This window comes from Hemiscyllium ocellatum, chromosome 8 (genome assembly GCF_020745735.1).
Source record: "Hemiscyllium ocellatum isolate sHemOce1 chromosome 8, sHemOce1.pat.X.cur, whole genome shotgun sequence".
Lineage (NCBI taxonomy): Eukaryota > Metazoa > Chordata > Chondrichthyes > Orectolobiformes > Hemiscylliidae > Hemiscyllium > Hemiscyllium ocellatum.
In genome coordinates, this window is record NC_083408.1 from 89,050,850 (window position 1) to 89,579,215 (window position 528,366).

Below are 528,366 nucleotides of genomic sequence, written 5' to 3' on the forward strand. Positions count from 1 at the left end.
CACTGTTCCATTCTAATCCGTATGTTTATCCAATCACCATTTAAATGCCCTTAAAGTTGGCGAGTCCACTACTGTTGCAGGGAGTGCATTCCACACCCCTACTACTCTGAGTAAAGAAACTACCTCTGACATCTGTCCTGTATCTATCACCCCGCAATTTAAAGCGATGTCCCCTCGTGTTAACCATCACCAGCTCAAGTAAAAAGCTCTCCCTTTCCACCCAATCTAACCCTCTGATTATCTTATAGACCTCAATTAAGTCACCTTGCAACCTTCTTCTCTCCAACAAATTTGTAGGTGACACCAAGGACATGCTCAAAATGAATTCTTTTAAGATCACAGACTTAATATTTACACCCAAATGCTAGAGGAATCTATTCAGATTCTGTGGTCTGACTTTGAATATCTTTCAGTTGGAGTAATTGGGACACAATTATTTTTAATCTTCTATTGGATGTGCGTGATAGTGGCTGGACCAGAATTTTTTGCCCATTCCTAAATGAGCTTCCAAACTTGGGCACCTGTGAGCCTTCAGTAGTTTCTGAGACTGGCAGTTTGATGTTGTATTGATGTCCCTATGGAATCATGCTCTAATGCTGTGTGCCAGGGTGGCAGAAGTTGAAACCTGCTTCATTTGCAGCCTTAAAGTCAATTGCCTTAATTTCTCCAGTCACATTGTATGACCTTAAAAAACTAGCTCATCAACATAGTTCTAATTTTGAGCACACATCTTTCTCCATTTACTCAGGACTATCAATGCGATGTGCATGGCTGGTGTGTGAAAATCAATAGACATGGACAAGCAAAATGTTATTGCAAAAAAACTCAATTCACTTTCAGTATCTCATGCTCTTTTATTATGAAATTATAGGAAAGGGGCATTTTATTCCCCGTAGTAGTGCTTTAATTTGTACATAAATAACAATTCTGCAGTGAAAGCACAACAACTGTACACACATGCAACAACTTTCCATTTTCTATTCATAAAACATATACATTGCATCTTTCAAAAACTGCTATATTACAGTACCAGAATACATACATCTGTGCTTTCTTATAAAATCGAACAGGCTTACATCAATCCATCTGAAATATAACAATTGAGGGAAATAAATGAAGATGGACAACCAAAATACACCAACGACTTAAAGTAGTGGATAAAGAGATTTTGCTCAACTGAGAACTGATTATAGTTCAATTTTTATTTTTACCAAAGTTTACAGATTCAAGGTGAACTTCTCAATGCACTCCAAAAGATTGGCTCCTAAACTACTTCTCTAAAGGCTAAATGCGCTTTTAAAGTTGACTATGTTTTTCCATATTGCTTTTCCATCCCTTCATTAAGAAGGGCTTTTGCCCGAAATGTCGATTTTCCTGCTCCTCGGATGCTGCCTGACCTGCTGTGCTTTTCCAGCACCACTTGAATTTAGACTCTGCTTTCCATCATCGGCATTCCTTGTTTTTACCTCCCTTCATTATTAACCAAGTGTGAAAAATATTCTTTGATTTACTGCCCATTATTGTAATACTTCATATCCTGTTCTCTGTAAAGTACAGTATCATTGTTAACAGCAATAACAATGAACTAAAACTATAGGCAAACCCAGTTAAATTCATCAAATACATCAACAGTCTAGCTACTGTTAATTTTAATCTGCTGCACAGATCTATAAAGTGTAAATAAAACTGGCAGTTTTTACAGCGTAACATACTGCCGTACAGAAGCATAAATCAATTTACTATTAGATACTGATAGTTTTGCTTCGTAGATGTCATTTAAAGTCTATGAAATAGCTTCTTGAAACATAAGTATTCCATGCTTTCTAATTGAAGGTTATATGTACTAAGTTTACAAGTTTAGTAGAAAATACAGTATATTGTGCACAAGTGCCCCCAGATCTGGATTATGCATTTACTGCCTCAATTTAATGATTTGTTTCCATTCAGGAACTTTGCTAGTTCAAAACAAAGGTTCTCACATGCTGCTGGCTACCAAGAAGAAATCGCACAAGATTGTCAGCATTGCTCCTGTGATCCTTGAGCCTCTTCAATGACCTTGGGTCTAGACCATGCTGTATACCCAGATATAAAATCAAAATAATCAAAATGAGGAGTATTACTTTGTTCCTAACCATTTCACTGCATCGTTTAGCTCCTTCCCTGTTATCCTCACTCAGCAATGTAGGAGTCAGATAGTTCAATTGTTGATGCAGAATGACTGCCAATGGCCATGGATCAATGACCATACTGTCTATGGTGTTCTGGAAGGTATGCCTCCTTGCCTTTGCCATGGATTGATGTGAGGAGGTAGCCCTCAAGATATCTTACAAAGTGTCTTTCTCGTGAACCACTGCACTTCATGAGGTGTAGGTACACCCACAATACTGTTCAGGGAGCTCCAGAACTTTGACACCAACAGGAAAGAAACGTCAAGATATTTCCAAGTTACAACGGTAAGTGACTTGGAAGGGAACTTGCAGGTAGTGGTGTGCCCATGTACCTGTTTTCTTTGTTCTTCTAGATGGCAATGAGTGGAGGCTTGGAAGGTGGTGTCCAAGGAGCTGTGGTAAAATACTCCAATCTTCCAAACGGAACACAGTACTCCCACTTTGCTATGGTGGTGGAGGGAATGAAAATTGAATGAGTGAGGTGGTGTGGCAATCAAATAGGCAGCTTTTTCCAAGAAGATGTCCATAAATCCATAAAGTTATAAGATGTAGGAGCAGAATTAGATCATTTGGCCGATTGAGTCTGCTCAATAGTAACCCCCAGGATATTGGGAGATTCAGCAATGATAACACCATTATGTTTCACGGCTGATTCATGGATTCTGTCTTGTTGAACATGGATGGCCATGTGATGGATGTTATTTGTTATTTAGCAACCCAATCCTGAACATTATGTTGCATATGTACAATGGCAGCTTCAGTTTCAAATGAGTCAGGAATGCTGCTAAACTTTGTGCAGTCATTAGCAAACCTCTGACCTTATGAAGGTGGTAAGGTCATTGAAGCAGCTGAAGATGGCTGGGCCTAGAACACTATGCTGAGGAATCTCTGCAGCTAGGTTTTACCTGAGAAGACTGACCTGCACCAATCACACCAATCTTTGAGTTAGGTATGACTCAAACCTGCAATTTTCCCATTTATTGCCATTTACTCTTGTTTTGTTAAGGCTATTTGTGGCCACACAGTCAAATGCTGCCTTGAAGGCAAAGATAATCACCCTCAGTTCCCTCTTGAGTTCAATGGTTTTGCCCATATCTGGACAAACTGTAATGAGGTCAGGAGCTGTCTGCATCTGACAAAATTCAAACCGAGTGTTAGTGAGCAGTTTATTGACAGATCAGTGCCATCGGATAACTTTTGAAAACTTCCATCACTTTTGGTTGGGTTGGATTTGATTTGCGTTTTGAGGATAAGTTGTAACTGCGCAATTTTCCACAATGCTTGGTGGGATGTGAAAATTGTAGCTGTACTGGCTGTGTTGGAGAAGGAGATCACCCACACAGCACAGTTAGCTGAAGATTGTAGCAAATGCTTCTTTTGCACAGATGTGCTGAGTTCTCCAAGCATTGAAGATGGGGAACCAAAAGAGAAAATGCTGGAAAATCTCAGCAGATCTGGCAGCATCTGTAAGGAGAGAAAAGAGCTGATGTTTCGAGTCTAACTGACCCTTTGTCAGGGTTTTTGGTTTCAGATTCCAGCATCCACAGTAATTTGCTTTTATTGAAGATGGGGATATTTGTGGGGCTTCTCTCCTAGTGAGTTCCTTAACAGACCACTACTGCTCACAACAGAAATGGCAGCACTGCAGAACTTAGATCCGAGCTATTTACTGTGGGATCACTTATCTCTGTGTGACGCATGCTGCTTCCAATCTTGGCATGCAATTAGTCCTGTGTTGCAGTTTCACCAGACTGACACCTCATTTTAAGTATCCCTGATGATGCTCATGGTATGGCCTCCTGCACTTTTCATTAAACTAGCACTGATCTTGGTGCTTGATGGCAAAGCCAGACTATGAGGTTACAGATTGTATTACTTTACCTTATTGGCAAACACCAGCAAAACATGAGGCTGAAGCATTTGCAACTATCTGCAATCAGTGGCTGATCCATCTTGGCCTCTTCCTGCGGTCCCCAGAGATGCCATTCTTCAGCCAATTCAATTCACTCCATTTGAAATTAGAAAATGATAAAAGCCACTGAATATTGCAAAGGCAATGGATCCCAAAAAATTCCCAGCAGTAGTATTGAAGGTTTGAGCTCATTAATTAGCCATGTCTCTGTTACTGTATGGTTGATACAGTGGCATCTAGCTCATAATGTAGAAGATTGGCCAGGTATGTCCTGCCTATAAAAGCAGGACAAGTCCAGAATGGCTCGTTAGAACCCCATCAGCCCACTTTCAATCATCAGCAAGTTATAAAAGATGTTGCTAACTTCACTTGTCATAATTAGATGCTGTATGATCAGTTAAGTATGTTACTAATCACATTGTATGTTATTAATCACAGGGCCTATCCTTGAAAGGTAAATTACTGTGTAATTGATCAGCATTGCTTAAGCATTTAGATGCATTGGAGTACTTTATCTGGTGGATGAAGTGCTCTTTTGCATTCCACAGAGAATCTGATATTAATGGAAATCTGGTGTTGGAACCCTCTGCTTTGATTTCAGAAATTTACTGAACTTTGAAATAGTTGAATAGATATCTGCCTTCTTTTATTGAAAGTTCATCTGTTGAGCCTTCTGAAGAAATGAGCAAGGCAACTTCAAAAACGACTATGATTCCTGTTGGGCCCTGATATGAAAACAGCTTAGGGGTAAAGTGCTGGGCACAATGTTGGGAAACAGCCTGACATATGATTCCTGTCTTCAGGATGAAAATCTCTCTATTAATTTAATGTAAATGGTGCTTTTGAAAGTAACCTTACTTTTCTGATATCATTTTAAAAAGTACTAAAGTAATGTTAAATAAAATAATGTTTAAGCTGTAACAATGAAAACTGGCTTGCAGATAGGTGAATGAAAATTAATGTAAAATGTTTCTAATGTGGTACATAAAACATTGCCATCTTGGTGAGAGCATTCAGTAGAGGCTTCGCCATTATAGGTATGACTTTTACCATTTGTATGAACTCTTGTTCTGGGACTGCTGGCAATTTCCACTTACACTTTCTAATAGTCAAAACAGCAGCAATTATTGTTTCATCAAATGCTTCGCTATTTATACTTTGTATTCTAAAAAGTACTGATAGGGTATTAGTATTACAAATTGGGATATGATGAGCCAGATCAGAGGATTGTCTCAAAGGGGAATAATACTCTCAGAAATACATAAAGAAACATTTCCCTTGTATTGGGTTTTATAAGTTTGTTTATTCATGCAATAAATGAGGCTATTTATACCCAATCAAATACATCTCAGACAACTGGAAACTAGGTCCATGCTATATGTTCCAGGAGGAAGGCAGAGACACCTTGTGGCTAGGAAGCTCACAGTGTAGGTCACTTCAGTTTATATCAATGATAAATAGTTTTTTTAAAAAGTTACCTTATTGTCATAGTCTCTTGCAACAGTATATCTGGAGCAAGTATTTTAGATTAAAAGCATTTCATCCAATATATTGTCACAGGACATTTATTGAGTAACTGAACTTTAGCTGGGACCACGTCAAATCTGTCTTAACAAATTGCTTGAAACATTTAGATTAGATTCCCTACAGTGTGGAAACAGGCCCTTCGGCCCAACCAGTCCACACCGACCTTCCGAAGAGCAACCCACCCAGACCCATTTCCCTCTGACTAATGCACCTAACACTGTGGGCAATTTAGCATGGCCAATCCACCTGACCTGCACATCTTTGGACTTACATTTATATAACACCTTTCATGAACACTGGACTTCCCAAAACACTTTGCAGCCAATGAGGTACATCCTGAAGCATCACAATGTTGCAATGTGGGAAGAAGAGCAGCCAATTTGGTATTAACAGATCCCATATAGAGAAATGTGATAATGACCAGATAATCTATTTTTGTGATGCTGAAAGAGGGTTAAATATTAGTCAGCACACTGGAGATAACTCCACCGCTCCTCTTTAAAAAAAAGTGTCATCGGACCTTTTATGTCCACTTGAGAGGGAAAATAAGGCCAGATGTAGCCTTGATTTAACATCTCATCCAAAGGATTGCACCTTCTACTGTGCAGTACTCTCGCTTTGTTGCACTGAAGTGTCAGCCTTGATTTTTATGTTCAAGTCTTGAAGTAGGACTTGAGCACAAAACTCACTAAGTTGAGAATATTACCAACTGAATCACAACTAAAGCTATGTGTGGTAAGATATAGATGAGGGAGTCCTTTCAGAGAAGCTGAAAAGTTTAATTGAAAACCGAGATGTTTCTATTTCCATTCAACAGTTTTTCAATTTTTAAGCCTAAAACATTATCGATTGATTAGCCAAATTTGTAAGTTAGTTTGTAATGTACTCTGTACTGTTGTAAAATAGTAATCTGAATTTATTATAAAGTTAATAATTAATTCTATTACATTGAAGCTAGTTCTGTAATTATACATCTGTGTAAAGTGCCTTTGGATTAAGTATTTTACCCTGTTACATTTGTGATAAATATGAACTACTGAATTTTAACTCCCATCATCTGATTGTCATAACAAACCTTACATAAGCTAAATTGGTTTTACAAAAGGAAAAAACATGGACCTGAAATGATTGTAGTGATCAAAAATTGAGGGAAACTGGGTATGAGAGTAAACAGAAACGTCTGCACTGAATTACCACTTTTATCTAAAGGCATTAAAACCAGGCAACTAAGTCAGTGATATGAAATTTGTATTGTAAGATAATTTCACATATTGGGAGATGAAAGATTCACCTGTCAATTAGCCAGCTTGCAAAAATAATAGAGCTAGAGAACCAGACTTCAACAGCTATTCAATTGCAGCAGTGCAAAAAGAAGGCAAATAGATTTGTATGCAAGAAATGGAAGAATCCTCCTCTCTTTCTCTCTCTCTCTCTCTGGCTGTTTCTCTCATTATCTTGCTGGAAAAGCAAACTGTGAAAACAACCATTTGTTAAAAATGAAAAATATTGATGAATTTTGTTGCTGCTAATAGACTATCAACAATTACATATTTGTGGTCTCAGGTTTTAATGCCTTAAGGCGTCTAAGGATTTCTAAAACGCACCATCTTTATCTTTCCTGTTTGTATGTTTTAGACTAATTATCTACTTGTGTATGCTTTTGATGGTGTGTTTTTATTATTTTCCTTGGGGTGAGAATTTAATAACATCCCTCCATTTTTCTCAATAAAACTGTGGTATTTGGCTCTACTATTTTCCAGTAAACTATGTTTAACTTGAAGTGTGATAGCTGCATGCTAAAAATAAAAATACTTGATGCAACAGACTGGGAGGATTAAATTGGGGGACCCCCCCCCCTTACCTGGTCATAACAATTCAAAATCGTAAAACCAATCTTGTTTTTCCCATGAGGCTGAATATCTGTTTAATATCAATTAAACAGAATACTTTACCAGACAATAGATAGATATGCCTTCCAATCTAATTGCACATTTTCATGTAGAACGTTTTTGTGAAAACCTTAATCCAAGAATATGACTTACTGGAAATAAAGAGTGGCACTGCCTTCAGCAATTTCACGGATTATCTGGAGACCTTGTGGTGCATTGGTGGTGTCTATCTTTTTTCTAAGGCTAGAAGCTCGGAACCTGTTGGCTTTAGAGGGTGTGTCATAATCATTAGATATAGGAGCAAAATTAAGCCATTCAGCCCATCAAGTCTGCTCTACTATTTGATCACAGCAGTCCTAAAGAAGGGCTACACCCAAAATGTTGACTTCTGTACCTCCTGATGCTGCCTGGCTTGCTGTGTTCTTCCATCCTCCTCCCTGTCTACTATTTGACCACAGCTGATATGTTTCTCAACCCAATTCTTCTGCCTTCTCCACAGAACTTGCCTAAACAAATTGATTATTAACCTGTATAGGTCTTTCTGAGGTGTGTCTGTTAGGCACTAGAAACGGGAGAGTTTCCTGGACAGCCAGAACCATGTGGTAGCTGCAGTGCTACAGCTTCCTCATGTTAAACCACTTCTTATGAAGGTTCTTGCCATGAGGCTGCATCACAGTCAGCTTGAGGAACCACAACACTCACAGTCATTCCTTATCACAATCAATATTTCGTTTCTCAAAACACTGTCGTCCCAACAGTTGTATTATTAAATTATTAAAAATGGCAACCATTTCTTCCTCTCAAAGTGGCTTTCCTATGAGAAAAGATGAATCAGATTGGGTGGATGTTCTCTGGTTTTTGGAAGAAACAGAAGTGACCTCAATAAAAACTCTTTTAGAAGACTTGGCAGAATAGACAAAGAAGTTATTTCCCCAGATCTTGGAATCATCTTCTCAGGATAAGAGGTCAGCCGTCTTTAATAGAGATAAGTAGGAAACTATTTACTCAGCAAACAGCGAAATATTGTAATTCTTGACCCTAGACTGCCATTGATATTTAATTGGTGAGGTCAGCCAACTGAAGCCTAAGGTTGATAGATTCTTTGGTGCACTGGATGATACAGAAGGCTTGCTGGGCAGGATAGTTTATTCCTGCTTCTACCTCCTATGTTCGTTCATGCAGTGGGTAATTATAAAGGGGGAAATGACTTTCTTGTGAATGCCTATCGCCAAAGTTTTTCGACTTGAATATAATTAACTGTGATAGGGTTCATTTTAAATCTAGTGCCTGTAAAAAGAATAGATTAGATTCCATACAGTGTGGAAACAGGCCTTTTGGCCCAACCAATCCACACCGACCTGCTGAAGAGTAACCCACCCAGACCCATTTCCCTCTGACTAATGTACATTTTAGCATGGCCAATTCACCTGACCTGCACATCATTGCATCATGGAAGGAATCCAGAACACCCGGAGGAAACCCTCGCAGACACGGGGAGAACGTGCAAGCTCCACACAGACGGTCACACAGGCCTGGAATCGAACCTCGGACCCTGGTGCTGTGAGGCAGCAGTGCTAACCACTGAGCCACCATGCCATCCAAAGAAGTTCAGGCTCATCTGGGATAGTAAATGATCTTCAGAAACAGATTACTTTGCAAAACAGAGGAAATGGCTCTCAATAAGAAATTTATCTTTGAAATGAAAGTTATAAAACCTGTTTGCCACTCAGTTTAATTTTAATAATCCAAAGGTGATTTTCGAGATTTAGAACAAAAATTTAAGTTGAATGGAAGTGAGGAAGATCTTCTATAGCAACCAGTTTATGTCAACCAATGAAGATAAACCTGAACCTTTTATCGAATCACCTGAGCGAGCCTGGTTTGAAAAAACAAACTGGAGGTACAGTTATACTTTTGCAAAAGCAAAAGAAAATCTCTCAAATAATGTGTAAAATGGATGCTTTTCTATCTACATAATTGGTAAGTTGTGCTCCTGCACTGTGGTATTTCCTGAGCCAGCCAATATCTAACCTGTAGATATCCTTTAATCAACCTGTTCAGCCATTTTCTTACACACCCCTGAATCAGGTGGGACTTGAACGAGGACCACCCTTTCCACAAGTAGGCACACATATCATTGTGCCAACATGTGCCCTTATTTCCAACCTTTATGTTTACTGCAGAACTCATAATCGGCAAATTTATTTGATCATAAGTAAACTCCAGAAAAAGTAAACTCTTAGAAGCAATTCCAGAGATTTGACAGACTAATTTTCCAGAAAATACTAAATCTTACCCAAGTGTTTGTGCTGACCTCTCTCAGCTTCAATCCTTAAGTGGAGCTAAAACAAAAAAAAACTCATAACTATAGAAACTCAAAATTATTTGTTGCAGATGGAAAAATGACCTGTCTGTCTTGATTTAATAGTTCTCTAATTAATGTTGTGTTAATGCTAGGGTGTACAGTTTTTTTCAGCATATCTGTGTATGTATGAATACACAAGTATTTGCATGTGTACATAAACATGCAGACAATAGCTTTCAATTGATTGTAATTCCTCAAGATGGATTTTGATGTCAAAATTATTTCTCCCTTAAAAGGTTTTGATGTGTTGAAATGAATTTTTTTTTTGTTAGTTTGTTTGGTAACTTTCTTGTCCCCTAAATTGAAGCTTGCAGTGGTAATTTTCTTGTCCCCGAAATTGAAGCTTGCAGTGATACGTACGCATCAGCAGCATCTTTCTTCTCCAATCCTGAAGAAACAAAGCATGCAATAAATAGACCCTGATGAAGCAAGAAACATTAGTTCCCCATGTAATATGGATAAAACACTTCAATTTGCAAACCTGTGGTCGTTCAGAGACATCACTCAGAGAACAACTGGCAGTTTATGCTCTGGAGCCAAATGAGAAAAACAGTAACTGCACTGCACAAAATGACCCAGGATATGTGGTGAAGGATTGTAAACGAGGTTTTATATGTGCATGCAGTTATCCATATAATTACAAGCAATATTTCTGTTAACAATTTTCTTTGGCAGGCCAGAATCCAGCTGGACATGCAAAAGTCTTTAGACTGTCAAAGCAGTCATCTTGTGCATTTGGTTAACTCTTGTGTGAATTTTAAATCTTTACAATTTCTAAACTAAAACTGAGCATCCTCTTCTTCCAACAGTGGAGTTGTGGGCCTAGAAACATGAAACATTTCCTGACTGGAGCGTTGAGATTTCTCAGAAGACATTTCTGTCAGGTTCTTTTCAGACAGTATTTGAAGGATTTCTGTCACTTGTTTCTCAAGTCCACTCATCCTGTTACATAACGACTGAATGTCTTCTTTCAGTTCCATTTTGGCCTCTTGTAACGTGGTCTGCAAAGCTTGCTCTGGAATTGGGTAAAAGGGATGCCTGACATCAGCTTGAACTGGGCTATGCTCCAGTGGACTGCGGATCTCACCTGCCTTGTCTAATCGCAAGTCACTTTTCGTAATGCCGCTGTCGCAAGAGTCTGTTTTCCTCAAAGGATTCTTTATGACATTATTCTCTGATTCAGGACCTTTCGATTCATCTGAAAGAATTTCCATGGATTCAGCTTTGACGACATTGTTCCAGTTTTCTTTCTTCTCCTCTCTCGATCCGGGAAAGGGATCAGTGAAGGCAACGGAACTTTTAAGTCTTAGCCATCCTTTTCCATTTCCAGCCTTTGTCTGGATAGAACTATTGCCCTTCAAGCACAGCTGGTCATTCAATCCATTTGGCTTCAACTCGACTGTTTCGTGGTGTACCTGAGGCTGATGCTCATTATTTCTCACAAAGGAAAGGGAAGATGAGATTGGTGTGATTTGAGAAACTGTCACCACACTTGTGCCAGTGGTGGAGGCTCCATTATGAAGTGAGTGGTTCTCTATTTGGGGATGGTTTCTGTCTGAGTTGCTGTGACCTGCTGCCTGATTCCGCAATTGCTTTTGTTGCTTGAACTTCTGGAATAGTTTCCTGACAGGATGATCCACTGGGATACTAAGTGTCCCTTCATTCTTCAACCGTTCTTCCTCTTCTTTCTTCACATCAAGGATTTTGCGAAAAATGATCTGTAATGAGTCCCAGAGAGAAAGTGAAGTTACATTTCTGAAATTGAAGGTTTTAAATTATTCCCAATAGTGTACACAAGCAAAGCCGATTATTACTTGCAGCATGGAAATCATTAAAAGTAAGAGAACTTTTCGACTGCAAAGATTGTTCTTTGATTAACAAACCAGTATAATACCAAGTGGAATACCTGAAGTGGAATATTCTGCTTTCGGTATTCTGAGACATTCCATTTTTAGGTATGACATAATTGTAAAAAGTGATTTTTTTATGTTGAGGATTCATAGAATTCAAGGGACAAGGATACATAGAACATAACAAATAGAGGTCACTCAGCCCTCTGAACTGCGGCCTATCCAATTAACCTTTGAAGACTACAATTGAATCTGCAACCACCAGGTTATTAGACAGGGCATTCCACATACTAAACAATCAATGCATAAATAATTTTCTCATCATTTTACCTCTAATTGTTTTGTCAGTTGCTATAAATCTCTGCCTTCTACATATCAAAACTTCAATAGTGGAAGCTGTTTCTTTTTATTTACCCTGTCTAATGATAATGTAGACCTCTATTAAATTCCCTCTTCAATTTATCTTCTCTGAGGAGAGTAAATCTGGTACTCCAGTATCTCCACACGTCCAAACCATGATTTTAGTATATCTGCTCTCTGCTCTGTTCAAAGCCTCCATGTCCTTCCTAAGGTTTGATGATAACATTAGATATAATCATCTAGCTGGGATTGAATGACTATATCATACAGGTTTAGCATGACGTCCAGGAGTTTTGCTGCACACCGCACTTTGTTAATTGCATTGTTCATTTGCTTTCTATCTTAAAGTGCTGTACACATGCATCATGTGTATTATTGTACACCATCTATCTTTAATCTATATCAATAGGTATACATGTGGGAAAATGTGAACAAAAGAACAGAGAATTATTAAAATGGAGAAAAACTACAGAAGTCTGCAATACAAAAGGAATCTAGATGTACAAATGCATTAAACACAGCAATCTAACCCATGAGTGCAGCAGGTAATCAGGAAGGCTAATGGAACATATAAGAGTAGGAAGTCTTACTTCAACTATAGGAGGTGCTAGTGGATCACATCTAGAGTGATGTGAGCAGTTTTGTTTCTTTCTTTAAGGAAAGATATCATTCACTAGAGGCAGTTCAGGGAAGGTTCACTTGGAATGGATCTCTGGTGTGGAGGGATTGGTTTATGAGCAAAGACTAATTTTGTTGGGAAAGTACTGACTGGAAGTTGGCACAATGACAGGTGATCCCACTGGAACACACAGGATTGTGAAGGGGCTTGACAGGGGAAATGGGAGCAGCTCGGATGAGTGGGCATTGTGTTAGGAAAAGGGGCATCAATTTAAGACTGGGATGATGAGGAATTTCTTCTCACACAGTGTGTGTCTTTGGAACTCCTTGCCACAGAGAGCTGTGGGACAGAGTCCTTGCGTAAGGCTGAGGTAGATAGATTTTTGATTAGTAGGGGAATCAAAGATTATGGGGAAAGGGTAAAAATGTGAACAAGATGAATGTCGTTGGATCAGTCATGATCCTGTTGAATGGCACAGCAGGCTCAAGAGACGGAGTAGTTTGCATCTGTTCCTATTTATTATTGTCTTCCATCAAAATGTATCACTGCAAACATCTCTGAATTAAATGCCATGTCATGTGGTCTCCCATTTCATCGACGGCAAGTCTTCTCAAGTCTATTGACATTTTTCTCATTGTTTATTACACTTCCAAGTTTCAAAGTCATCTGCAAATTTTGTCATTTGTAGTGGTCCCATTGCCGATCATTGGAAACACCATTGTAACCCTCACTCCAGCCCAAAGAAACAGCCCTCACAGACTAATAGTTGACCTCCTGTGACATTTAGGGATGTTCCTTTAGAATGAAATGTACGAGCAAAAAGCCCAGAAACCCTGGACACTTCAAAATATTCTAGATTGAATAAGACAAGCTTTGAACAGGTACAAAGGGAGTAAGTCAATGAAGGCATGAGAGGACTTTAGAAAAGGGGAACTTAAGATAGCAGCTAGGAGAACAAAGAGAGGGCATGAGAAACCACTGGTGTGTAAGATTAGGGAGAATCCCAAGATATTCAATAAGTATCTCAAGTGAAGAGTATAGCCAGAGAAAGAGTAGGGACATTTGTTTCATGCAGATGGTAGTGCATACATGGAATGAACTGCCGGGGGAAGTGGTGAAGGCTGGTATAATTACAACATTTAAAAAGCATCTGGATGGGTACATGAACAGGAAGGGTTTAGAGGGATATGGGCCAAGTGCTGACAGATGGGACTAGATTAAGTTAGGATATCTGATTGGCATGGATGAGTTAGACCAAAGAGTCTGTTTCCGTGCTATACATTTCTATGACTCTGATTTTTGGGTAGAGAGCAGGGAATTACAGATCAGTGAGTGGAAGTGAAACTACTGGAGAGAATTCAGAAGGAGAGCATTAATCTCCACTTAAAGAGGCCAGGTTTGATTAGGGATAGTCAGCATGGATTTGGTAGAGGGAGATCATGCATAACAAATTTGAACCTTTTGGGGTGATCGGGTATTTAGAGGCTGGTGTCCAGTGGTATACCACCGGGATCATCACTAATTCCCTTATTGCTCATGATTTACGTAAACAATATAGCAGAGAATGACAGAGGTATGATAAGACGAAAAAAAAACATTACTGGGTGGCTAACAGTGAGTGCGTTGATCTTATGTGACACAAAGATGCAGACAAACGAATTGGTCAGATGGAATATAACCTTGAAAAGTGTGAAGTGATGCACTTAGGAAGAAGTAAGAAGACAAGGGTGTACTCCATGGAAGGCAGGATATGAGGAAGCTTAGAGGAACACAGAGATCTTGGGTTCTTGTCCACTTATCCCTGAAGGTGGCTTGATATGTTAATTGACTAGTTCAGAATGACTTGTCCTACCTGCCTATCTTCTTTCCACCTATCCACTCCACCCTCCTCTCTGACCTATCACCTTCATCCCCTCCCCCACTCACCTATTGTATTCTATGTTACTTTCTCCCCACCCCCTAGCTTATCTCTCCACGCTTCAGGCTCTCTGCCTTTATTCCTGATGAAGGGTTTTTGCCCGAAACGTCAATTTTACTACTCTTTGGATGCTGCCTGAACTGCTGTGCTCTTCCAGCACCACTAATCCAGAATATGGGCTTTAACAGTCATGGCATCAATTATAAGAGCAGTGAGGTTATGTTAGAGCTGTACAGGATTTTGCTTAGACCACAGTTGGCGTACTTTGTCCAGTTCTGGTCATCACACTGTAGAAAGAATGTGCATGCACTGGAGGGGGTGTAGAGGAGATTCACCAGGATATTGCCTGGGATGAAGCATTTTAGTTATGAGGAGAGGCTGGAGTGGTTTCTTCAGAGCAGAGAAGGCTGAGATGGGGCCTAATTGAGGTGCATACCATTGTGTGAGGTATGGGCAGTGTCAAAACTGGGGTGGGGGGGGGGTCATAATTTTAAGGTGACAGGCAGGAGGTTTAGAGAAAATTTGAGAAAATGTATTTTCACCCAAAGCATGGTGGGAGTCTTGAATGCACTGCCTGGAAGGATAGATGAGGCTGGAAATCTGTAAAATACACTTAAGGCTATGGGCCAAGTATTGTTAAAAGGACTAGTTTTACAGTAGTTTTGTTGGCACAGACATGATGAACTGAAGGACATCGCTCTGCAATAGAGAAAGAAGTTTCGACCTTCTAAGTGTCAAAGCTATTTTATGGACTGTGTTTCTCCTTTAGTATGTTTATTTGCAGTATGAATCATGTCCCATTCATGAGAAATTGTAGCACTTCCCTTGACTATTAATGACACTAGCAAGCTCTCGACAGATTGGAGAAGACATGGTGTTTGGCAGGAGTTCCTTAATATGACAGGAGATAGCAACTAACCTGGAATATTTCATGGATTCTGTTAATTTAATTACATGTTAATTATGCTCTCTTTCCACTGCTTTCTTAAAAAAAAAACTCTCTCAAGAGCACTCTGTTGTTTGACTGAACAGCAAGAAAGATAAAAAACATAAATCATCACTAGTTCAACACATTCTTCTTCCCCACTGTGTTTAAAAGCAAATTACTGCGGATGCTGGAATCTGAAACCAAAAGAGAAAATGCTGGAAAATCTCAGCAGATCTGGCAGCATCTGTAAGGAGAGAAAAGAGCTGACATTTCAAGTCTAACTGACCCTTTGTCAAAGCTCAGCTTTGTCAGCTTTGTCAAAGGGTCAGTTAGACTCGAAATGTCAGCTCTTTTCTCTCCTTACAGATGCTGCCAGACCTGCTGAGATTTTCCAGCATTTTCTCTTTTGGTCCCAGTGTGTGTTATGTTTTGAAGATATGCAGAAAATACATTAATTTCTGTCTAAGTGGGAGCTTTACTTACTGCTATTTTAAAATATCTTATGCCTACAGCTTTTTGCTTCAACTTATTTTCCCTTTCTCAGTAACCATATCCAAATTTGACTAACACATGTAGAACAGTCAACAGCCACACATAAACATTGAATACTACAGTGTAATGTTAAGTGTTTAGAGTCATGTTTAGAGCCAATTTGAATTTGAATTTCAGCAGTAGCTTTAAAGTAGGATCTTGTGGTTGTGTCACTGGGTCAGAGGATTTTGGTCTGAATCCCAGCTGCCCTGGAGATTTATCACAGCTTGTCCATGCAGCTTGATTTCTTTTACAATTCAGAAACTGTCAATTAGTACAATGAACAGTTACTTCAAAAGTGAACATTTAAATGGATAGCATCTCGACTTCAGAGAGCTGGAATTTGAAATTAGAAGTTCCTTGTAGAAGGAAAACGTAATGGCCTGCAAATGCCCAGAACATTGATCCAACTTACTGGATATGATAAATGGACCAAATCGTCTTTTCTAATTTCCATAATCCTTTCTTTCACTGGATATTACACTGCAGTGGCTGGGGAGAAAAGAAATAATGCAATAGAGGAGGAAACGCGCAATACAGGTTAGATAAATGAGGGAGTTTTAATTAGATGACACTGAGCTTAGGTTTTAAATGCCTACTAATGAGAAGAACACGAGTAACTTAGAGTGAGGAAGGATGAGGTTGGAAGCCATGGGGTTTGGACCTATTAGAATACGAGATGCTGTGTCATATGTTGATACAGGGACCAGTTCTCCCACCCCCTTGCTGGCCCACGAGCTAAAACAAGACTCACCTGAGTAAATCTGTTCATCTCAGTCTTGTAGAATGCAATAATTCCAATAGTTGGAACAAAACCAAATCTTCATTTTCAAGATATACCGTGTTTATCTTTTGTGTTCATTTACTCAATCTCTGTATTAAATCATGGCATTTAATTTGATTTTCATGGCATTTCCAAGCATTTTCCCCATTTATTCTCCACATACAGTTTAGTTTTTGAGCCAAATGCAATTAGGTGCTAAGTCAATTACGGAAATTAATTAAATTAATGTTAAAATGTTTTTATGTACAGCTGTACAAGCATGAAAAATTCTGGTTATTTCTGAAGGGATGCGCTTTTGTGATTGCTTTCACTGAAATAGATGGTAAGCACTCTTAGTGCCACTCATGAAAACGATCTGGAAAATTATTTCAACCTCAAACCTCAATGGCTTCAAATTGAGAATGTATTTAATTTTGCAAAAAAAAAGTACCTTTTCTTTGACAGATGTGCCATTAATAGGTGGTTCTGTAGAAGCAGCAAGAGAGAAATTACATGTGTGTCACAGAAGGCAGAGTGAACAATGTCATTAATTCAATGCTATAGAATATTAAATATTCCTGGGTAAATGCAACCTGGAGCTGAGTCCATTCAAGAAGTAAGCTAATGGAAATATGGTGTTCTTGTTACAGCAATCATCATATAACCTAGGGAACATTCCTTTGTAATGAATTCTTGTCAGTGATGAGTAGCACTTGCCTCACAATTAGTTCAAGTATATGCCTTGCTAAATACAATTTAACCCATGGCATGTGCTACTGAGTGCCAACAATGTAATTATTATTCGATCTAAGATGCTAATTGTTCTTTTCAATTAACTGTGAGCAGCTTTTGACCGATCATCTGATGATAGTGTATAGCAGCTTTCTATATGTCTCTATCTATTCGCCAAAGATGTGAATTCCTATAAGTTATTTAACAAACGATTGGGTCTGTTTTTGAAATGGGAGGAAGTAGTGAAATACTGCACATATTTTCTGATCAGGATTTTGCGACTGAAGTGTCAGCTTCAGTCTGATGGGTGACAAGGGTTGAATCCTCTGGCAGTACAAATAAATTTCTATCAATATAGGTGATGAGGCATGGCGCTGTTGTAATTCATAATATCAACCTCCTTAAAACTGGTTGGAATACCATTTCATAGATAACAGGTGGATGTGGCAGAATAGAAAGTCTAATATTATTTTAGATTTATAACTACTCTTTATTAGAGTGGTATTCATTGTCTGGCCCAATGTTCGATTTGATTCAAACATGCTGGATTATTGAGTACATTGCTACCTAATGTCAGAAAATTAGAAATCAGAAGGGGGTATATCAGATAGTAATGAAGAAACCTCAATCCTATTAACTTGAGGGGAGGCTGAGTGACATTTTTTATTATAGTGCCATTCTATTGGAAACTAATTTTGTCTCATATTTCATTACCACAAAGATAGTAATTTAAACAAGGGCTGATTTGTTTGAAATTATGTCATCAATGCCCTGGGGTCTCAGACTCTGATTTGAAACAATTGTTCATGGAGGAACTTGATATGACTGCATATTTTAAACAGACTTCAACAATGCTGGACTCCAGGAAGCAACAATTGCTTCAGCTATCTGCTTTCACTGAGGCAGAAGTTTCAGTGTGAATCACAACCCAAAAGCTAGGGGGAAATGAATTGCTATCAATTGTTTAAATAAAATTACGTTTGCAAGGTCTCAAGACAGTTTTATGATCTCAGCCTAAAATGTAATAGGGTGAACAATGGCCAATCACAGACATGATGCTGTGGAGACGTGAACTGAGGCCTCAGGATTGGTAGATATTAGTCATTGGGCCTCATCTAACTTACAATGGGCAAGTTGTTGGGCACTGTAAATGCTCCCACAGGTAACTTTCCCAATGAGTAAAAGTAACGAATGGCTGCCTGCTTCACTGCCTTCTGGGAAATCTTATGGAGGGTGATGCTTGAAATGGGCAATCATTTGGGCTCCTGTTAGGAAAGTCAGCTGTACCACAATACCTGTGGCATTCAGGCATTCATTTGTGTGCTCTTCCTGGCCCCAGAGGGAAGGGTCGGAATTCTTTCTTTTAAAAACTGCACGACTTTTGTTGGAGACTGATGAGAAAAACCTGGGTCCAAATTTTCGAGATAGGAACAAGAGCAGTCTGGAATGTTCCCAACCTTGCAATCCCACCTCCAACCAGGAGCTCTAGGAGGTAAACATTTCATCGTCTGGAGGGTGGGAGAACCTTGGACCAGGCTTGCCCTCAGAGGTGTGCTTATGATGACAAGACCAGGCTAAAAGACAAGACCCCATTCCCATCCATCCAGCATTAAGCCTTCATGCTTTGATTCACTTAGGCTCCTATCCCCTTCGCAGTCCATCAAACGAATCAGATTTTCATTGTCATGGTGGGAATTGTGATGAGTCATTTCCTGGTTCAAATAAACTCTTCTGCCTGCAGCACTCCTTTGAATTTGTGATTGAACTAATGAAGAAGCAGGAACAGGCTGGAGTTGAAACCACCATTTCCAGAAGCAGACCAAAATGGAATGGAAAAGACCATAAGATATGGCAGCAGAATTGGTCATTTAACCCATCGAGTTTGCTCTGCCATTCGATCATGACTGATATGTTTCTCAACCTCATTCTCCTGCCTTCTTCCCATAACCCTTGATCACCTTACCAATCAAGAGTCTATCTCATTCAATCTTAAATACACTCAATGACTTGGCCTCCACGGCCCTTTGTGGCAATGAGTTCCACAGATTAACTACCCTCTGGCTGCAGAAAGTCCTCTTCATCTCAGTTCTTAAGGGTCATCCCTTCAGTTTGAGGCTGTGCCCTTGGGTTTAGTTTTTTCTGTTAGTTGGAACATCTTCTCCACATCCACTCTATCCAGGCCTCTTGGTATTCTCTAAGTTTCAATGAGATCCCTCCCTCATCCTTCTAAAGTTTCCCGAATACAGATCCAGAGTCCTGAACCGCTCCTCACATAATAAGCCATTCATCCTTGGGATGTAAACCTCCCCTGGAATTTCCCCAAGGCCTGTACATCCTTCCTTATACTGTATACAAGGCCCAAAACTGCTCTCAATATTCCAAATGCTGTCTGACCAGAGCCTTATGCAGTTGCAGCAGTACATTCATCCTCATATATTCTAGATCTCTCGAAAAGAAGGCGTTTATCTTCTTATCTGAGAACTGAATTTGCATGTTAATCGTAAGAGAATGCTGAACTAGGACTCCCCAAGTCCCTTTGTGCTTCAGACTTCCAAAACCTCTCCCATTTAGAAAACAGTCTATGCCTCTCTTCATCCTAGCAAACTAAATAACTTCACACTTACCCACATTTTAAAAATTTTCCACTTCTTTGTCCATCCTTTTGGCCTGTCCAAGTCCTTCTGCAACCTCCCTGCTTCCTCAACCTGTCCTGTCCCACTATCTAGCGCTGTGTGATCTGCAAACCTAGCCACAATGCCCTCAACCCCTTACTCCAGATCGTCAATACATAACATGGATAGGTGTGGTCCCAACACTGACTGAAAATTGATGAAGTCCTGCTGGCTCAGCACTGTGTTACCATGGTAAATGCTAAAATGGGCAGGTTAGAAAACCTGCCTTAGTCCCCTAACTGATCTGCTTAATTTTATAAATGAATGTTAGACACCTTAGACACCGTTGTTCTCAATCATCTCTTACCTCACATAAACCCCTTGACCTGTCCATATTCCTGAGCTCTTATATCACACCATTCTTATTTATCCAGTATTTGCTCTGAACTCAAAAACTCACGGGGCCCATGAAAACATTAGGAAGATTTTGGGATGCTCATAAAACTGTCAAAATAAACAAATTGGCATTCAAAAGCCTTTTCAAAAGACAGAGCTCTGGAGCACAAATCTTCTGTACTTTTGCTGAATGTTATGAAGGTCCATCAACTTTGCTGCACCAAGTACCTTCAACCACTTCCTGATATTACATGGATTAAACTGAATTGGCTGATGACCGCCATCTGTAATGTTGGGAACCTCAGAAGTTGGCTATATTGGATCAACCATTCAGTAGTTCTGGTTCCAACTGTATCAGCCTTGTCTTTTACATTGATGTGCCAGGTTCCCCCATCATTGAAGATGTACATGTTTCTATAGCCTCCTTCAGTTGATTGTTGAAATGTTCACCTCCATTTATAGCTGGATATGGCAGGACTGCAGAACTTAGATCTGATCTGCTAGTTAACTCTGTGTTTTCTATGCTGCTTCTGTCTGATGTTTAATGTGTGTAGCCTTTGTTGTTATGTCATGAGTTGGCAACTCATATGTAACTGTTTATGTGTATTTACTAGCAAATTGCCATGTGCTTTTATTTGAACCAATACTGATGTCCAAGCTTGATGACAATGGAACAATAATGATATACCCACACATGAGACTACAGACTGTGGTTGAATACAATTTTTCTGCTGTGAATAGCCCACAATACCTCACGTACACCCATTTTAGAGCTGCTAGAGCTGTTATGAACCTATCCCATTCAGCATTGGACATCAAGATATATCTATGAACTCTAGGTTGATAATGTTGCTGCTGTTCTCATAACAATATGGAATGAGAAATAATTGTCAAATGTTCAGGCAATGGTGATGTTGGCCTCGACAGCTACAGTTTGCATGAAGGTCAGATTTCAGACACAATACATGTCAGTCACAAGTAAGATTAAGGTTCCTCAGAAATACCAATGCAGATGTGCCTCTATCTGTAAGTGCTCAACTAAAGATTATAATGGTTGAGACTATTTTCCTCAATTCTAATATCATCTGCCTTGCATCCCTTCTTCCTTTGGACCGACTGAAGTCCCCTTGGTATAAACTACAAGTGATGCAACTGAACATATCTGCACATTCACTTGTGTTAAAAAGTAGAAAACTAACTTGGCATAAGAGGTGGCACTAAAAATCACTTGTGGAATTATGGGAAAAAAACATTATAGAAAGAGGCTAAAAGAAGCACAGGCATACTTCAGAAAAACACATCGGTTCTGGTTGTTGCTTCCTTCCCTATAAGAACTGCTTGGTCTCTGCTCTGATAGATCACCTCAAAGGCACAGCTACGAATGTGAAATTGTCATGTGGACAACCTCTGGCACAGATTATTCTTGAGATTTTCTGAGAAAGAAATCTATTGAATGTTGACAAATGGTAGACGTTGTTAGACTGTGTGTACAAGTCTTGATATAAGTGACCTTACATCATTACCTTGTCATGCCTCTATCACTGCTTTGTCATGTCTCTTTTATATCTGTTAAGTTAAACTATCATTAGGTTTACTCTTTACTCTTTATCACCACAGTGATTTTTGTGGCAACAAGTACACTTACATATCATTATCTAAACTGATCTCCCATTGATCCCAGTGTTGCAATCTCCAGCCCACTGCCCAGAAGACCTTAAAGCTGTAAAGATGTAGAGTCCCCAAGTCTGTTTGGAGATACATAAGAAGATTTGATCATATGTCATTTGCCATGTGACCTTTGTTTATATGACTTGATATGTATCACCAGTAACCATTATTTTATTTCCTTTTCCAATGCCTTGGACCTTGGTTATGTGTGAAGATCACACATAAACTTGTCCCTTAGGTCTCTTTTATATCTTTCCCATCTCACCCTAAACCTATGCCCTCTAGTTCTGGACTCCTCCACCCCAGGGAAAAGACTTTGTCTATTTGTTCTATCCATGCCCCACATGATTTTGTAAACCTCTATAAGGTCACCCCTCAGCCTCCGATGCTCCAGGGAAAACAGCCCCAGCCTATAAGACCATAAGACATAGGAGTGGAAGTAAGGCCATTCAGCCCATCAAGTTCACTCCGCCATTCAATCATGGCTGATGGGCATTTCAACTCCACTTACCCGCATTCTCCTCGTAGCCTTTAATTCCTTGTGACATCAAGAATTTATCAATCTCTGCCTTGAAGACATTTAGCGCCCTGGCCTCCACTGCACACTCCGCGGTAATGAATTCCACAGGCCCACCACTCTCTGGCTGAAGAAATGTGTCCGCTTTCTGTCCTGAATTTACCCCCTCTAATTCTAAGGCTGTGTCCACGGGTCCTAGTCTCCTCGCCTAACGGAAACAATTTCCTAGTGTCCACCCTTTCCAAGCCATGTATTATCTTGTAAGTTTCTACTAGATCTCCCCTTAATTTTCTAAACTCCAATGAATACAATCCCAGGATCCTCAGCCGTTCCTTGTATGTTAGACCTACCATTCCAGGGATCATCCGTGTGAATCTCCGCTGGACACGCTCCAGTGCCAGTATGTCCTTCCTGAGGTGTGGGGACCAAAACAGGACACAGTACTCCAAATGGTGTCTAACCAGAGCTTTATAAAGTCTAAGTAGCAAAACAGTGCTTTTATATTCCAACCCTCTTGAGATAAATGACAACATTGCATTCGTTTTCTTAATCACAGACTCAACTTACATGTTTACCTTTAGAGAATCCTCGACTAACACTCCCAGATCCCTTTGCACTGTGGCTTTATGAATTTTCTCACCATTTAGAAAGTAGTCCATGCTTGTATTCTTTTTTCCAAAATGCAAGACCTCGCATTTGCTCACGTTGAATTCCATCAGCCATTTCCTGGACCACTCTCCCAAACTGTCTAGATCCTTCTGCAGCCTCCCCACTTCCTCAGTACTACCTGCCTATCCACCTAACTTCATATCATCAGCAAACTTCACTAGAATGCCCCCAGTTCCTTCATCCAGATCATTAATATATAACGTGAACAGCTGCGGCCCCAACACTGAACCCTGCGGGACACCGCTTGTCACCGGCTGCCATTCCGAAAGAGAACCTTTTATCACAACTCTCTGCCTTCTGTCAGACAGCCAATCCTCAATCCATACCAGTAGCTCACCTCGAATACCATGGGCCCTCACCTTACTCAGCAGCCTCCCTTGTGGCTCCTTATCAAAGGCCTTTTGGAAGTCTAGATAGACCACATCCACTGGGTTTCCCTGGTCTAACCTACTTATCACCTCTTCAAAGATTTCCAACAGGTTTGTCAGGCATGACGTCCCCTTACTAAATCATGTTGACTTGTTCTAATCTAACCCTGCACTTTCAAGAATTTAGAAACTTCATCCTTAATGATAGATTCTAGAATTTTACCAACAACCAAGGTTGGGCTAATTGGCTTATAATTTTCCATCTTTTTTCTTGATCCTTTCTTGAACAAGGGGGTTACAACAGTGATCTTCCAATATTCTGGGACTTTCCCTGACTCCAGTGACTTTTGAAAGATCTCAACCAACACCTCCGCTATTTCCTCAGCCACCTCCCTTAGAACTCTAGGATGTAGCCCATCGGGGCCAGGAGATCTATCAATTTTAAGAGCTTTTAGCTTTTCTAGCACTTTCTCTTTTGTAATGGCAACCATACTCAACTCAGCCCCCTGACTCCCTTTAATTGTTGGGATATTACTCATGTCTTCCACTGTGAAGATTGACGCAAAGTACTTATTAAGTTCTTCAGCTATTTCCTTATCTCCCATCACTCGGCTTCCAGTGGCCCAATGTCTACTTTTGAATGTCATTTGCTTCTTATGTATTGAAAAAAACTTTTACTATCGTTTCTAATATTACTGGCTAGCCTACCTTCATATTTGATCTTCTCCTTCCTTATTTCTCTCTTTGTTATCCTCTGTTTGTTTTTGTAGCCTTCCCAATCTTCTGATTTCCCACTGCTCTTGGCCACTTTATAAGATTTCTCTTTTTCTTTGATACATTTCCTGACTTCCTTTGTCAGCCATGGCTGTCTAATCCCTCCCCGGATAATCTTTCCTTTCTTGGGGATGAACCTCTGTACAATGTCCTCAATTATACCCACAAACTCCTGCCATTTTTTGCCCTGCTAGGCTCTGCTTCCAGTCTATTTTCGTCAGTTCCTCTCTCATGCCCTCATAATTACCTTTATTTAACTGTAACACCATTACATCCGATTTTGCATTCTCTCTTTCAAACTGCAGACTGAACTCTACCATATTATGATCGCTGCTTCCTAAGTGTTCCCTTACTCTAAGATCTTTTATAAAGTCTGGTTCATTACATAGCACTCGCTCCAGAATAGCCTGCTCCCTTGTGGGGTCCATGATAAGCTGTTCCAAAAAGCCATCCTGTAAGCCTGTTCAGCCTCTCCCTATAGCTCAAATCCTCCAACCCTGGCAACATCCTTGTAAACCTTTTCTGAACCCTTTCAAGTTTCACAACATCTTTCCGATAGGAAGGAGACCAGAACTGCATGCAATATTCCAACAGTGGCCTAACCAATGTCCTGTACAACTGCAACATGACCTCCCAACTCCTGTATTCAATACTCTGACCAATAAAGGAAAGCATACCAAATGCCTTCTTCACTATCCTATCTACCTGCGACTCCACTTTCAAGGAGCTATGAATCTGCACTCCAAGGTCTCTTTGTTAAGCAACACTCCCTCGGACCTTACCATTAAGTGCATAAGTCCTGCTAAGATTCGCTTTCCCAAAATGCAGCGCTTCACATTTATCTGAATTAAACTCCATCTGCCACTTCTCAGCCCATTGGCCCATCTGAACAAGATCCCGCTGTAATCAGAGGTAATCTTCTTCACTGTCCACTACACCTCTAATTTTGGTGTCATCTGCAAACTTACTAACTATACCTCCTATGCGCGCATTCAAATCATTTATATAAATGATGAAAACAAGTGGACCCAACACCGATCCTTGTGGCACTCCACTCCACTCCACAGGCCTCCAGTCTGAAAAACAACCCTCCACCACCAAGCTCTGTCTTCTACTTTTGAGCCAGTTCTGATTCATATTGGCTAGTTCTCCCTGTATTCTGTGAGATCTAACCTTGCTAACCAGCCTCCCATGGGGAACTTTGTCGAACGCCTTGCTGAAGTCCATATAGATCACATCTCCTGCTCCGTCCTCATCAATCCTCATTGTTACTTCTTCAAAAAGCTTAATCAAGTTTGTGAGACATGATTTCCCACGCACAAAGCCATGTTGACTATCCCTAATCAGTCCTTGCCTTTCCAATTACATGTAAATCCTGTCCCTCAGGATTCCCTCCAACAACTTGCCCACCACCGTCAGGCTCACTGGTCTATAGTTCCATGGCTTGTCCTTACCACCCTTCCTAAATAGTGGCACCACGTTAGCCAACCTCCAGTCTTCCAGCACTTCATCTGTGACTATCGACGATACAAATATTTCAGTAAGAGGCCCAGCAATCACCTCTCTAGCTTTCCACAGAGTTCTAGGGTATACCTGATAGGTCCTGGGGATTTATCCGCCATGATGCATTTCAAGACATCCAGCCCTTCCTCCTCTGTCATATGGACATTTTTCAAGATGTCACCACCTATCTTTTTAGATTAGATTAGACTACTTACCGTGTGGAAACAGGCTCTTCAGCCCAACAAGTCCACAGCGACCCACCGAAGCGCAACCCACCCAGACCCATTCCCCTACATTTACCCCTTCACCTAATACTATGGGCAATTTAGCATGGCCAATTCACCTAACATCTTTGGACTGTGGGAGGAAACTGGAGCACCTGGAGGAAACCCACGCAGACACGGGGAGAATGTACAAATTCCACACAGACAGTCGCCTGAGGCAGGAATTGAACCCGGGTCTCTGGCGCTGTGACGCAGCAGTTCTAACCACTGTGCCACCATGCCACCCACATTCTGTATTTTCCATATCCTTTTCCACAGTAAATACTGATCCAAAATGCTCATATAGTATCTCCTCCATTTTCTGCGGCTCCACACAAAGGCCATCTTGCTGATCTTTGAGGGGTCCTATTCTCTCCCGCGTTACCCTTTTGTCCTTAACATATTTATAAAAACCCTTTGGATTCTCTTTAATTCTATTTGCCAACACTATCTCATTTCCCCGTTTTGCCCTCCTGATTTCCCTCTTAAGTATACTCCCATTGCCTTTATACTCATGTAAGGATTCACTCGATCTATCCTGTCTATACCTGACATATGCTTCCTTCTTTTTCTTAACCAAATCCTCAATTTCTTTAGTCATTCAGCATTCCATATACCTACCAGCCTTCCCTTTCACCCTAACAGGAATATACTTTCTCTGGACTCTCGCTATCTAATTTCTGAAGACTTCCCATTTTCCAGCCGTCCCTTTACCTGCAAACATTTGCCCCCAATCGGCTTTTGAAAGTTCTTGCCTAATACCGTCAAAATTGGTCCTTGTCCAATTTAGAACTCCAACTTTTAAATCTGGTCTGTCCTTATCCATCAGTATTTTAAAACTAATAGAATTATGGTTGCTGGCCTCAAAGTGCTCCCCCACTGGCCCCTCAGTCACCTGCCCTGCCTTATTTCCCAAGAAATAGGTCAAGTTTTGCACCTTCTCTGGTAGGTACATCCACATACTGAATCAGAAAAATTTCTTGTGCACACTTAACAAATTCTTCTCCATCTAAACCATTAACACTATGGCAATCCCAGTCTATGTTCAGAAAATTAAAATCCCTTGCCATAGCCACCCTATTATTCTTACAGATAACTGAAATCTCCTTACAAATTTGTTTCTCAATTTCCTGCTGATTTTTAGGGGTCTATAATACAATCCCAATGAGGTGATCATCCCTTTCTTATTTGTGATGAAGTATCTCATGGCTCAGCAACTCTCACTTAAAAACCTTGCACCTCCTTTTCCCCAAGCTTTTCCATTTCAAATGTTTGATCTCATGCCTTTGTTTATTCTCTGTAAAGCCATGGAGCTCCAATTTTTTTTTTCCCACTGGATTCTCCAAGTTACTACACTGTTCTGCAGTAAATACTAATCCTCGGTTAATCCCATTCCTGGTCTTCCTTACTTCACCCATCCAACCAGCACTTCTAACTCCTAGTTAGCCCCATTGCTCTCCCATCCCTTATTGTCCTATGAAAGGTGATAGTGCTGAGTTGCCTTCATCTGCTACTGATGCTTTCATGTAGCTGAGGAGTTTCACCTCAGAGTATGATTAGCTCTAGCCCACAGCCACTGTTGACTTTTATGCACTGGCAAAACTCTGGGAGGATATGAATGAAACAATTTAAGTTCTGACAACAAGTCTGGTTGCAGTCAGCTTTACTGATAGAATCATTTGGAAACAAAAATCAGTGAAAAATGGATTCAAAACTATCTGGTGAAAATTTTGAAAAAAAAAATATGAACCAGGAAGCAACAAAGTGCTGCAACACAAGAGAAAATAATAAAGTGAGGATGAGGATGTTCAGGGTGGGAAACAGATGCAGCTGTGAAATCATGGGAAAATCAGAAGACGGGGATAGTCCTAGGGGGTGGGAATGATGAAAAACAGGCAAGGGGTATCGGGGCAAAGCGACCTCTGGCAATCAGTGCTTCCCATCTAACAGGAGAAAGAAAAACAGAAAGACAAACTGAGAGAAATAGAAGTAAAATCAAAGAGGAGCAAAAGAATGGCATAAAGAACAACAATGCTAGTTTACAATGAATCTCGTTGCCCGTTCATCTGTAGGGCAATGTGGAAGATCTATGGGTACTGTATAAGCAAGTGTCTACCTGTGATTTAAGGCCTTAGCTTTGTCTTCAGGTTGTGTAGTTTTTATAAACAGCTTTGCCGGTGCCATTTATAAAATATTTAAAATTGTGTGTTTGAAATACTATCTTGTATCAGCCATCTTCTGAGCTCTGTGAAATGAACAGACTTGTTATCTAAATAACAAAGTGATCTAAAGTGGTGCTTGTCATCTAAGTGACGATGAACGTAGTGTTTCCACTTCTTTTTGCTGATCATTACTCAGTGAATTTATTTGACAATAATGGCAGTTTGCTGTGGTTAATAGTCAACTAATGGCTGTACTGGCACAACAACATGATCTCTGAGCTGACGAATGTTGATAAGTAAGGAAAACACATTCTCTTCAATGCCTTTGTTTAGCACTTTACCAGGCTCTTCTGCCAACTTCGGCCAAAACTGATTGTGAGGCTAATTGTGGTTACTTGATAGTGCCACAAAGATAACTGGTCCTGAAACTGGAAGAGTCACTGTCAGCCAATTACAATAGCCAACCAGCGACTAGTACCACATGCAAATATTCCTAGTAAACATGAAGAAAAGTTTAATTCTTAAAACTAAAGACAAAAGTAGCATGGAAATTGTGAATGTTCTCTGAATTGCTTTGTTCTGGGCCTGAGGAGCAAGATGTGTCTGCGGTATCTCTAGAGGATTGCACCAGAACCTGAGTTAGGATTTAGGATATGCCCAGCTGAATCTCATATTGAGTGTTAATCACCAGCAGAAGGGCTTATGCCCGAAACGTCGAATTTCCTGTTCCTTGGATGCTGCCTGACCTGCTGCGCTTTTCCAGCAACACATTTTCAGCTGCTAATCACCAGCAAGTTGGAAGTAATTTGGGAACCTGTGTGTTCAGGCTGGGATCAAGTATTTGATATTTAGAGTCATCCAGCATGGAAACAGACCCTTTCGTGCAATTAGTCCATGCCAACCATGTTCCCAAACTAAACTAGTCCCACCTGCCTGCGTTTGGTCCCTATCCCTCCAAACCTTTCCTATTCATGTACTTATCCAAATGTTTTTTAAATGTTGTAACTGTACCCGCAGCCATCACTTTCCTTGGCAGTTCATCCCACACACAAATGATTCTCTGTATAAAACAGTTGCCCTTCATGTCCTTTTTAAATGTTTCTCCCCTCACCTTAAAAATGTCTCCTAGTCTTGAACTCCCCTACCCTTGGGATAAGACTCATGTCGTTACCCTTATTTATGCCCTTCACAATTTTATAACCTTAATAAGGTCACCCCTCAGCCTCCTACACTCCAGTGAAAGGAAATCCAAGTCTTTCCGGTCTATTTTTATATCTCAAATCCTCCATTGGTGGCAATATCCTGGTAAATCTTTTCTGAACCCTCTCCAGTTTAATAATATCTTTACTATAACAGGGTGACTAGAAATGCATACAGTAGTCAGAAGATGCCTCACCAACATCCTAGACAACCTCAACATGACATCCCAGCTCCTACACTCAAAGGTCTGAGCAATGAATGCAAATGTGCTAACTGCCGTCTTAGTTACTTTGTCTGTATGTGAGGCAAATTTCACAGAATTATATACTTGAACCCCTTGGTCTCTCTCTCTGTTCGACAACAGTACCCAGAGCCCTTGCATAACTCCGTCCATGTTTGTACTCCCCAAAATCCTGTCCTACCCGTCCATCTTCCTTCCCATCTATCCACTCCACCCTCCCCACTGACCGATCACAATTACTCCCCACCTGCATCCACCTATCACCTTCCCAGTTACCTTCCCCCCAGCCCCACCTCTACCCCCCCCCCCCTTGCTATTTATCTCTCAGCTGAACCCCCCCATCCCCAACTCCTGATGAAGGGCTTATGCACGAAACGTCGGATCTCCTGATCTTTGGATTCTGCTTGACCTGCTGTGCTTTTCCAATGCCACACCTTTTGACTCTGACTTTCCAGCATCAGCAGTCCTCACTTTCTCCTGTATTCCCAAAATGCAATACCTCACATTCATCCAAATTAAACCCCATCTGGTACCTTACCTCATAAGATTACAGGGAAGGTCATTGATGAGCATCTGAAGATGGGTGCACATAGGACATTAACCTGAATAACTCCTACATTCATGTCCTGGGTCAGATGATTGACCTCGAACAATTGTAACCACCTTGTTTTGTGCTAGGTAAGACTCCAATCAGCAGCAAGTTGACCCTGATTCTAAGGGGAGGTGATGCCCTAGTGGGATTATCTGTGAATCCAGACACACAGATAATGTCCTGGGGACCCAGATCAAATCCTGCTATGGCACTGGGTGGAATTTGAATTCAATCAAAATCTGGAATTAACAGTTTAATGATGACTGTGAATTCATTGCTAATTGTCAGGAGTAAACCCATCTGGTTCAATAATGTCCTTTATGGAAGGAAAGTGCAGTCTTGCCTGGTCTGGCCTACATGTGATTCCAGACCCACAGAAATGTGGTTGACTCTCAATTGCCTTCTGGACAATTAGGGATGGAGATTAATGCTGGCCTAGCCAGTGACAATTAGGGATGGGGATTAATGCTGGCCAAGCCAGTGAATGGATAATAACTGACTCCAGATTTGTGAGGACCTTGTTAGATGCTGCCTTGATGACATCAATGCAGCATTTCTATCATCTCACCTCTTGAGTTCAGCACTTTTGTCCTGTTTGGACAAAGGCTGTAGCAATGTTGAGTGTGGCTCTGGTGGAACCCAAACTAAGCGACAGTGAACACGTTATTGGTGAGCAAGTGTCTCTTGATAGCATTGTCAACTGTCCTATCCATCACATGGCTGATATCTGAGATGACTCTGACTGTCTCTGAACTCTCATTATCTCATTTCTGAAGATTTCCCATTTTCCAGCCATCCCTTTACCTGTGAACATCTGCCTCCAGTCAGCTTTTGAAATTTCTTGCCTAATACCATCAAAATTAGCCTTTCTCTAATTTAGAACTTCAACTTTTAGATCTGGTCTATTCTTTTCCATCACTATTTTAAAACTAATAGAATTATGGAGGCTGGCCCCAAAGTGCTCCCCACTGACACCTCAGTCACCTGCCCTGCCTTATTTCCCAAGATTAGGCCAAGTTTTGCACTTTCTCTAGTAGTCACATCCACATACTGAATCTTCGATCTTTCTTGATTATGAAGGACAGGATGCACATGGACAATTTCCAACACTGCCAGTGGAACAGCTTGGGCAAGGGAAATCGAAAACTTGGGGGCACAAGCCTTTAGAACTATTACTGAAATCTTGACATGGCGTATTAACTTTATAGTATCTAGTGCCTTCAACTGTTTCTTTATATTATGTGCTTAAGTATTACACTCTTGAAGTGGTGAACAGGTTGATTGTCAATCATTTGCAGCAGCAGGAGGTTTGAATTGTCCTTTTTTGAATCATGTAGAAGTAAGCATGGAGTATCAGGCAATTAAACGACTAAGCAAGTCTCACTTTGACTAAATGGTAACTGAATAAGGCAAAAAGCAGTAATGCTGCTTTTCAGATGAGTGGAAATATTATGCATACATAGCCAATAAAGCTAAACTGTAAGAGCCTAAGGCATGCAGGCAAAGCAATACAAATGTTTACAACTTCATATGGAATCAGAAAACAGATATGAAATAGTGCCCCTGAGGCACTGATTATTTAATAAATATGCACTTCTGCATGAAATTCCGTCAGCAGCGTCTCACTTAAATAATTGCAGGGAGTTTAGATCCAAGTAGGTACAGTTAGGAAGAACAGCATTCTGAAGTGTGATCACAGATATAACTGGATCTTAATGAAATCTAAATTCACACATTAACAGAGCAGGATGCTATTTCTGCTTACCACTCATGAGCCCGCACCTAATCCATTAGAACTTTGGCTGATAGGTTGCTGTTAATGCATGGGGGTAACCAAAATTTTAAATGTAAGATTCACTCAAGTAGCATTGAGTTGAAAAGCTGGTCTGTAAATAACATTCATTATTGTACACTGCTACCTGGTGTAGTTCTACAAAGAATAGTTAAAGAGCATAGAACAGTACAGCACAGGAACAGGCACTTTGGCCCATCATGTCTCTCCCGACCATGATTCCATTCTAAACTAATCATGCCTGCCTACACATGGCCCATATTCCTCTATTCTCAGCCTGTTCATGTGTCTATCTAAATGCCTCTTATTCTTGCCATCGTATCTGCTTCTGTCTCTCCCTTAGCAGTACATTCCAGGCACCTACCAACCTCTGCATACTTGCCTCACACTTCTCCATTAAACATTACCCCCTCTCGCTTTAAATCTGCAGCCCCTAGTGTTTGACATTTCCACCCCGGGAAAAAACACTCTGACTATCTACCCCTATCTTTGCTTCTCATAACTTTATATACTTCTGTCAGGTCATTCCTCAGCCTCTGCTGCTCTTGCAAGTATGTCCAACCTTCCCTTGTAGCTAACATACTTCAATCCAGGCAACATCCTGGTAAACAAAAATCGAAAGAACTGTGGATGCTGTAAAATCAAAAACAAAAATTGTTGGAAAAGATCAGCAGGTCTGGCAGCATCTGTTGAGAGAAATCAGAGCAAAGGTTTCAGGTCAAGTGACCCTTCCTCAGTTATGAGGTTTTTATTTGCTAGTTCTTAACAGTTTATTTACCAGTTTTCTCTCCACAGATGCTGCCAGACCTGCTAAGCTTTTCCAGCAACCTCTTTTTTTATAACATCCTGGTACATCTCTTTTGTAGCCTCTCCAAAGCCTCTACATTCTTCTTGTAGTGTGGCGACCTGAACAGCACACAATACTCCAAATTTGGCCTAACTGAAGTTAATACTGTTCCAGCATGATTTGCCAACCTTTATATTCAATGCTCTGACCGATGAACACGGGCATGCCATCTGCCTTCTATACCAGTTTCAGGGAGTTATCAATTTGTACCCTAATGCTCCTAAAGGTTCTGTCATTTCCTACATAATTTCTTCTTGCACCTGACCTCCCAAAATGCATCATCTTTCGGTTGTCTGGATGAAACTCTATCTGCCATTTCTCCACTCAACTTTCCAATTGATCATAAGCTGTTCTATTTTTACAACCTTCCTCTTTATCCATAGTCATTTATATATAATACAAATCACAGAGGACGTAACATGGATCCTCACAGACCTCCAGTCAGAAAAACACTCCTCCACAACTACCCTCTCTCTCTTATGACAAAGCCAATTCTGTATCCAACTTACCAACTCACCGTGGATCCCATGTGACTTCTAGACCAGTCTACCATAAGGACCTTAGCTAATTTTCTTGGTGAAGAACATGTAGATAACATCCACTATCGTAACCAGTTTCATCACTTCCTCAAAAAACACAATCAAATTTGAGACAAGATCTCCCCTGCACAAAAACATGCTGACTATCCTAAGATGTTCATTCTTTTCCAAATGTGAGTAAGTCATGTCCCTAAAAATCTTTGTCAATAGTTTCTCTATCACAGTGTGGGAGCTAAAGTGACAGTGGGAAAGAGAAAAGGCTGAGGCTAGTACTGTAGAAGGGGAGCAAATCTAATAGTCAAGGCAGACTGGAGTGTGGCAGAGATGAGTCAAGATTGATAAATCAAACTGCATTCACATGGGACTGGGATATCACGGCTATTACAGAAACATGGCTCAGGGACAGACAGGCCTGGCAGCTTAACATTCTGGTATATGGGTGCTAATAGGGAGGATAGAAAAGGAGGCAAGAAATGAGGAGGAGGAGTACCATTTTTAGTTAGGGAGATCATTAAGCTGTATTAGGAAGGAAATTTCTGGTAGATTGTCCAGTGAAGTTATATGGGTGGAACTTAAAAATAAGAAAGAGATGGTCACCTTATTGGGATTCTATTATATACCCTCGCCACAGTCAGCACGAAATTGAGAAACAAATATGTAAAGAGATCTCAGATATCTTTAGAAAAATAGGATTGTAATTGTAGGGGATTTTAACTTTCCAAACAAAGACTGGGACTGCCATAGTGCTAAGGGTTTTAACAGGGAGGAATTTGTTAAGTGTGTATAGGAGAAGCTTCTAATTAAATATGTGGATATATTTACTAGAGAAGGAACAAAACTTGACCTCTTGGGGAATAAGGCAGATCAATTGACTGAGGTGTCAATGGAGGAGCACTTTGGGGCCAGTGATCATAATTTTATTACTTATAAAACAGTTATGGAAAAGTATAGAACTGGTCAAAAAGTTAAAGTTTTAAATTGGAGTAAGGCCAGCTTTCATGGTATTAGATAGGAACTTTCAGAAGTTGATTGTGGTAGGTTATTTGCAAGTAAAGGGATGGCTGAGAGGTGGAAGGCCTTTAAGAATGAGATAACAAGAGCTCAGATATTGTACGTTCCTATTAGCGTGGAGGGCAAGGCTGGTATAGAATGCTGGATGACTAGCAAAATTGAGGGTCTGGACAAGAAAAAGAAGAAAGCAGGTATAGACAGCAGAGATGGAGTAAATCCCTCAAAGAGTATAAGGGCAGTAGGAGTATAATTAACAGGAAAATCAGGAGGTAAAAGGGAGCATGAGATAGCTTTGGCAAATAGAGTTAAGGAGAACCCAAATAAATTTTATAAATATGTTAAGGGAAAATGAGCAACTAGGGAGAGAATAGGGCACCTTAAAGATCAACATGGCAGTCGATATGTGGAACCATAAGAGATGGGTGAGATACTAAATAAATAATATTTACTGTCAAGAAGGACATGGAAGCTAGGGAACTTGGGGAAATAGATAGTGATGTCTTGAAAAGAGTTGATATTACATGAGGTGCATGGGGTCTTAAAACACATAGAGGTAGATAAATCCCCAGGACTTGATCAGATGTTTCCCAGAACTTTGTGGAAAGCCAGAGAAATGATTGCTGGGCTGTTGCTGAGATATTTGCATTTGGAAAGGCAAAGATTGATTACGTAAAGTCAACATGGCTTTGTATGTGGAAAATTGTGTCTCACTAACTTGATTGACCTTTTTGAAGAGGTGACAAAGAAGATTGATGAAAGCATAGAGGTGGAGTTTGTCTAAATGGACTTCAGCAAGGTGTTCAACAAGGTTCTGCTTGGTAGACTGGTTAGCAATGTTATATCACATGAAATCCAGGGAGAGCTAGCCATTTGAAAACAAAATTGGTTTGAAGGTCAGAGACAAAGGGTGATAGTGCAGGCTTGTTTTTCAGACTGGAAGCTTGTGACCAGTGGTGTGCCACAGGATTAGTGCTGAGTCCGCTGCTTTTTGTCATTTATGAAAATGATTTGGATGTGAATATAGGGGGTATGGTCAGTAAGTTTACAGGTGACACCAAAATAGTTGGTGTAATGGACAGTGAAGAAGATTTGAGATAATGGGACCTGATTCAAATGGGCCAAGGAGTGGAAGATGGAATTTAATTTAAATAAATGTGTGGTATTTCAACACAACCAAGATGGGACTTATACAGTTAATGACAGGGCCTTGGGGAGTGTTGCCAGACAAAGAGACCAAGTGATGCAGGTGTACAGATCCTTGAAAGTGGAGTCACAGGTAGGCAGGATGTTGAAGAAGGTATTTGGCATACTCGCCTTCTTTGGTCAGAACATGGTGTGTAAGAGTTGGGATGTCATGTTGTGGCTAATCAGGGCAATGGTGAGGCCACTTTTAGAATGCTGTGTACAACTCTAGTCATCCTTCTCTAGGAAGGATGACATTAAACTTGAGAGGTTGCAGAAAGGATGTTGCCAGCATGACAGGGTTTAGTTATAGGGAGAGGCTGAATGGGTTAGGGCTTTTTTCTCCCTCGAGGTATGTGAGGCATGAAATAGCCAAGGTATTTTTCCTTGGATGTGGAAGTCAAATACTAGAGGGTGTAGGATTAATGCGAGAGGGGAAAGATTTAAAAAGAACCTGAGGGGTAACTTTTTCACACAGAGGGTGATGCAAATATGCAACAAGCTGCCAGAGGAAGTGATGGAGGCTGGTACAAATGCAACATTAAAAAGGTATCTGGATGGGTATCTGAATAGGAAGGGTTTGGAGAGATATGGGCCAAATGGGACTGGGTCAGATTGGGATGTTTGGTTCGTGTGGATGAGTTGGACTGAAGAGTCTGTTTCCGTTCTGTATGAATCTATAACCTCCTCCTTCTTAATATCGCAAAGATGCATACATTTTCCTAACATCAGTCCTAAATCTGCCATTCACTGATTGAGACTGCTCCTCCTTATATGACAGTTACAAAATATTGAGAATGTTTCTACACCATCATTATCCAAAAGGTTCCATCTCTGCCTTTTGTTGAAGTGAAAGCAAACCAATTTATCTAACTTCCTTTAATAGCTTGGGTTCTTTCTGTACAAAGCATCTTTTCAATATGTCACAAGCAGAGTGGCTGCTCACTGGTCAAATTGACTTTCTACTCTCAGCAGCTTCTGGTTACAAAATCAAATTCAGTGTAGAATGCAAATCTAATCAGCTGCAGATTCTGATCCAAAAGGCTGAATTCCTGCAGAGCTATAAAAGCAAAATAATAACTTTCAAAAGACAGTTCCCAGTTAGTAACCCCCCGGAAGAAAAAAAGGACAAAATAATTTTGTAGCAAGAAACAACAAAGATGTTTTCTGGATGTTTGATATTTTAGCATTACGGAGTGTCAGAGCTGACGAACACGTTAACCCCTTCGCTATTCTCCTGAAGCTGCTTCAGTATGCTCGAGGTTTTGTGAAGAATTGCGGAGGTACTGTGAGTGTTTTTTTTCAAAGTGGTCACTAAAAGGTTAGATGAATTGGCCATGCTAAATTGCCCATAGTGTTAGGTGAAGGGGTAAATGTAGGGGAATGGGTCTGGGTGGGTTGCTTTTCGGAGGGTCGGTGTGGATCTGCTGAGCCGAAAGGCCTGTTTCCACACTATAAGTAATCTAATCTAATCTATAAGGATACAGTTGGATGCTCATTTAAAGACAACTCTTGGAAGTCACAGAGCTCTGGTTAATTGCTTGAATTTATTTACTGGAAATCACAAGCTAAATGGCAGTTAATCTGTTGAACCCATTGCCATTGAGGGCTATGGAGACCACGTGTATTTAAGACAGAGATAGATAGATTCTTGGATCAAAGGTTACAGGGAGAATGCAGGAGAATAGGGTTGAGAAAGATATCAACAATGATTGAATGGCAGAGAGATGGGCCAAATAGCAAAGTTATGGTCTTACTTCTGCCCTGTCTTTTTGTTGATTTAGGACTGAAAATATTTCTTTCTAGATTCACAGAATTCCTACGGTGTGGAAACAGGCCAATCAGCTCATTGAGCCCATACTACCTGTTATGGACCAGGCCAGACCCCCTCAAAACATTTCAAGTGGCCCAGACCCCAATTCTGCTCATTGTTTTCAGCAGGTGTAAGGTGGATATTCCAGAAGGGATGCAATAGGTCAACCCACTTAGTTTTAAACAAAATAGAAGTTATTTACAAGATTACCAAACGTAACAAAACAAAATAGAACAGAATACAGAGTAACCTATCTGAATACTCAACAAATTCCTGAAGAAGGGCTTATGTCCGAAACGTCGATTCTCCTGCTCCTTGGATGCTGCCTGACCTGCTGTGCTTTTCCAGCAACACATGTTTCAGCTCTGATCTCCAGCATCTGCAGTCCTCACTTTCTCCTACTCAACAAATTATCCCAACCTAATGATGCTGTTCCCAATACTTGCAATAATCCCCATAAACTCCCTTGGCACAAAAGGTAAAATCAAACATAGGGTCTTACAGGGGAAAAGTCAGAGAGAGATCAGCATGGATCTGCTTCTTTGGGGTCCAGTAGTTTTTTTTAATGCTACGCTAAAAACCAAACGAAACCAGAGAAAAGCTGAGCTGGGTGAAGTGGCCGCCCCCCTTTCATTGAACAAGTTGTTTTTTAAACTTAAAAAGCTTTTTGCCTGAGGTGGCATCTATTAGCTATAATTAAACTGACCCTAATACCCTACAACTTAGATTTTTCTGAGTCTGTGTCTTTTATGACCTCTCTGAAAAAAAGCCGAGGACAACATAACCTTGTTAAAGGAACAGTGTTACTCACCCCTCCAAAGAGCTGTCCACCCAGACTTACCAAACCATACCCCCAACTTCCCTGTAACCCTGCATTTCTCATGGCTAATCCACCTAGCCTGCACACCCCTGGACAATATGGACAATTTAGCATGGCCATCCACCTAACCTGCACATCTTTGGACTGTGGGAGGAAACCAGAGCACCTGGAGGAAACCCACACAAACACAGGGAGGATGTGCAAATTCCATACAGTCACCCGAGGCTGGAATTGAACCCAGGTCCCTGGTGCTAGGAGGCAGCAGTGCTAAACTCTGAGTAACCATGCCATCCAGCCTTCTCGTCTTTACCTTTGATAGTTACATATAAATCCAGGTACCTTTTGTCACGCTGAACATGCTTTGTAAATGGTGCTAATTAACTGCTGGCATCTTTTATACAGTCTTTGTTCACAGTTTACTTCAGTTTTTGTTATCCATTAGCCAATTTATGCTTTTGGACCGAAGAATATATCTAAGTTGGATTCTCTTCAATTAGTCTTCGATGATGTTTAGTTTGACCTTGAACTAAGGTGTTAATAAATATATTTTTTCAATTGGTCTGTTTAACATCTTCCCTTAAATGCTTGAAAGCTTCTGACAGTAAGATTTTAAATAAATAATAGCACTATATAGCACACTTCACTGAGATATTAATACTGTGAAAACCTCTGAATTGACTGGTAGATTTCCAGGTAAAACATTTAGATCCTTAAAAGCATCCTGAACAAACTTTATTCTGTATCATCAATCTAACTCTGAGTTAATTTCTAAGAACTGTTAGATTGTTTGAATAATGCGATGAAAGATTCACTGCTGATATTGCTTGCCAAATTAGAGCAGAAGAAACAAACCATTTAGCCTAAATAATCATAGAACCCCTACCATATATAAACAGCCCCTTTGGTCCAAAAAGTCCACACCGACCCTCGAAAGAATATCCCATCCAGATCCATTCCCCTACCCCATTACTCAACATTTAGCCCTGACTAATGCACCCAACCCACACATCTCTGAACAGGCAATTTAGCATGGCCAATTCACCTAACCTGCACATCTGTGGATTGTGGGAGGAAACCAGAGCGCCCGGAGGAAGCCCACGCAGATAAAGGGAGAATGTGCAAACTCCACACAGACAGTTGCCTGCCCCGGGTCCCTGTTGCTGTGAGGCAGCCACTGTGCTGCCCATTGGTGCTGGTGTTCACATTTTGTCACATTCATTGCGTCTTCATTTTTTTTTCACATATGTAACAAGTGCACCCTTAAATGTATTATTGATAACTGCTTCAATCTGTCTGTGGAGGAAATTCCATATTCTTAACCAATCGCAATGTCGTTAAAGAAATCACTCTGAAATGTGTCTTTTTATTCTGTTAATTGTGTTTTCTTACATTCCCTCACTTGTGCTGCACTCAGCATAACGAGAAACAGTTTCTCCACGTCCACCCTATTGTACCTCTTCATCAAACAAGCCTCATCTTCGTTTTCTCTCTAAAACAGTCCCTGGTTACTCATGGTTACCTGTTGAGTTCCGGCAGCATCCTTTTGAATCTATTTTGCTACTGTCTCCTAAGTTTCTGCAGAATTAAGGGGGATAATTTTCCCATATTGAGTTAAAGTGTTTTGTTGAATCAGGTTCTTGGCTTTGGGTCTGTCATGGCCTCGAGCAAGTTTTCTCAAGCAATCTCTTGCTCTTCATCTTATTAATTCTGTAGCCAGGCTCCCAGCTTCCTTTCCCAGTGAACTCACATGGCTGGAGAGGTGGAAGTGCTCCCTACTGCCAGGATCTTCCAGAATTTGCAATACTGGTGCCACGTTTGAAGCCAAACTGCACACCACCTCAGATGCAGCGATTCTGGAAGGACCTTTTCCAATGGAAGAAGGGAGCCATAGGAGGGAATGACGTCAGACCAAGCCAGCCTGGACCCACACTGCAGACTAGGTCAACACTCTATCCTGGGGTAAAGCAGAAAACCCAGCAGTTTGCACTCTGCAAGGGTAAGTGACACCATCTTCACTCTGCTACTTCACACTTACAGAGCCACCACTCACTCTAACTCTGCTGTACACAACTTTCACCATGGCTTTCTCACATTACACTCAATCCCTAGCTTTGTCACATTGCAGATGAAACTGGTCCACCACCTAGACTGATGTCTCCACAGCACTCTGAATAATCTATCTTCTTTTTATTCTTTCAGGGAATGTTGGCATCACTGGCTGTGCCAGCAGCTATTGCCCATCTCTAGTTGCCCCTGAGAAGGTGATGGTGAGCTGCCTTCTTGTGCTGCTGTTGCCTTCATCCTTCTAGATGGTAGTAGTCAAGGGTTTGGAAGTTCTAATGCTGGATTGGTTGCAATTGACGTGCAAGACTAACCATGGCCCATGACTTGGGCAGGAAGCTCGCAGATCCCCATACACCAGCAAATGCCTGACTGATGATGGCTAACACTTTTGAGAGAAATAGGACCACCCCCTTGACTCACTGCGGCAGTAGAGAAAGTGAGGACTGCAGATGCTGGAGATCAGAGCTGAAAATGTGTTGCTGGAAAAGCGCAGCAGGTCAGGCAGCATCCACGGAGCAGGAGAATTGACGTTTCAGGCATGAGACCTCGATCTCTTCATAGCCAACTACTGCCGCGACATTAACTGTCTCAACCTCTCCACCCCTCTCACCCTCGGAATGTGCAGCTTCCCACTCCCTCCAATCCAACTCCAATCTCACTATCAAACCGGCAGACAAGGGAGGCGCGGTAGTAGTTTGGCGCACCGACCTTTACACCGCTGAGGCTAAATGCCAGCTCGCAGACACCACCTCCTACTGCCCCCTTGACCATGACCCCACCACCAAACCATCATCTCCCAGACTATCCATAACCTCATTACCTCAGGGGATCTCCCATCCATCGCCTCCAACCTCATAGTCCCACATCCCCGCACTGCCCGTTTCTACCTCCTGCCCAAAATCCACAAACCTGACTGCCCCAGCCGACCCATTGTCTCAGCCTGCTCCTGCCCCACTGAACTCATCTCTGCATACCTCGACACAGTCCTGTCCGCATTCCTGAAGAAGGGCTAATGCCCGAAACGTCAATTCTCCTGCTCCTTGGATGCTGCCTGACTCACTGCAGCAGTGCCCACTTCCTGACTGGAGTGCACTATTAAGGAATGTTCTCCTTTGATTTCAGTGCACGGCCATTTGTTCGAGGCATATGCAGTGTATTGACAACTGCTGGCAAGTACTGCTGGTTTAATATTGGTGTAGCACAGTGCAGTACAGCAATATATTCACTGTTCAGTGCTCCTCACAGTAACCAAGCTCCTGTCTCTTGCACTGTGCTAAAAGAACAATGTAAGCTCAGAGACTGACAGCCTATAACTGAACACTGAAGAAAGCAATGTGACACCCACAGATGCTGGCAACCTGTAAATCACTGCTGAGGTCAGGGAGTGTCTGGAAGGAAAGTAGATGTCATAAGATGCATCCTGTTAATGCCCAAGATGCATGTGCCCCTGCATACAAACAGATTGGCAAAAACATGCAAATCCCAGGTGTCCCTGATGCCAAAGTAAAGAACTGAAGGGGTGAAGAAGTGCTTGAGTTGATCAGAGAACAGGCATGATGGTGTGTTGAGGCTGGTGTTCTCTGAAGCCACCTGATGTCAGTGAAAGCTTGAGGAAGATGGTGCCAATGGGATACAGAGACATTGTTGCGAGGAAGCATTTGGATAATGGCCAGGATAAGTATTTGCTGAGCAGCAGTCACGAGTACCTGCTTTGATCTACATGTTGGGAATTTTGTAGGTTTAGTTTCTCAGGGAAAGAGAGGAGAATTGGAATTGGAAGTGACGATTAAATAAGGCAACTTGGGGGCTTTAATGACGCATGAAAATGCAAATGCATGGAAATATGGTCATTGCAACCCCTGGCTAGATCATCATCAAGGCATGAGGAGAAAATTGCAAACATTTTTCTTGATGTTGAGATTATGATTTTCTCATTCTCTCCTAACTAGGATCAGCCATGAATGGGCCTCATTCTGCTCCAATATCTTTTGTTCTTTCACAATAATTTATGCCATACCAGGGAAAGTAAAATTCGATCCAAAGCCTATAAGCTTAAATGTTAGGCCTAAATCGAATAGCAAGTTGAAGACACCAGCAGGGTAGTCATATAATCTATGGAAGATTACTGAGCTTACTTTTAATTATCCTGAGATACCTTCATCCAATGTTATATTAATGATTCCTTTGTGACTGATATAAAACATAAAATATCAGCGTCTGCAGGTTTGTATCACCTCCAAATAGCTGAACCCAAAATATAATACACAATGTAATTAAACTGTTGAAACTGAATTTTTTGGTGAAGGAACAGAGAAGGCGATAAAGGAAATACTATCTGCTGTAAATATGGATTTTGAGGAAGCACTTGACAAAATGCCACGTAAAAGGTTCTTTAACAAAATTGAGGCTCGTGAAATAGGAGGTTCAGTATCAGTTGGATGGAATATTGGTTAAGGGCAGAAAATAGCAAGTCTTGATCAGCATGCATAGTGGATAAAGTGTGTCGCTTGGAAAACCTCACCAGGTCACGCAGCAACCGAAGAGCAGAAGAGTCACCATTTTGAGCAGGACTCTTCACCAGTCCTCATCTCTCCTGCTGATGATGCTGCTTGACCTGCTGTACTTTTTCCAGCGCCACACTTTAGCGACTCCGACTCTCCAGCATCTGCAGTCCTCACTATCTTCAGAGTGCATAGTGGTAGATAGTAATGTTCCCTAAGGGTCAATGTTAGGGCCATTATTTTGTTTTGTTGTTATATATAAATTATTTTGACATTGGCATCCAGAGTATAATTTCAAATTTAGCCAAGAATACCAAACCTGTAGTAAAGGCAAACAGTGAGTAAATCATCTGCAACAGAATGTCGACAGGTTAGCAGAATGCACAGACAAGTGGCAGATGGAGCATAATACAAAGAATTGAGAGATGATGCATTTCGGCAGAACAGACAGGGACAGGCAATATAGAAATAATTCTGTCATTCTGAAGAGTATGCAGGAATAGAGAGACGTGTGCATAGTATGTGTGCAGATTTTTGAAGGTGGCACGACATATTGAGAAAGTCTTTAACAAACTGAACACAAAAATGGGCCCTTTTACAAAACTTTGGTTTAATCTCAACTATAATATTGTGTCCAGTTCTGGATGCCATGTCATAGGGAGGATGTCAAAGACTGTGGTGCTGGAGAATCACAGCCAGTCAGGCAGCATCTGAGGAGCAGGAGAATCGATGTTTCTGGCATAAGCTCTTCATCTGGAATGGGGCTCATTCTTGATGAAGGGCTTATGCCTGAAACATCGATTCTCCTGCTCCTCAGATGCTGACTGACTGGCTGTGCTTTTCCAGCACCACACTCTTTCCCTTTGATCCCCAGCATCTGCACTCCTCACTTTCTCCTTAGGAGGGATGTGAGGGTCTTGGAGGAGATTTACCAAAATTGCTACAGGGATGAGTGAATTTAGCTACAAGGTTAGGTTTGAGAAGCTGGAAAGATTATGACAGGTTTGTATATGGCAGAAAAAGAAAGCAATTGTTTGAAAATATAATCTAGAACTACAGGTCCCAAATCATTAGAAGTTACTGCTGCGCCGGCTGGTATCAAAGGTGAGCTAGCTCTACATAAAATATATTTTCTCAATATAAAAACATGTATAATGTATGTGAACTCTGATTTTCTCTGTGTTCTATTATTTATTACCCAGTGGATACATTTTGCTGGTAAAAGGCAATTCACACTGGAGTCAGTAAAATAAGTAAAGGCAAACTATATTTACTGCCCGATGTTATGTAATTTTAGAACCAATATGCACTTCACTTAGGAATGTAATGTTGATACTTGATTGATGGAAAAAGATTTACACAAGGGCTTCCTGAAATGGAGTTTGGAAACCTAAACAGGGTCATGAACTGAAAGTTTGGGGTCACAAGCCCTGAGACAGAATTGACTACTGTGGAGCTGTGACCGGGTTAGAATGGTGGTATTCCCACTCTAACAGGACCTGGATCTCCTTGGGGTATCATGTCAATTGTCAAGCCTCAAAATTGGGTCACAGTGAAAAAACAAATTCACAAGTACTGCCTTGTAACATCAAGAGGTTCACATACAAAGATGACAGTCCTGCCTGGATATCTTGAATGAAATGTTAAGCAAAGGACAAGCTACAAATTCAATAGGGGCGGCTGCCAAACTTAGTCAGATGTTTAATGAAATAATGTAGCAAGCCAATGATTCTGCCAAGAATTTAATTTGATGTGCAAGTCATTTTAGAACACTGTACAATGTGGAATATATGCATGCACCAGTACTCCGTCAAAAGACAATATTAATATATCTTTTACAATGGACAGATCTGAACCCAGAGGCTAATTAATTAAATTCATTCTTTGGGGGAGATTTAAATAGCTTCAGGGGAATTTAAGTTTCATTTCTATCAACTATCAAAAGCTTTGTTAAAATTATGCATCAAGTACCACAATTAGTTGCTTCTGCCTTTAGTTACTTTAATATCTCTTGTGGCTTAGCAAGGCATGACTGAGTTCTGGAACAGAATAGTACAAGAAATCAGAGCCAACTAAAATATTTATTAGTTGTAAATTTTATACAGAAAAGTATGGATAGTAATAGCGTAGTTATTGATCATGTACCTAATGATACCTCAAATATGGCATCTAATGTCAGACCTCACTATAAACATTGGGAAAAAATTGTCATTTGGTACTACAGAACTTGGGTATCGTTGGAAAAAATAATCCACATTTTGTCATTGTCTTTCGCCTTGCACTCAAATTATTTTGCTGGCATCCAATTTGTGACAGTTGGTTGGGCTTGCAGTAAGATGCACTTATGCGTAAACATTAATACACAGGATGCTGTTCTTTTCAGGCACAAAAACATGCTCACACATTCCAACTGTTTCAACTTAATAAAATAGGTGACAAACATTCTCAGGTTCATTCCTTTGGAAAATGCCTTTACCAATCAGTATCAAAGAACACACCATGTTTAAAATGTAAACAAAGTTTGACAATTAACTGTCAATCATCATCTAACTGGGTCATTCCTTATGGGGACATATTTACCAAACAGAATGCACTTGCCAACAAATCAGCATTCCCATTTGTACAGCGTGAGATGTTTTGTTTCCTTTACATTGGTATTTCTTATAAATTTTGTCCTGATGAGTGCAAGATGAAAAGCTTTGACAATTTTTTTTCAATAATCAATGAAACATTCATAAACTAAGGTTATTCTTTAACATTTTAACCACTATTCTTGAAAAAACTGAATGTTGGACATCATTCCTGAAGTGAAAATGGAAAATACTAAGAAAATACAAAATGCTATCAGCATCTATATTCTGAGGGTGAGTCTCATTCAAATTGTTGGAAAATGTATTTACCCCCATTGTTTTACTGCTGTGCATGTCCAGCACTTTTTCCTTTTATATCATAGTTATTTGCTGCACAGCATTTTAAAGTTTATTGACTGAAAGCAAAATATCAGATATATTTAAAGTACAAGAAAATCCTTAATAATTTCTAATTAATTTCATTGCAATTCCTAATATGGATGAGTACTTGAGATAATTGGTTTGGATAAGCATTCACAATGTAAAGTACAAGGCTTTAGGATGGTGCATGTTAATGGAATCTATTGTGGATTTTTCTCACAAAGGACCACTTTCAGACAGAATGGTTACCCCTCTAATGTGAATTCTATCTGTAGAATCTTTTATTTTTACTTAATAAATGTAAATATGACCGAAAACACTGATTTCTGCAAAGCTAATGGAGGCTTACGTATAACCTGTAAAATGGAGACATGCTTCATCTATTTTACCTTGATGTTTGTTAGTAACAACTCAAGCAACAATTTGTTATCTGCCTTGGTGTTATGTTGTCTAGTGTCCAACAACACCACTCAACAATCCCAAGTTTGCCAAGATTATCTGTCAAGCTTACAATGTGACTCACCTGTATTTGAAAGAAGCTACATAGAGACACATGGAGGAATCTATCCTTGGCAAAAAAAAAATTCTCCAGGCATTTCACTTTTACAATTAAACAAAAGCTTAGGGGTCTCTGTCCTCTGGAGCAATCCCCATGAAATGTCTCAACCAGTCAGAGACATTGTGCTTTTCTTAATGTAAGCAAAGCTTTGGAGTAGCCATCTTTATACATTTTCTGTGGCAATGCCTTAACCAGCCAGAGTCCACTTTCCAACCAGTTAGCAACTTTTTCTCATGCAGAATAAATTATTGTTCCCTGTGAAAGATGGCATTCTTGTGTCTGTCCTGATGAACACAAAACAAAAAGCTTTGACAATTATGAATACAGGTTTGCTTGTTTTTTTTAATCAATGATTAAGTACATGAGGATCTTTTAATATTTTGAATGGGCTTTTGTGATGATGTCTTTCTATTAAAGTGAAAGCTTCAATAAATAGTTAGACCTTTGTTTTATTTTATCTCAGGTGGTTCCTGAGTTCTGCCAATGGGTGAATTAGCTTTGAGGGTGTAACGCAGAGCTTCAATGGATTACTGCCTGAGGTCTAGTTACTTTTCCAACAAAAGTACATGAAAAGTTAAGTGCTTATTTTCTTTTGTAGAAACCTTATCTTTCTAGCAATTCTAATCTCTCTCCCTTCGTTTGGACAGGACCTGAAGACTCCATACACCATTCAACAGATCTCATTCTATCAATCTTTTTTTCTGGGGGTTCACATGAAGTCTGTGGCATGAAAACAGGATCACACTGGGAAGAGGTTTGGGAAGCACTGGTGTGAGGGGTCAAAGGATAGTGAGTCGGGATATGGGTTGGTATGACTTGACATGTGGGGAGATAGGAGGGACTATTGGTATAAGTGATGGAGGCAAGAATTTGCATGGATTGTGTGACAGCTATTAAGGGGGTAAGTGGGTGCTTGTGAGGTGAGTGGGGGTTGGTCAACTTGGTGACCTCATACGAAAAAAAACCCAGTAACTCCAATGACACCTTCAATTTGTTTTCAGAGATTATGCACCCGATTCCATCCCACTTCTGTTCTCATTGTGTGAAAATTGCAACTGATCATGGCATTTATTCCTACAGCAGATACATTGAGCCAGGAAATTTCCAAGCAATGTTTCCTTCTCACGACTGAAAATCCAGCCCCAGATCTTCAGTTCTTCCACCTTGGAATGGATCACTACATTTTTAAATTCAGTCACAGGATGAGGGCATCACTGGCTGGGCCAGTATTTGTTGCCCATCCTTAATTGCCCAGAGGGTAGTTGAGAGTCAACTGCATTTACTGTAGGTCTGGAGTTACATGTAGTCCAGACCGGATAAGGATGGCAGTTCCCTTCCCCGAAAGGACATTAGTGGATGAGATGGGTTTTTACAACAATCAACAATGGATTCATGGTCCTTATTAGACTCTCATTTACAGACTTTTTTTATTGAATTCAAATTGCACCATTTGCCATAGTGGGATTAGAACCCAGCTCCCCAGAACATTACTTAGGTCTGAGGAGTAACAGTCCAGTGATAATACCACTCGGCCATTGCCTCCCCCTCACGATATAACTGATCTTATTTGGTTCCTTTGCAGTATTCAGCTTGTCCAAATAGTTTCATTTTATGATACACACAACACAATTTTAGGACGTTTTTCCTATTGTGATATGCATGCACCAAATGAAGCAGCTTATAATACCATTCACAGGTTTTTCCATGGTCATGAATATAAATGGACATATGCTTATGAGGGAGATAAAGTTTTAGATCAATACATAGGGTGGCATTTAATGTTGCTGCGTCTCCTTGACCCCTGTTGGTGAAAGCCTGCCCTACTAAGTACTCGGCAGAAGAAGGCCTTACAGGGGAAATGAAGGATGCTGAGTGTGAAATTCAGACTGTGTGACCAGAGTCATGGAGGTTGCCATGGGATCCTGGGTGCAGGTGAGTGAAAGTGGAAGGGCAATTCCGGTGTGGGGCAGTGTGAGAGGGGGATCGAGCTGTAAGGGCTGGAAGCTGGCTCTCAGAGTGCCTCTCGGTGATTCTGGGTTCCTCAATCAGGCACCAAGTGTCTTTGAATAAAATCTCTCCCCTTCTTTTTCTGAATCCAGCAAGTAACTCTAAACAGGTTTTGCCTTTTGGGCTTTCTGCATGGTAAGTCCACCATCCACTGTTGAGTGGACACATTAATTGCCCACTTCAGTTTCTTAATTGGCAACTGGATAGGAGGGCAGATCACAGACCCAGGATCCATCAGGGCAAAGGCAGGAAGGTGATGGGGTCCCAACTTGTCACCCTCCCATGTGTTTAAATACTTCCACAGTAACAAACCCATCTTGGGTGAGGATATTCTTTTATTGGAATATTTTGGTTTGGTCTTCTCAAGTACAGCACTGTTGGATTGCCCATCTCGGCCTTCCCAAAGCATAAAATTCTACTAGACTCCAAGGAAGTCCAACATATTGACACATTTCAGAATCTAGGTGACATCTCAGATCTTCATACTTTTCTGGACACAGTTACGTGCGGCTAGATGTTTTACTACTCAGTTTAAAAGATATGAATTGGAAAATTTCTTGCGCTGACAGTTTCATCTCCACATCAGTGGCCTCCACACAGTATTTTCATTCCAAGGAGGTGGATCTGGATTGTGTTGGACCTACTGACTCCTCAAGCAAATGTGTTGTCGGCAGAATAGCAGACAAATTTGGGGGGTGGGGGCAGGATTAGGACATTGAGCTTGATGATCAGCCATGATCATAACAAATGGTGGAACTGGCTTGAGGTGTCAAATGATCTACTTCGGCTCCTATTTTCTATGTTCCTCAACAAGTCATCTGTGTTTCAGGTCGAAATAGATTGTTTGCTTTGTTTAACTTGCAAATTTAGGATGGTATAATAAGCTATTTTTGTAATACACAACTCTGGAGTACGTGAAACTTGAACACAGGCCTCCTGGTTCAGAGGTTTGGACACTGCCACTGCACCACAAACATCTTTCTCTTCAGATACAAGTGTTAAACTAACAAAGTGTATTCCAACTTCTCAGGGTTTTTTTTGCATCTGGAAGCATATTGGCCCATAATACATTCTTAAATTTAACATCAATAAACCCTCTGAAGAAGAAGCAGTATGAAATATCTTAAATTCTAATTTCATGAACAAGTCATGTTAATGAGAAAGTAAACATTCAGTTATTATATGTTTTCACACATTTGTGCCACATTTACAAATACATTGGTAGATATTTACCTGCTATCCAGCTGTAAGATCAATGCCACAGATCAGATTCAGATTACAGAAATTGCCTGATTTGCAATTCCAGTTAAAATCATACTCTACTTTGTGACCTGCTACGCCACTGAGAACCTATTTAAGTGCTGACATCAAATGATTAAGATCATGGAAACAAAATTGGAGATGCACAGATTTGTTAGCTGTGAATGAATAAGCAAAGGTTCCCTTTGGAAGGAGTTAGCTAATTATAATAATTTAAGACCTGATATTTGATTCCTTTTGAAGAGACAAACAGTCCTGTTGAGTGCTGCTGGTGATCTTTTTTTCATGTAGGAACATTAAACAAGCTCCATGGTTATTATTTGTGATAGTACTAATTAACATATTAATTTCTACTTTGAAACTTCAAAATAAGGCACATTCTTTTGAACTGGCTAACCAGGACAATAGGGGGCTAGATGATTCTGTTGAGAAAAAATGCTTTGGATACAGCTGAATCCTCGTTGGCTTTGAGTTGACACTTTTGAAATGGCCTCCACAAATCCTTAAGGCAAGTGGAAAAATATTTAATGGAACAGTGCTTGTTCAGTTGTCCAATCGAAATAATTTTTATTCAGCTTTTACTCAAAAAGCAGTATAATTTTTGAACAAATATTCAATTTTCTTATTTAAATAGATGCAATGGGGAAGAAATTATCCAATCTGTTGTTTCCAATCTTAGAACTGATTTTGGAAAGACCAGAATGTCATATGTATCATACAAAATACATCACATACTTCCAATCATTCCAAAAGGATATTCATTCTCTCTCTCATAAGTGCATCGGCTGCCAATTTGGAAGCAAGTTACTTTCTGGGGTCCTGGGAGGCCCACATGAAACATGTCTCGGGTGAGTTAATTCACAAACTGGTGTCCTTTGTAGGATTCTGTTTAAAATGTATTCATAAAGGGCAGAGTTTGCGCTGTGCAAAATACGTCTCGTACACTTGGCCTTGAGAAGTCTATTTAACTCTCATGAAGGGTGTACCTGAGATTTCTCAGGAAATGGTCAGAAGTTGAGCTGCAATTCCTTATAATTTTGCATAAATACTATAACATACTGATTCCTCAAGTTCACTCTCTCCACTTTGTCCTCCCGGTTCACTGAGACTATTTTTGTCCAATTTGACCATCAGGCTCTGACCTCCACTGAGGCACTCATGACATCCACTGGCTAATTTCGATCACTCTTATGCTGGCTTGATTTGGTATATGAAGCAATTGCTTTGATTGCTTTATTCCTATTTTGGGTACAAGTGCAGTTTCTCATCTACATTTTCAGGTAGGTTGATACCACATTGCTACTTTTGCCTCTGACTTCACTTTCTGCTAATGCGTGGAAGAAAAATAAGTATGTCAGGACTTTTGGGAATGCCGTTAATTATAAATATAAATCAATATTAAACCAGAATGTAAATCAACCACAGTCCCAAGTGACTCATTTAAGCTAATTTATTTCAAGTCTATCATTACAATAAAAGAAAATGCATTCCTTCCTGAATAGCAAGGTATCTTACTGTACTTGTCTCCGATTGTTTTAACATCTATCATCATGAGCAAGCATATTTTAGAGGTTTAAAAATACATCTTCAATCCAGTGCACTCCTTCTCTTCATCTTCAACTTTGAATTAATGTATCCAGAAATAATAACTTTTTAGAACCATTTAACTTTCACACTAGTTCCTCTGCAATTCTTTATTTCAGTCAAAAAACATTTCCCATATTCTTAAACAATGATCATCAGTTACCCAGGAGTTACACTAGGAATTTTCTGCCTAATACTTTCTAGGTAAATGCCCACGTGAGTAAATTGGAGTCATCATAGTCTCTGATTCTCTCTCGGAAGTCAAGAGTATCAAGGGTATTTTCCATCGGAAAATCAAACCTCTTGAGTAATTCCCACAGAGTCGATGTGTTGGGACTCCTGTGAGGTCCTGACTTGCATCCCAAGGTTGTAAGTCTGCTCTTTGACAATCCAAGGCTGGAAGACATGAATCAATTGACACTCAACCAAATGCCATGTGATCTCCTGAGACGTTAACAAGAAGGTTAAAAATCCAGGCAAATTAAAGTGAAAAAACATGGAAATTCCTCTGATTTCCTTTAGGCAACCACACCTAGTCCTGCGAATTAAGTACATATTGAATCAAGTGCAAATTTCTACTTTGTGCACTTCGCCATTCTGAGATATGCTCTCACGAGTTATCGTTTTAATCTTTAAGTCCCTGTCATCTGGTTACTTTGGTCATTCTGACCTTTTTTCTCAGAAAGACACCAATCTTGGTGCTTTAAATGTGTGAATTACTGCTTTTCCTTTCTCAGATTCAATTGCTGGTTCCTCTTTGTGGTAAAAACTACCAATTTGAAGAAAGCATTCACTTAGCCTTTGATATTTTGGTGTCCCTCATTATGAATATTGACAATTCTGATTTTGGAATTATGAATAACTCACTGTGAAGCATCAGCAGATACTGAGGCAAGCATCTGCTTTTTGGGCTGACCACACAGACATTACAATGATCAGATTATCTATTTTTGTGTTCTTGACTGAAGGATAATACGTTGACTATGTTTTCAGGGTGAACTCCTGTTCTTCTTCGAAATAGAAAATAGGAGTGTCATGGAATCTTTTATATTCATTCAGCAAGGCCTTTGGTTCAACTTCTTACCCAAAAAATAAACTCTTCTCAGTACTGCATGTAACAACTGATGTTAACGACTTGAATCATTTCTGTCAGCAATAAAAATTAACCAAGCTGCCTGTTTTCCCTTCAATATCCAAACTTGTCCTCCTACAGCCTTACTCCAATACAGGCCTCACTCGCTAACCTTAAAAATTGAAAGGAAAATCAATGTGTGTTGGTATTCTGCACTTTCAGCAACCATTTAGGTGACAGTGACAGGAGGTAATGCCGATTAGGATTACATAGGATCACAGCCTATCACACAGGGATCAACTTAATTTTCAGAGTCTTTTGAATGTAAACTGGAAATGAATGAGAAATAAAGAATGATTGAGATGACAACACACTTGTCCTGAATTTAAGTATCAGCTCTGTCTCAAGTCAGTAGTGCTCTTATCAGAATCACCGTGTCCTCGCTTCCAGTTCCATTGTAGGACTTGAATACAGAAGATACAAAGCTGATTCTTCCATGCAGTACTGAGAAGAGTTTATTTTTTGGGTAAGAAGTTGAACCAAAGGCCTTGCTGAATGAATATAAAAGATTCCATGACACTCCTATTTTCTATTTCGAAGAAGAACAGGAGTTCACCCTGAAAACATAGTCAACATATTATTCTTCAGTCAAGAACACAAAAATCGATAATCTGATCATTGTAATGTCTGTGTAGTCAGTCCAAAAAGCAGATTCTTGGCTCAGTATCTGCTCATTCTTCACAGTGAGTTATTTTCTGGGCAGCGTTTTGTCATTGGTGGTTTGCCATTGCCTCCACTCAGGTGTGGGATGAGCCAGCAGGTTCCAAGTCTACTTCAGCCAAATGGGAAACAAACCCACACCGTCAGCGTTATTCTAACATATGCTATCCATCTACCCAACTGAATTAAGCTGCCCCCCTCTGATCTTTATCATATTACATGTTTGTGAGAGTTTGTTGCATACAAATTGACTGCTACGTTTTTGATATGACAACAGAGACTCAAATACAAAGTACCTCACTGGTGGTAAAGTTGTTTAGAAAATAGTCTGTCCCTATATTCCTTTTTCCAAAGTGTAAGACCTCACATTTGTTCACACTGAATTTCATCAGCCATTTCCTGGACCACTCTCCTAAACTGTCTAAATCATTCTGCAGCCTCCCCACCTCCTCAGAATGACCTGCCTATCCACTGCGGCCTCAACACTGCACCCTCCGGGACCACTTGTCACCGGCTGCCATTCCAAAAAAGAACCTTATATCCAAACTCTCTGCCTTCTGTCAGACAGCCAGTTCTCAATCCATGCCAGTAGCTCACCTCGAACACCATGGGCCCTCATCTTACTCAGCAGGCACTTTATCAAAGGCCTTTTGGAAATCTAAGTAGATAACATCCACCAGGTTTCCCTGGTCTAACCTACTTGTTACCTCTTCAAAGAATTCTAATAGGTTTGTCAGGTATGACCTCCCCTTATAAATCCATGCTGACTAGTTCTAATCTGACCGTGCACTTCCTTAATGATGGATTCTAGAATTTTACCTACAACCGAGGTTAGGCTAATCGGCCTATAATGTTCCATCTTTTGTCTTGATCTTTTCTTGAACAAGGGGGTTACAACAGCATTTTTCCAATCATCTGGGACTTTCCCTGACTCCAGTGATTTTTGAAAGATTACAACCGACGGCTCTGCTATTTCTTCAGCTACCTCCCTCAGAACTCTAGGATGTAGCCCATCAGGGCCAGGAGATGCATCAATTTTTCCTTTTTAGCTTTTCTAGCACTTCCTCTTTTGTAATGGCTACCATACTTAACCCTGCCCCTTCACTCACCTTAATTGTTGGGATATTACATGTCTTCCACTGTGAAGACTGACACAAAGTATTTATTAAATTCTTTAGCTATTCCCTTATCTTCCATCACTAGCCTTCCTGCAACAATTTGGAGCAGCCCAATTTCTACTTTTGCCTCTTCTTTGTTTCTTATTTGTTAAAAGAAACTTTTACTATCATTTCTAATATTACTGGCTAGCTTACCTTCATATTTGATCCTCTCCTTCCTTATTTCTCTCTTTGTTAATGTGTTTGTTTTTGTAGTCTTCCCAATCTTCTGATTTCTCAGTACTCTTGGCCACTTTATAGGCTCTCTCGTTTTCTTTGATACATTTCCTGATTTCATTGTCAGCAATGGCTGTCTAATTCACGCCCCCGCCCCCCCCCCCCCACCCACCCCTGAGAATATTTCTTTTCTTTGGGATGAACCTCTTTACTGTGTCCTCAATTACAAGCAGAAACTCCTGCCATTGTTGTTGTACTGTCTTCCACACTAGGCTCTGCTTCCAGTCGATTCTCGTCATCTCCTCTCTCATGCCCTTGTAATTACCATTATGTAACTGTAACACCATTACATCCAATTTTGCCTTCTCTCTTTCAAACTACAGGCTGAACTGTTACCATATTATGATCACTGCCTCTTAAGTGTTCCCTTACTTTAAGGTCTTTTCTAAAGTCTGACCCATTACATAGCACCAAGACGAGAATAGCCTGTTCCCTTGTGGGGTCCATTAGAAGCTGTTCCAAAAAGCCATCCTGTAATCATGCCATGAATTCCGTTTCTTTGGATCCACTGGCAACATTATTCACTCAGTCCACCTGCATATTGAAGTTCCCTATGATCACCATGAACTTGCCTTTCTGACATGCCCTATCTATTTCCTGACACATCTTGCGCCCCCTGGTCCTGACCACTGCTGAGAAGTTTGCACATAACTCCTATTATGGATTTTTCACCTTTGTGGTTCCTCAACTCCACCCACATAGACTTCACATCATCTGACCCTATGTCATTCACGGCCATAAATTTAATTTCATTCTCAACTAACAAGGCAACCCCGCCACTTCTGCCCACCTCCCTGTCTTTTCGATAAGTTGTAAATCCTTGGATGTTTAACTGCCAGTCCTGAACCACATCACTGTGATGCCTACCACATCATAATCACGATGATTTGTGCCATTAATTCATCTATTTTGTACTACGAGCATTCAGGTAAAGTGCCTGAATGATAATTCCATCACCTGTAGTAGTATGTCCTAAGTTATCCTTCCTTTTTGCTTCATTCCTAGCCTACCTCGAACTTAAACCCTGCACTCATGCTAACCTGTTGCTTATCCTTTTACTTGACTCTATATTCCCTGTTGCTTTCCTTTTCCCTTCCCCCAACTCACAAGTTCAAAGTCCCAGTGACCACCCTATTTATCCTTTTCACCAGAACACTGGTTCCAGATCAGTTCAGATGGAGACCATCCCATCAGTACAGATCCTCCCGGTTCCAAAACTGATGCCAATGTCCCATGAAGTGGAATCCCTCATTCCCACACCAATCTCTTAGCCACGTGTTTACTTCCCTAATTTTCTCATCCCTGTGCCAATTAGCACACGTCTTGGGCAGTAATCCAGAGATTATGACCCTCGAAGACCTGTTTTTCAATTTCCTTCCTAGTGCTTGATACTCTCCAAACAGGTCCTCCTTCCTTGCCTTGCCTATGTTGTTAGTGCCAACATGGACCACAAGAACTGGATCCTCCCCCTCCCACTCCAATTTGCTTTCAGGCCAGTCGGAGGTGTCCTGCACCCTGGCGCTGGGCAGGCAACACACCATGCGGGACTCCTGATTCAGCTCACAAAGGATACTATCTGTCCCCCTAATTATAAAATCCCCTAAAGCAGCTATTTGTCTTTTTGCTCCCCCCTCTTGAATTACCTTCTGCCCCATGGTGCTGTGGTCAGCGGGCTCATCCTGTCCACACCCTTTCCCTCATCCATACAGGGAGCAAAAATCTCATATCTGTTGGACAAGGTCAACGGCTGAGGCTCCTGCACTCCTGAACTCAGAATTCCCCTACCCACCTCACCTATAGTCACATCCTGTTGTTCCTGATCATGAACTGCATTTGAATTACTTAATCTACCAGGTGTGACTGCCCCCTGAAACAAAATGTCCAGATAACTCTCCCCCTCCCGGATGTGCCACAGAGTTTAAACCTCAGATTCCAGATCATCAATTCTGATCCAGAGTTCTTCCAGCAACCAACACTTGCTGCAAATGTGGTCACTGCCATTCACAATGCGATCAGCCAGCCCCCACATCATATAGCTAAAGCACATCACCTGCCTAGCCATCTCTACTTATGTAATTAATTTATACAAATTTTGTATTGTATTGAAACTTCCCTTTCCTTACCAGCTGATATCAAATCTAATTTCTGCCTTAAGTTTTCCAGTAGAATTAATGTGAGAAACAATCACATATAACTCATTGGAATATCTCTGTGCATTAAATACATCCAGAAAGAAATGTCTTTTCCCACATTGCAAATTTAAGATTATCTACTCATTTCAATACACCCCAGAAATGTAGATTTTTTTAAGTTCCCTCCTGGAGCATGGGTGTTGCTGGCTGGCCAGTATTTACCACCCCAGTTGCCCTATAGTCGCTAGTTGCCCCTGAGAAAGTGGTGGTGAGCTGCATTCTTGAACCGCTGAAGTCCACATGCTGTAATTTGACCCACAATGCCCTTTGGGATGGAATTCCAGGATCGTGACCAACCGACAGTAATGGAATGCCAATATATTTCCAAGATGATGAGGGGAACTTACGTAGTGGTGTTCCCACATATCTGCTGCCCTTTTCCTTCTGGATGGTCTTGGGTTTGCAAGGTACTGTTGGAGGATCTTTGATGAATTTCTGCTGTGCATTTAGTAGATAGTACACACTGCTGCTACTGAAGATCGGTGGTGGAGGGAGGGAATGTGGTGCCAATCAAGCAGGCTGTCATAGAGTCACAAAGATGCACAACATGAAAACAGACCCTTCGGTCCAATCCGTCCATGCCGATCAGATATCCCAACCTAATCTAGTCCCACCTGCCAGCACCCGACCCATATCCCTCCAAACCATTCCTATTCATATACCCATCCAGATGCCTCTTAAAAGTTGCAATTGTACCAGCCTCCACCACATCCTCTGGCAGCTCATTCCATACAAGTACCACCCTCTGTGTGAAAAAGTTGCCCCTTAGGTCTCTTTTATATCTTTCCCCTCTCACCCTAAACCTATGCCCTCTAGTTCTGGACTCCCCAACCTCAGGGAAAAGACTTTGTCTATTTATCTATCTATGCCCCTTATAATTTTGTAAACCTCTATAAGGTTACCCCTCAGCCTCTGACACTCCAGGAAAAACAGTGCCCAGCCTGTTCAGCCTTGCGCTGTAGCTCAGATCCTCCAACCCTGGCAACATCCTTGCAAAAATTTTCTGAACCATTTCAAATTTCACAACATCTTTCCAATAGGAAGGAGACTAGAATTGCACGCAATATTCCAACACTGGCCTAACCAATGTCCTGTACAGTCGCAACATGATGTCCCAACTCCTGTACTCAATACTCTGACCAATAAAAGGAAAGCATACTAAATGCCTTCTTCACTATCCTATCCACTTTCAAGGAGCTATGAACCTACACTCCAAGGTCTCTTTGTTCAGCAACATTCCCTAGAACTTTACCATTAAGTGTATAAGTCCTGCTTAGATTTCCTTTCACGAAATTCAGCACCTCGCATTTATCTGAATTAAACTTCATCTGCCACTTCTCAGCCCATTGGCCCATCTGGTCAAGATCCTGTTGTAATCTGAGGTAACCCTCTTCGCTGTCCACTACACCTCCAATTTTGGTGTACCTCTTATGCTTGCATCCAAATCATTTATGTAAATGACAAAAGGAAGAGGACCCAGCACCGATCCTTGTGGCACTCTGCTGGTCACAGGCCTCCAGTCTGAAAAACAACCCTCCACCACCACCCTCTGTCTTCTACCTTTGAGCCAGGTCTGTATCCAAATGGCTAGTTCTCCCTGTATTCCATGAGATCTAACCTTGCTAATCAGTCTCCCATGGGGAACCTTGTCGAACGCCTTACTGAAGTCCATATAGATCACATCTACTGCTCTGCCCTCATCAATCCTCTTTGTTACTTCTTCAAAAAACTCAATCAAGTTTGTGAGCCCTGGATGGTATCAAGTTATTTCAGTGTTGTTGGGGCTACATTCATCCAGGCAAATGGGAATTATTCCATCACACTCTTGACCTGTACCTTGTCGATGGTGGACAGGCTCTGGAGAGTCAGGAAGTGAGTTACTCGCTGCAGTATTCCCAGTATCTGACCTGTTCTTATTGCCACTGAGCTGAACAGGGACACAGTATTTAATTCACTGACTCAGTAATACTGAGTGGGACATGGACATGGTATTTCATTCACTGATTCAGTTGAGTCCAGTTGAGTTTCTGGTCAATGGTAACCACCAGGATGTTGATAGTGGGGAGATTCAGTGATGGTAACATCATTGAATATCAAGGAACGGTGGTTAGATTGTCTCTTATTAGAGCTATGTGGTGTGAATGTCACTTGCCACTTGCTAGCCGCAGCCTGGATCTTGTTACATTTTAAAATTGACTGCTTCATTATCTGAGGAGTCACAAATGGTGCTGAACTTTGTGCACATCCCCACTTCCAACTGTATGATGGAGGGAAGGTCATTGATGGAGCAGCTGGAGATGGTTGGGCCTAGGACACTATCCTGAGGAACTCCTGCAGAGATGTCCCAAAGCTGAGATGATTGACCTCCAACAGCCACAACCATCTTCCTATGTGCCAGGCATGACTCCAACCAGGAGAAAGTGAGGACTGCAGATGCTGGAGATCAGAGCTGAAAATGTGTTGCTGGAAAAGCACAGCAGGTCAGGCAGCATCCAAGAAGCAAGAGAGTCGACGTTTCGGGCATGAGCCCTTCTTCCACCCCTTTGTGAATACCCATTAGATTTGGTGGTACTTTCTTTGTTTAAAAAAATTGTAAATACTGCTTAAAAAATTGTTTCAGGATTATTTTATGAATCAAGATCATTTTTTTAAGTAAGTATTTCAATGGCTATATTAAAACTACAACACAAAATATGTATCCTGTAAATACCAATGCCATCAACATTACAAAGTAGGTAACAAGAACTGCTGTCTAGTCCTTTTTTGTTATATTGTTAACTCTTGTATATGGATTTTCTGTGGAAGAATTTAAATAAAAAGTAGTTTTTAGTTGGAAAGCAAACAGTTGATGACAGCCATAAACCTGCTGAAATTCAGATTGATCTGTTTTGGTTTGCATTTTTTATCTATTATGAGTCTGCAGAAATTTCAGTTTGCAGACAAACATTTATTTTGCAAAAATTAATGATCTCCACGAAGTTTAAAGTATAATTGATGCAGAGAAGTGCAATAGTTGCTTTGAATCTGTTTGCAGTGTGGTACCAGCACAGTGTTATGCAGATTATAATTCAGTCAGAGAGTATGTATTCACAGTCAAATACATACAAAAGGGTAATTAAAATCAGATGATACTTGCTGGATTCAGATGAGATTGCATTAAAGAACAACAACTGAAAAACATAACAGAATAATTTCATAAATAGAAGCCTCATAGGTAAATGCCAGGAAGCTGATTTTTGGGATCAACTTTCTTGTTTATATTGCAGCAGCCATCACAAACATTTAACTCTCTTCTTTAAGCCAAATGCTTTGATCCCTGAAACCTTGTCATTTGCACTTGGGATTCTCTGAACCAGAAGTGATGCAATGTTTTATAGAACTTTTGAATAATTTTCAGTCCAATAATAATCCCAATCATTAATCTATTTTATAGGGGCCTGAATAGTGAAGGTGATGACAAGACTTCTGGCAGGATCACACGAGAAGTCCAGTGAGGCCTATCTGGATGTCAGGACTAATTCGCTGCTTTATGCATCTTTTATGTATTTGCTGAGAGGCAAAGTGAGCTTCTCACCAGGCAACGGAGAGTTTCTAATTAAGGGGATCATAGCTTGATAAATGCCTTAATGGTTCAACTCGGCTCATTAATATTCAGCTTCCTATCTTAGCAAATGCGGGAAATAAACTAGACATCAGGATACCTTAACATGGAAGTCAGAGCGGGTACCTTGGCATTTGCTACAAAGTGCCTCCATGCTGCTCACCATACATCAACAGCTCTGGGTATGATGCATTAGCACCAGCCGCATACACTCCTCGTGGCATGTGAAATTTGCAAATACCTCACAACTCTTGGGTGGCACGATGGGCTCAGTGGTTAGCACTACTGCCTCACAGCGCGAGGACCCATGTTCGATTCTGTCCTCGGGCGTGTCTGCATGGGCTTCTTCCGGTGCTCTGGTTTTCTCCCACATTCCAAAAGCTGTGCAGGTCAGGTGAATTCATCATGCTAAATTGCTCAGTATTAGGTGAATTAGTCAGGGGTAAATATAGGGAAATGGGTCTGGGTGGGTTACTCTTTGGAAGGTCAGTGTGGACTTGTTGGGGTAAAGGGCCTGTTTCCACACGGTAGGGAATCTAATCCAATCACAAGTCTCCAATCTAATTGTAGGAAGCACAGACTTGCATTGCAGGCAACTGGCATTGAAAGGTTGCTACAAGAACACTTCGTGAGCATGGACAGGGTCCAAGCTCATGCCTTGGACTAGGCTACATCCTTGCACTGCTCATTAGCTCTTATAATGCTCATTCATTTAGCCGCCTACCTGTATACCCGTGGCATCTTTGTCTTGCCATGCCTTGCCACTTAGCACAGCCACACGACCAGGCAGCTTGCAGTCTATATGATACTATTACTAGTAGGTTTCAACTAGGTGTGTTGATGATTGCTACAATGCTAATTACCATTTGTACCTTCTCCAATATTGAATCAGTGATGCATGTGCAACAATGTCTGCACAAAATTCAGGTTTGGGCTGATAACTGGCAAATAACATTCGTTAAAACCATTACCTGGTAATAACCATCTTCAACAAGACAGAATGCATTGCCTCTTGACGTTCAATATCATTCCCATCTGTAAACTCTGGGAGTGGTTGTTATTTATGAGAAACTAAATTTGCCTAGCTGTATAAATACTGCAACAATAAGAATAGATTAAAAGCTGGCAAATTATCTCCTGTCTTCCTGAAATTTGTCTATGATGTCCATATCAGGAGTATGCTGGAATGCTCTCTTGTTGCCTGAATAAATGCAGGTCCAACAATATTCAAGAAGATTGGCACAGTGGCACCGTAGTTAGCACTGCTGCCACATAGCACCAGGGACCTGAGTTCAATTCCACGCTCAGATGACTCCATGAGAAATGTGGGACAATGAGGTAGGTTGGGTTGGGATCCTCTTCGGAGGGTTGGCGGAGACCGATTAGCACTACACCGTAGGGATTCATGAATCTAAGCTCAACATCAATCTGGACAAATCAGCCTGTTTGTTTGACAACCCATTCACCATTGTAAAAGTTCACCTTCTCCACCATTAAAACACCGTGGCAGCAGTGTGTACTACATACAAGACGCACTATAGCACTCACCACACCTTTGTTAATAGTGCCTTCCAATCTCACAACTTTACTATCGAGAAGGACAAGGTCACTAGAAACATGGGAACACCATTACCTTCAGGTTCCCATCAAGTTACTCATAATAATATTATAGAATCCTTACAGTGGAAAGAGGCCATTTGGCCTGAGTCCACACCAACCCTCGGAAGAGCCTCCCGCCCAGACCCATAACTCAGCATTTACCAAGGCTAGTCCATCTAGCCTACACATCCTTGGACACTACAGCAATTTAACATGGCCAATCCACCTAACCTGCACTGTGGAAGGAAACTGGAGAAACCCAGTAGAAACCCGCAGGAAGAATGTGCAAAATCCACACAGAGTGTCACTCAAGTCTGGAATCAAACCTGGGACTCTGGTGCTGTGAGGCAGCAGTGCTAACTACAGAGCCACCATATCACCCATGGTGTCGGTGTCTACTGTTTTTGCACTGCATCCCACACTCACTCACTCTTCCCCATTTCATAGTGTCTGTGCCTACAGATCAAATGTCTGCAGTGGTTCAACAAGGTGGCTTCACCACCACATTCTCAAGGGTAATCAAGAATGGGCAATAAACATTGGACCTGCCAGCAACATCCACATCCTGTACGAAAAAAACAAAAAGAAATAAACAATGCTGTTGCAATAATAAACATTGAAGCTGACCACTTGGATCAACCTCTTGGTCAAACAATATGTAATGATACAACACAAGTGAGGATGGAAGAGAGAAACACTTATAGTCATAGAGTCATAGAGATGTACAGCATGGAAACAGATCCTTTGGTCCAATTCGTCCATGCCGACCAGATATCCCAATCCAACCTAGTCCCAACTGCCAGCATCCAGCCCATATCCCTCCAAACCATTCCTATTCATATACCCTCTTAAATATTGCAATTGTACCAGCCTCCACCACATCCTCTGGCAGCTCATTCCATACACGTACCACCCTCTGCATGTAAACGTTGTCCCTTAGGTCTCTTTTATATCTTTCCCCTCTCACCATAAACCTATGCCCTCTAGTTCTGGACTCCCTGAACCCAGGGAAAAGACTCTGTCTATTTATCCTATCCATGCCCCTCATAATTTTGTAAACCTCTATAAGGTCACCAGCCTCCAATGCTCCAGGGAAAACAGTCCCCAGCCTGTTCAGCCTCTCCCTGTAGCTCAGATCCTCCAACCCTGGCAACATCCTTGTAAATGTTTTCTGAACCCTTTCAAGTTTCACAACATCTTTCCGATAGGAAGGAGACCAGAATTGCATGAAATATTCCAACACTGGCCCAACCAATATCTTGTACAGCTGTAACATGACCACCCAACTCCTGTACTCAATACTCTGACCAATAAAGGAAAGCATACCAAATGTCTTCTTCACTATCCTATCTACCTGCGACTCCACTTTCAAGGAGCTATGAACCTGTACTCTAAGGTCTCTTTGTTCAACAACACTCCCTAGGACCTTACCATTAAGTGTATAAGTCCTGCTAAGATTTCCTTTCCCAAAATGCAGCACCTCGCATTTATCTGAATTAAACTCATCTGCCACTTCTCAGCCCATTGGTCCAACTTGTCCAGATCCTGTTGTAATCTGATGTAACCCTCTTCACTGTCCACTACACCTCCAATTTTGGTGTCATCTGCAAACAAATTAACTGTACCTCTTATGCTCGCATCCAAATCATTTATGTAAATGAGAAAACATAGAGGGCCCTGCACCGATCCTTGTGGCACTTCACTGATTACAGGCCTCCAGTCTGAAAAACAACCCTCCACCACCACCCTCTGTCTTCTACCTTTGAGCCAGTTCTGTATCCAAATGGCTAGTTCTCCCTGTATTCCATGAGATCTAACCTTGCTAATCAGTCTCCCATGGGGAACCTTGACGAACGCCTTTCTGAAGTCCATATAGATCACATTTACTGCTCTGCCCTCATCAATCTTCTTTGTTACTCCTTCAAGGAACTCAATCAAGTTTGTGAGACATGATTTCCCATGCACAGAGCCATGTTGACTGTCCCAAATCAGTTCTTGCCTTTCCAAGTTTATGTACATCCTGTCCCTCAGGATTCCCTCCTACCAACATGCCCACCACCGAGGTCAGGCTCACCGGTCTAGTTTCCTGGCTTGTCTTTACCGCCATTCTTAAACATTGGCACCACATTTGCCAACCTCCAGTCTTCCGGCACCTCAAGTATGACTATCGATGATACAAATACCTCAGCAAGAGGCCCAACAATCACTTCTCTAGCTTCCCACAGAGTTCTCGGGTACATCCGATCAGATCCTCAGGATTTATCCACCTTTAACTATTTCAAGGCATCCAGCACTTCCTCCTCTGTAATCTGGACATTTTGCAAGATGTTACCATCTATTTCCCTACAGTCTATATCTTCCACATCCTTTTCCACAGTAAATACTGATGCAAACTATTCATTTAGTATCTCCCCCATTTTCTGTGGCTCCACACAAAGGCCGCCTTGCTGATCTTTGAGGAGCTGCAAATGTGTTGCTGGTCAAAGCACAGCAGGTCAGGCAGCATCTCAGGAATAGAGAATTCGACGTTTCGAGCATAAGCCCTGAAGGGCTTATGCTCGAAACGTCGAATTCTCTATTCCTGAGATGCTGCCTGACCTGCTGTGCTTTGACCAGCAACACATTTGCAGCTGTGATCTCCAGCATCTGCAGACCTCATTTTTTTACTCGATGATCTTTGAGGAGCCCTATTCTCTCCCTAGTTATCCTTTTGTCCTTAATATATTTGTAAAAACCCTTTTGATTCTCCTTAATTCTATTTGCCAATGCTATCTCATGTCCCCGTTTTGCCCTCCTGATTTCCCTCTTAAGTATACTCCTACTTTCTTTATACTCTTCTAAGGATTCACTTGATCTATCCTGTCTATACATGACTTATGTTTCCTTCTTTTTCTTCATCAAACCCTCAAGTTCTTTAGTCATCCAGCATTCCCTATACCTACCACCCTTCCCTTTCACCCTGACAGGAATAAACTTTCTCTGGATTCTTGTTATCTCATTTCTGAAGGCTTCCCATTTTCCAGCCGTCCCTTTACCTGCAAACATCTGCCTCCAATCAGCTGTCAAAAATTCTTGCCTAATACCGTCAAAATTGGCCTTTCTCCAATTTAGAACGTCAACTTTTAGATCTGGTCTATCCTTTTCCATCACTATTTTAAAATGAATAGAATTATGGTACACACTTAAGAAATTCCTCTCGATCTAAACCTTTAACACTATGGCAGTCCCAGTTGATGTTTAGTAAGTTAAAATCCTCTACTATAACTACCCTATTATCCTTACAGATAGCTGAGATCTCCTTACAAGTTTGTTTCTCAATTTCCCTCTGACTATTGGTTGTCTATAATACAATCCCAATAAGGTGATCATCCCTTTCTTATTTCTCAGTTCCACCCAAATAACTTCCCTGGATGTATTTCTGGGAATATCCTCCCTCAGTACAGCTGTAATGCTTTCCCTTATCAAAAATGCCACTCCCCCTCCTCTCTTGCCTCCCTTTCTATCCTTCCTGTAGCATTTGTATCCTGGAACATTAAGCTGCCAGTCCTGCCCATCCCTGAGCCATGTTTCCATAATTGCAATGATATCCTAGTCCCATGTTCCTAACCAAGCCCTGAGTTCATCTGCCTTCCCTGTTAGGCCCCTTGCATTGAAATAAATGCAGTTCAATTTATTAGTCCTACCTTGTCCCTGCCTGCCATGACTGTTTGACTCACTTCTGTTCTCAGTTGTACATGTCTCAGATCGATCTCTTTCCTTACTATCTCCCTGGGTCTCAACCCCCTCCCCCCAGAAAATAACACCATCTTATTCCTCTACAAACACTGTCCCAGGTTAAATTAATAGCTATGGCTTATATTTTATGTTTAATCAAGAGACTTATCTCCAAAAACATATAATCAAGAAAGAATCCACTATACTCACTACTGCAGCCTTTCTCTTAGACAGACTTAAAACTACAATTAACTTAACCAAATGCAGAAGAATATTTTCCAGGTCTTTAATGAACAAATTTATAATTTGGATTTTGATGGAGAAGTGCATTTCTGGACCTCAAACAGTTAAAGTTGTTGGCATGAAGTATCACTGAGCAACAAATAATTGAAGAGGAAAAGACACTGGTTATGAGTCATCCAAATGTTATGTGCATTCAATTGTCTTTGAACGTTGTTAGTCTCCCACTGCAGGACTGGGAGTTACGTATTTTAGACTCTATTTTCCACAATTTCACAGCTAATGCTCTTTAAAAGGCTTATATAGCTAGCCACTTAAGAAACCTATTTGAATGAATGTATTAATTAGTGCAAGCAATGTTACTGGTACAAAACAATGTTTCCAAAATTTAAATCAACGAAAAACAGTTTTCAATTAAATGGTGTAACTTACCTCTGAGATTCAGGAAATTAGTTATTGATACTTGCTAATAAAACAGGAAATGCAATTACTTGCAACAAAGTCAGAACAAAGTAACCTTTAAAGAAAAGCATGTACAAAGTTATTTGAATCTGAACATTACTTTTTAAAAAAATAATAAATGTGAATGTAAGACTATGCTACAGTCCTGCAAAGTAAAATTATTTTCCAAATGGGAACTGAATTTCAAGTCAAGTATATAGTCCAGCTTCTTAAAAGTCTTCACAGTGCATGAGTTAAAAGAAAATAGTGAAATTGAATTGTCCAGAATAGATACTGCCCAGGATTTTGGGAATAACAGCCCTTAATCTAATAGATTCATTCCGAGACAGCAGAATGAGATTGAGCTGAAAATTGAAAGAAAAGACAGCGTGGTTCTGGAAAGATTTCTCTCAGAGTTAAAGTTAGGCACAACAGGCTAAAAAAAATTCTTTGATTACTGATGCTAATAAAACATTCTAGCTTGAGCCTCTACTCTGTAAAATAAAAGTGACAGATTTTAACTGCTTTATCTTGACTGTGTTACTTTCTTCTCTTCACACTGTGAACACCACCTGGCATCATATAATAGACTAGTGCCTAAATCCCTTTCACTGAGAGTGAATTTTGAGAGTTACTACATGCAGTGAAATGCTACTGGATTCTTGTTACCAAGAAATGCAATTCTTTTTTAACATACAAAAGCAAACATATTTTAAAGGGGCAATTCTTAGCAATATATCTCTCCAAAATCTTCACCTTCCCCTCAATGAATGCTTCAGCATGGTGGGCGGCACGGTGGCAGGTGGGCGGCACGGTGGCAGGTGGGCGGCACGGTGGCACAGTGGTTAGCACTGCTGCCTCACAGCGCCTGAGACCCAGGTTCAATCCCTGACTCAGGCGACTGACTGTGTGGAGTTTGCACGTTCTCCTCGTGTCTGCGTGGGTTTCCTCCGGGTGCTCCGGTTTCCTCCCACAGTCCAAAGATGTGCGGGTCAGGTGAATTGGCCACGCTAAATTGCCCGTAGTGTTAGGTAAGGGGTACATGTAGGGGTATGGGTGGGTTGCGCTTCGGCGGGTCGGTGTGGACTTGTTGGGCCGAAGGGCCTGTTTCCACACTGTAAGTAATCTAATCTAATAACATTGAGGCCACTCAGTTCACTGTGTTATGTCCTTTGTGGTAACGGCTATCGTATATTGTTGTTCTTTGTCAATTCAACAATTCTCCAGGTGCCTCTCTGCCCTCCCCCATCTACCCTGTCTGCAATCCTACGTGAATCAGATGAGGCCTAATGCGTCCCACCCTCACCACAACTGAGGCCCCCAAGTGCTGCCTCTGTCCGTTCTGCAATTTTGAGGGTGAGATTTTGGGGCGGCACGGTGGCACAGTAGTTAGCACTGCTGCCTCACAGCGCCTGAGACCCGGGTTCAATTCCCGACTCAGGCGACTGACTGTGTGGAGTTTGCACGTTCTCCCCGTGTCTGCGTGGGTTTCCTCCTAGTGCTCCGGTTTCCTCCCACAGTCCAAAGATGTGCAAGTCAAGTGAATTGGCCATGCTAAATTGCCCGTAGTGTTAGGTAAGGGGTAAATGCAGGGGTATGGGAGGGTTGCGCTTCGGCGGGTCGGTGTGGACTTGTTGGGCCGAAGGGCCTGTTTCCACACTAAGTAATCTAATCTAATCTAAAACGCAGATGAAATTGGGGCATGGAGAAGCCCAGCAGGGCTCTCTGCTCAGGCCTCAGATGAGAGGAAGGGAGTTGCCTCCCTCAAGGGCCCTCTTCCCCATTGGGCGCCTGCCCCCAATAGTTGCTTTCCCACCCTTGCCTCACTATCGAGACCCTCATTCAACTCCCTCCCTCTCCTTTGCTACTGCCTATACTTACCTGGTAGTTGGCTCCAGAAGTTCAAATCTGGGTACTGCCAAACCTGTTGACATTGCCAGAACTACAGAAGTGTTGGGTTGAATCTGAATGGCAGGCAACTCTCTCAAGTGCGAAGTCCACATGTGTGTAGGGCTGAAGACCCATCTCGAGTGAAATAACACTTCAAGAACTGCAGGGCTTGTGAGATCAGTGGGGATACATTCCATCCAAAACTCCAACATCCAAAAAAATGCAGCCCAATTTCTCCAAGATTCAACTTTCCAGCCAGGTATTCTCCTGTCCATGAATTTCAGCATCCTGTCCTGCAAAATTGTCATATCGTTGCTGCTGCCAATCCAACTCCTTTAAGTGAACAATGGTTTAGATGGCTTGCACTTCTCCTTCAATAGAGGCAGTACCCTTAACCTATAATCATAATGCCATGGATGCTGAAATAAAACCTGAGAATGCTGGAAATTCTCAACCAGTTTGGTAGTATCTGTGGAGACTGGTGCAGAAGTAATGCTTCAGATTGATGACTCCCATCGGTTTGGATGAAAGGTCACTGACCTGAATGCTGCATCTCTCTCCATTGATGCTGCCAGACCTGCTAAGCATTTTCTGTCTCTATCCCATCTCATACATGCCAATTTGCAGTGCACTCGAACTGCATGAGTACTAATCAGTATGTGTAAGCAAGATGCTTCCTTGCTGAGGAGTTTCCCTTCTGGCCTGCCCTAGTGACAACATGAGATAGAATGAATTGTGCTCTCACTCATCAGTTTGTAGCTAGTGAAGAGGAAAATGAAGCTTCAGGAACCCTGGCTCTAACTGTTTCCCCTGCGCATGTGCTAGCACAGGATGGGGCTGATCACAAATTCTTTCACCATTGCTAAAAGATTCGGTTTTTCAATAGTACTGGATGTGCATTTATATTAAATTGCATCTACATAACAGCAGACTCAAGAATGCCGAGGGCTAACAGTGGGTGCGAAGCAAAACTGCATCTTTTCTCATTCCTGTCACTTTATAATGAACACAAATCTAGAGTGTATAAACAGACCTGGAGAAAAAGCAACCATACTGCACAACTCTGCAAGTTCCCAGCAGTGGGGAAAATATTAGGAAAGATTTACAGCTAATTATAATTATTTTGTAAAGAAGATTTTTTTAACTAAATATTTTGAAATAAAAGACCCTTGATGACAGTAAGGTTCTACTCATTATAAAGTATTGTTTCCTCTATTGGTACAAGCCTGACAAGAGAATACTTTGTTACTTAAGATAAGTAACCTTGAGCTGACATCAACATGTTGAAAATGATATGGAAAAATGTGTACTAATTACCAGTCCACTCAAAGAGCTAATAAACACGAAAGGATACCAACTGCACAACAGTTCCAGAAGACTCCTCATAAGTTTAAACAATTCCTTTAAATATTTTATGGAAATGAATTTTGTTAATTATTACATTTTGTATTACAACCAAAAACATTAGACAAACAAAATGAAAGAAAATTTGCTTGCCAAAATTCTCTCTTATTCTGCAAAGGGAATTACTTTGAAATTATACATGAGCAATGGAGTTTTTTTTTAAGAATCCCTACAGTGTGGAAACAGGCGTTTCGGCCCAATAAGTCCACACCAACCCTCCACAGAGTAACCCACCCAGACCCAATCCCGTGCCCTATTACTCTACATTTACGCCTGACTAATGGAGCTAACCTACACATCCCTTAAAACTAAGGGCAATTTAGCATGGCCAATTCAACTAACCTGCACACCTTTGGATTGTGGGAGGAAACCGGAGCACACGGAGGAATACTGCATAGACATGGGAAGAATGTGCAAACTCCACACAGACAGTGTCTTAGGCTAGAATTGAAACCGGGTCCCTGGTGCTGTGACGCAGCAGTGCTAACCACTGAGCCACTGAGCCTGAAAATAAGTTATACACAGCTGACCATAAATAAGAAGATAAACCACTGAGATCCCTCTCATCCTTGGATAGCCTTTAAAATCACAGAATTGCAGATTTGTTATCATGCAGGAGGCGGCCATTTGGCCCCTCGTGTTTGGATCTGCTCTCCGAATGAGCACCTACCTCACTTAATGCCAATCTTTTGTCTTCTCCCTGCAACTCTGCACAATGTGCCTTTTCAAACAACCATCAAATAACTATTACATATATTCACAAAGGATTTATAAGAGCATACACATTTAAATGTGATACTGAATAATATCAAGTGTCAACAGTGAAGCTTTGGCAGCAACTGAGTACATACAAAAGTTCAAGATATTTGTAATTAAGGTGCAAATGATCGTTCACAGTTGGAGTTTACTCCATTGAACAAAAATAACATTGAATAATAAATACCTATTTAAAATACAATGCAAATTCTGTGGCAACATAGGTAATAAAGCTTCATGTGGCAGTGAATTTGTCATTCTGTCACGTACAGTTCAACTTCATTTGTTTGCAACCTTAACCTTATTTAATACTTCTTTAGTCATAGGTGCTTCATTTGTCATGCCAAATGCAACATTATATTCTACACTCATCTCGACAACTGGAATTACCATTTATCTTATGTTCTGACAATTTAGACTGTTCATAAATCCATCACTTGGATAAGTAAATTAACTGTTTATGAAGAAACAAAAATGATAAACAGTTGAAGGATTTCAAAATTAATATCTGCTATGGATTGAGAAATATATGCACCGGTGCAGTGTACAGGATGGACAGCATGCCTGGCAGCTTACACTTGCAGTGTAACTCATACTGTCTACCTTACTTGAATATGTTCTCAGCTACTGTCAGGCTATGATTGCAAATACATGATGGCTTGCTTCTGGGGGGACACTGCAGTCATTGGTCAGAGGGCAGGGGAAATTTTAACTACATTCTAAAGCACCCGGAGTTTATAGGCTGCTGACAGTAACATGTATGAGAATATTATTTTCAGCCTACGTGATGGTTGTGCTTCCATTGCATCTTTCTGCTGCAGCTGCTGTCATTACCAGCAGAAACTGTCAGGACTAGGTCAACCTCACATTCGGTAGATAACTTGTTATAAAGAAATAAAAATGACTCTATTAAAAACTCTCGTTTTTCTGCTTTTACAAACTTTATGTGGTTCTGACACTTCTATCATGTGAAGAAGATCAGCATATCATTGCATTATGAAAATATACCACATTGGGAGATTCAGGCCAGTCAGCCCATGATGCCTTTCAGAATGGTTGGGTGGGAATGTAAAGATCAGAGAATGCTGAAAACAAACTACTGATGTCAATAGCACCCATTTTGAATTGGGACACATGTACAAGAAATGAAATAAATATTATAATACAACTATACATATCTTTATCACAAAAGAGATAGCATTGGGCAAGCTATCGGAACTAAAGGCAAAAAAGTCTCCTGGCCCTGATTGAATGGATCCCAGGATACAAAAAGAGATGGGGGGGGGGGGGGGGGGGGGGGGGGGGGGGGGGGGGGGGGGGGGGGGGGGGAGAGATAGCAAATTCACTTGTCATAATTTTCCAAAATTCGCTGGACTCTGGGGCAGTTCCAGCAGACTGCAAAACAGAAAATCTGATGCCACTGTTTAAAAAAGAAGGCAGACAAAAGATGGGGAATTATAACCCTGTTAACTTAACACTTGGAGTGGGAAAGATGCTTAAATCTATTATCAAGGATGAAATAGTAAGACATTTAGATAGAAATTGTCCCATTGGACAGACACAGCATGGGTTCATGAAGGGCAGGTCATGCTTAGCTAATCTACCAGAATTCTTTGAAGGCATTACAAGCACAGTGCACAACAGGGACCCAAGTAGATGTGGTCTATCGAGATTTCCAAAAGGCATTCGACAAGGTACCACACAAAAGGCTGCTGCATAAGATAAAGATGCATGGTGTTATGGGTAATGTATCAGCATGGATAGAGGATTGGTTAACTAACAAGAAGCAAAGAGTGCAGATAAACGAGTGCTTTTCTGGTTAGCAGTCAGTGACTAATGGTGTGCCTCAGGGATCAGTGTTGTGACCGCAATTGCTCACAATTTACATAGGATGATTCAGAGTTGGGGACCACATGTCATGTGTTAAAGTTTGCGGGTGACACTAAAATGAATGGTAGAGCAAAGTGTACAGAGGACTGTGAAACTTTGCAAAGGGACACAGATAGTTTACGTGAGTGGGTAAAGGTCTAGCAGATGGAGCACAACATTTATAAATGTGAAGTCATGCATTTTGGTCAGAATAAAAGTAAAAAGGACTATTATTTGAATGGTAAAAGAATTGCAGCATGCTGCTATGCAGAAGGACCTGGGTGTCCTTGTGTGTATATCACAGAAGGTTCGTCTGCAGGTACAACAAGTAATTAGGAAAGCAAATGGAATTTTGTCCTTCATTGCTAAAGGTACTGAGTTTAAAAAGGTGGGAGATTATGTTGCAGCTCTACAGGGTGCTGGTGAGGCCACCGCTGGATTACAGTGTGCAGTTTTAGTCTCCTTACTTGAGAAAGGATATACTGGCACTGGAGACGGTGCAGAGGGGGTTCATTAAGTTGACTCAGGAGTTGAGGGTGTTGGCTTATGAGGAGAGACTGAGTAGATAGGATTATATTCATTGGAATTCAGAGAATGAGGGGAGATCTTATAGAAACATATAACATTATGAAGGGAATAGATAAGATAGAAGTAAAGAGGATGCATCCACTGGCAGGTGGACATAGCCTCATGATTAGAGGGAGCAGATTTAGGAATGAATTGAGAAGGAACCTCTTCACCTAGAGGGTTGTAAATCTATGAAATTCCTTGCCCAGTGAAGTAGTTGACACTACTTCAGTAAATGTTTTCACAGCTAAGGTAGGCTTTTTTTGAACAATAAAGGAATTAAAAGATATGGTGAGAACGCGAGTACGTGGAGCTGAGTCCATGAAAAGATCAGCCATGATCTTATTGAATGGTGGAGCAGGCTCAATAGGCCAGATGGCCTACTCCTGCTCCTAGTTCTGATACAGTTTAATTTTTGGAACATGTTGATTTTGCAGTCACCAAGTATACATGATGAACATTGGCACAGTATTTGTATGCATTGAAATTAACATCTGTATAACAAATGAAAATTTGTGATCTAGTATTTGGTGTTGAACAGAGAAGATACTTGCAGTTTAAATGAACAGATATGGAAATAGCTTGACTTTCCAGAGGGGTAATGTTGGTGAGTGAACATGGTACAAGATTGTTTTATTGATCCTTATCATTCACAAACTACTAAACTTGAATGTTCTGTTTATGCCATCAAATAGTTGTGTGCCAAATGTAAATAAATGCAATCATACTTTATTAGGTTAATCTAGCAATTGTTTGTTGAAATATTTTTATATATTTATTTTAAACTGTGATTACTAAAGTCAAAGAAGCTGTTGCTTCTATACTTGATCATGAGTGAATGTTTAGAAAATGAAATATTAAATTAAATGTCCAAGACTGGCACACTAGACCATGACTTGACAGTAGAAGTAGATGAAGAATTTGAATGGAACCATTAGGTGTGAGGGAGATTGGGAAAATAATTATTAAAAAGTGTGTGGAAATAAATGTGCTTTTCCGGCACCACACGTTTTGACATCTACCCGACCAAGGCCGTTCAGTCTGACACTTCTTCCACCTTGGCATCTAAGGAATACATATTAATTTCAACTACACTCCGTTTTATAAACAGAAACTTTTAGAAGCTCATAAAGACTGTTTATATAATCTTTGCTACTTTATTCTCATTCCATTTTCCACCTTTTTATTAATATTTCAGTCATCCTTTGCTGGGCCTAAAATACGTCCAATCCTCAGACATACACCTGCACTACTATTCTTCCCAATAGTGTAAGCCTTTTCCAGTCAATTTGTATTGATTCTGATGTACTTGGCTTTATTTAAGATTCTTATTTCATACATTATGTTTGAAAGATGCATACTTATAAGAAATTTTATCATATTTGATTAATCCTCATCCTCACATATTATCTTCATCCTCATATTATTATAACATTATTGCTTAATGTCCAGGACATTGCCCCAAGTGCACTCCATGTACTCCAGATTATCTTTGCCAATTTAAGCTGTCCAGTCTCTAGAAAGATGAAAGGCACCCCATGATTGTTGCACAATCTTTATTATAAGCTTCAATTATGAAATGATTGATACTGAATCAAATTATATAGGGAGGGTTTGCAAACTACTCCTACTGATATTCACTACCTGCAGTTTGGAATCATAGAGATGTACACCACGGAAACAGACCCTTCGGTCCAACTTATCCATGCCAACCAGATATCCCAACCCAATCTAGTCCCACCTGCCAGCACCCGGCCCATGTCCTTTCAAACCCTTTCTATTCATATACCCATCAAGATGCCTTTTAAATGTTGCAATTGTACCAGCCTCCACGAGTTCCTCCGGCAGCCCATTCCATACACATACACCACCCTCAGGGTGAAAAAGTTGCCCCTTAGGTCTCTTTTACATCTTTCCCCTCTCACCCTAAACCTATGCCCTCTAGTTCTGGACTCCCCCGTCCCAGGGAAAAGACTTTGTCTATTTATCCTACTCATGTCCCCCATGATTTTATAAACCTCTATAAGGTCACCTCTCAGCCTCTGACTCTCCAGGGAAAACAGCCCCAGCTTGTTCAGCCTCTTTCTACAGCTCAAATCCTCCAAACCTGGCAACATCCTTGTAAGCTTTTCTGAACCCTTTCAAGTTTCACAACATCCTTACAATAGAAAGGAGACCAGAATTGCACGCAATATTCCAAAAGAGGCCTAACCAATGTCCTGTATAGCCACAATAAGACCTCCCAACTCCTGTACTCAATACTCTGACCAATAAAGGAAAGCATACCAAATGCCTTCTTCATTATCCTAACTGCCTGTGGCTCCACTTTCAAGGAGCTATGAACCTGCACTCCAAGGTCTCTTTGTTCAGCAACACTCCCTTGGACCTTACCATTAAGTATATAAGTCTTGCTAAAATTTGCTTTCGAAAATGCAGCACCTCACATTTATCTAAATTAAACTCCATCTGCCACTTCTCAGCCCATTGGCTCATCTGGTCAAGATCCTGTTGTAATCTGAGGTAACACTCTTCACTGTCCACTACACCTCCAATTTTGGTATCATCTGCAAACTTACTAATTGTACCTCTTATGCTTGCATCCAAATCACTGCGGGGTCACATCACCAATGGGCCATATCACCAATGAGTCACATCACCGCGGGGTCACATCACCGATGGTTCACATCACCGTGGGGTCACATCACCGCGGGGTCACATCACCGCGGGGTCACATCACCGCGGGGTCACATCACCGTTGGGTGATCCTTGTGGCACACCGCTGGTCACAGGCCTCCAATTTGAAAAACAATCTTTCACCACCACCCTCTGTCTCCTACCTTTGATCCAAATGGCTAGTTCTCCCTATATTCCATGAGAATGAACCTTGCTAACCAGCCTTCCATGGGGACCCTTGGCGAATGCCTTACTGAAGTCCATATAGATCATGTCTACCGCTCTGCCCTAATCAATCCTCTTTATTACTTCTTCAAAAAACTCAATCAAGTTTGTGAGAATGATTTCCCATGCACAAAGCCATATTGACTATCCCTAATCAGTCCTTGCCTTTCCAAATACATGTACATCCTGTCCCTCAGGATTCCCTCCAAGCACTTGCCCACCACCGATGTCAGGCTCACTGGTCTACAGTTCCCTGGCTTGTCCTATCCACCTGTCTTCAATAGTGGCACCACATTAGCCAACCTTTAGTCTTCCGGTACCTCACCTGTGACTATCAATGATACAAATATCTCAGCAAGAGGCCCAGCAATCACTTCCCTACCCTTCCACAGAGTTCTAGGTGATACCTGATCAGGTCCTGTGGATTTATCCACCTTTATGCATTTCAAGACATCCAGCACTACCTCCTCTGTAATATTGACATTTTTCAAGATGTCACCATCTTTTTCCCCACATTCTATATCTTCCATGTCCTTTTCCACAGTAAATACTGATGAAAAATACTCATTTATTACTTTCCACATCTCCTGCAGCTCCACACAAAGGCCACCTTGCTGATCTTTGACGGGCTTATTCTCTCCCTAGTTACCCTTTTGTCCTTAATGTATTTGCAAAAGACCCTTTAGATTCTTCTTGACCCTATTTGCCACAGCTATCTCATGTCCCCTTTTTGCCCTCCTGATTTCCCTCTTAAATATATTCCTACTTCCTTTTTAGCCTGCTAAGGATTCACTCGATCTATCCTGTCTATCTCTAACATATGCATCTTTCTTTTTCAGAACCAAATCCTTAATTTCTCTAGTCATTCAGCATTCCCTTAATCTACCAGCCTTTCCTTTTACCCTAACTGGAACATTTTGACTCTCATTATCTCATTTCTGAAGGTTTCCAATTTTCCAGCCATCCCTTTACCTGTGAACATCTGTCCCCAATCAGCTTTTGAAAGTTTTTGCCTAATACCGTCAAAATTAGTCTTCCTCCAATTTAGAACTTCAACTGTTAGGTCTGGTCCATCCTTTTCCAACACTTCTTAAAAACTAATAGAATTATGTCCACTGGCCCCAAAATGCCCCTCCACTGACCCCACCAGTCACCTGCCCTGCCTTATTTCCCAAGAGTAGGTCAAGTTTTGCACCTTCTCTAATAGATCCACCCACATACTGAATCAGAAAATTTTCTTGTACACACTTAACAAATCCTCTCCATCTAAACCCTTAACACTATGGCAGTCCCAGTCTATGTTTGTAAAGTTAAAATCCCCTACCATAACCATATTATTATTCTTACAGATAACTGAAATCTCTTTACAAATTTCTTTCTCAATTACCCTCTGACTATTAGGGGATCTATAATACAATCCCAATAAGTTAATTATCCCTTTCTTTTTTCTCAGTTCCACCCAAATAACTTCCTTGGATGTATTTCCAGGAGTATCCTCTCTCAGCAGAAGTGTAATACTGCTCGTTATCAAAACCGCCACTCCCCCTCCTCTCTTGCCTCCCTTTCTGTCCTTCCTGCAGCATTTGTATCCTGGAACATTAATCTGCCAGTCCTGTCCATTCCTGAGCCACGTTTCCGTAACTGCTATGATAACCCAGTCCCACGTTCCTAACCAAGCCCTGAGTTCATCTGCCTTCCCTGTTAGGCCTCTTGCATTGAAATAAATGCAGTTTAATTTATCAGTCCTACTTTGTTCTCTGCTTTGTTGCGCCTGCCCTGACTGTTTGACTCGCTTCTTTTCTCAACTGACCCAGTCTCAGTTTGATCTCTTTCCTCACCATCTCCCGCCACCGCGCCACCCCACACGTTACTAGTTTAAATCCACCCGAGAAGCTCTAGCAACTTTCCCTGCCAGTATATTAGTCCCCTTCCAATTTAGGTGCAATCCGTCCTTCTTGTACAGGTCATTTCTACTCCAGAATAGACCCAAAAAGGTCAATCCTTCTCCCATACACCAGCTCCTCAGCCATGCATTCATCTGCTCTATCTTCCTATTCCTACTCTCACTAGCTCGTAGCACTGGGAGTAATCCAGATATTACTATTCTCGAAGACCTCCTTTTTAAATTCCTGCCTAACGCTCTATATTCTTCCTTCAGAATCTCAACTTTTTCCCTTCCTTTGTCGTGGGTTCCAATGTGTACAATGACCTCCTGCTGGTCCCTCTCCCTTCTGAGAACATTCTGCACCCTCTCTGAGACATCCTTGATCCAGGGAGGCAACACACAATCTGATTTTTTGCTGCTGGCCATAGAAATATCTATCTGTGCCCCTGGCTAGAGAGTCCTCTGACACAATTAATCACTTAGAACCAGATGTACCCCTCATTGCATTAGAGTCAGTCTCAGTACCAGAAACTTGGCTGTTTGTGCTACATTCCCCTGAAAGTCTATCATGCCCTATATTTTCCAAAACAGCATACCTGTTTGAAATGGGGATAGCCACAGAAGACTCCTGCACTTGGTGCCTACCTCTCTTACCGTTCCTGGACTTAACCCATCTACGTGACTATATCTGTGACTTTGCTCCCTTCCTATGACTGCCATTCATCACATCCCCTTGCTCTTGTATATTCCTCACTGCCTCTAACTATCATTTCAACAGATCCATTCAAGATGATAGGATTCACAACCAATGGCATTTATTGCAGGTATAATCCTCAGTAACACACAAACTCTCCCTAAACTTCCACATCTGACAAGAAAAGCATATCACTCTACTAAGGGCCATTGTTGCTTCTTCCAATCTGCAGACCCAGAAAATAGCACTGAGTTATTCCTCTTCAAAATACTGCTCCAGGCTAACTTAATATTTTTGGCTTATATTTTTAAGTTTGATAAAGAGACTTATCTTAATAAAACATATAATCAAGAAAGAATCCACTCTACTCGACTTATCCTGTCTATACTTGGCATACATAGCGGGCGGCACGGTGGCATAAGTGGGCGGCACGGTGGCACAGTGGTCTCACAGCGCCAGAGACCTGGGTTCAATTCCCTCCTCAGGTGACTGACTGTGTGGAGTTTGCACGTTCTCCCCATGTCTGTGTGGGTTTCCTCCAAGTGCTCTGGTTTCCTCCCACAGTCCAAAGATGTGCGGGTCAGGTGAATTGGCCATGCTAAATTGCCCGTAGTGTTAGGTAAGGGGTAAATGTAGGGGTATGGGTGGGTTGAGTTTCGGCAGGTCGGTGTGGACTTGTTGGGCCGAAGGGCCTGTTTCCACACTGTAAGTAATCTAATCTAATCTACTCTTCCTTCTTTTTCTTAACCAAATCCTTTACAGCAAGGCCACACTTAAAGCTATTCAACTTATCTGCTTCTCTACTGTGACTGTCTTAAACAGGTTCCTCCAAGATCAGTATGAATTTCACTGGTTGTTAATTTACTTAGATGCGCTCTGATGTCCAGCGATACATGAATTCAACAGCAAAGGCAGTAACTGCGCAGGTTCACTGCTGTGTCAGTTACCAGTGTGGGTTTGTTTCTTTATTTCTCTCTCTTTCTCCTGCACAGATCATGTGCAGCCTATGTCTGCTCTTCACCTTTTAAAAGTGCCATTGTTTTGACTTTTTTTTCTCCAAAGTCCCAAATCAATGGAACAGTATATAAAACAGTCATTGCTGCTCCTGGAATTTGAGGGAATCACCTCCTACACCTAAAATACCTCAAACAAGGAGCAGCCTGCTACAGCCAGAAATTTTTCCCGTACTCCATCCTGGATTACCCAGAATTCTTCTAAGTGTCGATAAAACAAAGATCTACAGATTCTGGAAATCTGAAACAAAATCAGAAATTGTTGGAGAAACTCAGCAGGTTTAGCTGTATCTGCGGATAGAAAGCAGCAATAACATTTCATGTCAAGTGACCCTGCTTCAGCCTTCTTCTCCACAACTGCACAGTTTCTCCAGCATTTCTGATTTTGTTCTCTGAGTCTCAAATGCCCTGAACATTTTAATTCTAATCTTAGATACCCTGCACCTTTTACATATTATCTGAAGTGACATTAGAACCTCAGCTTTGTTTTAGAGAGATTGGGTGCATCAGGCTTCATTTCCTTCATTGGTGACATCTCCAATGATCAAAACAAGTGGCTCAGGATAAAAGTGGCTAAAGCTGAAAATGTGTTGCTGGAAAAGCGCAGCAGGTCAGGCAGCATCCAAAGAGCAGGAGAGTCAACGTTTCGGGCATGAGCCCTTCTTCAGGAATGAAGAAGGGCTCATGCCCGAAACGTCAACTCTCCTGCTCCTTGGATGCTGCCTGACCTGCTATGCTTTTCCAGCAACATATTTTCAGCTCTGATCTCCAGCATCTGCAGTCCCCACTTTCTCATAAAAGTGGCTAGGCCTGATCTCACTCTCAGTAATGACTACTTGAAAGATCACTGCAAAAGAAGAAAGACTCTTTCTTTTCTGCATTCTACCGAAGAAGTGGGAAGTTAAAACACGCTTAATTTGCTTCTCTTAAAAACAGGAGTAGCTAGATGTCCAAAGTAAATGGCAGATTTCAAATATGTGATTGATTTGGATATTTTCTTCTGCAGGTCTGCTGCTACTTTACGGCCTCCATCTCCCATAGTGTTACCTAAATCACACATTTCTATGGTAATCAAATTCTAATTGCTTGAGGTAGCTATGCACAAACTTTTCAGGACATTTTACAGCTTTGCAACAGTACCAACAGTGTTGTCCTTCCAAAAACTATTCACAAATCCAAAAAGCTACAATCTTCAAACACACCAAGGTACATTGGAAGGATAGAGAGTTAAGTAAGTAATTGAGCCTTGCTAGTTGGAGCACCATTCCAACATATATTGTGGGAAGACATCCTCCACTTCAGGGAGTTTTCTAGAACTGAGTTTAAGAGTACAACTACAAGATCAGATGATTTGATAGAGACAAAGTGGGGTAATTATCAACACTTTGTGTTAGTATGAATGACAAAACACTAACAACCTTCATTACAGTAATGGAGACCAATTAGCTCAGAGATGATTGCTTATGTCATGGAATAAAGGTAAGTCGCCATAGTTCCACATGATCATAGGGCTGCTCTCCCATTATAGTGAGGCAACTAGTGGTGGCTTAACCTGAGGGTCACCACATCTCAAGTAAGGGATGAGGCTGAGTAGACATGTCTTGAATAGTAACTTCAGCACGTGTGGGAAATTAATCCATACTGTTGGCATCACTCTGCTTTGCAAACCAACTGAGCTAATCTATCCCCTATGAAGGAACGGAATTATATTAAAGGTGTTAAAAAATATAACATCCCAAAGTGCCTCACAGAAGCATTTTTAAACAATAACAATTTATGCTTTACATAAGGTGACATGAGATGGAATTATCAAAAGCTGTGGTGAAAGAGGTGAGTTTTAACACAAATGGTTTAAAGGAGATATGTGAAGTACAAAAGTACAAAAGTTGAGAGGAACAAGCAGAGGGTTTCAGAACTTACAGCTTGGGTAACTCAAAGCCTGGCTACCACTGATGGAGTGATTAAAAACGGGATGCTTAAGAGAACAAATTAGATGTGCACAGATATTTTGGAGTGCTGTGGGACTGGAATAAATTAGAGATACTGGGGATGGGATCATGGACAGATTTAAAAATAAAATGATAACTTTAAAATCAATACATAGCGTGGAATCTCCACAATCCCTGAACGAAGTGGGCACTGGTGAGTCAGTTGGGAAAATATGGCTGATTCTCTAACCAAGTTTTGAAGAGTGAGACAAGAATGCTGCTAATGATTGATGATAACCATATTTGCAAGGATTTGCATACCATTAGTACCAAATCTCACCTCATTGATATGCCTCTTCTTATTCTCCCACATACTGGATAGAAACTAGGTGGTCATAATTTCCGACCAGCGAGAGTATCTGGTGACTGCAACTCACTGTTTGCTCCTTCAGCCCACCACCTTCAACAATATCTAGTCATTAGTATCTCAGGGCATGCTCCAAGAGCAGTGATTACTTGCACCCACCATACACTCCTCCCACTACTTCCACAGTGAAGGGCAACCCCGGTTGACCCCTGTGTTTAACATGGCTCACAGCTGGGCTTTTAAAATGGCACAAGTGCTGGGAATCCGGGAGGTTCTAGCTGTGGTTAGTTGTTCCATGGTTGGCAACAGGGGAGATCGTGCAAGACGGGCACCACTGAGGTGTTGGCGATGGCTAATGAAGTGGGCTGCAAACAATAGTGTGAGAAAATTCACTAGGACTCATGGAGAGAAACCCTCGATGAAACACAGTGGCACAGTGGTTAGCATTGCTGCCTCACAGCGCCAGAGACACAGGTTCAATTCCCGCCTCAGGCGACTCTCTGTGTGGAGCTTGTACATTCTCCCCGTGTCTGCGTGGGTTTCTTCCGGGTGCTCCGGTTTCCTCCCACAATCCAAAAATGTGCAGGTTAGGTGAATTGGCCATGCTAAAATTGCCCGTAGTGTTAGGTGAAGAGGTAAATGTAGGAGTATGGGTCTGGGTGGTATACGCTTCGGCGGGTCGCTGTGGACTTGTTGGGCCGAAGGGCCTGTGTCCACACTGTAAGTAATCTAATCTAAGAAACTCATCAGAATTTACACTCAGCAACTGATAACATTTATACCCAATTAATACTATACTCACTGGCATTGGGAATCAATTCATTGATGTCGAGTCCAGTGTCGAATGCTGAGGCTGCAGAAATGAGAGGACAACCACTGGCAAACTTGAATTGACAGGGAATTATGGACGAGTACAATCACGAAAGAAGTACAACATTTCTCCCTTACAGGGGTGAGGAATTGAACCTATCAGAAGGCCATTCATTCCAATGGTTCGTTGTGTTCCTGCAAACACACTCCCCCTCCTTATGTAATGATGGTAATCCACTCCCACCCCAAAGATGTCTGTCTTTCACTGTCAGGATCACTCCTCTTCACACTATTACAGGGATTCCCTGGTAAGTCTGTACTGACCCAGAGATCTGTGCTCCACTCTTGTGGGTAACTGGAAGATACTTCCTGGGATATATAGTGTTTGCAGGGAAATAGGGGGTCCATTAGAATCAAAAAGTAAAAGATCAGCTTAAAATGTATTAAATGTCTTTCAAACGGCTTGGAACAAAAAAACAGAAATTCATTACAAACTCCCAGTCATGCTGGGTAACTGATATAAGTAACAATAAATTCACTAACTCCAACTGCAAGGAATGATTGATTGTTTACGCAGGGCAAGCAAGTAAGCATACGAGGAAGCTTTTCAAATATTTTGAACTTGATATCAGAATGATTGAAATTAAAGCTGAAATGATGGTTGTTTGTTTCCAGTAAGTTTTCAGATGTAATCAGTGCTTAAAATTGATCTTGCTAATGACTGTCTCTCTGCCTTGCAAAGTATTAGGTAAATGCTAGAGGTGACAATTATTTGATTTAGCGTTTATTTGTGTGCTGGTGATATCATCTGATTCGGATGTAGGAGAAACATCAATGCAATCACGGTTTCAGCTGCTGAGGCAAAATAATAAACACAACTGATTTTTTTTTTGACGAGAGCTTAATTTCCGAAGGGTTCGGATTTCTCAAGATAGTTTTAGAATAAGTGTACTGGGAGCAAAAACTGTGATGCAGTGGCAAACTGGTTCATTTTAAAGTGATTTTGAAGGACAAAGAAGCTCCTAGGAAATGTTATATTCCCAAAATAAAAGGACATTAGGGTTCAAGACAAACTGAAACATTAATGACAAAACAGAGAATATAATCTACAAAGGGATGTTTGACTCTAAAACAGATTGAACCGTCAAGAACATATGGACAAGTATAACAAAAGCAGAAATAGGTGTTAGCTATTAGGAATGCTAAAATGACATTAAAAAAATTACAGCACCTCACCACAATGGAGCTTGTAAGGCTTTTTTTTAAAAAGCAAAGCTGTGAGACTTTTTCAATATTTTGTCTTTGAATTGGCTGTTCTCTTGAAAGGTTTTCGGAAATCAACCAATTTTCCATAATTTGTGATACATATATGATTTGGAACATTTTTTAATTCTTTCGTGGAACACAGATGATACTGACAAAACCAGCATTTAAGGCTCATTCCTACTTCTCCTTGGATTGAATGGGTTGCTCGGCAATTTCAGAGGACCATTAAAAAGCAACCACAGTGCTGTGGGTTTGAAGTCTCATGCAGGTCAGCCATCCTTCCTTAAAGGACATAAGTGAACCTAACGTTTAGAAAGAAAATTGCTGGAGAAACTCAGCAAGTCTGGCAGTATCTGTGGAAACTCCAGACCCACAACAATGTGGGTTGCTTCGGACTGGTCCTCCACATTCCTGATGAAGGGCTTACGCCCATAACATCAACTCTCCTGCTCCTCGGATGCTGCCTGACCTGCTGAACTTTTCCAGCGCTACACTTGTTGACTCTGACTCTCCAGCACCTGCAGTCCTAGTTTTTCCGAGTATCTGTGGACAGAAAGTTGGGCAGACAAAGGAATGGGTAACGGTCAACTGTTGTTCTCTCGGCCTGTGCTCCATCTCCACCTACTCCCCTCTTCTCTCCACCTCATCTTCAGCATATATACCACCTTTATCTTAGCTACAACCAGCTCTGAAGAAGGGTCACTGGACCTGAAACTTTACTTTCTCTCCAAGTTTTTAAAGATGTTAAGGGAGCAGATGAGACAGATTCAGAGCATTCCTTAATGCTATTGATCAGTAATAATCTATCAATCTCAGAACTAAAACTAACAATTGACTTATGATCAATGGGTTTTGCAGAAGGGAGCTCCAAACACCTACCATGTTTTGTGTGAAGAAGCAGTTCCTAATTTCATTCCTGAAAAGGCTGGCTCCAATTTTGAGACTATGTGTCTCTACTTCAGAGGCTGCCCAGAGACTGGGAACAGTTGTTCCTAATCTAGCTTGTGTGTGTACAGCAGCTCTGTGTACCATCTACAAGATGCAATGGAGTAATTCAGCTAAACTCATTAGACAGAATCTTCCGAATGCACAATCACTACTAACCAGAAGAAAAGGGCATCCACTACTTGCAAATTCCTCTCCAAATCACTCACCATCATGACTTGGAAATATACTGCCATTCCTTCAGCTCAGTCAATCTCACCTTCTCTCAAATTCCCCCCTTAATGGCATTGTGGGTCTACCCACAGCAGGTGGACTGCAATGGTTCAAGATGACAGCTCACCACCATTTTCTCAAAGGCAACTATGGATGAGCAATAAATGCTGGCTCAGCCAGCAATGTCTAAGTCCCCTGAGTGAGAAAAAAGACACTTTCAGAATATACTTGTCTTGCAGCCCTGTCTCATTTTGTCCATCTTCAGTCAGTCCTTCACATAGTTATCCATTACATGTGCATGTGAGACATATGGTGTCTTAACGCTTTCTATGAGTGTGTGCTATCAGGGGCAATTAATCTCAAAGATTGCACCTTAACAGTTTGAGTGTTATGCTGAAAGTTAGCATGAAATTACTTTATGGAAGTATGTCATCACATAGGACTGTTTAAATGGCCCTAATGTGGCTGAATTAACTACATTGGCAGGCAGGGCATTCCATGCCCTTACCACTCTCTGAGTAAGGACCTGCCTCTGACCTCTGCCTTAAACCTGTCACCCCTCATTTTTAGCTATGCCCCCTCGTACAAGCTGACATCATAATCCTAGGAAAAAAACTTCCATTGTCTAACTTATCTAATCCTCTGATCATCTTGTATGTTTCTATCATATCCCCTTTTAGCCTTCTTCTTTCCAATGAGAACAGACCCAACTCTCTCAGCCTTTCCTTATTACAGCTTCCCTCCAGACCAGGCCACATCCTGGTAAATCTCCTCTGCACCTTTTCCAATGCTTCCACATCCTTCGTGTAATGAACTGTACACAATATTCCAAGTGCGGCTGCACTAGCATTTTGTACAGTTGCAGCATGACATATGGCTTCAGAACTCAATCTCTCTACCAATAAAACCTAACACACTGCATGCCTTCTGAACAGCACTATCAACTTGGATGGCAACTTTCAGGGATCTATGTAAATGGACTCCAAGATCCCTCTGCATATCCACACTACTAAGAATCTTTCCATTGATTCAGTGTTCTGCCTTCCTGTTATTCTTCCCAAAGTGCATCATCTCACATTTAGCTGCATTGAACTCCATTTGCCACCTCTCAGCCCAATTCTGCAGTTTATCCAAGTTGTCCTGCCACCTGCAACATTCTTCCACACTGTCCACTACTCCACCAACTTTAGAGTCATCTGTAAACTTACTAATCCATCCACCTATGCCTGCGTCTAAGTCATTTATAAAAATGACAAACAGCAATGGTCCCAAAACAGATCCTTGTGGCATGCTACTAGTAACCGGACTCCAGGCCGAATATTTTCCATCAACCACCACTCGCTGCCTTCTTACAGAAAGCCAGTTTCTAATCCAAACTGCTAAATTGCCTTCAATTCCATGCCTCTGCACTTTCTCCAACAGCCTATCATGTGGAATCTTATCAAAGACTTTACTGAAGTCCATGTATACCACGTCAACTGCCCTACCCTCATCTACATGCTTGGTCACCTTCTCAAAAAACTGAGGTTTGTAATACACGACCTGCCCTTGACGAAACCATGTTGATTATCTGAAATCAAAGTGTTGCTTGCTAGATGATTATAAATCTTATCTCTTAGAATCCTTTCCAAAACTTTTCCTACAACAGAAGTAAGGCTCACTGGTCTATAATTACCTAGGTCCTCTCTACTGCCCTTCTTGAACAAGGGCACAACATTTGCAATCCTCCAGTCCTCTGGTACTAAACCTGTAGACAATGGTGGCTCAAAAATCAAGGCCAAAGGCTCTACAATCTCCTCCCTAGCTTCTCAAAGAATCCGCGGATAAACCCATAAGGATGCGAACTCAGCCCCTTACCAGAGTCCTTGCACATTCGTGGTTATGTGGCTAAATTCCATCTACACATTTGCTATTACATCACTGTTGTAGGCTGGATCTCAAATAACGACGAGGCAGAATACAGGAAAGAAACAGAGTGCTTGGTGGCGTGCTGTAAAGATAACTACCTGTCTCTCAACAGCAGCAAGATGAAAGAGCTGGTCATTAACTTCAGGAGCAAGGTGGCGGCATGCCCTATCTACAGCAATTGAGCTGAAGTGGAGATGGCCGAGGGCGTCAAGTTCTTAAGAGTGACAATCACCAACAATCTGTCCTGGATCACCTACCTTGTTGTGATGGTTAACAAAGCACAACAACACCTCCACTTCCTCAGGATGCTAAGGAAATTTGGCATGTCTATAAAATCTCTGAACCAATTTTTATAGATGCACCATAGAAAGCATTCTGTCTGGTTGCATCATTGCTTGGTATAGCAACTTCTCTGCCCAACAGTAAGAAACTACAGAGAGCCGTCAGCATAGCTCAGTCCATCATGCAAGCCAACCTTCCATCCACTGACTCCTCCTATAGTTCCTGTTGCCTTGGAAGGGCAACCAACATAATCAAAGACCCCCTCCATCCTAGTCATAATCTTTTCCAATCTCTTCTGTCGGGCAGAAGATATAAAAGCTTAAACACAAATACCAACAGATTCAAGAACAGCTTCTTCCCCTCTGCTATTAGACTTCTAAATGGACCTCTCAAATTTCAAAGTTAATGCTGACATCGCTCTTTGCACCTTTCCTGCAGCCGTAACAATACATTCTTTGCTCTGTTTTATTACACCTGTGATCTGCCTGTACTGCATGTAAATTGACAATAATCAATTAAATCAAAAGATTAATAAGTAATGCAAACTCAGTGCTGAAGTGATGGAATTCTGATGGGCCAGCTTGATATTTTATCATTAGTACCAGGCCCAAACACAGACACTGCTTCTTCAGTCCTAGGTACTTCCCACAAGACCCCTTCACTTACAACTGAATAGATAACACATTCTATTGAGACTCTGGTAAAACCTCTGCCCTCTTCCAATCCTCAGTATATCATCATGTACACTGCCAGCAATATTACATAAGCATCATTATATATTCTGCTGAGTCCAATCTGAATGGCCAACATACTCCCCTCAGAATAAATACCACCCCAGGCCTATGACTCCGTTTCCCATCCAGTCCCTAAAAGATCAGGCTATTCAGCTCATTTCTTGTTTATGAAGAACTTGCTCTTTTTACCTGATCACCAGACAATGACTGCATTTGAAAGAAAATCACATCAAATAACTTTGAGATAGCGAGCAAGTTTTAAGGCACTATATAAATATAATTTCCTTTGTTTCTTGTTCGGCATTATTACTGAAGTTAAGTAAAGTCTTCCAAACTCCTGGCAACTAAAAATAACTTCGTATGTAACTTCAAATATGGGTCCATTACCATTTAAGCTCTTCTGTTCAAAACTGTTAAACATCTATTTGCCTTTAAATTGGCTAAAGCAATACCGGCCAATGTCAACTGTTGCAGTCGACTCTATCGGAACTGAATCTATATTGTGCCTGCTCTCACTCAAGCCAAATCATACTGACCCAACATCTGCTCAATGTGGTTCTGAGGGATGATTCTATCAAAAGCTGCAAAATCAGCAAGGAGAATACACTTACCTCACCATTGATCTTTACCAAATACAACGCACATCTTTTACTTATGTAAGTGTCACATTTAGTTCCACCACCTTAATAATCTGCATTCATTTTTAAAATTGATTCCCTATCATTTCATCTATTCACCATTTCTTTTGAGATGGAAGTACCTGCTGTTTCTTTCAGCAATACATCTGTTTGTCTTTAAGCATTCATGTCTGATGGGTTACTGCTGAAATATTAATAGCTTTTCTCTTCAAAGATAATATCTACTTTTGAGTGTATTTTAAACATTTGCTGTAATCTCACTTACAGTATTTGAACGTGTGGGAGAAATTTCTAACTGCATTGGGCAGAACTTTCCCACGGTCTTTGCAACACCAAAGTCAGGACCGATTGGGAATGCTGAGCCTGGATTGCCAGGAGCACAGACCAATTAATCTATTTTCCCAGAGGTAGCCTGCTAATTTGCTGTTGAATCTGGAGGATCAACAGGAGGCTGTCCAACACTGAAAAATTGGCAGTCCCACTGTCAGAGGTGTGAGCTGCTAAAGTACGTAATGAAGGATTCCTGCAGGGAATCCACGTTCTGGTGGATGAGTCACAAAATGTTAGCATGCAGGTACAGTACAGAATCAAGAAGGCAAATGGGATGCTATCCTTTATTATATCAGGTATTCAATATAAAAGTAAGGATGTTGCACTTCAGTTATACTGGGCATTAGTGAGGCCTTACCTTGAATACTGTGTTTGTATTTGGTATCCCTGGATGTAAGTTTGCTCGCTGAGCTCCCAACTTTGGTCGCCCTAATTAAGGAAGGATGTAAATGCATTGTAGGGGCAGTACAAAGAGATCTGGGTGTTCTTGTACACCAGTCAATGAATCTTCGAGTAAAAAGTGAGGTCTGCAGATGCTGGAGATCAGAGCTGAAAATGTGCTGCTGGTTAAAGTGCAGCAGGTCAGGCAGCATCCAAGGAACAGGAAATTCGACGTTTCGGGCACAAGCCCTTCATCAGGAATCCTGATGAAGGGCTTGTGCCCGAAACGTCGAATTTCCTGTTCCTTGGATGCTGCCTGACCTGCTGCGCTTTAACCAGCAACACATTTTCAGCACCAGTCAATGAAGGTAAGCATGCAGGTACGGCAGGTAGTGAAGAAGGCTAATAGCATGCTGGCCTTCATAACAAGAGGGATTGAGTATAGAAGCAAAGAGGTTCTTCTGCAGCTGTACAGGGCCCTGGTGAGACCGTACCTGGAGTATTGTGTGCAGTTCTGGTCTCCAAATTTGAGGAAAGACATTCTGGCTATTGAGGGAGTGCAACGTAGGTTCACGGGGTCAATTCCTGGAATGGCGGCACTACCTTACACTGAAAGACTGGAGCGACTGGGCTTGTATACCCTTGAGGTTAGAAGACCGAGAGGGGATCTGATTGAGACATATAAGATTATCAAAGGATTGGACACTCTGGAGGCAGGAAACATGTTTCCGCTGATAGGTGAGTGCCGAACCAGAGGACACAGCTTAAAAATACGGGGTAGACCATTTAGGACAGAGATGAGGAGAAACGTCTTCACCCAGAGAGTGGTGGCTGTGTGGAATGCTCTGCCCCAGAGGGCAGTGGAGGCCCAGTCTCTGGATTCATTTAAGAAAGAGTTGGATAGAGCTCTCAAGGATAGTGGAATCAAGGGTTATGGAGATAAGGCAGGAACAGGATATTGATTAAGGATGATCAGCCATGATCATATTGAACAGTGGTGCAGGCTCGAAGGGCAGAATGGCCTACTCCTACACCTATTGTCTATTGTAGGCACTTCAGAAGAGGTTTACTAGGTTGATACCACGACAGAACAGACTGACTTTTGAGAATAGGTTGGACAGGCTGAGCTTGCTTTCACTGGAGTTGAGAAGAGTGAGGGGGTCTTGACAGAAGCGTATAAAATACTGAGCGTCCTTGACAAGGTGGACTTGGAAAGAATATTTCCTCTATGGATCAGTCTAGAACTAGGGGAGACTTTTAACACCAGGGGACTTAACTGAATCGCTTTGAAATTTAATATCGTAATATATCTTTTCAGTTTTCCTGAGATCCTTATCCTCCAAGTCGATCTGAGAAAATAATTCCCTGCAGGAATTGTTAACGGATGAATGATTTATTGAGTTACAACTTTTTAAACAAGGTTCAGGTCAGTCAGTTAACTTCTAACATGAGAAACAAAAAAAAATTGTCATCAGAATTTCCTTAGGCTTTTAGTTAAAAGCAACTTAAAAGTGCAAGTGCTATTGCATCGCTGAAAAATACTAAATGAATGGAGTTCAGTAAGGTTGCAGTGAAATTCTATTATGTATCTTGAATTACTACAACAAGATTACTTGGAACAGACATATAGAACGTGCATTTGGAAGTTCATTGAAGCTGAGGCATGTTTTTGTACCTATTTACTGAATATTAAAATAAATGATTCAGTGGTGTCTCTGAAGTGCTGTCTTGGATATTCTTAATAGAACTTGTGTGGCTTTTGGACACATTATTACAGAGACATAACAGTGGGTTGTCTAACATAACAGTTATCTTTGACTGCACCATTACACAAATATTCTGGAACAGTGGTGCTGGAAGAGCACAGCAGTTCAGGCAGCATCCAAAGAGCAGTGAAATCGATGTTTCAGGCAAAAGCCCTTCATCAGGAATAAAGCTTTATTCCTGATGAAGGGCTTTTGCCTGAAACGTCGATTTCGCTGCTCCTCGGATGCTGCCTGAACTGCTGTGCTCTTCCAGCACCACTGTTCCAGAATCTGGTTTCCAGCATCTGCAATCATTGCTTTTACCTCATTACACAAATAGGCTTTCCAGAAGGTACATAATTTACAGTAAAATAAATACCTGATTGTAAATAGCCTCTCAGTATTCTAATGTTTGTGACAGGCATAATTTTTCAACCTTAAAGATGCCCTTTGTCCAAAATTTTCTCCTTCTGTTCCAGAACTATTGTCCTAGTTTTCTTTCCATAAATCAATTTAAATCCAAGCAATTTCTTTCTCGATCAATAATCATTTATTTAGGTTTAAGGTTCAATTCAAGTGAGTCACCAAAATACTGTGCTTGCAGCTAAAGGCAGCCATGGAAATCCTTAGCATGTCTGTATATGTGCATGCAATCACACTTCAGTCAGGACGAGGACCTATATCAAACTGTACACAGAGTTCATTACTTATTTAAATACTATTCACATTTATGTTCTAAGAAAATCTGGATAGACAAGTTGGGCTCTGATGATACCTCAGGAGATTTTAAAAGGCTGAACTTTCCAGTTCCCTTAATCTGCCTGGAGGTTTCCAATCTGACAGTTCAAATTAAATCCCAGAATTTGAGCAATGAGTATGCTTGACTGTTAGTCAGTATTTTCCAATTTCTGCAGAACCAGTGGAAAAGGAGCAGCTCACAACTTGAATTTTGAACAAAAATGGTGCCGTCTTTCTGGTGAAATATTAAAACAAGGTCTCAGATATGTGTTGGAACATATGGCATAGTAGCAAGTCTTGGGTGCTGCCTGAAAAAGCAGTAGCAGTTTACTCCAGTAAAAATTCCACACATCTCACATTTAAGGGTATGCCCTTTGTATGCAATAACTAATCATTCAATAACATAATGTCAGTGGAACTACAAAAACTTTTGATGATCTGAATGAGAGTTTTGAGCCTTTCACACACTAGCTTCTCAAAGACAAAGCGAGGAAGCATTTGGTAGAATGAGGCGAGACAGGGATCATGAATTAGTTTCTTCTCACACAATAAATCAATAAAAAGAAACCATGGACTCCCTTAATTCAATCAGCAATAACAATTGCATATTAACACAAAATAAGGAATGTTTTCACTCCCTCACAACAGTAAATTACACCGATTAAATGGAACTGATTTAGAAAGGAAGGAATACCCATTTTTCTGTACAAAAGGAATGTAAATACCGACAGCATCAGGAGCTCAGTAAAGGGCTGGATGGAAGTATCCACATATTTAACTCCTTGTTACTTGCTGATTTAATCACATATAAGGTGAGATATTGAAATTCATTAAAGGGATTCAAAGTAAGATGCCCCTTCCCCAAACCGCATTCATTCTTTTTGTTATCGGGTCATGTGTATCTATGTGACTCATTCAATATCAGATCTTTTAAAGCATCGACTCCCTGATGTGTTCCAAACACTTCTAATGTTTCTACTTGACATGCAGGTCAAGATGTCACGTTACTGAAGACAGCAAGTGCAGTTCAGAGAAGAGCCTTGCAACCTTAAGATCTTGAATTTATTTCAAGACATTGCCTTCCACATCATTTGGCCAGAAGCCATGTAGGGAACGTGTTAGGGTAAAATCAAAGGCTTCTCCTTGTAAACCAGAAAAAGCATAATCCTTTTCATATTCCTCATCATTCTCTTATTCATTCAAGCCCTTTCCTTTAGTATGTTCTTTCACAAATGGATTATGACAGATATTTTAATATTTTAATTGCTATCGAGCAACCAGTAAACTAACATATGTCCCTTTTCACTTTCTGCATAAGGGTGTGTCACAAGAAGTACTTTTTAACAAGTGTGATCTAGTTGTTGTATGTGTTACAACGCAATCCACTAACAGATTGTAGTCAGGGTGGTTTGCTGTCACTATAGTCTTTTCACCCTCTGTGTGAAAACGTTGCCCCTTAGGTAACCTTTCAATCTTTCCCCTCCCACCTTAAACCCATGCTCTCTTGTTTTGGACTCCCTCCACCCCGGGAAAACGACCTTGTCTATTAACCCTATCTATACCCCTCATGATTTTATAAACCTCTATAAAGTCACCCCTCAGCCTTCGATGCTCCAGAGAAAATAGCCCTAGCCTATTCAACATCTCCCTATAGCTCAAACCCTCCAGCCCTGTAAATCTTTTCTTAACCATTTCAAGTTTCACAATATCCTTCCTATATTAGGTAAATCAGAATTGCATACAATATTCTAAAAGTGGCCTAACCAATGTCCTGTACAGCCGCAATATGACCTCCCAACTCCTGTACTCAAAGGACTGACCAATAAAGGCAAGCATACCAAATGCCTTCTTCACTATCCTTTCTATCTGGGATGCCATTTTTGAGGAAACATGAACATGCACTCCAAGGTTCCTTTGTTCAGCAACATTCCAGAAGACCTTACCATTAAGTCTTGCTCTGATTTGCTTTTCCAAAATACAACACCTCACATTTATCTAAATTAAACTCCATCTGCCACTCCTTGACCCATTGTCTCTTCTGATCAAGGTCCCATTGTACTCTGAGGTAACCTTCTTCACTATCCACTCCATCACCAATTTTCTTGTCATCTGCAAACTTACTAACCATGCCTCGTATGTTCACATCCAAATCATTACATCAATGATCCTAAGCTGCTCTGACTTTCCCTACCCAAAGTCCACATGACATTATTAGATTGAATGGAGTTTAGTGCAATCAACAACATTAACCCCTTCAGAGCCATTACATTACACAAGACTTGTATTTCTCTAAAAATCAACAATTCACATATCATATGTCACTTACTCTTTGGGTACAAGGCAAAACACCAGTGTACCAACCTCAGGGGGCTCATACAGAGTAAACACAATGTGCAGAATTGTGAAGGGGTCTGAGCGCTGTGGGCAATGGTGCAATATGTGGTAGAATCAGGTGACAAGTGGGGCAAGACCCATCTCAACATCGGGAGCAACTCGTGCCATCTTTTATGCTTTTCACAAATGGCTGTGAAATCTTTGTAGGAAGTGGTGAGATCCCAACTGACAAGGATTAGTACTTGTTAAAGAACTTCTTAACAACACAATTCACTTCATTAATACTCAGCCTCCTGTCTTAACAAACAAGCTCGATGTCAGGGAATCTCAACAAGGAAACCAGAGCATACACCTGTCGGATTCAGATTGTCACTTAATACAAATGGCATCCATGCTGCCTCCAATCAAACCACAGCCAATTGCATGATCAGACAAGACACTGGCATGTGCCATCTGTCTGTACCACATGTTCATCCTGGCACTTCTCCCATGCACTGGCAGCGGGCTCAGGAAGTACAAATTTGTATTACAGAGTGCAGCAACAACTAACAATGAAAGACTGCAACAAGAATACTTTGTACACAGCCACAGGCACCCAGTTCACAGCCCTGCATCCCTGAGGTGCTCTTTTGCAGTCTTCACACTCGGTCCTTAGCCCCTACCTGCTGGCCATGTAGCATTCCTGTTTGGCCAGCCCTGCCATTCTAATTATAGCAGTGACTAAAACAGGCGGCTTACTTTGGTGCTGAGCAATCTTAAGTCTAGGGGACACACATCTGGTTGCTTGACAGCGTGCCACATCAATCTCGCACCTACTGCCTACACCAGCAGCTTACAGAGCAAGCATACTGCAAGTGCAGTAAGCAGACAGCCACATATCCAATTCCAAAGGCAGGCATCCTCAGTGAGGACCATGGAGGTACCCACCTGTCAGGAGTTCAGGCACAGTAAGTCAAGGGCAATCTTCCATGCCAAGGACATTGGTCGTGGTCAGGTGCCTGGTCAAAGTTTTATCGGACAGTAGTGTCCGTGTCTTTAATGTCCAGGGAGTGGGGCGTGGTCAGTCTACTGGCTCCATAACGGTCAGTCCAAAGGGTATGGCTAATGCAGACAATTTAGCCTCAGTCAGGGGTGTGGGCTGTCCAGTCATGTCAGTGAAGGGAGGAATTGGTCTATGGTGTGTACATCCTCATTTCATAATGGAGAAGGGGAGGAGTAGGGAGTGGGGTGAACGTGGCCATTACCCTGGGACTGAGCTTCATCAGGTTGCTGTCTGACACTGTGGCCTTCAGGCTGAAGGGCAGGGCACAATACAATTGTGAGGGGGGGGGGGAGGGGAGAGCAGGATTTTTCAGGCTGGGGATAGGGTAAAGAATGGCTGGAGAAGCGTGTTCCAAGTCTTCTTGTTGACCCTCTTCAGCTTTGAATTCCAAAGTGGGGGAGGTGGTGGGCAGACAGATTGGAGATAGAGGGGCAGCCCTCTCTGCAGTGGCCCTGAATGGAGACTGTGTAGGGGCCTGGATGTGGTTCCACATCCAGCTGGCTGCCTCATGGCATCACATTGTCTGTTCACTGAGGGGTTAAAGACTTCCTGCCCCTTTGTCTCCATGTTAAAAGTCTAGAGGCTGAGTGGTGGAGTGCAGGTCTGTGCACCTTTTCAGCAACCCCTGATGATGCTATATCTGGTCTCCAGGGCAGACTCCAACCCATTAACAATCACATACCTCCCTGCACTGCTGCATCTTTTAAGCAACGAGACCCACTGCATTCATGCTGAATGTCTGCCACTTCTGTCGCTCCCCGTCCCTGTGGATAACGTCACTGTCTGCCTCAGGGACATCCTGCCTGGGCCATTTCTTCCATTGAGCCAACTGTGGAGCGGTTACCATGAGATGTTCACTAGGTTCTGTGCCAACACTGTCTATGCCTAAGGGTGGGTCATGCAGGAGACAGCCTTGCCAATACCACCAAACCCTTGGTACTCTTGCCCCTGGAGGTCTGGGAGGGCATTTCCAGGAGAGGTAGACCTTTCTTCACAGCATTCTTGGGCAGGTTGCATGAACTCGCAAGATGCAGGGAAGAGATATGGCGTTATGCCCAGTGGTTAGAGTTGGTGTGCAATGATTAACAACAGAGTTAACAACAGAGCTGCTGTGGCACACAGAGTGCTACTTACTTACTTCTCAAGAGGAGCATGTTTCAGCATCCCCGCAGAAGCAGTGCCAATTTTCTCCTGCGAGGGCCAGAATTCTTGCCAGATGGGGACGGGAATTCAAATGTCGTGCACTCCATGTTAATGGGACTGTTTGACCCTGTTATGCCATGATGGAAAGTGTGGGTGGGGGGGGCGTGGAATCAGTGAGATAACAGTCAGTGACATAGCTCTCATGCAGGTGCATGTGAGGGAAAGGTGGCGGGGTGTTCCAAAGAGTTGAGGAAGCAACATGGAGGGCACACAGGCTAGAGATGTGGGAGGTGTGGGAGGGGAGGGGGTGGAGAGAGAATATTAGCCTTGCTGAGAGATGAGTGCTGTAGCAAGGATGCAGTGAGTGTGCAATGGCAGAGAGCAGCACTTACCCTGTCGCAATAGAGAAGGTCTTTGACCTTCTTTCTGTACTACTGGCTGTCCCTCAACATCCTGGAGACAGCACAGAGCCAGGTGGGCACCTTGGACTAGGCTGCTAGATTTGGTGGCATGGTCTTTTCTGCCAGCCCTCCTCTCTTGGAAAATCACCGTGCCATTTACCCCTTCTCCACCATCTTCTGACTCAGTCTGTCACCATCAGGATGCCAATGCCTGTCCAGGTGTACAGTCACCTTTCAAAGGGAGCACGGTCACAAGGAATGCAAGGATAATTGCTGAGTCGTGAGCTGTTCTGGGAATGGCACGGTGGGGCTGAAATCAGACCTGAGAATTTGTAAGTAATTAATAAGGTGGGTTTGATAAAATATGGCAAGAAAACACGTTGGACCTCACAGCAAAATAAAAACTCAAAAAAGACAGACTCAGTGAAATAATGTAGGATTTAGCCCAAAGTATTATATATTGGTATCTTATTTCCAAAATAGGCATTAATGTTTATGTGCTCCAGGGGACCACATTCACAGCTGCACTAATGAGTTATGGTGGGCAGCAGGACCAACCTAACCTGTTATTCTACACAAGGCAGCATAGCAAGTATCAAATAAATACTGTAATTATTGCAAACATCTGGTAACCAAAAGCCAGCTAGAACTCAACAAATGTAAACATTTTAGATTAATTTAACACCGATTTGGATAACTGAGCCACATTGTGTCTGAAGAAAAGCTTTGCAATGAGTGAACATGAGAAGTGAGGTGCCGATTGACACAGTAATGAATGCACAGCTGGGCCCCTAAATAATTTGGCAAGCTGATGATATCATAGATGTACTTAAGAAGTTTAAGCATCCACAGGTGGCCATTCAGTAACTTCATAAAATGAACTGGTAATGAAGAAAGGATCAGCTATATCCTCCCATGGGTAGGGAAAACAAGTCTAAATATGTTTAACAGCTGGCAGCTTGTGAAGGAGGTCAGCAGAAACTCACACAAAATCTCCACTCATCTCCAGCCAAATCTCCACTCATCAGAGCTACTCGTGTGAATCTTTAGGTCAGATGGGAATATATTAGCCTATTGATAATTTTCTAACAAGGCTAAAAATTGTAGCTAGAAAACAAAAGTCAAAGTTCAAGGATTGATAGATTCAATAATTTGTGGTTCTGCATACCCTTAAGTACAGAGAGCACTTATTGAACTCGCACCATCTCTGGCTGTGGACACTGCCAGGACACACAAGGCCACAAGTAGACAGATGAAGGCACTGACTGCTCAAACGGCAATGCTTCAGTTAAAGCAAGAGAAAGGCAGCAGCAACTGAACAACGTAAGTTGAACAGAGGAAAGGATATGCAGGAACATGGGTGGCCACATGAATTGATAGACAGAAGTAAAAGTCCTCCAAATCTGCACAACTTTTGCAAAGACTAATCATTGGGAAAAGGTGCACAGAACAAAGCATGAAATGATTGATTAAAAGCGAGAGAACGGTGGACGTCATAAGTCAGAGACAAAAACAGAAGTTGCTGGAAAAGCTCAGCAGATCTGGCATAATCTGTGGAGAGAAATCAGAGTTAACTTTTCGGGTCCAGTGACTCTTCCTCAGATTGTTCTGACAATATTCTGAATGTTCACATCAAAACACTGTAACACTGGAATAAGACTATTTTATTTCCATTGCCCAAACCTTTGCAATAAAGGCTAACATATTATATGACTGCTTACCATAGCTGCATGCTGCCTTTCTGTGTTCCTTGCACAAGCACATCCAAGTCTCTCTGAAATCAAATTTCACACCTCTTAATAAATATTCTGCATTACTATATTATGAATAAACTGTAAAACGTCACAATTCTCTGCATTATAATCCATCTGCCAGCTTGTTGCCCATTCACTTAACCTGTCTATATCTGTCTGCAACCTCTTTGTATCCTTCCTCCTACTGCTTACATTTCCAGATAGCTTTGCATTATTAGCAAATGTGTACATATATATTCTTCTCTGCCTCTTCACTAAGTCCTGAAGTACTGTATACAGTTTTGGTCCCCTTATTTGAGGAAAGATGTTGTGGTGTTCGACGTAGTTCAGAGGATGTTCACCAGATTGATCCCAGAGATATGGGGTTTGTCATATGAAGCGAGATTTAACAGTTTAGAATTTAGAAGAATGAAGGTGAGATCAAATTGAGGTACTCAAGATAATAAAAAGTATGGATAAAATAGACATATAATGGATGCTTCCTCTTGAGGGCCATTCTAGGACGAGAGGTCATAGTCGTAGGGTAAGGGGTAGCAAATTTAAAACAGAATTGAGGAGAAACTACTTCTTCCAAATTGTTCTGAATCTGTGGAATTCGCTACCCCAAAGTGGGGTGGATGCTGGGACAGTGAGTAAATTTAAGGAGGAGTTAGATAGATTTTTATTGGTAATGGGTTAAATGGTTATGGGGTGAAGGCAGGAAAATGGGGGTGAGGAGCATATCAGCCATGATCGAATGGTGTAACAAACTCGATGGGCTGAATGGCCTATTTCTGCTCCTATATGTTATGAACTTAAATCATTCATGTAGGTGGGAAGGAGGCCCCACACCACTATTTGCTATTTGCTATTTGCTGGCAAGGTGCTAAGAATCCCTGCGGACCTTTATAGTCAGCACTGTGTCACTGTGCTAATCAACTCTGTTTTTCTATTTCTTGTTAGATTACTTTCATATTCAACTTTTTCACTTTTACTCAACTTTTTGATAGCCCTTTGCTGGTTTCTAAAACTTTTCCAATGTTCATACTTGTTACAGTTTTTGTAATGTTACAAGATTCTTCAGTTACATGATCCTAATCTTGCTGAATGAAAAAGGTTTTCCTCATTTTTTTTTCAATGGAATGTTCATTGACGTACGTTTTGATTTGTTTCCTTAACTGTTTCCCACTGTTCATTTACACTCCTACATGTTAATTTCTTTACTAATTAACCTTTCAAAGTTTTCCTCTCATACCACTGAAATTCATTTTTGTTCATGTTTTTGACTGTTGCGTGAATTTGGCATACATCATTTTCAAACATACCATGTAATTCAATAACATTATGATCATTATTTCGGAGAGGATCTTTTAATCTGACATTAACCCTGCTTCATTACACAATACCAGATCTAAGATAGCTTCCACAATGTATTGCTCTTGAAAATGGTCATGAAAACCCTCTACAAACTCATCTTCTGAAGCACTCTTGCCAATGTGATTGTCTCAGTTTATAAAAGTTCACGACAATTAACACATTGCCTTTGTTACAAGCTCTAATAATTTCTTGTTCCGTGTTTTGCTTAGCATTATAATCAGTGTTAGAGGTCCTATAAAGCAGTACATAGAGCATTACAACATAGTACAGGCCCTTCGGCCCTCAATGTTGTGCCAACCTATGAAACCAATCTGAAGTCCATTCTAACCTACACTATTCCATTCTTGTCTATATGCCTATCCAATGAACATTTAAATGCCCTTAAAGTTGGTGAATCTACTATTATTGCAGGCAGCATGTTCCACACCCCTACTATTCTCTGAGTAAAGAAACTACCTCTGATATCTGTCCTATATCTATCACCTCTCAATTTAAAGCTATGATCCCCCCCTTGCTAGCCATCACCATCTGAGGAAAAAGGCTCTCACTGTCCACCATATCTAACCCTCTGATTATCTTTTCTGTCTCAATTAAGTTACCTCTCAACCTTCTCTCAAATGAAAACAGCCTCAAGTCCATCAGCCTTTCCTTGTAAGACTTTCCCTTCATACCAGGCAACATCCCAGTAAATCTCCTCTGAACGCTTTCCAAAGCTTCCACGTCCTTCTTATAATGCAGTGACCAGAAATGTACGCAATACTCCAAGTGCGGCTGCACCAGAGTTTTGTACAGCTGCAGCATGACCTCATAGTTCCAAAACTCAATCCCTCTACCAATAAAAGCTAACACACTGTATGCTTTCTTAACAACCATATCAACCTGGGTGGCAAATGTAAAGGTTCACTGGACCTGGACACCATGATCCCTCTGCTTATCTACATTATCAAGAATCTTACCATTAGCCCAGTACTCTGCATTCCTGTTACTCCTTCCAAAGTAAATCACCTCACACTTTTCCACATTAAATGTTTTCTGACACTTGCTATTCTTAATTTTCACCCATACTGGTTCTACTTCATGATCATTTGAAGTCTGATCCTTTCTCATTAATGTTATTATGCCACCCTTTACCGTGAAGGGTTACACAGCCTCCTTTACCATTCTGCCAGTCTCTCCACAATACTGTTTAGCTTGGAATGCTCATTTCCGATCTTTGATCACCTTGAAACCATGTCTCTGTGATTGTGATTGGAATTAAATCATTACCTTTACTTTTGTCACTGGTTTATTTAATACATTGCAAATCCTTCTTGGATTTAACTAAAGAATCTACAATTACTTTTCTTTTTAGCTCACTTACCTGTAATGACCTTATACATTGATGTGCATTTTTTTGTTCGTCTCTTTCTTGTCTCACTTTACTTACCTTTATCCACATCACTATATGGATCTAACACTTTGAGCTTTTCCTTTGAATTCTGAAATCTCCCTTCACGGTAAACATCCTCTGTTAATTTAAATTCCTGTCCATAGCCTTAGATATATGATTGACCAGGATACTAGCCTCAGCAAGTTCAAGAGGAACCCATTGCAATGCATGCTTCCCTGAATACTGATGCCAGTGTCCCTTGAAGTGAAACCTATTCTTCCCACACCACTCTTTAATTAATTATAAATTTAATTCTGTAAAATAAGTGACCCTCTCCCAATTGGTGTATGGCATGTAACAGTCCAGAATAGATTACAATTAATGTTCTCCATTTTAATTTATAACTTAAGTTTCGAAATTCTATTCAGAGGACATCACTCCAAACGTGAATAAAATGGACCATGGTTCCAAAATGGACCATGACAATGGAGTCTTCCTCTTCCAACTCCACATTTAATAAAATCCATGACTGGAATAGTTACACTGATTGCATCATTTTTAAAAAGGTAATGCCCAATGTTATAAATCGTATTATCCATACAGAGATTGGAAATAATTCGGGAATCATAGTCAAAGCAGCACTAGAAAGTTACAGGACCAGCATAAGCCTGTTCTTTTGTACAAGGCAAAATGGCAAGTATTAAATAAAATGATCTCTCATCTATCCAATCCCAAAGTGATTATTTCAAACATCTGGAAACCAGGACAACTAGAACTCTAGCACAGGGATACACTGAGTGATATTTAAAACTGAATGAGCAGCAGGATCCATTCAGCAATGACCAACCAATTAATCATTCTCAGCAGCCAAGCATCAAAGGCTTGATTTTAAAAGCAGGATGCTGTCAAGGCACCGGTTACCTGCAGTCACATCACAGAAACTGCCAAACACCTTTGCTATATTCACATTATGAGGGCACATGTGGAGGAGTTCACTGCATGTAGTTTAACAGTCATGCATCATAGCTCTTTATCATCATGGTAGCCCCCAAGTAGAGTCAATGTGGACTTCAACAGTTTCCTCATTTCCCCTCCCCCCACCTCACCCTAGTTCCAAACCTCCAGCTCAGCACTGTCCCCATGACTTGTCCTACCTGCCTACCTTCTTTTCCACCTATCCACTCCACCCTCCTCCCTGACCTATCACCTTCATCCCCTCCCCCACTCATCTATTGTACTCCATGCTACTTTCTCGCCACCTCCACCCTCCTCTAGCTTATCTCTCCACGCTTCAGGCTCTCTGCCTTTATTCCTGATGAAGGGCTTTTGCCCGAAACGTCGATTTCGTTGCCCCTCGGATGCTGCCTGAACTGCTGTGCTCTTCCAGCACCACTAATCCAGAATCTGGTTTCCAGCATCTGCAGTCATTCTTTTTACCCAAGTGGAGATACTTTAAGTCCAAAAGATAAACAAATAGCATAAAACTTGGACGTTGCAAATAAACAAAAATAAAACAGAAAATGCTGTTAACACTCAGCAAATTAGTTAGAATCAATGTAGATAACTGACAAGCTAAAATTGTAGGTGTGGACCCTTTAGCAATTAATCTAATGATTCGTCTGCATCTTAATGATTAATTTGGTTGTTCTCTCCATGTAGCTTGATCAATCCAAGTCAGCGGCTCAGTTTTGGTTCCAGTCAGGAGTTGGGGGGCAGAATATTCATTGTGAGTGCTTAGACAGCTGCTTTCTTTGCATTTCAATTGACAAAAGGCTCTTTGTCTGGATTCAGCACGTTGGCAGACTGGATGAAGAATGCTATTGTACTGAGCTAACTGCCACCTTAGCTGTGCTTCACTCTGCACCACAGAAATGTGTCAAAATGTACAGTGGACTCAGTTCCTCAGGGGACAAACAATAATTAAAGTTGTTACTTAAAGCTTTTAAAGGTATGAAAAAAAACCTTCTGCCTAATCAGCTTTGAGCACAACTATTCTCTCTGACTGGAGTGGCAAGACTTGATGATGCTTGACACAAAACTGTATCAGAACTCTCGCTATTCATTTGTATCAAACACAGGTGTAAAAAAACTTATACACCACAAATGATAAAATTGCATATCGCTCTATTTTCAGATTAAATTAACATATTTTCTCATAAAAAATGCCTTTAAAAATCTTTTTTTTAAAGTCCAGAAATGTTCTGTGCAATAAACCTTAAAACATAGATTCACAATTGTTAGAACTTTGGGCACACACCTGACTCAGTTATTTTAAGCATTGCTGAAAAAAGACACACACATTCTGTGAAAGCTTGTCATCTTGCAATTTTCAGGACAATTGGCAACAGCATCAATTCAAGGGAAAAACCAACATTTATATATAACAAGAGAGGTGAATGTTGATTGGTTGAGAAGTGGACTGTAATTGGTAGAGGTATTTATGCATTCTCCATGACAACCAATCAGAATTCATCTACCAACTAATCAACACTCTCCTTCCTTGCAGAATTTAAATGTTGGGTTTCCACTTGAAGTGGTATTCTTGCAAATTGTCCTGATAAGTTCAAGACAGATGCAATAATGTGTCATTTTTCAACCATGTTCAAGTTCTGCATGACCAATTGACTGTCAGTTTAATTTCTTGTATATCTTTTACATTGCAATACATTTAAGGCTTTGTTATGACTGAAACTGTGCTGGAAACCCTACACAATGGATAGGGTGCCACAAAACCTGTGTAACATGGCTTCCCTTTAACCAGGTCAGGCGATAGTGCAAGAGCAAGAGCATGATGAGGTCAAAGAAATTCTATGTGGATATAATTTTAAGAATAACATAACAAACACAACAATTCCGCAAAATCAAAACAGAATGAAAAAGATGTGTATTATACATGCACACTGTGAATACAGTTAAAAATATTTAACTGACACTTTTCACTCAGCAACCTTTCCTTGCATGACTGGAAGAAAGCAGGAATTTGACAGGACCTATTCTGTTGATATGACAACTCAATATCATCCAAATTAACAGTTGATCTAATTTCCTCCTTATTTTTAATTTGAGATCGGCAGTAACTACCTCAAGACATAAATGGATCATTAACATGTATAAGTAGAACCATGCCACAGCAGTATATTTGGTGAGATAATTGTGTAAATGCTAACATTGAACAATAACTATGACCAAATTGGGGAAACTGAATTATCTTTGGTTACCATCCCCAGTACTAACACAATTCCTCCATATCACACATTAAATTCCAGTCCATTCTTTCAGTCAAAGGAAATATTTCAGGTACCAATTATTTTTTGTTATTTTATCTGTATAGCTACATTATGCAGAAGGTAATGATTTAAGAAAGTAACCATCACCTTCTCAAGGGAAATCAGTGATGGACAACAAATACTGGCTGTGTTCATATCCCATGAAAGAAGTAAAATTGTAGAAAATTGAAAGAAAATATCTGTATATATTCGTAAATTTAATGACTGGAGCAGATTTTAGTCAGGATTTAACCTTTAAAGCATAACATCATTACCAAACATTAGCTGTGTTACATGAGGACCCCTTAGTATTTATCTCTCTGTGCTAACAGATAATTCTCCTCTGAATCGGAAACTTGGGAGGCATTTTCATATTACAGGAAATGATAACAGCTTCATGGTGACTCTGTTGTGGGAGTCTAGTTCAGATGCATCTACTGGCCCTCCAACAATGATGTGTTTAAAAAATTATATATTGGTCTGCACCCTTAGGCTACAGTAGGCTTTGAAAATTGCCAAGTATTGGAAGTATTTGTAAACCTCTCTAAGCAGTGAGCAGAGACTCACTCTCTGGCTTTGGGGGCAAGTCATTGTAGGGAGAAGCACTGTCTCTTACTGGCCGTGGCCCACAAGTGTAGTTACCTTCCTGAAATTCTGGAATTTTTAAAAATTCATTCATGGGATGATGGCATCTCTGGTTAAGCCAGCATTTATTTCCCATCCCTAATTGCCCAAAGTTTAGAATCAACTACATTGCTGTGGGTCCAGAGGTAGACAGGGTGGTTAAGATGGCATTTGGCATGCTTGCTTTCATTGCTTAGACCATTGAGTTTCGGAGTTGAGACATCTTGTTGAAGTTGTACAGGTCATTGGTGAGGCCTCTTTTGGAGTACTATGTGCAGTTGTGCTCGTTCTGCTATATTAAGGATATTATTAAACTGAAGAGAGTTCAGAAGAGATTTACCAGGACATTGATGGGAATGGAGGGTTTGAGTTATAAGGAGAGGTTGAATAGACTGGAAATTATTTCGCTGGAGTGTGGAGGTTGAGGAGTGAACTTACAGAGCTTTATAAAATTATGAGGGGCATAGTTAACATACATAACAAAGGTCTTTTCCCTCGGGTAGGGGAGTTCAAAACAAGCACGGTGGCACAGTGGTTAGCACTGCTGCCTCACAGCGCCTGAGACCCGGGTTCAATTCCCGACTCAGGCGACTGACTGTGTGGAGTTTGCACGTTCTCCCCGTGTCAGCGTGGGTTTCCTCCGGGTGCTCCGGTTTCCTCCCACAGTCCAAAGATGTGCAGGTCAGGTGAATTGGCCATGCTAAATTGCCCATAGTGTTAGGTAAGGGGTAAATGTAGGGGTATGGGTGGGTTTCGCTTCGGCGGGTCGGTGTGGACTTGTTGGGCCGAAGGGCCTGTTTCCACACTGTAAGTCTAATCTAATCTAAAACAAGATGGCATATTTTTAAGGTAAGAGGAGAAAAATTAAAAGGAACCCGAGGGGCAATGTTTTCACACACAGTGTGGTTCGTATGTGAATAAACTGCCAGAGGAAGTGGAGGATGCATGTTACAATATTTAAAAGACATTTGGACAGGTACATGAATAGGAAATGTCTAGAGGGATATGGGCCAAATGCAGGGAAATGGGACTCATTTAGTTTGGGGAAACTTGCTAGGGATGGACCAAAGGGTCTGTTTCCCTGCTATATGACTCTATAACCAGGTAAGGGTGGTGGTTTCCTTCCTAAAAGGACATAAGCAGACCAGATGGTCTTTGTGACAATCAACAACGGTTTCATGGTCATCATTAGACTGTTCATCCAGATTTTTAATTGAATCCAAATTCTACCATCTGCCATGGTGGGAGGCAAACCCAGATCCTCAGATCATTACTGGGATCTCTGTGTGGATAGTTTCATGATAATAAAACAAAGTCATTATGCTAAGATAGAAGCTGGAGGACATCAGCTGGAAAATCCCGAGCTGTCAACTGGGACAGTATCTCCGCAGTTTGTGAGGACATTGACCCTCAAAATTGGAAAGTTGGCCTTCCAAACAATTTCTCTGCAGTCTGAGATTTCCCTTCAACAACAAGTAACATTCAACATATAACACACAAATCTTCACCATCGTCTAAACTTTGAGCGTTCCCTATAGTGAAGCAGTAAGTTATTTTCAAGACCAAATGTTGACGTTAAAAAAAGATAAACATATTAGAAACTCAAAACTTAAATGTGAGCCATATAACATGAAATAACAAAAAGACAACTTACTCTTTTCCTCAGATTGCAGGTCAATATGAGGTTTCGTGAAAAAGAATTTGCAAATGGCGTATAGAATTCTAGAACTTTCAACAAGGCTTCACGACGGATTATATGCAGGTCACAATAAGTCAGTGCCCTCACATTGGCACATGCATGAGCAAGTGTGGTCTCCTTCCAGAATATATCCCCAAACACGTCCCCCTTCCCTGAAAAATATTTGAAAGGTTAAAATAAAATTAGAGAAAAATAATCAGAATTTAATTATTTTTAAATCGGAGTTCATTGTAGCAGATTTGATTGTATTTGTATATTCACATGACGAATTGCTTATTTTTGATGAAGAGTGGCAGGGAAATACGAAGCTGAGGCAAGTGAGCCTACATGGGAAATGAGCAAAGACATCACTGCAAGTTCCCTGATCAGAAATGCCAGTGGCCTGGAGCTAGGTGTAGGTTAGCTTCCCACTTGGAGCTGGGAAATGGTGCATGACAGAAGTAAATATAAAGGGAAGGAAATTAAAGCTATAAAAATGAGGGCACTCCCCACCCTCCCAGATATTATATTGACTGAAAGGTGTCAACTATCATCTATCAATTTGAAGGGCTTTGGATATATTTCTGAATCCTTGCAAATCTGCAGTAATATTTAGGCAATTTGCTGTTTTATTATAATCGGGATGTGGTAGATAAAATGAGAGCTTTTGATATACAGTGCTGGTGTAATTTAATTTTTAGTTTGGTTCTCTGAACTTATTTTACAGATGTTGCAAGATCCAATCTATGATACCGGTTATCATTTCAAGTGTGGCCTTTGTTTTATATAAATTCCTTTACCATTTTAAAACTGAAAAAATGCAACATGATATTTAAAAGGTGCCATCCTAACTCTTCTAATTCCTATAATGTTTAATATAATGGACATTACAATTACATCCTGTGCTCTCTAGTGCACACCCTCCTCAATCCCTTCACAATTCAACCCCTACCTCACCCCTGACATGTCTGCCTAAACTCAGGAATTTTGTACGAACTGTCCCTTTAAATTACTGCATCTCCATCAGACTTATTTTATCACTTTAACTATTATTAGTAACTAGAACATCAAAGTTAGCTGGCACAAATATCCACTTTCAAAATATTTCTAGGAATATATTTCAAATTCAGAAGAGGAATGATTCTCTCCCATTGCTACATGCATTGTGAAGTTTATAATACAAACAAAATCTACAGTTATGTAATTAGTCCGTTATTGTTCTCTCATACATGCACTCTCTTTACCTCTGAAAAATCACACTAAAAACAAGTGAAGTCAATATAGACTTTAGACATTTTCTCCAAGCAATTTTGAAACATAAACATACTGAATTGCCTGGAAGCTGAACAAAAGCAATCAACAATCAAGCTATACTAATGTAGGCAGAGAAATGCTCATGTTCAGATGACAAGACCTATACTTGCCAAACACACTCACATCCCTAGACAAAAATATCAAGGCTACACCATTTTTGTTTTGCAGGGTGGCTGCTTTGCAGCATTACAAATGAGCCAGATGGGCGGAGGTAACAGAAGGTATCAAGAGTAAAATCCATCCATCACCAAAGAATATCTTGAGAAGTGAGAATAGCAGCTATTTAGCTGTCTGTTGAAGAGAGGTGGGTGACTAATTAATCATTAGTTGGCCTGTTAGTCACCACTTTGTCCATCAAGGAAGCCTAGTAACTCAGGGGACCCCAAGCAGTGCTGTGTATTTGCATATTTTTAAATTTGGAAATATTAACCAAGGAAATGGAAGCTTGGATTCTTAGCTTTGTTGTTTTAACAACTCAAAGAGAAAAGTGATTGGGTTGCTGGAACTGGATTAGATACTTATGTTCTGGCAGCAGGTAACTTTGAAAAAAAATGTTACTGCTCAACAACAGGGATTGGGCTGGTTGTAAGTGAGGTAAAAACAATGACTGCAGATGCTGGAAACCAGATTCTGGATTAGAGTGGTGCTGGAAAAGCACAGCAGTTCAGACAGCAACCGAGGAGCAGGAAAATCGACGTTTCGGGCAAAAGCCCTTCATCCGGAATACAGTTAGAGTGCCTGATGGGTGGAGAGATAAATGAGAGGAGGGTGGGGGGATGGGGACAAAGTAGCATGGAGTACAATAGGTGAATGGGGATGGGGTGAAGGTGATAGGTCGGGGAGGAGGGTGGAGGAAGATAGTAAAGAGTACAATGGGTGGATGGGGATGGGGATGAAGGTGATAAGTCAGAGAAGAGGGTGGAGTGGATAGGTGGAAAGGAAGATAGGCAGGTAGGACAAGTCATGGGGACAGTGCTGAGCTGGATGTTTGGAACTAGGGTGAGGTGGGGGAAGGGGAAATGAGGAAACTGTTGAAGTCCACATTGATGCCCTGGGGTTGAAGTGTTCCAAGGCGGAAGATGAGGCGTTCTTCCTCCAGACGTCGGGTGGTGAGGTATCGGCGGTGAAGGAGGCCCAGGACCTCCATGTCCTCGGTTGAGTGGGAGGGAGAGTTGAAATGTTGGGCCACAGGGCGGTTTGGTTGATTGGTGCGGGTGTCCCAGAGATGTTCCCTAAAGTGCTCTGCTAGGAGGCGTCCAGTCTCCCCAATGTAGAGGAGACCTCATCGGGAGCACGGATACAATAAATGGTATTGGTGGATGTGCAGGTAAAACTTTGATGGCTCCTTTGAAGGCTCCTTTAGGGCCTTGGATGGAGGTGAGCGAGGAGGTGTGGGCTCAGTATTTGCAATTCCTGCGGTGGCAAAGAAAGGTGCCAGGACGGGAGGGTGGGTTGTTGGGGGGCGTGGACCTGAACAGGTAGTCATGGAAGTGACTATAAGTGGTTATAAGTGAGAATGTGCCACAGCACTGTGAGGAGACAAAGCAGTTGTAACTCAGACCTTCAAGCCTGCCAGAAAGTGAATAAAAACAGTAACACTCAAAAACTTTGAAGAAGGAAGAAAACTTCTAACTCAAGCCAAGACCTAGGTCCAACTGGCTGGCTACTGAATTGTGGATCACCATGATTAACAACAATGTGACATCAATTGCCAAAACCTTTAAAAGACAACCATAACAAAATTACCTCATTCCACTCCTTTTGGATTAGTTTCTGATTCAGATGTTGTACATATATTTTCCACCCATAATACTCCTGAAAATATTGTTTATCTCACTATCTTGTCTCACCTATCTCTTTGCTTGATTTGTAATTAAATTTCGAATTGTTTCACAAATTTGATGGTTTTGAAGGCATAAGCTCATGCTCTCTGACACACACTAGCTCTGAAAGCCAACACTTTATTTTCTCTTGTGTCATATTAATCACTTTGAATCTGGTAATTGTTCTTATCTTCCTTTCATCTTAATAAATTAAACTGGCTGTGGAATAGGCCTGTGCATTAATATTGCCTCATGGTAATGGAATGGAACGTCAAAGGAGATATTTGTGAAGAACTGCATTTTGGGTTTGCGAACAGGAAGGTAAGATAGAAAACCTGGTCAAGGCACAGATTTGATAAAGTCTGCCAAATGATCAGTTTTAATACTGTGTTAAAGCTGTGAAAGAAAAATGGCCTCATTGTTTGTATGACAGTGAATGTTAGAGATAACAGTACTGACAACTGTCTTTGTTGATTGAGGTATGACCTTGAAATTGGGCCCCAGAAAGTACAGAAATGGGCAATAAATTCTGGCCAACCAGTGATACCAATGTCCTATAACTGAATGAAAAATAGGCCTTCAAACAGGACAGTAATGTAATGGAAAACCAAATGAGTGAGCTAAAAAGAGGCATAAGCTTATACGGTATGTAGTCATAACAAGAAAAAGGTATAAAGAAAGTCTTTGAAAAGAACTTGCTTCTGAAATGGGTAGTCCAGTTGAGGAGCCACTCTGAAACAGCACTTGGAGATATGTTAGATTGACTATGTGAGGCATGCCATAGCTTATGGAACATCTCCATAAACAGTGTCACATTGGATGCACTATTGATTTGCAGTTTAATAAAGGTTTACCACATTTAATGGAATTGTATCTAAGTTATTGTATGCTGAATGATATCTGGATCAGAATGTTAGGACCAAAGAGAGTGGTCCTACAACAATAAGTAAAGGTGCTTCTGAAATATAGCATTGGAACTTCCTGTGGTTCTGGCAGTGGCCACGCCTAGTCCTGTCAAAACCACTGACCATCAAAATGGCTGGAAAATCTCTAAGGCAGGATGAATCATAGAATCCCTAGAGTGTGGAAGCAGGCCATTCAGCCCATCGAGTCCACACCAACCTTCTAAAGAGCATCTACCCCTTTAAATATCCACATAACCCTGCGTTTCTAATGGCTAACCCATCTAGCCTGCACATCCCTGGATACTGTGGGAAATTTAGCATGGCCAATTGACCTGACCTGCATATGTTTAGACTGTGGGAGGTAACTGGAGCACCTGCAGGAAACCCATGCAGATATGATGAGACTGTTCAAACTCTGTGCAGAGATTTGCTTGAGGATGGAATAGAATCCAGGTCCCTGGTGTTGTGAGACAGCAGGGTTAACCACTAAACCATGGTGCCGCCTCACAGCATTACAGATGGCAATCTCACAGCAAAACTGCACTCTGCATCAAAATGCAGAGAGGCAGCCATCACTATACCTAACTTCTTAGAGGGTACTGGTCAACCATGGGCTGCCTGAAAGATACAGCTGATTTTGATGAAGATACTCAACTCAAATATATTTTCTAAATTGTAAGTACTGAACTTAACATTACAGTATTGATTGTCATAGAGTCATAGAGATGTACAGCATGGAAACAGACCCTTCAGTGCAACTCATCCATGCCGACCGGATATCCCAACCCAATCTAGTCCCACCTGCCAGCGCCCGGCCCATTTCTCACCAAACCCTTCCTATTCATACACCCATCCAAATGCCTCTTAAATGTTGCAATTGTACCAGCCTCCACCACAGCCTCTGGCAGCTCATTCCATACACGTACCACCCTCTGCGTGTAAAAGTTGGTCCTAAGGTCTCTTTTCTATCTTTCTCCTCTCACCCTAAACATATGCCCTCTAGTTCTGGACTCCCTGACCCCAGGGAAAAGAATTTGTCTATTTATCCTATCCATGCCGCTCATAATTTTGTAAACCTCTAGAAGGTCACCCCTCAGCCTCCGACGCTCCAGGGAAAACAGCCCCAGCCTGTTCAGCCTCTCCCTGTAGCTCAGATCCTCCAACCCTGGCAACATCCTTGTAAATCTTTTCTGAACCCTTTCATGTTTCACAACATCTTTCCGATAGGAAGACCAGAATTGCATGCAATACTCCAACAGTGGCCTAACCAATGTCCTGTACAACCGCAACATGATCTCCCAACTCCTGTACTCAATACTCTGACCAATAAAGCTGAAAATGTGTTGCTGGTTAGAGCACAGCAGGTCAGGCAGCATCCAAGGAACAGGAAATTCGACGTTTCGGCCCAGAGCCCTTCATCAGGAATGAGGATCAGTGTTCCTGATGAAGGGCTCTGGCCCGAAACGTCGAATTTCCTGTTCCTTGGATGCTGCCTGACCTGCTGTGCTCTAACCAGCAACACATTTTCAGCTCTGATCTCCAGCATCTGCAGACCTCACTTTTTACTCTGACCAATAAAGGAAAGCATACCAAACGCCTTCTTCACTATCCTATCTACCTGCGATTCTACTTTCAAGGAGCTATGAATCTGCACTCCAAGGTCTCTTTGTTCAGCAACACTCCCTAGGACCTTACCATTAAGTATATAAATCCTGCTAAGATTTGCTTCCCCAAAATGCAGCACCTCGTATTTATGTGAATTAAACTCCATCTGCCACTTCTCAGCCCATTGGCCCATCTGGTCAAGATCCTGTTGTATCTGAGGTAATCCTCTTCGCTGTCCACTACACCTCCAATTTTGGTGTCATCTGCAAACAAACTAACTATACCTCTTATGCTCGCATCCAAATCATTTATGTAAATGACAAAAAGTAGAGGACCTAGCACTGATCCTTGTGGCACTCCACTGGTCACAGGCCTCCAGTCTGAAAAACAACCCTCCACCACCACCCTCTGTCTTCTACCTTTGAGCCAGTTTTGTATCCAAATGGCTAGTTCTCCTGTATTCCATGAGATCTAACCTTGCTAATCTGTCTCCCATGGGAAACCTTGTTGAACGCCTTACTGAAGTCCATATTGATCATATCTACTGCTCTGCCCTCATCAATCATCTTTGTTACTTCCTCAAAAAACTCAATCAAGTTTGTGAGACATGATTTCCCACGCACAAAGCCATGTTGACTATCCCGAATCAGTCCTTGCCTTTCCAAATACATGTACATCCTGTCCCTCAGGATTCCCTCCAACAACTTGCCCACCACCGAGGTCAGGCTCACCGGTCTATAGTTCCCTGACTTGTCTTTACCACCCTTCTTAAACAGTGGCACCATGTTTTACAACCTCAAGTCTTCTGGCACTTCACCTGTGACTATCGATGATACAAAACCTCAGCTAGAGGCCTAGCAATCACTTTCCTAGCTTTCCACAGAGTTCTCGGGTACACCTGATCAGGTCCTGAGGATTTATCCACCTTTAACCATTTCAAGACATCTAGCACTTCCTCCTTTGTAATTTGGACATTTTGCAAGATGTCACCATCTATTCCCCTTCAGTCTATATCTTCCATATCCTTTTCCACAGTAAATACTGATGCAAAATATTCATTTAGTATCTCTCCCATTTTCTGTGGCTCCACACAAAGGCTGCCTTGCTGATCTTTGAGGGGCCCTATTCTTTGGGGAGAAAGTGAAGTCTGCAGATGCTGGAGATCAGAGCTGAAAATGTGTTGCTGGAAAAGCGCAGCAGGTCAGGCAGCATCCAAGGAACAGGAAATTTGACGTTTCGGGCATAAGCTCTTCTCCTGAAGAAGGGCTTACACCTGAAACGACGAATTTCCTGTTCCTTGGATGCTGCCTGACCTGCTGCGCTTTTCCAGCAACACATTTTCATTTCGGGCCCTATTCTCTCCCTTGTTACCCTTTTGTCCTTAATATGTTTGTAAACACCCTTTGGATTCTCCTTAATTCTATTTGCCAAAGCCATCTCATGTCCCCGTTTTGCCCCTCCTGATTTCCCTCTTAAGTATACTCCTACTTTCTTTATACTCTTCTAAGGATTCACTCGATCTATCCTGTCTGTATCTGACATATGCTTCCTTCTTTTTCTTAACCAAACCCTCAATTTCTTTAGTCATCCAGCATTCCCTATGCCTACCAGCCTTTCCTTTCACCCTGACAGGAATATACTTTCTCTGGATTCTTGTTATCTCATTTCTGAAGGCTTCCCATTTTTCAGCCGTCTCTTTACCTGTGAACATCTGCCTCCAATCAGCTTTTGAAAGTTCTTGCCCAATACCGTCAAAATTACCTTTCTCCAATTTAGAACTTCAACTTTTAGATCTGGTCTATCCTTTTCCATCACTATTTTAAAACAAATAGAATTATGGTCGCTGGCCCTAAAGTGCTCCCCTACTGACACCTCAGTCACCTGCCCTGTCTAATTTCCCAAGAGTAGGTCAAGTTTTGCACCTTCTCTAGTGGGTACATCCACATACTGAAGTCTTAAATACGAATAGAATAGCAAAGCATGCTTAACTCCATTCAAAATAAATGGCTTTTCTTGGAAATGTATAATTAATATTTTCTCATTCCCATTCCTTTTGAGCTTGTCTGAAGTTGCTCTTCAATCTACATGTACCTTGGGAACCCTGTTAGTCTGACCATTGTGTTCAGTGTAAATTCTGGTTCTACATAGTCCATCATTCTTCACTGTGGTTTCACTCTAAAAGTTCAGAAGCAGCAGAAATGGTATTTCTGATGTCTTTCAAATATTATAGTTGATGCAATCCCCATATAAGATCTAATTCTTTTAAATCGTTTTGAATGTAATTAACAATCTCACATGTTTGATACAATTCTATACTAATTAATTTTGACATGGTTTACATTATTTGTGAAGAGTTGAAAAAAGATCTTTGTCCCAGATGCCAAATAAAATACAATATATATGTATATATAATATATACATATTGTGGAACTAATTACAATTATCGGGGGTTTCCATACAAATAAATCTAAAGACTCCTTTTGACTTGAAGATATCAACTCCATATGATATTTTTCTTTATTTTGCTAACATTGTCCTCATATTATCATTCATAATTCATAATTTTTCAAATTGTAATGAAAATTCTTCATGCGCTTGGATGGATATGTAAGGACAAGCCAGGGAACTACAGACCAGTGAGCCTGACGTTGGTGGTGGTCAAGTTGTTGGAGGAAATCCTGAGGGATTTACATGTATTTGGAAAAGCAAGGACTGATTAGGAATAGTCAACATGGCTTTGTGCATGGGAAATCATGTTTCACAAACTTGAGTTTTTTTGAATAAGTAACAAAGAGGATTGATGATGGCAGAGTGATGGATTTGATCTATATGCACTTCAGTAAAGCATTCGACAAGGTTTCCCATGGGAAACTGGGCAGCAAGGTTAGATCTCATAGAATACAGGGAGAACTAGCCAAGTGGATAGAGAACTGGCTCAAAGGTAGAAGACAGAGGGTGGTGATGGAGGTTTGTTTTACAGACTGGAGGACTATGACCAGTGGAGTGCCACAAGGATTGGTGCTGGGTCCACTACTTTTTGGCATTTATGCCAGAGGAAGTGGTGAAGGCTAGTACAATTGCAACATTTAAAAGGCATCTGGATTGGTATATGAATAGGAAGGGTTTGGAGGGATATGGGCTGGGTGCTGGCAGGTGGGACTAGATTAGATTGGGATATCTGGTCAGCACGGACAAGTTGGACCGAAGAGTCTGTTTCTGTGCTGTACATCTCTATGACTCTATGACATAGAATCATCACTTGACCATAACTATTGAAGGAACATTTTACCTAAAGTTATAAAATGATTGTACAGTTGTTTTGCTAAGGCAATCCAACACATTCACCATTAAATATTGAATGAATTTAACTGTGCTCCAAACAAGCTCAAGAAAAAAAAAATCAAATGTAGGCTCAGGGAATTGTGGAAGGAATTTTTCTGCACCCACCTGGGAATTGAATCTGAAATCATCCACAAGCCACAGGTCAAAACAAGAAGGTTTTTCATACTTACTAACTACACCAATAATTAGATCTTTTGTTCGCTGATGGACCTTGGACAGAGATCATGGTCTCTTGGGTGTATGATTGTTTGAAATGTTGGATTTCAAGTGAGTGACTTTTATTGTGAATAAATGGATCTCTAGAAAGAAGTGTAAGTTACTTTAGGTGAAGAGGATCTGGTATCTGGTAGTCAGAAGATTGAATTAGCTCTCCTGATAACCATTATTTGCAATAACAGTAACTCTCTGGCTTTAATGGCTTGTTTCTCTTAGTTCTTGTTGAGTATATGTGGATCTGACATGTAATAATTGTTCTTTTATGGATTTTTATTATATTTTGATTTAAGTGTGATTTGATTTTTATTATATTTTGATCCAAGCATGAAAAAAATTGTTACAAGCATGAAAATAGGTTACATGCCTGGTTACGCTCTTGGCTGAACAACAGTGTGTGTATAGAGAGAGATAAATGAAAATAAACAGATCATCAAATGAAGGGTGAGGAATCAATGCAATGAGAACAAGATATGAAGAATAGTGGAATGGCCTTTGAAAATATAGGTTACTAAATTAAAATTGGACATGTAATTTAAATCAGATGATTCATACACCATCACAAATAATGACAAAGGAAAACCATGGCTTCTCTTAACTGAGAAGACAACTGCAGACTTCCATATTAATTATAGATTTATAATCATTACAGAAATTGTGATGAATTTTATTGAAGTTAACCCAATATAAATAGGAATCAATTCCAATTACCCTAATGTATCGAGCCAAAAACCCCTAACATATTTACTTAACTTAAAGAAAAAGAAAATCCCGAAAAGGCCATGCATATTTTTTTCCATGAGGCTGTCCTTGACAAATTATATAGCATTATGTGCAGCATGATTTGGATTAATAATTATTTTATAAGCAATAAACCAAAGGTTTGCACACTTTTTCAGAAAGAGGATCTCCCTTCATAGTTTATATTAAACATGAGCCAGAAGAGAAATGATGGTACCTAGAATAGCGACAACTTCGTCATCCTGGATAACCTCCAGTGATCCAGAAACTACAAAGCAGAGAGCATCGACACTTTCTCCAGCATGATAGATTAGGTCTCCTGGAGCGCAGTGTATCGTTTGGAACTCTACAGCCAGTGCTCTAAGGCAGCCATCACTAGCGAGCCGAAATGCTGGATGTTCGTTAAACACCTTTCGATTCAGATGAACACAGATATCAGCTCGCATGTCTTTTGGACATATAGCAAGGACCTAGATTGATTAAAAACAAGTGATTAATTTTATACATAATGCAGAAACTCCTATCTCTATGTGAAGCACAGAAGGAATATAAGTCAGAGGTGTTTATGTCCTGGCACTGGATGATGTGCTTTATATTCTTTGTATTAATGTGTGAAGTCACTGAGCAGAAACTTTGCCAATGCTAATTATATGAGGACTTTGGGTGAGTTTCAATAATCATGCTACTTTTAAACCAGAAATCTAGTATTACCATCTTTCATCCAAATCTACATCCTTACCTTTGGTCCATCATTGATAGTTCTGGCAGTTAAATTAACTTAAAAAATTACATTTTTAGCCACTCATGAATTCAGAATAATACATTAGTCCAGATTTTTTGCTAACGATAATGGTGAGCCTATCAGAGTGCACTATAAGTAGTTAAGCATCTGTCAAGCAATCTCTTTGGTCCTACAAATGTACTTGTAAAAGAGTCTCGTTTGTTTTAATTATTGATTATTGACAAAATGTAATCTCCAATAAACCTCTGGTGGTAGGCCAGGTTGCAGATATGGGAGTTTTGTTAAAGGCTATCAACACATTGGCGGGAAGACAGTAGACTGAAAGGCTCATGTAATAAATACACATTGTCCTTTTACCTAAGAAGTGAATCCAGACTACTAGCTATTAGAGGAAAAAAAACTCTCCTGTCATGAAACTGAAGCACATTGCATATTTTGTAAGGTGACTTATTATCTTTCTCACTCTGTCAGTCTAGCTCACATGGTGAGTCAGCAACTAAAATCAAACCTTCCAATAAATTATGAGACAAAAATCGTTTACTGTGAGGTGCTCTTTTTTAAAATTCATGTGATATGGGTTGCACCAGCATTTATTGCCAAACCCCAGCTGCCTTGAGAAGGTGGTGGGTGAGCTGCCTCTTAAAGTCCTGCAGCCCATCCCATATTGGGTGGGGGGGAGGGGGGGGGGTCTCTCACAATGCCTTGAGGAAGGGACTCCAAGAATTTTGCCCAGTGACATTGAAGGAAAGGAGATATATTTCCAAGTGAGGTTATTGTGTGATGTGGAGGGGATCTTTGTGGTGTTCCATATATGTGAGCCCCATGTCCTTTTAGATGGTGGTCATTGTGGATTTGGAAAGTACAGTCTCAGAAGCCCTGGTGAATAGTGCTGGGGAAAGTGTTAATTCATGGAACAGTTGTGAAGGTACAACCTTCTCTTTGAAACTCTGTTAATGGGTTCTGCTCCTCTAAAATGCTTCCCTGCTTTATCTGAGGATAGTCAGGATAACTGTGAATTTTATTCTCTCTTCTCACAACTGTTAAAGAATTCTCTTCTTCCACCAGCTTTCAACACTAATAGCAAGCAACTTCACTGGAGGTTATGGTACTTGTTATGATCTTGAGAGAGAACGTGAAGTTTTAAAAGGAAATTTGACCTCCCAGCTTTTTTTTAAAACTTTAAGTAAAAAGGAACATAAAAATGATTTTATGTGTTAAACAAAACACTTTATTCTTCAAGTATGGAACAAATAAAGTACTTCTAACTTTTTGTAAATCTTATTAGTTAAGCCCAAATATCCCAACAGAATATTTTGTTACCACCCGAGAGTTGTCCAATGTATTATAGCATCCTGGGGGCTTCTTCACTGTCACAGAATCCAAGCTAAATGTACCAAAAACTCTCATGAATCAGGAGCCACAATAGGTGACCCATCCCCTTCCAATCCACTCTGCCATTCATGAAAATCGTGGCTGATCTGATGACTCTACACTCTATTTAATTCAAATAACCTTTCACCCCTTTGCTCACCAAAAATACATAAACGTTTGCCTTAAACTATTCAAAGACTCAGCTTCCACTCAATGATCCTCTGAGAACGTTTTATTTTTGCCTCATCTCTGTCTTGATGGGTGACCATTTAGTTTAAAACAATATTCTAGATTCTCCAACAAGAGGGGAAAAAATATTACTTAGGGATTCACTTTGGTTCTCCTCAGGTTCTCAACCTGGTACTTCAACTTCTGTGGCTCTCTTCTCACTGTGGGGATTCACTGCCAGTCTCTTTCACTGTCCTTATCAGGCATATCTAATCATGTTCACAGAATCCCTATAGTGTGGAAGCAGGCCATCGGGTCCACACCTACCCTCACCCAGATCCATCCCCTTACTCTACCTCTGTAACCCTGCATATCCCAAGACTAATCCACCTAACCTGCACATCTTTGGACTGTGGGAGGAAACTGGAGAACCTAGGAGAACGCACACAGATAGGAGGAAAATATGCAAACTCCACACAGACTATTGTCCGAGGATGAAATTAAACCTGGGTCCCTAACACTGTGAGGTGGTCATGCTAACCACTGAGTCACTGTGCCAACCATTAAATGCATGAATATGTGACCATATGAATCAGCAACAGGAATAGGTCATTCAGCCATACTTGTTGCTGTTGCCAACGCTGATGGTTCCACTGCAGCCGAGCTGCCCAAGAACAAAGGCAAGAGAGACTTGCAGAATGTTTTCAAAGGCAATTGTGGAAGCGTAACAAATGGCCTTGACAGTCAATCTCAGATCTTATAAAAGAATAAAATAAATCAAGAATGCTGATCTGGTTGACTCTTAATTGTTGTTCCTAAGGCTACCTCTGTAAATTCCTTAAATTGTTTTCTTTCTTTCTGGTCTAATGTTCAAAATGAATCAATCTTAAAGTGCTAACAAGGATTCCCAACACTGTGATCATTGCCAACAAAACTATTTCTGCATTTAGCTTGATAGCTGCAGACCTAACGTTTACCTAAAATGTTGACAATATCTGGACCTAACAAACTAACTAACTACTGTCGGTATCTTAACCTCACAAGTACATGAATGGAAATATGACTGACAATAATAAAAGAAAAACTGCATTTAGGAGAAGATCTACAAACCACCCCCAGGGTTAAAATGCTGCACAGCAAATAATCCTCTGAATCTGTCATGTTAGTAAACCTCTTGATCATCATTGGCTATTCTCCAGTCCTTTGGGAATAGCCAATGTTGCCCCAATGTTTAAGAAGAGTAGCAGGGATAATCCTAGAAATGACAGGTCTGTGAGTCTCACATCAGTAGGAGGGAAATGGTTGGATAAGGTTCTCAAGGACAAGAATTCTATGCATTTAAAAGTAAATGGACTTATTAGCGATAGACAGCATGGTGAAGTTGTGCCTCAGTAATTTGATCAAGGAGGTGACGAAGATGATTAATGAGGGAGAACTGGTTGATATTGCCTATTTGGACTTCAGTAAAGGCCTTGACAAGGTCCCGCATGGCAGACTGGTACAAAAGGTCAAGTCACATGGTATCAGGGGTGAGCCAGCAAGATGAATACAGAACTGGCTTAGTCACAGGAGACAGAGGGTAGCGGTGGAAAGATGCTTTTCAGAATGGAGGGCAGTGACGAGTGGTGTTCCACAGGGATCAGTGTTTGACATAAATGAGTTGGAGGAAAACATAGCTGGTTTAATTAGAAGACAATGCAAAGATTGATGGATTTGTGGATAGTGAGGAAGATTGTCAGAGGATACTGTCACAAAGCTAGTCCCTTTTTTTTCTAAAAGCTGTTCCTTGGCTCAAGGATACTTTGTCCTTGATTTCTTTTTCAGAGGGGCAATAATGCGGGTCTGGCTCCAATCAGTCTGCTTTGGTACAGAGATGAAAAGGATTTTGAGAGACCTTTTGTTTATATGTAAGCAGATGAGACTTCAGGCCAAAGTGGTCATGTTTTAGAAGTGACCTGTACAATGAAAGGAGAATGGTCAGCTCTCTAACTGAGTTGAGCAGTTTTAGTTCAGTTGTGAGCTGGTTGGAAACTCAACAGGGAGCTGTGTGGAACCTCTCTCTCTTTCCTGCCCTTCAATTTCAACCTTTAGTGTTCCATTTACACTGGTTTTTGAAGGGAGTTTGTTTATTGGGACTATTGTGAATATTCGGAACAGCATAATTAAGTTTAGTTGGATAGGATGAGTCCTGTCGTGGTTCTTTATTCTGTTCTTTGTGTTTCATTGTGTAATTTTGTGAATTTTTGTCTGTTTTAAAATCTAGTAGTCAACCAGCTAACTTACTCTGGGTAATTTTCACTGTACATGTACCAAAACAAATTGCCAAGTTATGGTCTGAGCTGTCTGCTTAAGCATGTTTTGAATGGTCTGGCTTGGTCCGTAACAGATTGAGGGCTCGTCCCAGATTTTAAACAGTGAGCGGTAGGTGCTAGTGTCTTTATTTCAGGTGTTGGCTTGGTTGGGTAGACAGAGCTTAGGATAGAAATGGCTCTTTCAGTCACCAAAAGTTTTCTGGTGGCTTTGGCAGTCTCGCAAAAAATGAATAAGACCAAGTTGCAAGAATTAGCAGAGAAGCTGGAATTGAAACTGCTTGATTCTGTGGGGAAAGGAGAGATAATTACAGCAGTAGCTCATCTTTTAAACTTGCTAGAGAAACCATCAGAATCTATAGAGATGATTAGAATTCAATTGCAAATGAAGCAGAGGTGAGAGAGAAGGGCAGCAGAAATGAAACAGCTTGAGTTAAGACTAAAAGCAGAACAGAGAGAGAGCAGAGAAAGAAGAAGAGTGAGCTTTTGAACTTCAAAAACTGACATTAAAAAAGGAAGTCAGCTTAAAAGGCTGGAGATAAAGGCTAAAGGTAACCTTAATGAGGAAGCAGTGCAAGCTCATGTGGAAGAGCAGAGAGTTAAAACAGCAAGGTTAGCAGCTGAAGTGGCTGATGATTATGAGCTGGTCCATTAAACCAGATCTGGCTTTCAGAATCAATTTCAGTCCATGAGGGATAGAAATTGGGGCAAAGAGAAACCCTTATGTGGAAAGGGAAAGATAGATCTCAGTGAAGATCATAAGGATAACTTATCACAGGGCAGAAAAAAAACCCTTGAGGGAGCAAAGAAGTTAAAAATCTCCGGTGATTTTGTTGTAATAAAATGGGCCACACAAAAATCACAATGTTTATGGGCTAGGAGAAAGCCAGGTATAGGAAAACCAGACAAGCCTGGAAGTTTTGTTGGACTAGTAACAAAAAGCACAGAGAAGTTAGACAACTGCCTCAGAGCAGAGAAGGTGATCAGAGGTTGATTAAGGATCAAGCGCCAAATCTGCTTAAAAAAAATAAATGCAAGGGTAAAGTTTATTCACATAAGCCAGGAGCAGTAGATAAGGAGGTTACAATATTAAGGGACACAGGATCCTCTTAGTCTATAATGCTGAAGGATGAGGAGATATGCACTTCTGAGGGGCTATTGCCAGAGAAGGTATTGGTAACAGGAAATCATGGTGAGACAAAAGTGCTCAATTATGTAAAGTGTGGCTAGAGAGTCCAGATAAGAGTGGAGAATTTGTGGAAGGCATACTGGATAAACTCTCAGCTCCAAGAATACAATTTGTCCTTGCAAATGATACAGCTGATTCATTGAGCAGCCTACTCTAGTTGAAAAGCCCGAGGAGACACAGCCAACTGAAGAAATGAAGAATGTTTGTCCAGGAGTTTTCCCTGATTGTGTGATCACAAGATCACAGAGGCACAAGTTGAAGTAAGAGGGATCAAAAGGCACAGATAAGGAAGATGACATAGTGTTATCCAAAACGTTATTTGATCAGGTAAGTGGAAAGAGAAGGGGCAAATAAGTAAAGATTCCAGTATTTCTTAGCTCTGCTAAATTGATTGAATTAAAACAGAAAGATGAGGATTTAAAACAGTTATATCAAAAGGGATTTACTAAGAAAGAAAGTGAATGCATTTGTGTGTGCTATTACTTAATAAATGATATTTTAATGAGGAAATGGAGATGCTCACACATTCAAGCAGATGACAAATGGGCAGAGATTCATCAAGTTGTTTTGCCAGTATGGTATAGAAAGGAGGTGCTGCAAGTCACGCATGAGCTACCACTTGGCAATCATTTAGGGGTGAGGAAAACACAGGCTAAAATACAAAGACGTTTTTACTGGGCCTGGACTACACAGAGATGTAGTTGAATGCTGCCAGACGTGTCATACATATCAGCTAATCGGAAAATGGCAGGCAGTAATTAAACCTGCACCTTTAATACCTATTCCAGCATTTGAGGAACCTTTCACAAGTCTTGATTGAGGTCCTATACCTCAAACAAAATTGGGAATAAATATTTATTAACAATAATGGATGTGTAGACTAAATTTCCAGAGGCAATCCTATTATGCAACATCACAGCAAAAAAGGGTTGTAGAAGAATTACTTAAATTTTTTACTAAATGCGGACTACCAATAGAGATCCAGTCAGATTAAGGATCAAACTTCATTTCCAAACTATTCAAGGAGGATATGGATAACTTGGGAATAAAGCAATTCAAATTTACTGTGTACTATCCGGAATCACAGGGAGCGCTAGAGAGATGGTATCAAACACTAAAAACCATGTTGAGGGCTTATGGTCAGGATTATCCAGATGATTGGGATAAGGGAGTTCCCTTTGTACTTTTTGCAAACAGAGATGTACCAAATGTATTGACCAAACTCAGTCCATTTTAATTAATTTTGGGGCATAAAGTAAGAGGACCATTAAAATTGATTGAGGAGAAATTAATACGTCGGAATTCAGAGACCACCCATTTGAACGATGTGTCAAATTTTAGAAAATGATTAATTAGAGCTGGAGAGTTGGCTAAACAGCATTTAAAAGTATCACAGCATGCAATGAAACAGGAAGCGTATAACAAATCACAAATTCACAATTTTGCAATTGGCAGTAAGGTACTGGTGCTGCTTCCAGTAACAGGTGAGCCTTTAAAAGCCAGGTTTAGTGGACCTTATCAAATTGAGAGGAAATTGAGTGAGGTGAACTACTTAATAAAGACTCCAGACAGGAAGAAATCTCAGAGAGTGTGTCATGTGAGTATGCTCAAAGGTATTTTGATAGGGAAGGAAAGCAAGAGGAGAAGGTGTTAATGATTACAGCACAGAAGGAAGAACCAAGTTCAGAGCATTCTGAATTGGACATTCCTCAAATCAGATTGGACAATGAGAAAGTTGTCAAAAATTGGGATCAATTATTGAGCTACCTTTCACAAGGAAATCAAAACACCCTGAAAGAGTTATTATCACATGGAGAGATATGCCAAAATAAACTGGCAAGTACTAAACTAATTGTGATGATGTAGAGATAGGAGATACTGTTGCAATTAAGCAACTTGCTTATAGGTATAACCCTCTAATGTTGGCACAGGTTCAGAAGGAGATAGAGCGCATGATTCAAGATGGCATAATTGAAGTGAGTTACAGTGACTGGAACTCACCCATAGTCATGGTGCCAAAGCCAGATGGTACCCAACAATTATGTGTGGACTATCGCAAAGCCAACGCCGTTACAAAGACTGATGCATACCCAATTCCATGGTTGGCGGACTGTGTCTAAAAAGTGGGACAAGCAGCATATATTTCTAAGTTGGACTTGCTCAGATGCTACTGGCAGTACCTCTGTCAGAGACAGCAAAGGCAATTTCTGCTTTCTTTATGCCAAATGGACTATATCAATTCAAAGTCATGCCATTTGGTCTGGAAAATGCTCCAGCCACATTACCGAGACTGACTAATAAGGTCATTGCCAGGTTACCCAATTGTGTGGATACATTGATGACTTTGATCGGCCATAAATGCTGCTGGCTGCAAATCTTATCAGATCGAATGGATTGGTTAGAAGCTATGAGGAATTTGCAACAGAAACAGTATGTGATATGGGGTGGGGGGAGACCCAGGGAGATACTGAGGAAGGAGATCAATCTGAGACTGGTACTTTTGAGAAAAGAAGCGAGTTAAACAGTCAGGGCAGGCAGGCACAAGGTAGGAATAATAAATTAAACTGCATTTATTTCAATGCCAGGGGCCTACCAGTGAAGACAATGAACTTAGGGCGTGGTTAGGAACATGGGCCTGGGATATCATAGCAATTACAGAAACATGGCTCAGGGATGGGCAGGACTGGCAGTTTAATGTTCCAGGAAACAAATGCTATAGGAAGGATTGAAAGGGAGGTAAGGGAGGAGGTGGTGGTGGGGTGGGGGGTGGGACTTTTGATAAGGGAGAGCATTACAGCTGTGCTGAGGGAGGATATTCCTGGAACTACATCCAAGGAAGTTATTTGGGTGGAACTGAGAAATAAGAAAGGGATGATCACCTTATTGGGATTGTATTATAGACCCCCTAATCGTCAAAGGGAAATTGAGAAACAAACTTGTAAGGAGATCTCAGCTATCTGTAAGAAAAATACGGTGGTTATGGTGGGGGATTTTAGCTTTCCAAACATAGATTGGGACTGCCATAGTGTTAAGGGTTTAGATGGAGAGGAATTTGTTAAGTGTGTACAAGACAATTTTCTGATTCAGTATGTGGATGTACCTACTAGAGAAGGTGCAAAACTTGACTTACTCTTGGGAAATAAGGCAGGGCAGTGTAACTGAGGTGTCAGTGGGGGAGCACTTTGGGGCCAACGGCCATAATTCTGTTAGATTTAAAATAATGACGGAAAAGGATAGACCAGATCTAAAAGTTGAAGTTCTAAATTGGAGAACAGCCAATTTTGACAGTATTAGGCAAGAACTTTCGAAAGCTGATTGGGGAGGTGTTCGCAGGTAAAGGGATGGCTGGAAAATGGGAATCCTTCAAAAATGAGATAACGAGAATCCAGAGAAAGTATATTCCTGTTAGGGTGAAAGGGAAGGGTGGTAGGTATAGGGAATGCTGAATGACTAAAGAAATTGAGGTTTTGGTTAAGAAAAAGAAGGAAGCATATGTAAGGTATAGACAGGAGAGATCGAGTGAATCCTTAGAAGAGTATAAAGGAAGTAGGAGCATACACGTGGTGCCACTGTTTAAGAAGGGTGGTAAGGACAAGCCAGGGAACTATAGACCAGTGAGCCTGATGTCAGTGGTGGGCAAGTTATTGGAGGGAATCCTGAGGGACAGGTTGTATATGTATTTGGAAAGGCAAGGACTGATTAGGGATAGTCAACATGGATTTGTGCGTGGGAAGTCATGTCTCACAAACTTGATTGAGTTTTTTGAGGAAGTAACAAAGAAGATTGATGAGGGCAGAGCAGTAGATGTGATCTATATGGACTTCAGTAAGGCGTTCAACAAGGTTCCTCATGGGAGACTGATTAGCAAGGTTAGATCTCACGGAATACAGGGAGAATTAGCCATTTGAATACAGAACTGACTCGAAGGTAGAAGACAGAGGGTGGTGGTGGTGGGTTGTTTTTCAGACTGGAGGCCTGTGACCAGTGGAGTGCCACAAGGATCGGTGCTGTTGAGGCTTTTTTCCCAAGGTAGAGAGGTCAATTACTAGGGGACACGGGTTCAAGGTGAGACAGAGAAGCTTAAAAGAGGTATGTGAGGCAGATTTTTAACACACAGGGTGGTGAGTGCCAGGAATGCGTTGCCAGAGGAGGTGGTGAAAGTAGCCACAATAACAGCATTGAAGAAGTACCTGGACGAATCCATGAATAGGAATCAAATAGAAGGATGCAGACCCTGTTAGTGAAGACAGTTTTAGTACTGGGGAGTTTGTGGTGATGCAAATTTGGAGGGTCAAAGGCCTAATCCTGTGCTGGATTGTCCTTTTTTCTACCAAGGGGAGCAGGTGTATAGCTCCTGAAAATGGAGTCATAGGTTAATAGAGTGGTGAAGAAGACCTTGGACACTTTTGCCTTCATTGTTTAGAACATTGAGTATAGGAGTTGGGATGCCATGTTGTGGCTGTACAGGACATTGGTGAATACTACATGCGATTCTGGTCTCCCTCCTACAGAAAGTATCTTGTTGAACTTCAGAGGATGCAGAATGGATTTACAAGGATGTTGCCAGTACTGGAGGGTTTGAGATATAGGGACAGGCTGAACAGGCTGGGACTATTTTCCCTGGAGCACCAAAGACTGAGGGGTGACCTTATAGAGATTTATAAAATTATGAGGGGTATGGATGGGGTTCTTTTCATAGGGTAGGGGAGTCCAGAACTGGACAGCATAGGTTTAAGGTGAGAGGAGAAAGACTTAAAAAAGGACCTGAGGTGTAACCTTACATGCAGAAGGTGGTGCATGTATGGAATGAGCTGCCAAAGGAAATGATGGAGGCAAGTACAAATATACCATTTAAAAGGATTTAGATGGGTATATGAGTAGGAAGCTTTTACAGGGATATGGGCCAAATGCTGGCAAGTGGGACTAGGTCAGATTGGGATGTCTGGTCGGTGCAGATGAGTTGGACTGAAGGGTCTGTCTTCATGCTGTACAACTCTATGATTCTAAACATAATATATTCCAATGTTTTCAGTATTCAACTCCACTGAAGGTGTGGCTTTCTCTGTCTAGGTCCCTCTTGGCTTCTAACATTCTGTAATCTAGACTTAGTGAAGTGCCTGTTAATATTCGGATTCTTTCAGAGGGCTGCCTTCATTTTCTGATCCCTGGTGCAGCTTGTATTATCGGTGGATCCCTCTAGCAATTTCTCCTCAGATTCTTGTAATCATATCTGTTGTAAGATGGATCCTCATCAGAGTTCATCTTGGTGAAGAATATATCAGCCAGATTTTCTGACATCATTCTCTTTTCTGGTGACATCTACAGGATTTGCTTGGTCTAGTATGGTAGAGGAAATCCACCAAGAAGTGGTTCTTGTCTTAAAGAAGATGTAGTTCATTGCATGATTACAACTTGATTAGATTCCCAACAATATGGAAACAGGCCTTGCTGCACAACAAGTCCACATCGACCCTCCAAAGAGTAACCCACCCAGACCCATTCCCCTGACTAACGCACCAAACGTAACAGGCAATTTAGCAAGGTCACTTTACCTGGCTTGCATATCTTTGGATTGTGGGAGGAAACTGGAACACCAGGAGGAAACCCACACAGACACGGGGAGAATGTGCAAACTCCACACAGACAGTCACCCAAGGTAGGAATTGAACCTGGATCTCTGACGCTGTGCAGCAGCAGTGCTAACCACTGAGCCACCACTGCACCCTTACAGAACTTGGATCTTGTTACTAAGACAGTGAAAGATTGAAGCCCAAAGCTGTTCCCTGCTCAAGTCCACATGGCATCAGACAGTGTTTAATGCTCTCTTCAGCATGAACATTTTCAGACCTTTACAGCCCTTTTCAACAACATGCCTTCATTGTCCTTCAACAGTTACAGTTAGTAACCTGATCTATCACAGATTTCTTTCAATGAGGAGCTATTTGACTATTTGTTGCTCCGTGACTATACGCTAATTTGGCACATTTCTAAAATTGTTTTTTCCTTTACATATAAAGTATTCTTTTTGATGGCTGGGCAATACTAATGCTTGTGAAGTTTCCTTTCACCACAGCAATGAATGTAACTCTTATTATCTGTGATTTGCTGTATTGGCTTCTCATGTATTTCTTTAGGTATTTGTACTTAGATCAGATTATTTACAGTGTGGAAACAGGCCCTTCAGCCCAACAAGTCCGAAGAGCAACCCACTCAGACCCATTCCCCAACATTTACTACAGGGCAATTTAGCATGGCCAATTCATCTAACCTGCACATTTTTGGACTGTGGGAGGAAACTGGAGCAAACCCACGCAGACACGGGGAGAATGTGCAAACTCCACACAGACAGCTGCCTAAGGTAGGAATTGAACCTGGGTCTCTGGCGCAGTGAGGCAGTAGTGTTAACCACTGTGCCACCGTGCCGTCCGTACTTAGAGAACTGAATGGATTATGCTAATCTCTGGCATTAAAGTCATATGTCCCTTCTTAGGACTGACCTGCGTTGCTTCCAGATTTCTGTTTCATTCACCATCTGAATGGCTTTCATCAAAATGCAAATCATCTTTGGGCAAAAATAAATCTGACAAAGACTCTTCAGCAATTCCAACAATTCTGTCTCTTATGACTTCTAACTGTACAGATCTGGAGTTGCATTTTCTACATGTTTGGAGATATTTTTCAGAGAATGATCTTGCTCATTTAATAATTTTATTTGTGCAGAGGTTAAAATAAAATAAAAACATTACAGAACTTCATCAAAAGTACAGATATAAATAGGTATTCTTAAAGGTTTAAAGAAGGAAGTTACCACATCATAAGCTATAATCCAAATTGAATACAAAACTGTATTAATTTGTCCAGTTTCTGACTTATTATCCTGTTTGGAAACAATTCTGTAACTCAGGAATAGTTTTCTTGAATTATATGCTTTGATAATATTACTTAAAATTAAAATCTTATTCCTGCTGCCATATCATTCAAATATAATTATTTATTCTGCTTGCTTTAAGAGTTATTAATTCTGCAGTATTGCCTTGCTGTTACTGTGTAGTGCTATCATTTTGCAGTTAAATAGGAAAGTTTCTGCTTGCTCTGACTAAAATGGATTATTCCCATTTTTATTTGCAGCTTTTCTTAAATTAAACCTGCTAATTATTACTTTAATAAACATCCTTGATCACTTTGGTTGTACCAAATGAATTCCATGGCCTATGGCTTTAATAAATGTTCTTTTAATGGTTGTGTGAATGAAACCTACTCCTCGGGTCTTTATAAGACAAACCCAGTTCTGTTGGTGCGTTTTGTGAAATGATTTGCACTGTCTGTAGTGAAATAATAATTCCCATTGCTTTAATGTTTTTCTTTCCCTGAATAAGTCCTAATGACTGCAGTTTTACCACAGTTTAAGTAAAAGATTTCCAACCTTTCCTGCAGGCTCAATGGTATCCAAACTTTCTTATTCCATCAGACTTTGTCTGCTCAGGCTTTTAAGTTTCCCTTTTATTGGTTTAATTCTGGCTTTAAGATTTCCTGAGTCCGTAGCTTTACTTCAAATTTCCACTCTGGCCCCTGATGTCCCACTGATTTTCCACTGTAGTCATACCTCCTTGTGCCCTGTCACTAGGTAGCAGCACTCAATCTGAACAGCCAGTATTTTGTTTACATCCAGTTTTCCAAGTGTCATTTGTGTTTAGAGTTTTCAGTTGCCCATCAAGCATTTCAACAACCCATGGAGCCTCAAATGTCCATCTGCCCTCTGACTAAATGTCAACTCAGGACTGTTCCTGGATTATTAGCACCCAAAGCAAATTATAACCATTCAGGCGTGACTAGTGTTCCAGCTCCATGAGGTTTCTAGCTCACCCTTGCCTTGAATATGTCTCCTGCAGGTCTGAAATATTTTTTCTGATCAATTGTAGATTCCATCATATAGAAGTTTGTTCTGGTTTTCACTTCTGCAGAGAAATTAACATTTCGGGCTTTTTAACAGTTATATGTCACACCACCAACCCTCTCATTGCTGTTTCTGAAGGCTCTTCAGACCCGCACTGCTTGCTATCTAGCTCTAAGGCAAAATAATCAGACAGATGCCACCATGCTGTGTGGTGGATCATCATCACAGCTAGTCCTAGTGAAGGACAAATCTGATAGATTTGCTGCCATGATCCCTTTCCCTGGTAATGATCTACAAGACCTGCTTGATCTGGTGTGTAGAGTGGAACTACCCTACAGTCTAATGAGAAAAGGCCTTTTATCTTTAATGCATTGTAGGTTGTCACATCATAGCAACTAAGTGTAAGTTAAAAATCACACAACACCAGGTTATATTCTAACAGGTTTAATTGAAAGCACTAGCGTTCAGAGCCCTGCTCCTTCATCAGGTGGTTGTAAGAAGGAACAGCATTCCGAAAGCTAGTGCTACCAATTAAATCTGTTGGACTATAACCTGGTGTGGCGTGATTTTTAACTTTGTGTACCCCAGTCCAACACCAGCATCTCCAAATCATCAAGTGTAAGTTACATTGCTATAATCGACCTTGTTACTTGGACTATGAGGGAGACCCTGATGTTAGGTCTTAGTGTCTTGAAGTCCAAAGTCGCTCTCTATCCAAAGCCCTGTGACATCACCATATTGTTGGGAGAGGGAATGGAGGTTTCCTTAATTCATCTCTGCAGCATTAAGCTTTTCAGAACCTTACACTCCCTTCCAATAACATTCTATCATTGGCTTTGAATAGTTTTAGCAGATTGTGTTGCAGGCTTTCTTGCAGATCCCATTACACTTACAGCAGGTCCTCTCTCTCTAACCTAAACCACAATAAGATGACCTCCTAACTGATTCAATGATCTGAATGACACCACATGATTCGATTTTACACCGGTGAATATTGCTCTGTCATCTGCAGCAAAACATCCCCAGAAACAAATGTAGCAGAAATATAAACGAGTATAATAACAAAATGCCAAAAATAAACTTGGAAGCAAGATGAAATTAGAATTCATCCAGGGATTCATGCAACACAGAAAATAATAGCACTTCAGTTCCTGCACTAATGCCTTTGTTCCTTTATAGTTTTGTGAGCAGCTCACTTGCTGCATGTTTGTAAATTATTCATCCATAGGGAATATCCCCTATGTTTTGTCAAGATTTAACATTCAGAAAATGGTCAAAGTCAATGTAGTGTATTAGAGAAGTGTTGGTTTGGCATCATGACCTGCTGATTAACAAACCATGAAGTGTCATGTAATGGTTTCTCAGATCACTCCGCTCCATTACTTCGAGCATCACTCACGGATCAATCAATGACCCCCTTCAACTTTTCATCTGTTTGTTACCCTTCCAGCAATTGCTTTTGCATCTGCTCAGCGTGAATGTGCCAGCATGTCACTGGTTCCTTCTCATTTGGTAGACCACTTGCCCAGCTTCTAAATTAAATGAACAAGAGTTTCTTCTTACTAAATATTGGGTGGACTGAAAACTTTGTCTTTGTTCCATACCCAGATGACATTGTCTGGCCATTTCTATCCCTAGCAACTGTCAGACATTAAGCAAACTCCTTCCAACCAGAGAGTGTGCTCCTTGACACTGAGATAACTTTGAACAACACATTGTCTCCATCCACAGAACCATTAACCTCTCACCTTGCCATAGAACATGGAACATTACAGTGCAGTCTAGCCCCTTCGGCCCTCGATGTTGCGCCGACCTGTGAAACCAATCTGAAGCCCATGTAACCAACACTATTCCTTTTCCATCCAATGACTATTTAAATGCCCTTAATGTTGGCAAGATTACTACTATTGCAGGCAGGGCGTTCCATGCCCCTACTACTCTGAGTAAAGAAACTACCTCTGACATCAGTCCTATATCTATCATTCCCCAATTTAAAGACATACCTGTTAACCCTATCCTCACCAACCAACACTGTGGCTCCTGAACTATGAATGCTCAGTTTAACAGCCTCGCCCAGGATTTCAAATCCTCTATGTCCCCTGTACCCCCTCCCACCATCTTTATAAATTGCTCCAGCTTCAGCTCCAGCTCCAGAGGATATGCCTGCACATCTAATTCTGGTTTCTTATGCATGCCTGATTTTAATTGCTCCCCTATTGCATGTGGTACCTTCAGCTGCTTTGGCTCTATCATCTGAATTTCCTTCCTTCAACCTCTCTGCTTTTCCCTGCCTTGCTTTTCCATGCAGCTCTTTGCCCAAGGTTTCAGACATCAGTCCTGGTGGCGTCTTCAGTGATTCAGTGCCAAAATGTCCTTTTTTGAAATTGATATTTTTAAGGATTTTGCTATGCTGAAGGTGCTATATAAATACAGAAAGTTGCTATGGTTGTTGTCTGCAAAAGGTCGTTTTGGATAACATCCTAATGACTGTCTTTATCTCAGAAAGTTTGCATTTTCTTGTATCACACGGAGTCAGGAGGAATATATGTTTCCCATGTTACAACAGTAAGCACCATTCAGAATTTAGATTAGATGATTAGATTAGATGATTAGATTACTTACAGTGTGGAAACAGGCCCTTCGGCCCAACAAGTCCACACCGACCCGCCGAAGCGAAACCCACCCATACCCCTACATTTACCCCTTACCTAACACTACGGACAATTTAGCATTGCCAATTCACCTGACCCGCACATCTTTGGACTGTGGGAGGAAACCGGAGCACCCGGAGGAAACCCACGCAGACACGGGGAGAACGTGCAAACTCCACACTGTCTGTCGCCTGAGTCGGGAATTGAACCCGGGTCTCAGGCGCTGTGAGGCAGCAGTGCTAACCACTGTGCCACCGTGCCATCCACTGCTTCATTAATTTGGAGCGTATTAATGCAGTGCAAGGAACTGTTTAAGTAAGAGTATTTCTTTCATTAATTTACTGTGTTGCATAGGCTCTATAAGTCACTAAGTTAAAACAAATCAAATTAATTAATTAACAGAGTGTTTCCTGCTTATTTGTTTTTTGCGTTGGCCCACAGTTTGCAGTCAGTGATGATGAAATAGCATTCACCATTCACTTCACAGACAGTTCTCCACAGAATGTTCATAGGCTGCTCAGCATAGATGAGTTCAAAATTCATGGCTTTTCCCGGGCAGTACCTTCCATAGGGATCACTGACATAGTTTATAGCTCCTCGAAAGTGGAGTCGCAGGTAGATAGGATAGTGAAGATGGCGTTTGATATGCTTTCCTTTATTGCTCAGAATATTGAGTACAGGAGTTGGGAGGTCATTGGTTAGGCCACTGTTGGAATATTATGTGCAATTCTGCTCTCCTTCCTATCGGGAAGATATTGTGAAACTTGAAAGGGTTCAGAAAAGATTTACAAGGATATTAGGTTGGAGAATTTGAGCTATAGGGAGAGGTTGAATAGGCTGGGCTTTTTCCCTGGAGCGTCAGAGGCTGAAGGGTGACCTCACAGAGATTTATAAAATCGTGAGGGACAAGGATAGGATGAATAGACAAAGTCTTTTCCCTGGGGTGGGGGAGTCCAGAATTAGAGGGCATATGTTTAGGGTGAGAGGGAAAGATGTAAAGGAGACCTAAGCGTCAACTTTTTCACGCAGAGGCTGGTACGTGTATGGAATGAGCTGCCAGAGGAAGTGGTGGAGGCTGGTACAAATGCAACATTTAAAAGGCATCTGGATGGGTATATGAATAGGAAGGGTTTGGAGGGATATGGGTCAGGTGCTGACAGATGGGACTAGATTGGGTTGGGATATCTGGTCAGCTTGGACAGTTTGGACCGAAGGGTCTGCTTCCGTGCTGTACATCTCTATGACTCTATGGCTCTGTGTGCAGTCCAAGAAACAGCTAAGCCTTTCAGTAAATCAGATTGAAGTTCCCCCAGTGAGACATAGGTTGGAATTTAATGGTCACTATGTTGGGCCTTTCCACCAGCTGGAGATCATGTATCAACTGGGCTATTTGCAGGTGCACCATTTTGATTAAATTCCAATTAGGAAGCCTGCTGGCTATTATCAGGATACCTGACTCCACAGGGGTCATTTTCCCAATGCATTTCCAGTGTGGGTGGATTTCCCACTTCTGAGGGTTGTCAGCCAATTGGAGCCAGCAGCACTATTTCTGGAAGCAATAGCTGCTATCAGTATGGAGTTGGGCCTACTAGAAAGCTAATGGCTGGAGATTGTGATCCAAGAGGAGTGGGAGAACTCACTAGCATCTATCAGAGAAATGCCAGTGAGGTGGGTAAGGGGTCATTTTCAAGGGCTGAGCGATGGTTTCTAAAGGACCCAGAAATTTTCACTGTATGGACACTCCATTGAGTCCTAGTCGAATTCCATTGACAGTGGCCATTTATGGGCTTCAACTGGTCTCCAGGCAGTAAAGACAACCTCAACCCTTTCCATGTAGCTTAATCAAAGAGTAGTTGGTAGGTGATCCCCTTCCCACAATATCATATGCCTCTGTGCCCCTCCTCCCCAATCTCACAGTCTTCTTCTGAGGGGCTTTAAACTCCTAAAGTAGAAAATATAACCAAGACTTAGCCGATGTACAGAAAGTAAATTAAGATTGTGAAATATAGCTGGGTTTAAGAGAGAGGGATTTAAAAAAAAGGCAGGTTTCAAAAGTAAATGAAAACTTAAACTCTAATTTTCTTCACACACAGCTGGTAAAATTAAATTTCAGGGGTAGAGACATTACTTGGCAAGAGTGGTGACTTATAATGGTGTTAAAATCTGATTTATTCCTGAATACACCAGCACTAATTTCTTCAGCTGTTTTTATTGTGCAACTAATAAGCAAGTACAGCAAGTGGCCAACCTTTCAGTGCCAAGTCTATCAGCAAAAACCGAAACAGCACACTCTGTGGAGAAGCAAGGTATCTCAAACTGCAACAGTGGATAGCTGTGTGAGTACAAATGCCAGATGTTTCTGAATGACTTACTGGATGGTAGTCTTCCTGTTATTATTAACATATATTCCAGTCCACTAAACTACTGAACCACACAAATTACACAATTATCCTCCAGTCTCCTATGAAAGCTGATATTCTCAATTATTTGCTCTTTGCAGGTATTGCTCCCCCTCTCTTTCAAAGCTGCTATCCTACCTCTATTGACCTTCTAAGTTACTACATATTACCAATCTTTCTTTCCTCTCTTTGAAGATGCTGTTGCCTCCCAAACCCACATCCATATTCCATCCCTGAATCTCTCCAATCAGGCTTCCAACTCTGCCACAGTATCAAAATGACTCATCAAAGTTACCAATTGAAGTGACTCCACAGAGGCCGATACCTTGTCACCAAGTTATCCTTTATTTCCATGGGGAGAGTCTGTGACAGTAATCCTGTTCCTTCAGAGCCAAGTTTCAGAGTGAACAGAACCTCTAATACTCCTGTTTATATCCATCAGCCAGTACTCCCTGATTGGACCAAGTTAACAGCCCCAATCAGGGAACTCATATTCTATGAGGTTCACTTAGCTGACCTCGTTCCAACCCTGCCCCTCTGAGTCCAAGGATTTAGGCCAGTTCATCTTTTTGTAGATCCTCCTGGGGATCCTCTGACTTTACCTCTCATACGGAGAGTATGTAACACTCAGTAGCTCGCCTCTTGCGTCAGGAGCATCTTGGAAGAAATTCATTCCCTTCTTCAGGTGGCAAAGGCCAGGCGACGATATCCGCCATTGCCACCTCAGATTCTGAGGTATCTTAACAGAGACGGAGAACACAGGAGTTCTGAAACAGTTGAACAGTTGAACATCTGGGCAAGTTTTGCTCCCGCACTGTTTGCAACTTTGCAGCTTTCTTATGGTCATGCTTGTTCAGGACTATCCAAACTTTATTCATCACTGGACCTGACCTTGCGTTGAGCATGCCTTTTACTCATGCAGGGCCATTCCTGTGGTTCCTACACCAAACTTTGTCCCCTGAAGTAAACTGTCTCTCTTGATAAGTGGAGCCTTGTGTCTGGCGCTGGCACTCCAGAAGCCCTTTCAACCTCCCCCCACATTTAGGAAGAACAGATTTAACCTGGTGCAGAGTCTTCTCCCCATTAGCAATTCTGCCAGAGCTCTCTCTGTATTTGCATGAGGGGTATCCCTATAACTAGGACAGCTGGGTATCTGGTGAAGCTATAGGCTATTTCTTTAAGTCTGAACTGTTTTTTTCTGTCAGACCATTGAATGATGGATGGTATGGAGCTGTCCTTATATTACAAATAGCATTTGACTCTAGTCAAACTCTCTAGTGGTAAACAATGGCCCGTTATCTGTGATCATTTAACCAGATGTTTATTTGATAGATTCTCATTTGGATGTCACTAAGCAACTTAACTGTTCCAATGTAGATACAGATGGACTTTCCAGGGTGTGCTCTTTAGTGGATACCGGCCTATGGAGATCGCTTACTCAATTTATGTCTCATGGAACTCTTTTGCTGTCTGAAGTCTGCACACCAGCAGCAACTATAATGGCTTGCTGACCTAGATACTAGAGAAAATGTTAACAGTTTGGCTGAGGATTTGCTTTATTTTGGGGTTTTATTGTGGGCTGATCTAGTGTCCCAGGATATGTCCTGAGTGAGGCTATGTAATGACCTTCACTCCGATGGTGTTCCACAAGCTCACATGGACTGCCGAGGGTGTTGGCTTCCGTCGGAATACCCTGCAACTCATGCTCCACTTGCCCCATTTTCCCATGATAAAGCCAGTTGTAGCGCCTGTTTGAAATCCAGGGTTTCAGCTAGTAGGTGCTTTTGCATGGCTACATCGTTAATCCCAAAAACCAAACAGTCCCTCAGCATCTCATGAAGGGTTAAACCAAAATCACATGCTTCTGCCAGTCATCTTAAACAGTCAAAAATCTTGATATGGCCTCTCCTGGTTCTCAAATTAACGGGTAAAACCAATAGCATCTCAGGATTAGAGGCGGCTTGGAATCATAATATTCCTCAACTAAATTTATCAACTCTTGAAAGGTTTTATTATCTAGCACCTCAGGGAAAGATAGGCTCCTAATAACCGAAAACGTTGTGAGTCCACAAGCCAACAGGAGAACTACTTGTTATTTTCCATCTGCCCCCAATGTCATCGCCCAGGTCAAATGATGTATTCATTCCATATACTTTAACAGCAGGATTGAATGAGTCAAACTTTCCAAATAACAGCATGAGGCCAGAAACACTTGCCCCAACTCAAAGATCATTGTTGCGAGTGAATTTCTTCAGCAGCCTGCTTTTCTCTAAGTGCCACTGAAATAACTCCACAGTCTCTGGTACCCTGATACCAAGTCACACTTTACTTACATGTGGAAAGTTCCTGACACTGATCCAACTCCCTCAAAGCCAGCTCTCAGAGTGAACAGGATGTCTGACATTCTTGTTTATATCTATTAGCCAGAGCTCCCTGATTGGACCAGGTTAACATCCCCAATCAGGGAACTCACTTTCTCTGAAGTCCACCCCGCTGACCTCGTTACAATCCCTACACTAATGACACCTTATGTGACAGTGCTAAAGGCAAACTATCCCTCCTCATTCTTGAATTGATAAAGTTGAGCACAGCATCCTCCTCCAATACCAGGGTTAGTGGGCGGCACGGTGGCACAGTGGTTAGCACTGCTGCCTCACAGCGCCTGTAGACCCGGGTTCAATTCCCGACTCAGGCGACTGACTGTGTGGAGTTTGCACGTTCTCCCCGTGTCTGCGTGGGTTTCCTCCGGGTGCTCCGGTTTCCTCCCACAGTCCAAAGATGTGCGGGTCAGGTGAATTGGCCTAGCTAAATTGCCCGTAGTGTTAGGTAAGGGGTAAATGTAGGGGTATGGGTGGGTTGCGCTTCGGCGGGTCGGTGTGGACTTGTTGGGCCGAAGGGCCTGTTTCCACACTGTAAGTCTAATCTAATCTAACCACTCCATAGTTGACCAAGTGGGTGTTCAACAAGTGTTTGGTTACATTCTTACCTGTCATCAGAAATTTATCTGCAATGACATCTGCACACCGCGCACTCTAGCATCCCCCAGAGGATTATTCTAGCCTGTTCCTACTTCTCGTTATGGCTCAGTTGGTAATGCTCTCACTCTCATCAGAAGGCTGAGGAGTTCAGTCGAGAGTATGGTGCTGGAAAAGCTCAGCCAGTTTGGCAGCATCCGAGGAGCAGGAGAATTGATGTTTTGTGTATAAGCCCTTTATCAGGAATGAGCATTCCTGATGAATGGCTTATGCTCGAAATGCCGATTCTCCTGCTCCTCGGATGCCACCTGATCTGCTGTGGTTTTCCAGCACCACACTCTCAACTCTGATGTCCAGCATCTGCAGCCCTCACTTTCTCCTGACTATGGATTTCAGTTCGGATGTTAAGCACAAAAGTCTGTCAGACAGATGCAAAAATTCCCAAGGCGCAATTTCAAAGAAAGCTGGGTAGTTGAAACTGGAGCTCTGGGCAATACTTATTCCCCAATCAACACAACAAAAAACAAATTTTCTGTTCATTGTCTCAATGTTGTTTGTGGGAACTTGCTGTGCAGAAGTTATTCATTATGTTTTCTACATGATATTTCAAAACTGCTTCATTGGTTTGAATACTTTGGAACATCTAGTAGTCATGCATGGCACTAGAACAATTTGTGGGCGGCACTGCTGCCTCACAGCGCCAGAGACCGGGGTTCAATTCCCGCCTCAGGCAACTGACTGTGTGGAGTTTGCACGTTCTCCCCGTGGTGCTCTGGTTTCTTCCCACAGTCCAAAAATGTGCAGGTCGGTGAATTGGCCATGTTAAATTGTCCGTAGTGTTGGGTAAGGGGTAAATGTAGGGGTATGGGGGGGTTGCGCTTCAGCGGGTCGGTGTGGACTTGTTGGGCCGAAGGGCCTGTTTCCACACTGTAAGTAATCTAATTGATTCATTCTTCCCCTCAACAACATCATCCAAAAACACTGAGTCATTAGAATCCCTACAGCATGGAAACGGGCCCTTTGGCCATGCAAGTTCACACTGACCCTCCGAAGAGGATCCCACCCAAATCTATTCCCCATTACACTACACTTAGAGTCACAGAGTTACAGCACGGAAACAGACCCTTCGGTCCAACCTGTCCATGCCAACCAGATATCCCAACCCAATTTAGTCCCACCTGCCAGCACCCGGCCCATATCCCTCCAAACCCTTCCTATTCATATACCCATCCAAATGCCTCTTAAATGTTGCAATTGTACCAGTCTCCATCACTTCCTCTGGCAGCTCATTCCATTGACGTACCACCCTCTGCGTGAAAAAGTTGCCCCTTTGGTCTCTTTTATATCTTTCCCCTCTCACCCTAAACATATGCCCTCTAGTTCTGGACTCCCTGACACCAGGGAAAAGATTTTTTCTATTTATTCTATCCATGCGCCTCATAATTTTGTAAACCTCTATAAGGACACCCCTCAGCCTCTAACGCTCCAGGGAAAACAGCACCAGCCTGTTCAGCTTCTCCCTTTAGCTTAAATCCTCCAACCCTGGCAACATCCTTGTAAATCTTTTCTGAACCTTTGCAAGTTTCACAACATCTTTCCGATAGGAAGGAGTCTAGAATTGCACACAATATTCCAACAGTGGCCTGTACAGCTACAACATGACCTCCCAACTTCTGTATTCAATACTCTGACCTATAAAGGAAAACATACCAAACGCCTTCTTCACTATCCCATCTACCTGCAACTCCACTTTCAAGGAGCTATGAGCCTGCACTCCAAGGTCTCTTTGTTCAGCAACACTCCCTTGTACCTTACCATTAAGTGTATATCTCCTGTTAAGATTTGCTTTCCCAAAATTCAGCACCTCGCATTTATCTGAATTAAACTCCATCTGCCACTTTTCGGCCAATCTGGTCCAGATCCCGTTGTAATCTGAGGTAACCCTCTTCGCTGTACACTACACCTCTAAATTTGGTGTCATCTGCAAACTTACTAACTGTACCTCTTATGCTCGCATCCAAATCATTTATGCAAATGACAAAAAGTAGAGGACCCAGCACCGATCCTTGTGGCACTCCACTGGTCACAAGCCTCCAGTCTGAAAAACAACCCTTCACCACCACCCTCTGTCTTCTACCTTTTGGGCCAGTTCTGTATCCAAATGGCTAGTTATCCCTATATTCCATGAGATCTAACCTTGCTAATCAGTCTCCCATGGGGAACCTTGTCGAACGCCTTACTGAATCCATATGGATCACATCTACTGCTCTGCCCTCATCAATCTTCTTTGTTACTTCCTCAAAAAACTCAATCAAGTTTGTGAGACATGATTTCCCATGCACAAAGCCATGTTGACTATCCCGAATCAGTCCTTGCCTTTCCAAATACACATAAAACCTGTCCCTCAGGATTCCCTCCAACAACTTGCCCACCACAGAGGTCAGGCTCACGGTCTATAGTTCCCTGACTTGTCTTTACCGCCCTTCTTAAACAGTGGCACCACGTTTGCCAAACTCCAGTCTTCCGGCACCTCACCAGTGATTATCGATGATACAAACATCTCAGCAAGAGGCCCAGCAATCACTTCTCTAGCTTCCCACAGAGTTCTCGGGTTCACGTGATCAGGTCCTGGGGATTAATCCACCTTTAACCATTTCAGGACATCCAGCACTTCCTCCTCTATAATCTGGACATTTTGTAAGATGTCACCATCTATTTACCTACAGTCTATATCTTCCATATCCTTTTCCACAGTAAATACTGATGCAAAATATTCATTTAGTATCTCCCCCATTTTCTGTGGCTCCACACAAAGGCCGCCTTGCTTATCTTTGAGGGGCCCTATTCTCTCCCTAGTTTCCCTTTTGTCCTTAATGGATTTGTAAAAACCCTTTGGATTCTCCTTAATTCTATTTGGCAAAGCTATCTCATGTCCACATTTTGCCCTCCTGATTTCCCTCTTAAGTATACTCCTACTTTCTTTATACTCTTCTAAGGATTCACTCGATCTATCCTGTCTATACCTGACATATGCTTCCTTCTTTTTCTTAACCAAACCCTCAATTTCTTTAGTCATCCAGCATTCCCTGTACCTACCAGCCTTCCCTTTCACCCTGACAGGAATATAATTTCTCTGGATTCTCATTATCTCATTTCTGCAGACTTTCCATTTTCCAGCCATCCCTTTACCTGCGAACATCTGCCTCCAATCAGCTTTCGAAAGTTCTTGCCTAATACTGTCAAAATTGGCCTTTCTCCAGTTTAGAACTTCAACTTTTAGATCTGGGCTATCCTTTTCCATCATTATTTTAAAATTATGGTCGCTGGCCCCAAAGTGCTCCCCCACTGACACCTCAGTCATCTGCCCTGCCTTATTTCCCAAGAGTAGGTCAAATTTTGCACCTTTTCTAGTAGGTACATCCACATACTGAATCAGAAAATTGTTTAATACAAACTTAAGAAATTCCTCTCCATCTAAACCTTTAACACTATGGCAGTCCCAGTCGATGTTTGGAAAGTTAAAATCCCCTATCATAACCACCCTATTATTCTTACAGATAGCTGACATCTCCTTACAAGTTTGTTCCTCAATTTCCCTCTGACTGTTGGGGGGTCGATAACACAATCCCAATAAGGTGATCATCCCTTTCTTATTTCTCAGTTCCACCCAAATAACCTCCCTGGATGTATTTCTGGGAATATCCTCCCTCAGCACAGCTTTAAAGCTATCCCTTATCAAAAATGCCACTCCCCCTTCTCTCTTGCCTCCCTTTCTATCCTTCCTGTAGCATTTGTATTCTGGAAGATTAGGCTGCCAGTCCTGCCCATTCCTGAGCCATGTTTCTGTAATTGATATGATATCCCAGTCCCATGTACCTGACCATGCCCTGAGTTCATCTACCTTCCCTGTTAGGACCCTTGCATTGAAATAAATGCAGTTTAATTTATTAGTCCTACCTTGTCCCTGCCTGCCCTGACTGTTTGACTCATTTCTGTTCTCAGCTGTACCCATCTCAGATCGATCTCTTTCCTCACTATCTCCCTGGGTCCCACCCCCCCACCTTACTAGTTTAAATCCTCCCAAGCAGTTCCAGCAAATTTCCCTGCCAGTATATTAGTCCCCTTCCAAATTAGGTGCAATCCATCCTTCTTGTACAGGTCACTTCTACCCCAAAAGAGATTCCAATGATCCAAAAATGTGAAGCCTTCTCTCATACACCAACTCCTCAGCCATGCATTCATCTGCTCTATCCTCCTATTCCTGCCCTCACTAGCTGGCAGCACTGGGAGTAATCCAGATATTACTACCCTTGAGGACCTCCTTTTTACATTTCTGCCTAACTCTCTGTAATCTCCCTTCAGAGTCTCAACCTTTTCTCTTCCAATGTTGTTGGTTCCAATGCTGCTGACTTCTCTTCCCTGTGAGAACATTCTGCACCCTCTCTGAGACATCCTCGATCCAGGGAAACAACACCCCATTCTGCTTTTTCTCTGCTGACCACAGAGTCTCAGACTACAGAATCCCCGAATTTACCTCTTGAAACCCAACGTGCCCCTCTTTGCATTACAGCCAGTCTCAATACCAGAAACTTGGCTGTTCGTGCTATGCTCCCTTAAGAATCCAACAGCCCCTACATTTTCCAAAACAGCATACCTGTTTGAAATGGGTATATCCACAAAAGACTCCTGCACTAGTTGCCTACCTCTTTTACCCTTCCTGGAGTTAACCCATCTTTGTGCCTGTTTCTGAGACTTCCCCCCCCCCCCCACCCCCCGCCTTCCTATTACTGTCATCCATCACATACTGTTGCTGTTGCAAATTCCTCATCGCTTCTATCTGTCTCTCCAACTGATCCACTCGATCTGATAAGATTCACATCCAACAGCATTTATGGCAGATATAATCCACGGTAACCCTTAAACTCTCTTTAAACTCCCACATCTGACAAGAAATATATATCACTGCAAAGGCCATTTTTGTTCCTTCACATTCTACAGACCCAGAAAATAACACCGTCTTATTCCTCTACAAGCACTGCCCCAGGTTAAATTAATAGTTATGGCTTATATTTTAAGTTTAATCAAGAGACTTATCTCCAAAAACATATAATCAAGAAAGAACCCACTATACTCACTAATACAGCCTTTCTCTTGAAAAGACTTAAAACAACAATTAACTTATCTGATTCTGTGTTGTGAAGTTTGCCCAACAGTTCCTCCAAGATTAGTTGTGAATTTCACTATTTGTTAATTTTCCCAGATGCACTCCGATGTCCAGTGATACATGAATTCAAACACCAAAGGTGGTAACTGTGCAGGTTCTCTCTCTCTCTCTCTCTCTCTCTCTCTCTCTCTCTCTCTCCTGCACTGTCCTCACCATGTGTTTCCTTTGTCTGCTCTTCTCCCTTTTAAAACTGCTGTTGTTTTGACTTGTTTTTTCCCAAAGTTCCAAAACAATGAAACAGCATATAAAACAGTAATTGCTGCTCCTGGAATTCAAGTAAATTACTACCAACACCAAAAAAAAAGGAACAGCTTTTACAGACAGAAATTTTTCCTGTCCTCCATCTTGGATTACCCAGAATCCATGGCCAATTCACCTAACCTGCACATCTTTGAACTGTGGGAGGAAACTGGAGCAAACCCATGCAGACACAGGGAGAATGTGCAAACTCCACACAGACAGTTGCCCAAGGCTGGGATCAAACCAGGGTTCCTGGTACTTTGAGGCTGCAGTGCTAACCACTAAGTCATCATGCCACTCAAGTCAGCTTTCACATGTCCAGCTTTCACCACAAATCCATCAATTCCTCCATTCTTATTGAATTATCTGACTGCTTGGTCCAAAACCAAGAACTGAACAAATAGAAACTTCCTCTGAGTAAATACCAAGAAGAACAAAGCCACTGTCATGTCTCCAACACAAGCTCTTATTTGCATATTGTTGACACAAAATATATACGATGAACCAACTTCATTGAGCAACAGTTAACAGTATCTTTTTAAACTGCTTCACAAAGTACTCCTTTATATGATTAAGAGTGATAACATTGATCCAGAATTGGCTCAGTTGCAATGAAGCATAGGACAATGGTCAATGGATGTTTTTACAAATAAAAGCAGTGGTGTTCTTCAGGATTCAGTGTCTGGATTCTTCCCATTTGTTGTATATAGCAAAGATTTGGAATTTAATGTGGGAGTTGTGATTGGGAAATTTGCAAATGACACATAAATTGACCATGTTACTAACAGTAAAACTGATAGCTGTCCACTCCAAAATAATATCAAGGAATTGGTTGAATGGGCAGAAAAATGGCAAATGGATTGTGAGTAATGTATTTAATGAGATACAACAAAGCTAGGGATTTGGCAAAAAAAATGTACGGATACTGAGATGGGTAAAGGAAACCATAGAGTACATGTTTACAGTCCTTGAAGATGGCAGATAGGGCAGCACAGTGGCACAGTGGTTAGCACTGCTGCCTCACAGTGCCAGAGACCCAGGTTCACTTCCCACCTCAGGCGACTGAGTGGAGTTTGCACATTCTCCCCATGTCTGTGTGGGTTTCCTCCCACAGTCCAAAAATGTGCAGTTTAGGTGAACTGGCCATACTAAATTGCCCGTAGTGTTAGGGGAATGGGTCTGGGTGGGTTGCTGGCCGGTGTGGACTTGTTGGGCCAAAGGGCCTGTTTCCACACTGTAAGTAATCTAATAAAGATGGTAAAGACAGCTTTATTTAATTCACTCACAGAATATGGGTTTGGCTGGCTAGGCCAGCATTTATTTCAAATCCCAAATCACCCTTGGATATAACTGATGGCTTGCGAGGCCATTTCAGACTCAATCACAGTTCTGTGGGTCTGCAGTCAAATATAGGCCAGACAATGGAAAGCAATTTCCTTCCTTAAAGAACACTAGTGAGCCAGAGTTTTTTTTTAAAAATGACTATTGAATATGGTCATCATTTAACTGTTAATTCCAGATTTCTCTTCCATTGAATTCAAATTCTCCAATCTGCCATGCTGGGATTAGAATCCAAGTCACCAGAATATTACCTGGGCCTTTGGATTTCTCAACTAATGATAATAACAAGAGATCATCACCTTCTTTCTTGGATGAGGTATAGAAGATAAAAGCAGGAGTGTCATGCTGGAATATAAAATGCTACTTGGGCCACAGGTGGAATTTTGTGTCCAGTTCTAGTTAGGTCAAATCTCAACCTGAATGTATTACAGGAGGGACATGATTGCTATGGAGAGGGTACAGAAGAGATTTACAGAAATGTTGCAGGGTAATTTAAATATTTTGGCTATGAGAGAAAATTGAAAAGGTTAGGGTTTTCCTTAGAACAGAGGAAGATGAGGGGTGACTTAATTGAGGATCAAAGTAACAAGGGACTTGGATTGAATTGACAAGGAAGGTCTGTATTCTGTAGTAAAGAGTTACATTTCAGATCCACAGAATTTGTTACAGAGAAGAAGGAGGTCATTGTCCCACAGAGATAATGAATGTGAAAAAATATGAACATGAGCACTGATGGATGGCATGGTGGCTCAGTGGTTAGCACTGCTGCTTCACAGCAACAGGGACCTGGGTTCAATCCCTGTCTCAGGTGACTGTGTGGAGTTTGCACATTCTCCTTGTGCCTGCGTGGGTTGCCTCCCACAGTCACAAAGATGTGCAGGTCAGGTGAATTGGCCATGCTAAAATGCCCAAAGCATTTGGTGCATTAGTCAGAGGGAAATGGAACTGGGCGGGTTACTCTTCAAAGGGTCAGTGTGGACTTGTTGGGCCAAATGGCCTGTTTCCATACTGTAGGGAATCTAATCTAATGTTTAATTTAAATTGGCAATTTAGCATGGTCAATCCACCTAAAAAGCATTTATTTTTTAGACTGTGGGAGGAAACCAGAGCACCTGGAGGAAACCCACATGGACAGGGGGAGAACATGCAAACTCCACACAGACAGTCGCCCAAGGTTGGAAGTGAACCCAGGCCTCTGGCACTGCGAGGTAGCGATGTTAACGAATGAACCACTGTGCTCACATTCCCCTGCTTATTTATTACTCAATATAATTTTAAGGGCATGGCTTTATTTGCTTTGGCTGGATGGTCTTTTATTTTTGAATCATTGGGCTGTTCCAAGGAAAAATAATCTTGCTTTGTTCTCACTCAACAATTTAATCATTTTAAAGCATTACAGATATTCCATGGTGATGCTTGAGGAAGCCCAATTATTTTCAGAATTGCTGCTTTCACAGTCATCTACAATTGTGCCTTGACTTTAGAAATGCAATAAATAATTTGTCAATAAAGAATCATGCAAAGCCAAATTAATGTATCAGGGTTAATTAGTGCAAGAGCCATTTCATTCTGCCACTTAACCAGTAATTTAATGATATTCTGCCTTCTCATTTAAGTAAATATTCTATCTAGTTTGAAAGTTAGAGAGCTCAGTCGTATTGGTTTTCTCACTGCGTTTCACCCGAAATCAACAGAACCCATGCAAAGGATTGTGAAATCTCACTCACTAATTATGTTGAATAGAAATTGATTATCTGTGATCCATTACATTTATTATTTTATTGTTACATTTTGCATGTGCAAAACTAGGTGAATTAGCCATAGGAAATGCAGGGATAGGTTGGGTCTGAGTGGGATACTCTTCAGAGGGTCAGTGTGAACTTAATGGGCTGAATGGCCTGCTTCCACACAGGAGGGATTCTGTACAATTTCTAATACCAAGATAAATTAAAGTTTTCAAGCATGAATTGGCTTTTTGTTGTAAGGCTCAGATCAGATTAAATCAATGCCAACCGATCACAGCTTTGCATTTGATATTGAAAAAATAATCAGTAAAAGCATTGTCACCTTAGAAGAAATATTGATTGTTCCACTGCTTACTTCAAACATTCCCCAATTTACATTTAATTTTAAATAGGGTTTCACTTGTCTTGGAATTTTTATAGTCTTGAATTGTTTACATCAACAGTTTGGATTTGACCAGACATTTGGTAACAGGCTGGGAAATAGGACAATGGTGTACGAGAGAGTCAGGACAGAAGCCCGACATCTTCCTGTCAACATGGATTTTTGCCCATAGTCAGGAACCTCAGAACTTGCTGTCCTAATAAAATGCTGTTGCCATATTGTGCTGCGAGCCAGCTCTCGACTTTGATCCAAGCAGTGGGACTTCATCAGAAACCCAGCTCATGAGTACATAAACACCTGAAAATGCCCATCTTTTGATAACCTAACATAAAATTGTTACAGAGTTGGTTATAAAGCAGAAAAATCAATATATTTATTGAACTTTTTAAGTAAAGACATGCCTGCAGTGGACTTTGAAAACATAACTGCAAAATAATTGTGCTTCTTTATGCACAGTCTTGATGTATCTGTATTGCGTTTAGATGATTAAATTGTTAAATGATTAAAATTGCACCTCCTTCTTCGTTTAGCTGAAAGCAATAAACATTTGCATCAGAGACCCACGGTCTGGTTAATTTGATCACCCAAGATTTACAATTAGACTGTTTTTGAGCAACAATTTCTTCATTTTGTTCCTCTATTTCTCCGAAGGGGACAAAAAATCTGGTTTGTAACACATAAATCGTTATAGTTGCTTTAATTATAATTTCTCTCTTCCAAAATATAAAGCTGTTGTGAAAAAAATGATCTATATTCTACAAAATAGGAACTTGTAATCTCAAATGTTATCTTAATTAGGCAACTGATGGCTGGTCTGCAGCTCACGGAGGAGGGGTGGGGGAGGTGGCAGGGAGGATATTGTATTAAGGTGATGCTCCAAATTGAAATGTCAGTAGTTTTGTGCATTCCGCTCATCAAATTCCAACAAACAAAGAACTAGGGTATTTACAGCAAATTGTTTTGCAAAGACTTTTTGTTTAAAACTGCAACAATACAGTTTGTTGAATAGAAATTGATTATTTGTGATCCATTACATTTATTATTTTATTATTTTATTAAGGGCTACGGGGAGAATGCGGGTAAGTGGAGTTGAAATGCCCATCAGCCATGATTGAATGGCGGAGTGGACTCGATGGGCCGAATGGCCTTACTTTCACTCCTATGTCTTATGGTCTTACAGGCATTAGTTAATTTAAGGGAAACATTAAGGGAAAAGAAATTTATCACTTCAAACTAAAAATAGACTGTACTCCCACCTTGACTCAAAATGTCCTAAATATTAATTATTTTCCAATACGAATTTCACAAGTTCATGCACTGCCTTCTTGATAATTAGATTGAACTTTGATTATGCCCAGATGTACGCTTGTAACCATAAGTGATTAAATGAAAACTGTTCCTGGAGGGCCTTCGAACATTTTACCTCGTATGCTCGTACCTTCTCTGTGTCGATCCCTTTAGACATAGACCATGTTGACACAATATAATCCATAACTCGCTCACTGAGTCCTTTGGGAACTTGGTAAAGTTTGAGAAAATCACGCACGTTGTTTACCATTTCATGGTAGCGATTGGTGTTAGCATACATCTGCTGGAAGATTGTGGTGACATTTCCAAAGATAGTTGCATAAAGAAGAGCTGTAATTTAAAGAACAAGCGAATTTTAACTACCAGTTTATATCAATATCAGTTAATAAATATTTAGTTTTTTGTTTGTATCTGCACAGAAAAATATCTAAAGAGCCTTTTAATCACTCAATGGTTCTGAGCTGGAGTATGTCATTATCGAATAACAATAATTTCACAGAGATAGAAAACTTATTTACATTTTCTGTTAGAAAGTAGCCAGATTTTGAAAGTTTTAATCACTTCTGATTTTAAAAAAATCCTTCTCCCACTGAGAAGACACCTGGAGTACACTGTGTTGTTTGTGTTTTTGTAACTAAGAAAGGAGGAACCTCCATTAGAAACAGTTTAACGGCTGCTCATAATCCATGGGTAGCTGTGTCATTTAATGTTTCATACTTACACTTTGTACCAATCTCTAGAATACAATTCCTCCCTTTTGGAATTCAGTCTGCAGGTAATAAAGTAACTCATTACTTCGGTACTACAAACCTAACCAAAGCACAGTGCATTGTTATTCTCCAGCACTATGGAGTTTACTGGAGGGGCATTTAATCAGATGACAGAGTGCATTACCGCCCTACCTCCCTAAATGCACTCAACTCCCAATATAAGAAAGCTCATGTTGGCTTTCCTGCCTAGAAACTAAATAGTGCCCACCAAACAATCCACTGGCACTGGTATTCAAGCAGTGGCAGATGGGAATCTCGCCATACAAGAAGATAGACAAACAAATCCCTACCATAACTCAGTACTTATACCAATTTTTAGATTTATCAGGCAGCCACACGAGGTATAACCAAATTCCAACCTGCCTGGTCCTTCTGATAACCAATAACCTAACAAACCCGTAACACTCTCCCCATGACTCTCATTCCTCACTTTAGGCCCAAGTTGCTCAACAGTGATTTCCCACATCTTGAATGGTTTAGCACGAGACGACATCACTCACAATGGTGCTGACAGACCACTGAAGAGATTCCAGCCTCTGATTGGCTGGCAGTTCCCAGCAGGCAGGATTTCTGGCCCTGAAGTCCTGAAACCTGAAGAATGCCTGATACTTGTCAGGTAAATGTCTGATGGGCACTTAATTTTGTTAGGCATTCCTCAATGGAGGCAACGTGGGAATGATTCTCCAATCCACCACCAAGATTAAACTGTATCTTCAGTCTCACTGTTACAAAGTTACATCTTGTTCAACAGTGTATGAACTGCAGAATTAGAGTTAAACAATGCCTCTGGACCCAAAAGAGTAGTTTTAGTTATTTTCTCCACTATGATAAGAAATTCCAAATAATTTTTTGAATAATAAACAAATTTTAAAATGATATTTTAATTTGTTTTTAAATCTCCTATAAGTAGTTCAATCATTAATTTTAACCTCCCATAACATTTTAAATTAAACTGAAAGGCTTCAGTGATATTTCACTTCTCGTTTTCTATCTGTGTGAATATTTACATGTCATTGGCTATTGACCCTGTGTGATGACATCACCAGATTCAAAATGATGTCAAAAATCTGGGGCAGAGAGCTTGGGCTTTCAGGGCAGCTTTCTTTGAGGTCAGAGGTGAGCAGCCTCACTTGGTCACTGATCAGAAATTCCAGTCCATGTTCTAACCGATTTAGGCCCTTACCTTTTGAAAAGTCATGGCTACTTGGGGGCAAAACTGTGCACATTTTCACCTCAATGCTACCACAATAGGGCAGCTTGGCACTCTAACTGCACAGATATTGGTGGAACAGCAGCTTTCGTTTGTAAGTATAAAAACGGCAAAACCCTTACAAACTATAAAATAGGTTTGGATGTCTACGCAAGCCTTACTTCATTGCCAGTTTCTCCCATTACTCATTCGTCTATCTATGATTCAGGCAGAACATTCATTATTATTGATTACTAAAGGTTCTGTGCACCTAAGTCATGACACAGTACATCGCCCACATTTGGCCTAGTTCATCCATCAAGTACATCTCCACCTACACACTTCCTTAAAGACTTCAAGAATGAAGTACGATAGTAAATTTAACATGCTGCCTTATTATTAGGCTGAGAGAAATGGTAGAAGCTGAAGTGTTCAAAATATCTGATACCCGACCCAAATGCTTGCATTCAATCAAATAAGTAGATTTTTTTAATAGTCTGACTCTATGTCAAATATGAAATATTGGAAATTGATGCATTAAGCAGAAGAAAAGTATTGAATTGTATTTTGTAAAATTGAAAGATACTCTTCTTTTAAATTCATGCATGTACCTGCAAGTTCAATTTCAGCTGCTGTCAGGTATTCTATGGGTAGAAGCTTCTATTTTGGAAACAGGTACAGCTTCAGAAAGGTTACAGGTTGTCATTTTCATTTGCAGCAATGATACAGTTTTCAGCTCAACACCTTGGTATGTGAGTTGTTACTCGACTTGTATGGGGTGGGGCAGACAGTAAGTTATACCTGCTTCCGGTGATCAAAGATCCAGGAACCCTATTTGAAGGCCATCCAAATGCCTGAGACTCATTGCAAGACTGCACCATCATTTAGGCTGTTACAGGCTGCCCAGATCCGGTGTAGAAATAACATGAATGATCTCTCTCTCTCTCTCTCTTTCTGCTAGCTGCAAGTGCAAAGTCTAATCACTGCAAACTGACACTTAGGGCCATTTATTTTCTTCCTGCACTGGATCTGGGTACTTCTTTCAGTACTTGGGCACAGAGCTGCACTGATCTGATCTGCTGCCATTACTGGTGAAGAGGATGTCCCTTCTTTCCTGATCAGCCTGGGCCAGATCTCTCATGAGGTGTCACCAAAATGGGGTCATGTTGCATGACCTGGCTATGCATACTGAGGAAGTGCCCAAGTATCCATTATGATCATCTTCAATCCTTCTCTTTGTCCACAGACCAAACAGGCAGTGAGGTGCCTGGTATTAGGATCCTCACACATTTCAAGAAGTAAGCCTCAGAGCTGGCAGGTGAGGTTCCTGCTCTATACCTGCACTGATGGAGAGACAAGACTGATACAAGAGGCCAGATATGCAGACAGTGCCACATGTTTGCTTACTTGAGGGACCCTGTGTGTTCAGCACTGATTAGTTCTCTACAACAGGCAGTAGTGAAACGTATGCGAAGAGCTGAGGCCCAAACATTGATCCCTGCAGTACCCACTTGCCACTGCCTTCCACTCCAAATCTGAACCATTAATTCCAACTGTTTCTTGTATACTAGTCAATTCTCAATTCATGTCAGTACATTACCATGTGATTTGATTTTGCACACAAGCCTTCTGAAATTCCAAATACATTACATCCACTGTTAAGTTTTCATAGTAAGTGCATACATATTCTAAGGGTAACAAGCAGCTATTACAGTTACAGGATTGTAGGTCAGGAGGAGTCACGGGTGCCCATACTGAAGTACATAGAAGTCTTGGACATTTCATGGGTCCTGGGTAAATACATTTGCTAAAAGTGTCACAAGCTAGTCAGAGAGCTAAAAGTAATTTTTCTAAAGTGTGAAAGAACAAGAGGTGATCTCATTGAAACTTAGAAAATACTTCAAGGGGTTAGATGCAGGTTAGACATTTCCCCTGATTGGGAGGTTGAGAACCAGGTGGGCCAATTTGAAAACAAGAGGAATACCATGTAGGACTGAGAGGAAGAAGTTTTTTTTTTACTGAGGGTTATGAACTTTTGGAATTCTGGCACTGAAGTATTCAAACAACCATGACTGAACAGAATGGCAGGGCTGAATGGCCTAATCCTGTTCCTTTGTATCTATGCTTATTTCATCTATGTTTACCTTGATCTCCATTATCAATTCTTCCCTTTCAGATACTCTTCTTTGTATATATTTACAGTAGAGGCTACAGTTTCTTTTACATTCTTTACAAGTTTACATACATACTTTATTTTCTATTCTTAATGAAAAACTTCTTCCCCTATACCGAATTCTAAACTGCTCCTTTTTCCTAGCGACTTTATATGACTCCTCTTTGGAGCCCTTAATTTATCCTGTTAACCATGCTGGGCCAATTTTCCTGCTGTGTCCTTTGCTTGAAAGATGAACTGTTGCAATGCAAAAGTAATATGGGACCCTCTATGCATGCAATAGAGCAAAATTAAATGGTTTTCAATCAATATTCAGTCATAGCGTAAGAGTCAAACAGCCTGGATTCTGTTAGCAATAAGTTTGTGACAGGCTGGTTTATCATATTGGACCAATGACATGGTTTCTTAACCCTAAGCAACTTTCTGGCCCATGTCAAAACCATCATCGTCTTCTTTCTCATTGGAGGAGACCTCTTGCTCTCATCATTTAACAGATGGATGATCACTGGACTTCAGCTGCAGTTTTTACCTTTAAAAGAGACCACTTATTAAATTAATGACTGTTTTTAATGCATAAACTAATAGTTTAACACAAAGCCTTAACATGCTGGTATCATCATTGTCAAAGAAATGTCGATTTCACTGTACAATGTTGCAACTTTGAACTGTTAAAGGATGCCCTCAGGCAAATGCTGCTTAGTTCTGTTTGTAATATATGTTGCTGAAGTGATGCACAACAACGTTAGTCATAAATCTGCAATACTGCAACTGTGCAATTTTCTATTGTCCAATTCCTTATTCAACTGCGGAATCATGTTTATCGACCTCCAACTGAATTAATGCCTTTGGGAGGCTGAGTTCTCATCACAGCAGAAGATTGTAAGTGCACTGTACTAACTGTTTAGGTATATAACGGCGATTCAAATAACTAGCCAATTGCAAGTTAGAGTGACTGTCAATATCTTTCACTTGGCTTAATAGTGGCAGATTAATAAATAATGAAATACAAACACTTAACATCCTCAAAATAGATTAAAACTTTTCAAATAGCTTATTTTTCATAAAAATTGTATGTATTTGAGGGCCAATATTTCATTGAGGGCAAAGATTACGAATGAATTTTAAACGGCAAAATTGGGGAATCATTTATAATGTTCACTGAAATTATGCTGCTTCAAAAGTGGCTATGTCTGGTGATATATGAATGCATGATTGATTTTTATTCATTTTACTTCAGAGCAAGTTATTAAACCTGCTGTTGACTTTAACATCGAAATAGTGTCTGAATGTAATTTTTAAGCAGTTAGTTTTGTAAAATATAAATCCAAAGACAATACTGACACCATGTTGATCAATTATAAACCTTGAACAATGATTTCTCCATACTATATTACTAATTGGTGCTCCAGTTAGGCAATAGAACTGACCAATCATTAACCATCTACAATAATGATTTCTCCACACCTTACAATCCATCAGTTATCTAGTATATCTGACCAAACAAGGTGTACCACAAATAACGTCTCTCCACACTTACTTCAACAGCAATTTAGTTAAGAAATACAACTGATAAAAATGTCAGCAACTAAGATCTGGGATTTATACATCCAGTATGAAATGCTTCCACCGTATCTTGCATAGCAGTGACATTCTAATTTTCAATTTTTTGCATTGCTGATTTAATTTACATTTGTTCAAATTTGTCTGAGGGAGAAAACATAAGGATAGCAGTCAAAATGACAAAGGGGGAAATCTAAGGAAGACATGAGGTATACGAATAGAAGCTCTTTAAGTATCAACGTGAGATATCTGGTGGAGTGGGGTATTGATTCTCAGTATAAAAATTAGCCTCCAGCTGATCAACCAGTCTGATTGCTTGTTGATTTTTTTATTAAGTCTAGATTTCATTTCAGAAAAGGTATTATAACAATATAATTTGGATCGGTTTTGTTCAGGGCATAGGCCAAGTGCTTTGGGAACAGAGAGCAGTCTGAAGCACAAAGCACTCAAAATTCCAGTAATTTTCAGAATTGATTATTTTGCTCAATTTTTTTTCCTCAAACACAATTAATGTTGAGACATCCATGAACCAGGGAAACTGCACGGTACTTTAGAAATAAAAGCAAAAACAGAAATTACTGGAAAATCTCAGCAAGTCTGGCAACATCTGTGCTGTGAAATCAGTATTAACTTTTCAGGTCCAGTGACCCTTCTTCAGACAGGATAGTAAATATTGTGTTTTAGCATGATTTTTAAAAATTACTTTCAAATTATTCTGTGGTGTAGTTAATAGGAAGGGTAACCTGGTTTGTTAAACCAACTTAAAATAGATTTCTCAAAAACGGTTGTGGTCAATGTTTCAGCCATCTAGGATATAGTATGTGAGTATATAGTTGTGATATTAGCTATTGCAAAACTGAAAAAAAATTGGAAATAGAAATAGAATTTGGCTAGAAAATGAATGTCTTGAAAATGTTTGACCAAGGTTTTATTTTGCACATTTTTTCTGTTTCATGTTTTGTATTTACATTTTATTTTATATCTGTGTGATATGATATCCCAGACAATATAAGACCAAAGCATACACTGGGCTGCAGAACAGCTTCTATAATGAAGCAAACATTGGAAATCCCAGTATAAAGTGAGGACTGCAGACGCTGGAAATCAGAATCGAGAGCGTGGTGCTGGAAAAGCACAGCAGGTGCTTCAGATGCTGCCTGACTTGCAGTGCTTTTCCAGCACAACATTCTTGAATTGGAAATCCCCAACAAATCTGGTGACATTTTATCTTTTTAGATTAAAACTTCAAACCACAATACACTTGCAACCATGAAATGGTCAGATTGTAAAATAGTCAGTTTAAAGAGGAATTGAATATTATGTATACCTAATTTTTGAAGGTCATTATGCCCATTAACTACAGTGAAAATCACCCCTATTCTGGCCAATGACTAAAATTGAACAGGACACTGCACAGTAAATAGCAGAAATTAAACTTTTCCCACAATGTAGGTTTAAAGTGAGAGGGAAAAATTTAAAAGGGATCTAACGGGCAACTTTTTCATGCAGAAGTTGGTGCATGTATGGAAAGAGCTGCCGGAGGATGTGGTGGAGGCTGGGACAATTACAACATTTAAAAGGCATCTGGATGGGTACACGAATGGGAAGGATTTAGAGACATAATGACAAAATGCTGGATTAGATTAATTTAAGATATCTGATCGGCATGGACGAGTTAGACCGAAGGATCTGTTTTCATACTATCCAACTCTATGCCTCATCAGATGAATAAATTATTTGGATGGGAGGAACATGCCAGATTAAGCTAATCACCTAGGATTGAATAATCAGCCACTTGTCAGCCACTCTGATGTATACATATGGGAATAGGTATGTACTGTAACAGCAACTGATGAACTTGTTTTGGAAATTAGGCACTTTAGTGTGTTATTTAATTAAGCATGTTTTTAAAATATATATTTATTATTCCTATCTCAAAGTAAGTATCTAAGTTTTTTGAGAGCTTGAATTCTGCCTACAACTAGCATTTATGTTTTACATAGAAACATGATCAGCTGTAAACCATCATAGTCTTTTTCTGATAGTCACTAAATTCAACCCCACACAGCATAACAATGCATTATTGATAAATCAGTAGCTTGTATTGCAGTAAACCTGTCAGCACTAATCGTCTGATCAAAATAGATGACCCATGTCTCTTATTTATATTTAGATGATGCTATTGTTAGACATGTTTTACATCTGTACTGTCACTGAATGTTATAGCCTCTTTCCCTGCGAATGAGAATCAGGAAGACTTTTCAAATGTGTTTCAATTACATATGAAGGAACTTGAAGCTCTGTTGTAAAGTTCAGAAAGAATTTAAAATTTCACAAGGTTGTGATGGTCTGTAGCTCAGGTTGAGGTTTAGGGTTAAGGTTTGCTCGCTGAGCTGTAGGTTTGATATCCAGACGTTTCATTACCTGGCTAGGTAACATCATCAGTGGCGACCTCCAAGTGAAGCGAAGCTGTTGTCTCCTGCTTTCTATTTATATCTTTCTCCTGGGTGGGGTTCCTGGGGTTTGTGGTGATATCATTTCCTGTTCGTTTTCTGAGGGGTTGATAGATGGCATCTAGATCTATGTGTTTGTTTATGGCGTTGTGGTTGGAGTGCCAAGCCTCTAGGAATTCTCTGGTATGTCTTTGCTATATAACTTCTTGACCACCTTATCCACCTGTGTTGCCACTTTCAGTGATCTGAACCTGCATGCCCAGATCCCTCTGTATGCCAGTGCTTCTCAGGGTTCTACCATTTATTGTGTAATTCGTACCTGAACTTGATTTTCCAAAATGCATCACCTCGCATTTGTCCAGCTTAAACTTTATCTGCTATTTCTCTGCCCAAATCTGTGATCTAGCAATATACCACAGTAGCCTTGACAATCTTTCTCACTATCTACAACTCCACCAGTTTTGGTGTCATCCACAAACTTACAAATCCGACCACCTATATTTTCATTCAGATCATTTATATATTACAAACCACAAAGGTCCCAGCACTAATCCCTGAGGAACACCACTATTCACCCTTCCACTGTTCCTCTCTGCTTCTATGACCAAGTCAGTTTTGTATCCATCAAGCCAGCTCCCCAAATCTTTACCTTTTGAACCAGCCTGTCATGAGGTACCTTCCCAAATGCTTAACTAAAGTCCATGCAGAAAACATCCATTGCCCTTCCCTCATTAATTATTCTGGTCATCTCCACAAAAAACTCAAATTGGTAAGATATGACCTTCTCAGCATGAATCTATTCTGCCTATCACTAACAAATCTATTTGCTTCCAAATGTGAATAAATCCTGTCTCTCAGCATCTTCTCCAAATGCTTCCCCATCGCCGACGTCACATTCACCAGTCTGTAATTACCTGATTTATCTCTTGCTTACCTTCTTAATCAAAGGACCAACTTTGGCCATTCTTCAATCCTCTGGAACCTCACCCAAGACCAAAGTGAATGTGAAGATACCTATTTCGGTCGGAGCTATTTCCTTCCTTGTTCTCCACAGTATCCTGGGATAGATCCCATCTAACCCTAGGGACTTATCTATCTTAATACATTTCAAAACACCCAACATTTCCTGCATCATTATGCTGACCTGCCCAAGAATATTTACAAACCTTTCCCTAAACTCAACATCCCTCATGTCCCTCCCTTTGGTGAATACTGATGTAAAGTACTCATTTAGGATCTCACCCATTTGCTCTGGTTCCACACATCATCTCCCTCCTTTATCCTTGAGTGGGCATACTCTCATATTAGTATTATCAGTCAAGGGAGCATTCTAAATTATAGGTTAAAAACTCACTATTTATTTACTTACGCTTGCTTTCTCAGATTACACAAGACCACACTGATTTAAACAATTGTCTTTTAGCATTGCTATTATTTTAGTTATCTCTTTTCCCCTATAGTTGATGGGTAGGTTACTTGCATTGCTGAAACTTAAGCAATTGTTCCCAATCACAATCAATAGTGGAGCCTATCAATAGCAAGACAAGTCTACCTAATGATTTTTCTTAGCTTAGAAGGAAACTTCTCTCAGCCATGATGGAGCGCTATTGAATGCAACTGTGAGAGCTCAAGCACTTGGAAAGGAAGATAAATAATACCAATTTCTTTGTGTCAACTGATCCTTATTTAGCCACACCACTTTTCTAAGCGTTAACAGTGTCAATGGTCATATCTCTGTCCTAAAGAACTGTTTCAATACCATCAGGCATTCAGTTGATTATTCTCATCTGGTGAATACCATCTTTTGTGACTCTTGCAGTAAACATACAGATTTATCACCAATGATAGCCCATTATTATATGCCCAGAGGAAATTCTGTCAACTGTGACAGTGTGCATTCAGTAGCAAAGCAACAGGGAAGTAAGAAATTACATTGTCTTAAAAGTTATGTTCCAATCTTCATGCAAGAAGAATTTAGCAATAAGGCCACAATGCGAAATTGTGTATACTTATTCTTCTTCAAGGTTTCGTGGCGGCACTTGGCTACGAAGAGCCAACTGTCCCCCTTAGTCTACCTCGACATGGTCCTGTCCCCCTTAGTCTACCTTGACACAGTCCTGTACCCCTTAGTCCAAGAACTCCCCACCTACGTCCGAGACACCACCCACGCCCTCCACCTTCTAAATTATAGATTTTCGCTTCCCCGGTCCCCAACGTTTTTCTAAACCATGGACATCCACTCCCTGTACACCTCCATCCCCCATCACGAAGGACTCAAAGCCCTCCGCTTCTTCCTTTCCCACTGTACCAACCAGTACCCTTCCACTGACACTCTCCTTCGACTGACTGAACTGGTCCTCACCCTGAACAACTTCTCTTTCCAATCCTCCCACTTCCTCCAAACAAACGAGTAGCCATGGGCACCTGCATGGGCCCCAGCTATGCCTGCCTCTTCGTAGGATATGTGGAACAGTCCATCTTCCGCAGCTACACTGGCACCACACCCCACCTTTTCCTCCGCTACACTGATGACTGTATCGGCGCTGCCTCCTGCTCCCACGAGGAGGTTGAACAGTTCATCCACTTTACTAACACCTTCTACCCTGACCTCAAATTCACTTGGATCGTCTCAGACTCCTCCCTCCCCTTCCTAGACCTTTCCATTTCTATCTCGGGCAACCGAATCAACACGGACATTTACTACAAACCGACCGACTCCCACAGCTACCTAGACTACACCTCCTCCCACCGTGTCCCCTGTAAAAACGCCATCCCATACTCCCAATTCCTTCATCTCTGCCGCATCTGCTCCCAGGAGGACCAGTTCCAATACTGTACAACTTAACTGGCCTCCTTCTTCAAAGACCGCAATTTCCCCCCAGACGTGATCGACAATGCCCTCCACCGCATCTCCTCCACTTCCCGCTCCTCCGCCCTTGAGACCCGCCCCTCCAATCGCCACCAGAACAGAACCCCACTGGTCCTCACCTACCACCCCACCAACCTCCACATGCATCGTATCATCCGTGGTCATTTCTGCCACCTCCAAAAGGCTGAAAAGACCACTCCCTCCGTGACTCGCTCGTCAGGTCCACACCCTCCCACCAACCCAACCTCCCCTGCAACCGCAAGAAATGCAAAACTTGCGCCCACACCTTCCCCCTCACTTCCCCCCAAGGCCCCAAGGGATCCTTCCATATCAGCCACAAATTCACCTGCACCTCCACACACATCATTTACTGCATCCGCTGCACCCGATGTGGCCTCCTCTATATTGGGGAAACAGGCTGCCTACTTGCGGAACATTTCAGGGAACACCTCTGGGACACCCGGACCAACCAACCCAACCACCCCGTGGACACCCCCTCCCACTCCGCCAAGGACATGCAGGTCCTTGGACTCCTCCATCGCCAGACCATAGCAACACCACGGCTGGAGGAAGAGCGCCTCATCTTCTGCCTAGTAACCTTCCAACCACAAGGGATGAACCTAAATTTCTCCAGTTTCCTCATTTCCCCTCCCCCCACTTTGTCTCAGTCAAATCCCTCGAACTCAGCACCGCCTTCCTAACCTGCAATCTTCTTCCTGACCTGTCCGCCCCCACCCCAACTCTGGCCTACCACCATTACCTTGACCTCCTTCCACCTATCGCATTTCCAACGCCCCTCCCCCAAGTCCCTCCTCCCAATCTTTTATCTCAGCCTGCTGGACACACTTTCCTCATTTCTGAAGAAGGGCTCATGCCCGAAACGTCAATTCTCCTGCTCTTTGAATGCTGCCTGACCTGCTGCGCTTTTCCAGCAACGCATTTTCAGCTCTATACTTAATCTTCACCACCTTATCTTTTTGGTCTAAAAATCTGGATTATAAAATGGAGATGTAAGACAACACAGCAAACTGACATGGGAAAATGACCTGTACCATATCAAAAATGCCTCTTACTATAGAGAACGTACTCCAGTTGTCAGATTTTGACTATTGCTATAGAAAACCCACAGACCTTCATGTGTCTGAAAAACTTCCATCCTCAAGCCAGCTCAGCCATTCAAGGGGACATAGGTTGATCGACATTCCTTATGACCACTCTTCTGCTCTTTCCCTGTAACACTTGATTCCCCAACTGATCAAGAATCTAGCTCAGCCTTAAATATACACAAGGACTCTGCCCCATAGCACCTTGTGGCAAGGAGTTCCAGAGACTCACAACCCTCAGAGAAGTATGCACTGGTTGGACTGAAGGGTCTGATTCCATGCTGTATGACTTTATGACTATGACTCTAAAAAATCCCTCATCTCAGTCTTAAATTGGTGCTACTTAACTCTGAGACTATGTCTTCTGGTCCTAGACTCTTCCATGAGGGGTAATATCCTCTCAGCATTTACCCTGTCAAACCCCTTAAGAATCCTTTATGCCTCAATAAGATCAACTCTTGTTCTTCTAAATTCCAATGAGTAGAGTCTTTGCTCATAAGACAATCCATCCTAACTTCTCTGAACTATCTCCAATGAAATGATATCATTTATTCAATAAAGGGACCAAAATTGCTCACATACTCCTTATAGAGTTGCAGTAAGAATTTTGTTACTATTATACTTCAAGCCCGTTGAAATAAGGGCCAACATTCATTAGTCTTGAGGCTGTCATTATGAAGTAGTTTTTAGGAGAATCCCTTGTAAAACTTTAATGAGCTTCTGTCAGGTGCTGGAGAAAGAAGATGTTGCAAGGATAAAGGACAGAATTGATATGTCAAGAGGTAAGGAACAAAAATGGTCCAATACATTGCTCAGTGTAGTTTATAGACCACTAAATAAGAGAAGAATGTACAGGGACAATTTTGCAAGAAAATTATAGCAAAGTATAAAAACTATAGAGTAGTTGCAATGTCATTTGATTTACTTGTCAAAAACTAAATTTGAGGGCGGCACGGTGGCACAGTGGTTAGCACTGCTGCCTCACAGCGCCAGAGACCCGGGTTCAATTCCCGCCTCAGGCGACTGACTGTGTGGAGTTTACACATTCTCCCCGTGTCTGCGTGGGTTTCCTCCGGGTGCTCCGGTTTCCTCCCACAGTCCAAAGATGTGCAGGTCAGGTGAATTGGCGATGCTAAATTGCCCGTAGTGTTAGGTAAGGGGCAAATGTAGGGGTATGGGTGGGTTTCGCTTCGGCGGGTCGGTGTGGACTTGTTGGGCCGAGTTGTTAAGGGTAGAAGAGTTTCAAGAATGCTTTCAGGAGAACTGTTTAAAGTAGTATGCATCTGGTCAAACAGGAAATGCAGCACTACTAGACCTGGTTGCTGAGAATATGATGAGCCAAATAGATCAAACATCAATGGAAGAACATTTAGGGACTAATGGTCATTGTATGTAGTGTTTAGGTTTAGTTTTTGGATAACTTTGGAAATGGAATAATCAACAATTCAGAGCAAGAACAATGAGGAGAAAGTCATCTTCAAGAGGGTTAGAATGGATTGGGGTCAAATAAATTAGAATCAAAAACTCAAAAGAAAAACGGTAGGCCAACAGTGGGTTACCTTCAAAGTATAGATGACTCAGGCAGAGTCTAGATATATTCTCTCAAAAGAGGCAAATAAATCTAGAGCATCCTGGATGACGGAAGAGAATTAGAAGAAATTATGGTAAAATATAAAAGGTGTGCTTATGCTAGATGTCAGATAGGAAATTGTAAACCTGGCTGAATGTTGAGTGGGTGAAAAAAACCAAAGGTAAGCAAAGAGTGAGTATGAAAAGAGGCTGGTAGTTAACATAAAATGAAAAATCAAAGTTTCCTGTAGGGTGAAATCAGTGGGAATGAAGCTAACTGGAGAGCAAAAAGTGAATTTCCTTGTGGAGCAGAGGATGTAGCTGAAGAATTAAATTAATATTTTGTATGTATTTTTACCAAGGAAGAAGATGCTACCCAGACCATAGGCTTGTTAAAAAACACATGACCTATACACAGTCAGAAAGGAGAGATCACAATCAAGAGAGCGACAGTCCAAGTGAGCATCTAGTTTAGGGAACTTTGGGGTAGAATGGGAATTTGGTGCAGAGGGTAAAGAGTTGCTTCTTTGGTTTGTAAGATCTTTTTAAAGGATCAAATAAAACCCAGGATCAGCGGCCCAGCACAAAAAACAGAATGACATAGCAGGAAAGCAAAAGTTCATTGGTTGGCAATAATTTAACTATTTATTATACGTTACTTTCAGATTGAAGGTAAAGAGAGGAAATATTTACAGTTACAAAATACTAATAGGAATTTTTTTTAAAACAGAATTAAAAGCTACGTAAGTAAAACAGATGCAGGGGCAGATGATGTGTTGTATGTGCATGATGTAGGAGCTGGTGGATCCCATTGTGCTTCACAGTGACCACATCTCGTAGCAAGCGTTGATTGCTTGAGGAATTCCAGCTCAGAGTTGACAGAATCTAAGTTTCAAACATCGTGACACATCAGGGAGTTGGAGTGTTACCTGGATGCTGTGCTTCAGGATATTAACTACCTCAAATTCGGTCGGTGGTCAGGGCACAGGAGGATGTGATTATGAGTGAGGCAGGAAGAGGGATCCAGGAGGTGGTGCTGAAGGAGCCTCAGCCCTTGAGCTTGTCTAACAGGCTTGAGAATCTCGCTCCATGTGTGGATGAGAGGGGGAGATGTAGTGAGGATGAGCAAACTGACCGTGACACCATGGCACATGGGGCTATTCAAGAAGGGAGAAAAGAGAAATGTAGTTATAACTAGGGATTGTTCAGTCAGGGGAATAGACACTGTTCTCTGTAGCCAGGATCAAGATTCCCAAAGGCTGTGTTCCCTGCCTGGTGCCTGGGTTCGGGATGTCTCATCTGGGCTGCAGACTGATGTAGGAGAAATGGGTTCTAATTCTTGGGTGATTGGTGTATTGGTGAAGGGAGGAACTGTTTTGATGGGATGGCCTCCATCTAAATCCCACTGGGACTAGGGATCTGGTAATAACTAGGGCTTTAAACAAAATAATTGGAGGGTATATTTAATTACATGGAAAATTCTGCAAAATGTTAAGTGGGAAGGGGACAGCAAAGATTATTAAAGTTTGCAAAACAAGTACTGGACAGAGACTATGGAATGGGTCAGCAAATCCAACTTCAGGCATTGCAGACAAGGGCACAACAATGAGAACTGTCAGTGCAGGCCGAAGGAGTTTGTTTAAATACACGCAGTGTACGCAAGAAGATAAAAGAGCTTATGGTGCAGATTGAAATTGGCAGGTGCGATGTGCGTATCACAGACATGTGGCTGCAAGGCGATCAGGGTTGGGAAATAAATATCCAAAGACACATGTCCTTTCAAAAGGGCACAGATGAACAGAGAGGATGGGTTGTCTTCTTAGTAAGAATGAGATGACATTGATAGTAAGAAGTAAAATCGAATCAGAAGACGTAAAACCTGTGAGGATTGAGTTGAGAAACTGCAAACAAGAAAAGATGGGAGTTGTGTACAGGTGTTCTAGTAGCAATTAGGATGTGTGGAAGAAAATAAATCAGGATATTGAAAAGGTGTATACGGAAGGCAATAATCATGGGGGACTTCAATATGCAAGAGAAATGTGAAAATCAGGTTGGTAATGGATCCCAAGAAAAGGCACTTGTGGAATATTAATGAGACGGCATTTTGAGCAACATGTGGTATAGCCCAATTTTGGATTTGGTAATATGTAATGATGCAGACTTGATTAGGGACCTAAGGATGAAGGAACCCTCAAAACCATAATGATAGAATTTATCCTGCAGTTTGAGAGGAGTTCTGGACTCCCCCACCCCAGGGAAAAGACTTTGTCTATTTATCCTATCCATGCCTCTCCTGATTTTATAAACCTCTATACAATCACCCCTCAGCTTCCGATGCTCCAGGGAAAACAGCCCCAACCTATTCAGCATCTCCCTATAGTTCATATCCTCCAATCCTGGCAACATCCTTGTAAAGCTTTTCTGAACCCTTTCAAGTTTCACAACATCATTCCAATAGGAAGGAGACCAGATCTGTGCACAATATTCCAACAGTGGCCTAACCAATGTCCTGTACAGCAGCAACATGACCTCTCAAATCCTATACTCAATACTCTGACCAATAAAGGGAAGTATACCAAACACCTTCTTCTCTATCCTATCTACCTGTGACTCTACCTTGCAGAAGTTGGAAGCATTTTAAATTGTGAGAATATTACAGAAGGATGGGACCTTAATCAGATGGACCAATGGCTGAGGGGTGGCAGATCAAAGTCAATTTCAATAAATGTGAGGTGTTGCATTTAGGCACAGCAAATCAGGGCAGGACCTATACAGTTAACATTAGGGCTGAGGGGAATGTGGATAGAAAAGATAGTGAAGAAGGCATTTGGCAAGCTTGCCTTTATTGGTCAGAACACTAAGTATAGGAGTTGGAATATCATATTGTGGCTGTACAGGACATCGGTGAGTCTACTTTTAGAATACTGCGTACAGTTCTCGTCTCCCTGCTATAGAAAGGATGTTGTGAAACTTGAAAGGGTTCAGAAAGTATTTTCAAGGATGTTGCCAGGGTTAGAGGGCTTGAGCTATAGGGAGAAGCTGAATAGGCTGGGGCTATTTTCCCTGGAGCGTCAGAGGCTGAGGGGCGACCTTATAGAGGTTTATAAAATCATGGATAGGGTAAATAGCCAGGTTCTTTTTCTTAGGGTGGGGAAGTCCAAAACTAAAGGGCATAGGTTTACTGTGAGAGCAGAAGATTTAAAAAGAATCCAAGAGGTAACATTTTCACACAGAGGGTGGTGCATTTATGGAACAAGCTTCCAGAGTAGGTTGTTTAGGAAGGTATTAATACAGCATTTAAAAGGCACCTGTATGGCTATATAAAGAGGAAGGGTTTAGAGGGATATGGAACAAATGCTATAAAATGGGATCTGGTCAACATTGACGATTTGGACTGAAGGGTCTGTTTCCGTGCTGTATGACTCTATGACATGGACAAGTTGCCTGGCAGCTGAGCCTTGGTATCACACTAAGACCAGGAACATTATTTTTAGATGGTCTCTTCAGCTTCCTAGAGAAAGCTACCACACAAAAAAAAGCAGAATATATTCCTGAAGTAAGTTCAGCCTCAACCATTACAACACATCAGTAAAGGCCAGGCAGAAAATGTCAGCTGAATTAGCTGGCACCTAAAGTTACAACTCAAGATAAATATCCTAACATTCCTCACTCTGCTATTTTATTAAAGGTGTTCATTAATTTTAAAAAAAATTAAGCGCTAAGTTCATTCACTCATAATCCATGATATAAAAGGACCTAATGTTCAGTTACCTCAGCAAACATATCACCATAGCAATGAATTACTTTATTCCAAAGGTTTTTAAATTTATTTTCTATCTTGTCGAATTTATTTGATTTTCAAAGGCAATGAACAAAATTGAAGTGTCATGTGTTAATATTAAAAAAATACATTCAGACCGTGTGCCATTTAATGTTTTTGCTCTTTTAAGGAGCTCTACCATTTTCATTTGCAAGCAACATACATTCCACAAGCTATTTTTAGCAACTAGTAACTGAATTAATGTCACAACATAATGACTGTCATTCGAACAAAAATCAAAGAGTAATAACCTGGGAAGCTTTGAGAGGCAAGAACAAAGCACAGTGGAAATCAGAAATAAGAACAGAAAATGCTGGAAGTACTCAGTACATTTTGCAGCACTTGTAGACACAGAAATAGAGTTAACCTTTTAGGTTGATGATGCTTGTCAAAACTAGAAGAGGTCATTCCTTGAAATGTTATCTCTGTCTCTCTCCACAGATGCTGCCAAACCTGTTAAGTAGTTCCAACATTTATTTGTGTTTTCACTTCAGCTTTAATTATTATTTAAAAACTGTTGGATGATGGCTGCTTTTTCAAATTGCTGATTTATGTTGTTGTGGACATGCCAACTCGCTGCACCGCTGTGCATGGAGGGTTACTGCCACCATCCTCACTCAGTGCAGTACACTACCAAGCCTGTCTGATCGAGTGTGGTACAGCGAGTCCACTTCGGGGTTAACAACAAGACTTGCTTGTCATTAACAAGATATAGTCTATTATATGTCACCAGTGACACTGATATAATAGACATTGGGCTGAATCTTGAAAGGCCATTGTGCTCCCAATCAAGTGCTGGCAGTCCATAACTGCCCAGCATGGTTTGTGATATTTGTCGAGAAGAGGAAAATAAGGAAAACCTGATGCTCCAGTTTGCAGACAAGGGGCTAAAGGTCTTGGTGGATGGGTTGCTACACAGGAAGGATGTCCTCTTCCCCAGTTCCCGCAAATGGGGCTCAACATCAGATCCAGCTAGACCAAACCAAAACCCTCAAGTGGCTGGAGAAACCCCCAGCAATTCCATAAGATCTCCACTCTGCCAGGGTAAGTGTCACCATATTCCCTTTGCTTCTTCAGCTCTCTCTTACTGCAACTGCATCCAACTCCCAGCAAGTCACATGCTCTACCAGGTACATTGTCACAAATAAGGACAGAGAAGCCATTACAAGAAACGGGTGGAAACTAATTGAGAGTGAAATAAAATGAGTTTCAGCTGATTTAAGAATATTCATGTCCCACAAAGCCATAAAGGAAGAGGTATGAAAGAGCATAAATGGAATGATGCTAAAATAAGATCTTCCATGCCACAGAGTTATCCAGGGGTTTAGATTGGGTGATACCAAACTGACAATTCATAAATCTGTGCATGATCAATTCTGCTGGTGTTCAAGTATGTCTAATTGGGACTGCCATGCCAAATCACAGGCAAGGTAATCTGGCTTCCTGAGATTCTGGCAAACTGGTAACCTTACAGTGGTGCTATGTCAATGCCCAAGAGTATGAAGGTGGGAAGTGCCTGAAATCCAATGAGGGGCCTTCCCACCACCTACCGACCCAACCCAGTCTGTCTGAAATTTTATGGGAGGTCAGTTAATGATTACTTATGGGTCTCATCTGTCACTGCTTGATTTTCTCTACAGCTGGGAAATGTCTGCACCATGCAGAAGTCAAACAACTTTACCAGTGTGGGCTAGTTTTGGGTGGTGGTGGGGAGGACAGGGATGGGGTGGTGGAGACTGTGTCTTTGCTCTCATCCTTTCAGGGGCACAATTTCTTTCCACTACTCAAACTGAATATTCCCACCTTTGACCCTCAACCCCGGCCACCCAGTCCCTCAGCCTGAAAACCATGGTCCCAGATGTGTCTGTTCTCCTAGGTGTGTTAAGACAGGGCGTAGTCCCTGTCCCTGCTCTAGACTGGCACTCCTGGCAGTACAGAGCTCTAAGAGAGAGTGAGGACTGCAGATGCTGGAAATCAGAGTCAAACAGTGTGGTGTTGGAAAAGCACAGCAGGTCAGGCAGCATCCGAGGAGCAAGAGACTTAACATTTCTGGCACAAGCCTTTCATGAGGAATGTGGTGGGTGGTGGTGGGCGGAAAGCAAGCTGAGAAATAAATAGGATGGACTGGGGTTTGGGGGAAGGTAGCTGGAAAGGCGATAGGTAGATGCAGGTGGGGGGGGCAATAGTGATAGGTCGGAGAGGAGGATGGAGCAGATAGGCGGGAAGATGGACAGGTAGAACAGTTCAAGAGAGCGGTTTGGAGTTGGAGGGTTGGATCCGGGATTAGATGGGGGTGGGGGGGGGGTGTGCAAGATGAGGAAACTGATGCCATGTGGTTGGAGGGTCCCAAGGCAGAAGAAGGGGCGCTCTTCCTCCAGGTGTTGGATGGCTTGGATTTGGCGGTAGAGGAGGCCCAGGGCTTGCATGTCCTTGGGGGAGTTGGAGGGGGAATTTAAGTGATCGGCCGCAGGACAGTGGAGTTGTTTGGTGCATGTATCCCAGAGACGTTCCCTGAAATGTTTTGCAAGTTGGCGTCTTGTCTCCCCAGTGCAGAGGAGACCACATCGAGAGCAACAGACACAGTAAATGAGGTGAGTGGATGTACAGGAAAACCTCTGCTGGATGTGAAAAGATTCTCTGGGGCCTTGGACAGAGGTGAGGGGCAAGGTGTGGACACAGGTTTTACATCTTTTGTGGCAGCAAGGGAAGGTGCTGGGAGTAGAGGGTGGGTTGATGGAAGGCATGGACCTAATGAGGGAATCATGGAGGGAATGGTCTCTGCAGAATGCAGATAGGGGTGTGGAGGGAAATATATCTCTGGTGGTGGGGTCTGATCGTAAGTGGCAGAAATGGTGGAGCATAATGTGTTGTATTCGGAGATTAATGGGGTGGAATGTGATGACCGGGGGGTCCTAATTGCGGTTGGAGGGGTGGGGTTAAGGGTGGAGGTGCAGGAAGTGCATGGTAGGCTAATGCTAAAACTTCGGAGGTATGGCATTGAGGATACATTAGAGGTTTGGATTAGGAATTGACTGGCTGGAAGGAGACAGAGGGTAGTAGTTGATGGATTATGTTCATCTTGGAGCGCAGTTACTAGCGGTGTACCACAAGGATCTGTTTTGGGACCATTGCTTGTTGTTATCTTTATAAATGATCTAGAGGAAGGACTTGAAAGCTGGGTAAGCAAGTTTGCGGATGACACAAAAGTCGGTGGAGTTGTGGATAGTGAGGAAGGAAGTGGTAGGTTACAGCGGGATATAGATAAGTTGCAGAGCTGGGCGGAAATGTGGCAAATGGAATTCAATGTAGCTAAGTGCGAAGTCGTTCACTTTGGTAGGAATAACAAGATGATGGATTACTGGGCTAATGGTAGGCTACTTGGTAGTGTGGATGAGCAGAGGGATCTTGGTGTCTATGTACACAGATCTCTGAAAGTTGCCACCCAGGTAAATAGTGCTGTGAGGAAGGCATATGGTGTACTGGGCTTTATTGGCAGAGGAATTGAGTTCCGGAGTCCTGAGGTCATGTTGCAGTTGTATAAGACTCTGGTGAGGCCTCATCTGGAGTATTGTGTGCAGTTTTGGTCACCATACTATAGGAAGGATGTGGAAGCTTTAGAACGAGTGCAGAGGAGGTTTACCAGGATGTTGCCTGGAATGGTAGGAAAATCTTATGAGGAAAGGCTGAGGCACTTGGGGCTGTTCTCATTGGAGAAGAGAAGGTTTAGGGGAGATCTGATAGAAGTGTATAAGATGATTAGGGGTTTAGATAGGGTAGATACTAAGAACCTTTTACCGCTAATGGAGTCAGGTGTTACTAGGGGACATAGCTTTAAATTAAGGGGTGGTAGGTATAGGACAGATGTTAGGGGTAGATTCTTCACACAGCGGGTTGTGAGTTCATGGAATGCCCTGCCCGTATCAGTGGTGAACTCTCCTTCTTTATGGTCATTTAAGCGGGCATTGGATAGGCATTTGGAAGTTATTAGGCTAGTATAGGTTAGGTAGGATTCGGTCGGCGCAACATCGAGGGCCGAAGGGCCTGTACTGCGCTGTATCCTTCTATGTTCTATGTTCTATAAGTGGAGGAGATGCACTGGGGGCATCGTTGACCAATAGACAATAGACAATAGGTGCAGGAGTAGGCCATTCTGCCCTTCGAGCCTGCACTACCATTCAATATGATCATGGCTGATCATCCTTAATCAGTATCCTGTTCCTGCCTTATCTCCATAACCCTTGATTTCACTATTCTTGAGAGCTCTATCCAATTCTTTCTTAAATGAATCCAGAGACTGGGCCTCGATTGCCCTCTGGGGCAGAGCATTCCACACAGCCACCACTCTCTGGGTGAAGACGTTTCTCCTCATCTCTGTCCTAAATGATCTACCCCGTATTTTTAAGCTGTGTCCTCTGGTTCGGCACTCACCCATCAGCGGAAACATGCTTCCTGCCTCCAGAGTGTCCAATCCTTTAATAATCTTACACATCTCAATCAGATCCCCTCTCAGTCTTCTAAACTCAAGGGTATACAAGCCCAGTCGCCTCCCAGGAACTGGGAGGATTCAAAGGAGAAGTTGTTGAGGGTTGTTGAGGGTGAGGGCCAATTCTGCTAGCCAAATGAATGCGTCAGTGGAAGAGTGCTGGTTGGGTTGGCAAGAGAGGAAGAAATGGAGGACTTGGACGTGTATAGGGACTGAATGTCCATGATGAAGATGAGGTGCTGGGGCGTGGGGAAACCAAAGTCCTGGAGGAGGTGGAGGGTATGGGTGATGTCCCAAATGTATGTAGGGAGTTCCTGGACTAAGGAGGGCTGGACGGTATCAAATTGTGAGGAGATAAGTTCTGTAGGGCTGGAGCAGGTGGAGATGAGAGGTTGACCTGGGCAGTCAGGTTTGTGGATTTTGGGTAAGAGGTAGAACTGGGCAGTGCAGGATTTCGGGCCTATGAGGTTGGAATGGACAGATGGATGGACAGTTCACATAAAATTCCACAGTAAATATAGAGTAGGCAAGCATTTTATCAAGGGTTGAAGTGGAATTAATACAATCCCATTCAGATTCCCATTCTTCAATTTTTATGCTTAAAATATTCTTCCCAGACAGTTTGCCAAACAAACAATATCCGTACTGATTTTCTTTTACGTATAATGCAGGCATATCTTCGTATTTTTGCACAAACTTCTTCATCTCATCAGCTCTTTGAGGACTCGGAACACAGAATCTGCAAATTCGTGCTTGACACCATGATGATCTTGCTATTATTCAACAACACCAAAAAAAGACTCTCTCTCGTCCAGAACTGTCTGTCTTGACATATTTAGAAAGAAACATTTACCTGAAGCAAGCTTTTTCCTTTTGTGTGGCTGAGATTTGGCAATTCAAAAACTGTGTACTCTGTAGATTGCTTAACACCAGTGAATAAAAAGCAGATGCAGTAATTTAACTACGGGAACACCTCCCACTGTGTACGTGGCAGGTACTCATTTGACTCAGCCAATGTTGTCTATCTCATACACTGCAGGCAAGGTTGAGGCCTGAGGCCTGGTACATTGGCGAGACTGAGCAGAGGCTGTAGCAACAGATGAATGGATACCGCACAACAATGAACAGACAGGAATGTTCCCTTCCAGTCAGAGAACACTTCAGCAGTCTAGGACATTCAACCTCAGACCTTCGGGTGACCATCCTCCAAGGAAGACTTTGGGACAGGCAACAACGCAAAGTGGCCGAGCAGAGGCTGATAGCCAAGTTTGGTACCCATAGGGATGGCCTCAACCGAGACCTTGGGCTCATGTCACACTTCAGGTGATCCCACTGCACTAGACACACACACACACACACACACACACACACACACACACACACACACACACACACACACACACACACACACACACACACACACTCCTCCAGACCCACACACTCATGCAGACCCTCTCTCATACACAAGCTCTCTCTCTCATACGGTCACACATACACTCGTGCACTCATATGCACACATGCACCCTCTCACAGACTTATACCCCTTTACACTCACACACATACACACACTCTCTCACATAAACTCATACCTCCTGCCCATAGACACACACCCATATGCATGTGCACACACACACACACACACAAGTTTGTGGGATGAATTTGTACTTGCAGAATCACATTTTATTTTGATCAAATACTGCATAAATCCATATAAGATTCTGTAAATCTATTTTTTAGATTAGAATCAGTCTGACCATTGTGGCACAGACAGTCTCACACAGGGCAGTTCATACCTTCAATGCATTATCTGGGCCGACAGGACATCAATTGTTAAAGTTCACTTGAGAAAGTAACTATAAAAATGTTCTGTGGTTTACAAATGAAAGAACTGAAACCAACATAGTCATTCTAAAAGATGAGAGACATAACAATCAATCCAGGTATTTTTCAATATATAATTTCAGTTACAGCACACTGTAAACTTTTGCTATGAACTCTGTGTCTTATGATCTTATACACCACAACCACTTGATGAAGGAGCAGCACTCCAAAAGCTTTTGCTTCCAAATAAACCTGTTGGGCAATAACCTGGCGTTGCATGATTTTTAACTTTGTTCACCCCAGTCCAACACCAGCATCTCCAAATCAGTAACTTAATGGCTGTCACTTCAGAAGTGTGAAATCAGTTGGCGAGTAGGAAATGGCTAGATTTATGCCATTAATTTTCTCAAAGTTCTCAGCCAAAAATGTGAAGATCTTACAAGAAAAATGACTTCAACATTCTGTCGACTCAGGTGGGGAATATACTTGTTCAGACTCATCCAAACGTCAAACATGCGAGATTAGGAAACAGCAGAACTTCTCGAATACTTTAGGCTCCAGAAGTTTGTCACGAATTTTTCTTATTCTGTTTCAGGAAATACTTGGTCACATTCTATTTTCTAGAAAGGAGTTGTGGAAGTCATCAAACTTGGGATTACAGAACCACATCTCTCAGTTTTGGGAGGTGCTGGTATATTGTAATATCACTGGGCTAGTAATCTTGAATCCAAGGCTAATGTTCTGGGAACACGAGTTCAACTCCCACCAAAGCAGATAATTCAATATAACTGTGGAATGAAAACTGAGGCAAATACAAAACCACTGTTGATTGTCATAAAAACCCATTTGGTTCACTAGTGGCCTTTAGTAAAGGAAATCTACCTGGCCTACATATGATTGCAGACCTGAACAATATGGTTAACTTGTAAATGCTTCCTGGGCAATTATGGATGGGCAACAAATGTTGGCCCAGACACTGACACCATACCCCATGAATGAGTGTTTAAAAAATTTAAAACACTGCTCCTGTCTTCCCCGGGAAAGGAGAGCGTGTATTCAATAAAAAATAGTCCGGTTGGGTGGCGGGGGGGGATTAAAGCAAAATAAATGGCTCCATTCGCACTACAAATCAACCCTGATATATAGACAGCTTTCTGACAGCAGTAACGTATAGTGTGAAAATTGACCCAATAACAAAATCAAGAAAAGACAAGTGATCAGTAACTCTTGCCATGTCTGGTTAGTATTTCAGCAGAGTCTCAACAATCACACCAGAATCAGAATCAGACATTACTGGCATTTCCATTACATTTCTTTCACCTAATACATAATCCTTTAACTAACAATAATACCATACTAGATTACTGCAAATAGGGCCTTGTCCATAAGGAGTGTAGATGACTTGTTTCCTTTGTCTAAGACATGAAGTACAATTTGGAAATAAAAGGAGTTCTATTCCACATTGCTATGTAATTTAAAGCTGAGGGTAATTTATTTTACATTCTTTTAGCAACCGCTTCAGCTCATTATTTCTCTGTGGGACGTCTTGGCAACTTTCTCAAAATTAATTAGCTTCCATCTGAATAAATGATCAATACCCACTTCAATGGAAATCGTATAGACCAACAGTTACACAGACAATGATGGTTAATTAAATCTCAAGCTATCTTTTTGAACATGCTTGTTCAGTTTGCGAATAACAGTCCCTCATCAAACATAATTCATGTGCTCTAACTATCTTGGTTCAATTTACCTACTGATAATGTTATGTAGCCAATAAGTTATTGCATTCATATTTAAATCTGTTTGTGCTGTATCAAAATCTACATTACCATCGAACACACTTTTTGAATTACAACAAATTACAATCATAGTCAATACCATATTTTTAAGTAAAATAGTAAGCCAAGTCACAGATGAGAGCACTTTACTCAATATAAAGCTAAAAAATATGGACAAAGTTCAATTCCCAAGGGGTTCCTTCAATAATACGAATAAAATGGAATGATGTTGATATTACATTTAGGACAAACAACCAAGGAGAAGATTTCTTGTTCAACAAACAAGAAAAATCAATTGTTCTTTTTAACTCTTGATCATTATGGTTAGAATACCTAGAATGATGTGGCTTTACATTCCAATCATAATAACAGTTCCAAACTAATTCTGCAACATGGATTATACAGGGAGTTAATCAGTACTTCATTACATTTGCAAGTTATTTTTGCATGAAAGAAAATCCAACCAGTTTTACAGTGCATCATTTCTATGTTGGGTCTCCAAATGAGCATCCCAATTAGGGCCATTCTCCTGCTTTTTCTCATTATTTCTTTACAAATAGCCACCTATTCCATTTTCAATGCCTTGACTGAACCTCCCTCACCCATACTCACAGCCTGCACATTTCAGAATTCAACCAAACCCTGTGTGAGAATGAAATGACCAAAAGAAATATTTACTGAAACAAATTTAAAACAAATATAAACTGCAGTGATAATTAAATGTCAGCTGCATATTCCAGGAAAGAAAGGTTTAATAATTAGCTATTTTAATTTCAAATTAAGCCATATTTACTAGTATAGAAAATGATTATCTATGTATATTCTCTGCCAAATTTTAAACACTATTTCATATAAATTTGGAACAAACTTAATATTTAATGTTCAAACATTCAAGCATACATAATAGAGGCTTGATCAGGACTTTGTGGTTTAAAGATAAATGAAATGTCAAAGCCATTTTAATAAAATGTGAGCAAAATCAAGATCCATGAACCAAAGCCCAAGACCTAAGCCTGGTTATTAGTGAATGCTTGTCTTTCAGAATGGGTGAATTACACTGTATACAGTGTTCATGCATTTGACTGGGCATATGGATTATAAATCTGCGGTTCATGAAACTTGGCAACACAATAAACAATGGCTGCGATTTCTAATTTGGAATCCAAAATCCAGCGCCGACTAACATCCAACACTGGGTTTTGGATTCCAAATTAGAAATCGCAGCTATTGTTGCGTGGCAGCGTCTCAAACATGCCCGTGCAGATTTCTAAAGGGCCACATCAATTAATATCAGGGAATAGAGTCACTGTCTGATTAAGGATGGCAAGTAGGTGGGCTCTCAATGCTAGAATCCCAATGGGAAGCCTTTGCACATGAACACAACAGCAACAGCACCACCTGAGGTGGAAACTGCATTCTTGTGATGGTAAAAGAGAGGGCACCTCAACTTCAAAAGGAAAAGGCCAGTTTTCAAAACAAATTAAAATGGCCATACTCCTGAGGAAGGGTCACTCGATCTGAAATGTTAACTCTGATTTCTCTCCACAGATGCTGCAACATCTGTTCAGCTTTTTCAGCAATTTCTATTTTTGTTTAAAATGGCCACAGTTGTCCGACCACAATCATGGAAGAGCTATCCCACATGGGATATCTAGTAGTCACTTTATGTGATTTATCAGAGTCTTCCCACTTACTACCTTGAGGACATGGTCCAGAATGACATAGCCTGCAAATATTGTTGACTGAAGAATCCAGCTCATGTAGGAATGGTATCTATCTGATCATTATTTGTGATTTGCCTTAACTAGCTGACTATTGGGAAGCAATGGACAGTAGATCTGTCCTCAGCCATCCTCATTTAAGTAACTCAGCCTAGGATCATCAGCCCAGAGGCCAAAGTTTACCTTGCTTACCCCCAAACCAGACCCGACATTAATTTATCAATCATGGCACAGGAGGTAATTTTTAACAGATTTTAGTAAGATGTAAACAAATGTATAGAATAAACAGATACATAGAGTCATACAGTCATACAGCATAGAAACAGGCCCTAGCATGAAATTCATACAGAGAAATGTGAAGTGTTATGATAAGGTGAGGAGTAGAATTGTTTCTGTCTTTCCCACTCCTTGTTGAACTATCACTGTATTCTAACAGATGAAAGGCTTAACAATCAATTTTTCAATGTATAATTTCTGTTACATCACACTGTGAATTTTTGCTGTAAATTCTGTGCGTTAAGATTGAGCCCTCCACTACCATCTGATGAAGGAGCGTCGCTCCGAAAGCTAGTGTGCTTCCAATTAAACCTGTTGGACTATAACCTGGTGTTGTGTGATTTTTAACTTTGCACACCCCAGTCCAACACCAGCAACTCCAAATCTTGTTGAACCATAACAGGCTTTTAAAAGAAAAGCATTTGCTTGCCAATCTAACCAGCATTTAGCTAATTACAGATTGCCACCATTAAAAGAAGACACACATTCTGAACTGTACACACACACACATACACACACACACACAAACACATGCATGCACACACACACACACACACACACACACGTAGGTAACCAAACAAAATTTGCAGATTCAATGTAAAAGTGATATTACCCTCTCAGAAATTTGTTTCTTCAGTGCTATATTTGCGTGACCCTGCAAAACAATTGCAAAAACTAAGAAGTGTTTCACTTCTCATATGATCTTTTGTATCCAACTGTTCAGTGACCGAAGTACGGTCATGGATAATGGATTCCAATCGCCTTGCTTATATAATTATCTCATATCTATGCACATTCCTTTCATAGCCAATATTCCACGTCACAGACAATAGTAAGTGTGGTAGAACATGAGCTTTGGTGGGAGTTGGATGCAGCAGCAGAGCTAGAGTGAGCATGAGGCATCAGAGAGAAGATGACTCTTGTGCTGGTGGTGTGGAGAAGAACATTGACTTTCTTGCTAGGCATTTCTCCAGACAGTTGAAGTTGTCCTGATCCAGGTGGCAAACTTGACCAGATTGGCATGCTCTGATGTTGTAAAGGATGTTGTGAAGATTGAAAGGGTTCAGAAAAGATTTACAAGGATGTTGCTAGGGTTGGAGAGTTTGAGCTATAGGGAGAAGCTGAAAAGGCTGGGGCTGTTTTCCCTGGAGCATTGGAGGTTGAGGTGTAATCTTATAGAGGTTTATATAATCATGAGGGGCATGGATAAGGCAAATAGACAAGGTCTTTTCCCTGCGTTGGGGCAGTCCAGAACTACAGGGCATAGATTTAGAGTCAGAGGGGAAAAATTTAAAAGGGACCTAAGGAGCAACTTTTCAAGCAGAGGGCGATGCGTGTTTGGAGGATGTGGTGGAAGTTGGTACAATTACAACATTTAAAAGGCATCTGCATGGGTGAATGAATAGGAAGGGTTTAGAGTGGTATGGGACAAGTGCTGGCAAATGGTACTAGATTAATTTAGGATATCTGGTCAGCATGGAAGAGTTGGACCAAAGGGTCTGTTTCTGTGCTGTACATCTCTATGACTTTATATGATGAGAAATCTCACTGGGTCTTATGGTGAGAAACCCTCCATAAAACTTGTATTTAGCCAAAGAAAATATTTAATCCAACATTTTTTAAAATCAAAAATGTACCGAAACCAGTCAACCCAGTCAAGAGTAAAATGTCCCTTACCTCCTATTTTGATTTACTCCTTATGGGAATCTTTACAGATCAGAACTGGAACTTTGTCTACAATTAACAAACCTGAAAAAGAACAGCTTCAGCAGATGGAACGTACAAAACAGGCTCGTCTTTCAAAGTACTGCTTGGGGCAGGGAAAGGGAGAAGGATTACTGACTGCAGAACGAGAAACAGCTGGGCAAAGCAGTCTCTCAGCTTCTTGAGAAAGAAAAGCTCCCATTGACACTATTTATTTTAGAGAAATGTCAGGACATAGAATTTAAAAAGGATAACTGCAACATTTGTAATTTTTTAAAAATCACTCATGGGACATGGATATTGCTAGCTGGGTAGCATTTATTGCCAGTCCCTAGTTGCCCTTTAGAAGGAAGCAGTAGCTGCGTTCTTGAATCAGTGCACTCCACATTCCCATTATGACAGGGGATTAGAGAGGGAATTCCAGAATTTGGACCTGAGCAACAGTAAAGGTTATATTTCATGATGGTGAGTGGGGTGTTCGCATGCAGCTGTGACCCTTGCCATTCCAGATGTAAGCGGTCATGAGTTTGCAAATTGCTGTTTAAGGATCTTTGGTGAATTTCTGCAGTGCATCTTGTAGATAGTACATGCTACTACCACTGAGTGTCAATGGTGGAGGGAGTGCTCCCTTATGGACTTGGTGCCAATCAAGCAGGCTGCTTTGTCATGGATGGTGGCAAGCTTCTGGAGTGCTGTTGGAGCTCTACCCATCCAGATTCTGGATTAGTGGTGCTGGAAGAGCACAGCAGTTCAGGCAGCATCCAAAGTGCAGCGAAATCGATGTTTCGGGCAAAAGCCCTTCATCAGGATTCCAGCACCACTAATCCAGAATCTGGTTTCCAGCATCTGCAGTCATTATTTTTACCTCTACCCATCCAGGCAAGTGGGGACTTTTTCATTACACTCTTGACTTGTGTTATGTAGATGATGAGAAGGTTTTGGGGAGTCAAGAGGTTAGTTACTCTCCACAGTATTCCGAGCCCCTGGAATGCTGTTGTACCCACTGTATTTATGTGGCGAATCCAGTTGTGTTTCTGGTGAATGATAATGCCAATAATATTGATTGCAGAGGATTCGGTAACACCAAGGGCAGTGGTTAGATGTCTCTTATTGGAAATGGTCAATACCTGGCATTTTTGTGGTATGAGTGTTACTTGCTACTTTTCAGCCCAACTCTGCATACTGTTAATGATTCAAGTTAGCAGCTAAACAACAGTAATCTCAGATTAAAACATTTAGCCTAAAAGACTCTTCAAGGATTTATATTCTATATATTCCTTTGGTATTGGTCACAGTTCCTTTGCTCCTCTCATTGTGTTGTATTTTCTTCTCAGGAATAGTAGAAAATAAACCTGCGCTTTCTATCGCACAAGAAAACTATATAATTGGCTCCTTACTGCTTTTGGTGAAAACAGTGAACTACATTTTATTGGAGAGAAATGTAACGGTAAAGTCATCATAGTCTACTGTAGCATAGGGCTACTGTCTTGTTAGACAAAGATGAGTGGTGTCACCATAACTCCGGTGAGGAGAAAAGTCCTTCATCTAACCTCTGCCAGTGCCAGAATTGAACCAATGGTGTTGGCATCACTCTGCATTGCAAACCAGCTGTCCAGCTAACTGAGCTAGCAGCTAATGCTGCCAATCTTGACTACTCGTGGTGATCCTTCCTTTGAACCAGGAAGGAATTAAAGATTTGGTGCACCCAGCATTTCTGAAGGTGCTTGGAGCAGAAGACCTGTCCAGTAAAGCGGAACCTGACTGTACCAACAGCCCAGTGATTGCTGCATCTCAGAAGATTCAAATCATTATTAGAATGATTTCTGAGGATGCCTCTGCCCCAAAGGACAGCATGGTGACTCAGTAGTTAGCGCTACTGCCTCACAATACCAGGGACCTGGGTTGAATCCCACTCTCTATGTAGAGTTTGCACATTCTCACCATGTCTGCGTGGGTTTCCTCCCACAGTCCAAAGATGTACAGGTTAGGTGGACAGATCATAGTAAATGCCGGGTTTAGATTAGAGTGGTGCTGGAAATGCACAGCAGGTCAGGCAGCATCCCAGGAGCAGGAAAATCGATGTTTCGGGCCAAAGCCCTTCATCAGGACTGATGAAGGGCTTTTGCTCGATATGTCGATTTTCCCACTCCTCGAATGCTGCCTGACCTGCTGTGCATTTCCAGCAGCACGCTGATCTAAACTCTGGTTTCCAACATCTGCAGTCCTCACTTTTGCCATGGTAATTGCACGGTCTTAGGGATAGAATAGGGAGCCTGTGTCTAAGTGGGATGCTTTTTGAAAGTCGGTGTGGACTTAACGGGCAGAATGGCCTGCTTCCAGGTTGTAGGGATTCTATGATTCAAAGCACTTCACAAAGAGTGAGTTCCTTTGCAAATGTGATTGCTCTGAAGTAAAGAAATGTGAGAGACAGCTTTGTGAATCCCAAGATTCTACAATTAGCAAGAAAATGAATATGCAGTTAAACCTGTTTTTGGTGGAATTGCAGGAAAGTAAGGGTGTCAGACTGTGGGAACTTGTTCTTTAATGCCAACACAGGAAGGTGACTGATAAAAAGGTAAACATCATAGATTACACATTCTCATCTTATCATGCTGGATGGGTTCACTCCCTCTGTACTACTAATGGGTATGACTAATCCTGGGTATTAATGGTCAAAATGATACTTTATCAGAGCAAAGTGCTTCAAAGCATAAGTGTAACAGAATATCAAATGCATATGGTAACTTCAGGTTATTTACATATTTTAGATTTGAAAGAAAACAACCAAAGACATCAATGAGTTCAATGGGCCTACCCATCCTAGTCAGCGCCTGTTCAAATCCTAGCCCGAATTCCAGGGACTCGGCCAGAAGAAACTCTCTTGTCTGGGAGAATAATTCTAACAAGAGTATTTCCTTCACTGTGGAAGCAGTGACTGAGCTTTAATACATGGTACAGAAGAATGAACAGCAAGCCCGATCGAGATAGCTGTGAACCTATTTTGATGTATACACGTGTGTCAGGAATGCAAAACTGAAACTTTTGCCATTTGTTTTAAATACATTTCTCAGCTTAGTGCGAGGAACAAAAGTGGAAGCTCTCAATAGATTGCATCACATCCCTGTGAACTAGATAAAGAAATACAATAGTGAAAGTTTGCCCTAATTGTTCTGAGTTTGAGTTGCTTCTCAACACAGAACATTCATTTTTGCCAAATTTCAAAGAAGAACAAAGAAACTTAGCTGTGCTTTACCACATCCACAAGATGCACAAATTCATAGCCAACGAACAACTGTAGTCATTGCTATTATAGAGGGAAATTTCACATCCAGTTTATGCATTGGAGGGGAGTTTTTCAGCAGTATTCCTTAAGCACTATGGGTTGAGGAAGAATGTTGGTACCTGGCATATCAGAGGACTGTTATGATTTTAATTCAAACGTCTTCTCGGAAAGCAGCACTCCTTCAGTATTTAGCTTCACATCACTGAAGCTAAATGCTCAGAACTAAGAGTGGAACTTCACCATCTAACTTTCTGACACAAAGACAAAATATCACCAACTGAGCCAAGCTGATATTTGTGAACTCCACAGATACTTTGAGGTAGCAGTTCAAACAACTCTCACATTTCCACAACAAAGCAAAATTGCTGCAAGAGATCAGTTATTATGGACACCTTTGCATGTAGTTAGAGGCTTGATCATTTACAAATAGCATTCAGTGAGGTTGCAAAGATGTTTAACATTTCAGAGACCCAGAAATAATGGCAAGTACAATTGTCTGGTACAGTACAGATAAGCAACAGCTTGATGCTCAATATTAATCAATTCTATTATTTATGTGGGTTTTATATCTTATAAAGCTTATTAAGCAATACAAAGGTTGATCATGAGCAACCATATGTGGCTGAAGAATTCATCACACCAGTTTTAACTAGATATGGGAGGATAACAAAGTCACGATGTAAAAGTGGGACATTGTCTTTGATTATGAATGTCTATTTCAGATAGGCTGGTGGAAACCAAATTGCATCAGATCCTCACATTGAGACAGAGAAATTCTCAATAAATACAACAGCAGACTCATCTTCCATTCTAAAATTCTAATAACTTGGTTTAGCTGCAACTTCAGATAAAATGCACAATCTATAAATTTTCATAGGTTGAACAAAAGCTCCTCACGATAATATAAAATCTGAATACTCTGCAATGTAAGACAGCAAACCAACATACTGAATTTCTGTAAAAATGTATATTCCTGTAAATGTCAGGTTGACAGAGCACACCACTGGTGTGAAAATTGTAAAGTTATTCATCTGTCTAAACATAAATAGGCAAATTTAAAAAATACTGTTTATACTGGATCATTAACTGTAAAATGTTTGCAAGCTTGCTAATTTCAGCATAAAGTTGATTATTTGCAAGCTTGAACTTGCTGTTAAAAATAGATCTAAAATGTCATTCTTGCACTTGCAGACATTTCTTGGAAAAGAGTCAATGATGATTTTGGAAGTTAAAACACAAGACTATTTTGTTTCATAATGTTGCTGTATAACACTCCTGTGAATGGACTGGGATGTTTTATTATGTTAAAGGTGCTACATAAATTACAAGTTACAGTGGTGTAGCTCAACCTCTACCTGTTCAAGAAAAGATAGTTTTTGTCTACTGGAAAATGCTTTCAGGCCATCCAACATAACCCAACCCATCTCAATCCCTTTTTAACTGCTTCCTTGTCTCATCCCTTATTCACTTTCTTATCCAGGAAAATAACATGTTGTTCTTTATTCATGTTTTAATCATTTCAATAACTGTGACTGATAACGTCTCCTTCAAGAGATACAAATTCTGCTTAGCTTCCATCTTCATCTCTTCATTTTCCCTCGATTCTCCCCACATTTACACCTGTAACCATTGAAAACATTAAATTTTGTCAAACACTTCATGCTGTTTACAACTCTGATGGGAACTCCTTAGTTCATCATACATATTTTAACACGCCACTTCAGTTAATATGTCCTATCTTTTTGTATGAAACACAGTTGTTTGATTGAGAAATCACATGATCCAGATTTTTCATTTGGAAAGCAGCCAATGAAAAGTATAGAATCCCTACAGTGTGGAATAAGTCCACATCAACTCTCCAAAGAGTAACCCACCCTCCTACATTATTTCCTCTATATTTACTCCTGACTAATGCACCTCATCTACAAATCCCTGAACACTATGGGTAATTTAACTTGGCCAATTTATCTAACCTGTACATCTTTGGACTACTTTAGGAAACCAGAGCACCCAGAGGAAACCCATGCAGACACAGGGAGAATGTGCAAACTCCACACAGACAGTCATCCGAGGCTGGAATTGAACCCGAGTCCCTGAAGCTGTGAGGCAGCAGTGCTGACCACTGAGCCACCATGCCACCCCAAAAATTGAAGGTAAGTTTGGGAAAATGGCATTCTATCCAAAATTTTCTTCTCGATTTCTCTTAAAATTAGAAACATCAGGACATTTTAAACCTGATATATTGATTTGCTAAACTTATTTGCTGCCTTATGGAAGCCAGCATTTCGCACCTCTTCTTTGTTCCAGAGATACACTCATAACTCAGGTCATAAAGCATTACTCTTGGAATCCAATCCTATTTGCTTGAACACCGTGCTTGGTCTTCACTCCCGCCATGCTATTTCCATCCCTGTAATATTGAATACAGATTAATCTGCTTGATCTCAGTTAATTTGATGCTGAAGCCATTCATAACTGTGTAATCTCCAAGCTTGCCTATTCCAAACTGCACCTATCCGGCCTCCCAGCTGGACTCGATACAAACCTGGAGTTATATCAAATTCTGTCACACATTACCCCTGTAATATTTTTAATCTAAACTGGCAGCTGTGATTACTCAATGTTAAAAGTCATATTATTGTTTTGCAATGCATCATGGCCATATTTCTCAGAAGGAGCCCATTCCACCAAATGGATTTGCACTGGTTTTCCTAATGTGTATTTCACTTTGTGCGTTTTCTTTGCTCTCTTGCTATGATGCTGCACATTGTTTCTTTTCTGTTCTGGTCGATCACCCTCTTTCCCTGGGCTTATGCACACCTCCAGTTTTTCACTGACAGTTAATTTCACCAACCTAAAAATAGTCTTTCAGTTTTCTCTGAGTTCTCAATTTGTTCAGGGCTTTTCCACCCCCACTATCTCATAGAGTAATAGAGATGTACAGCATGGAAATAGACCCTTCGATCCAATCTGTCCATGCCAACCAGATATCCCAACCCAATCTAGTCCTATCTGCCAACACCAGTCCATATCCCTCCAAACCCTTCCTATTCATATACCCATCCAAATGCCTCTTAAATGTTGCAATTGTACCAGCTTCCACCACATCCTCTGGCAACATGTACCACCCTCTGCGTGAAAAAGTTGCCCCTTAGGTCTCTTTTATATCTTTCCCCTCACCCTAAACCTATGTCCTCTAGTTCTGGACTCCCCAACCCCAAGGAAAAGATTTTGTCTATTTACCCTATCCATGCCCCTCATAATTTTGTAAATCTTTATAGGGTCACCCCTCAGCCTCTGACGCTCCAGGGAAAACAGCCCCAGCCTGTTCAGCCTCTCCCTGTAGCTCAAATCCTCCAACCCTGGCAACATCCTTGTAAATCTTTGCTGAACCCTTTCAAGTTTCACAACATCTTTCCGATAGGAAGGAGACCAGATTTGCACACAATATTCCAAAAGTGGCCTAACCAATGTCCTGTACAGCTGCAACATGACCTCCCAACTCCTGTACTCAATACTCCAACCAATAAAGGAAAGCATACCAAACGCCGTCTTCACTATCCTATCTACCTGCGACTCCACTTTCAAGGAGCTAAGAATCTGCACTCCCAAGTCTCTTTGTTCAGCAACACTCCCTCAGACCTTACCATTAAGTGTATAAGTCCTGCTAAGATTTGCTTTCCCAAAATGCAGCACCTCACATTTATCTGAATTAAACTCCATTTGCCATTCCTCAGCCCATTGGCCCATCTGGTCCAGATCCTGTTGTAATCTGAGGTAACCCTCTTCGCTGTCCACTACACCTCCAATTTTGGTATCATCTGCAAACTTACTAAATGCACCTCTTATGCTCGCATCCAAATCATTTTTGTAAATGACAAAAGGAAGAGGACCCAGCACCAATCCTTGTGGCTCTCCACTGGTCACAGGCCTCCATACTGAAAAACAACCCTCCACCCCCACCCCTACTTTTGAGCCAGTTCTGTATCCAAATGGCTAGTTCTCCCTGTATTCCATGAGATCTAACCCTGCTAATCAGTCTCCCATGGGGAACATTGTCGAACGCCTTGCTGAAGTCCATATAGATCACATCTACTGCTCTGCCCTCATCAATCTTCTTTGTTACTTCTTCAAAAAACTCAATCAAGTTTGTGAGACATGATTTCCCATGCACAAAGTCATGTTGTCTATCCCTAATCAGTCCTTGCCTCTCCAAATACATGTACATCCTGTCCCTCAGGATTCCCTCCAACAACTTGCCCACCACTGAGCTCAAGCTCACCAGTCTATAGTTCCCTGGCTTGTCTTTAGTTCTGGACTCCCCGACCCCAGGGAAAAAACTTTGTCTGTTTATCCTATCCATGCCCCTCATAATTTTGTAAACCTCTATAAGGTCACTCCTCAGCCTCCGACGCTCCAGGGAAAACAGCCCCAGCCTGTTCAGCCTCTCCCTATAACCCAAATCCTCCAACTCTGGCAACATCCTTGTAAATTTTTTCTGAACCATTTCAAGTTTCACAACATCTTTCCGATAGGAAGGAGACCAGAATTGCACGCAATATTCGAACAGTGGCCTAACCAATATCCTGTACAGCCGCAACTATCTCAACTGCAACAAAGTATTAATGCTCATAGGTTTCTTCCATGCCACTCATAGTTTCTGCCAACATAGAGCCAGTGACTTTCTGACATTCTCAGCTCTCCAGGATTTCTTCTGAGCCCTGATTACACAGAACTTGGATTCTCCTTGGGTTTCCAAGACACAGAATCTGTGAAATCTCTGACTAAGTGCCTTTTAGCCTGTGCTTGTCTCCTTTGAACACCATTTCAGAGATATATTGAAAACCTGGCAATTAGCCCTGCCCTATCATTGGGCAGAATTGAATATTTCCACCTAACACCTCTTGGAACTCAGTGTAACCTGAAAGTTCCATTTCAGAGATCAGTATAACTGGATGTAAAGGAAATGGATTCCAGCAATGTCTCCCTAATCACACAAACCAGAACTCTTGTGATTTTGAATATTTCTATTAGATGTCCTGTCAGGTTTTTCTCCTCTAAGGAAAGCAGTGCTAACTTCTTCAATTTATCTTCATAAACAAAGTCTCTCAGCCTTGCAATGATTCTCATGAATCTTGCCTATACTCTCTCTAATGCAGTCACATTTTCCTAAAGTACAATGCTCAGAAGTGCCACGATGCTCCAGCTGAGGTTAAACTAGTTTCTTATACAAGTTAAACATAACTCACTTTGTCTTTTATTATTAATAAAGATTGGAGTACCACATACACGTTTTTTTTTAAATCACTCTCTTAACTTGTCCTGCCACCTTCAATGTCTTCTGCATATTTACACCCTGGTTTAATACTCTCGCTGTTCTAAGCGAGGGTCACCAGACCCAAAATGTTAACTCTGATTTCTCTAGACAAATGCTGCCAGACCTACTCAGCTTTTCCAGCAACTTCTGTTTTTGTTTAATGTTCTCCCTATCACAATGATTCATCTCAAACTTCACTATATTTGACTTTATTTGCCACCTGTCTGTCCATTCCAGCAACTTGTCTATTTACATTTAAAAAACTACACTTTCCTCAGCTAATAATGCTACCAAACGTTGCATCATCCATAAATTTTGAAACTGTGACCTGGACATCGAGGTCTACTTCATTACTATTTATCAAGAAAAGCAAGGTTCCCAACACTGAATGGACAGTGGTGTCACCACACTGCCACTGAGGTGACACTTTGACAATGTTTCCTCCAATCTGAAGAACATGCTTTAAGCATTAACAGCTGTTTCCTGTCACTCAGGCACAGAAACAGATTAAGCAAGAGCAAGTAAGAGCAAGAGTAGGCTATCTGGCCTTTTGAGCCCGCTCTGCCATTCAATTTGATCATCTAACTCAGTACTCCATTCCTGATTTTCTTGCCATATTCCTTGATCCTTTTAGCCCTAAGAATTATATCTAATTCCTTCTTGAAAACATTCAATGTTTTGGTCTTATCCATTTCTTTTGGCTGAGAATTGCACAGATTCATCAATCTCTGGGTTTAGAAAATTCTCCTCATCTCAGTTCTAAATGGCCTACCTCATATCTTTAAACCCCTGGTTACAGACTCCTGGTCATTGGGAACACCCTTTCTGCAGTTACTTTGTCTAGTTCTGTTAGAATTTTCTAGGTTTCCCTGAGATTCCTCCGGCTTTCTTCTAAATTCCATTGAATATAGTCTTAAGTGACCCAAATACAATTCTGTATCCATGTTTCTAGTGTCCCTGTCATTCCAGGATCTTTTGGAGGTCCATATGCACCACATCAACAGTACTGCCCTTATTAACTCACTCTATTCTCCCATCTCCACCAAATTTTCCTTTAAAAGTCTATGCTGGCTTTGCTTAATTAACCCATAATTATCAACGTGATTATTAATTTTGTCCCAAATTATTGTTTCCAGAAGACCAGTAATTCCAATCAGGCCACCAAAATTCTTGAGCCCCACAGAATGAGTGCCTCTAGTACATTCTTTCAATTCACTTCTCTTTCTACTCCTTCCTATAAGAACCCTGGAAAATACATAAAAACTTGACATGAATAGAAGGACATTTTAACTTTTCCACAACATCCCAAAATATTTTACAGCCAATTAATTTTTGAAGGGTAGCAACTGTTTTTATGGAGTACTTCAACCATTCTCAAAAAGACAAACATATGTCTGACAGATTGCTGTATTGACTGTTCTATTATGGACAATTCAGTGGAAGACAAACTATTTCATGAAAATAATTATTTCATGACGCATTTCATAACAATTGACCATAGTCATTTAATCCCCCAGGAATTCAAAAAACCATGATCTTTGAATCATAATAAAAAGCTGGACCATAAGTAAAAACAGACATAGGAGTTCGCATATATTATTTTATCAAGCACATATTATTCTAACACTGCAAATTCAAGAATGCCTTAAATGCTATCTATTCAGGAGATACTGAGTGGCAGGGTGTGAAGGAGAAGCTGCGGCATCATTTATACTCATTAGTAATACTCTCATTCAGAAAGTTCTAGTTCAAATTCTATTTCAGCAAATTGAGAGCAGAGAGTAAGACATCCCTAGAGTGTTGAAGGAGTGCTGAATTGTTGCTACCCTTCAAAGGAGATATTATACCAATTTTTCTTCTCCTAATGGAGACAGGAATGGGATCAGGAAAGTAAAGCAGTTAGGACCATTGATTGGAAACTTTAATTTTCTGTCCCTTTCCAATGCTGCATTATGCTCGTGTGGATGCTCTGCAGACTGAGAGTAGATTATATGTGAATCCTGTCTGCACATCTTTTGAGGTTGGGGTCACCATTGCAAGAACCATGAAAATTTACATTTCCTTCCCTGCACTATTTTCATGTGCTGGTGCAGTTGGTGAAGCTCTAAACAAAATGGCAGGTTTGAGAATTTATGACCTTGAAGAAGGTCTACTGAGGAGTCTTCGAAATTCATACAGTTACATGCTATATATTTTGACACATCTAGTACAGTACCATATACTGTAATGGAATACAGATGTGTTTATAATAGTGATTGATCTTAGGGTTCTGTTCTGAAAAGGTAAGTTGACCATCACATTCACCACCATTATATAATGGATGAAATGCATTGCAGTACTTTTCCTATTAGAGAATGTAGCATAATGCATTTAAAACTATAGAAACATTATGCTGGGGAATTCTCACCCCATGTCTGAATTGAGATTAAATTTCCAAAGTTTTTTAGCTTTGGAAAAATAATGGGCCTTCTGTTGGACTACAAAAAATCTCTAAACACTTGCCCACTCTACTGATTGACAAGTAATATTACAAAGCAGAAGAGATCATCACTTACAGATTAGAAAAGCCATCTGATACTTCAATTTCAATTGTCTGCATTGTTGACATTTTCCAGATTTTGCTTCAATAAATGGGACTACAGTAATCGCTTGTAAATTTCAAAAGACACAAAAATGCTCATCTCAACGAGAAGGCTGCATTTAAATCTTGATGGATAGTTTTAAGAGGTTGTTGTAGGAGCATCTGTTTTTGATGCTGTAAGTGAATAAGTTTTTTATGACAGATGGACCATTTTATGCAATTTTTATGAGTTTTATGGAGGTGAGTTTTTTTCCCAGTTAAATTTACTCTCATCTTTAAATATTTTATTCAGGATGATGTTGTACCTAAATATAAGTTTAAAAGTATACAGTAAAAAAATGGAATTATATAAACTCTATGTTCTAGAATCACCTTAAAACATTTATTGCTTAGCAATTCAAGTTAGAAATGGTAACAGTCATATAACAAATATCAAAACCCAAACAGGAATTGTTGGAAAAACTCAGCAAATCTGGCAGCATCTATGGAGAGAAATCAGAGTTAACGTTTGAGTCTGGTGACCCTTCTTCAGAACTCCAAACATGTTTTTATTTGCCGTGCTTCTGAAATCAGCCATGTCAGTGTACACTTGTATGTTCAATAGTACTAATTATTTAATGATGCTTCTACTTATTACAAATGTTTTAACACATTTTACCAATATTGCTCATATTTATAAGAATTACTGCGTGAAATAAGATGATGTAAAATAGAGAATTGTTTAACAATATTTTGATAACATTGTGTATTTTATATTTTAGTAATGATCCAGAATTTACTGAAAAACTATGGCATTTATTGCACATATTTATTGGTAAGGAAATCAGAAGGCAAATCATATTGAAGAGATACCCTGCAAAGTGGAAATGGCCCACAAGTTATGACTTGGCAGGAGGGTTCACAAAAAATATCATCCGTGCTTTTGACTTTCTTATGATTATTGAAAAGTTTTTGCTTTGGAAATCAACTAACTACTAAATTTACCACATGAAACTATAATCAGTATATATACCCTTGTAACTATGTTATAACTGTTAATAATTGCACATCAATCTTTCTTGCCCGGGAAATGACCAATTATGAATCAAAAACCTCATTCCTTCAGTGGTGAATTGTTCTGGCAGATGTTGGAAATCTAAATTTTTAAAAATTGACTTTTATTTCTTTCCCTTTCCATTCATTTTTCCTGTCATTTTTTTCTTTTTGTGCATGATCTGACATTTAACTCATCCCTTCTAACTCATACTCTTTCTCAATTTTTCCTTTGATTATTTCTCAAACCTTTAAATTCATTTTTTAAGGTAAGACATTATTTTCCCCATTGTTCACTCAACTTGCAGATGCTCTGCTGTACTCACCACACTGTAGTCAGTTCACAAATTCAGCAACTTTGTGGTCAACTTGTTAAATCCTAATTAAGCATAATTAAGTCCGACTAACAGGGCATGTCATGAGATGCCCTCTTCATCTGGTTCAATGCAACATCTTAGGATGGATACCATAATCTTTAAAAAAAACTGACAACAATTTTATATTGGTAATTTAAAAATGCATGTACTTACAGCCAACCATCATCATAGCCACAGAAAATATCTTCTCCCCATCTGTGGTAGGAGCAATGTTGCCAAATCCTATTGTGGTAAGGCTGGTCATGGTAAAATAAAGGGAAGATATGTACAGTGAATCTTTTGTGGGTCCCCCTTCCCACTGTCCGGTGCCACTGGCATTGAAATGGTAGGGTGTTCCAATACTTAGACCCAGTTGATAGAGCCAGCTGTCTGTTTTTATTCTGTTGGTGACTTCATCAATGACCTCGTAATCCCCGATACTGTACCAAATGCAGGCAAGCCAATGAGCCACTAATCCAAAAACGCACACCAACAGCACCAGCACGGCAGCACCATATTCGAGATAATGGTCCAGCTTCCTGGCAACACGGCCAAGTCTTAAAAGGCGCACAACCTTCAGGGAACTGAACAGGCTGCTGATCCCCTGAAATCAACAGATATTGAGTAATGTTATTTTGAAATAGGAGGAAAAAGCTGCACTTACTTTTCAAGACAAAAACAGAGTAATCAAGAGCTATGGGAACACATTTGAGAAATGAGACTGAGAGGATAGCTGCAGTGAAGATTGGGCACAGATGAAATGACTACATTGGCCTTTGGGTGGGCTGGTGATTCAATAATTTCACAAAGTATCTCAATTTTTTTTCACAGAAAATGCAACTTATGAATAAGATCCTCTAACAGACCCCAAATCTTGAATGTTGTTTATGGTACAAATATTTATTTGCTCCTGTCACTATGATGTACCATTATTTGCTATTAGAATTGCATTCACAGTATTGTCCAATTAGGCCATGAAGTATGGTGTCCTTGACTGAGTGGAGATCATCAAATAAATCAGCAGGATAGATTGCACACCCATAATGGAGCATGTCTCATTTTGAACCCTTCAAGTGAATGATTATAAAATATGCAGGTTTGGATAAAGAATGTCCTGTGCATGGGCAATTATTGATGGCTTTGTACAACAGAGAGTAATCAGTTCTAGTTTGTTTTGTATTATGCATATTCCTGAAGTGAAGACTTTCAGATACGCTGGGTTCCTACATCGGTCAGTGTGTGATCCTGAAGTAATTCAGCTACAATGCACACCAATGTCTTCATTTAATTTAGTCCTAAGTGTGAGCAACTCTCACATCTCATTAAATAATTAAAAGAAGATGAGTTGATATAAGACATAGGAGTGGAAGTAAGGCCATTCAGCCCATCAAGTCCAGATATAGGTATAATAAGATTTGATTAGCTTTCTCCTAAACTGTAAAAGTGCATGGTTTTGTGATTCAATACAACCCTGAACATTTCATAAGATCCTGATAGTGTGATTCAATTAATGTCAAATTAATTTTCCAAGTACTCAACATCAAGTACTGGATCAATTTCTCCATTAATTCTGATACTTTTATGGATGCATCAACACCAAAGATACTGTCATTCTATAATTGTTGTGTATGCTGACAATTGACCAAAGGAAATCAAATTAACATTGATCTCAAGATTTGTCACAACTGGATAAACTGAGGAATACACAACAAAGAATGTTTGCTTTCAGTTCTACTGACATTGATTTACTCATTCTTGAGATGTGGATGAGTAGTGCTGATATGGCTGGATTTATTGTCCAGTTTATCTACAGACTTTAAGAATTAAACACGTACTGTCAGTAGCATCACATGTAGGTCAGACAGCCAGAACATCTTTAAAGGACATTAATACCTAGTTGGGCTTTTTGCAGCAAATCAGCAATTAACATAGCACCAGACTTGTTAAATTCAATTTCAAAATATTTTAGTCCAGTAGCATAACCACTGAAGTTCTCTGCCTGTTACATAGTATGATATCAGCCTAATAAAACAAAATCCATACAAAAATAAAGAAGTACCAGTGTTGTATGTAGAATTAAATTCAACAAAGTGGCTTGCCACTATGGATATTTTGTATCATTGGTTTTGAGATTAATATTAGGATATTGATATACTTGATGATTCATACCACAATCTCATGATTTGACCAGATGCAAGTTCCCACATAATCTAACCTGCAAAAAATCGTGTCTTGCTGTGAGCATGCAGGAGTTCTGATTAATATGAGATAACATTCAGAAACCCATGAAGCTAGTTCTGGGAACTAAAATAGGGTATGACCAATGAAGACTGAATCTAAATCCACTAACACACTGCTCACACTGTTAATCTTACACTTCATTTTATTCCACGGTTTATAGTCAGTCATATATTCTTCTTCAATTATCATGCTTCAGGCATTGGACGTGACTGGAATCTCAATGAAGTTAGTGGGATTCTTGATGAATGTGCAGTCAGTGATTTTCATTATAATCCATTCCAGGAAGTGGCAATTTGAATCGTCCATAAACAATGTGGTTTCCACTTATGTGGAGTTACTTTCATATTTTAGGTTTCACTGTAACTTTAATTGTAAGACCTAAGTCACTTACAATTATAGACTAAGCCAGTATAAAAGTTCTACTAAATCCAGATTGGTAGACATATTCCAGGTACTGATGTTTTCACAGGTTTTATACATTTTATTAAGTTTATGAAGAAATTATACTTAATATGTGGTTTGCAAATTACTTTAGGACACCAGCTCATGTGTCTGGTTAACTTAGCACATTTGCCTTATTCTTTTTTGTTGAGTATGTTTATTTTTCAGTCATCTCACTGTGCTAAATCACTGAGTCATCACTTATTAACACTTGCTAGCCAATACCCACTGTGCATGTTCTGAGACATCTTGAACTCTAATTGGCTTATGAATGCATGGACAGTACATAATCAATCTTAAATTGGCTAAACAGCTTGTGACCAATTCCTAACTGGTTTATTTTTCCTGATTGTTCTTTGCAATGGCAATCTTGTTCCTTTTAAGATAGCTTGATCATTGGAGCTTACTAATTTCATAGCTCTCTACCAGGATAATGTGGCATCTATGGATCAATCTGTGTGTCTGCTTACAGTAGTTTTATATTGGCCCAGTCTATAATTGTAATTGACTTGGCTCTTAATTAAATTAAAGTAAAAATTAAAATCTTACAATAAGATTATCTCTAATTTCCAATGGATAGAATGCCAACCTGTCCAACCTTTCCTTATAAGATAATTTCTCCTCATCCCAGAATCAGTCAAGTGAAACTTTGCGATACTGCTCCATTTCTATCCTTTCTTAAAGAAGGGAACTATAATAAAGGTTCATAATTTTTCACTATTATTTGGGTACTTGGGTCATAGGCAGGGACAATTTGTTTTTGGATCTGTGGTTCTGTGAAGGTAACCATTTTTTAAGGGGAGAGTCTTGTTTTATCTGTGAGTCAGAATAGCATTTCCAACAAAGTAAATAACTTACCAAGCTACTTGACAAAATAACAGCTGAAGAGTTTACGACGTTGTGCTTTAATGACCCAGGAAGGGAGAGATGGGAAGGGGTCACACCACAAGTAAGTCCAGTTCAGAGAAGAAAAGTGATCCATACCAGAAGGGCAGCTTAGTTTTGGCAGTATCCAGGCAGTTTCCAGAAATGGATTGGATTCTTAAACTGTTTTAAAAGTCTGAGTAGACAGTGCTGGGGTATCTTCATATGTTTTCCAGCAACATCGACATTAGCAGAAGGGTGAATTATTTTCTCTGTTTCACAGAGCCGTAAAAGGCTTGTTTCATTCCACATTTCACTTTTAGCCAAAAGAGGACTCAGATTTGTGTACATACTAATGTGAGAAACTCCTGTCATCTTAGTTAGCTACGTGGAGCATACTTTCCATATGGTATTGTTGAAAACAAAGTCTGATATGCTCCTGATAGCTAGCTAAGAGTGAGCAATTAGAGAATATGGTGGAATGTTATAGGGATCTGAGTGATGTGGTTATGGTGAGATTTATGAAAGAATCAAATGAGAAGTCCAGCAAGATCTATCTCAATATTGTTCCACCTTTTATGCTTTTGCTGAGTGGAGAGGTGATTCCCTCACTAAGCAACTGCAAGATGCCAGGTAAGGGATATAATTGCTCGTTAAATTCATTATTAACACTACACCTCACCCCATTAACATTCAGCAACCACCTGCATGCTGTGGCTGTGTCCTAGAGAGGGTGTTTAGGTGGGATATGACTAAGAACAGGTAAACTGCATGGCCTTGTGGTTACATAGCAACAAGGGTGAAAGATAGAGTTGTATGTGTGAGGGATTGCCAGCCAACCTGGCTATGTGCCATGAGCAGCATGGCATGGCTTTGTGACTACTGTGCTGTAATGTTGCCAGTAAGGGATAAGTAGTACTAGATTGTCTGGGTGCACCGCAGCTTTTCAAAGATGGCACAGGCACTAGGGATGTAGATCTTTCAGCAGCTATCCAATGAGTAGCAAATTGTTCTAGGAATAGTATGTGATAAAATGGAAGTGGAATGGATGTGAGGGTTTCCATAGTGGTGTGATGGGCAGCTGGTGAGGCACATTTGGTAAGATATGACGAGCCATCTTACTGATCGCACGGCAAGAAGCCCTCTAAAAAATACTTCTAATGTGCAATTCGCCAAAAAAAGGTAACATTGAACCCATAGGCTAGAATGTTAGCAGCTTTTTGGTAACAGGATAGCAGAGGTGGAGGTTGGCAAAGTGGCACAGAAAGGAATCATGGGGTCAGGAAAAGATGACATTTTGGGATCTTCCTTGGGCATATCACTTTGCCAATTGTGAGAAAGCTAACAGATCAACCAATTTAGTGGCCAATTAAGAACCATTTGTAAAGTCAATAGGATTTTGCCCCAATGTTCCCCCCTCCCCATTCCCTGGAATCCCACATTGGGACCTGCAGCATGTCTATGTCATCACCTAACCCTCTTCACTGGTTCCTGGCCAGTGAGGCACCCTCTCCATGCAATCAATGCTTCAGCTCTACCCAGTATTACATCTGAAGTTGCTGCTGTGCTGCAGTCTCTAACTGAGCCAGCAGATTTGGGATCAGGTTGCTGACTTGAATTGGAATAACCTGGCTTAATTGGTTGCTGCAGGAAATGTGCCTTCTTGGGGTCCACTGACAACCTAAGGAGGATCCTCTTTCACTAACACACTGGCAGAACTTCATATAGAAACGTACGTGTTTAGTGCAACTCTGAACCACAGGGAGGGAATAAATTCAAGGCCACTGATATATGGTTTTGACTAAAGGTTTGAAAGGATCACATATGATTTCAAACATGGTTGAAAAGAATCAAATTCTGAATTATTTTCTGATACCATTAAAAATAAAGAATTATTGACTCACAGAGCAATGAATATTATATGTAGTCCTTATTAGTTAAAGTCACTAATATTTTCAAATACATTTTCCAATTTGTTGAGTTCTGTAAACTTCACTATTTTGTGAAAATTCTTCTGGGACTGAAGGCTTCGGGAACATGCAAACTGGGAAGTGGGGTATCCTACATAGATCTTTAAAAGGTTATAGTTAAATGTGTATTTTTCTTTCTCAATGCTTTCTGCCCTTACTGCATCCCGCTCCCATAGTGCAAAGATACAGTAATCTTCAAAACTTCAAACAGAATGAAGTCTAACTCTTGGTGACAGCACTTTTAAAGGTGATTGGAAGTCATATCATCGTAGAGTCATATGGCATGGATACAGACCTGTTATTAGAAGTTATATTTGGAAACTGTTATTATGTGCTTGAATTGCAATATTAGTCGGTAACTGGACGAAAATATCAAAAGTACCCTCCATGTCTGACAAGAAAAGAAACTATGAAGTTGTCAAGTACAAAATCCGTGACATTGCATTAAAAAGTGCACAAACCAGTAAACTGACTACAGAATTTTCCTCTTGGTGAACAGAAAACTAAGGCAGGTAATGATGGTCATATCTTGAAAAGATTGAATTAGCATGTTTGGAATTTGCATTGAATGCAGGATCTGTCAAGATCTTTTCTTGTACTATTAAGCTTGTAGCACTCTTTACTGTGGCTAAAGCATGGGCTCCCAGAAATCGGAATTTTATTGTATCTTGATTATAATTGACAGCATGTAGAACAGTCAGCATATTTGCCTAGAGAAAGAAGTGGTGAAATAAGTTATTGTAACTTTGCTGTCAAACTATTTTACATTAATGCATTTTTCTAACCATGTGAAATAATCTTGTCGCCACAAGCAACCAATGCCCTTGTGCACTCATGCTGACTCTACAATAAATAACTCAAAGATAAGTTCAGAGACAAGAAACACATAGCACTTTAGCACATAGCTTTGAATCTAACAGTCATGTATGCTAAGTAACATCAGATCAGCGCACAATCCCTGAAGTATTTAATAATGATGATGGCAAGGAGCTTTTCAATATCTGTCTCTGATAATCTTGGCTTTATCCCATTAGTCATCTATTCTTGATTAACTGAGTTATTGAATTTTTCAACCTCAAAGCCTTACTAAATTACTTAAGTAATTTAAATTAATCACATGAATTGCAAAAAAACCAGGTTCCTTAAAAATGATTTTCCAGTGGGAAAGTGGCTGCTGTTATATAAAATTCTCTGAACACCATTTCTCCTTTGAAATAGAAAAACAGAGGGCAAGTAATTCTCTCAGATTTGGAAAATTATTTAATGATATTTTCTGCTGCATGTTGTTATTAGTACATTTTGGGTGGAATTTAATGCCTCTCCCAGAAGCAGGTTTGGAGATCCTGCTGCCTTCCTACCTTTTGCACTGCTACAGGGTGTAAAAATACAAAGATAGCCTTCCACCTTGAGCCCCTTAAGTAGCCACTTTAAGGGTTTCATTCCACTATCACTAGTATTTAACCCGTAGCAAATAAACATGAGGCCTGGTAAGCAGGCCCCTCCTTACTGGGAAATCCAGTGGATGAACCTGCCAGCAGAAATGGATGGACCCAGAGTTGGATCCCCTTGATTCTTCAAATTCGTTCTCTTCCCAGAGTGTTGCCCATATGATCCTACCCCATATCACCCATACTCTTGAGGTGAGTGCAATGTTGGCCACACTGCAGTACAGGCAGTTTCCGCCACTCTCAGTGGCACTGCAGGTACAAAAGACCCACTGGCCTCATCTCAGATCTCAGAGGCAGGACACCTTCCAACTGGATTTGCGGAAAGGAACTCCCTTTACAGAAGCTGGGAAAGCCAACAATGATCAGGTTAGTAATGTAAAACCGAGAACTGTGGATGCTGGAAATCTGAAGCGAAGACAGAAATTGCTAGACAAACTCAGCATGTCTATCAGCATCTGTGGGGAGAGAGCAAAGTTGACATTTCCGGTCCAGAGATCCTTCATCAGCACATCAGTTCTGAAGAAAAATCATTGGACCTGAAATTACTGACTCTATTTTCTCTCTGCAGGTGTTGCCAGACCTGCTGAGTTTCTCCAGCAATTTGTGTTTTTTTACTGATCGGGTTAGTGCCTGAGTGGAAGTAAATTTGAACAGGCCTCCCAGATGGGGCCACTGCAAGAGCTGAGGTTAGTTTTCTAGCCTCCATCCCATTGCTTTCACAAAACTGAGACCACAAATTAAGGTTTATGTTTCTCCTAAAGTATGATAGATGCAATTATTGACACTGCCCTTAAGATGGAAAATAATATTTAACCAGGGCAAACATACATCCGAGCATATGAGCAAGAATATGGATAGGACACTCAGTTTTTCGAGCCTACCCCGCCCTTCAATTGCATCATGGCTGATCTGATATTAATGTTAACACTACATTCCCGTATATCCCTGACAATCAAAAATCGATGTGCCTTAACCTTAAAAATATTTCAAGATTCTGCATCCTCTGCCTTTTGAGACAGAGTAATCTGAAGACTCTCAACCCTCTAAGAGAAATAATGTTTCCTCATCTCTGTCTTAAATCTATGACCCTTATCTTTAATCTACAACCTCTGGTTCTAGATTCTCTTGAGAAACATACTTTCAACATCCCCGAAAAGATCTTGTATGTTTCAATTAAGTCACCTCTGACTCTTTTAACTCCAGACAACACCAGTCTAGTCTTCCTATCCTTTCCTCATAAAGCTTTCTGTTAAAGAAGCAAATTATAAGAAAATCCATTTGTTTCATTGGTTTCCTTTATACTGTGGCTAAATACAAAATGTTCTCATAAGAATCAAATGTTTTCATACAATCTAATCAAGCTAAAACATGAGTAAAATCATATGATTTTGTAACTTGTAATTTTTGTCACAGGCCATAATAGCAGACTACAATAATGTTTGAAATAATTGCTTCATTTTCTAAGGTGAGAACAGATACATTACCAATTTATTTTGAGCTACTTGCATCCCGTCTGCCAGCCAACACATCCAGCAGTTTCACTATAAATAAAAATTCACAACTTGTTCCATATACTCGACATCTGTCTGCTAAAATGAATTTAAATTATTGCAAATCATTAGTGGTAGGTGAACTGCTTTATCGATGACAGCAGAAACATTTTAAAAAGTGTTTAGCAATTTAGTGTATTATATTTGATTTTCTATGCATATCAAACAGTACTTGAGACAGACTAGCTTTTGAATGTTCCAGTGAACTGATGAAAAATTATATTTACAAACGTTTACATTCTTTCACTCAAAATACTGGACATCAGCAATATGTACATTATGGGGCTCTGTATGAATCATGGAGAGCCCATGGAAAAGAACTACTTGTCAAATTTAAACATTTAATTCATTCTAAGTCCAATGTGTAATTGATGCAACAGTGGAAACAAAGTTTTTTGACAGAGTAATAGTCTAATATTAATCCTAATGTAATGAACATGCTTCAAAGTCCTTAGTCGGTAGAGAGGATTTGAAAACTTTAATTTCTTAATAAGGTGGAATCAATGGAAGTCACTTCAAATAATGCTGAAACAAGCCATCAACTTAATGTCTGCTAATTAATTTTAAAGCAAAATCAATCAAAATCAGCATGGACAAAATAACTCACCAGCGCCTGAAGTTTGAAAGTTTTTATGTCAGGGATCAGGAAATATGGTAAATACTAAGCTTAATTAGATGCTGCAGGGGAAAAAATTTCAAAATCTGAAGAAGCCTAAAGTTAACAAAATAAAAACATTACCATCTACAAATGATAGTTCATGTATAAAGATGATAATTCTGGGCAACAAAAGTTTTACTGCTTTGAACCTGAAATCTAAATTTAGATTTTTCTTTCTCTAACAAAGATATTTTAACATATAAAAATCTCACTGAATGTTTTCACATTTGAGCCAGTTTATTATATCAAGAACTCAGGTAATCTTACAGATTGCAAAATTCAAATTTAATTTACATGGAAAATTCCAATGGTTGCTTTCAGTTCCATGGATAATGCTAGGTCAGACACCATCTTCCTCTTCTTAACCTGAACGCGAAGTTACAGGATGTATAATGTAAGGTAAGATAGAACAATCATGAGAGAATGGAATGTTTTAGAATCATAGAATCCTTACAGTGCTGATAGAGGCCATTCAGCCTATCTGGTCTGCACCATCCCTCCATACAGCATCCCATCCTATCCCCAAATTTTACCATGGCTAATCCATCTAACCTGCAATTCCCTAGATACTATGGGGCAATTTAGGGTTGCCAATCTACATAACCTGCACATCTTTGGATGTTGGCAGTTTGAGCCAGCTAAGGAACAATTGGAAAGGGAAGGCAGATTGACAACACTTCTGGGAAAATGTAAAAGGGTTATGGATTTGAGTGGGAGATATACCAGAAGAGAGGCAGGTGAAATCAAGATACCAAGGCTTGAATGGACAATACAGAAACACAGGAAACAGGAGGGGTAGGTTCTTGGAGAGATAGAGAACATGGAAACAATAGCAAAGGGAAATCAGAGGCTGCAAATGACCAGGAAAGGGAAAATCACTTGTGCTACCATTTTTAGATAAGTTTCAAAATTGTAAAAACCTCTAGATACTTTGTAGAAATTACAACCAATGAGGTAAGATTATTCTAGGTAGGACATTTTATGTCAGTGATAAAGACCATATGAAGTAAGAGTTTCTAAGGAGAAAGTACTAACATTTTTTAGGAATATCATTTATTTTATTCTAATGATTTTAGGCCTACAGCTTCTAAGGGACACGGATGTACGTGATCCCGCATACCAGTCAATCCTGCCCTGGGGAAAAGTCTCTGGCTATTGACTCTATCTATTCCTCTCATTATCTTGTATACCTCAATCAGATCACCTCTCTTCCTCCTTCTCTCCAGAGAGAAAAGTCCTAGCTGATTCAACCTTTCTTCATAAGGCAAGCCCTCCAGTCCAAGAAGCATCCTGGTGAACCTTCTTTGCACCCTCTCCAAAGCCTTTGTATATTTCCTACAGTCGGACAACCAGGACTGAACACAATATTCCAAGTGTGGTCTCACCAGGGACTTGTAGAGCTGTAGCAAAACCTAGAGACTCTTAAACTTGATCCCCCTTTTAATGAAAGCCAAAATGCTTTCTTAACAACTCTATCCACTTGGGTGGAAACTTTCAGGGACCTATGTACTTGCACACCCAGATCCCTCTGTTCCAACACACTGCCAAGAATCCTGTCTTTAATCCTATATTCAGCATTCGGTTCTACCTTTCAAAATGCACCACTTTGCATTTATCCACGTTGAACTCCATCTGCCATTTCTCAGCCCAGCGCTGCAGCCTGCAATAACCCTCGATACTATCGAAGGCACCTCCAACCTTTGTGTCAACTGCAAATTAACTAACCCACCCCTCAACCTCCTCATCCACGTTATTTATAAAAACAAAGAGCAGAGACCCAAGAACAGAGCCCTACAGGACCCCACTCAACACTGACCTCCAGGCAGAATACTTTCCATCAGTAGTCTGAATAAATATATGAATTAACTGAACATGCAAATAAATGTTATGTAAATAACATCACAGAGACTTGAACCTGCTAGGAGTTTGTCTCAGGTAATTACAAAAAGTGGGAGGTTTTGTTTTTAATTTAACTTGCTTTTCATAATCAACCTGTTCAATGATGTCATTACACACCTCTGGAGCAAGTGGGGCTTGAACCCAGGTCTTTTAATTCAAGAGTAAGGAAACTACCACTGCACCACAAGGGGATCCTCATAGGACAGTTAGACAGGTGGACTGTTATAGACTCTACCTGAGATTAATTCAATGTCACTGACTTCAACAGGTTTGAACATTGCTAGGGTGCTTAACAGTCAAGCGTGCAATTCCTCTATTTGTGCTCTAACCATTGAACAAGCCTCGTGACAGTTAATATTAGAAAAAAAACATGATTAATTTCCTTCTTTAAGAAGGCATTCATCTATTAAAATGGTAGTTTGGGAAATTTCTTGTCAAAACTTTACTAATAATGCACAGCATAGTTTCACGTATAAAACTCTGTTACACAGGTCAAAAGTTATCAATTTTATTATTGAGGCCAGCATTGTCTTAGTAATTAAGGTTTTGGAAATCTTGAAAAATGACATCTGGGTTTCTGTCAAACATTATTATATATTCATACAGTGTACATCAATGGCCATTACAATGAAAAATGGCTTTGTTTGCAACAGGAATTGTAATAGTCTCCTGGAAGATTCTGCTTGTTGCACAGGTGTTCAGGTAGTGCCATCATGTCAATGTCTGAATCTTATCACTTGTGTCAGCAGGCTGCTGAGAGTTACAGTCAGTGCACTAACCTTTATCTGCTCCTGTGATTCAATCAGATAGCTCCTGACAACACCACTCACTGTGAGTCCTACACCTGCAAAACCATGACTTGAAAAATATTCATATCATGATTTTCAGTATCCTATTATCCCTTTTAACATTTGCCTTTTACTTTTGATCGGCAGTAGAATAGAACTACCTCTCAAAACCAATCAATCATTTAGAATAAAGATCTGATTGAGGTTGCACTAGTTGTTGCACCTAGAATCCACAATTTAGAAACTGATAAATATGAAGACTTTCCATTGCTCACCTTTCAACTGGTACTACAGGTTATTAAAAAACACAATGCAAACTAAATAAAATACAATAGATCTCCTTTGTGGGCAATAAAAGGAAAACAGCAGGCCGTAGCTTAGATTTTCCACTCTGGCTGTACTTTTACTCCTGAATGATTGGGAACAAAAGCTCAGCAGAAAGGTGATAATTTTCACCTTCACCACTTGGACATTAGTAATTTTATACAATTTTAATTTTCATGGATGAGGAGCAATACCCATATGATGTAAATTTTCAATGTCAGCTTATCAGCGTAATTACTCATAGCTCCGAGAGTCATTTTGAACCTCAATCTGCAAAGCAATAACCTGAGAGAAGGAAGCAACTGAAAACTTGCAATTCAGCTTCAGTTTGAAGGAACTGTGGAGATCTGAAAGCAAGTGACGGGATAGAGTCTGGAAATTTTTCAAAGGTTTAAAATGGCTCAAAAAAACTGGCACTTTTATTAAGATAGAAAAAGGTGACAATGAAAGTAAATCTAATTCAAAAATAAGAAGCAGGATATGTGACTCACTCCTAACTCTCTTTTTAAAAGCTGCTGAACAGAGCTGGCATAATCTCCACAGGCAGTTTTGTGGCACATCTAGAATCATAGGGTCATATATTTGTACAATTTGCGCTTTCTCCTAGTCCTTCTGCTCCTCAGATGCTGCCTGACCTGCAGTGCTTTTCCAGCATCACACTGTCGACATATATTTGTACAGCATGGAAACAGACCATTTGCTCCAACCAGACCACACTGACCATATTCCCAAACCAAACTAGTCCCTCTGGCCTGCATTTGTCCCGTATCTCTCCAAACCTTTCAAATTCATGTACCTATCCAAATATCTTTTAAAGTTTGTGAATGTACCTGAATACACCACTTTTGCTGGCAGTTCATTCCACATACAAACCATTGTCTGTGTAAAAAAGTTGCCCCCAACTCCTTTTTAAATTTTTATTTCACTTTAAAATGACATGTGCTAGTCTTGAATTCCCTGCCCTAGGGAAAAACTATCTACCTACTATCATCTTATCTCTGTCCCTTCTGGTTATGTAAACCTCTAAAAGGTCACCCATCAACTTCCTATGCTCAAGTGAAAAAGGTCCCAGTCTGTACAGCCCACCTTTATAACCGAAACCTTCCATTCCTGGCACCATCCTGGTAAATCTTTCCTGAACTATCTGCAGCTCAATAATCATTCCTATAATAATGCATCCAGACCGTATACAGTACTCCAGAAGAGGTCTAACCAACATCCTGTACGACCTCAATGTGACAAAGGTCTGAGTAATGAAGGCTAAATGCCTTTGTAACCACCCTGTCTACAGGTGAGGCAAATTTCAAAGAATTATGTACTTGAACCACTAGGTCTCTCTGTTCTACAACATTACCCAGAACTTTACCATTAATTGCGTAAGTACTGCCCTTGTTTGTTTTACCAAAATGAAATACTTCAGATTTATCCAAATTAAACTCCACCTGCAACTCCTCAGCCCATTGACTCAACTGATCAAGATCTCTTTATAATCTTTGATATCCTTCCTCACTGTCCACTATATTACCAATTTTAATTCCATCTGCAAACTTATTAACCACGTCTCCTAAATTCTCATCAAAATACTTCATGTAAATGACAAACAAAAGTGGACCCGATACCAAGCTCTGTGGAACACCACTGGTCACAGGCCTCCAGTTCGAAAATGCGACTCTCTACCACCACTCTCTGTCTGCTACTGTCAAGCCAAGTTTGTATCCAATTGGCAAGCTCTCCCTAAATCCCATGTGAGCTAACTTTACTAATTAGCCTGCCTTGCGGAACCTTGTCAAAGGTTTTACTAAAGTCCATGTGAACAACGTCTACTGCTCTACTCTCATTGATTACTTCCTCAAAAAACTCAAGTTTTTGGGACACTATTTCCCTCGCACAAAGCCACACTGACTATGCCTAATCTGTCCTTGACCCTCCAAATGCACGTAAATCCTATCTATCACAGCTAAACAGTGTTGTCTCTAATGGAGTAAAACTTAAGCTGCATGATAGCTGGAGTGCCTGCAGCAGATGACACAACTCTGCACCTTGCTAACTACCCCGTGTATTCACAGACATTGACACAAAGGTGTGAGAGGGCCATTGAGTATGGTCGGTGACATTTTACAAATGCTATCAGTAGACAATGCTGACAAATGCTTTCCTGGCTCTAAGCTTTCATGAAATATCACACAAAGCAAGGTGCTTTGAGAAAACATAGAAGTTTCACAGTCAGTCAGGCCGTCACCTATAGTTTCATGATAGTCTCCCCTAAAGCAGCATCTCTTGCAAAATGCGATCTCTGCAAGTACTGTACTTGCTTTCTGACAACATAATGAGTCCTTTAGCTGAAGCACAAGTTTGATGGTAACAGTGGATCAGTACTCAGCACTTGTGATCAGTCTGAAATCATTCTCTGTCTTCCGATGTCCAAAATCATTATATACTGATTGGTGCTCATGGAAACACCTCTTTTAGTTTTGGAATGGTCTGAAAAAAGGCAGCAGCAGAAGCATAAATTACCTGAAATATTCCCAAGCACTTAAATGGGGCAGGAATAAAAAAGACCAGGAATATTTTGCAGAGATGTGCTGAAGGTTTCAGTCAATCCTGTCAGTGATCTTTGACCGAACTTCCTATATTCAGCCAATTCCCTAACAATATTGTCATATAGCATCAGTGACGTTACTTAAAATTTCATAGCAGGGAAAACAGTTGATGGGATTTATTTTTATATCTGGTAGACAGCACTCCCAGAATTGTTAGCAGGAGAACAAGAGGTTGATTTATCTCCTACTCCATGGGACACAATGCTCCTCGTTTGTTTGGGAACTACTGTGCTTTTCATATTTTAAAAATCGCCATGTCAGTACCAAATGCTTAGTTATTTCTGCAGTGGTGTGCGATACTCAGTTCCTGCTTTCAGTCATTTTCCTACTCTTTCATGGCCTGCTTCAGGAAACATTTGCTTCTGCATTTCCCAATGAGAAGGAGTTGTGCTGTTTTGACAATGCTGGTTGTGATTCCATGAGGAACACTGTTACCTCAGAGGCTGAAAGCTGATAGTTCAACTTCCACTCCAGAAACTTGAGTGCAAAACTCTTGGCTGGCACTCAGGGTCATTGCAGAAAGAATGTGTAACCACCTGAGGTGCTGTCCTTGGATGAAGTATTAAACTGAAGCCCGATTTTCCTTTGCAGGAGGAAGTAAAAGTTCCCAAGGTCCCATTTTGAAGTGTAAAAGAATTATCTCCAATGTCCTGGCCAATATTTATTCCATAGTCAACATCCCGAAAAAAACTAATGTAGTCATAACCACATTGTGGTTTTTAGGAGCTTGCTGCTTGCAAATTTATTGCTAATTTTCTTACATTACAACAGCAAGTGCATTTCAAAATTCATTGTCAACCGCAAAGCACCTTGGGGTGACGTCAGGTTGTGAAAGGTGTTACAAAGATTTGAAATGTTGATGTTTGGAGGGATATAGGCTGGATGCTGGCAGGTGGGACTAGATTGGGTTGGCATATCTGGTTGGCATGGACAGATTCGACCGAAAGGTCTGTTTCCTTGCTGTACATCTCTATGACTGTATGACTCATACCTGAAGGAATGTAAAATTTGGATTATTTGAGGTGCTGAGGAGGTACTCAGACATGTTTTCCAAAGGTCACTGAAAGGAGACTGCAAAACACTTTTGTTTAAAAAAAATTACTAGAGTCATATGACTTAACTGCTTGAACTTATTTACTGAAACTCATTTTTCTTCAGCCACCTGCTCGAACTTACTACAATACACAGGTCAGAGTTTCTAATGGCCAGCAGCATGGCCATTTGATTTAATTTAATTGTGGTGTATTCTGTCAAGAAATAAAGAACTCAGGCTCAGCTTTTGCCATCTTCCTGACAAAAATATCTTGAGAACCCCATACAGTCACAGAGATCAACAGCACATTAAAGGCCCTTTGGCCCACAGAGTCTGCACCTAACTCTTCTAATCTATAAACCATGGGGCAGCTGAAAAAGCTGAAACAGTTATTCTAACTGAAAACTTGTTCTCAACATTCTGATGAATTGTGCCTGAAGAAAACCAAGTTAAAAATCACACAACACCAGGTTATGGTCCAACAAGTTTATTTGGAAGCACTAGCTTTTGGAGCACTGGTCCTTCATCAGGTGGTTGTGTGATTTTTAACTTTGTACATCTCAGTCCAACACCGGCAACTCCAAATTCTGAAGAAAACCCCCTGTGTCTAGTGATAAATCTACATGTACAAGAATGGCGGACAGAAAAATTCTGGATCACTCCATATCTTACCCTTTTATTCTCCGAGAATTAACAAGTACTTGCCAAAGTGTTCTGTCCAAAGTTAATCTCTGCAGAGAAAGTGTTTTTTTCTCTTTTTTGAACTTACCTGTGTGCATGTCCATTCTGGTTAGAAAGGTCATTTATACTTTCACAATATGTTAGTTATCACTGAACCTTTGTTAAATAAATCTTGCTATTATAATAAAATAATCATTTTGTTGCTTATTAAAGAAACTTGGTCAAAGGATCTTTTTATTCTGAACCTATTACAGATAAAACATATAATTAGGCATATTGGTCATTGGACGAATCATTTAAATATACATTGTGGCCAGTGGAGTAGCAGGAATATAGAGAGACAGTGAACCTCTCTAACGTCAGTCATAACAGGTGCTATGTAAATACAAATCTTTCTTTCAGTGGCTTCTTTACAAACTAGTGCTTTTCATTAACAACATTCGCATTTTTTTTAATCAGTAGTTCTGTGCAAAACTTCAGGGCAGCAGGTACTTAATGAAGCACTGTGTGATGTCCACTCTAAATGCTCTCCATTGAGTTTGATGACAGGTTTTAAGTTTGTCTAATAATGAAAACTAAACATAAATTTTCAGCTTTAGCATTATTGGCATGCATACCAGCACTTAGAGACTCATATATATATCCTTCATGCTTTTCCATCCATGCTGAATGGAAAATCATAAGCCCCCATCTTAAATCTTGATAGATGATCTCAGCGCAACAGATTTGTTAAAGCTGAAAAGTTATCCTTAAGCCGTTTCACAAGATCTAAGAGGGAAAAATTGAGCCTTTCATTAAATGAACATTGTTTCAGTTGTTGTGGACACACTAATGAGAAAACAGCCTAATCCTTGACACACATGTACAGCTTACATAATGTGCTGGAAAAATAGATGAAGCAATTAGATGAGATTACCTGCATGCCAGATAAAATTCTCACCAAGTCACACTGTGGCCTAAACCAACAGGTGAGCAGAAATAATCTTCATTAAAGGGAGTGAAATTTGGTCATGGAGAGTTGATCATGGAGCGATGACTCATCTTTACAATGAGACTAAAGTACAAGCAACATATTCATCCTTAAGTCTAGGATGCAACCCAGATAAAGAGATGGCCTATTTGGACAGGAGCAAGATATTTTAGCCAATACATGAAGGGAATTATCCTGCACCAGTTGTTTTGCTCTCAGTATAAAGAAAGCAAGTGATTATTCTGAAAAGAAACAGAAAGTACTGGCTGTTGTTGTCAGTCCTACACCAAGCTAATGGTGATAGTTTTAAGGAAAGGTTCTGTCTTTCAGAACCTGACAATCTGGAATGTATTCCGACAGTTTTCATTCTCCAGAATTTGTACTTTTCTGTCTGATGATTAAAATTATAGCTGTGTCAAAATGTTTCAGCTGACCACACTCAGCTCATCAAGGTGTAACTATTTTTCTTGCAGCATTATATTTCACAAAAACAAGACTTGTGACCTTGAAAATTCATTCATTTTAACATTGTGCCACTCCATTAAAGGGTAGCTGAATCTACAATCAATGTTGTTACTGCAATGCATGCAGTTAATTGCAAAACATCTACACTTTCCTGAGCTTTCCTTGTAAGTCCACTAAATGGTCTATTCTGCTTCTGTTCATCATTTTTGCTTAAGTTCACAAAGAGGAAACCATCCTTTTGATTGAATCGCAAATCGACATCACACAAAAGCTGCCAGAATCATGTTGCATTTACGTGGTCCACAAGATTTAGGAGTTAAAATTTGTGAAGTCAGAACATTAATTTAGGTTTAACAGGACCGCATCAAAAAGGTCCCTTGCAAATCAAACCTTACATTGACAGAACAAAGCTCAATATTGTGATAATAGATATAGATGTGTCAACTTACCTCATCCACATTTTCAAAAGCATTGATGATGTCATATGGCAAACAGGACAGTAGGTCAATCACAAACCAGGTTTTCAGGTAGTTCATTCTGATTAGTTTAGGATCAGATATAACTTCCCCTCCAGGACCCACAAACGTGGTGTGGAAATTTAAGACAATATCCACCAAGAAGATCACATCAACTACACTGTCCAGCACTAGCCAAGCAATGTTGTTCTGTTTTGTTCTGAAGGACACATTATAAGGAACCATAATTGCAGTGTAGAAGGTTAAAATAAGGATGATCCAGTCCCAGGTCGTTTTAAATGCACAGTAATGCAGAATGATGTGTGGTGGAGTCTTGGGAGCCTCTTGTTTGTATTGAGGAAGAATGTCAGATCCTAGCTGCAGAACCTGAAAAAGTACCAATACCTTAGTATATTATGCACAGTTTTAATATCTTCAAAAAGTATAACACAGTGAGATTTAAACATTCCTCAAATTTTGCCATTCAGGTGTTATCCTGCACTGGAGCAGACAGAAAACTTTCCAGATAGAAAATAAGGTAGGAAGTCAAAATTGCCCACAATCATTCCTCTCATTTAGGTAATATCATCTGTCTTGCACCTACTGCCAGGTGTCCGCTGAAATCCCAAAGGGGAGGATACCTGATCACAACGGACCTGTCCCTTTCTTCCAAGTAATTTGTCCCAGAGGGGGATTATTGGAGATTAGCCTACGATAAAAAGGTGCCTCTTAATTCCAGGAGTTAGCCAAAAGGAGAAATCATGCCAGATATGACTGGTTTCTTAGTAGTCTCAAATTGTGAGAACTGTCAATCCAGACGCAGGATTGAATACTGTTTTTTCTGACAATCTCTCTGTCCAGATCAAATATTCTAAAGAAAATAGATCAAACCACAAACAGGGACTTTAGTACTTACTTCTGCCAGACGGGAATGTTTATGGACGCCATCAGACTTGTTCATTGGAGTTAGTTGCTGCAGAACACTTCGACTATTTGTCAGCGCTCTTGTCAATCGAGCAAATTTTGCCCACCCTTTATTTCGAAAAAAGACATAGTAACTACCAGTTCCAGCAATCCACACTTTTAGCATTGTAATTTTAATTGTCACAAGTCTATTAATTGTCTTTAATCTATATTGGCTGCAAAATAATAAAGATGAATCATTTTAAAATAGCTGTTACTGAGCAGCGACCAGTGACATTGCTATGAACCTTACTTATAGTTAGAAATCACGATTTTAAGCATCCAGTTGATACCTACTCTGCAGTATCTGTGTAAGTGATCTAAGTCAATTTGCCTGCAACTGTAAAAACAGATACTGCAGTTGCAAAGCATGATAGTGGTACCACTCAAATTACATGAAAATTAAATTTTGCTGTCTTTACTGCATGACTCAATGTCACTCCTGACAACTTTACTCTGGAAGTGAAAGTACAAATGTCCACACAGTTCATTCAGGCTCTAAATGTTGCCTCCAATAGGGTAAACAATTAAAAAAAATGGTACACCATTCATTTAAATCCCTCGAAATTTTTTGTTCATATGTCCCAGTCCTGGCCACTGGCCCTGCTGATATTATTGACTTCTCAGAATCTTATTTGTTTCAATCAAGTTATTTCTTACTCATCGAAACTCCAATGCATACAAGCCGAACCTGTCCAACCTTTCCTCAGAAGATGACCCACCCATTCCATGTATTAGTCTAGTAAACATTCTCTGAAATGTATTACATCCTTTCTTAAATAAGATAACCAATTCTACACACAGTATCCAGATGTGCCCTCACTAGTATCTTGTACGATTTAAATGTAACCTCCTCTTGCATTAAACAATAAGATTATTTATTAACATTCTTTTCTTATACTCTCTCTCTTTGCCTCTCATTTCTTTTTCTGTTTTGCCTTTAAACTTTCTATGTGCAGCCTGGTCTAAATTGTATGATCAATCTGATACATGATCTCTGTCATATTCTTTTGTGTAAGCACTGGTCCTTCAGAAGGTGACACTAGGAAATAATAATGAGAAACAAGGGCATGATAGGGACAGAGAAACAGTAGAAAATGAGAAACCAAAAGGGAGAGAGGAAATTAAAACAAATGTGACGGATTGAAAAAATTCCCAGGTAAACTAATGGAATTAAAGGCTGATAAGACACATGGACCTGATGACCTGCATCCTTGGATTTTCGAGTTGCTGCGAGGTGAAAATAGATAGGCCATAAAGTTAGTAATTCCTACGGGCAAGGGGGAGATTCTTAAGTAGCATTTCAGAAAGCCTGTCTGGGAAAGATAAAAGTGAAAAGAAGTATGCACAAGTCCCAGCTACAGTACTGGGAGCAAGGGCCAAACCATGGCCAGAGTGTTGACATAATCACTGAGTACATTTAAGACAAGAAAAAAACAACTTCAAAGGTGTGGAACAGAGAATACAATCTTTTAGGGATCTGAACAAGATGTGCTGCGGCAAGATTTGTGGCAGAAATGGACCAAAAGTCTGGAAAGGCTGATCTGGATGAAAAGAGCATCTTGCTCCATCTTTTATGCCTTTGATGAGCAGCGAGGTGAATTTCTCACTGTGCAGCAGCAAGTTGCCAATGAAGAGAGTTTGTTTCTCCGTACTTACCTTATTACACTGAGCCTTTCGATCTTACCAAACTCTCCAAGCAAGCCAGAGAGAGAAAACAGAACACAGAACTCAAAGTGAGTACCTGGCAGATTCAGGTCACCACTCTCACTGACTTCCATGTTGCGTTTGATCAAACTGCATGGCACATGGGCACACATGCATCCCTTGTCCACAGATAATGGCAACCAGCATCTGCCACCACCTCAGAACCAACATAGCACCTCTCTGATAACCTGACAGGGAACTCTGATAGCACAGACTTGCATCGCAGAATGCATTAGAAAGTTGCAGGAGGGGCACCTTGTTCACACGGTTAAGGATCCAGCTCATAATTGCACCTAGCTCAGGGATGCTCAGTTCCTTTCTTAGCACTCGTTCACTTAGCACCTACCTGCATGCTGGTACCATCCCTGTTATGCCTTGCAGGGACAATTAGCTCAGTCACACAGTTGCCCACATACTACTGAAGTGGACCTCGCACTTCCTGTGCCAGCAGCTTATCTGAATGTGCAGCAAGCAAGCAGCCATGTTGCAAACTCTTAGAGGATTATTCCTCACTGAAGTCCATGGAGATATCAGTCAGTCCGGGGGGTCTGGTAATTTAAGGCAACCTCCCATACCATCCAGAAGAATAGTTACGATCAGATGGCCAATCAGATTAAGTTTAGTGAGAGGCTCTGTACCTCTGTAGCCCAGAGTTTGGGTGCATAGCCATTCTGAGGTTCAAGTTCGCTGATTAGGCAATGCATTGGTTTCCAGTTTCAGATGTCAGAAATCCACATATTGAAAACATAATTAGAGGGAATATTGGTCTTAGTAGGTTTGATGGCTCCATGGCAGCATCAGGTCCAGAGGGTAGAACTAATGTGATCGGGTCAGCAAATGTACACCCTTGCAGGGGTCTGGGTACATTGCCGATCGAAATGTGTGGTGCTAGAAACATCATCTCTCCTGCTCCTCAAATGCTGCCTGAACAGCTGTGCTTTTCCAGCACCACACTTTTCGACTCTGACATCCAGCATCTGCAGTCCTCACTTTCTCCTCATCTGGGTATACATTGTCTCATGCTGTCCAGTTAGGACCCCGAAGGGGGTGGGTCATGGTTAGTCTGTGGGATCCATCCGCTGAAACGAAGGAAAATGGGCAAGACCATTCATTGTCACATGAAGAAGACTCAATAAAATAGTCTTTGCAACTCGAGGCTGCAGGCTGTGTGTCAAGGGTGGATGACACTTGTGAAGGGGGGCAAATGTATATGCAAAGATGGGAAGCATACAGTAAAGTGTGGCTGGGAAGAGGTCATGCAGGATGGGGGTTCTTCCATGGTCATGAGGAAGCTGGCAGTGAATGGCCACACCTGGCATGCACAGCTCACGTACCGGGACTGTATGGGGGGAAGGTAGGTCAACATAGGAGCAAGTATACAGGTTGAATGGGAACTTGGGTAGGTGTGATGCCTACGTGGTTTGCAGAAATGGCTACCAGAAATGGAATTTGGATGTTCAGGAACTCACAACATATTCAGCCAGAGAAAAAGAAAGCATCAGGTCATTGTATGAAATAAGGGGCTTCCAGTGCTTTATTCAGAGGTTATCTGAAGATGTTATATAGAATGGTGATGAAACATCTGAAAACAAACCTCCATCTCAGCGAGCAAACCTACATCCAGAAGGGGCTTCCTATTTAAGACAGTGATTAGGAGAATATTTTTCTCATAATCATGAGCCTTTGGAACAGTCTTCCTCAAAGCATAGTCTGTGAATATTCTGAAACCAGACATAGTTAGATTATTGATAAGTAAAGTGATGAAAGGTTCTCTGTGGTAAACAGGAATGTGGAGTAACAAACTCAGCTATGACCATTAAAAGGCAGAGCAAGTTCAAAGGGCCGAGTGGTCAGCTTCTGCTCCTAATCATACGTATGATGGGAAGAACGATTTGCGAAAACAAAACAGAGTTGTGACTGAATGATGATGGAACAAGGTCTACAAATTCAGGTCACAGTCAGGAAGAGATGAGGAGAAATGTCTTCACACAGAGTGTGGTGAGCCTGAGTAATTCTTTGCCACAGAAAGCAGTTGAGGTTCTTAGGGCTAAAGGAATCGAAAACAGGATGGGGGAAAAGTAGGAAGAGGGTACTGGGTTGGATGATCAGACACCATTCTACTGAATGGTGGAGCAGACTCAAAGGGTTGAATGACCTATCCATGTTCCTATGTTTTCCTGTTTCTAAGTAGATGAAATTGCATCTGAAAATCTACGACACTATAAGTAAGCAGGTACTTGTTCTAATAGGGCAGCTATCCTCCATGATGGCCATTGACAAGATTAAATATCATCTAGATGATGTAATGGGCAACAACTGGAGTACTATGGAAATGCGCATCTGCAGAGGAAATTCAGGAGATTAAAGGTCCTCTAAATACAATAATGAACTAATTATCAATTTAAGCACGATCAACATCCTCCATGAAAGACATTCAAGTGACGAATGATCGTCCAGCCGAGAAATGATTTAGAAAGAATCAAAATCAAGATCACAACAGTCCTCTCACCAAAGACCTGCCAATCTTCCAATTCTGAACAGAACGTATTCGAGAATAACTGTGAAATTTCATTGATGGCTGAATTTTTGAAGTCAGAGACATATGAGAAGGTATTGCGGCAATAGTGACTGTCAAAGTAGTATATCTGAATGTGTAAGTGGAAACTAATGGGAAAAGAAATCTTGAGGTGAGATATTGTAAGAGACAAGGGCTCTGAAACAGATCATTCTGAAGTTGCACTAAGCTCCAATCTGACAATGCAGTCTTTGCATGAAGAGTGAGTCCAGTATGATATTGTAGTAGAAAGAGTTACATCAACTCTGACTCCTGATAAGCTTCAACGTTTTACAGAATTAGTCAATATTGCTTCTGCCTATTGCTATTAAGCAACAAAATATATCTTGTTGGTATGGGGGGTACCTTTCCTCATTAAACTCAATAGTGGCTTACCTTCTAGCACTGCAAATCACATGGGCTCTTAACTTGACACAGAATGGAGGCTTTAGGGCAATCCACCCCAACCAAGAGCCACAATTCATTGATACTGCCAACATATAAATTACAATGTGGGAAAATGATGAGATTATTCATAGAGTCATAAATATATACAATGCGGAAACAGACCCTTCAGTCAAACTCATCCATGTTGACCAGATATCCCTAACTAATCTATTCCCATTTGCCAGCACTTGGCCCATATCCCTCTAAACCCTTCCTATTCAGATACCATCCAGACGCCTTTAAATGTTGCGATCGTACCAGCCTCCACCACTTCCTCTGGCAGCCCAATCCATGCACGCACCACCCTTTGCGTGAAAAAGTTGCCCCTTCGGTCTCTTTTATATCTTCCCCCTCTTACCCTAAACCTATGCCCTCTAGTTCTGGACTCCCCCACCCCAGCGAAAATACTTTGTCTATTTATCCTATCCACGCCCCTCATGATTTTATTAACTTCTATAAGGTCACCCCTCAGCCTCTGACGCTCCAAGGAAAACAGCCCCAGCCTATTCAGCCTCTCCCTATAGCTCAAATCCTCCAACCCTGGCAACATTCTTGGAAATAATTTCTGAAACCTTTCAAGTTTCACAACATCCTTCCAAAGGAAGGAGACCAGAACTGCACGCAATATTCCAAAGGTGGCCTAACCAATGTCCTATACAGCTGCAACATGACCTCCCAACTCCTGTACTCAATATGCTGACCAATAAAGGACAGCATACCAAATGCCTTCTTCACTATCCTATTTACCTACGACTCCACTTTCAAGGAGCTATGAACCTGCACTCCAAGATCTCTTTGTTCAGTAATACTCCCTAGGACCTTACTATTAAGTGGATAAGTCCTGCTAAGATTTACTCTCCCAAAATGCAGCACCTCACGTTTATCTAAATTAAACTCCATCTGCCACTTCTCAGCCCATTGGCCCATCTAATCACGATCCCATTATAATCTGAGGTAACCTTCTTCGCTCCACACGACACCTCCAATTTTGGTGTCATCTGCAAACTTTCTAACCATACCTCTTATGCTCACAACCAAATCATTTATATAAATGGTGAAAAATAGAGGACCCAGCACCGATCTTTGTGGCACTCCACTGGTCACAGGCCTCCAATCTGAAAAATAACACTCCACCACCACCCTCTGTCTTCTACATTCGAGCCATTGCTGTATCCAAATGGCAATTTGGTAAAAAAAAAGAAAAGCAGGATATTATTTGAACAGAGAGATTAGAAAAGATCAGCATGTAGATCACTCAGAATATTCGTGTGCCTGGTTTCCTCTTTTAAATGCTACATCTAGATCCTCACCCCTCAAATTGGTTTAAACCTCCTACCACAGCACTTGCAAACCATCTGTGAGGATATGATCCCAGCCATATTGAGGTCAACCTATGAGGACTATCCAGTATATATCCCCCACAGCCAATCCTAACAGCTCCGCCCTCTTGCATCATCTCACTGCATTTAACTTTCCTCCTGATTCCAAGATCCTAATGTGCATAATAAGTGGAGAATGGAGCCTTGGAACTTCTACTTCCTTTCCTAGCTCATTAGTCTCTCTACAGGCCCTCATTCCTTTCGAAATTGATTCTTTCCCCAACTTTCACCCAGAATATGGATGCAATGGAAGCCCAGTTTTCCCCTCTTGACATCTACATTTTTTTATAATCCCAGAGCAGGCTGATGCGATGTTTTTATGATGTGGTTACCAGGAACCTTTCATTCTTAAACTGAACTAAAGATGAACTCCTCAGGAAATTACTAAGAGAATAAAGCCACAAGATTCCACAGGTTTGAACAGCAAGACTTTACTACACAAGTTTAAAAAGTGATATAATCGACAATACATGTACAACTTATCTCGAGCATTCAGAATTAACACAAGTGAAATGTTTGGTTTACCATGACTGAACGCCCAACAGCACACATCAATTAGTAAGTACAAACAAGTAATCAATAATACAATCCCCACAGATTTCCCAATAACTCAATCCAAACATTAATGATCCAGTGGTTCACCAAGTTTCATTAAACTTCACAATGACAACAATTCTTCACTTTCACCGATCCACTCCCTGAAGAGCCATTCCATTATTAACTGCCTCAATGTCAAGACTCCAGGAGTGAGAAATCTCAATTATGAAGACAGGTTGGAGAAGCCTGGATTGTTTTCCTTGCAGAGGAGAAGGGTGAGGGAAGATCGACAGACATTTTCAATATCGTGAGGGCTCCGGACAGAATAGATAGGGAAAAAAATGTTCCTGCCCATAAAAGGATTGAGAACCAGAGGGTGCAGTTTTAAAATGTTTTGCAAAAGAAGCAAATGGAAGGTGAGATTTTTTTTCTTTCCAGCAAGTGGCTTAGGTTTGTAAGTAGAAATGTGATGAAAGCAGATTCAGTTGAAGTTTTCAAGATGGCCATGGATAGTTATCTAAATGGAAGCAGTTTGCAGTATTCTGGGGAAAAGGGATGGGTTTGGCACTATCTCAAAATGCTTAAAGAGCTGGTGCAGATTAAATGGACTGCATGGTCTCCTTCTGCTCTGTAACAATTTTGCACTTCTGTCCACATTGATCATCTTCCTACGGTGGGTTTACTCTAGAACTGCACTCCATTATGTATTCACCAGCACAACTCCAAATTTCTTGTCAACTTCCTTTCTCCAACATGCTAGATATGTCCCTGGATTTTCGGCAAGTTCTAATTGTGTTCAGTTGTATGAACTAAACACTATTGTGGGTTTTTCGATTTCCACTCTCTCACTGCACTGAAGAATTAATGCTTGCATGGTTATTCTGAACTCCTCACAGCTTCTTCCAAAAGAGACAATGACTTTCCCACTCCCTCAGTTCTCCAGGACATTTTCCTGAGGCCTGACGATACACCTTAACTTAAGCTCTTAACTTCTTTCCAGCAGAACTACCAAACATCAGCAGGTCCAATCCTAAACTCCAACTAAACTGTGTCTCCAGACCTCTTTTCAGTCATCCTGAACTGTTATTTATGATTTATCAAGAATCTTGTAATGAGCACCTCCTTTATGAGTGCAGAATTGAATGTTGCCATCTGACCATTGGAATTCAGCATTTTGTAAAGGTTACATTCTCACAGAATGCTGGAAATGGATTACAGCACAGCCTACTCAAAATTCATAGATTTATAATACAATCCCTCACAGTTTCCATGAGTTCATCAGTCAATGCGTATTTGTTATGACAAGTTGGCCTTCTCCTGTATTTTACAATGAGCTTAAAACATAACTAATATGTATTATTAAAGGAGCATGTGTAAAAACTAACGTTGTAATGTTTACAGATAAATCAGCTGCTCAGACCTACTTAAAGGCAATTTCTCTTCCTTCATTAAAAATACAAGAGTTCTATATTGCTAATTTATAACCAATCACCTCAGAGACAATGGATTAGGTTCAGGTCAGAAGATTGTTTTATGCCCTTGTTGAATTTATGCTCGATTTATTTTGATGGTGTGAGAACCTGAGTGTGACAGTGTGATAGGAAATGGACATCCAACTCAACCTGTCCCTGATACAATTGAGCTGCTTCGGTTAAAATTCACACACACACACACACACACACACACACACACACACACACACACACACACACACACACACACACACACACACCTCACCCCAACTCCAAAATCCCATCAAGGGTCCAGCTGCCTTTATCTCACCTCCAAATCTGAGCATTATTGAATCATGGGCTTGAGTTCATTCATTTAGGTTGATATTTTGGTGCAGTGTTCATGGAAACATTTCTAAGTATGAAAGATGTAGAAGGTCGTGTATTGCATGTAAGATAAAGGAGATCTTCTACCTGCCTTTGAGCCAAAAGCACCAGGCCAAGGAAGCTGAGTTAATAACATAGCCAGCTAGACTGAGTACCAACTACCAAATCCATCCAACATATGCCCATGGCAAATGGAGTTTAACCGCCACTCCAGCTGGTTTGGATTCACAACCTGCTTCCTTGTGGAGATATCCATGCTGAGGATCAGTTGTGCCTTTTGGCACAGAACTCAAGAATACAATGATGAAAGGTATAGATTTCCAAAGTGTGAAAAGAAACAAGACTTGAACACCTGTTCAAACAAAAATAATAGTACTTTGTTGGTATGCACTTAAGTGTGAAAAGTGGGATAGTTTACTTGCTCTTTTAAAAAGAAAATCAGTGTATTAATAACATGATTAAAGAAGTGGGAATTGTTTGGTGTGCTTTAAATAGATGGGAAATGCTCAGTCTTATATATTTTCGAATTTATAACTGCTACTGCAATTGGCAAACTTGTCACCCACTTTGTTTCCATGTTGGGATCACTTTGTCTTCCTGTGATTCTGTTGTCAGAGCTATATTTTCACCATTCGTTCACAGTTAAACATCTGTCAGAGTGTGGGTATAAATCCAACATAGATCCATCAACTTTGCTCAGGCAGTTATTATGTGTGTCCTGGCCTCCATTAGGAAACCATCTGACAAATTCTACCATGGAAGTAATGGAGGTAGTTAAATTATGAACTCCTGTAATGACTACAACCCACAACCACGGAAATCTGACTTGAATAAACAACTTATCGACTGTCACAGAACTAACATTATATTTACATTTGCAGACCAGCACAGAACATCACAAATTGTAATAAATGTGCATTGTTGCCTCAGTTGATTCTATGGCAGTAAATTGCAACATTATTCAAAAGCTAAAAACCAAGCAAGTCCCTGACAAGTCAATTGATCACTCAACTGTTCTGCACCCTTCTCAACCAAAAGGGACACAGCATGTAAAGAAACAAATCAAGGTTTTCAGCAAGAGGTAAATATTTAACCATCTTCCATTAATTCTAAGCTGCAGAACGTAGCCAACAAGAAGTGCTGTACAATATGATTAATACTCTGCAAAACAATACTGCACTGCAGCAAATAAGTCTTCAGTTGGACTCAGTGAGGTCCATTCTAATTACCCAATGGACAGGCTACATCAGAAATCACTATACCCTGCCTTGTTCAAGAGATCAAACATATCTCCCCTCATAGTTTACATTTTGTCTACTTGTTTTTGCGACATAAATTATCACATTAAATAATTTCACAGGAATAGAAGTTTGTAAAAACAGGTGTGGGGATCCCAATGCTTTCTCCTGCCTGTTAACTGATATTGGCATTTCGCCAGTGACATTCATTCACCACTGGATATCTGCATGCTTCAGGCAAGACTTCACATTCCCAGGAGATTAGCACAACTTAAGGTTTTCCTGCATCCTTAGCCCCACTCATTGTTCAATTCCCCACCGCCTCTGTTCATTCTCCAGCCAACATTCTCAATCAATCACAATTCACAATTCACATTCATAACACTGGTTCAGAATCCATAGAATCCCTACTGTGTGGAAACAGGCCCTTCAACCCAACAAGTTCACACTGACCTGCCGAAGAGTAACCCACCCAGACCCATTCCCCTACCCTATTATCCTACATTTACCCCTGACTAAAGCACCTAACCTACACATCTCTGAATTCTATGTGCAATTTCTCATGGCCAATTCACCTAATCTGCACATCTGTGAATTATGGGAGGAAACCAGAGCACCCAGAGGACACCCACACAGACATGGAGAGAATGTGCAAACTCCACACAGAGTCGCCCAAGCCTGGATTCAAACCCAGGTCCCTGGCACTGTGAGACAGCAGTACTAACCACTGAGCCACCTTACTTTTTCCCCTTACATACTTAGAATCACTTCAAGCTTCACACTCACAGTTTGCCCACGTTGCTTACTGTTAAAGTGCAGCTGGCACATCACCCCAAACACATGGCACAAAACTCACTGATTCACACATCCCTCTCTGTTGCAAGATGAGGTGGCCCAAACATAACATACGCACAGCTGAAGTTCCCATGAAGCAGACAATGACAGTCATCATTAGACTGAGCACAACTGAAGCTGAAGCCAGTGGTGCAGCAAATATTCCTGCTGAACAGTCACTCACCTCGAAACGTTGATTCTACTTTGTCCCCGCAGGTGCTGCCAAACCTGCTAGGTTTCTCCAAAAATTTCTGTTCTTGCTTCAGATTGCCAGTTTCCCCCTTTTATTCCTAATGAATCATCTTCCTCACATTCCACAATCTTTTCAGAATTACAAGCTGGGAGACAGTGAAAGCTTGCACTCCTTGCCACAGAAGGATTTTCAAAACCAAGATGCTGCTTATCCATAAGTCACAGTAGGTTTGCCAGTACAGGATGGCAATAGGTTAATAGCATTTGGTGCAAGTTAGGACACAGGCAGCAGAGTTTTGAATTACCTCATGTTAAGGTAAGATGTCGGAGACGGGTCAATATGAATTGTGAGTTGCTTTTCATTGTAAGTATCTGTCAAGCATCAACTTGAGACAGACTCACATACCTATGAAAGAGTACTGTGGCTGCTAGGTAAGAAAGTGCAGATATAAATACATTTTTCCTCCAAGTACTGTTTTACCTACAAGACATGGAGGTTCACAGAAAGGAGAACTGAAACAAGTACTGTTATCATGACTCTACTTTTAGTACTTGGATTGCTCCTGCTTAAGACACTGAAGTAGATGAATCCACTGGCTTGTATCTAATGTCAATAAAATCATCCATAAATTAGTTTAGAGGATAATTTGGTAATCTTATTATGGATGATTAGTTTGGGAAATGAACAACGTAATAATATGTGAAATAATTTTAGAACAGTCAGGTAATAACATCACAGGCTGTAGAACATAACACACATAAGATCCAAGGCTGCAAATTAGTGCTAAGAATTCCTAAAGTGTGAAATCAGGCCACTGGCCCATCAAGTCTGCACTAATCCTCCAAAGAACATCCCACCCAGATCCACCCCCTCCACCCTACGCTACTCTCGTAACCCTGCATTTCCCATGGTTAATCCACCTAGCCCACACAATCCTGAACACTAAGGACAATTCAGCATGGCCAATCCGCCTAGCCTGTTCACCTTTGGACTGTGGGAGGAAACTGAAGCACCCAAAAGAAACCCACACAGACACTGGAAGAATGTGCAAACTCCACACAAACTGGAGGCAGTGAATTGATCCTGGGTCAGTGGTGCTGTGAGGCAGCAGTGCTAACCACTGAGCCACCATGCTGCCCTAAGGGAGGAAGCAACATGAGGACGAAACATAAGGCAAACAATATATTCAGATGTTTCAGTGATCCATTGAGTAAAACAAAATTGGCTTTCTTTCATCCATACTGTTCTGTTCAACTTTTAATGCAAAGTATTGGAGGCATTGTAATTTTTCTATTATTATGGAATACAAGAGAATAGAATATAATACTAGATCCTGAAAACCATCAAAACATATTTTGTGCAAGTGACATAGAATTTCTTTATTACCAATACATCAACACTCCATAGAAAAGAAATTCTACCTTTTGTTGACTCATCTTCAATGGGTTGTTTAAATACTGTAATGTCTTTGAAAGTGCATAAAAATAAAACCACCTTGTCATATTCATTTCTTATGGGCGCAATTTGCATGTAGAACCAAACTGGAGTTCCTGTCAACAGAAAAAAATGAACACACTTAACAGGTCATTCCATAAGGGGAAGTCAGCACACTTAGTCTACATTATAGAACAGTTAGTAATTTTGGTCTGAATGAACAGTTAGACTTGTGTATTGCAGACATGATCTCTGCTGGATTACATTTTACTGACTCACGTAATATAATCTGACCCAGAGATCTCTGAAAATTCCTCATTTAAGTCTGGCTCAAAAACTTTAGTGCATAGTCAAGACAAAAAGGGAAGAATATAGTCAGCTTTTTCCATGTGCTCCACATGTTTAACCCAGTGCAAAGAAAATTTTAGCTAAGGTCAATGGATGTTGTGTAAGTGAGATCAGTGTTATTGGGTCAAAAGGGCCAATCATCTCCTCTTCCAGCTCAGTTACTAATATGCGTATAGTTATCAAGATAAAGTCATTAAGTTGCATCAAGGATCAGCATTGTCATGACCGTGATAGGAAGACAGCACTGAAATTCAATCCCCTCTATTCCAGAAGTCTTCATAAATGTGAAATATAATTAACAACCATCACCAGGATGGTTAATGGTTAATGGACAGTGACCATTATGAATGAGGGGTGAAGGCATATCAGCATTGTTGGTTTTATCTGGGACATTGTGTAAGGTATGATTTTGTGAGTATGACAACTTCACTGGTCTGTGAGACGGTTCTCCCAATTTTGCCGATAGCCCCCAGAGTTGCTAAGGAGAATGATGAAGGGTTAACAGAGCTGAGTTCACTGTCATCATTGCATGGTGTCTACGTCAGTGGCAGGTGGTTTGTCAAATTTTGTTCCTTTTTTGAGACTTTTTAGCAGATCATACGACCAAACAATTTGTTACAACATTTCAGAGACAGCTAAGGGTCAACCACATTGCTCTGGGTTCAGTGTCACATGTAGGTCAGACCAGTTAAGGATGGCAGATTCCTTCCCTAAAGGACATTAGTGAACCAGGCTCTTACAGCGATTGATATTGATTTAATTGTCATCATTAGATATTTTATTCCAGACTTTATTGAATTCAAATTCCACCATCTGGAGTGCTGGGATTTAAATCAAGGTTCCCCAAAAATTACCTAAGTCTCTGGATTACTAGCTAGCCAAGCAACAATGCCACTATGCTGGCCCCTCTCACAGACTGGTGAAAAACACTCCCTCTACTCTTTTATTCTGCATAACTTATCCATTTAGGTAAGCAATTCCTTTCAGTTTTTTTTTGCTCAGACACGTGGCAACTTAAAGGGGTTGACTTTTACTTGGCCTATGTGGGAACTTCTGGAGTGGTGATGCAACTTTGAGAGAAATATTCCATTCGAGTCCTGAGTTCTGCCTTGTAAATGATGACCAGACTTTGGGAAATCAGGAGTGAGGTATCTGCTGCAGAATTCGCAACCCCCACCTGCTCCAGTGGCCAGTTTGAATGTGGCTGGTCCAAGGAAATATCTGGTCAGTGGTAATCTCTAGGAAATTAACTGTGGGGAATTCAGTGATAGTAATGCCATTGACCATAAAGAAGAGGTAGTCTTTCACAGGAGATGCTCATTATTGGCTACTATGTGATGCAACTTCTGCTTGCCACTTGTTAGTCAAAGATAAAGATTTGTTATCACAGAGTTATTACAGCGCAGAAGAAAGCCATTCACTGCATCAATATCTGCACTAGCTTAAAGAATGAGCACATTCACCTCGTGCCTATCCTCTGCCTTCTTCCTGAGATTTGATCCTTAAATACATAAACTTGAAGGCAAGCAAATACTAATGTAAGAACAGTCAGCTTTATTGGTTTTAGCCATGGTGCTACCGAGGCATGAGGCTGACAGATTTCAATTAATGACCAAATCATCCAATAATGGGGTGCAAGAAGGAATCTATAATCATAGTTCACATTAAAAACCAAAATAATTATGCCTAGCTTGACAGACATTCATAGTAACTTCAAGCAGCTACAGTGCAAGTTCAAGGGAACAACCAAGCATTAACATTCTCTGAAATATTACGAGTGCCACATGAAGAATTAAGCTGCAAAGCGAAGACAAAACAAACTGGGGTCAAAATTCATCCTGGACAGTAACACTGAATTATTCATTATACACAGCACTTCACACCCAGTTTCTCCAGTCAACATTCATCTAAGGGCTGACACAGGGACAATAATTGTTGATTCATCTGAAACTGGGGTAACTTCTAGGGCAAGAGGAAGGATATTATCAATTGTATTGTGCTCAGTTATGCAGAATTAGAATGAAATGGATAAACTGAAAGTTTTTTTCTGTAAAGTTGAGGTAAAGGCTCTTAACAATTAAAAATCATTGCCATAGGATGCAACAAATTAACAAAAAAATCATGAAGTAAAAAAAAAATTGGTGAATCTAAATATGCCACAGCTAGGTTATGAGAAAGCACAGAACAAGGCCAAACATCTTTTAAAACAACAGCATAATGAATGGAGAGCATTAACAATTCCTGATGAGGGGCTTTTGCCCGAAACATCGATTTTCCTGTTCCTCGGATGCTGCCTGACCTGCTGTGCTTTTCCAGCACCACTCTAATCTAGACTGTGTGAGATTAAATGCTGACTTTCTGGCATTGGTCAAGGTGGGAAAGTATGTGAAGAAGAATGGTCATAGATCCATATGGTCTAGGGTTGCAAAGTGAAGGAGAAATGGAGAGAATAGCGTTAAAGATATAAACATTTGGAAAACAGATTTGAGGATGACATGCAGACTGCAGACAGATAAGGCCAGAGAGGGTTAGACTAAAAATGGAGGGAAATATTAGTTAAATAGGTCTGATTGACAGGTCAGTGGCAGCAAGCATAGAAGTTGTAGAAAAATTTTGCAAAATGAAAACAAGCCTAGATAAGAAGGAAGTAGCTAATACTATCTGGGTGAAGGAGAGGACTTTGAATTTCAAAGTTCGCCTTCAATACATCATAACAAGAACAAAAAAACTGAATTAATTCTTTATTCATATTAACAAGAGAACTGAACAGTATACTACTTTACAATGTATTTTTCTTTATAATACTATAATGATGAATTATGCATCCCTGATTGAGTCCGAGGGATTATAGCTCGAGTATGACTTATTCTCAAGAAACCCAAAACTTTTCTACAACCAGTCTCATGCAAATGCTTACAAATTCTTTTGATAAAATTGTGACATTAAAGAATATTAAATAAAGTGTGCTATTTAAAAGAGAAAAGAAACAATTGACCATACGCCAATGGTGATAATTCCAGTCAATTATCAATCCAAGTTGGTTGCAATGAGGGACTGCTAAGAAGATGCAGTCAGGAATCTATTCATGTTCAGTGGTGTCAGTCACTAGCTGAGCTGCCTGCTTCTTTATAGAGATTTACTAAGCTGGTAACAATATCAAGGAGTCTAAGACAAGCTTCGCTGTGATCCAGACCACAGCCCTGTGTTTTAACCATGTATACTCATGACTCAGACTGAGCCAAAAGTATAAGAGGTGTCATTTGATTCAATGGCTTTATACTCTGAAAAACAAATTGTATGGAACATTGAGTATGATGAAATTCTCTTGGTATAATTGTACACTATCTACTTACAGTCTGTTACAAACAACATATATTTCAACAGTCCACCAAGGAAATTTATCATAATATGATAAGGATTGCCCCTCTCCAATCATCCTAACAAGCACAATGTTTGTTTCTAGCCCCCAGCCCTAGCTGAAACTCTTATGAGTGCAGAATGATTGTCCCATTGTCCAGATTTGGTTCAAAGTCTGCATAAATGGTAAACATGCTGGGGTTAAGTGGGGACCTACAAAACTTGCTATTGGGGCTGCTGCTCTTCACATTTTAAGAAGTTTCAGCTAAAGTATGTTGAATTATAAGAATGATACCAGAGGTGCAGACTTGACTAATACCGTGAACGATAGGGAAAAGCAATGTGGCAATATAGGTTACTCGTGAGGAAACCCAATAACTTAGAAATTAACAAAAGAATCACAGAATTGTTAAAGTGCAGGAGGCCACCATGTGGCTCATCATGCCAGCACCAGTTCTATTACCTTGTGCCAATTTCCTGCCTTTTCCCCATATCCCTGTCCATAATTTCTACCCAGATGATCATTCCATGCCCTCTTGTTTGCCTCAATTGAACCTGCCTCCACCACACTTCCAGGGAGTGTATCCCAGACCCTAAATACTCACTGTGTGACATCGCCCTTGCATTGTTTGCACATCGTTTTAAATCTATGCCCTCATGTTCTTATTTATTTTACAAACAGGAACAGCCTCACAGCTGCTCTTTCTGGGCCTCTTGATTTTGAAAATTTGTACGTAATCTTTTCTCAGCCTTCTTTTCTCCAATGTGAACAGTACTACTCACAACTGCAGTTTCTCATTCCTGGAACCATTCTTATAAACAGAATCGTAGATTTAAAGTGAGATTGAGGCAGAGGCAGAAAAGCAAGCAGACTGGAGGAAAAGAAACAGAATTCTTCAATATCACATCCTTCCATTGGTGGAGGATTGGTCACTGGATTCTGCTGCCCCACTGGGCACAGTAGGACATGTAGTAGTGAGAGATGAGTCAGACAATAGCCAAAACAACCAGGTAGCTGAACTCTAATTGTGCCAACTTATATACATAATGAGCAGGCAGTGTCAGGGAGGAAGATTAAACCAGCTTTGGGTGTGTGTTGAAGCAACAGTGGGCCCAACAACTGGAATTTCCCATTATTTGTATCATCGATAGTCACATATGAGGTGCCGGAAGACTGGAGGTTGGCTAACATGGTGCCACTGATTAAGAAGGGTGATAAGGACAAGCCAGGGAACTATAGACCAGTGAGCCTGACATCGGTGGTGGTCAAGTTGTTGGAGGGAATCCTGAGGGACAGGATATACATGCATTTGGAAAGGCAAGGAATGATTAGGGATAGTCAACATGGCTTTATGCATGGGAAATCATGTCTCACAAACTTGATTGAGTTTTTTGAAGAAGTAACAAAGAGGACTGATTAGGGTAGAGCAGTAGATGTGACCTATATGAACTTCAGTAAGGTGTTCGACAAGGTTCCCCATGGGAGACTGGTTAGCAAAGTTAGATCTCACGGAATAAAGGGAGAACTAGCCATTCGGGTACAGAACTGGCTCAAAGGTAGAAGACAGAGGGTGGTGGTGGAGGGTTGTTTTTCAGACTGGAGGCCTGTGACCAGTGGAGTGCCACAAGGATCGCTGCTGGGTCCTCTACATTTTGTCATTTACATAAATGATTTGGATACGAGCATAAGAGGTATAGTTAGTAAGTTTGCAGATAACACCAAAATGGTAGGTGTAGTGGACAGCGAAGAAGGTTACCTCAGATTACAACAGGATTTTGATCAGATGGGCCAATGCGCTGAGAAGTGGCAGATGGAGTTTAATTCAGATAAATGCAAGGTGCTGCATTTTGGGAAAGCAAATCTTAGCAGGACTTATACACGTAATGGGTTCTTTGCAAGGTAGAGATGAGTTCAGTGGAGCAGGAGCATGCAATGGTAAGGTCCTAGGGAGTGTTGCTGAACAGAGACCTTGGAGTGCTGGTTCATAGCTCCTTGAAAGTGGAGTCGCACATAGATAGGATAGTGAAGAAGGTGTTTAGTGTGCTTTCTTTTATTGGTCAGAGTATTGAGTACAGGAGTTGGGAGGTCATGTTGTGGCTGTACAGGACATTGGTTAGGCCACTGTTGGAATATTGCATGCATTTCTGGTCTCCTTCCTACCAGAAAGATGTTGTGAAACTTGAAATGGTTCAGAAAGGATTTACAAGGATGTCCAGGCTTGGAGGATTTGGGCTATGGGGAGAGGCTGAACATGCTGGGGCAGTTTTCCCTGGAGCGTCGGAGGCGAAGGGTGACCTTATAGAGGTTTACAAAATTATGAGGGGCATGGATAGGATAAATAGGCAAAGTCTTTCCCTGTGATTGGGCAATCCAGAACTAGAGGGCATAGGCTCAGAGTGAGAGGGAAAAGATATAAAAGGGACCTAAGGGGCAACTTTTTCACACAGAGGGTGGCACGTGTATGGAATAAGCTGCCAGAGGATGTGGTGTAGGCTGGTACAATTGCAACATTTAAAAGGAATTTGGATGGGTATATGAATAGGAAGGGTATGGAGGGATATGGGCCGGGTGCTGGCAGGTGGGACTAGATTGGGTTGGGATATCTGGTCGGCATGGACGGGTTGGACCAAAGGGTCTGTTTCCATCCTGTACATCTCTATGACTCTATTCCCCACCTTTAATCTGCCCACTTTTAACAGGGTCATATATCATGAGCTTCATTGTTTGCTTGGTATACTACTTCAGGAACCAACAAAAAAGGTATTTTTTCCAGACAGCCGGGATTTTAGGGGAAAATAAACAAACAGGAATCATTATAATTTAATAATTTGTTATTCTGCACTTCCGAATCGGATTGGTAAAACCGTAAAAAGCACACGGGAAACATTAGTATTATTGTCAGGAATGACTTCACGGATGTATTACATTACAGCTTCTTTTATAGTAGCACCATTCAGATGTATCACTTGATTAGTTCACTGGATGAAATGGCATTCACAGCTTAAGTGCTGTGTGGGAGTTTTGCTTTGTCCTAGCCAAACCAAATGCTTTCTGGCATTCATACCAAATTTTGCTATTTCTCCTGCCATTTATTTACTATGGTGGATGGTTTCAGCAGTATACTGCAAAGCAGTAAGTAGAGGTTGCAATAGTATGTCAGCTCAACATTTCACTACTCGTTCAAAGGTTGACCTCACTGCATTGTATTGTTTCAGCAAAACATTTCAAAACTATAGGAAATCAAAGCTAACAAAATAACAGAAGTGCCATTGTTACGTACAGATTTGTCTCTTTCCTGCTAAAACCACTACTAATTGATTGTAGATTGAGTGTCCCTTCTCAATTTCCTCCCTCCTCTTTCTTTCCTGATATTTGGATGAAATTTCAAAGCAAATGTGAGCTTGAAATATATGTATCCTGCCTTACCACTATTGCTGTAGTGATATTAAAAATAGCTCATGCAACAATTTAAATATGAAAAACTGCAGATGCTGGAAATCAGAAACAAAAACAGAAATTGCTGGAAATCTCAACCCGTCTGGTAGCATCTGAGGAGAGAAATCACAGTTAATGTTTTGGGTTCAGTGACCCTTTTTCAGAACTTTAGCTTTCCAACAATTTCTGATTTTACAATGGTACAACAGTGGATCAAGACAAAATGCAACCCAAACATGCAGCTCAAAAAGAAAATTTTGCTTGCAATTGTATGAATCTTTAGTCAAGTGGAAAACATCAAGTCATAGAGTCATACAGCATGGAAACATGCCTTTGGTCCAACTTAACATGCCGACCAAGTTTCCCAAAGTAAACTGGTCCCATGTTCCTGCATTTGGCACATATCCCGCTAAATCTTGACGATTCACGTAACTATCCAAATGTCTTTTAAATGTTGTAACAGTACCTGCATCTATCACTTCCTCTGGCAGTTTATTCCAAATATTCCAAGAAGTTACCCCTCATGTACATTTTAAATCTTTCTCTTTTCACCTTAATAATGTCCCCTAGTTTTGAACTCCCCACCTTTGCTATTCGCCTTATCTGTGCCCCTCATGATTTTATCAACCTCAGATGCTCAAAGCCCCTCAATTGTCTAACAACCAAAATTTCTTCTTCTAAATTAACAGGAGTTAGATTTATAATTTAACTGAGATTGATTGTTCAGAGTTTTTGCTACAAGAAGTGAATGCATTGATCTTTCATCATTCCTTAGATTTTAGGAAAGTTTCTACGGAATGAAAGGTAACAAAATATAATACTTTTTCAAGGAAGGAGAGAGTGAAGTAAAAGGGATCTATATGCAAGTTAGCCTGACATGAGTAGCAGAGAAATGTTACATTGCATAATTAAGAAATGCCAACAGGACATTTAGAAAATCATTTAATGAATAAGCAGAGACAACACATACTTAGGAGAAGGAAGTCATGTTTCACAAATGTGTTAGGGGTTATTTCATAGCTAGCAATGATAGATAGGGAGAAGCAATGAATATAGTGCAGTTGGTTACCAAGAACATTCTACAAAGTACCAGAAGTTATGACACTAATTTGTGGTTTGTGCAATTAGGGCATTTATATTCAGACTGATGGAAAATTGTCTAAAAGAAAACAGAAATGAGGAATAAACAGGGCATTGTTTGACTGGCACATCCTAAGGATCAGTTCTTGGATTTTAAACATGTTTAACTTATATTAATGACCCAGATAGAGGAAGAGATCAAGTGATAAGTATCCAAGTTTGTTGAGGATACAAAGGTAGATGAGAATGTAGGCCATGAGGAAGAAGACAAGAAACTGAGAAGGAATACAGAATGGTTACATGAGTGGGCAAGAATATGGCAGATTGACGGTAACATGGATAGGTGAGAAACACTTTATATCCCATTATAAAACTAAATACAATATATGGTATTCATGGATTGACCAGGTTGTAATCTTACTGTTATGGTACTGGAAGATTATTCCATAAACTTTATTAATTAAAGTTGGATCTACTCCATAACATTTTCTGTATGCGTTTCTAACATGCAGCCGCCGAGACTTCAGGCTTCGGGTAAGGTCTCTGTATTTTTCACTCTTCCTCCTTATACCGGTCCATGCTGAGCTAGTTGTGCCTAGTCAGGAGCAGCAACCTGACATTATTGCAAGGGTGCAGCTGGGTTCTAAACTCCCACATGATAGATTAGCCTTTATAACAAAGGAACTGAACTATAAGATTTTAAAAGTCCAAGTACAATTATATAGGATTTTAATAGACTGCACTTGGTGAACTGTTGACACTTTTGGTCTCTTTACTGAAGAAACAATATACTTCCTTACAGAGAAACAGCAACAAAGGCTTACTAGGCTATTCCGTGGGATCAGAGGATTTTCTCGAGTTAATGAACTGCATTATTCAATCTGTGCAGACACTTTCATTCGTTTCAATGATTCTGTCTAAACTATTGTCACAAAGCTAGTCCTTATTTTCTTCTAAAAGCTGTTCCTTGGCTCAAGGAGACTCAGTCCTTGATTTTTTTCAGAGCGGTAATAAACCAGGCTGGGTTCCAATCAGTCTGGTTTGGTACAGAGATGAAAAGGACTTTGAGAGGCCTTTTGTTTATATGTAAACAGATGAGATTTCAGGCCAAAGTCGTCATGTTTTAGAGGTGACCTGTATAATGAAAGGAGAGTGGTCAGCTCTCCAGCTGAGCTGGGCAGTGTTTTAGGTCAGTCTTGAACTGGTTGGAAGTTCAACAGGGAGCTGTGTGGAAACACTTTTTTTTCTGCCCTTCAACTTCAACCTGTAAGCGTATGCTCCATTTACACTGGGTGTTAAAGGGAGTTTGCGTATTTTAATAATTAAGTCTCGTTTGAATAGATTGAATTCTGTAGGGGTTCTTTAAAAGGGAAAGTCAGCTTAAAAGGCTGGAGATAAAGGGTGATGGTAGGCTTATTGAGGAAGAGAGTGAGAAGGAGCAAGCCACTGATGGTAGGCTTATTGAGGAAGAGAGTGAGAAGGAGCAAGCCACTGGTAGTGAGAAGCCGAGTGAGAAACTGTTTAAGTATGTTCAAGCAATGCCTAAATGAAGCCTTTTTCATCTCATTTGAAAAGGTGGCTAAACAAATGCAGTGGCCAGTGGCAACGTGTGTTTTGTTGATCCAAATGAAACTTGTAGGTAGGATCAGTGAGGTAGATTAGATTAGATTACTTACAATGTGGAAACAGGCCCTTCGGCCCAACAAGCCCACACCGACCCGCTGAAGTGCACCCACCCAGACTCATTCCCCTACATTTACCCCTTCACCTAACACTACAGGCAATTTTGCATGGCCAATTCACCTAACCTGCACATTTTTGGACTGTGGGAGGAAATCGGAGCACCCGGAGGAAACCCACGCAGACACGGGAAGAATGTGCAAACTCCACACATTCAGTTGCCTGAGGCGGGAATTGAACCCGGGTCTCTGGCATTGTGAGGCAGTAGTGCTAACCACTGCGCCACCGTGCCGCCCAAAAGGTATTCGCAGCATGATCAAAGGAGGTATCTGGGGAGTATGAGGAGGTGAAAAAAGCCATTTTAAGTGCACATCAGCTTGTATCAGAAGCCTATCGACAATGTTTCAGGAATCTAAGGAGGGACCCTGGTCAAACCTATAACGAGTTTGAAAGGATCACAAACAGTAATTTCGAGAGATAGATAAAGCTTTAAAAATTAGCAAACCTATGATGCCCTTAGCGAGGTAATTATTTTGGAGGAATTTAAAAATTCACTGCCTGAAGTCGTGCAAACTCAGGTGGAAAAGCAGAGAGTTAAAGTGCCAAATCTGCTCAAAAGTTATACATGCAAGGGTAAAGTTTGTTCACATAGGCCAGGAGTAGCAGGTAAAGAGGTTATAATATTAAGGGACACAGAATCCTCTCAGTCTGTAATGCTGAAGGATGTGGAGACGTGCATTCCTGAGAGACTATTGCCAGAAAAGGTACTAGTAACACGAATTCATGGTGAGACAAAAAGTGCTCAATTATGTAAAGTAGGCTAGTGAGTCCAGAGAAGAGTGGAGAATTTGTGATCGGAATACTGGACAAACTCTCAGCTCCAAGAATACAATTTATCCTTGCAAATGATATAGCTGCTTCACAGGTAGGTGTGCTGCCTACTTGCATTGAAAAGCCAGTGGAGACACAGGTAACTGAAGACATGGAGAAGGTTTATCCAGGAATTTTCCCAGATTGTGCGATCACATGATCATAGAGGCACAAGTTGAAACAGGAGAGATCAAAAGGCACAGATAAGGAAGCTGACATAGCGTTATCCAAAACTTCCTTTGCTCAGGTAAGTGGCACAGAGAAGGAGCAAATACATAAATGTGCAAGTATCTTTGGCTCTGCTAAGCTGATTGAATTACAGCAGAAAGATGAGGAGTTAAAACAGTTATATCGAAAAGCATTTACTGAGAAAGAAAGTGAATGCATTCCTGTGTGTTATTACTTAATAAATGATGTCTTAATGAGGAAATGGAGACAGTCACATATTCAAGCAGATGAGAAATAGGCAGAGATTCATCACGGTGGCTCAGTGGTTAGCACTGCTGCCTCACAGCACCAGGGTCCCAGGTTCGATTCCAGCCTCGGGCGACTGTCTGTGTGGAGTTTGCACATTCCCCCCGTGTCTGCGTGAGTTTCTTCTGGGTGCTCTGGTTTCCTCCCACAGTCACAAAGATGTGCTGGTCAGTAGATTGGCCATGCTAAATTGCCCGTAGTGTTATGTGCATTAGTCAGAGGGAAATGGGTCTGGGTAGGTTACTCTTCAGAGGGTCGGTGTGGACTTGTTGGGCTGAAGGGCCCATTTCCACACTGTAGGGAATCTAATCTAATCAAATTGTTTTGCCAGTAGGGTATAGAAAGGAGGTGCTGTGAATGAGGCATGAGTTACCATTTGGAGGTCATTTAAGGGTGAGGAAAACACAGGCTAAAATACAAAGACATTTTTACTGGCATGGACTGCACAAGGATGTAGTTGAATTTGCTGGGCGTGACATACATGTCAGCTAATCAGAAAACCACAGGCAGTAATAAAACCTGCACCTTTAATATCTATTCTAGCTTTTGAGGATGTGTCAACGAGGTTTCCAGAGGCAATTTCATTATGTAACATCACGGCTAAAAGGGTTGTAGAAGAATTAGTTTCATTTTTTACTAGATACAGACTACCAATAGAGATCCAGTCAGATTAAGGATCAAACTTCACATCCAAACTATTCAAGGAGGTTTTGCATAGCTAAGCAATAAAGCAGTTCACATCCATCCAGAATCACAGGGAGCACGAGAGAGATAGCATCAAACACTAAAGACTATGTTGAGGGCTTATGGTCAGGATTATCCAAATGATTGGGATAAGAAAGTTCCCTTTGTACTTTTTGCGAGTAGGGATGCACCGAATGAATCGACCAAATTCAGTCCATGTGAATTAATTTTTGGGCATGAAGCAAGCGGACTGTTAAAATTGATTAAGGAGAAACGAATAACTCAGAATTCAGAGACCACCCATCTGGACTGTGTGTCAAATTTTAGAGAACGATTAAATAGAATTGGAGAGTTGACTAGACAGCATTTAAAAGTATCACAGCATGCAATGAAACAGGAAGCGTATAACAAATCACAAATTCACAGTTTTACATTTGGCAGTAAGGTACTGGTGCTGCTTCCAGTAACAGGTGAGCCTTTAAAAGCTAGGTTTAGTGGACCTTATCAAATTGAGAGGAAATTGAGTGAGGTCAACTACTTGATAAGGACTCCAGACAGGAAGAAATCTCAGAGAGTGTGTCATGTGAATATGCTCAAAGGTATTTTGATAGGGAAGGAAAGCAAGAGGAGACGGTGTTAATGATTACAGCACAGAAGGAAGAACCAAGTTCAGAGCATTCTGAATTGGACATTCCTCAAATCAGATTGGACAATGAGGAAGTTGTCAAAAATTGGTATAAATTATTGAGTTACCTTCCACAAGAAAACCGAAATGACCTGAAAGAGTTTTAACTATCACTTGGAGAGATATGCAGAAATAAACTGGCAAGTACTAACCTAATTGTATATGATGTAAATATAGGAGATGCTGTTCTGATTAAGCAATGTCCTCTAAAGTTGGCACAGGTTCAGAAGGAGTTAGAGCACATGCTCCAAGATGGCATAATCGAAGTGAGTTACAGTGACTGGAGCTCACCCATAGTCAGATGGTACCCAACTGTTATGTGTGGACTCTCGCAAAGACAATGCTGTTACAAAGACTGATGCATATCCAACTCCACGATTGGAGGGCTGTGTCGAAAAAATGAGACAAGCAACTTACATTTCTAAGTTGGACTTGCTCAGAGGCTATTGGCAAGTACTTCTGTCAGAGAGAGCAAAGGCAATTTTGGCTTTCGTAACGCCAAATGGACTACATCAGTTCAAAGTCATGCCATTTGGTATGAAAAACACTTCAGCCACATTTCAGAGAGTGACGAATAAGGTCATTGCCAGGTTACCCAATTATGTGGTGTACATTGATGACCTGGTGATTTTTAGTCACTCATGGAAGGAACATTTACCCATTTATCAGGCTTGTTCAATCGACTTCGGAAGGCAGGCTAGGTGGTAAACATGGCTAAACGTGAATTTGCCAAAGCCCAAGTCACCTTCCTGGTCCATGTTAATGGACATGGACAAATGGCACCACAAGACACAAAAGTGAAAGTAACTGGGGAATTTCCCACAATGTTGATTAAAAAATCAGTACTATGGTTCCTTGGGTTGAGTGGATTTTACCAAACGTTTGTGCCTAACTTTAGCAGTGTGGCTGCTCCACTCACCGAACTGTTAAAAAAGGGCAACAAGTTTCAGTGGACAGCAGACTGTCAAAAGGCATTGACAGCCTAAAAACCATGTTAACCACTGCCCCAGTATTAGCCACACTGGATTAAATGAAGCCTTTCAAGGTGGCTATCGATGCCAATGATGTGAGTGTCAGTACAGTGCTCCTGCAGGAGGATGACTTGGACACAGAGACTGGTTTTAAAACACACCCTTCGAGAATCTTGACAAGGATACCAGCTCGATCAAAGTTTATTTACTATAGATTAAAAGAAAAATCTGGTCCCACAATAATGAAGGTGTTTTAGGTAATTGTCCCGATATATTTTGGGCGGCACGTTGGCACAGTGGTTAGCACTGCTGTCTCACAGCACCTGAGACCTGGGTTCAATTCCCGACTCAGGCGACTGACTGTGTGGAGTTTGCACGTTCTCCCCATGTCTGCGTGGGTTTCCTCCGGGTGTTCTGGTTTCCTCCCACAGTCCAAAGATGTGTGGGTCAGGTGAATTGGTCATGCTAAAGTGCCCGTAGTGTTAGGTAAGGGGTAAATGTAGGGTATGGGTGGGTTGCGCTTCAGCGGGTCGGTGTGGACTTGTTGGGCCGAAGGGCCTGTTTCCACACTGTAAGTAATCTAATCTAATGTTAAATACACCTATAGTAACACATAAACACACCTATCTGGTAGAAGTAACAATGCAACCTACAAACTATCATGAAGGGATGTAGCTGAATTCCTATGAGCAATCAACCTTCAACAGTAAAAATGAGGCCCACTTCATGAGCAGGGAAGATGGAGTGACAAATTGTGTCAATAGACAACCTCTAAGAGACCAATAGAGGTTGTAAAACGTGGAAAATAAACTATTGCAGTTTCAGACCTCAGCAAACAGAAAGCTGCGAAGTTCATCCTATCGGGTGCAACCCTTTTTCAGGGCTGGGGGTGGGTGTAAGGGGAGCTGCAGATCACAGGTGCATGGTTCACCTATCCCTACTTCACCACCTTGCCTCCCTCCCCACTCAAAACCCTCCCCATCCCATCCCTTTACCTACAACTCCCCTTACAATCAACCCCCGTCCTTAAGAAGGGTTACATTTGAAACGTTGACTTCTCCACCTAATGTTGGTGCCTGGCTTACTGTGTTCTTCCAGCCTCCTGCTTGTCTACCTTAAGTTCCAGCACCTGCATTGTTTTTGTCTCGAGTGAATTTCATCCTTGTCAATTTAATTTGAATATGTGCTATCTAGTGGGAAAACTAGTGGAAAAGGTATTTAAAATAAAGATAGTGGGGACCAGCCGAGAATCAAACTTATGTTTTGAACCAATTTGCAACTGTAAGATAGAGAGACTGTGATTGTTTGATTTCCTAAGGCTGAGAGAAGCTGCTCCCTAGTTTGTTCGCTTTGTCAAAGAAATAAAACATTAGATGTAATTATATAACTTCACATGTAACTAACTTTGCATTGGAACTGATATTGTACATTTGATAGTAACGAGCAGAAATTAGCATCCTTTTATATGTTGTTACGAAGTGGAAGGTGTGTACTGTACCTTTACGAGAGAGTGAAGGCTGTTTTGGCAGTGCGAGGTTGCAGGTAACTGTCACATGATTGACTAGCAGTCTCAGAGTGTACGGGAAAATTAAAAATATGTAACATTTGGCTGCAAACTATATACCTCAGTTGTTTTGACCACCATTTGAATTTAAGCAACCAGTTTAAATTATGCACCATGAGTGTGGTGCTGGAAAAGTACAGCACGTCAAGCAGCATCTGAGGAGCAGGAGAATCAATGTTTCGGGCATAAGCTCTTCAGATGCTGCCTGACATGCTGTACTTTTCCAGCACCACACTCTTGACTCTGATCTCCAGCATCTGCAGTCTGCACTTTCTCCTAGTTTAAATTATGCCCCAGGATACTAAAACCCAATCAAATTTGAATTGTACTCTTTTGACAACATTGAACCAATGAGATGATCCAATGTTTCGGGTATAAAAGAAGCCAGCACTTTTGAAAGTTAGCCAGAGAAAGCACCAACTGCCATTGAGAGACTGTCTGTGAAACACTCTCTATTAAATGTACCTTTTTCATATGAAACATCTTTACAATGTGGGCGGCACGGTGGCACAGTGGTTAGCATTGCTGCCTCACAGCGCCTGTAGACCCGGGTTCAATTCCTGACTCAGGCGACTGACTGTGTGGAGTTTGCACATTCTCCCCGTGTCTGCGTGGGTTTCCTCCGGGTGCTCCGGTTTCCTCCCACAGTCCAAAGATGTGCGGGTCAGGTGAATTGGCCAAGCTAAATTGCCCGTAGTGTTAGGTAAGGGGTAAAATGTAGGGGTATGGGTGGGTTGCGCTTCGGCGGGTCGGTGTGGACTTGTTGGGCCGAAGGGCCTGTTTCCACACTGTAAGTCTAATCTAATCTAAATAAAAGAACGAAGATGATCCAAGGAGACCCACAAACAAAGAAAGGTCGACACCGGAGACAACAGCCACTGTCTGGTTTTGAAAATTAAGTTGCTGTAAATTTAATAGGGGTTTTATTGGATCAGTAGATTGTTATAGAGTGGGAAGTAGATAACAAACCTTTAAGAGAAAGGAGGCTTAGAGTTGTAAATACTTGTTGTTTAATGTTCACTTTTAGAGTTAAAGAATAAATTGATTTTTTTTCTTTAAATAGTGGAATTTGGGTATTTCTCTGAAACTCATATTTTAACAGATTATGAGGCTCTTCTGTGCATTTGGTTCAATTAGCAGAAGGGCTCACCGCCATGTCGTAACAATCTCCAGTAATAAGTTTAGTAGGGAATATACTTAAAGAATTTGAAAAAGTCATTAGTGATAATTAGGTATCCAATTTATTGGTCATTAACATGATACAGCTGGCAAATGTCTGGGAAGGAAAATAACTGTCAGGATTGGAATGTGATTGAATGAGATGCATTGTGAGATCTCAAGGACTAGTGATAAAGGTAACCATCATTAGGTCATGAGCGGACCTTGGGCTGTCCATAGAGATATCCATCAGTGATCATGTGTTTACAAGATTAGATGTATAGATGAGGGGAATATGATTAACAATAATATCAATATTGCAAGTAATTATTGTAATGTGAAATATATTAAAATGCTGTACTAGGCTGGCAAGCCAGAGTTTCCAATGAATATTGTTTCCAGGGACCTCTCCCACACTGCATTGGCAAAAAGCTCTGAATAAAGACTGGCTTGTACTGCTACACAAAAGAGTCAAATCTCCTCTTTGACATCTCTCCCCCAAAAATCAGATTTTACTTGCCACTTACATCATTCATAATTTTTATGTCCACTACTCTCCAGTAAAATAGGTATGTTTGTTCTACTAAATTCTTAAAAACTTCTCCACATTTAGCTGCTAGGATGAAGCCATTTGAAAATTAGTTGCCGACACTTCTTAGATTATTTATTTCACAGTGTTCATTTTATATTCTCTGCTCAATTAATTAATGTAATTTACTTCATGATTTGGCTTTAATGTAATAAAAAAATCTGGAATGATAACGATCAAAACAGGCAATACACAATACAGAAACTCTGCTGGATCAGTGGTGCTGGAAGAGCACAGCAGTTTAGGCAGCATCCAAAGTGCAGCGGAATCGACATTTTGGGCAAAAGCCCTTCATCAGGAATAAAGGCAGTGAGTCAGAAGCGTGGAGAGATAAGCAAGATGAGGGTAGGGGTGGGGAGAAAGTAGCATAGAGTACAATGCTGGTCAACTTTATAATCAAATGTACTGAGGATACAAAGATAGATAAGAAAGCAAGTACAAAAGGAGGATATCTTGAAGTTTCAGGTAGTGGGAAACGAGGCAGACAGGGGCACCAAATTGTGCAGGAGGCAGAAATTCAGCTCCATGGTCAAAAAATAAGTATGGAATGACACATAGGTTCAAATTTTCCAAAATTACTTTGGTGTGTGAAAAATTCAACTTGATTGATTAAGGGCAATTATATCTCCTTTATCCCAAAATGGAGAAAGTCAGAAAGCAAAAAATCATAGGCCAGTTAGCTTAACACCTGTCACAGGGAAGATGTTGGAAACCACTACTAATGCAGAACACTGAGAAAAGTTCAAGGTAATCAAGCAGAGATAACATGTTTTTTGAAAGGACAACTTATTCAATCTATCTATTGGAGACCCATGAGAAAGTAAATTGTGCAGTGGATAAAAAGCAACAAGTCAATGTATTGTACATAGATTTCTGACGGCAACTTAAAAAATAAAAATTCATTATGAAAGATCAATGTATTGGCATTGATGGAGTTGTTTTAAATCAACCTGTTCAGACATGTTATGACACATTTTTGGGGCAGCTGAGATTTGAACTGAGGCCTCCTGGCTCAGAGGTAGAGACACTACCACCACACCACAAGAGCCCCTTTATTAGCATGGATAGAAGACTGGCTAGCAAATAAGAAGCAGAGAGTAAACATCAATGGGTTATTGTAACAACATGGGGTAAACTCTCCTGCTTAATTTAAACCAGCAATACAGAAAAGATTCATCCCTTGCAGTATTCTGTGAAAATTTGAGAGACCAAGAACTATTTAAAGTAAAAATTAACAACTTTATTTCTTAAAGTTTAACAGAGAGTAATTAACTAATAACTATTTACAACTCCTTCCTCTTACCTATTTTTTATATTCCCTTCTACAATACTAGTCCGATAAAAGCTCCCGATTAAGATTTACCAAAAATTCAAGCTTTCAAAACTGGCCATCTGTCCAGTCTTCTATTTGGATCTTCCTGTGTCTTCTTTTCTTCTTCTTAGGGATTATGCTTCACAGGTCACAGATCAATAAAGGTACCTTTAAGAGAGCTATTTTTCAGGCAGTGTCTACATGCTGGTAACATGGCAGTTCTCGTCCCAACTGTTCAATTTTCCTCGTTCTTATACCTCCAAAGCATTGGATTGTCTCATTGGCTTTTAAGATTGTCAATAAACTAAATTCAAACTGGATTGGAGTTTGGCATTTTTGAGGGTTTAATTTAAACTGATTGGCCTAATTCAAATCTGTTTTTGTCTCCAGGCAACCGGCTATTCCAGCTACTCCCATAGCTGAAAATGTGTTGTTGTTTAAAGCACAGCAGGTCAGGCAGCATCCAAGGAACAGGAAATTCGACGTTCCGGGCAAAAGCCCTTCATCAGGCTTTTGCCTGAAACGTCGAATTTCCTGTTCCTTGGATGCTGCCTGACCTGCTGCGCTTTAACCAGCAACACATTTTCAGCTCTGATCTCCAGCATCTGCAGACCTCACTTTTTACTCCCATAGCTGGGCCACATGTTACATTGTATCTTATTCAGAACACTTGGTGCCGTCAGGTCGTTCTGCTAGCTTTTAACTCTTCAAGGTACAGTACACACTCATCTTCATAACAGTTATTTTCTCATTGGAAGAGGCAATGAGTAGTAATCAGTACTAATCACTTTATACAATCTATTTGAATGACGTGGATGAAGGGACTAAAAAGACAGTTATTAAATATGCTGATAGTGCAATGACAGTTAGGAAAGTAAGTTATGAAGAGGACAGAAGAAAGCTACAAGGGGATACAGATAGATTAAATGAATGGACAAAGATCTGACAAATGGCTTATAATGTAGGAAAACGTGAAATTGTCCATTTAGGCGTGTAGAAGCATATTATGTAAATTGTGAAAGATTTTGAATGTCTGAAATACAGTGGGACATGTGTTTGCTAACACATGAATTGCACAAGGTTACTGTGTTGGCACTGCAAGTAATTAGGAAAGTTAAAAAAAATATTATTACTTACTGCAAGGGGAATAGAAAACAAAAGTAGGGATGTGATACAGTTTGTTAGCAAGATCGTATCTGTTGTCCTGCGTACAATGCTAGGAGTCTCCTCATTTAAGGAAGAATGTAAATGCGTTAAAAATAGTTCAGAGAAGGTTTACCTAATACATGGAATCAGCATGCCATTTTAAGAGGAAGGGGTGAACAGGCAAGGCTTAGAATTTAAAGAGTAAGAAATGGGGTGGAATTTGTTAAGTGTGTTCAGGAAAGGTTCCTCAAGCAGTATATAGAGGGTCCTACTCTGGAAGGGGCAAAACTCAACCTACTCTTGGGAAACAGGGCAGGACAGGTAAAAACAATGACTCCAGATGCTGGAAACCAGATTCTGGATTAGTGGTGCTAGAAGAGCACAGCAGTTCAGGCAGCATCCGAAGTGCAGCAAAATCGACATTTCGGGCAAAAGCCCTTACATCCTGATGAAGGGTTTTTGCCCGAAACATCGATTTCGCTGCACTTTGGATGCTGCCTGAACTGCTGTGCTCTTCCAGCACCACTAATTCAGGGCAAGACAGGTGACAATGGGGAGCACTTTGAGACTAGTGACCATAATTCTATTAATTTTAAATGCTATGGAGAGTGACAAAACTGGTCCACAGGTTCATGCTCTAAATTGGGGCAAAGCAAATTTTGATGGAATTAGACAAGAGCTTGCAGGGGTTGACTGGAGTAGTTTGGGAGTGGGAGGAAGTGGAAGGCCTTTAAAAATGAGATAGCTAGAGTTCAAGCTCTAGATGTTCCTGTAGGGGTGAAGAGCCAAGGTTGGCAGGAATAGGGAACCCTGGATGACAAGAAAAATTGTGGCTTTGATCATAAAAAGGGAGGTATGGCTCAGATGTCGGCAGTTTGGATCAAGGGAATCCCTGAAGGTATATCGGGAATATAGGAGTTTACAGAAGAACAAAATCAGGAGGGTGAAAAGGGGGAACAAGATAGTCTTGGCTGAGAAGATTAGGGTGAATCCAAAGACAGTCTTTAAGTATATTAAAGGAAAAAGAATAACTAAAGAGAGAATAGGTCCCCTCAAGAACTAAAGTGGACATGTATGTGTAGAATGCCAGGATGTGGGCGAGGTCCTCAAATGAATACTTCTCTTTGTGTTTGCCATGGAGAAAGACACGAAGGCTTGGAAACTGGAGAAGTTAGTGATCATATCTTGGGGACAGCTGAAAATGTGTTGCTGGTCAAAGCACAGCAGGCCAGGCAGCATCTCAGGAATAGAGAATTGACGTTTCGAGCATAAGCCCTTCATCAGGAATGAGAGAGAGTAGCCAAGCAGGCTAAGATAAAAGGTAGGGAGGAGGGACTTGGGGGAGGGGCGATGGAGGTGGGATAGGTGGAAGGAGGTCAAGGTGAGGGTGATAGGCCGGAGTGGGGTGGGGGCGGAGAGGTCAGGAAGAAGATTGCAGGTTAGGAGGGCGGTGCTGAGTTGAGGAAACCGACTGAGACAAGGTGGGGGGAGGGGAAATGAGGAAACTGGAGAAATCTGAATTCATACCTTGTGGTTGGAGGGTTCCCAGGTGGAAGATGAGGTGCTCCTCCTCCAGCCGTCGTGTTGTTATGTTCTGCCGGTGGAGGAGTCCAAGGACCTGCATGTCCTCGGTGGAGTGGGAGGGAGAGTTAAAGTGTTGAGCCACGGGGTGGTTGGGTTGGTTGGTCCGGGCGTCCCTGAGGTGTTCTCTGAAGCATTCCGCAAGTAAGCGGCCTGTCTCACCAATATAGAGGAGGCCACATCGGGTGCAGCGGATGCAATAGATGATGTGTGTGGAGGTACAGGTGAACTTGTGGCAGATATGGAAGGATCCCTTGGGGCCTTGGAGGGAAGTGAGTGTGGAGGTGTGGGCGCAAGTTTTACATTTCCTGCGGTTGCAGGGGAAGGTGCCAGGGGTGGAGGTTGGGTTGGTGGGGGGTGTGGATCTGACAAGGGAGTCACGAAGGGAGTGGTCCTTGCGGAACGCTGATAGGGGAGGGGAGGGAAATATATCCTTGGTGGTGGGGCAGTCCGTATCACAGTAGAGGAAATGTTGGATGTATTAGAATGTATGAAGGTGGATAAATCTCCTGGTCCTGATCAGATATATCCAAGAACACTGCAAGAGGCTTGAGAAGAAATTGCAGGGGTCCTGGGTGATATTTTTGCAACATCGTTAGCCGCGGGTAAGGTCCTGGAACATTGGAAGTTAGCAAATGTTGTGTCATTATTCAAGAAGGGCTGCCAAAATAAAAAACCTGGGAACTATAAACCAGTAAGCCTAATAGCTGTGCTAGGTAAGTTACTTGAGAAGATTCTGAGAATAAGACATACATGCATTTGGAAAGACAGGGTTTGATTAGGAATAGTCAGCACGGCTTTGTGCGTTGGAGATCATGCCTCACAAGTTTGTTAGAGCTCTTTGATGAAGTGACCAAGAAAGTTGACAAGGCAGGGTGACAGACGTAGCCTATATGGATTTCAGTAAGGCTTTTGTTAGGTTCCACATGGTAGGCTATTCTGGAAGGTAAGATCACATGGAATCCAGGGGAAGCTGGCAAATTGGATACACAATTGGCTTGACGGTAGGAAGCAGAGAGTAATAGTGGAAGGATGTTTGTCAGATTGAAGGCCTGTAACTAGTGGAATGCCTCAGGGATACGTGCTGGGCCCATTACTATCTGTTATCTATATCAATGATTTGGATGAGAACGTACAAGGCAATGATTAGTAAGTTTGCAGATGACACTAAAATAGATGGTATTATGGATGGCAAGGAAGGTTATCGGAAATTTCAGCAAGACCTTGATCAATTGGGAATTAGGCTGAGAAGCGACAACTGGAGTTTACTATAGATAAGTGTGAGGTCCAGCATTTTGGAAAGTCAAACCAAGGTTGGAGTTTCATGGTGAATGGTGGCACCCTAAGAAGTGTAGTGGAACAGAGAAACCTTAGAGTTCAGATGCACGGTTCTCTGGAAGTGGAGTCACAGGTAGTCAGGGCAACGAAGGCAGCTTTTGACCATTGGCATTTATCAGTCAGGACATTGAGTCCAGAAGTTGGGAAGTTATGTTGCAGTTGTACAGGATGTTGGTGAGGCTGCACTTGGAGCATTGTGTTCAGTTTTGGTCACCTTGCTATAGAAAGGATGTTATTAAACTGGAAAGAGTGCAACAGAACTTTACAAGGATGTTGCCAGGACTCAAGAGTCTGAGTTATCAACAGAGATTGGACAAGCTAGAACCTTTTTCCTTAGAATATAGGAGATTGAGGGGGATCTTATAGAAGTGTATAAAATCATGAGAGGAATGGATAAGGTGAATGCACTCAGTCTTTTTCCCTGGGTTGGAGAATCAAGGACTAAAGTTCACCAGTTTAAGGTTAGAGGAGAAAGAATAAAAGGGAACTCAAGGGGTAAAATGTTTATACGGGGGGTGGTATGCATATGGAATGAGCTTCAGTAGAATGGTTGAGGCAGGTACATTAACAACATTTAAAAGGCATTTGGACAAATACATGGATAGGAAAGGTTTAGAAGGACGTGGACCAAGTGCAGGGAAATGGGGTTAGGGTGGATGAATATTTTGATCAGCATGGACATTTTGAGTCAAAGGGCCTGTCTCCATTCTGTAGGACTCTATTACTCTATGACTCTATCTACAGCAGGATGAAAGTATAGAAATAAGTTGGCAATGAACTAACAGCAAATGTCAAATGTCAGGAGCCTCTTTTTCATACATTTGCATGCCATGTATGCTCGTGAAAAGGCAATGTCACCAGAATTAAGTGTACCTTCCCAGTTAAATAATCAGAAAACAAAAAGCATGTGCTTTCATATTCATGACTGCTATGAAGTATAGCAAAAAATTAGAAAGGCAAATAGTTTAGGATCTATTGCAAGGGGGAATGGAGTATAAAAATAGAGAGGTCCCTACACAACCAAACTGGGCATTAGTGAGACCATTGAGAATAACTGTGATCTCCTTTGATATAAGTTTCCAAAATTACTATCTTCTTTTCCTGTAGAGGACACCTTGCTGAAGAGCTTTAACTGGGGTATTGACTGATGTACATTAGTATGTTAATTAAGTCACAAATAGTTTTGATCTGCCTGTCTGACCAAAAAGACCTAATTTTATATTTCTGCAATGCCAAACTTCTTCAACATAATCCAACACTGATAAATTTTAATATAATAAAAATGAATTATTTTCTTAAAACTTGGTGCTTTATTTCTGCACTTCAATCCCATGTGCATGACCCGATTTGTATTTTTCTCACTGCAAAATGGTAAGGCAAATAGAAACAATGTTATTTCCTGGCTTCCTGACAATCAAAATGCTTCAGTGTGATTGTAGACATAACTTTTTTCTGGAGTCTATAACTCCTGTATTGTTGGATCCAAAATTTTTACCAAATGTGGCATTAATGAGCCCTATTGGATTGATACCTGGCACATCGGATGATGGTCATGTTGTTGGAGGTCAGTCATGTCAGCTCCACGACATCTCTGCAGGATTCCTCAGGGTAATGTCCTAGGTTCAACCATCTTCAGATGCTTCACCTATGACCTTCCCTCCATCTTAAGGTCAAAAATAGGGATGCTCACTCATGATTGCACAATGTTCAACGCTATTTCAGACTCTTAGGTCCTGAAGCAGTCCATATCCAAATGTAGCAGGAACAGGACAATATCCAGGCTTGGGCTGAGAAGTGGAAAGACATGTTTGTGCCAAGTAATTACCATCACCAAAAATAGATAATCTAACCACTGCCCCTTGATATTCAAAGGTGTTACCACCAATGAATCACCCACTATTAATATCCTGGCTGCTACTATTGAGCCGAAACTGAACTGGACTAGCCATATAAACAGAGTGGCTATATTATCGGAGGCTAGAGATACTGCAGCAATTAACTCACTTCCCGACTCCCCAAAGCCTCCCCTCCATCTATAAGGCGCAAGCAAGGAGTCCATTAGAATATTCCCCACTTGATCCCATGAGTGCAGCTCCAACAAATCAAGAAACTTATCACTGTGTGGGACAAAGCAGCCGCCTTCATTGGCGCCACTTCCAGAAACATCCACTCCCTCCACCATCGAAAATCAGTAGCAGTAGTACAGGTACACAATCCTTAATCTGAAATGCTCGGCACCAGTTGGTTTTCAGAATTCAGAATTTTTCGAATTTCGGAATAAGTGACAGTTAGTTGGTGAATTTTTTTAAAAATCTTACCAAACAGCAGACTCACTGTGAGTAAAACAGGCCCTGAGACAGAATTGAGGCCTGCCAGTGCTGGGCCACACCATCTGAGGGACACGCATCGAGTGGGTGTGAGGTTGGGTTAACTGCACACCAAACAACCTTATTAATGAGAAAACAACTTCACAAAAAAAACCGTCAGATTTTGGAGCATTTTGGATTTCGGGATTTCGGATAAAGATTTGTCTACCTGTATATTATCTCAAGATGCACTGCAGATATTCACCAAGGCTCCTTAGGCAGTACATCCAAACCCGAGACCACTTCATCTAGATGGACAAGTGCAGCAGGCATATGGAAATACCCTAATCGGAAGTTCTTCTTCAAACAATTAACTATTCTGACTTGGAAAAAAATTGCCATTCCATGAGTTTTATTGGGTCAAATTCCTGGAATTCCTTCTGTAAGGACATTGTGGGTCGAAACAACTGTATCGATAAACAAATACAGAGGAACCTGGATTATCTGAACAAGTATTTCATTCAGATAATTGATTATTCAGATAACGGATTCAATGCCTCTCCTCTGGGACTCGGTGTTTTCTGAAGTTTCTTTTTTCCTCGTTCTGTCTGCCTTGCTCCCTCCCTCTGTCTCAGGATTTGTTTCTGAGCAGATTTATACTTGTGTGTAAGGGACCTGCAGCATTGCTGAAGCCTCCCGTGCACCCCCCCACTCCCCCATCAGTTCAATGGGATTGATACAGCGAGCACTTAGCATGTCCACTCCCTGTTCAGGAGACGAGGCAGCAGCACTACGTGTGAGCCTCCACTCCTCCATCTGTCCCTATCCTCACATCCCCATCTGTCCACATCCACCCCTCCAACCCCATCTGCCCCCACCAACCCCAACCACATTCCAAAATTCCCCAACCAACAACAGGGGCAGCTGGACTGAACACCAACAGTAAGACTGCTGCTGCCTTTGGGGGGGTGGGGGGCAGTCACAAAATAGTGTACACACACACACACACACACACACACACACCTTTTACTGCAACTTTTTGACAAGTTCCCACTCTGCCCTGTACAGGACAATGTTGGAGAGATTATCTGGGGAAGTGGGAGTCTAGGGTAGAACTCCAGAGAAAGTGTGGGGAGAGAGACAAAGGGCGAGAGGTCAGTCATTTGAAGACGGTGCCTGGGCTCCCATCAATGTCCAGGACTGTTCTCGGCAGCATTGCAGTAAGCTGAATTCAGTTTTAATCATTGTAAACAAAAGATGTGATCAGTGTTGGAAACACCTCTCTGATGTAATGCTTTTATCGGGACCTTGAGATCTTTTTTGGATAATCCGAAATTCGCATAATTGATATTCAGATAATCAAGGTTCCTCTGTATCACACCCTTAATTCTATTTTGGGGTCTCCAATTTTCCGAATATCACTTCCAAGGCACTCCAAAAGATAAATATGGTTGTGCTCAACAAAAGCAGAAAATAAGATTTACATAATGCCATTCAGGTAAAAAGAAACGTTCCAAATTGCTTCACAATGGGAAATAGGGAACAGAATAGCAAGCTATGGAGTCACAGTTTAGGAGGATCATTTAGCTCAGAAGGAAGCAATTTATTACATTGTGTCTGTGCACTATCATTGAAAAAGCTATCCACTTGGTTGTTCTCCCAGGCTCTTTCTCAACAGCTCTGAAGAATGACTGAAAAATCTGCTGCAAAAATCAATTTTGAGAAGAGTTTTAAACAAGGAGAAATACAAAGTGTGGTGATGGGTTTTATGGAGAGGAGGCTAGGCTAGGGCAGCTTAAGGCTTTAATAATTTTCAGTTTTTCTGCAGCATTGTCAACATTTAAAAGTTTACATTGTTACATGTCGTGAGCCAATGACAGGGACAACACAAAGTTCAAAACCACAGAATCAAAAGCTTCAGGAAACATCAGGTTATGGGAAATTGCGGGTACAGGGTGGGCTAATACTCTGCAGTGAATCAAACAGGGAGAGAGGGAGTTCAAATTTAATCTGCTAGATAAATAGTGCAGGCCACCAAAGACAGTAATGGACAATCGGACTGGGCATTGCTTGGTGCAGTTGCAAAGATTTTACATGTTCTCCTGTAGTGTGAGTGGCCAGTGCCAGGAATTGAAGCCGAAGGGATCAGGCTTCGAAGGGAAAGGGGAGGTCAAAAGAAGGTTTCACTAGGTGGAAACAGCATTCACAATTGAAGCTATGACCAGTGGTCTCAGTTTGCCTGATATGAAACTGGAGAAAGTTATAACTCAGCCACAACTTGAGGCCAGAGAGTCAGGCAGTCTGAAAGCATAGAGTGATTGTCAGGTCCAAAAAAGAGGAAATGGTACAGAACAGAATGACATCAGCACACTGATGGAAGCTGTTTCTGCTCCTGTGGACAACATCACAAACAGCAAAAATAGAACACTGGGCAATAAGAGTTAATGATGTGGTGCAAGGAAGAGAAAATGCTAGAGATATATTAACTGTGGTTTAGTCTGTCCATTTTCTTTTCAAAGTGCACAGCTCTCAAATGTAACAATGTAAACTTTTAAACGTGGTGCAGAAATGGTACAGAAAAGCAGAAAATTATTTAAGGTAGTGTAATTTCGGATGATTATTAAATGTTTACACTGCATTTTGAGTCCCTTGTTTCTATCTTTATTCCTGATGCAGTCATAGCAACTTCCTGAATTGCTCATGATAGCACCCCAAGGTATTTTTGAGTCACGGTAATTAATTAAATATGTGCACTTATGTGGTCTACTTCTATAGAGGTCTTGTGTATAATTAATAGTATCCCTGCTTCCTGGCCAGAAAATTCTAGATTTAAGTATCACCCCAGGACTTGATAGCTCAGAAAGGTGTGTTCATACCTTAACCAAACACGTTGAGTATCAATTTACAAGTCCTTCCAACCACTGGCAGGCACTGACAGCAAGAGAGATTTCTGTAATGGGAAAGGTGTTGTAGTCTCTACCATCACTATTGCTGCTGCCAAACTACGACGTGCATGTAAAAGTTCATGTTGCCATAGTCACATTGACTTTCTGAGTGAATTGTAACACAATGCCACTTGGACATATTAATTGCAGAAGAAAGCATTTCACACTTTGAAAAACAAGGGCTCAAAAATCCAGAGATCTTCTGTCTATCAGTGTTTGGTGCGCTCACTAGAATATGTGAATTTGGAAAGGCGTTCTTATTTAGCAGAAAATTGGAAAGTGGCTGTACCACCATATCACATGCAACCCACAGAGCAAAAGGTATGTAACCTCACGCTGGGTAGCTGTATATTTTATACCCAGCACACCAGTGGAAGGCTAGGTTCTGATTTGCTCATCAACTTTATTCTAAAGTGCGACAACTGTGCTCCACAGGTGCTACAATATTTTTTATTGGGGGGAAGCGGAGTCCAGGCTGAGACAAAGGCTTGAAAGGCCCCACACAAATCCTACTTGCATGGCAGATTGTGTGGTAAGTCTTGCTTCTCATGTGAGCCAGCCTGGCAATGTCCACACCTTTCCAACTTCAGAGGCTATTTTGGTATCAATGGAAGTTTCACCCCAAATGGGCCCTGCCATGAACTTGAAACAGGTACTGCAATTTGTTACCTGGTTTCTGGCCCAATTTCTGCTGTGTTGCAGGTAGACTCACATCAACACTGCTCTTTTCAAGGTCCACTGAAATTCAGAGACCATTTCTCAATTCGCTCAGTTCTCAACTCCATAAACAGTCACTCAAATGTTTCAAATCTTACATCTTATCGAGATTCTCATTGCCTGCAAAGCTCCTCATCTGGTCCTCCGCTACATTTTGTCAAATTTAGGAAAAGTTCCATTATTTCCGCAACATTAGCACAGTGGTTGGACAATTCCTTGGTTCAAGCTCACTGGTTTGAAACAGAACCATCTGGCTCGATGGAAGCGTACCCACGCTGAGCAAGCCATGGAGTAGCTTTAGCACCAGAAGCAATGAAGTCTGCATCTGCTCTCTCATCAATCAAGCCAGAATCAAACGTTTGGAGCTACATGACTAGAAATGGAAAAGGTGAAAGACAATTTTTGTTTCTATTTCTGTTTCTCTTATAATTATCAATTTTCTGAGGGTGTTGGCAATTAAGGCAGTTTGTTTTTAACCTCATAAGATTCTTCTGGAGAGATTGGATGTGTGTCCCAACAAATAAATCAGCTGATTTCTTACAGTTCCATTTGACTCAGGTCTCATCCGAATGAGGCCAGCAGCTTCCAGTATCAATCAGGTGTCCTGAAGCAGATTGTCACTGAGGGAGTGAGGCACTGCGGTATAGCATGGTGCTGTAGCAGTCCACAAGTTGGTTTGTGGAAAGGGGTGAGCTTGAGCCACCAGATACTTGTGGTATTTTAAGGCAGCCAAGAGGAGCACTTAAGCTGCAAAAGATAGCATCAATTTTTCTTTTGCGCACATAATTACATGGCTTCCAGCAATTTCATAAAGTTCAATGGTTCAGATCTGATACGACTAGGTAGAGTTTTCACAGATCAATCTCCACCAATGTGTACTCAACAACTGGTATAAAGTACTGACTACATGCACCAGCTGTTTTAGGCCAGTACTAAAACATACCTAAAAGGAGACACAAACACAGGAACAGCTAAAAGCCAATCAGCTCCTCAAGGCTAATCTGCAACCTATATCACTCTTTGACCCATATCCCACCTTTGACGAACAACAACCTATCAACACCAAATTTAGTATTACAATTAATCTAGCATCAAATATCATTTGTGAAAAAGAGTTCTAAATTTCTACTGTATTTTGTCTGAAGAACTGTTTCTCAATTTTAGAACAGTTCTGAAGAAAGGTCACTGGGCCCGAAACATTAACTCTGCTTTGTCTCCATAGATGCTGTCAGATCTGCTGAGTTTTTCCAACAATTTCTGTTTTTGTTTCTGATTTCCAGCACCTGCAGTTCTATCCAGTTTTTATTAAAACAAGAACTTATCTATCTCTGTCTTACATACAATGACTTGACCTCCCAGGCATTCTGTGGCAATGATTTCCATAGATTCACCACCTTCTGGCTAAAGAAATTCATCCTCATCTCAGTTCTACAGAGTCATTCTTTCACTCTGAAGCTTATGTCCTCGGTCCTAGTCTCTCCTACTGCATAAAACATCTCTCCAAGTCCACTCTATCCAGGCCCCTCAATATTCTAGAAGGTTCAATGAGACTCCCCCCACATCTTTCTAACCTCCTTGGAGTATAGACCATAAGTCCTCAAACGCTTCCCATATGACAAACCCTGAATTCTTGCCATCATTCTTGTGAACTTCCTCCGGACGCCCTCCTTCATTAGATATTGGGCCCAAAGTGCTCACAATATTCCAAATGCAGTCTGACCAGAGCTTTGTACAGCCTCAGTACATGTCTGCTCTTGTATTCTAGTCTTTGCTAACACTGCATTTGCCTTCCTTACTGCCAATTGAACCTGTATGTTAACTTTGGAGAATCCTGAACTAGGACTCCTTAGTCCTGTTGCACTTCAGATTTCTGAACCGTTTACCTATTTAGAAAACAGTCTACACCTCTATTCCTTCTATCAAACTGCAAAACCTTAATTTTACAAATTGTATTCCATCTATGACTTCTTTGCCTGTTCTCCTAGCCTATCCAAGTCCTTTTGCAGTATCCCCGCTTTCTCAACACTACCTCCAGCCCCCTGCCACCCCACCCATCTTTGTGTCATCTCAATCTGAGTAACAATGCTCTCAGCTCCTTCATTCAGATTATTAATGTATAACCTAAATAGTTATAGACCAACACTGGCCCCTGTGAAACTCCACTAGTCACTGGCTACCTTCCTGAAAAAGACCCCTTTAGACCCACTCTCTGCCTTTGCCAGTCAGCCAATCCTCTATCCATCCCATTACCTTGTCCTTTGTCCCTAACACCATGGGCTCTGACCTTATTTAGCAGTCTCCTGTGTGGCATTTTGCCAACAGGTCTTCTAGCCTCAATGTTGTGAATTATATGGTGAGGACTCCAGAAAGGAGAAAGAATCAGTCAGCAAGTATGTCAAGTTAATATGGCATACTTGAAAAGGCATTATAAAGGGATAATATTCATGGAAAATGAACACATGATCATGAAAGAAGTAGGGAATGAAACTGAAAATCAGAGCTATCTGGAAATGAATCAGAAATTGAAAATTCAAATTTGCCCATCCAACAATCAATTGGAAAACATGAAGGTACTTTAAAGGTTAGAAAACATCAGGTATTATCTTCTAGAAAGCTATTAAAGTGACTTAAAATGGCTATCACTGGAAGATATGTCAATTATGAGAATAAGCCAGGATGAACATGATGTTGCCTACAAACCAACCTCCCTTCAGACTCAGTCCAGAGAAATCAGTTCTAGTGATGGAAGATACTAATCTAATGATGGACAATAACATTAATGAACTGAGTAATGGTAACTCAAGCTCACCTATCATGATGGTACTGAAACTAGATAGGTCACACAGATTGTATTATCATGAAGTCAACATGGTAATAAAAGCAAACTCCTACTCTATTTCATCACTGGAAGACTACAATGAATTGAACAGGCATGATTTGTCACAAAATTGACTTTCTAAAGAAATTTTGGCCAGTTCTGTTTACTGACAAAGCCAAATAAATATGGGTTTTTATAATACCAGACGAACTTTAATGATCCAAAGTCATGCTGTTTGGAATGAAAATGCACCAGCAACATTTTAATGATTAACAAATGAAAATATGGTGTTGTAATTGTGTTGTTTACATTGACAACTTGATTGGTTTTAACCATTTAGGAAGAACATATACACTATTTAAATGATCAACCACAAAAAGCCAATTTGGTTATAAATCAGACTGAAAATTTGCCAATGTGCAGGTGACATATTTAGGCCGCAGTGTGGGACAAACCTAATTGGCACCCAGAGAAGTGAAGGTATGGGCTATTTTGGATTTTCCCTTGAAGAAAACATGAAATTGTACATTTTGCTGACTATTTGTCGTGAACCTCAACACTGTCATTGAACCTTTAACAAATTTCTTGAAGGCAGAAAATTTGAATAGACACAAGAGTGTCAAAGTGACTTTGACAATATGAAAGCCATGCTGATAACCACACCAGTTTTACAGCACCAAATTATCATAAGACACTCAAACTATCATTGATGCCTGTGAGATTAGTTTGGGAGCTGTTTTAATGCAAGTAGGTGGGATTGGAATCAAAGAACCTATCAGTTATTTTACAAAGAAACTGACCACATATCAGTCATAATATCCTACAGTGGAAAAGAAGATATTGAGCATTGTGATAGTTCTATATCATTGCTGCTGATGTAAAATCAAAACACAGAGTAAACTGTATTGACACACAATACTTCGATTTTCTGAGACAAATATTGGAAGAAGAAATTACAATTAGTTAGGTGGAGTTTAATTCTCCAATCATACAGTTTGAAAATTGTTCACATGTCTGGAAAAGAGAATATGATACTGGATGCTTTATTGAGAACATATATGAAGGACATGGAGTGATGTGATGCCCATGGATTAATGAGATAGCTTTGAATGAGTAATCAAAATGCCCAGAAGATACATTATATTCATCTGAGGAAGAGTCACTTGACCCGAAACATTAACTCTGCTTCCTCTCCACAGATGCTGCCAGTCCTGCTGAGATTTTCCAGCAATTTCTGTTTTTGTTTCTGATTTACAGCAGTCACAATTCTTTCGGGGTTTATTATGATAAAGTTTAGGTTGTGTTAGAGTACAATCAGGTTTGCACTCAGCTAAGTGAATATTAACAGGCTTTATCAAACATAATGTTTAACTAGAAAAGGTAAGGGGGAACAGACATTTGTGACACCCAACATACCCAGGAAGTGGTTACAATTTGTTCTGACATTATCATAAGATCACTGATAATAGAGTTCCTAATTATCATAGTATTTCATTATCTTGCACATGTGTCATTGTGTTTTGTATCTTACTGTACTGATGAGTTACATTTTGTGTACTTTGACTTAAAAAATCATGAAAGACTATTGAAGGAGGTTTTATAATAAATCTTCACCATAGGTATAATCTGACCCATATAACTTACTAAAAATAAATACAGCAGGTTTCAGAATATCGCTGCAAGTCTAAAATAGAACAGGCATTATTACCATCCAATACATTACTCAACTTCAAAACAAGACAGACTTGCGCTTACAATGACAATATTATTTGTTGTATCATGCTAGTGCATCTTACAGATAAGACTGTTAACAACGATGTTACAGTGTCTGCATTCCATATCTATGGGATGCAGTGTTATGCTTGCATTTTCCTCATTGTGATACAGATCAAAAATATCTCGCTCATATTTTGATCATTGCTCTTTAACTAAAATGTTACTTTTTAAAGATACAAAGCCAATATATACTTCTGATTTAAAAAGCATTTTCATGATGGACCATTCAAAAATATTTCTGAAATTATCCATAAGGAGAACCATTCATGGTACTGCAGTAAAACAAACAGGCTGACCAACAAAATAGTAAAATTAATGTCAAGCGTACAAACACAAAGCCAAGATGATGTGGTTCAAACTTTGGTATCTCATCCACTTTATAAATGATGAAGTTTTTTTAAGGAGGGTCTTTTTAACAGGATACATTACATTCAATGGTATTTATATATCCTTAACTAATGCATATGTCTACATTTAACGAAACTGAGGGTGGTTAGGTGCAGGGTCTTCCTTGGCAATGGTAGGCACCTAGATGGGCAAACATAGATGAACCAAAAGACTTGCTGGGGATTTGCTCAGCAGGGTTTATGCAATAAGTCATTTATGAAATGCTGCTGAAAGGAATGATGAGGGTATCTCACTTATTCAAACGGATCCATGAAAATGCAGATTGGATTGGAATTAAATCTCAGCAAGATACAAATGGCTTTTAATAAATTAAAAACAGCCATGCAGATTGCAATGTCACAATAACAAATATAGTCTAAAGCAACTGATATATTAGAAAATGCACAATTCAGTAACTAGAGAAGGCAAAAAAGGAACTACTTTAAAAAATATTTTAAATGCTTATGCTTTCAATTTATTCCAAGGGAAGTCACAAATTATTTGAATTTTTAATTGTATTGCAATTACTTACTGTTCTTTTTATACAGAAGAACTTCAAAGCAGTTTGATTCATAGTTGTCAAATGTCTGTCTGACCTTCTCAATGGTCTTCTTATCTGTCAGGTCACCATACATAAAACTGCACAGAAAAAGAGGAAAAGAACATGATTTAGATTTTCACCTATTCCGGCTTTTGTTGATGATGTGCTCTAATCTTAGAATTGTAATCAACAGGAAACAGGAGGGAAAATGACATTTAGAAACATTGCATCATCATGTAAGAATATTATGGATTTATTCAATAAAGATATTTATATGTAAATCATTACGGGAATATTTTATGCACCTTAAGTGCTCATGCTACATGTGATATAGTTGTAAGTGTGCATTGCAGAATTGTTATATGATGATTATAGAATCCCTACAGTGTGTAAGTAGGCCATTCTGCCCATCAAGTCCACACTGACTCTCCAAAGACCATCCCGCCCAGACTCATCCTCCACTCTATTCCCATAATCCTGCATTTCCCATGATTAATCCACCTAGCCTGCACAACCCTGAACACTATGGGCAATTTAGCATGGCCAATCCACATCTTTGGACTGTGGGAGGAAACTGGAGCACCTGGAGGAAATTCATGCTAACATGGGAAGAACGTGCAAACTCCACACAGACAGATCCTTGGTGCTGTAAGGCAGCAATGCTAACCACTGAGCCATTGTGCTGCCCCATAATCATTGGCAACCATCCGCATTTGTGTTCACAATGAGTATTTGGGCTATTGTGCTCATTGGAACTCGATAGTCGTGCAAATTTCCCAGGGTAAAAACAAGGACTGCAAATGCTGGAAACCAGATTCTAGATTAGAGTGGTGCTAGAAAAGCACAGCAGGTCAGGCAGCATCCGAGGAGCAGGAAAATCAACGTTTTGGGCAAAAGCCCTTCATCAGGAATTTCCCAGTCTCCTCCAAGAGCCTAAGAGCCACTTCAGCTCAGTGGTGCTACTCATGCGACGAGCAAAAGTCACTCATCACAGGGCAACAAATCGGAGGAAACACAATTATTTCAGGACACTACAGCCACACATTGGAGTTGAGTACTCCGAGGTGTGCTGCTTAAGATGAAGTTGGTAACTTAAAGATGGAACTAGTTGCAAGGAGGATGAGAGAAATCCCAGAGCTGCAGCTGGAAAAAGCCAGGACAGTACAGAAAGGCAGAAATGAATGAAACATTTGTAATTTAGTCAGAGCTTATGTAATAACAATAGAAGAAAATCAGAATACATTTACAAATGTGACCCTCCAGGTTTTGTTTAAAAATGTCTATTCGAAACAAAACAAATTATGAAATCAGAGCTTCGGGCCAATGGCTGCTGAATGTTTTGATGCCAGTTGTGTGTGTTATACACAGTCAGCCGTTCAGACTTATTGTTCATCCCTTTACTAATGAAGTTCAGTTGGAGATTCAAAGGTCCTGAGCTCTGCAAAGGTCATCAAATACAGCACGAAAATCATAAAACACTGAATCATAAAGCCACTTCCAGTGGCTCTTGCATTTAGCAGGACACATTGAAACAAGGAAGGATTTGGCTTCTGCAGCATCTCAGGGCCTCTAGATAGAATGATGGTACTGGATCATGTGCTCCATTGAATTTGACACTAGACTCAGCTACTAAGAGTAATGAATGATGACAAGTGACAACATTCAAATTTAAAAGCTCATTTCACTTTATGATAAATAGATTACCTAGACTTTACAACTACTTCTAATGTTCTAAATGTCTTTTTTCTTGGAATGTTAAATCATTATTGACAAGTATTCATGATAAAAAGAATAGGATTCCCATCTGGAAAAAGTAGAATAATCTGGACATCATTTGCAGTTGTATCCAGCTATCTTGGGAAATGATGTCTATCTCGGGTTGAATCTATCACTTTGCTTTGAACTTGGTTTGTTGTGGCTGCTTGGGCCAATTCAAGAGTGCCAATCCCTTCCATAGCCAGTACAGGTGAATTGCATTGACACAAGGCAACTGAAATTTCCTCTTTCCCACGGGTTCTCAATTTCTAGCATCAGGTCTTTTATTTTTTGTCCTTTGCTTTCAGGCATTCCCGACCCACACAACTTGAAGTCTAGCTTGCAGACATCCATGTAAAACAGTTGGGGGTGAGCTAGGTAAAGCCCACCATACAGAATGTCTTCGGGGATGTGACCATCACCAATTTGGCTCACATGGCCTAGCTAATACCTGCGCAGAAATGCCATGGATCCCTGCACACTGGTGGCCTTCCATGCCCAGCACTTTCTTTTGCCACCAAAAGAGAAAATGCTGGAAAATCCCAGCAGGTCTGGCAGCATCTATAAGGAGAGAAAAGAGCTGACGTTTCGAGTCTAATTGACCCTTTGTCAAAGCTGTCTTTTGCCAGGAGATCATAAAATTCAGGACAGGCAGTGGAGTTGGACGTTGTTCCGCTGCTTTTCTTGGCTGACAGAAGTTGTCCAAGCCTTGCTGCCCTAAGGAGGTTGCAGAGAACATAAGCCTAATAAGCACAGTGCTTAGAAATTTTGGTTGGTTTGCTTCCAGGGACACATTGCTGGTAATTGTCGATCCTTCAGAGGGAGGGTATCAACATTGATAGAAGGTAGAATCTATACATCCTAGCCCCATAACTTTGGTCTTTCAGATGCTGATGATCAGGGCTATAAGCTGCTGTCAGTCAGCTTCAGTTCAGGTTGCCAAGTCAGTAAAGACTTTGTTGTTAGCCTAAACATTTGCAAGTCGAAAAATTTGGCATCAGCTCCAGCCTGCAGCTATACACCTTCGTTTCAGTTGCAGAAGGCATACAATAGCAGTGTACAGAAAAATATGCCAAGAGAGAGCACCAGTCCTGCTGAGCTCTATTGCTGAGACTTAAAAGCTTTTGATGACATACTTGGTTGAATCTAACAAAAATACACATATCCTGATGGAAAGAAGAAATTATGGCAAGAGTCTAGGACTCCATCTCTATTGCTGTCGAAGGCCTTGCCGAGGTCTATGAAGGCAATATGGAATAGTCTACACTGCTGAAACTGCTGAAATGAGAAAATCAAGTTTGCTTTTGATCTTCTGAAGCCACATCAACACTCACATGAAATGCATGTTTATGCTGCCATACATATCCAATAGTCTGGCTCAGAAATAAACCATGTTCAAGGTATTCTGAATTGAGCATCAAAGAACTGCACTGAAGTCCTTCACCCACTCCTTGCAGTGATCAGATAAGACTCTTCACACATGGAAAAAGAGCAGTTTTGAAAGCTGTTTGGTAGAAAGTCAGAATATTGAATATACAACTCTCAAGTGGCTGCTACACATCTTTAAGATATTTTTTTTCCCTGCAAGTGTTCCATTGAAGGGAGCAAAAGATTTAACAGCACGGTGCACATGATGAATGCAGCATTTTCAGTAAACATTTGGGAACTGTAGAAACAATAAAAGGCTCATGACCAAATGAATGCAGTCTCTGAGGTTTGTCATATATGTGAGCAAAGGTTTGTTAGTCCTAGACAAATGGTAAGCTAAGTGTATAAATCTTAGAACTACATGCATTCTGTTATTTCAAAGATACAATTGTTTTTCTGCTTCTGCTCAGGTAGTTAAGCCATGAAAATTGTACACAGCATTGATTTTGCTTTCCTACAATCTACATTGGTTTATGACTCTATTGTGTGATGACGCTGTCACTTTTAAAAGGTTATTTTGTCCTTTTTTTTGAAAAGAGATCGTAAAGGCAGAGATGCCAAAGCATCCAGGGACTTCAATCATGGAAGGGGATTGGCCAGTTCCCCCAGTTCAGATTTTTTCTAATTTTCTTTTTGGCTGTAGCAGTCACAAGATGTTGGAGTCCAGAAGTGTTGCAAGCTTCAGTGAAGGATTTCTCTGAAATATCTCTCTGCATGCTGTTCCCTTCAGCCATAAGAATCTGTTTGCATTTATGCTTTTTTGCCCAGTTGGTATGGTTATGGTATGTTATTGTATTGGAATAGTTAATTAGTAATAGTTGCTGCATCGGACTGGTTACATTTTCCAACAGTTAAGTTTTGATCTAAATTCCACTTTCCTTTGTTTGTGTTTCAGCTGTAGTGTTTAAATAAACTCTGTTTTGCTTAAAGCTGAGTGGTTTGACCAGCTACATCACACCTGGCACACCCACTTCTCATCTGCCTATAATCAAGAAAAAGTTAGAGTCTAGGCTACCTTCTTAAAATATTTTAAAGGTGCCTGGCCTGGAACCACAATAAAGTTTGAATTCAAAAGAATGGAAATAGTGCCAGATTTTAGACTATATAGCTCAGTATCAAGAACAAGGCAGTCCAAATTTATTTTTAAGTGAACCTTTTAAATCTATGCAAATAGGTACACACACACACACACACACACACACACACACACACACACACACACACACACACACACACACATATATGGCAATGGATGCATAGTAGTCATTGAATTCAATAAATATCTGGAATTTAGGGGACATTTCCAAATAATACAAATTAAATTCTCTGCTGTGCAATGACGAATGTGTATGTAGAGAGCTTTGTCTTAATTGAACTAGAACAATTCATTATGGGTCTCAATTTCAATAATTTACCAACAGAAATGGGGTTTATCTTGCCAGGAGTGCTAGACCTTTACATTGCCCAAAATCATGGATCAGAAAATTAAGCATGCTATGTAAGGTCTAAAACTCAACTTTCAAACTGCACTAGTAGATGTCTTTTTGCCAGTGGAATCTTGCAAAATCACAATTATACACCTTATCAACCTTTGCATACTTGCTTTTGTTTCTGTCTATATCAATGAACAAATGTTGGACAGAATTGCAGTTTCATTTGAAAGAAGAGCATTTCCCACATTAGTTTCAAAGTATTCATTTAGAGTCATAGAATCATACAGTCCAGAAACAGATTTCCCAATCTGACCTCGTCCCATTTGCCAGCATTTAGCCAATATCCCTCTAAACCTTTTCTATTCATTTACCCATCCAGATGCCTTTTAAACATTGTAGTTGTACCAGCACTTCCTCTTCAGCTCATTCCATGCATGCACCACCCTTTGCATGAAAAAGTTGTCCCTTAGGTCCCTTTTAAATGTTTCCCTTCTCACCTTCAACCTGTGCCCCCTAATTTTGGATTCCCCTACACTGGGGAAAAGACATTGACTATTCATCCTATTCATGTCCCTCATGATTATATAAACTTTGATAAAGTCTCCCCTTAGCCTCTGACATTCCAGGGAGAAAAGCCCCAGCCTCTCCCTATAACTCAAACCCTCCAGTACCAGCAACATGCGTGCAAATTTTTTCTGCACCATCTCAAGTTTAACAACATCTCTCCTATAGAAGGGTGACCAGAATTGTATGCAATACTCTAAAAGTGGCCTCACCAACGTCCTGTACAGCTGCAACATGACATCCCAACTCCTATACTCAATGTTCTGATTAATGAAGGCAACCTTGCCAAACATCTTCTTCACCACCCTGTCTACCTTTGATATCACTTTCAAGGCACTATTCACCTGTAGGCCTACATCTCTTTGTTTAGCAATACTCCCCAGGGCTCTACCATTAACTGTGTATGCCCTGCCCTGATTGGCCTTGCCAAAATGCAACAGCCTACATTTATCCAAATTAAACGTCTGCCACGCCTTGTCCCATTGGCCCATCTGATTAAAGTCTCATTGTACTCTGAGATAATGTCCACTGCATTACTGATTTGATGTCATTTACAAACTTACTAACCATACCTCTTACATTCATATACAGATAATTAATATAAATGATGAAAAGCAGTGGACCTGCACCGATCCTTGCGGCACACTGCTGGTCATAGGTCTTCAGTCTGAAACCTCTAACACCACTCTCTGTCTCCCACCTTCAAGCCAATTTTGTAGCCAATTTGCTAGCTCTCCCTGGATCCCATGTGATCTAAACTTACTAACTAGCCTACCATTCAGAACCTTGTTGAACACTTTACTGAAGCCCATACAGAAACATCTACGACTCTGCCTCCAATCTTCTTTGTCGCCTCTTTAAAAAACTCAAGTTAGTGAGACATGATTTCCCACCACAGACTATCCTTAGTCAGTCCTTGCCTTTCCAAATGCATGTAAATTTTGTTCCTCAGAACTCCCTCCAACAACTTACCCACCACTGACCTAAGGCTCATCAGTCTATTGTTCTCTGGCTTTTCCTTACAGCCTTTCTTAAAATAATGGCACCGCATTAGCCAACCTCCAAACTTCCGGCACCTCACCCATGGTTGTCGATGATACAAATATCTCAGCAAGGGGCCCAGCAATCTTTTCCCTCACATTGCACAAAGATGTGGGAAACACCTGATCTGGTCCATGGGATTTATGTACTTTTATACATTTTAAGGAATCCAGCACCTCCTCTTCTGTCATATGAACTCTTTTCAAGACATCACTATTTATTTCCCCAAGTTCCCTAGCTTCCATGTCCTTCTTGACAGCAAATACTGTTACAAAATATTTGTTTAGTACCTCATCCATCTCCTGTGGTTCCACACATAGACAGCCATGTTGATCTTCAAAGGGCCCGATTCTCTCCCTAATTTTTTCTCTGCCCTTAATGTAATTATATAATCTCTTGGATTTTTCTTAACTCGATTTGCCAAAGCTATCTCATGTCCCCTTTTTACCCTCCTGATTTCCCTCTTAAGTATATTCCTACTGCCCTTATTCTCCTCAGGGGATTCACTCGATCCCAGCTGAATATACCTAATATTGTGCCTTCTTCTGTTTCTTAACCAGAGCCTCAGTCGCTTTAGTCATCCAGCATTCCCTACACCTACCAGCCTTGCCCTTCACACTGATAGAAACATACTGTCTCTGAACTTTTGTTTTCAAATGGTGAAGACTGGTATTCATGGTAATTTGATTTGTGCACAGTTTTTGAAATTATTGGTCAGCTTTTGCTACTTTCCTGTATTGGGCAAGCAAATTATAACTCCTGTACCTTTTTTATAAAAGCATTTAGGATGCTTCTGTCCTATTTTATGGAGACAGGTATTATTTTATTTTTACCAGTTAGCTATACCTAGAGTTCTTATCTCAGAAGTTAAGCACAATTGATATCCTTCATAGCGCATTCTATTCCAAAATGTACTCCAATACATCTCAGCATTAATTTGTTTCAAAAGTAATTCAAACCTTCCATTTTCCCCACACTGGACTAGTTAATAAGATGGCAAATTGTTTTCCTTTGAATTTGCTTTTTAAAAAGTTTAAATAACACAGTGAAAAAAGAATGTGAATGTCACAGCATTAATCATTCTCACTTAATATGAGGAAATGTCTGTACAGTGTATCTAAATTATTGCTATCCATCTGTCAAGATAGCAATCAACGGGCTGGATACTATGCCTGATTGGTGCTGGTAAATTACAAATAAATGGGGTGACAGGTATAAAATGTAACACAATTCTCCTTTTATAGCTACCCTAGAGGAGGTGCAAAAGAGAAATTAAATAATAAAATTGAGGACAAAATAAACAATAGAGGTGATGATTACTGTTTGGTGGCAATTTCTGATATTGCAATGTATTACGTTTTAATTCTGCCAGAGAGTGGAACATTTTGTGAGATTTCACGACTCATTTCCTTTCAACACTGCATTAAGTGACATATTTACAAAATATGATAGAGAAAACAATTTATGCTCACAAAACTGAAAATGCCAACTGATTGCATTATACAGACCATTACCAACAGAAAGTCGGCAATTACAGTCAGTGCTCGGAGACTTGAGACAAGTCAAGCAATATTTGTAAAATTCCATCAATGAGAAAAGCACAGTGGAATGTTACTGGGTTTATGTAAATGATATAACTGTATGATAAAACAACTGAGAAATAGATGATTTACACAGACCAGAGAATGCAGTAAAAACATTATCTGCAGAAATCAAAATTAATGATTTGAAGCTATTAAGCCTAAGGGAGTAGCAATAAAAAAAAATCATAATAAGATGTAAGCTTTTGGAGATACTGTCACATTGTTTTACTGAAATGAGAGTAAAGTATTTCAATTCTACCATAGATATACGAAATACTTCTCAGACAAAATCCCAGTTTAATTATGACAAAGTTCCAGTCATATAGAGAAATACCAATATACACAAATTGTAACTTCATTTTCTTATTTCTAGTTGAACCAATGACCAATAAAGTAAAACATATTGAAATGCAATGCATGGAAACCAACTAAATTGCCAGTAAATCATTTTGATTAGACCAAGTTATTTCGGTCTAATGTTTTTTAAAACAATATTAAATACTGTAGCAACAAGATTCCAACACACTGATTTTATTAGCTTGAATCTTTTTGCATCGTCATCATCATCGACAATCATTTGCTAACAAGTATGATTGTCCACCTAGGAAATATTTTTACGTTCAAACTGTTCAAACAATTTTTCCCGTCACAGTTCTGCTGCTGTTTCTTTGTGAATTCTAATGTGATTAGAACTTTTCCTACCAACAATGTGTTATTCAGGAATGTGTCAGAAAAGGGAAGTGGTTCAATTTTGTTTCAGTGATTTCAAATTATTAACCATCATTATCTATTCTTTGCAAGTAATTATAATACATCATCGGTTACAGATGTAATTTATTCATTTTGTAAAAGAAAAGGTTATTATAACATTGGCCTATTTTTTGTAGCTTTGTTCAATTTTACATGCATTATTAATATTGTCAGCATTTGCAAACTACAGGTTACACAGCAATTGTTCAGTGTTAGTGAAACTGGTTTTTCACAAGTTTAAATATAAACAAATGTGCCCACCTAGTTAGGAAAGATTAAAAGGCTTTCTGCGGTATTCTCATTCACAAAACAAAGTTACATATGACTCCAGAGTCCTTATCTTTATGTTCTGATCTCCAAAACAGCGTCACAGTACCCTGCTGATTAACTTCCCTCCTGCCAGAGATCACTTCTATGTTCTCTCAGGCATTCTGCCAATGTCCTTCTTAACATTTGCAAGATTGCTTCACCTTTCAACCCTCTCAAGCTTGATCTCTTCATCTCTTCCCAAACGCTGCCACCATCCCCCCACCCCAACCCTCAAGTCCTGTGCTACCTTCTTGGCTTCCAAGTCTCCCCCTTACAAAGCCCTGTGACAAGTTTACGTGAGGAATGTTATAGCCATGGCATTTCACACTTTCCTGGATGGGAATATAGATGAAAAGAGATTACAGATCCCATTTTCCATGAATTCAAAAGTCTATTCATTTCTCTGTTCCATAAACGCCATTCAACCCATCAAGTCTGCTCCATGATTTTTGATAATCCTCTAACTCTTCTACCTGTTTCAGTCTTCTGAGCTTCCCTTTCCTACTTGTTCTTCTCTATTTGTTTTGTTTCCTGCTGAAATGAATTCCATCAATTGCCACAACAGAGGTGCACTCAACTGTCTGAATGTGCAGTGTCTGTCTCAGCATGTCAACACATAAAGATTATGAGCATAATTATAGAAAAAGCTTTACCTATATATCAAAATGTCAGTATTCATGAACTTCAATTCATGTTCTTATTATCAACAATTCAGACACCTGATGAACAATGAAGAATGAAAATGCAGTGTATGGCATCCAGTTAAATCACTAGTAACAACCAGACAAAAAGCAATGCTGGAAAAAATTAAATTAAATTTAAACAAAGAAAGCTCTGAACACTCAGAGATCTGGTTAAATATTTGAAATATTAATCCTAACCATCTTCTCTCCACAGGTGCTGCCTGACATGCTGAGCATTTCAAGAATTTTCCGTTTTTATTTGAGATTTGCCCACAGTTGTCACAATGCATTCATCGTTTGCAAATGAGATATCATTGTTCCTTGAGGAGCTCAAAGTAATATCAACAGATGGTTTATAAGTAAAAATATGTTATCAGCTCCCATGGATGATGATCCCACTGAGAACAACAGCAAAGAAGTTCTATAGTCAGCAATGAAACTGTTCAATAGGGTGATCATCAAAAGGAATCTTATTTCTGGTCTTGATTCATTGGCCAGTGTTTGCAGTCTGCTCCTAATCATATGTTCTGCATTGACGTAGCTTAGTTTAGCCTGCACAGCCTCACCAAACACAAAGGATGGCTGTAGATACTACCAGTTTAGTGGCCCTTTTGCTTGGAAACAAAACTGAAAACGCACAAATATTTGAAATGGAAACACTTCTTTGCTATGGGGAAAGAGCAGTGATTGTACTTTTAAAGAACTGCCACAGATACAATAAGACAAATAACTTCTCATTTTTTATTCATTTGTAGGACTTGAGCATCGCTGGCTGGCCAGCATTGATAATCCTTGAGAAGGTGGTGGTGAGCTGCCTTCTATAATTAGCTCGGGTATCAATAATTTATCTTCCACATCCTTAATCCGAGGTTCAATGTAACAGGTCCAAGAAGGTTGACCCACAATGCTGGTAGGGAGGGAATTCCATGATTTTGACCCAACGACTGTGAAGGAACGGTGGTATATTTCCAAGTCAGGGTGGTGAGTGGCTTAGAGGGGAACTTGCAGGTGGTGGTGTTCCCAAGTACCTGCGTCCTTCTAGGTGGAAGTGGTTGTGGGTTTGGAAAATGCTGTCTAAGGATCTTTGGTGAATTTCTGCAGTGCATCTTGGAAATAGTACACACTGCTGCTACTGAGTGTGCCAGTGGTAGAGGGTTTGAATGTTTGTAGATGTGGTGCTAATCAAGCAGGATGCTTTTTCCTGGATAGTGTCACGCTTCTTGAGTGTTGTTGGAGCTGCACACACCAGGCAAGTAGGGTGTTTCCATCACACTCCTGACTTGTGCCTTGTGGACAGGCTTTGAGGAGTATCTCTAGTCTCTGACCTGCTCTTGTAGTCACTGTGTTTATGTGGTGAGTCCAGTTGAGTTTCTGGTCAATGGTAACACCAAGGACGTTGACAGTGGGGGATTCAGTGATGGCAATACTGTTGAATGGCAAGAGGTGATGGTTTTGAGTGTTCCTTATCGATGATGGTTACTGTCTGACATTTGTGTGGCCCGAATATTATTGCCACTTGTCAGTCCAAGCCTGGATATTGTCCAGATCTTGTTGAATTTCAGCACAGACTGCTTCAGTACCTGAGGAGTCGTGAATGGTGCTGAACACTGTGCAATCATTGGCAACACTGTGCAAACATCCTCACTTTTTACCTTATGACAGGGGGAAGGTCATTGATTGAACAGCTGAAGATTGTCGGGCCTGAGGGACTCCTACAGAGATGGCCTGGAGCTGAGATAACTGACTCTGCACAACTACAACCATCTTCCTTTGTGCCAGGTATGACCCTAACCAGCGGATGTTTGCCCCCAATACCCATTGATTCCAGTTTTGCCAGGGTTTCCTGACGTCATACTTGGTCAAATGCGGCCTTGATGTCAAGGGCTATCACTCTCACCTCATCTCTGGAACTCAGCTCATTTGTCCATGTTTGACCCAAGACTGTAATGAGGTCAGGAGCTGAGTGACCTTGGCGAAACCCAAATTTGGTGTCACTGAGCAGGTTATTGCTGAGCAGGTGCTGCTTGATAGCACTGTTGATGACCCCTTCCATCACTTTACTGATGATGGAGAGTAGACTTGATTGGGCAGTAATTGGCCAGTTTGATTTGTTCTGCTTTTTGTGTGCAGGACATATCTGGGCAATTTTCCACATTATCAGGTAGATGCCAGTGTTGTAACTGTACTGGAACAGCTTGGCTAGGGGAGCAGCGAGATGTGGAGCACACGTCCTCAGTACCAATGCCGGAATATTATCAGGGGCCATTGCCTTCGCAGTATCCAGTGCCTCTAGCTGTTTCTTGATGTGACGTGGAATCAAATTGGTTGTAAACTAATATCTGTGATCCTGGGAACCACAGGAGGGTCAGGATTCTTCATCCACTCAGCACGTCTGATTGAAAATTGTTGTGAATGCATCAGCCTTATCTTTTGCACTGATCCATCACTGAGGATGGGAATATTTGTGGAGTCTCCTCCTCCAGTGAGTTGTTCAATTGTCCACCACCATTCATGAATGGATGTGGAAGGACTGCAGAGCTTAGATCTGTTCCGTTGATGATGGGGTCGCTTAGCTCTGTCTATCATTAGCTGTCTATGCCATTTGACACACAAGTAGCCCTGTTCAGTAGCTTCACCAAGTTGATACCTCATTTTTAGGTATGCCTGATGCTGCTCCTGGCATACCCTCCTGCACTCTCCATTGAACCGGGGTCCATCCCCTCACTTGATGGTAATGGTTAAGTGGGGGATGTGCCAGGCCATGAGATTATAGATTGTGCTGGAGTACAGTTCAGCTGCTGTTGATAGCCCACAGCGCTTCATGGATGCCCAGTCTTGAGCTGCTGTATTGGTTAGAAGTTTGTCCCATTTAGCACAGTGGTAGTGCCACACAACACGATGGAGGTTATTCACGATGTGAAGGCAGGACTTCATCTCCACAAGGACAGTGTGGCAGTCACTTTTACCTACACTGTCATAGACAGATACGTCTGCATCTGAGGTCAAGTATGTTTTTTCATCTTTGTTCCTTCACCACCCACTGCAGACCCACTCTAGCAGTTATATCCTTTAGGACCCAACCAGCTTGATTAGTAATGCTGCCGCTGAACCACATTTGGTGGTGGACATTGAAATCCCCCACCCAGAGTATATTTTGCACTCTTGCCCCCCTTAGTGCTTCCTCCAAGTGTTGTTCAACATGGAGAGGTACCAATTCATTCGCCGAAGGAGGACACTATATGGTACCCAGTAAGAGGTTTCCTTGTACATGTTTAACCTAAAGTCATGAGACTTCATGGGGTCTGGAGTCGGTGTCAAGATCTCCCAGGGCAACTCCTTCCCAACTTTGTGGGCGGCACGGTGGCACAATGGTTAGCACTGCTGCCTCACAGTACCAGAGACCCGGGTTCAATTCCTGCCTCAGGTGACTGACTGTGTGGAGTTTGCATGTTCTCTCCGTGTCTGCGTGGGTTTCCTCCGGGTGCTCCAGTTTCCTCCCACAGTCCAAAGATGTGCAGGTCAGGTGAATTGGCCATGCTAAATTGCCCGTAGTGTTAGGTAAGTGGTAAAGGTATGGATATGGGTGGGTTGCGCTTCGGCGAGTCGGTGTGGACTTGTTGGGCCGAAGGGCCTGTTTCCACACTGTAAGTAATCTAATCTAATCTAAACTATATACCAACGTGCCGCGACCTGTACTGTGTCTGTTCTGCTGGTGGGACAGGACCTATCCAGGGATGGTAATGGTGGTGTCTGGGGTGTTATCTGTAACGTCTGATTCTGTAAGAATGACTATGTCAGGTTGATGCTATGGTCCTGCATGGAGAAGAGAGGAAGAATGGCTGACAGTTAGAAACAGAATACAGTTTAACACAGGAGCCCATTTTAACATCAAACAGTCTTAAAATATGTAGAGGAGAGGGCAGCAATATAAAATGATTGTTTTCAGGCATGAGATATTTTAACTCCCAGACTTCCTCTGCAAGCTGCCAGTCAGCTGTCTGTCTGTGGGAAGTGATTAGGAAGCAGAGCTGGTCAGTGGGAGACAGTCTGAGTGGCCAGAAACAACCAGACAGCAGGAGAGAAACATTCAACAGCTAGCAACAAGACTCAGAGAGACAACCTCAGCAGGATCATGGGCAAGAAGAAAGGAGTCTGTGGCATTCATTTATTTTCCTAACCCCATTTTTTATTTACCTTGAAGAGCATTTTCAGTGTCCCAATAAATGCTGATGCAGTGTGAAAGCTGCTTCCCCACTCTGGTACAAATTACAATGTGACCAAAGTTCATAATATATATTGTTTCACAGTACAAGGGTGTCACTGTGAAGACCAGTATTTCTTATTTGAAGTTTGAAACTTGCTAGGCTACATTAAGATTCATCCACAGTGGTGCAGTCTTGTTCTGAAGAAAGGTCACTGAACTTGAAATTTTAACATTGCTTTCTGTTCGCTGATGCCGTCAGACTGCTGAATTTCTCCAGCAATTTCTATTTTTGTTGATGCGGTTTTGAATCACTTATAAGCCAGAATAGATATGGATAGTTTTTTTTAACCTCCTGAACCGATTAGGGAACCAATTTGGTTCTTATAACAATCCAACGGTTTTATGATTACCTTTACTGATGCCGATATCTTTTATTTTCAGATATATAAATCTGAGTCTAAGTTCTCAAAACCCAACCTAGGATTTAGCAGGTCTCTGGAGTGTTGGTTCTTGTCTCTCTGCTTCTTTACAATGGGCTTTCAATTTGCATTAACCTCAGAACCATATGACATTAAAATTGTTATGGGTTTTACACATGGATGAGAAAATTTCCTTCTTTTCTCTCTTCTCAGTTGAGCCTAACAATATTTTAGAGAAGAAGTATTTTAAGCCCTTACATGCTTTGATTTTTCAGAAAGACAGGCTTTCTTTTACACTTAAACCAAATGAAAGGATAAATGCTTATGTTTCACAGCACACAACATGCAAGCACAACAAACGCCCATTGCTTTTCCACACCAAATACACACCACAAAAAATGATGACGTCTAAAGTTTAGTCTCAGAAAACAAAAGAAAAAGAAAATAATTCTCACAAGTTCACAAGATGGTAGGTAAAACATTGCAGGCCTGAAGGATTCCCTCTTAATGCTCCGAATATTGGTGGTGACACATTCACGATGATTCACCCCCCCAAACAAAAAGAAATTTCTGGTTGCCCAGCCAAAGTTGGTTGAGCCCCTGGAGTGAAGATTTATAATTTTGCAGCTTAAATGATGCAATCTTCTCCCAAGGATAAATTTTGAGACAGGCTTCACCCATTTCCCAGGCACAGATGGCTTCCTTATTGTCTTCAGATCTCATCTCCTCCCAGACTGACCAGACTGGGCTGTTCTCAAAGTACCTTCTATCTCAAGTCAATCGTGTTACCACAGAATCAGGATTTCCATTGTCCACACAAGATCTGATGTCATCAGCCAATGTCACGTGACAGGGACTGAATGTTGGTCATTCACATCTTCCTGCGCTAAAATGGCTTCTCATGGCACTTGTTAGATTTCAAACAGAAATCAAGGTTATATCTGAGATTCTGTAAATAACTGACAACAGGACCCATAAAATTCCCCAAGTCACCTTATTGCTTCTTAATACTCTTCAATGAAAGGTCAATGAAAGAATATGAACATTTTAATGATATACAGAGTCAGACACTTGCCTTTTCACCTCTCCCTTCCTCATTATCCTGGGCCCCAAAACACCTTATAGGTGAAGGAATGATCTACATATACTTCTTTCAATCTAATCTACTGTATTCACTGCTCACAATGGCAAGATCAAACGCAGACTGACCATGTTGTAAAACATGTCTCCTTTGTCTACAAGAATGACTCCAAACTTCTAGATGCTTGTCAACTCAGTATACCTTCTTGCTCCCACACTAATAGTTCCATCTCAGGCTAGCTTGTCAGTAAAGGACAAAGATAGCTGGCAGAAATAACACTTAATTTTCCAATGAACACTTTACAGTTATCAGAACTCAACATTGAATTGAACCACTTGACATCATGAACACTGTGCTACAATCAGATGACACCATTTCTCTCCACGCACCTGCACCCCTCTCCTCATAAATGCCTTGTTTGTATCAATTTTCTTTTAGCAAAGCCAACATATTTATGATTATCTAAAGCAATCCTTAATAACTTTTTCGCATGAAGATCAGATTTAGGATAAGGGGTAGCAGGTTTAAAACAGAGATGAAAAGAAATTATTTCTCCCAAAGGGTCATGAATCTGTGGAATTCACTTCCCCAGAGCATGGTGGATGCTGGAACATTGTCTAAATACAAGGAGACATTGGCTGATTTTTAATTGGGAACTGGTTGAAGGGTTATGGAAAGTGACAGAAAAGTTGATCAGCCATGATCACCTCAAATGGTGGAACAGGTTCAAGGGGCTGAATTGTTTACTCCTGCTCCTAGCTCTTGTGTTCTTATTAGCAATCCCTTTGTGTTTTGCTCAGGGCACCCTCACTATCTTCATCCACCCCACCTCCCCCCTTCATCAGGAACATAAATAATAATTTTCCAGCCCTATTTAGTTCTGTAGAAGAATCTGTTTCTCCATCCACAGATGCTGCGAAACCTGCTGAGTCTCTCCAGCACTTTCATTTTCCTTTTATCTGCAGATATTTAGCATCCACAGTATTTTTCTCTCATCAGACATGATTTAATTCATGTCTGTACAGAAACCACAAAAGAAGTCACCTGACTCTGCACTTCATAGTGTGAGATAATTGTCCACAGTTCACGTTACCTTTTACAAGTAAGTTATCAATTTTCCTAATGCTTTTTCTGGGCATTTGATTCAACCATAACACAATTCCAACTAACAGTCATTGAATTTTCCATTGCAAAGAACATTCTCAATCCATGACATTGAGGTTGGTTAAAAAGGTTAGCCACAATCTACTTAACTCTTTTTTCACTTCTTACCTTCAAATAAGGACTAATCCTTAATCCAGTGTCCATCCTAGAATATTATAATGTGTTAAGACTTTCAACACACTAATATGATCACCCAATTACATAAATTATCCCAAATTGATTAATCTTTTGAAGTGAATCCTTTCCTGGTGACTGTAATCCCCATGAATAATGGAGTGTAACACAAATGAACTATCTCCTTTTATACATCAAACTCCAAAGTAAAAAGAATTCATTGAGGTTTCTGTTGAGTCCTGGGTATCGAAATCGGCCTTTCTTTTTCCTACTCTAGACTTTCTTGTAGTTACAAACCAAGGACACTATTTTGAGAGGCAGTTTGGTGTTCTTTTTCGACAATAGAACTGAAGTTGACCGAGGTGACTTTCCATCTTTGGCAGCTAGCTCCCGTGTCAGAGCCAAGGTATCAGATGAATCATTCTCCAAATGTTCTTTCCTGTAAGAATTATGATATTAGGATTGCTGGGGTTAAGCTTTTACAAAGATAACTGAATATCTGAAGTGGAGATAGACACAGTGGGCAGATGTTTCTCCTTACTGATGTGGCAAGAGCAAAGGTCGACATCATGATAAAGAAGGTGAGAATGAAAAATAAACAGATTCTTGACCTCAAGAAAAATTTATCTTATTTCCCCTTCAAACCTTAAATTGTTCCTGCTGAAACTGCCCTTGAGTGTAGACAATCTTATTTCATTCATCTTATTTAAAGCCTTAGCTCAACCTATTTACATCCCACTTCACTGTTCCACTGAGGAACTGGATGGTACAAATTCCTGCCATATAAATTAAAGTGGCTATCTGGTGGCCAACGCTTGCTGAATGCCTGCCTCAACTATCAAGCAACTGCTTTTATAGAACAATATCTCTGCAGGCCCTCGATTACCATCTTCTAAAATTTGGCAAGTTGGCATTGACAAACCACCAGCCTCACCACATCATCATGCCTACTCTTGGACCAACTCAGACACCACTTTAGCCTTTCAACATTTGGCTTTGGAGATGTTGGATACCTACAACTTACATGTGTCTGCCAAGTCACTTTGCATGCAGGGACAGCCACGCATCTGTACCATGCTTTTATGCTGACATAAGTCCCCACATCTTACGCTTCTTTGTTTGTTAGCACTCACTCACTTTAGGTACAGGCTGAGTGGGTCACCTTTCTTTGTTAGCGCAAAAGAAAGCCTCTGTGGCTTATCACAAGAGAGAAGCGAGCAGCTTGTGACAGTGGATAACATTGGAGTAAATGTTTCAGCCAGACAGGGAATGGATGGCACGGTGTGCCACCAATGTCTGAGCTGCAACGCAAACCAGGACAATACCTTAAGGAGAAGGATCTTTGGCAGGGTGAAGGGAGACGAAAGTCATTCAAGGGACTCACCTAATTACAGGATGTTGACCACAGTAAATTCTGCAGGTCAATTGCAACCAGTCCAGACACTTCAGGTCGGCCAGCCAGGGTGCTACTGAGGCATCAGTCAGGGGGTCACCCACTTTGTCCTGCAAAGTGACAAAGGGACACTACCTATGCCCTCCAGTGCATAGAGTCAACATGCTGTTGACAATATGGAGAAGAGTTTTCACATACTTAAATCTAATGTCTACCAAAGCATGAACAAACTCAAGTCTCACATTTTGCAGCAATCTGTGTTATAATATTGGTACTGAATTTACAATGTTATGTTCCTAACTTGGACTTACAGTTACAGAATAACAATTCACCACATTCCCTGTAGACTTCTGTTCCATTATCACAGTCTGCAATCAGAAAGGAGTGACCCTGTTGCTTAATCACAGAGTCACTCAGCCATACCAGCAAAATAAATTTGCCTCATTATGCTTCAGTGAGAGCAGTGAACCAAGGTTCTTCTTTGAGTTCTACCCTAAATTTCTTTCAGCAAAAGCAGTGTATTTTATAATTGTCTCTAAATTAATTCCAGAATCATGTATAGTGAGCATGCAATGGATTATTGCTTTTCTTCTTTTCATTTCAGTTTATTTTAGTCTCTCTGAAAGCATTACAGAAGTACCATGTTGATTCAAATTATTTGTCTCATTTTGGTCATTTTATATTTACAAGCTTACCAAGGTAAATCAATGAATATCGTCAGCAAATAAATTGATTGTTAAAAGAAACTTAGCACAGATTAAACAAAATCAATTTCTTCCAATTTAGAGTGCATTATCTCTCAGGGTACAAACCAAGTTCCTTTTATCCTTCAATAATGTTTACAATAAGTCTTGCTTGGCGACAGAGGTAGATAGATTCTTGGTAGGCAGGGAATGAAGGAGTTTTTCTTTATTCATTCATGGGACATGGGTGTCACTGGCTGGGCCAGCATTTATTGTCTGTCCCTAATTGCCCTGGAGAAGGTGGTGGTGAGCTGCCTTCTTGAATCACTCCAATCTGCATGCTGTAAATTGACCCATGATGCCCTCAGTGAGGTAATTCCCAGATTTTGAGCCAGTGACAGTGAAAGAATGGCAATATATTTCCAAGTCAGGATGGTGAATGGCTTTGAGGTAACTTGCAGGGGGTAGTGTTCCCATATATCTGCTGCCACCTGTGCTGAGTCTATCCTGCGGGTGGGACTGGTCACATCCAGAGATGGTGAAGACAGCATCTGGGACATTATCTGCAAGGTATGATTCTGTGAGTATGACTATGTCAAGCTGTTGCCTGACTAGGCTGTGAGACAGTTCTCCTAGTTTTGGCACTAGCTTCAGGGTTTTTTTTAATTCATTCATGGGAGATGGCATTGCTGGCAGGACCAGTATATATTGTCCATCTCTAGTTGCACTTGAGAAGGTAATAGTGAGCTGCTTTCTTGAGCTGCTGCTGTCCACGTACTGTAGTTTGACCCACAATGCCCTGGGGGAGGCAATTCCATGATTTTGACCCAGCTAAAGTGAAGAACAATGATATACTTCCAAGTCAGGATCGTTGGTGGCTTGAAGGAGAACTTGCAGATGGTGGTGTCCCCATGTATCTGCTGCCCTTGTCCTTTGAGATGGAATTACTCATGGGTTTGCTGTTAAAGATCTTTGGTGAATTTCTGCAGTGCATCTTGTAGATGGTACACACTGCTGCTTCTGAGCATCAGTGGTGAAGAGAATGGATGATTACGGATGTGATGCCAATCAAGTGGGCTGCTTTGTCCGAGATGATGTGAAGCACCAGGGACCTGGGTTTGACTGAAGTCTCAGGTGACCGTCTGTATGGAGTTTGCACTTTTTCCCTGTGTCTACACAGGTTTCCTCTGGGCGCTTCAGTTTCCTCCCACAGTTGAAAGATGCACAGTTTAGGTGAATTGGCCATACTAAACAAAGTTGCCCTGTCGTGCCCAGGAACACCACATGCGTAGTGTAGGACTACGCAAGATTGCCAATGTTTGACCGAATGCACAGTTAAGCTTCCAAGATGAATCCCAAGATAGCCTGGCAGTGATGAGAATTCCCACCTACGACAAATGGGAGAATAGACAAGCAGGATACTATAAGAGCATGATGTATAGACAATGGAGAAAGTTTGTAAAGACACCTCAAGAAAATTTGCTCAGCCTTGCATAGAGAAACCCTCCACAAAACAAGGCAAAAATGCCACTTAGCTGATGCCTAATAATAGTCAGCCTGTAAACTAATTTTGAGAACATAAAACAAACTCGTATTAAGATTTTTGTAGCCTTGCGCTTATAGAACGTCATTTGCAGCAGTAAAAAGGCTGCAGAATTTTACTCAGAATTTTAGGCAAGCATTTAATTAAGGTCTCACAGAGTTTTATGAATGTTATGACATGATAATGTTCAAGTGCATTGGTGTGTTCAAGACTAATGAAATGGCACTCAACAATAACATGTTGTGATAAATTTCAATCACTTAGCAAGATACAGAAGATAAGACCCTCCAGTGCCGAACTGCTCCTAAGTCCAGCAATAACTCCAGAACGTTGTTACCCATTAATGGTTCATAACTGATTTGTCAAATGAAAAATACCAAAGGATGGTTTCCCTTCTTAAACTGCTATAGTAAAGCACCTCTGTGGCAGTGCTATAATAATAGCATACGAGCAATACCAAGGCAAATAGACCTGTATCACTGAATTGAGAATACATCCAAGCCATGGGTATGCTTCCACTGGTACCATGTATTATTTGCTGGTGATCCTGAAGGGTTGCTTTCTATTCCACCAACTGTAAAATATCTTATGGATGACCTCATCAGCTTTCTTCCATTAAAGAAAAATACAATCCAAGTGAAACAAGTAAGCAGCACCTCATTGAGTATGCCTGTGTAACCATGTTACAAATAAAGAATAAAACATTCCATTTACCTGCAGGTACTGCTTTTCTGCATTACTTCAGCACGATGGTATCCAGATAACTTGCAAAATCCATCATTACTGTACACTATGGGCCAGTCTACAATCTGAGCATTTCCAAGTAAGAAGCTTGTCTCTATAAAATGTAAACAAACAATTACAAGTTAAAACAGTACAGTTTGGTAATAGCATGTCATTCAATAATGCATTTGTTGGACTAGATTTGGAAGTAAGTGTATTGTGGATATTGATCTCCACATGGTATAATTACTATTCATATGTGCAAAACAAAATCCACAATATTATCAGGTTAATTTATAATCTGACCAACACACTTTCTACTTAATACAAATCCACACTCTACATAATTAAATTCACTGCATTCAAAGAATGTACATTCAACATTATGTAATGTAGAGTCAAATGAGACAACAGTCTTTTGCTAAATTGACAGTAATAAGAGTTAAAACTAATTCTTGCTATATGACTTCCCTTCATGAACAATAAACCATGTACAGAAAGGAATAGTTAGTGTGACATTATATTGCAGCAAGAGGATTTTGCTCCTGGTATGCAAAACACAGCCCACAAAGATCTCTGCCACACAAACAGCATGTGAACGAGTCCTGATTATCAGGAATATTCTCTAGAATGTTTAAGAGCTAATGATAGGATCCTCCCCAAGAGCAGGATATTTTGGTAACAACATGGTGTAAACTGGTTCCTAAAAAATCAAGAGATTCCATAGAATCTTTGATATTATCTTCGGTGTTATTCTTTCATTCAAGAACTCATTGACAATACCCAGAAAGGACTAGCATTTATTTAGGATTGTTAACAATTTCAGGACGCCCAAAACCCTTTACAGACAATGAAATAATTTACAGCAGTCCCTGAGGTAATGTCAGAAACACAGCAGCCAATTTGAATGGCGCCACAAAATAAAATATGATAATGATCAGGTAATACGTTCAGTGACATTGGTTCAGAGATAAATATTGGCAAAGTCATTGGTCAAATTTTTCTGCAGTGTATCAAAACTAAACACAAATAGCATGTTTGGAAATAATTGCAATTTGGACAATAGCTAACCTTAGGAGTGAATCTAACCACATCAGATATAATTGGACCTTCCCTGGCCCATTCAACCTTGCTGGTGTTTTGCATCGCAAATTGCTGAAAGTTGAAAGCACTGCAGCAACTGAACATCTGAGACCTGAGTAAACAGGGCAGCCAACTGCGTATACTTCCTTAAACAGACTGAAGGACTGTGAAATAAACTGCACCAGGACCAAGAATTGGAGATGCCGGTGTTAGACTGGGGTATACAAAGTTAAACACTAGGTTATAGTCTAACAGGTTTAATTGGAAGCACTAGCTTTCGAAGCACCACTCCTTCATCAGGTGGTTGTGGAGGACACAATTGTAAGGCACAGACTTTATATCAAAAATTTAGTGTGATGTAACAGAAATTATATATTGAAAAGTACCTCAATTGTCTGTTGAGTCTTTGATCTGTTCGAATACCATGTTAGTTTCACTTCTTTCATGTGTAAATCACAAAACCTTTTTTAAAAGTTGCATTCTCAGGTTAACTGTAACAATTGGTGTTAGCTAGACAATATGTTGAAGGTGTTAGCCCCCTGTGTTCTCTGTCTATGTCATGATGTTTAGATTGATTCTAATCTAAAAAGTGAGGTAACAGAGTTTTACATGAATTCATGCAGTTTTTGAGAAAAATACAATGTAACCCTGCAAGTACAAATTCACCCCACAAAATATATGTGTATGTGTGCATGTGGGTCTTTGTGTCTGTCTGTGTGTGTATGTGTCTGTCTGTCTGGGTTGGGGGAGGGGGGTGTTGTGAGTGTGAGAGAGAGTGTATATGTGTGTGCAGAGTGTCTTAAGTCTTTGAGGAGGTGCATGTGTAAGTGTGGGATTGTGTGTGCCTGTAAGAGTGTGTATGTGTCTGTGTATATGTGTGTCCGTGTGTATGTGTGTGTATAGGAGTGCCTGTGTGTGTCTGTGTGTGTGTATAGTGCAATGTGGACACCTGTAGTGTGACATGAACCCAAGGTCCCCGGTTGAGGCCCTCCCTATGGGTACCGAACTTAGCTATCAGCCTCTGCTCCTGAAGAAAGGCTTATGCCCAAAACATCGATTCTCCTGCTCCTGGGATGCTGCCTGACCTGCTGCGCTTTTCGAGCAACACATTTTTCAGCTCTGATCTCCAGCATTTGCAGTCCTCACTTTCTCCTATCAGCCTCTGCTCGGCAACTTTTCGCTGCTGTCTGTCCTGAAGTCCGCCTTGGAGGATGGCCACCCAAAGGTCCAAGGTCAAATGTCCTGGACCACTGAAGTGTTCCCCAACTGGGAGGGAACACTCCTGTCTGTTGATTGTTGTGCGGTGACCATTCATCCATTGCTGTAGCCTTTGCTCAGTTTCCCCAATGTACCATGCCTCATGGCATCCTTGCCTGCAACGTATAAGATAGACAACATTGGCTGAGTCACATGAGTATCTGCCATGTACATGGTGGGAGATGTCCCCATGTGTAATTGTGGTATCCATGTCCACACTCTGACACGTCTTGCAGCGCCTACCATGACAGGGTTGTATGGACGTGTCAGAGTGTGGAATGGATACCACCATTACACCTGGGGACATCTCCCACCATGTACATGGCAGGTACTCATGTGACTCAGCCAATGTTGTCTATCTTATATATTGCAGGTAATGTTGCCCTAAGGCATGGTACATCGGGGAAACCGAGCAAAGGCTACGGCAACGGGTGAATGGGCACCGCACATCAATCAACAGACAGGAGTGTTCCCTCCCAATTGGGGAACACTCCAGCAGTCCAGGACATTCGACCTCGGACCTTCGGGTGGCCATACTCCAAGGCGGACTCCAAGCAGAGAAAAGTGGCCGAGCAAAGGCTGATAGCTAAGTTCCATACTCACAGGCAGGGCCTCAACTGGGACCTTGGGTTCATGTCACATTACAGATGACCACCATTGCACTATACACCCACATACACACACAGACACACATTTACACAGACAAGCATGCAGACACTCGCACACAACCTTACAGACACACAACCACACACTTCCACACTCACACATGCATCCTCTCAAAGACTTAGACCACGCCACACTCACTACACACACATATACACTCTCTCTCACAGTCGCAACCCTCCCAACCCAGACAGACACACACACACACACAGACAGACAGACACAAAGATTCACATGCACACATACACATATATTTTGTGGGGTGAATTTGTACTTGCAGAGTTACATTGTACTTTTCTCAAAAACTACGTGAATTCATGTAAAACTCTGTTACCTCACTTTTTAGATTAGAATCAATCTAAACATCATGACATAGACAGAGAACACAGGGGGCTAACACCTTCAACATATTGTCTAGCTAACACCAATTGTTAGTTAACCTAAGAATGCAACTTTTAAAAAAAGGGTTTTGTGATTTACACATGAAAGAAGTGAAACTATCATGGTATTTGAACAGACGAAAGACTCCACAGACAATTGAGGTATTTTTCGATGTATAATTTCAGTTACATCACACTGTAAACTTTTGCTATAAATTCTGTGCCTCGCAATTGTGCCCTCCACATCCACCTGACAAAGGAGTGGCGCTCCGAAAGCTAGTACTTCCAATTAAACCTGTTGGACTATAACTGGTGTCATGTGATTTTTAACCCAGGCCCAAGAAGGGAGTATAAATTAGAATAGGTGAAGCTAATAGCCAATCAGGTACAGAAAGAAAAATAAAAGGAGGGAAGGAAAGTGAGAAATTGAGAGAGAGGAAAAAAGCTAGAAAAGTAAAATAAAGTTAACATTTTAAAAAGGGTTAGTTGACAATAATCAACAATTAGCACTTAATTGAAAGGATTTTTGACAGGCAACACAACCTTAATTAACTCTGTGTGGCTCCATAATAACTCCTTGCGTTACTTCAGGCCAGGTCTCGTGAGAATTTAATTAGTTAATTAATTGGTCGAATTCAGTTCATAGCCAATGTGCAAAAACAGCAGCTTTATGCCACCCAATGAATTTTAATAGTGACATACAGAAAAACACCACTTTCAGAATGCTAACAGCAGAGCAGTATAACTCCAACAGCAACTTCTGTATTTCTGCATTTAATTGTGTGCCTGCCGGCCTTTGCTCAGAAATAATAGGGATCTTTATTGGCCTCACTTTGATCTTGACACCAACTTACAAGCCACTGTTCAGCTGCATAACTATCCGGGTTTTCACTCCCCAAGTCAGACAGCAGAAGTCAGGAATTCTCCCTGCAAACCAAGACAACCTTAAAATAAAAAGTCTCCTAAACTGCCAAATCTTTGTTCAGGTGAAGTATCCAGATGCAGTTGGGCCCACCACCCAAGAACTCAAATTGGAGGTTGCCACAGTGAATGCCAAGTGTCGAAGTAAGGTTTTTAAAAGGTTTTCCTGTGTTCTATGGGACTATTTTGTGTCCTATCATCCTGCCCCACTAGCTACCTGATGAAGGAGCAATGCACAAAAGCTTATCCTTCCAAATAAACCTGTTGGACTATAACCTTGCATTGTGTGATTTTTAACTTTGTCCACTCCAGTCCAATACCAGCACCTCCACACTCTGGGACTTGAGAATGACAACTGACCGTCCCAGTTCTTTTGGTAAATATATCCTCTAGCTCTCTCCCCTCACAACCACTCACCCATTTCCCATGCTTTATACCTAACAATCCATAGCACCCAACTCCAATATCCCCCGATCACCAACTCATGCCAACCCACCCACCACCCTTTATCCATACATCCTTTAAGAAGGGAAATCTTAAAATAACAGAGAAAACTAGCCAGAAATATAAAAATGGTCTGTAAGAATTTCTGTAGATAATTAAAAATGAAGAAAAGAGTTAACTAAGTAGGCATCAGTCTTATAGAAAGAGAGCTTGGAGAATTTATAATGGAATAAAAGCAGGGAGGTTATGCTTCAGTTATTCAGGAAATCGGTAGGAACACATATGGAGTATTGTGCACAGCAGTGATCTTATTTAAGGAAGAATGGATATGTGTTTGAAGCAGGCTTGTGAGACTATTGCTTAAAATGGATGGATTGCCTTATGGTGAAATGCTGGACAGGCCAGCCTTGCATGTGTTGGAGTTCCAAAAAATAACAGGTGACTCGACTGGAGCATATAAAATCCTGAAGGGCCTTCGCAGGTTGTATGTGGTGAATGTAGAAGGAGGGGTCACTGCTTAAAAATAAGGGGATATAAATTTAAGACAGTTGAGGAAAATTCTTTTTTCACACAAAGGGAAGTGAGTCTTTGAAATGTTCTTGGTGGGAAGCAGCTCCTTGAATATTTTTAAGGATAGATTTAAGGATAATAGATAAGCAATGAAGTGAAAGGTTATTAGAGATGAAATAAAGCTCTATAGTCTTCACCATGTTTAAAAAAAATCATGAAAGCTCAGTTAAATCATTTAATTACTTTAAATTTCTTCTCAAATTGATTAACGCACAGATTTCACTGACAAACACAGATCTTTATGAGATCTGAGGTAGACCAACTAAAAGAAGGGGTGCCTACAAAACCACACAAGTGACAGCATTTGGCAACTTCCCAATTTCATATACTTCTTTAATAATGAGAAGTTCTTAGCCTGGTAGCCATCTCAGAAACAGAAAATACAAGTGAGAAAATTGTATGGGATTTCCCCTTCCTCGTCCTCAAAAGATTTTAATCTTTATTTTCAGGGCATTAAGCACTAGTTAAGCTGAAAACAACAAGGAAACCTAAGCAGGGAGGATTATGAGGCAATAATGCAACTTATTTGAGATTGCTTCCATTAAAAGTGGGTAACATAGAAGAACATGAGATTTCCAGGCCACTGGTGGCATGTTCAAATGACCAGAGTCTTATACAACTGCAACATGACCTCAGGACTCAAACTTAGCTACATTGAATTCCATCCTTACATCCTACATTATATTACATCCTTACCTTTCCATCATCCATTCTCAACAATTGCTAACATCTCCACCTTCTCTGCACTGTTCCAAGAAGGAGCCAAATAGATGTAAGAATCTCTCCCCTCTTCATTCTTACCACTTCTCTTCATTTGGGCTGTGGACTCTTCTGAGTTACTTTTTGCAGTCGAACCACAAATATGACAGCACGTAAAGGTTCTTCCTATGCATCCATGGACTGACCCAAATACAACTACTCCAATACCCTCCGCCAATACTGATGTTACTGACAAGGATTGAATTGTTTGTCTAACAAATCTGTTAGTTTAATAACAACAGCATCATTTCTTTTGTGATCAGTCCTTTCTCTTTTATTAACATTCCTTCAGTTATTGAAACAAGTAGCAATCAATTGGTGGCACTGGTTATGACTGAATAATGTACAGTTTGGCATGATTTCCTATAGAAAATGGACAGTGTTGGTTTCAACATTTATCTTCTTCTACTTTATAAACATAAATGTTGCCCTGCAACATACTTGGCAGAAATCCAGTTTCAGTATATGCGCATTGACATGTTAATAGCATTCATTTCTAGTGTAGAAATTGCTTCTTCTGGCCTTGATGGTAGGTGGGAATCACTAATTATCAATGTTGTGAATATCAGTTAGCCCCCACTTAGCATCATTTCCAAACAGTGAAATTTCTATTAAGTCAAATTTAATTCCGAGTACCACGTACTGAGTCACATTGGTGATGTATTCATTGCTAGCCCTTTCTCAAAGCCAGTGTACAAAGCTACATACTCTGACATAGAATCTTCTGTTTAAACTCAGTTGCCATAAGTTTCAACTCAAACTTGAAGTATTTTTTTGCATACTGTGGGGATTGCAAATAGAATTGGCAGTGCTGGAAGACAACTATTAGAAGCTGATGTAATGCAAAAATGTTCTCACAGATCTCCCAGCTGGTAAAGAGGATTAGAGGTATCATACTTTGGCAAAAGTGCACATGGACTGCAAAAGATGGCTATTCTCAAAGTGATGCACTAACTGTTGATCTGTCAGGCACTATTGATCATCCAAAGGTATTTCTAACATCCCCCCGGAGATATTTTACCTAACTGCTATGCAGTGTACAGATTATGATGTAAGGCATGTGATTTATATATTTTAGATTTTTAAATTTGGAACTGGTGGCATATTTTCTGTGTGTCTGAAGGAATGTAAGGTTCAACTTATAATTATTTCTGCAGCCATGGTGATTCATTTTAAACCACAGTATTAGGGAGAAACTTCCTGAAGAACAATGGTGATTTGGAATGGCACAGTGGCTTAGTGGTTAGTACTGCTGCCTCACAGCAGGGACCTAGATTCAATTCCACCTTCGGGCAATTGTATATGTGGAGTTTGCACATTCTCCCCATGTCTGTATGGGTTTCCCCAGTTTCCACCCACAGTCTAAAAATGTGCAGATTAGTTTGATTGGCCATTCTAAATTGCCCATAGTATGCAGGGTTTTGTAGTTAGGTGTATTAGCCACGGGAAATGCAGAGTTATGGGGATAGTAAGTGGGGGGTATGTCTGGGTGGGCTGCTCTCCAGAGAGTTGGTGTGGACTTGTTGGGCTGAATGGCCTGTTTCCACACTATAGGGATTCTATTCTATTTGTCTACATTTACCAGTAATCAAAGTAAACAATGTAGTGCACTAAGTTTTCAAATTAAACTTTCTGGAAACTTTTTGAGCTTAGGGATATCACTGATAGTTTGGGGGGTAGGAGGGGGAAGCTTTATAGATGAAGTATGGGGTAGTTTGAAGTAATCTTGGCTGAAGCCGGATGTGTAAAACCGTTTCTTCTGAGAAAAGGGTTAGTTTTCGGAGCATTATGAAAGAGATTACCTCAGCCTAAGGAGTTTAGTTTAAGATTTTCAGACCAGATGTTTTCGGTTAAAACTTTGAAAGAGTTATTTGAACCTGAGAAATTCTAAGCTCAACTGTATGAAGGCCGGAGGAAGAGGATATCAGATTCTCAAAAATGGGTCATTGAAACCACATTTAAATTAGGCCTTATAGATGAGAAACAGAAGGGAATTGTCCGTGGCGTGGGTACTGCAGAGGGAGGTTTTTTGGGATTAATAAGTTTCTATTTTACCAGGTATTTCAAAGCCTTCACATTCGTGTTACCTGCAAGTAGTTTAGTTTATTGTATTTTAATCTTGATATTTTTCTGGGTAATAAACCTACGTTTTATGTTAAACCTAAATCTACAACATTTTAATGTTGCAGACCACTTCGTTAAACTGATGAAAAAAATTCATCAAGCCAGATTTAAGTTTGAGGTCCGCCTTGCTTCAGTAATAACATCAGCTGGAATCCTAAACACCTCCTCTAGATGTAACTATATTTTGATAGGCAACAGTATCCTGTCAGAATGTGGAAATACAAAGTGATCTTTTTTATTTCTTCACCTTAGATTGATCAATAAACTCAAAATTTGATGCCAATATCAGCTCCATTGTGAAAGACAGACTGAAGGCAGTCACTTAGCAAAGAGCCAGGAAACACTAACAGAAAATCCTACTGTGCCGTGAAATGTTTAACATTTCTGCTATGTTCACAAAATATGAAATATTGTATCTCTGTTATCTCACTGACATTGAAAGGGCTGTAAGGTTTTTCCTACGTAAAACAAGTAGTAAATAATTGTGCAAAATGTATTTGGGATATTACTGAGAAGTACTTTATTCATGCAAACCATTCACTTTTTTTTAAAAAGATCATCAGTGATCATGTGAAGTATATTTCCATTCCTGTACACATATTGTGTAGCTTCACAGTCACAAGCAAGAAATGACATATAAGTTTTCTTTGTAAAAGATAAGTCTATTAGAGATAGATTATAGCTATCATATTTTTCTTAAATCAGGAATCTATCTGGCATTAAATTTTCAGTTATAACTGGCCTCAATAACATTTCAATAATGAGGAAACTAAATTCAAAATCTTTCCAACATCTACCTAAGGAAAGCAGAAGTAGCAATTTTTTAGTCTAGAATTTTCCAGAGTGTACAACACTCCTAAAATGTAGCAGGAGCAAGATATTACATAAAACCTTTATAAAAGATCAAATATTCAATCACTAATTCTTGACCGACTACTGGCTAGCTACCACATGATGGACAGCAATTTGCAACATATCAATTCAGTCATGTCACAATGTGTCCTACTCACAGAACTACAAGGCTTTAATGTTTTGATGCATTCACTACTCTTTCATATTTTGTTTTACTTTTTAAATAATGTTTCATTTCATTGTTTTCTTATATAGTGAGGTCAGTACGTTAAATAAACAGGCATGCTGTTGACGAAAAGGGAACGAGGGTGATCGTAATACAAGGGCCTGAAATTAGCAAGACTATGGTATTGCACTTGGAATGGATTTTTCAAAGTTTAGAATAGATTTAACAAAGTTGTACATGACACAAAGACTAAGTGCCATTCTATTGAAGGTAAAGCTCTTACACTGAATGGGACAACAGCTGGAGTCCCGAAAGCAAAGACTGGGTTTAAATTTGATTAGCACTTGAAATGTCTCTAAAGAATAAGAGTAACTTGAAGAAAAACATATAAATAGATAAAGTAAAATGAAACTGATGATGCTGGAGATCTGAACAAAACCAAACCAAAAACAGCAATGTAAACAGTGCACAATAGTTTGTGACACAAAGCAATTTTCAATGAACAAAAATGACTTTTCCAGAGTACAAAGTGGAATCAATTAGCCCTTCAAAAAAGTACTTAAGGCTTTACATACTAAACCATTCCCCACAAACATCACCATTCTTTCATCAAAGATATGTAGATCTGCAAAATGCTTCAGATGTTAGATCTTCCCTTGTAATAACTATTCTGTCACTAAAACAGAACATAATTTAACAATTAATGATGTGAATGATCAAGAAATTACAAACAGTGCAAATTTTTCCCCTCTCAGGCATGACATGGACAATGGCAAGAAAATTTGAAGAATATCACAAGAATTTTCTAAAAATCAGAATCTAGACACCAAGGAAATGTTTTGTAATGTTCACCTTGAGCTCTACATGGTAAATTCAGAATATCACTACTGATCAAGTGTACAAGATGGTGAGAGGCATAGATAGAATGGATAGCCAGAGACATTTTTCCCAGGGCAAAAAATGGCTATCACAAGGGGGCATAATTTGAAGGTGATTGGTGGAAGGTTTAGGGGAGGTATCAGAGGTAGGTTCTTTACACAGAGAGCAGTGGGTGCATAGAATGCTTTGCCAGTGGTGGCAGTAGAGTCAGAGACATTTCAGGACATTTAAGCGACTCTTGGATAGGCACATGGATGATAGTAAAATGTAGGGTATGTAGGTTAGTTTGATCTTAGAGCAGGATAAGAGGTCAGCATAACATCGAGGGCCAAAGGTCTGTACTGTGCTGTACTGTTCTATGTTCTCAGCAGTAATTTTATTTCCATATATTTGCAACTCATTATGAGCCCAACTCATCTTATTCCCACTTCACTTAAAATTCTTCTCTCTTTCCCAAGAAACTCAATGGTACAAATTCCCAACATGTAAGTCAGAATAGATACCAGTTCTGAGCAAGAGTCATATTGGGCTCAAAATATTAACTCTGTTTCTCTCTGCACATATGCAGGTGAAACACATCCATCCTCTGAGGGTTTACTGGCTTCCTCAAGGAGCTGAAGGTCTCTGGTGTTGGCCTCTTGTGGCAGCAGTTTGCTAGGAGCTGCTAGTACCTGCATAAAAGATGGAATTCATTGTGGAAGAGGAATAAAAGCTTGTGCAGATTCAGAATGGAGTTAGCAGCGACATTACTTGAAGAGCAGAACAGAATAACATAAACGATGCTTAGTGGGCAGTTTGTATTGATATTTCTCTGTTCTTTCTTGAGCCGTCATGGCCTTTTCTGGCCAAATCGAGCATTTTCTCCTCCAAGTGAGTGAGCAGCCTTGTGTTCAGCAGTGGGAACGCTGGAAGGTCCTGACATTGGCAAGCACTTCTGCCTCTCTTGTCACACAATTTCCTGAGAAGAATGCTAAAGAGCCCAACTAGTAGGACGAAGTTACTCTGAGTCGTCGCAGAGTCCAGACCATGGTCTCACTAACAAACAGAACAGTTCCATCATCTTCAATCTGTCCACACAAGTGAAGTTCCTCATCTCTGGAACCATTCTTGTAAAGAATTTCTGCACTCTTCCCCGTGTGTTCATATCCCTCCTACAATGTGGCACTGAGAACTGTACACAATTGCCAGTACACAAATGTACACCTCCTTCTTCATGTACTCGATATCTCTATTTATAAAGCAAAGGTCCTGCCACCTTTAATGATCCATGCACAAATATTCCCAGGTTCTAGTACAGTACATGATTTTTATATTCGTTATAACTAAAACTTTTCTAAAAATATACTTTCATCATGAAATATGTAAAGGCAACATTACACAGCATTTCAAATTTGATATTTACATTTGGTGTTATAGAAATCAACTGATTTCAGTAAACTGCCTCACAGCACTTAGCCTTACAGGTCAAATCTACAATTGCATTTCAGGTGAAGTATTTGTGGTTGAATATTGCCTGAGCAATTTTACGTAGGTTCCAGCCTTGAAATGTCCTGTACAGCCTTAGACTATGCTCTTTTCCCAGTGAGTCCTTGCAGCAGCTGCCCTAGGATCTATTGTGTCCCTCAGCAGGCATTACTGAACATTGAAATGTGCGAACCTGCAACACTTAAACAGCTGTCTGTACAGGAAGACTAATATGTTGCAGGCAAATCGAAGAATGTTTTCGCTGAGTTGATGTTCCTCCAACAACAGCTCTTTTTTTAAATCTTTGTGTATGTACCAGACAACAGTGCATAGAGCTGTGTTACGAAACTGCTTGGAATGAAATGATGCAAAAGCCACTGCATCTCTTTTCAGACCTACCTCGCAAAGATACTTTCAAGAAAGAGGTGAGCAATGATGTCTACCCACTGCAGCCATCTGAAGGACAGCATACAGAGGCAATGAGACCCTAGTTTGCAAGAAGGATCTAACTGGGAGGAAATTTTCAGCAACAGCCAGGTTTTGTCTTGGTACTAATCTACTCAGGGAATGATCTGAAAGGATCCACCATCTCCTTTTCTCACGTGATACCAAGGAAGTTACACTGCCCAATGGATGTTAGTCAAAAGATATTTTCCCACAAAACCATCTCCACTGGACGCAGATACATCGTTGTCCTATATGACCAGACCCTTCTTTTGAAACAACAGAACAATCAGAACTTCAGCACATTCTGACACTCAATGTTCATATACAGGCAGTCCCTGGATTGCAAATGGATTCCATCCTCAAATCCGTTCATAAGTCAATTTGGAAGCAATACGGAAGACAATGCATAATAATGTGAAATAGCTGTTTGTAAGTACAAGAAACAGTTGCATATCAGATCTCTAAAATTATATCTATGTATGGGACTTCATTCACAAGTATGAGTATTCATAAGTTGGATGCTCACAAACTGGGAACCCACTGGACTAAGGAACTTGGCACAGATTTATGCAACAGCACACAATGATGGTCATCAATATATCGGTGATTTTGCAATAATTCTCCTCTCTTTATGCACTACATCTCTACAGATCATGGCAAGCCATGGATTGTAAAACAAAATATAGCACAACATTAAACTTTAACACATAATCAACCTTAAATCTTCTCCTTTGTTTGCCACACAATGAGTAAAGACGGACATGTACTTGATAGTTTAAAAATAGATGGTGACTTCTACTAAAGTACTCATTTTGACACAAAGCTCAAAGTATTTTTTAATTTTTTAAAACTGCATGATCATCATGGGCTCAGCTCCACCAATTCCATCTAACGTTTGCCGTATTCAGTGTTTCAGGAGATTTCACATTGAAATCATTATACTTTACATTTGGCTCAATATTTAAGTACCCTTGCCCTTACTTTGGTAATGAAACATGTGAGCTCTTAATTTTAGAGTTTTGCTAAGTAAGGCTAAATTCATTTTCTGCAAATACATTATAAAAGTGCTTTCACTGGCAAACTAAAGTAGCACATCTATCTCAGCTGATATTATCCATTAATACTCATTTTCATTAACAAATCTAAAGCTATTTCAAAAAGGATGTGCAAAATGCTGTATAATCAAAAAAAACATTTGTTTAAAATGAGAATACAGGGTTATTTAATGATTTCTTTTAATCCTGCCAATTTGAGCAGAGACCCATTAGGGGTGTGAACGCAGGAGTGAGTGGAAAGTAGTGGGCTTGCTGCTCTCCTGACTTATCTGGCTTATGGGAAAGAAGCTCACTGCTGGAACCATAAAACCTCCTAGTTCAGTTAGTTGGTTAGTAATCCAGACATATGAATTATTAATCCACCTTTGCAATTTGAGAATTTGAATTACTGTTAAAATGTCTCAAAATAAAAGACGCTTCTAAAAGTTAGTGGCTTTGTAACTGTTATAAAATCCAAAATGATTTACTAATAAACCTTCTTTAGGAAGGCAATATACCTGACTTCTGTTTGACTGTATGAAAGATATAATATTCATAATAGGTCGAGAGAAGATGCATCTTTCTATCAACACCCAGCAATTCATAACTGAATGACAAATGTTAAAAATGCCTTTTTCTTTTTTTGCACTGAAGTAATTTTCCAAATCTTAATCTCAGCATATATCCAGACTGTTCACCAGGCTAGATGGTCATTTGTTTTGTGATTTTGCAATAAATTTAAGTCATAAGTCATTCTGTGCAGAACCAGACAGAATTGAAACTACCTGCTGAAATAATTTCACTTCTATGCAAAAATGTGCAAATTATACATCAAATGTTGCCTGAATCATATCACTGATTTAATGGTGATGTAAAATAGAATACACATTACAATGATTCAAACTGGTGCCATAACTAGGCTAGATCTCTAATCAAAGATACATGAGATTCTTAAGAATCCTGAGACTGCGGATGTAACAGAAATAGAACTGTCACGTTCGATGCTTGCTTCACATATTCACTTTCCTACCGCAGGAAAACCAGCACAATATGGGCACTGTACTTCAGTATCATTTTATTCATAACCTTTTTGGGAACAAGGAATAAATTGAAAATTATTGAATCACAGAATCCCTACAGTGTGGGAAGAGACCATCAAGTCTGCACCAAAAGTATCCCACACAGACTCCGTTACTCATCCTATCCCCATACTGCCACATGGCTAATCCACCCAATCTGCACATCCCTGAGACCACAGAGCAATGTAGCCTGGCCAATCTACCCGACCTGTACATCTTTGAAATGTGGAAGGAAACCAGAGCACCCAGAGGAAACCCAAGCAGGCACAGGGAGAATGTGTTAACTTCACACAGACAGTCACCCAAGAACATAGAACATTACAGCACAGTATAGGTCTTTTGGCGCTCAATGTTGTGTCGACCTATGAAACCAATCCCAAGCCCATCTAACCTACACAATTCTATTCTCGTCCATATGCCTATCCAATGACCACTTAAATGCCCATAAAGTTGGTGAGTCTACAACTGTTGTAGGCAGTGCGTTCCACATCCCTACTACTCTGAGTAAAGAAACTACCTCTGATATCTGTCTATATCTATCACCCCTCAAATTAAAGCTATGTCCCCTTGTGCTAACTAAAACCATCCTTGGAAAAGGGCTTTCACTGTCCACCTGACCTAACCCTCTGATTATCTTGTATGTCTCAATTAAGTCACCTCTCAACCTTCTTCTCTCTAATGAAAACAGCCTCAAATCCCTCTAACTTTTCTGGTAAGACTTCCCTACATACCAGGTAACCAAGGTTGGAATCTGGTCAGTGGTGCTGTGAGGCAGCAGTGCTAACTACCACGCCAACATGTCACTGTGTCATTTAATGTTTTGCATTTTCTCTACCCAGTGGCTCAGAGGTTAGCACTGCTGCCTCAAAGCACCAGGCTCCCAGGTTCAATTTCACTCTCGAGCAACTGTCTGTGTGGAGTTTGCACATTCTCTCCATGTCTGCTTGGGTTTCCTCTGAGTGCTCCAGTTTCCTTCCACAGTCCAAAGATATGCAGGTTAGGTGGATTGAATCTGCTAAATTGTCCATAGTGTCCAAAAATATGCAGCTAGGTGTGTTAGTTATGGGAAATACAGAGTTACAGGGATAGAGTACGGGGTGTGAGTCTGGGTGGGATGCTCTTTGGAGGGTCAATCTGAACTTGATGGGCTGAATGGCTTGCTTCCACAATGTAAGGATTCTATTCTATGAAATTCTATGCTGTGATTGAATTTTGGAGACTTATTTATCTTTCTTCCATCATTCTAAGTGCAGTAACTACTGTCTACAGACAATCTTCTTTGTATGCAACTGTCTGAAAACAACACCATCAAAGCAACTAAATAATTCACAGCATAACTCACTGATTAAAGAATAGTTTACATTGTGAAAATAGCATTAGGTTGTATCTATACCAGGACTGTAGTGTTGATGCAGAGAAGGAGAGAGGAGTATTATTCCATTTCACTGTGGTATCAGTTTTTTTTTCGCTCATTCAAGGAATGTGGGCTTTGCAGGCTTAGCCAGTACTTAATCCCCATCCTTAGATGCCTAAGAGGAGGCTTTGATGAGCTGCCTTCTTGAACCTCTGAAGTCCATTTGCTGTAGAGAGCTTCACACTGCTGTTTAGGAGTGAGTTCTAGGATCTTTTCCCAACAACTCTAAAGGAATGGCAATATCTTTCCAAGTCAGAATAGTTTGTGCTTTGGAAGGGAACTTGTAGGCAGTGGTATTTCCATGTATCTGCTCACGTTGTCCATCTAAATGATAGTGGTCCTGGGTTTGGAAGATGCTGCCTGAAAAGCCATGGTGAATTTTCACTGTGTATCTTGTGCAGGTGTATCTTTCAGAAGCCATACATCATCTAATAAAGGAGCAGTTCTCCAAAAGCTTGTGATTTCAAAGAAATCTGTTGGACTATAACCAGGGGCCATGTGACTTCTGACCTGGTCCACTCTGGTCCAACACGGGCACCTCCACATTGTGCATGATGCACACTACTGCCACTGTGCTGCTGCGTGCTGGTGGTGAAAGATATGTATGTTTGTAGATGTATTGCCAAAAAATGGGTTGCTTTGTCCGAGGTGGTGCCAACCTCATGAATGTTTACGGTGCATAATTTTATGGACCAGTGTAATTGTAAAACCATCTTGTATACATGAAACTTTAGAGAAAAATCTATCAAAACTAGAGACAATTTTAGCTATGTTTGCTTACAAAAATACTGAACTACAGAATAGAATAGGTCTAGTTTGATGTGAAGATTAATTTGTTCACTGTATAAATGTTTATTGTGGACAAGATTAAGTATTTAACAAGAATGTTTCTTAAAAATTCTTAGTATATGAAAAACCAAAATCCAATGGTACCATTCAGGTAGTGACAATAAAACAGTTCTGAAAAAGAGTCATACTGAACTTTAAACATTAAAATGAAGAATTGCAGATGCTGCAGATCTGAAACAAAAACAAATTACAGGTGAAGCACAGCAGATATCACAGCTATCCTTGCAGAAAAAGCAGAGTTCCCCTATTAGGTCAGGTGACTGAGTCAACCTGTTAACTACGTTAACTGTGCTTTCTCCCCACAGATGCTGCTAGAGTTGCTCAGTTTCAGCAGCAATTCCTGCCAGCCACAGGCACAATCTGCACACAGGCCAGGAGCTTGCCCACAGTCAATCAGCCATCCACCTAGACTGGGCACAGTCAGGAGATATGATTGACTACAATCTATGGTCTAGTCATCAGTCAACAGGGCCTCCACTAGCAGTCAGCTGAGCTGTGTATCATCCACTGGGGAACTATATCCGGTCTGTCATGTCTAGCGTCTATTTGAAATGGGTCAGAGACCTGTGACAAATATAGTTCTAGGGGTCCGTGTGTTCATCGCTGGAAAGACACATGGGATGGGGGAAAGAGAGACATGTAGGGGAAAAGTGAGATATCCCTGCCAAAAGTCGTTAGGGAGTCAAAGTTTGTGGTAAAAGCAGAGGCATGTGTAGAGATGCAAATCTAACACTAGCATCTCAGTGAAATAGAGGCTAGAGTCAGTGAGTTAATAGATGAATATTGGTCAAGTATTCCATCACTTCTGAAACTTCCAAGAGTCCTATGGGACGAGGGGAACATCGCTACATTGTATGTGATGTAAATATGACAATGTAAGTATGATAATGGACTGTACAGAATTCGTGGGTCTAGGATAGGAAGGGAGTCAGAGCCCAGCAGACACTCCTTGTTTTGATCACTCAGGTGGTGCAGCACCTTCACCACGTTGGTGCACATGCTGTGACCAGGACCGTGGTGGAGCAGAACTGTACGGCTGCTGAAGACACAGTCTTGCTGCCTGGACATTTAGGGGTCTCTCCAGTGTCATCCAGGCAGAGTGTGCTGCATCACCCTGGATGCTGTGCTCTGCAATAATTGGAGCAGACAAGACGATGTGAGAAACGTTACAGAACTGAGAGAGCAACAGCAGTCTTCCGAGGAGGAGAATGCGAACACTGGGAAGAGAGAGCTCTCTGTGTATCACACAGCTCAGTTACATTGGATGCTACAAGCTAGACAGATCCTGACTGACATCTTGTTCCAGGAAACAAGAGTTGTGTGCAGCAGACCATGGGCTGTAACATAGACATGTCACAATTTGTTTTGCATTGTGTGTACAAATTGCAACCTCTATTTATTTCATTTGTGTTCATTTTTTGTGGGCTATAATTAAAAGCTCATGTTTGAAAATATCCAAATGCTTCACTGTATGTTCCTCTGCTTGAAAATGACAAGATGTAGATTCACAGTGAGTAGTGGGGACAAAGTGGCAGTGACTTAGATAGGGTGTTCAGACAGGATTTGGTTAAGGACAGGTAAACTGTGTGGCATGGTGATTCAAAAATGGTGGTTCAGTGGTTAGCACTGCTGCCTCACAGTACCAGGGACCCAGCTTTTATTTCAGCCTCAGACAACTGTCTATGTGATGTTTGCACATTCTCCCCGTGTCTGTGTGGGTTTCCTCCGTGTGCTCCGGTCCAAAGATGTGCAGGTTAGGTGAATTGGCCAAGCTAAATTGCCCATAGTGTTCAGGGATGTATAGGCGAGGTGCATTAGTCAGGGGAAAATGTAGGGTAATGGGTCTGAGTGGAATACTCTTCGGAGGCTCGGTGTGGACTTGTTGGACCAAAGAGCCTGTTTCCACACTGTAAGGATTCTAAATACTAAAAACAGTGACTACAGTGAGTGAATAAGAGTGTATGTGGCAGGGAGTGTCAGCTACATGCATACAGCAGGGTTGCTTTGTGGTAGTGGTACTATACGTTGCCAGTGAGAATCAATGGCAGATAGTCAATGTCTTCTAGGGCAAAATGGGGAGAGGAAATAAATAAAATAGCTATCACTAGAGAAAAAAAATAGAAGAAACTAATTGGACGCAAAGCAGATAAGTCTTTGACCAAATGGGATGCATTTTAGGATAATAAAAAAGTAGTCACAGAGGTAGTGGGTGCTCTGGTAGTTATCTTCCAAGAATGCTTATATTCTGGAAACATGCCAGAAGATTGGAACACTGCCAATGTAATACCCTTACTCAAAAAGGGAAGAAGTTGAAAAGTAGGGCACTGGAAAAGCACAGCAGGTCAGGCAGCATCTGAGGAGCAGGAGAGTAAACATTTCAGGAATGTTGGGTGTGTGGGGGAAGGGGGCTGAGAGATAATGAAGGGGTTAGGGATAAGGCTCAGGGGGAGGTAGCTGGGAAGGTGATAGATGGATGCAGGTGGGGTTTAACTGTGATAGGTCAGTGGGGAGGGTGGAGCAATAGGTGGGAAGGAACATAGACAGGTCAAGAGGGCAGTGCTGAGTTGGAGGGTCCCCAAATTTGTGGATGGCACAAAAGTAGGTGAGAAAAGGCAAGTGGTGATGGTGATACAAAAAAATCTGCAGAGGGACATAGACAGTCTACAGAAGTGGACATAAATGTGGCAAATGGAATATAATGTGGGAAAATATAAGGTTACACATTTTGGCAGGAATAGTAGAGGAGCTGAATATCAGTTAAATGGAGAAAGATTGTAAAAAGATGAAGTCCAGTAGGACTTGGGAATCTGTGTGCACAAATCTCAAAAAGCTCACATGCATGTTCAGAAGGCAAGAGGGAAGATGTATGGAATGTTGGCCTTTATTTCAAAGGGAATCGAATATAAAAAGAGATAATCTTGCTATAATTATACAAGGCACAAATTAGATCACAGCTGGAATACTGTGAACAGTTCTGGAACCCTAATCTTAGGAAAGTTATTCTGGCTTTGGAGGCAGTTCAAAGAAGGTTCATTAGGTTCATCCCAGCTATGCGAGGATTTTCTTATGCGATAACATTTAGCAATTTGAACCTGTATTCATTGGAATATAGAAAAATGATAGATTATTTTATTGAAACATCAAGATTCTTAGCAAACTTGACAGGGTAGATGCAGAAAAGCCGATCCCTCTTTGGGAGAGTCTAGGAGCAGAGGGCATAATCTCAGAGTATGGGATGGTATGTTTAAGACAGAGATAAGGAGTGGGAATGTCTTCTCTCAGAAGGTTATAAATCTGTGGAATTCTTGATCTTTAGGGCTGATGAAGCTGGGTTATTAAGCATGTTCAAGATTAAAGAGACTTTTTTTTATCAGTAAGGAAATCAAGGGTTATGAGGAAAAGGCAGGAAAGTAGGATTATCAGATCAGCCATGATTTCATTAAATGGAAAAGCAGTCTCAATGGGCTGAATGGCCTTCTTCTGCTCCTACACCTTATGGCCCTTTTAAAATAAGGCACATGCGCAACTTGTACAAGTCTTCTGATAGATATCCATTGAATATTCAGTTGTTCTGAGACTGGTGAGTGGTCAGGTGGCGATAGAATCAGACAAGAGGGTCTGTACAGGTGAGATAAATAGTTAATGAGGTGGATTTGGTAAGATATGATGAGAAATGTAGCCAGAGCTTGTGGAGAATTTCCTTCCATAACCTGGACTCAACTGGCACTTCACAAACAAAACAGGAGATTCAGTCCAAAGTACAAGGTTACAGGGCAAAGGCAGTAGTTTGACAGCAAGTTTAAATGCTCAGAGAGACAGTGTGGACACAACAGACTGAACGGACCCCACCTGCACTATAACAATTGTGATTCTATAAATTCATCCAGCATCCAAAACCTTTAGAAGAGAGTTTCAGATTTTTATTATTCTTTATATGAAAAGCTGCTTTCAAGTTTCATTTTTAAATAACCTTAAAATTGGCTGTCAATTTCGTTTTTTACTCCTCAACCAGATAAAGCAGTTTCTCCAGCTGTGTCTATCCTATAGAATTCTATTATAAACACCTCAATTAGGTCGCCTCCTAACCTTCTAAGGTTAGCAGAATACAAGCCATATTTAAGCAACCTTTCCTCATAATGTAATCCTTCAAGAATTGGCATCATTCTGATGGATCTGTGCTACATGATGTGCTGTTCACCAGACCAATCCCTCCCAAATATATCAAGGAGATAGGCTTTAGATTAACGTTTATCATTTTTAAAGGCAAGTGTAAGTTGATGTGTTACAGATTTAATTTGATAGCTCATACTAATCAGCTTTCAGCAAAACACACAATTAAAATACAAACAAAAGAAAGAAAAATTTGAATAACATAACCCGATTTGAAAACTTAACAATAATAAATTACTTAAATACCAAACAACAACTGTTCCAATACAGTGACATCCCATAAACATAACCTTGGCAAAGGCAAAGTCAGTAAAACAGATTTTCTCACATGCAATCCTGGCAACCCAGAGAGAACGTTTAGCTATAATAGAAAGAAACTTCGGGTAAAGCGAGAGAGAAAAAGAGAGAGCCCCCACAGTTAACTTCAAAACTCCAATAACCGCTGAAAGCTCAGCTAAAATTCTGATTCTATGGGAGCATGACTCCACCCATTGATGTTGCTTCTATAATTCCAATCTAGAAAAAAATCCCTAAGGCCTCACAAACAGTTTATTTTATCGACTTGGACCAGACAGCTCCACACCTATGGCTCATGAACACTCTCCAACAAAAACCAGGACAAATTACACCACTTAAAGCCATAGTATCACCAGATATTTCCACATCATTCCTGAGGCTCATTGCTCAAAACAAAACAGCGTATCCCAGAAAGGCTCTGAACACTCACATATCCTTCTCTTTAATTAACCTTAATCTTCTGAATCATTTTGAAATGTGTACATTTAATTCCTGTTTCTATTTAATAATTCAGTTGGATTTCTTAGATATTAATTGCATCAGAAAATCCTTGAAACACTGAGCAGGACTACCTACTGAGGAAAGAGAAACAAAGTAAAAGTTTCAGGTTTCTCATCTTCCATCATATATTTAATCACTTCTCACACAAATTCACAGACATAAAATGTTAACTTTGTTTCTCGCTCCACACATGCTGCCAGACTTCAAGCGTTTTCCAGGTTTTTTATTTATTTACTTCAGATTTCCAACATCAGTATTTCATTTCTGTACATTAATTCTAACTTATCCCATGATCTGAAACTGGCCACAAACAATGAAGATAAACTGAAGACAACAGACTCATTTCATAGTTGAGAGCTCAAGTACAGCAGAAAAGAGATACATTATGTTTAAGCTTTACAGCTTGCATTCAGAAGGACAGTTCCTCAGAAATACTGATGGGAAAATAACATTCACACTGTATGAGAAGCAGGTATTGATTGGTTGGCAAGTCATCTCTGATTGGTAGCACTGTAGCCATGGGGATTGCACCAATTAATGACGGCTAACAATTATCTGGCTAGCTTTATTTAAATTTTAACCAAGGCAAGTGAAGACATTGCCTGTGAAGTGAATCTGAAAACAGATGTCAGGTTGTAACAGATGCAGTGTGTGTACACGCTCTGTCAGCAAAGTACACACTCCTGTGTATTAACATATGCAGCTTTCACAAGGCACCAGCCAGACTGACAAGTGGCTGTCAGCATGATTCTGTAAGCACTCAGGTTTCTGCAGCAGATGTTGTCCAAACACGGTACAACTAATGTTGGATACATTGGTGTGAAATTTGCAGGTACAGACTGGTTGAGTACAGTTAATACCTTGGCTTGTTGCAGAGAGATTTGTTATTTGAGTTGATCTAGAATTCACAGAACCTCTACGTGCCATTCGGCCCATCAAGTCCACACTGTCTCTCTGAACAGCATCCCACCAAGCTCACCCCCCTATACTATCCCTGTAACCCTGCATTTCCCACGGCCAATTCACCTGACCTGCACATCTTTGGACTAGAGGAGGAAACCGGAACACCCGGAGGAAACCCACACAGACAGGGGGAAGAATGTGCAAGCTACCCACAGACAGTCGCCCAAGGGTGGACTCAAACCCAGGTCCCTAGCGTTGTGAGGAAGCAGTGCTAACCACTGAGCTGCCCCTGCCATCAGAACATACTGCCTACCACCAAGCATCACACTGGCACTGAAATTCATACACTATATTACTCATTTATGTTGCAGGCAAAATGTCCTTTTGGTTTAACAGCAGCATCATGATAATCGTAATACTGAAGATAAAATCATGTCCCTGTCCAGTGTAGCTCATTTTCCCCTCGTTCCTTTGAATTCACTACTCTCCTATGCTTCCTCGCCTTATTCTTCATATTCAGTCATGCCAAACTGACGGGCACTCCTCTCAACCACAAAGTCATTAACGATCACTTCCTTCAATCCATGAACAGACATGTTCATGTTTCCCCTTTTGTTCTGCATCGACCCCTAAGAAAAGCTCTCCCCTCAAATCATCAATTCTCAGACCAATCCACGGTTCCAATAGCCCTCTTTAGGGAAGGAAACGATGGGCGGCACGGTGGCACAGTGGTTAGCACTACTGCCTCACAGTGCCAAAGCCCTGGGTTCAATTCCCACCTCAAGCAACTGTCTGTGTGGAGTTTGCACATTCTCCCAGTATCTGCGTGGGTTTCCTCTGGGTGCTCCGGTTTACTCCCATAGTCCAAAGATGTGCAGGTTAGGTGAATTGGCCATGCTAAATTCCCCGTAGTGAAGGGGTAAATGTAGGGGAATGTGTCTGGGTGGGTTGCTCTTTGGAGTGTGGACTTTTTGGGCCGAAGGGCCTGTTTCCACACTGTAAGTAATATAAGAAACAAGCTGTTTTTACTTGATCATGACTACACGTGACTCAAGATGCACAATAATGTAGATGACTTTTAAACGGACTCTGAAATGACCAAGCAAGTTACTCATTTCAAGGGCTCTAAGGAATGGGAAGCAAATGCTGGCATAACCAGTGACTTCTGCATCCCAAGAAATGCTAAAAATTATAATTTCCAACATGACTTCCACGATTTCTTCACTTGCAATCCTGGGCCGTCCATTTCTGGTAATTCACATCAACCGATCTACTCATTTTCACTCTCATCTTCAAATATAACGCCTTTTTCCTCAGTCCATTTCTTCCTCTCTCCACCATATTAACCTTGGTAAAGCTACCACCTTCATTCCTTTAGGTCGGAGCATTAGATGTTTGAGAGTTCATGTTGCATAAGTGATTTAACTCTTCATCACGTGATGGAGATTATTTTCCACCATCAATACCTGAATTCTCAGGAGCTCCTGTGGCACAGTGGTAGTGTACCTATCTCTGAACCAGGTGGCCTGGGGTCAAGTCTCACCTGCTCCAGAGGTATGCTGTAACATCTCTGTAAGGATTGGTTAGTGTTAGGAAGTTGTGGGTGAACTATACCTTTTAAGAGAGTTAAAAGTTGGCAGTGACAGCACCAAGTGTTCTCAATAAGACACAATGTAACATGTGGGCAAAAGTGAGGACTGCAGATGCTGAAAATCAGAGTCTAGTTTAGATTGGTGCTGGAAAAGCACAGCAGGTCAGGCAGCATCCAAGGAGCGGGAAAATCAACATTTCGGGCAAAAGCCTTTCATCAGAACTGAAGGCAGGGAGCCTCCAGGGTAGAGAGACCATCACTACTCTAATCTGGACAATACAACATGTGCTCAGGCTATAGGAGTAACTGGTTGCCTGGAAACAACAAAAAAAATTCAAATTAGGCCAATCAGTTTACATTATACCTGCAAAAATACCAGTTTCCAAAGAGTGTATTGACAATCTTAAAAGCCAATAACACAATCCGATGTTCTGAGGTATAAGACCAGGGAAAAATTGAACAGTTGGGAGGAGAACTGCCAAGCCCCAGCGAATAAAAGACTGCCTGAAAAATAGCTCCCTTAAAGGCACCTTTTCCAATCAGCAACCCATGACACAAAAATTCCTAAGAAGAAAACAGAGGAAGATCTAAATATAAAATACCAAAGCTGCCTGGTTTTGAGATAATTAGTGTTGTTTTGTAAATCTTAATTGGGAGTTTTATTGGACTAGTATTGTTGTGGTTCTGCTCGCCGAGCTGGAAGTTTTTGCTGCAAACGTTTCGTTCCCTGGCTAGGGAACATCAGTGCTGTTGGAGCCTTGTGTGAAGCACAGCTTTGATGTTTCTTCCGGTATTTATATTGGTTTGTTCTTGCCGCTTCCGGGACTAGTATTGTAGAAGGGAGGGAAAAAGATAGATTCGAGAAAGAACTTGTACATAATTGTTAGTTAATTATTCTCTGTTGTACTATAAGAAATAAAGTATTAATTTTTATTTAAATAGTTCTTGGCCACTTGAATTTTCACACATTAATGCATGGGATAAATATTTTCTGTGCTGCTAGTTCTAAATTAAACAGGAGAGTTTAACCCATGTCATAACAATTAGAAATCATCTAAAATAGGCAATGTTTCAAATTTCAAGCATCTGATTGTCACCCTGAATGAATAACACTCAACAGACGTGCCCTTTCAATCACAATGAATGAGACAATTGAAATTTCCATAACAGGAGAAATGGAGAAAGTCTGCACTTTAAATCATCTCAGAATTGTGGTAATCGGTAATGTAGCATAACGAAGGAAAGACAGCAACAACCATTAAAAAAGGTTGAATTCTCAGGGACTCTTGTAGTATAGCGGCAACGACTCTACCTCTGAGCCAAGAGATCTGGGTTCATCCTATCTGCTCAAGAGATGTGTAATAGCTTCTCTCAACACATTGAGTTGAAAACATAAAAATATTTGAATTACATTCTTAAAATAGTTTGTCTGGTTCTTATCAGAATAAAATGGAGGTGGTATCACAATGATGACTAAGTAATCCAAAATCTCAGGCTAACATGCTGGGAACGTCGGTTCAGTTCCCTCTGCAGCAATAGTGAAATGTGAATTGAATTAAAGAAAAATCTGGACTTCAAAGCCAGCCTAATGGTAACCATGTAATCACTGTCAATTATTGTAAAAATCTATTAGTTCACTGATAGACTTTAGGAAAGGAAATCTGCTGTCCTAGCCTGGTCTGATCTGTGACTCCATATCCATAGCAAATTACTCTCTGGGAAACAAGTGCTGTCCTAGGCAGCAAAATCTGGGTTCCATTAGCAAATGTCTTCTTAAAAAAAAAGAATCAGAGATGCCACAAGAGCCTCTTTTTGGTGCTGTTCTGTGAGGATCATCTCTCCCACCCATTGATGCAATAAACTCTGTACAGGGCACATACCTTCTGGAAGTAAAAAGTGAGGTCTGCAGATGCTGGAGATCAGAGCTGAAAATGTGTTGCTGGTTAAAGCACAGCAGGTTAGGCAGCATCCAAGGAACAGGAAATTCGACGTTTCGGGCCAGAGCCCTTCATCAGGAGTGAGGAGAGGGTGCTAGGCAAGCTCAGATAAAAAGGTAGGGGGGAGAGACTTGGGGGGGCTTCAGATAAAAGGTAGGGGGGAGGGACTTGGGGGGATAAAAGGTAGGGGGGAGGGACTTGGGGGGATAATCTACATCTTCTTCCTTGAAGAAGCTCTCTTCCTCCCTCTGTAAGGATTTCAGTGAGTCCCTCTCTCACTGCACCCCCCAGGTCATCTCCTCTGCACAGAAGCTCTTCAGCCACGTTCTCAAACAGACTCGTTACCACAGCCACATCTCCTTCCTCAGCACCTGCCTACAGAACCGACTGATCCCACACGGACTCCGGACTACATTCCAACCAACAAAATTTGGACCCAACCAGGACAACCTGTACCTACAACAAATCCGAAGCCTCCAGCAACAGACCTCCCTCCGGATCCTCCGCTCCACCCTTGCAGCCATGCGTCGCTACCTACATTCCCTGCAATCAGCCCTACCCCAGCTCAGGACAACACTCTCACAGACCTGCAAAGGACTTCTACTGTTCTTCATCTACAGAAGAGCCCCCAAGTCCCTCCCCCCTACCTTTTATCTGAGCCTGCCAGGCACCCTCTCCTCATTCCTGATGAAGGGCTCTGGCCCGAAACGTCGAATTTCCTGTTCCTTGGATGCTGCCTAACCTGATGTGCTTTAACCAGCAACACATTTTCAGCACATACCTTCTGGAAGATAATCATGTAACAGTTGAAGATCAAGCATCTATATGTTTAATTTGAATTCTCTATCCTGAAGACTATTCTACTCTCTCAAACTATCCACACATATACACAAACACTGGTTTGTTTATTCTAAATTAAAAATCACATAAAACCAAATTATAGTCCAGCAGGTTTATTTGGAAGTACTAACTTTCAGAGCGCTGCTCCTTTATCAGGACCTGATGAAGGAGCAGTGCTCTGAAAGCTCGTGCTTCCAAATAAACTTGCTGGACGATAACCTGGTGTTGTGCACTTTTTAACTTTGTACACCCCAGTCCAACATCAGCACCTCCAAATCATGCTTACTCTGCACATATTCTTACACAGATCTGCCATTCCTTCATCTCCATTCATATACCCTGTCAATCGCAAGCCACCATTGAGCTAGAGTGGCTCACTGATCTCTTCCCTTCTTAAATAGGTTTTTTTTAAAACAAGTACAAAAAATATTTTGATGCCTTTCTTGTGTAACACTTTGACCCAGAGGCTGCTGCCTACAATTTCTGGCTTTCCTTTTTTAGTCAATCACCATAAACTCACATTCAACTCAAAGAACTTGTTGCTAATTCCTTCAAGAAACAGCTTAGAAATGTTACATCATGAACATGGTAAAAATCAGAGAAATGTTTGAAATATCTTTCACAGTACAACAACAGTGAAACAGCAGCAACGTTAAAGAATTATTTTGTCTTTGTTTTACCAGGTAGATTAACAAGATGATCTAACAGAAGAAGAGCTTTAAAAAAAAGCAAAGCAGTTAAGATTACAAATAGTTAGGAGATAATTGGTCTAACCGTGGACAAAACCTAAAATCATTGCATTAAGGCATGAGATTGCCAAGTAATTTATTTTTAAATCAAAAGTTGATTAAAAAAAAGAGTAGGACTACTGAAAGCAAATGTTATTTCAATGTTATAACCAAAATAAATTAATACAGAACTGAAATAGGTCAAGTACATATGTCAAGAATTATTTTTTTCAAGTATTTACCCAAATCTGTTTTGAATGGTATCACAGATGCTGCTTCTATTGCCCTGCAAGTTGTGTATTCCAGCGAACTCATTGCATATCACTTTTTTCTCTGGTTCTTGTCAGTTACCTTAAACCTGAATCCTCTGATTACTGCCACTGGAAAAAGTTACTCCTCTTTTACTGTTTAAAACCTTTCATGATTTTGAAGACCTCTATCAAACATCCAAACCTCTCTACTTGAAGAAGAACTCCCATTCAAGTCTCTCCACACATCTGAAGTCTCACACAGGTACCATTTTTGTGGTACTAGATGTGGTACCTAGATGTGGGACCTTTCAAACCTTGCAGCTTTATCTAGAAAACCAAAAATTATTTTTAACAGCCTGCTCACCTTACCCTTCCACTTTCAGAAGCTACAGACATTCCAGATCTTTTCGATTCTGCAAATGCTTTAAAATTGTACCATTTGGTTTATACTGCTGCTCCTCATTATTCTTAGCAAAACGAATTACTCCACACTTAGCTGCATTAATTTTCATCTGCCATTTGTCTGCCCATTTCACCAGTCCATATGTCCCTTGAGTCTGTCACAATCTTTCTCATTATTTATTTTGTTTCTGAGTTTCAAGTCATTTGTAAACATTGTATAATCTAATTTATATATAAACAAATACATAAAAACACGTAAAAAGAGCAGTTGGCCCAACACAGATCCCTGGAGGACATCATTGCACTCTTGATCGGAAATGCAACCATTTAACACGACTCTATGTTTTCCATTTCTTTGTGAATTTCATATCTACACAGCAACAGTTGCTTTAATTTCACGGGCTTCAATTTTATTAAGACGTCTATTAAGTGGCACTTTATTAAGCGCAATCTCGATTTTCTCAGCATCAAATACATTTTCCTAATCAAAGAACTTAATCAACTGAGCCAAACCCGTTAGATGAACAGATTCGAACAGGTCCATTCTGAATTACACTTTGCAACCCTTATTTTTCCAAGTTCCAACTATTATTTTCCCCAGAACAGTAGTTCTAAAAATCCACAGACAGATGTTAAGCTGATTGCCTTGAAATAGTCCAGTCCTTTGAACATGGTTTTAACATCTACTCTCCACTCCTCGATGATCATTGCCATATCTAAGCAGGAGTGAAAGATTGTGATCAAAACCTCTGAAGCTCCATAAAAATTACAACCAGGTTTTGATGCTTTCGACAAATGATTGTAAAATATATTGATGCAAACTAATGAGCACTTAATAACTATTTACAAAGACCAGGCCAATCAGGACTCCATCAAAATTTTCTTCCCTCAGGTCCCTCTTCTTTGGCAGTCCCTCGGAGTTAAAGGCGACTAGCTTCCATTCGGGGAATGAGGCTGAGTTCTACGGTGGCTGAATAGTCCAATCTTGGAGCTTCAGACTCTCCACAGTTGGGGTAGGTAGTCATAGAGTCATACAGCATGGAAACAGACCCTTCAGTCCAACAAGTTCAAGCCCAAATTAGAATGGACAGTCTGAATTATAAAAATAGGCTGGGACATTTTTCACTGGTGCGTAGGAGGTTGAGGGGTGACCTTATAGAAGTTTATAAAATCATGAGGAGCATAGAAAAGGTGAATAGCAAAGGTCTTTTCATTAAGACGGGGGAATAATTTTTACAGTGAGAGGAGAAAGATTTAAAAAGGCCACAGAGGCAACCTTTTTTACTCAGAGAGCAGTTAGTGTGTGGAATGAACTGCCAGAGGAAGAGGTGGATGCAGATACAGTTACAACATTGAAAAGACATTTGGATAAGTGCATGAATAGGAAAAGTTTGGAAGGATATCTGCCAAACATAGGCAGGTGGGTCTAGTTTGAGATGGGTAGATGAGTGGGATACTCTGGATTCCACGCACTCTTTCCGCAGCTTGCATTGAGTTTTCATATGCTCCACTCGTGATGCGCAAGGCAGTTGGCACCTTTGTCGATGCTTCTTCTCCAGTTTGTATATTCAAAGGAAAGAGATTCTCACGTGTCGGTGGGGAGATTGCAATTCTTTAGGGGGTGGAGTTCAGAGTAGAGCCTTTGTTTAGGAAGTCATGTGTAGGGCGTGTGTATAATGTGGCCCTCACCATCACAGCTGGTCGTGCGTGACAGTGCCTGATACTGGGCATATTGGTGTGGGAGAGACACTCACATTGGTACAGCTATCCTGCCAGGAGTTTGTGAAAAAAAACACTGGTGATAACTCTGTAGGGATCTGAGGTATCTAGTGTACATGGTTCAAGTTTATAATGCATACAGGACGATGGGGCCCATGGTAGTTCTTTATACCATAAGCTTTGTGTTAGGACTGAGGTCTCAGCCTTTGAATAGGCACCTGAAGGCTGGAGTATAACATTAGATTTCCTCGTCAATGTCTGCTTGCACAAAAGGACAAGCCTGAGATATGGAAAATGATCTAAGTTGTCAATGAGCACACCTTGGATTTCAATGTCCGGAGTAATGATGTTGGCAGGATTGGGATGGTAGAGAATTTTTATTCAGTTTGAGGCTCATTCCCTCACACACCTTGACGAATTCATTGATAGTGCTTTGTTGCTCTGCCTCTCAATGTGCACCTCTGTACTGCAACTCAGTGACCAAAGTTGGAGTGATCTTAGTCATGGCATGGAGGCAAAGTTTAAACAGTTTCCCACTCATCCTATAGGTTAACTCCACTCTGGTGAGAAGTTGGTGGGGTGAAGCATTAGCATTGTGGCAAGGAAGATGGAGAAGAGCTTTAGATCAATTACATTATCCTGCTTGGGCCCAGTTTGCATTCGTATTAGGTATGTGGTGGATCCACTGGTGACGATCATGGCTTGCATGTCAGCATGAAGCAGATGGAAAATGGTGATGAATTTCTGTGGGCAACTAAATTTGAGAAGGATATTCCACAATCCCTCAGGATTGAAAAATTGGAAGACCTTTGTTGAATTAAAAGAAAGCTGCATACAGAGGTTGGTTCCCTGCATTTTCCATAGTTTTGTTACACACTGAAAATCATGTTCATTGTGCCTCTTGATGGACCAGTGTCATATTGAGACTGGGGAAGAGTTGTTCAGCTTCTAGGAGGAGGTAGTTGAAGAGGATCCTCATATTGACCCTTCCAGTGGAGGACAGTCTATAAGACCTTTTGTAATTTCTGCAGTCAGACCTGTCTCCTTCATTGATGATTGTTACAATTACAACTTTCATGAACTCCCAGTATTCTCTTTTACTTCCAGACAAGAGCAATGAGGTCATGGATTCATGTCAGGAGTGTATTTTAGTCAGGATTCCATCATTGCTGGAGGAGTTGTTTCTCACCTGTCAGAAGCTCTTTAAACATCTTGGTAGGTGAGACAGTGTCTGTGGTGGGATGGTGTCAAAAGCACTTGATTAAAGGTTATATCTTTATTGAGAAGGTCCTTGAAGCTCTCACTCTAGAGGGTGGTAATTACTTCTCAGTCTTTAATGAGTGAGTTGCGGGGAGAGGGGTGTGAAATGACATAATTGATCATTTATTAGTTATATTAGTGTGACAACTACAAACCACTTATGCTACACCCTGACTTTTCTCAGCAACTAGGAAACATCCCATCCAGAGGGGTGAATAACTTTTCTGCTTTGAACACCATTACTCCTTTTAGTAGCTTTCTGATTAATACCTCCTAATTATCTTCAATCACGTCATCCAACTTTCCGACTACCTTATTCTTTGCTCTGATACTCATGGTATCTTTCTCTTTAATAAGGGTAGCCACAGAGTGTTCATTTACCACCTCATTTGTCCCTGGCTCCACAAGATTCTTTTTGTTCCAAATCACCATATCCTTCTTTTGATTATAATTTTAGCATTTGTTTACAAAACACCCTTAGGTTCTGTTTTATATTGTCCATTTACCAATTCTCAATCAATTTCTCTATCCCTCCTTTTACATTCTTCCCATACTCTTAAATCAATTGGATCAAGCTGTAATGAGACCTGGAGCCAGATGATTCTGACAGAAAGCAAATTAAGCATCAGCAAGCAAGCTTGTTGCTTAGAGGTGCTACTTGACAACACTATCATGGGCATCTTCATTATTTTCTTGATGATTTGGATGCGAGCATAAGAGGTACAGTTAGTAAGTTAACAGATGTCACCAAAATTGGAGCTGTAGTGGACAGCGAAGAGGGTTACCTTAGATTACAACAGGATCTGGACCAGATGGGCCAATGGGCTGAGAAGTGGAGATGGAGTTTAATTCAGATAAATGCGATGTGCTGCATTTTGGGAAAGCAAATCTTAGCAGGACTTATACATTCAATGGTAAGGTCCTAGGGAGTGTTGCTGAACAAAGAGACCTTGGAGTGCAGGTTCACAGCTCCTTGAAAGTGGAGTCGTAGGTAGATAGGATAGTGAAGACGGCGTTTGTTATGCTTTCCTTTATTGGTCAGAGTATTGAGTACAGGAGTTGGGAGGTCATGTTGCAGCTGTACAGGACATTGGTTAGACCACTGTTGGAATATTTCATGCAATTCTGCTCTCCTTCCTATCGGAAAGATGCTGTGAAACTTGAAAGGGTTCAGAAAAGATTTACAAGGATGTTGCCAGGGTTGGAGGATCTGAGCTACAGGGAGAGGCTGAACAGGCTGGGGCTGTTTTCCCTGGAGCGTCGGAGGCTGAGGGGTGACCTTATAGAGGTTTACAAAATTATGAGGCGCATGGATAGGATAAATAGGCAAAGTCTTTTCCCTGGGGTTGGGGAGTCCAGAACTAAAGGGCATAGGTTTAGGGTGAGAGAGGAAAGATATAAAAGAGACCTAAGGGGCAACTTTTTCACGCAGAGGGTGGTATGTGTATGGAATGAGCTGCTAGAGGATGTAGTGGAGGCTGGTACAATTGCAACATTTAAGAGGCATTTGAAAGGGTATATGAATAGGAAGGGTTTGGAGGGATATGGGCCAGGTGCTGGCAGGTGGGACTAGATTGTGTTGGGATATCTGGTTGGCATGGACAGGTTGGACCGAAGAGTCTGTTTCCATGCTGTACATCTCTATGACTCTATGACTCTATGTGTCTTCTATAAGAAATGTTTTACACAGTGATTCACAGGATGAGGGCATCTCTAGCTAGGCCAGCATTTATTGCCCATTCATAAATGCCCCAGAGGGCAGTTAAGAGTCAACCATATTGCTGTGGGTCTGGAATCACATGTAGATCAGACCAGGTAAGGATTGCAGTTTCCTCCATAAAGAACATGAGTAGGCCAGATAAGATTTTCTGACAATCAACAATGGTTTCAAGGTCATCATTAGCTTCTTAATCCCAGATTTTAAATGAATTCAAATCCCACTATCTGCCATGGTGGGATTCAAACACAGGAGTCCAGAACATTACCTGGGTCTCTGAATTAACAGTTCAGCAAAAATATCACCACGCCATCACCTCTCTCAATACAGTGGTGCACAGTAAAATCTCAGGAGAGGTTGATTGGAAGATATCTATCCTCAAGTTATCTGCGGTGATGTCCCACTGACAAAAACCACAGTCATCTTCTTTGGTGCTAGGTGTGACTCTGACCAGCACTGTTTTCCCCAATTGCCAGTGATTTTGCCAAAACTCCAAGGTATCACATTTAATCAAATGCTGCCTGAAATATCCTTCACTGCTCATCTCTGGCTCTTTCGTCTATGGCTGGATCAAAGCTGTAATGAGACCTGGAGCTAGATGATTCTGACAGAAGGCAAATTAAGCATCAGCAAGCAAGCTTGTTGCTTAGAGGTGCTACTTGACAACACTATCATGGGCATTTTCATTATTTTCTTGATGATTAAGAGTAGACTAAATGAGTCTTTTTGTGTACAGGATTATGAGGAATACCTTTCACATTCTTCAGTCAACATTTCTTTATTGTCTCTAGATTAAGAAGCTGGAACTTCCTTCCAAAGTACACTGTGGCTGGACCTACACTATATGGACTGCAGCAATTCAGGAAACGTTTCTCATGGGCAATCAGGATTCTATATTTTCTTTCATTTCTTCAATGGATGTGGGCAGCACTGGTTCAGCGGGATTTATTGCTCATTGCCATTGAGGTGGGTGGTGAATCTTCTTGAATCAGTTTCAAGTCAGGGTAGTGTGCTGACGGACAGCAAAGACCAGCCTTTATAGTTACATCCACATTCCAGGAATTAATGTAAAAAATTCTAAATTGCAATCAAATTTTGGAAAGCTCTACAGCAAAAAAACAAATAACAGAGAACTGAAGACTTCAGAATTCCACCAATTATTTTTTTTAAAAACTGGGAGAAAAATTGTTATCTTGAAAGTCAAGCACAGAATCAAAAATTTACATGAAAGCTAGAGAAAAATTGGACTGATTCAATCCAGAGTTATATGCATAAGTATTAGCAGAAGCACACTACAAATAAATTTTAAAACTGCCCAACATTCTGTTGATATCCATTATCAGAAATGCTGGTGCATATTCAGGTGAACATTGCAAAGATTTTAATCTCATAGGACTTGAAACATCACTCAGTTTTGTCTCTAATTCCTCCTGTTTTGAAAAATGCTGTGATACAGTTGAGTTTCTACGCAAACTCAGTTGCTATTACAATTTTCTCTAATCTTTAATTTATAAAGAATAGTACCCAAATAAGTTCAGGTTATTTAGCAATGTGGAAACCCATCTTGTTGGGTTGGGGACACCTCCCATGGCCAGGACAAAAATATGTCCAGGCAGTGCCACCAGCTGCAGAAACGTCTGGGTTTCAAAGCTCAGCTGCACTCAGTCAATGTGTATATCTGGAGACTGAGAGTTACATGGATAGCACATTCAGAGCAGTGGTCACACTGAGTTAGGGACATGCATGCAGATAGGGAAGAGAGGCTGCCAGGCAGAACACAAGAACAAGGCAGGTGGATCAGGAGTCCCGAGGTGTGACTCAACAATCGTGTTCAATTCTGAATCCTGGTGAGGTTCCTCAGAGGAGTGCAGCAAGCACCAGTTGCATGGCACAATGGGAAGGCCACCTCCGTGTACAGGAGAGAATCAGCAAGGGTAATGGGGAACAGACAGGCATTTCAGGGGTCAGAAAAATGACTCCAGGATGGGATAAGAGCTCCCTGCACCAGTGCAAAGTATGTCACAGAGTGCTGCAGGACACTCTCTTAGGCAGTGTGACCAGTCAAAGGATGTACTGGGTAACAACGATATAGGCAGGAAGGGGGATATGATCCTGCAGTCAGAATTTAGGAAGCTCATAAAAAACTAGTGACAAGGAGCTCAAAGATAAAGGTATATAGCACATACGTGAATGCACATCATACAGCAAATAATAATAAAGGAAATTCATATAGGTGAATTACAGGTACAGATTGTCTTACGTAATTGCAATGCTATGATTATAACAGAGACCTAACTCCCAGAAGGGCATGAATGGGTATTAAATATTCCTTGTTACAGAGTGTTCAAGAAAGATAGGAAAGAAAGGAAAGGTGAAGGGGCAGTAGTCTTGGTTAAGGATAGCCTTTCAGTACTGGAGAAAGAGGATATATTGGAGGGTTCGGCATGACTCAGGGATGGGTAGGACTGGCAGCTTAATGTTCCAGGATACAAATGCAACAGGAAGGACACAAAGGGAGGCAAGAGAGGAGGGGAGCGCATTTTTGATATGAGATTGCATTTCAGCAGTGCAGAGGCAGGACATTCCCAGAAACACATCCAGGGAAGTTATTTGGTGGAACTGAGAAATAAGAAAAGGATGATCACCTTATTGAGATTATATTATAGACCCCCTAATAGTTAGTAAGATATTGAGAAACAAATTTGTAAGGAGATCTCAGTTATCTATAGGAATAATAGTGTGGTAATGGTAGGGGATTTTAACTTCTCAAATATAAACTGGGACTGCAATAGTGGTAAGCGTTTAGATAGAGAAGAATTTGTTAAGTGTGTACAAGAAAATTGTCTGACTCAGTATGTGGATGTACCTACTGGAGAAGGTGCAAAATTTGACTTACTCTTGGAAAATAAGGCAGGGCGGGTTACCGAGGTGTCAGTGAGGGAGCACTTTGGGGCCAGCGACCATAATTCTATTAGTTTTAAAATAGTGATGGAAAAGAATAGACCAGATCTAAAAGTTGAAGTTCTAAATTGGAGAAAGGCCAATTTTGATGGGATTAGGCAAGAACTTTCAAAAGCTGACTGGGGGCAGATGTTCACAGGTAAAGGGACGGCTGGAAAATGGGAAGCCTTCAGAAATTAGATAACGAGAGTCCAGAGACAGTATATTCCTGTTAGGGTGAAAGGGAAGGCTGGTAGGTATAGGGAATGCTGGATGACTGAAGAAATTGAGGGTTTGGTTAAGAAAAAGAAGGAAGCATATGTCGGGTATAGAACGAGTGAATAGAACGAGGATAGAACGAGTGAATCGTTAGAAGAGCATAAAGGCAATAGGAGTATACATCAGAGGGAAATGAGGAGAGGAAAAAGGGGACATGAGATAGATTTGGCAAATAGAGTTAAGGAGAATCCAAAGAGTTTTTACAAATACATTCTATTGGAAGGATGTTGTGAAACTTGAAAGGTTTCAGAAAAAATTGACAAGCATGTTGCCAGGGTTGAAGGATTTGAGCTGTAGGGAAGTTTGAATGGGCTATTTTTTATGCAGCTTTGGAGGTGGAGGGGTGACCTTATAGAGGTTTATAAAATCATGAATGGCATGGACAGGATAAATAGATAAGGTCTTTTCCCTGAGGTGGGGGAGTCCAGAACTAGAAGGCATAGGTTTAGGGTGAGAGAGGCATAAAAGGGGCATCCTTTTCATGCAGAGGGTGGTGCGTGTGTGAAATGGGCTGCCCAGATGTGGTGGAGGCTGGTACAATTGCAAGATTTAAAAGGCACCTGGATGGGTATACAAATAGGAAGGGTTTGGAGGGATATGGGCCGGGTGCTGGCAGGTGGGACTAGATTGGGTTGGGATATCTGGTCGGCATGGACAGGTTGGACCAAAGGGTCTATTTTTGTGCTGTACATCTCCATGACTCTATCTCTGTATGACAGAAGTGATTTAGACAGAGTTATAAACAAGAAGGACACAATTATATTGTTTGACATAAACTGCAGACCTCTGAATAGTGGGAAGGATGCGAAGAAACAAATCTGCAAGGAAATCACAGAGAAATGCAAGTATTATAGAATGGTTACAATGGGGAATTCTAATGACTGAATTAATAAACAGAGATAAGGGTAGTGTTAAGGGCAAAGAGAGGCAAGCATTTGTAGACTATGTTCAGGAAAATCTCCTATTGCAATAGGAGAGTAGTGAGGGTATGGAATGCTTAGCCTGCAACGGTAGTACATTCACCAAGTTTAAGTGTATTTAAGTCGTCATTGGACAGGCATATGGACGTACATGGAATAGTGTAGGTGGGATGGGTTTCAGATTAGTATGACAGGAGGGCGCAACATCGAGGGCCAAAGGGTCTGTACTGCTCTGTAGTGTTCTATGTTCTATGTGCCCAGTCCAGAAAGTAGGCAATGCTAGACCTGGCTCTTGGGAGCAAGTTGGCCATGTACATCGAGGATCAGTGGCAGAACCTTTAGGAAAGAGCAATCATTGCATTACAAGGTGGAAAAGTGGGAAAGGACCCAGAATAAAAGTAATTAACTGAGAGACAGCCACCTTCAATGTGGCAAAAATGAAGCTAAGGCAGATAGAGCTACCTGGCTGACAGAGGGGCTACAAATTAAGATAAAGAAGCAAATGTATGCTTCTGACAAATGTCAGATACCAAGCTGAATATATATTCAGAAGGGAGAAGGAGAAAAAGCAAATAAGAGAAGCAAGAAGAGGTTATGAAAAAAAAATAGGAAGCTAACATCAAGCAGCTAAAGGAAATCCCAATATTAGAACATAAATAGGAAACGTGGTGAAAGGAGGATAATGCCAAATCAGGACTGAAAAAAGGAGATTTACACTGGGAGGCAGGAGGCACAGCTGAGATGTTAAAGTATCTTTACCATGGAAGCAGATGTTATCCAGGTAACAGACAAGATAACAGATGAGAAAATCCAGTCAGTTGTAGGATTCAACTTATTCAGAGAAGATATTGGATAGACTGTTGGATCGAGTTGTTAAGGCTCCTGAACCAAATGAGATGCACAGAACAATATTGAAGGAAGTGAGAGTGGAAATTGCACAGGCACTGACAGTAATCTTTCAGTCACCCCTGGACTGGTATCAGAGGACTAAATTACAAATATCATACCCTTGTTCAAAAAAATGTTGCGAAGGTAGAAATGAGTATTTAGGATAGAACTGAGAGTCAGATAGACAAATCAGAGAGTTAGGATGGATTTCTTAAAGGAAAATAATGTTTAACTAATTTGCTGGTGTCCTTGAAAGAGATAACAGGAGGGTCAATAAGGGGTAGGATGTTGATGTGGTGTACATGAACTTCTAAAATGCAACTGATTCGGTGCTACAGACCAGATTTGTGAAGTTACAACTCATGAAGTTGAAAGGACAGTTGCAATGTGGATACAAAATTGGCTAAATGCTAGGAAACAGTGTAGGAGTTCCATGTGGGTCAACATGGGATCCTTGCTTTACATAATTTATGTGAAGTTTCAAAGTTCGCAGATGGTGCAAAACTTAGAAGCATTGTAAACTGCGAGGAGGAAGTACAGAACTTCAAAAAGACATTGGCACGTTGGTAGAATGGGTGAATAATTAGCAGATGAGCTCAATGTGGAGAAGCTTGAGCTAACACATTATGGTAGAAAAAACATGAACAACACTCTAAAATCAAAGGTACTGTTTTAAATGACATCGAAGTATAGAGACCCAAGAGTATGCATGCAGATTTCATTAAGAGTGGCTGGACTGGTGGACAGCTGTTAATAAAGGATATAGTATTCTAGGCTTCATTAACAGGGACATAAATATAACAGCTAAAAGCTTATGCTGAATGTATATATCAAGTAAGGTTGTAAAACTAATTATTTTTAATATGTTGCTTTAAATACCATTATCTATTCAAAAGTGATAAGTTATTAAAATTTGATTCATACTGCTGAAAATCAATCCATTGTAAAAACAAAGCATTGTCAATCCACTACTAGTGAACAAACCAATGTTAGAATTATAGAATTTCTACAATGCAGATAGAGGCTATTTATCCTATCAAGTGTGCACCTACACTCCAAAGATTGTCCCACAACGTCCCCATCCTATCTCTGTAATCCCGTATTTACCATGCCCAATCCACCTAACCTGCACATCTTTGGCCTGTGAGAGGAAACCAGAGCACCCAGTGAAAGCCCACACAGACACAGGGAGAATGTGTGAACTCTACACAATCAGGTCATGGCTGGAAACAGATCTTGGTCCCTGATGCGGTGAGGCAACTGTGCTAATGCCATTGTGACCTGTGTTGAAACAGCTTCTCAGAAATAAACAAAACTATTTCCCATTGGTCATTGAACACCTCTCAAGCGCTATGCTACAGAGTTAGATTTTGGATCCGTTCTGAGGGACAAGTCATTTTAGAAATAAATGTCCACTGTCCAGTACTGCAGGCAGAGCCTGCTTAAAGTGAGGTGATTTTAAAACTAAGCACAAGGAATCATGATAATTCAGTTAAAATTAACAAAATCTTCCCATTAAATTCCAAAATCTTATAATCTGGTGACATCAAAATCAGGAGACTGGCACTCATGCTTTTCTTAGAAACACATGAATGCGATAACAATAGTGTCATGTCTTAGATGACTTCATGGTCATTACCTCCAAAACCATACAGATACAGTTGAACTTTGTGAATTCAGCAACTCTTCCAGATGCCTAAAAGGTGCCCAATCCATAAAAATCAATAGTTCCAATTATCTTCAAACATACTGTGAATTCAGGAGCTATATGAAACATAATTCCAGGCTGGGATTCAGCTTAAGATAGCAATCAGCTATGTGCATCTCTACTGGGACAAAGCCAATGGAGACAAGTTGCTTTCTAAGAATAAAAGTTGCTTAATCCCTTATAAATATTTGGAAAGGAGATTGATCTTTCTTGTTTCATATGCTTCTGCTGTTCTTAAGCTCAAAAATAATCACCCAATTCACATCAGTTCACTTGATATTACAAATGTGCTCAAGTATTTAGTATTTAGTACCTAGTAGAAAGGACTGCAGATGCTGGAGATTAGAGTGGAAAGTGTGGTGCTGGAAAAGCACAGCAGGTCAGGCAGTATCCGAGGAGAAGGAAAATTGATGTTTCAGGCATAAGCCCTTCATCTTGTGGATTGGGGGTGGGGGGGGAGTTGAGAGATAAATGAGAACGGGGACTGTAGCTGGGAATGTGCTAGGTAGGTGAAGGTAGAAGGGAGAAAGGTGATAGATTGGAGAGGAGGGTGGAGTGGATAGGTGGGAAGGAAGATGGGCAGGTCAAGAGGGTGGTGCTGAGTTGGAGGCGTTGGTCTGGGATAAAATGGGGAGGGGGGGATGAGGAAGCTTGTGAAATCCACAGTGATCCCATGTAGTTGCAGGGTCCCAAGGGAAGATGAGGCGTTCTTCCTCCAGGCGTTGGGTGGTTAGGGTTTGACAATGGTACCGAGTGCCTCAATAAACATTCAACTGAGGCTAATACATGGAATTCAAATTTCTTAAATACTATCCAGAAAAAGCTGTTTCAGATTCTTTTGTCAATTGCAAACTTTAGTAATTGGTTTAATTAGTCTTTTAGTCAATGCACTAATTTATTATCATTAGCTTAAACTGTATGTGGATAATGTAGCCCTGCAGTAATTAAAATTAAGTGCTACATTACTGTCAATGGTAATATACCACAATGTATGATCTTAATCTTCAAATGCCCAGCAAAGATCTGGCTGGCACACTGTAAGCACTCATTACCATGTGCATGGTTCACAAAGGAATATTTCCTGCACTGAAGAAATAAAAGTTATCAAAGGATACATATTTCTCCATTTTGAAATAAAAAGGGCTAAATTTAGTTCTGTTAGACGTCCAAAATGTATTGAAATAGATTATTTTATTGCTTATAATATAAACGAAAGTTCAACTGGGTGTGTAACAGGTGTAGTTTCAGTAGGCAGCCAATATGAATCCTTTTGTTTTTCACCCCTTTATATTAGTTACATTTCAACAAAAGAATGAACAAACTCTGCATGCTGGAAATCAGAAACAAAAACAGAAGTTGTTGAAAAAATTTAGAAGATCTGGCAGCACCTATGGAGAGAAAGAGTTAACATTTCGGGTCCAGTGACCCTTCTTCAGAAGAGTGTTCTGAAACATTAACTCTGCTTTCTCTCTTCAGATGCTACCAGACCTGCTAAGTTTTTTCCAGCAATTTCTGCTTTTGTTTCTAAATTTTGATGAAGTTCAATTTCTTCTTCAGAGGTGAGAGTAACAAATAATGGGTTATTATTTTTAAAAATATTTTAACTTGTTTTATTCATTTTCCCTCCCCCTTGGAGACCTTGGTTAAAAATATTCCACAAGCATCAGTCATGTTTCCACACTTCCCACATCAATGACATTCTCTGTGACCCTGGTGCATATTCTCTCCTATCCTTTTGACCTGAGCCTTTTGACACTTGACTGCACATTGTCTTCTGGAGCATCACCTAAAGTTCCAATGGATTTCCATTGTCTGCTGCCATAAAGTTTATAATCAAAGCCTCTCAATGGTTTTACTTCCATCCTTGTTTAATCACAATTTGCAGTAATTCATGCATCCACTGTCATTCACCCACTCTTTCTCATCTACATATCATCACTCAGTGACATCAATCTCTATAAGGATGGTTTTCATATACTCTATCCAGTTCCTTTATACATGACCTCTTTCAAATGTTCCATGCCCAAATGTTGTCAGATTAGTTCTCTGACATCTAGTCTTGAAGGAGCCAAAACCTCCTCCAGCTAAGTACTGACTGAAGCAATTTTATTTTGAGTCCAATCCTTTTATTCTGTGATAAAGAGAATTTCCCTTCCAATAATTCCACTCTTCATTCCCATCATAATGAGAGTGTTCACAACACAATCTTCTCTTTGAGCCTGTGTTGCTTCTGCTCCCAAATTCCTTTTGTGATATCCAGCCAGCCTTACCCCATCAGCTGCCGAAAGCTTTATTCATGCCTTTATCACCTTTGGATTTAAGGGTGTTGATGTTAGTCTATAACAGCTAATGTAGTATAGGTTCACCACAAATGGGCAAGCAATTCACACCTCAACCCTCTCCTATTCTCCGAATGGAAAATTGGGCTGACAATTTGCTGTGAAGGACTACGGAACTACTGGTGGATCCCAACTTCATCTCCAGTTGATCCAAAGCTTTTCTGGCTTGCTTCCTGGTTTTCCATCTCCTACCTACCACAAACTTCAGCTCATTCAAAACTGAACATTCCCTTTTCCAAAGCAAATCTCTTATCCATCTCTCCTGCTCTTGCTGACTTTCATTGACACCTTGTTTCTTTAATATTTCTTAAGTAAAATGATTATCATTGTATTTTAATTACTCTATCCCTTCACTGCTCCCTAGCCCCAGGCCTGAAGACCTCTCTATTCCCTTGATTCCAGCCTTGTGTGCTCCCAAACTCTAATGTTTCTCCCTGATCCCCTCCACCCGTTTAAAAAACCTCTTTTACAATTTTCTGGTCACAATAAGACCACATAAAATAGGAGCAGGAATATGCCATTTGGTCCATTAAGCTTGCTCTGCTAGTCATTAAGGCAATGGCTGATATATGAGTGTGGCCATAAATCCACTTTCCTGCCTCTTCAGACCCAATAACACTTGACTTCCTTGTCAATCAAAAAAAAACTGTCTAAATAAAAATCATATATTCAATGGCTCAGACTCCATTGCACTCTGGGAAAGGAAATTCCAAATGAGAATTCGAGAAAACTTTGTTCTCACCTTTGTCTTAAATTACAGATCCTTTATTTTCACACTGCACCCCCTAGTTGTAGATAACATTTTCACAGCATCTACCAAGTCACATATCTTCAGAATCTTGTTATACCTCAATGAAATCACCTCTCGTTTTTGAGTTTAGGTCTAACCTGCTCAGCCTTACCTTATAAATCAATGCCTAATGACAGGAATCAGACGAGTGAACCTTCTCAGGCATCCAAAGAGCTGAAACAATGTATACATTTGATATTCTTCTGAAAATCAACATCAACATATTGGTGCAACTGCAAGGTGCAGATTAACAAATGAGCAGATTACATAGTGCCAATGACATCAGTCTTGCAGCCCTCCCAACTCCAATATCCAAACTATCCAGAGGAGTAGTCACTACTAATCTCCTGAAATCGAAAGGTGCATGGCTCCTTTGTTGGAGAGGACTTTCATTGTGCTAGTGTGAACACACAGTCCAGACTACCTGTGCAACTGTGTACATATTCATCAACATGTTGCAGATTATGAGTAATGGATTACTTCCAAATGATCTACCATCTGCAGCACATTATGGAATATTGTCTCCACTGCTTGGACACATTTCATATTATGCAAGCAGGAATCTTGGAACTGCTGGAAACCCAAGATTTGTGCCCAATGGTTGCTCAGTGGTGAGTAATCATTTCTTGAGAATCTTGGTGGTTACAATTTCATTATCACACAATCATCGTCTAGATTCATCCTCTATGTTACTGGTAATTCATTAATTAAGTTTCATGCAGTAGAAGCAAGAGAAAATGTGTATCTGGGCTTGTGCTTGCGAGAATAAGGTGCATTGTAAAGGTGACAAGCAGGAGTTGACTATTGTTGGTTCAAAGGGGTTAGACTTCGATTGTTGATTATTAACATGACAGACCCAAGAGATCATAAAAAGAGCAGGAGTAAATGAGTTGCATATTGTCAAACAATTTGAGAGTTTACGCATTATCAACGCAGTATAACATTGCTCATGAGACTATATAAAATTTTCCGACCTTTGGTTAGTCTCTCGATCCTACTTCTCATAAGCCAATTTCTGCCTCTTTATTCATGTTTTAGTTGACCTTTGGTCACCTGATCTGATTCCTCTTTCTTTCACTCAAAGGAAATTTTCCTCCAAAAGTGTCTCCGGATGATTATCTATGTTAAAGACATTTTATAAGCTATGGTGATGAGGCCTTCATAATGGCACTATGGGGAACACCACAAGCAGTTCCAACTCTATGCTCCATATATGTAGTTTCCAAAACTGACAGCAACGACGCAAAACACAGAATTGATTTCACTGCTCTAGTCCAGAGATGTTGAGGGAAATGATGATGTCTGACCAAGATGCAACATAGTTCAGGCATTAATCCTGTGGGTTCGCTTTCACTAACTTACACATTACATCATCAGTGGTGTTGTAAACATAAATCTCCAAACTAATATTTAAAAAGTTGTACCTGCATATATATTATTCAAGGAGAAAGTAAGGTCTGCAGATGCTGGAGATCAGAGCTGAAAATGTGTTGCTGGAAAAGCGCAGCAGGTCAGGCAGCATCCGAGGAACTGGAGATTCGACGTTTTGGGCATAAGCCCTTCTTCAGGAATGATTCCTGAAGAAGTGCTTATGCCCGAAACGTCGAATCTCCTGTTCCATGGATGCTGCCTGACCTGCTGCGCTTTTCCAGCAACACATTTTCAGCTATACATTATTCAAGGCTAATTCAGACAGTTTAGATCTGCAGATGATTCAAATGTTATGGGGGACATGCGGGAAACTGGAGGCCACAGTCAGATTAGCCGTGATCTTACTGAATGTCAGAGAAGGTTTGAATAGTCTAATCCTGTTCCTATTTTGTATATTCCAACCTAACTATTCCTAGAATAACTTAACTATGCAACATCATTTTCAATCTGTTCCAGTGTTAGCAGCCGCATAAAGGATATCATATTTTGACATCACAAATAAAAGCAAATGGAGTATAATTTTATATTAAAGTTCATAAATAACAACAACAGCTTGTACTTAGAAACATTTTTAATACAATAAAATGCCACTGAATGATGCACAGGATGGTTATCAAACAAAATCTGACTCCAAGCCACATCAGAAGATATTAGGTCAGATGTCCAAAACCTTGGTCAAAGTGTGTCTTATGGTGGACAGCGAGACAGGGAAGTGGAAAAGTAAAGGATGGGATTTCCAGAGCCTACGAATGAAGCAGCTGAAGGCACGTCTGTCAATTGTAGAACAATAAAAATCCGGCATGTTGAAGAAGACAGAATTGAAGAAGCCGTTATATTAGTTTTCTAAGGCTGGAGGAGATGACAGCCACAAATTGGAGATATAGGCTGTGAAGGAATTTGAATACAAGGATGGTTTTTTTTAAAGCAACGCATTCTTCAAAAGGGTGTCAACATAAATCAATAAGTGCAATGTTGATGGGTGAACAGGATTTGGTGCAATATATAAATCCTACCCCAGGGATTTTAAACTGTATCCCAAAAAATACCAATTGCTTCTAATTTTCTAAGTTCATTATCTTCATGGTGAATGCTATGTAATTGTTTATGTCCATCAATTTACTACTTTTCTCTATTTGTTAGATTGTTTCTGCAATAAATCAACATTTACATTGTCCTTTGTGGAAACTGAAAGCAGAAGAGATTTTGGATGACCTCAAGTTTATAGAGAGTAGAAAATGGGAAACAAGCCAGCAATGTACATTGGTATAAACATTCAACACTCAAAGTAATGACGGCATGATTGAGGATTCCGAACCAGGGGGCAGCTTGGAGATGGGTGATATTATGCAGTCGGAAATAGACAGACTTAGTGACACATGGACATTTTGCAATCTGTACTCCAATGCAGTTTCCATTCTTAATATGAATAATTGCTAATTTTATAATTTGTAATTATCGACCAGTGATCCGAACCAAGGTGTGGAGGTATGGAAACACGGTCCTGTCTGGCACTCCCAGCTAAACAAGTTACTGAATATAAATATTATCCTAAGGTTTCTAAATTATATCCCATAGTTGGAATTCTCTGACTTCAGAACTTTCAGGGTGGTCATTTTGCTGCATCAATTGGTTCTGGGTGCCTGTTTCAGTTTAAATAAATTGAAATTTTCTTTGTCCTATGCTCAAATTACTGAACAAATCCTGACTGGTGACTTTTCGAGAGGCAGAAAATGCACCTATTAATCTGTTTCTAAATTCTAAAGCACTCCTGGAACAATCCTTCAAACGTCCTTTTGATTTCCCAGTTTCCTACTGCTCCATTGATGCATGTACACATTTAGAAAAAGCTGGTTCCTAATAAGCGGCCTCTGTCACTTTAATAAATAGATCGGCAATGCTCATTAGTAAAATAGGGCTTTTAAGAGTTGATTTGTAGCCGACGGTTGACGTACAGTGTTAGTCAAACTGTTCGGCGTCTTCCTGCGAATCACTCTGTTGAAAAGTTGGTTACAGCCGGAATTGCCTGCAGGCATCAGTATTTGTTCAGAGCGAGGGTTTAGCTCAGGGGGTACTGAGGTAGAGTTGCCTATCAGTGAGGAGTAACAGCGACCCATAATGGCAAGAAAAATACCACTGAGTTGGTGGGCTTACCAATGCTCTGTCCAGCGTTGGACTCTGACGAATGTTTAGCGAATGCAGCAAGTGGGATCTGCTAACATCGCTCAAGCTCTGAACAGATCACAGCAATTTTCAAGAAAACCCCTGCTGGCAAGATTGACCGCCAGTGATAACACACTGTACCAAATAGATGTCAACTATATATAAAGCAATGTCTCCTTACATTTACATCCTCCTAGCTCTTCAGATGCAACAAGCACTTTGCGAAATATTAAGCTTTACAATTTTAAAGACTCTTTTCCTGTTAAAGATGCTTCTCGGTTAGGTCTGCAGGAATAGACACAGGTGTTTATGTAAACCCGCTTTCAATGCTGTGAACTCATTAGATGTAGTTTCTAAACTAGTGGCTACAACTTCAGGAATATCGCACATAATATTTAGATTGGATTTCTTTATTTGTCAATGACAGTGTGTTAAATAAGGGGAATGTTATAGCTTATAGATATCGATTCACTACTAACGGCCGAGTTTATACCAGCTCCCCCATCATTCTGCCCACAAACCAAAAGTAATTTCGTTTAACCAACATTTGGAACTCCTCCACGTTCCTTGTCTCTATTGCAATATCGGCTTCAACAGATTGGAAGTGGATTTACAGGAACGCTTCAGGTGAAACTCTCCTGCAAGCCCTTCATTCAGCGACATCCTTCGATCGGTTCTACTTGAGCGCTGCAAGTTCCTGAGAGTTATCTATCACCAGGTTCTCTCTCAGTAATTTCCCAAAACAAAACAAAATCGCTTTGCACCCTGCGTCTTCCCTGTCTGTGGCTACTGTCAGGCTGTTGAGGAAACCCATCGTTGCTGTATATTAGTTTCGCTTGATGGTTGAAAACTAAAAATAACACCAGGGAGCACGCTGGGGATCTGATCTGACAGTCAGGATGACGGCAGAGATCAAAAGGAACTGTGTTTTGTATACAGCACAGCCATTATAAACACTTACAAGAGGAAAAATAATGTTCAATCGCTTTCCACCGCGAGATCTATTAACAAGTGTTCTAACAAATTACTTTTCAATTAAGTTTAGCAATCTTCCAGAATTCCTCGTCGCTTCATTCGATGTTGTGGAACGAAGTATTGTTTGCAAGACGAGCAAAATTAGAACAGGTCGAAACTAAATCGAAATGAACTGCCTTTCAGTTTAATTTATGAGGGTCTATTGCACCTTAAAAGATAAATAAGCAGTCAATCTGCGTGCAAGGAGGACAGTGAAAGGAGGTTGGAGAGATGGGCACTGACTGTACCGAGGGACTAGAAACTATAGCTCCGTTAATCAATAGCTAATGGGAGGAAGTGTTGGTGGATGGGGGGTGCGCGTCGCTACAGAAGTGCCACCTTACCGCTGGATCGCCTGACAATGTTTTCCAAAAAAGTATTCTGCGGTGCCACCAGCCCTCTTTTTCCACCGGGCATCCTGGGTCTGCAGGCTCTTGGGGAGATGTTTGTTGGGCGGCTCCGAGCGGCTGGTCAGTGTGTGGCGGGAAGCGGCTCATCGTCGCACCGGCGCTGCAGTCCGAGCTGGAGCCGGAGCTGGAACCGGAGCCGGAGCTGGAGCTGGAGCTGGGGCTGGGACTGGACTGGCCACCGTTGCAGCTGCTCCATCGCCGGCACTGACAGCTTGCAGGCACCGCGGCTGCGCACTCTCTTCCTGACGCACAGTCTTCACTGGGTTGGGGGTGGGGAAATCCACACAAGCACCGCCCCACCCCCCTCCCACTTCACCCCCCTTCCCCCTTTACCTCCCACCCCATTTCCCTTCACTCCCCACCCCCTCCCCACCAACCCACATACACACGCATAGTGTGACAGTAGAGGTGACTCCATTCCACTTTACAGCTCCCAGTCTCTGGGATTACCCAATCCATCCCCACACCTGGTCATGTTCTTGGGTAACCCCCACCCTGGGGTGCTGGATATTGACAGAAACTTTGTAAGGCTTTGACAAACTTCTCTACATCGAAAGATGGCATCCATCTCTTGAAACTTGTTCCGAAGAACCGTTGTGCTGGATTCAAAACATTAGCTCAGTTTCTCTCTCCATAATGCTGCCTGGCTTGCTAAGTTTTCTCCAGCAATTTCTGTCTTTACTAGTGGTGATGATGATGTTGGTTGAGTTCCACCTTGACCCCACCCCCACTCTCCAACCCATTCTTTCTCTTCTGTTAACAAGTTAGACACACAACCTCTGCTCGCCTCGGATTACTTTTGGTTGGGTTGGACTTTTACAAGGTGGGCAAGTGCTTTCTCCAGAAGCACAACACTGCAAAACCATGTGACTTTGCTGGTGGTTGTACCACCTCATGTAGCAACTTTATCAGAATACAAATAAAAGTTGCTGTACAAAAAGTACAATCAAACAAAATGGAAGCCCAGGAAAATGAGGCATGCAGTATAAAAACAGAAAAAGCTTCACTCTTCAGTGGGTGCACCAGCATCTCAGTTCAGGTCCATGTTCTGTTTAAAGGTCATCAACCTGAATCATTAACTCAGTCTTTTGCTTTCCACCTAAGCTGCCTGATCTGCCAATATGTTACTGACTTATTTCAGATTTTCCACAACTTCAGTGTTTTGCTTTGATAAGGAGATATGTGGGGCATCGATGGGTGGTTGAAAGTTTGGCTAAATAAAGGTAAACTTTTAAGAAGATCTGTAAATCTGTATTCAGAGTGCGGTGAGGTCAGATTTGGCTCTTCACGACAAAATTTCAGAATTTGCAGATGACAAAAACTAGCAAGTATTGGGCAATCTGAGGAGGATAGTGCATTATTGCACATTATCAGAAAGGCACTATAATTTTAAAACAGCTAGATGACATCATGATGTATGACACCCTAGTGTAGGAAATCTCTATCTTACTCTGCCTTCAATCTGTCAGCAGTTAAGCAACCAATCAACCAGTCAACGATGTATATACTATAACTGTAAATAAAATAAGCATATAACCTGCAGACATTATATATGTCTGAGATATCAAATTAGTGTATATAATTAGTTGTTCATAACATCACTAGATATCTGATTCAATACAAATTCGACTATCTGAGGCATATGTTACATGAGCTAAAATATAGAAAACCATACGCATATCATGGTGGTCGTAGGGATAACTGACAGCAAACAAGTACTAGAAACTGGTGACAGCAAGTTTGTGCCAAAGGCTAGGAAAAAGATTTCAACAATGAAATTGTGAAGAATTGTTTTCCTAATTATTACCCATCAGAAGTCCAGTTTCAGGGCTGAAGTAACACTTAATAACCAAAGCTGAAGTTTACAATTGTAATAAAACAAGAAATATTTGCGAGTGTGCTTTTTCTCTTTAAAACAAGAACAGCAGTTTCCATGTGCTGAAAGGATGGTTTCAGCTTTGAAAAATACTCAGAGCAAAATACAGGTAAGAACATTGAAAAACACCTTTCGTACCTTTAAAAAACCTTAGCTGCATCCAGAGATTGGTTAATTTCATCAGCTTGCTCCTTGCAAATAGTGCAAAACTAAAAAAGGTGATGTCACACCATTCTGTTATGCCATGAATAAGCCCACTATTTTTTAAAGCTGCAATCTCAAACGTAGCATTCAGGATAGGAGAGAATCCAAGGCAAAAAGAACAGAAGCTTCACACAGCAAAACAGATTATTTTTCTTTGACCATGTGTAAAGAGCACAAAATACACAATAAGAATGGAATGTATATGGACTGGCATTCCAGTGAAATTCTGTCCAAACTCTAGTTATTCAATGAAAGAATGAATCCTTATCATAACATCACAAAGAAAAACGGGATTCAAAATTCATATTGCCTTGGGGATTTACGAAATGCAAAAAATGAAATGTCCAACATTTCTATCAATGACAAAATATCAAAACAAAACAGTTCAAGTTTCAGAAAAGCAACAGGCTTAGAGTCAATTTTAAAATTCAAAGTCTTGAGAACATGTCAAACAGACAAAGATATTGACCAATTTGTCGACAGATATCAACACAAACGTACAGAATGTGATTTCACTGAAATTAATTTAGCTGAAAGGCAGATGGAACTAGTCATTTCCTCAACATGTTTTTTTTTCTCTGAAAAGCATTTCTGGACAAACCTAAAAATTAAACTTTCGGTGCATTAAAAGAATGTTTGAAACAATTCTAGCAGGACAACAGCATTCCACATGCGCTGGTCTCTGCAACTACAGTTGCAGCCATCAACAACGTCCAAGTCATACATGAAATGTGGATTGTCTCACCTACCAGATCTAAAATGAGCTAAATTTTGCAAGATGTTCGAGTCCGCGAAGATGTTCAAATCACCAGTGTCTGCCACAGTTCTCCATAGCCATAGCAAAACAAGGAGAAATGGTACAGACAATTCTAAACATCCTTCCATGATATGCAGGCATTTCAACAAATTACAGCTTATTGCAACATTACAACTTTCAGAATCCAGTCAGACAGTAAGCATGATCAATTTGACACACCGCATGGGCACATCTGGAAAACTGAAGCCTTTACGTCTATCCAAATGACACACCCTGAAAGGAATGAACAACATGTATTATATACCAAGATTCACATTGGGGAAAATATGCACCTTATGTAAGATTGAGTTGGAAAACTGGCACCATGTAGCGTGGCCTACACATGTTAAACTAACTGTTTCGAAAAGGTCTGAAATTCCGTTAATTGTTGTTATCCATCTTTAATGTTAATATGACCCCTTGGAATAGACCCCTGAAACACTTTAACATCATGGATATAGCGGAACCTTCTATCTTTGGTTTATCAGCATTGCCAGATTGGCAATTTTAAAAGTGATGCAGTATTACAGCTGAAAGAGAATGCTCAATGTAGCATTGGCCCTCCTTGCAAGTGCAATATTCATATTCGGGATCATCCCGAACTGGAAGTGAATTTCATGGGAATAAAACAATGTCAGTCACAACATTGAGCTTCTATTACTTGTGTTTTGAAGAACATATATGATGAAGACAAGACAATTAAACATTACACAGAAAAGATATCCATCCATCATTCCAACCTCAGAAATGCTCAAACCCAAATTTTCAGGCACAAAAGCATTTTTTTAAGCTTGATGCCAAGAATGGATATTTATCCATATACCTTTTCGAGAGAAATAGGAACCGGAGACTTTCAGAATTCTTTTTGGCAGATACTGTTTTCTCAGACTACCATTTGCATTTTCTGTTAGCCAGGATAATTTCTGACAACATATGAATCATACATAGAGAATCTACCAAGATGTCTCTGCATCATAGTTTACATAAATATGACACAAATCTTCATCAGCGCATTGAAGCAGCAAGAAAAAGCAGACTTCGATTTCAACAGGAAAAAATGTTGAATGAAGTTCTAAGGATCAAGGGAACTTCCAACTAATATTAGACACAATCCTACCAAGATGCACAAAAGATGTCATTTCAAAGGCATTCCACAAGCTCTGCATGGAGATATGCCTGACCATATACACATAGGTCACATGGACACAGAACAATGCCAAGAAATTGATACATGAATCAATCAGTCCAGCATCAATAAAGACACGACCTACTGCTCAAAACACATTAGCTTTATCAACCTCAAGAATCATGAGGACCTTTCATTCTACATGAAATCCCTTCTGAGCCAAAGTGCAAAATTGAAACTTTCCATGTACAAGAATGTTATGGGCCAAATGCTGGCAATGGGAATAGATCAATCCAGGATATCTAGTTGGTACAAAAGGATCTGTTTCCATGTTGTATAACTCTGTGACTCTGTGGCTTTCTGACTCTATAAAACTGCATCTAATGACTGATTATTTCACCAAATTTCCCTTCATGAGGCAAATCATAGATACTATTTGTGAAACACCTTTTGACACATCAACCATTAAGTATGTTTGGTATTCCCTCTATGGTGTTCACTACGCAAGTGTACCCTTGCAATGTGTGTGCAGTAAGTGGCATACTTAATACCTTATCTCACTACCCTCAATTTAATGAACTCACCAGGATACACTGCTTGTTTGATGAAGTCTATTATCATTAAATGCAAAATTGCTTGGTAAGATGTTTTAAAATTACATTTTACTCCTCAAGACAATGGTTACTGTCAATAACACTTCTAATGTTTGGAAGACAAACTCACTTAGATCTTTTATCACACGTTCCTGCTATTCAACCATCTGCACACATTGTTGGAAAGAAGATAGAAACAATCAAGAATATGATCAATAAGCATACAGACTATACATCCAACTTCAAACAGTCAAAGTACCAGAGTTTGAGATCTTCTTATGAATATATGGGTCAATGGAGAGATAGTACAAGACTGTTTCCAGACTAAATTGCATAATTTTGTCACAAACAATAGCTGACCCACAAAACAGGTTACATATCTGAGTTGTACACAACCAACTGTCTGACATACAAGATAATAAAGCTGACACTGAAAATTTAAAATGGACAGTAACCAAGCACCTACATCACCCACAACAACAGGCACATAACACAGACAGAAGCTGGACCATAAATTTAAGAATTAGATCTAGCCATATTGTATTAGATCTAATACACCAAAAAATGTTTTTAACATGTGAAAATAATGTGCTGATATGCATCGGTGTATATATTTCTTAGAACAGGTTTTCCATTCGTCATATGGAAAAGGGAGATGATTTATTATTGCACAAATCTCAGAAAGGCACCAGACCTTAAAGACAGCTAGATGGCATTACAACATGTGGCACTTCTGTCTACGAAGTCTCCATCTTTTTTTCATTTGTTCAGTCAGCACTTAAGCAAGCAATTGCCACTCTAAACCAGAATCACAGAATTATTACAGTCCAAAGGAGGCTATTCAGCCCATTGTATCTGCATTGACTCTGAGCATTTTAAACTTAGTGACAAATTATTGTTATCTCATCATAACTGTCTACATTGTTTCCATTTAAATAATCATCCAATGCTCTTTTAAATACTTCAGTTGAAACTGCCCCACAACACTTCCAGGCAATGTTCCAAAACCAATCCACTAGCTGTGTAACAAAGTACTTTCTTAGCTTATTTGAAGTGGTGAGCAGGCTTCTTGAGTGAATAGTCCATTTGGTGTAAGTAATGCTGCTAGGATGTGAGTTCCAGGCTTTTGTTCTAATCACTGTGAATGAATGATAATATCTCTCCACATTAAGATGGTGAGTGGTCTCAAGGAGAGCTTGCAATGGTAATGTTACCAAATGTCTACTGCCCTGTCCTTCTAGATAGTAGTATCTGTGGGTTTTAAGGATACTGTCTTTGAAGCCTTGGTGAATTTCTTATTGCTTCCTGTAGATGGTACACATTGCTGCTCCTGTGCATTAGTGATGGTAGGATTGGATGTGTATGGATGTGGTGCCAAATAAGTGGGCTGGTTTGTCCTGGATGATGTCAAGCTTCTTGAGTGTTGTTGGCAGGTGGGGAGCATTCCATCACTCTCCGAACTTCTGCCTTGTAGATTGTGAACAGGCTTTGGGGACTCAGAAAATGATTTACACATTGCAAGATTTCTACTCTCTGACCTGCTCTCGTAGCCACAGTATTTATATGGCTAGTCTAGTTCAGTTTCTAGTAAATGGTGACATTCAGAATGTTGATTGTGGGGGATTCTGTGATGGTGATACCAATATATGTCAATGGATAATGGTTTGAACTCTCCTTTTGGAGAAGGTCATTGTTTGACTTTATGTGGTGTGAATGCTTACTTGGTCATTGTTGGCCTAAGCCTCAAAATTGTCCAGGTCATACTCATGCTATAGAAGCAGCTGAGTATTGAGCAGGTTGGTTCAACACCATGGATTTCAAGACTAGTCATGAAACAATGCAACATTATGATATTAGACAATGTATTGACCTTGAAGCTGTCAACAAAACAATCTTCCTAGCGAAGTATCTACTTTCTACAATTCAACAGCTATTGACATCATTTAAAGAGTCCAAGGTCTTCATGACGCTTGTCATGTGGTGGAGATACCTTCACAACCATCTTGCACACATTTCACAAATTCTTTTACTTGAGATCCGCTATCAGTCAGATTTTCCCAACACACTTGCACATCGAAAACCTCATGATTATAGTAATGACACCTTTCTTATATGCATTTTCTACATCCTGTTTTAATTTCTTCCTCACACAGAATCATAGAATCCCTACAATGTGGAAAGAAGCCATTCAAACAATCACTGATCTTCCAAAGACCATCCCGTCCAGGTCTAGCCCCCAATCCTTTCCCTGTAACCCTGTATTTACCATAGCTAACCCACCTCGCCTACACATTCCCAGACATTATGGGGCAGTTTAGCATGGCAAATCTCCTAACCTGAATATCTTTGGACTATAGGTGGTAGTTCCCATATATCACATTCCCTGCCCTTCAAGATGGTAGTTCCTTTGGGTTATGAAGCCTTGATGAATTTCTGCAGTGTGTTTTATGAATGGTACACACTGCTGCTATTGTGCATCAATGATGGAGGGAGTTAATGCTTATATATGTGGTGCCAAACAAGTGAGCTTTTTTTTTCCTTTGGGGATTCAGGAGGAAACCAGGGTACCTGATAAAAATCCGTGCAGACATGGAGAGAACATGCAAACTCCATACAGTCACCTAAAACTGGAATTGAAGCTGGCTTCCAGGTGCTGTGAGGCAACAGTGCTAACCTCTGAGCCATTGGCTGTCCACTATCCTAACTACTGCTAGGAGACTTGTACATAACTGCCATCGGGATCATTTCTCTCGAAGGGCAGAATGGCCTTTCCTGCACCTATTGTTTATTGTCTATTGTCTATTGTCTATTTTTCCTTCGTGATTCCTCAACTCTACCAACTCCGCTTTCTGATTCTACAGCACTTCTGGTTATTGACTCAATTTCATTTCTTAGAAACGTGGCAACCTCACCTCCTCTGTCCATCTGCCTGTCCTTTTGATAAGAAGTGTTTCTTTGGATATTTAGTTCCCAGCCCTCAATCTCCTTGTGGCCACATCTCTGTGATGCCCATAACATCAGACCTGCCATTTTCAATCTGCGCTATAAGCTCATTTATCTTGTCTCATACACTGTGTGCATTTAAATGCAACACCCCTAGTCTTGTGTTGACTGCCCCACTTCTCATAGTTGGCTGCTTATGTGCTGTACCTAAAGTTAGATTCCTGACCCTTTCATACTCTCCAGTCCACTATCTGATCTGGAAACTTTAATAAGTGCTGCCGAGCCCACTCCTGTTTTAACTAATCCCACAATTTTTGATGGAACTGAACACTTACACACCCCACCCACCCCCATTTAGTTTAAACCCTATCCACAGCCTTAGTTATGTGGCATGCCAGGATTGTGGTCCCAGCGAGATTCAGTGTGTACCATCCGAGCAACTCCCTCCTTCCCTGGTACTAGTGCCAATGTCCCATAAATTCAAACCTGTTTCTCCCACACGTTTACCACACACTTACCTCTTTAATCTTGTTGATCCAGTCACAATTAGTTTGCCCCTCCATGTACTAATCCAGAGATTATAATCTTTTTGGTTCTGCTTTTTAATTTAGCTCCTAACTACTCATATTCCCTCAGTAGAACCTCTTTCCTCTTTGTATCTATATCATTGATACCTACGTGAATTCAACATCAAGTTCAACAATTTCAGACCATGAACTTTGTCTCTCAATTTGATTCTGTTTCTTTGTCTTGTGCTAGTCTGAATCTCGTGTTTCTTGTTTTTGCTTTCAGAAACAGCTATTCATTATTCTGCAATTCACACTCACTTTTGATAAATGCTTTAGTTCTTTTATAACTCATACCACGCCCTTTGTTGCTTAATACCTTTGTCACTTAATGTCTCTTATTTTCAAACTACACTTTGATTTTTGTTCTTCTAACTTTGTCCCTCCTTCCAATGCATAAAACTTATCAGATTTCTACCTTCCTTCAGTTCTGAAGAAGGGTCATGTACAATTCAAAATGTTAACTATGTTTCTCTCTCTAATGATGCTGACAAAGCTGCTATTTCAATAGATTTCACTTTTATTTCAGATTTCCAGTATTCATAATGTTTTGTTTTTATTTAAATTGGACCTATCAAATTATGAAGTTGCAAAGACAGGGATACTATTTTCAACAAAAAAAAACTGTGGATGCTGAAAATCAGAAACAAAAACAGAAATTGCTGGGAAAACACAGCGGATCTTGCAGCATCTGTGGAAAGAAAATAGACTTAACATCTTAGTTTCAGCGACACTCCCTCAGAACAGTCTGAAGATCGGTCCTAGTGCTCAATGCCAACAAAACCAAGGAACTCATTATTGACTTTTGGCAGGATGTTACTCATGCCCCCTACACATCAACAGCACAGAGGTGGAACGAGTGGAGAGTGTCAACCTCCTCTGAGTGGTTATCCGCAACAAGCTTTCTTGGACTCTTCACAGGGATGCTGAGGAAATTTGGCATGATGGCGAATATCCTTGCAAATTTTTATAGGTGCGCCATCAAGAGCATTTTGTCTGAATGTATCACAACCTGGTATGGCAACTGTACCATTCAAGATCGGAGACGGTTACAGAGAGTGGTGAACTCGGCCCGGACAATCACAAAGGTCAACCTCCCATCTATAGAATCCATCTACCAGGCCCGCTGTCAAGGAAAGGCCGTCAGCATTCTTAAAGATCCATCCCACCCTGGCAATATTTTTCCACAACCTCTACCATGGGGGAGAAGATACAGAAGCCTGAACACACGCACCAGCTGGTTTTGTAACAATTTCTACCCTACTGTTGTGAGAATACTGAATGGACTCACAAAGTTTTAACATTCAACTGTATGTGTTTTTGTTTTTGCCACTGTTTACCTATTATTTACCTTAGCTATGCTACTTAACTCTGTGATCTGCCTGTATCACTCGCAAGACAAGGTTTTTCACTGTGCCTCGGTACACGTGACAATAAATTCAATTCAATTCAGGGTCACTGGACTCGAAACACTAACTCAACTTTTTCAGCGCAGATGCTGCCAGACCTGCCACGCTTTCCCAGTTATTTCTGTTTTGATGCTGTTTTCAACAGTTGATGGGCTATGGCACGGTGGCTCAGCGGTTAGCACTGCTGCCTCACAGCACCAGGGATCCGGATTCGATTCCACCCTTTGGTGATTGTCTGTGTGGAGTTTGCCCATTCTCCCTGTGTCTGCATGGGTTTCCTCTGGGTGCTTTGGTTCCCTGCTCAGTCCAAAGATGTACAGGTTAGATTAATTAGCTCTGCTAAATTTCCCATAATGTTCGAAGGTGTGCAGGCTAGGTGGAATTGCCATGGGAAATGCAGTGTTATAGGTGTGGGTCTGGGTGGGATGCCCTTCAAAGAGTTGGTGCGGAGTCGATGGTCTGAATGACATGTTTCCAGTTTTTGGGATTCTATGAGTCGAAGGCAGATTATTTGCTGAAAATGGAAGGAGCTGGTTTTTATCATGGTACAGAAGTAGAATTGCAAGTTCAACCCTGAACTCAAAATGGCTCCAAGTTTGCAAACGGTTTGGCCTAATCTGAGACAATGGTCATCAAGGAGCAAACAGTCAAAGGCAAGGGCACAAAGTTTTATCCACCACTCCTAAAGATTTTGTCCTTACCCTCTTCGTGTTGAACTACTGAACAAGCATTCAGAGGGAGTACCAGAAAAATTCTCTTTCAGTGTTTTTGTTCTCAAAATGGCTCATTACAGCTCACAGTATTACTTTTCCTAGGCTGAAACATCTTCAGTGTTTTCATTAACAATTTATCTATCATATGGTCAGGAAGTGGGTTCATGGGTTCATGTCCTTTGATAACAAAGCAATCTTTGTGAGCCTAAAACAAGGTTCTGTCCAGAAGAAGCAGGACAAGTCCAATCCAGCAATTACTGCCGATTGACTCTCTCTGTCAACAAAAAGGTAATGTAAGCATCATTGATGGTACTGACATAGAGTCATAGAGTCATAGAGATGTACAGCACAGAAACAGACCCTTCAGTCCAACTCGTCCATGCTGACCAGATATCCCAACCCAATTTAGTCCCACTTGCCAGCACTCAGCCCATATTCCTACAAATCCTTTCTATTCATATACCCATTCAGATGCCTCTTAAATGTTGTAATTGTACTAGCTCCCACCACTTCCTCTTGCAGCTCTTTCAATACACGTACCACCCTCTGCATGAAAACGTTGCCTCTTAGGTATCTTTTATATCTTTCCCCTCTCACACTGAACCCATGCCCTCTAGTCCTGGACTCCCCCATCCCAGGGAAAAGACTTTGTCTATTTATTCTATCCATGCCCCTCATGATTTTATAAATCTCTATAGGGTCACCCCTCAGCCTCCGACATCCAGGGAAAACAATCCTAGCCTATTCAACCTCTCCCTATATCTCAAATCCTCTAACCCTGGCAACATCCTTGTCAATCTTTTCTAAACTCTTTCAAGTTTCACAACATCTTTCTGATGGGAAGGAGACCTGAAAAACTACACTTACACAGCAATACCCTGCTCGAAGATAGTCAGATAGGATTCCACCAGGGTCATTCAGCTTTTGACTACATTATGGTCTTGGACCAAATGAGAACAAAAGAGCTGAATTCCAGAGGTGAAGCAAGAGTGACAGCCCTTGATATCAAGGCAACATTGGATCCAATCCGACATCCAAGAGCCTTAGCAAAATTAAAATCATTGGGAATTAACATCAATACTCTCCATTGATTAGAGTCAATTAGTGTAATCACAACAAGTTCTTGACAGCCAATCATCTCAGCTGCAGGTCATCTCTGCAGGAGATCCAGTTCTGCAATGTAACAAAACCTGGGTGAACAATATTCAGGCTTGGGTCAATAAGTGATAAGTAACAGGTATAATTCACAAGTGCCAGAAAATGACCATCCTCAATAATAAAGAATTCAGTTGATGTTCAATGGCATTGCCAGTGCTGAATCACTCACCATCAATATCCCAGGGGTTGTCATTGACCAGAAATCTAATTGTGCCAACATCATGAATATCAATGTTAGCAGGTCAGAAGCATCTGATTTGATTAGTTTCTTGTTCTGCACCTCAAATGCTCACTCCATCCATAAATGCCAATGGTGGCAGTAGTGAGGACCATCCACAAGATGCAGCAAATTTCCAAGTCTCTTTTGACAGCTTCCAGATGCCCACACCCCCAACAACCTCTACCACCTAGTGAAACAAGACTGCAGATGAATGAAAAGATCACCAATAAAAATTCTCCTCCAAGTAAAATATTTTTCTGGCTTGGAAATATCTTATGATTATGATGATACTGCTCCTTTAACAAGGTTAGGTTGTCATTGGCTGTTTTCAAGAGAGGTCGCAAAGGCAGAGGTGCTGATTTGTCTGGAAATGGTTAGTTTGCACATTGGTAGGGGTGTGGCCAGTTCTCCCAGTCAGGTTTTTTTCTAGTTTGGTTTAGTTTTAGCAGGCAGTCAAAAAAAAACTGCTGAGGACCTAGACAAGCAGCAACAGTGAAAAGAGGCTCCATCCTTCATCAGAGGTCTTGCCTGAATGTTCTCTCTGAAAACTCCTGCCTGTAAGAACCTGAGCTTGAATTTACCTTTTGCCAAGAGTGTGTTTACAAGATGTTGCAGGGTTTGGAAGAGCTTTATTAAGTTGTGATATAGTAATAGTTGGGTTATCAAATAAGTTAAGTTAGACTAAATTCTGTTTTCTTTTCCTTGTGTTTCATCCGTACTGTTTTAATAAACTCTGTTCTGTTTAAAGCTGAGTGGTTTGACCAGCTACATCATTCCTAGAATATTCACATACACATCTGCCTAAAACAAAATAAAATGTTAGGGGCTAGGCTAATGTTATGATGATGTGGGTGTACTGTATTTTTAAGAGAGTTAAAAGCTAGCAGAACTACCTGACAGCACCAAGTGTTCTCAATAAAATATAATGTAACATGTGGTACAGCTACTGGGGTAGCCTGGAAACAAAAACAGATTTGAATTAGGTCAATCAGTTTAAATTATACCCCAAAAATACCAAACTCCAATCAAGTTTGAATTTAGTATATTGACAATCTTAAAAGCCAATGACACAATCCAATGCTTTGGGGTATAAGATCGGGGACAATTGAACAGTTGGGAGGAGAACTGTCACACCACCTGTATGCAGAGACTGCCTGAGAAATTGCTTTCTTAAAGTTACATTTATCGATCAGTAACCTGTGAAATAGAAATCCCTAAGAAGAAAAAAAAAGACCAAAGAAGATATAAAGAGAAAGATTTGATATCTAGCTCATTTTGAAATTTTGAATTTTTGGTAAATTTTAATCAGGGGGATTTATCGGACTAGCATTGTAGAAGGGAAAGGTAAAAAACAGGTTAGAGGATGGAGTTGTAAATATTTGTTAGTAAATTATTCTCTGTTATACTTTAAGAAATAAAGTTGTTAATTCTTCCTTTAAATAGTTCTTGGCCTTTTGAATTTTCACATTTTACTGCATGAGATAAATCCTTTCTGCATTGCTGGTTTAAATTAAGCAGGAGGGTTTACCCCATGATGTAAAAGTTTGGGGGCTCATCCAGGATTTGAACTGGTTTAGACAAATTTGGGGTCCAAAAAAATCCCAGCAGATTTAAACACTTGCAGGTTAGGGTCCAAGATCTTTAAATAAAATATAGGTGAGACAATTTGTTTAATTTTGGTGACTTGTGGTTGATTAAATTAAAAATGAGAGAAATGGCCCTTAAAATTGCTAAAGAGGTACTGGGATGGAAGATGATTCTCAAATTCACCAAGAATGTTTAGAATGAATGAAAGAGCAAATAAGTTAAATGTGGGTTTAACCAAGGACAAAAGAAAACCTGAAATTGTAAGGGAATTACTCCAGCACTTAGGTGTATCAGAGAAACAGACAAGTGCAGTAGAGGTAGAAAAACTTAAATTATAATGAGATAAATGGAGTTAGAAGATAAACAAAGGGAGAGAGAAAGAGAAAGAGAGAGATAGAGAGAGACTAAAAAGAGAGAGGGAGAAGTTTCTTGGCTGAGCAAAGAGAGAGAGAATAAAGGGAGAAATAAAGAGAGAGAAGAAAGGAAGGGAGAAAGAGAGAGACAGAAAAAACAAAGAGAGAGAAGTTTCTTGGCTGAGCAAAAAGAAAGAGAATTTGAACTTAAGAAATTGCAAATTAGTCAGCAAAGTCAAGTTAACAGGATGGAGATGAAAAGAGAACATAGTGATATATACAAATATGTCTAAACTCTGCCACATTTTAATGAGAACGATGTTGAATCCTTCTTTACTTCATTTGAAAAATTGGCTCAGCAGATGGAGTGGTCCAAGGGTTTATGGGTAATGCTAGTTCAGACTAAACTGGTAGGCAGAGCTAGTGAGGTATTTGCTGCACTGTCAGATGAGGGGTCAAAAGATTATGAAAAGGTTAACAGGCTATTTTAAGTGCTTATGAATTGATACCAGAAGCACGTGGGTTATAATTGATTGTGTAGGTCCCCTCTTGAGAACTAAAAGTGGGAACCAGTACTTGTTAATCATAATGGTTTGTCTACCAGATTTCTTAAGGCAATTCCATTCCGGAGTATCAAGGCAAAGAGGGTAGTAGAGGAGTTAATAGCTTTCTTCATTAGGTCTGAGCTACCCAAAAAGATTCAGTCGGTCCAAGGGTCACATTTTAATGCTAGACTGTTTAAAGAGGTTATGGATAGCTTAGGTATACAGCACTTTAAATCCCATGCGTATCATCCTGAATCCCTGGGAGCTTTAAAACGGTGACATTAGGCCTTGAAGACCATATTGACTACCCAAATGACTGGTATAAGTACAACTTTAAGTACATTTAAGTCGTCATTGGACAAGCATATGGACATACATGGAATAGTCTAGGTTAGCTGGGCTTCAGATTGGTATGACAGGTCAGCGCAACATTGAGGGCCAAATGGCCTGTACTGCGCTGTAATGTTCTATGTTCTACGTTCACTCACTTCGAGTTAATACTCAGGCATGAAGTGAGAGGCCTTTTGAAACTAGTTAAAAAAAAATTGACAGTGTTCCTTTCAAAGCCAGGTTTAGTGGTCCCTATCAATTGAGAAAAAAGTTGAGTCAGGTGAACTATCTGGTAAAGATACCAGTTAGAAAAAGAAAGGTATTGGGTATGTCATATGAACATGTTGAAACTGTATTATACTAGAGAGAAAGAACTGGAGAAACAGGTGTTAGTTACTTCCCCGAAGGGTGAAGAATCTAATCCAGATGATATAGATTTTGATGTGCCTCAAAATAGACTTAAAAAAGAAAAGGTCCTTGAGCAGTGGGATGGGTTAGTAAGCTATCTGACTCAGGAGCATAGAATGCAGTTGAAAGATTTGTTACTGCAATATAAGGACATAAGTAAGAATCACATGGGGAGGACTAATGCTATTGTATATGAAATGGATATAGGAAACAATGCTCCAATAAAACAACACCCCTATCAGCTTAATCCTTTCAAAGCCAGACAGGTACAGATGGAGGTGGAGGGCGTGCTTGATCGAATCAAGCCAGAGTGAATGGAGTTCACTGATTGTCTTAGTTCCCAAACCGGACAGGACTCCATGATTCTTCTTGGATTATTGAAAGGTCAATGCCATTACAAAATCAGACTCATATCCAATTCCTAGTTTGGAGGACTGCATCGAGACAGTCGGACAAGCCAGTTACATCTTCGAGTTGGACTTACTGTGTTACTGGCAGGTACCTTCAACAGAGACGGCAAAATAAATTTCTGTGTTTGTAACCCCAAACGGGCGATATCAGTTTAAAGTGATGCCCTTTGGAATGAAGAACGTACCCACCACATTCCAAAGACTCATAAACAGAGTTGTGGCTAGGTTAACAAACTGTGCAATCTATTTGGACGATGTTGTGATCTTTACTAATCCTGGAGAAATCACATGGTTCAGTTGGCAGAGGTCTTTGAATGATTATGAGAAGCAAAACTGGTGAAAAACTTAAATGAAACTAATTTGCAAAAGCAGAGGTTACGTTCTTGAGACATAACATCAGTTATGGAAGGTTGACGCTATGGAGCGCAAAGACGAAGGCCATTGAGGAATTTCCACAACCAACCTTAATTCTTAGGACTCAGTGGATTCTATTGAAACTTTGTTCCAAATGTCAGCAGTGTAGTGGGACCGTTAACCATTCTGCTGAAGAAGAACACAATGTTTCGGTGGATAGAACCAAGCCAGGAAACATTCAATAATTTGAAAGCCATATTAACCACCAAACCAGCTTTAGCTACACTAAACTTTTCCAAACCTTTTAAAGTTGCCATTAGTGCAAGTGACATTGGAGATGGAGCTATACTCCTACAGGAAGGTGAGGACGGGATTGATCTGCCAGTTGATTACTTTTCAAAGAAGAGTAACATCCAACAGAGGAAATACTCCACAATCGAAAAAGAACTATTGAGTTTGGTACTACATTACAACATTTTAATATGTACGTCATGAACAATGTGTCGGAGATTGTGGTGTACATAGATTACAATCCACCGACATACTTAGCACTTTAAAGACAAGTATGTGAGACTGTTTCATTGGAGTCTTATGTTACAGACTTTAAATTTAAAAATCGTACAGGTTGCAGATCGTAAGAATGTAATCGCAGATGCGTTATCACGGATTTAGCTAATAAAGTTCAGATGAGATTCGTCTTTATTTAATGTTATGTACATATATACAGTTATATGGAAAGAACTTAAGGTGAACTTTGATTAAAGTTATCCATATGTTAGGATAATGTGTTTCAAGAATAGAAAAAAATAAAACCATCATTTCATTATGATGGTACATTTTTTTCTTAAGCGTGGAGGTGTTATGAAGATGTGGGTGAACTATAACTTTAAGAGAGTTAAAAGTTAGCAGAACTACCTGTCAGCACCAAGTGTTCTCAATAAGATACAATGCAACATGGGCTACTGGGGTAGCTGGTTGCCTGGAGACAAAAACAGATTTGAATTAGGTCAATCTGTTTAAATTTATACCCTAAAACATACCAAACTCCAATCAAGTTTGAACTTAGTATATTGTCAATCTTAAAAGCCAATGACATAATCTGATGCTTTGGGGGTATAAGATTGGGGACAATTGAACAGTTGGGAGGAGAACTGCCACACCACCAGCATGTAGACACTGCCTGAGAAATAGCTCTCTTAAAGTTACCTTTATCGATCAGTAACCTGTGAAACAGGAATCCCTAAGAAGAAGAAAAGAAGACCAAGGAAGATTTAGCCTTCAGGTCCCATAGCTCAGCAGTTAGGGCACTGGTCCAATGTTCAGTGATACATGCATTCAAATGGCAAAGGCAGTAACTGAGCATGTTTACTGCTGTGCCAGTTAGTAGTGTGGTTTCTTTCTCTCTCTCTATCCTGCACTGACTTCACCATGTGCTGCCTTTATATGTTCCTCTCCCTTTTAAAAGTGCCGTTGTTTTGAAGTTTATTTTTCTCCAAAGTTCCAAAACAATGCAACAGCACATAAAACAGTAATTGCTGTTCCTGGAATCTGAGTAAATCACCTCCAACACCTAAAATACTCAAAAAAGGAGCAGCCTGTTCCAGACAGAAACTTTTCCCATTCTCTATCTTGGATTACCCAGGCATCTGGATGGGTATATGAATAGGACAGATTTAGAGGACCTGGGCCAAATACTGGCAAAGGGACTAGATTTATTTGGGATATCTGGTCAGCATGGACAAGTTGCTCCAAAGGATCTGTTTCCATGCTGTACACGACCATGTGAGTTGTGATGCTGGGAACCTCCAGAGGACATTGAGTTCTTTCAGCACTTCCAACTGCAGGTTCTGGCAAAAGTTTCAGACTGGTCTTTTTCACTAATATGCTGAACTCTGCTCTCATTGCAGATGGGGATATTTGTGAAGAATCCCACAAATGTGTGTTTTTAATTATTTTACAACCATTCATTACAGGATGTGGCAGGACTGAAGAGTTTCGATCTGACATTCTGGTTGTGGACTCACTTAGCCCTGTCCATCACTTGCTCTTTATGCTATTTGACATTCAAATAGTGTTGCTCTTCATCGAGCAACCATTTTAGATATTTTATATTGACCCCTGTTAAAAGTTTTACCCCAAAATACAACCTCACTGATAATGCAGCACTGGTAGGAATGTTGATGCAGAGGTGCTGGTGTTGGGCAAGGCCAAAAATTAAAGCCCAACAGGTTTATTTGAAAGCATTAGCTTTCAGAGCACTGCCCCTTCATCAGGTGCTAGTGGGAGAGGAAGACCTTAGACACAGCATTTATAAGGAAAGGATCAAAGGATCATATAACTCATGCAACCGAATTGAACACACCTAAGATGGCTCATAAATCTTTAATCAGTTAGAATAAAGGAGCAGATTTCAATTGATTAATATGCAAATCTTAGAATTTCTTTCAAGTTATTGCTCCAAGATAACTTAATGTGTTATCAATATAAAGGGGGTGAACCTCTCATTAGCCAATGTACTTTAGGCGTGAGGTCTTGCTTGGAATCTATCTGTGTCTTAACCTGGAGTCGGACTGGTTTTACTTCCAAAGTAGAAGTTTATAAAATGCTACATTGACTGACTGTCTACTTTGGAAATAAAACCAGTCTGACTCCAGGTTAAGACACAGACAGACTCCAGGTAAAACCTCACGCTTAAAATACATTGGCTGACTGGAGGTGTCACCTCCTTTCTTTTGATAACACCTTAAGTTATCTTGGAGCAGTGACTTGAAAGAAATTTTGAAATTTGCATATTAATCAATCAAAACCTGCTCCTCCACTCTACCTGATGAAAGATTTAAGAGCCATCGTAGGTGTATTCAATTCGTTCGCATGAGTGTTTTTTTGAACAAAATAAAATGCATCTGCAAGTACAAATCTGCAAGTGCAAATTCACCCCATAAGTTTACGTGTGTGTGTGTGTGTGTGTGTGTGTGTGTGTGTTTGAGAGAGAGTGTGCGTGAGTGTGAGGGAGTATATGTATCTGAGAGAGAGAGTGTGTGTGTGCCTGTTTGTTACATACTGTGTGTGTGCAAGAGTGTGTGTGTGTGCGTGTGTGTGTGTGTGCGTGCGTCTGAGAGAGTGTATGTGTGTGTGCTGTGAAAGTGTATTGTGTAGTGGGGTTACCTGTAGTGCGACATGAACCCAAGATTCCAGTTGAGGCCATCCTCAAGGTTACTGAACTTGGAAATCAGCCTCTGCTCAGTGACTCCACATTGTTATCTACCCCAAAGTCTGCATCGGAGGATGTTTACCCAAAGATCTGAGGCCAAATGTCCTTGACTGCTGAAGTGTTCCCCAACTGGAAGGAAACATTCCTGTCTGGTGATTATTGCACAGTGTCCATTCACCCATTGTTGTAGCATCTATGTGGTTTGGACAATATAACTTGCCTCAGGGCATCCTTGCCTGCAGCGTATGAAACACACAACGTTTCCAATTCACATGAGTATCTGCTGTGCACATGATGGGTGGTATCCCCACGTGTATCAATACTCCGACATATCTTACAGAGGCTACCCTGACAGGGTTTAATGGTATTGAGGTTGATGTTGTCATGAAGGCTGTGTAGTTTGCTGCAAATAATGGTCTGTTTAAGGTTAGGCGATTGTTTAAAGGCAAGAAGTGGAGACATGAGAAAGATCTTGGTGAGGTGCTATGGGACTCAGAACTATTACTGAGCCAAGGCTGAGCACAGTTCAGGATAAAGCAGTCTGCTTGACTGACAGTCACTAGCTCAATATTCTCCATCACTGATGTATAGTGGCTTCCATATGTATGATCTGAAAACTAAATTTCAATGGTGGAATGAGGTTAATCAACAGGATTACTCAGGCCTCTAACACAGAGAAGGATAAAAGCAACAATGCTAAGAGATGTCACCACCTCAATTTTCCACCTCAGTGAACACCATACCTATACGATATCGATCATAAATATTTCATGAATGTTGGATCAATAGCTTGACTTTTCCTGCCTGCCATTGGCAAGGGAATTCTATCAGCATAATATAGTTCTAAAGTGTGATATTATAGACTTCAGAACTTTAGTAGCTGTTCTTGGACTGAATGAATCGACAAAAGGTAAACTATTACACACAGCAATAACTCTGGAATAAACTGTTAAGGGACAAAGACAAGCAGTTACACAGAGACTCAAGCAATTGGTCATGTCTTGGTGGGATTACATTAACAAAACTGCTTTGACACCTGCTTGATAAATTGGATGCTTTATTGCTGCAAAGGACAAGGATTGCCCAGCAAAAGAATTTAAGGAGTTAATCGCAGGCAAACTGTCTTCAAATAGACAGTCAATGCAAAATGTAACAAGAAATAAATAAATTACTTTTGATAAGGAAGCCAGCTGCAGACTCTCAGTTATTTGGATGAAAGGACATTGAAAATAAATCATCAATATATCACCTTAGAGACCGAAGGACAAAAATCTGTATAAGAATCAAACACCAGAACAACTTAAAAGCAGAATTTTAAAGAACAATACTGCTTAAGGATTGAACTCTGGAGAGCCCCACTAGAGACAGACCATTGTTGGTTGAAGGTCTGGTCAGGTTTCACTGTTAATTGGGTATTACCTAAGTTGGGTCTCAGGATTATACTTGCTGACTTGAGGGGTGTAATATTTTGTTGCTACATGTATTAAAAGTTTGATTGTTTTTTTCAGTACTTGATTGTCTGTGAGGTTTCTTAATAAGTATCCAGGTCAAAGGTAACTTGTGGTGAGTTACCCACAACAAAAGGAAGGCCCACCACCACCTTCTCAGAATCATTACACATGGACAGTATTGTGAACACGTTTCAGGCTCTCTGCCTTTATTCCTGATGAATGACTTTTGCCTGAAACGTCGATTTTACTGCTCCTCGGATGCTGCCTGAACTGTTGTGCTCTTCCAGCACCACTAATCCAGAATCTGGTTTCCAGCATCTGCAGTCATTGTTTTTATCCAGTATTGTGGACAGATGAAAGGAATGCTCCATGATTATTTCAGAACATCATTTTCCAATTGCCTCCAACTGCAGGAGCGAACCAGAAGACTGGAGAACTGCTAATGTTAGAGAATTGTTTAAAAAATTGTAAAGGAATTGACTGAGTATATTTAGTCCAATTGGTTTAACATTGGTAGTGGACAAACTAATGCAAAAAATTCTGAGCAATACTTTAAACTGAATTTGGAAAGGCAGGGTTGGATCAAGGATAGTCAACAGAGATTATTGTGCAACTAACAGGGTCGATGACAGTAGCACATTCTGCAAGGAGTTTGATCAAATCCCACACAGACAAAGTGAAAGCTAATGAGATCAATGGAAAGTGGATTTGAAATTTGTTAACCCAGAGAATGGTGTGAGTCTGGAATCGACTGTCTGATGGGGTGGTACAGGCAAAAAACATTGTCACATTTTTAAAATGAACTCAAATGTGCATTTGAATTGTTAAAATCATACTAGGCTATGATCTAAAATATCAAGAATAAGCTGGGTAACATTTTTGGCCAACACAGACACTATGGGCTAAATGCCCTCCTTCTGAACTGTACAGAACTGTACCTCGGTTATGCAAATGTCAATTATCTGAATTTTGGATTATCTGAACAAGATCTCAAGGTCCCGTAAAAATGTTATCCATTATCCGAACAATCAGTCATCTGCACAATCAGTAATCCAAACAAAACACTCTCCGCCTGTCTTGTTCGGATAATCGAGGTTGTTCTGTAATTAGTATGAATTAGCCTTATGAATTCAATGCTAGTTTTTCTGAGTTCTAAAGTAATATTCTCTTATTCTGGTTTCTCTTAATCTGAGAAACAATCATTCTCTATCTGTTCCATAAATTCCCATCATTGGGGTGGCATGGTGGCTCCGTGGTTAGCACTGCTGCCTCATAGCACCAGGGACCTGGGTTTGCTTCCTCCCTCAGGTTACTATCTGTGTAGAGTTTGCACATTCTTTCTGTGTCTGGGTGTGTTTCCTCCCACAGACCAAAGACGAACAAGTCAGGTGAATTGGCCATGCTAAGTTACCCATTGCATTTGTCAGGGGTAAACATAGGGGAATAGGTCTGGGTGGCTTACTGTTTGGAGGGTCAGTGTGGACTTGTTAGGCCAAATGGCCTGTTTACATACTATCAGGGATCTAATTACTTTAAACTCTTGAATCAGTTTGCCTCAGATCAGGTCAAGAAATACAACTCAGGAAAGATAACTTATTGTGTAAATATGCAAAATAGACATGTATTCCTAACTAAAATAAACAGGTGCCAGAAATATTCAGCAGGTCAAGTAGAATCTATGGAAGCAAACAGGTTTAACATTTCAGGTTAATGAATATATTTTTCTGCACTGTTCGTTCAAGAAGTGACAAGAATCCTGAAAGAGAAAGACTGATAGACTCACATCTCTTTTACATTTCTTTTGGCCTTGCAATTAAACATTTGGTTCAAATTTAATTTGTTAATTATAGGCCTGGGGAAGTAACAATCTGCATGTTAGTGCTTTTAGTAGTAGGTTAATGTTTAAAATAGCTTGTGCCATCACAAAATCATATCCTAACAATTTAACTGCAGTTTTAATAATCACACCTCTCAAAGGAATCAAACCATTAAGATAGGTCAATTCGAAATTATTACATGTCAAAAGGGCAAATGAATTATTTTTGGCTCAAATAACCACTATCTGTTGCAAACCATTGTGAATGGCTTAAGTATCTAATTAACTAAACGCAAATCAATCAAAAACATTTCCATTTACTAGACAGATAGAAAAAGCTATTGGTCAGCAAACACATTCACAAACAAGCCAAATTACTTTCCTTCCAAAGCTATCCTTTGGTGAACCAGTAAGTATGAAAACTTTCAAGTACTGAGCAAAAATGTCCTTCTTTCAACAGCTGCATGATGTAAAAAGCTACTGACCACCGGGATTATTTTCAATGTCTGCATCATTGGTAGGCTTGTACCATATTTTCAGTGAGAGGTTTGAACCATATTCTTGGTCGGGACTCATCAGTGTTGAACAAGCTGCTAATGCTCAGAAAATAAATACATGGGGCAGGATGCAACAGGGAATCGACCAGCTCCAATGGAATAGTGAACATAATGGAATAGTGAATTAGGAGCAGAAATTGGTCATTCAGTCCTGAAATAACTCCACAGAGGTCAGTATCCTGTCAACAAGTCTCCCTTTATTTAAACATGGAAAATCCTTGTCGTTGATCCAGCTCCCTCAGAGCCAGCCCTCAGAGTGAACAGAACTTCTGATACTCCTGTTCATTTTTTTTTGCCCTTTCTCCTGGTTGTTTTTTTTTCCTCTTTATTTTTAAACCCACACACTATCGCCTAACTGCGGTAGTGCTTATTTTTTTCCCAGCAATACTCCTGTTTATATCTGTCAGTAAGAGCTCCCTGATTGGACCAGATTAATAGCCTCAATCAGGGAAATCATATTCTATGAGGTCCATCTGGCTGCCCATGTTACAATCACTACAGGTTCCCTATGCCATTCAATAGATCATGGCTAATCTCTTTGTGTTCCACTCCTATCCACCCTTGATAACCTTTGATTGCCTTGTCTAACAAATAGTCAATGACCCCGCCTTCACTGTTTTCTAAGGCAAAGAGTTCCACAGGTACATAACCCTATAAAAGAAAACACTTTCTCCTCATCTTTGTCCAAAATGGTAACCCCTAATTTTTAAACAGTGCTGGATGAACCTGCACAAGGAAATATCCTTTTCATATCCACCTTGTCAAGACTGTTAAGTATTTTATACACTTCAAACAAATCACCTCTCACTCAAATCTCCAGATGAAATAAACCCATCTTGTCAAATGTATCCTTATAAAACAACTTCCCACCAATATGTTATGACACAAGGTAAACCCTTCTGCTATTTTAAACCAGACACACAGAAAAGCTTGTAATCTGTTAAAGTATGAGTTACAAAGAACTACCAGACCCCACTATTTAAAGAAAAAAATAACAATTTATTCTTTAACTCTAAGAAAAAAAACATTAAACAACAACTATTAATATTGTAATCCTCCTTTGTCAGATCAATTTATCTACCTCCCTCTCTACAATGATATACTGGTCTGATAAACAACACCCCCCATTTTAATTTACAAAAAATCCAAATTTCAAAACCATTCAGCTGTGTCTTCTAAATCTTCACCTGTAGATTTTTCTGGGTTTTTTTCTTCATTCTTCTGCTGTACAGATTTCATATAAACAGTTACATTTCAGAGAGTGGTTCCACGGGCCATCTGCATTTGTTGGTGCTCGTTGCCACTCTGGCTTACTGTTCAAAATGCCCAATTTTATACCCCAAAACATCAGATCATCTCATTGGCCCAATGTCGTCAAAACAGTAAAATTCAAATTCGATTGGATTTTGGTATCTTGTGGCATAATTTAAACTAATTGGCCAAATTCAAATTTGTGTACCATCACAACTCAGCTCGAGCTATTTGTTTCACAGTCAAATATTAGATTTCTACATTTTTCAGCACGCTCTGTGTTTGTTAAGTCCTTGCCAGCTTTCACTCTCTCCTAAAGGTACAGTACACTCCTACTACTTCATAACAAATATTCTCTAATGCATTTACATCCTTCCTTAAATAAGGAGGCCAAAACTGCACAGTGTAGTCAAGATGTGATCCCCACCAATCACTGCATAACTGAAACACAACATCTTTATTTTTATGTTCAATTCCTCTCATGATAGCATCCCATCAGACTTCTTAGTTACACGTTGTATTTGCATGCAAATGTCTTTATACATTTGAACACTTATATCCCTCTGCACTTTAGAATTCTGCAGTCATTTCCCATTAAAATAAATGTCTGCTTGTTTATTGTTCATGCTAAAGTGAACAACATTACACTTTCTCCACATCATGCTTCATCTGCCAGATTTTTGCCCAGTCACTGAACTTGTTGATATTTATTCGCTAATTCTTTACATCTTCTTCACAATTTTGTGTTGCAGGAAAGGAGGGGGAGAGGCCTTTTGAGGAGGTTAAATCAAGTTACAGGTGGAGGGGCAGTTGGGGGGGCAGAGGTAAGGTGGCAAAGAGCAGCAAATAACTGGCCTGAGGCATTTGTGGGATATTTTCAGGACTGTATCCAGCAATCCCTTTACAACAGCTGGGTCAGCTGTTCTATGGTTGGTACCAAAGGCCAGAGCATGACATTTTTACCTGAAAATGCATCAAGTATTACTATGGGATTCTAATTTCACCATAATCATAAAGCTTTTGCTTGATTTAGGCTGGAGCATTAGCTATCCATTTTCAAGACCATCTGAAAATCATGTATGCAATGTTTTGAAAATCAGTTATCAATTGCTTGGTGCCCTGTTTTGTCATGTAAACAGGCTGGGAAATGTTCAAAAATAACCTACAGTTCCTCTAAAAATGTATTTCCAACACAAAATTAAATAATGCTCAAGAAAATAATCAAATGTAAATATAGACGTACGCGTTTTCTTCTGACTTTCAAATGTGATCATTTTTTTCTCAACACAAATCCTTTTTCTGAAGACTGGATTGACAATCTATTAAATGACTGATTGACACGCTGTCTGTTCTGTTAAAATTTAACGAGGTTTTCCTGAGCTCACAACATCACTCAAATACATTTGCAGCCTTTGACTGCAGCCTGTCATAATTAGGAAAATGATGTTTCTATACCTGAGCAAAATCTAATGGAAAAGTCTCACCTCCACCACTGTTGAAAATAAATAAATGTAATTGTTTGTGCTCTCAAGTTTTATTTTAAACTGACTGCTGCTAAAATAAATCCAATTGAGCTGCACTGTAATAAAGTCAACTTGCAAGCAGTGTCCTTCCAGAGAATCAATTGAGACATTCTGAATTTGATATAGTATTGAGTGTTTGGGGCTGATGTATAAACTGATGATTTTGTTTTACTGCTCCAGTGACTTATTTGAGTTTGTTTTAAAGTAAAGAATTACCTGAGTTTAAACTACAACAGGCACTTACTTGTTGTTGTAATACTGAGTTCTTGCCTCAGTCCTGCTTTAGTTACTTGCTAGCCTTAACCTGTGCCTGAATACAGTTTGACTGAACTCTGAATCTTAGTATCTCCCCACTTCAATCTGTATTTTCATCATAATTTGTCAGCCACTAGATCTACAAATACAAATGTCATGTACTTGACAGTGACCCACCCATATACTCCTTGCTACACTTCCGGGAAGACATCCTATCCGCCAATCCATCAAAATTAATCATGGCTAATACATTTATAATGCAGGCTAATAAATGGAAATAAAACCTTATGTCATCAGACAGAACAATACAACAGCAAAAATTTATGTTAAAAATGTTAATGTAATTTGACATTTTTGCACGTTTACATAATAACTTTTCTTCTCCTGTTACAGAAAGCGCATATATCAACATATCATAGCAGAAAAAAAGACATTAACACGAATATTGTCTGGAAATTTTCTCTGGTAATAGTTTTGTTGATCCAACCAAAACACTCAAAATGGTTTTGAAATAATTTCATCTGACATATTTATTATTGTAGCGGAAATCTCTAATAACCAAAGTAGGACTTTAAAAACAAAATGAAAAAAGCTAGATATTTCAGAACAATAGGATAAAATGTATTAATAAAATCTTTTTTTAATGTGCTTCATCATTTGAATTATAAATTTGACTTGCAGACATCAATTGCTGCCAGAACTGTGGCTTACTTTACAGTCTATGTCCAATGTACACAATTTCTTAAATCATACCTGCAGCATATGAGCTAGTCAAGTTAAAGTATTTTTCAATCAATCTCTAATAATATTTACATATAATTAGTTTTGACTCAAAATAATTTTGGGAAACAAAATGAAAGAAGAATTTTTTTGAAAATGCAAGTATATCATAAAATATAAATGTAGACAAGCTAGATAATCAGAAAGATACAATACTGGTTTGGTGGAGTGCAGTGGAGGCCGGGACGCTAAATGTCTTCAAGGCAGAGATTGATAGATTCTTGTTGTCTCGAGGAATTAAGGGCTACGGGGAGAACGCTGGTAAATGGAGCTGAAATGCCCATCAACCATGATTGAATGGCGGAGTGGACTCGATGGGCCGAATGGCCTTACTTCCACTCCTATGTCTTATGGTCTTATGGTCTTATGGTCTTTGCGGTTCTCGCAAAAAGCATTTCTGACAGATTACCATCAGCATTTTTCGTTATCAGAATCTGTATTTTTCATTATGTCACAATATGGGAAGAAAAGCAAGTGTAAGATATATAAAGATTTCAGAAGTCTGTATCTGTTTATGATTTTACATGGTATTATATCCTACAGTGTATCCCATAGTGAAGAATGTTGTACCTTCCAAAATTTATAATTTAATGCATAATAAGAGCAAAGTAAGCATTCTGTCATGCTGTAAGTATATCAAAGATATAAACCCATCTTCAAAGAATCTAATTATTAATATGCTGCACACAAGACAATAGAATAAATATTTGTCTCCTCTTAAAATGTGGAGAAAGCAATGTAATATATTTGAGATCCCAGGTGACGTTATCAATGAACAAGTCAGATCTCAGAATGAAATCTGGCATCTTAAATCATACTTTTTTTCACTAATTCAACGACGCAATCTTTCATCGGAACATAAACACACATGGGGGCAGATTTGAATAAAACAGAAGTTTACTGCACAAAAGAAATAAAAACAAAATAAACCAAACCAAGCTATGTACAAACAACATAATTTGAAACACATGGCAAAACAAAACCCCACCCAATCCCCAACACTATCAATTTACAGTTTATCAAAATTCAGAGGAATTTCTTCCCAATCAAATTTGTAGGTTTGACCTAAATATGTCTTCTCAGTTCTGGTCCTATGAGCTATAAGGTACTTCATTTGAATACTCAGACAACTGACCTTAGATTTGCTCAGTCTTTCAATAATGTGCCAACATCTAACTAAAGACTCCTTGACCGGAAATTTCACAAATTACACTGTTTCACTGAGACAACATGTTCCCTTCACTGCTGTGAACAATTTTTTTTCTTGGAAAGACTTATTTGTTTCTGACTCCAGTTACGTCTCCTATGAATTGCCCAAACATTTTTGAACAATTTATATTTTTTAAAATACTTGCTTAGTTAATGGTTTAATGCTTTCGCTTTCTTGTGCGTGATCCCCACAATACAAATAAACATTCCTTAAGAGTCCAGGAGGTTAACAGACCTGCTCCCTGACACATTGTTGTTTTAAAATCATGATTCCAGAAAGACTGATCTCATTAACTTTTCACCCCTTCACAAAAATAAACCAGTACCTACATGTCACTAATTGAAATCCAAGCTCGAAAGTAATGATACTGATATATATGTACACCTTAATCACAATATATTATATCTAATTCTATTTATGTAGCAGTTGGAATTAATATTATGCCAATTATTTAGCTGCATCTCATTATACAAGTAACTAGTCCTCTAAACTGCATCAGCGGCTTGTGGGGATATACAGTGCAATCTACATGAAAGACTATTAACAACTATGACAACAGATTTGTATCAGAATAGAGTTTTTGCTTCAGGTAATGCAGTAAAGAAACTAAAATATTCTGTTTACTTATGTACCTATTATACTTATTTTAGATATATTCTCTGCAAATGTTCACACATGGAATTTTCAAATTTCTAAACTATAAGTAATCAAAGACTGAATAAAGATTCTCTTTCACATCATGTTGAATTGTTGCAGATGGATTGGACAATTGACATGAAATAAAAGTTTAGCTTTACAGACACCTCATATGCAAGTAAAAGATTCAAACTCAGTACAATCACATTTTTGATTTTAATATTTTCTCAGCATGTGTACACTTTCTGCTTGGTTAATTATATATTGTTACTTTATACACTATGATACACTTTCAAAGCACAATTCTGTTGCTAAAAGGTTCCAGTATATTTAATTTCATTATTTTAATTGCCTCCTATGCCAACATAGTCAAAAATTATTTTTATATCCTGCAGCTTAAAATGGCAACCAGTGAAATGAGTAAAGGATATTATTACAACATTACTTCAAGACACAAACAATATTGATTACAATTAATCAATGGTCCTGAATGAGGTTACATTTCTAGTCACTACTGTGCCCATTCTAACAAATTTGTGCATTTCATCAAACTGATTTATAGGAAATGGGTGTTGATGAAAGAGGTTCATTCATTGCAACAAGGTGGGAGTGAAACATCATTTTGACAAGCTAGTTATAGAGTCATAAAGATGTACAGCATGGAAACAGACTCTTCGGTCCAATCCGTCCACGCTGATTAGATATCCTAACCCAATCTAGTCCCACCAGCCAGCACCTGGTCCATATCCATCCAAACTATTCCTATTCATATACCCATCCAAATGCTTTTTAAATGTTGCAATTGTACCAGCCTCCACCACTTACTCTGGCAGCTCATTCCATACACATTTCCCTCTGTGTGAAAAAGTTGCCCCTTAGGTTTCTTTTATATCTTTTCCCTCTCACCCTAAAGCTATCCCCTCTACTTCCGGACTCCCCAACCCCAGGGAAAAGACTTTGTCCATTTATCCTATCCATGCTCCTCCTGGATGCTTCTTACAAATTCTACCCCACCCAGACATCTGACACTAAGTGTATACAGGTCAATGTTGGTAAAATTAAAGACCTCCCATCACCACTGCCCTATTGCTTCTACATCTTTCCATAATCTACTTACCTATTTGTTTTTCTACCTCACACTCATTGTGAGGAGGCGTGTAATACAACACCAACAATGTAACTGCACCCTTCTTATTTCTCAGCTCCATCTATAATCCCTCACTACTCAAGCCCTCCATAGTGTCCTCCTTTAACACAGCCGTGATATAATCTCTGACCAGCAATGCAACTCCACCCCCGCCCCCCTTTTACCCCTCTCCCAGTCCTTTCTGAAGCATCTATATCCTGGAACATTTAGTTGCCAAAGAGGTTGTCATTTAGAAATTAGGATCAAGATTTTCCATCCTGTCATTTATTGAGTCTGTTCAACGTAATATTTCTGTACTTCTGTTACTTCCCTTTGCTGTGAACATCCTTCTTGCAACAGGGCTAGCAACATGGAAATCTAAATAGTCGATAAGATCTATGAATTTCAAAAACTGATGGGGGATAAATTGGGTAGTCCCTGAAAACAGGTGAATGGATAACCTTCCACTGGCTGCATAGTCGAATGATGTCTGCATCCAGCCAGTTCCAACTATATTGTCCATTATTTGTTATTTCGGCAAGGACTAATACTATGAGTGTGTTGCACTATTTAAAATTAGTCTCTTATTTAAGGCAGAGGTACATTTGACTGGAACAGAATAAAGGAGTCATAATTGAAGAGAACCTGACCTGAGAATGTGCGTCAAAAAATAAGAGAGAGAGAGCCAGGCTCCAAAGTTTCCAGAAACAGCACTCTATACTTTGGTGGAGGATATATTTGCTGCAAGACCCAAGCAACAAAGTAGGTTTGGACTGACAGTATCAAGTAATATTTGTGCCAGACAAGTGCCAGGCAGTAGTTATCCTACAAGGGAGAATCTAATCAGCACCCATTGACACTCACTGTTGCTGAATCCCCCACCATTAATATCCTAGGTGAAGTTACCACTCATCACAAACACAATTGGATCCACCACATAAATACTGTGACTTCAAAAGCAGGTCAGAGATGAAGAATTCTGTGCTAAGTAACTAGCCTAGTTGAGCTTCTGGACAATAACTATCCCCAGGATGACGATAGTAGAAGATTCAGTGATGGCAATGTCATTGAATGTTAAGAGGAGATGGATAGTCTTTTTCTTTTTGGAGAGAGCACTGGATCATTGCTGGGCACTTGTATGGCATAAATGTAACTTACTACCTCTCAGCATTAACCTGGATATTATCAAGGCCTTGCGGCATTTAGGTATGGGCTGCTTCAGGATCTCGGGAATCATGAATGATGCTGAACATTGGGCAATGGTCAGCAAACATCCCCACTTCTGACTTGATGGAAGGAACTTCATAGATGAAGCAGCAGAAGATGGTTGTGTCAAGGACACTACCTTCAGGAACTCCTGCAGAGACACCTAGGAACTGAGATGACTGACGTCCAACAACTGTAACTATCTACCTTTGTGCCGGGCTTGGCTGCAAGCAGCAGAGAGATTCCCATCCCACCATTCTTATTGACTCGCGTTGGTTGACACTTGGTCAAATGTAGCTTTGATGTCAAAGGCAGTCACTCTCATCTCAAAATACTCAGCACTGATCTGTATAACTCACTGTCTGTGATCACCTACTGGGGGAGGGAGTGAAAGGAGGGAAACCCCTTTTAGTTTGGTTGTTGACATATGAAGCACTCAATGTGATGTGTGTGCATCATGAAGAATTCCCTACAGCAACTGGAAGCTTTCCCCTCCCTCTCAAAGTCTTCTGATCTCTCCTGCTGTTAATCTCTGGCAAAGGACACTGAAATCTGGAAAGCTGTCTTGGAGTACAGACTCAGTAAATGACCTTACACAGTGGTGTACTGTAAACTGCAAGATGTTGCAAGCATCCCCATCTCCAGTCTGGAAGGTACTCCAGATTAACTTTCATGGCCATGATTGTCCTCACAGCCGCTGGCCTGCAACAGTCCTTGGCCTGCTCTGGACTTGCAGTTGTACCTGCAATAGATGGTAAATGCCAGTGGAGCTGTCACTACTGAAGTGCAGATGTTGCGCACATATGGCTGTTGCTGTGGTTGAGATCAGGTAATTGTTACTTGAATACTCCAGGGTTGCTCTTGTGGTCTTGTTGGGCCGAAGGGCCTGTTTCCATACAGGGTAAGTAATCTAATCATATTTCTGACTTGTGCCTTGTAAATGATGGATATATTTTGGGGAGTCAGGTGGTGAGTTACTTGTCACAGTATTCCAAGTCTCTCACCTGTTCTTGTAGCCATTGTGTTAATGTGCAGAGTCCAGTCAAGTTCCTAGTCAATGGAATGCCCAAGGATATTGATAGTGGGGGATTCAGTGATGGTAACACCATTAAATGTCTAGGAGGCAATAGTTAGATTATCTCTTACTGGAGATAGTTATTGTCTGGCATTTGTGTGGCTCAAATGTTACTTACCACTCGTCAGTCCAAGCCATGATATTGTCCAGATCTTGTTAGATGTGAACATGGACTGTTTCAATTTCTGAGTAGTTGTCAAAGTGAATGCTATGCATCCAACAGTGGACGGAAGGTCATTAGTGAAGCAGCTGAACATGGTTGGATCTAGGATACTACCCTGAGAAACTCCTGCAGAGAGGTTATGGAGCTCCAACAACAATAACTATCTTCCCAAGTGCCAGTATAACCTAAACTAGTGGAGAGTTAGCCACATGAATGTTACGAGGTATTGAGAAATATTAAGGTTGTTTCCTTTGAAATACAGGAGTCTGGAGAAGATTTAATTGAGGCCGTTTATAGAGAAATCAGTTGGCAGGGGGTGGAAATAAGTTTAAAACAAATGGTAAAGAAATTAGAAGGGAGGTTTTTTTTTACCATCGGGTGGTAGGGAACTAGAACTCATTGGCTGAAAGGATGACAGAGATAGAAACCTTCAGCACATTTTTTTAAAAAATCTTAAATATGCACTTGCATGTCACAACCTGCTGGGTTACAGACCAAAAGTTGAAAGATGGGATTAGAATAGCTAACTCTTTTCTTTTGATGGGCTGGATGGTCTCTCTGTGTGCCATATTTGTTTTATGTTGACAAGGATGGGAGTACTCACTAATATTCTTTTCTTGACAGCAAAATGATTCAGAATGATAAAAACCACTGCTAGTTTGAGCATTTATTCACATTAAAACTGATTTAGTAAATGTTAATTCTCTATTTGATTCATCTGATGTGCATGACAAACTCGTTTTTTTTGTTGTGACCTTGTTTTTTGGAAACTGCACTGGATTTTTATGTGAGCTAATTTCTGATTGTTAAAAAGGTCCAGTAAAGTGATTCCCTCGGCTCCACTGCAAACTCAGTCCAAAGATTATGTCCTTCAGACTTGAAATCTTCGAAAATAATTAAGGGCAGAGGAATCCTGATAGTCCAATGCTTATCCTATAGAATTACAATTGGGACAGTTGTAAAAGATTTGCCAATTCGCTAATTTTACATTATCACACAAAGTTAAAATGTCCCCCGTGATAGCCTGGTTACTTTAGTGATACTCCTCATCTTGGACACGGGTCCTGTACTGACATCCTTCCTTTTAGTTGATGGGAGTATTTTTTAACCTACTTGATAATAGCCATAGCACCAGAAGCAAAGTAGTTACGTGTGTCATTTTGAGATCACATTACTGATCACTCATGCGCATAGTGAATTATCAAGTGAAATATCACTTAGTGGTTTAGTTTGGACTTTTATACTACATACATGAGAAAAATCATTTAGCAGAGTGCATCTATGTTTGTAATTTTTCACCTTCTTACAACTGAAGCACAAAATCATTTAACAATTCTTTTCATAAAATCTAATACCTCACAATTAATGAGTCAAATATTCAATATTTTGAATACAGAATGGAGTAGTAAACATGCTTTAAAACTAAAGCTTTGGTCCTTCACTCTTGCAGTGACTGACATCAAGGATGCCAAATCTTACTCAAATGGTAAAAGATAGATATTTGGTGCTGTCAGACTTATTTTGTAATCACTCATAATGCTAAAGCAAAATACTGAGGATGCTGGAGACGCAACATAAAGTGAGGTTTGAGAAGATTTGTCGCTCAGGTTGAGTTTCTGGATGTAGGTTTGCTCGCTGAGCTGGAAGGTTCATTTTTAGATGTTTCATCACCATACTAGGTAACATCTTCTGTGAGCCTCAGAATGAAGCACTGTTATATGTTTGAGTTCCTCGGGTTGGTGATGTCATTTCCTGTGGTGACATCATTTCCTACCTGAACACCCTACCTATTCATACAAGAACATCAGCCACAAAACAACATGACCCACTCTCACTAGTATCCTTACATATGGATGAGGAAGAACACCACTTCGAATGGGATTACATATCCATCCTAGGACAAGCCTAGAAGCATGGCATTCCAATCAGAACTCTATCAACAAACATATTGACTTGGTTCCCATATACCACCCCCTGAGAAAAAGAACAGGAAATGACATCAACATAGGAAATGACTTCACCAACCCAAGGAAAATCAAACATATAAATAGAAAGCGGACTGCACCACCAGTGCTTCATTTTAAGGCTCACTGAAGATGTCTGAAAATGAACCTTCCAGCTCAGCAAACAAACTTACAACCAGAGCCAACATGAAAGCAGAAAATGTTGGAAGCACTCAATGGTTCTGGCAGTATCTGTGGAAAAGGAAACAGAGTTAGTGTTTCAGGTCTATGGACTTTTCCTCAGAACTGGGAAAAAATAGAAATGCAATAGATTTTGAGCAAATGAAAGAGAGGGCAGAGAGAGAATCAAAAGAATTCAAAGGGAAAGCTCCGTAATAGGATACTGGACAGAAAAATACAAGGCTAAAGGAAGTGGTAAAGGGACAAGAAAAGAAACAAAAGATATATTTGAAGGAAATACGAATGGAAGATTTCTGAATAAATGTCATCCAAAAGCAAAACATAAGAAATAAAACAGAAACAAGAGGTTGGAAAAAAAATCTAATGAAATGGGATCCAAAATTATGATTTAAAATGCTGCCTCAAAACTGAGTCCAGAAGGCAGCAAAGTTCCCAGGCAAAACATGAGCTTGTTTTGCTTCTTGCAATGACATTGATCTTAATTTAAACAGTGATAAAGGCAAAGCAAAAAGGACAAAATGGGAGGAAAGTGGAGAATTAAAGTCACAAGCAACTAGAACGTGGAGGCCATGCTTATCGATTAACTTGATCGAGTTTTTTGAAGAAGTAATGGAGAGGATTGATGAGGGCAGTGGATCTTTATGGACTTCAGTAAGGCATTCAGCAAGGTTCCTCATGGTAGTCTGATTAGCAAGGTTGAAAATGTGTTGCTGGTTAAAGCACAGCAGGTTAGGAATAGGAAATTCGACGTTTCGGGCATAAGCCCTTCATCAGGAATGAGGAGAGTGTGCCAAGCAAGCTAAGATAAAAGGTAGGGAGGAGGGACTTGGGGGAGGGGCGATGGAGATGTGATATGTGGAAGGAGGTCAAGGTGAGGGTGATAGGCTGGAGTGGGGTGGGGGCGGAGAGGTCAGGAAGAAGATTGCAGGTTAGGAGGACGGTGCTGAGTTGAGGGAACCGACTGAGACAAGGTGGGGGGAGGGGAAATGAGGAAACTGGAGAAATCTGAGTTCATTCCTTGTGGTTGGAGGGTACCCAGGCGGAAGATGAGGCGCTCCTCCTTCAGCCGTCGTGTTGTTATGTTCTGCCGGTGGAGGAGTCCAAGGACCTGCATGTCCTCGGTGGAGTGGGAGGGAGAGTTAAAGTGTTGAGCCACGTGGTGGTTGGGTTGGATGGTCCGGGCGTCCCAGAGGTGTTCTCTGAAGCGTTCCGCAAGTAAGCGGCCCGTCTCCCCAATATAGAGGAGGCCACATCGGGTGCAGCGGATGCAATAGATGATGTGTGTGGAGGTACAGGTGAACTTGTGGCGGATATGGAAGGATCCCTTGGGGCCTTGGAGGGAAGTGAGGGAGAAGGTGTGGGCGCAAGTTTTACATTTTCTGCGGTTGCAGGGGAAGGTGTCGGGAGTGGAGGTTGGGTTGGTGGGGGGTGTGGACCTGACGAGGGAGTCACGAAGGGAGTGGTCTTTGCGGAACGCTGATAGGGGAGGGGAGGGAAATATATCCCTGGTGGTGGGGTCCCTTTGGAGGTGGCGGAAATGACTGCGGATGATACGTTGTATATGGAGGTTGGTGGGATGGTAGGTGAGAACCAGTGGGGTTCTGTCTTGGTGGCGGTTGGAGGAGCGGGGCTCAAGGGCAGAGGAGCGGGAAGTGGAAGAGATGCGGTGGAGGGCATCATCGATCACGTCTGGGGGGAATCTGCGGTCCTTGAAGAAGGAGGCCATCTGGGCTGTGCGGTGTTGGAACTGGTCCTCCTGGGAGCAGATGCGGCGGAGACGAAGGAATTGGGAATATGGGATGGCGTTTTTACAGGGGGCAGGGTGGGAGGAGGTGTAGTCCAGGTAGCTGTGGGAGTCAGTCAGTTTATAGTAGATGTCTGTGTTGAGTCGGTCGCCCGAGATAGAAATGGAAAGGTCTAGGAAGGGGAGGGAGGAGTCTGAGACAGTCCAGGTGAATTTGAGGTCGGGATGGAAGGTGTTAGTAAAGTTGATGAACTGTTCAACCTCCTCGTGGGAGCACGAGGCAGCAAGGTTAGATCATATGGAATACAGGAAGAACTAGCCATTTGGATACAGAACTGACTCATAGGTAGAAGAATGACTCATAGGTAGAAGACAGAGGATAGTGGTGGAGGGTTGCTTTTCATACTGGAGGCCTGTGACCAGTGGAGTGCCACAAGGATCGGTGCTGGATCCACTGCTTTTTGTCATTTATACAAATGATTGGATGAAAACATAGAAGGTATAGTTAGTAAGTTTGCAAATGACACCAAAGTTGGAGGTGCAGTGGACAGCAAAGAAGGTTACCTCAGAGAATAATGAGATCTTGATCAGATGGGCCAATGGGCCAAGGAGTAGCAGATGGAATTTAATTTAGATAAATGCGAGGTGCTGTATTTTGGAAAGGCAAATCAGAGCAGGTCTTATACACTTAATGATAAGGACCTAGGGAGTATTGCTGAACAAAACGACCTTAGAGTGCAGGTTCATAGTTCCTCGAAAGTGGTGAACATGTACATTGGATAGTGAAGAAGGCATTGAGTATGCTTTCTTTTATTGGTCAGAGCACTGAGTATAGAAGATGGGAGATCATATTGTGGCCGTACAGGACATTGGTTGGGCCACTTCTGGAATATTGTGTGCAGTTATGGTCTCCAATATATTGAAGGGATGTTTTGAAACTTGAAAGGGTTCAGAAAAGGTTTACAAGGATGTTACCAGGGTTGGAAGGTTTGAGTGATAGGGAAAGGCTGAATAGGCTGGGGCTGTTTTCCCTGGAGCATCAGAGGCTGAGGGTTGACCTTATAGAGCTTTGTAAAATCATGAGGGCCATTGATAGGGTAAATAGACAAAGTCTTTTCCTTGGGTTGGGACATGCAAGAATTAGAGGGCATAGGTTAGGGAGAGAGGGCAAAGACTTAAAAGGCAACTTTTCCACATAAAGGGTAGTGCATGTATGGATTGATCTACCAGAGGAAGTGGTGGAGGCTGCTACAGTTACAGCACTTAAAAGGCACCTGGTTGGGTACATGAAGAGGAAGGGTTTTGAGGAATATGGGTCAAGTGCTGGCAAATGGGACCAGATTAATTTTGGATACCTGGTTGGCACGGATAAGTTTGACCGAAGGGTCTGTTTCCGTGCTGTACACCTCTATGACTCTATGTGTCGGCACATTCTTGATGGGTCGAAGGGCCTATTCCTGCGCTGTATTGTTCTTTATTCTAATTTAGTAAACTGTTAAAAATATTTTATCCTTCAAATCTAATTGCTATAGTATCCAGAACTCTAAAATAAATCTTAATAAACCTTTGAAGAAAATCTGTCTTCCCCCCCCATTGTAATATAGTGTAAAATAAAACAAAGAATGTTTGATGTGTGATTTTCATATAGATTATTATTTTTGATACTTAGAATTTAGATTGTTTTATATGTAAAACAAGCATGATAAGGCTAACATTTACGTCCCTCTCACCCTACATTAATTACTGAAATGTGTTAACCTCATTAGCTTACTCATTCTGAATCTTGTTACTTTGGAAGATATTTTGTCTGCTACAAAGTGAGTAGAGATTGTGAATTCAACCTTGACTTTGATACAATGAAAACATACAAAACTCTGTAAACAGTCAAAAATCACTTTGTTCAATTCCAGCTCCATGAATACTTGTTTCATACAGGTGGCTATGAAATGAGACCTAAAGATATATGGCGCTGGAAGGTGAGAGTAGGTTTGACCTCATATAGATCTCAGATAGTATTATGTTATATATTAATTCATAAATAGGACTGCTCAGGAAGTGTTCCATTGAATGGATTTTGTTTCTACCTTAGCTTTAATTTGTTTCCCCTTGTCCAGCCTCATTCAGTTTTCAACTTTGATTGCCACAATAACAATTCTCCCCATGCCCATCACTCATGTTCTGATATGTCTCACAGTCAGTATGTCTTTAAGAGACATGCTCATGATATTATCACTGCATAATAATGTGTGACATGAAGGTATAAAGATCTTGTACATCAGATCACTTAAAGCATGTCACTCTACAGGAAGCATACAGCTCATTTGTAACTTGTAAGCATTACATTAGCCTAGAAACAGCTGTGCCTGAGGAATTTATTGTTCATATATAATAGTTGTGTCTGTTGGATTCTTCAATATCATAATATTCACACCAAGTTTTTTTTAATGTGACAGGACATAACACAAACTTCGCCTGTACCTATGTTTTTGTTTTTCCACTGTTACCTATTCTTTACTATCTATGCTACTTAACTCTGTGACCTGCCTGTACTGCTCACAACACAAAACTTTTCACTGTGCCTCGGTACACGTGACAATAAATTCAATTCCATTCAATATAAATACTCTGTTACAGGTAATCTTACACCACAGTAACAATGCTGAACATCTATAAAATGTTCCAATTTTTTGGTGACATGTGTTGGGAGAAATAGTTATTGAAGATCAGCCGAATATCAGATGTGGACAGCAGAGAATGTGGACAAAGGGAAAATTCCTCGCCCTTCAGCAGGATCGGTGAGTACAGACAACTGTACTGTTCTATAGATAGGACATTAACCACCAGGAAAAGAGAGCTAATTTGCTTTGAACGGGATGTAAGTTCTTCCAAAATGAAATATATACAAGGCTGAAGATGCACAAAAGCAAATATGTTGATGAGATTCAGAGTCAGCCAAGTAAAAAGCAAATATCAGATGATTAAGTTTGCCATATTATTAACCTCACCTAAGATTGATAAGGCAAGAAGAAGCTTTTACAACCATTAATATATATCATGAAAAGACAGGACAGCACACAATAAAAGATAAAATGTTGATAAAATATTGATCCTATATTTAGCTCCAACATAGGAGCTAATGCCTACATAGTTTTGCCGCAAGATGTCCTGAAAGATGTGGCGGTCTGTGATGTAGCTTATGAGAGACCAACTCACAGCATGTAATGGATCATCAGTTCTGTGCATAAATTCATTGACCTTTCTCCCAGGCCCAAATTAACATTATTTTTAAGGAGCCAATTTCGTCAGGCCTCCTTGAGTTAACAAAAATTATTATGTTATTAATTATTAAACATGAGAAGAAATAATAGCATAGGAGATATGCACACAGGTTAGAAATGGGTCCAAAAAGACAGGAGAGAAAAAAAAAATCAATTTTTGGATCTGAATATTGTGATCATTATTATACAGCACAACAGTCACTGATGTGATGAGAGCTATTTTCAGTTCATTTGGTGTCCCAGTTCAGATAGTTTCTGAAATTAGACTGCAGTACAACGGAAAGCCATTTAAAGACACGTTTACTAAGTAGAGGGTCATGGAGTCATGGAGATGTACAGCCCGGCAACAGACCCTTAAGTCCAACTCATCCATGCCGACCAGATATCCCAATCCAATCTAGTCCCACCTGCCAGCACCTGGTCCATATCCCTCTAAACCTTCGTATTCATATACCCATCAAGATGCTTTTAAAATGTTGCAATTGTACCAGCCTCCACCACTATAGCCTCCACCAGTCTCTTCTATATCTTTCCCCTCTCACCCTAAACCTATGCTAGTTCTGGACTTTCCCACCCCGAGGAATAGACCTTGTCTATTTACCCTATCCATGCCCCTCAAGATTTTATAAACCTCAATGAGGTCAACCCTCAGCCTCTGACACTCCAGGGAAACCAGCCCTAGCCTTAACAACCTCTCCTGATAGCTGGCAACATCCATATAAATCTTTTCTGAACCCCTTCAGGTTTCACAACATCCTTCCGATAGGAAAGAGACCAGAATTGCATGCAAAATTCCAACCGTGGCCTAACCAATGTCCTATACAGCAGCAACGTAACTTCCCAACTCCTGCAGTCAATACTCTGACCAATAAAGGAAAGCATGCTAAATGCCTTCTTCACTATCCCATCTACCTGTGCCTCTACTTTCAAGGAGTTATGAAACTGCACTCCAAGATCTCTTTGTTCAGCAACACTCTCTATGACCTTACCATTAAGTGTATAAGTCCTGCTAAGATTTGCTTTCCCAAAATGCAGCACCTCGCATTTATCTAAACTAAATTCCATCTGCCACTCCTCAGCCCATTGGCCCATCTGATCAAGATACTATTGTAATCTGAGGCTGTCCACTACACCTCCAATTTTGCCGTCATGTGCAAATTTACTAACTGTATCTCTTATTCTCACATCCAAATCATTTATATAAATGATGAAAAGTTGTGGACCCAGAACTGATCCTTGGGGCACTCCACTAGTCACAGGCCTCCAATCTGAGAACCCTCCACCACCACCCTCTGTCTTCTACCTTTGAGCCAGTTCTGTATCCAAATGGCTCATTCTCCCTGTATTCCATGAGATCTAACTTTGCTAACCAATCTTCTGTGGGGAACCTTGTCAAACAACTTACTGACGTCCATATAGGTCACATCTTGTCAGCCCATTATCGACACTCCTCCACCTCTGTCTGAACATATGAAGCAACTTCTCCTTGAAACTCAATCATTTCTTCCAAATAAAACATGTTACAGTTATGCGACCATATAGTCAGTCCTAACTGTGTCTGAATTTCTGCGGAAAAGTGTACAATGTTCTGTTTCATCCCCATTGACTCTCTTCTCTCATCAATGGTTGGGCAATGATAACTATATTGGTGCTATTTCCTGCTGTTGCACTCAACTATAGGTTTAATCAATTTTGTTTCCAATTTCCACACTTGTGCCTTGCCATGGTCTATTTAACTTTCTGTTTCCCTATCTTGACTTCTCTGTCTCAATTTTTAATGTTAGGCTATCAACCAATGTCCACCATGAATCCAACTTCTCAAACTACATATCCTCATACCATACCTCCTGTCAGGGGTCTGCTCCATGATCATAGTTTCTCTGTTTCCCTCACATCTAGTCTTATAACATGAACTTTAACAATTATGTTTTAGATATGTCTTCCCACACTCTGCCCTCACTCCACCAAAAACCATAATAGGGTTTCCCTTGTTCAAACCCTCCATCCTATCAGCCTGTGTATTCAATGACCACCTTACACCATTTCTGCCATCTCCAGAATGATGTCACCACTAATAATATCTTCCTTTCCAGCATTCCAAAGGGATCATTCCTTCCATAACACTCTGGTCCACTCTCCGCTGAAGACCATTCTCTTTCCTGTGGCATCTTTCCACACAAGTGCAGATGATGCACTGCCTTTTTACATCCTCCCTTCTCACACCCCTTCCCTTCTCACCGGCCAAAACCCTAAACGCTTATCCTCTGTGATATGGTAACTCATTTGTACCTGTTCCAATTAACTGCATTTGCTGGTCATGAATTGGTCTTCTCGACCTTGGAAGACAAAACAAATACTGGGTGGGGGTGGGGGTGGGAGTGGGAAGGGGTAGTGACGTTGTCATCTAAAACAGAGGGCATAGTTTTAAGGTGAGAGGGGAAAGATGTAAAACGGAATTGAGGGGCAACTTTTTCATGCAAAGAATGGTGCATGAATAGAATGAACTGGCAGAGGAAGTGGTGGAGGCTGGTACAATTAGAACATTTAAAAGGTAGCTGCATGGATATGTGAAGGATCAAAGACAGCAGCTGAGTAGGATGCTTCAGTCCGAGCTTGTCTGCTCTGCCCACTCCTCTTTGTATTCTTCTAATTAGTCTCCTCTTTGGGTTTTTTTATTTCCTGTCTCCCGGCCTCCAGCAACTTCTGACCTCCAATCAATTGCTAGCCCACAGTCAACTGCCAGCCCACAGTCAACTGCCAGCCTCCAATGACACCCAACCCCACCATAGACACGATGAGAGACCTCCCGGTCTGGCGTAGCGACCTCCCAGCTAGGGCGGAGCAAACTCCCGGCCTAGCGTAGTGGCCTCCCAACCTGGCATAGCGACCTCCCACCCTGGCATAATGACCCCTTGGCCTGGTTTAGCAGCCTACCAGTCTGGTTAAGCAGCCTCCCAGCTAGTGCAGAGTGACCTCCCGGCCTGGTGTAGTGGCCTCTCAGCCTGACGCAGCGGCCTCCTAGGCTGATATCGCAGCCTCTTGGCCCAGCATTGTGACCTCCCAGCCCAGCGTAGCAACATCCCGGCCTGGCATAGCAGCCTCCTCGCCTATGGTAGTGATCTCCCAGCCTGGCGGAATGACCTCCAGGCCTGGCATAGCAACATCCCAGCCTGGCGTAGCAGCCTCCTAACAGGCCATAGCAACCTCCCAGTCTGGCAGAGTGACTTCCTGTGGCATCCTCTTGACCTGGCATTGGCAGTCTCTCAGTTTGACATAGCCTCAGTGAGGTCTCCTGGTCTTGAGGCAATACTGGAAAGATCTCCCAGCCTCGTGATCCCTAAGGTGAACCCAGCTCAATCTGGAGCCAAGGCCTGGTGTGAACTGGAGGCTCAGTGCCAGCGTGGTCTGGATTGGAAAACCGTTGTTCTGAACTTTTATTTCTGCAATGCTGGACTTTTTTATTTCTCTGTTTTCTAAGATCTTGTAACTGAAGAAGCTATACCTAGGTACCTTTGTACTGAAGATAATGCTGTAAGTGATGACTTTTTTATTGTATTCACTTAAGTACATGTGACAATAAAGTTAATTTACTTCAATTCAACGAATGGGAAGGATTGAGAGGGATATGGGATGAGATTAATTTAGGATATCTGGTGGGTTTGTGTGATTAGAACCAAAGGGTCTGTTTCTTTGGTGTACATCTCTATGACTCTATGTCCCCAAGTAAATGACATTTCTATCCTGCGAAAAGACTATCCATGCCTGTCATGAATTTATGAACTTCTATCAGGTTGCCCCCCCCCAACCTTTTCATTCAATTGGAAACAAACCAAGTTTGTCCAGTCTCTCATCACAACTAATACCCTCCAAACCGGGCAACATCCTGATGAACATTTCCTATATCCTTGTCAAAGCCACATCCTCTGGTAGTGCAGCAACCAGAATTGTAAGCAATAATCCAAATGTGGCCCAAATAAAATTCTATACAGCTGCAACATTACTTCCCAATTTTTATACTCTACATCTTGGCAGGTTTCATTGCACCAAAGGAGAAAGTGAGGTCTGCAGATGCTGGAGATCAAAGTCAAAAAGTGTGGCGCTGGAAAAGCACAGCAGGTCAGGCAGCATCTAAGGAGCAGGAGAGTCGATGGTTAGGGCATATGCCCTTCATCAGGAATGTGAAGGGGGAGAAGAGGGCTGAGAGATAAAAAGGAGGGTAGGAGTTGAGGGAAGGTAGCTGGGAACGTGATAGGTAGACACAGGTGGGGAGGGGGCTGATACTGATATTTCGGAGGGGAGGGTGGAGCAGATAGTTGGGTAGGAAGATAGATAGGTAGGTCAGTTCAAGAAGGTGGTGCTGGGTTGGAGGGTTGGAAATGGGATGGAGGGGGTGGGGAGATTTAAAAACAAGTTGTCAATGTTGATGCCTTGTGGTTGAAGGGTCCCAAGGCAGAAGACGACAAGGTCTCCCATGGGAGACTGATTAACAAGGTTAGATCTCATGGAATATAGGGAGGACTAGCCATTTGGATACAGAACTAGCTCAAACGTAGAAGACAGAGGGTGGTGGCAGAGAGTTGTTTTTCAGACTGGAGGCCTGTGACCAGTGGATTGCCACAAAGATCGGCGTTGGGTCTACTACTTTTCACCATTTATACAAATGATTTGGATGCGAGCATAAGAGGTACAGTTAGTAAGTTTGCAGATGACACCAAAACTGGAGGTGTAGTGGACAGTGAAAAGGGTTACCTCAGATTACAACAGGATCTTGACCAGATGGGCCAATGGGCTGAGAAGTGGCAGATGGAGTTTAATTCAGATAAATGTGAGGTGCTGCATTTTGGGAAAGCAAATCTTAGTAGGACTTATGCACTTAATGGTAAGGTCCGAGGGGGTGTTGCTGAACAAAGAGACCTTGGAGTGCAGGTTCATAGCTCTTTGAAAGTAAAGGCTCAGGTAGATGGGAGAGTGAAGAAGGCGTTCGGTATGCTTTATTTTATTGGTCAGAGTATTTGGGAGGTCATGTTGCAGCTGTACGGGACATTGGTTAGGCCACTTTTGGAATATTGCATGCAATTCTGGTCTCCTTCCTATCGGAAAGATGTTGTGAAACTTGAAAGGATTCAAAAAAGATTTACAAGGATGTTGCCAGGGTTGGAGGATTTCAGCTATAGGGAAAGGCTGAACAGGCTGGGGCTGTTTTCCCTGGAGCGTCGGAGGCTGAGGGGTGATTTTATCGAGGTTTACAAAATTATGAGGGGCATGGATAGGGTAAATAGGTAAAGTCTTTTCCCTGGGGTCGGGTAGTCCAGAACTAGAGGGCATAGGTTTAGGGTGAGAGGGGAAAGATACAAGAGAAACCTAAGGGGCAACTTTTTCACACAGAGGGTAGTACACATGGAATAAGCTGCCAGAGGTGGAGGCTGATACAATTGCAACATTTAAGAAGCATTTGGATGGGTATATGAATAGGAGGGGTTTGGATGGATATGGGCCAAGTGCTGGTGGGTGGGACTAGATTGGGTTGGGATATCTGGTTGGCTTGGACAGGTTGGACTGAGGGGTCTGTTTGCATGTTGTACATCTCTATCGTTCTTCCTCCAGTCATTGGGTGGCTTCATTATTCCAAAGGCAGTAGTTGTACAAGACTGAACCATCGCTCAAATCAAACCTTGCTTTTAGAAAACAGATATTTTAATTACTTACAGTGTGGAAACAGGCCCTTTGGCCCAACAAGTCCACACCGACCCTCCAAACAGCAACCCACCCAGACCCATTCCCCTACATTTACCCCTTCAGCTAACACTACGGGCAATTTAGCATGGCCAATTCACCTAACCTGCACATCATTGGACTGTGGGAGGAAACCGGAGCACCAAATATGTGAAAATCCTGTCCTGCAGAATCCTCTCCAACAATTTGCCCACCACTGATGTCAGGCTCACTGGTGTTTAATTCCCTGGTGTTTCCTTACCACCTTTCTTAAACAATGGCACCATGTTAGCCAAACTCCAGTCTTCCGGCACCTCACTTGTGACTATCGATGTTACAAATATCTCAGCAAGGGACCCAGCAATCACATCCCTAGCTTCCTACAAAATTCAAGGTACACCTGATCTAATCCTGGGGATTTATTCATTTCTATGCATTTTTAGGCATCCAGCTCCTCCTCCTCTGGAATATGGATACTTTTAAAGATGTCGCTATTTATTTCCCCACATTCTCTGGCTTCCATATCACCCAGAGGAAACACTGATGCAAAGTAATTGTTTAGCATCTCACCCATATCCTGCAGTTCCACACATGGGTGGCCTTGCTGATATTTAAGGGCCCTAATGGTATAGACTGACTGTCCCAGGGTTAATGGTTACTATCAACTCCAAAGTAAAAAGTTCTAATGCACGTCTGCAAGATGATGTTAGGAGGGAAATCTGCATGTAGTAATTTTCAGCTTCTAGTAATGTTCTATCATTATTTTTAAGCAAGTGTTATATTGTCAATAGGTATCTTCAACAAGTGTTCCTTTTTGCAGCCCTGTTTTCACTCACCATTACAATATTACTTCACTTTTTTTAAACTGAAAATGCCTATGCTGTGATAAAAACCTATTTCTTTCGTTCCTTTGTGAATTTGATCATAATCTCTCTCGAGAGGGGATGTTTAATTAGCTTGTGACCTGCAACCTATCCAATGAGACGGGTTTATATATTTGATTACAATAAAATAGAAGGGGGAGTGGTTCGAACAAACCAAATCCCTTCACAAACATGCTTTAGCTCATATTTCCTCGAGAAAATAGTTGAAACAATGCCAACGCTAACCATGCTTGCACCGAAATCGGCTTCTGGTATCTGGATTTAAACAACATATCTGGTTTTGAATGAACCACTGAGATGTTTGAACTTGCTACAATTTCCCATGGTTAAAATAAGATATCATCTAACTTCCTGTTTCCTTTTACAACGTTTTGTTTTAGCCAGCAATTGGGCGGAGGGAGGTCGTGGCTTTAATTATGTGCACAAGGAAGGGATCATCCATCTGTATTTAGTGTCTGTCTGTTCTCCTCTGAAGCTAAATATTTACACGTCAGAGAACGTTCCGTTGCCATTGAACACAGTATCACAGGAAACAGCAGTCCGGAAAACGGACACTGGACTATTTTCAATGACCTATAACAGCAGAGTTTTTTGCCCCCCCTCTAAAAATCATATACAATAATAGAATGCACATGATAAGTCACGGCGGATCTCAGAACTCAGGCAAAGATTTCACCTTAACTGTTTAATCACACGTAAATATGTTTAGACTCGCACGCTGGTCGTTACAGAAGAATGTAAACAAAACTTACGTCGCTATTTTGATATATGTTACAATTCCAGTTTTAGATGACACTTTAGAATGTTTCTGAAACAATTTATAAAGAATTTTACTTTTCTGAGTCTTACCTGAAACAACTTGCTTTTATTTTATACCAAAGTGCAAATAAGTTTGTTTCTACTTAATGTGCGATATTTGTTACTTTCATGACGGTCTCCTCATTAATTAGAGGTGCCAATACATTTGTAAAATTGTATCGAAAAGTGTACCAAAATTAAACTTTAATACACAATGTATACAATTATCCTTCTCACCACACAATAACGTGGTGTCTGATGGCTATAAAACCAACAATTCTACAGTAGTTGTAAACTCGTTTCCACACCATCTTAACTGGTTCCTAATAATCCGAATGCAAATTGGTCATCATTTTCATATTCCCAATCATCCCTTGTGAAAGATTTTAATTTATGTGATCTCTCACCAAATTTTTGTGACATTGAAAAAAACATCTTCTAAATGAGAGTCACGGTTAACTCTCGTGGGGATTTGAATTACAAGATTTCAGGCTGCTTTTCCACTCTCTCTCTGCGTCGTTGGACCCAGTTAGCTTCCCTCCCTGTGAACTATCAGATTACACCAGCACCAACTTGAAATGGAGCTCGCATGCCGGCATCGTCGAGTGAAATCCAGGTTTAAGGTTGAGTTTCTTGCGTCTTGAGGGGGAAACAGAAAAAACAGACAAGAGGCCGAAGAGTGAGCCGTGCCTTTGCAGTTTCCCTGCGTTAGGAAAGAAATTGGAAGGAAGCAGACGCTCTTGGGATTTAGCTAAAGATCCTGGCGCAGTTCCGTGACACACACACAGCTCCCATTGTGTTAGCCGCTGCTTTGCACATCTCCTAATTTGGATTTACCGGGAAACTCATTTCCTGAGAGTGGAGAGGGAGGCTGGAAGAGTCGGCAGTGACTGACCGGCACCGAGAAGAGAGAGAGAGAGAGGAGAGAGCGATGGCGAGTGGCCGGCGCTGAGGACCATGCCGGGGGCTGGAAAAGAGCAGCGGCCGCCAGCCCAGCAGCAGCAGCAGCGGCACATGCTGAAGTGTGTGGTGGTCGGGGACGGCGCGGTGGGGAAGACCTGTCTGCTCATGAGCTACGCCAACGACGCCTTCCCGGAGGAATATGTGCCGACCGTGTTCGACCACTATGCAGGTAAGAGAGAGAGAGGCCGGTGACTCGCCCAGCTACAGGCCTCTGAGTCCGGGCTGACCTCCAGACCCTGGTTAAGTATTTTTCCTCTCTTTCCCCCCCTACTCTCCAGCCTGGCCTCTTTGTTATCTGTTTAGGTCGAGATGCTATCCAGGGCTCGGGGGGGGGTTAAACCCCAACTGGAGGGTGAGGGTTGAGGATTTTTTTTGCTGGTTGGGGTGGGGAAAGATAAGGAGATGGGTGAGTGATGGCTACACAGTAGACCAGCCAGGCGCTCACTCAGCAGGGTTAGATTTTCTATGCTATGGGTGGCAGCTTTTCCTGTAAATAAAGTGATCTCAGGCGAAAAGAATCCGAGTTTGCAAGAAAAAAGCGAAATAGCTATTCCCGCGGGGGGAGAGGGGGGGGAAAGTCCTGGAAAACTTGCTCATGTGGCTCAATTAATTGCAATAACTACGTTGAGTGAGTTAAGTTGTCCACTCTCCTCCCCCTCACCCAAGTTTCACCCCGGGATCTGTGGGTGGGAGTAAATGATCACGCTGTAGGCATGCGGCGTGCAAGCACACATTTAGCCAGTATGGGCTCCATTCCCATATATTTATTTGTGATTGTGTGGGATTGCTGTTGTACTGTTGCAAATGAACTTCGTCTCAGGTTTCATGAATGTAGATTTCAACAACAGTACTAGTGCACGCCATTAGGTTCCCGAACACGGTAATACTTGAATAAAATATTGGTTCAGAATCAATCCACACTCTTGCTCTAATTGCACCTTTTCTACTGCATGCTTTAAATGATCTTAATTCAGCAAATCTGGACGGTTTTGCTCCAAAAAAAATTGTTCATATTCTGTTTAATTTGTGCCGTTTCATTTGAAACGAAGATAATGCAAATTTGTTTGGAGTGAATAAACTTCAATTTCAGAGCAGACTATATAACCTACATTATATAACACTACTTTTTAACTTGTATTAATATAAATATAATATTTGCATATTTTAAAAGGTCTTAAAATAACGCTACGTGCATACTTTTAGATCCTTTTAACTTCTAAGTGATAAATTAGTCACCTGAATTTAACTATTGGTACCTCCTCCATTTTTGTTTTGTTTGCTGATTTCCCAGTTCTGACCAAAGATTATATTCAAATATTAATCTGGTTTCCCATAGCAGATGCTGTCTGACCCACTGGACAGTTCTTGCATTCCCTTTTTAAATTATATTGTTTAAATTTTTGAGCATGAGACGATGCCAACCAGATAAATCTGTTAAATTAACTAATTTATACCTATCTCAATTTTTGACATCATTCCATCAATTATTTTTAATAAAATGACTGGCAATAAATATTAATTATGAAGTTCAACATCTGCCATAAAAATGTTACATTTTAATTGAATTTATTACTTGGATGATAACCTTGTTGTCTTTGTAGCATTCTTAGTGAGTCAGAGGTCATGAGTTTAAGGGTCATTGCAGAGATTTAAACATATTAGCATAGGACTGAGAGGGAACTGTACCTTCAGTGGTATCAATATTCGTGTGAGAAATTGAACCAGTTGTGATTTGCCTCATAAATGAGTACAAAAGATCCAATGGCGCGATTTGAAAAGTAGTGATGTTCTCCCAAAGCTCCGGCCAATGTTTATGATTCAGTTAAAATCTCATAAAATTATATGAATGCTGTTGCACTGCTTTTGCAATCACAGAATAGTTAAAGTATAGAAGGAAGCCATTTGGCCAATTGAGATTGTGTTGGCTCTTTGTAGCAGCAGACCTGCTGATCCTACTCCCTTGACTTTGCCACTGCAATTATTTAGTTTGAAAGCAATGTTTGAATCTGCCAATGCCATCCTTTTGGGCATTGCGTACCAGATTATAATGCTGTTTTTTTGTTAATGGAAGTTTTTTTTCAAGTCACCTTCAATTTTTCTGCTTTCATTTGGTGTACTCTGGCTGTAGAATTTTGCACCAGTTGGAACAGTATCTCTCTATCAGCTCAGACTATAATTTTGAACACCTCTGCCAAGTTTCCTGTTGACCTTCTCTGCGTTATGGAAAGCAAACCAAATGGGACATCTTGCTGTGCTTGAATTGCCTTATCATGTTTCACTACATTTCAGAAGTATTTCATTAGTCATACAGTGATCCAAGAACACCTTAGTCAGTGATAGGTACGGGTTCCAACTTTGGGCTTGTGTAGGCTAACACTGTGCTCTTTCGATTCCTGATGAAGGGCTCCTGCCCGAAACTTTGATTCTCCTGCTCCTTGGATGCTGCCTGACCTGCTGTGCTTTTCCAGCACCAAACACTCTTGACTCTGGTCATCAACATCTGAAGTCCTCATTTTCTCCCACTGCGCTAATCCTGACAGGTTTCAAGTGTAGGGTAAAGATGCACTTGCTGTGTGATATTTAATCTCAGAAGTTTACAGTTTAGAAGGTATCTGCACCAATTCTCTGAGCATTTTGACATGGGTCTGATTAGATTAGATTCCCTACAGTATGGGAACAGGCCCTTTGGCACAACAAGTCTGGACCGACCCTCCTAAGAGTAATCCACCCAGACCCATTCCCCTACCCTATATTTACCCCTGACTAAGGCACCTAACACTATGGGCAATTTAGCATTGTCAATTGACTTGACCTGCACATCTTTGGATTATGGGAGGAAACCCATGCAGACACAGGGAGAATGTGCAGACTCCTCACAGACCATCACTCGAAGGGGAAATCGAACCCGGGTCCCTGACACTGTGAGACAGCAGTGATTACTGTTGAGCCATTGTGCTGCTCTATATCTTTTCCCTATTTTTAACCTTGCACATTGTTTCAGTTAAATAATTGTCCAGTGCCCTCTTGAATGCCTCTGGTGGGGACAGGTTTAGTTGAGACATTCCAAAGACAATATTCCTATTTAAATAATCATCATATGTAGGTCGTACATTCAATTATCTATCTTAACTATCTTATCTTCATTATATTTGCTTCTTTTGTGAAAAATTTAAACCTCTGCTCTCTCTTTTATAAGTCAATACAGTTTCTCCCTATCCACTCTGTCCAGACCCTCAATGATTTTCAAGACTCCTGTTGAATCTCCTCTTTGCCATGTCTCCAAGGAAAACAGTTCCAACTTTTCCAATATGTAAGTGTCTCATCTGAGGAACCATTCTCTCAGACTCCTCTGCGCTCTCCCCAACTCTTCAAATCTGTCAGGATTATTCTTCTATGAACAATGCTTTTATGTCCTTCCTCTAAGGGGACACATGATCCAACTGAGTTCTAACCTGTGCATTGTACAATTTCATTATAACTTGCTGAATTTGTAAGGAGGTAAAAACAATGACTGCAGATGCTGGAAACACGCTTCAGGCTCACTGCCTTTATTCCTGATGAAGGGTTTTTGCCCGAAATGTCGATTTTGCTGCACTTTGGATGCTGCCTGAACTGCTGTGCTCTTCCAGCACCACTAATCCAGATTGCTGTATTTGTACTCTATGCTCCTATTTGTGACACTTAGGATATTGCTCAATTAATTAATAACTCTTTCTACCTGTATTGCTATCTTTTTAATAAATCATGTACATATGCGTCCACGTCTCCCAACTCTTATGCACCCTTTAGAATAGCATCCTTTTTGTTTTCTATTGCCTTGAGTTCTTTGTACTAGGTGCTTCAGCTCCAACTTTTCTGCATCCTAATTCGTCTGCTACCTATCTGCTCACTCCACCAATGTTCCATGACCACCTCACTGATTTTTGTTTTGATCTTTATCGTCATGTGTATGGAAGTGTAAAAGCACAGAAGTTCAGTGAAAAGTGTATAATATTGCCACAAAAGGCACCATCTTAGGTACAAGTACCTAGGTATAGAATCTTAAGACTGAGAGGGAAAAAAAGCTGAAAGTTAAACACTGCAGTAAGTGAAGGATGGCATAAACGTACAAAGTAAGGTTAGAAGTTACACTTTGCAGACCTTCTTAATTTTAATAGAAAATAAAGAAACAAAGCTGAAAGTTCAAACAATACGTTCTTTAAGTGCCTAGCCACGGTGGGACAGCGCTTTGAGGAAACACCTCGAGACTACACTGGGCCACTGAGAAATCGCCATGCTAGGCCAGATGGTTTACAATTCTGCTGGTTATTGAGCCATCCTCTGACTTATCGATCTTGGAAGTGCAGAAGACGAGTTTAGATTATTAATTTATATTGACCAAAGCAATATCTGATGCCTGGAGAACTCCACTAGAAACCTCCTTCCCTTTGGAAAAATACCCAGTAACCATTATTTCTATTTCATATGTCTGAGCTAATTTTGTATCCCTGTTACTACTGTTCCTTTTATTACATCACCTATAGCCTTCCTCTCAAGTTTGTGTGATACTTTATCAAATATCTCCAGAAGGTCCATGTATATCACGTCAACAGCCTTCCCCTTATCAAGCTTGTCTGTCACTTCTTTGGGGGGGGGGGAAATTCCCAAGAAGTTAGACACCATTTTTCCCAAACAAATGCATGCTGACTCTTCTGTATTTATTCATATTTTCCATGTCATCGTTAATTCTATACTTAATAATTGTTTCTTGAAGTCTCCTGACCACTGAAGTTAAACTGACTGATCTGTAATTGCTGGGCCAATCTTTCTGATGTTTTGAACGAGGGTGTAGTTTTGCAGATTTCCAATCCTCTGTATCCACCTCCAAATCCAGGCAACATCGAAAGAGACCAGTGTCTCTAAAGTTTTAAACAATTTCTAATAATTAATTATATTTCTCTCAGCATAATGTTACAAGCTTTTATTCTACAAGTTTTCTTTTAAACAGGAACGCAGTTCAGAACAAGGAGCATCTGAGGCCCAAAGCTTTGTTCCTTTAAGGTCTAATTGTAGCAATTTGGAGATAACCATCTGAAGTTTTACTAGATTTCTAATACATTTGGAATAAGACAGAAATAGACTATTTAACCTCTTTTTGCCATTCAGCAAGATAATGGTTGATCATTGTGTTTCAAGTTCTACAATCCACTCTGCTCCCTGTAACATTGATTACCTTATCAAATAAAAATCTACCTCCACCTTCAAAATATCTATTTTATGTTATGTGATTGCTGAGGTATTTTGTGTACAATTTAATGAATTTCCATAAGTTATTAAAATTGCTGCCTGTAATGTCCATCTGTGGCTTTGTTCCTATCTCTCTTCCTCTGAAATATTGGCTTTTTGGTGGGAGTATAGTTCAAAGTTTCAGTATGCTATTACTCCCTCTGCCATGTCCAATAACCATTCTTCTCTTGAATTCTGTTGCTGTGCATCAGTCTGTACGTTTTCTGGGGCTCACCAGCCAGGCCTAACATTGACAGAATACCCACTTACAAAAGTGTTATCTAGATAGTAGAAAGCAGGATAAGAAACACTTTCCCAATTTGGGTTTTGTTTTAAGCAGTTGTGATGTCCCTAGAGCTGTACCTAATTTAGATTAGATTAGATTCCCTACAGTGTGGAAACAGGCCCTTCGGCCCAACAAGTCCACACTGACCCTCCGAAGAGTAACCCACCCAGACCCATTTCCCTCTGACTAACACTACAGGCAATTTAGCATGGCCAATTTACGTAACCTGCACATCTTTGGACTGTGGGAGGAAACTGGAGCACCCAGAGGAAACCCACGCAGACATGGGGAGAATGTGCAAACTCCACACAGACAGTTGCCCAAGGCTGGAATTGAACCTGGGACCCTGGTGCTGTAAGGCAGTAGTGCTAACCACTGAGCCACCGTGCCACCCCCATTTTAGCTATATTTTTATGAATTTCAGCGTGCTAGAAGTACTGTAACTTTAAACTGTTGATTACCCTGTAGGTATTCTCAATCTGGTACTCCTTAATTAGGTTACAACATTTAACAAGATGCGATTGTGTTAGGGACCTCTTTCTGTGGGAAACACCACTGAGCTGAGTTGTTAAATCGAGTTGTTTTGTTGACATCTTCCCCATTATGGTCTGAGAACTTTTTAAAAACTCTTTCCAAGTTATCACATTGGCAGATTTGAAAGATAGGCTTGAGACACAAACCCAAGGCTAAAATGCTGCAAAGCTGCAACCATGTAAGATTCTTTTTTTAAAACAACAAAAGATACAGGATGTGCTGATCAAGGGTTGGGTTTGGTGCAAGATACAATAAACTTTTGTTCATGACATGACATCAGACTTTATTGGGTGGGGCAATTTGTGTTGCCATTTCTGGTTTGACCTTGGATGTAACATTAGTTTTATTTTTAACTGGTGTATAAATGAACTAAATATTTTTAATTAAAAAGAGTTTATAATTGAAATATGGGTGGGTAAGGCGAATGCTGTCATAAAGTGGGTTATACATGAAGGAAAGTACACTAGCACAAAATCAACTGTTCAGATCAATAATGTATTAAATGTGTTACCAATGTTGTTAACCCTGCAATCAATCACTACTGGAGCACACCACAGAATATATTTTTCTTCTTTGGTAATATGTTCTGTTAACTTTGCACTGGTGGGACTGTTAGGAGAGTTACCATATGGCAAGTTCCACTTGTGGGCAATGTGATTTGAGTGGAATTGATCTGTAATTTTATTTAACTGACTAGCTCCATGTGTTAAAGTCCTCTGGCTGTTAGTGCAATGCTGTAAAGCTACTGCCTTTGTTTTAGGGTTTTCCTGTTGCATTTTAGGTTATTGTTTCAAACTCTCACAACCATTAAGTGCTCTGAGTTCAATATGTTCCTGTGAATCTGTTGTAAAATGATGTGTAAATAGGAGAATATCCAGTTTTGAATACAATATCAATTCTGTATTTCACAGATGTTGCATGTACAATTTGTCAAGAATAGCTGGTTTCTTATTTTAATTCCCTTTAGAGTGTAAACATTAGATTTGCATTCCATTACAGTGAAACATGCTGTTTATTGTATAATCTCAATTGGTTAAAATCCAACTACGATAATAAATCACTGCTTCAGGAAAATGGAACATGTAATTTATGCAACCAGTATACTATATATTCTTTTAGACTATTGTTTAAATGGTATAGTAGCACAGCATTTTACAGTAACTTCACTGTACAGCTCTTATGAAAGTAGTATTGTTACTGAAAAATTGAGTTAGCCAATCAATTGCTCATTCTTCTTCTGGATGTCAAAGGAATAACATCAGGACAAAGTAGCAGTTCATATTTGACTGTTGATGTGCCATAGCTAGTTACTTCTTACTGTACGTTACAGTTACTCTATTTTGGAGCCAAACAAAACTGAGAGGAAAATCCCAAAGCAGTACTTCTGTAGACATCATTGCACTATTGTAACTTGGCAATTTTGCCCAATGTGCCGCTGAACAATGAGGCCCAAGATAATCCAGTGTTCAGTTTGTAGCCAGTCGAAAGTGAGGACTGGATGCTGGAGATCAGAGTCGAGAGTGCGGTGCTGGAAAAGCACAGCAGGTCAGGCAGCATCTGAGGAGCAGGACGATCGACATTTCGAGCATAAGCCCTTCAGCAACTCCTGGTGGGGGGTTCTAGCCCGGGGTGTTGATTCTCCTGCTACTCGGATGTTGCCTGACCTACTGTGCTTTCCCAGCACCACACTCTCGACTTCAATTTGTAGCTAATGCAGATTTAGCTAAATCTCAGCCAAAGTATACAATTGGCATCATTGTCCTGGGGTTAGGGAAGGGAGGGGGAAAATAACCTGTTAGCATTCCCAAATTCTGGGGATTAAATATTTGAAAGTTCATCAAGAATACAATCAATGTTATGATACCTGCTGTGAAATAGCCTTATCATATTTGCAGCACCCACTTCCGAATAGAGAGAAAAAAAATCCGAATAGAAAGGAAAAAAAAACAACTAGAGCGAGGATTGTTGTCTATGGAACAGTTCACCAGGAAACTGTCACTGACTTTTGGAGAAGAAAGGGTAGAAATGAACTAATTCTTGTAAGAGATGGGAATAATACAAGCAGGGTATATATCATGATATTTGTCGGTGTAGTTTGAAGCTGAGTACAAGATAAGGCAACAAAACAACTGACTTGTGCTGTGATATTTCGTAATTTCCTAAATTTGAATGGTTTCATTCAAATGAGTGGCACAGTGGCCCAGTGGTTAGCACTGCTGCCTCAGTGTCAAGGACCTGGGTTCGATTCCATCGTTCAGCATCTGTCTGTGTGGAGTTTGCACATTTCTACCTGGGTTTCCTCCCACAATCCAAAGATGCGCAGTTTGGGTGAATTGGTGATGTAAAATTACCCATAGTGTTCAGGGATGTGTAGGTTAGGTGCATAAGTAATGTAGAGTAATAGGTAGCGAGATAGGTCTAGGTGGGTTAGTCTTCAGAGGGTCTATGTGGACTTGTCGTGCTGAAGGGCCTGTTTCCACACTGGAGGGATTCTATGATTATTGAAGAGCTCTGTGAGGCAGGTTCTATCTCAAGATGTTTAATGCTGTATATTTTGCTACAGATGTTTACATATACTGTTCTGATGTTACTAGCACTTATAGAAGAAAATTCTAGACTACTTAGAATTAACTTTTTAAAAATTTTGACATTTCAAAAACAAATAGTTTAAATTAATTATGAGAACAAAGTTGTGGGAGTTCTTAAAAACAAAGTGTAATAATACTGATCAAGGCTTGGTACATATGACTTGTTGTATAAACTGTTCAGTAAATTCACCTGGCCAACAATCAATAAATTGAGTTTACAGTATATGTAAAGGAAGGATGGAATCACATGATAGGTTACTGTAACCTGACGTATGGCCTTAGAATAAAATTTAATTGGTCCCTAACTGATTCACATTGTGCATCGTGGTCAATTACTATGCGAGATAAATCATGCAACCAAAGACAGCGGGAAACTCTGCATGAATACGTTACCATAGATATGCTGCTCATCTAAGAAAGTCTGCTGTGGATTAAAGCAAATATCTTGTGACTACATATAATTTCCTTTTCAGCCCTTTCATTATTTGTCAATTTAGCTAATATGATTCTTGAGATAAATTTGGTTTTATTCTGGAATGCTAATCAATTTTTATAACTATTCTATCAAGGGCATTAGACAATAGACAATAGGTGCAGGAGTAGGCCATTCTGCCCTTCGAGCCTGCACCACCATTCAATATGATCATGGCTGATCATCCTTAATCAGTATCTCCATAACCCTTGATTCCACTATCCTTGAGAGCTCTATCCAACTCTTAAATGAATCCAGATACTGGGCCTCCACTGCCCTCTCGGGCAGAGCATTCCACACAGCCACCACTCTCTGGGTGAAGAAGTTTCTCCTCATCTCTGTCCTAAATGGTCTACCCTGTATTTTTAAGCAATGACTTAAACAGTTTTATTTGTCAAATGTTGAGATGTATTTTCATCCTCTTGCCATGCTTACAGATATATCTGTATCTTCAGAGGGATATTTATTAATTGAAAACATTTTAACCACCATAAACAATTGTAGTTTGTGTCATTTACTCAAAAATTTAGTGTTTGCTCTCCACTAGTAACATATTGCATTTTAGTTAGCTGGTCCAAGACAATTCAGTCCATTGTATTGGGGTAGTTTACTTTTGTTTTCTTTGAAATTTCAACTTGGTCTTAAATGACCACAATTTCACTAGTAAATTCAAAGGAACTTATTTGAATCATTGCTGTCTCTCATTCTCTCTCTTTCATGTGCTTTATAACATTCCACTGACTTTAGTATGCAGGCATCAGCACATTTATTAAATATTTAATGATATGGAATCTGATTTGCCTAGACGCATGAGACCAACCATTTTCAAAGTTATGAATATTTTGTCTGAGATTCAACTTTATTCACAGTAAGCGCTTCAAATTAACAAAACAAAAAGCAAATGGAAAAATAATTGATGTTTAGACACTATTTATTGAACATTTTAATGAGAACTATAATCTGTTATATGAAGTGCTCAGGCAGATAAATGTTTTCCAATGTTGGTTTGTGGTTGAAAGTTTTGAGGGCGAGCATTATTATTTGCACTGAACTTCTCTTGTATCCTTAGTTCTGTTGCAAATATGATGTTTTACAGGGTGGCTATGTTTAGCTGCGTCTTCAAATTTAGGGTGAAATAGAGTAATGATGATCATGTTATCTACTGAGGTCTATGCTTGTGTTGAGCACCATAAAAGGTAAAAGCAGATTTTTTTCAGATAGTTTTGAGCAGTTCAAAATGATAGAAAATGAGGGAGAGAGAGACGCGGAAGAGCAGTGCTGCGGTCTGTAGAGAGAAAAGGATGGTTTCCTTGTTATCTACAAGGCAGAATGCTTGTCCACTAATCAAAGAATGGCAACACGCAGCAGTTGAAGGGCATGGAAAGATTCACATTTTTGATTTTGCGAGATGGAATCAGCCAAGTCCGACATATATACTTAAAGTCAGTCCATAAATTCTCTGGTTTGAAGGAAAGGATGTTTGTTATGAGATGTTACAATTCTGAAAAACAGGGAAAAGTGAACCCACTAGAGGAGAATTTAGACAGCAGTCTTTTCCAGGAAACACTCTTGTGGTAAGCATGCTCTAATGTGCTGCATGGGGTCATCATCATGTGAAGACATCAATAATAGTTATCTTTTTCTCTAAATTTAAAGTATTAGCTACCCACTAAGTATAGATGTTGCTTTTAGGTTTTGTTTTGTGACTCTAAAAGTGTTAAAATGTGAAATCGTACTGTGCAATTTAAGTTGGTCACTGGGAATTCAAGCATCTTTTAAAAGTTATTGCTTTATTTTGGGTTATAATTTTGTCACACATTATACACTATACAATTACTGAAGACAGTATTGTCAGTTTTTCATTAATTAGCACTGGAGTTGGTCTTAGCACTTACTGAAAGTATGTTTTGTATTTTTAGAGACTACAATTCTTTCCATGTTGTATAATCTTTCCTTACAATTGGAATGTCATGAAATTCGACGTTTTGGGCATAAGCCCTTCATCAGGAATGCCCAAAACGTCAAATTTCCTGTTCCTTGGATGCTGCCTGACCTGCTGCGCTTTTCCAGCAACACATTTTCAGCTCTGATCTCCAGCATCTGCAGACCTCACTTTCTCCCCTATTTGGAATGTCATATCCTGTTTATTCTGTCGTGCTAATTTTAGTAAAAATACTTCATCCTAAATGGGGCACCTCACACCGCTGTCCTGTACACTTGTTAATCAATGTGCAAATTGCTGACAAATCATACTGAGATGTATTTGAACTATAAAGTTACATATCCTGTTTTTGAATTATTTGTGAGATTTGCTAATAGTCACTGTAAATTGTTGACTGTCATCCCACTTTGAGAATTTTGACATTTTAAAATGGTAATGATTTGCCTTCATTCTCCTAAGGTATCCAAGTTGTCTGTAGAATACCAAATCTGGCAGTACTATCAATGGGGCAATTTATGCTGCTTAGAGTAAGTGCAGTACTGTTTTGTCAATCCCATTCTCTTTCCCGAATTCATTTAATGCTTTCCTTCACTTACGAAAGTAGCTTTAAAAATTATAGATTCCACTTTGACCATCAATGCTACGTTCTAACAATTTACTGTAGAAAACAATATTTTCCTGGAATGATTTTATTCTTTGCAAATAGTTTCTTCACCCCCTGGTTTCCTCCATTTTGAAAACTACCATCTACAATATTTTTCTTAAAGCAAGCTTTTCTCCTTTCGTCAACTCCAAGTATACACTTTGATATCTTCCTCAGATTAGTCATTGCCCCTTGGCAGATTCATATACAACAAAAATTGGTTTCTGTCTACACATTGACACATTTTCAGCTCTGATCTCCAGCATCTGCTATCTTTTAAAACCGATTTCTCAATGTTATTCACTATTTTGATTCTTAAGCATAATTTTCAGCCCACATCCCCGAAGTCCACACCATGATACACACCTTATCACTTTCTTAGGCTGAAATAAAGAGATGTGTTCACCCTCTTAAAAAGTCATTCCATTGTGTCAAACCACGCAAAGAATTAAGGCCACCAAGCTGGGGGCCAACCCTTGGCACACCATGCCACCTTAGGCATTCATGCTTTCCATGGCTGCAGCATATGTCATCTGCAGAATACATTGTGACAACTTAAGGCTGCTTCGATTAGCCCTCCCAAAACTGCAACACCTACTGCTGAGTGGGCATGAACATTAGATATGAGTGAACACCTATCATTTGAAATCTCCCTTTCCAAGGCTCGCACTATCCTGACACAGTAGAATAGAATTACTGCTGGGTCAATATCCAGAAAATCCCTAACTTTTTGGGTATGAATGCACAAGAACTGTAGTGGTCAAGAAGGTGACATGGTGATGCATTCTCTTACAATCCAGAATGGACAACTTAAAAGTTAAACAGCACCAAGTTATCGTCCAATGAGTTTATTTGGAAGTGCTGGCTTTTGGAGTGCTACCTTCCACATGTAACTGTGGAACAGGATCATAAGACACTGAATTTGTAGCAAAAGATCACAGTGTCGTGCAACTGAAATGACATTTTGAACAACGAACAACCCGGTGTTGTGTGATTTTCAACTTGTCCATTCCAGTCCAATACCAGCACTTTCACATCGTGACTACAATCCAGAATAGGACAGTGCTGACCTTGCTAGTAACACCACATACCATGAATGAAGATAACCTAATAATCTCTTGGCTAGTTTTTAATTCCTAAAGCTTGATTAACTCTGGTTGTAAAACAAAAACAAAAATTACTGGAGAAACTTAGCATGGGTATAAAGTTCTGTTCACACTCTTCCTTACACTAGATTCCACTCTCAAAATAATTCTTGTTGATATATGTTGATTCTATTCTTTTTCCATGCCTCTGATGCCCAATTTTCATCCTTTTGCTGAAATCTTTTTTGTCTGAATCTTGCTCCCTTCCCCTCCCAACCAAAAATGAAAATATCCATAAGGAATGTGTGTAGCAAGTAAGCAGCTGAATTATATTTGACAGGAAAGGGGAACTTTTTTTGGTGAAGGAATTCGGGCATTGTACAAATTAAGAATAACAGTGAATAAACCTCCCCCATAAATCTTGATAATTCAAAACTCTAAAATTTCAAATTTGAGACTAAAATTTCACCTAATCTTTTGATTCTCCAATTCATTTAAGTCCACCAAATGTATTAAACTTCACTTATTATTGACACTTCAGATTAATCTCCAAAAGTGTTAATATTTTTCAGGGACAGTCACTGCAGATAACCATGTAACATACATGTACATATTAACTTTGTGAAAATCTTGTTCAAACCTCCAAGCATACATATCACTTTTTAAACTTCCACATCTTTAAAGGGTGTGATTGAACAACTTATTTTGCTGGGTTAAGCAGCATTCCCCATTATTTGGAATTCTCATGCAACCAGGAAAACTTTAAAAGAAAATCTACCAAGTTCCTTCAAAAAACTGCCAATTTCCAATGTGAATATGCTCACTTATGTGTTAGTTCTTAGTGCTGCCTGTCGTCTCCCCTCATGTAGGCCCCATGACACCTAGTTGAATTTGTGATTGTGTTACATGCAAAATCTTTCACTCACCAATCTACAAAGTTGCCTAAGAGTTCCAACACAAGGGCATGTGGTTTTGACATTGAAACAGAAAATGGAAATACGAAAAAGATTGGAGAAGGTTGAAAATTTAAAAATGATTCCAGAGAGTGATTAGGCCTAAATCCCCATCTCCTTGACAACAACTGCTGCTAAAGAAGCACATTTTCGTTCTTTTGATGATCCTAATGACATACAATCAGAGTATTCAGAACCCAGCAAATATGTTGCAATCCAATTTAGAGGTAAGATTTTTTTTTGTTTAAGGAACACAAGAGTGCACTGTATTGGGTTTCAAGAAGAGCAATTCTCATACAATCTGCAAATTCATGTAATCAGCATCGCCATTGCATATATACAGTATATTGGGTAAATGGGAGTTTATTGTATTTGATTATGATAAATGTGTATGTTGAAATCCATCACTAACTAAATGTTGCCAATCTTGTTAATTAATACATCAATGAATCAGAAATGAAATGATTTTTTCTGTATATTGGTGTCCAAGATGGCCTCTTGCCAAATTAAGACCAAAATATAAAATATGAACTGAAGTTAATATCATATTATAGGTTATTCATTCTGTTGCCCTTGTGTTTGTGATTTCATTGACCGTGTTAACTAAAATAAGGCATTTGGCATTGCAGACTTAAGTATTGACAATCAATTTTCAAGAGGAAAGTTTTGTTCAAACCATAAGCTAAGCAGCTGAAATCTTGTTACAAAAGTAGCCTCCAGTTCAAGCCATCATACAATAAGTTGCAATGTTTTAAATTCTTGTATTTGTAAGAAGTAACCAGTGTAATTCAAGTGTATTTATCTTTATGCAAATAGAACTTGCTATTTGTTGAATATTTAACATAATCTATATATGAGAAGATTTGTAGCTCAGGTGCTTGTTGTTGTGGTTCTGTTCGCCGAGCTGGGAGTTTTTGTTGCAAACGTTTCGTCCTCTTTCTAGGTGACATCTTCAGTGCTTGGGAGCCTCCTGTGAAGCGCTTCTGTGCTGATTCCTCTGGCATTTATAGTGGTTTGAATCTGCCGCTTCCGGTTGTCAGTTGCTGACCACTGTGGTGGCCGGTATATAGGGTCTAGGTCGTTGTGTCTGTTGATAGAATTTGCGGATGAGTGCCACGCCTCTAGGAATTCCCTGGCTGTTCTCTGTTTGGCTTGCCCTATAATAGTGGTGTTGTCCCAATCGAATTTATGTTGTTTGTCATCTGAGTGCATGGCTACTAAGGATAGCTGGTCGTGTCGTTTCGTGGCTAGTTGGTGTTCATGGATGCGGGTTGTTAGCTGTCTTCCTGTTTGTCCGATGTAGTGTTTTGTGCAGTCCTTGCATGGGATTTTGTACACTACGTTGGTTTTGCTCATGCTGGGTATCGGGTCCTTTGTCCTGGTGAGTTGTTGTCTGAGAATGGTTGTTGTTTTGTGTGCTGTTATGAGTCCTAGTGATCGCAGCAGTCTGGCTGTCAGTTCAGAAATGCTCCTGATGTATGGGAGTGTGGCTAGTCCATTGGCTTGTGGCATGTCCTCATTTCATTTTGCAGGGTTTTTTTGATAGGAAACAGCAGATATTTCAGCAATTCAGAGGAAAAAGTATCATGTAATCTGCTGTATTAAAGCTACAGCACTGGCATCATAAAAAGGCAGGATTTAATATTAACAGCTTTTGAAGATTTGAGTATTTTAAGACCTCTTGCAGCTTTGAAAGGGTTTTCCATTATTTTTGTATGTGTCTTATATAGACTAACAGGATTTACTTTATTGCTTCAATGGCACTGGGCCTTGTCTGAGAACCTACTGGGTGAGATCCATTGCGGGTGTGATAGATTGGGACATGCTGCCTTCTATTGTGCCACTCTATCTAGTAAGAAAATTAACCAAATTTTCCTGACTCAAACTATTTACCTCGGTAAAATGTCCTGCCTCAGCGTATCCCCATGCTTTAAAACGTACACTGCTTATTTGTATTTCGGGAATAGGGTATTGAGCACAGCGTAGAGCCAGACTTCTCAATCCCAGAAGCGAAATGTAGGTGGTCACAAGTAGGTAAATCATAGCACATCTGCATCCCACATGTGAATTAAAAACCAAAAATAAATCTTGGCTGATCTGATTTTTAACCATGACTGTACATTCCTGCATATTCCTGATAATCTTCCATCCACTTGGTCATTGAAAATTACAAAATTGGGAGGGATGGTGGTGAATTGCTTACTTGAACCATGGCAGTCTGAGGTGTAGCTGTTTCATTGGCTGTAAAGTGCCTTGGCAAACTAATGCGAGGTCTTGCAATTTGGAAAAAAGAATAAAAGCATAGACTACTTTCTAAACGGTGAGAAAATTCGTAAAGCCAAAGTACAGAGAGATCTGGGAGTGCGAGTTGAGGTTTCTCTAAAGGTTAACATGCAGGTTGAGTCCGTGATTAAGAAAGCGAATGCAATGTTGTCATTTATCTCAAGAGGATTGGAATATAAAAGCACTGTTGTGCTACTGAGACTTTATAAAGCTCTGGTCAGGCCCCATTTGGAGTACCGTGTCCAGTTTTGGTCCCCACACCTCAGGAAGGACATACTGGCACTGGAACGTGTCCAGCGGAGATTCACACGGATGATCCCTGGAATGGTAGGTCTAACATACGAGGAATGGCTGAGGATCCTGGGATTGTATTCATTGGAGTTTAGAAGATTTAAGGGGAGATTTAATAGAAATTTACAAGATAATACATGGCTTGGAAAGGGTGGACGCGAGGAAATTGTTTCCGTTAGGCGAGGAGACTAGGACTCGTGGACACAGCCTTAGAATGAGAGGGAGTCAATTCAGAACAGAAATGCGGAGATATTTCTTCAGCCAGAGAGTGGTGGGCCTGTGGAATTCATTGCCGTAGAGTGCAGTGGAGGCTGCGACGCTAAATGTCTTCAAGGCAGAGATTGATAAATTCTTGATGTTAAAAGGAATTAAGGGCTACGGGGAGAATGCTGGTAAGTGGAGTTGAAATGCCCATCAGCCATGATTGAATGGCGGAGTGGACTCGATGGGCTGAATGGCCTTACTTCCACTCCTATGTCTTATGGTCTTATGCTCTTATTTTGCATCTCATTCTAAGCATTTAAAATATTTAAGAACCTGCCCTCCCTTGAACAAATGAAAATTCACTGTGCTATTGGGGAAGGGTGTTCTGGGATTTTTAAGCCAGTTGATACTGAAGAGAATGTTGTTCAACATCAGGATGGTGCCTCGCATAGTGGAGAACTTGGAGATGGTGGTGCTCCCTCACTGGTCATAGAGATGTACAGCATTGAAACAGATCCTTCGGTCCAATCCATCCATGCCGACTAGATATCTCAACCCAGTCTAGTCCCACCTGCCAGCACCTGGCGCATATCCCTCTGTCCTGTTTGGCCAGTATTTCTCCAAATGGGATCTGTAGATCCCCAAAAGGGTTCATCAGACTTGCCAAGGATGCCAAGAAATAATTGAGCAATCTTCCAATGCACAACAATTGATGTGTTCATTAGGAGGTGGGTTTTCTCCCACATTCCAAAGGCTGTGGATTGGCCGTCTAAATCACCCATAGTGTCCAGGTTAGGGAGATTAACAATGGTAAATGTGGGGTTACGGGGATAGGGTGGGGGAGTGGGTCTGGGTGGGATGTCCTTTTGGAGGGTCAGTAGAGACTCAATGGGCTGAATGAGTACCAAGGTGTGCTGGCTAGAGGCTTCTCTAGGACTCCATAATGTTTTTAGAATCTGGTCAGCCTTGCAGTCCTCATAGCCTTTACAACTGCCATGGCCCCAAAACACTCCTCGCCAATGTCACCCTATACCTACCATCCAACCGCAGATGCCCCTCCTTCTTCACAGCCAATCCTCCAGTACCCAAAATAGGCAAATCTCAATTATCTTTTCTTCCTTAAAAAAAATTCTACCAGTTTCCTTAATTGTCAATCAAACTACAAGCTCAGTCCCTGTCTACTGAGATTGTAACATTGGAAACTGTCAAGTATTCATAATAATGTATTATCAGCCTCAGGGGAAATGTCAACAAAGAACTCAAACTGCAAAACCAGATGCTAGTGTTCTTTGTTATCCTGCACTACATTGCAGGGACGATTTTCAACTTCCAATGACAGCTGCAGTTTGTCTTAAAAATATCACGTCATAATAGTTGTACAGATTGTATCCATCCTTCAAAAGCACATGGCTCTTTCATCAGTTTGTGGCTGCAGCATTTTAGGTCAAGTCCTTGCAGCAGCCAAACTGGGGACCGTTTGAACTCAGCACTGTGTTTTTGTAGCTTTGCAGAGTTTGAGTTGTGTGAATTATTTTCCAGAGTACAGAGGCACCTCGATTATCTGAAAAACACTGGTCAGCAGTATTTCAGTTGGTTACTTGAATGCTGGATAATATAGTTTATCCAAGCATTGGGACCATGTGATCTTGCCAGATAATCCGATATTCGGATAATCAAATGCCCGATAATTGAGGTTCCTCTGTATCTCTGTAAAAGTGGAAGCTGACAAGAAATGGGTTCCACGTGATATTTCTAGAGGTCTATGGAGGCTTGTTGATAATACAACAATCTGACCCTTTTATCTTTGTGGCTCCTACCAGGTATTCCACATTTCATATGTAAATTAATAAATCACTGACATGTATTTATGTGTCACTCTGAGTTAACTGCAAGTGTACAGGAAACCCTGAGCTATTGGAAAGTGTGCAAATGAGTGGAAACAAAGCTGCAAGCTATAGGCCTTTTTATATTTCTGTCCAAGTAGTTTTTTTTTAATTGCTTAATATTTTTGGGTTCTCTGACGACTTGATTTCCTACACATGGCTTTGCAAATGAAATTGACTTTTAGTCACTTTGTGTTGTGGAAGAATACTTAGTGTGTGTGTACTGCAATGCCTGATTTCTTTAACTTGTTTTTCTCTTCTGTGAATGTGTTTGTGTTTTGTAAGAAGAGGTGCTACTTCTATAAAGGGGATTTTAAACCTTGAAGCCCAAGACACTGTAGCCAATGAAGGGCTGAGGGAACAGAATTGAAGAATAGGTCTATTCTTGTTGTAAATTTGCTGTCTCGTTTACCTTAATTCCTTCAGGCATTACGTTTTAGTGTTCAGGAGTTTAGAACATAGAACAATACAGCGCAGAACAGGCCCTTCGGCCCTTGATGTTGCACCGACCTGTGAACTATTCTCAGCTTGTCCCCCTATACTATCGCAAAATCATCCATGTGCTTACCCAAGGATTGTTTAAATTTCCCTAATGTGGCTGAGTTGACTACATGAGCAGGTAGGCATTCTATGCCCTTACCACTCTCTGCGTAAAGAAACTGCCTCTGACGTCTGTCTTAAATCTATCACCCCTCAAGTTGTAGTTATGCCCCCTCGTACAAGCTGACGTCATTATCCTAGGAAAAAGACTTTCACTGTCTGCCCTGTCTAATCCTCCGATCATCTTATATGTCTCTATCAAATCCCCTCTTAGCTGCCTTCTTTCCAATGAGAACAGGTTCAAGTCTCTCAGCCTTTCCTCATAAGACCTTCCCTCCAGACCAGGCAACATCCTGGTAAATCTCCTCTTCAATGCTTCCGCATCCTTCCCGAAATATGGGGACCAGAACTGTACACAATATTCCAGGTGTGGCCGCACCAGCGTTTTGTATAGTTGCAGCATGATATTGCAATTCTGGAACTCAATCCCTCTACTAATGAAACCTAACACATTGTATGCCTTCTTGACAGCACTGACCACCTGGGTGGCAACTTTCAGGGATCTATGTACATGGACTCCAAGATCCCTCTGCACATCCACACTACCAAGACTCTTTCCATTGACCCAATACTCTGCCTTCCTGTTATTCTTCCCAAAGTGCATCACCTCACCTTTAGCTGCATTGAACTCCATTTGCCACCTCTCAGTCCAATTCTGCAGATTATCCAAGTCCCTCTGCAACCTGTAACATTCTTCCACACTGTCCACTACTCCACCGACTTTATTGTCATCTGCAAATTTACTAATCCATCCACCTATGCCTGCGTCTAAGTCATTTATAAAAATAACAAACAGTGGTCCCAAAACAGATCTTTGTGGCACATCATTAGTAACCGGACTCCAGGCTGAATATTTTCCATCAACCACTACTCACTGCCTTCTTTCAAGAAGCCAGTTTCTAATCCAAACTACCAAATCACCTTCAATTCCATCCTCTGCATTTTCTCCAACAGCCTACCATGTGGAACCTTATCAAAGGCTTTACTGAAGTCCATGTATAAAACGTCAACTGCTCTACCCTTTATCTGCATGCTTGGTCACCTTCTCAAAAAACTCAGAGGTTTGTGAGACACAACCTGCCCTTGAAGAAACCATGTTGACTATCTCCAGTCAAATTGTTGTTTGCAAGATGATTATAAATCTTATCTCTTTTAATCCCTTCCAAAACCTTTCCTACAATAGACATAAGGCTCACTGATTTATCTTGTGTATTTTGCTTACTGCTGCAGCATACAAATGTTAGCTCAGTTTTTTTTTTGCTTTTTTTATAACGGCGGACGCAGTCTTCCTACTCAACAGCTGTCTGTTAAATAGTGACTTTTTCAGTCAAATTCTGGGAAAGTGGTAAGCATTAGCTAGCATTTTAAGTCCCAGTTTTCAACCTGTCTGTAAATTTCTATGTGTCTGAGAAGATCAGATATATAGTTTAGTGTAATTAGCTGGAGCTGGGTGCTAATATCCAAAGTAAAACACTACTAATATACAAGATTAGATTACTTACAGTGTGGAAACAGGCCCTTCGGCCCAACAAGTCCACACCGACCCCGCCGAAGCGCAACCCACCCATACCCCTACATTTACCCCTTACCTAACACTATGGGCAATTTAGCATGGCCAATTCACCTGACCCACACATCTTTGTGACTGCGGGAGGAAACCGGAGCACCCGGAGGAAACCCACGCAGACACGGGGAGAACGCGCAAACTCCACACAGTCAGTTGCCTGAGTCGGGAATCGAACCCGGGTCTCTGGCGCTGTGAGGCAGCAGTGCTAACCACTGTGCCACTGTGCCGCCCAGTTTAAAAAGTCCAAAATCAGCTTCAATTTCTGGTTGGGACGTCTGAGCGCAACTTCCTTGTACTTTCTAGAATTCAGGAGAGAATAGTTAATTCTGACTGCCCATTGCTATCTTTGTATCTCAGACTTATTCTTGCTAACATGAGTATGCTGTTTGTAAAGTTACTGTCATTCATCCTCAGTTTTGGATGCTGCATTGTGATAGTTGACTTCTCTTGGCAGAGTCAGTCAGGCACTACTATTGATGTAAGATTAGGTTGTTTGTCTGACAGCTTCATTTGTCTGAAATCTGTGACAGGCAGCACCGGAGTAATTCGTGATGCTATTAATGGTTGGCCAGCCAGCCCCTCTCGATGGTAGAATTTTGTGCAGTGGCCCTATCACCGGGGAAATTATGGGGGGTGGGATTGGGGACATGCTGGGGCTGGGATAATTTCCATTCACCACCTCAATTCTTTAAGGTAATAGTGCCAGACCATTGGGGTCAATACCATGATGAGTGTATTCATCAGAATCACCAGACATATCCTCATATTAATCATTTGGTAGTACAGAACTTGTGTTGTTTGAAAAGCAGACACTTTGTCAAAACCTTTCAGCTTGTTCTCATAGCATTTCACAAGAAAGGGTAATGTTTTTACACCACATGAGAAGAGCATGCTGGTCATTTATTGAGTGGACTATGGTGAAGGTGTTGTCATGAAGAAAGGGCAAATCAGTTGATACTGTGGAGCTTTGCTTAAATTTAGACCAGGCTGACACTGATTTGTCAAAGCATTTGCCCTCTGGAATGAACCAGAGAATGGCCATTACTTATTTTGTTCAGTTGAAACAAATGCCATATGTGTACAAGGCCCTGTGTGCAAAACATGTGCCTGACTGTCAATCCTGAATTGGTTGTCTGCATAATGCTTAGCACAGTGTTCTCCAATTGTGGAATCACATCTAATGTTTAGAGCTTTGTAAGTACCTTGCCTGTTGCAGATAGCTGAAGGGATAAACTATTTGTTTGATTAGGTCAGCCAAAGTTTGGGACATTTGGCCTCCGTACACACTACCACACCAGCACTAAAATTTACACACTTGCATGATAGGCCAAACCATATTGGTTTCACAGCAGCACCCTTGTCATAGTGGATATCACTCGTGTTACCACTGTATAAGAACACTTCCATGATAGACTCAGCACTTTTTTCAGGACTAAGTCACAGCTCTAAGCCCATTTGGAGTTTGCCTCATATATATAGCAAGAAATTATCTGATCATTTAACCCTCAGCTTATTCTGTTGCCCGGATTAAGCTGAAAGTTTCTGTTTCGGTATTTTTGACTGAACTGAAATGAATGAAGAAATATTTTAAAAGCCAAGGATCAATGAAGGATTGCTTCCCTTTCTTAAAAATCAGTTAGACTGCGTTCATTGTAAGTGCTGTTTACACAGCTGTTTGTTCAAACAGTGGGAGGGAAGGTCCAGTTTGCAGATGAGCTGGAGTTAGATGTGTATGAATGGAGCTTCAGCTGGTGACAAGTAGCTGATTGGTTTGTGGACTAATAACAAGCTCTTGATGACAGAAGTCCTTCTTGCAAGCCAACAGCTGTGATTGACCCACAAGTATCTGGACACATTGTGGGTTTGAATAAATGGCTCAGAAGCCATGTGATCTCTCGGGTTTGGGCTGGGGGCAAGAGAGAGAGAGACCTGTTTTTGCTTTGTAGTAAAAAGTAACTAAAGCCTGAAGAGAGCCAGTTGTTTCCAACTTCACAGTTTAGAGCAACTAATAAATTTTACTATCCGTGTGGAAACAGGCCATCCAGCCCATCGAGTCACATGGCCCCCTTCCAACCCCAAAGAGCATCCAACCCAGACTGCCTCCTCCTCCACCCCCTCTTTCCCACCTCCCCCCCCCCCCCGCCCCCCATTCCTGTAACCTTGCATTTCCCATGGCTAACCCACTGGAATTGAACCTGAGTCCCTAATGCTGTGAAGCAGCACTCCCAATAAGTTAGGACCTTCTTAGAATTGTGAGCTGCACTTCCTGCAAACAAGTATTCACAGAAGGAACATTGATAAGCAGGGTTCTGGTCAGCAAAAAGAACAGGTCTCTTGAACTGCCGTCCCAATCTTTTCCTCTGCCAATAACAATATCTTTATTTCTGCCTGTCTGCATTTCATAAGTGGATTAGGACTTTAATGAGGTAAAAGCAATGACTGCAGATGCTGGAAACCAGGTTCTGGATTAGTGGTGCTAGAAGAGCACAGCAGTTCAGGCAGCATCCGAATTGCAGTAAAATCAATGTTTCGGGCAAAAGCCCTTCATCAGGAATAAAGGCAGAGAGCCTGAAGGGTGGAGAGATAAGCTAGAGGAGGGTGGGGGTGGGGAGGAAGTAGCATAGAGTACAATAGGTGAGTGGGGGAAGGGATGAAGGTGATAGGTCGGGGGGGAGCATGGAGTGGATAGGTGGAAAAGGAGATAGGCAGGTAGGAAAAGTCATGGGGACAGTGCTGAGCTAGAAGTTTGGAACTAGGGTGAGGTGGGAGAAGGGGAAATGAGGAAACTGTTGAAGTCCACATTAATGCCCTGAGGTTGAAGTGTTCCGAGGCAGAAAATGAGGCGTTCTTCCTCCAGGCGAGTGGTGGTGAGGGAGCGACGGTGAAGGAGGCCCAGGAGCTCCATGTCCTCGACAGAGTGAGAGGGGGAGTTGAAATGTTGGGCCGCAGGGCGATGTGGTTGATTGGTGCGGGTGTCTCGGAGATGTTCCCTAAAGCGCTCTGCTAGGAGGCGTCCAGTCTCCCCAACATAGAGGAGACCGTACCAGGAGCAACGGATACAATAAATAATATTAGTGGATGTGCCGGTAAAACTTTGAATGTGGAAGGCTCCTTTAGGGCCTTGGATGGAGGTGTGGGAGGAGGAGTGGGCGCAGGTTTTGCAGTTCCTGCGGTGGCAGGGGAAGGTGCCTGGATGGGAGGGTGGGTTGTAGGGGGGTGTGGACCTGACCAGGTAGTCACGGAGGGAACAGTCTTTGCGGAAGGCGGAAAGGGGTGGGGAGGGAAATATATCCCTGGTGCTGGGGTCTTTTTGGGGGTGTCGGCAGATGATTTGGTTTATGCAAAGGTTGGTAGGGTGGAAGGTGAGTCACCAGGGGCGTTCTGTCCTTGTTACAGGTGGAGAGGTAGGGTCTGAGGGCGGAGGTGCGGGATGTGGATGAGATGCGTTGAAGGCATCTTTAACTACATGGGAAGGGAAATTGCGGTCTCTAAAGAAGGAGGCCATCTGGTGTGTTCTGTGGTGGAACTGGTCCTCCTGGGAGCAGATGAGGCGGAGGAATTGGGAATACATTTTTGCAAGCGGTAGGGTGGGAAGAGGTGTAATCCAGGTAGCTGTGGGAGTCAGTGGGTTTGTAAAAAATGTCAGTGTCAAGTTGGTCATCATTAATGGAGGTGGAGAGGTCCAGGAAGGGGAGGGAGCTGTCAGAGACGGTCCAGGTAAATTTAAGGTCAGGGTGGAATATGTTGGTGAAGTTGATGAATTGCTCAACCTCCTCGAGGGAGCACAAGGTGACGCCAATGCGGTCATCAGTGTAGCGGAGGAAGAGGTGGGGAGTGGTGCTGGTGTAATTACGGAAGGTCAACTGTTCTACGTAGCCAACAAAGAGACAGGCATAGTTGGGGGCCATATGTGTGCCCATGGCTACCCCTTTGGTCTGGAGGAATTGGGAAGGATTCGAAGAAGAAATTGTTAAGGATGAGGACCAGTTCGGCCAAATGAATGAGTGTCGGTGGAAGGGTACTGTTGGGGACATCGGGAGAGGAATAAACGGAGGGCTTGGAGGCCCTGGTCATGGTGGATGGAGGTGTAGAGGGATTGGATATCCATGGGGAAGATGAGACGTTGGGGGTGGGGAAACGGAAGTCTTGGAGGAGGTGGAGGGCGTGGGTGGTGTCTCGAACGTATGTGGGGAGTTCCTGGACTAGGGGGGATAAGTCAGTGTCGAGGTAGGTAGAGATGAGTTCAGTGGGGCAAGAGCATGCTGAGGGTGGTCAGGCTTGTGGATCTTGGGAAGGAGGTAGAACTGGGCAGGGCAGGGTTCCTGGACCCTGAGGTTGGAAGCTGTGGGTGGGAGATTTCCTGAGGTGATGAGGTTTTGTATAGTCTGGGAGATGATGGTTTAGTGATGGGGGGTGGGGTCATGGTCGAGGGAGCAGTTGGAAGAGGTGTCCTTGAGTTGGCGTTTGGCTTCAGCAGTGTAGAGGCCAGTGTGCCAGACTACCACTGTGCCCCCTTTATCTGCTGGCTTGATGGTGAGGTTGAGATTGGAGCAGAGGAATTGGAGGGCTGTGTGTTGTGAGGGTGAGAGGTTGGAGTGGGGGAGGGGGATAGACAGGTTGAGGCGGTTAATGTCCCGGCACCAGTTGGAAATGAAGAGGTTGAGGGCAGGTAATAGGCCAGCGTGGGGTGTCCAGGTGGATGCAGTGTGTTGGAGGTGGGTGAAGGGGTCCTCAGAAGGTGGGCGGGAGTCCTGATTGTGAAAGTAAGCTTGGAGGCGGAGGTGGCGGAAGAAGTGTTCGACGTCACGGCGTGTATTAAATTCATTGATGCGTGGACGGAGGGAGGTGAAGGTGAGTCCTTTGCTGAGGACTGATCGTTTGTCCTCGGTGAGGGGAAGGTCTGGAGGGATGGTGAAAACTCGTCAGGGCTAGGAGCTGGGATCTGGTGTGGGTGTGGTGCTGGGAGTGGGGTCGGAGCCAGTAACTGGAGTGGGTGTGATGGTGGGAGGAATGGGAGTGGAGTCATGAGCAGGGGTGGTGTTCCCCTCAGGGTTCTGGGGGCCGGAAATGGTGACAGTGGGATCTGTGAGGGGTGTGTCAGCAGAATGCAGGTGAGTGACGTTGGGGGGGGGGCAGAAGTGATGGCAGATGGCAGTAGGGGTGGCAGAAGTCATCAGCGTGTGACATCAGCGATGATGTGAGGGGCGGAAGTGATGTCACGTGTGATGCATAAGGAGTTGTGAGGGGTGGAAGTGGTTGTGGGAATGGCCATTATGGGGACAGAAGTGACATCATCAATCAGCGTGGGGGTGGCAACTGCACCAGCCACATGGCTAATGGCGTCCGAGCAGTTCCAGAGGCTGGGGAAATCTTCTGGAATGTTTGAGGAGCGCTGCTTATGGAGGTGGGTAGATAAAACTTTGTTGTACTTACAAGTTTTGATGTTTGAGATGGAGTTGAAATACTGTTTGTTGAGAGTATGAATTCTCCTGAGGATGTAGTACAGAGTGGGTCCTTTGCAATTCTGAGAGAGTGTGGCCCTCAGCTGAGGCAGGGCTGGCTGTAGAGAGGTTAGGTGCCAGCGCATTGCTGCAAGCGTGGAGCGGAGGTTCTTGATAGGACTTTAACTAGTAGAGTTATGTCAATGGTCCATAATTGTTTCATTAAAACTAGAATATTTATTTGTAATAAATAGTAATTCTTGCTAAGTACAGAAACCTGCTTGTAAAAAAAATGAACAAAAGAACTGTGGATGCTGGGAATCTGAAACAAAACTAGAAAATTTCAGCAAGTCTGGCAGCGTCTGTGGAAAGAATCAGAATTAATGTGTCAGGTCCCGTGACCCTTCAGAACTTTTTTTGTGTTTTGAGACAGAAAGCTGTTCTGTGCTTTCTGTCAATTGGATCTGAAAGACAAATTGGAGGATTTACATTGGAGGTACAACATCAAGCATGCAAAGCCTTTTTAAGAGGTTGAGAAAGTGATGACTGCAGATGGTGGAGATCAGAGTCGAGAGTGTGGTGCTGGAAAAGCACAGCAGGTCAGGCAGCCTCCAAGCAGCAGGAGAATTAACATTTCAGGCATATGGCCTTCATCACTCCTGATCATTCTCCTGCTTGGAGGCTGCCTGACCTGTTATGCTTCCCAAGCACCCCACACTCGATCCTTTTGAAGAGATTGGCTTTAATTGGCAATGTGCATGTTGTTCATTGAAGGTAGACTTGCAGTAGATGGTGGTAGAGAACACCCTGGCATGTTTCCAAACGAGCACATCAAGAAAAGGAGCTCATTTTTAAGAAAACAACTTAGAGAGAGAGGTTCTACTGAACACCTGTGGAGCTGCATGCCTTCAGGAGAAAAGGAAGTAGACTGAAGGAAAGCCAGACTTTGTGACCTTATTCTGCACAAACCTTGAAGCAAATTGACTTTAACTGAGCTGCGGAGCTTTCATTTGTACATGTCATCTTGAAGATCTCTTGGCCATTACTCTTTAATCCCATGATATACCTAAGCTTTTTTTATTTTGCTACAATTTTGTCTTTTTGCAATGTTTTCAAGTTCTGTAGATGGAACAGTATCTTGCTGTTCTATTTTGTAGGAATCTAATCAGCCTATGTTGATGAAGTTGAAGTCTCATTTCTGCTGGATGAAGGGGCTTGTATGTAGAACATTTGGACCAAATATGTAACCTGCATTAGCTCTCTTCACCTGGCAAATTTACTTTGGCATGTGGAATAGTGATATTATTTTAGGTTTTCTGAATTTGAACCATTTTTTAAAATAAATGTTAGCATGGTTTTAAACTTTTAATCTGATTTTTATATATTTCTCTGTATTTATCTTCAGAAAATGGAAAATTTAACTGGACATTTTAGCTTACTTCAAAAGCATAGACAATAAATTAGATCTAATTTGCTTTTTTTAAAAAATGTCACTATTTATACTAATAGTTATACCTGTAAAATAAGCATTTCTCATTTTTAAAATGCATAATTTTTGATGTTTAACATTTTATATTTTGATGTTTTGAGCTCTAGTTAATTACTTGCTATCCATAGGAATATAATCCTATGAGTAGCAATTAACTTAATTCTTTTACTTTGCAGTAACCATCACCGTCGGAGGAAAGCAACATTTGCTTGGTCTGTATGATACTGCTGGACAGGTATGGAAAAAGCTGAATTTCACACTCTACTGGCTATGTACAAAATGTTCAGATTCTTGCACCAAATAAAGTTTTAGGCTTGGGTCTGTATAGTAAATTGTCAAAGTTATATGGAGGATTTAGGTATAAGTTTAAAATGGCTTACAGTACTTAATTGTTTAGATGGACACAAATAATTTGGCAATTGTAAAATATGTTAACAGATTTGACAGGAAATGGTATTAATTTTGTAACAGCAGATATTCGTAAAGTTAAAAATCGCATTCTACAAATTATTAAAATTTTAAGCAAGTCTATCGAATTGCTTCCTGCGCACTGAGATCAAATTGGATAACTTGCTTTCAAGATTGACCTGGCTTAATTTTTTTTTGTTTAGTGATGTAAAACGCTATTTTTGGATTTCAGTTTTACTTATAAATGCAAATTAAAATTATAGTCGTGTAGAATCTTAGTGTGATAGCATGGCGGTGCCTGCAGTTTGAAAAGGATTATCCAATTTATTACTACAACCATGCAATTCTTGATAAATCTGCAAATTAGTTCTCTTTGAGTAATTGTCCTCCCAAAGTTTCTTATGTTTCTCAGATTTTATTGACCCTTGTACTCAAGTACAGGTTGAGAAAGCTCTGGAGGTATTGATGGTGTTCTTTCAGGAATCACTGGAGTGTGGGAGTGTCCTCAAGGACTGGGAAATGGCTAATGTAACAACATGCCAGTTTAAAAAGGGATGGAGGCAGAAAACAGGCAATTATATATCAGTGAGCCTGACCTCAGTTGTTGGTGAGATTTTAGAGTCCATTATTAAATGTGAGAGTGCAGATAATGTGGAAATGCATGGTAAAATAAAGTTGAATTGTCATGGCTGTGTCAAGGGAAAGTCATGCCTGACAAATCTTTTAGAATTCTTTGAGGAGGTAATGAGCAAGTTAGCAAAGGATAGCCAGTGAACATGATCTCTTTGGATTTACAGAAGACCTTTACCAAAGTACCGCATAGGAGGCTGGTAAATAAGATAAGAGCCATGGTGTCATAGGCAAAATATTGTAAAATATTGCTGAATATCAAAAAAGGCAGAAATGTAGGGATAAAGGGTTTTTTTTAAGAATATTTGATGGTGACTAGTGAAGATAACTTCTTGATTGATAAGGGGATCAAGGATTATAGGGACAAGGCAGAAGTATGAGGTTGAGAAATGTATCAGCCATAACTGAATGATGGAGTAGACTCGATTGGTCAAATGGTCTAATTCTGCTCCAATATCTTATGGTCTGACACACAAAATCACCCAAGATTCAAATTAATAATCAATTTGCATTCCAAGTCCATCAAGGCAGTGCAATAACACCAAAGGTGGGGGATTAATTCCTGATTTATTCATTGAATAATTATTTATACCAGCTGCCATGTGATTCATATGAACGATCCAGAGTCTGGGCTTGGATCTGTGGATTACTAATCCAGTGGCGTTACTACAAGATCACCACCTCCCCTGTAATACATACACTCTATTACCTTTATTAGCCTCTTTTGTTACTTCAAAATAAGTTAATCAGGTTTATCAGATATGATCTGCCTTCAGCAAGTTCATACTGAGTGTCTATTATTAACTTCCAAGTCTACAATTACGAATTCGTTTACACTTTGACAATGGTCTCTTGTAGATTTTCTACTGCAGATGTAGATTGATTGGCCAATATTTACCAGAATTATTCTCCCTTTTTGGAGCAGGGTGGGATCAGCAGACTTTGTTTTAACTGGCATCTTATTCAACTAATCTTGATAAACTGACAACATTTTCTGTTTCAAATACTGCAATGTCAGTATTTTGCTCTAAATAAAGTATGTGATATGGGCATTATGTTTATATTACTTAGTGTGTTTTTACATTGATTTTAAGAGATATGTTGATGTTTTTACATAGAGTTTTGAGAGATATTTATGTCTGGAAGCTTTGCTTCATCAAGGTTTACTGCAGTTATGCGCACCTCTTGATTATCAGAAATATTTGATCACTCTGACTCCCCTAGGTGCTAGTTAATAAAATTTTTTTTATGTTTGCAATTATCCAATTCAATGTTTACCACACTCGTAACCAAGGAGAAGTGAGTCATTATGGTCAGAGGATCTACTAACTCTTGAATTGCTCGGAAACCACATCATCATATCCTTTTTCTAAACTGTGGGCACCAAGTATGTGCTGGGCCCACCACAGCCTGTAATTTCTGAACAAGAGGACTATCAATTAAACTTCCCAAGCAATTAGCACAAAGTCAGTGCATCAGCTCTTTCTAGACATATAGTTACCAACCAACGTACTCTGACAGATATTGGTTTAGGACAGCTTAATAGTCATTTGAGAAAAGGTAATTTATTTAAATCAAACCTATAACAATTTATTCATGTTCAACTAACTTGTTGGAGCTTTTTTGAAGTGAGGGTTGATGAGTAAGCCTGTTAATATGGTAAACATGATCTTCTATATAACAAGAGTTGGAAGCAAATTTAGACACATGGATAAGAAGTTGACTGAGTGTGTGACAGGAAATTGTAGTACTCGAAGATTGTAGTTGCATTCCCTATGACTGTTTGGGACCCTGTTCTTCCTGATCCATATAAATGACCTAGACGCTGTGCAGGGCACAAATTCAGAAATGGCCTACTTCTGCTATTACATCAAGTGTGACATAATTTTACTAGGAGAAGGGATGAGCAACAGTACAAAATAATGGCTACACTTCTAAAGGGGCTGTAGGAATAGAGAGGCCTGGGACTATATGAACACATCATCCTTTCAACCTTCAATAAGTAATAAAGCATTTAGCATCATGGATTTCATAACTAGGAGTGTAGCGTTTTAAAGCATGTTGAATCTGTATTAGACACTGGTGTGTGTCATGAAGTATTGTGTTCAGCTCAAGAAGCAATGTGAAGGTATTCGAGTGTGTTCAGAAAAAGTTCATAAGACACATTACAGGATGTGTAGCTTCAATAATTTCAATAGATTCGAGAAGTTGGGACAGTTTATTCTTTGCAGAAGAGAAAGTTGAGAGGCGATTTGGAAGAGGTGCTCAGAATACGATTGGACAAGTCAAGGCAAATAGAGTTACTTTTTCATTGAGAATCAAGGAGTACAGATTTAAGTTAATATCAGCTGGAAATTCTCAGCAGATTTGGTTCCAAAACACTACGTTGGACAAAGGCAGAAAATTAGCCACCAGAATACATTAACATCAACTAGCCACAAAAAGACATGACCCACTCTCACTAGTATCCTTGTATACGGATGAGGAAGGACACCACTGGGACAACACATCCATCCTATGTCAAGCCAAACAAAGACATACACGAGAATTCCTAGAAGCATGGCATTCCAGTCGGAACTCTATCAATAAACACATTCACTTGGATCTCATTTACCACCCCCTGAGAAAAAGAACATCACCAATCCAAGGAAATATAAACACATAAATAGAAAGTGAGTCATACCACCAGTGCTTCATCTAGCGGCTCACTGATGATGTCACCTAGTATGGTGATGTCTGAAAATGAACCTTCCAGCTCAGCGAAAAAACCTACATCCATTATAGGTTTATGGCAAAAGAAACAATTATGATATGAGAAGATCTTTTGGTGTGTGTGTGATTCAAATCTGCACTGCACTGCTAGAGTGTGGTGGAGGCAGATTCAATCATGACTTTCAGAAAGGAAATTGGACCATGATCTCAAAAAAGATTTGAAGGGCTATCTGCAATGCAGGATGAGTGACAGTAGATAAATCATTCTTGCAGAGAGCCAACATGAGCACCGAATGACAAGCCTCCATCTGTGGTCTAACCATTCCACAATCGGCTCTGTGGTCCTTAGTAGGATTCACTCAGACTCGGATGGCATCTATTGTGAAGCCTGCTTCTGTTCCTCAAGCAGGCATCTGTGGTTTCTGCCAAAGCTACGATCTTCCCCAGAAGTATGTAAGATTTTACAGGGGAGCTGCAGTGCTAATATCCAGAGCAAAGTTGTTCTTCTCATTTTTGCATCCATAGGACATGAGCATCACTGGCTGGATTACTTACTATTCATCGCTAATTGCCTCTGAAAAGATGTTGGTAAGATGCGACAGTCCATCTGGTATTTGTACACTCAACATTGTTAGGGAGACAGTACATAGATTTTGACCCAGTGATGCCAAAGGAACGGTGGCATCTTGACTTGGAAATAAGTTTGTAGGTGATGGTGTTACCACACAACTGCTATCCTTGTCCTTCTAGATGGAAGTGGTCACTGTGGTCAGACAGCATCTGAGGAGCAGAAGAATCGATGTTTCAGACATCAGCCCTTCATCAGAGATGAGGCTTGTGGGCCAGGGCTGAGAGGGAGGGAGGGTGGGGTTGGGGAGGAGGGGTGAGGTAGCTGGGAAAGCGATACGTAGTTGAAGGTGGTGGAGAAGGTAGTAGGTCAGGGGGGAGTGATAGACAGGTCCGGAGGGCTGTGCCGAGTTGGAGGCTTGGGACTGGGATAATGTGAGGGGAGGGGAAATGTGGAAGGTGTTAAAATCCACATTTATCCCAGGCTCCCAAAGTAGAATATGAGGTGTTCCTCCTCCAGGGGCCAGGTAGTAAGTGTTTGGCGATGGAGGAAACCCAGGACTTACATGTCCTTAATGGAGTGGGAAGGGGAGTTGAAGTGTTTATCCGTTGGGAGGTGGACGGAGGTCCCACAGATATTATCTGAAATGATCCGGAAGAAGGTGCCCTGTCTCCCTGATGTAGAGGAAACCACGCCGGGTGCAACTGATGCAGTAGATGACATTGGTAGAGCTACAGGTAAACTTGTGATGGATGTGGAAGGATCCCTTGGGGCCTTGGACGGAGGTGAGAGGTGTGGTGTGGGTACAGGCTTTGAACTTCCTGCAGTGGCAGGCAAAGGTGCTAGATGTGGTCCTGATGAGGGAGTCGCGGAGAGAATGGTCTTTTCGAAATGCTGATGGAGGTGGGGAGGGAAATATATCTCCCGTAGTGGGTTCTGTTTCGAGGTGACAAAAGTGATGGAGGATGATGAGTTGTATGTAGAGGTTGGTGGGGTGGAAGGTGAGGAGGGGGGTGGGGGGGCCGGTGTTCTGTCCTTGTTGCTTTGGGAGGGGTGAGGTTCAAGGTTGGTGACTTGTGAAGTGGAGGAGATGTGCTGGAGGGCATCATCAACCATGTTGGAAGGGAAGTTGAGATCGTGGAAGAAGGAGGCCATCAGGGATTTTGAGGTGAAATTGGTCATCCTGGGAGCAGATGTAGCGGGTGCAGAGGAATTGGGAATAAGGGATGGTGTTTTTACAGGAGGTAGGGTGGTGCAGTCTAGGTAGCTGTGGAAGTCGGTGGGCTTGTAATGTATGTCTGTGATTAGCTGGTGCCAGGGATGGTGTTGGAAAGATCCAGGAAGGGGAGGGAGGTTTCCGAGATGGTCCAGGTGAATTTGAGGTTGGGGTGGAAGGTGTTTGTAAAGTTGGACTGTTCAATCTCCTCATGGGAGCATGAGGTGGCACCGATACAGTCATCGATGTAGTGGAGGAACAGGGTAGGGATTAGTGCCGGTGTAACTGCAGAAGATGGACTGTTCCATGTACCCGACAAACAGGCAGACATAGCTGGGTCCCTTGCGGGTTCCCATGGCTACCCCTTTCGTTAGGAGGAAGTGGGAGGATTGGAAGGAGAAGTTGTTGAAGATGAGGACCGGTTCAGCCAGGCGGATGAGGGTGTTGGTGGAAGGGTACTGGTTGGGGCAGCGTGAGAGGAAGAAATGGAAACAGAGGGCTTGGAGACCCTCTTCATGGCAGATCGATGTGTGCAGGGACTGGATGTCCATGATGAAGATGAGGATTTGGGGGCTGGGAAAATGAAAGTCTTGGAGGAGGTGAAGGGAGTGGGCGGTGTCCCGAACATAGGTGGGGAGTTCCTGGGGGGACAGGACAGTGTCAAGGTAGGAAGAGATTAGGTCGGTGGGGCAGGGGCACACTGAGACAATGGGTCGACCGGAGCAATTTGATTTGTGAATCAGCAGTGTGTACTAGTTGTATCGATGGTGGAGGGAGCGATTGCATGTAGATTTGTTGCCAATTGTGCTTTGTCTTGGATCATGTCAAGCTTCTTGGGTGTTATTGGAGCTGCACCCATCCAGCCAAGTGGGGAGTATCCCTAATTAGTGCCTTGTAGATGGTAAAAAGGCTTTGGGGGTCAGTTATTCACTGAGATTTCTTGCCTACTGTTGTAACCACAATGTATTTACATGGTAATACAGTTGAGTTTGTGATTGATGCAAATGCCCAGCTTGTTGTTAGTGCAGAATTCAGTGATGGAATTATTCCAGAAAGTCGGGGTTGGGGGGGAGGGTTATGTATGCGAGGACTGCACAGAGTAAGGTAAATGCTGTGCCATTGGTGGAAAGATTTGCCTCTTGTTGCAGATGATCATTGTGATCTTTTGATCTAGTGTTGTAGATTGTGTGAGAGTGGAGAGAGGTCCTCCTCATGGATTCTGGCAGGAGGAAGGCCATCTCATCACACAGCAGAGACACTTTGCTAACTCACTTCCTCTGCCTCCTCTCTCGGCACCTCTTCCTGCTCCTCCTCCTGTCTCTTTTCAAGACCTCAATCCTCAGTTTCACACCTTTTTGTAGGAGGCCTCTTCAGGACAATACAGTGTATCATCGCAGCAATTGAGACCCTAGCAAGAGAACATTGAAACACACTGCCTGACTGGTTCAGGCACTGGAGTTACACCTTCAGAGGCCCAATGGCCTGCCGATCAGGTGTCTTGTTGACCAGGTGTCACTGGTTATCTTCTCTCTGCCATGTTTGATGCTTTCTGTGGTGGGCCAGGAGCTAGTTCACAAATATGTTCCTTGTCGCCAAGGATCCATTTATGCACTTTCAGTGTAATCTGAGGCAGCGTAGAGTAGTGGAGGGTGAAGGCATCATGACTGTGTCTCCTGGAGACAGAGTACACACATGGAGGAAGTTAATGCTGCAGTCAGACAAGTTGGCTGGACTGAGTGGTGGAGGTGTACCCTGCTGTGATCTCTCTCTAAATGAATATCCTGTCCCCCATGCCATCAGTGACAAGTTGGTGAGTTTTGCAGATTTTTTAAAAGTAAGATTAAGATCTGCAGCAAGAAAAGATGGTCAAGACGTTGGGACTTTGAGGGCCATTGTGACAATCTTGTGACCTGTGTGGCAAGGCATTCAACGATGAGACTGTCATCTCTCTGTGACCGTCTACCTGGAAAGTCAGTCCCCTGTGGCGCTAGTTCTGTCATCACCAAGCATCTCTCTCCATCTTTGGTAGTTTCTGTATTGAGGATGTGGCCTCTGTAGCTGTCCTGCCTCTCCTTTCTCTTCCATGTTCTCACATTGCCCAGGGTTTTAGCTTCCCAGTGGAAGGTGTTGCATCTCCTCACCTCTGAGGGGCCTGAGTGTCATGCCTGCATTGCCAGCTGGAGACTCCCTTCTAGGTAAGTGAAAGTGAAGACTGCAGATGCTGGAGATCAGAGTTGAGAGTGTGGTATTGGAAAAGCACAGTTGGTCAGGCAGCGTTCAAGGAGCAGGAGAGTTGATGTTTTTGAGCATAAACTCTTCATCTTAGGTGCTGTTCACTTACCTTGTTCCTCTTCTGGACATGTGGTACCAGTGGAGTATCAGCCTCCTTCAGTGTGCCAGTACTGAATGTTCATGTGCCACTTGGGCAATGCCAAGTGAACACAGTTCCTGGTTGCCCCCTAACACTCTTTGCTACAGGACCTGGGTAATGTTCTGTGGCATCTATGACTGGCTTATCACTCTTTAACCAGCCACGCTGACTGGTAATCTCTGAAGGCTGTGTCTACCCTTTCAAAACTTTGAATTTCCAACCACAAAAAGCCTTTGTGCATCGCCACCAGCCACCCATCTCTCTTTTCCCACTTTTGAGGGAGTCTCTGAAAAATTCAGGCCTGCCTTCTGCCTCTTTAACATTTTGTGGTTGAATGTGACGTTAAACAAAGTTGCTTCAGCATTCCCTGCATTCACTGTTTAAAAAATGTAACCTCTTCACTGTTTCCAACATCCACCATCAATGTCAATAGCTTGTCTGTATCCTATTTTGTTTAAAAATATTCTATTAAATGCCAAGTTAAACCATTGACTCTCGATAAGAAAAGAAGACATGATTTAATAAAATCAATAATGATATTTTGGCAGTGAATAGCTCATTCTCTATAACTCAATATATTGTACCTTTCTGGTGCTTCAATTTTAAATTGTGCTGCACCATTGACTGATTCATGCTGTGAAGTCAAATGGAATGATGTAGTAACATTCTATTGTTCAGTTTTTCGTACTTTTAATTTGGGAGAATTCAGGTTCTTTGACTCGTAAATTGATTTTATGAATAACCACTTAGCAATAATATGAAGCTTCCTCTTAATGTTTGTGTACTCCTTTTAACAGACTCCCTTTTTTTCAAATTCTATTTGATCATTCAGATACTTTTAGACATGTGATGCGGTTTTAGTTTTTTACATGCATGGGTATGCAGTTACTGCATGCTGTATAAAATTGAGACAGCACCACATCATCAGCTTTATAATCTTGGAAAATTGTCAAATACTTTAATTGTGCAGTAGAAGATCCTGTTCTAATTGTGCAGTTTGTCACCAAGCTAACTGGTGGATGGAGTACTATCAATATTAAAGCATTACTCTTTTTTATTGTTGTTAAGGTGTAAATTGTTATGTTGTAATATAGCTGTGCTACCTATCGTTGATCTTAAGACTGATTCTTAATTGACTATCTCAGGTAAAAAGCTTATAGGAAGATTACTTCTAAAAAGTTGAAGATTGGCTTCCTCATTAAATATCAAGCTATACTTTACAGAATTATGCATTGTAGAATTTAGCTTTTTAAAGAATATGGAATTGCATAAATATCTATGGACTGATATTAAGTGGTGAATATTAATCTTTTGTGTAATGTTCTGCGTAGAATGTGCTTAGTAAATGCTCTGAAAAGTGAGAAAATTAAAGGTAAGTTATGAGTGCCGCCCTTTAAATAGGTGCTGAAAGCTGAGTAGTTGTAAAAAGCTGTTTACCTGTTGCACAATGCCTTGTATTTTATTTTTAGACTGATTTCTGAAAATGTCTATGCAGTCAAATGTTCGTTTAAACCCACTGCATTGAGGAGGTGAATCCAGCCACCTGGATTCCTTCTGTGAATGTAACTTATTAAAATCTTGTCTAGATGCTCTAAAATGTTTTGCAATCGTACAAGTAAAATTAATATCTGAATAAAGCTGAATAAATTTGGGTTGATAAGGTTTTATACTACTTTTGGCTTCCTCTTATTTGTTATAGGAGGACTACAATCAACTGAGACCTTTCTCTTATCCAAACACTGATGTGTTTTTGATCTGCTTCTCTGTGGTAAATCCTGCATCATACCACAATGTGCAAGAGGAGTGGGTGCCTGAGCTTAAAGCGTGTATGCCGCATGTGCCTTATGTACTGATTGGAACTCAGGTATGATACCAGATTACCAAGACCTGGGATGGATGTTTTTCTCACTCCATCTAGCTTCTTTGCAAAACCATTAGTTTTCCATTTAAAACCTTATTTCTCTGTGGGTGTTGTTTTTCATTTAAGGGAAACAATAAGAAAACTGCAAAATAAGTGAGCTGATATATTCCAAATGAAATACGGTCACATTTGTAGCAAAACCTGAAGGCAGACTGTGAAAATGTTTTCATAAGTTGACAGCTCAGGACATCAAGTTTTATTTTATGGAAATTAGCTCTCGTGATAAACAACAGTGAATGCTCTGGTAAATTTATTATACTGGAAAGTAGATATGAAAGTCTAACATTTTCCCATTAAAATATATTTTGCAGATTGATCTAAGAGATGATCCCAAAACACTGGCCCGATTAATTCATATGAAGGAAAAACCCATCACATATGAACAAGGTGTGAAGTTGGCTAAAGAGGTAATTCCTATTTTGGAGAGTTTTGCATGATAAGAATTCTGACTGTATTCAAAATTAGACAAGTCTCACGCAGGAGCCTTTTTTATGCCAAGACTGGTCACAGTAATGCAGCAGTTAGCGACTGCATGGGGGACAGAATCTTGCATTGTCATGAACTGTTCTCCAGAAAACAAAGCTGATGCTTCAATGCTATTACATTTTCTCTTTCTTTAAAAAAACAGAAAGCCTTTAAGAATGAAAACTTCTGTTGTGTTGGCTTGTATGGGTTTATTTTAAGTGAAAGAAATTGGCTAACAGTAATGTGTTATAGTTTCTTCTGGTAAATTGAAGGGAAATTGCATGAAAGGAGCCAATCAGCCAATCTTCCCTATGCCAGCTCTTTGAAAGAGTTATACATGTACAGCATGGAAACAACAGACCCTTCAGTCCAACTCATCCATGCCAACTCGATATTCCAACCCAATATAGTCCCATTTGCCAGCACTTGGTACATATCCCTCTAAACCCTTCCTATTCATATACCCATCCAGATGCCTTCTAAATGTTGTAATTGTACCAGCCTCCACCACTTCCTCTGGCAGCTCATTCCATACACGCACCACCCTCTGCATGAAACAGTTGCCCCTTAGGTCCCTTTTATATCTTTCCCCTCTCACCCTAAACCTATGCCCTCTAGTTCTGGACTCTCCCACCTCGGGAAAAGACCACGTTTATTTATCCTATGCATGCCCCTCATGATTTTATAAACCTCTATAAGGTCACCCCTCAGCCGCCAACACTCCAGGGAAAATATTACCCAATTTGGCCTGCTCCCCTGCTATTTGCCTGTAGCCCTTCATATCTTACATTTTCAAGTACATATCCAGTTTCCATCTAAGTTGCTGTCAAATCTGTTGCCACTAATAAAAGGAAACTTCTCTCTAACCCACTTGTGGTTAGTTACACTGCTAGTTTGACACCCTCAGCTGCAGAATGCAAATTCCAGCTCTCAAGACTATTGTCACCTGAACACGTGAAGTAAATTATTTGCTTTGCCCATCTCAGAAAGGAGGAAGTGATGTATCCACTTGCTCCAATTTATAAAAGATACCGCGTTAAGTTCATAAATTGTCGAACAATTTTGATAGTCTCCTCCCCCCGCTGAACGATTTTTGACTTTGGCTCAAAGAGTATTCTCAGAAGGTGCCGAACTCAAGTGGAATAAGACTGCTTCTATTAATGCTGCAGTCAGGTTCAGAACTTTTTATTTGTGGCAGATATATTTGGCCAATAGGTTGCTTCTTAGCCTAAACCAACATTTGTTATTGAAATAATGAAACAAGCTTTTTTTGTTGTTGTTTTGAATAGCTGAAAAGGCATTTGGTAGTTGTTATTGGTTTTTATAAATAAATGTCCTGCTGTGAGAAGCTAAGAAGGTAGGCATTTCTCTCAAAACTCTCTCATTGGTCTTCACTGCTTCAGTTATGCATTCTAGGTATGCTGGGAATTTTGCTGATAGCAGAAAACATTAATGTTCAATTAGCTGAGAAAAGAGTTTAAGAACCAGGAGGTTATGCTGGAACAATATAAGAAGTTAGTTTGGCCATTATAAGAGTATTGTGTGTGCTGTTCTGGAAATCCACATTATAGGAGTGCAGAGGAAATTTACCAGGATGTTGCCTGGGCTGAAGAGTTTGAAATTGGACAGACTGGATATGTTTTTCTTAAAGCAGAGGAGACTGAAGGGAGTACTGAATACAGAACTTGCTCAAAGGCAGGAGGCAGAAGGTGGTGGTGGAGGGTTGCTTTTCAGACTGCAGCCCTGCGACCAATCGCATACCAGAAAGATCAGTGCTGGGTCTACTGCGTTTTGTCATCTAAGGGTGATAGGGGCAGAAATTATAACACTCAAGAAGTGTTTAAGGTGTGCACTTGTGATTCCAGTGCATACAAGGCTATGGGCCAAATGCAGGAAAATGGGGTTAGAATAGTGAGGCAGTTGTTGGGATTGGCACAGACTTGACTGGCCAAATAGCCTTTTTCTGTGCTTTGGTCACTATCATTCTGACTCAAGCTTTTGAACATGAGCAGCTAAACTTGGAATCGCATATCAAAGAATCGTAGCTATGTTTGGAAACAATAGTCAGTTTATCAAAATTTGTACTGAGATTGGGAGCAGATCAAAAACCATTTGATTAGTGATATAATTATTTAATTTCAGTATTGCTTTTTTTGCTTAGATGTATTTGGCTGTTACCACTATGTAAGAGTGCTTTAAAAACCTCAACATGTTTAGAACCACTGTTCTTTAAATGGGCAATAAATGTTGGCCTCGCCAGTGGAGTCTGCAATTTTTAAAAAGACAGTTCAATGGTAGTTTCATAGCACCATTTGTATATCATATAGTCCAAATTTATCATTCATTAATTTTTAAAAAAATTCTACCAGCTGCCATGGTCGATTTGAACCCTTGTCCTCAAGAGTATGAGTTGAATCCACCGATTATTACCTCTGTGTCACTACCTCACCCTAAAATCTACAATATTGCTCTGTAATTTCAGGTAAACTAATGCGAAATGGGATCAGCAATGAGCGAGCACTGTCCTAACCAGTTTGGACATTTTTTTTAATGTTGTGTAGTTTAAGGAAACTAACGTTTCACATTTTACGCTTCAAAATTTGATGTTTTTTATGGCTCATGGTTTGTACTGTGATATTAAGAATCTACAGAATGCCTGAATGTTTTAATTAAAATTCATAGCTAATATGGCAATAGATGTAAACCTAAACTAGATTCACAACTGAAAGCAAAAGTGGATTTCCTTTATTTTATTTTTCAGATTGGAGCACAGTGTTACCTGGAATGCTCTGCCCTCACACAGAAAGGATTGAAAGCTGTATTTGATGAAGCAATTTTGACAGTTTTCCATCCCAAAAAGAGGAAAAGAGGTTGTGCAAAATGTCGTGTGTGTTGTGCAATAATATGACGGAATGCACAAGGACAAAGGAATGTTGCAAGAAAGCAAGTTCTGGTTGACTAATAAGAAAAGTTGATTGTAAAAGCAGTAAGCTTTTTAATTGGAAAAGGAAACAAAAAATTCTTTCCTGGTTCCTTAATATGAAGAAGAGATGGAGAGCGGGTCCAGTGAGGAATCATCTGCAGTAGTGGACTAACTTAAAACTATCGAACCTCACAAATGTCATATTAGTTTACTGCAAAGTACCGGTCACTTTTCAATTTGCCAGGCATGCATCTTCTCTTGATCCTGGCCGCAAAGCACTGAGCCATTGTTTAAAAAAATGTCTGTTCTTATGGCAGAGATGTTACTGGGAAGTCTGAGGAGTAAAAGAGCCAAAGGTGTTAGACAGAACACATTGAAGCACTGCATCGAAAACCTGTTACTTTTGGCTAAGTTTTTCGTGGCCTTACGCAGCTATTTATAAAGCTCAGCTAATGCAATTTGAAGACCTCAGTAGTATTTATGCTGTACTGCCTTCCTTAAGCTGGACAAGCATTTATTGCAACTTACAGTCGACATCTGAACACTTGTAGCCATGTAGGGATTAATGAAAAACTCATTTAAGCTGATATTTCTGAAGCATTGTGATGATGGCCACATGACATCATTAGCAAGCTGGCATTACTTTATAACATCTGCACTACATATCAAATTGAACACCTAAGATTTTAAATGAGATCATGAAATCCTAGCTTTCCTAACTCCATAACAAGTTAACTGATTCATTTCCATCTCTCATGATGACAACTTTAAACATTTGTACCCAAGCAACATATATTTGTTTTTTGTTTGTTTTTCTTAGTGATGACAAAGACTTGCATACTCCATTTTAAGTATACCTTCCTCTGACTAAAATTCAAGTAGCATTTTAGGTAAAACCAAGATTCATGGTGTTGAGTTTTGTAGAAAGGAGTAAATCTACTTGCTAAGTATGTTGGCAGCATCTTGCATTGGTGTATTGATGCATGGCATCACTGGGGAATGATTCTTTTATTCTAGTATGTTGATACTGAGCAGAGGGTGGGTGCACTTCCAAAGCAGGGAAGAGAAAATTTGAAAGGGTTTCTAACCGCTCATTCTCGTACAACCTTCTGGAGGCAGAGGCCTGCGATCACATCACCAGTTCTCTACTTGGCTGCAGTTAGTAGTGTAATTAAGCCAGAAAGTAGAAATGGGGAGGAAAAATAAAATGGCCTCAGTAACAAGTAGCTTAATTACTTTCTGGCATTGGCATGCATTCGATCAATTAATAGTGAAGAAGCTCGCTTCAGGCCTTCCTGTGATTTTTTTTCACCTGACCTCTCCTGCTACCAACCTAAGCAAACCAATAGTTGATGAGGTAATTTGGTGAATAGATTCTCTCATTACTCCTTCCATGATAAGTATCTAATGTATATTATTTTTCCATTCTTTACACCATTTTTTTTGTTTATTTGTCCTAAATATTCAAAAGTAATGTTCACTTTCTGAAAGTACAGTGTCACATTTTGAGTGCAAGCTGCCTTGGACCACCTTCAGGTCAAGTAGAACAACTCTTTTTCATTCAGACTGGTACAAAGGAACACACAAAGCTACGTTGAGGCCATGATGTTTCCTGAGCTACATAGCAACGTGACCAGAAAAGTCTATTAGGGATATCTTCATGCTGTACCTCAGTTTGACTTGAATTCAAGTGCTACTGTAAATCCAGAATAACTCCCTTCAATTCATGAAGCGTTTAGCCTAAGATTTGTTGTAGTTTGTCAGCTTTATAATGTGCCCTATTAAAGTTCTTCCCTCACCCTTCATCTCAAATGTTTGTCCTGAAAGCAGTTGGAACTGTAAGCTAATAAGGGCACAGTTAGGGGGTGAAAAAGGACATTTGGAGCATTGATAAACAATGAGACCTTGAGTGTAACTGTAGTGAAATTGAAGCTTTGAGAAGGAAACTGTGGAACAATTGAGCAAGAGAGTGAATTAGAGTCAAAGAATGTGCAGAAAGTATAATATGGAGAACTAGGTTGGAACTGAATGAGAGAGACAGACAAAAGTGAAGGGAGAATTAGAATTTAAATATCAATGGTGCTATTCATCCTGCAACTTGTGGCGATTTTGCAATTCACAGGGTATTTCCTTCCTTGCCACAAGTTACCAGATGATTTACATAGTTAATAAAGGTAAGTGCCACTAAATCACCCATAATTTGGTAAATTCTGGACCGTTGATAAATACCAGCTAAAAAATGGCTGGTAAGTATAATTTACATCCTGACTTAAGTTATGCAAATGTGTGTTAGTTATATTTATCACTTGAAATTAGGGTTGTGCTGACAACAATTATTCTGTGTAAAATGAATAGCACTCCAATTTAACTAACTTTTTTGTTGAGTTGAATCATTTCAAACTGTTCCAACAACTCCCAAGCTTTCCAGAACAATACAGGCTCAGTCAGAAGGTATTAGTCATCCTGATTTGATTTGCCAGAATAAGATTTTCCATATATATTTACCAATACTATCAATTCTGCTATCATGTCACTGGGACTTTCAATTTGTTTCCTTCTATTTGCATAGTGTTTACCAGATATTTTCTGAATGTTTGGAATCATAACTTTGGCATTTTGCAGAGCCATTTTCATGAATGCTAACTCAGTGGTACCTTAATTAGCTGCATCCTGTTAAGGTTTTTTTGTTACTTAAGTAAGCACAAGTCAATATTTTTCTGTCTCAATTTTATCATTTTGCATTGCCATAACCAGATATTTGCGCCAGTGGTAACAAGTCAATAAATATGCCTGATATGATAAGATACATTCCAATCAGTCATCCCTGGCTCTTGTTAGTTGTTTTGTTAGTAAGAGCTGGCTTGCAAGAGCCAACATTTTATTTGCATTTCTTGCACATGCAAGTGGCTACTATTCACCAGCTGGCAAAATAATGTAGGTCAAAATTTTTTCAGGTACTTTGTGTTCAAGAGTTTTCTCAGTTATCACAAGTGATGTGAACTTGGGATCACTACAGAGTACATTGCCCTTTTTTGATTGCTTAGTTACCTATTCATGAAAAGGCTCCTGGAATTAATGCGTTCAAAGTTTTTTTTTTAACTTTTTCAATACTTATTATATGCAGTTAAAATATGAATATAACTAACATGATCAGGAAGCCAAGTCTGAGAGAAAACATGAGCTATGGATGTATATGGTATCTCAAACTCAGATTTTGGAGGTTCAAAAATGAAGAAAATCTAATGGAATATCTAACATCACATGATGTCACGGACCATGAAAGTTTGAGAGAAGAGGGTGGAATTAGTGTATAGTTTAAATGAGATACACATTACCTCATTTGTTACTAGATATGGTATCCACAAAACATCACATGGAAACATTATCAGTATGCGAAATAATCTGAATGTAAATAGTTACACGTCTAAATACAGACAAATTCTACATGAACTGCGAGCTCTGATTGTCTAGGCTGAACAATTCATTAAGTTTGAGCATTCAGAAATGTTATTATATGGTAGTGTTCTAACTGTTCCTATTGGAATCCATAGTTAACATGAAATTTTGTAGTAGGGCTGCGTTGCTACATTTCAGTGATCTGCCAAACTTACAGGCAAACAAACAGGAAACTCCTTTGTTTTCAATTAAAACTAGCTAAGATATAATTTAATGTAATAGGGGTTCTGATCTAATCAACTGATTATATTTTTACAGATCTAATTAATTGAGCATTTGCTACTATTTTATTTGTCTCTGTTCAGCAATCTTTGTTTCTTAAGAGTCAATCCAGGCTTGTACTATTTTAATTACTGTATTCTTACTGATATCCTGAACATTGTAGCTTGGAATAGGAATCCAACTTTTGTTTCATGCATGGAAGGACTATACGTACTTGCAAGTTCCAAGGTATATTTTCTGAAAACTGACAAAAGGGGGATTACAATCTTGAACTTGCATTCTTTTTATTGTATGAAGCACAATACATATGTATTCACCTCCTCGTTTATTCTATTGCAATCAACAGACAAGTCTGTCAACATCTGTTAGAATGAAACAATCCATACTTAGAGCTTTATGAAGTTCTTGTATCAGTAATCATTAACAACTATATTAAATTAAACTTTGTAAGGCACTTTAATATGTTGACTTAATATACATTGACAGAATAGGCAATATAATTTATTTCTCCTGAAACATTGGACAGTTCACCTTAAATGATCGATTGGGCTTTTATTTTGATGGGCCTAGGTACCAGGTGGGGGAGAAAAAGTTAAGCACAAAATAAACTAGGGTCAACTCAGCACCGCCCTCCTAACCTGCAATCCTCTTCCTGACCTCTCCGCCCCCACCCCACTCCGGCCTATCACCCTCACCTTGACCTCCTTCCACCTATCCCACCTCCATCGCCCCTCCCCCTAGTCCCTCCTCCCTACCCTTTATCTTAGCCTGCTTGGCTCTCTCTCTCTCTCTCTTATTCCTGATGAAGGGCTTATGCTCGAAACGTCGAATTCTCTATTCCTGAGATGCTGCCTGGCCTGCTGTGCTTTGACCAGCAACACATTTGCAGCTGTGATCTCCAGCATCTGCAGACCTCATTTTTTACTCTATCCTTTTTTTTTTGACATTAATAGATACAAAGCCATGAACAACATGTTTTAAATTACTATGGACGATAATTTAGAAATCAGTTTAAAAAGGAATAACTCTTCATTCAATTGAATGACGTTTTGGTCTTAAATACTGTCTTTATATGCTTTATCTTGCATGTGTAGCCATTAGTAATCATTTGTTTTAAATATATTCAGTTGATGCTGTCAAAAAAGAATTTCCTTGGGATGCTGTTCAAGTGCATCTGGAGATTGCGTGAGAAATCAATGTATATATGCTTGGAAGCATGCTGTATAGTTTATTTTCCAATGTATTCTGCATCTTTGCAGTTCATTAGGTTGATTTTCCTTTTAACTAAAAAGATAAATCTCTTATTCAAAAACTTGGGGTGAGTACTGAAAATTGGGCTTGGAAATAAAATCAAAATTAGATTTTGCAATTTAAACTTGATTTTCATGGAAGGAAACAAGCAATCATCTCTTTTAAGAAATCCAGTCAACAAAACTTGTTAACATTGTGTATGATTACTTCCACTTGATTTCAATAGGGTAAATAGTCCTTAAAGCTTGAAATACAAGTTCAGCCTCTAAAGGGTTTTAAGCGAAGGGGATTTTGGTAATTTCCAGCACTAATTTAAAATGGATGAGACCGGTGTTGTCTCTTTGAAAGTGAATGGGCTTTAGCAGTTTCATTAGCAACTGGGAAAATTTTATCAGGATGTGGCATTGTGCTCAGCTTCTTCATTGACCTAAAGTGTTTTCTTCTATCCCTGAAAAATTACATCCCCCACCCCCCCCCCCCCCCAAACACTGTCCCCAATCTTTTGCTACCAGTAATCCTCCTCTTGTTGCCTGTGCCGTGTCTACCCTCCATAGGTAATAACTCATTCAAAATGACACCACTTGTGTCCTGCTTGTACCCCTAAATCCTGTAATTCTGGCAAAATTATCGTCCTCAAGTTTTTATTTTTACTAACTTTCTGTGTACCAGTGTGAGTTCAAAATGTTCTTCCTAGTTTTCAAACGTGTGTGTGTGTCTGTGTGTGTTATTCTTCCCCTCCTTAGACCTGCAAATGCAACCGTTGATGCTCGTAAACTGAAATTCTAACCCCTTCCTAACCATCGTGGACAAATCTCTGTAAAATTGCTATGCTCCTGCCCTTTCAAAATCTGAACTCTGCATCCTGTTTTGTGACAGCACCTCACCTCCTCTCAAAAACTGCCTCCATCTTCCATTCTGAAGAAATATGTTTGATTCTGTAAAGGAGAAAGTCCATTCCATGTCCCTTCCTCTTTCTCATGCTGTGTACCTTACTATTACTTTGCGTAGTACCCAGAAATTCTTTACCCGTGCTTGAGAAACACTTTTCAAAAAAAAGTCATGATGTGATAAAACATTTTTATGAAATGAGGCATAGCACCATGTTTGGATCTAAAGCACAATTTCATAACTTGTGTTTTAAATGGTAGTTTGGTTGGACAAGAAGCAATTAGCTGTTTATTTGTAATGGAAAAGACCAGTTAAGACAATAAGGATGAAACAAGCTATTTCTTCACTGTGCGAGCTTAGAACAGGATGAAAAAGTAAAAGAATTCTCTGACCTGCTAAATGTACTCCAGTGTCTTCAGAATTGCTGACAGTAGGCTTTCAACCTGATCTCCAGTGGAAAATGATTCAACAAAAAAAATACAAAATGTTCAATTTAATTGCATGTAGCTTTTAAGGGTGGGGATTTGGGTGTTTTCATCCAGTACAAAAAACATGTTCCTGTGATCCCGGACTTTTTCATGGCCAAGGGAACATTGTGATAAATGTGCTGGTATGTGAGCTTCTCTGGGTGGCTAGTATCTTTTTTTCTCTGGGCTCAACAGCAATAAACACTGCACATTGAATCAACATATTACTGTGCTATATAATTACAATATATCACAGCCATTCATCAATAAATGACAACAAGACAAACGTTATTTCCTTCAATCAAGTTGACCAGTCAGCAGAATTCCATGTTAATCTGCCTGGCACTTTCCAGATTACCATTTTTTAAAAAACAATGCAATACTTAAAACCAAATTGAAATAGGAAGTATTCTATAAAAATAAATTATTTCTCAGCCCTTTTGAATAAATTTGTGAAATAGGTGGATGGTACACAACAAAGTTCTAATCTATAAAAGCTGTGACACTGACTACACATTAAAAGTGGTTCACCAGTTGTAAGGTACTCAGGGATGTACCTAGATCATTAAAGGCACTATCTGAATGCAATTTTTGGCTTTGAAAATGTAAAGAATCTCCAATCCAGACATTATTACACATCTAGTCAGTCTAACTGCACAATAGATTAGAAATTGGACATCTCAACAATTACAAATCCACAATCTAATTGCTTTGCTCTGGAAGTATTCTCAATGGAAACCCTGCCTGCTTTTCGCTTAGAGACTTCCTGAATTAATTAGCTTTCAAATTTTAAGCTTGTTTCTAAAATTGCAATTAGAGACTGGCAGGCAGGTAAACAAGTATTCTGATGATAGATGAGAGCTAGTTGGAAGAAAAGGTTTATCTGTCTCACTGGCCTTGATGGATGGTTGCAGTGGAGAATGCAATGGAAAATGAGTGAAAATGGTGTTAGTGCCATGCTACACAAACAGATCATTCATTCACTAGCTGTAATTTGCAATGGAGAATGTATGAAGGAATTTACAGAGCACTGCTTTGAACTTCAATTTCTCAAGGGTATTTAGATGCCACTTAAAATAGTCTCTTCGCATGATCTAATACCATATCAAAATGATATTAATAGAAATTACATTCATATAAATGTGGTGATTGTACAGTCTGTGAATTGTTTTTCAATAATTCAACTAACTCATTTGTTTATTTAAGGAACTGGAATCTTTCTTAAAACAAGAGTTTTGGGCTGGCTGCTCTTTATTCTTCCAATACTCAAACAGTTACTGGCTGTGGCATTTTCCTGACCAGTTTCTCAGCTTAAGTGTCTGTGGTCTTCCAGTCACCAGTTTAATTGTTGGTTAGGAAATACTGTACTTTTAATACATACACAAGTTTCGTGAACATAGCGGTATTTTATATCCCTCCGCACTGCAATTACCCTTTTTATGAGCTCAAAGAACAGCAATCTACTGCAGGTAAGATGTCTATAGGATTATCAAACACCATAACTTCACTCAGGATAAATAATAAAAGTATGCACGGTATAATAATTTATCTAAAATTCATTGTATAAGCTGAATGTTGTGTTGCAAAGCACAAGTGTTTTGGGGATGCAAACTTTAGAATTAAAAAAAAATCTTATGTCAGTTATTACAATTGTCCATATGTCGTTGCTTGATTTGTCACCAGCACCAGCTTAAAATTTTGACTTTATTTTAAGTTTGAGGGCTCTGTCTGTCTGTCTATCTATTTACCTATCAGTCATATCATCTAGTTAGCAAAATCTCCACCACTATTAACCAGGTGTGATTGGCACTAATTGCGTTTTGCAATTATTTGTGTCTATTGTTGACTTCCTTCAACACACATTAACAATTCTGTCTTAATTTAAAACAAAAATCTGAAGCATCAAAATGCAAGAACTGAAACAAAAGTAGTTCTTTATGGTTTTCATTTAAAAGGATCTTAATAAAATGTCCTTAAAGAACCAGACTGAACAAATCAATGATGTTGCATACGTAATCATTGACATTTTTGACTTGATAAAGTAAATCAATTAATAATTAATGTTGGGTCAATTGTTCTTAACAATACTTTTGTGGATTTACTGTTGGCTTATACAGTACATCATGTTTTGACTCATTTGTTTCAATTTACTTCACAGCAGACTACTGCCCCAAATAGTAAAACAGAGTATTAGCTATGTTTTTTAAATGCCTTTCTATAATATGTACTTTGGGTATAGTAAGTTCTGCAGTCATAAGGATCAGCTTGACATCAGTGCTTATGGGATTGATACCATGGTTTTGCTTTTCAGATAAGCAGTTAAATTGCAGAAAAAACTGGCTAACATATCTATCGCTAATACTTGTAGAGATAAGTACCAGTTGGTGCATTTGAGAATATTTTTCATCTAGCTTTTCAAATAAGATTCCCCACATCATCCATTCATACTTCCCAGCAAATTTCAATGCATTATCAGTAAATAATAATAATTATTTTGCTCCCAGAAAATGGTTTGGTGAAGGTATGTATGAAAGATTCTAAACACGTGATAAAATACGTAATCAAGGCAAGCACACTTTTAAACATAATCAGGTGACTTTATTTCACAATGTCAATTAGTAAGCTGTAGTTGTAAGATGATATTGTTATATCAATTGTCTCCTTTGTTAAAAAAATTCAGTTATTAATAAGCATTAATTTACATCATTAAACTTAAACTGGGAACATACCACTGATCTGATCAAATCTTTATATGTTGCAAAGATCTGAATCATGTCTAGATACAGTTCTTGCTCAACTCAGAAGATGATGCATTTGAAATAAAAATCATGTAATTAAGACTTTTTTTTCCACTTTGCACAAACTGGTAACCATGAAATCTCTATGAAAGTGTTGGAAAGTAATTACAGTTTTACTGGGTAGAATTCTGTGCTCGGAGTCTCTCTCTCTAAGTTGACTAATATGTTTGCTTACGGTATCCAAGTACAATATCTTTTTAGTGCCTTAATATTGTTTCTATGTATTAAGCAAATACAGGTATTAATGTTTCAGAAGAAGCAATAATTTAAACCCAATAGAAATGCAAATTCCACATGATTTAACCTTGTTAAAATATGAAAGGCAACTTGTAATTAGCATTTGTATGTGTAATTCCATATTTGCTTTTGATTTCTATGCAACAGATTTAAGTAATCACTTAAGACAATTGCTTTGTACTCTTAATTTTTGTATAATTCTGTTTATTGTGCATAGTTTTTGATGAAAGTAAAAGTTTATTGGACGTTGTCGTCTACATTTTGTTCTGATTAGATTTGATGCCTTGGAAAATGTTTGGATGTGCTCAGATTTTTTAGTAAGTTGAACATTCATCCTTTTTATGTTTGCACTGAAAGGGGACAGCAAATTATTTATTTCACAACATGGTACTAATACAATATTCATTCTGTACTCTTGACATGCAGTAAAGCTATCAAAGTAGTGCTAACTGCATTTTACAAGCTCTTCATAATTTGAGCTAACATTTGAAGATTGAGGAGGATGGCAAGTGATGACTTAGGATATGTATTTTAAATGAAAGATGGCAATTTAATGGTATGACAAATTTCAAGTACTGTACATTGCAGGGAGTCCAACAACTAGGAAGATAAAGGCAGCACATTAATGAATATTTCGGTCACATTCTTCTGTCCCCGCCCACACACCAAAGGTAATGTGATTAACTTACGCGGTTTGATTGCCTCCTGAAATCGTGTCCTGATAGCACGTCTTCGTACCTGATCTCACAACTCAGACGCCAACTCATCAACTCTGTACTGAGCTTCCTCAAGAAACTAACTTTTGCAATGGCGTGGTCACTACAAATTGTACAGATGTCCATCAACTCCCACATATTACAGCTACAATGTATTCTCTGCCCAGCAATCTCCTAAGTGAATTTCTTAACTGTACTCTTCAGCTGCTATAACAACAAAGCAAAAAAGACAAGGGAAAAAAAAGTAACCAGTCAGCTAGCTATCTCCCTATCATTCTGTAGAAACAGATTGAATTCTGTGTTTGTAGTTTTTATTACTGGCCACCACTGCCGTTTTTATGTCGGTACACTTGTCCGATGGTGCTGCTATTCTTTCATGCTGTTTGAGAAGTCGCTAAGCCCACTCTCTTGCACGTTTTTTCCAGAAGCGTAGGACCCTCCTCTCACTTATTCTTCTAATGTCCTCGGTTGTATATTCAAACGAAATCCCAAAAAGGAATGCAGTTGGACAGACCAAATGGCATTGAGTAAGACACTAGTAATGATGACAAACTCCATTCCCAGTGACGGGACAGACAACAAAGGTGACAACGCTGAGGCAGACAGTCAAGAGGGAGATAATTTCTGATTCCTCAACACTGACTCTTGACCCTGTGAGGTCTCTTAGCATCCAGCCAAACATGGGCATGGAGATTTCCTGCTGGTTACTAGATACCTGAGTGGGAGACTTCAAACTCACTTGCCCAGAGTGGCTTGGCAGCAGCATTCCTGATGGAGTCCACATCTTTACAAACCTGCTTGTTGCAGATGTGTCTGTGTGTGACCATAAGAGTGACCACCACACAGACTTTGTGGAGACAAAGTCCCACCTTCATAGTGAGGGTACCCTCCATTGTGTTGTGTTGCACTAAGATTCATTCAGCTCATGCAACTCCAGACTGAGTATGCATGAGGTGTTGTGAGCTATCAGCAGCAGCAGATCAGTTACAAATTATGTGCGAGTACCTCATGGCCTGACTTATTCTCCAATCTGCTATGTCATCCATCCAGGTGCAGCCCTGGTGTAATGGTGAGTGCAGGAGGGCATGCCAGGAGCAGCACCAGACATACCTGAGGATGAGGTGTCAGCTTGATGAAGCAACAGGACTGCTTGTATGTCAAACAGCATAAGCAGCAAATGATCAAGTGGATGATCCGTCTCCGTGTTTTCCAGTAGTCCCCAGCATTACAGCTATCAGTCTTCAGCTAATTTGATTTACTCCACGTGACATCAAGAAGCAGCTGGACACACACCAGATACTGCAAAGGCTATGGGTCCTGATATCATTTCGTCAATAGTATTAAAGAAAAGTGCTCTAGTATTTGCTTTATCTCTAGCCAAGCTATTCTGGTACAGCAATGACACCAGTATCTCCCTGACAGTGTGGAAAATTACCCAGGTATTTCCTGTACATAAAGCAGCACAGATCCAACCTGGCCAATTATCAGTCCACTCTTGCACATCAATAAAGTGATAGAAAATGTGATCAACAGTGCTACCACGCAGCATTTGCTCAGGTATAATTGTTCAGTGACACAATGCTTGTGTTCCACCAGATCCACTCAACTCCTGATCTCACTTCAGCCTTGATGCAAACATGAACAAAAGAGTCCCGGAGCTGAGAGTGACAACCCTTGACATCAAGACCAACTTGACCAGGTGGTACATGAAGGAGTCCAAGTGAAATGAAAAGTCAATGGGAATCTGGCAGGGGAAATGCACTCTTTGCTGGTTGAGGATCATATCTGGCACAAAGGAAGATAATTATGGTTGGTGGTCAGTCATCTCAGCTCGATAACATCAGTCCTGGAGTTCCTCAGGATAGTGTCCTAAGCCGAAGCATCTTCAGCTTTCTCATCAATGACTTTCCTTTCATTATAATATCCGACGTGGATATTCACTGCACGACATTCATCACCATTTGAGACTCCTCAGTAACTGAAGAAGTCCATGGGTCTGAACAATGTCCAGGTTTGGGCTGACAAGTAACATTCACACCACAGTGACAGGCGATTGTCTTGTTTCAAACAAGAGGGAAGCTGATCATTGCCTCTTGACATTGAGTGGTATTACTATCACTGAAACCCCCATTATCATTATCCTGCGGGTTACCATTGATCAGAAATTGATCTGGACCAACTGTGTGATTCTGACCTTCTGTCTCTCAAAAGCTTGTCCAAGGTATAATATGTCAGGAGTGAGACGGAATGCACTTGCTTGGATGAATGCAGTTCCAGCAATACTTCCTCGACAAGAAATTTGCCATCATCCAGGACAAAGCAGCCTGAAGTGATGTAATTGGGTGGTTTGCTAGGTCACTTCTTAGGGCAGGCAGAGGTCAACCATAATGTTGAATATCTGGAGTCACATGTAGGCCCAGGGCAAGTTAAAAATGGCAGTTTCCTACCCTAAAGGAGTTAGAGAACCAGATGGGTTTTTCCCCAATGATTTCATGATCATCATTCGACTTTTAATTCTGGATTTTGTTTTTCATTGAATTTGAGTATTACCATCAGCTGTGGTAGTCAGGTGTTGTCCAGATTAGGTAGCGAAGTGATGTATTCAGATTTTTCTTTTAACAATTCTACAGCTTTCATGTTTCTTACTGGAACAAGTACACAATTTCTAAGTAAGTTTCAAAACTTGACATAATTTGATTTGACTTGTTCACTGTAGGCTTTCTATCCCAGGCATGTAATACAATTAATTACATATGAATTCTTTGCTCATCTGCTTTCTTTCTCTGGTCTGAATGTCTATTTTAAACATTAGGAAAACTGAATCTACCAAAGTTGGTGAAGCAATTTTTAATGATAAGACTATAGAATTGATTATCTTGCAAACCCATTGTCCATAATTTTCATTATTTCCTTTGATTTTTATTTTTTGTTCTTTCCCAGGCGTAATCTCCTCAGTTATTTTCTGAGATGAGGAGTGGAATGTGAAGGGTAGGTTTTTGGGGGAATGGTATTCTTTAGACTTGGTTGGAGACAGAATGTCTTGCCTTCCCTGGCTCCACATCCCTTTCAATGTGACTGTTTTGAGCACTTCCAAGACTTGAAAGTAAGGCCCAGAAAATCTTGCTCTAGTTACGGCATCATAATTTTTTTAAGTGATTCTAAGACCAAAGGTTCCCCCTGCCACCATTTGCATTTATAGAGTCATAGTGATGTACAGCACAGAAACAGACCCTTCGATCCAACCCGTCCATGCCAACTAGATATCCCAACCCAATGTAGTCCCAACTGCCAGCACCCGGCCCATAACCCTCCAAACCCTTCCTATTCATATACCCATCCAAATGCCTCTTAAATGTTGCAATTGTACCAGCCTCCACCACATCCTCTGGCAGCTCATTCCATACACATACCACCCTCTGCGTGAAAAAATTGCCCCTTAGGTCTCTTTGATATCTTTCCCCTCTCACCCTAAACCTATGCCCTCTAGTTCTGGACAGATGTGTAACTGACTGATGATTCACTCTTAACCAACTTTTGCTGCATCCCAAAGATTCCTAATACTCTGAATTGTTTAACTTTAGTGTTATTTTCATGGTCCTATATTATGGTCCAATATTATATATTGCTCAATATTATCCATAATAGCTTCAAATTGTACCAATCTTATTTCGATATGAAGTAGAGTATTCCTAAAAAAAACCTATTGAATCTGTTGATATGTTAGAAGACGCATTTATACTGACCTCTTTGTCTTTAATTAATCTCCAAGAATTTGCTTAGTGAATTCAAAATATGATAGACAATTAATTCCACAAAAGTGTGTCAATCATCCCTACAGATTGCAATGCTGTAAGGAACTTACAGGATTAATTTATGTAATTACCCTCAGCTCGATTTTGCCAGAGAAACCACCAACTTAAGTTATTTAAATATCCTCCACACATTATATTTTCAGGTGAAGTCGCTTGGGTCTTTTGGGGGGAGATGTTCTTGTATTTCCAGCCATGTGTGCTATTTATTGACAGTCAAGCCCTGTTCTATCTTGAAGTCTCTAACCAAATTCTCTGCATTTTGCAATAGCCTTGGCCTCTGGGTGAGACCGGTTCTGTATCGAATAATAATTCCAAAGTCCGACTGCCCCTTGCAAAAGTAAAATGCTCAGGTTGCTGGAGTTAACTGAAATTAAAAAACAAAAGTTCAAGGAATGCTCGGTCTTTCCATCTCCAATTCTGGCTTATTCTACACGGATCCCAACTGAAATTCTATCCTTCATGTTTATAATACATTATTACAGATATTTTCAAGCTATTCAAGACTCCTTATACTGGTGTTTTCACTGCAATTTCATGTACAGTCACATGCACGGTGTTCATCTGTCTCCAGAGACACCAATATGTATGGTACTTCAAAAAAAAGTATGTTCTTTCTGTTAGGTATCAAGTATCACAAGCTTCAATAACTCATGTCTACCAAAAGTCTTCTGAATCCTTCTATCCTTTCACTTGCTGCCAACCCCATCCATTTGTCCAATCTCGCCTCTGTGCTCACAAACTCCAAGCGACCTTTCCTTTAACGATTTTCTTGAGATAAAGAATCTGCTTTGTCTCTTCACCTTTCCGCCTGAATGAATTTCAAACTCAGCAAGATGTCCAGATCTCCCTCCAGGTCAGCTCTGCACTGTACTCATCTGCTCTGGGCCCTCCTCATCACCCAGCAATGAGCCATTTTAGTATTAAATTCTTCCTCATTAGTTGATCAAATGTATTGTTGGAATAAAGCCATGAGAATATGCAAAGCCAAAGGATAGAATTATCATTTTGCAGCAATGTATATTAGATTAGTACAAATCTGTATTCTGTATAAAAGGATAAACTTAGAATTACAAAGCATTAAATATAAAATGTTTATTCAAATCCCAGTGTGATTTATTTGTGATTAGCTAAAATCAAATTACTAACCAAAAGAATAACAAGTTTGTGATTTAATAAGGTGTAACAAATGTTTTAGCACCTCCCACACGATTAAAATAGTCACATAATTATAATAATTATTGCTCACAACTTGTGAGGAGGATTATATTCTTATTGCAACAGCTAGCAATTAAGAACAAGTACTAATTAAATGTAGCAATATAATAAAACATTACAATTATACAAATCCAATTGCAAAGCAAATCATTTCAAACAAGAATAACAGATCTGTCAGTAATTGTGGTTTGTATTAAGGATTGCTCTGTTTTTAGGAGCTATATTTACATTGTTGCCTATTCAGCATGGCATATCCATGAATAATTGGTATTATTTTGTCAACTTTATGTATCAAATAGGAACTTAAATTGTAGGAAGATGAAGTACTTCAGGTTAATTCACTAAAGTACTGCTTCACACAGTAAAGGTTAGACTCAAACTGTAATAGATGAGTTAGTCGTAGTTGAAAAATAAATATGTTGATTAAAAATTTCACTCGGTCTTGGCTTAGTAGTCATAGTCTCACCTATTAGATAGAAAGCTGTGACTTTAAAATCCACTCCAGGGATTAATTCACAAAATCTAAACTCTCACTTCACCTCAATTTTAATGTATGGTATCCTGTGGGTGCTGTTCTTTTGAACTCCAATGTTAAACTGAGGCTGTAACTACTTGATCAGAGTGATACAAAAGATCCTCTATCAATCTTCTGGCAATTTTTATGCCTCAACCTATTGTCACCAAAGTGTGTTAATTGATCATTTTCTCATTGTTGTGAGTGAGCCACTTTTCTGTTTCCACATTGACTGCAGCATTTGGTTATATTAGAGTAGCAGTTATACTGGAAAATCTGAGTTGGCACAGCAAAGCACATTTGGATTTCTGGTACAAATGCAGCTTCTTTATTTTGTAGAGAAGGTGAGGGTGAGACAACCTGATTGATATCAATCTTTGGACCAAATCCAGTTTTAAAAAATATCTTCTGGTCATTAATCGAGTGCTGTTTGTGGGACCTTGCTGTATAATTTAGCTCCTGCATTGCAACAGCAATAGCACTTGAAAAGTGGTTAACTGGTTGTAAAGAAGGGTGAGACCTCTGGAGATTATGAAAGCCACTAGACAGATGTACTCTTTCTCCTTTTCTATACTTTGCTACTGACATGTTAGTGGTGGTTGACAGGGGTCTCTGTGGAAACCAGAGTCAAAAGACAAAAAGACATTGTAGCATAGGATAGGAGATTAAAAAGTTATATTAGATGAGGTTGCTGAGGGATTTAAAGAAAAGTGCTCGGAATTTAAATTTGGCTTTTTGGAAAGGCAAATCAGGGTAGAACTTATACACTTAATGGCAAGGTCCTGGGAAGTGTTGCTGAACAAAGAAACTTTGGAGTGCAAGTTCATAGCTCCTTGAAAGTAGAGTCACAGGTAGATAGGATAGCGAAAAAGGCATTTGGTTTGGTATGCTTTCCTTTATTGGTCAGAGCATTGGGTATGGGAAGAAGGGCTCATGCCCGAAACATCGACTCTCCTGCTCCTTGGATGTTGCCTGACCTGCTGCACTTTTCCAGCAACACATTTTCAGCTCTGATCTCCAGCATCTGCAGTCCTCACTTTCTCCTATGGGATAAAAGCAAACTACTGCGGATGCTGGAATCTGAAACCAAAAGAGAAAATGCTGGAAAATCTCAGGTCTGGCAGCATGTGTAAGGAGAGAAAAGAGCTGATGTTTTGAGTCTAAATGACCCTTTGTCAAAGCTGGGAGTTGGGAGATCATGTTGCAGCTGTACAGGACATTAATTAGGCCACTTTTGGAATATTATGTACACTCCTAGTCTCCCACCTATTGGAAGGATGTTGTGAAACTTGAAAGGGTTCAGAAAAGATTTATAAGGATGTTGCCAGAGTTGGAAGGTTTGAGCTATAGGGAGCAGTTGAATATGCTGAGGCTGTTTTTTCCTGGAGTGTCGTAGGCTGAGGGGTGACCTTGTAGAGGTTTATTAAATCATGAGGGACATGGATAGGGTACATAAACAAGGCCTTTTCCCAGGCGTGAGAGAGTCTGCAACTAGAGGACAGGTGTTTAGAGTGAGAAGGGAAAGATTAAAAAGGGTGGTACATGTATGGAATGAGCTGCCAGGGGAAAAGATGGAGGTTGGTACCTATCCAGGTGCCTTTCAAATGCTGTATTTGTATATGAATAGAAAGAGTTTAGAGGGATATGGGCCAAGTGCTGGCAATTAGGACTAGATTAGGTTGGGATATCTGGTTAGCATGGATGAGTTGGACCGAAGGGTCTATTTCCATGCTGTACATCTCTGTGACTCTCTGACCTTTTGGTGCAGTATGGGGAGGCAGGGTGCCAGTGGAGGTTGATCAAGATAAGACCACAGTGATTTGATTTAGATTTGAGAATTAATGTCACCTAGGTACAGTAACATTTTGTTTTGCATGCTGGACAAGCAGATCATAACATACAAAGACCATCGGGTGATAGAATAGGGCGAGGAATACAAAGTTATGCCTGCAAAGAAGGTGCACAAAAAAGTGGGATCAATATTAGATTTGATTTTTGAGGGGTCCATTCAGAAGTCTAATAACAACGGGGAAGAAGCTGTTCTTGAACCAGTTGGTGAGTATGTTTAAGCTTTTATATCATCTGCCTGATGGATGAGGTTGGAAGAGATTATAACTGGGATGGGAGGGGCCTATGATATTGGTTGCCTTTCTGTAGATGGAATCAATGGTTGGGAAGTTGGCTTGCATGATGGTCTGAGCTGCGTTCACAACTTTCTGTAGTTTCTTATGATCCTAGGTAGAGCAGTTGCCGTACTAAGCTGTGATACATTCAGATAGAATGCTTTCTATCATGCATTTGTAAAAGTTGTTGAGGGTTCTTATGGACGTGCAATGGGTCAGAGATATTTAGTGCAGGGTTAGATAAATATGATAGAAATTTGCTGTTTGTATACAATGATGTTCTACAATTTGGTGACAGCATTAATGGAGAAGTTTTGGGCTCAAGAAAGAATGGATAAGGATCTCAGCAACAGTAGTAGTGCCAGGAAGCTTTAAAACAAGTAATGTTGCAACAGCAAAAGTTTATTTATGTATCTCACTTTTATTAACTTAAATTTTTATGACAGAAAATTGAATTTCTAATGATACTGCTCCTGGAACATATCTTGTTTTACAGAAAATATTGAAATTTTGTTCTTCCACATAGACACAGGGAAATGGATTATCATCATTAGTATGTAAATCAGGCACGTTCCCACTGAATGCTAAACAAAGTCACTGTTTATTGTGCAGAGGTTTAATGAATGGAAGGGGTATCATTACCAGGAGCTGAGAATAGGCACTGCTCTTTATTGCTAATGATTATAATCATGTATCTCTTCGACATCTGTGTTCTGATTGTAAAAAAGAGTTCTTTATAACACTCGTGAGGAATAGACTAGTGTTAACTAGAATTTCTCTTTTCCTGTTTGCCCAAACTTTTATTAAGAAAAGATTCAAATAGTGTTTCAGCCATGAATATGAAAATACAAGTAAATGTTCTGAAATCCCAGCTGATTATATTTGATGATTCTGGGAAATTTAATGAATAAGTTGTGTGGGTGGAGTCTAGTCTATGTTGATGTAGAATGAACAAGTGCTGTGGAAAGAGCACTTTGGGGGTGTGCAATAGTCTTCACCAATTCCATGTTTTCTTAGATTTCTAACATGGAAATAAATTTTGTGTACATCAGATTAATATTAAATATACCAAACCTCCAATTGTTTCACAAGGGCATTAGCCTTAATTAACAGTGATATCAATCATGCTTGATGATTTTATTATAATGTAAGGCAGACAGCAATATTTTGTGGCTGCACATGTGCAGTTAAACACGGAATTCAGGGAAATGTCCTAGTTGTTGTGGTCTTTCAGAAACATCAAGATAATGGAACCTTAGTGAGAGACTGCATCGAAACACATGAAAAGCCATGAAATTGCAATACTTACATAATAGTTACCCAGTAAATACGCCTGAAAATTTTAAGGCCTGTCACATCTAGTCTAAGTAAATGTTTAGCACCATGATAAATCTTGACTATCACTAAACAATTTCTTGAACGCTGAAAATTAAATTTACAAATGTGAAGTCTCATTCCTTAAGGTTTTAATTGTTATTCTATATAATTATTGTAATATAGTTAGCACCTCTTAAAAATTGCATATATAATTGTTTTAATTTTGTTTCTTTTCTCACTTTCCCAACTATTTTTCTTTATTTTACTCTTTGTGTATAATTTGTCATCGAAATTAATGTTCTACTTTACAGTTCCTGGTGACACATTTTTAGGTCTCAGTAAGGATTCTTCAGTCTAGTTGGTTAAAGAGCATACATAAATTCTTACCCTGCTCACACTGAGCAGCTCCCTGCTCCCCTGCAAAATTCACGACATTGATTTTGTCTGTTAATTACACCAATGTACAGTACAGCATACAAAAGTGCACTTAAGTCTGTGGCTAAGTGCAGCGAATATCTGGCACTCTTTACTTGTTGTTGATCTCAAAGTCATGATCAGCATCTTTCAGTGCAGATGACTGCTACCGAAAAATTAAATGCTGCATTTCCATTAAACACTGCTTCAGAAATGGTTTATGATTAGATTTCCTACAGTGTGGAAACAGGCCCTTCAGCCCAACTAGTCCACACCAACTCTCTGTGGAGTAACCCACCCAGACCCATTCTCCATATTTACCCCTGACTAATGCACCTATGGGCAACTTTTAGCATGACCAATTCACCTAACCTCCACATCTCTGGGTGCTCCAGTTTCCGCCCAAAGGAACCCCATTTAGGGAGAACGGCAAACTCTACACAGGCAATCGCCCGAGGCTGGAACCGAACCCAGGTCCCTAGCATTGAGAGGCAACAGTGCTAACCACTGAGCCACTGTGCCACTTGGAGGTGCTATTATTGGACTGGGGTGTACAAAATTGAGAATCACATAACACCAGGTTATAGTCCAACAGGGTTATCCGAAAGCTAGTGCTTCCAAATAAACCTGTTAGACTGTATCGTGGTGTCGTGTGATTTTTAACTTCCTTCAGGAATGGCTGTGAAAAGCTACAGCAAGGCATAAGTAAGCTAGTGCAATGGATAAGTAGTGTATGTATTATAAAATGATGTGAAATATTAATGTTTATAAGATTGTGAAAAGAACATCCAAGCTAATTAGTAAGATTGTAGATGGTGTAAAGAGGAAAGGGATCTTGATGTGAATCAGCTTGCAGCTGGAAATTGTGGGCAGTTTGAATGTCAACATGGGAAGGGTATGCATAGATTCATAGAAACCCTACAGAGAGAGGCCATTTGACCCATCAACTCTGCACCAACCCTCCAAAAGATATTCCACCCAATCCCCTTAATCCCAGGTTTACCATGGTTAATCCACCCAGCCTGCATATGGACTCTACCGGGCAATTTATCAAGGCCAACCCACCTAATCGGAATATTTTTGGACTGTGGGAGGAAACCAGAGCATCCAGCAGAAACCCAAGTAGACCTGGGGAGAACATGCAAACTCCATACTGATACCTGGGTCCCTGGTGCTGTGAAGCAGCAATACTAACCACTGTGCCACCATGCTGCCTGGGGATGCAATTGAGGAGATTCAGTTGACCATTATTGGGGATAACTGTTTATAGATGTGGAATGTTAAGGGAGTGGGAGGAGAAGAGGGTGAGCGTGGAGTGGAGATAGGGGAAAAATAAGTTATGTAAAGCTGAAGAAACCAAATAGGTGGTTTAAAAACCTTAAAGGCTAAGCAATGTACAAAGTGGAAAGTAGTTGGTTGGTTGACAAGGTGGTATGTGTGGCATCCATCTATGGTACATTAAACATGGAAAGCAGCCATAATTGCTCATGCAAAACTAACAGGTACACACTGTTGTGATAGAATGTGAAAGTTTCAAAAGGGTCATTACAACAAGAAACAGATATTACAACTGAGACCGTTATCATAAATTGGTGCAATTGCACACCCTGACCAGGGGGTGGCAATGCTACATACACTGCTGCATATATCTGTACAGTGTACATACAGTATACTGCAAACAGAATGTGTCTCAGTATGTCCCCTTTTAGAAAGGTACTTCTTCTTTCAACATAGATTCTCCTTTCCAATATACAGTTATTAATCATCAATTTAAAACACGTTACTACGCTAAAGCAAGGTGTGTTTCCATCCTCTCACCAGACCTGGCAGTAATGAACCTTTCTTTACTTTCCAAAATGAAAAATGGTCTTTGACAGAATTTGACATCCTAAGCCTTTTTCCCTATGCATTTTCTTTCCTAGTCATACCTTGCACCCCAGCTTCTTGTTTTCTCCAGACCTCCCATTTCCCCATTCATGTTCAATTAGCCATCTCCTCCTTTCTCCTGTACCTCTCTTCGCTCTCCCTTGCCTCTTACTTCCTTTGTCTCTATTCTCCCTCCTTTCCTCTTCACACATCTCTTCCATACTTGCCCTCAATATTGCAATTGCTCTTCATGTATTAATTGATCATTAAAAGAAAAAATAATGAAAGGTTAGAGAACATTTATCTATGGAGTGAAGAGTTTGAATGCTAAATTTTGAAACCATTATTGAAACAGATGTCACATGGATGGAGCACAATTTTAACTGATTATGAGGATGGGTTTTGAAAGAGTTAAAATCTTATATCTTTTTTAGAAAATGTAGAATTATTTAGTTGACTTAAAAAGGAGATTATGGTATGGTGTGTGAATGCACTGTACAGTGAGATTAAACTAGGTGTCAAACCTACAGGTAATTCTGATAAACTCCTTCGCACTATTGACTTTGAGTATTTCCAGTATTTTTGATTTTTATACAAGTGTAGACTTGATAGGTAACTGACCTGTGTGTAATTCTCTGTTTCTACTATGTTTAGTATAGTTTAAGAAGAATGCTTTTAAAAATTGATACTTTTCTAAACAGATCTTTTGTAAATTATTAAATGTATGTCCAAATCATTTTCAATGTTTGTTTTCTTTTTAATTGCTGCAAAATAACCTCAGGGAAGAATTGTCACCAAGTAAGGCTTTTCTGCAGATATAAATTTTAATTTCAGTTTCAACCAACCAATCAAAATTCTGCAAAAAATAAAAAACTTAATGTGATGTTTATTTTGCAGCTTCAAGTAAAACTGGAGATTTTACAGAGTCTCGCACTCAGTAGTGGCAGTTGAACAGACACCGCAGTCACACCGCATTGCTACAGGATACGTGTAGTATGGATCTATCCCAGCCCGACAATTGGGTAGTTTCACTGTGATGAACCTGGTTTCATTATAGGTACAGACCCGATGGTGTGCTTCAATGTATGGAGGATCAAGAACTGGTTTCTATGAGCAAAAGCAGAGAACAATATTTAGAAAATAATTTCGGGAACAGCAAGTAGAACCATTTGCTGTCTGCGTGCATATGTTCAAAACAAAGTGAAACAATCAGTAATACTGTAATTGTAACCCTAACACTGTTCAACCTATTTTTATTTTTACTGGATTCAACTTCATCACCATAAGGTGTTAAAAGTTTTACTGATACACTAGAAGTACATTTTCCAATGTTAGTGAACACCAGATGAGTTGCTCTATTATCAGGTAACATCAATATGAACCTATAATGTGGTAGAAACTATTCAGCGCACACTAGCCTCAGATTGTTCTTCCACCAACTCCTTTTCTCAGTGACAAAGTCCTTGTGACATCAACACAATGGCTGGTGCTTACTGTCAAAAGCTCAGTCATAATGGGCTGAAGTTCCCACACATCCTTTTTACAGCCCCTTCAGGATGGATGATGTATGATCTCTATGGCCTCACAGCTCCAAGGATGATTCTACCTGTTCTGTTTAAATCCCTGATTCTTGCCCATTGCCCACTTGTAGTTCTGGTATGTTACTTATTTGATAGCATTTATTGCAATGTTTTGTCACCATCTGTGTTTAATAGAACTACTCTTTATAATGTACTACTTAGTCATCAGGAAGGTGTAAATGTGGAGCCAGTTTTTGTGGGTACTGTGGTTAACTTATGACATGCTCAATTTCAGAACTGGCTGAAAAGTTGCTGAAGCCTTGATTCATGAATTGTATTTCCTCCATGACCACATAAGGGAGGCTGTGTGTTGGAGAAGTTGCAAATAAATCTGTTGTCTGCTTCTGTAGTCCTCCTATTCAATGTCTTAACCTCAATCCATCAAGAGGAATAATTCATAATGATGAGGTAAGCCTTTCAGCTGAGAACACACCAAGCCATCCCTACATTTTCCCAAGGCCTGGAGAATTTGGTATGTAATCAAAGTTCCATTTGTCTGGCTCATACCTAATAATTGACAATGAGTTCGACAATGAGCCTGCAGATTCCAGGCGTCCACACTGACATCTTAGCTCTTGTGCAGCATTTGACGATTCCCAAATAACCAAGATGTCCTCTTAACGTAAAGCTGGGTTTGACCCATCATTCCTCATACATTTAAATGTCATCAATAATGATATTATCAATTCCTGTGTTCAGAATGCACTTTCATAGTCATACCATTGGGTCTTTGATGTGGGCCAATTGTTGGTGCAATATGGCATTCCTCAGCCCTCATTTGTTCTTGTCAAATTTGGCTGGATCATTTGTGACCTGCTGGCCATTATGCTGCTTGGACCAGGTTGACTTCTTAGATGAAGTCTGCATCACAATTGGTTAGGCTGTCATACCATTATTCTGGACAGTTCATCTACCAATGTCTGCATCTAAATTGTTTCATTCGCAAATCTCATGAGGTAAAGCCAAACTCTTTGTACTCTTGGAGACATTCTTGTAAATTCCTTCTTGTCCAGTTGATGATCCAAATTTTGTGATCCATTTCAATGACCACCTTCGGACCAAGAATGTAGTGAACAGAAATGGATGGATTCCTTGGAGAATTTGTACATATTATTAAATATGAGACTTTCAGCTGGTGGACATTTTCAGACTTCACATATTCTCTGATCATGCTCTTCAACTGTTTCCCATAGATCAACATAACATCCATGCAGCATATAAATCCCCAACAATCTCATGATGTCTGATATTGCTCAATGGAAAATCTCTGGTGCAGATGCAATACCAAATGGTAATTAACTGAAACGATATCTTCCAAAAGGTATTATAAATGTGATAAGTATTCCTGATTGCTCATCCAATAGTGCTCACAAAATCAGCTATATGCTTCGCATTTTGTGAAAACTCAGCTCTTAGAGTTTTTGGCTAGACTGTTATAACCGTGACCATAGGGTGAATTTCTATTGCTACTAATGTGTTGAGTTGAATACAAACATAAACAATATCACTAGGCTTAGGTATGATAAACCTGTCTCAGGATCACTTTGTTAGTTCTGCGCCCAGGAAAATGATTCCAATTTGTGACACCTCAATAAGTTGGTTCTCAACTGGTTTCATGAAGCAATGTAGTATATTCCAGGGTTTATAAAGGATTTAGCATCTTCACTTAGTGTAACATTGCATTAGGTTTTAAATCAGTCAAACCTTTTATTCAATTCATATTCAAAGCAACTTTTTTTAGATTCTGTTTGCTTAACCTTTTGAATGAAATTGACTTTGATATGTAACCTTCCACTCGGGAGAGAGAATTCTTGGTTGTAAGGTACATACAGGTTTTCTACTGCCTTGACACAGGCGAGTTCCTTGCAGCCCATCTTTAAAATTAGGATCAATGCCCCTTCAGCATAAAGTTGAGTTTCTATTGGCTATAAGCATCGTGTATCAATCAAGGGTCACTAACCAATAAAATTGCTTTGTGTCTAAATTGAAATTCATATGATGCATAAATATTTGATTGTCAAAATCAAAAGATTCTCCCCTAGGATAATATTGCTTTAATATTCTACTGATGGCTGTTTTGCTTCATTTCTCTTTGTGTGGGAAATTCTCTGGTATTTTACTTTTCTGTGGCCGTCTCCTGCTTCAGCACATTACTGATTCACTTTTAAAAACAGCGTTCGGTAATTAAGGAAGGACACCCTTTGCGTTTGTGAGCTTTCTTTGCTCTACAGTGTTGGCACAGTTCTTTAATGTCTGGTGTCTGTCCTAACTGCTTCATTGGCTGATCGGGTGTGCCTTTTGTGGCTTTGTAGTTTAAGAAATGAATAGATTCCATAGTTCTCCTGTGCCTTGGTTTTATCTTATTTTCTTAGGATTGAACAGCTTTAGTTCCACATGTCGGCTTCATTCACCAACTGAATGGTTTTCCCTAGAGCTCGATCTTCTTTTGACTTTAATAAATCTGAAAAGCTCATCAGTAATGCCAACAACGATCCAGTCTTTTATTACTTTAATAGCATGAGAGACAAGATTAGTGTTGGCATTACTGCATCTGTCCATTAGCCTGTCGATATTTGATAAAATTATCCATGGACTTTGCACAGTTTTACTTTAATCTTGCCCTTGCAAGAATTTTATTGATTCTGAGGTTGAAATAATTGTCCGAGGATTTAGTGTCTCTTGAAATTTATCTGGTATTTAATTTACCACTTGGCAAGCAATAGCAGTGTCTGCTGTACACCCAGTTGCATACAAAAGTATATGTACTTGTTCAGCTTCTGTCTTAAAGTCATGTTTTGAAGCTGTTCCGTACAACAAGAATTGTTTTCTCCGAGATCTTCAATTTTATGTTCCATTTGGCCTATTTCTGAAATAGAGCAAATCTTAGCAGGACCTATACACTTAATGGTAAGGTCCGAGGGAGTGTTACTGGACAAAGAGACCTTGGAGTACAGGTTCATAGCTCCTTGAAAGTAGAGTCGCAGGTAGATAGGATAGTGAAGAAGATGTTTGATATGCTTTCCTTTATTGGTCAGAGTATTGAGTACATGAGTTGGGAGTCATGTTGCGGCTATACAGGACATTGGTTAGGCCACTTTTGGAATACTGCATGCAATACTGGTCTCCATCCTATTGGAAAGATGTTGTGAAACTTGAAAGGGTTCAGAAAATATTTACAAGGATGTTGCCAGGTTTGGAGGATTTGTGCTATAAGGAAAGGTAGAACAGGCTGGAGCTGTTTTCCCTGGAGCACTAGAGACTGAGGGGTGACCTTATAGAGGTTTACAAAATTATGAGGGGCATGGATAGGATAAGTGGACAAAGTCTTTTCCCTGGTGTGGGGGATCCAGAACTAGAGGGCATAGCTTTAGAGTGAGAGGGTAAAGAGATCTAAGGGGCAACATTTTTACATAGAGGGTGGTACGTGTATGGAATGAGCTACCAGAAGAAGTGGTGGAGGCTAGTACAATTGCAACATTTAAAAGGCATCTGGACGGATATATGAATAGGAAGGGTTTGGAGGGTTATGGGCCAGGTGCTGGCATGTGGGACTAGATTGGTTTGGGATATCTGGTCGTTGGACCGAGGAGTCTGTTTCCATGCCACACATCTCTATGACTCTGACTCTAAGTCTTTCTAACAATATTGTTTCTGATGTTATAGCTTCCTAATGTGAATAAGTAATTCATCTACTTTTTGGTTGTAATAATGCTGTTCCTTCTCAGGTTTTCTTTGTACTGAAAAGTTTTCCCAGTCTTTGTGGCTGTGATGAAGGTTTTTCTGATAGTCTGATACTCACTCTCTTTCTTGTCATCTCACTAAGTTCTGGGCAAGTGTGTCCACTGGGACTTGCTATTTTTTCCCCTTTTCCCCCCCACACACAGTAGTAGTGCTTATCATTCCAGCACCCATCTTGTGTATGAGTAGTTGCAAGACACAGTGAAAACACCAAGTATAAATAACTTTATTACTGCTGCACCACCAGGAAAGTCACCCATGTGGACAAGCAAAGCACAGAACGAGCAAAGCTTATGTGAAATCAAAGGTGATGGGGAGGGCAGGGACTAAATCAAAATAGAATTGGAGGAGGAAATAAAACACTCCACCTGCTGCAGTGCCCAGCTCTCCCTAAAGAGGTTGAGAGTATGGGTGGGCACTTCATGCTCCTTTTCCAGGGGCACCCCAGCCTGAACATAATCATGGAAGTGGAGCAGTCATAATGACCCCCTACCCGCCCCGCTGCCTGGACTTGGTAATGGCCAGGCCCAGGAGCAGACCCATAAGGAGGTCAAACACTGAAACTTTCTCAAGCCACCACCAATTAAGGCCATCAAGTAGTCAATAAATGGCCTCTTAAGGGCTTCAGTTCACCACCTCCCAATTACCTGCCTTCCCAGAGGGTGATAAAGTAGCTATCTTTCTGCTGAGAAGCCAGGGCAACCAGCAACTAAAGAATAAGCCTTCCCCAGATTATGGGGTGATGATTCAGTCTATAACAAACACACATTTTAGTTTGTTAATTCTCATAGGGGAAAATAAAATCAATAAAACCTGGTATAATACAGCATACCCATGCACATCAAATGATTGTTTATGACCAAGAAAGATATCAATCTCACCTTGCATGTGGTTCTTTCATTTGCTTGACTGTATGAGGGAGGAATATTTTCAATTCACTCAAACTGAGCAATTGGAGGCATCAGTGCAGGCAAGGGAGTGGACTAGAGGCCATCCCTTGTGCTTCCTTTGAAGTTCTCTCGCCCCACTCCAGCTATTAGTCATCACCGAAAATAGCCACCCAACATTTTATTTAAAAAATATCAAAATATCATCCCCAAAACTGTACACCATACACAGACAAGGTCTCACGTAAATCCTATACAACCACAGAGGCCTTCCTTGCTCTTGTCTTCCAATACCCCATAATTTGCCTTCCCAATTGTTAGATGCACTTACCTGTTAACTTTCTGTGTAAGCCCAGCCAATTTCCTCTCCACACTGATATTCACTAGTCTCTCTAAATTATTTTTTTAGTAGGGAATAATCTTTTAGGAGATTATTTTTGGTGATTCTGATTAGGAAAGTAATAGTGTTGCTTAGTTGAACTAAGTGGGTTTTTATTAATCATTGGTGACCTGGGAAGTATTAAACTATGCTGCAAACTATGATAATAATTGTGACACATTAGAGAACAGGTGTTGAAAGCTGTAATAATATTACCAGTGATCAATTGCTGAAAGGCTCATTTTAAATTTCATTGCAACATTTATGAAAAATGCCTCACATCTTTTCTTATAAGATTTGAATGACTTCTGACACCATTGATGTAGATTTAAATGTTAAATATTCAGTTGATATTATTTTAATATTTTAAAAAGCTACCTATCTCTAGATTTTAGAAATTGTGATTTCACATCAAAGACAGTAAAACTGAATAAGTAAAACTTTTCTGTACTTTGTTCTCCAGCAGTGTACATCAAATAGAATTCAGGAGGAAAATGATACAATCAGGATTCCTGGCTCACCTCCCAGGTTTCACATCGTCCCCAGCAAGCATCCGTGTTGATTCGCAATCCTTTACATCCTGGTTTCTTAGCCAGGAATGTGAACTCTCTTACAGCACAGCCAATGAATGTCCGCACGCTGATATTGGAGGCTGGAAGCACATTGTCATAAACAACCAGCAACTGCAGAATAAGACTCCCCCAGATTATGTGGTGATGATTCAGTCTGAAACAAACACATATTTTAATTCTAATAATAGACTAAAATAAGTAAACTATAGTATCATGCAATACTCTCGTGTATAGCCAATGATCCTTTATGATCAAAAAGGTGTATGACTCTATGATATCAATCATGTCTTTCTGGAGGTTCTCAAATCAAGGTAATATTGCCTCACTTGTAATCCAGAACCCAAGCTAATGTTCAAGGTATGTGTTTGAATCTTGCTATGGTAAATGGTTATATTCTGAATTCAATAAATATCTGGAATGAAAACTTGTCTAATGCCAACCATGTATCCCTATCATCATAAAAAGACCATCTGGTTCACTAATGTCTTTTAGGGAAGAAAATCTGGCATCTTTTCCTTGGCCTGATCTATAGGTGACTTCAGAGACACAAATGTGGCTGATTCTGGGCAATTTCCACAACTTGCAACTGAATTAAAAATGCCACATTAATATTAGTGGTTTAACGTGAATTATGTAATTTACACTAAAAAATTGTACCTAAGAAAAATGAATATAGCACAACTATATTTAATTTGCACAGTTTTATATTCCTGAATTGAAAAGTAACACAAAGGCCTAGAAACAATCAACTGTCACACCAAATCCAATGGACAAGATGATTGGTAGGACACAACCTTGAAAGAAGAAGCATTTCATCTTGCAGCCTTTCCTCACACAGCAGAACGAATTGCCTCCTTTGAAATTTTGTTTGGTTAAAATAGATCTGAGAAAACAGTTTACAAACTGTATAGTTCAGGTTGTGATCACTCCGGCTCCAAACCTGGAGAGGGCTGTAAATAAACATTGCTTCTATAATTTGCATACACATTGAACTTCATGCTGGTTTCCAGCAAGTACAGTGGACCCCAACTGATACGTTTTGTGGTGCAGTCCTAGCTTGGAATGATTGTCTTATGCTGTACTCTATACATTTTTCTTCCTCACCACTTTTCAGTAAACTGGGCACAAAATGTATACTAGCACTTCAACACAGTAATCAGAGAGGTGCTGGAATACAAATACATTAGCCCTGATTTCGGTGGGGGTGGGAAAGCCACACTTTGCAGTGTGCTTGTACCCTTTCACACCTACACTCCACATCTGCATGATTTCAATACTGTTTGCCTTGCTGCTAGTGCTGATGAGCTCTTCCCCATGCTGCCAATCAGCTCTACACATAGTATGTGGCATCAAAAGTGTTGCTTGCAGAGGGCAGCCTCTGCATTTTGAAAGGCAAACTATCTTAAGGGAAATATGGAGGTAATTAAAACACTGAAATCCAGACAGAAATGACAGATTTAGTCATTTCAGTGGACAGCAAGAAAAAACATGGACCCACTGTATGCCATGAGACCCTCGAGGATTACCCTTAGAAGGGAGTAGAAACGAGTGGTGAGGAAGGTTAACTCCAGAATCTGGAAGTTAGGGCCCAGCAGCTATGTTGCAAGAGGTCTGATGATCTCAAACAAGTGGTCAATGTCACTGAATGTATCTTCACATGATAGCTCTTACCCACTGGACAACAAAGTCTTGCACTGCTCAGTACACCACATCCCCAATGCTAACCTCTCTGCAGTACCTGACACACTTCCACATCCATCAAAGTTTCACCTGTACATCCAGCAATGTCGTTTAGTGTATCTGTTACTCCCGATGCAGTCTCCTCTATATCGGGGAGACTGGATGCCTTTTTGCAGAGCGCCTTAGGGAACATCTCTGGGACGCCCGTACCAATCAACTCCACCACCCCGTGGCCCAACATTTCAACTCCCCCTCCCACTCTGCCGAGGACATGCAGGTCCTGGGCCTTCTCCACCGCCACTCCCTTACTACCCGACGCCTGGAGGAAGAATGTCTCATCTTCCACCTCAGAACACTTCAACCCCAGGGGCATCAATGTGGACTTCACCAGTTTCCTCATTTCCCCTCTCATCACCTTATCCCAGCTCCAAACTTCCAGCTCAGCACCATCCTCATGATTTGTCCTACCTGCCAATCTTCCTTCCCAACGATCCGCTCCACCCTCCTCTCTGACCTATCACCTTCATCCCCAACCCCATTCAACTATTGTACCCTTTGCTACCTTCTCCCAAGCACCACCCCCACCCCCCCACCCATTTATCTCTCCACCCTGGAGGCTCCCTGCCTTCATTCCTGATGAAGGGTCTTTTGCCCGAAATGTCAATTTTCCTGACCCTCAGATGCTGCCTGACCTGCTGTGCTTTTCCAGCACCACACTAATCTAGACTCCGATTTCCAGCATCTGCAGTCCTCGCTTTTGCCTACTCAGACACACGTCTAATATCCAAATACCACACCTTAATTACCCCACACCAATCACTTCTCCATTCTTCTATACGTCAGCTATTTCAGCTATGTCACACATCATTCAAGCACAGCATAACACAATTACTAATATTTTCTTGTCTCTCTTTTGAGAAATAGAGACGTACAGCAGAAAGAAGCAGACCCAGCTCGGGGCAAAGACATCTGTATCTCCTGAGCCACAGTGGATGAGCTGGTTCTCTCTATTGTGGGACCTGTGGCATCTGACATTGTTGGGAAGATTGAAGATGATGGCATCTTCCTGCCTTCTGCCCATCCTCAATACTCATTCTCTCCCTCACCTTGATGAGCAAGCTGCTTTTTGTGTCATAATGGGCTTCCTGGTTTCCAGCCCTATTTCCCCTACTCCAAACTTCTTCCTCTTGGTAAAAGTAAATACTATGGATGCTGGGACTTCAAAATGAAAGCAGAATGTGCTGGAGAAATTCTGCAGATGTGGCAGAACCTGTGGAGAGTGAAACACAGTTAACATTTCAAGTCAGAACTGACAAAGAGTCATGGTGAGCTGAAAACACAAACTCTGTTTCTCCACAGCTTCAGCCAGCTGTCTGCTTTTATTGCTGTCTTGATTTTTGCTATGACATGCTGAAGAACATTCAGTTACTCAGCCACAGGATCCCGAGAGAGCTACGTTAAAGCAGTTTTGAAGAGGCTCTATCATTTAATCTGGCACTCAGCCTCGAATTCACACATTGGGAACTGCAAGTATCTGAGTGAGGACTGCAGAGGTGGGGATTAGTAATGCAGTACCTGGTCTAATGCTCTGTGGATATGGGTTCAAGTCCCACCATGGCTGGTGGTGGAAATTGAGTTCAATTAATAAAATTTGGAAGATAAGCTAACCTCAGTAATGGTGATCATTGATCATGAAAATCTATCAAGGTTACTAATGCCTTTTAGGGAAGGAAATCTGACCTACATGTGACCAACACCAATTTGAGTGATTCTTTCCTTTCATAGAATCAGACAGCATGGAAACAGACCCTTCAATCCTACGTGTCCATGCTGAATGAGTTTCTCAAACTAGACTAGTCCTACTTACCTGTGCTTGGCCCATATTCCTCTAAACCTTTCTTATTCCTGTCTTTTAAATGTTGAAACTGTACCTGCATCTCCCACTTCCTCTGGCAGTTCATTCCACATACGAACCACCCTCTGTGTGAAAAAGCTGCCCTTCGGATCCCTTTTAAATCTTTCTCATCTCACCTTAAAAATGTACCCCCTAGTTTTGAACTCCCTCACCCTAGGGTAAAGACCATTATTATTTACCTTTACCTATGCCCCTCACGATTTCATAAACATCTACAAGGTCACCCTTCAACCTACTATGCTCCAGTGAAAAAAGCCCCAGCCTATCCAGGCTCTCCTTATAACCAAGGATTTCTCCTTCCCTTACTACCTGCCATCAGTGCATTAGAAAGATTTTCAAGTTGATACTCCATGTGTTTGGCTTTATTATGAACCATTCTTCTTGATTGTCAAATCCTGAAGTGGAACATGAACCTACAATCACTGAAATGGCTGAACAAACCACTCAGCTCTAGGCCAATGAAGAATATGTAACAAATGCTGACCTTGGGAGTGATGCCCACACCCCATGAAAGAATTTTTCAAACTGTGCATGTGGTGAGTCACTGGACACAAGTGAGTTACAAGCAAGCTCGAATGAAGCAATGGCTAATTTGCCAATTCAGTGGAGGGTGAGGTTAGTATGTAGCTCTAACAAATGACTGGGAAGGCAAATTGAATGTTGTTATTTATTACAAGGGGAATGGAATATAAAAGTAACAAAGATTGACTGCAGCTTTGTAGGGTTTTGGTGAGACCATATCTGGAAAACTGTCGACAGTTTTGGTCGTCTTACTCGGGGTGGGGAGATATCATTGCTTTAGAAGCAGTTCAGAGAAAGCTCACTCGACTCATACTTGTGATGAAAGGCTTGCCTAATAAAGAAAGGACAGATTGGAGTTTAGAAGAATGAGAGGCAATCATACTGAAACATGACTGGATGGGTTGAATATCTTGAGTATATATCCTTATGTGGTATAAAATAAAACTAGGGTATATAGTTTAAAAATTAGTTTAAGACAAAGGTGGAGAGTTTTTGTTTTGTCTCTGAGGGCTGTTTGTAGGTTTTTTTCCCAGAAGCTCATGGGGTGGGCTGGGTCTTTAAGTGTAATGAGGGCTGACAGATTGTTGATTGACAAGGGAGTTGACTTACAGGATGGAAATAGAAAAGTCAAGCTGAGACTATAACCAGATCAGCCATGATTTTATTAAATGGTCCAGCAGTATCAAAGGGCCAAATGGCTGAATTTTGCTTTTGAATCCTATGTTAACACAGAGGACTCAGGTGAAGATCTCAAAGGGTGATGGAAGGCACTGATTGGGCTTTCACATTGGCTATCTCGATGGCCTCCTGTTAGTATCAAAAACAATGGAGAAGTCTGGCACTGATTGTAACAGACATGAACAGACTTTATCCTGCCAGCAATCTCTGCTCCATTTGCCATGTTGCAGACCCAGATGCATGGCTACTGGCTCCCCATAGCTGTAGCAGTCCTTAAGTGCACAGACCACCTACTTCACTGCTAACCTTGTAAAGATATAGCAACAATCTCTCTGGTAAATTCATCAAAACACCGCCAAAAACATTCCCAGAGAACTATCAGCCACATTCCAATTAAGAAAGTTCCATAAAGTTAACTTACCTGCAAGAGTGCCTGGCTCTTTAAGAAATCCTTCTGTAATCTTTTCTACCTTATTGCTTCAAACTTTTTTTTCTATGTTTCTAGTCAATTTAGGCATTGCCAAAACTGGAGATGCCCAATTTTGCATCAGCCAGTTGGGCTGTGTGCCATCAAGTATAGCATTATATCAGTATGTCAGGCACATGCAAGAGATCCATCTGCCTCTAGACCTAACAATGAGAGAGAAAAGATGGATGTTGTCAATGATGTTTCCTGCTGGAGCAGAGCTTACATGAATTTAGTAGCTGCCATCTTTTGAATGAGGCAATAAAGCAAGCTCCTCTCAGATGGATGTAACAGATCCTAAAGCAATTAAGAAGAAGAAAAGGCAAAGTGTCCCCATTGTTTTGGCCAGTACTTAACCTTTATCAATGGTATTGCTTAAGGGTACCTGGTCAGTATCACATTAATAAGACTTTGCTGTGCACAGTGTGCTATCATGTTCCTTACAGTGACCACAGTTCCAAAATACAGCAGGTGAAGCAGCATCCGAGGATCTGATCAGGATTTCCTGATGAAGGGCTTTTGCCTGAAATGTCGATTTTCCTGCTCCTTGGATGCTGCCTGATCTGCTGTGCTTTTCCAGCACTCCCTTAATCTTGATTCTAATCTCCAACATCTGCAGTACCCACTTCCGCATGGTTCCAAAATACTCTACAGTCACTATGAGATGGCCTGAGCTTATGTACTGGGCTATAAAAATGCCGACACTCTTTTAGTGCCTGTTTGATTGTGGTGAGCCCCACAAATAAGGCAATTTATTTTGCTCATTCTTATTCATACACTTGCATACTTCATTATCGAGTCTCTTGACTATTACTTGGATTGGAACCTCAGACTGATTGGATATTCCTTTTCCCTGAGAATGCTCAGGTGTGGCCTAACAGCCTAACTGAACAGCAGACACAAAAAAGCAGACATACTGGTCTGTAGTGGTCAGTTTTACACTAGCCAGTGAATCTGACAACAAGTCTCATTCCTGATGAAGGGCTCTTGCCCGAAATATCTATTGTCCTGCTCCTCAGATGCTGCCTGACCCGCTGTGCTTTTCCAACACCACACTTAGGACTTACACATTCAATGGTAGACCCTGGGGAGTGTTGTCAAACAGAGACACCTAGGGGTTCAGGTACATAATTCCTTGAAAGTGGCATCACAGGATGGTGAAGAAGGCATTTGGCATGCTTGCCTTCATTGGTCAGAGAATTGAGTATTGGATTGGGAAGTCAAGTTGCTGAGGCCACGTTTGGAGCACTGCATATTGTTCTACTTGCCCTGCCATAGGAAGGGCATTATTGAATTGGAAAGGCTTCAGACAAGATTTACAAGAATGTTACCAGGACTAGAGATTTTAAATTCTAAGGAGACGCTCAATAGGCTGGGACATTTTTCCCTGGAATGTAGGAGACTGAAGGATGACTTGTAGAGGTTTATAAAATCATGAGAAGCAAAGATAAAGTGAATAGCGCAGGACCTTTCCCTAGGATAGGGGAGTTCACAACTAGAGGACACAATTTTAAGGGGAAAGGGGAAAGATTTAAAAGGGATCAGAGGGGTAACTTATTCACTCAGAAGGTGGTTTATGTATGGAATGAACTGACAGAGGAAGTGATAGTTGCAGCTACAGTTACAACAGTTAAAAGATCTTTGAACAGGTACATGAATAGGAAAGGGATATGGGGCAAATGCGGGCAAATGGGACTAGTTTAGTTTGAGAAACTTAGTCAGCATGAATGAGTTGGACCAAAGATTCTGTTTCCATGCTGTATGACTCTATGACAGAGACCACAGGGCACGTGAAGATATTATTTTACAAACAAAAGTGTGTGAAATGCAACTATGCACAAACGATGTGTAATTATTTGTGTTAACTTTACTGCCTTCAAAGAAATTATCTTCCTCATATTCAATTTAAAAGTCTTAAGTAATTTAGGACATTTTGCATTAAAATAAATGTTGGTTAAAAGTATCATTTTGACTTTGAAAGGTTAACTTCAAAAATAATAGATAACTGCATTTTTCTAAGACATCTTAGCAAAGTTTATAATGCACTCAAAATGTACATTGTAATTGTGTGGAATACACATTAATTTGACATATTTCCTAAAGGAAGTAGCCTTGCACAGCTTTGGTTTCACACCAGCTAACACCATAACTGTAGTTAGGGGCCTTTGAAGCTTAAATCTTAAAAGCAAATCAGTGGGCCCAATGAATCCTCTTTAAACTTTAAGCTTACAATCAGAGAGAAAAGTAGGTCTTCCACAGCATTAAAATTTGTGATAGTGCAGTAGAGTTCTGCACACTATCTTCCCTTCAAATGTAATACGATCAATTAGTATAAGTACCACTGCCAAACGTAAACTGCGCTATTAGGCATCACTTGGCCACTGTAAAAGTTAAAATAACATAAGATGTCAAAGGGTTAAGTCATGTTGATTTTACTTTGCAAAGTCAAAATATTCCAAACCAGGGTATCACTCACCTGTGACTCCACATATTTTGATCTATATCTGCTTTTCCTTGTCTTTGAAGAGTTGAGACTCTTCAAATTATTTTTCAGTGTTCGAGATATACAGAAGCTTCACATTTAATATTCGCTCAAACAAACACTGACAACAGAAGGACCTCTAACCTACGTATTAATGAACGTTATCAGCGCTCTGATACGATGTCGCTAGCTGCTGGTTCCTAAGCTCTCACAGTTTTGAAATATATGGAGAAAGCAAGTGTCAATCAGCATTGGCGTCCAACAGTTCCTCCCTCTCGCCTGTCACAGACATCAGACTGCTCATATCAACGGATACCTGACCTACGATGTTACAGCCAAAGACAAAATCAAGAAGGCAATGCCTCAGCAAATATAAGGGGCATTTAACTCCTTCTTACTTGTGGTGCACAGTATTTTTGAAATACTGTTTTAGAGCAAACAAAGCAAGTATCAAGTAGGTTATTAAAATGTTGAACACAACTCAAAAATTGTGTTTGTCTAATGCGAGACTTGTAATCCATAATAGTAGCCCTGAGCTAATAAATGTTTTGTCAGGGTGCTACATTTTAAACAACCGAGTTCCTGCAACTTACCCATTTTTACCAAACTAAGATCAAATAACTGTAAATGTTTAGCTTCATCTCTATAGCAAGTAAAAATGATACAATCAGTAACTGTCTTTGTCATGACACCATTATTAATACTTTGAAATATAGTCAGGTCAAATGAAAAGATTGAATGTACTTATGAAAGAAAGACTACAGCCATTTTAGTAGGATTCATATTTTGTATTGGTTTCTTTGCTAGTGTGACAACAAAATTGAATAATTTTTTTTGAAAAAATGCTTTGTAGATGCTGTCAATATTTATTTTCATTGGTAATAAGAAATTGAGCTAGCAAGGGAACATGAAACAAGTTTTTAAAGTGATGAGGGGCATTGAGAGGCTAGAAGAAGCAAATATTGTATGGCAGGGTAATCGTAGAACTTCGGGAACTGGTGGCAAGCGCACAGAATGTACTCTGGGTGGGAGAATTCAATGCCCATCAGTAGCACTAAAGGATATAGCTGTCAGGCTGGGCCTAGGAAGGTAGTGAGGGAACTACCAAGAGGGAAAACATATCCTTATATGAAGCTGATTAATTGTAAAAATTAAGGAAAATGTGGAGGCGATGGCCTGATGGTATTATTGCTGGACTGTTAATCCAGAGACCAGGTCATGTTCTGGGTACCTGAATTCAAAACCCACCATGGCAGATGGTGGAATTTCAATTCAACAAAAAAAAATCTGAAATTAAGAGTTTCATGGTGACCATTGTTGATTGTTGGAAAAGCCTGGTTCACTAATATCCTTCAGGCAAGGGAGCTGCCATCCTTGTCTGGTCTACATGTGACTCCAGAGCCACAGTAATGTGTTTGACTCTTAACTGCCCTCTGGACAATAAATGTTGACCGGGCCAGAAATGTCCTCATCCTGTGAATGAATAAATAAAACTATGAAGAATGTTCGGAAAAGCAAAATAAGTGAATCTCTCAGAAGGTGCTATTGATAAACAGTTTTAACAGCCATTTATAAATAAGGTTTTGACTTGCCTCCAGTTCTGCTGTTTACATGACCCCAATGGCAACTTCATGAGCACTGGATAAAAATAAATGCTTTTGTCTAAACTCACAATTCCTGTAGCAACTGGTAGGGCAACCCTTTACTTTGCCATTACTTCTGGAATTGTATTCTCTGAATGACATTGCATGTTATATCAGGTTGGAAAAGAACTGTATGTACACCTATACCAGATGGACATGTGAGCTTCAAGAAGTCAGTTCACCATCATTTTCTCAAATCCACAATGGACAGCAAATACTGATCTCGCTAACAACATTCACATCCCAAGAAAGAAAAAAAAAATCATGAAACAAACAATGTATTGTTGTGGTCAAGCACATGCATCCTATGGAGAACAATCAATTCACATTCACCAATGGCAATTTTCAAGAGGGCTATTTATAGAGGACATATATTTAATCTTCCACACTAGATGTGCAAATAAGTGGGCTGCAGATATGATAGGTGGATTAGTATAAATACTATAGGATTGTGCAGCTATCATACTGGATCATAGGTCCAGTAATAGTCATTTAAATGATTCACTAATGTCCTTCAGGGAAGTAAATCTGCTGTCCTTACTTGGCCTGCCTGAAACTTGTTTTTCCAGAGGAAGGAGTTGACCTTGAATGAGTGTTGCAGACTGGCACATTCCAAGATCCAGGACTCGGTACTGAGGGATACGCTGAAGCTTGGGGCAGCTGCCACTAAGGCACAGTGGAGAAAGACCATCGTGTAAGGTCTTTATGTTGAAGTTAAATGGATCGAGTTAAACTCCAATGTTTGTTTCTTCATATGCCACTGTACACAACTGAACTGCAATGGTGAATATGCATGCATATAGAGATACTTTTTTTAATGAATAAAACATATTTTTGAAATTTTAAAAAAATGACTCTGGGTCCACAGCAATATGGTTGACTCTTATCAGTTCTCTGCAAAAGCCTCAGAAGCCATTCCTTTGTATCAGCCATTTAATAAGTCTGAAAAAAGGAATTAAACTGGGCAGACTGCCAGCATGCTACTCTAGTGAGGCATGACAAATGTCATTCTTCAGTCAGCTTGAATCACTCCACATGATATCAAGAAAAATGGATGAAGCCATTAGATAGTACAAAGGCTACAAGCCCTGAAAATATTCCGGCAATATTATTGAAGGCTGTGTGTTCAAGAACTTGTTGTGCCCTTAGTCAAGTTCTTCCAGTACACCTACAACACTGGCATATAACCAACAGTGTGAAAAGTTGCCCAGGTATTTCCTGTACACAAAATGCAGGACCAATCTACCCTATTGGTCTACTCTTCATCATCAGAAAAGTGAAGGAAGGTGTCATCAACAGTGTTACCAAGCAGCACCTGCTCAACAATAACCTGCTCTGTGATTCTCAGTTTAGGCTCCCCCAGGGCACTCAACTCATGAACTCATTACAGCCTTGGACAAAAGAGCTGAACTCCAGAGGTGAGGTGAGAGTGACAGCCCTTGACATCAAGGCCGCATTTAACTGAGCACGTCTTCGAGGAGACTGAGCAAAACTGGAGTCAATGGGAATCAGGAAGAAAACTCTCCTCTGATTGGAGTCAATCCTGGAACATAGGAAATTTGTTGTTGGAGGTCATCTCTGCAGGAGTTCCTCAGGATGATGTCCTAGACCTTCCAAGGAAGGGCCACTCAACCTGAAACATTAACTCTGATTCTCTCTACAGATGCTGCCAGACCTGCTAAGCATTTCCAGTAATTTCTGTTTTTACAGTATTTACAGCATCTGCAATTCTTTTGGCTTTTATTTTGTATTAAACGTCTGTTGGATTCTTCAATTCCTTAACCTCCCCACCAAGTTTTGTGTGTTGCAGGATATAGCATAAGCTTTGCAGCAGCAGATGAAAACGCACTGAAAGAGACAGGATCATCTTATGGTTAGCATCAGTGGCCATATATAAATAAAACTCTAATTTTTATTGGTGAATGTTTGGAAAATTAATTGAAGACTAACTGACAACAGTTTTGAACATCAGAGAACTTAGACAATTTGCAGCATCAGTTTTGTGATTCCAGACAGCCAACACAGATTTGTAGATAGGGCAGTGACCGTCAAGAAGGCAATGTTGATTTACTTTTTAATAGAATGTGTGTACTTTGAAGATGTCTGAGATTGCCTGATTTTTAAAAAGGCTGAAGTTACAAATGCAATTAAAACTAAAGATTACAGACCTGTACAAATTACTTTCTCTCTCTTTAAAAAAAAGAAGAATGCTGATCTAATTTTTTAAAAAAGGCTATTTTGCAACCAATCACTTAACTATGTGTTGAACAGAAATCAGTGATTTCCTTTAGATTACTTACAGTGTGGAAACAAGCCCTTCAGCCCAACAAGTCCACACCGACCCGCCGAAGCGTAACCCACCAGGCCCCTACATTTACCCCCCACCTAACACTACGGGCAATTTAGCATGTCCAATTCACCTGACCTGCACATCTTTAGACTGTGGGAGGAAACCGGAGGAAATCCACACAGACACGGGGAGAACATGCAAACTCCACACAGTCAGTCGCCCGAGGCGGGAATTGAACCCGGATCTCTGGCGCTGTGAGGCAGCAGTGCTAACCACTGTGCCACCATGCCGCTTATTTTAAACAAAAGGTACAAAGCATGCAGTTCTATTTTACAGATTTAACAAAGAAACATAGCGGCCGTGTTCAAATGTGGAGCAGGTTTGATGGGCCAAACAGCCTAATTCCGCTCATATATCTTATGGTCTTACCAAAGGATCGATTATTCTGAGAAAAGAACTCAAAATTGGTAAATGGGCAACCACAGGCTTAGCACATCCAACTCTTTTATGGACAATTAAAAAGACTCAGAAAAAAATGGTGAAAGTTCTCAAAGATCAGGTTGAAGTAAAAGTTAATTTCAGGATTAATAGTCTCCAACTTATGTCATGAGACAAAAAAAACCAACAGTTGTTGACAAGTTTGTCAGAAAATGCCACAGCAAATGGTACAATTGTGATGTTCTTGAAGATGGTCTCAGAGCAAAGCTCATCGAGTGAGTCATTGCATCTACACCTATTAAAATGTTCAAGAATGATCTTTGGGTAAGGAGAGGGCAATACCATTGACAAATTGCTTGAAGATAGACAGAAATATGAGGGAAAAATGGCTGGTCAACAATAATTGCATACTATTAATGTAACCAAGGCTAATGCTGCAGTCAGCAAGGTGCACCAAACCAACAAGATTTGTAATAAGTGCAGATTTTTGCACTTACTCCAAAGCTGTCCATATTATCTGTAAAATATGTTGCACCGAGGGGTGTTCAGCATGCATGTACATGAAATCTGGCTCCAAATACTAAGCCAGATGTCAGAACAAATCAAGGTAACCAATAAGATGGCACAACACCACAACATTTACACAGTTATAGAAAAGACATAAAATCCCAAACACATCAATGAAGTTCAGAGTCAACCAAGTGAAAGGCAAGTTTCGAAGAGACCAGACTTTTGATATCTTATTTTAAAATATTAATTCACAGGATGTGTGCATCACCTGGCCAGCATTCATTACCGTCGCAGATGGCAATTAACAGTCAAATACATTGCTGTGCATCTGGAGTCACATGTAGGCCGGACCAGGTAAGGCTGGCAGATTTCCTTCCTTAAAGGACATTAGTGAACCAAACAGTCTTTTCTGACAATTGGCAGTGATTTCATCATCATCATTTTGAATTCAAATTCCATTATCTGCTATGGTAGGATTCAAACTCAAGACCCGAGAATATTACCTGGATCTCTGGATTAATAGCCCATTGATGACACCACTAACATCATATTTCCTGAAAAAAACAGACAACATACACAAAAAGCTAAAATTGACACAGGAGCTATTACCACAACATACCCTGAATGACATATACCTCAGCAAGTGGCGTTCCATTATTCTGCACATGAGAGACCAATTCCCAATGTGTTGGCAGAATCACTCTGCAGCACCAATACACAAGCCCATCACGGCTCCCTGAAATCTCCCACTTGGCAGTAGTAGGTCCAGCGGAATGTACAGATGTCATGATTGTCACAGTTCATGAAATTTAATTGGCACTGACTGTTGACAGATCATGCATGACTTAAAGGACTCAGGCAACAATCTCCAAGGATAGGACTTTGAAGGAAGATTAAACCAGGCATAAGGATGTTAACACTGAGAAAGTTTGGCCTACCACAAAAAGACCAAAATACCCCTCTTGCTTTATACATTCACACTGTAGACTATGAAGTTGTGTCATTCTTAACGTTGATCTGTCACAATTTGGAGAGAGCCAGTGTGAAGAGTTGCAACCAGCCACTGCCAAAGATGGCAACAAGAATTGTTGTAAAAGATCATCATTGAGAGATGACAATATTAAAGAAGTAAAAGATTTGTTCATTTTCCCCTTACGGAGAAGAACTTGTGATAACACAAGTCATTTTCAATGGTAAAGAAATCCTAATTCTAAAATCTTTATGCCAAAATGTCATGACCATATTACAGCAGGGACATATGGGTATAGAATACATGAGACATATAGCACAGGAGACCTTGTACTGGCCAGCGATGAATCAGGATATTCCACGAATCATGCATATAAATGAGGCATGCTAAACATATCAGCCCAGCAGCAAAGGGATCCTTAAGATTCACATAGTGTCCCATCAACTCCCTGGATGGATATAGCGACAGATCTGTTCAAGATGCATGAGTGCCATTACATTTGTGTGATGGATTATTTCTCTAAATTTTCCATTGTACAACAATTTAGCAAGACACATTTTCAGTTTATATCCAGGGATGGATAGCATCTGATAATAAACCACAGTACACTAGAAAATTATTTAGTGATGTTTAGGGACCTATATCACATCATTACATTGCCATTGACACTCAAATAGTCTAGCGGAACATACAGTATGCACTATAATGTCAAGATCTTTAAGTGTCGAGCAATAAAACAAGATTTTCTCATTGTGTTGTTTCATTTTAGCAACACCAATGGAGAAATGATTACCATCCCCTGCATAAATTATGGTCAGAAGGCAAGTGCAAATAACCTTGTCCAGGAACCTACTGTCTAACCATTCTGAACGTTCTTTTCAAAGAGAGAAGAAAATGAAAGAGATCCACAACAAATGAGTAGCTAGAGAATTACCAGAACAGCATACTAAAAAGATAGTTTGAGTTGGAAATACAAATATTTGGATACCAGCAAAGGTATATAACCAACACTGATCTTATAAAGTCATTACTGATCATAGTGCTACATTGTGAAGGAACAGAAGCCTGTTCAGATCAAAGTACAGCAGGCCAATCACATACGAGAAGAGAGAAGAAGAACACTTCAGTGTTCATTGTTTGATGGTGTTGAGTGACAGCAACCAGCAACAATACAACCAAGTTGCAACTGAGAACAATGTGTATAAGATGTCTATATGATATGGGCAAGTTGTCAAATTTCCAAAGTGTTACACTTAACTTTGAAAGTTTAGTCTTGTAAACTCTGTTTTACTTGTTCACACAATTACTGAACAAGTGCCTATGTGCAACCTTGTACATCTGCTTGGGAGAAACTTTCATCTATGGATATGAAAGGGGATATTGTGTTCTGACATATGATCAGTCTATTTTTAAAAGATATGCTCATGATGTTATTACTATGTACAACCTGAGACCTGAGGATCTGACACACCATCCTACCCAGTATCACTTGAAGCAATATAAGATATTGAAAGCATGTTGCTCTGGTGTAACCAATTAACTTAATATCAACTCACATGCTTGGGTATCTAAGAAATACAATCCTTGTATGTAATAAATATCAGTTGGATTCTTCAATTCCACAATATCTATTGCCATATTTTTAAGTTGTAGGAGCTGTCACCCTGCTGGAAACAAAACCACAGCAGGTAATTTAATCACGCCCAAATCCAGTGCTACTAGTTATTTGGAGTAGGATACCCATTGGAACAAGCTTACCAGCTGCCTTCTCTTCACCATGGTCATGCAGTCCCTTTACAGATCCATCCCCCATCAGAATGGGCTCATCAGTGCTCTCCACTTCTCTATGGAAAAAGGGCCTGAACCGTCCCCATCCATAGTAACCTCCTCCACCTCGCTGAGCTCGTCCTCACTTTGAATAACTTATCTTTTAATTCCTCTCACTTTCTTCAGGTCAAAGCAGTGGCCATAGGTACTCTCATGGACACCAGTCATGCTTGTCTCTTCATGGAATAACCCTTGTTCCAGTCCTACTCTGCACCCCCCACCCACAACTCTTTCTCCAGTAAATCAATGACATCGTCAGTGCTGCTTCTCTCTCTCATTTGGAATGTGAAAAATGTATCAATTTTGCTTCCGATTTCCACTCTCTTTCCATTCTCACCATCACTTCCCTTCCTCAACCTCTCTGTTTCCATTTCCGGTTATAGGCTGGCCACCAATATCCATTACAAACCCACCGACTCGCACAGTTACTGGACTATACATCCTCATACCCTGCTTCCTGTAAAGACTCCATTCCATTCTTCTAATTTTTCTGTCTCTGCCTCTGTCTCTGATTATGCCGGCTTCCACACAGGAGCCTCCAAAATGTTCACCTTCTTCCTTGACAAAGGATTCCCCACCATCATGATTTACAGAACCCTCAGCCGTGTCCAACCCCCATCTTCCACACTTCAGCCTTCACCCCTTCTCTTCCTCCCACAACAGCAATGGGGAACCCCCCAGTCCTCACTTATCACCCCACCAGCATCTGCAACAGGGATCAGCAGCCACCATTTCTGCCACTTGGAGGAGATTGCTATCAGTAGATGCACTTCCCCTCCCCTCCCTTACCAGCCTTCTGCAGGAACCTTTCTTTCCGAGCCACCCTGGTTCACTCCTCCTTCACTCCCAACAACCCCCCACATTCCCCTGCAATCACTGAAGGTGTAGCACCTGCCCATTTCCTTCCTCACTCCTCACCAATCCAAGGCCCCAAACACACCAAACAAAAATAGAAGTTGCTGGAAAAGCTCAGCAGGTCTGGCAGCATCTGTGGAGAGAACTTCGAGTTTAACACTTCAGGTTCAGTCACCCTTCTTCAGAACTCAGAATATCCCCAACCATACATTCCAGGTGAAACAATACTTTCATTTTCTACTTGGCGACATTATAACCTTCAGGACTCAGCATTGAGTTCAATAACTTTAGGGTTTGATAACCTTCTCTCAGGTCCTTACCCTAATCCCCACACACCAGGCCTTGTCATCACATGGGTCACTACCACATAAATCCATTGTCAGCTACTAATGTTTCCCATTAGCAAATATTCAGTTTGACAGTCATGGCTTTTATCTTTACCCATTCATTTATTTGGGGAGAAAGTGAGGTCTGCAGATGCTGGAGATCAGAGCTGAAAATGTGTTGCTGGAAAAGTGCAGCAGGTCAGGCAGCATCCAAGGAACAGGAGATTCGACGTTTCGGGCATAAGCCTTTCTTCAGGAGGGCTTATGCCCGAAACGTCGAATCTCCTGTTCCTTGGATGCTGCCTGACCTGCTGCGCTTTTCCAGCAACACATTTTCAGCCCCATTCATTTATTTGCCTAACTGTGTTTCTCTCTCTCTGGATTCCATCTCCACCTATCATTCACTCCTCCCTGCTTTCCCCACCCCATCTTTAGCACATATACCAATGTTTTCCTTGTTACATTCAGTTCAGAGGAAAGGTCACTCGAATCCGAAATGTTAACTCTGCTTTCTCTCCACAGATGCTGCCACACCTGCTGAGTTTTTCCAGCAATTTCTGTTTTTGTCTCTGACTTCCAGCATCTTTGGTTTTAAATAATTTACTAGTTTATTGTGTACAGTGGTCAGTTTTGTTGCAAAATAAAAATTATAGGTTCTTAAAATGTGACTGTTCATATTCTTGCGATCAAAAGAACCACCTTAATTTTCAAAGCTCCTTGAAGGCCGTCAAATAAAACACGCAAACAACAGAAACCTCCCAATGATGATTGATCTTTCCTGGGGGAAGTGACCAGATTTATGGACAATTTGCCCCAAAGATAATCTGTGTGTATATTCTATGATCTTTTTCAATTTCAATCAAACTATACCCACCATGGGAAACTGAGCCAGCCAAATAAAAACTTCATCCCAGAATATTTCTTGAATCAAAAAGCAGAAAATTTCCACTGTTCACATGGAGGTAAATTAAGGTGACAGAAGTGTTCCTGATATTGCAAATGCACTTGTATTGCAAATGAAAACTATTGTGTTTGCAAATTATGCATTTTTAAACAGATCCATCTGAATTTAACATTTATAGCTATCATTAATTATTTCCCTTGATTTCCCTGTAAGTTGATATATTCTCATTTTCATTTTTGCACCATTTATGATGTCTGGATAACTGTTTGTTCAACATCTTGTTAACAATCCAGCTTTCTATTTTACCAAATATGTCAAATAAGCTCAATATCAACATGGAAAATTGAGCATGTACCTGATGAATTCAACTCACCACTTGCTGTAAAGGACTTCCATGTGGTGTGTGACTGGACAGCATCCCAAGGCATGATCCATGGGCACCAGCTGCATGAACCCTCATCTACAGTCACAGCATCAGGCATTTGCCAATCTCTCACGATCATCATGGCTCCTCTCCTATAGCCTGGCAGGCCATTCATGAAGCATAGACATGCATGACAGAGCCACACAAGTTACTGGCATTGCAAAAAACACAGAGAATGCTGGAGAATGGAAGCATCCATGGAGAGATTTTGAGTCTGATTCCATTCTTCTTCAGAAGTGTATGTTCTTCCTTGCTCCTCTAGGGCTCATTTACTTAGCGCCTGCCTGCATGCTCACAGCATCCCTGTTTTGCCTTGCCCTGCCAGTTAACACAGTCACCGCCAGCAGGAAGCTTGGCTTGCTAGTCAGCAGACCTCAGTCATAGATCATAGAGATGGACAGCACACAAACAGACCCTTTGGTCCAACTCGCCCATGCCAACCAGATATCATAACCTAATCCAGTCCCATCTACCATTCCCCTCTAAACCCTTCTTATTCATATACCCACCCAGATGCCTTTTAAATGTTGTCACTGTACCAGCATCCACAACTTCCTCTGGCAGCCATTCCATACACATAACACCCTCTGCATGAAAAACTCCCTTTTAAATCTCTCTCCCCTCACCCTAAACCTATGGCATCTAGTTCTGGACTCCCTTACCCCAGGGACAAGACTTTGTATATTTAGCCTATCCATGCCCCTTATGATTTTATAAACTTCTATAAGTTCACCCCTCAGCCTCCAATACTCCAGGGAAAACAGCCCCAGCCTATTCAACCTTTCCCTATAGCTCAAGGGCGTCCCAGTCAAAAAAGGTGTACATCTTGCTGTGTGGCAGTGTGCTGCGTCAGTCTCACACTTACTCCATATGCCAGCAGATTATGCAGTACGCACACTGTGTCTGCAGCAAGAAAGCAGCAACATTCTAGGAGACTAGTCATCACCAAAGACTATGGAGGCACCCATCAATGGGTGGTCTGGCACAGTATTTCAAAAGAAGCCTCAGATAACAGTCCAGAGCATTGTCCATGGTCATAAATCTGATTCAGATGTTCTTGACTGTGCCTTTGCTGTTCAAGTGATGGGTCATGGTCAATCCTGTAGCTCCATAATGGTCAGTCAGGGGTGGATAGAGAGGGATGATGAAGAGGAGGTAAACAGGAGTCAGTCAAGGGTTTGGGTACTTCCTGTCCAGGGCTGTCTGCTTTGGTCATTCAAGGGATTGGGCCGCTGTCAGCCCCTGACAGTGTCCATCCACAAATGCCAAAGGGAAAGGATGTTGGTGCGAGGTAAGGGTGGGTGTTGGTGGGAAGTACACTCATAAAGTTATTCTCCTGGACTGGATGTTGGAGGCTGGTGGATGGGGAGATGACGATTGTAAATGATGGACAGCAGTATATATGAAGGGACAATACAGTAAAACATGCATGAAAGGGGGTCATGGGAGACACGGTTCATCCACATTCAGGAGCATCCTGGCCTCAAGGCCTCAAGTGCATGTCTGGTCTTCCCCTGTTGCCATGCCTTATGAATCTTGCTACCTTTCTCTTGTGATCTAAATTCTTCCCATAGAATAATATTTTACTCACTCTTTGTTGGTTTTTAAATTCAGTCCAAACTTCTGGTCTAACACTAAACTTCACAGAATTGTGTAATTTATCTTTCAATTTAGCACTCCCTGAAACATCCTTGTTGGCCAAAATTGATACATTCATCCCCTATAGGCTTTCGTTCTCACTGGAATGTATCTTTGCTGAATATTCTGCAATATCTCCCTAAATGTCTACTTAGGTAGCCTTTAACCAGTTTACCCAGTTCACCTCAGTTAGTTCTATCTCCATATCTGTGTATTGACCTTAATTTAGGTTTAGGTTTAAAACATAACTCTTCTCTTCCCCAACAGCATGTGAGTGTTATGTAGAAGTTATTTTACTATAAGGTATTTTACTATAATTTATTCCTGCCACATTGCACACTCCCAGATGTAAAAAAGCCTGTACTCTGGTTGGCTCTAGAATATGCTGCTTGCCATGATAATATTGGTCATCCACCCCAGGGGCTTGGACATGGCATGGGGAGCATTGTGGAGGATTGGAGACACAGAGGGTCTCGTATATACAGTGGATGTGTGATGGAGGAACGTCAGAATGGGTGGTTCAGGGGAGATGAAGACACACAGGGGAGGGCAATTTGACAGGGACCATGGAAGGGAGAGGGAAAAAAAAGGGACAGGTCATGCCTCACAAATCTTATTGAGTTCTTTGAGGAGGTGACAAGATAAGTCAACGAAGGTCAAGCAGTGGACGTGGTGTATATGGACTTCAGCAAAGCATTTGATAAGGTTCCCCGTGGTAGGCTCATTCATAAAATCAGAAAGTATGAGATACAGGGAGATTTGGCTATTTGGCTGACAGTAGGCAGAGAGTGGTTATAGATGGAAAGTATTCTGCCTGGAGGTCAGTGTTGAGTGGGGTCCTGCAGGGCTCTGTTTTTGGGCCTCTGCTCTTTGTAATTTTTATAAATGACTTGAATGAGGAGGTTGAGGGGTGGGTTAGTAAATTTGCAGATGACACAAAGGTTGGAGATGCCGTTGATAGTATAGAGGGCTACTGTAGGCTGCAGTGTGACATAGACATGTTGGAGAGCTGGGCTGAGAAATGGCAGATGGAGTTCAACCTGGATAAATGCGAAGTGATGCTTTTTGGAAGGTTGAACTCGAATGCAGAATATAGGATTAAAGACAGGATTCTTGGCAGTGTGGAGGAACAGAGGGATCTTGGTGTTCAAGTATATAGATTCCTCAAAGTTGCCACCCAAGTGGATAGGGTTGCTAAGAAAGCATATGGCATTTTGGCTGTCATTAACAGAGGGATCGAGTTTAAGAGCCGTGAGGTTTTGCTGCAGCTCCGCAAGTCCCTGGTGAGACCTCACTTGGAATATTGTATCCAGTTCTGGTTGCCCTACTATAGGAAAGATACAGAGGCTTTGGAGAGGGTGTAAAGAAGGTTTACCAGGATGCTGCCTGGACTGGAGGGCTTGCCTTATGAAGAAAGGTTGACTAAGCTCTGACCTTTCTCTCTCAAGAGAGAGGTGATCTGATCGAGGTATACAAGATAGTGAGAGGAATAGATAGAGTCAATAGCTAGAGACTTTTCCCCAGGGCAGGATTGACTGGTACGAGGGGTCATAGTTTTAAGATATTAGGAGAAAGGTATGGAGGGGATGTCAGAAATGTTCTTTACACAGAGAGTTGTGAATGCATGGAATGCGTTGCCAGCAGTGGTGGTGGAAGCAGAGTCATAAGGAACATTTAAGCGACTGCTGGACATGCACATGGGTAGCAGTGAATTGAGGGGTGCGTAGGTTAAGTTATTTTATTTTACATTAGGATTAATCCTCGGCACAACATCATGGGCCAAAGGGCCTGTTCTGTGCTGTACTTTTCTATGTTCTATGTTCAATTCTATGAATTTATTTTTCAAGCAATTTTTACCAAGTTGATTTATCCAATCTATAAGAAGATTAAAATCTCCATGATAACAGTAGTGACTTTCCTAGAAGTCCCCATTAGTTCTTCCTGTATGCCTTGTCCTACAGCATTGTTACAGTTAGAAGACCTATAAACTATTCCTGCAGTTGACTTCTTCCTTTTGCTATTTCCTACCTCACACAATCTTTGGGAGAAATTTGCTAAATACTAATTTTGGTGAGTTTAATCAAGAGCTTTTCTCCACTATGCATGAGATTTTTCATATGACTCTTATTACTCATGTAACACACCCCTATGTCATCCCATTCGCACGATCATCCCACTGACTTGGATCTCCTGGGGTTATTAATTCATAGGACACTGACACAAGTATTGGAGAAATTGGGAGCTGTACTATTGGAATGTGAGGCATTGCATTCCAGATGTAATTTGATTAGTCAAACTACTTGACTTTAGGAAAAACACACTTCATTTTACACCTTAGTCACACTAACAATATCATTAATTCAGTGTCATGAAGGCTGAAATTTCCTTTTTGTTTGGATAAAGCATCCTCTAAGTAAGTCCAAATATAATTTTCTTGTCAACCTTCTCAATATAGTCTTCCAAATGTGAAATAAAACATGAATCAGATTTTGTAATTGCATTGGCTTTGCAATAGTCGACTTAATTGTTGGGTACCATCTGGTTTTGGCACCATTGCAATGGTAAGCTTCATTTGTTGCAACTCACTGTGATTGTATTATCTTTGAGCATGTATTCAATTTCTTTTGGCCATCACGGGCCAACTTGAGAGGATTTGGTCCATAACAATGTTGCTTAATTGGAACAGCATTTCCTATGTCTACATGATTAATCAGATTAATACTTCCCAGCTTAATTCCACATATTTCCCCATGTAATTATAATAACTCTTTCACATCATTTCAATTTTCCTCTGGAAGGTAACTCAATAATTTATCCAAACTTTTGAGAACGTCTTTTTGTCTAATTTAACTTGAGGAATGTTAAACTCAGAACCATCTGAACTTGGTTCTTCACTCTGTATTGTAATTAGTAACACATTCTCTTTTTGCTTTCCTTCCCTATCAAGATGCCTTTTGAACATATTCACGTGACACACTCTATTTATCTGGCGTTCTTATCAAATAATTCATCTCATTCAATTTCCTTTTGATTTGATAATGTTATGGACCGGGCCAAACCCCCTCAAAACATTTCAAGAAAGTAGCCCAGACCCCAACTTTGCTAATTGTTTTAAGCAGGTATAACATGGATATACCAGGAGTGATGCAGCTGGCCCAACCACTTAGCTTTAAACAAAACAGAATTTATTCGTAAGATTACCAAATGAAACATAAACAAAAGAGAACAGAATATAAATTAACTTAACCTATCTGAAAACCCATCTTACTATCACAACTTAAAGGTGCTGTTCCAAATTCCTGCAACAATCCTCATAAATACCCCATGGTAAAAAAGCTAAAATCAATCACAGGGTCTTACAGGAGAGAAAGAGGGAGATGGCAGAGAGATTCAGCATGGAACACCTTCTTCCATGGAGCTGTTTCTTAGACCAGCAGCCTCAAACTGAACAGACTGCTTTCAGTGAACAGCCAGACTGCTAAAAAACCAAATCAAATCAAGCCAAGGAAAAGCTGATGAGCTGGCCACTCTCCTTTCACTGTACAAGAGTTTTGTTTAAAACTTGAAAGCATTTTGCCTGAAGCAGTATCTGTTAGCTATAATCAAATTGGCCCTAAAAGTCTTCAAACCTTAACTTGATGGAAGTGCTGCTTTGACGACCTCCCTGAAAAAATAGCCAAGGACAGAACAACATTGTTAAAGGAGCAGCATCATCACAATAAGGCCCACTAAACCTTGCCTTTAAACATTCACCTCCCACTGGGAGTAACAATAACACTTTATCTCCACTAGCAAAACCATGGATTTTTGATTTCTTGTTTGCTGCCTGTTTCATCACATCCTGTGCTACTTTCAAATGCTGTCTAGGCAACTCACCCGCTCTATTTAATATCTTCCTAAGTAGTCCAAAAATGTGGTCTCTGAACGCTGACTCACCATTTTCCCCTTAATTAATTTCAGTGATCCTGTCACAATATGCCCAAAAATTAATTTAAATGGACTGAGTTAGTTGATTCATTATATGCATCCCTAATTGCAAAAGATTATCCCAATCTTCTGGATAGTATTGACTATAACACTTCAGCATGGTCTTTAAAGTTTGATGCCACTGTTTTAATGCTCCTTGCGATTCTGGATTGCACACAGTGGATTTGAACTGTTTTATTCCTAAACTATCCATAACTTCTGTGAATAATTTTGATGGAAAATGTGACCCTTAATCTGATTGTATCTCTTTATCTAGTCAAAGATTTGAGTAACTCTTCTACAATACTTTTAGCCATGATACTGCATGTTGGCATGGCCTCTAGAAATCTAGTAGGCATATCTATTATGGTCAACAAATACTGATTCTCACCTTCTTTTTTTAGGTAGGAGTCCTACAGAAGTAATTAAGACTCTTGCAAAAGGTTCCTCAAATTCAGGAATGGATGTTAAGGGTTTATCACAGCCTGAGGTTTTCCAATTACTTGACACACATGACATGTCTAGCAAAAGTCAACCACAACCACAGTCCAGGCCAATAAAAATGTTTTTGCATTTTGGCTTGAGCTTTCCTTACTCTCAGATGTGCTACTTATAACATTTCCTTCCTATAACTCCTGGTAATACAACTTGATGAGCTTCTGGTGATTTTTCATCCTGAATATGTAATGGTCTCCATTTCCTCATGAAGACTTCATTTTTAAAATAGTAACATTCTGGGATACACTCAGATTCTTGTTTTGTCTATATTTATGATACAACTGCTTTATTTTTACCTCTTTCTGTTGCAATTCAGATTATTTCTCTGAATTAAAAGTGTCCCCTTTGTCCTCCACCTGATATTGTGTTTTTCTCAATGATTTGATCAAAGATAGTTTCTGATGGTTGAACCTCAACTTCCCTATATTTATTCCTTGATTTCTCCTCCAATTTCCACGTTTGCCTTTGTGACCTTGTTACCATACAATGAGGAAAAATCCCAGCATATACTTCCTGTAATGCCTCAGTTGCCTGATTTTCCATTGGCTTTTCAGTCACAGAAGGCATCATACCTGTGATCCAGCTATAACATTATCCAGGATAAACTGTACTGCTAAAGCTGAGAATTTCTCTATTATTCCTACCACCACTTCACCACTTTTCACCGAACTCTCCAGCCTTACTTCAGATAATTGAGTACAGTTCTTCCCACCATGAATTCTATATATTATCACTGTTTATGGCTATACTCCTTCTGAATAACGTATCTCCTCATCTCTCACGATCGAAGATTGACTTGTTCCCATGTCTCTTCAAATCTTAATTTCTGCATCTAATCCTCCTAGAACACATGAGTAAACCTTACACACACAAGTAAATTCTTTAAAGAGATCTGGCACTTTCTTCTAATTAAAAAACATTTGCAAAAAAATCTAAGGTGTCACAAGCTGTTTAATTTATTGGCTTTGAGCAAACTGCTTGTCGCCTCTGTCTCAACCTTTCTTCATAATAAATACCAGGACAAAATGCACCTTTTAATGTCATAATATTGTCACAACAATAACATCTAAAATGCAGCACTGCCAAAAATGATGAACGTTCTCAGTATTGCATTAGAGTGTCAGCTGTGAATCTAAATTGGCTCAGTTTGCAAATAGTTCAATCCTCAATTTACCTACTTCTCCCAGGTGAATACAGTAATAGATAACTGTCTAATGACGCATTCATAAATTTAAGTATATCATGAAAGAAAGGCAAAAACCTAAATTTACGATTAAACCAGCACCACTCAACACTCGGCAAAGACATCATTCAAATCCTGGCTGGAGAGAATAAGTGAAGGATGTATAAAGATCTCGATTGTAATTCTGTTAGTTCCTCTGTAAAACACATTCCATGTACTTCTAAATGTACAAGTTAAATTTCCTGTCTAACAAAATTTGATTAAAATTCATTATTGATTCAAGTAATTCAACTATTAATTCGAACAAAACTGTTCATGCCCTTACCCTCTTGAAATATGTACCAGTTTAAATGAAAAAAAAACCTTTTAGGACAATGCAAAGCACTTTGTTGCTTAATGATGGCATCTGAGACACTGCAGCACTCCCTCAGGACAGTGTCAGGTTAGATCATTTGTTCAAGTCTCCCAACTGGAATTTAAGCCCACTACCTTCTCATTGGAGACGAGTGTTATTCTCTAAGGCACAGCTGACAAGCAGCATTAGCGAAAAGAATGGAGATTATTTTGACTGGTTCCAGAATCATCAGCAATAATGGGCTTTTAAGTCTGCCAACCCCACTCTGAGGCTCTTACCATCTCATTGCATTCATTTCAGCAAGTCAAAGAAATCTACCCCATTCACTTTCTGATGGATGCCTCTTGGTATTAGTCAGATTTTTATTTCATAGCCATTTTTCTTCACCCAATTTTATTACTGCAGAGGCATGAAGTGACTGAGTTGGATTAGGAAAGGACATTAAAAGGCATGACAGTACATAAGCAGTGGATAGTCCTTAAAGAACTATTGCATGACTGACAGCAACTGTAAATTGCTTCAAAGTGCAGAAGTTCAATAAAAATTGTTAGTCAATTGTGGCTAACAAAGGAAGTTTGGGGTTTAGGTTAAGATTTAAGAAATGATCTATCAAGGTGTCACAAATAACAATAATTCTGAGGATTGGGGGGGGGGGGCATTGAAAGAATATGAGAAAAAGGAGGGTCAAGAAACTGATCAGGAACGGGTGAATGGAATATGTATGCAATCCAGTGGAAAAAAACACAAAAACTGATTGTAAAATCTTCATGGTACAATTAAAGGATCCATTAAACAGAAAGTCAGAAGAATTTATAATGGGGAATAAAGAAATGACAGAAATAAAATGATTGTGTTGCCTCTGTCCTCACTTAGGACAATATTAGAATTTTCCCAGAATGGCTAGGGAAAATGAAGAGTTGCAGGAAATTAGAATCAATAAGAAGATTGTACTGAAGAAATTATTTGGGCTGAAAGTCAATAAATCCCCAGAACCAGGTAGTCTATATCCCAGAGTGTTGTAGGTGGTCAGTATGGAGGTCATGCATTGGTGATTATCTTCCAACATTCTATAAATTGTGAGATGATTCTTGTGGATTGGAAGGTAGTAAATGTTACGTTATTATCCAATGATTGTGCAAAAATGTCTTTTCTTGCATCATCCTTGATTCATTTGCACATCACCTCAAATCCATGCTTTTTCATTGTTTTTCTTTTGAAAATGGGAACAGCTTCTCCATATTTACTCTGTCCAATCCACTCATGATTTTGCAAATCTTAATCAGATCTCTTCCTCAGCTTTCTTCTCCCTGAGGACATCTTCATTAGAATGTGGTCCCCACATTATGAAGGATGAGGTAAGTAGACATTTGGTTCTTAATGATCTGATTGGGCAAAGTCAGCATAGATTTCTGAATGGGAAATTGTATAATGAACGCAATGGTAGATGTCTTTTCCTTAAGGTGGGGTATTTCAAGATGAGGGAGAACATTTTGTAAGCTGAAGGAAGAGATATTTAAAAAGGCATGAAGGGCAACTTCTTTACACAGGAGTTGGTTCTTGTGCAATACAAACTTCCTGAGGAAGTAATGGATGTGGGTACAATTACAAACATTTAAAAGACATTTGGATAAATTCAATAGGAAAAGTTTGGAGGGGTATGGGCCAGTAGTAGGCAAGTGGGACTAGTTCAGTTGGGGACTATGTTCAGTATGGATTGGTTGGACCAAAGTCTATTCCATGCTCGGTGACTCTAGGAGTCTATGTTACCAACACAACTGATAATGGCTTATTCCTTTTCCAATATGAGTCTTTATGAAATCCTCCTTATGAGGAGGAGTTGTGTCTGCCTTCCCTTCCTGACAGCCCAATATTTATTGGCAGCCACTAGTCTAATAAACTACAAATTTAAACCAAGTTCTATCACATTTTAGCACAAAGAATTAATCATGTTGTCGTGAAATATTACTAACTACAGAAAACTAAACATTGCAGTACAGCTGAGCGCAGTAAACATTTCATCTCAGTGGATCATAAGATTAAATTCCCATTATTTTGTAAATATCAGTATTAATCTATGATATGGTGTAAATAACCTGTTCAGTACAGTACCATTACATTGCAATTCCCTCTGATGTATAGTTGTGAACCAGCAAGCATGTCAAATGAAAGTTAAAAAGCCTTCAGTAATAAAGCAGAGCAAAGCATATGTTAATGCAGGTGCAAACCTCTAGACACTCCCTCCTAGTAATATAAATTATCATCAACAAATATTCTAACAACTTGGCAAGTAGCTCATTTATTTCCCTGTGCATCACTGTTAAATATTGGTTTAAAAGTCATCCATAACAATTGATGTTGGCTTGTATCGAATATTGATATTTTGTATACATTTTGGGAAAGCCCCCTTTAGTTGAGCATGCACAATCACTTTAAAGCTGTATTTCCTTTATATGTTGTAAAAATTACGTGAAAATTCCATCAATGCAACATAAACAAAATTTGTAAGTCCAACAAGTTACAGTTTTTGTAATACAGATCCTGGTTGATAAAAGGGGGATTCAAAGAAATAAATGCTATTTTAACTTCGGCAGAATAAAACTGAGGATAGATATTGTGTAGTTGTAGCATGCAAACTGCATGAGTATGAAGAATTTCGTCAATAACTATGATATTATACAGGAAACTAACTGCAATGATATTCACCAAAGAGTGAGAACTGCCACTGGGAAGTACTTTCATGTTACTACCTCCAATATAACAGTAACCAGATGCAAACTTCGTTTCAGAACACTTCAGAAATTCTAATTATGTTATTTCTTTATTAACACTTAAATGTATTTGGCATCAGAGAGCAGAATTGTTTTTCCCTGCCTTACAGAATGGGAAGCTAACAGTACAACTTGGGTCAGCTGGTTCGTGTAAAAGACTATCATACTCAAACTTGTACCCATGTCATTTAAAGATTGTGAGCACAGAAGTATTAGCTTGAGAAGGATCTGTATTCATGAATAAAGCTTTGGTTGAATATCTTTGAGAAAATTTTTTTCCGTGTGACCTTGGTAAACCTATCTTAATGCATTGAGCTTACAGTTTTGCGACAATTATGTACCACATAGAGTAAATTACTAGCCCGTTGGTAGTAACTTGTTAAAAATTCACTTTGTCAAATATTGTTAAAGGCTTTTTATAAACTTATTCAAACAAACTTCTAAACTTAGACATGAGCAGGAAGGAGAGCTGAACATAATTGAGAGAATTTATATATCTAGATTTTGGATCTCAAAGTCAAGATTTTGATTTTTTTTTGTTCCAACATTCTTGTAATGAATGTTTTGACTTGGGAGAATTGATATTTACCAACCTTGGCCAAAATGTGATTGGATTCAAATCTTTTTTGTTAATAAGAAGATGGAGTAGATTTTGTTTAGCTCATTAATGGTATGTGGGCTACACTGGCCAACATATATTGCCTATTCCTAAATGTCCTTGAGAAGGTGGTAGTGGTTTGCTTTTATGAAGCACTGCAGTCCATGGAGGCTAAGTATACCAAAGTGGTGTTCAGAAGAGTGTGCCAGTCTATGAACAATTTATTCCCTTGTTCTTTCAGATTTATGGATTGCATTATAAAGGCAAGATGGTGATGATGGTCTTCCTCAGTTGGACTAGGCCATAAGTTTCCCACACCCATTAATACTACACTGCACCCAAGTAACACAATGGCACTGTCATGCCCTACTCACAAATTAAACTTTTTTTGTGCATAGCATGGTGTTCTGCAGCATTTAAATGTTCTTTTAGCCACCCTATTTGAAAACTAGCAAAATGTCACATATGGAGATAGGCAAGTTGAAATATCAGATGTACATTGGATTCATTGGAAAGATTACTAGCTGCATTTAGAATAACATAGCTTAAGCACCAGTTCTGTTTTTACATTTGAGAACTCTTTAGACTTATCCTGTGTGTATACCTGAATAACCTGGCTATAGAGAGATTGGTGGGTGCCTATTTGACAAAAATAACACACTTGACTAACTGAACTGCTTTTAGCTAATGGAAAATTGATAAAAGTGGATACCTTCGTGACAGTATGATCAACTATGAGATAACTCCATAATCCCCTCCTTCAGGCTGTGCAGTTACTTATGGAACTTCATAATTAGACTGAATTATTATGTGGAGAACATTTGTCTAATTGTGAAACATTTTGTGTTGTTAGCGGTCAGATATCTGAAGCATTCTTTTGCTGTGTGTCATCTTTGTTTATGAGGTGATATTTTCCGATTACCTAGGTGACGCGGAAAATTGAAGTTCTGTTATGGCGGTCTGGACTTGAGTGTGTGTTAGGAGTTTTGAGTCATTATAAATGTAGCACGGAAGAGCATAATTATGAGGCAGGTTTTGTTAAAAAGCACCACAGTGCTTTTGCAGTCCAGCTAGCCAAATGACAGTCAAGATGTACCTGCATGTAGTGCAATCTTTTATGTTGACATTTTAAGATCAAATGCTTTATCTCCATAAAGCTTAACATTGTTTATAAAAAGAGACATAGGCTAAAACTCTCCTCTATTTACAATGCTGGTTCTGCAGAAAGCACAAAGACAATCCAAAGATGTGCAGGGTAGGTGAATTGGCCAAGCTAAGTTTCCCATAGTGTTCAGGGTTGTGTAGATTAGGTGCATTAGTCAGGAATAAATATAGGATAAGAGGGTAGGCGAATGAGTCTGGGTGGGTTATTCTTCAGAGGGTTGGTGTGGACTTGTTGGGCCAAAGGGTCTGTTTCTACACTGTAGGGATTCTAATACTCCTCTGCTAGACATTGAAATTCAGACTACATATTTTCTTATTTCCTCTAAGGATCTGTATTTGCCTATAGTTGTTTACTTTGGGCAAACAAGGTGTGAGGTGCTGAAATATAAGAGTAGTCCAACAGAACATGTCCCTCATAGGGCTGTTAAGAGGGCTCAGGGAGTTTTAGGCTGCTTGTTATACCTGTTGCATTTACTCTGGAGGTACCTACCAATCAAATTTGACAACAAGAGAAATGCTTTTTCTCTTTTTCCGAATTGTCTTTCCCCCTGCTTCTGTTTTTCTTAGAATTAGAGTCCCTGCAGTGTGCAAAGCGGCCATTTGGCCCAACAAGTCCACATCAACCCTCTGATCAATCCAGATCCATTCCCTACACCGATTATTCTAGACTTCCCCCAATTAATGCACCTAGCCTACATATCCCTGAATGCTATGGGTAATTTAGCATGGCCAATTCACCTAATCTTTGGACTGTGGGAGGAGACCAGAGCACCTGGAGGAAACCTACACAGACACGGGGAGAATGTACAAACTCCACACTGACAGTCACCCAAGGATGGAATTGATGTGGCACTGTGAGGCAGCAGTGCGAACCATTGAGCCAACGTGCCACCCCGAGGGGTATTATGGAGTACAATGTTTAGGAAACAACAGTATTTAAATCTCTATGTAAAAGACTGTTATTATACATGAGTCCAAATTCCAATGTAGTCTTTCAGATACTAAATTAGCTACATGCATTTCCTACTATCATCAGTGTGGATGAGTTTGAGATATCAGAATTTGTTTAGGTTCGATCTAGCTACAAACAGAATGACAATAAAGATTAGATTACTTACAGTGTGGAAACAGGCCCTTCGGCCCAACAAGTCCACACCGACCCGCCGAAGCGAAACCCACCCATACCCCTACATTTACCCCTTACCTAACACTACGGACAATTTAGCATGGCCAATTCACCTGACCCGCACATCTTTTTGGACTGTGGGAGGAAACCGGAGCACCCGGAGGAAACCCACGCAGACATGGGGAGAACGTGCAAACTCCACACAGTCTGTCGCCTGAGTCGGGAAATGAACCCGGGTCTCAGGCGCTGTGAGGCAGCAGTGCTAACCACTGTGCCACCGTGCCGCCCAACTTCAAACAAACAATGCAGTTGGATGATATTTAAGTGATTATGTGAGCAATGTATAAACTTACAACAATGTCACATATGCAATTCTGTTTGAGAGGAAGAGATGTAAGTGAGGGAAACACAATGAAGTCTAGTCCAAAATACGACATGCTAAGTTTTTGATATGATTTACGGTATAGAAATAGGCTTTTCAACTCAATAAGCCAATGCTATAGTTTGTACCAAAGTCAAATAATTTTTATTTAAATTACTGAAATATTTTGAATAGAATTGTTTTATTCATAGACAAATAATCGATAAGAAGTTATTTTTCTTAGACTGAACTCTGATGTGCAGAGATGGTTGTAACTGCACAGCACAGGTGTCAGCTGTGAAAGTTCATTACTTGGTCTGCCAGCTGTGCTGGTTCTCTGCTGCTTTTTTCTTATCTCCCATGTGATACCTACTCTTCCACTTTCCTCCTGTTTTAAAGTACCGTTGTTTTTGAGATTTTTTTTCCCCAAAGTTCCAAAACACTACAAAGGCTGTAATTACTGCTCCAAAACTTCAAGGAAATCAGCTCTAACACTGAAATAAAAACTCAAAAAAGGAGTAACTCTTACATCCACAATTTTCTCCTGTCATCCACCTGGATTACCCAGAATCCTTTTAGAAAGATGTAAGGCGCTACATTTTGGTAGGGCAAATCAGGCAGGATTTAAACACTTATGGTAAGGTCCTGGGGAGTGTTGCCAAACAAAGAGACTTTGCAATGCAGGTTCATAGTTGCTCGAAAGTGGAATCTCAGGTAAGCAGGGTAGTGAAGAAAGTGTTTGGTATGCGCGTCTTTATTGGTCCGTGCATTGAGTACAGGGGTTAGGAGGTCATGTTGCAGGACATTGGTCAAGCCACTGTTGGAATATTGCATTTAATTCTGATCTCCCTGCTATAGGAAAGATGTTGTAAAGTCTGAAAAGGTTTGGAAAAGATTTACAAGGATGTTACCAGATTTGGAAGGTTGAGCTATAGGGAGAGGCTGAATAGTCTGGGGCTGTTTTCCCTGGAGTGTCAGAAGCTGAGGGGTGAGGTGTATAAAATCATGAAGAACATGGATAAGGTGAATAGTCAGGGTCTTTTCCTAAGTATAGAGGATTCCAAAATTAAAGGACATAGATTTAAGGTGAGAGCAGAAAGATTTTAAAGGGACATAAGGAGCAACTTTTTTCATGCAGAGGGTGGTTTGTGTATGAAATGAGCTGCTTGAGGAAGAGGTGGAGACTGATAAAATGACAACATTTCAAAGGCATCTGGATGGATACATGAATAGGAGGGGTTTAGAGAGACATGGGCTAAATACTGACAAATGGGACTGGATTAGGATATCTGGTCGGCATGAACGAATTGGACTGAAGGGTCTGTTTCTATGCTGTCCAACTTTATGACTCTAGACTCTAAGTTACAACTGAGACTGGGATATGTCACATAATAAGATTTATTGCTTTAAAATGGTAGGCATCCTTTGGTTTTAACAACGGTTCACAAAGATGAATTACCTGAAATATTGAACTTGGTTGTCAATAATTCCATATGACAACTTCTAAATTTCTCACATCTCACACTAAAATTGTTTATGTATAAATCTAATAAATCAGACTTCAGTTTAGGCTTGCTTTTTGTGTCCCCCAGGACAATTCATAAACTTTTTAACTCATGTCTTTTAAAATGGGTACAGTGTATTGTGGCTGAAGCAGGGATTTTTCTGATTAATGAGGTTAAAGCTCTTGAGCCAGTTTTGTGATGGAGCTTTTTTTTTTAAACTTTGCCCACGGAGCAATTGTACAATTTATGATATACAATGGGTTAAAACATCATCAGTGGTACATGGAATTACTCAAAGCTGTCACTTTAAGAAGCATATATGTATATTAACAAAAGTAAAAATAAGTTGCAGGCATTATATTCAACCAAGGTGAATGTGCAAAATGGAGGAGATGTATATGATTAACCAGTTTAGTGGAGCAATCCATAAACTGTGCTTTTTCTTCATTTCCAATGTGAAAAGCACGTATCTGTTCAAACATGGTAAATCTATCCCTCAACAGCAGACTGCAGTTACTGAAAGCAGATTCATACATTGTTTCTCAGTCAGAAGATTATATTAAAATGATTAGCATTGTTGATGGGGCATTGGCAAGTAACATCACCATAAATAACTAGAGATTATTCCATTTTTGTTGCAATAAGAGTTTTTTAATGTCAAGTCATGCTATTCCAGTTTAGAAATGCTCCAGCAACATGCCAAGACTTATGAATCAAGTTGTAGCTAAAGAGCCTAAATGTTTAGTTAATTAGATGATATCGTAATACATAGTAATAACTAGGAAAAATATGCAAAAGAGGTATAAGACTCAATTAGACAGTTGCAGTTACCTGGTATAGTAATAAATCTTTCCAGAAGTGAGTTTGCAAGTCTGAGAGTAACTTACACAGGACACATATCAGGCAAGAACAAGTGTTGTCAAATGTTGCCATTATTGCACAGACAGCAAAATATTGACTCATTGGATGCTATTAGGTAGCATAAAACAAACTTTGAAATAATTTTAAAAGTTACTTCAATAATGAGGGAAATTTAAAGAAAACATATCTAAGTTAGTCCCTGAAGAGATTACTTCACCACAGACCAGTTTTCATCTAGTAAGCAGCAACGGTCACTAGGCGTGCTAGTCAGGAAATCATAGGTCCATAGGGCTGGATGTTGCATTGCTTTTAATGGATTCAAGTGAGTATCAGTCTTGACCATATGCCTAATGGGAAATTAAAGCAAGTGAAATGATTTGACTCAAAATATTTAGGAACATTTTTGAACATTGATTGAATTTTGTGCAAACAATAGCATCGACTTATTGAGCTGACAGGCCTGTTTCTATACTACAAATCCCATCAAACCCTTTCACTCATACTGTTATAAAAGTAGCAAGAAAACAGCATGCAAAAACTTTATCACAATAAATAGGCTACCATCACCCTGTAAAAGTCTCACAAGCATCACAGAATTTGTCTAATGCACCATCAGTGCAAGTGATTTATACATGTTGCTAGTGCATGTGTACTGTCCAATAATAGATACTGCCTTCAATCTGGAAGCACTGCTGTAGGAAAAAAAAATTTTGTAAAATGCTTACAAAATATGCAACTATTTTTCAGAATGTCTGAAAGGGAATTATAAAATTGTGCATAACCTTTAAAGGGAAAATTATAGTTTCCTTGCATAGTGAGAAATGCAAGTCCTCGTGACAAGGCAGCCCTTGACCTAGGTGCATTTCCAGCAAAACAAAATATAAAGCTGAAGTCACAGTTAAAGCTGAGATTGTGAATTAGACAATTTTACTGCTGCTGCTTCATTTTTGCCAGAACTGACCAAATCATTTAATAAAGTTTATTAAAGGAATCAGATAAAGGACACTGAGGAAAATGTGCCATTATGACTGTCCTGGACCTTGCTAAGGAGATCCCACAGGTCTGTGCCTATTGGATGACTGTCCCTGAGGCACTTATTTGGAGTGAAGCCACCATTGCGGGTGACATGAATTCATTGAGTGATAAAACTGAGTGGAAAGTTGCTCAGTGCACATGGCACAGTTGTGCCACATTTATATAAGGGAATGATATGAATGCTTGTAATCTCATGAGATAAATTATGAGTTATCTGTTACATGTAATGTACAGTTTGTATTGAACATTTTTTGTTTCTTAATTCAAGTGTAATCTATGTGGATTCCAATTCTTATGAGAACAAAAGCTACAAGAAGTGGAATCCTGTTCATAATGTGTTCACTTTATTCAGTAAATTTGGTTGTTTTGGTTTATGCTTCCCCATGAGGAACATATTAATAGAAAATAGACAATGAGGTTGCCCTACTGCAACAATGCACTACATTATAAATATTTCTGAGCACAGGGACAGGGTATCAGAGCCTGATAAAACATGAACCAGGAAAGCTATACAGCCTGCTGACCACCATCAAGAAAACCCATTACATTGTACTGGGCCACTCCTGCAGACAGCACAAAACATTGGAGATTTTGATGATATGTCACCAGATCAAGAAATTACTATAATTTCACAATCTTCATTACAACTGAAAGTATTGTAGTGGTCCATGCCAATATGCAGGGGAATCCCAAATACCGTGAGAAAGCTGTTTGAATAGACACAACCAAGCAAGACAGGGAAGTTTCCCTGTCAGCTGTTTACTACAATGACACCAAACCAGAGAGCCTACCATTATGCTGATACAGGATGTAATAGCCCAGGAGTCCCTTAAACTAACCTACAGTATTTTGCATGAAGCCAACATTGCAATGTGACTCAGCTCCAGCTGGGCATTGTCACAACCCTGTGGGAAGCAGTGCACTGGAAAACAAGACCCACTATTTTGGAGTCATCACAAATTTGAGATGTGTCCATGATAATCTTTGGGATGCTTAATGTCTGACTATATCATATCTAAGATTTTAAAAAAGTTCCACTACATTTCATCAACAAACAAAAGCTAAAACCTATTTATTGTAACAAACTAATAACGTGCAACAAGAACAGATGATCAATTACAAGTGCAAATTTAAACTGAAGCACTTTACATCAACACACATATGCATTCATTCAAATATAAAAGGGGCAAGAAAGGTGAGATTTTTTTTCAGGAGTATTGTGGGTGAATAATATAGGAAAAAAATTAAAATCTGTGGATCAGGGTCCAAGTCAAAGTGCTTCAATAGTTGACTTTCCCACAGTTCCTTCTTTTTTTGATGTTTGACCACGAGATCATGTTATTATTGACTGTGGCAGTCCTCAATTCAGTAGCCTATCTATTAGATCTAGGTCTTCGCTTGATTTAGAAGTTTAACCTTGTAAAATCTTCTAGATTTATTCCTTTTCCACTTGCAGAGGGAAGGAAGGAATTATCTCACATGCTCAGTCAATTTGAAGGTCAGTGTATCAATACTTCAGATCTGTGACAAACTGTACTTTAGCCAATCCACGAACTGTTGGTGATGTAGTTCCATTCCTTCAAAGACAATTGGGCTATCGTGTCACAAAAATGACAAAGCCAACTTCTTAAAATACACTTACTGTCCACACTGTTCCACTTTTCAATTGAGTTACAAAAAGAATGGCTTCATGCTCTGAAACAAAGCAATCTAAAATTCAACTTTACAAGTCTGTTTTTCCAAACAAAAGAAATATTTTACATACGTTCACCTTTAAAGAGATTTTAGGGAGAAAAAGGCATGATTTTTAATACAGGAGAAACTGAGGACTGTGGATGCTGGAGATCAGAGTGGAGAGTATGGTGCTGGAGAAACACATCAGGTCAGGCAGCATCTGAGGAGCAGGAGAATCAACGTTTCAGGCATAAGCCCTTCATCAGGAATCTGACCTTTTTTTAATATAGTTCAACATAAGTAAAACATAATAAAGTACACAGAAAAAATTATTCATTCACTGTACATATTCTTGTTCAGGACTTCTAGCTTCTTGTCAACTTTTTTTCTCAGATATGCCATCAATCAATGTAACGTTACATTCTTGATGATGTATCTGTAATTATATTACCCTTTCTAGTGATATTAACAATCTTAATATTATAAAGATGAATGAATAAACTCTGTTGAAGTAGTCTTATGTCTTAATTTTTAAATTTTTCAACAACTGCTAAGGAATTATGGTCACTGTATTTTAGTGTTTCTTCATGAAAGTGATGGATGCAAACTTTGAGAGCCTTCTTATGATACTGGTTTGATTTCTTTGAGAAGTAGTCCTCCTCTGGCTTCTCTATTCCTACTTTATTATCTCGCAATATCATTGCACCAATTACCAAATTATTAGCATCAATTGCCATTTTTAAAAGTTTAGTCAAATCAGGGGTAACCAACACTACCAATTGCCTTCAGCTTCTCCAAGGCTGTTTTGCACTCTTTCAGGCTGTTTTCACTATAAATCTGTTAAAGGTATAGCTACAGTGCTTAAGTTAGGCATGAATTTCCAATCAAAAATACAAAAATTCCCAGAACTCTCATGATTTCTCACTTAGATTAAGGAGCAGTTTTAAGCATTCTCCCAGACACTTTGACTTTTCTTGGGAACACTTTCCCTTGCCCCAACCTGATATGTGCCCTATGTAAGTTACCTGCACACTTGCAAACTACCTTAGAACGTAGAACATAGAACATAGAAAGATACAGCGCAGTACGGGCCCTTTGGCCCTCGATGTTGTGCCGACCCAAGCCCACCTAACCTAAACTAGCCCACTGTCCTCCATAAGCCTATTCAATGCCCGTTTAAATGCCCATAAAGAGGGAGAGTCCACCACTGCTACTGGCAGGGCATTCCATGAACTCACGACTTGCTGAGTAAAGAATCTACCCCTAACATCTGTCCTAAACCTACCTCCCCTTAATTTAAAGCTATGCCCCCTCGTAATAGCTGACTCCATATGTGGAAAAAGGTTCTCATTGTCAACCCTATCTAAACCCCTAATCATCTTGTACATCTCTATCATGTCACCCCTAAACCTTCTTTTCTCTAATGAAAACAGCCCCAAGTGCCTCAGCCTTTCCTCATACAATCTTCCTACCATACCAGGCAACATCCTGATAAAACTCCTCTGCACCCTTTCCAGTGCCTCCACATCCTTCCTATAGTATGGCGACCAAAACTGCACACAATGCTCCAGATGCGGCCACACCAGAGTCTTATACGACTGCAACATGACCTCAGGACTCCGGAACTCAATTCCTCTACCAATAAAAGTCAGTACGCCATATGCCTTCTTCACGGCACTATTAACCTGGCTGACAACTTTCAGAGATCTGTGTACATGGACACCAAAATCCCTCTGCTCATCCACACTACCAAGTATCCGACCATTAGCCCAGTACCCATCTTCTTGTTACTCTTACCAAAGTGAATCACTTCACCTATATTGAACTCCATTTGCCACCTTTCTGCCCAGCTCTGCAGCTTATCTATATCCTGCTGTAACCTGCCACATCCTTCCTCACTGTCAACAACTCCACCGACTTTCGTATCATCTACAAACTTGCTCACCCAACCTTCTAGCCCCTTCTCCAGGTCATTTATGAAAATGACAAACAGCAATGGTCCCAAAACAGATCCTTGTGGAACACCGCTAGTAACTGCACTCCAAGATGAGCCTTTACCATCAACTACTACCCTCTGTCTTCTTCCAGCCAGCCAATTCCTAATCCAAACCTCTAACGCACCCTCAATGCCATACCTCTGTATTTTTTGCAGTAGCCTACCATGGGGAACCTTATCAAACGTCTTAGTAAAATCCATATACACCACATCTACCGCTTTACCCTTGTCCACCTCCTTAGTCACCTTCTCAAAGAATTCAATAAGGTTTGTGAGGCACGACCTGCCCTTCACAAAACCATGCTGACTATCCTTGATCACATTATTCCTATCCAGATGTACATAACTCCTATCCCTAACAATTCTCTCTAAGACTTTGCCCACAACAGAAGTGAGACTCACTGGCCTATACTTACTAGGGTTATCCTAGTTCCCCCTCTTGAACAAGGGAGCCACATTTGCTATCCTCCAGTCTTCTGGCACTATTCCTGTAGACAACGAGGACATAAAAATCAAGGCCAATGGCTCTGCAATCTCCTCCCTTGCTTCCCAGAGAATCATAGGATAAATGCCATCAGGTCCAGGGGACTTATCTATTTTCACCCTTTCCAGAATTTCCAACACCTCTTCCCTACATACCTCAAAGCCATCCATTCTAATTAATTGTGACTCAATATTCACATCGGCAACAATGTCCTGTTCCTGAGTGAATACTGACAAAAAATATTCATTCAGTGTCTCCCCAATCTCTTCAGCCTCCATACGCAACTTCCCACTACTATCCTTCACTGGACCTATTACTACCCTAGTCATTCTTTTATTCCTGACATACCTTTGGGTTTTCCCTAATCCTACCAACCAAGGACTTTTCATGTCCCCTCCTTGCTGGTCTTAGCTCTCTCTTTAGATCCTTCCTGGCTACCTTATAACTCTCAATCGCCCCAATTGAACCTTCACGCCTCATCTTTACATAGGCCGCTCTCTTCCCTTTAACAAGGGATTCCAATTCCTTATTAAACCATGGCTCCCTCGCACGACCCTTTCCTCCCTGCCTGACAGGTACATACTTATCAAGGACACTCAATAGTTGCTCCTTGAACAAGCTCCACATATCGATTGTGCCCTTCCCTTGAAGCCTACTTTTCCAAGCCACGCATCCTAAGTCATGCCTCACCGCATCATAATTTCCCTGCCCCCAGCTATAATTCTTGCCCTGCAGTGCACACTTATCCTTGCACCTGGGAGGCAACATACCAAACGTGAGTCTCTCTCGCCCCCGCAAAACCGCCTATCTGTGCCCCGAACTATCGAGTCCCCAATAACTATTGGTCTGCTCTTCTCCACCCTTTCCTTCTGAGCAACAGGAATAGGCTCCGTGCCAGAGGCCTGAACCCCATTGCTTACCTTTGGTAAGTTGTCCCCCCCACAAGTATCCAAAACAGTATACTTGTTCTTGAGGGGAACAACCGCAGGGGGTCCCTGCACTGGCTGCTTCTTCCCAGTCCCCCTCACTGTCACCCATTTGTCTGCAATCTTTGGAGTTACTACTTCCCTAAAGCTCCGATCTATGACCACCTCTGCCTCCGAATGATCCTAAGTTCATCCAACTCCAGCTCCAGTTCCCTAACACGGTCTTGGAGGAGCTGGAGATGGGTGCACTTCCTGTAAGTGTAATCAGCATGGACGACGATGGCATCCCTCACCTCAAACATGTTGCAAGTGGAACATTGCACTGCCTTCGCTGCCATCCCTCTAAAAGTAACCTTTAAAAAAATTAGGTCTAAAGAATAGAACAAGCAAAATGCAGCACTTACCTGCTTACCAGGGTCTTATTATTAAGTTAGAGGAGGAGGGTGGGTGGGAGGCACTACCCCTGTAGTACCTCGGGTTCCTCTCCTGTGTGCCTTTATAGGAAAAACCTACTCAGGTGAGCTTGCGCTATACCAGCTTCCGGGTCCGCTCTGCGCTGCTCCGCCGAGAGAGTGAGCTTCTGGCAAGGTTTATTACAATACCAGGTAACTGCAACAATTTGATTGAGTCTTCTATTTGCTTTGCATCGTCTTCCTAGGTATTGCTGTATGTTATGATATCATCTAAGTGAACTAGATATTTAGGCACTTTAGCTCTAACTTGATTCATAAGTCTTGGAATGTAGCTGGAGATTTCTAAACTGAAATAGCATGACTCAACATTCATATAACCCATTTGATGTGACAAAACTGTTATCTCTCTCTATTGATGTTAATGTCAATTGTCAGTACCTCTTCAATAGATGAATCATAGAAAGAAATGAGGCATTGCCAACTGCATTGATATAACCTTTTAACTGAGAACCAGGGTCTAAATCTGTTTCCAGTACTGCCTTAATTTTCCAGGGGTCTATGCAAAACCTAGTCATTGCATTCTGTTTATGAACCAACATCACCATAACTGCGTGGCTAGATTCAATCAGGCAATTTTCCAGCAGGTACTGAAACCTTGTTTCCACCTGAGTTTTATCTCTGAGTGTAACCAAAAAGAATGTTATTTTATCAGGAGTGGAGTCGGTTCTTTTATAATGCAATGGTTGCGTTCTTGTGCAACCCCACTTTTTAGAAAAAAAATCACATTTCAGAAACAGCACTTAAAGTGTAGGCACTGTAATCATGTTTGCGTTTTAGAAACAGTGTTACCAATTCATTAATCATGTCCTAGCAAATTCAACTGAACAAAATATGCTTTAAAGCAGATTGACCTGTAAAATCCTTCATCCTCATTTTATCTGGCTGACTTAATACATCCTAGCATATTCCTACAGATTTCCTTAAATTTCTCGACCTTCCCATTGTTCTTCCTTTATGTATAGAAATATCCTCTCTGACTGTCCCAGTATTTCAACATTGGCTAATCAGTTTGTAGGAGGCTTGCTTTTGAAATATCTATCTCTTCTTCTCAGTCACTCTTACTGCTCTTGTCATCCTTCAATATTCTCAGCACCTGACATCTTGCTCTTTCTTATCTTCTTCTCCATGATGATATTCCTTTAGCATGTCTATGTGACATTACTGATGCTTTTTGCTGCAATCTAGAATACCTACAAGATAAGTCACTTAACTAATCCTCCTACCTATCTTGTATAGACCATTGCATGTCACCTCCAGAGATTCACCTTGTAAGGATAATAATACATATTTTTTGTTGCCTTTTTGAAGTGTTCCAGTTGCAGCGAATTTGTCTGCTCATTCTTTCAAAATTGCCCGTGAAATTTTTAAATGCTGTGTGCCACTTTGCCCACTCCTGTGGCTCTCTAGAAACATGGGCTGTAATGCAACATTAAAGATTCCTTTTGATTTCTCTTGATTAATTTTAATGGATCCCTTACCTTACCTCTGGTGGCAATTAACAACAACTCCAATCCTTTGTCCCAATCCTGCAGGTATTCATGACAATGTGCCTTAATCATGGACTTGAGAGACTGATAGTATTTCTCCAAAGGTCCCTGTGCTTGTGGATGATATGCAGTTTTACATTTAAATTGCTTATTAAGTCCTGAAAATTTTTAAACATAAAGACGAAGCTATGGTATGACTGCATTTCAATGGATAGTCCATAACAAGTGAAAAACAGAGTTAGTTTTTCCACTATTACTCTAGCTGTAATTGTCTTTAAAAGAATAGTTTCTGGAAATTAGGTTATTTTATCTGTAACATATATTGTTCTATCACTTTAACTTTTGGTGATGGTTCTACACAATGTACCCACACTCTGCTGAATGATTCTTCAAAATTGAGTATGGACATTAAATGCCTGTTTGACTACATGTTGAAGTTTACCACAACCTGATGAATATGGTATGTTTTACAGCACTGTGTTCTATCCTTATGAGGTATTGGCCAAGTAAAATATCTGTTTATGAACAGTTGAATTTTTTATATTCATAGATGATTTGTCATAGAGATTTCACATTGCAATATCTCCTTAGGATTTCCGGTGATCTTATTATCTAATAGACCGCCACTTTGTCTCATTCAGCAGATCTCTATTCTTAACATGATAATGATCAATAACAATAATAACAATAATAATTATAATCATAATTACTATGAAGAGTCATAACAAACACATAATGTTAACCCTTTTTTTCTATTCAGAGATATTACGAGGCAGACATGACAGACAATGGAAAATTGGAAAATGTCCCTCTTTGTGGATGGGAGTTGGAGGCCATATTTGACAAGGGGATGCAGAATAGAATAATCTTTTCTCCCCAGGATTGACCAGCACAAGACCTGGTCTGAGGTTGCCACCAAGGTATGTGTCTTTCTTCACTCTGCTGGTGTAAGAGCCACCATCTTCTCCCCAAAACGTCACACTCTATCTCCGCCACTGTACCCACCCTTCTCACCCAAGGCAGACACTCTACCAATCTTGTTATCCTCACCCGCTGTACCCCACTCCAATCCCTGACAGCATTAACCCTCCATCACCTCTGTGCTTCCCATTCACTGACTCAGGGCATCTCTCCACCTGCACCAAAAGTAACACCCAATTTCTTGTCCCTTAATACCTGCCCCTGCCTCATTCCAGGAGGAATACAACTCACAGGGGGCAGAAAGAGTAGTGGATATTTGGCTTCTCACCCCTTTGAGGACAGGATATTAGTATTCTGGCTGTGCACCCCATGGCTGACTGATTGTGTCCAGGTACCTGGACTGATACTGGAGATTGCCTTTGACTTACCGTACTCAGAGCCTCTGAGTGAAGGCTATTGACAGAGACTTGCTGAAAGCCACTCAGTTTAAACTGAATGGCACAGCAACACAATAGTACTGTGTGCTTGGTATCGCTGACTCTGGGGTAATGTGCCAAAATGCAAGGCAAGCCAAGGATGCTGTAAGCATCCAGGTCAGTTCAAAGTAAATGATCACTAAAAGATCAAGCGAGCAACGCAGTCCAGTTCATGAGTTGGCTATATGCTTGTGAGAGTAGAGTGTCTTTGCTGCAGCATTACAAATGATAGTTGCTGGTGCAATTTGAGGTGCAGCATTGAAGTACAGAAGCACACTGTAAGTGAATTGGATATATGCCATGAGGGCTCTTAGAGGCTGGCACATGTTGAAAAGTAATGTCAATGGATGTGGGACTCATGGGGCCAGTACCCATGGAATGTGCCCTGAGATGCTGGTGCATGTTGTCCAACATGAAGTCCAGCCAGCCATGAGCTGAAGTTGCAAGTACCCGCTCGAACTTCCATATAGAGAATTCTCAATGTCTAGTTTGCTTACTATTGATGGTATAATAGCAAGCTGCAGAGTAATGAGATGAGATTAGATTAGATTACTGTATGGAAACAGGCCCTTCGGCCCAACAAGTCCACACCGACCCGCCGAAGCGCAACCCACCCATACCCCTACATTTACCCCTTACCTAACACTACGGGCAATTTAGCATGGCCAATTCACCTGACCCACACATCTTTGGACTGTGGGAGGAAACCGGAGCACCTGGAGGAAACCCACGCAGACACAGGGAGAACGTGCAAACTCCACACAGTCAGTCGCCTGAGTCGGGAATTGAACCCAGGTCTCAGGCGCTGTGAGGCAGCAGTGCTAACCACTGTGCCACCGTGCCGCCCACAGCAGATATGCACTGCTGTCTAGTGAGAGTTTTGTCTTGATACTTAGAATTTACTTAAAAGATGCCACAAGTTGTTCCTGAATTAGAGACAGACCTTCTAAGACTCCTTGTGCGATTCTGCAACCTTTCTTAACCCACATCATTAGGCACCTTTAGTTCTTCTTTTCATACTTTCATATGAGCCTTTAAATCCCAGTTTTAATACTGTTTGCCTCCAAAATATCTAACAGGGTATTTATAACTAAATCCAAGATCAGTGTTCTGAACAATTTTTAATCACTGACGGTGTTGGACTGGGGTGTACAAAGTTAAAAATCACACAATACCAGGTTATAGTCCAACAGGTTTAATTAGAAGCACACTAGCTTTCAGAGCGTCGCTCCTTCATCAGGTGGTAGTGGAGGGCTCAATCCTAACACACAGAATTTATGGCAAAAATTTACAGTGTGATGTAACTGAAATTATATATTGAAAAATTGATTGTCTGTTAAGTCTTTCATCTGTTTGAATGCCATGATTGTTTCATTTCTTTCATGTGTAAATCACAAAACCTTTTTTAAAAAAGTTGCATTCTCAGGTTAGCTGTTAACAATTGGTGTTAGCTAGACAATATGTTGAAGGTGTTAGCCCCCCTGTGTTCTCTGTCTATGCCATGATGTTTAGATTGATTCTAATCTAAAAAGTAACACACACACTTTCTCACATTCACGACCCCCAACCCAGACAGACACACACACACACAGACAAAGACCCACATGCACATATATATTTTGTGGGGTGAATTTTTACTTGCAGGGTTACATTGTACTTTGTTCAAAAACTGCATGCATTCATGTAGAACTCTGAGCTCAAAAACTGCATGAATTTGTGTAAAAAGAATTCCAGAGATTAGCAACTCCCTGAGGAAAGCTATTTCTCTTTATCTCTAACTGAATTGGAAGATCTCTTATTCTGAGATTGCAGTCCCAATTCAAGATTCTTCCATGAGGAGAAACATCTGCTCAGCTTCTACCCTGCGAAGACCTTTGGAATCTTACATGTTTCAATTAGATTGTATCTCTTTCTTCAAAACTTCAATGGGGTCAAGCCCAAACTTATTCATTATCCTTATCCTTGTTCATTACATAACCCCTTAATCACAGGTCTCATCCTGGTAAAGCTTCTCTGAACTGAAGAAAATTTTCAGATACTCCTGTCTAATATGTGACTGTTCTCATTCATTAAAATGACTGGTATATCAGGAAGACCATGAATGAAATTTACTGACCTACACTGTTGTCAAGCAAGAGACCAGAGGGGAAAAAAGCTCTAATACTTTATACCATATTTCCTAACATCAGAATCACCGAATAACATCTTCCCTAAGAATGGAGTGCTGTTTAACTCACATCTTGCTCGCTGCATTAGTCAAGCTCTATTCAGCACTAACTCATAAAGGCCTCTTTTGCACAAATTTGGGGAGAAAAGTTTACTGCACTCAATGATAATAGATAGCTATCCTGTTGCTGCTATAAAAGATCCAGAACAATTGGGGTTGTTTGATCTTTTATTGTGATCCATGCAATCAAAACTATGGGCAGTTTGTTGGTTCCTATTATTAAAATTCTTCTACAGCTACACCGGTAGAGCTACCCCATGTTGGATCTCCATTGGGTGGACTTTCCAAACAGTGACTTAACATAACAGAAGTGAAAGACTAGTGCAGTGCATAGAGCCAGTAGAATGTGGAGCTTAACTTCAGCTGGAGCTCACCCTTGAAGGTGACTCAAACTATGTGAGTGGTTGTGTCACTAAGTTGTTGCATTTACTGATAGCTTATTAACTTATTAACATTTACTTATAAAGTCATGGAAACAGACCTCTTAGTCCAACTCATCCATGCCAACCAGATATCCTAAATTAATCTCGTCCCATTTGCTAGCAGTTGACGCATATCCCTCTAAACCTCTCTAAATCCATCCAGCTGCCTTCTAAATGTTGTCACTGTAACAGCCTCCACCATTTCTTCTGACAATTCATTCCATACATCTTTGGTCCCCCTTTGGTCGCTTTTATATCTTTCCCCTCTCGTCCCTGAAAGTTGCCACCCAGGTTGATAGTGCTGTTAAGAAGGCATACAGTGTGTCAGGTTTCATTCGTAGAGGGATTGAGTTCCAGAGCAGCAATATCATGCTGCAACTATACAAAACGCTAGTGCGGCCACACTTGGAATACTGTGTACAGTTCTGGTCACCATATTTCAGGAAGGATGTGGAAGCAATAGAAAAGATGCAGAGGAGATTTACCAGGATGTTGCCTGGTCTGGAGGGAGGCTCTTACAAGGAAAGGCTGAGAGACTTGGGTCTCTTCTCATTGGAAAGAAGAAGGCTAAGAGGGGATTTGATAGAGACATACAAGATGATCAGAGGATTAGATAGGGTAGACAGTGAAAGTCTTTTTCTGAGGATAATGATGTCAGCTTGTATGATGGGGCATAACTACATATTGAGGGGTGATAGATTTAAGTAAAAAATAAGGTCTGCAGATGCTGGAGATCACAGCTGCAAATGTGTTGCTGGTCAAAGCACAGCAGGCCAGGCAGCATCTCAGGAATAGAGAATTCGACGTTTCGAGCATAAGCCCTTCATCAGGATGAAGGGCTTATGCTTGAAACGTCGAATTCTCTATTCCTGTTATGCTGCCTGGCCTGCTGTGCTTTGACCAGCAACACATTTGCAGCAGGGGTGATAGATTTAAGACATACATCAGAGGCATGTTCTTTACGCAGAGAGTGGTAAGGGTGTGGAATGCCTTACCTGCTAATGTAGTCAACTCAGCCACATTAGGAAGACTTAAACAATCCTTGGATAAGCACATGGAGGATGATGGGATAGTGTAGGAGGACGAGCTGAGAATATTTCACAGGTCGGTGCAACATCGAGGGCCGAAGGGCCTGTTCTGTGTTATATTGTTCTATGTTCTATGTTCTCAACCTAAGCCCTTTAGTTCTGGACTGTCCCATCCCAGGGAAATGGCCTTGTCAATTCACCCTATCCATGGCCAACTTCATTAAATATTTAATGAATATACTCATACAAAAGTCAATCTCATGTAAAAGTTGACATTTGATTTAAGAGATATAATTTTTCACATACTTCATGTAAACATTGAACCTAGTTTTTCAGGGAACAAAACATATTTGAGTTATTAATGATTTACAGGTTATTATTATTGTTCATTAATTTAAAGGCATGTTTGAAAACCTTTAGATTTTCCCTGTGCCAATTTGAGCAGCAACGATCCAATCGACAAGACTACTGCCTACCATAAGATCTGTCACAATGCCTTTGTGAATGAGTGACAAGTCCAAAACTCAATCTAAACTGGAGAATACAATGACAGAATGGGATCACAAGCATTGACACAGTGAGTAGCAAAGAAAGGTGGTATTCAAGAATTCAACGTTAGTGTAGAGTGGTGCACAGAATTCATGAAGACGCACAATTTAGTCTCCAGAAAACAAAAGCTCACACTTGAACTTGACTATATAATCATCAAATTCCACATTCTGTGAAATCGAAAGAAGAACACACATCGATTGACTGAATCGGGAATATCCTAAATCTGCCATCTGCATAAGATGATGGACCTGTAGCAATAAAATCTGTTGAGGATGAGGTAACTTCATACAGTGCAGTTCTGTTCTTGGCTCAAGAGACCAATTGGTGTGAGGCAGGTACTACTATAGGAGCTACATATGAAGTGGTTGTCAAGTCATAGAGACATCAGGGAGTATAAACATTTTACAACATGGAAAGTGGCTCTTTGACCCATCGTTTCCATTCTGGTCCTATCTACTCTCATCCCATTTTCCAGCACTTGGCCTGTAGCCTTGCAGCTACAACACTTCAAGAAATCACCTAAATATTTCTTAAATGCTGTGATAGTTCCAGCCTCTACCATCTTTACAGGCAGTGAGTTCCACTATCCTCTGAAAAAATTCTTCATTAAATCCAGGGTATCATTGCAGGTGATTGTTTTCAGCAGTGATGCTGCTCAAGCTATTTATCATCATAGTGGCACATAATAACACACACACAATGAAACTGATTTCCTTTATCATCAGCCTGGATCATCCAGGCATGAGGTCAGATGTTGAAGATCCTTATGTCACACCAGAAGTATTCTTTAAAAGGAACTTTGTGTGGACTAGCTGCTGATCTCAGTCTCCAACTTGCCATACAAAATAATCCTTTGTTATGTGACCATGTTCATTCCTGCGAATTACCCAGACCAGGAAAGCTGCCCCTGACTGTTGAGTGCTAACATACTTCAGAGCTTTGCCTCAGGTATTGCCCTTCCACAAGATTCCCAGAACATGCAGCAAACAATGAAGCTGAAAGCTGCTGAGCTTTCTTTCTTGATAACGACTGGTCACCAATGTTTCATTGCTTTACAACAAAGTGCTGAGAACACAGGCCTCTGAAACCAGCACCTAAAGGTCAGCTTGGGACATGATGGCATAGCAAAAAAGATACAGCAGAGTCTGGGCAGCAGCAAGGGACTGGGAGGGGAGTGCATCGGGACATGGGCAAAATGTGAGATGAGGCATGCATGAGGAACTAAGCTATGATACACTCTCTTTATGTGAGGTGAATGTAGTTCTGTAGTTGGTGGGTCATGATCTTGGCCTGTTTTCAGGAGGAGAGGATGGCTGGCAGTCTGGCACAGGTTTAGGCTGAGAACAAGAGGGGCGAGTTACATAGCAGTGATTCCATCTTGTATAGCTTGTGGTACAAGATGATATTTATGCTTTATTTAATTTATTTATATGAATATTTAAGCTATAAGCTCTCCCAAAAAGAAACTTCAGAAAGGCATTGGTCGTGTTCATGATACAGTTTTGCAAGAAACGAGACAAATGAAGTATGGAATCTGAAGCTGGGAGAATCACACAAACAGAAAGATTTGCTTATATCTTAAGGCAATGATTGTGTGTGTGTGTGTACACAGAGATAGACGGGGGAAAGACTTCCAATTCTTGGTTGGCATATATGCAGCAGGGCAGGGCTGCTGGCAAGCCTCCTGCATTCATGCCAACCCCAAAACACGCCTCCCACATAAAGTAGCTTGTAGATAAGGTATCGACCAACCTCTCTTCTTTAGGCCTACTGAGCTCCAATTAATGACCACTTAAGGGTTGATTTCCATCCCTACTGCAATAATATATGTGCCTGGGTTTGGCAGAGCTACGAAGGCCAGCCTGCCACTTCACAAACTCAGATATAATGCAGGAAGAAAGGTCCCTTCTGGGACTTGGCCAGTTCCCATCAAAGACAACCCCAAGATGTTCTACCCACCCCCAACCTCTAAACCCCAGACTTGTCAGTCACGACTGAGCTGTGGCACTGCTGGGAGTAGTCAGCTGCCATGCAATCAGGTTTGGGGCTGGGCCCTCATTCCCTAAAAGATGGAAGTCTAACAATTACCATACTAGGATGTAATGCAGCCCCTTGTAAAATGCAGCCGATGAGATCAGGCATGACCAACAATGGAAGCTATTCCTGACACTCTTACAATTGTTGTTCAGTCCTTACATTTGTGAGTAAATAAATCTCTCAATGACACTGTCCAAATAATATGGTGAAATTGGCTGATAGAAGGTGATAAAGACATTCACTAAGCAGCAGCATGACAACATTGTGCAAATAGGTCATAGAATTAATTCCAATATTTCAAACCATGATTTCTCAAATGTTGGTTATTGAATGTGCTCAGTCGTACCACCAATGATTAATTGTTGATGATGCTGACATTGCTATTCACTATGTTTTTGAAAGAAGATCTGTATGCTAATGATATGTAATCAGGCATTTGAACAAATTGTTTGCTGATTCAGAGTAATTTAGGAAAGGATTTCAACATGATATTTTTGAAGTTAGTCTGTGATATATATTCATATTGCATTTGTTAAAATGTAATTTGCAACATTATCAAGTAACTATAAGATAACAATTAATTCAAATCTTTATTGTTGTTAGTTTATACTTTATTCCATTGACACAGTCTTCTTTTTTCACTCTAATCAAGCATAAAGTTCAAATCCATCAAATACATTATCTGTGTAAAAATGGACCCTAACATTGACCCAAAAATAGCTCTCAGGTATTCAACTTTTATATGTGCAAATATGGTAAAACAATATATTTTAGAATAGGGACTATCTGATGATCTTAGGCAGTGGCTGAACATTGTTCAAAGGCTGAGATGTTACGAACTTTAGGATTATTACAAGTAAATTCCAGCTCCAATTTCTGAGTTGGGATGAATTGGCAAGAGTGCCAGAGGACAGAGAAGAATTTATTTTATCAATTGACTTGAAATTTGGAAATAATGTCTGAAAAGTGGATGGAAGCAGATTTAAAGATAAATTTTGAATGACAGTTGGGTTTATCCTTGGAAAGAGAAACAAATTCAGGCTTTAGGTTAAGCAGGAGACTGGGACTAATTGGATAACTCTTTCAAAGAACCAGCTCATCTGCAGATTGACTGCCTTTAGAGAAAAAAAATCCTTAAATCTGTGATAATTGGCCTCCTTCATGCTCTATCAATTTATAAAATATTGAAATCTGAGTGAATTAGTGGGGAAAGGATATAGGTAGCAATTGAAACAGAACAATACAGGGATCTCCTGAAATATTCCATTGAGCATAGGAGTTGGGAAGCCGTGTTGTGGCTGTACAGGACATTGGTTAGGCACTTGCAATTCTGATCTCCCTACTATAGGAAAGATGTTGTGAGTCTTGAAAGGGTTCATAAAAGATTTAAAAGGATGTTGCCAGGGTTGGATGGTTTGAGCTATAGGGAGAGGTTGAATAAGCTAGGGCTATTTTCCCTGGAGCGTCAGAGGCTGAGGGATGAACATATAGAGGTTTATAAAATCATAAGGGGCATGGAAAGGATGAATAACCAATGTCTTTTCCCTCGGTTGGGGAGTCTAACTCTGGAGGACATAGGCTTCACGTGTGAGGGAAAAGATTTAAAAGGGACCTAACGGGCAACTTTTTTATGTAGAGGGTGATGTGTGTACAGAATGAGCTGCCAGAAGAAGTGGTGGAGGCTGGTACAATTACAACATTTAAAAAGCATCTGGATGAATATATGAATTGGAAAGGATATAGGCCAAATGCTGGCAAATGGGACTAGATTAAGTTGGGATGGATGAGTTGGACTGAAGGGTCTGTTTCCATGCTGCACAACTCTATGACTCTAAGTGCCGTATTGGCATGAGGTTGTTAGAATGATAAGTAGAGTCGTAGAATCATACAACATAGAAACAGACCCTTCCGCCCACCAACGAGCACCAAACTACACTAATCTCACTTACCTACATTTGGGTCATAGTTTACTGTGCTCTGGCTTTTGAAGTACTCATCCAGATTTTTCTGAAATGTTGTGAGAGTATCTGAAGGAGAGCAAACAGGAGCAAAAGCATGGTAATGTGTAATAAGTGATTATCAAAAGGTTAACAAGTCAGTTGCAGAATCACAGATGTTATGGGACAGCACATTGTCAGAGAAATAGACTAAGATTGTAAGACCATAAGACATAGGAACAAATAAAGTCCATGCAGCCGATAGAGTCTGCTCTGCTGTTCACTGAGATTAAAGTTGATCTCGCAGTCCTCCACTCAGTTTCCCTGTCTTTTCCACATAACTCTTGATTCCCTCATTGATTACTCATTAACCCAGCCTCAACCATCCCCTTTGTAGTGAGATATTCAATAGATTCACGACCCTCTGAGAGAAGAAATTACTTCTCATTTCTGTTTTAGATGGTTGTGAGATCGTGTCCTCTGGTCCTAGATTTTACCTCAAAGGGAATTAACCACGCTGCATATACCCTCTCAAATCCTCTAAGAATGTTGGATCTGTCAAGAAGGTTGGGTGTCATTCTTCTAAACTCCAATGAGGACAGGTCCAACCTACTCAACTTATCCTCATAAGAAAATTCCTCTGTACCTTGCTTCAGCCTAGTGGATCTTCTCTGGACTGCCTCCAATGCCCGAAATGTCGATTCTCTTGCTCCTTGGATGCTGCCTGACCTGCTGCGCCTTTCCAGCAACACATTTTCAGCTCTGATCTCCAGCATCTGCAGTCCTCACTTTCTCCTCCAATGCCAATTTAGCTTACCATCAATAAAGAACAAAAAACATCCACAATATTTCAGCTGTGGTTTAACTGGTATCTTGAATAGTTTTAGCAATACTTCCCAATTACTATACTCCACTCCCTTGAAATAAAGGCCAATATTTCCATTTGCCTTCCATATTACTGACTGAACTTTGTATGCTAGCTTTTTGTGGTTCATGCACAAAATTTTCCAAATCCCCCTGTGCTGTAGCTTTCTGCAGCTTTTCTCCATTTAAATAATATTCAGTTCTGCTATTCTTCCTGCCAAAGTGTGTATAACCACATATTTTCCCCCATTATATTCATCCACCAAATTTGACCATTTGTTTAACTTGTCCATATACTTTTGTAGACTTTTGTGTCATCTGCTAATTTGCTTTCACTTCCCTCATCCAAGACCTTGATCAGATAGGCAAATTGGCTGTGAAATGGCAGATATACTTTAATTTAGATAAACGTGAGGTTATTGGTAAGGCAGTCGGGGTAGGACTTATACACTTCATGGTAACGTCTGGGGGGTGTTGCTGCACAAAGAGGTATAGGTTTAAAAGTGGAGTCACAGGTAGACAGGCTAGTGAAGAAAGCGTTTGGCACGCTTACCGTTATCCGTCAGTGCATTGAGTGTGCGAGTTGAAATGTCATGTTGCGGGTCTATAGGACATTAGCTAGGCCACCTTTAGAAATTTTGTGCAATTTTGATCTCCCTGCTACAGGAAGGATGCTGTGAAACTTGAATGGGTTCAGAAAATTATATGTTACCAGTCAGTGTTGAAATTGTAAGTTAAGGGAACAATGTACTGGCTGGTACAAAAGGGGGGAAATATCCAGGGTCATGAGGACTAATGCTGGAAAGGTGAGGGTGTGCAAGATGGCCAGGCTTCACCTGAACAATGTCTTTGCTAGCAATGTGACTAGTGGCCTGGTATAGTCATTAAACTGATATGAGGGAGGAGAAGAGAAAAGAAACAAAATGAGCTATGAAAGAAAAACATAAATGACATAGAAAAGAGAAAAATTGCAGAAAGAGGGGAACATTACAAAAGATTAAGATTACCAAATCAAATTTGGATTGTGTGTGTTTGTACTTAAAAATGTAAAGTATTTTGGAAAAGGCTCTTTAGATTAGGGACAAATTGCTGTGGGATGTAATATAAATTATGATGTTTGATGTAAAACATTGTCAATTAGGAAATTTAAAGAAAGGATAACAATACTAATTCAAGTTGCCTTTGTGGCACTGAAATCTCAGGTTGATTTAGCAGCTGCTGCAAAAGCTAAGTTTATTTGGTTAAAGCTGAATAATGGAACTGCTAATCCGTTGAGAATTTCATGTAGATCAAACAAGGAACAGAGGGAGGGCTGTACAGAAAACTATAGGAATAAAAATGCTATAATAATGGATCATGTTAATTATCTAAGAAAGCAGATTCTGAGTAAGTAATCCAAGTATTTAAACATGGAATATCCAGTATTGTTTTTTTCATTCACTACATTTTAACCAAATAGAGGAACATACAATGCTCGATTTTATTCAAGAAAATTCAGCAAACTGATTAATATTAAGAAGAAACTCGTTGTAACTTAATTAGGATCAAATATTTAAAAATAGGAGCTTGAATAATCAAGGATAGAGATTGTAGAGTAAATTCCAACAAGGCAGGAAGTAATTTCATAAACATAGTAAAAATAGTTAACAGACTGATCAACAGAAAGAACAGAGGATTTGAATGGTTACTAAGTTGGGTAAAGACTGCAGAAAACTATGGAACAGAGAGATTTGTGAGTCCTCATCCATAAATCACAAAAACTTAGCATCAAAGTTCAGAAGATAATAGGGAAAGCAGCTTTATTTAGAAGGGGCTGAAACATAAAGATGGGGAAGTTTTGTTAAAACTATGCAATGTACAAACCAAAACATTGTGTGCAGTTTTGAGTCCCTTATCTAAAGATTTACTGGCAATGGAGACAGCCCAGAGAAGATTCACCTGGGTGATCCCAGATGTGAAGGGATTGTCTTATGCAAGTACATTGGGCCTGTGCTCATTGGAACTGAGAGGAATAAGTCACAACTGTTATGAAGGTGCAGAGGTGTACTGTACCTTTAAGAGAGTTGAAGGACTTAGCAAGTGCACAAGTACTGGAGAATTTACAATGTGACATCTGGTCCAGCAGCCAGCAGTACCTGGGTTGCTATGAGACAAAAACAAATTCAAATTCGGCCAATCAGTTTAAATAATGGCCAAAATACTAAACTGCAATCAAGTTTGAATTTGATATTTTGACAATGTCAAAACCAATGAAACAATCCGATGCTTTAGGGTATAAGACCGGGAAAAATTGAACAGTTAGAGGAGAACTGCCAAGCCACCAACACATACAGACTGCCTGGAGAATAGCTCTCTTAATGATACCTTTATCTATCAATGACCTGTGAAACAGAAATCCCAAAGAAGAAGAAAAGAAGACAGAGGAAGATACAAAGAGAAGATTCAACAGCTGCCTGAGTTTGAAATTTAAATTTTTTGGTAAATCTTAATTGGGGGTTTTATCAGACCAGTATTATAGAAGGGAAAGTAAAAGATAGGTTAGAGAATTGAGTTGTAAATCTTTGTTAGTTAATTATTCTCTGCTAGACTTTAAAAAATGAAGTTGTTAATTTTTACTTTAAATGTGACTTTTAGGAAAGTTCTTGGCCTCTTGAATTTTCACAGATTACCGCACAGGGTAAATCTTTTCTGTGTCACCGGTTTAAATTTGCTGCGGGGTGGTGGGGGGTGGGGAGGGTATAGGAGTGATGGGAGTTACCCCGTGTCATTACACAACTTAAAGAAACATGCAGGATTCTAGGAAACTTGACAGAGTAGATGCAGAAAGATTGGTTCCAACGAGTGGGGCATAATATCAGAGTAAGGGTCCACCCATTTAAGACCGAGAGGAGGAAGAATTTCTTCTCTCTCAGAGTAGTAAATCTAGGGTATTCTTCACTGCACAGGGCTATTGATTAGGTAAACTCAAGGTTGAGACAGACAGATTTTTAATTAGTAAAGGAAGCAAGGGTTATGGCAAAAAGGCAGGAAAATGGAGTTGAGGATCATGAGATCAACCATGATCTGCTCATTGAATGGAGTGGCAAGCTTGATCAACTAAATGACTTGCAACATCTTATGGTCTTAAAGGAGAAACATGGGATGCTTTCAAATAATGACATGTGATCATAGGAATGATAGGGCAGAAGAAGGCATGTATTTGGAAAGGCAAGGACTGATTAGGGATAGTCAACAAGCTTCATGCATGGGACATCATGTCTCACAAACTTGATTGAGTTTTTTGAAGAAGTAACAAAGAGGATTGATGAGGCCAAAGTGGTAGATGTGATCTATATGGACTTCAGTAAGGCATTCGACAAGGTTCCCCATGAGAGATTGGTGAGCAAGGTTACATTTCATGGAATATAGGGAGAACTCACCATTTGGATACAGAACTGGCCCAAAGGTAGAAAACAAAGGGTGGTGGTGGAGGGTTGTTTTTCATATTGGAGGCCTGTGAGCAGTGGAGTGCCACAAGGATTGGTGCTAGATCCACTACTTTTTGTCATTTACATAAATGATTTGGATGTAAGCATAAGAGGTACAGTTAGTAAGTTTACTGATGACACAACATTGGAGGTCCAGTGGACAGCAAAGAAGGTTCCCTCAGATTACTACTGGATCTTGATCAGATGGGCCAATGGATTGAGAAGTGGCAGATGGAGTTTAATTTAAATAAATGTGAGGTGCTGCATTTGGGAAAGCAAATCTTAGCAGGACTTAATGCTAAGGTCCTAGGGAGTGCTGCTGAACAAAGAGACATTTGAGTGCAAGTTTATAACTCCATGAAAGTGGATTCACAGGTAGGTAGGATAATGAAGAAGACGTTTGTTATGCTTTCCTTTATTGGTCAGAGAATTGAGTACAGGAATTGGGAGGTCATGTTGCGGCTGTATAGGACATTGGTTAGGCCACTTTTGGAATATTGTGTGCAATTCTGGTCTCCTTCCTATCGGAAAGATGTTGTGAAACTTCAAAGGGTTCAGAAAAGATTTACAAGGATGTTGCCAGGTTTGGAGGATTTGAGCTATAGGGAGAGGTTGAATAAGTTGGGGCTGTTTTCCCTGGAGCGTCAGAGGCTGAGGGGTGACCTTATAGAGGTTTATAAAATCATGAGGGGCATGGTTAGGATAAATAAACAAAGTCTTTTCCCCGGGGTGGGGGAGTCCCGAACTAGAGGGCATAGGTTTAGGGTGAGAGGGGAAAGACATAAAAGAGACCTCGGGGGCAAATTTTTCACTCAGAGGGTGGTACATGTATGGAATGAGCTGCCAGAGGAAGTGGTGGAGGCTGGTACAATCGCAACATTTAAGAGGCAACTGGATGGGTATATGAATAGGAATAAGAAAGGTTTGGAGGGATATGGGCCGGGTGCCGGCAGATAGGACTAGATTGGGTTGGGGTATCTGGTCGGCATGGACGAGTAGGACCGAAGGGTCTGTTTCCGTGCTGCATATCTCTGTGACTCTATGACACGAAGAAAGGTAAGTAGAGATAAAATTACTTAAGGAAATAGCCCAAAATAAAGTTGATGGAACTTAACATGTAAAAGATGCCAATTCCTAATTCCATCATTAAATAATCTTTGTTGGTATGGAAGAAGATTGGAGGATGACATATTTAACACTTCTTATCAAGAGAGAGAAAGAAGGCAACATAACAGGAAACTGCAGATTTATCTCCCCAATGTGGATAATGAGTACAATTTGTAATAATGTAAATCTGCCCCCAGCTACCATGATCCATAGCACCTCATCTTGACAATGTCAATCAATCTATATGTTGGGAGCCTCCTTTTCTAAGGGCAGACACCAATAATGAAATTTAAGGTGGCCTCCAATGTGCCATCACCGCCTTTGACCATCCGAAGAACAGAGTGTTTGAGGACCAAGCCCTTAAAGCTGACACCAAGCTCATGGATAACAGTTCCCCGCCATTCATGTGTACTGGAGACAATGTATAGCAGTCTCCTCAAACCCATTGAGAAAAATTGCCATATCACCAGCAATTCCTCTGTAAAATCTAATAAATCTCTTTCTAGGATAGTCTTCCAATATCAGTCAGTATGCATTTGCAAATGGCAGATTGTGTCTGCCAAATTTGTTGGAATTGCTTGAGAAAGCAGTGAAATTCTGTGAATGTTGTGTTAACAGTTTTCAAAATGTTATGGTATAGAATGCTAATTGATAAAATGAGGCTAGTTGATAAAATGGAGGTGTTAAAGAATATGTGGGAGTGTGGTTAAAACAGTAGTTAAAAGATAGAGAGTAGATGATGACTTTCTTTAGAACAGGAGGGATTTAAACAGTGTTGATCCCTTCAAGTCAGTATAAGGATTATTATTCTTTGTGGTATATCATTTATATGGGCTCGGATGTAGGAGACAGAGAAAAAAACAAGGACAAATTAATATCTCTTTCAAGGGCCAGGATGGGTTGAATGGCCTCGATCTGTGCTGTACAATCCTATGATTTTATTCACTGAACAATACTATGCAAGTAATTTGGGAGAGTCGTGCCTTTAATCCAAAAAAGATGATTCCATCCTAAAAGATCTTTCTTTGGGAAATGACTCATGCTATGGATTAGGACATATGAAGAGTCTAGATTACTCACATTTAGACATAATGCCATTAATTTTGCAATGGTTGTATGCTAAATACCTTAGCTCCCACTCTAATCCCTTCATGAAACAGGCCGAAGTCCTTGATGTTCATAAGTGTAATTAACACTTTTTGTCAGTTTTCAAGTACAGTTGCAGATAACCATTTAATTCCCAAATGCAAGGCCAGGTTTACTAGAGCACGCTTTACATTGCTTCAAGTGATTGTATAATTCTGAGTTTGAATCCTGCATATTAGGGATGAGTTTCAGGCAATGCATGCTTTGAGATCACAACAGATACCAATTTACATCAAATTTTCTTCCTCTACTTTTGCTGAGGTTTTCTTTGTAGCCTGTCAATTTTAAGTGAAAGTGAAGATTATGATGGATTTGACCAGACAGAATACATCCTCTTTGTAACTGATTCCTGCGAGGTAAGCCTTGCTGGCCAGGCCTGTCTTTGTTGCCCTTCCCTGATTATTCTCGGAAAGGGAGCTGTGAGTCACGCTCCTGAACTTCTGCAGACTGTCCAAAGTAAGTACATAGACAGTACTGCTCAGGAAGTCTATAATTTTGACTCCAAGACAATGAAAGAACAGCAATGTAATCCCGAATCAGGATAGTGTGTGATTTAAGATGAAGCTTGAAGGTGCCATTGTCCTCTACATGTAAGAGGTCATGGGTTTGGAAGATGATATTTCTGGAGGCTTAGCAAGTTGCTGCAGTGCATTTGTAGATGGTCCAGATTGGTAGCAAAAATGATTAACTTACAATAACCACAACCAAATTACTTGTGCTAGGTCGAACTCAAACCATCGGAGAGATTTCCTCCAGTTCTAAATCTCTTCAATTTTGTTTGCTGCCACACTCAATCAAATGCTGCTTTGATTTCAAGCCCAATTCCTTTCATCTCTCGTCTTCAATTTGTCCATATTTGGACCAAGTCTTAATGAGTTCTAGAGCCGTGTGGCCCAGCCAGAACCCAAATTAAACATCTGAGAGCAAATTATTGTTGAACAAGTGCTGTGTCATGACATTGGAAATTACATTTTCTAATACTTTGCTGATGATTGAGAATAGACTTTGGAAGCAGTTGGCTAAATTGTATTTGTCCTGCTATTTCTTTCTGAACAGGATATAGCTGATCAATTTTCCACTGTGTTAGGTCAATGTCAGTGTTTGTAGCTGTACTAGAACAGCTTCATTAAGGAATTTGACCTTAAGTTACAAAGTCCAAGTAGAGAAGTATTGAGCCAGAGTTTTTGAAGCAATTAAATAGTCATTTTGCATCTTTTTCAATATCTTCAAGTCAGTCTGTGTTGCTAACCATCACATGGACCTTTCTTATTCAAAGCATGTGAGCTGAGTCAGTTTTTTTGACACAACAAAATAAATAGTTTAGATTCCCTACAGTGTGGAAACAGGCCCTTCAGCCCAACTAGTCCACACCGAACCTCCGAAGACCCATTCCCCCTAGCTAATGCACCTATTCTCCATAGGCAATTTAGCATGACCAATTTACCTAACATGCATATCTTTGGACTGTGGGAGGAAACCGGAGCACCCGGAGGAAACCCACGCAGACACAGGGAGAATGTGCAAACTCCCTGGCGCTGTGAGGCAGCAGTGCTAACCACTGAGCCACCATGCTGCTGCCAAAACATGGTGATGCTTTCCTTGTGATTTTGCTGATTATAAGAAATCATTGAAATTTTGTGTGATTTGTGGTTCAGTGTGGCTCACTGAGATCAATAGATATAGCATGGAATTATTTGATTTTAATATGAAAATGGATCTCATGTAGTGAAGCCAACACTTTTATGTTTTAAGGGACCAAAAAATTTGAAAATGGCGGCCTGTTTTTACAGATGATCAAAAGGAAAACTATTATTAGGCTACAGATTCTCCAGCTAGATGTCGTAAGATTTTACAAAATCTGTCTTTTCCATTAAATTTTTATTTTGTTTCTTTCTTGACTGACTGGAATCATTGCCTTCAGTAGATAAATAAAAATCATCTCTGCAGCAAAAACATATTCCTTTAGATGGAGGTCATTACCCTTTCGAAAATTTGGATGGCTTGTGTTTTGCTGGGATATGATGGTCTCATAGACTCATACATGGGTTAACGCACAGGAGACCATTTGGCCCATCACATCGATATCAGTCAATTTACTCATTGCATTTTTCAGTTTTTAGTCCATCGCCCCAGAAGCTATGGCAATGCTAGTGGATATTTAAATACATTACAAGAGTTTCTGACTCAACCATCCTTTCAGGTAGTGAATTCTAGACTCCCACCAACTTCAGCGAAAATATTTCTCTTCAATCCATTTTGGCCCAACAAGCCCACAACAACCCACCAAAGAGTTACCCACGCTGACCCACTCCCCTATCCTATTATCCTATATTTACTTCTGACTAATGCACCTAACCTGCATATCCCTGAACACTACGGGCAATTTAGCATGGACCATTCACCTGACCTGCACATCTTTGGATTGTGGGACGAAACTGGAACACCCAGAGGAAACCCATGCAGACACAGGGAGAATGTGCAAATTCCACGCAGACAGTCGCCTGAGGCTGGAATTGAACCTGGGTTTCTGGTGCTGTAAGGCAGCAGTGCTTCTTAACTTTCTACCTCTTACCTTAAATCTATGGCCGCTGGTTATTGATCTCTGTGAATTTTTCAGAGTATCACCCATTCAGTGCAATTTGAGAATCATAACGACAGACAAACATTCAAAATAAAAGTATAAACTACAAGAAAATACAGTTTTTGAATGTGATTATTTTGCAAAGAGTTGAAATATGTGGAACTGTTGATATGTGCCTCACTACAGCAGTCAGAAAAATGCATTTTAATTTATCAACAGTAAATATTCACATTGATCTTGATAAGCATAAAGTTGTATTGCTCAAAAGTTAATCGTGCCTTGTAATATTTCATTTTTTACTTGGACTTTGCTTAGACGATCGGACATGTTTTACTTGCATTAGGTGGATTCCTTTCACCAGTTTGGATTAAATGATATATCAGATCTGCTTTTACTGCTGTCAGGGATGTATGTAACTCAAGTGATGCAAGGGTTAATTAGTAAATTACTTTCTTGCTGGTAATACAGCTAAATGGTAAACTCCCTTTTAAAGCCATGTTGTTACCTGTATCTATTAAATCATTTTAATGTCAGAGGTATTTTTCCATCAAACTACAATCTTTCTTGATATCAAAGGAGTTCACGTTTGTTTGTTCCACCGTCTGTAGATAGGGAATTTGAAAATGGTTGTTAAGGACTGAACATGTAAGTCTTGCAGGGTGAAAGGAAAGAATACTTGCAGAGTATTTTAAATTTATTGTAATTTTATTTTTTTAAAATCAGATTTAGCTGAGATTCCGTGTTGGGTATCAAACAGCCTCTGTTGTTAGTTAGCCTTGATCTTACTTATTTGGTTTTTTTTTAAATGATTCTGCTTGATGTTTCTGTACCATCATTATCAGTCAATGCCATTTGCTCCAACTATTAACTCCATATATCAATGTAGTGTTACGAGTGATCCCAAGAACCAAGCAGAACAAGACAACAGCAGTTGCCACTCAAAAGTTCAAGTCAAGGGGCAAACTGCCAAAAGCTTTTGTTTGCCACTATTAGGAACCCATTTTGTTGCTCCTGCATTAGTTGATTGGTAAGAATAACACCATGATATAAGTTTCCACAATGTTCCGTGAGAATGAATGAATGGTCATTTGATGCTGTTCCAAATATCTGTGAACACAAACCAGTAGGAAGGTGGTCCAGTAGGTCATTAGTGTCAATATGACTCAGTTGGTGGTACACTTACCTCTGAGTTGGAATGTTATCGATTCATATTCAAGTCCAACTTGAGCACAAAAAGTATAGGCTCACATTCTAGTGCAGTACTGAGTGTGAATGCTGCTGACAGGGGAGATTTCTTTCAGATTACACATTAAAATGACTCAACTACTTTCTCAAGTGAATGTAAGATTTCTTATTGCACTATATTGAAAAAGTAAAGAGGTGATGTACCTCATAATGTAGCCTGTGCATTTCCCCAAATTAATAAAACATAAATGGATGGCCCAGTCATTATCATATTGCTGTTTATAAGAGCTTATTGTGTGTACAGATTAACTGCTACCTTTCCTACATCATAAACGTGGTGACATTTGAAAAGTCTTTCATTGATTGCGAAGTGCATTGGGTCATCTTGTAGTTGGAAAAGGTGCTCTACAAATGCAAGTTTATTTTTCTTGGCTTTAGCCAGAAGGACTTAGCTGCTGGCAAATGGATTTCTTAAGAATATGTAGAGCAAAATCAAACAAAAAAACGTAAAAGAAAGCTCCAAAAAAATATTCTGGATACATTTACAAAATACAAAAACGTACTGCTGACTTAGCTTATAGTTGTGAGAGGGCCAGAAGATATTTATCTTCCTTTTGAGTTGGATTTTTCCAATTCATTCATTTGTCCATTCAACTGTTATATGTGAATATCATTTGGTGAATGAAATCTAAGAAAGATATTAATTTTGGTTTTATTTGTACTACAAAACTTATTCCTGATGAAGGGCTTGAAACATCAACTTTCCTGCTTCTCTGTCTGATCGGCTTTGCTTTTCCAGCACCACACTTTTTGACACTGCAAAATATATGTCCATTGATGTCTGCCTTGGTTTTGACATTTTGATGAAATTGCACACAAATTTGTACAAAAATTGATGAAATCAAATTAAAATCTCCTTATCTTCATTCTAAAAGGTCTTCCCTTTACTCTATGGCTGTGCCCTTGGGTCCTAGTGTCTCCTACAAATGAAAACATCTTCCCAACATCCACTATGTTAGGAAGGTGTTTTCGTTGGTAGGAGACACTAGGACCCAAGGGCCATTCAGTATTCTGTATGTTTCAATTAGATCCTCATTATCCTTCTAAATTCCTTTGAGTATCAATCCAGGGTTCTCAAACTTTCCTCATATGTTAAGCTTTTCATTCCTGGGACCATTTTCGTGAATCTCCTCTGAACAATTTCCAGGGCCAGTACATCTTTCCTGAAATATGGGACTCAAAACTGTGCACAATACTCCAAATGTAGTCTGACCAGAACCTTACAGAACTTCAGAAATGCATATCTGCTTTTATATTCATGTCCTCTCAAAATAAATGCCTTCCTAACTAATGTCTCAATCTGCAGGTTTATCTTGATAGAATCCTGGGCTAGATTTCCCTAGTCTCTCTGCACTTTAGACTTCTCAATTTTCTCCCCATTTAGAAAATAGTCCATACCTTCATTCTTCTTACCAAAGTGCATGACCTCACACTTTCCCACAATATATTCCATCTGCCATTTCTTTGTCCACTCTCCTAACCTGTCCAAATCTTTCTGCAGCTTCCCTGTCTCCTCAATGCTAACTGCCCCTCTACTTATCTTTTTATCATTTGCAAACCAAGCCAGAATGCTCTCAAGTCCTTCATCTAGATCATTAATGGATAAAGTGAAAAGTTGTGGTCTCAACACTGAGCCTTGCAGAACATCACTACCATCCTGAGAAGGACCCTTTTATCCCCACTCTCTGCTTTCTGCCAGACAGCCAAGCTGCTATCCATGCTAGCACCTTACCTCTGACACCATGGGCCCTTATGTTACTCAATAGCCTCCCGTGTGGCACCTTGTCAAAGGCCTTCTTGAAGTCCAGATAGATAATATCCATTGGCTCACCTTGATCTATCCTGCTCATTACTTCCTCAAAGAATTCTAGCAGATATTTCAGGCATGACCTCCCCTTGACAAGACCATGCTGACTTTACCAAGTATTCAGAATATTTTACCAAGTATTCAGAAATCTCATCCTTCATAATGGACTCCAGGATCTTACCCATAGCAGAGGTTAGGCTAATCAGTCAGCAATTTTCTATCTTTCGCCTTACTCCCTTTTTGAACAGGGGGTGTCACGTTAATGATTTTCTAGTCTTCTGGGACCCTCCCTGATTCTAGCAATTCCTGAAAGATCACCACTAACACTGTCACTATCTCTTCAGCTATCTCCCTTAGAACTCTGGGGTGTAGTCCATCTGGTCCACCTTCAAGCCATTCAGTTTTTCTAGCACCTTCTCATTGGTGATGGCCACACATTATACTCAGCTCTGCTCCCTCTCTCTCTTAATTTTTGGGATTTTCACCATGTCTTCCACCATGAAGACTAACGCAAAGTAATTATTCAGTTTCTCATCCATTTCCTTGTTCTCCACTACTATCTCTCCAGCATCATCTTCCAGCAGCCCTATATCCACTTTTGCCCTTTTTATATATCTAAAGAAACTCCTACATTCTTCCTCTTTATTACTGGCTAGCTTACCCTCATATTTAATCTTTTCCCTCCTTTTTTTTGTTGGTCTTTGTAAGATTCCCAATCTTTTGGATTCCCACTGCCCTTTGCCACATTAGAAGCTTTTTCTTTTGTTTTTAAGCTTTCCCTGTCTTCCCTACTCACCCATTGTTGCCTCACTCTCCCTGTACCATACTTCTTTTTCCTCAACTACCCCCAGAAACTCCTGCCATTTCTGTTCCACTGTCTTTCCTGCTAGACCCCTCTCCCAGTAAAATCTATAATGCACTGGATAAAGGGGAGCCAATAGATGTAGTGTATTTGTATTTCCAAAATGCGCTTGCTAAGGTGTCACGTCAAAGGTTATTGTAGAAAGTAAAAGCTCAGGGTGTAGGGCGTAAAAAGTAGGCTGACTGGCAGAAACATGTCTTTGTCTGAGTGGCAGGATAGACAACTGAAGACCAGCAGTGGAGATCTGTGCTGGGACCTCAGCATTTTTATAACTTATAACAATTATCAAGATAAGGGGAGTGAAGATATTGTTCCTAAATTCACAGACAGCAACAAGATAGGTAGGAAGGTATGCTGTGAAGAAGTCGTAGACAGATATTTGATTACTTACAGTGTGGAAACAGGCCCTTCAGCCCAACAAGTCCACAGAAGCGCATACCACTAAGACCCATTCCCCTTCACCTAAAACTATGGGCAATTTAGCATGGCCAATTCACCTAACCTGCACATTTTTGGACTGTGGAAGGAAACGCATGGAGACACGGGGAGAATGTGCAAACTCTACACAGGCAGTTGCCTGAGGCGGGAATTGAACCCAGGTCTCTGGCAGTGTAAGGCAGCAGTGCTAACCACTGAGCCACCGTGCCATCAATGGTGAAAAGGTTAAGTGAATGGGTAAAATTCTGGCAGATAGAGAATGAAAAAATTTACCAAACATCCTTAGATAGCTCCTTTGAAACCCACAACCACTTCCATCTAGAAGGAGAAGGACAGCAGGTACAAGGGAAGAGCACCACCTTTCAGTTTCCTTCCAAACCACTCACCATCCTGACATGAAAACATATGATCATTCCTTCAGTGTCACTGGGTCAAAATCCTGGCACTCGATCCCTGACAGTGGGTTTGCTATAGCAGGCGTATAGATTACAGCAGTTCATGAAGACAACTTACCACTACCTTTCAGTGGCAACTAGGGAATGGCAATAAAAGCTGGTGCAGTTAATGACGCATGAATGGCACATCTCATGAATAAATGAAAAATAGTGCAGTTGTTCACTTTGGCAGGGAGAATTACAAAGCAGAGGATTGTTAAAACTGCTGAATTCCAAGGTGCAGAGGGATTTAAATGTTTTGATACATAAGTCAAAAAAAGTCATTATGCAAGTACTGCAGATAATCAAGAAGGCTAATGGGGTGCTATTTTTTACTATGACAAGAATTGTATAAAAAAGTAAGGATGCTATGTTTTAGTTATACAGGCACATCTCAAATACATCTCAAGTTTGGTCTCCCTATTTAAGAAGGATGTAAATACAATGGCGGTGTTTCAAAGGGCAGAGGCTGGATTGATTCCTGGAATAAGTAGGTTGTTCTATAAGGATAGACTGGACATACATGACTTGTTTCTACTGGAGAGGACCAGAGTCGGAGGGGGGTGGGGTGGTGGGGGGGGTGACTTGATTAAAGTTTGTAATTGAATTAACATGATGGATATAAAAAGGTTGTCTTCTCTTGGGGATCAGTCCAGAACTGGCTGCTACTGTTTTAAAACCCCTTCAGGAGGGAATTCAAGCATTCTGATCATCGACAATGAAGGAACTGCAATATAATTCCAACTCAGGATGGTGAGTGGCTTCGAGGGGAACTAACAGGTGATGGTGGTGTTCCCATGCATTTGCTGCCTTTGGCCTTCTAGATGGAAGTGATCTTGGGTTTGGAAGGTGCTGTTTCAGGATTTTTGGTAAATTTCTGCAGTACCTTGTGTATATATTATGCGATTCTACTACTGAGCATCAGTGATGGAGAGAGTGGGTGCTTGTGGATGTGGTGCCAATCAAGTAGGCTACTTTGTCATGAATGGTGTCTACATTCGTGAATTTATTTGGAGCTGCACCCACCCAGGCAAGTCAGAATATTTCATCACACTTTTCATGACTTGGGTCTTATAGATGGTGGAAAAGCTCTGGGGAGTGAAGAGGTGAATTACTTACTGCAGTAGTCCTAGCCTCTGAACTGCTCTTGTAGCCACAGTATTTATATGGCTAGTACAGTTCAATTTCTGGCTAAGGTGACCTGTAGGATGTTGGTACTGAGAGATAATAATGCCATTGCATGTCAAGAGGCAGTGGTTAGATTGTCTCTTACTGGAGATCAGTAATTCAGAATGGAGGCAGGGGTGGGGTTGATGGTGACGGTGGGTAGGTGTGTGTGTTTGGTGGAATTAGAGATTAAATAAACTGGTTTGCTTTTGATGTGGAACATAAGCTTAGTGTACACAATATCGCAAAATATTTTGCAAAGTAACAATTCTCAAATCAACACTTTGAATTTTACAATTTTACATTGTACATTGTCTGGCATTTGTGTGGCATGAATGCTACTTGCCATATTTTATAGATCTTCTATTTATGTTCTAGTTACTTAATTGGTACAACTTGTCAATATAGCTAAATAGTTGTTTGCAGGAGTAATTATACCCAGGTAGAAAAAAAGAGCTATGAAGGAAGGAAAAGATATTGTACGTATGATTGAAGATGTGAAAGAGTAGGATTGTTTTGGGGAAAGTTTCAAATATTAGGATTAAATAACTAAAGGATCAGTGCAAACCATTTCTAGTTTCCCACCCACATACTGATAGCATCTGAATTAAAATGGTAATGAAACTTAGATCAGAATTCCAGCCAAATTACATACCACTTAAAGTGATCCTTCCGTAAAATAGGAAAGCAGTTTTCTTTCAAACTTATTTAAACAAGTACTCGGGGATAATCTGTAAGAAGCAAAATTAAGAGTCACTTAAAATGTTCCATTTCTACAAAGGTGAACAAAGGCTTTGAGAAACTAAGTACAATTTGTCTTAGAGGTAAAGTGTTTGTCAACTGCTTATCGTGGTTCCTTATATTGTTACTTCATGTTTCAGTTTAACTGCATACAATTATTTTGTATTCAAGATGTATACATCCCCTGAGTTATTCTGCAGGAACCAATAAAATAATTGAAGCAGCATATGTGAACTGAACAGATGGAATAACATAATTTAGTATGAAGTCATACACTGTATTGGTTGACGAGGGATTGGTTAACTGCTTAAAGGGAAAAACCATAGATTAGGTCCTCAATGGACAGGTTCCTCACCACAGTACACCCCCAGGTAGATCATTTGCCATTTGATCATGCCTTCAAAATATTAAATAAAATGAGTCATATTCTTGAAGAAACCTAACACTTTTTTTTTGCTTTTTTAAGTCTGGATGGGAACAATGCACAAACAGGTCTAGTTATTAACTATCTCTTCAGCGGATCCTACATTATATCAGAGCATCCATAATTCAAATATTAATTAAAAAAACAATTTGGAATCCCTTAAAATGAGGCATTGTCAATGGTACAACTGAATATTTCATATATGTCTTTGAATAGTTCAGAAACACGGTCATGTATGTTAAGTGTCAGCACAATGCATGCCTCTGAAAAGTCCTTACAAATTATTACATTTCACTAAAAGCACAACACTAAAAGACTGAAATACAATAATAACACACATAAACCTAATGTATACAGAACCAACTTCTACAATCAATGAATAGTAGTTACAGTCTATTCAGCCCTTATTCATGTTAATTGCACAGTTGATATAATGTCTCCTGGGATAAAAACCGATGTTATTTGGCAAGCAGTCATGCCATTTTCATTTTATCCAATTTTCCATCCTCTCAGTTTTTATAAATTGCTGCACAAAAGAGACATGATATTTTCACATTCTCTTAAGCCTCCTAAAAAAAACAAGTGATGAAAAGGATGGTTTTGTTTTTGCCTCTCCCTGGAGATCACATGGTTACCGATGTGGGAAGAGTGTGTACGTGTGTGATTGTGCACATATAAACCATAAATACGAATGAAGATGCAAATATTAATAATACGTTGGATCGGGAAAGTTTTGACATTTGGACATTTGGATTTCAACTGTGTTTAGATAAACTAGTGCCTGGTGACCCACAAGTAAAGGATTTCATTGGGTGGATTTTCCAAAGGCAGACATTTTGGAAACCTAAGTTGCACAGAGGTTTTCCATTTTGGAGTTAAAATATGCTGATGAGAGTCTTAGATACTATCACATTATATCAGTTATCTCAAGTGATTACAGCTCTTCACTCCTCTCTCCCTTCATACTGGAGATATTGAGTGAGTAACTTGATGGATCACCTGCAGTGAGTGAACTGGAAGTGCTCACCTCAGAAAGGACTTTCTGAGGTCATACTTTCTAGCCAGCAATTTAAAGGCCAGTCAAATACCACAGCAAGCCAGGAGTTTCTACTCAGCTGGGGTGGCTGACCCTAATGCTGTGGAACATGCCTCTCGAAAAGCAAAAGCTCACTCTACATTTTAGAGAGGCATCATTTCACATATTTCTGGCTGGAAATAGGAACAGAGGGAGGTCTTCTTCATGGGTGATGGCACCCAGCAGGCCATCCCATTAAACCCATCTGACCTGGACTGAGATGGCAACATGGTCAGTGTCGATGTCCCTCACAAATTCACCAGGCACCAGTAATGGAGAAACAAAAAATGATCACAGCAAGGGTAAGTGGCAACATCTTCACTCTGCTAGCTCATACTAATTCTGAGTTATCCCTCAGAATAACTCTATCCCTGCACTGGCATCTCACAAACAATCACAGTCTGCAATTCTCAACACCTCATAATGGAATCAAAGAATCATAGAATTTTACAGTGCAGACAGAGGCCATTTGACCCATCCTGTCAATATCAGCTCCCAAAACAGCTTGCTCCACTCTCCAGCCCAATGTCTGTAGCTGTAGGACTTCACCACATCCATATATATATATACAAACGTCCCGTGGAATCTGCTTTCACCATTCTCCCAGGCAGCGCATTCCAAATCCTAATAACTTTCTGAGTAAAGACGCTTCTCCTCATCTCACTCCAAGGTCTCTTGCTGACGATCTCGAAATTGTGACCCCCAAGCTACCGCCATAAGAAGAATCATGTGCACTCAGGGACTCGCATCCACCTCATGCTTTCAAATACAAACCCTTCCCAGGCACTGCACTCGCTGCTCATTTACTGGGAATAGCTCACCACCTCATATGGTTATGTGTACTCAAAAAGTGCGATCACATTCAATCCTTCCCTTTTTCTGAATACAAGAAAAGTTGGACCAGGACAGAAAGGAGAGGACCAACACTGGCGGAGAGGTGCTGAATATAAATATCCTCAACTCCCTTTTAGGAGACGCCTATACAACAGACTGAAGAATTGTTCCTATGATGATGGAATTATAGAATCATAGAATTTTACAGTGCAGGAGGAGGCCATTGGACCCATTATGTCAGTACCAGCTCCCAAAACAGTTACTCTCCTTGCCCTACTCTCCAGCCCTATGTCTGTAGCAGTCAGACTTCACCACTTCCAGGAATGGCCCAGGGACCCAATCAGAAACATTGAGCTCAGCTCTTCGCAGATGTGGACGGAGGTCTGCAAACCAATTCTGGATTGTCACCAATTATCGCTTTCTATTCTCTTATACAGGCACTAAACGTTTGCCTGGCGAACGTGGCCATACCCTGAGCCCCTTTGAGCCAGCACCTTGAGGGGAAAACCTGTGAACCATCAGAGCTGGCACTTGCACACGCCAGCAGCACACAACCGTTCACCTCAGTGGGTACTCTAGCTGAATTCAACCCGGGGATATGACCTGGTGAGAACATTACTGACATGTGTTTGCAGTCACTGGAGGAAGAAATTCCAGACATCTAGAGTCAGTCCATGTTCTGACCATCATGGTGCCTATGGTATACAAATGCTTGGCACACTCCCTGGAGATCCAGGCCCAACAGAAGCATTCAGGGGCTACTGGACGTGCTTGAACCTGCCCTCTGGCTGCCGGTGCTTAGCATCAACAGCAAGGTGAGGGCAGAAACAAGGCAGATCACCCTCACTCTCACTGTCCCATTTTTCCCAGGAGAAAGAGGTAGAGCCAGCATACACACGTAGGGAGGAACACCTTGTCAGGACACCCCAGAAGTGCCTTACCTCACCACCTTTTCTCTGCTAGTCTCCAGCAGCTGAGGCCAGGGATTGTACTCCTTCACTCGCAGCAGACCAGACCTCTCTTGGTCCAGGGGCCCCAGAGGACACCAGCCAAGTCATCAAAGTCACCAGGGGCATATCGGTCAGAAGGGACCCTCAACTCCAACTGTGGATGTCAGACATAGTGGAAGGGGAGAAGAACAAAATCCTTCGAAGCACTCATCAGAGACACAGGAATTCAATCCATGTACAGGAAATCTCCAGGCATTCAATAATTGTACAGGCAGTCTCTCAATTGCAAAGTCCTGAGTCCATTTGCGTTTATTTCTAGACAGGTTAGCCACAATGCAGGATAGCATAAAGCAGCTGGATAAGTGCAGGGAATGTCTTTAAACTTACACCCTTGTATGGGATCATGTTCATAAGTACCTAGGCTGAATGCTCATAAAGGTAAAAACAATGACTGCAGATGCTGGAAACCAGATACTGGATTAGTGGTGCTGGAAGAGCACAGCAGTTCAGGCAGCATCCAAGGAGCAGTAAAATCGATGTTTCGGGCAAAAGCCCTTCATCAGGAAAACAGGCAGAGAGCCTGAAGGGTGGAGAGATAAGTGAGAGGAGGGTGGGGGTGGAGAGAAAGTAGCATAGAGTACAATAGGTGAGTGGGGGAGGGGATGAAAGTGATTGGTCGGGGGTGTGGGTGGAGTGGATAGGTGGAAAAGAAGATAGGCAGGTAGGACAAGTCATGGGGACAGTGCTGAGCTGGAAGGTTGGAACTGGGGTGAGGTGGGGGGAGGGGAAATGAGGAAACTGTTGAAGTCCACATTGATGCCCTGGGGTTGAAGTGTTCTGAGGCGGAAGATGAGGCATTCTTCCTCCAGGCGTCTGGTGGTGAGGGAGCGGCAGTGAAGGAGGCCCAGGACCCCCATGTCCTCGGCAGAGTGGGAGGGGGAGTTGAAATGTTGGGCCACAGGGCGGTGTGGTTGATTGGTGCGGGTGTCCTGGAGATGTTACCTAAAGCGCTCATAAATCCTGTAACAGATCCGTATTTTGTCAATAAACATCCACTTCCACACTTCAAACTAGTTTTGTTGAAGCAATAGAGGGAAGGTGGTGTTCAGAAGTGAAAATTGTGGAGCACCTCTCACCATTGAAAGAATGTGCTTTATTTCTGATTTGGAGATGCTGGTGTTGGACTGGGATGTACAAAGTTAAAAATCACATAACACCAGGTTATAGTTCAACAGGTTTAATTGGAAGCACACTAGCTTTCGGAGCGACGCTGTCTCATCAGGTGAAGGAGCAGCGCTCCGAAAGCTAGTGAGCTTCCAATTAAACCTGTTGGACTATAACTTGGTGTTGTGTGATTTCTAACTTTATACTTTATTTCAATTACCACACCCTGCTAATTTCCTAATAATCAGCAAAGAGAAGTGACCAGAGATCACCTCATTTGTCAGGAGGCTGCACACCTATTAGCAGTCAAGATGCTCGAGATTAATCTCAGCAACAAGAAAGATAATGATAAGTTTAGGAGATGAACCAGCGCCTACCATTTCCAAATAGTCGACCCTGCACCTTACGGGAGTGCAGGCAGATTCTGTCGTGTACCTACAGGGTTCTGCAGGGTTAAGAAAGGGGAAAAGGGAAATATTTATCCCATGCTGAGGGTTTTCAAAGCCTTGCTAAAAAAAATTGCAAGAATTTGAGGTGGCCAATAGTCAAATTACATATCCACTTATTGTAATTATTGAGTCAAACAGAAGGAATAGGTCAAAACTTCATAGTCCAAAACTAATGGAAGTTTGTCAGTGAAGATGGTCAAGCATTGCAAGGGTATACAGAAACCACATTGCATTCTACACCACTGTAAGGATAGTGAGGGTGTAAGATGCATAAGGAGCAGCATGAGGATGCCGGACAACTCGATCATATTCACTGGAGAGTGGACTTTCAAATTTAATATATAAATTTAATATAATCACATTAGAGCAAACAGAGGAGTACAAGGTCACGGAAGTGCTCATTATTATTCATTATTAAGGATGCTGCAAACTGCAAGAAAGGTTGATGGACAACTGTGTAAATGAAAACATCACATGGACAGTAAGTTTCTCTGGGAGCTTAGTCATCAACGCAGCTGGTGATGATAACCACAGTCTCGGGCCTCTCTGGCTGTTTGGATCATTTCTTGGTCTTTGTTCTTTGATAATTATCCTGAACCATCTCAGGATCCTCATCTTCTTCCTTGAAGGTCTTGATTTGGAGATGCCGGTGTTGGACTGGGGTGTACAAAGTAAAAAGTCACTCAACGCCAGGTTTATTTGGAAGCACTAGCTTTTGGAGTGCTGTTCCTTCATCAGGTGGTTGTCAGTGAAGGTGGTCAGGCATTGCAAAGGCATACAGAAGACACATTGCATTCTACACCACTGTAAGGATAGTGAGGTTGTCAGATACATAAGGAGCAACATGAGGATGTCGGACAACTCGATCATATTCACCTCATGAAGGAGCAGTGCTCGAAAGCTAGTGCTTCCAAATAAACCTGTTGGACTATAACTTGGTGTTGTGTGATTTTTTTAATCTTCTTCCTTGAAGGTTTCCTGTCTATCCTCAGCCAACACTTCCCCTCCCTTTGCTGGTTGAGATTGTGAAGGGTGCAGTAGACCACTCTGATGTTGGCCAATCTGTATGGAGCTCACTGTGTGGTATCAGATGGTGCTGACCAGACCAGACATCAGAATCTCATGAGCTGAGGGCTTTTGTAAGAGACTGCTACTTGTGTTGGGTCCAGGATATGGCATTTAAAGCAGCTTCCTGGATAATGAGTGCACCTTTATTATCAGAACTGCTATGGTCACAAATGATATGGACCTGAAGGAATCCATTTCTGTTGATTAAGACTGCTCTGATAGGGCACTCTGATTACTATCTGTGTTCAATCACTTACTCCCTGAACCTGAAGGTAACCAGCTGGAGCAGCACTGAAATGCTAGGCTGATCTATGCTATGGTCTATTAGCTTTCTAGCGATCTATAATAACAAGTAGTGAAAGCACACTGCCCTGTTAAAGGGATGCTTTCCCATTGACTTCAATTGTAATTTCTGAATAGGTCTCAGATCCTTCATACAATAATATGTTCAGCCAAACAATTAACAGATTGAATTAAACTAAAAGAAAGGTTCTAAGGATGAATGGAAACACGGCAACATGGGAGACCTCCAAAAAAGGAATAAGGGATACAAGGAAAGTTAAAGATATAAATTTATGAATAAAAAGAAATGTGAAAATATCTCGCAAAGAATATCAAAGCAAAACATCAAAGGTTTTGATAAATATAGTAAGAGACACATGTAAAAGGGGGAACATGAACTCTTTAAAGTGACAGATATAATCCAAGCTGCAATGGATTAATAGAAAAATAGCAGACTTGTTAAATAACTACATTTATTTTTATTTTCAGAGTGGAATGACAGAATGAAGTGCACCGCAGTTATATTTTTTTCCAAACTCTTTTGTCGGGCACAAGATAGAGTTACAGAGCAGTACAGCACGGAAACAGACCCTTCAGTCCTGCACATCCATGCCAACCAGATATCCTAAATAATTCTAGTCCCACTTGCCAGCATTTGGCCCATATCCCTTTAAACCCTTCCTATTCATATACCCATCCAGATGCCTTTTGAACATTGTAATTGTACCAGCTTCTCCCACTTCCTTTGGCAGTTCATTCCATACACACACTACCCTCAGCATGAAAAAGTTACCTCTTATGTCTTTTTTAGATTAGATTAGACTTACAGTGTGGAAACAGGCCCTTCGGCCCAACAAGTCCACACCGACCCGCCGAAGCGCAACCCACCCATACCCCTACATTTACCCCTTACCTTTTATATCTTTCCCCTCACACATCAAATCTCTGCCTTCTCGTTCTGGACTCCCCTACCCCAGGAAAAAAACTTTGTCTCTTTATCCTATCCGTGCTCCTCATGGTTTTATAAGCCTTTTTAAAGTCACCGCACAGCCTGCAGTGCTCCAGGAAAACAGCCCCAGCCAATTCAGCCTCTCTCTAAAGCTCAAATCACCCAACCTTGGCAACATCCTTGTAAATCTTTTCTGAACCCTTTCAAGCTTCACAATATCCTTCCTATAGCAGGGAGACCAAAATTGTATGCAGTATTCCAAAAGTGGCCAAACAAATGTCCTGTACAGCCACAACATAACCTCCCAACTCCTATACTCAATGCTCTGACCAATAAAGGAAAGCATACCAAACGCCTTCTTCACTATCCTATGTACCTGCGACTCTACTTTCAAGGAGCTATGAACCTGCACTCCAAGGTCTCTTTGTTCAGCAACACTCCCCAGGACCTTACCATTAAGTGTATAAGTCCTGCTCTGATTTGCTTTTCCAAAATGCAGCACCTAACATTTATCTAAATTAAACTCCTTCTGCCATCCCTCAGCCCATTGCCCCATTTGATCAAGATCCCGTTGTACTCTAAGGTAACCTTCATCGCTGTCCACTTCATCTGCAAACTTACTAACCATACCTCCTATGTTCACATCCAAATCATTTATATAAATAACTAAAAGCAGGTGACCCAGCACCGATCTTTGTGGCACTCCGCTGGTCACAGGCCTCCAGTCTGAAAAACAACCATCCACCACCACCCTCTGTCTTCTACCTTTGAGCCAGTTCTGTATCCAAATGGCTAGTTCTCTCTGTGTTCCATGAGATCTAACCTTGTTAACCAGTCTTCTATCAGGAACTTTGTTGAACTCCTTACTGAAGCTCATATACATGTCAGACTAGGTTTTCCTTACCACCTTTCTTAAATAGTGGCACCACATTAGCCAACCTCCAGTCTTCTGGCATCTCACCTGTGACTATCGATAATACAAATATCTCAGCAAAGGGCACAGCAATCACTTCCCTAGCTTCCCACAGAGTCCTAGGGTACACCTGATCAGCGTCGAGAGTGTGGTGCTGCAAAAGCACAGCAAATCAGGGAACATCCGAGGAGCAGGAGAATCGACGTTTCGGGCATAAGCCCTTCATCAGGAATGAAGGGCTTACATCCAAAACGTCAATTCGCCTGCTCCTCAGACGCTGCCTGACCTGCTGTGCTTTTCCAGCACCACACTTTTTGCCTCTGATCTCCTGCATCTGCAATGCTCACTTTCTCCTACACCGGATCATGTCTCGGGGATTTGTCTACTTTTATGTGCTTCAAGACATCCAGCCCCTCCTCTTCTTTAACATGGACATTTTTCAAGATGTCTCCATCTATTTCCTCACATTTTACATCTTCCATATCCTTCTCCATAGTAAACACTGATGCAAAATACTCATTTAGTATCTCCCCTATCTCCTGCAGTTCCACACAAAGGCCGCTATGCTGATCTTTGAGGAGCCCTATTCTCTCCCTAGATACCCTTTTGTCTTTAATGTATTTGTAAAAAACCTTTTGGATTCTCCTTAACTCTATTTGCTAAAGCTTTCTCATCTCCCCTTTTTGCCCTCCTGATTTCCCTCTTAAGTATGCTCCTACTGCCTTTATACTCTTCTAAGGATTCACTCGATCTATCCTGTTTATACCCAACATATGCTTCCTTCTTTTTCTTAGCCAAAAACCTCAATTTCTTTGGTCATCCTGCATTCTCGATACCTACTAACCTTTCCTTTTATCTTAGCAGGAATATACAGTCTCTACACTCTCATTATCTAATTTTTGAAGGCATCCCACTTTCCAGCCGTTCCTTTACCTGCAAACATCTGCCCCCAATCAGCTTTTAAAAGTTTTTGTCTAATACCATCAAAAATAGCCTTCCTCCAATTTTGAACTTCAACTTTTAGATCTGGTATATCCTTTTCCATCACTATTTTAAATCTAATAGAATTATGGTTGCTGGCCCCAGTGCTCCCCCACTGACACCTCAATCACCTGCCCTGCCTTATTTCCCAAAAGGCAGGTTTTGCACTTTCTCTAGTAGGTACATCCATGTACTGAATCAGAAAATTTTCTTGTACACTCTTAACAAATTCCTCTCCATCTAAACCCTTGACACTATGACAGTGCCAGTCTATGTTTGGAAAGTTAAAATCCCCTACCATAACCACCCAATTATTCTTACAGATAACTGAAATCTCCTTACAAATTTGTTTTTCAATTTCCTGCTGACTATTAGGGGGTTTATATTACAATCCCAATAAGGTGATCATCCCATTCTTATTTCTCTTTTGCATGTTCTAAAAGCACCAAAAACTAGAATACAGATGCAAAAAATAATGAAGAGACTAATAGAACGTTGGCAGTGGGTAATAAGCTGCTGTCTATCTGCATCTCTGAGCCAGGTTCAAGTCCTTCCAGAGGTGTGTATTAACATGTTTGAACAGGTTTATTAGAAAATATCTGAATATTGGTCATTAATTTAAGGGAGGTTGGCATTCATTTTTTAAGAAAGTGATGCTTCAGCTATATACAGTCTGGTCACATTTAAATTCCAAACTTGGAGTGGGCTCATTCATTATAAAAGTACCCAGACTTAAGCTGTAAGGATAGTTTGCCTAAACGTAGGTCACAGCTTGAAGTTAGGTGATTGAGAGATGATCGTTTGGAGATGCATAAAACAACAAAGAGAATAACTAAGGAAGATAGAAATAGTTTCGTCTTGCAAGGGAATCTATAAGAAGGAGGCACGATCTTAAAATTAGAGCAAAGCTATCTTTGTAGGAGAGGTTGAGTGGAGGTGGGGATGTGGGGGAACATGGTTGGGGAACAGAGAGGAGTTAGAAGGTACTTTTTCACAAAAAGTAATGGAAATCTGAAACTTTCCTAAAAGAATATGGATGCTTGGTCAATTGAATGGTTTAAGGCAGAGATTGATAGAATTTTGTTGAATACATGTGTCAAGGGATATACAGCAAAGACAGATAAATAGATCCCATATACAGATTTGTTGTGACCTAACTGAAAGTTCAAACTGTCTTGAGGAACCAAATGGTCTCTACCTGTGCCTAAAATTTCTATTGTTCCAGCAGATATAATGAATTTTGGCTGCATTGTTTATCTAATTGGAAACTTAAGGAAAGAGAATCAGAACATCACTACCTTTAACAAATTGTTAAAGCAAGGTCACTCAACTTGACGTGGAAAATCCCATGAAATTATTTGATAAGAGCAGAGGAGTACTGAAGTCCCAGTTGTTATCTATCCTATAAGACCAACCTAAAACTGGTTTTCCAATTATTTATCTCGTTGTGGAACACTGTTGTGTGCAAGTTATTGTTAATTTGAAGAATAAGACGCTTCTTTAGCTTTAATTCCTGAAATTATGAAAAATATAATAAATGCAAGTTCATATTTTCCTTGCAAATCTTTTGAATTCTTTTCCACACTACTCACTGGCTCTTTCACTATTTAAAGTGAAAATATAACAACTGCTGCTAGAAATGCCGAGCATTTCTTTAATTAAAGGAAACTGTAATATTATTTTAATTTGATTTCATCAATGTGTGTACCCCAAATGTCGAAACAGGCCTCAGGTATTACATGTCACGACTGGATTTTTGGAGGTTATAAGTTAATCCTAGTACTTTAAACTTTTCTGCGGCTTCATTTATACCTGAAAGCTGTTGTAACTAGTTGGGTGACAAGATAATGACATAATCCATTAATCATTAATAACATAATCCATTAATCACGTGGTTCAAGTGTCTTTGAAACATTTCCATTAGTCCTTCAAAAGGTCACCAAGACAAATTTTAATTACCCAGAAGGAACCACTTTTATTTATATTTAGTCCCTTCAGTTTCTCTCATAATCTGTTGAAAACTGGCATTGAAATTATTCCTATGAAGATTAGCCAGCTAGCCTCTAATGTTACAAAAGCAAAATGCTGCAGTTGACGGAAATCTCAAATGAAGCTAGAAAACTTTGGAAGTACTCTGCAAGTTGGACTGCGTCTGTGGAGAGTGAAACAGAGCTAACATTTCAGGTCAATGACCTCTCATCAGAATTGGAAAAGTTAAGACATTCAATGGATATTAAACAAAAGTAGAAACAAGGAAAGTTTGAGACACTTTGCTTGGCAGGTGGATGACAGGAAAAGGGAAGTCAGGAAATATTAAACAACAGAATGGATGGTATTGCAAAACGAAATAGAAACAGGTAAAGAAACAAAAAATGGGTCTAGAAGCCATTTGAACAAGAATCACACAAACATTTGCTACTGTCTGAAATATTGAAGGCTGTGGTTATGATCTAAAGTTGTCAAATTCATTGTTGAATTCAAAGGGCTATAAGCTGCCAAGTTGAAATAGGTGGTGTTTAATTTTATTAGCACAAGATAGGAGTGTAAGGATGGAGTAGTCAAACCAGCAGAGGGAAGGCCTGAATTTCCTGTTCCTTGGATGCTGCCTAACCTGCTGTGCTTTAACCAGCAACACATTTTCAGCAGGTGGCCAAAATCTCAAGGTCATGCTTGCAAACGGATTTGTTATTATTTATTATTGTCACACATTCCTAGGTACAGTGAAAAGTTGTGTTTTGCATGCAGTACAGGCAGATCATAACATGCAAAGTGCATAAGGTGATAGAACAGAGCGAAGAATACAACGTTACAGCTGTTGGTCTCCCTGCTATAGGAAGGATGTTGTGAAATTTGAAAGGGTTCAGAAAAGATTTACAAGGATGTTGCCAAGGATGGAGGGTTCAAGCTACAGGGAGAGCTGAAAAGGCTGGAGCTATTTTCCTCAGATCATCAAAGGCTGAGGGTAAACTTATTGAGGTTCATAAAATCATGAGGGACTTGGATAGGGTGAATAGACAGGGTCGTTTCCTGGGTGTGTGGGAAGTCCAAAACTCAAAGCGATCGGTTTAAGGTGAATGAGCTGCCTAAGGTAGCAGTTGAGGCTGTTACAATTGCAGCATTTAAAAGGCTCTGCATGGGTATATGAATCGGAAAGATTTAGAGGGAATTGGGCCAAATGCTGTCAAATGAGACTAGATTTATTTAAAATATCTGGTCTGCATGCTGTCCATCTCTGTGACTGTATGCAGAGAAGGTGCACAAAGAATAATTTAAAATTTGTGCTGTCCATTCAGAAGTTTAATAACAGCAGGGAAGAAGCTATTCATGAAACTGTGGTGCATATGTTTAAGCTTTTGTATCTTCTGCCCAATGGAAAAGGTGGAAGATATTATAACTCGGATGGGAGAGGTCTTTGATTACATTGGCTGCCTTCCTGAGGCATGCAGAAGTACAGATGGAATCAACTGATGGAAGATTGTTATATGTGATGGACTGCACTGTATTTACAACTCTCTTTAGTTTCTTGCAGTCCTGAGGAGCACGGTTGCCATACCAAGCCATGATGCATCCGGATAGATGCTGTAAGGAATGAACAAAGATCATCCTCAAAGCGGTCATTAAATCTTTCTTTAATCTACCCAGTTATAGGCTGCATCATGAGAGTGAATCTTCAGTTTAATGAGGTAGAAATAAATTGCTTTTTCACTTGAAAGGTCTATTTAGTGTTTTAGATGGTAGAAAGGGAATATCTAAAGTGGCATCTCCTGCCCATATGTGGAAATAGAAAGTTTTGAGAAGATTTGTAGCTCAGATTGAGGTTCTGGATGTAGGTTTGCTCGCTGAGCTGGAAGGTTAATTCCCAGATGTTTCGTCACCCTACTAGGTAACATCTTCAGTGGGCCTCAAGTGAAGCACTGCTGATAATTCCTGCTTTCTATTTATATGTTTGGGTTTCTTTGGGTTGGTGATGTCATTTCCTGTGGTGAAGTCATTTCCTGTTCTTTTTCTCGGGGGTGTTAGATGGGATCTAATTTAATGTGTTTGTTGATGGAGTTCCGGTTGGAATGCCATGCTTCTAGGAATTCTCGTGCATGTCATTGTTTGGCTTGTCCTAGAATGGATGTGTTGGCCCAGTCAAAATGATGTCCTTCCTCATCCGTATGTAAGGATACTAGTGAGAGGGAGTCATGTCTTTTTATGACTAGATAGTGTTCATGTATCTTGGTGGCTAGTTTTCTGCCTGTTTGTCCAATGTAGTGTTTGTTACTACATGGAAATAGAAAGGAGTGTTGAGGAATGGAGCAAGACATTGTGGAAGAAATGTCATTTTCAGACTATTGAAATAGGAAGAAAGGGTAAGATGTGTTTAGTGGCGACATCATTTGGAGGTGGCTGAAATGATGGAGGATAATCCATCGAACCCGCAGGACGGAGGGTTAAATGAAAAGACAAGGGAAAACCTGTTGTGTATCCGGGAGGAAGAGGAAGGGATGAGATTAGAAGTGCAGGAAAGGGGAAGGAGACAGTTAAAGGTCCTGCCCTACATGAAGAGAAATCCTCATTTGTATTCAAAGGCAGTAGGCCATACAAAACAATCAGTACTGTTAACTTTCTTTTGACAATTTCAATTAATGATTGTAAATATTGTACTGCTCTCTTCAACTTAAAGAGGCTGGTGTCAAGATCTAATTAAAAAGCAGCCCAAGCAGGCAGGTAAAATAAACATTGTGACAGCAAAGGTAAAAAAAAATTTCATTGGTACCCAAATGTTAAACAATGCCCCAGGTAGTTCAATTCCATAAGTCACAAGTTAATCCCAGTACTTCATTCATTTATATATTTCATTCATATACCATCTGCTTTCCAATATGAAATCTGTATGGGCCCAATTTACTGACTACAAATACTTCTTGTTTTATTATTGAATATCAATGAGGACTTTATATTATTTTAACGGAAGTTGCTCAATCCAAGGACTGTCTTTCACCTCAACCCTTCTGTTACACACCAGAGTTTTCAATGACAGTCCAAGTTCGATGGTAGTTTCAAGCAACCTTTATTGTGGTACAACCTCATTATAGCTTCAGGTCATCATAGCAAAAAGGCATGCAAAAAAATTCTAAGTAGCTTATCTTATACAGCTCAAACTCATAGCGTGCACACACCCTCCTTGTATACAATAGTCATAGAGATGTACAGCACAGAAACAGACCCTTCAGTCCAACCCGTCCATGCCGACCAGATATCCCAACCCAATCTAGTCCACCTGCCTGCATCCAGCCCATATCCCTCCAAACCCTTCCTATTCATATACCCATCCAAATGTCTCTTAAATGTTACAATTGTACCAGCCTCCACCATTTCCTCTGGCAGCTCATCCCATACACCTATCACCCTCTGTGTGAAACAGTTGCCCCTGAGGTCTCTTATATCTTTACCCTCTCACCCGAAACCTATGCCCTCTTGTTCTGGACTCCACTACCCCAGGGAAAAGACTTTGCCTATTTATCCTATCCATGTCCCTCATAATTTTGTAAACCTCTATAAGGTTACCCTTCAGCCTCCGACACTCCAGGGAAAACAGCCCCAACCTGTTCAGCCTCTCCCTATAGCTCAAATCCTCCAACCCTTCAACATCCTTGTAAATCTTTTCTGAACCCTTTCAAGTTTCACAACATCTTTCCAATAGGAAGGAGACCAGAATTGCAACAGTGGCCTAATCAATGTCCTGTACAGCCGCAACATGACCTCCCAACTCCTGTACTCAATACTCTCAACAATAAAGGAAAGCATACCAAACACCTTCTTCACTATCCTATCTACCTGCGACTCCACTTTCAAGGAGCTATGAACCTGCATTCCAAGGTCTCTTTGTTCAGCAACACTCCCCAGGACCTTACCATTAAGTGTACAAGTCCTGCTAAGATTTGCTTTCCCAAAATGCATCACCTCGCATTTATCTGAATTAAATTCCATCTGCCACTTCTCAGCCCATTGACTCATCTGATCGAGATCCCGTTGTAATCTGAGGTAACCTTCTTAGCTGTTCACTACACCTCCAATTTTGGTGTCATCTGCAAACTTACTACACTTCTTATGTTCACATCCAAATCATTTACGTAAATGACAAAATGTAGTGGACCCAGCACCAATCTTTGTGGCACTCCTTTGGTCACAGGCTCCAGTCTGAAAAACAACCCTCCACCACCACCCTCTGTCTTCCACCTTTGAGCCAGCTCTATATCCAAATGGCTAGCTCTCCCTGTATTCCATGAGATCTAACCTTGCTAATCAGTCTCTCATGGGGAACCTTGTCGAATGCCTTATTGAAGTTCATATAGATCACATCTACTGCTCTGCCCTCATCAATCCTCTTTGTTACCTCTTCAAAAAACTCAATCAAGTTTGTGAGACATGACTTCCCACACACAAAGCCATGCCTAATCAGTCCTTGCCTTTCCAAATACATGTACATCCTTTCCCTCAGGATTCCCTCCAACAAGTTGCCCACCACTGAGGTCAGACTCACTGATCTATAATTCCCTGGCTTGTCTCATTCTTAAACAGTGGCACCATGTTAGCCAACCTCCAGTCTTCTGGCACCTCACCTGTGACTATCAATGATACAAATATCTCAGCAAGAAGCCCAGCAATCACTTCTCTGGCTTCCCACAGGGTTCTCGGCTACATCTGATCAGGTTCTGGGGATTTATCCACCTTTATGTGTTTCAAAACATCCAGCACTTCCTCCTCTGTAATCTGGACATTTTGCAAGATGTCACCATCTATTTCCCTACAGTCTATATCTTCCATATCCTTTTCCACAGTAAATACTGATGCAAAATGTTCATTTAGTATCTCCCCATTTTCTGTGGCTCCACACAAAGGCCACCTTGCTGATCTTTGCGGGGCTCTATTCTCTCCCTAGTTACCCTTTTTTCATAATATATTTGTAAAAACCCTTCAAATTCTCCTTAATTGTATTTGTCAAAGCTATCTCATGTCCCCTTTTTGCCCTCCTGATTTCCCTCTTAAGTATACTCCTACTTCCTTTATACTCTTCTAATGATTCATTCGATCTATCCTATCTATACCTGACATGTGCTTCCTTCTTTTTCTTAACCAAACCCTCAATTTCTTTAGTCATCCAGCATTCCCTATACCTACCAGCCTTTCCTTTCAACCTAACAGGAATATACTTTCTCTGAATTCTTGTTATCTCATTTCTGAAGGCTTCCCATTCTCCAGCCATCCCTTTACCTGTGAACATCTGCTTCTAATCAGCTTTCGAAAGTTCTTGCCTATATTGGTCAGTAGAGCTGAGTTATCCAGCTGTGATCAGCTAATTAACTGGATACTTGCAGATCATTTAAGGACCATTTAAATTCCTTATTAACCTCATTACAGGAAATGCAAAAGAATATTGATGCTTACTAATTTGTTATAACATCTGTTCCAACAAAGTTGTGTGAGAAACAAAAACAGAAGTTGCTGGAAAAGCTCAGCAGGTGTGGCAGCATCTATGAAGAGAAATCAGAGTTAATGCTTTGAGTCCGGTGACCCTTCCTCAGAATCAGTCATCGGACCTGAAATGTTAACTCTGATTTCTCTTCACAGATGTTGCCAGACCTACTGAGCTTTTCCCAACTACTTCTGTTTCTGTTTTACAGTTCTTTTGCTTTTTTTCTAAAATTTGTGAGAATTCTTTAGCTAACAATTTATGAGCAGTTTCTTTCTTACCATATGTACTAGATACCGCTATTTTGATCCTTGGGTATCTTCAAATGTATTCATTCATGCCACATTCCAATGTCTGCTAGTTTCTGTACCTATGATACATTTACCTCTGTAATGATGTATGGCTGTTTTTACCATCTGAGACTGATTTGCTCTCATAATTTTATTTGAATTTTTTCCTCTAATGCTTTTAGTGATTTTTTTTTGTAAGTAGTTGGATCTATAACTACTTCAGAATTTATATCTATGATTATTTGAAGGACCTCAACTACAACCTCCTATTAGTATTGTGACAGATTGGTTAAATAATTGAAGAAAGATTCACTAATTAAATTTAATGTGAAATGTTCTTATCTATGTCTTATGCGTAAGCAACTGCAGCTGTATATTCTATCTCAGTTCTGCTTCCTTGAGTCTACAAAGATACTATTGTTCTACTTGTGAAGACTACATTTAGCAAATATTTTCCCAAGCTCTCTAACTACTGTCAGCCATGTTTTGCTGCAATAACCATGGGCAGCCATTGGCCATTTTGTGCACTCAGTTATGGGCCATCCTAACATCTCTCTTTTGACTGTTGTTTAGTTCAAGACATGGGCATCTCGTACTGAATTTCAGAAATTCACAGGAATTCTGTGTAGATTTACCACTAGTTGGGCGAACGTGCAGCAGAACCCAAAACAAAATAATTTCTAATATCTATCAGACAGAACCTCCATCCATCTCGTGTGTCGTGATTATATTAGATGAGAGAGCTGGTGCCCAAACTGGGGCAGAAGGGGAACTGGGAATGGGGAGAGTCCTCAGCATTTGGTTGAGCCTGATAAACTAGACATAAATAAAAGTCCAAATTTTTGGTTGTAGTGTGGGCCCTGAAAGTATTGCAGCCAAAAGTGCATTAGCAAACAGGCTCAGAGGAGTTTGACAGAGACATACAAGATGATCATAGGATTAGGTTGGGTAGACTGTGAAAGCCTTTTTTTCTTAGGATGATGACATCAGCTTATACAAGAGGGCATAACTACAAATTGAGGAGTGATAGATTTAAGACAGATGTCAGAGGCAGGCTCTTTACTCAGCGAGGGCTAAGTGCGTGGAATGCCCTGCCTGCCAATGTAGTTAACTCAGCCGCATTAGGGAGATTTAAACAATTCTTGGATAAGCACATGGATGACGATGGGATAGTGTAGGGAGATGGGCTTAGATTAGTTCATAGGTCAGCGCAACATCAAGGGCCAAAGGGCCTATTCTGTGCTGTATTGTTCTATGTTCTGTGTTCTATGTTACTTATATTCTTCCATAAGACATGGTGTCACTTGAAAGGCCAACATTTATTGCCTATCCCTAATTGCTCAAGCAGATTCTCTTTGGATAATTTTTAAGAATGCCATTTGAGTTTGAGCAGCCTTTCCCTGACTCCCCCAACCCACAAATCAGGGATACCCAAAGGTAAAGTATTTTGAGATTCATAACCATGCGATGCGGTGCAGGATTTTAAAAAAAGTTAGTCAGGGCATGTGGGAATTTATCACCCATCCCTAGTTGCCCTTCACGTGGTGATGGTGAGCTGTCTCTTAAACTGCTAACATCCTTTTTGTTTAAGTTAACACATGATGCTGTTGGGGTGGGGGGAGATCCAGGATTTTGACCTAGTAATGTTGAAGAAATGGTGTCATATTTGTAACCAGAATGGTGATTGGAAGGGAGTTTCCATGTAACTGCTGTCCTTGAATTTCTAGACAACAGAGATTAGAAGTTTAGAAGGTGCTGTCTAAAGAGCCTTGGTTACATCGACAATTAAGGGAGGATACTTTCTCTAGATCCTGATGCATCATGGCATTGCAGTGATTGAAATGAGGCCAGCTGCGAGGATCTCATACAATTTGAGCACCTTGATTGGGGCTGTTAATCCAGTCCAGTCATGGAGTCCTGGCTGACAGATATAAACATGAGTGTCAGGGATTTGGGGTTTGTCCTCATTTCCCTGTAAACTGGTTGTATGGTAGGTTTGAGGCCTGGTCTTGCTGCTCCCCTCCCTTGTAAAATTGCTGTTTCTTTGTATGCAGTTGTTGATGTTAACTGTTTTTTGTAAACTGTTTTGTAACTGTTTAATAAAATAACAAAAGGACCGTCATTGCCCTTTGATGCGAAGGGCACTGCTTGTCACTGGCCACTTGGGTGTTTCTTTTCTTCCTGGTGATGGGAAAAAAAGGAAAGAATAAATAAACATGAGTGTCGGATGTCAAAGAGTGTGGTGCTGGAAAAGCACAACCAGGCAGCAGCATCCAAGGAGCAGGAAATTGATGTTAGACTGCCTGATATCCTATTCACTGAGAGCTAACTCTGTGTTGGTTATGGATAACAGACCGCGTTTACCTGCATTTACCAGAATTTGAGTATTTCCTCAAGTTGAATGGTATGTATCATACAAGGACAGTTCCATACTATGCATCGTCCAATGGTCTGACAGACAGAGTAGTCCAAACTTTGGAGGCAGGCTTACAGAAACAGCCTTCAGCTTCACTAGATAGAAAACGGTCTTTGTTCATATATGATTATAGGACCATTCCTTAAGCAACTTCAGAGATAGCTCCAGCAGAGTTGCTAATGGGGAGAAAACTCCACCCCAGGTTAAATCTGATCTTCTTGCATTGGGTCTGTGGGGTTGGGAGGATGAAATGGCATCAGGAATGCCAATGCCGTACACAACATTCTGCTAATTGAAAGAGACAGTTTACTTTAGGAGGCGAAGTTTGGCACAGGACCCATGGGAATGGCCCTACACAGATAAGAGGTATAGTCAATGCCAGGTCAGTGTCAGTGATGTATAAAGTTTGGGTAGGTGAAATGGTCCTGAGCAAGCATATGGACCATATGAAAGCTGCAAATTCACAAACAACGTGGGAGCAAAACATGCGCACCTCCTCGACTGCCTTTCTGACTGTTCCAGAACCCATGGGTTCTCCCTCTCCATCAAGTCTTCAAGATATCTCAGGATCTGAAAAGAATACAGGGGACATTGCCGTCTCGATCACTTTGCTGTCTGAAGAGGTGAATGGATTTCTTCTGAGACGTTCGAGGCATAAGAGACGAGCTACTGTGCGCTACACACCACCCAAATTAAAGGCAGTGTTGGAGAGCTCTGACCTGGTGCTAAAACACCTCAGGAGAAGCTACAAAAAAGAAGAGAACCGACCTATATCTTCAGACTCAGGTGGGAATGTATGTGGTAATTGTAATGAGGTGAGCCTGGTGGACCTCATAGAATATAAATTTCCTGATTGGAGCTGTTAATCTTGGCCAATCAGGGAACCCTGCCTGACAGATATAAATGGGAGTTTCAATAAGCACTACCGCAGTTAG

The 528,366-nt window shown here is 40.5% G+C and overlaps 3 protein-coding genes across 3 annotated transcripts; 1 reads left to right on the forward strand and 2 right to left on the reverse strand.

The window, feature by feature from the left end:
- Positions 1-10,475: 10,475 nt before the first annotated feature.
- On the reverse strand, positions 10,476-324,295 carry kcnh5b (potassium voltage-gated channel, subfamily H (eag-related), member 5b). The gene is made up of 11 exons (XM_060828544.1): positions 324,059-324,295; positions 276,536-276,659; positions 255,666-255,772; positions 221,899-222,027; positions 209,704-209,819; positions 208,782-209,174; positions 190,575-191,004; positions 148,670-148,869; positions 116,819-117,071; positions 106,635-106,831; positions 10,476-11,579 (listed from the first exon to the last, which is right to left on the reverse strand). Exons 1-11 carry the CDS (start codon positions 324,129-324,131, stop codon positions 10,641-10,643), a joined length of 2,961 nt encoding a protein of 986 aa, XP_060684527.1. The 5' UTR covers positions 324,132-324,295; the 3' UTR covers positions 10,476-10,640.
- Positions 324,296-371,116: 46,821 nt separating this feature from the next.
- On the forward strand, positions 371,117-421,717 carry rhoj (ras homolog family member J). The gene is made up of 5 exons (XM_060829342.1): positions 371,117-371,667; positions 399,201-399,259; positions 408,629-408,793; positions 409,162-409,257; positions 412,077-421,717. The coding sequence occupies exons 1-5, from the start codon at positions 371,493-371,495 to the stop codon at positions 412,221-412,223; spliced, it is 642 nt and encodes a 213-aa protein (XP_060685325.1). The 5' UTR covers positions 371,117-371,492; the 3' UTR covers positions 412,224-421,717.
- A 12,735-nt stretch (positions 421,718-434,452) lies between these two features.
- gphb5 (glycoprotein hormone subunit beta 5) lies at positions 434,453-471,390 on the reverse strand. The gene is made up of 4 exons (XM_060828989.1): positions 471,281-471,390; positions 453,818-453,868; positions 440,640-440,844; positions 434,453-434,641 (listed from the first exon to the last, which is right to left on the reverse strand). The coding sequence occupies exons 1-4, from the start codon at positions 471,388-471,390 to the stop codon at positions 434,453-434,455; spliced, it is 555 nt and encodes a 184-aa protein (XP_060684972.1).
- Positions 471,391-528,366: the final 56,976 nt, after the last annotated feature.

What these genes read in the sequence shown, in the direction of transcription:
- kcnh5b (XM_060828544.1), bottom strand. Translation starts at nt 324,131, where the DNA reads ATGCCCGGTGGAAAAAGAGGGCTGGTGGCACCGCAGAATACTTTTTTG. An exon ending in GGCTATGATGATGGTTGGCT is followed by an intron (nt 148,870 to 190,574) that starts GTAAGTACATGC and finishes TTTAAATTACAG; the next exon opens with CTCTTCTTTATGCAACTATC. An exon ending in CCTGCAATCTGAGGAAAAGA is followed by an intron (nt 11,580 to 106,634) that starts GTAAGTTGTCTT and finishes GACTCATTACAG; the next exon opens with ATCATTTTTCGCAAAATCCT.
- rhoj (XM_060829342.1), top strand. Translation starts at nt 371,493, where the DNA reads ATGCCGGGGGCTGGAAAAGAGCAGCGGCCGCCAGCCCAGCAGCAGCAG. An exon ending in CGTGTTCGACCACTATGCAG is followed by an intron (nt 371,668 to 399,200) that starts GTAAGAGAGAGA and finishes TTTACTTTGCAG; the next exon opens with TAACCATCACCGTCGGAGGA. An exon ending in TGTATGATACTGCTGGACAG is followed by an intron (nt 399,260 to 408,628) that starts GTATGGAAAAAG and finishes TATTTGTTATAG; the next exon opens with GAGGACTACAATCAACTGAG.
- gphb5 (XM_060828989.1), bottom strand. Translation starts at nt 471,390, where the DNA reads ATGGCCGCTTTGCACACTGCAGGGACTCTAATTCTAAGAAAAACAGAA. An exon ending in CTATTAATCCAGAGATCCAG is followed by an intron (nt 440,845 to 453,817) that starts GTAATATTCTCG and finishes TGTTTGTTTCAG; the next exon opens with ACTGAATCATCACCACATAA. An exon ending in GACGATGTGAAACCTGGGAG is followed by an intron (nt 434,642 to 440,639) that starts GTGAGCCAGGAA and finishes TTTTGCTCATAG; the next exon opens with AAACCAGTTCTTGATCCTCC.